We start from the raw sequence: 523,312 nt of genomic DNA, 5'->3' as shown, positions 1-523,312 counted from the left end.
GAGGCAGACAAAGTACAAAGCAGGCAAAATACTCTTCAGACTGTCACCTGTCAGAGAGTACTTCCATGGACTTTAAGTGCAGTTTCTGATATCAGTATATTATAATCTCTGTAGTAAATCTTTAAAATCATTTTGTCATAGTGGATGTGGCCACTCAAGCACAAAAATGCAAAAAAGTTCAACAGTAATGAGGGTTACTGCCCTCGCTGGCATCCTGCCTTAGTAAACAACGTATATTCTGTCTTGCTTCACACAAATCAGTGTAGCCAGAATGGGAATACAAATTTGTGATATGACATGCTTTATTTCACTCTAGAGAGGCAACAACATGAGTTTTAAACAGACCATATACGCAGTCATGCACAAATACACTATCTAGGCATGATAGCCTTATTGTGTGGTCCAGAGAACTTCAGTGCATGGTGCGTATGTTTCTAAATGTCTAATATAATTCCCTGGTAATCCAACCATGTGTGTATGATATGCATATGTAAGTATTTTTATACTTCCTCAGTTTTTGGCCTCGATCTCCAGCTTCCTCTCCTCTATCACACCAACTATCTTGCACGTCCTTCTCCGCTACATCCATGAACCTTCTGTGCTCTTCCTCTTTTCTTTCTGCCTTGCAGCTCCATTTTCAACATCCTTTGTCCCGTATATTCACTATTCTCCTCTGCACACGTCCAAATAATCTCAGCCATGCCTCTCTAACCTTGTGTACAAAAAACCTATTAAAATCAAATGACAACGAAATGAATTAAAATGAAATGAAACTATTTGGCAGTTGTTTTTTCTGAAGCAGAAAAATAAAATCGTGATTATAAAGTAATTATAAGCGGGGGTAGCATTATTTTTGGAAAAAACAAGCAAAAAAAATGTATGGAGAAAGTCAGGCACTTTATTTAGTAGACCTTACTAGTACTACGCTGGACCCCAAACATTCCTCAGAGATTTTGATCCATATTGACATGATAGCATCACACAGTTGCCAGTTTATCGGCTGCACATGTAAATTTCCAATTCTACCAGTTTGCAAAGATGCTCTGTTGGACTGAGATCTGCTAACTGTGGAGGACAGTGAACTCCATCCATCCATTTTTTCTGCTTATCTGAGCAGAAGAAAATTTAAGGTCTCCTTTGCTTATCTAAGCAGGGCGAGAGACAGGATACACCATGGAAAGGTTGCCAGTCTTCAATTGTCCAATTTAGGTGAGCCTGTTCAAATTGTAGCCTCAGTTACTTGTGATAGTTGGTGTAGCCTTCTGCTGCTAGTACAGCCCATCTGCTTCATGGTGTGATGGCCTTCTGCATGCCTTGGTTGTAATGATCCAGTGAACTGCTGCTCACTGGATATCGCCTCCTTTTCAGGTCATTCACATTTGAGCTAAAAATCAACAATTTCTGAAATGATCTTTCTTCCCCATTATGATGTTCAGCTTGAACTTCAGTAGGCTGCCTTGTGATTGGCTAACTAGCATGTGTACCTAATGAAGTGGCCAGTTAGTCTATTTCCTCTCTTAAAGGGCAGCATCCTTTATTGGTTCAGGTTATCTCAGTTAAAGAAGAAATGCTCTAGTTAGATCTGTCAGTAGTGAATCTCAGACCATCCAGCAAAATACATTTAGTTATTATTTTCCTTTATGCTTCAAATCGCATCTCTCTCACGTGAATGTGGATCCGGTCAGTCTTGGAGGTTTTTTATTTTGGTTGAATGTTGGCTGCAAAGTGGCCATGGTCTATTGTTATTTCTTTTTATCACGTCATTGCTGAGGTGGGGCGGGCTCATTTGACTATTGTTGTCTGCGGTGGTAAAGGCCATTTTCTGAATGCATTCATCCTTTCATGTTGAACTTCCTTCCTGCCATTCACTGTTGATGTCACTGGTGCTATTTCAAGAGAACATCACAAGCTCTCATCACTGTTTAACTGACTGCAAGTCTCTAAATAACGTGAGACTGTACTCTCTAAGTGCGAATTTGAAGTGGCAGAGAACAATCAGGAACAAAAATAACACTTTTTTTTATAGCTTATGAAAATGTTTGAACGACTGCAACAGTGAAGTGAAAGGCATCTGAGTCTTCCACTCTTATTCGCGGCTCGATGTTCTGACTAATGGGTAAATGTTGCAGTAAGTAAAATCCAGTGTCATGTTGCAGGAAAGCTGCACACGCTTTTATCCTGCACTTTATTCACCTTCAGAGTCTGTCAACATGCTCTTATCTTAGCACCGTGTTTGCACTAGTAGCTGTCAACAAATCAGAAAAAGACAAGTTCCCAGGTTTCAGGAATTGGTGACTACCATGTTGTTGTTGATCTGCAGTTAAGGTTGAAGGCTGAAGAAATAAAAATGAACGTTTACTATATTTATATTTATTTTATACATTGTATAAATCCCAAATTTGTTTCTAAATTCAAACAGAACAGAATTTAATGTACTTGGCAATAAAAAAATCATAAAAGCATTACCTTGGCCTCCAGCACTACTTTGAGGAATTTTTGAGTCATTTCTAGCCAATACGCGTCCTTCAACACACACATTAAGCAAATATCTATGAATGCTTTCCTTTGTGTGCACAGTCCTGCTAAAGTTAGAAACAAACTGTCTCTGTCTTCATGCATTTGCTGGACTACTGTATTTCATTATTATCAGGCTGTTCTAAAAGCTGCCTGCAAAGCCTCCGCGTGATCTAACACACCAATAATAAAACTAACACCAGCTAGAAAGATCATATATTTTTCCTATATTGGATACTCTTTGCTGGCTCCCTGTTAAATCCAGAATTGAATTTAAATTCTTCTTTTCACATACAAAGTCAGATCAGGCCCCGTCAGATCATAAAAGCCTTGTGGTGTCCTGTTATTTTATTAGAGCACTTCACTCTCAGACTGCAGGCTTACTTGTTTTTCTTAGAGTTTCTAAAAAGCAGAATAAGAGTGGTGCAGAACCTTCAGCTATCTGGCCCCTCTCCTGTGCAACTACCTCTCAGTCTGGAGTGATCACCTCTTATTTATGCTGCTACAGCCTCTTTCCCCCAAACCAGTCTCAGCAGATGGCTCCCCCTCCCTGAGCCTGCCAGTAGGAATATTCTTGTTAAATAGGAGCTCTTTGTTCCCACCATTAGGAGCTACTTGCTCTCTAACATTTTGGGGTCCTTACCTTGCAATGTAAAACACCTTGAGGTAACTGTTGTTGTAAACCGGCAAAATCATCTCCAACTTCTTTCATGACATTAATCTTCCTAAATATATATTTCTCTCACTCAGGCAGGACAAATAACAATGTCAATAAACCTTCTCGCAACTTGTAAAATACAGTATGCAGAAAGCTCGGGAGGTTCAGTGTACTGGGACATATAGTTTATGTGCAGCCTTGACCGTCAAGGAACAGGCAGAATCAAGTAATCCTCTTTGTGATTTATAACCTTCAACATTATGTCATGTGATGGATGATTTCAGAAGGCTGTAATACTAGAGTCTCAATCATAATAAAGTTTTGCCAGTCATTGTAAATCTTAAATGTTTAACCAAAGTAAAATGTTGGACTTTACAGTTTAAATCCTAAGAAATTATTTTATGGAAAAGAATGAAGTAAGAACCTGGAAGAAAATCTCGCCATTATCTTTCTTGGGTTTGTGTATAAATATAACAGTTCAGTGACTGTAATTAACAGTTATGTGCACTGACTTCACCCCGCAAGAGTGTGTGTGAGGCCACGGAAATGAGCAGTACACTTGAAGGAAACTTAGATAAAGAAAACTTTCTTGCACTTGAATAAAAATGTTATGCTTGCATTTAGCAATAAATTCAACAAAAACAGGGCTGTGTTTCCTAGAATGAAGCTCTTTCTGTGAATGGCAAAGAAATGAGGGAAGAAGAAGGTGGGTAATAATATGCACCCGTACGGTAACTGAAGCACCCCGGCCATTAGCAGAGTTGACAGGCTGACCCTTGGAAAGCAGCATGACCTTCTGAGTCTGCCTCTAGCAGAAATAACACGGCCCAGTCTCATGGGGAGTTGTGAAATAGTCACAAAATGTGATTCATTTGTTCGTGTGCATGGAGATGCATTGTCCTTTGTTATTCCTGACAGATAGGACTACTTTAAGGCTCATGTATTTTAACTGGAAGTATGTATCATGCCAGCGCCTTTTGAATTTCCTATGAAGGGATTTCTTCTTACTGTAACCGTTTAGTTTTCGCCACCCTTTAGTTTCAAATCTTGTTTTGAAGCACTTTTTTTTAGCCACAAGTGGATGAGGGCATACAAATACAGAAAACTGCTAATTAGTGCTCAGTAACATCCAAGACGTCCCAGAATTTAACTAAACAAAACTGGAGCATAGACTTCCTGGATAGGCTTCTATTAAAATGAAACACACAAGAACCTTTTATCCATCAGGCAGCGGTCACATTTTGTTTATCCATCCATCTGTCCGAACCTCTTCTATTTTATACATTTCAGGGTCACAGAGGGGCCGTGGAGCCTTGTTTCACCCCGTATTAATAGGGTGAAATGCAGGGTACACCATGGACAGGTCATCAGCCTGTCATAGGGCTAACACAGAGAGACAGACAATTAGTCACGCTCACATTCACACCTATAGCCAATTGGGAACTGCCAATTAACCTAACCCCGGTGAATCTGAGTCCAGTGCACCATCATGCTGCCATAAATACGCATAAAAACATCACATATGGAAGAACACATGCTGCACATCATTTCTATCTATGCATGACATGATGTGCAGATAACGTGACTCACTGCGCACTTGGCATGGCTTCTGCACATGTATGCAGCAGTAACATGATTAAAGGCAGAATATAACACCTGCTTGCACAAAAAGAAAAGGTCAGCAATGAATGTAATTTGTTATCCACGCTGACTTAACAACTGGTAGTCAAACATGATGGATCATGCTATAACAAATCAGGGGAATACTTCTCGTGACTGATAAGACCCAATCAAGGAGCAAAAGAGGGTCTCTGTCATCTTTCCAAAAAGTCTGATTTTATTGCTTTCAAACTGAAAATTGTGGGGCAGCAAACTTTTCAACAGTTACTGGATGCTAAAATGCAGAACTGTGAATTTTACCAAATGAAGTCTTATCAGTGTGGATTTAGTCTGCATGGTTCAAAGAGAGTGTCAGTCCATGCTAAGGATAAACATAATAGCCTGAATTACTGCAGCAGCTCAAGTGTAACTGGATGATATAATGATAGCATGAACAACTGGGACAAGCTTTCAACTATTCAGTTCTTTGTAGATTGAATGAGAATTGTTGTCCTTACATATTGTTCTATTAGCCACAAGGATGGCCATTAGCCTTCATTTTGATCTTTACATTCTCTATTGTAATAAATAATAAATAGAAATCAGTCAACAGCTTGTTTTTTAAGATTTGGCTATGACATCAGCATGTCAACCTGCACATTTCAAAATGTGCTCTCATGACTCACCAACTTGCAAAAAAAAAAAAGAAAAAAATGAATCCCCAATTTCACATGGCCTTGATTACTGAAGCTTGTGTCATTAAGGAGATCCCTCTGGATTATAAACAATGACAGCGAGAACAAAAACAGATATCGTCAGAGCTGTAACACAACTATCAGTAAAAGGTCAAGAACAGACACCTGATTTCTTTCTACACGTCCAACAAGAAATAGTGTTGCTTAAACTGCAGGAACTTTCAGTTTTAAAGTGCAGATGATTCCTCTATTCCTCTGCGTAATTCTGGTAGCATTTGAATTATTTGCACAATGGCTGAAAGATTCGTAATTAACTGATAAGACTCACTGGGAGAGTTATAGCTCATGAGGAACTCATAGACAAAATGATGCTGTATCCTTATTTGCAAACTAAATAAACAAAAGAACGAATGAATGATCTGAGTCAATGTTTGAGTTTTATTATACATCTCTGCCAAGTAGAGGTTTGGTGGGTGGCCAATGATGTACCAAAGCTAACCAATTAAACATGCATGCTGCGTTCCATTTAGCTCAGAAGTGAGATGACAGAGTTGGGAGTGATACCACTCTGGAGTTAAAATAAAACAGACGTTGTTTTGGTTCTTACCAGAACAACATTCATTCATCCATCACTTGCAACACAAAGAAATTCTTGTTCTGATTTTTGTTTTGGGGGGTTTCTTTCCTTAAAAAACAAACAAACAAAAAGCTTATCCTAGCCCTATGGTTTCTAGGATTGGCTCCAGTCCCTCTGTGATCCTGAACTGGATAAGCGTAAGAGAATGGATGGAATGAAAAAAAAACAAAACATGCATGCTCATGGAAATAGCCTGGTCAGTGTTTAGTGCCGGGCTTATTGAGCAGATCATAAATACACAACAGTCACAGCACAGATTACAATGTTTACAGTGGTCCTAATGTTTATGTGCATTGTTGCCATCTTGGATTGCAGTATGTGATGAAGTTGGGCTGGGTCAGACTTCTCCAACTGGAAATCTGGGTGTCCCGGTTGAAAATTCCCACTTCAAATAAAATGTAGTGTTATTCTCTACATGACCTCTGCTCTTTAAGTGAACAGCTCACATGTACGGTGGCCCTGAGAGGCCAAACGGACTGCAACTTAAGAAAACACCAGCAATAAGAAAAATGCTGCAAAAGCACACAAAACACAACGGAAATAGGAAAAACGACAACGGAAATAGGAAAAACGACAACGGAAATAGGAAAAAACAGATTTCCAAATGCACAAGGGAAGTGTGTCTGGGGAGACAATAACCTGACGGACCAGTTGCAGGAACCAAATATGCTAAGAATTGCGCTGGGTGATACTTAAAAGAAGTGGAGGATTTGTGAGGAAAGAAAAGATGAGAGGTAAGTCTGTTAGACTAACCATTAGCCTAAAAATCCGTCATCACTATTATATGAATCATGATAAAACACACCTATCAGGTTTTGGGTTCCTGCAACTGGTCCGTCGGGTTATTGTCTCCCCAGAAACACTTCCCTTGTGCTTTCGGAAATCTGTTTTTTCCTATTTCTGTTTTCTTTTTCCTATTTCTGTACTCGTTTTCCCTATTTCCCTTGTCGTTTTTTCCTATTTCTGTTGTCGTTTTTTCCGATTTCTGTTGTTGTTTTTCCTATTTCCATTCTGTTTTGTGTGCTTTTGCAGCATTTTTCTTATTGCTGGTGTTTTCTTAAGTTGCAGTCCATTTGGCCTCTCAGGGCCACCGCACACACAGTACAATTACAATGCATTCAAACTAAATCCTGAACACTGGTCCTTCAGAGGAGCACTATAGTGTCTGGCCTTTACACTACAGCTGAAAAGGAAATTAGCCTTTGCTGCTCTAGTGATAGATAGATCTGTAAAACTGCCTTCCCTCATTATACAATTATATTCAATTCAGTTTTATTTTTATAGCCCCAATTCACAACAACAGTCACCTCAAGGCAATATACTGTAAACTCCAGTCTGCCTGCCTGGCTGCCATGCAAGTGTTTTTGGGGGAATGCTGGCTGTCACTACGTGAAACTAAGGAGGTATAGCATGCTGCAACAAAAATCTCCTTGCAATTGTTTTTGTTTTCACTAAGCAGCAGTGAAAGTGCGAAAAGTGCTATCTTTTACTTTGTAGGTAAAGGTTCTCCATTTTGTTTTGTTTTTTGATTGTGAAGCATTGTTTCATGTTTAAAGACTGGTTAACCACTTGCTAACCAGCTGGTTTGTTAGCAAGTCTCTGCAAACAAGCTGCAAGCTACATGCAGCTGCAGCGGTCTGCTAGCAAGTAAAGCAATCATGAGGTGGTTTCTGGAGCAGCACCCTTTTTCTCCACTCACTGCAAAGTTTTTAAATGCTAAATATGAAACAACACACTTATAGAGGGCTCTTCGGAGCTGGGGGACTTCAGAGAAAGTTGTGATGTGGGTTTATGCAAAAATTAATTAATTAATTAAATTAATTGACTGCGCCCAATTCAAAAGAGGATCTGGAGGGAAAGAAAGCAGCTTGGTGGTGCTCCTACAACGATCAAAAATAACCACATTTTTAATTTTTTAAAGCATACAAAGTAGAAGCTAAGCAAACAACAGCAAATGGCCTAAATTTCTATACCTCGCTTCTCGCCCTGTGACAGCTGGGATAGGCTCCAGTGCCTCCACAAACCTGATAAGGATAAGTGGAAGAGAATGGCTGGACTGATGGATGAATGTAAATGATGTAAATGAAATATTTGAAAACAAGGGCATGTTTCACAGACAATCATTCAAAGTCAGAGGAGGGAGATGGGAATCATCGCATCTGACTGAAAGGTGTTAACATTGTTTTGTTTTTTTACATACTTCTTAATAGTGCAGATAGTTTGCAAATGTTTGACTGTCACCACTGGCTCCAGTAGTATTGACCTATTTTCAGCCCATAAAATTGCCATTATATCCTTGCAAAACATCAGTAAACACTTCAGACTGAGTGCTGTCAGACCACATGTTTGCAATTTAGAATCATGTGATGAAAACATTTTCCCCTGTTAATCATAACTTCCTTTAATGACCGAGAGCTATGAAATGATATTGTGCATTCTCATCAGGTCAGCTCTTGATCTATTTGTCCAAACTCCTCGCACGTCTGGGAAGTGAAGCTAAAGAGCGTTTATTAGTAAAAACCTGCCAAGCACCCCACATTAGGAGACGTTTGACATTTCATGAGATCATGTTGTTTCCAGCTGCGAGCTCCTGCTGATGCGTTTCCTTGTGATGATTTGATTAAATCTCCTCAAAATGGAAAGACTTTTTTTTAACAGAAGATAACTCATAATACAGTTTGATGTGATGCTGAAACAGGACTTCATATGCTTAATGATTTTTTGACTGTTTCTGACCATGTCGCGTGGAATCTGGATTCAAAACTTCAAATCTTCTCGATAATATAAAATATCAATGAAAACGTGTAATAACATTCTTAGAAATGCTTGTTATTAACATTTTCAAAGTGAGCCTCCAACTAATGAAAAGGCTCAAAGACATAAACAAATGCAGAAATATATTTGGTGATATAAGTGATACGGCAGATATTTGTGTATTGACGTATCACCCACCATTAGGTATTCAGAGCCTTATTTAAAGTAACACTTCAGATTTGCTTTTTAAAAGTGTGCATGTAGGTTTATTGCTGGAAAAGACTGGCATACTATCCTATTAATACAGTATACAGTATGCGTAACAGTAGACCTGTCTCAATTTCTTAGACAAAACTAGAGCACAGGAATAGGAGTAAGGACTGTTGTGGTGACATCCAAGACTTGCTAATCTCCGTCTAATCTATTTTCCATTAGGCATCCCTATTGAGAAGAGGGTCAAGAAGCAAACTATGAAAGCATTCAGGGCAGATCTACATAATTCTGCATATTTTACAATCATATTAAGTTGTAGCATCTTCTTCTATGAGACTCTCCAGGTCCTTTTTTTCCTCTTTTTGTTTTATTTTACCCCCAATTCTTACTCCTCCCTCTTTGACTACTGGTGCATCAACACTTTGTTTTTCCAATCTATTCCTCATCTTTCCTTTAATTTGAGAGAATGGGTATGTTTAGAGAATTAGTCTCAGATTAGCTTTCCTCTTGATGGGCTTTAAAATTAGAACAGGGCTGTGGGAGTCGGCATATTGCAGTTCACGGGGTATTCGGTTCTGCTGCCAGTATTGTGGATCAAGCTGAATTTGAAACAACACCAAATGACTGATGACAAAAACCAAAAGGCAAATGGCAGCTGTAAGCAATGAAACAGAAGGCTGTTATGAAGAAATTCACACTAACCTGTATTGGCATGTATAAGCTCAGACTTACAGTTTATTCTTTTTTTTTTTGGCAAGGGTGTGCAGGTAAAGCTTAGTGAGTTGCTTTTGTCCATACACTTAAATCTTGTCATTGCTAAATGACAAGATTTATACATGTCATGTTTAAAATTTACATGTTAATGTCAACGGAAATTTAAATGGGACAGGAAGGCCGCCTGAGAGGAAGTGGTCATGCACTGACATGTGCAAGAGGTTAGTAAAACTACACTGTGGCTGAAAGTCACAGGCAGTGACTTTAGAAAACATTCGCAGTTACCTCATTTTTTATCTCTCTTTCTCTGTGGTAGATGTGGAGAATAATGTGTGTTCTCTACATTTTATATCAAATTTAATGATGTTATCAAAGCAAATGGAGACATTTGTTTCTGTGTGTCCAACATTCTCCGGAGACTGCAACCCTTCAAAATATTCACCAGAGGAAGAGGATACGTTTGTTAGATCATGGATATAATTCAGTCAGGGAAAGGCTTACGTCACAGTCCGGGTTCAGGACGAGGACATCTACTGCATCACCACATAAGTACATGTCAGTGTTTGAAGAAGTTAAAGCCAGCGTAAACATGAGCTCTGCATATGGTTGCCATTACAGCAGCTGGGTGAGAGGTGACTGTGAGGTTTCTGCTTTCTTAAACGTCGAGGTGTGTTGGAGAAGAAAACAGGAGAACATCAACAAAACTGTGGCTCAGCCAAACGTTTCCCTGCATTATGGATGTGCGTGTGGAACTATGACAGAGTCACTGTTTGTTTTGATGTCAAAGGTTGTTGGCTTTTCCATAGTGGCACATGACAGGTTGAGGCTGGAGAGGAGGGGGTGAGGACGGTGTGAGACCAGCAGAGCAGTCTCCTCTGTATGTGCAGATGTGACAGTCGTTTGAGCTCGCAAATTACAGCTAGCCAGGCATAAAAACTTCTATATAGAGAAGGATCCCTTAGAAAGAAAGTAGAAGCACAACACTCACTTTATTTTTTTCTCTCATACCGTGCACACAATCATCTGGGTGCTGCTGCACTGTGGTGAGCGCAGACAGAGACCTGTGTTTGTGGTGGAAGAGCAACAACAGCAAGTCAGTTAGTCTTGCTAGATTGGCAACACTGCGGTGAGCTAAAGCATGATGATCACCACTGTGACTGAGCGGGATGTGAAGCATAGAAGATAAGATCTTATACATTTCCACAATTTAAAGAAATAAATCCAGATCTCAAAACTGAAAATCTGGTGATGACATCTGTCAAATTTCTGAAAATGAAACTGTACATGAGTCACCCTTTCTAAGAGACGGAAACTGCAATGTGTATAAAAGATGAGAGATGCAAAACTCGAACTTACATTAACCTTTAATTGAAACTTGGCTTCTATTACTTTCAGGATTCTAGATAAAAAACATGGATTCAGTGATTTAGACCTTTTTTTCCCCTTTCAGTATTTTAAAGAAGCTTCCAACAAAAGTTTGCCTTCTTCAAAAAGTCACAAAGTCTGTTTTCTGTTTTGCATATTTTGCACACTTAATAGTTTCAGATGATAAAACTAATTTTAATACTGGACAAAGATAGTGTGAGCAAGCACACAATGCAGTTTTTAAATGATAATGTCCTTTATTACAGGAACAGAAGCTATCCAAACTACCTGGCCCCCTGAAAAAGTAATTTATTACTGTCAGAGCTGTTGAATCAATAAAATCACTGAAAAAGAACCTGTTTGACAAAGTTTAGTAGGTTAAAAGATCTCAAAAATCAACACATCATGTCAGTAATAATTGACAACTATCAGTCTAGAGAGGGTTAAAACAGTTTCTAAGGCCTCAGTGAACCACAGGGAGAGCTATTATCTACAAATGGAGAAAACAGAGAACAGCGGTGAACCTTCCCAGGAGTGGTCTGCCTAACAAAATTAATCCATGCATGCATCATCAACTCACCCAGGAGGTCACAGTAGAATCCAGAACAACATATAAAGAACTGCAGGCCACGCTTGTCTACGTTAAGGTCAGAGTTCATGATTCAACAGTAAGACAGATTGGGGAAAAATGGCATCCATGGGAGAGTTCAAGGAGAAAACCCCTGCTGACCAAAAAGAACGCAAAGGCTCATCTCACATTTACCAAAGAACTGCTTGATGATCCCCAAGATCAGTTCTGTGGACTGACAAGACAAAATCTGAACTTTTTGGAAGGTTTGAGCCCCGTTACATCTGGAGTGACGCTAGAGCAGCATTTCATAAAAGAAAACATCAAACCAACAGTCAAACATGGTGGTGTGGTGTGATGGTCTGGGACAGCTTTGCTGCTTCGGGACCTGGAAGACTTACTGTATTTGATGAAATCATGAATTCTGATCTCTACCAGAAAATCCTGAAACACAATATCCAGCCATCAGTTTGAATGAAGGTTTTGGAGTGACCTATTCAAAGTTTGGACTTAAATCCAATTGAGATGCTTTTCCATGACCTTAAACAGACCGTTCATCTTGGAAAACCCCCAATGTGGTTGAATTAAAACAATTCTGCAAAGAAGAGTCGGCCAAAATTATTCCACAGGGATGTGAAAGACTCTTCAAGGGTGACAGAACTGCTGTCAGGTAGGGTTGGATGGCTATTTTACCAATAATACATAAAATCATTTTAGAAAATGCATTTTAATCAGGTTTTCTTTGTCTAATATTACAAATTTGTTTGATCGCCTGAAACAGAGTGACAAATTTGCAAAAAAAGGAAAAGAAATGGGATCAGAAATGTGGAAATACTTTCACAGCACTGTATATGGACTTTGTTTGTCGGCCTTAGTTTCATATTCAAATTGGAACAATTCTCATATTAAAAACTACCCTTAAAAAAGTTAAAGACTAGAATTTGGTTTGATCGTGCGTTATTTTTTTTTAGGTAAAAATCCACTCTTGATTCATTAAGCTGTTGCAGCAAGATATTCTAACTTTTGCATTTAGTTCTTTATGCTGATTGTGTCTCCTCTTACACAGTGTACGTAAATGTCAGCAGAATCTCAGCCAGGAGACTTCATCCAGGGTGCAAAATGCAGCCTCTGGGCTACATCTTCATCTTGGCCCAGTTCTTTTCTTATTCAGTCAGCACTCCTGGGAAAACACTCATTCTTACAGACATTCTCCTAATGTTTGATTGTAGATCAAACATGGGAAAAAATTTCTTAATTTGCTGTTATCAGGTGTAAGTAGTTGCAAAGATGAGGATATTTTTCATGCAGCACAGCATTTGATGTTTGTTTTGAACATAAAAAAGCACCACAATCTGTTTAGTCTAAACTTTGTAGTCATTTCTGCTTCTAGAAGTCAGGTCGATTTCTTGTTCATTTCCTCCTCATCTCTTCTCATCAATGCAAAATGTATTTTTGTGGTCCACACCAGTTTGTCTCTTGGGACTGTTTGAGTCAGTGTATTGACTGAACAAAGACTGGATCTGGATTGCAACATCTGGACCTCAAGAGTTTTTCAAATTAATACCGCTTTGAAAAATGGCCTCTGTACAAAAGTCAATCTAAAATCCAAAACACATGAAGTCCTGACCTTTTCTATCCATTACAAATTACATCAGTAAGATGGTTTATTTAACTGCGATCATTATGAATGAGCCTCACATTTTACTTTAGTAAAGCAAGTTTAGAAATACCAAATATTGGAGAGCATCTCTTACAAATATTGGGTTCACATATATACAGAAAGTAATGCATAATGAGATTTGTTACTGGTTTAAAGAGAACACCTGATCTGACCCTTGCAAACCCGTGCTTATTAGAGACTTCGATAGTCTGATGCACTGCACAGAGGTCAGAGTTTTCCTTGATTAGCTTTCAAAATGAACCGATTTTACCAACAAACAAAAATGATTGCTTGTCCAAGAATAGCTGTGGCTGTAATCGTTTGGCAGCAAGAGGGGTAATATATCATTTTCAGAACCAGTGGAGGAAAAAAAGTTTTCTGGGAAATGAAAACAGAACTTGAATGCAATATTTAAGGGGACTGAATACATATACACATTCTAGAGATTAAGTTAAAGAACTGAATTGAAGCTGGTCATCACCCAACTTTAGAGCATCACTGCACGCATGGATGCACACAAAGTGCAGAAAAGCAAATATTTGGTGCCTGTGAGGTGTGTTACCACAATGCTTCGGCCTCTCGTTTTTCTTTATTCTCTGCTCAATGTTTTGGTGTCTGCTATTTGTTCTTTCTGGCTAATCCAGTGGACTGATGCAGGCTTGAAACCTGCCACAAAGACACAATGCTCTATCGCCTTGCCAGTTTCCGTTTGGGTGTGTTTCCTCTTGCCTGTACACATTACATCTCCACACTGTCACTGTGAGATCAGGATGAAGCACTTAGTTGTGCTTCTAGACTGAGTGTTAAAGACATATTTCACTGCAAAAACAGATGACAGCACTAAAGCTTTTCACAAAATTAATCAACAGTATTTTAGTAATAGCTTTAGATTCTACTGATAAAGATTCAAATGGGATATTCCATGGTAAATACAAATATGGGTTCACCTCGTGTCTGATTTAAAAAAATCTTTTATGCATGGTGTTCAAATGCCCCGCCCTTCACACAGTGGAGAAGAGAAACATTTGTAAATCCTTAAAGTGTTAAATTTCTTTTCATTCATTTGAATTTTGTAGTATGCTGAGTTCGGGCACCAGAGAGCAGAGTGGGTACAAACTGGATCTCCCCGCAGTTAAACTGTAGAAGAGTCTGTGTGTCTAACAGTGTTGGGTAAGTTACTTTAAATTAGTAACTTAGTTACATTACTAGTTACTTCCATCAAAAGTAACTCAGTTACTTCAAGTTACTCGTTACTTTCAAAGTAACTAGTTACTAGGGAAAGTAACTTTGGTTTTACTCAGACTTCTCTTGTTAATGTGTTGCTAACTGGATACCCAGCAAGAGTGCCAGTCTTCTAGCTTGCTTACTTGCCACAAGTGCACTGTGCCACCTACCAAAGGAAAAAATAATGTGCATATTTCCACGAGAGAAATCCCACGCCTGGACCGCTGTTGACCGCTGCCATGATTCTAGCCTACGTCACAGCGTCATGTGCGCTTTTTACATCCAACACAAAAACTGCAGTCGTGGTGCTTTCGATTGTACTCAGAACTCAGAAATTCTGCCTTCTGAATAGGAAGATGTAGGTAACACCAGGCTGCAGATGAGCTGCATACAGGGCTGGACTGGGACACAAAATCAGCCCGGGCATTTTGACTAGAGACCGGCCCACCATTATAGCAAAAATCATAAAGGCTTTGAATGAAAACAAACACTGTTGTGACAGTGATGTACACTGTCTTGATGGTATATATGTATCAATCTATCAATCGTTTGTTGTAAGACTCAGATAATTATTTATTAAAAGCTAGACATTTGAAATGAGAATAAGAAAGTATTTCTTTGTGCCCCCCTTTCCCTGTTAATGCCCTACCTGGCCCCCTGGCAACACTTTGCTACACAGTTACCAGCGGTCAGCTACATAGAAAAGGATCCTGGTGTTATTTATCTCTCAGAAACAGTTCATAACTTCCCTTCAACTCATTCATGTCACCTAAAAGGTAAACCTGTTTCTCCATCACCTGTTCAGCTCTGATGATTCAGTAAGGACATCTGGTTTCACCTGGTTTCCCACTCACCAGATATACAAAACGATATCATGACCAGCAGGTTTACAGCTGTGGCTCCAGCAAACATCAGCTGATACTAGAAATTAATATTAAATAAATTCTAACAACAGCTGATCAAACGTGCTGCTGTTGTTTAACTCGACATCCGGTGGTTTCCTCTTTCTGGCGCAAAGTGGACGATAAATAAACAAGAGAGAAAAGCTGATCAGCTGATCATTGATCAGTTTCATGATTAAAGTAGCAACAGGAGAGGGAGGGGAGAGAATGAGAGAAGAAGAGGCAGCTGTGCAGCAAAGACAAAGAATAACTCCAGCTTTGTGTCTTTTTCATTGTAGCTGAAGTCCGGGACAAACTGTGTTCCTTTTCACCTCAATACGAAACGCGTAATAATTTCTCTGAATACGAGACGATTCCGTTTTTTAGGGAACGGTTGGCAACTCTAATAATTAACCGTATGAAGAAAATAAAGTTCAACATCAGTAACATAGCTCCCACCCAGCTGTATAGAAACCCCGTCATGCTAGCTAGCACGCAGTACGAAAAAGTCAGCACAACGAAAATAAACTCCAACTAAACTTGGTTTATATCTGACCCAGATAGACTGCAGGTCATAACGTCTTACCTGAAGTTCAGTTCACCTGACACTCGGACGGGCGGCCGCCTCGGGTCTCTCCTCCTCCTGCGTCCCCTTTCTCTCGTCCACCTGCTGGCCTCCACCACTTGCTAATGTTACTGAATCTGTGGAAGCTCTGCGAGTCCACCACACGAAGTAACGAATAACGAGCCTATCTAAATCCCAGTAACGAGTAACGCGTTCCTGATTTTGGCATAATAACTAGTTACCGTGCTCGTTACCACAATAATAACGTAGTTACTGTAACGCGTTACTTAATAACGCGTTAGTCCCAACACTGGTGTCTAATGACGACTGTTCTTTTTTCAGCCTTTCCCACAAGTGAAAATCACAAAAACTGAGCCACCAAGCAAAACTGAAGATGAACAGAAGCCTTAACAGGGTCTCCACCAAAAGTTCACAGATCACTCTTTATTCATTTTACCTCTCTCACACTTTCCGAGTGCAAGGTCACATCTGATAATGGTCGTGCGCGGTACACAGGTCTGCCTCCACCGTGTGTGAAGAGCAAAGTGCAGTTACGGGAGGGTGTGGTTCTTTTCATGAGGCTGATGGAGACGAAGTGTACGGGTTTTTTTGGGTTTTTTTTAATCGTTGTTTACAGGAAGTATTTTCATGGGAGAGTAAATAACAGCACAGATAACCACACATACCTGTTCTCTCGTAAAGGGGGTTGGTCTTAATGGGACCCATCGTGGGGGGCGTTTCCAGCAGCGCGTTGCTCACGGATATTTCTCGCGCTATAGACTGTTGGGTGGAAGCGCCGGTGTCGGGAAAGTGCAGTGTGGATAAGTGAACGGAACTGTCCCTGCGTGTTTTATAGCTAGCTAATCACAACTGAAGGCATTAACTAGCCTCTGTTGTGGGAGCTGGAATGACAGAAACGCTGCGTAATCGGGACCACGCGGTTGTAATGACCGGGGACTCGTGCGCTTTGGCACCGGAGGGAGCACTAAGCTTTAACTGAGGAGTTGAGCACCAACAGACAAAAGCAGCAAGGTGCAAGACGGCTAATCTTTCTGTTAACTAATTTGCAATATGCAAATGTAGAATACAAAGTGGAAAGTGTTCGCGTTGTGCTCATTTTGCTCATCCCGAACCGTGCCAATGCTGGAATGGCTTTTGGCTCTGTGCTTTGTGATCCTGGTGGTCTCAATCTGGCCAGGCTCCAAATATTTTTGTACCGAGAGCCAGCGCGATGCTTTGCTTCAGAGATTTGGAATTTTACAGCAGGTGGCGAAAGGCAAGACGGAGAGGTGCGTCTCGGAGCGAGAGAGGAGCGACGATGCCCTGTCGGCCTGCGTGGGCGCTTTGACAGGTGAGAAGCCACGCACCGTGGCGCTAATATGTAAACCTTCCGCGCTGGCAAACTACCTGCTGAAGCACTGCTGGACTTTCAGTAACTACTCACCGTGTGTCGGCTGGACATGGAGGGCCAGCGCCTTTCTCCAGAGTGTTTACGAGGCGTGCTGGCCGTACGAAAGCCCGGTCCAGTTTGTGCGAGATAACCTGCAGCTAAGTGACGACGGACTGGTGGCCTTGGACTGGGCTGTGCCATCCTACCAGAAACGTCGCAGGACTTCGAGTCACTCCACCAGTCCGGTTCTTCTCATCATTCCAAACTCTTTTGGGAAGATCACTAGAAATGTCCTGAAGGTAACTCGTGCGTTATCGGCATGTCAATAAAAACTTAACTGAGTGTAAAGAAGCATATTGTGGAACAAAGAGGAGGCTAGTAGTTTGTATACAGCGTATTGACAACAGGAAGCCATTTGTATCTGCTTTAGAGACAGAAGCCATACCCTGAAGTCCCCAGCAGATGAATCTCAACTTGTGTCGTGAACTTTTACAGATGCCCTGTTCCTCTTATCAGTGTTACAGCATAAACCAACGTGATGTAAATACAGCAGTCGCTTGGGAGTTCATTCTGTCTTCTTTGGGGGTTTTTGCATCAAAAATACAAGTGTAGCATTTTGAGTATTTCATGAGCTAAATAGCTGGGCAAATGATTAAAAATAAAATAAAACCAGAAACAAATAAGGTAATTTTTAATGCACACCCTTGCACAGTGTCTTTAAACTAATCAAAAGAGAATCGCCTTCTTAATTAAAAAGAGAAGACGCCAAATAGCCATTTGAGCTTAAGCCATGGCAAGCTGAGTTGAAAGGAAAGAGCAGAGCAGTGAAAAGAGCAGATGCAGTGGCTGCGCCAGTCTTTCAACTGCTCTTTCAATACACTGAGGTAATTGAGTGAGGGATTACAAAGCATCGCTTGACTTGTGAAGGCCGGGGAAGTGCGAGTGCTGCTCCACATGAACGCTTGTTGGTTCTTTCACCGTTCTGGCCACCTGGTATCATGCTTCATTTCATACCGTTAGCTTTGTGTGTAAAGCACTCATGGGCTTACTGTCAGCCCTGTGTCAGAAATGACAAGTCTGCAGGAATACTGGAAAATCAAATGTGCCTGACATTAAACTAGGGCAAAAAAAAAGAAAAAGGAAAGGATAGAGAGTGACAATAAGGAAGAAATAAGAAGAAGCAAAGAAAACGGAAAGTGCAGCCTACAGCTTTACCACAAGGAAAAGCCTCTGAATGATGTAGAGATGAAGAGTAAGTGATCGGTGCAGCATGCATTTTTTTTTTTTTTTTTTACTGGCACCCATCATCAGAATACAGTATTTACAATGAACCCGGTCATTTATGCTTGGGAGGGCTGGAATCTGAGGCACCACAAGGGATGTGCACCAATTAAGATTGCTTCTGCTATTGGTGAGACTTACTATGCATAAAGCAGTCACAGTCTCTGTGTGTGGGAGAGAGAGGGGGAGGCAAAGATAAAAAGAGCTCAAACACAACCATGCATCTATATCTGTCACACAAGACTGAAACCAAGGAACATGTAGATTCTTTTATGGGCTTGTGGTTCCTGTCGCCTCCTCTTTAACGCATCCCATTCCAGGGATTTATGAATGAACCACCTCTTCATCAATTATTCATACTTTTACTCACAGTTTGTCTTAGACCCCTTTCGTCTCTCTCATTCTGGTACGGTTCATATGCATTAAACATTGTTTATCATATCTATTACTTTTCACTGCCTTTATATTCAGGTCAGAGTTTTAAATGTACTTACATACCTCATACCCAGCTGCTGGTAGTTGCTGGTGGCTGTTTTGCCTTGGAAACAGTGGAAACAAACTCCCACCAGTCCTCATAAACCTTTCCAGTTAACAAGTTGCAGTTTGCTTGCTTAAACTGTGAGACTAAAATTAAGAAATAGTTTACTGTGGTTTATTTCTTGGCCTGGTGCAGCGACTTCCTGAGCGTTGGCATGACTGTGATGGAGAAATGCACTACATGGGGGTTTAGATAATGTTTTGGTTACATGTAAACTACAATTTAACACTTACATTTTTTTTAACCATTTCTTTATGTTACTGTTAAAAAAGCAGCTTTCAGCTTACGAACATCTTGGATGGAATAGCTGTGTAGCACTTGCTCAGTAAAAGTGGGGAAATTATAATATCAACACTCATGGTTCTGTCAGTGAGGGATGCAATAAAACCTCAACATTCCCGATTCTGGAAAAAGAGTATGTTTATCAAAAAGATAACCAGCAGTATTAAAAAAAAAAAAATGACAAGCTCTGCATAAATGTGCCAAAATCCTGAGCATACTGTTCATCAAATACTTTACTGTGTCTTTTTCACAAGGAAAAAAAAACAGATCATGGATCTGTTTTCCGTCTCCCCCATCAGTTTTTATAATTTATAGTGTCAGAGCAGTGAGAGAGTCCAAACCATCTCAGCCGTGACTCCCAAAGTTTGTCTCCAAACTGCTCAACCTGAGTTGTCCTTGCAAAAATCTGATTTCCATCTTTTAAATGTGTAAGATGTGCATATGTCAAGATATGTATAAAGATGCACACATAACCCCAATGGCTTCTTCAGTAAGTGCGCCTTGGTAATACCAGCTGGTGCCACATCGTTGCACTAGCAGCAGCCTGAACCGCTGATACAAGGGAAGATGAATCCATGCATGTTGTTTTTCTGCTGCCATAGCCCATCTGCTTCAAGTTTCAACAAGTTGTTTGTCCAGAGATGGTCTCCTGCATACCTCGGTTGTAACAAGTGGTATTTTGAGTTATTGTTGCCTTCATATCAGGTTCAAGCAATTTCCCCTGACTTCTGGCATCACTAAGTCATTTTCACCCAGAGAACTGCTGCTCTCTGCATATTTTCTCTTTTTCAGTCCATTCTCTGTAGATCCTAGAGATGGCTGTGTGGGAAAATCCCAGTAGATCAGCAGTTTGTGAACTGCTGATCTACTTTCTCAGATCAGCGCCTCCGGCAGCAACAGCCGTGCCACATTCAAGACACTTAAGCCACCTTTCTTCCCCATTCTGCTGCTCAGTTTCAAGTTCAGCAGGTCGTTTTGATCATGTCTACGTGCTTAAATGCACTGAGCTGGTGCCAGGTGGCTGTAAAGCACTGGTGCCTAATGAAGTAACCAGTGAATGTGTAAGTGAACAATGCAGAATGCTTTATTTTATACTTAAATTTTATATACTGTACAGAACATAACAAATTGGAAAGGGTGGAAATTAAAACTTTCTGAGAAACATTCACAAAGTTCTCGATTTAATGTAACGTTACATCCACAAATCGGTTCCACGCTTTGCTTGTATTGTTTTTTGTAAAGCAACGCAGTTGCATCATAAACTCACCCATTTCTTCCAGCAACACAGGCTTTTGTTTCTCTACTGTTTGTGTGTTTTACTCCAAACAATTAATATGAAACAGCCTTTCCTTTGATTAGAGTTCATTCAAATAGTTTGTCATAAAACTGCCAACCATTTAAATAAACCAGGACACCAGAAATCGGGATTAACACATAACAAGTGCAACAACTTTTTTTTTTTTAATTGTAGATTTCTATTTTTGATTTAAACGTCTAAAACTAATAGCCGAAAATGAATGGCGGTATAAACGGCAACATGGTAATATATTGCAGCAAAAATTTGTGTTGACGTTCTGTACATGTGACTGCTGAATAGTATTTTAGCAAACTGTTAACCAGCGGACACATTGTTGTTGCCTCTGAAGGGCTTTTGATCAAGTAGCATTCCTAATTGAATGTGAGCACCGCTGACCTTTAGAAGCCTTCTGGTATTAATGTCTTTGTCGCTGTGTGAGGACAAGGGGTGTTGCGCAGTGTGTGCAGCCCTGGGTGGAGGAATTTGTCACGGAGCTGACAGTTTATCAGCACCAGCCAAAAAGTGCTGGAGTGGCAGTTGCAGTACAATTAAACTTAAATCTCTAACAAAACCAACTGCATAGTGTTAGTATAATATATCCCCACAAACTAGAACATGTACATTTGATCTGACACGTGCTTTGCAGCGACTTTAAAATCATAGAATCTTTCGTGATCAAGTACCAAATGGTAATGCTGAGGCTAAAAACGTCAAGTCCTATTGAGGTTTAATGATAAAGCTTTTTTTATCGTTACTGTGGGTAAACTGCACCGTCTGATGTTTGTTTACACTGTGCGACTGGAAAAATACCTTAGTAGGCTGGCAGTTCTCCTAATTTAATCACAGCTGGAGCGCTCATTGTTTGTCACAGCTCTAATATGCTGCTGAAACCGTAAGATCGCTCTGTGTTTCTCTGCATCACCGGGAATTTAACTGAACCCAGAAGTGATTTATATTCATATGTGAATAGTCCTTTCTCCTGTGTGCTCCTCTCAAATCCTGATGATTTGAGGAAGAGGCTAATGAATGAGCAAATGAGTGATGTTCTGGTATAAGAACTCAGCGCAGCACTGACCTAGTAATGTGTCTGGCACAGTAAATCCTCTTTTCATATAGACAACGAAGAAGTGGCAAAACTGCTACTGCAGTCTTTCTCAGCTGGTAAATATATAATGCTCTTCTCGCAGCCCGTTGAGATTCCTGCAGATTTAAAGTGAAAGGTCATTTAAAATCCAGCCATTTATTTGCACAAAATGTACAATAATCTCACCGTTGTCCCGAGTCACAAGCCTCTGTGTGTGTGTGCACTCTCCTTCTCTTGTGCTGAGATAAAGGATTAGAAGCACTGCAGATTTAGAGGGAAGACAAATCTTCTCCCTGTGCTTCCAGACAACATAATGGGTCATTTGGTCTAATGGTAATATTTAGAGACTAGACTGCAGCAGTTTCTCATTTTCTGTCCCTCTGCATGGAGAGCTTTTCACAGTAATTTAGAAAATCACTCGTCATTTGTGTTCTGCTCTGAATCAAAACCTTCCCATAGTTAAGTTACAGTCTTTTTTTTTTTTCCAGGGTAATAAATGAAGACGAAGAGGTTCGCTATTTTTTGATGTTGTCTGTTTGTCATGTGAAAAGGAAAGTTAGAGAACTAAGAATAACCCATGATTCAGTAAGTTGTAGACCAACCTGTAGCAGCAATAACTCAAATTATGTTTGTGTAAAAATTGGCGTGTAAAAATATAATCATGAGCAAATAATATTATTGCACAGGGGCAGCTATTTAATGCAGTATGCACAATTAAATTTCTTGCACACAAATTCAACAACCTGCATGTGTAGATCTCAGCAGCCAAAAAAAACTCATCATGCACGTGAGAGTGTCTGTTTGGTGAGCATTGCAGCAGGTTAATGGGGAAATTATGTTTGCATGTCTGCCTGTTTGCAGTCCTTTTGCATGCTCAGACAGTCCATCTACCTGCAAAGAGCGTCTGTTGTCAGATGGGGACAATGTCATAAATATGTCATACAGTCCATCTGTGGGCTCCTGCTGGTGATGTTGTTGGTCTGTCAGCAAGCTGCAGAGAAGAGGGAAGTTCTAACATACAAATAGGGATGGGAACTGATCAAATTTTAGCAATTCTTGTTCCATTTTTAAATCGCGTTTCGATTTGATTCCTTATCAATTCTCATTGGCTCAGCTTTGAGAGTCTATCAAAAACATGACATTTGTCTGAAATAAATTACGTTATGTGGTCAAATCTTAGTGCGCGTTGGAGGTATTTTCCCTCTATATTATATAGATCATATATAGATATATTATAATGTTAATCAAAGAAAATAATGTAATCTTACACAGAACACTTTTCTTTATAGTACAATATGTTTTCTCCGTAAAATGACCTGAAAAACGCTGCCTCATAGTTAACAATACCTGGGTACAACAACCAAACACCAGTTAACAATATCAACCTATAGGGTAAAGTTCCACACACCAATTTCACTCAGCTTTAACATCACTCTGGGTTCTTAGCTAGCTTAGCGTTAGCATGCTGTCTGTGCAGGTGCTTGCAAATGCAGATGTTTGCTCTTTACATCGGCAACATTGTTGCAAAATCTGCAACATTTTTGCAATAAAAATAAAAGTAATGTCCATATTTTCATCCTCCCTTCACAAACTAAAATCAGCTGATTGTTGCACAAGTGCAATTGGAACTGATAAGCGGATCCAACTGCCAAGAAGAGCGGCAATTGAAAGGAAGTGAGCTACTGAGTTTATTGAGTTTATTCCCATCTCTACATTCAAAAAGCTGAAATTAAATGCTGTGTTAAAAACAATTAAGTGTCCACTGCAGCCACTGTCTGTGTTTCTTATGGTGTTTTTCTTTTTTTAAAAGCCTTGATTGGGTTTTCTTCATGCTTCTTCCATTCCTAGTCAACTCCACTGTCACAGCCTTCCCTGTTCATAAAGCTTTTAATGGTGGACAGCATCGCCGTCGTATTGAGCAGAATGCATTTGGGATTTTGGAGGACTGCACAGAGGCACATTTGCTTTGGTTGAAAACCTCTTTGTGGGCCCTAGATGGGCAAATACCTGTGCAAACTGATGCAATCATGGTACCATAAATAAAGAAATAAAGTGTTATTGCTCTCACAAGCAACTGTGCTCTCAAAGCTGAATTCTGCTTGCTCTGATCAGTCTGAATTTTGACAGTTTGGAGGGCAGAGCCCAACGGAAGCATTTCCATCATTACACCGCAAAAAAATAACTATTGGCAGTTAATTCAGCAAAGTTCATTTGTTAAATTGTGAACAGATATGGTATTAAAGAGCACTTATGTTGCTGTCATGGTGTCATTTCATTTGAGGGTATAATCTGAATGTCTCAGTCACAAAGGTTGTGGAATTACTCGTTTGAAATCACTATGAGAAGTCTGATTAGAGCGAGCACTGCCTGCAAGAGCGTGAATCTGCTGTAGCACTTGTCAAGTGGATACTCTTGTAATGGATTCTTTGTGTAGTTGGTTGCTGAGTTCTACCTGTGTAGGTTATTGAATTTACATGTGAGGAATTTAATTCAGAATCAGAGAGACTTTATTAATCCCAGAGGGAAATTGGGTTGTCATAGCAGCAAATGTACAACAAACATCAAGCACTTATATAAAATGAGGGTAGAAACAGAGATAATGATAGATAAATATTAAGAGGAATAGATAAATATAGAGATATAGGTATAAATATAAAAAGACAAGTGCGCGTGCAAATATATCTTGTGGTGTACAAAAGTGACAGGATGCACTGAGGTGTGATTAATTCTGTTCCACACGTGTGGACCTGACCCAAGTCGATGAATTGAAGAGTGTGATAGCAGCAGAAAGGAATGACCTCCTTTAACGTTCTTTCAGATAGTTGAAGGAAGCTGTTGCTGAAACTGTTCTTCAGCTTGTCCCAAGTGTGGGAATCATTGTCCATGATTGCCCGCAGTCTTGTCAGCATTCTGTCACTGATCACCTCCTCCATGGTGGCGAGCTTCATGCCAAGAACAGACTCGGCCGATGAGTTTGTTCACTCTGTTTGCGTCCTTTGCTTCGATGCCTGCACCCTAGCACGCCACAGCAAAGAAGATGGTGCTCGCAACAACAGACTGATAGAACATGTAGAGCAGCCTGCTGCATACATTGAATGATCTGAGCCTTCGTAGAAGTCAGTGTTAGCTGAGCACTCCAGCTCGTGATCCAGTTGAACTCCCAGATCTTTATAGGATTGCATAAGCAGCATTGTGCCTGTGCTTGTGAGGTGAAATACTTTGCTCATAATTATATTTTACCACAAATATAATTCCATGTTTAAGCTCCCGCCACAGCTTCATGACCCAGTTTGGGCCAAGTTTTAGCTGTTACACAGATGTCCTCACGTCTGAATCTAGAATACAACTTCAGATGAGAGGAGTTCATGGTTGACTCTGTGAGTTCAAGGTGCCCAGGTCCTGTGGCTTCAAAACAAGCCCATATCATCACACCTCCACCACTATGCTTGACAGTTGGTATGAGGTGTGTGTGCTGATAGGCTGTGGTTGCTTTTCTCCAAACATGGTGATGTAGTTCTTGTTTTAAAACTGGAGAAGCCTTTTAGATGAGAGGTGAAAACTCTTTAAAATAACATTGGAGAAGTCCAGTTACCTTCTTTTCAAAGTCTTAAGACTACCATGTCCTGGATGACGGAGAACCTACAGATGCATAACCCATTCTTCCGCAGTCTTTTTCTAATTGTACTGTCATTTACTTTATATTTAATATGCTAACTTAAGCCTGTATAGTCTGTAGCTGTTGGTTTTCTTGAGTGTATCTGAGCATTGATGTGTGCTGTTGGGAGCTGATAGTTAAACCTATGCTGTAAGACAGTCGTGTGCACTTTAAGCAAGGTTGGACACTTAATTAATGGACACTTAATAAGCAAAGCTTTCTCAGTTTTACCATGTTCTGATTTCCTACAGTAATAGTTTTTTTTTCCCATACAATAAAAGTAATATTATTCATGTTTGTGTGTTACAGCTGTGAAGATGCTGTGTTCTAAAAAAGTTTTTTATTCGTTTAATTATTAAAACCAAGAGACTAGGAAACACAAATTCAGCTGGTATTTAGGACAACAAAGGACGACTGCACTGTGTGTGTAACTTCCATTGTATTATTAATGATAACCCTAAATGTTTCACCTTTTGAGACACATTCGATGTATATATATATATATCTGCTTTGTTTCTTTCAACAGTTGTGTGAAATGGCACTGTCCCATGGCTACCTTCCAGTGGTATTCAATCGCCGCAACCACAACAGCTGCCCACTTACAACCGTGAAACTGCAGCAGTTTGGTGATCCTGCAGATCTACGAGAGGCTGTGCGCTACATTCGCTACCGGCAGCCTGCGGGTAGACTGTATGCAGTGAGCGAGAGCTCAGGGTCTGGCCTTCTGCTGTCCTACCTGGGGGAGTGTGGATCTTCAAGCTACGTGACGGCGGCTGTCTGCCTGTCTCCTGTGTTCCGCTGCCAGAGCTGGTTTGAGAGTGGGCTGTGCTGGCCCCTGCAGGGGGCGTTGGTGCTGTACCAGAAAATATGTCTCAGCAGGTACGGGGGGGGGGGGGGATAAGAGCCAGTTATCCATAGTTTTTACATGATGTCAAAACTACTGGGACATGCCCACCTCATGGGCAAAAGTAGTCCTTTGCACTCCAGCCATTATTTGAATGTCTTCAAATTGAACTTAGCCGAAATATCAGATAGTTGCTGTGCTATCAGATGCATACATCAACGTTTATTTACAGCTGCCAGAAGGGCCAGCGACACAGGCTGTTAGTGGCAGCTCATGGGAATGTTTCCTACCTGACATTGGAAAATAATCAGTCAGCTTTACTGTCATGACATGACATTAATGTGAAACATTAATACTACCAGAACTTTTCTGGCCCTACACTGTAAATGTTCAAGTTGACAAATTGTAAGATTTACATGTAGCTTTGTTTAAGCTTGCTATGTATCACTTACCTTTGCTTTAATGATGAACAATTTCTTGTTCTTCACCTCCCAGACGGTGACATTATTTACCCATTCAGATCAAAATACATGTACCTGTCTATACTTTATGCCAGGTTGAAAGATGTCATCCTGGCACCGAACTGTAGCTCTAGGAGAGATATTGTCACTTTCAGGGACTTAAATAAAGCTGCCGGGTCAGAATATGGATCACAAGAGATCCAAGTAGTCTTGGCTCAAGACTGGTGAAAAAAGCAACACTGCAGTACTGTCCATTATGAGCCATAAAGATGGAGTAATGTTGTGACCACGAGAGCAGTGAGTCTGTCACATGACTGAAAAAAACTGCGTATTGACAGACTGATAGTAAAACAGTGGCCTTAACTCCACAATATTACCACTTGGGTTTTATTTTTATAGCTTTGGCTACATTTTGTATTGTATGATGATTTATGCATATCCATATCGCAACAGCGAGTCAAAAAAAGGCAGATGATTAAATAAGTAAAATCCTCCATAACATAATGTAAGAAGCTCATCTAATCATTTAACTGCTAATTTGTCTTGTCCATTCTGACTTATTCTTGGGGTTTATTGCTGCATCCCCAGAACAACAGGAGACGAGACAAATTGTGTATTTGTCCAAATAACACGGTAACATTTCAGGAATTCAGTGCTGGAACAGTTTTATTCAGCTTAAATTGTCAAAGTGCAGCCATGTAAGGATAAGGGCAGTGTGTCACAAGGTAATTCATTTGAGCTGCTTGCATGCTGTGGCTGAAATTAACATAGCACGAGCTTGTGCTATGTTTGTGTTTGTGACACAGGATGTACAAATTTGAGCTATACTAATGAGTAAAATATGCATTGTACACTCAAAGTCATGAGGCCATGTGATCATGTGGCATACACAAAGCACATCACCAAAATAAAAAAAATTCTATAAATACAACTGTATGAAAATTTGAGTTTTCCTTTAATGATATTTGGTAGCTTGCAAAGGGAAGAAAAAAAGGAGCTCAATAAGGCTCCCGTTCGAAGTACACCTTAAAATTATGTCCTTTAAGATGGAAAATCGCGATGTTTTTGTGGGCTGAAAGGGAAAAGGGGACTTGTGTGACAAACAGACAAATAAGTACTCACAAACCTTCAATTGGAGAGGCACATACAATTTGGGAAACAGTCATGTCACTGTAGCAACAAATAGCTCGCTCAGTGTTGAGTCATTGATTCTGAGAGACATCGTGACCATGGCAAAGTTTCTCAAATCAAGGCCAATGAGGAGTATGAGACCCATGCAGCTCTTCAGAATTGATTTACTGTCTTTTCATTTGTCTTTGTAACCATCCCTGTGTGTGTGTGTGTGTAGATACAGGACCGTGCTGGCTGAGACCCTGCAGACAGACACTCTGTTCTCCAGCCATTCTTTGCGTGGCCTGGAGGAAGCACTGTTTTGTCAGCCTGGATATCCTGACTCTACACCTGCAGCACCAACAGGAAATGGCTGTAGCAGCAATACATCAATTACCTGGGATGCTTACTGGGAACACAACGAACCCTTAAGAGATGTGGATGAAGTGGCCATTCCTGTTTTGAGCGTGTGTGCTAAGGATGACCCTATCCGTGGAGACGCCCAGTCCACAGTGCCCTTGGAACTTTTTGAAACAAATCCACATTTTTTTCTCCTCCTAACTGACCGTGGAGGTCACTGCGGTTTCTCCACCCAATCTGAAGGGAATGCTGCTGGTGCTGTGGGCTCTGTGGCTGCATCAAACAGAGGGATGGAGAGTCACGGGATCAACTGGAGCCACAGAGCTTCACTGGAATTCTTTAGGGCCACCACGGACTTCTTCAATGCAGAGGAGAGAGCAAAGCAGCTTGCTTCAAGGAGGAGGGGCCTGGGAGGAGCTTCAGGAGGAAGATTTTTTCGCCACCGCAGCGTCAGTACATGTAAAAGAGTGCCAGCTTGTTCTCATAATATCCACGCTATTTACAGCTGGCAGAGATCCTACACACGATGAGGAAGCTTTATGGAGATTAAAGGTACCCTGTGGAGTTTCTGTGTAATCACATTCAGCTATTCCATTTTAGTAAACCAAAAAGGGAGAAAGTTTAACTTTTACATTCAGATACACTTTAGTCCTCAACAGAGCTGACTTTTCTGCTGACTCCTTTGACTCGTCTTGCCTCCCACTGTTCATGCGTTGTTGTATTATACATGATGCTCGATGCGCATGTAGAGTGGAATGGTGTAACGCCATATGTGCGTACATGTGCATTGTTGTGTATGTATGTGAACTCATAGCACTGCTAAAACTAAAAAAAAAAAAAAAAAAAACACCACGGGGCATGAGTGACGTCTGACTTTAATGCGTCTAATGTGTTTTTTCAGATTTGGGATGTGAGGGGCCAAATTGTTCTCTGGATGTGTGGCACTCACTTGAAAGTGTTATGACAACCAAACCTTGAAAAGTGCTGGGATTGTGAAGCACTGTGTGTGTGTGTGTGTGTGTGTGTGTGTGTGTGTGTGTGTGTGTGTGTGTGTGTGTGTGTGTGTGTGTGTGTGTGTGTGTGTGTGTGTGTGTGTTGTTTTCACACTGCTAACTCGGGGCACAAACCATTAGGATAGAAAAATGACAGACCACAAGATTGCTAGCAGTTGTTATGTTCAAAAGTGACACTAAAAAAAAATCGACAAATTATGAGTGTCTCTATATTTTTCTACAGACAGATTTAGGTCCTCTGTACACTCAAAAAAATAATTAATTGGATGAACATAATTTTATCTTGCCACTTATATTCCAGAGTGGCTGGATCCAGGCAACTAACCACTCTTACTAGATTGTATGATGTCATCTCAACAAGAACAAATTAAGTTGCTGAATTTCATGCAGATACTGAATGATTTAATTACGTTCCCCATAGAAACATGGAATTATTTAGTTCAAATTACAAGTCTGGATCTTGTGCATGTAACAACCACCCAATTTCATATTTTTTTGAGTGTAATTGGAGCTGAATGTTAAAGGAGTTTAATTAGTTAATCGACTGTTTTTTCTGTGTTACAGAGAGTTAAGTGAGTATGTTCTCCTCTGTGTCAGAAAATATCCTGTGATGAACAGAATAGGTGAACACCTGTGAGACTTTTAACCAGTCAGCCTTTATAGGTCTGTGTCATGCGAATGGAAGCACTTTGTAAGTTTTCATTTCTTATCCTTTGACTTCCTGCTCCGAGGCTTTTTCCTGAGCTGCTTGGGATCCGCAGGTGGCTGTTGTTTTACTCTGAGTAGGAGAATTTTGGGTTCATACTTAAATAAACAATAAATAAATAAAAGTCAGTATTTCTGTTTCCTATTAATTAAGGAGAAGCCAAGGTGCATTATAACAGTGAGTATAAATCGGGACATTAAGTACCACAGTGCACAAATGATTGTTGTCTTGTGTTTATTGAACAGGCTGTGCCCACGTTTGATGTGTTATATTATGTGACAAGATGAAATTAAAAGTATACTGAGTGAACCAAGACGCGCTGCTGGGTCTGAATTTAATAACCATGCATCCTTCTACTACAGTTAAACGGATTCCTCTTTAATAACGATATGTTGCATGATATTATGTCTTGTTCCATGTTGCAGATCTCATTAAAGCTAACCTGTGGTCTTGTCAACCCTTTTTTTTTTTTCTAATCAGTGCTCACAGACACTATCTATTATGGTAAAATACCCACGGCCTTTCTGTGTGTGCATGTGTGTTACAATCACTGTAGCATTTGTCCTTTCATTGAGCCTTATCCACTCAGACAGCTGGAACCCAGCAGTGTACACACTGAAAGACACAAAATGTGTGCTGGCAGACACATTGTCAACATACAGCCCTGCTGTCAGAAAAGCACACAAATAGAAATAGAAATACAGAGACATAGAGGAAAACAAACAAGCTGTCAGATATATATTGTTCATATCGATGCACATTATCTACAGGAAGATTTTCATACTAATCATCCATCCATTTTCTTCCACATATCTAATTCAGGGTGTATAAAAGGCCCCAAAGTTCATAGAATAGTTTTATTGGTGTTTATAAGTTTATATAAGTTCATTTAAGGACGCAACTGAGCTGTTCAAGTATCAAGTGTTGGTTGATCACCTGCACCTAGAAGAGGCCAGATTAACAGCCGATGCTTACCTCAACTCTACCACACCCTTCACTGATACTATGGAGGCCCTCAATGACAAATTCGACCAGCCACATCAGATAGTGCTGAGGCGTATTGCTGCAATGATGGACTCACCTGACATCAGGCGTGGAGATGTCTCGGCATTTGAGAGATTTGCCCTCCAGATACAGTCACTAGTGGGGATGTTAAGGACACTAGGCCCAGAAGGAGAAGTGGAACTACACTGTGGTTCACATGTTGCTCGTCTGCTTAGTAAACTACCCCCCGAGCAGAGAGCAGAGTTCCGCCGCTGCATGTTCCAACAAGGTGTGAGGATGCATACCTTGGCAGATCTCGCAGGGTGGCTTAAGTATGAGTCCTGGTGCCAAGACTCTGAAGGGCAACTAGCAGTGAAAGGGACAAAGGAGAAACAGTGGCCCAGGCCTGAGATGCGCCAGAGTAAGAGATCCATCACAGTCCTTCATGGTGCAAAGGAGGTAACGACAAAGCCACAGGCTGTGAGGCCAGGTGGTGTGGCCAGTAAGAACAAGCCATACTGTCCATTCTGTAACACGGAAGAGCACTATCTCAGTCAGTGCACAGTGGTATCCAAGTTGACAAAGGACCAGCTAACAGAGTGGATAAAGAGTAACAAGAGATGCTGGCGCTGCGCACGGTCACACGAGGCGGCCCAGTGCAATCTGAGAAAGACGTGCAGCCTCTGCCAAGGGAAGCACCTGCAAGGTACTGCATGATGTCAATGTTAGAACACCTAAAGGGTCACCAACAACAGCGGTGGTGAGCTGTGACTCGAAGGCGGCGACCGACGTCCTGTATCTAGACAGACCCACTGAAGGCTGCAGAGTCCTTCTAAAGATCGTCAAAGCCTGCATTCATTATGGCAAGCGAACAAGCAACACTTACGCCGTACTGGATGACGGGTCAGAGAGGACAATGCTTCTGCCAGAGGCTGCCGAGAAGTTAGGCATGCAAGGGATCGCAGAAGACGTCCAACTGCGCACGATTAGGCAGGACGTGCAGACTCTCAGAGGTGAGTCAGTGTCGTTCTCTGTTTCCTCTCTCTCAAGGCCCAGGACCAGGTTCAAGATTGCTGGGGCCTTCACTGCTGCACGCATCGGACTTGAAGGCCACACTTATCCCATGGAGCAACTCAGAGAAAGGTATAAGCACCTGATTGGCCTTCCGGTCCACACCTTGATAAATGTGAAACCTTTGCTACCCATTGGTAGTGACCATCCCCATCTGGTTACCCCCGTTGAACCAGTCAGGCTGGGACCTCTAGGAGGGCCTGCTGCTATTCGTACCAGGCTAGGTGCTACAAGGGCCAGCATGTATAGTCGGCCAGTTTGCCCAACCGCAGCAATGCTTACTGACAACTGTGGCACCTCAGGTCAGTGAGTTAATGAAACATGTGGAGAAACTATGGCAGGTCGACATCGTTCCATTCCGAAACGAGAAGCTTGTTACTCGTTCAAGGCAAGACCAAGAGGCCATACGCATTCTAGACACCAGAACTGTCCGAATAGAGGTTGAAGGCATACTCCGCTATGCCACCCCACTGCTTCGCTGGAAGGGGATGCCTCTACCGCAGGCTACTAAAGACGGCGTCATGTCAAGTCTACGGGGTGTGGAGAGAAGGCTGGCCAAAGACCCAGAAAGAGCTGAAGCCTACAAGGTGGAGATGGAGAAGTTTATCAAGGCTGGCTCCATCATTAATTGTGGCTCTGGGACACCTGTGACAGAAGGTCAGGAGGCGTGGTACATCCCTCATCACATGGTGAGCCATAATGGCAAGAACCGATTGGTTTTCAACTGCTCATTTCAGTACAGAGGACAGAACTTGAACGACTACCTGCTGCCTGGGCCCACCTTAGGTGTGTCGCTTCTGGGAGTTCTATTACACTTCCGAGAGCATGCAGTTGCAGTGAGTGGGGACATTAAAGGCATGTTCCACCAGGTACGTCTCTTACCAGAAGATCGTGCCCTGCTCAGATTTGTCTGGCGAGACATCGGCGACGAGAGCCCTCCAGCAGCCTACGAGTGGCGGGTGCTCCCATTCGGAACCACGTGTAGCCCCTGCTGTGCCGCATTCGCCCTGCAGCGTCATGTCATGGATAACTGCCAGCCAGATGATGACGTGAGACTCTCAGTCGAAAGGTGTTTTTATGTGGACAACTGCCTTCAGAGTTTCCCCACCGTGGAAGAGGCAAGGAACCTTGTCGACAAGTTACGGGCCATCCTAGCCTCAGCAGGGTTTGACCTACGACAGTGGGCCAGCAATAAACGTGACGTCATCAGTCATTTACCAGAAGAGAGCTGCTCTGCTAGTGTGGAGCTATGGCTGGCCCAGAACAAGGTAGATACCCCAGAATCTACCCTTGAATTGAGCTGGCTATTCCACACAGATGTCCTAGGCTACAAGCATCGTCAAGTTCCATATGCAGTCCCCACGATGCGCAATATCTACAAGGTCCTGGCCAGCCAGTACGACCCCCTAGGGTTCATCTTACCCTACACAACCAGAGTGAAGGTAATCATCCGGTGGTCAGGAACAAATGTAATCGCATGGCAGGATGCTGTAAAAGGACCAAACTTCAGCCAGGAGAACAACTGAGATAATCCATCCACAATATGAGGTTAGTCATTCATATACTGCTGCATGGGCTGGGCTGTAGTTACATCCTAAGGTTTTAAAAACTGAGCTTAAATAAATGATTAGCGGTAATAAAAGCCGAGGGAGGTCAACAGTGATCACTGACTGTTTTAGGAGCTTTTTGAGATGAAATAGAAGAAAATACAAAACATTAAACATGTTAACAACACAAAAGCCATATTAAACTCAGACTACTTTAGGCCCGGAAGTAGGATTCGTCACGTCATCACTTAACGACCGGATAGTGTGAGCAGTTGAAGTGTACTATATTTTTGCTGATCTTTATATTTGATTATGTTAACTATATTGTATTATGTCTGTATTTGAGTGTTTTACTTGTCTATTCTCTTTGTTTATTGTTATTTCCATTGTTTATTTCCTTTGTAGAAAACCACACACACACACACATGTACACCCGCAACTGTGTTTACAGCCCCAGAAATTGAGTGGTGACAATAAAGTGTCTCAAACGGAACCTCAAGCTCCCTTCTTCTTTCATACTCTGGGACAATTTGGCCTTAAGTAGTGTTCTGGCCGACACACCGGGGTGACCGTAGTGCTCAAAGACTGAATCAGTGCCACAGCCGTGCCTATCTTTGATATCTCCACTACAGGGTACACCCTGGACAGGTTGCCAGTCCATTGCAGGGCTAACACATGGAGACAGGCAACCATCCACATCCACCACTTGCATATCTTTGTGGGAAAACTATAGTAACCATGCTGACGGGAAGAACATGCAAACTTCACACAGAAAAGCCTTAGCCTGGCTCCAAAGCCGAGACGTGCTTCCTGTAAGGCTACAGTGCTAAGCACCTCACCACTGTGCCACCCTGTTTCATTTCCCATGAAGTAGCAAATAAAGTTCTATATTTATCAGATACTAAACATCAGTTTACTATATAAACATTCTATAGCAGACAAGAAATAATCACCAATGTTATCAGTAGTGTCAGTAGAAGTCAGTTGACACACAAACATGTCTGCCCATAGGTGACATGAAATGTTTTTTATTTTAGTCTTATCTTCAAGGCAATTTTTATTATTATTACTAAACTGCATTTATACCTCTCCCATTAAACATGCTTTTATTTGGTGTTGAAATGATCAGACTATGAAGCTTGAATTATTCTTGAATTAATTACCCTACCCTACATATGGTGAAAGGTCCTGACAGGAGACGTGCCCACTTAAAAAAAAAAAAAAAGGTCTGTCGCTGTTGCTGATATTAAGTCGGATAATTTATGACCAATCTGTTTCTTCGCAATAAACGCTGACTTTCACTAGCCTCCAAAAAGATTAAGCCATTAAGATTGAATTGCCCTTTCCCGCTTTGCTTATTTAATTCTGACCCAATGGTGTGCTTCAGTGATAAGAGACTGATTTAATTAAAATGACTGATATTCAATTAACAGAACCTGACATATCCATTGCTTTGATTGTACTAAATCATAGGCTCTCTTAAGGGCGGCACACTCAGTTTCTCGGAAGAGTATATGTTTGTATTTTTCCATAGCACACTATTTTTCTGATAAAATCAGTTCAGTAACTTGGCCAAGGATAATTTGACATGCAGACAGGAGCAGAATGACTTGCTGTGCCTATAGCTACAGCCACCTCTGAAGCTTCCTCAGAAATGATCTCAGTTAAAGGTTGGCAGGCAACGGGGAGAAAAGGCTGAGGTATGCTGAATTACAAAACAACTGGACAGAAAATCAGTGTCAATATGTCTGATGGACTCATGAATCCAGATTTGAATCCAGATCTTCATAAGTATATATGGAGGTGGTCAGGAAAGAAGTGCAACAGTGAGCGTCTGCAGCCATCTGTCAAACACAGTGGAGGCTCTATCATAGTTTGGATTCCATCTGACTGAAAGTAAATTCAGCTGTACATAGCTAACACATAGCTAAAGCTTATCAGGCATGGAGCCTGGACATCAACATCACTCAAGTTGTGTAAGATCATCTTGCAGCCAACATACAAAGAAGAGCTTTGAATGCCCTTCAAGAAGTCTGGAGAACTATTCCTGAAGACTACTTAAAGAAATGACAAGAAAGTTTGCCTAAGCAAGTTTAGGCTGTGTTGCAGAATAAAGGTGGTCACAAAAAAATGTACAAACTCTGTCTGCACATTTCAATGCACATAATTCCAGTTTTTCTAGCAAAATGTAAAGAAATGAGGGGTGGCTCAAGACTTTTGCGCAGCATTGTATGTCAGATTGAAAAATGCACATGTGTTTAGTCAGAATAAAACTGAATAAGCTATTTTCTGTGATAGGGTTTTTCAGCAGCTAGGCCGAGTGTTTCAGCTCTGCAGGGTCTGTAGTGTCCTTTAAGCTTTAAACTTTGTTGTGTAAATTATGTATTGGAAATACTGTTAGGCAATGTTAAAGAACAAAAGCTACAGTTTCATTTTTTGTAAGAGACTGATTGTGCAAACAGTGATTCACATATTTGCTAAATTCTAACAGTCATAAAGTGCAGCAGTGTGTGTGGTCAACTGTGTCTTTTTTCAGTTTGCTGTAATTACTGATTCCAGCTCAGTAAGTTTCTGTGCTTAACCCTAAAGCATAAAAAAGCAGCATGGCACACGTGAGTTACAGCACATGCAGTGAATATGCTACAGTAGAACAACCTCTTTTTTAAATTAATATTTGGAACATTAATAAACACTGAGAACTGAAGTATGATATAAACAGAATATAAAAATATGATGGTGGTTTAAAAAACCCTAAAAATCTAACAAAGCAGGGGAGGAACTGTCTACCACAATATCTCTGGTGTTTTATTTAAGTTGTACCCTCATGTAAACATCCACGAGGCAAGAACTCCTCCACTATAAACAAACCCGGTGCGCAGTATAACTCTTTTGATGCTTACAGTGAAACAGAGAAGTGAAGAGACACTGAAGCATTCGTACTTCTCACTTGTTGATTACCAACCGGACCAACTTCGATTAGAGCGTCACTGACCCAAACCTAAACATCTGTTTTGTAATTTTTTTTTGGCCAGCTGGTTGCATTTTTCTCTGTGATCTACATCTACTTATCTCGGCTGTGAAGAGAATCCAATAGCTAAAATATCTCTAAAGTAACTGCATGAAACTTTCAATCAATCAATCAATCAGTCTTTATTTATAAAGCACTTTTCATACAAAAAATGTAGCACAAAGTGCTTTACATAGTTAAAAGCAGCCCACCCCACCCTCCAACTCACTCCCCACACTCTCATTAACATAAATGATGTGAATACACACATACCCCCCCCCCCACACACACACACACACACACACACGCACACTTAAAGAGTAAAAATTGGGCTGGGTTCGCATGAGCCAAGTGAGGAAACACTATAACAGGGAGCCGTCTGCACCGGGAGCCGGTCACAGACCGCAGCCTCCAGGCTGGGCACACAGTAGGAGGGAGGCAAAGAAGCCCCCCAGCCAGGCTGAGAGGACCCCCAGAGACCCAGCAGCCACGGTCAATCACAGCCCCGGTGCAGAGAGCGCCCTCCGAGGAAACACTGGAGATATGACACAATAGGATATATACAGGGTAAAATGATAAAATAAATAAGAACGGGATACAATATAAATATAAATATAAATATAAATAGAGTAAGAAGATTAAAAAATGAATAAGAATAAAATCAATAAATATTAGGTAAAGCCTAAATTAATAATAGAATAACAGGATAGAATAAATAAGCATAAAATAAATAAACGCTAAGTAAAAGCTAAATTAAAAAGGTGGGTCTTGAGCCTGTTCTTAAAAACGTGTACGTTCTCTGCGGCCCTGAGCTCCTCCGGCAGGCTGTTCCACAGACGAGGACCATACCACTGAAAAGCTGCCTCTCCGTGAGTATGTGTCCTGACTTTAGGGACAATCAAAAGGCCAGTACCAGTGGACCTCAGGGTCCGCGAGGGTTCATATGGTAAAAGCAGATCTGAGAGATTAAGAAGGCCCAAGACCATTAAGACATTTAAAAACCAATAAAAGAACTTTAAAATCGATCCTGAAACACACGGGGAGCCAATGCAGCGACTTTAAGCTTTCCTGCAATGTTCTGTAAAATACAAGTAAAAGCTACACCAGCTGAAGGTTTTTTTAATAGTTAATCGAGAGTGAAAGTCTTGGGGAAGGTGGTTCTCAGTGTTTCATCTCTTCTTTCATGCTGATTCAGGGGAGTATAGTTAAAAAATGAAAACCTGCAGTGAGTCACATCTCAGCTGTATAATACAGTTCTATTATCATAATTTCAGAGAACAGAGCCTCCACCCTGTTTCACAGATGCTTATTGTTGGACTTGTCTCCTCACCTCCTCCATGATGAGGCTTCAGGGAACAATAGATGGGTCAACTGAAGGACCAGATGCATCTCTCGGGTCCTGCTTCTGGCCTTGATGCATTTTTTTTGGTTTGTTTTCTTTTTTTGCTCCACTTTTAAAAATTACAGTAACGTCTGGCTGCTTGGAAGCAAAATATAAAGAAATTGGGGGTGATGGCTCAAGACTTTTGCACAGTCATGTGTATAAAACGTTATCAGTCAAGTACGGATTTGTATTTGAAGTGCTGTTATGCCAAAGAACGCCCAGATTGTTACTTTGAACACTGGCTCCACCTTGTGGATATTGACAGCTACAACAGTTCAATTGTTACCGTACTGCACTAATAGTTTTTAATACTCTGCAGCAATCCCTTCCATTTTATATTCATAAGCACTTTATCGATTTAACAAATACTGTATAGTGATTGGAAAATTGTACATGATCAGAAATATCTTATTATTATATTTTATTATATTATATTGTTGAATCCATACATGGGCTCATAGCAAAAGCAGAACTATTCTTTTTTTTTTTTTAAATAAAAGGTAAATAAGTGCTTTATTTACCCAGATATGTGAGGAAAAAGTGGGGAATAGCTTAAATAAAGCTAAAAGAAACAGCAAGAGTCTGGTAGCAATAAGAGGGCACACTGCCCAACCACAGCTGTATTGTGATCAGATCATAAGTGAGTGCAGCTTTACATCCAAAAGCCCATAAATAGGCCTCCTCATTGCTGTTTCCCTGTGACCTGGTTTTCCGAAGATGACTTTAGCGAGATCACTCGACCTACTTGTCCATCCAAATTAACCAATCATCTCATCTGACGTCGCCATGGAGACCTCCTCCTTCTCCTCCTGCTCGGTTGCAGTCAGTGACCAGCAGATGGTAGCATTAACAAGATTTTTGCCTGGAAAGCTCAACACCACCTTCTCCAGGGGTTGACTCCGCTCTGAGAGACACAATGACGCAGCTATCTCTGCTTTTGGCTTGGAAACTGTCTGTATATTTAGCACCTTGTTTAAAATTAGAGCTAAGCACATGGGGAATAAATTTAGCTGGCAGTTTAAATAGATGTCTGCCAAGTCACACAAGTTGGACTCAGCACACATATGTCTGTAACAGGCTTAATAGAGGAGTTCAACTTTCTGAAAACCTGGATATAAAAGCTTTTGATCAAGTTAACGCGTTTTTCCCCCTCGAGGCTCATATATATATATATATATATATATATATATATATATATATGTATGTATTTGTGGTACTTATTTTGAGCCGAGCTGTTCATGGGATAATTATTACATATAAGTACGGCAGTTGATACAAGCCACATTATTAAGGTAACAGTTAATATCCACACCCTCTGTTGAACTGGTTTTCACTCTACAGAGCAAATGTGCCACAGGCTGAAAACAGACAGGACAGCAGCACCTGTGTACACCATAGAAATATAACTCATTTAATGTGTAGCTCTTCAAAGTGAGCACTAAATGACTTTAAGAGCATGTTGCAATGAATGCGGTCTTCGTCATTTATCTTTGATATTGTATTTTGCTTAACTGTCTAAACATTTGTGTTTTGTTCTGTCATTTTCAGGGCTCGAGTACGACGGAGTGATTGCCATAATTTAAGCCATTGTTTGGCTTATGCCAAAGTTTTTTTTGGGTTGTTGTTGGGTTTTTTTCACTGTCTTCTAGCACTGGTTTAACAGTTTAACACAGGGGTGTAAAACTCTAGGCCGGTGTTGTGCAGGTTTTAGATAACACCCTGCGTCAGCACACCTGAATCAAATGATTAGTTCATTACCAGACATGTTGAGGAGGTCATTTAGCCATTTAAATCAGCTGTGTTGGATCAAGGACACATCTAAAACCTGCAGAACACCGGCCCTCGAGGCCTGGAGTTCGACACCTAAAAAGCTCACGTGAACATTTGTGACATGCACCTTGTGGTTTGCTCCTGTGTGAGCGCCCACCTTGGACTGTAGCCCCTCTCCCAGTAGCATAATCAACTTCAGTAAATAGTTTTAAAACATTTTTATTTAACCATTCATTATAAACAAATGATTATTTACAGAGCTGACCGGCAAAAGACAAAGTTTCAAGAGTTATTCATCGCACTAGTCAAGCTCATCTGTGATTATTAAATAAAGCTGATAAAAAAATCATTTGAGTAAAATTACTGTGCGACTACCTTGGCTCTGCAAGTAAAAACAAACCGCAACAGTGCATACAAACGACCCGTTTTTTATTTACTGCATTTACTCATGCATTTACTCATGCCTCTGAAACGACAGTTAAAGATTGAATCTGCACTCAAAGGTTAATTTTTCATTAGAAAACCAATGTGGGGGCAGGTCGATAAGCTTTTTAGCTTTAGTAGGTTTAATGTAAATCTGAGCTCATCAGCTACTTAATTCCATCAGAAAGTAAGAGGAAACCCTTTACCATGAATGCTGGGATAACATAGCGCAAATGTGCCAGTTATTCTGGTAATCTTGCTAAGAAAGACTTGTTCTTCTTTCGGCTGCTCCCTTTAGGGGAGCATCCTACCCCTAGGATACTTTTCTGTCACACCAACCCTCTGCGTGTCCTCCTTCACAACATCTATTAACCTCCTCTGACGTTTTCCTCATTTCCTCCAGCCTTGCAGCTCCATCTTCCATCCGCTATCCCCCCTCTCCTCATGTCCAAACCATCTCAGCCTCACCTCTCTAACTTTTTCTCTGCTCTACCTGAGCTGTCCCTCTGATGTGCTCATTTCCAATCCTGTCTATTCTGCTCACTAACAGTGAAAATCTAGCAATTAATAAAAGGAAAGAGTAAACTTCAAACTCAGTAAAAGTGTTATGTGTCAAAAAATGCATATGTCTGATCCTGGGCCTCAAACCGCAAAACCTGCATTTTCTACTGTCTGATTTCTGCACAGTGGATTTCTACTTTTCTACTCAACATGGATGGCAAAAAGTCAGAGTAAAATATACTATATATAAGATATATTACTTAAAATAAAATAAAATAAAAATGAGATATTTATTTATTTATGTCTTAATTATGAAAACTGTTTTGCTCAGTTGTTTCTTTCCATTCATCCTATGTGCTGTTTGGATAGAGAAGCTACTTGATACCAAGGAAACACAATCATTTAGTCTAAATACAGAAATCAACATCTGTGTTTGAGTTTTACTCTGTTGTTGTACTTCAGTCTTGTACAAACAGGCATTTTAAAAATGCCAAATATTTTTCAAAACACCTGTGAAAGTAAAACGAAGCAAACATGCCGAAAACCGTTTTCAGCAAGCTTCACTCCTGCACTGGAATTTTCTTGTCATTCAAACCACCAGTGACGTAGAAGTACCTCAGACTCAGGCTGCAAGTATTTGTGGCTCGCCTACAGCAAATTCCTCTACTGTCACATAACATGGGTTATAGTGGGTGTGGCCATTCTCTGCTGGCAAGTAGCAGCTGAGCTTAGCATATTTGCCATCTAATTTGTGCTACTTTCAGTCATGCTGGGCTTGAAGGGAAACAAAAAAGGAAAGTAGATCCATAAGAGAAGGAAATTGGGTGAGACAGAGAGGGACTGAAAGGGTCATTTTGCCTCTGTATTGCTCTTTAATTAGGTGCATCTGGATCTGTACATGTAGCATGTGCATGCATGTCCTTTTCTGTGCACGATTAGAGGTTGTTGGTAGGTAACCACCTTTCCTTTAGGCTAAACTCCAACCAGCTAATGCTGGAATATCTAATGCAACATGACAGTTAGCCTGGTCTGCCCAACTGTCTGTGTGCACAGTCTAAATAGCCCTGGCAACTAAAACCAAAGCATCTCCCCACAAGATCACAGGACAGTTTTTACAGTTCAGGAAAATGAAACCAGCCGTTTTTCAGAAGTATATGATCTCTGAAATAACTTTCAGTGGGGTCACCGCTATAGCAGTGACTTCTTTCTGCTTTATACCTTAGTGAATTTGCACTTGAAGCAGCTGAGGTGAGCTGGGGAGTGCAGCGTTACCGTGTAGTTGTGAGCAGAATGACCCAGTTGGAGACCAATAGCGCTCTGAGAAGAGACTTATTTTTAAATGTAAGTCAGTTTTACTGTATAATTAGGAGTATGACTTAGGATAGACCAGAACAGCTCGGTGGAGAGCAAAAAGCAGGATCACAGGAATCACACACACAAATAATAATGATAATAATAATAAAAAGGCATGAGAGAAGAAGTTTTCTAGGAAACAGCAGTTGTGGTTGCAGAGTTGATCAAACCTCCATTTGATTTTCTCTTATTTGCAATCACTCTCACTGCCTATAATGCTATGCTGTTTTCACTCTCTCTCTCTCTCTCTCTCTCTCTCTCTCTCTCTCTCCTGGTGGATCCCATGGAGTGTTGTGCAAGGCGATGAGCTGTATGACAGAACAGCAGTAGACGAGGGCCAGAAACCAGCAGGTGGACTGCCAGGGCACAGCAGGGGTCATCTTTTCCTTCATCTGCAGCACACCGGTCCACCCCGATATCACCCCATAGTACCTTAATCTCCAGTGGACTTGCCCTTTCTTTCTTTGTCTGTCTATTTTTCAGTTTGTGCCTCTCTCCATTTTATCTCCAAAAACATGGACAAACAGAAAAAAACACACGTGCAGCAGTGAGGGCAGGGCCTTTGTCCCAGGCAACCGGTTTGCTCTGTGTTACAGTTAAGACTTACATAAGCAAACATTCCAAGAGCAGCTGCATTCAAAACTGACTTCATGATGCATTTTCTCTTTTACACAGCATGCACAATTTCACATAAATCTTTGCACATAGGTTACTGTAGATATTGCAAATACTGCAAACACACAAAAACAAAAGTTTTTTCTTTAGACATTTGTGCAGTCTCACACTGTCTTATCACTGTGTCTGATAGCAAGGCGTCACCAGAGGATGTTTCCTTGCCCTTGGTGCCTGTCTGGGCGAGACAGCTCTGACAAGGGCCCTGGATGTGAACTGAAGGGGAGGTGGGGAAAGCGACACAGATGGGAAATGAGGATGGATTGAGACAGAAAGGGAGAGAGGGATATCGGAGATGATGAGAAAGAAAGTGGAAGAGCAGGGAGGAAAAAGTAGAGAGGAAGGAATGGGGACGGAGCAAGAAAGAGTAAAGGGAATGTGGAGAGGGGTAGAAAGATAGAAAGATAGTAAGCAGAACCAATCTGGACAAGCTGGTGAAATGCTTGAAAGATGGCACGTGTGCAGACATGCGCACAGCAGGCCTTCTTGGAAAAGCACCAGCCTTCTTTCTCACTTCTTTCACTGATGTGTCTCATCAGAGTCCTGCTTGGCTGTCCTGCTGCATCTGCCCACCCACCCACCACCAGTGCCACCAGTCAAACATGCTGTTGCTGGTGGTGCTTTTCTTAATGTGCACCCAACTTTGCTTGGAATGTGAATAGCACTGTATAGGCACCCACGCATTACACCTACAGGGCCTGCTCGCCCATGGAAACCCATGCCATGATGAAGCTCCCAGTTTTTGTGCTGATGTTAATGTCAGAGGAGGTCTGCAGTTGTTGAGTCAGCAGAATGTTGGCAATTTTTACACACTATGCACCTCAGAGCTTAACGACCCTGCTCTCTAACTTTATGTAGTTATTAAACACTTCTCCTCTCAAATAATACCACTCACGGTTCATTGTGGAATATCTAGGAGGCGAGAAATTTCATGAACTCGCTTTTTGCAATGGTCTTGGATCACACTCAAATTCAGTGAGCTCTTTAGAACGACCCATTCTTTCACAAATGTGTGTAAAGGCTGACTGCATGGCTAGGTGTTCAATTTTATACACCTGTGATAATGGCACTGAAGTTAATGATACAGCTGTGGGGTGGTACTTTTTGTTCGTACATATATATACACTTCTAGAATATTACAAGTGCAGTCTACTCACTGCAGATTTGGTTCTCAAAGTTTGGAGCGGGCCCACCGCTGCGGCACAGAGCCCCTGCAGGAGGGACATGGATAACCAGGGTTAAAATACTGAGTGAAGCTCTGTTAAATGAATGATGTTTGCACGGAAAATAAACAGAGTTTGCTGACGCGTCTGTGTTGACCTTTAGTTCTATCAAATTCAGCTGATAAAAATTTGGGAGTGTGAAGTTGGGAATTCCAGAAAGAAATTTGAGAATCATTGGTTGAGTGAGAGAGAAAACTAACCAGAAACCAACATTTCAGTTTACAGAAAGCATAGAAGAGAGGGCTCTGCAGTCTATTTCGTACCTCGTGTTTAAGCTAGTGAATAACTGGCTATTCATAGAAGCAGGAAACAAACTTTGATGAGTCACTGTTACTTCCTAAAGAACTAAAAGCAGGCCTAGTGCAATTCATGATCTTCTAATTATCCACACATGCACCAGGGCATGAAACCTGAAATGCAAAACAAGGAAAAAAATGCTCAGTTTGTTGAGAATTAGATAACTTTCATTTCTCTGTATTATTACAGAGAGGGTTCTCTATTACAGGGAACATTTCTAGCCATATTTTCTTTCCATCGGGATGAGTCATAATTAGGCAGTGAAAAGCCTCGACTATCTTGTTTAGTTACGCTTTCTGCTCAGAGCCACGTCAGACACCACTTGTCACTCAGCTGCTGGGACTGTCAGAAATATTCACAAGACTCAGATGTGCTTGTCTGGAGGACGTTTCAGTGAAACAAACACGTAAATAGAACACCTGTGGTGCCTTAATCAGCTTACAGTAATACAAAGCCAGACAGGTCAATGTGGCAGGAATCCAGTGTGGGGTTCACCTCATTCAAACTGTAATGCTGCTCACCGTTGAGGAATCATACAAATTTGCACAAGCAGTGCAGTGCGGAACCTACATCACCTGCTATTTGTGAGCTAGTGTGTGTTGTGTGTGTGTGTGTGTGTGTGTGTGTGTGTGTGTGTGTGTGTGTGTGTGTGTGTGTGTGTATTGCCCAAACACGCACATACACTATGATCTCTTTTCTTTCCTGTAGGCACAACAAGATTATGTTGTCTATGGAAACACCATCACTAACACCCTAAACACAGCCTTACAAAACTGCACAACCAGCAGCCAAGAAGAGTGTCACTTTAAATGATGGATTACTGAGATTATTCATGTTTTCACTGCTCATATTAATGACACATTAATGCATTACTAATCTATAATAGACTGCACGCTTTTATGAAATATATCTAAGAGAACAGGGCAAGTTAAACTGTGATTAAAAAAATAGCAGTTGGGGTAGGTGTTCTGGAAAGTATATGAACAGAGTCAGCATTGGGATAACAGGAGGTGTTCCATTTTGTTTTTCTACTCCTTTAACTGACACTGCATGAAAATCCTTCTCACACCTCCCACCACACTGCTAGCTAACCGATATCCACAGCGTGAAACTATTGAGCGGACGAGAAGCAAACTGATATGAGCGCTTCATTAAACCTGTGCTAATGCCGCAAATATGTTTTGGCGTTATGACAATTCTCAAAGCAAAGTTGTTGCATGTGCTACGGCAATCAGTAGTTGTGATGTAACTTTTATTTTTTTTATTTATAATCATTGCTAATGGCTTTGCAGTAAAAACATTACTGCATTTAGAGGGAAATTTTAGCCAAAAGTATGGTTGTGGAATACCATACAGAGTCACAAGGGTACAAGAATGCTCTTGTACCCTTATGTCATGTGTCCAAGTAAAATTACTGCTAAGCCACAAGCTTTTCTCCACATGTGTCTTTCTTCTGTCTAGCTGCATGTCTGGGCACATCACAGAAAGGCCTGACCCACCCAAGTCTGGATCTGACTGCCTACATGACTGCTTTCCTGAAGGGTGTGAAGGGGTAGAGAGGGGTTTGGGCTAATGGAGGGAAGAGGAGATGGAAGGCACAAGGGAGGGAGGGATCTGTGGAGGAAGGGAAAATGTGGGTCAACACAGTCAAAGCCCTTTCACATGTTCCAGTCAGCTGGAATCTCGCCTCCAGTCCAAACCAGAATGTTATGTAAGAGGTTATTGATCTGCGAGAGTGCATGTTGGAAAGCAGAGTGCCAGTCGGGGCTGAGGCAGCTCTTTGGTCTCTCCGCTGCAATGCTATGACATGGTGTCAGAGTATTGCTGGCACAAACTGATCCAGTGAATATCAGATTTGTAGCTAGTATGAAACAAGAGATTTGGCTGATATTTAACCTGCTCATGTGAAAGCGCAGGTCTTGTCACCGTGATACTGAGAAATAAAAAGTGCCTGAGAGCGGTCTGTCAGCTCCAATAGCTACCACTCGTCGCTAACATGTCTTCACTCAAAGTCCCCCTTTCAGAGTGATGTCATCAGTTTCAGCAGCCACGGTTCTGCCAACCTGTCTCCATCTATTAGCTTCAGCAGTTCACATTTGGTCTTCTTTTTCTTTTTTTTAGAAAGCGAGGAGCGCCTTTTACTTACTATCATGGTTATTCATGCCAAGCATCAGATAAATAAGGCCGTTTGGAAAGAACAGAAGTTGGATCAGACTGTCTGAGGATAATGTGTTCCTTTTAAACCAGCAAGGCTAATCATATCAGTAAGTAGGCCTTGGCCCTGGATGTGGCAATCAAGATAAACCTTGTGGAAATGCTGTTCTCCAAGAATTCAGGCACGGCTGCACATTGCCATGGCTTTTTTGTCCTCACATGCAAAAGGATCAGAGTTCCCTGCATGCCGTGGGGAATAGTAGCTAATGAGTAGGAGAGTGACGTAACAAGTGACACATGGACCAACGTAACCTTTTACACTTAAAAAAAAAGTGTTATAATTGCTGCTGAGCGGTTACTGTCAGCTGTTATTGAGCATAAAAAAAATCCTCTGTGTAGTTTCCTGGTTGCAGTTACATGCATGAATGTGGCTGACATCACACCCTCAACCAGCTTATGAAACTGGAGGATGTGGATCACATGAATCAATAAGGAAACAGCTGATTCCTGTTTCTGGCTTGAGCTCCGAATAAAGTAGGTGATTCCGAAAAGGGTTCAGGGTTCAAGTGAGAACATTTCCTGGAACAAACAAGTTTAATGTGGAGAGGTGGAGAGGGCAGTGTTCACAGTACACTGACAGCACAGAGCACAACAACTAAAGATAGGGGTGCTCAAGGAACATGACACTTTGGTCCAATGTCTAATCTACTGGGAGAGGAATCGCTTTATCTACAGTTCTAATGATTTTAATGCAGAGACTGTATGTTCACCTGGTAGGATGAGTAAAAAATAAATATTCTGTGAATATAGGTATTACCCCTTTAGCATTACTTTAGCCTGCCCATTGTAAATGCACTGACCCCACCAACCAACTATTTTGTGAGAAACAAAAAGCTATGACTTGCCTTTAGTAGGAATCACATTGTACTTATAAATATAGGGTGACTGATGTGATTACTTCTTCCAACACACGGTCCTTCACACAGTCACTGAGATAGACATCACTGTTCTGCCTAATCACATTTTATGTATGTGACTAAAGACTGCCCACATACATATTCAAGCGAACCCGTAGGTGTCGTGTGCAATGGAGGCAAATTTTAATTCCTGTCTACAAGATATGACTCAAGAATGAAGTATCATATGTATGAAGAGCAGTCCTCTTCACCAAAGAACCGAAAAGGCATCTGATTAAAACGTCACCCTTTTCCTTCTCATCTCAAGCCTCATCTTCTGAACAGTTCTGTCTCTAATATACGAAAATGTGTATAAACAGGCTGCCAACAGATTAGATATGCGACTCTCTCCTCTCTGGACAGCTCACAGCTCACAATGAGCCAGCTAAACCAGCTAAACAACAGCAGCTAACCTTATGCCAGGTAATATTAACTTTCCCTGATAAACAGTTTGATTACATTCTTACATCGTATGAGAGTTTATTTGCTAAGTGTCGGCATCCTACAGTTCAATTCAATTCAATTTTATTTATAAAACGCCAAATCACAACAACAGTCGCCTCAAGGCACTTTATATTGTAAGGTATACCCTACAATAATACATACAGAGAAAAACCCAAGAATCATATGACCCCCTGTTAGGAAGCACTTTGGTGACAGTGGGAAGGAAAAACTCCCTTTTAACAGGAAGAAACCTCCGGAAGAACCAGGCTCAGGAAGGGGCGGCCATCTGCCACGACCAGGGTGAGAGAAGAAAGACAGGAGAGAAGAGAGGCAGAGATTAATAACAAGTATGATTCAGTGCAGAGAAGTCTATTATCACACTTACAGTGTTAGGAAATTTCATTAGCGCTGGGTAGTAGCAGCTAACAAAGGCTAACAATAGCAAACACAGCAGCTAACAGATGCAGCATAGCTTACTCGCAGAAAGGATATCCTCAATCCGCAACACCTAACCTCAGTACTGAGTTATCAGACAGAAGTGAACTTCACTCACTCATCATCTTGTGCTGGACTAATTTCACAAAAATTTGGATCATACTGAATAAAAACTTTAGTCCGTTTTTAAAATCTTGGTTATACTTTGCTTCTAAACAGAGTATTATCTGGGTAAGAAACAGCACATGATCACACTCCTCAGATAGGCTTTTTTTTGGCAACCAAACCGATGACCATTGAAATGTTCACCTCAAGACTTCAAAATGTTATTTCAGAAACCAATGAGTGATGTCACAGTATGCACCAACTTTTTACTATGAGTCACATCAAAAACAGCCATTCTGTCAGATGCTGCTGGAGCTGTAAGCACCAGTTGTCTTTTGGCAGCCTTTCCATGATGCACCTGCTGCGATGGAAGGGTCGTCTTCTAAAGTTTCATTAGACGGATTTAATGCAAGTGGTGGTGGAGTGACAGCTGATTTAGACCTCTGCAGTGACGTTTTGTAGAGCCCACAGCAAAACCTAACTGGCCAGTGCTATTAACAACATATTTTTCTCTAAAGTGTTTCTACTTCTTTGTACATTCCCTCAAATTACCTACAGGAATTTGCTGATATCTGTGATTCCTTAAATTGAGAATACAATTATTTTTTTCCCACTGTTAAATTAAAAAACTGCAACAGAAAAAGGCCAGAATTGCATAATTGAGAGTACTAAACAGGCCAATCACATTCTGTTACCAAATATAACACATTTCCATGGAGGTGGACGTCAGGTTATGTTAAAAGTTAGCATTTATCCCCAGCTTCATTGTGTTAATGTGTTTATATTATGCTAACCATAGCTCTGTAGCTAGCCACCAAGTAACACTTCGTTACATACCAGCTAACCCAACTTCAGTAACCCTACAAACATCACTGCTGTTTAGTTTTCTGTCTTCATGAAAGTGATACCAGAGCTGTAGAGTTAATTTTTTTTTTAGAAATCTCTCAGTCAGTATATGGTATATCATCTTTAGATGAAAACTAGTGAGCTAACTCCCTGTTAACTTCTAACTCCATTAAACTTCATAAATCCTGTTTCTCATGGATGCCTGGATGTTAATATTCATGGTTTCACCTGGTAGAGCAGCCACATTGATCATTTTATTAAAGATGAAAGAATTTAGACAGTTTTTAACTCTCAGTGATGCTGCATTGTTTGTTTGGACCTGGAAATGGCTTAAAGACTTAAAGACCAGAATAGGTTTCAGAGGGGTTTGCAGTTACAGTCTACAGTATAGATTTAACACAGAAGTATAAATTCCCTGTTAGTCAAAGGTTTGTCACCCTGGAGTATGCCACTTGTGTCCCATTTAAGAGTTTTGTGCTTTGAACTGCAAAAATGCTTTCTGATCTTAATTGTAATCTCTATCAGCAAAGGATCATGTCTCCTATTGTCAGAGTAAAACTATATAACATGAAGTTGTGAACTATGCCTTTAAGAGGCCCATTGTCCTTTTGCAGTTATAGCTAGGATACTGGAAGTGACTGCACTTACTGAATTACTGTTAGAAACTGTTCCACAGTTCACACATACACACACACAAATATATATGAATTTGACCCCGTGTCTTGTCACTGAGGTGTGCCCTGCCACGACAACAAATACAGGCCTGACCAGAACAATACTCAGGAGTATTCTTCTCCTCTGGCCTAATGGAAGTTTCCACTACTGCTCACTGATCTGAATACTGCACAATACTTCTCCCTGTTACAGAGCAGAGAGGAAGAAGGAACAGTGCCTGACTGAATCATAATGTGGGTCATTCAATCTATAACAGAGTTGAAAGAGCCAACTCATTATCAGCTGTGAATCTTTATGCGAGCGTGAGGATGACTTGCCTGGTCATATTTGAGGAAACAGATTATAGGGAAGCAGAGGGTGAATTAGATTCTTACTGCGGGAAATGAAAACCACCTTTAGAGAGTAATACTCCAGAGAGTGACTTAAAATACAAACTAGGTCAAAACTAAATTAACAAATTTCATGACATGTGGTCCATTCGTAGGAATTATTGCTGCAAGTGTATCACACTGAAGTTAGGTGAACAACAAGTTTATGCGCTAAAGTCTACTTCTTTATTCCTGCTTTAAAAGAAATACAACAATATAGATTTTTCTGACAATTTTTCAGACTTTTTACTTTTATAATTGATGACCATGTTACATGCACTGCCTTTTTTTAAAAAAAAAATCAGGGAATATTTGGTAATATATATACAGTAGCCATTTTCCATAATTTAGTTTTATTAGTTGTGGATTCTGGTATTCGGTGCTTTTTCAGAAAGGTGGGTGTACGTCTCCAGTGCAATGTTTTTCTTTACTAACAACCTTGCAGAACAGCACAGGCCACATACTTTCAGGATCTGTACCAGAGGGAGTGAACACTTGGACAGAATTTAAGTGCATTTTTCACCTTCCTTTGGAGGGCCTGAAGTCTGCATGCTGGCCCTTTAAAGCACTGCAAAGTAACATCTCACACGCACCCAACTTTGCTGAGTCATTGGGTTCAGACTGCTTTTGTAACCTCCACCCAGCAGGGCTTCTCATTGGCTTCAGTCACCACACGGCACTCCACGTGGTTGGCTGCCAGCACTACTAATCAGTTTCTTTTCGCCAGAAGCCTTTCTTAAAGCGGCAGAGGTACTCCCCTCGTTCCCCTGTGACTGATGCATAACTGACATCTGTTTGAGAGGAACAGATCCCAGAACTCCACAGTAATTTAGCTTTGGGAAGCTTGGGAAGAGGGAAGCTGTGTGGTAAAGATGAGGCATTAGGTGGTGAAGCACTGGGAGAAAAAAATCAGGGACTGGGGAGGAGTCTGCATCGTGGCATAAAGACAGATTAATACATGACACCTTTGACATTTAACCAACCAACAGTGAGGTCAATGACCACTAAAATAGTTTTATTGAGTCATTATATATAATATAAAACTAAAAAAAGGGATGCAACACTTGTAAAAGTGATACCTGGTGCTCCAGCTCTGCTGACACTTTGATTCAAAGAGTAAACTGTACTGCTGATATGGACGTGGAACAAATTTTTTTATATTTGTAACCAACTGATTTAAAATATGACAGTGTGTCACATTTTCATGACACCTTGCTGGCTCTAAGACAAATGATCTGTCAATGGGACCTTGAAAAGAGAAATGTACAGTAGGCCAGTGTAGTCATTTCTATGGGATTTAATGTGCAGAACGTGCAAACCAACCTTTGAATCTACTGTCTACAACAGTATAACGACATGAGAAAGTATTAAACAAAGCCAAATGTATTAACAGTTAAACAGCATTTGGTTTGTTCACAACAGAACCTTTCACGTCCTAATGTTTGTACCGTATGCATGAAGAAATGCTGCCGTTTGGCAATACTGTAAAGCAGTAACCTCAAACTCAGCATTTAGGGCCCAGCTATACACGCTCCAAGTTTTAAGTGGATCAAATGAATGGCTGACGAGACAGGTGAAGAACACGAAGGTACCATTTACCATTCTAACTCCATGTTCTCCACAGAGCGATACCTACTGATTACAGCAATCTCCTGTATTTTCATCTAGAGTCACTCTAATAGTGGTATTTTTGGTTTGCAGCAGAGATCTGTTAGATCAGTTGCCATTAAATCTGTGGAGGAAATTCATGCTGGCCACATAAATTCTACCATATTTTAGCACCATCATCAAGTCACATATTTATTTGTACAAACCCAAAACCCAGCTAAGGTGATGCCATTTGCATTACATTTAGTTGCATGACTGAATGTTAGCATACTACCATGACTAGCACAGATGGCAAACATGGACAGCACTGTTCCTGCTAAAGGAACCGTCATTGTGACTTTAAAGTCTTCCATTGCAACTGACTTAAAGGATTTTAACATCAATCACACTATTATGTAACAACTGAGCAATAATACAAACATAAATCAGTGAAATAATAACATCATCATGCTATAGTTACCTGGATCACTCTGCTATATAACTGATGCACAGTTTTGTAAACAATAATGCTTTGATTCTGAATGAGAGCGATTGCTTGTTTCCCTGCAGTCTCTCTCTCTTTAAACCCTCTGACTCATGGATTCAGGCTCTCAATTTCATCTGCAAGACAGTCTTGCTCACCCAAAGCAGAAAAGTCCCTCCCCTCCACCTGTTGATGTGAGTGACTATACGCAGTGTTCTGCTTTGAAAAGCAATTACTTGGCTTGAAGAGTCCCCAGATTGCCTCCTTGTCTGGCAGAGGTGCCTATTTCTTCTTAAAATCTGTTTAACACAGGTGTTTATGTACTTCCCTTGCAAGACCACAACTAAAGAAAAGAGGAGGCCGGTCAGAGACAGTAGACAGGAGGACGTAGATTATTCATATGAGAAAGGCGATAGCGTCACAGCAAATCACGGTATTGTTCTCACGTCTGTGCTGTGTGGTTCTGAGAAACAGGAAGTAGCAGCATTATTATTTTTTTCTTTTTTTGCTTAAAGACGTCAGAGGTTAGTCAGATGATGCAGGTCCTTTTTTTCATTGTCATAAACAATGCTGATTCAGTCAGGCTCAAAATTCATAAAGTATCAGAGCATAAGCTAGAGCTTGATAGACAAATAGATTTTGTTTGTCATTGTTTGTCAAAAGTCACCAGAAAGAAATTACCTGGCTCAGAGTAGCGCAACAAAGGTACAGTATGTTGAGGTCATAAGAAATACAGAACACTGAATAAATAAGCAAGAAAATTATATGCAAATGTGTATAATATATAAAAAGTTATAAAGTAGATAGATGACATTTATTTGATTTAGGTTACAAGCAACAAGTTATTAAAGAACGAAGGATGAAGAAAGGATATGACATAAAAATGACATAATGACATAAGTGTTCATATTCTTCTTCTTCTACTAATCACATTAAAGCACTTGCTTTTTTGTGATTAGTATAAAATTCTGCAAATTTAATCGCTATGTGGACCAAGGTATTCCACCGTTTTTTGTACCGTGTAAGAAAAGCATCCTCGGTTATATGCATCACAGAAAACAAAGTGCAATACTCAAGAAAATCAAAGTGTTCAAAGTATCCCATCCAAGTGTTAACAGACTGAGCAAAATATATTTATCCACATAAAACACAATCAGCTCAGTTCAGAAAAACAGTCATGATTGTTACCTGTGGTGTGGCTTTATGTGCAGTTCCGTGTTTACTTACCGGTAACGTTTTCACACCAGTTTTATGGCTTAGCAGCCAAGATGTGTTTGTGTGTCTGAATACAGACTCGAAGGCACAACCTGCCGTGATAGGTTTAAATAAACTGGCAAAATATGAAGAAAAGGCAAAAAGAAAAACTGTCAGTGTTTGCTCCCAGAGGTAAGAGACACTTCACAGTGTGGACTGAGACCATGTGAAAAGACTGAGGGCAGGAAGGATTGGTTTCCTGAGTGATGTGTGGATGTGGAGCATTTCTGTCCAGCTTTGTGAATGCGCCAACATAAATTCAGTCAAGGGATAAAAAGCTGTGTCACTGAAGCAGCACTGTGCTGCTCCACTGTTACAGCAAAAGGGTCGGCAGGTTGTTGCCTTCGATCTGCATAACCCCACTTCTCTGAGCCTCAGCACAAAGAAGATTTCTGACATGACTGTAAACATGAGCATTCCTCTGTTTGTTCAGTGACAGGTAAAACCAGGTAAAGGCTCACTCCTAAAATCCATGATAACATAGAACGGGATGCCAGTGCAGCATGAGCACACAAGCCCCAGTGCATTAAAAAGTCAAGAGCGAATTCACTTAAGATTTGGTTCTTCTCATGCGTGCACTGCAGTGGCTTGAAAGACTTCAGGTATCTTCAATTATGCATGTCCACGGCTTGTTCGTATCAAAGACTCTCTATACCCTCTTTTGTATTTAAGGAACAAATAAGCCTTTCATACTGTACCCGGACAGTAGCTAAGGCTCTCAACAAACTTATGTAAATTACATCATCTGCATTTTAATTTCACCTTCAGCCCTCGAGAGAGAAAGTTGCTTCCACAGCTGCCACACAAATGTTTCTTTTTTTCTTTCTTTTTTTTTTATCCCATTTGAAGGGAAAATGTTGCACATTCCATTCTCTTTTCCAAATGTGGAATTGTGACTTCAACAAGCAAGCCTCCAATTGAGGTTTTTTGTCCACGAGAAGTGCAATCACTTATTTGGCAGTAGAGCCAGATTCCTGCTCAATTCAAAACCACAGGAATGCTGTGTTTGCTTAAAAAAAAGAGAACACTGGACAACATTTTCTTTGGAGGTTTCGTTTGTTTCAATGTCAGTTTTACGTATTTTCTGTACAGAGACTTCCTATAGGACTGCCTGGATATGATACATAAGGAAAGGGGTTGGGCAGTGGGGGCGTGGGGGGAAGGGTGGCGAGTACCATTTCACTGCCTCATTTATTTAAGGGACATTATATCAACACCGCAATAACTGCCAGGAGTTCAAGCCAATAAACTCAAGTGGTAATTCTGGTGTCTTATGGGAACACATAAAATAACACATTGCACAATAAAACCCCAAATCTAAAGGCATTTTAAATGCATATGCAAGTACAACGCTTTCAGTTGCAGAAACCAGCGTTAACTACATTGTGAAATTGTCATTCTCCACTCAAATCAGCTTGTCATGCTATAGTAATAAGTGTCTTCATGCAACAGACCTGATGCATGACCCTATTAACCTTGAATCGGACACGTGACAGCCTGAGAGGTATGCACATGTATACATACGAATAATGCTATATGATGGAAAGATATCTGACTTGTATAAACAACCGTGACTCTGGCACTTGGTGTGACACACATACTGAAAATAACAGTAATTACCACTTGACTTTATGAAGTGCGGATTGGTAACCTGTCATCAGCTACAGTAAGAAGTAAGTGATAACATTTTGTTTCTCCGCTTGTCTATAATTTCAATTTCATCTATGGCTTAGTGGCGTAAAAAAAGTTCCTCGCAGTTCACACATAATACTTACCAACACCTAATAGGTCCGAGGATAAAACGCCTCCCATGGGCGGCTGTAATGTCATTGGCCGCTGTCTCTAGCGCCCGCCTTAGTTCTCACAGAGATTTGTGTTGCTATTGGTCGAAGAGCCTGACCGTCATCGTACGTACACAGTGGTCATCAGAGGTGAGTTTTCCGGTTCTTGTCTGATTGGTCGCTGGCGGGTGTTGACGTCACGGCCCTGCCAGCTGATCGGAGTGAGAAGCCGGTTTGAAGAACGGAGTTGGACCGGAGAGAGAGACCGGGGAGGAACCTCGAGGAGCAGCGAGAAGCATGGGGTGGGACCGGACAACCGGATACACAGATTGGATCGGGTTTTTTGGTGTTTTATTTTTTTGTTACAGGTTTAAACGTTAACACAGGAGTGCAAAAAGCGACCGTTTTATCAGGTTAAAGTTGAGGGCTTTCACGTCACGTCGAAACCTCTGGAAGTGTCACAAAATTGATTGAGAGTTAAGGTGTGGCTGATGGTTTCTGTAAGGCTTCTGCGCTGACAGAAAAGCAGAAAAACCGAGTGATTCCACTCGAGAGTATTCAGTCAGGAGGTGGGGAGGGCTGAGAGTACACATCTACCAGTCATTTTCATTAAGGATTATATTACATAACAAATGTAATGCCATTTGATTTGCGCACCTTTTCGCTTAAATCTCCCACGGTGGCCGCGATTGATTTGCAGACCGTTGCGCAGTTAAGGAGTTTTTTTGGAGGGTTTGGGGATTTTTTTCCGAGCGGGTCGTTCTGGTTTCATAAGTCTGAGAAACGTAACGGACGTGGCAACTTTACAGTAGCCAGCCCCGCTAAATGCCACAGGCTAACTGGGCGTGTGGGGAGGAGGATGAGGTGGAAGGGCGAGGAGGGGGTGAGGGAACAGTCCGAACAGAGTCTAATAATCCTCAAATCTCCCCCAAGCACGGCGCAAATTGCGCATATTTGTCACATTACCGCCACATTGACGCGCACCTCGGCGGAACCAGAGGATTGAGCTGAACTAAAGTAAGTGCGACTGTCAGATACGTTTTTTGCAAACTTTTTTTTTTCAGGCGGAGGTGACATTTAGAAGCTACAACCATTAAAGGCATTTCATCGGGTTTTATTGTCTTGTCAGTAGGAAATGAAGACACGTAACCACGTAATTTCAAGCCACTGAAGGTGGTTTCTCGGTTGGTGACGCCTATATATATATATATATATATATATATATATACTGTAGTTGTTCGTGACACAGCCCAAGGATAGACTGCGATGGAGCGGGTGTGTCTTTGCCAAGCCTGACGTTTGCCCGCTGAATAGACAGATCTACTGCTGGAGAGGAGATGAAATATACGAGTTGCTCTTTATGTTACAGTAGTCTGTTTGACTTGTCAAAGACAACCGAGGAGTGATTCCTCGGTTTTATAATGCGTTTATATCACAATAACGCGATCGTAATTGAGTGCACAGGCAGTCTGACCCCGTGTAGTCTAATTAAGATAAGCTTTAAGTCCAGGGGAAAGAGTGAATTCCTCAAGGCCCCACCCTTTGCAGCTCAACATGGATGTGAAGAGTAACCCCACCACCACCACCTCTCTCTCCCTCCCTCCCTCCCTGAGCGTCATTCATTTCCCCGTTCAAGCTTGTATTATGCTGTTTTTCCCCCCTCTTCAGTATCTCCAGGTGTCCACGGTAGATCTTCTTGTTTTAAATCGACTTTTTGAGCATCGCGGTTGGTTCTTCTTCCAGGATTGTCCAGAGGTTTTAATAAATTGAGGTAAGACTGGACTGTTTGAGAGTCAACCTGTGGAATTCTCGAGTTTGTCATGAAGTCATGCAGCCTATCCATTGTGACATGTCTGGGCATAAGGAGGTTTTTATCTGTCAAGACTTTTTTCTTTCTTTCCTTCTTTCTTGTTGCTCACTTCCCTTTTTTTCCTGGCATCTCTGACTCTCACCCTGTGACCATCAACCTGTTGCAAGTTTAGCCATTCTCTGTACTCTGACCTCCATTTTCAAAGAATTCTAGTGGCAGGGATTATGTAATCTTAAAGGCTGTCTTCACAGTCCTACTTTTGGTTAAGCCAATCTCAAACATTTGAGCATTCAGGATGGCAGCGTGGTTAAAGAGCTGTCCTTTCAAACCTCATATTCTTCAGTGGAAAACTGTGGTGTCTGGTTATAATTTGATAAAGACTGGGTACTGAGCTGTAATCCATGAGCCAGTGGCTTTTTCCACCTGCATCCAATCTGTGCCGGCTACGCGACAGCTCAGACCTCGTCGTCCCTGATCTTTGCGAGGCTTAGAACTCCCGATGCATCACTTGACCTCGTGCAAATCACGGCCACTTCTGATGGCGGATGGCTTGCCTTTTTTTTTTTCGCTGCTTATGCTACAGCAGCCTGCTCCAATGCTGACAACCTCATCTAGTCGAATTACATATTATAAGAATGTTATTCATCCAGTTATATACTGTGTCTTAGAGAAAATGTTTTTATCAGGGTGGAGATGCTCTGGAAATGCTTGTTAGTTGCGTCAGCCTGTCTTTTCCCCAGGAGTAGCCAGTCCTGCTGTAACTATCCTCCCTTTGCCTATGAACAGTGAATTATACATGAAGCTGCAGGCAGGGCCAGAGTCCAGTGCCACTGGACACATCTTGATTTGAGGACGCAACCATTTGAATGCCAAGACTTGGGGCAAAATTTTACTTACTGTAATAGTTCCAGTGCATGTCCCACCCACACTCTGGGAAGGAAGTGCCGTGCTGGAACTAGTTTCACATATAGGAGCGTGATAATGTATTTACAAGGCCTCAATGACCTGAGTTACAATGACTCATTGTGAGTGTTTTTAACATTAGTACCCAAAAAGGATGTGAAAATGTTGTTATTGTTAGAAGAGTCACACTGAAGTCAGGAGACTGCATAAAGTATGGCCCAGACTCGAAGTTCACATGAAGTAGCTTACCTGACAGGCTCTGCAGTCAGTTAATAATCATTTTGGGGAATATTTGTGAAGAATTAAACTGTTGTTTCGATGACAACCTTGTTTTTTCTGCCCTCTTTCTCCCTTTTCTCCCCTTTGCCATCCTGTATGAATGTTTGCTTTGTCTGAGCTCTGATCGTTTAGCTGCTTTGGATTTACCTATGTCTGTGTGCCTTAGTGGTTAGCCAGCACAGTCATTATTTCCTAGATTTGATTAATACAGCCGTCCAGCCATGACGTCTGTTACTCCACTCCTCAGAAACGACACGTAACAGGGAGACAGACAGGATCTGATGTGTGTGCCAGTAATTTTTTTTTTTTGCGATCTTTAATCTAGAGTCAAATGATAGGTCAATGTGAAAGTCAGTATTTTGGGCGCACATGAAATCATTTATCTTTGCATATTTGTCATATTTTATGAAACTGTGTGTATGCTTGTGGTTTGGTAAACTGGGAGGGGTTTGCCTGACAAGCAGGCCTTCACTTTCCAAAATGCCCACAGACAGATCTATAAACGCTTTGCATCACCCGCGTTCTTGACGCGAAAACGAATAATAAAAATGCTATTTGATGAGTCACTCATCCTCTGCTTACTTATGAGTGACCGGCCCGTCAAGTGACTTGTGTAACTGGGCAGGTCTGACTTTTTTTTGTCGCTGAAGGCCGATCAAAGAGGGGAGGATCTGCGGTGGACTTGTGGTAGCTGCAGTAAGGTTGCGCATTTTTATGGCCACGCCCAGACAACCTCAGCGGGCTAACTGTGACTAGCTCAGAGTAATTTATGACAGACCTTATGGTAAATGTCGCATATGCAATTTTAAGAGGGTAACAAGTGTAGAAATTGTAAGTGGGTTGAAAGAGTGAGTGTCTGGGGATATTTAAGAGAACAGGTGTTGCCATGCTGTACGTAGGTGCGGGTATGTATGGTCTGATTGAAGGACAGATGCACTCTCTTTCTCTGATTGCATGTGCACACATGCACTGCACCAGGATGTGTGGGTGTATGCAGCATGCTGAAGTCTGGCATAGAGTAGTTGATGATGCAGCTTTACCAGTATTCCAAACATGTCCCAGAATAATATTTTAACTGCCTCATATGGAGAGATGTCCACTGCTCTTCGGTGTGTGGTTTACCTGATGGGGCCTAGACTTACATGTACGACACATACACAAACACAAGTACATGCTCACTGGATCTCTACAAAATTCCTAAAACAGTAGTTTTGTCTGTGTTCAGAAATATGTGAACTTACTTCAGGTCACCTAGTAAGTTAGAAATACTAAGCTCAATCTTTTTAAGCTTAAGATGGATGCTCATCCATGATGTGTGTGTGTTTCTTCACATAGGGAATTCTTGCATAAATGGTTTCTAGATTCAGTTTGTCACTCTTTTCTGTAGGTGACCTAATTAAAGAATACGACCATTGTGCTATATAGCTTTAGCACACATAGAGGCGGATGTAGTAGCCCGAGGGATTAGATAAACTGCAAAAGAAACTACAGCCGCCTTTGTGCAGAGAGCTAAACGAAACACCAGTGTGCGCTTGGGTTGGCCCATATATATCTCATATTTTGATTGAAGAGGCTTAATAAATTCCACCCTCATGCTAGCATAGGCTAGGCTAACCTAAAGCTGGGTTGAGATTATTTTAGGTTGAAGAAACGCAGTAGCACGCCTGGCTTGGGCCCGTCTATGCAGGGCCAGCAATGAGGAGCAGTGGGCCTCTCAGCAGACCGGCTGGAATGTGAACCATATGTAAGAGGCATCCCAAGAATGTAACTCGGCCTCGCTGAACTGACCAACCTAAAGACGCTGTGGGAGCGCAGCAGGATAAGGAGGTAGAAAATGAGGATGGAGCAAGGAAAGCACGATAGAAATTGAAGCTCAGTAGATAGAAGACGAGAGGCGAAGGATGCATAGAAGAAAAGCTTCAGGAAAAATGTGCTGCATGTTATTTATTAGACAAAAGGTTACTTTAAATCACATTCAATAAAAAAAAATTGGTGTGTATAAGATGGCACCGCATTGCATTTTAAAATGAGTCTACTTGCTGTGGTTGAAAAAAAAAAGAAGAAAACTAACTAGGAACAAACCATTTCTAAAGGTCATTATTTATTTTTTTGCCATTTTAGTTTATTTCTCAAATTTTGCATTTTGGTCAAACAAAACCATCTCAAGTTTTTGGATATGTAAATGGCTCTTTTGGCAATTTTGCTTTGCCTAATAACACAGTTATCGACAGATAATTAATGAATATAGATTTTATTTATGTATAGAGTGTGATTATATTTAGAAATCTAATCACTTCTTTGCGTCTCAGTCACAGCCCATGCGTGCTGTCTTGTTTGTGGGGATTAAAGAAAACACTGTAAGGAACTTGTAACTTGTCAATTTTTGCTCTTTTTCATTTGAAATGTAGACAGGAGGAAGAATTGATAGGACAGTCAGGGAGCTGAAAACGTAACACTGTCTTGCTTATTAAATGCCTCAAAATGCCATGATGCATGTAACTTGGATAAAAAACCAACCAGCCTGAAACTAAATGGTCGTTTTTGAGTAAATGTGTCAGTAATTACAGTCTAGCGAGGCAGCCTACCCCATTAGTAGAGGCCTCATTTAAGACTTGAAGCTGCTGAATACTAATGTCATAATGTCTGTAGTAAACACCTGTACAGAGCAATAGGGGATGGGTGACTCTTGCAAATGAAACATGGATGGGTGTTATCATGCAGGTTCAGAGCTGTGGTTCCTTCTTTCTGTGGTGTCAGAGCACCGTGATCTTCCAGCTCACTAACCCAGGGTGAATGCCGCTTTCTAGTCTCTGTTAGCTTAGCACACTGTGCTCTTAGGCTATTTGGGTACAGCTGGGGCCAGAATGGCAGGAAACACACTCACACACAGATACACACACTTATACAAACATTCTCATTTTTTTGAGTCTGGCACACCCCGGTCATGCCCCCTCTCTCTCTCTCAAACACACACACACACACTGTCACACATATGCACACACACCCTGCTTGATAGAGTGTGATGAGCTAGTAGTTAAATGGCTTTAATCTAATGGTTTTATCTATTTTCATCTAATGAAATATTAAAGTTATGATATCAGGACTTAGAGTTTTCCTTATGACATCTACCTTGTACAACATTAGTACTAAAACCCTTTGTTGCACTAATCTGTAGCTCAAGACAAAAATTAGACCGTTAGTACATTTTCATCTCTGCACAAATGCGAGCTGTAGGGTTAAAGGTCAAGCTATCATCACATGAGTGGCCAATCAAATTGACCCTGTGACTTTTTAAAATGTATAAATGACTGAATAGAGAAGTGTCCACGTGAATGGCTTTTCCTTAATACTCCTTTAATAACCCTCAGTGTTGCACATCAGCACATTAGGAACCATGTGAGCTAACGTAAAAAAAATCACGACATTAACGCCACTCGTTCCTTATGAGAATTAACACATTAACGACAGGCTGTAAGCAATGCAGCTTGTTGGCATGGCTACTGCTAGCGGCGGTTAAGTCAACGCAGCACCCAGCAGTTCTGAATTAAACCACCCGGCCTGTCTTGGGAAATATCTGCAAGTAAATGATAACAAGAAGTCATTGCCAATGAGTAAGACAATGAGCCTCAAAAGTTACTAAAGTGCTGCTGTGTGTGACGGTACACAGCAATTCATTTAGTTTATGAATCTGTGACAATTGGAGGCTGTGATGATGGTAGGAGGATGTTCTCCTGAAAAAGAAAAGCTCCAAGCAGCATTTTTTTAAAAACACATGACAATTAAATGTAACCCAGTTCATTTTTAATTCTGTGAACCGATCTTACAGCTAACTACGGCAAATGTGAACGTGCACAAAACTTGGAAACCTTAGGTGGCAAGTCAGAAGCCCAGAACAGAAAGAATATCAGACTTACACCCAAAAGGTTACCATAAACAGTTCTTCAAATTAAAGCTACTGTCGCTCTGTATTTAAATAATGATTTCCTTTTTCAGGCTACTTCATGTTTCAGAGTATAATCATGTGTAAATACTAATACCAGAGCTTTCTTTCCTTCTTTTCCTTATTTGTGTTCAACCCACCAATCTCCATGTTTGGTGCCTTTTACAACTTCAGCTTTTCATCTTCTTTTATCTTCTTAATAGATTATTTCTGCCTTTATTGTAAAGCTGCTGAAGAAGTGATCTTGAAATATGAAACGTAAAAAAAAAAGGGTCCCTCCTGCTCACAGCATTTTTGCCCATGTAGTTTAAACCCTATCCCCCTGAGCCATCGGGTCACCCCTGCTGTGTAGCTTCCTTATTAACTTGATGCAAGTTATAAATATCTTGTGATGCAAAGTTTTAGCTTGAAGGATGAAGCAATCACCTTGCATAGCAACCTAGTATTATAACACCGGTAAGTCTCGCAGGTTCAAGAGTGCAGGGTCACAGGTCTGACCATTTAACGTGACATTTTTGTAAGCTGCAGAGCGCCGTGTGTCTGCTTGTCAAAGTAAATCTCACAGAATCGTTACCGAGATGTTATATGGCATATTTCAGTCTTCCGAACCCTTTTCTGCTCCTCTTTAGAGAGGATGGTTGGGATGAAGCGATGATACTGAGGAGATTCTCTGGATTCACACCGCGCATGGGCAGCTGCCACTTCTTATTCATTTACCCGACAGGCATTTCCTGTCTTTCAGCACGCTAACTAAACTGCTAGTTAGAGGGGGAGGGTGATAAGGGATATATATGTATATACGGAGAGAGACACAGAGAAGGGGTGAATTCATGGGGACTACAGAGTAAAGGATGGGCACAAACCGAAACATAGGGAGAAACAATGTAGTCTTTGACATACTTCGTCCCAGTTGTAGGAAGCGAGATGACAGCCAGAGGAAGCACACAAATCTTTTCTTTATGTTGGCTGTCTTTGCCCAGTGTTCACACCCCGACTTCCACCCCTCTGTTTCTGTCTCACTGTGTGAGGATCTTTCACTCAACTCTGTGTCTCCCGTTCTATTTCTTTTTTTATTTATTTACTTTTTTTCCCCAAAGGGTGATTCGATTTGACCCTTGGTGTCCTTCACAGGGATCTTGCATCAGATGTGCGCACACAGATTTGAAGTCACGCTGCATCACCGTCTCTCCGCGCACGGTAGAGACGCCATATTCTGTGTATATATTCTGTGACGCATACCTCTGTTCTTGCTCGCAGACTGCCGTGTTCACATGCATTCCTGGCTCCAGATGCTCTCCATTAAATCCTGTAAGACACACAGCGGGACTTCACTGGAAGGGCTGCTTCCTCTTCCTCTTTCCCACCTGCGGACTTCCTGTCAGTTGACATCACCTCTTCCTTAAATAAATACCATACTCCGTTTGGAGGAAGTCAGCGCATTTCCAAGCTGTGCTCACTGGATGAATGAGGGTGGCAAATTTTTACAGCCACGTGGATAATAACTGTGGTATAATTGCTGTCAGGTTGTTGAATCTGTGGGGTCTTTTTGGTCCTTTTAGTGTGTGTGTGTGCGTGCTTGTGCGTGTTACACCTATTGTTTCACGGGACATACTGTTAATGCTATGTAGCTGAACCAGATAGAACCTATGAGGAACATGTTAGCCTTTTATGGGGCTGTTTTCTACCAGCGGAAGGTGTTCCTCCACCCACAGCTGTAACTGGTTTCATTTTGAATCATTGATTCATATTCAGATAAACATCAGCCGTGGGCACAAAGAGTGATTACACAGTATAGATCCACATGCACATGCAATTCACTCTCACACTGCAGTATCTAGTTGCATCTCATAATTTAAAGTCTGTGTGTGTTTCTGCACATAGGGAGAGTACAAGCTGGTTACACTTCCATGGATCCCACCACACCCTCACCCACCTAGCCTCATGCATGTATTTGTTTACTTACTAAAATGCATTATACATATAGGTTATCCTCCTCCTGTACTCATCAAAGAAGATTCCAGTCTTTCGTGGTGATTTTGATAACCCAGGAGCACGAAGGAGAAACCTTTTCCGACAGCGTGCTAGTGTTAGCTTGCATCTCTTCCGGAATTACGCTTCAGTGGGATTTGTGTATGTGCGTGCTTGTTCATGGCTTTTGAAATTCTTTCCCCCTTCACTAATCCAATTCAGAGCTGTAGGAGGAAAGCACTGGCAAATATATTGATCCACTATTCACTTGAAAGCAATTTGTCATGGCCTTCAGAGAAGGATTAAGGGAGGTGGGGGTGCACATATGATCGAGTGCAGACCGGTCCAAACTGTGACAGTGATACAATAGGCCATCGGCGTGTGCATGTATAGGATGTTAGCGTGCACACTGGGGAATGCAAAATATCTTCAAACACCTTTTGTTCCTAATGGGTTGTCCTATTAGCTTAAATGCATATTTTAAACTCTCAGATGACGGTTACAAACATGGACGTGTTTGAATGCCTGGGTGTAGTACGTGTGACTGACTGTATCTTACAAGAATGAGCTCAAGGTGGGCTGATTGAGAAATGCCAGACTGTGCATTACCTCTGCTGTTATTTATATGATAGATTATGAGGAAATTCTTCAACAGATACCAGTAAACACATGTTTCAGATCATTTTTGTGGCCTACGCTGACATTTCCAATGTTTGCTGCAGTAGAAATGGTAACTTCTTCTTTCAAAGCAACCTGCAGAGCATTCCTCTCAAAACTATGGTTAATTGTAAAGGACTGGCTCCCTGTAATACAAAGCACAAGCAGTATTGTGACTTTTTTTTCCCAAGTATTACATTGTTATTTGGAGAGGAAAAAAACTGGACTTGAATGTGTGCAATTGTTATACTGGCAATGAACTAATTGTTCTGGGGTGTGCCGTGAGTTTGCTGTAATAAAACTAGCGTTAGGGTTTCTGCCAGGACTGCGGCTTTCAACAGAAAATATTTTAGATGACTACGATACCAAAAAAGACGAGGGCTTGATCCTGCTTGTAAAATGGATATAGTTGATGCTTTTGGAGGACAGATAAGAGGCTTGCCAGAATCTGTTGCACAGCTGCTCATGTCCTCAGCACAGGAAGCACCTGTATAAGATTCTCTTGCTTCATATAAAGAAAGCCTTCATGATATACTTAGCTGTAGCATTAGGCTTCCAGCTACATTGGACACAAAGTCTGCCTTAAACGCTTGTGTGGTGGTTTTTTGTATCCTCGTTTTAGCTTTTTTCTGTTTCGTCTTGCAGGAGAAACATTTAGCATCAATTCCCACTCGTACCCCTGACAGTAAAACTGTTCAAATACCACAATATGGGCTGGATTCATTCTTTGCAATTCATTTTGGATAAGAAATGGCATTTCTGGAATGATTCATGGGGCTTCCCATTCTTTGGTCTTGGCAGTATCATCATCCCGTATTGCCTTCTGGGATATGTTGTTGTTGGCTTGCTTTCATAGATTGAATCTAGTCTCTTTCCTCTTAGTCATACTTCCGCAATTAGATAGCATTCCAATTTACCAAAAAAACCCATTATAGCCCAAACCATGCCCACAGCCAAATCCAAATAAGTTGGATTGTCCTGGAAACAAACGAGGGTGAGCGCACCCTTTAATATCAGGTCACTTTTGTAAGAGGATGTCTACTTGGCAGTCGGCTGTGAGTTATTTTTAAACGTTTTTACAGTGACTTTGCAATTTAAAGCGCGTTGGTTAATGTGTTACTTTTGTCGTGCCTCTGGACAGCTTCATATTTGCTCTAAGGCAAAGTTAACAATCGTGCCGTCACTACTAAATACCCTTTTTGCCGAGTTTGTGTTCTCCATGGTTTTGTTTGCATTTTTAACCTAACAGGTATTTAGTCTGTCCATCTCTGTGCTGCCTCAGGAATAACCAAAAACACATGGGCTGGTTCGCTGCGCACGTCAACCTCAGAGTAATGTCACGATTTGGGGACAATGGGTCTTGATCTCAGAAGTTTAAGCTATCACTAGCTCACTGCCAACTCACTGCTTCTATCACTCGTGCACACATGCGCTGTGTGCCGCTTGTGTGTATTTGCTTGTTTCTTCCTACACACTCCGAGGAGCCATTTTCACCCTGTTGCTTAGGCTTGCCGTAATTGTCCTGGGAATCGTCAGCTCTGGGCAATAAATCAGTCCTCTGGTACACTGTGTTCTCCACTCTGGTGTACGGGATGGCCTCTGCTTGCACGTGTAGTGCGCATACTTAGCATTTCATGAGTAGAGGGGGAAAAAAAACACAGCCGAGAAATAATGCGGTTTGAAAACTACATGAAGAACAAAGAAACTCCAGCTCTCTGTCACAACAGGCCCAACTTCATTTTTTTATTGCATGCAATTGATAAATAATGAGGATTTTTTTTCTTCTCTTTCTTTTTTTGCACTTATTTTCTTCTTCCAGACTTCTTTCTTTCCTGTATGTTTCACAGGTAGAAATATTAAACAGTGCTCTTCATCTTCCCCACTAAAGTGCTGCATTTAAAGCAAATGCTACAATTCTGGGAAAAAAAAGTATTATTGCCATATATGCTTCTTTTGCACTTAATCCTTTGCACATTATGCTTATATCTGAACTGACAAGCTGCTAAAGCCTAGTATATTGCCAGAGGGAGACTTGTTTCATTCTGTGTCACATCAGGGTTACTGCATGGTCACCAGTCTGATTTCTTGTAGCAGCGATGATCTCTGACCTTGTCGCCATTTGCTGCCATCTTTTCTCCATCCTGTTTTCATTATTTCATCTGTTTACATCTCCGTCCGTCCTTGCGTAAAACTCTAATCTTCTTACCAGTTCAAACACACTCCATAGGACACCAGGAGAAACTAATCTTCTCACTGTTAACAAAGTCCAGTGGTGGCATCAGGTGCCTTTTTGTAAATATGCTCACTGAGTACAAAAGAGGAAGCCTTTGCCCTGGATCTCATCTCCAATATTACGTACTCACAATGGATCCCTCTGGATTTAGTGCAAGTTCAAGGCCCACAGCCCATTCAGAATTCTCTCTCGATCTAGTCTCGGTGGAAGAGGACAATCTGGTCACACAGAGTGAGTGTGTGTGTTTTGTGTGTGAAGTCCAGAGCTTTCCAGTGTTGCTCAGAGCAGCGTGGGGTTCGCTGAGTTTCTAGGGGTTGCTGGGTTCGCAGTGCCGCTGAGGGCTAGTTTGCCCAAAGTCCTGTCCTTGAACTGTGAAAGAATATGCTGCTAGGGAAAGGCTTTTCAGACTGACTGACTGCAATAGTTGAAGTCAGGCCAGCTGAATGGAAGCCAGGCAAGACAAATCCTGGGCTACTCCTAAGTATTACACAGTCGCCGGCTGAATGTGGATGTTTAAAGGGGAACATCCCATAAATGGTTTTCCTGTCACTTTAAATCTCTAACACTCAATAAAGTTTAACTTTAAAAAATTACTTCATAGTAAAAACAAATAAATGGGGGGAAAAAAGCCGGTTCAAATCGGCGCTGTGCAGTTAATTAATTCAATCCTAAACTCACGTTTTTGGATGAAAATTTGTGGGGAGATCTTAAGGTGAAATAACAACATACTTGACATGTTGGTGAAGCAGTCACACACCCAGGGGAGTAGAATTGCCTGAACTGCGAGGAAAAAATTCCTTCGCTCAGCCCTGTATGGCTGCTGTAAACTGAACTGCCCCACAGGACGAGAGCTGTTTTCTATCAGGAGTTCCAGGCTGTAACCAGAGGCCGAGCTATCTAGCTAGCAAAGACTTCTGTACTTAATTATAGCAAAAAGCAGAGAGAAGACTAAAACAGTAGGCTGGTACTCCTGATGCAGGATAGCTTCGGGCACTTACACACACAGCGCTGTCGTTTACGTGCGCATGGACATTTTAACTCACCGCACCGCAATATTCACCAAAAAACGAAGAAAACATGCTTTTTTTTTCTATTTCTCCTTCTTTCTCTCTGGCATCTTTCTCTCTACCTCTTCACCTTTCTCCCACAAGATCCTCTTGAAGCCAGCACAGAAAGAAGCAGTTGTGTGGTAGTGTGCCAAGCAGCAACCACCACAACTGAAAGCTAAAGCCAGCGTGGATGGGCCTTAAGATGGAGTACAAATAGAGGTTACTAGATGCAGGCACCTAAAAAAAAACCTCTAAAAACATACAAAGTCATTATTGCATCTGGTTGACTGAGAGGTATTTCATACTGTTAGCCTTATTTTCTCTAAGTTGGCAGAAGATTGACAATAAGTAAAATTATTTTAGCTATTTTTTTAAAATTTAGGACAATTCAAAGGCTTAAAATGTCTTTCAGAAGGAACTATAGTTGACTTCACTGATGCTCTGCATATATTTCCCTTCAGGTTATGCTGTGTATCCGAATGTTGGATATAAGGTGCTCACTGGCTGACCTACAGCAGTTCTTCACTGGCAAGCTTTATGTCCTCATGTACCAGCTAAAGCTGCCAGCTGAAGAACTGTTGTGGTTGGCTATTCCCTGCACCGAAGACACTTCCACCCCCCTCCTAGGAGTGAAATGAAGATAACGAGACTAAAAATCCAGGCTCTGACCATCATACACATTTAAAAAAAAAACAAAAAAAAACAGGATAGTCACTCAGGGTCTGAAAATCCTGTTACTTATGCAGCACGTTCATGTGACTGGATTCACACCGTGACACCTGCTGTATCATGTAACAATAATATTGCATCATGGAAGTCATCTGTCACTCAGGGTTAGTCTTCGTGATGGCTCTGCAGCTCAGCGTTTGTTTTTAATGACATGTTATTGTAAAGTTGTTGTACAGTATTGGCACAGCTCTAAGTTTCTCCTGGCTTGCATCAGCCCAAAGACACATTTTAGACGAGTCATTTTCTTCCACTTATTTCAGTTTAACTTTGAGTGTTTAAACAAACTCCTGCGTGAAAAGCTCAGCGGCTGATGCTAATAAGACTGAAGACTTGAGTATAATAAGCATTTACACATCCTACTTTATGTCTTTGTATTGATATTGTAGTAAAAAATAATAATTTATTGATTTATTGATTAACATTCAAATATATCAGTGAATACAGAACAAAGATTACGACAAAGAATTAGTTTGTAGTAGGCTAGTGAGAGGAAAACGGAAACTGCCAACACTAAAATGTATTAAAATGTATTAAAAAAGTGTGACAGCTAAAGTTTGCTGCTGTTAAATGTTTCCTCTCTAACAGCCGTAAGTGTCGAGAAAAGAACCCACATTTAAACAGGCAGCCTGTGACCTTCAGCAGCGATAAATCAAACTACAAGAGAAAGGGCAATGCCCAGAGCAGGATGTAAGACCAAATGTGTCCCTTTAAAAGCTGCCAGCCAGAGTCGAACAGAGGAAAGGAATGTTCTGGGGCCTTAGCAGAACCAGATGCCCGAGCTTGCTCTCCCTTGCACACATGCTCAGTGCTGCCTTCTCTCACTCCTCGAGCTCTTAGTTAACACCACAGATGGAACCACGAGCTGGCCAGACTCATTCGTCAGCCTGTCTAAAGTGCATCTTCATCTCTATCAAATACCTTTAGAGTAGTCGAGCTTGTTCTTCCCGGTCTGTGCCCCAATCTCCTTATCTTCTTGTCCTTGTTCTTGGCAGACATTTTCTTCATCCCCACCACCCCCACAATCCTCCTTCACTTAAGTGACAGACACAAACACAGGAAACACTAACACGGGATTATTCCACTCTCCCTTCTGTACATCCTCTTCAGGTAACACTGTCATTATCCTGCGTCATAACTCTGCCTATAAGAGCCACACCTCGACCTTCCGTGCTGTCTAGGTTTCTTTCAGGTCAACGGCCGCGTGAGCCACGCCCGGGAAATTGTCCTTTGAGTGCGTTATCATGTAATGGAGGAACAGCTGCTCTAAGATGAATCCACCTAACCCATACAGGGTGTGACTTTATGCTATCTGGTACGGGTTTGATACTTGTACGTGTGTGAATCCTCCTCCTTCCTCTCTCCTTCTAATTCAGATGAATCTTAGCTGTGTCACAAGACTTGGGTGGCCTGGTACCTGAGCCAGCTGTTTTGCCAGCTGTGCAGGTCGAGAAAGCAGAAAAGCATTGCACAAAGAGATGAACAGACAGCTGCTGCAAACAGAGACATGGAAGAACATCATCCAAAGAGAACTGAATCAGTGCGGACAACATCAATAATAATATTTTATTAGCTCATAGTCATTTACAGCATGTAAGCCATTATGTTCTAAGTGAATTAAGGTTGTATAATTTGTGCACTGCAGGAAACCTGAGTGCAGAATTTGTGTGTCTTGTGTTTATCTGTGTTCAGGTTTAGAAAACCTTATTTATTCCACAGTGGGTAATTCAGTTTGACAGTCCACCATCATTATAAACAAATAAAAATAGAAACTCAAGTAAATAAATACTTTGCAAATCTAACATACCACATTCAGCTCGTCAGTGAGCAGCTCAGCGTTAAGGACCCCAAACGTGGAGTTTAACATAATCAGATGAAGATAGAGCAAACTGCTGCCCCTGACATTTAGCATTTTGCAGTTTGATTAAAGAACGTATGAAGGAATTCTGCTTGTTGTTTGTTTTTCTCAAGGATGCATAGTACAAATCTGAGGGCAATAAAAAAAACAAAGCTCAAGTCGACAAGTAATACCACAAAAAGTAGTAGTTAAAAAAACCATCCACTAACACCCATTATTGACATTAAGCTTCTGGGTCTAACACGTTCCCTGAAAAGTATCTTACAAGCTTCTCACTAAGATTTCTAACATTAAACTTTAATATTGTGTAAGTGCTTTGTTTTTAACTTTATCTCTCACGAAGCCCGGGAGCCAGATTCACATGTTGGGAGCTGAACCACAGGACATTAGTGTTCCCGTCTCCAAGCTTATGGACTTAGCTAGCAGACTTCCTGCTGTAGACATACATTATACTGCCAGAGGGAACATAAACAATAATCTTCTTAAGGTGTGAGCTGCTCCATGAGCAGTAAAAGCAAGCCCTTACTCAAGCAATTTACTGTATCCGAGGACTGACTATCAATATAGCATAGTGTGGTCTCACAGTGGTGAAAAATGCTCAGTCAGCTGGCGCACGAGCTAAAATCAACAATAATTTGGTTTGGATTTCATTCTTTTGTCCACACCTGCACAGATTCCTGCACAGTACTGTCACTTAACTTCAACAGCATAAAGCAAGCTTAGCTTACTTTGACTGATAATATAGAAGAGCAGAAATGAAACATTAACACTGGCTTGACTCATGTCACAGTGAGTTGAGTATCGATGATACCACACAATCTATTCAATCGACACTGAATACAGCTAGAATTAATGTTATTAATTACACCTTTTTACTGGCCTCCAACTGACGGCGTAATCCATCTAAAACTACATTTTCATATGTTTTATCTTACCATGTAATTACATTGTAATTATATTTACCTACAAATACTTAAATACACCAGAATAAAGGGCTAATAATTCAAGTTTTTAAAGGAACGAAGAAACATTTTAAGTAACTTCAGGTATTTTACAGGAAACGAGTCGCAAATTATACTGTTAGTAGTTTTAAATAGTGGGTAATCGCTTGTTATTTTAGCATAAAAACAAACAAAATTACATCTTGGATTGTAAAAACACCCTGTACTTTTAGGAGAACAGGTCATATTATGTAGTGCCTTAACCCTCCGTTTTTACATTTTTATTATGAGTTATGTGGGATGTTCCGCTAATCAGTTGTACTCTTGTTTTATATTATATGTACGGTAATTATGTTTAAACCCAAAATGGAATGCGACAGAATTAATGATAAATGGTTTATTAATACTTTTAATTTCTCTGTTTTGTGATGAATATGAAGATGGAGTTTACGGTTTATTGGCTGTGAGGTTCCACTTGTCTTACCCCTGTGTTACACACTACGTGAGTCTGTTGTGTCATCTGCGTTTATGTCTCCCTCACCCTCTGTTTCATTCTGTTTCCTCAGTCATGTCTGTGTTAGGTCTCCCTCCGCGTCTCATCTCCTTTTAACTGTCCCCACGTTCCTGTTTGTTCCCATTTCTGTTTCTTTCTTCTGGCTCCCGTGTCAAGCCATGTGTCTTAGTCTGCATCTTAGCATGTTTCCTGTTTTATTTTGACAATCTCTCGTCCCGAGTTCAGTGTGTTTGGTTTTGCTTCCCCTGTGTCTTTTTGTCTATTCGCCTCAGATGTGTTTCCATGTGTTTCCTCTCTCCCCAGTCACCCTCGTGTGTTTATATTGTGTGAGGTTTTTTTTTCTTCCCAGGTTTGTGCTCATCTTGTGCTATGGACCAGGTATTTATGTTCAGATTTTTCCTTTTCAAGTATTTCATGTCTGGGTTCTGCGTTTAGTTTTTATTTTCCCAGTTTAATTTATTGTTAGCTCTGTCTTAGTTCCCTTCTGCCCTTTGTTTTGTATGTGTTTATTAGCCTCAAATAAATTACTTGCTTTACGTTAAGTCCTTTCTTGCCTCGAGCGTTTGCTTTTCGGTTCACACCATGCACTAGCCGCTCGGCCATGACAGTTTTGCTGTATAACCAGTGAATTTTGCTCCTTAGGCCTCAGTCATTAAGGCCTAGAAACTGACCGTGTCCTCCTGGCAACCTCCTGGTCTTGAGAACTTAGACTCAGGTGGAGCCTGATTTATCTAGTGAAAGGGGCTACATTGCAAACTCTTCCTCCATGTAAACCTGAAACAGCTCACACAAATACAATGTGTAGAAGATTACAAAACATTATTTACTGTCACATCCCAGCCATCACTGCTTCAGTGAAGATGCTGTTCCTATGCCATGTGCGTAAATCCATGAATCTCTTGGTTTTTTCTGCAGTGTGAAACTAAATTGGAATAATAGACTGGGTCTTTGCCTCACACCCTACAGTTAAAAAAGCCTTGCTGTAAGGCCGTCTCTGAAGAAATGATCCACACACGCTTTGCTGGCTTTGCAGCTGATGGTGCAGCATCTGTGATGGACTGATGGAGAGGAACAGCACCAGCCCTGACTGAAAAACTCAACCAGAACCTGACTGTCATTCATTGCATAACTCACAAAACTTGTCCATGATGCTGTAAAACACGTTACAGAGCCAAATCATTTTCACATATTTTCAACTCTTAGCACTAGAATGCCTCCTTCACTGTACAGATAATCACTATTTTTCATTATTTGATGGAGCAAGGACACGTTTCTTTCCACCAGGCGACCTGTGTAATTGCCTTGTGTGCATGAAAACAGAGGACTTCCTGAAATGTTTTGTTTTTCCTTCAAGCATGAAGGTAGCCCTGCACTTTGAGAGATGTATCCTTTTTGCAGAGCATGTATAGACTTCAGGGCATTGACTTTGACCCCTGGCTGTTTGCAGATTAACGTCAGTTCATCTGCTGCTAACAGAAAAGGTCACAGAAATTTCCGGAAACTGAAGAGTTCTCCGGGGATCAAATCTGATTCTGCGCTCTATCTTTTTGTAGAGATATCGCCTCTCAGGACATCTCTGTAAAATCTGATCTCTGTTCCTTATCACTTCTCATTGTAATGATGCCATGGCTAATGGAATGATGTGTTTTAGCAGACCTATATATAAAGTCTGGGTAAAAAGCATTAACAGAAAAGATTTTTTTTAGATAAGTGAAGATAAGTCACTGAAGTCCACGTGTATAAATTACAAATGAGCCAAGTATTTTTTACACTAAGTACTCTGTTGTAGTGTCTGCTGTGCAGCCTTGGATCACCTCTTAAGTCAAAGCAGGAAGAAGATCCAAGGCCAGGTATGAAGAGGTTTACAAACCTCTCCTAAATTCTTCCCTGTGGGTGAAATCATGTGAAAGCTGCTTAGGCAGATTATCCCTGCCTCGATGGCAGCTGGCAGTGAGATCCTTGGGAGTACACCTGACTCAATACTCGTGGTGACGCAACCACAGCCTGTGGCACAGCGAGTTCCAACAATCCCCCATGACCTTTAGCCCCAAGGGAGAATCGTATCTTGTGGCAGAAAGCAGACTAATGCCATAATCAGCACACAAGTCATCTGATTATACAAAATCTAGCCATATTTAATCTGCCCAAAATAAAGCAGGTCAATAATTTAATTTGATTGTATAGGAATATGCTCTAAGCAACTAGATTGCATGATTAGTAAAAAGAAGAAAAGGGGTTGAAATCTTGTCATCGAGTGGTGCCATGTAAAACATTTAATTTCTATTAACTTAATATAAATGGTCAGGGATAGAATTCAAATTTTCTGGACTTTGAGTGAGCAGTAAAAACAGAAAAGTGCTATAAAAATGTCAGTCCAGTGCACCAGATGTTCTTCCAATCCAATTTTTTATGGAAATGAAGAAAGGCATTCATTTTCTGGCAAAAACCCAGTAACAGTTACAAGTATTCTATAAAGAAATTTTATTTTTTTAGCCGCTCTCATAAATCAGTCATGGTCAATACTCAGCAGGGTTCCCTGCTGATAAATGGCCCATTTGGTGTGTTTGGTGTTTTTGGTGTGGTTAGTTCAGATTGCAGGTGCACATTCACAAAGTCAGCAGTAACTACTGACTACTACATTAAACTTTAATATTACAACAACAAATTTTGTTGTCTTCTTAGTCACATTCAGTTGAGACTATGTAAATATGTATTATTAACAGAATATAATAGTCTTCAGCTCTGACAGTTTCTGTCACTTAATTTTTGATGCTGGCCATTGTTGTACAGCAAGACAGCAATACCCTATATTTAGTCTATAATGTTGGTATACGAAAACTTTTGATTGAGTTGGTATCTGCTTAAAGAGTGAAGCTTGTCTTGTGTGCTTATGTTTTTCAGGTACTGGAAAGTCATTTTTCTAAATTAGGTCTAGGCATTAGTAGAAGAATGGTCTCCCTCCAAGTATATTTTAATGAGGTCCCAGGTGCGCTGTCACCTCCTGCAAACACAATGCTCCAATAAAATCCACATCCTATCACACTCAGCCACCAAGGCAACTTTCGTTAACAGTGAAGGGACTTCAGTTTCTTGAGCTTCACACAGAAGCCTTTGTCTGGTTGAAGCCAACACAATGTCCAGTGGCAGAGCAATGCTAAACTGGAAAACGTATTTTCGCTTTCAGCTGATTCAAAGGTAAACCATGGAGCTTGAAGCTGCTGAAATACTTTTCATTCTTGAAAAAACGACAATTTCAGGGTCGATTACACAACCCACAGCTAAATATACCATCAGGCTGTCTAGACCACAGCTGTAGTTTATGATTTGAAAACAAAAATATAGATTTTCTGCGGGGAATCACATAAAAGCGAAGAAACGGGAAGTCACTGGCTCATTCCTGCCAGATGAGATGATGGACAATAAAAAACATATCGTCATATCGTCTTTCCTTAAGATCACATTTTCAAATTTACAGTTTTAGATGTCAGCTGTACAAGTTCTCTGTATAGCACTGTAAATCATAACAATGCCTCAAGGCACTTTATATTCTAAGGCAATGACCCTACAACAATACAGAGAAATCCACAATATTCAGATAACCCTGTATGTGCTAACACTTGGCGACAGTGGGAAGGAAAAACTCCTATTTAATAGGAAGAAACCTCCAGCAGAACCAAGCTCAGGGTAGCGGCAGCAATCTACCACAAAACAGTTGGGGGTGAGGGAGGAAGACACTCAGTGCTGGGGTCAATTCTCAAGAAACGTATTAGATATCACTCGTTATTTTAAGTAATGAGGTAGGTTATGATATGACCTCATATGACCTCCGGTTCATCCAATAAATCCAGGTCCACATTGTTTTATGTCAACTATTTTTTAGATACCGAGATCCGTATTCTTACATCCAGCTAGCATACCGTACATGTTCATCACACATTTTTCTGATGCTGAGTATTTCAAAATAAAGATCCCATATAAGGTAGTGACATTACAGGTTACTTAATAACTACCCTGAAGAAAGTAATTTGTTGTTGTACTTGCTGAATTACTTTGATAACCTGAAACACCTTGTCATATAATTACCAGTTAACAATATAAACCTTAGGCTATAGTCCCACAAAACAACACAAATCCCTATGCTAATGAGGATGCTCGTACATTTATGATTTTTATTTTATTAGTCCCCCAAAAAAGCAGATGAAAACCAGCCCCAGGAGACTGCCACAGTGATTCTGCTGTAGAAACGTCAACCAGTAGAAACCAAGGCTACAAGCCTGACTGCTCATCTCTGTTTTTCTAACCTGTTGAAGATCAGGCTTTGGCTTCTGGGGTGGGGTCCAAATACAATTAGCTTTAAAATCATTCTGGGTTCTTTACTAGCTTTTCATTAGCATGCTGTCTGTGCAGAGGCTTGCAAAGAGCTGAAGTTGTGTTAGCAGTATATTGCAGTTGTTTCTTTCCTGGATCCAGTTTGCACATTATCATTGTGCTTTTGTCCTTTTGTGCAATAAAAATAAAAGTCATGCCCATATTTCCACTCCTGTATCGCTGCATCGCTGTTTCTTTGATGTTTGTGGAACTGGGTCAGACATTAATAAATTACTCATTATTAACATTAAATTTGAAATATGTGTGAAAGGACCTTGATTTTTTTTGACACAGGTGGATTGCTCCCCATTTTTTGCGTAATTTAATATGTAACATTTGCATGAAGTGATATAACCACAGACTCTAGATCACAGGCTATATACTGCTAATAAAATGATCATTTTTAAAGTGTCAGTTGTCTACTTTAAAGCTATAAATTTATACTACTGCTCATGCTCCAGAAATTACCTAATGTATCTGGGAGAAAATGCAGATATGAAATTACCACACTGTTTAAAAGATTTTCTAAACTGAGTCATGAAATTTTGGGTGAAATTTGTGATGTGTGCATAAACTGTCAGCCAAACACTGAAGAATTATTGTAGAAATGGCAGCAGCTGAAATGTGGCGAGGTCTGGTTTTACTCATGCTGTCTTTCTTCGGGGTCCTCTTCTTTTGAATGCAGGGAATGTGGCGCAATGGCGCTCTGTTTTGTCTCAGACAGCTGTTTTATGGGGGAATACTTATTGAAACAGTCAGTCTTTAGAGCTTTTTTTGTCATCTTTTAGTACCAGTAAAGGAGATGGCCATAAATTACTGAAGCCCCTCAGAACAAGAAGAATACCACTAACGTCAATCTCAGCAAAACAGCTCACCTTTTATATAGACGTAAAAGCAGTTGTTTGATTTTTTTTCTGTGAATGCTGTTAATGTTGAAGCAAACAGGTGTAAATCCAATCAGAGATAATTAAAAATGGAAGGATAGTGTAGAAAAAGTCAGATTTTAATCCTGCATTTGTCAATGATATTATAAGAGTAAATCAATCAAGTGCAGAGTGTATTAAATGTGTTGTAAAAAGGTATAAGGTCAGGCATTCTGAAAGCATTGTGAGATATTAAAAAGTAGCCTCACTCACTCACTCATCACATAGCTCAAACTAGGACTCATCCTGTCTCAACAGGGCCCCTTTGCTTGTGATGTGTTCTACACATTGCAGCAGATACTTGGCTTGCACTGAGCTCTGAAAATAGATGGTAGTTCCAGATAGGTGGGCTGTGAGGGGGGGGAAAGAGAGAGAAAGTGGGAAAGGAAGTGAGACATAGGATATTGTAACAAAAGAAGAAAAGACCAGGATTGTGTGTCTCAAATCTGCTGCCCGCACTACTATTTCACCGTGTGTTAGTGTGTGTGTGTGAGTTTTAGTGTGCAGTGACGTAAGGAACGGTGCTCTTGTCAGTCTGGTGCTCTTCAGCGAAGCACCCATTATGTAATTCTTTGGAAAGTCTGACCAGTAGTGGCTAGACAATCTTATTAAATAGCTGTGATGTGCAGACACACACACACACACACACACACACTGTCACAGCATGAGGCATGTAGATATAGTCCAACATACTTTAAACACACTCGCTAAAACGACCACTATGATGTGTTACGGTCGAATCCACATAATTAGAGCTCAGACGCCCATACATGTCTATGCGCTGAAGTAGGCCGTGGAGAGCGGAGGCTTAACCAGCAGTTATAAATAACTGGACGGCCTGCACCTTAAGACGGTTTTGTCTGGGTGGAGGGCGCTCAGAGTTCAATGTAACCTGACAACTTAATCCCTTGTAAGAGACAGGGAGACAGAGGAAGATTGGTGAACGTGGGGGCCGTCTAGGATTTCCAAGCTACTGTTACTTATTAGCACTCAGACAGGAACAGCAAAGTTTCGTTTTTTGTTTTTTTGGATACAGCTCAGCTTGTGTTACACGAGTGAAAACCACTGACACATTTACTTATGTGCAAGATGAACATAGTTCTGCTATATTTTTCCACTCACATTAATAGTTTTTTTATAGTATAGTTCGACATTTTGAAAAACGTGCTTATTATATTGGGGGTTTTTTGTTAAGTAAATAATATACGAGGTGCTGATGAGTGAATCGAGATGTACTCTTATATCATAAGATAGAGCCAAGCTATATGTGTCAGTGTATTTTCTGTGTTTATGCTAAGCCAGCTGTCTGCCTGTAGCTTCATTTTTTCCTCTCTTACTGTAAGTATTGAATATAAGCCACCTCCTTGCTTCCTCTACTTTTACGCAAGTAAAGTACCAGAACCTCTAGTGTCCTCTGGATGCGTGCACATTACCAGAGGAAGCTTTTAGGTGTTTGAAGTGAGCAAATTCAGCAGCCATGAAGAAGTAAAGCTAGCTAGCTTGCTAGATGCAGCATCCATTTGCAAGCAGGCTGAGCTTTTATTCTAGCCGCATGCAGCATCATCACTGAGATGGAAAACATTGTGCGTGTGTGTCAGGGAGTGCCCCTCTTTGTGTGCATCTCACGCATACTTGAGGAAATTGTCAATAGTTGCTCATAAAGACCAGGACCAGCTGAGAGCACATGGTCCACATTAAAGCCGGTCAGATGCTGCAGACTCCCACAAGGGCGTGCTTGCCATCAGGCTCTCCAGTCCAATGTCTGGCTATTTCAGTGGTCTTCCACGGTCAGGAAATGACTCTGGGTTTGAAACTGAGCTTCTGAGTGGATAATCTCTCCCGGCAGTGCAGACACTTCCAAGTTCACTGGGTTTGTGTTCAGTCATGCAGAGTGTACCAGTGAACTGTGATACTGTAAGGCTGGGATCGATGCATTATTCACATATCTTGGTTTAGCTCCAGAGCTCCAAAAGCAAGGCTCAATCTCCTTTTAAAGATATGTAGTGTGCCTGAAGCTGTTCAAACTAAAAATCAGTAGGAGTCAATCTACAGGTTGCACATTTCAAAACCTAATAGACTAGAGATTTCTCATTTGTAGCATTTGTCTGAATACAACAGGTTAAAGTTGTTGTTTTTTTTTAATAAAGAGGTTTACTTTCACCTGTTATTTGTCCATACAGTAAAATAATATTATACACATTTCAAGACCTTTTAATCAAATTTAGGTGTGTTACAAACACCCACTTATTGCCTGTTTTTTAATTTGTTTGGTTGACTTTTCTATTGGATAGTAAGCCAGACTTTTTGTCGTAAGGACTGGGCCAGGTTAAGTTTGTTGAGATCAGATAGGTTGGCCACCGGACAGCAACCATTTAATCCCTTGACCCGGTCTAACCAACAGATTAGACCAGCTTGTTGAGGGAAAATACTCAGGTCGATCCTGTCGCACTCTGTTGGATTCACTTCAATCGCATTCAATATTCTGCTTTTCTCTCCCATGTTCTCACTGACCCAGAAGGAAAGGTCATGACGGCATAGCTTGATCACAGCACAGAACTCTCAGAACAGGCAGGGCTTGGTAACCGGAGGACTTCATGGCGTTAAGTAATTTAAACCAGAAAAGGGCGGACAATACCTTACACAGACAACACAAAGATATAATAAAACATAAGCCAGAACAAAACAATAATGCTACAGCAAGAGGCTGAATCACAAATATAAGCCATATATTTTTTATTGATTTCAAATTTACTATAGTTTCTATTTGGATAGACTGCAGAAGTAACTGATGTTACAGTCACAAGATTAAAAAAAAAAAAAAAAAAAGCTCTAAAGTTAGCTTTGCCTTTTTTAATATTATAAAGATTGCTAATATTAGCAGTTCCAAAGTTGATGTTATAGCAATTATAACAACTACAGTGCTTTGAAAAAGTATTTATCCCCCTTCTTAATTTTTGCATATTTTTCATGAGCAAATACAATATATAGTTTTTAAATCGTGATTTAATTAACTGAGGGGGAAACGTAATCCAAACCTACCTGGCCCAATGTGAAAAAAGTAATTACCTGCCCCAATTAATTAATTAAGTATTAACCACATTCTTTGGAGTTCTTCGAGCCTGATTACTCCCAGACCTGTCGAAATTACTGAAGTAGAACCTGTCTGACAAAGTGAAGCAGGCTAAAAGATCGCAAAAAGCAACACATGATGCCACAATCTAAAGAAGAAGCTGAAAAACAAAGTCATTGACATTTATTAATCTGGAAAGGGTTACAAAGCCATTTCTGAGGCTCTGGGACTCCAGTGAACCACAGTAAGAGACATTCTCCACAAACGGAAAAAACTTGGAACAGGCGTGAACCTTCCTACCAAAATGGATGACCTTCTGGATAAGCGCATCAATGAGTCATCCTAGAGATCATAAAAGATCGCAGAGCGACATCTAAAGAACTACAGGCCTCACTTGCTTAAGTTAAGGGCAGAGTTCATGATTCAACAGTAAGAGACTGGCATCCAAAAATGGCATCCACGAGAGAGTTCGAAGGACAAAACCACTGCTGACAAAGAAACAACCAAAGGATCATCTCACATTTGCTTTGAGTCTTGTTATATCTGATGTAAAACTGACACAGTATTTCAGAACAGGAGCATCATACCAGCAGTCAAACGTGGTGGTGGTAGTGTGATGGCCTGGGCCTGCTTTGCTGCTTCAGGACCTGGATGACTTGCTGTAATTGGTGGAACCATGAGTTCTGATCTCTACGAGAAAATCCTGAAACACACTCAAACACACAGGTAATGCAACAGGACAATGATCCAAAACACACCAGAAAATCAATCTGTGTGTGTGAAAAGTGTGGCTGAAATAAAACAATTCTGAAGAGTGGGCCAAAAGTCCAAAAACAAAAATTCCTCTCCAGCAACTAAAAGACTCATTTCAGTTATCACAAGCAGCTGATTGCGGTTTTTGCTGCAAAGCTGTCGCAGCCAGTTATATTAGGTTTAGGGGGATATTATTTTTCAGACAGAGCCAAGTAAGTGTTTTTTTTTTCCTTAATAAATTAAATTTATCATTTAAAAACTGGTTGCCCTCGTCTAAGATTAAAATTTTCTTCTATGATCTGAAACATATGCAAAGAAAGAGAGAAAGTATTGTGCATAAGTACCATTGATATAGTTTTCTGTAGAAAACAAATTATCTGTTGTTTTGTATTTGTTTGTAGCCGTTAATAGCATCAAAAATGTTTGTACCATAAATGAAAAAGTAGGAAAGTAACATCATGCATCTAGCATGTGCCTCATTTGGAGAACTCTGTTTATAGCAAAGAATTTTGTTGTTAAATTAAAAAATGTGTTTTATTGCCTTTAATGTTTCTGCCCTTGCGTGCTCTTAAATGAAAAACAGTCAGTGAAATCAGGGTTTGTTGCCATGCTACTGTAGCAACAGGCGAAGCCAGAACTCCGATTTTGCTGACGCACTTCACACACATATGGTGTGGACAAAATTTTTAATGTTCTGACTTGTTTGTTCTTTTGTTCTGTCACAAGAAACATCCTGTAATTACTGTTTTTTTTTCTCTTATATATCTCTGTGTACGGGATTCTTTTTCCATTTTGTATGTCATGCAGGTAGAGAAAGCGATCTGCGTGGCTTATCTTAATAGTCGAATAAGCTGTTGTTGAAAGTAAGCAATAGGATTAGGTCTGTATAGATCTGTCGGGTCAATTAGCTCTATTAGCTCGCAGCATGGCACAAGAGGATTTTCCATGTCTTTGTGTTTGTCTCATCAAAACTGTACTGCCAGTTACCTTTGACAATTTACAATCATGAGTTATTATGAGTTGTTAAAGGTACAGATGTGTGATCTACAAGTTACCCACTTGAATTACAAACTTTCAGTAAAACCATTATAAATAATAATAGATAAATGAGTATTTTAAAGCTCATTTAAGTTTAAAGATGATGCTTAAACTTCATTTTACCAAGCACTAATCTCAAGGATATGTTCATTATAGGATTTCATAATAGGGCTCATTTAATCTGCTTTGTTCTTAAATTAAAACTCCACTGAGTTGAATGTTAAAGTTACTAGTCAGAAAAGAGTAGCCTATTCAGTTGTGTAAGGTCTTTGCTGACTTTGGAGGAGCTTTGTAAAGAAAGGAAGAAATAACCCAGTGGCATAATCTGGGTTTGCACTAAGACACTTTGGTTAATTAATGGAAATCCTATGACTGGAGCTTAAAAATTCCATGTGCTAGTAGAAATAATCAAGTTGTGTCAAAAGAAACTGCAGGGTCCAGTGTTTTTTGAGGACTTTTGAGATAACTAATTAAGATGAAGGGAGATAGGAAATTAGATTAAAAGAGCCTTTGATGCATTAATTTAATTTTTTTGCTATAGTTCTATCTCAATCCCACAATTCTTCCAAATCATTGTCAGTTTTAACATGCTCTGCAGAGAATCACTTAAACCTAAATAATAAGGAAAAGGTAAAATGCATTTACACTTAATTTATATTTCTGCAGTGAATCTATGGAGCAACTATGACGTAGCCTACGTGAAGGGTTTGCTGTTATGACCTACCTGTGGCATAGATTTTGCATAAAAGTATAAATTCTTTGTTTACTGGGAAAAAGGGTCAAACTTTTATATTTAAACATCAAAAACATAACTACATAGATAATTTTCAATATGCCTAGGGGGTTTGTTGTACTGATATTTACCAGATTTAGCATGCTAATCAGCTAGCATAGGTTCACATCATCTGGTAATATCACTTTGTTCCTCAAGGGCAATTCTGAATCACTGTTGTGTCCAATCGTTGTCTCCAACCAGGCCCACAGCAGGGACAGGGGTAAAAGCAAAAGTAGTCCTAGTCTTTTTTTATGGTGTACAATTCTAACACTCTTGTCATCCAGGTTAGAGGATATCCCACAATGCTTACAGTTATAGTGGCTAGACAGAGTTGGGGAGTAACAGAATACATGTACCAGCGTTATGTATTACCACTTAAATGGGTGATAATTAGAATACAATTACTTTGTTGAAATAAATGGATTACGCGGTGGTCTTTTCCTGTTTCATGTTAGTTTTAGTAATTCCACATATTGCTGGAAACCCAAACAAAACAAAACAAAAAAGTGGCTCTAATGTAAGCGTCCTGTTAATGTTGGTGGCGTCAGTTACACAGTGGACTCGAAGCCAGCACAACAGAGCCAGCAGTGCAAGGGCATTTCTTACTTGGAAATTCCAACACTACTTCACATTTAAAGAAGAAAGGGATGGGCGAAATCTGATCTGATCGTCCAACGCAAACTCTGTTTGCCAGCAACCAAGCTGCTCTCAGTGTCAAAAGACTGCAGCATAAAGAAACATCTGTAAGTAACTTCTTTTTAAAAAACTAACATTAGCCTACTGCAGCTACCTTGTTTTAGTGGTAGCTACCTGGGTTATGTGCCACTTCAGTATCTTCAATGTACTATTGCTGTGTTATTTATTACTATTACTGAAGGCTGCATTACAAGCTGCTAGCTACAAATAATCATGTGTAGTTCTGAAAGTAGACATAAAGAAAATATATTACTGATACAGAAATTGTTTTCTATACGAGATCACTGCAACAAAGTGTAGCCTTACCTAATGCCTACCCAACTGTTACTCATTTTTATTAAGATTTTAAAATCTAGCTGGTATTGCTTTCAGAACTGCACATGATTATTTGCAGCTAGCAGATTGTTGATGCTATCCATCAAGTCTAAAAGTCTGCAGTCTATGAACTACCCTCAGCTAACAATGTTAGCTCGGTGGTGAGTAACCTTCAGTAATAGTAATAAATCACACAGCAATAGTACATTGATGCAGTTGTAAAAAGCATGACAATATATCAAGTAATCCAAAGTATTCAGAATACATTACTCAACATTGAGTAACTTCATGGAATAAGTTACAAACTACATTTTGGGCCATGTATTCTGTAATCTGCAGTGAAATACACTTTAAAAGTAATCTTCCCAGCACTGTGGTTAGACTAGCATATGCCACTATGGAAGACTGGAAGCACTGGCGTAAGCTAAAAACAAAATGGCAGCTGTTCCATACTTTCTTCTATATTTAGTTCAGTACCCTTCTAGGCTATGTACACACAAACTGAAAAAGGGAAAAACAGTGTCATGTGCAATCCATAGCATGCCAAAGCAGCAGCTAGTAATACAACTCAAGCCTTAGAAAGGCTGGTCAGTTTGAAGCCTATTAGGGTTGCCAACTGTCCCGTTTTATACGGGACATTACGCTCACCAGATTTATTTATTTGTTTATTTATATATAAGGAACCCCATTAGCTTCCACAATAGTCTTCCTGGGGTCCAAGCCATCAAGTATAATCTAATAACATATTACACAATAAAGTAGATGCAAAAGATGTTAGGAGCAATATGCGAGTCGTAAAAATAAGGTGCTGTTTGGTCTGTGTAGGTTAATAAACTGGGTAATTGAAGCCCATATTTACAGTATTTGCTTATTTTACAAAGGAAATGCCCATGTGATTTCAGTTATCATTTACTGTAGTTTTCTTTCTTTTAGATGAGGTATTGATTAAACTGAATCCCAACACATTGCTGCATTTTTATTATAAGAATATGAACATACAGTGCATATTTACACTATGCCCAGCTGGTTGTACACTGTGCCACTGGCACACCAGAGTGTCCTGTATTTGATAGTTAAAAAGTTGGCAACCCTAAAGCCTATGAACAATAACACAGGACACCTCTGATGTTGCAAGGCAAAATATTTGTTTTCCGTATCCACACGTAAAAGCTTTCTACAAAAGCTCTAGTGCCTTTAGTGGCTTAAAACATATTAAACGTGTGGACAAAATGCCCAAAAAAACAATGAAAAATACAGAAATACCAAATTATTAAGTCTAAGTGTCTGACTAAGGCCCTGGATTGACAGGTAGTGCATGTGGCATTTTGAAAGTGCTTTTCACTTGGGTACTTCTCCGGGTACTCCAGCTTCCTCCCACAGTCCAAAGACATCAATCTTTGGTTTACTAGTGATTATAATTTGGCCGCAGGTATTAATGTGCGCGTGAAAGGTGTCTGTCTGTATGTGTTAGGCCTGTGGTAGATATGTTACCTGCCCAAGGGTGTACCTGGCCTTGTACCCACATGGCAGCTGGGATGGGCACCAGGCCCCCTCCGCCTCATTGGTGAATTAGATCAGCAGACGAGGATGGATAGATAAAGGGATGGAATTAAATTGCATGTATTATTTATTATATATGTGTGTGTTTATTTTTATCACAGATTCTAATCACAGACTCTGATATCCAATATTTCCTGTGCCACATAGTCACCTTTGCATTATAGAAGAAAGCGAGAGCCTGCATGTACTGTAAGAGTGTATTTATGTGTCATGTGCATTTGCCCTTTGTCCTTGCTGCTATGTGTTCTGGTATGTAGCTAAAGGTCGGGGCCAGGCAGCAAGCAGGACAGCAGGGGCCCTCTCAGGGGGAGCTGAGGCTGGGAAGAGCTGCAGGGCTGAAGTCCAGCTGCACTGACGAGAGCAGAGATTAGGATGGAGCCGTGAATATCAGAGCAAAACAATACACATATTTATGTACAAAATATAGCTCGTGTGAGGAAATAATCAGTTAGTGAGCACTGTGTATTTAATTTCCTCCATGTAAACTGAGGTGTCATCAAAGTGCAGGTACTGATGTGTGCACCTCACGAATCTCAGCAAATGTGATATTCTAGAAACTTCTCGCCTCTCGTTACCCGCTGCATGACTTCACAAGACTCCAGTGCAGGCTGTTCCTGAGAAATTTGCAAGTCAGGACAGCTACGGCACAAAATGTACACACATGCAAACACACACACAGCCAGCAACCTAGAAGTCCTCCTGTTGGTCGGAAAAGGTACTGCAGGGCCAAAAGTCCTCTGTCTCAGTGGTTTAGAAAGCAGTCACCTCTGATTTTGTCTTCTCTGCATGACAAGACGTCACAGTCACAAGAATCTTCTGCTCCATGAGTGGATTTAAACAAGAGACAAAAACATATCTCTCACATAATTTCCTTATTCGTTAAATATGGAAAAACAAATATTACTTTTGGCTTTTGTTTTGTTTTTGTTTCCCCTTCTTATTGACTCAAAGCTACATTTTGTAAGGCTAGTTGGAAGTTACACAGTCTTTTTAGATTTGTGACAATCCTTTTAAAAAACTTTGAGTTTAGAAATATGTGGAAAAATATATGGAAGTAAGGACTGGAAGCAATTTATCCACAGCTTTAGTCCTGAACATGATTTCTTGAATTCCACAGTCATCTGTAATCTATGAATGTCATTTTTGTCCACAGCTTTCCTCCATTTGGTAAATATAGTGTACACGCAGTTTTAAAAAAAAAACATTCAATATGAGATCCAAATATGAAATCCCTTGTGGCTGAAGGATTTGACTGGCTTGGTTGAACTGCTGCCATCTTGCTTATCCTTTTGAAATCTTTAGAGGAAATATGAGCGATGCATTGGGAATCTTAACAGTTCTAATCTAACAGGCTAAAAAGGAAATGTGCCATTATTTTTAACAGCAGTTTTGAATTCACACACAAGAAAGCCCGCACGTTTATTCTGCTTAAGTAGCACTTGAGTGATTAGTAACCTTACACAGACTAAAATGTACCATTGTAGATTCACGTGCACCATGTTCTGCTAGCACAAAGCAAAGGCACTAAAAAAGGCTGCAAATGGTAGGAACCTAAAAGGGTATTAAAGCACATAATTGCCCCTATTTTTTTATGCTAACTTTTTGCACCACATATTTGGATGATCTAATGCAACATATGTGCTTTTGACCTAAGGTGTTATTGTGGATTGTGGTGCAAACACTATTATTCCATCAGTTATTCAGACATTTGCCTCTTTACCTGTTCAGGCAACACATTGACTTACACTGTATGGACAGATGTATTCTCCTCTCTCCTCCTCTTAATCATTGTTTTTGCTGGGGTTGGACTAGGTTTCTTGGTTCTAGTGAAGGGACATCTTAATGCTTCAGCTTACCAAGACATTTTATTCTATGCTTCAAACTTTATGGGAAGAGTTTGGGGAAGACCCTTTTCTGTTCCAGCATGACTATGCCTCGGTGCACAAAGCAAGTTCCATAAAGGCATGGTTGGATAAGTTTGGTGTGGAAGAACTTAACAGGACTGCACAAAGCCCTGGCCTGGACCCCATCGAACACCTGTGGGATGAACTAGAACGGAGACTGTGAGTCAGCCCGTCCAACATCAGTGTCTGACCTCTATAGCTTAATTAATGGGCAGAAATCCCCACAAACACACTCCAAAATCTTGAATAAAGCCTTCTGAGAAAAGTGGAAGCCTATATAGCGGCAAAGGGGATTGGTTTAGAATTTGATGACATAAAAGCTCCTGTAGGTGTAATGTGTAATACACTATAATGATACTTTTATCATTATAGTGTATTACAAAAGGTATAAAAATAAAGGATGTTTATTGTTGTAGCCAAGATATGCAGAGGATAACACTGAAACAATGTTGGGTGACTTTAAGAGACATAACAATTTTATAGGAGTTGAAAGTGTTGTGAATTAATAACTAATCAGTCTAGAAAGAGACAATTTGATATTAAAACTGGTATCAGTGGCCTCACGGGGAGAGACTTAGCCAAAGTTCAGACAGATTATGTTCATACTCTAACTGTCACAGAAGCAGAGTATTGGCTCAGTGCAACCTTGACTCCATTCACCCTCCATTTAAGAAGCATCCATCATTCCTTGAACAGATTTAAACTTTATAAGATCTTTACTGCACAAAATCACCTCCTTCAAGATTTACACCAAAATAAAATTGAAAGAGCTCGAATGGAATTCAATCTGTAGAAACAATACTACAAAAGCATTACAGCTGCATTTAATAATACTTTTTTTTTTTTAATTTCAGCTCTGCTTTGTTTAAATAGTACCAAATCACAACAAAATGTTGCTTGGCACCAGCAGGAAGGAAAAACTCCCTTTTAACAGGAAGACAGGACAGAAGACACACTAATCTAGTAGAGAGGGTGTCTGTCTGCCAAATCCAAACTGGGAGCTGGTTCCACAGAAGAGAGGTCTGAGAGCTAAATATATACCAGTACTCTACTACCACTCATCAGTGAACACTTGCTGTATGCGCAATTGATACCACAATCATCCTTTTAAAATAATGATGTCAAAGTGGGGCTAATTTACAGAAACCCACAAACAGTTCAATGCACTGGCCTGAACAAAGTCATTCTTTACATAAGTATTTGGCAGGTCTCAAATTATCATTAATCTAAACAAAAAGGTTGAGGTTCTCTAACCTAGATTCTAAATGTAAGCCATCTCTTATGCAATTAGCTTTCCAAAAGAAAAAATTAAATAATAAAAAAACATTCATCTATTCAACTAAGTAGGAAAAAAGGTAGGTTGAAAGTTTTCCTTTCAAAGTCAAAGCAGATCAAACCTCAAAACACTAGTGTGCATGAGCCTTCGCATTTGTGTATGATCAAGACTTCCAGTTGAGGTTACTGACTCTGGGCTGAACAGGACGCTTGCATGTGCTTTGCAGAGAGGTTTACACTCGATCAGTTTTTCTCTGGCGATTCGAGGAAGCATTTCTGTGGAAGTGACCAGGGAGGCTGTGATTCACCACGTAACCATCGATTCTGTCACTTCTCCTAAACCTGAGAGATGTGCACATGCATAAACACAGAAGCGATAGACGGTCTGTGACGCAGTCCCATGAACCTGCTCTGTATTGTCAGCAGTGGGAGAACTATTTCGATCCTTCACCGAAAAGTACAAGTTTTGCATGCATACAGTGTATGGCTGCTTTTGCTGTATGTTGTTAAATCTTAAAGCATAGCAAAATATTTTTAAATATATTTTTTCAAGAAGTCTCAGATATTTCCTTCAGATAACTCCTTCAGTAATATCTGATGGAGAGCAAAAACAGAATTAAAATAACTGAATACTGAACTGACTCTGAGGTGAAAATACACCTGACTACATAACTTCTAATGCTTCATGTCTGCTGTGTCAAAGGCCAGCAGAGGCCATTCTACCTTCTCCCTGTGCGTTCTCCGGCTGTATTGACCATGGGTGTGAATGTGAGCCTCAGTGGTTGTCTGTGTCTCTGTGTTAGCCCTCCGACAGACTGACAACCTGTCCAGGCTGTGCCTCACCTCTCAACCCATGGCAGCTGGGATAGTCTCCAGCCCCCCCAAGACCACCATCCTGAATTGGGTAAGCAGGAGAAAATGGGAGGATAGGTTTCAGTAAAATGAGACAATCTTTTGGTGGCAAAATCAAACCATTGTTTCAAAAGTGAAAGCACGTATCAGGTAAACGAGGATGTCTGACATTAAAATTACTATTAAATTTGTAAAGTAGGTCAGTTTACTTAAAGATTTATTTTTTATCACGGTCCATCCTTGACCCAGCATGCATATCATTGTTTCATTGTTATGCAGATGACTCACTGATTTACCAGCTACTGAAACGTAAATCCATGACTCCTCCAAGGGCCTCAGTGGACTGTGTAAAGCAGGGGTGTCAAATATACAGCCTGGGGGCCAGAATTGGCCTGGCAAAGACTCCAATCCAGCCCACTGGACACCTTTGGAAAATGTGAACAACTGCATAGATTTTTACCTGCGTTTTCACAGTTTTAAAGCTTTTTCTATTGATAAAGACCAACCCTGCCATTGCCATTCATACTACACCAAAGTAATAGATAAACAATTACATTTTCTGTGAATTAACAAAAACGTTATATTTCATAATTACAGTACGATGTGAGCAATGAACTAAGAGAACGTTTTATGTAATCACATAGTTCGTTCCTGCCCACTTAAGATCAAAGTTGGTTGTTGTGGCCCATGACAAAAAAAAAGACTGATGTTAACACATAATTTTGTTAATCATTGTGACTGGAACTCCTAACCTCCACAATCTCTGCCTTTTGAGGATTTATATTTTTTTAAATAAACACGTAAATAAATACATAAATGCTCTCATTAAAGTTATCTTTTTTCAGCTACCTGCAAAGGTAAAGCCATTTCTGAGCTTCAGAGACTTTCAGATGGTAATCCATTGCTCAGTTTCATCTCAACTTCATTTTTTGTAACAGTTGTCCAGGTGTCATTGCTTACATAGTCAACTTTAACTAGATCCAAAACCCAGAGGCATGGCTGTTAATTGGCACATACAAACAAGACCTCATGTCCCCCATATTTGCTTCCTTACACTTCCTTACACTGGGTGTCATTTGGTTTTATTTTTACTCACTTTGTGTTTTATTTTATTTTTTTAAACCCTTTCTTTTTGTTCTGTGTTTCAGCACTTTGGTGCACTTTCAAAGTGACCATTCTATAAAACATATGTGTATGTGCATGCATGTGTTTGATGTCTCCTGCTCTTGTGTGCTGGCTCCAAACCTCCCCTCAGTGTCTGTTCCTCCTCCTTTTGCATCTGCCTGATGAGCTCTAAGTGTCAATCTCAAAGAGAAAGAAAGGGTAATCGAGCTATCGCTCGCCTGTCTCCTGTTTACTCTTTGTGCTTTGTTCCCAGCAGCAGCAGAAGCACAAATGGTGTACACATCCATAAACATTATTCTATGTGCGTATATAGTGTGCGTCATGGAGGAAGTCCTCCCACGTGTGTTATGTATATGAATGAAAGGCTTTTTACAAAGTGAACAGCTCCACCCCAGGAAATCCATGACTGTGCTTTCCAGAAATAGAGTATTACTTACTTAAGGTGGAACTACTGCATCACCAATTAGTTTCCAGAAGAACCCAAATATGGCAGAGACTGGGTTGTGCTGCCTGTTGGCAGGACTACTTGTAGATGAACCCATTCTCAAAGCTATGCAAGCATGTGGTTCATCAAAGTGGCGCATTCAATTTCCCACGCTACAATGTACATGCAGAAAATTCTGACGTGCTTGCACGCACACACACACACACACACACACAAATGGACCATAGGCAGAGCAATAGAACAAGGTGTAGGCGTTGTGACGCAAGAAATATGAGTCACTCTGACACAAAGCGGATATAACAGAAACTGCTGTGATAGTATTACCTCTCCAGCAGGTCAGATGTTTTTTGTTGTTGTTGTTTTTTGTTTTTTTTTATTTAAGAAATGACCAGAAATGGTGATACACATGACTTTAAATCTGAAACCTCTCTTGGGACGTGCTATCAGGTTTATGAGTAATTATAGGACTCCAGCGATAGATTGTTCCTCTAAACTCAGAGATATGATGATGCAAAAGGCTGTAACTATAGCAACACAAATCTGCCATCCGAGAGAGGCACTCTGCCATGGACCCATGTTGCATTTTCAGCATTTCACTTTCGAAAAGGAGAGAAGACAGGGCAGGGAGAATGTAGAAGAAGGAGAAATTTATTTATTTATTTTTTTGTAACTGACATTTAAATGTGTTTGTGAAGGTTTTAGTTAACATAAGCACCTCTGTGCCACAAGACTGTGTAAATAGTTTGTTTGTAAAGGCCAGCTTTACACGTGATTCCCTCTAAGAGCTTTACTTTCAAATCAGATGCAATACGATCTAGAAGCGGGCAAACTCCTGCTGCACTGCCCAGGTCTTCCACAAGAGGGGGTGAACTCTGCCTTTACCTTGAGCAGCTGCCAAGTACATACCGAACTATTGCCCAATCCTGTTTGTCACATCAGTGGGGGGAAAAAGGCAAACCTGATAGAAGGTTGCAGCATTTTCCAGGGATATAGAGGTCTTATTTGAACAGAGATTAGACAGCTGCCTCGCTTGATAATTCAATGCGAAACACTGACTTTTCCATGTTGTTGCACAGAGGAAACACAAGCCTATAAAGTTACACAATTGTGAGCGTTGCCAAGGTGCAGTTATTGGGTTTTCTATTTGTGCCATTAGTATGGAATAAGACATTAACACTGGGTAATGCTTGGGAATAATTGCCCCCTCAAACTGCTTGCAGACTTTGTTAGCAAACACTACGGGGCACTTGGATAACACACCCGCACACATGCACACAGGCACTGCACAGATGGGAGACAGATGTTTCATAGACAAGGTCAAGGAGTCCATAGAGTAATTGTCTGCTCCACCATTTCTCAGTATTCTCTGCATTGTTTGGATCACCACATCCACATAAATCCTGGAAATTTCCTCTGGAATGGAAACCATTCCAGTTTTGCTCTTGTAGACCTGTACAGCGTTTTCTTTTCATGTTTTATCTCTAGCACAAACACACACACAAACACACAGTTAAACACGCACATTAGGACTTTTCATCCAGGCAAATGTTGACATTAAATCTAAAGAAACTTAAATCCATCCCAATTAAATCTAGTCCTGGATTGTTGTTTCATTTGTTATCGTCCTCTTTCTGGAGGTTTCCTGGGTGTTTAGAGAAAGTGCTGAGGATGAGTGCTACAGAGGGATGATGGGACATAAGGAGAGGAGGAGAAGTTTCTAATCTCATTATCTCTGCCTAAACTAATCCACCACAATCGACACCGCCAAATCATCAACAAGCTTTTACATATATTGTACCCATCACAACACAGACACAAACCTCTGTGTGAGATATATGCTTTGTAATTTAAGGCGAGGTAAAGATGTCGGATATGAAAGACGCACTCCTGCTGGGATCAGAAGGAATTAAGAAAACTATCCTGCATGGAGGGAGTGGAGACATTCCAAAGTTTGTCACAGGAGTGAAGGTACTGTAGGCCGACTTCATTTAAACTTTTGGATTATTCTACCACGGATAGGCATAAAAAAACATTTGACTTCATATTGTCTCCGGAGCCCAAAATTAATCGTATTTGACCATTTTTCATGTGATAGGTTAAATTAAAATTATAACTCACAAAGCGAGAAATATAACTCATACTAAAACTGCAGTTTTAATATGTGCACATAATTATCATAGTGTCATCAGCATCACAAGACCATGCAGAAGAAGGAAGGCAGCGACTCTGTTATAACACTGTTGTCTGTGGCTAATTTTGATTTTAAGCAGAGCAGATGTACCTTTTTTTTAGTTACAAAGGAACAGAATGACTGTCTGCACAATGAGTTCAGGAGCTAACTGTGTGTTGCACTTCCTTGAAGTAGTATTTTAATATACACAAAATTAACAATAAAGGAACACAGTTCAGAAAGTTGAACAACAGAGTACAGAAGTTCATATATTTAGCTTTTTAAATATATGAACCATTTGATGATAATGGTGCTGACGATGATGCCCTTCTTACTTGCAATTTATGGATTTTATCTCCATACTTTGTGCTTATTATTTAATAATTCAAAGCGCCGCAGGAGGGGCAAAGAGGGATGAGCATGCTCAAGTTACTGCAGTTCCCAAGTTATTGCCAGTAGAGGTCGATAGAAGATGTAGCGGTTTATAACATTTTAATGAGATTTTAATTTTATTTTATGACAAAATAAATTATAAGACTGAATTTGAAAAAATGGCTTGGACGTTAAAGACGTATGAAGTTCTCCTTATCTCAGTTACATTATGTGTCACTCCTGATCGAGGCTAACTGACTGTCTCATACCCTGTTCTTGTGTTTTCCTAATAATGTTTACTACTCGTTTCTCATGTGCCACTGAAGCCTTTCACAAGGGTCATGAACTCATTGATGAATTGTACTGGTGCTGCGCATTAAAGAACTGGTTTTTCTTTGTTACTACAGCTTGCACACAGTTCTTTTAAAAGGTTTCCATTCCTTGGATATTACAGAACCAGGCAACCTTGGCATGTGTGACCTTCCTCCTGTCTGTCTCCTTTGTTGAGTAACTGAGCTGTGTGAAGCTCGTGACGTAACATTTTTGTTGAGATGCTCAAATTTCACTGTTATTCAGACCCATATTTCACCATAATATCTTTTCTCATCACTGAGGTTTGAATACTTCTGTAAAGTACTGTGTAAAAATCTTGAGTCAACCTTAATTTCTTTATCTTTTGCTTCCAAGAAGCCAGACTTTTTTGTCATTTTTAAAGTGGTCTTGAGGCTTTCTGAAGCTCTTTTAAAACTGTTCCTTTGGACATTGGCTGCTTTTACATTTTCAGCCCAGTCCTCGTCATATAAAAAGGCACCTAAGTCAAGAGATCAACCAGTGTTGTGGCTACACACAACAGTCAACGTAGCAAAGAGACTATTTTAAATTGTGTCTTTAGGCACTTTTTTACCAGCAGCCGGTTGCAAAAGCAAATCATTTGTTCCAATTTCTTTTGTTGAATCTATGAAAAATGCCAAAGATAACACAGTTTGACAGACATAAAATTTTATTTTTGCACCAACAGGTGATTGCCAAAGAGCTGTTAGCTGAAAACTTGGTATATCTCCTCGTGGTATACAATGTGTCCCTGAAAGACACCGGATAACATAAACAGTATCTGAAATTCATGTCTTTAAGAATAGGAGAAAATCTGAAGCCTCATCTGAAATCAGTGGAAGGGTGGCTGTTAATAAGCTATTCTTATAGAAGGGAAAGAGGAGGGGAAAAGGCTGAGGGGTGCAAAACTGCACAAGAACTGGACTGAAAATCAGGTCCAACAGGTTTGATGGAGTGATGAATTCAAATTTGACATTTTTGGTTCAGCTCAGGAGAACACAGAGGCTCTTTAGTGGTTTAAGGGTGTTGGCGATCTTGTTAAAATTGGTGAAATTATGAATGGAGATGAGTTCAGGCAGATTTTGATCCATCATGCAGCACCATCAGGAAAGCATTTGATTGACAGTGGCTTCATTTTTGTACAAACCTTCTATATTGTGTTTTTCCATTACGTTTGCACGTTTCAATAAAACACTTAACTATTTCCTATTTTCCTAGCAAATATGAAGAAATAACAGGCGACTCTACTGTATGTAGCAGATTCACACGGCATGGGCCTTTTTCTCCTTACTATTTATCCAGGTGACCTTCCACTTCCGCACGCAGCTGTGTGACGACGAGCGCACGGTGATAGATGACAGCAAAGCGGTTGGAACACCCATGGAGATAGTGATTGGCAACATGTTTAAGCTGGACATCTGGGAGACCCTGTTGTCCTCTATGAGGATCGGTGAAGTGGCGGAGTTCTGGTGTGACACCGTTGTAAGTGCTAATAAAAGCTTTGGTTTTGTATTTATTTGATTGCACGCTCCCTAATTTTCTCACTCGTCTAACTCAAAGTGGATTACATCCTGTTGATCCAAACTTAGTCTGAAAAGTGTGTCCGTGCAGACAGAATGACATCATGCTGCAGATGTGTGAGTTATAAACAATGCTTCAAATAACAAGGAAACAAAATAACACAGGATGTGTTCCAGATATAGAGGTTGAAGGTTAAGGTATATATGGGACACACAAGTCTTCATAACTTTTGGGTTAGAAGAAAAACTAAATCATCATTTTGTGGTTTTAAACAAACATTCATGCAGCAATAATAACAAGTCGGGTACCGGCTAAAGTTTTACTTTTAATTCACTGAATATATGATTGTTTTTATGAATAATGTCATCTCATACAGGTAAACAAAGACAGATAAAAACTAACAGATAAACAGATCGATCCCTGCAACAGGCTTTATAATATAGACATGCTACCTCAGAATATGTTGTCACATGTTATGTAATCCATAACTTTTTAACTTTTTATGCTAGCGCATGTATGTGTGTGTGTGTGTGTGTGTGTGTGTGTGTGTGTGTGTGTGTGTGTGTGTGTGCAAGAGACAGATGGATCGAGGCATACTGTCATTAATCCGCAGCAGCCTCACTTTTCCCTAATCGGCTCTGACTCCTGCTGAATCAGCACTACTGACTCCCCTCCACTCTGATTAGATTTGATGGGGCTTAGAGCTTTTATTCACTCCAAACAACACGTCTGCACGACATAGCCTGCTCCACTGGCTGTGTCGTGCGCTGCCACTCTTCACCCAGCAGAGGGCAAACATAACTTGTTAAGAAAACAAGCTCCAGGGAATGCTGAGTAACTCAATGTAAAATGTTTAGTGCAAAGCTTCAAGATTCTTTATTGTAATTATGCAGTCACATAATGAAATTCTTTGTGTTTACGTGTCAGCTTAAAACAGGCGGGATTTAAAACAGAAACACACATTAAATAGGCAAACATCCTGGAGCTCATCCCAGCTACCACAGGGCGAGAGGCGGGGCACACCCTGGACAGATCAATAGGGAAACAATTAAAAGTAATATGTATGGCGTGTTTCAAAGGGCTGTCCTGTTACTTTTCAAGCAATAAAATTATATCTCTGTGCTGGATTATTAGAGCAGAATTAATAGTGTCACAATGAATATGAGTGTGATCACAGTTCAGCTTCTAAGCATCTTTAAACCTGTTCATTTGGTGTAAATTATGTATATAAATGCAATCCATTATTATTATTATTTATTATAATGTATGAGCAATGTTCAGTCAGAACGATAACAGTGTTTTTTTTAGTTGCTGAATGATGCCATATCACCATAAAACATATAAATATTTAACAGACAGCCATTTCAAAGACACCAAATAATGTAAAAAAAACTCATGAGGCACAGACTAAAAGTCATGGACTGTTTCGTGATCCACCTCAGTCACTTTAAGTCTTGTATCACCTTGTGATCCTCCTTTCCAGCACACTGGTGTCTATCCACTGGTGTCCAAAAGCATGCGGCGCATCGCTGAGGGCAAAGACCCAGTCGACTGGCACATCCATACGTGCGGCATGGCCAACATGTTTGCCTACCACAGCCTTGGCTATGAAGACCTGGATGAGCTGATGAAGGAACCAAAGCCGCTCTACTTCGTCCTGGAGCTGCTCAAGGTGAGAAAGAAGAAAGACAACCTGCAAGCTCGCCTACCAAATAAATGCCTTTTAAATTAGGAATATATTTGCATTAAAGGGGTTTAGCATATCTAGACGGGGATGTCAAACTCACTGTACACTTTGATCATAAATGGGCTGTCAGTATAAAGAAGTTTAATTTCACACTTAATCCCTGAGATGTCTGAGTATTAGAAAAAGATTTCAAAGTATATCTCAGTTTTTCTGCATAACAAAGAAACACTGCTGTAGTAAATGAAAGAAATCTGTCAGTATGACTCTTGTGAGTTGTGAGAAATAAATATTTAAAATTAGGGAACAAGTTCTGGTAGCCGGGATTGGAGTCTTTGCCAGGTCTATTTTGGCCCTCAGGCCTTATGTTTGACATCCCGGCTCTGTAGTATAATTGATGGAAAACTGAAGTCCGTGTATGTGCACGTGTGGCTGACAGGTGCAGCAGCCCAGCGAGTACGACAGGGAGACGTGGGCTCTGAGTGATGAGGAGAGGCTGAAGGCCGTTCCCGTGCTGCACGGCCAGGGAAACAAACTCTACAAACAGGGACGTTACCAAGAAGCCACACAGAAATACAAGGAGGCCATCATCTGCATTAAAAATGTTCAGACCAAGGTTAATACTTCAAAAAATGGATCCAAGGCAGAATTTTATTTTCCTCCATAAAGAAATTCCTTTACAAAGCACTGATTTTTCATCATTATAGGCATGACTTTGAACCTCTTCCTCCCTTATCAGGAGAAAGCATGGGATGTCCCATGGATGAAGCTGGAGAAGATGGCCAACACTTTAACACTTAACTACTGCCAATGTTTGCTCCGCATGGAGGAGTACTACGAGGTCATTGAGCACACAACCGACATTATCAATCAGCACCCAGGTTTGTCACTCATCACAAGCTTTTTAACTCGAGCAAGCGAGGGATCTTAAAGCAGGGGGAGAATTCTTTGCCAAGAGTATTATCACACTTTCCAGCCAGTTGTGAAAGACTGTCACATGGTTTACAGTTTATTCAGGCTTTTTTATATGCCAGGCATGTTTTCATACTGTGAGAATGAGCGTGTGAATTTTTTTATGACGCTTGTAATTGCAGGTTGCATAGTCCCGTTAAAGTCTGATCCTGGTGCCTGTGCGTGTTTTTATCATTCATAGACCTAAACGGTTATGTCAGTTATGTCTTCTCTCACTGCAGAGCTGCATATTTCTATCGTATGACTGCCTGCTTGCAAATGCATAAACAAACAAGCTTATATTTGTCCTGCAGGCATAGTTAAGGCCTACTACCTGCGAGGGAAGGCCCACGTGGAGGTGTGGAACGAGGCGGAGGCCCGGCAGGATTTCAGCAGGGTGCTGGACCTGAACCCGGGCATGAAAAAGGCTGTTAAGAAGGAAGTGGCCATACTTAACATGCGTATGGAAGAGAAGAACGAAGAAGACAAGCTCAAATACAAAGGCATGTTTTGACCTGATGAGACTGAGAGCTGATCGACTAAAGAAGAATTCAGCTGTTAAATATCAAACCTCTGCACAGGATACTCACCTGCATGAGAGTATCTGATAAAATGATCCATCTTATAAACTGCAAGGTTGCATCAAACTCCAAATTATATCTGACAACGTGTGTAAAAATGAAACGAAGGACTTTTCACTGTTAAAACCTGACTTATTGTGGTTTATATGTTGTGGATTTGCATTATGATTAAATTGTAATTAATATTTGTTTGTATTTTGACTCCATTGTTAAGCATGGCCAAAATATGCACCCAAATGCTATAAGTCAGATTAAAGAGTAGAATAACTGGCTTTAACGCTTAAACACTTGATGTGATACTCTTACTAAACCTCTTAAACTAAAGCTGAAAGTCTGTACTTTAGTCATATCTTGATTATTTGATTTAAACTCCATTGTGTTGGTGTACAAAATTACAAAACCTTGTGGACCAAACTGTATATCCCTGAAGCCAGAAGCCATTTAGCACAAAGCCTGAGAAGGAAGAGAGATCTTCCAGCAAAACGGAAAACTGTGGTTATAATTTGTGACCTTTGGACTAACCTGGTTGTTTTTTTAACCATTTTGCTGTCATTTATACTCTAACCATTTGATGGTTATAATACAGTTTTTCTCAAATGCTAAAACACAAAAGCCAATCCTGTAACCCAAATGACCAGTAGTCTAAACACATTTACTAAATGTAGCCACCATATTCCAGTACCATAAACACATGTCACATGAAGACACAATTCACAAAACACAACCCTCTGTACTCATAAATCTAAACACATTTTTCCTTGCTAAAACACATGTTGCAAAACAACTCTGCTCATATTCTCAAATGAAAGCCCATGTGATGCAAAATGCTTGCCACAGTCACCAATCTTTGAACACAGGGAACACACCTGGCGTCAGTCACTACACACAACGACTCAAAATTGAAGACACCCGTTGCTAATGATGTGACCCCACCTATAAAAGCATAGTTTGGTGAAGATGCCAAACAATCACAATGGATGAAGGCATTCGAGTGTGCGGAAGGAGAAGAGCTGCAGGCCAAAGAGGAAGAGGGGTTGAGATCAGAGGAGGAAGAGGTGAAGGCCTAAGAAGAAGAGGAGTTCGGAGCAGAGGAGGAAGAGAAGGAGGCCAACAAGAGAGAGGAGAAGGTCCAGGTGGGAGAAGAAGACAACCTCGCACCATCATAACAGATGATATGCGAGCAACAGTAATTGATCATGTCATTGGCCATGGCATGACAATGGCTGAAGCGGGATGAAGAGTACATCCAAACCTGAGTAGGTTCACCGTGGCCACCATTATCAAGGCATTTAGACAACACAACAGGTATAGTACGCTATTGCTTTCTTTGTCACACTACAGTTTTACAGGCCTGTGAAAGTGGTCTGTTACTTTACATGTAGTTTTACATATAAATCAGTCAATTGACAACACATGTTTCTTTCTTTAGAGCTGAAAGGATGCCACATAGAGGTGGGAGGGTTGCCATATTCACAGCGGCACAAGAAACCCTCATTGCAGATATGGTCCGTGAGAACAACTGCATTAGACTCCGAGAGATCAGAGACAAAGTCATTGCACATAATGTAAACTTTGAGAACATTGATGCTGTCAGCGTGTCCACAATAGACAGAGTTCTCCGGCGCCAACAGATGAGGATGAAACAGGTCTACAGGGTTCCCTTTGAGCGCAACTCTGCGCGACACATAGAACAACGTTACGAGTATGTGCAAGTACATATACATCCATGTCCACAGTACAGTTAGTGGACATACTGTGTTGCTTAGTGGCCTACATTACTTCTGGACAATACTGTGCTACCTGATTGACCGTTCTGAACACCTGTACGCTTTTCCATGTTCACAGAGGATAATGCAGTTGGACGCGATGGCCAGACCCCATGAGTACCTCTTCCTGGATGAGGCTGGCTTCAACCTCCAGAAACGAAGGCGAAGAGGCCGTAACATCATTGGCCAAAGAGCCATCACTGAGGTTCCTGGCCAACGGGGGGGTAATATTACTCTTTGTGCAGCTATGGGTACGGAGGGGCTTGTCCACCGGCATGCTGTCCTTGGGTCTTACAACACCCAACGTCTCCTCACCTTTCTAGAGGAGCTAAAAGACATCCTCCTGGACCGTCAACAACACCATCCTAGGCTAGCACATCACATGTATGTGATCATTTGGGACAACATCCGCTTCCACAAAATACACCAAATCAGAGAGTGGTTCACCACCAACAGTGACCACTTTTTAAACGTCTGTCTACCACCCTACTCCCCTTTCCTGAACCCTATAGAGGAGTTCTTCTCATCATGGAGATGGAAGGTGTATGACAGACAGCCATACACAAGAGAGAACCTCGTACGGGCAATGGAGCTGGCCTGTGCTGACATCCCAGTGGAGGCCTTCCAGGGATGGATTCGCCATTCCAGGGCGTTTTTTCCCGCGGTGCCTAGCAAGGGACAATATAGCCTGTGATGTGGATGAGGTGATGTGGCCCAATGCAGCTCGGCGACATGATGCCGCACAGTGACTGTGTGTAATACTGTAAAAAGACCGTGTAGACAATAAAAAAGACTTCACACCCTGATCATGTTTCCGAGAGTACTGTTGTGTGCGATAGATTCTGTTTTTGCATTGAGTTGTGTTACAGTAGTGTACGTACATGCAGGATGTTTTTATAGTCTTCATGTGAAACTCACAAATCTAAATGCCTAATCCTCTGCAGGGTTCTATGACAATCCGTTACTGTACAGTTTATAAAAATATGCATTGGCAGTTATGAACCAAAGAACCTTCTCACAAATTGAGCATTGTGTTTTCAATTGTTTTGCTGTAGTGTGTAATGCTGTGTATAGTGTTTACAGTTTTGACAGCTTCGAGCTGCTCTCTTGGTGTGGGAGTTTGAGTTTTGCAGTGGGAAGGTGTGGTTGTGTTTATGTAGCTTTAGAGAAGGGTGTTGTGTTTGGACATTGGGGGACCTGGTGGTAACGTTTGACATGTGTTTTAGCATTTGAGAAAAACTGTAACTTGGCATTTGCTCTATACTATGGAGACAGGGTTGTGGTTATCTTAGTTTTTAAAGGCCACAAAGAAAGGGAGTACATTTATTTTCCACAAATTAAAATATTTTTTAAAGCTACTGTTCCTGTTTGCAACGTTGTTGACTCATCGAACTCATCGATCATCTGATAATTTTTCCATTAAATGACTCGATTCGGGACCAGATGCTCATTATGAATGTGCCAGTAATTTAACTAAGTGGCAATGACCTGAGTTGTGTGAATATTGTGGAAAATTTTAAATATTATCAAGTCGTCCTGTTAAAAACTGAGAAATTACTTTCTTAGTCTTGCGGAAACGCTGAACGTCCACAAGATGGAGCTCTAACTGTAGCTATACCTCTGCAGCAACCTGATCCCTGATGGGAAAATTACTCTGTCTCAGCAGCATTCACATCTGTCACAGGAGTGTGGCCACTGAAAACTACTCCTTACTCCCTTCATATATTTACAAATGTACTGTAAGCTGAACATAAACTGAACAGGAGACAAACACTCGTGAACGACACAACTGATTTTAAGTAAATGCTTTAAGAAGAAAATACACTGAAAGCAGACGTGCCCCTGCGTGTACACTGAGATAATATACTAGCTCAGTAGCATGACATCATACTGAGAGCTGGGTTTAATTCAGGGAATCCCCGTTTATCAGTGCTTTCCACCCAGCATCCCTATAACAGGTCACAGGTGAATGCTAATGCACCATCAAATGATGATGAAAATCAATAGAAATGTATTAAGAAACACACACACACACACACGACATTCAACACAGGCCATTAACACCCCCTTTATGCATTTGTTATTCGGGAGGTTTGCCTGGTTTAACGCAAGTAAACAAGTAGAATAACATGGTGGTTTAATAGAGAGCCCATTAGAAACCGGATGCTGTCTATCTCAAGAGGATCCTCTTCACACATCTAACAACGTATTTTCCAAATAAATAAATAATATATGTCTCTAAATCTGTTCCCAAACTTTGATTTATAAAGATTTGATTTATGGTGAATTGTGTCACTGAACTGCAGCCCAAACATGCCACAACAGCAAATTCTGCATAGCAGCACAACTCGCCATTGGCTCTCGTCCATAAAGCGCTGGTGCTGATGTTGGGAGCGGGGCAGGGAAGGGAGGAGGAGGAGTGGAAGGAGGAAGAAGGGAGGGGGCTCGACAGCCCTGCTTCGCCCGCTTTCAACAGTGCAATGCGCCAAGTTAGCCACAGAGAGCTAGTTACACGGCGGAAGTACAGCGATCATGTAGGCAAAATAAAACGCTGCGAATGTCACATTATAGGAGAAGTACATGAAAGCATGATTTCTGAGATTTTTTGTCATTTTGTTTCGGATTGGACTCTGTGTTTTAATGTCAACTTTGTATTTATTTTACTTTACTGTGTAGCTAACCTATCCAAAAAAGTTGTTGTCTCTTATTTTTTATACTTATATTGCAGTAACTTGGTAAAGGCACGTGTTCACGGAATTTCATTCACTATAAGCTATTTGGAGTTTGGGGTTGTGCCAAAGGACATTAGTATGGCCCATTATAATTTATCATGAGTTACACGGATCTGTGCAAAAGTCTTTAGCCAGACTTTTTTGAAATGGTCTTGCTTGTTTGTTAAGTCACTTAATGATGAGTCATTCGAACTCAACCGATGAATCAGTGTTGACACTTACCAGACAACTTATCAAAGAATCCATTTTAAATATTATCTTTATATTGTGTTACTAGCAAATGCTCACAAAAACACACAAACTGTTAAGAAGTAGGAAAAAATCCAGCAAACATCCAACACAGGACCTGAGAGATGCATCTGGCCCTTCAGGGCCTCTCTTTAATGAGAGAGGTACAACAGTGAACGTGAACAGCCATTTAAAACACGGTGGAGGCTGTGTGATGGTTTGGGGGCTGGTTTTTGACCAGTGGTGTTGGTGATCTTGTCAGAATTTGTATTCTCAGACTTTTGATTCAACGTGCAATGCTATCTAAGCGTGTGATTGATGACAGCTTTATTTCTCAGCATGGCAGTGATCACAAACACACTACCAATGCATTCAAAGCATACCTGGACCTAATAACACACACACACTATCAATCATGAATTTTTGCCTCCACCTAGAAAAGAACAAAAGCCATCCAGGATTCAAAGGAGAGCTCTGAATGACCTTCGAGAAGCCTGGAGAACTGTTCCTGAAGACTACTTAAAGATATTATAAGAAAGCTTTCCAGAAAGAGTTCAGGCTGTGTTGAAGGATGAAGGTGATCATGCCAAATATTGACTTTCATTCTCATTAGGTTGTGTAAACGATATTTTTTCCTTATCTACTGTTCTTTCATTTATGTTTTCAGGTTTCAGTAAATCGCTGCACCTGTTTTCTATTTTTCCATAGATACGTGGGCTAATGAAAGTCTTAGGGGTGGCTCAAGACTTTTGCACAGTACTGTGTGTGCAAAAAACAAAAGACAAAAAAAAGGGCTTTTTTTGTCTGTTACTGACGTAGTAAAAAAAAAAAAAAAAACCTACATGATGCCAGTATAAGCAGTTAGGATGAACTCGTTTATTTTCCCTTACTGGCTTTTTGTTGAGAACGCTCGAGTTTTATTTTGTGCATCGTCGCCGGAAGTGCCCTGTTTAAATGCGTTAACATGACACTGGTCCCAAGTAGAGCGCAGTGGCTGTGTTCCTGGAGACAGAGGAGGAGAAAGTGTCTGATTTGGGGGGGGTCTGCTTCGAAAATCACGTCTCACTTTGATCTTTCTTTTTTATGAAAGGAGAAGGAAACCCTTGAAGCTACTTCTGCAAGAACAGACAAACACAGGCTCAAGTGGTGGGACTGGATCTAGATCTGCATGGGTGACAGAAGCTCCTCTCACTGATCTGGATGTGTCAAAGAGGAGGGACGGTTTGTGCTGTGAGCTCCTTTTGAAATGACTCAAGTGTCGGGTGTGAACACAAGACAAGTGATCGAAGGAGGAAAATGATGTTTACAGGAGTCAGGCTGCTTTCATCTGATTTTATTCGTTGCTTTTAGGAAGTTTTTCCATCAAATCTCTCCGCCTTTCAGATAATCTAATTTGAAGCCATCCACCGCACCTCGGCGTGTCAGCTTCTTCGTTATCAAAGTTGATCTCAGCTTTAGAGATTTGTTGTAAAAACGAAAATTTGACTAGTCAAAGTGCCGTCATTCACTGTTTTGTAATCAATCTTAAGACATTTTTAACAGATATTTATTTTCAAAAATTTATAAATATATAAATATATCTTTCTAACTGAGAGGTGAACATGGCGATCAACACGGATGCCAACTTCCAGAGATCCAGTTTGGGTGAGGGCGGAGGAGGCGCTCCGCCGCCAGACTTCCAGGAAACTGAGAAACTACTTGCAGTGACCACTGAGCCTGGAGGGAACCAGATGAACATGTCCACCTCCTTCACGGTCAACGTGGGCAGCGACAAGGGTCTGGAAGCCGAGGAGAACGGCCACAGCGTCTCCGTGAGATCGGGCTCCACCGGGCAGCTGGCCGCCTCCGCCCCTCTCTCCCCTTCCAAGGCGAGTCTGAGCCGCTCCTCCACCGGCAATGCAGTCCAGGAGACCCCAAAGCCCCGGGATTACCTCATCCTGGTCATCATCTCCTGCATTTGCCCCGTTTGGCCCATCAGCATCGTGGCACTGGTGTACTCCATCATGGTGAGCATCTTGTTGCCTCATCAAAAGTGTTAAAACCCCTAAATATGTTATTGCTGGTGCACATGATGGGACAGTGCTATTAGGCTAAGTAAATTAAGATCTTGGAACAAAAGAGGACTGGGTTCTTGAGATCCCATCACTGCTTCTTGCAGTTAAGGCTCACTTTATATTTGAGTTGCCCTTTACCTTTACAGCCTTTTGATATATGAAGGAAGCTTTTTTTTTTTTAAGTATGGCTATTATCCCTAACTAAGAACCACATTTGCGTTTGGGTGAATGGTCATCCGAGTATTAATTTTAGACAGAAAGACCATTTAGCAGAGCTTGGATGACAATTTAAAAGAGTTTCTGACACTTTTACACTTAAAGGTTTTAAATTTTTGAATATATATATAAATAACAGAAGTGCAAATGTATGTGAAAAACATATACACACAGAACACTCAGTGCCTCATTATCTTTCACTATTGCTGAGGCTTTAAATGATCTCACGCTGGCTGCTTCCACTCAGCTGCCAGATGGTCTGCTTCAGAGGGGCTGATACTTGATGTATCCCTTCACAGGAAATTTAAGGGTGCAGCTAAGACACTAAAGCTACTTCAGTCAGATATAGATATGGCATTACAGAATTGTAAATAAAATGTTGTGTTTATGCAGATAGACCATGTGGTCTTTGTATGGGCCGCATTCCAAAACGCAGCACATGTAACTGATCTGTGATGCTGAGGATGCACTTTCCTGCTGTCTCCCTCTGCAGTGAGGTCTGGAGCGAAGATGGTGGAGCTGTTGTTTGAGGCTCTGCTTTTTAGTATTGTTTTCTACACAATACTATGCCTATATCTCTCAAAGATACATCAGTACCAGTGTGTGCTCCACATATGAGCTTATAAAAGTGCATAATGCATAATGCAAAGAAAGATGCTCGTGTTTATTTAAAAATGGCATCATTCACATAATTTGTCTGGCAATCAGCAGGAAGTCCACTGTTTACACTGGACTTCCTGCTGGACTGGGGTGGGGGGGTGGGGGATGGGGGGCAAAGTGACCATTTCAAAAAGCTTGGTATCTTTAAATCACGTATGTAAATTTGCCTCCATGTGATATACACACACAACTTTTGAAATAAAGTAATACGTAAACAGAACATAGTGAGAAGGTCAAACATTTTATGTATGTATATATTCTTCTCTACCAATATGTTGAAACTGTATCAAATTCCTGCCTAAATTACAACAGCTATATTTACTATATTTTTCCTCTTTTCCACATTTACAATAAAACATCTAAAATAAAAAAAAGGCTTGTAAACTACAAATCGTATGTATATAGGCTCTTCAAGCTCTGTAACAGCCACAATAGAGCTGAGCAAAGTGTGCTGTTAGCCATAATATCTAATGTGTTCTGCATTGTAAGTGTAGAGAAAGGCAAACTGCTGTTCCTGAGCAGTACAGACACAAACAGCCTATGACGGACCTTTGCAGTAAGTATCTGGAACCATTCTAGCAGAACTCTTTTAGCGCCATCAGTCGTAACTTCCCTGTGTCACGATTTTAACTCCTGGTGGCTGACGGCTCCTTAGTTTCAAGCCATTTGTGTTTTTCAGTGCACTTTACTTCTGACACTGTCCAGTAGCCAATTCTCAGATCTACAGAGAAACAAAGCAGAGGAAATGCAGTAAGCCATTAGTTCTGTAATATCACTCTTGTGGGGACTACACACCAAGGGGAATATCAGACGGTATCCACAAGACAGCCTGTACTTCCCTGAGCCATCATCACGAACCCACTGACATTCACAAGTCGGTTGCTGGCTAATGGCATTGAGAGAGAGAGAGAGAGAGAGAGAGAGAGAGAGAGAGTGTGTGTGTGTGTGTGCGTGTGTGTGTGTGTGTGAGAGAGAGAGAGAGAGAGAGAGAGAGAGAGAGAGAGAGAGAGAGAGAAAGTGTGGCAGAGGGAGGTTTTCACAGAGGGCAGAAGAAAGAAAAGCGAAGGAGGAAGAAACTGGAGCTGGCCACTAACTCAATAGAAGGCGAGAGAAGTCAATTTAGTTTCTCTGCAGAGGGCAGATTGCAGCAGTTAGCCAGCTCAGTAGCAGCGATCAACATCCTCTCTCTTTCCTGGGGGGTAAGGAAAGGGGATATGGGCCTCCCAAAGAAGATCAAAACATCATTCGCTACAAGGGCAGATGGGCATGAGAGAGACAGCAAATAGCCATAAAGTAGTTCCTATCACTTGATTAGAAGAAGCTGAATCAGATAGCACAGTCAGATAAGTGCGAGTGAGTCAGAACAGGAAAAACAGAGGTGTACAACGCTCGCTTGTGAGCAGATGAATCAAAAGTAATGTGGTTGATACCACACGATACAGCTTTGGAGTGCCAGATTAGTGCTAAGTGCCAATATTCGCTACTCATCATCCACTGTGAAATGGATATTGCTGGAAAGTCAGATAAAAAAAAGAGCAGTTTTTAAAATGGTATCAATGGGGAGGTGTCAGAGGAAGCTGAACAGACTTTAGAAATTCATTCACAGAAAGACAGAAAGGTCAAAAAAGACCATCTTAAGGGGAGCCTGATATGAAATGCCACAGTTGGTGGTCAGTTGCATTATTGATGAGCCTTTAGCTTCCAGTGATCTGGATTCAGACTTCATTTCATGCCAAGAGGGTTTGTGCTTAACAGTCGTGCTATTATGTAACATTAACTGTGCTGTGTGCTGTGTATTCAATTAAAACCTGATGTAAACCATATAGCTTTTGTTTTATAAGTATCGTACGCAATCAACATTTGTAGCTAAGCAATGGCTCAAAAATGGCTGTGTAATGTGATCAGAGTGATAAGCAGCAGTATCTGTGGCACTGTCCCGTAGCTCTAAGTGGCATTTAAGCCTGTTTCAGCTCATTGCTTTAGTTCTTCAGAAATACAGCTGTTTTTAGCAGCAGATTCAAGCAACAAAGCTTTGACAAATCCACAGTATTCCAGCCTGTTTGACACAAAACTGAGCTGCAACAGACCCAAATATTTACCCCAGGAATCTTTCAAACCTCAAACAGAGCTGGAAAGAAACGCAAATATAGGAGTGGATACAAATATATCCAGGTGTTATGTTTTTAGATCACACACCTGTCTCCAGCTCCAGCTTTAAATACAATCAAAACTCGTGTAATTGCCTGTGTCTAACTGTAAATGCAGACTTCAGTAGATTCTGCTATTATGCAAAACATAAACTATATCACAGAATTTAAGCAAATACACATTTTTGTGTATGTAGACAGTGCAAACATTAAATAAGATGTATATCCATCTTTTAATCACTTAAACAGGTAAAAGTATCCATCTGTGTTGGTCCCATTTACCCTTGTAAAAGAGTCAGCATCTTTCCACACTGTAGATGGTGCATTGCTAACAGCAGGAACAGTTACATCCATCATCATCTCCCACTACTTTCAGCAGTAGGAACACATAAAAGCCAACTTCCAGCTGGCTGCCGCCAAAGATCTCTGACAGATGCTTGGTGGGAAGGGCTTGCGGCTGGCAAACGCGGAAGATACGCAGTCAATTATGGTTACTGGAGAGGTTGGGGTAATAGGTTTTTACAGTGCGCACTAGCCTATCCCAGTAATGGGAATGCCCAAACTGCAGGAGCATTACTGCATGTGCTGCAGATTTGCCTGTAAAATATGGTCTCACAATGCTGCACTGGCGGGATGGCTTTGTTTGTGTGTGCATGTGTGTGTGTGTGTGTGTAGGTAAATGAGATCTTATTAGTAGTCAAGTGCTGCAGTCACCATCAGAGAGCATTTTACACTGTTCTTACCCAATGTGAGCTCATCAGAGTGTTACAGAGAAAAAAGAAAAGCCGTGTGCTACAAGTCATTTATCATTTTAAATCAATGAATGCTACAATGTGATCATCCAATGAATAATAAAACTGAATGCATAGAAAGTCATGTTTTGAGTACAAGTATAGTACAGAGCACTTACCAGCGTAAGGCCCCTAGCTATATGAGTGGCTTTTTTGATAATATAGGAGCTTTTAAAATCTTCAAATCCCACTACTCGGTGATTTAATATTAAAAATGAATGCATCTTCACTTGTTTTAATTATAATATTGTAACATTTCATTTTATTTACAATATTGTACAGAAGTCTTGAGCCACCCCTCTTTTCTTTCTATTTTGCCTCCAAAGAACAAGACTTTCTCGTATGATAGTTCTCCAGCCTTCCAGAAGGTCCAGAAGTTTCTTTAACTGTTTTTCCATTCATTTTCATTCCAGTGCTTCTACCTCACTATATTCAGAGGAATAATTTTGTTAGGCCACTTAACACTGACCTATGACTCATTCAAACATAAAAAGACATGATAAGTTAGGGGATGAACCAGTGTTGTCTCTACGCAAAGAACTGTATCTTCAGGCACTTTGTTACTAGCAGCCTGCTACAACACACATAAATTGTATTTTGAAGTGGAGGACAAAAGAATAAGAATCTTCAGAAGATAAAAGTTATCTGAATGCCATGTCCTTAATAGGGGAAAAGATCCAGCCTGACAGAACCTGAGAGATGCATCTGGCCCTCCAGTTGATCTGAAGGCCCAGATGTTCACTGAAGACTCACGAGATGGTCTCAGTGGAAGGGACTGTCTTCTTCTGGCAAGAAGGCATTGTTAATGAAGGGATACTGGGATAAAAGGCTGAGGTATGCCAAATTGTACAAAAACTGGACTGAAAAATCAGTGGCAACAGTGGAGTGGAGTGGTGAATCCAAATGTGAAATCAGGATGTGCAGAAGAGGTCAGGAGAGAGATACGACAGTGAGTGTCTACAGCCATCTGTAAAACATGGTGGAGGCTCTGTCATGGTTTGGAGCTGACTATCAGCCAGTGGTGTTGGAAATCTTGACAAAATTGATTACATTTAGTTTTATTTATATAAATGACAACAACTGTTGCCTCGAGGTGCTTAATTGATACAATTGTAAACACAGAGAAGTGCCATCAGATGTTGATACCTAATGCAATACCATCTGCAAATCATCTGATTGGTGATAGCTTCAATTTTCAGCATGACAATGGTCGCAAACACTTCCAGTGCAGTAAAATCATACCTGGATAGAAAAACACACATTGGAACTCTATCAGTCATGGACTGACCTTCCCCTAGAGTCCCAACTGCAACACTACAGGGAGTGCAGAATTATTAGGCAAGTTGTATTTTTGAGGAATAATTTTATTATTGAACAACAACCATGTTCTCAATGAACCCAAAAAACTCATTAATATCAAAGCTGAATGTTTTTGGAAGTAGTTCTTAGTTTGTTTTTAGTTTTAGCTATTTTAGGGGGATATCTGTGTGTGCAGGTGACTATTACTGTGCATAATTATTAGGCAACTTAACAAAAAACAAATATATACCCATTTCAATTATTTATTTTTACCAGTGAAACCAATATAACATCTCCACATTCACAAATATACATTTCTGAAATTCAAAGACAAAACAAAAACAAATCAGCGACCAATATAGCCACCTTTCTTTGCAAGGACACTCAAAAGCCTGCCATCCATGGATTCTGTCAGTGTTTTGATCTGTTCACCATCAACATTGCGTGCAGCAGCAACCACAGCCTCCCAGACACTGTTCAGAGAGGTGTACTGTTTTCCCTCCTTGTAAATCTCACATTTGATGATGGACCACAGGTTCTCAATGGGGTTCAGATCAGGTGAACAAGGTGGCCATGTCATTAGTTTTTCTTCTTTTATACCCTTTCTTGCCAGCCACGCTGTGGAGTACTTGGACGCGTGTGATGGAGCATTGTCCTGCATGAAAATCATGTTTTTCTTGAAGGATGCAGACTTCTTCCTGTACCACTGCTTGAAGAAGGTGTCTTCCAGAAACTGGCAGTAGGACTGGGAGTTGAGCTTGACTCCATCCTCAACCCGAAAAGGCCCCACAAGCTCATCTTTGATGATACCAGCCCAAACCAGTACTCCACCTCCACCTTGCTGGCGTCTGAGTCGGACTGGAGCTCTCTGCCCTTTACCAATCCAGCCACGGGCCCATCCATCTGGCCCATCAAGACTCACTCTCATTTCATCAGTCCATAAAACCTTAGAAAAATCAGTCTTGAGATATTTCTTGGCCCAGTCTTGACGTTTCAGCTTGTGTGTCTTGTTCAGTGGTGGTCGTCTTTCAGCCTTTCTTACCTTGGCCATGTCTCTGAGTATTGCACACCTTGTGCTTTTGGGCACTCCAGTGATGTTGCAGCTCTGAAATATGGCCAAACTGGTGGCAAGTGGCATCTTGGCAGCTGCACGCTTGACTTTTCTCAGTTCATGGGCAGTTATTTGGCGCCTTGGTTTTTCCACACGCTTCTTGCGACCCTGTTGACTATTTTGAATGAAATGCTTGATTGTTCGATGATCACGCTTCAGAAGCTTTGCAATTTTGAGACTGCTGCATCCCTCTGCAAGATATCTCACTATTTTTGACTTTTCTGAGCCTGTCAAGTCCTTCTTTTGACCCATTTTGCCAAAGGAAAGGACGTTGCCTAATAATTATGCACACCTGATGTAGGGTGTTGATGTCATTAGACCACACCCCTTGTCATTACAGAGATGCACATCACCTAATATGCTTAATTGGTAGTAGGCTTTCGAGCCTATACAGCTTGGAGTAAGACAACATGCATGAAGAGGATGATGTGGACAAAATACTCATTTGCCTAATAATTCTGCACTCCCTGTACTGAAGCAGTGTGGGATCATCTCGACAGACAATGGAATAAAAGGCAGCCAACACCCAAATATTTTCAATGGACCTTCATATTGTCCTTATATATCGTATTTGCATGTGAGCTTACAAATGTTTCAGTAAAACATTACACCTATTCCTCATTTTATTAGCAAAATCTGGACAAATGCAACAGAAATCCCTTCAGCACATTAATTTGTGATTAACTACCTGCAAAGAAAAAAGTTATAATAATGGCATTTACACCAGCTTAAGCTGTGCATTCCAATTGCTAAGTAACAGATGCTAAACCTACTTTTCATTGTGTGATTTGCATCACATTAGATAATGACAGCGGTGTAACTAGACAACTCTTTGCTTTAGAAATCTCACCTGTGGTGAAAGCGTTTCTTAGTGTTTGCCCTTTTTTAGTACAAATAGCCCATTTCTGTTTTGTTTTTGTAGTTGTATTGTATATCAATAAACTGTGTTTGGTTTAACAAACAGATTGCTAATAATAGCATACATTATCCCGATGATAGTGCACTGTGCTATGAACTAAACGATGAAACCTGACTCTGAGTTATTTAAATATGCCTGGCAGTGGTTCACTTATAAATGATCTGCCAATGGATAAAGGTTTATACTATGATGGTCTAGTCTTTAAAAGCATTAGCACTCTGTTAGTTTGTTTGAATTCACAAGCAAATATATAAACACAAGTAAAATCGTATGTAACCATCAGCTACAATGCATTTTATAGCTAGAATAGGTATTGTGCCATCATAGCTCTGGAAGGTTTGATCATTTAGTCGCATGGGTGGTTTGAAATTTTAATGGACATTTTCTGTAAAAAGTCTAAAAGCCTTGCTAGCTGCTTCCGAGAGACTGCGATGTTCTTTATCCCTCACCGGACCAATGTGATTTAACTTAACATACCAAAACAAAAAAAACTGCAAAAGCCTCGTACAAATTCATTTAGGGATTAAAAATGTCTGTCACTACTAAATTATAAATGATTGTCATCTTTGAACTTAAAAAAAAGTTAAGTACAGTTTAAAAATAAAAATGTAAGCAATGAAATGAATATAATCTAAAAGTTTTGAAAGATATAATGTATAAACCTGAAAATCGACAGATTTGCTCATAGAAGAAAACATCCTCTCACTGTACACTTCTGCGTTCCACCATGGCTGTTGTTGGTTCTCCATTATTAATGGCAAGTGAGAAAAGAAGCACTTACTGACTTACTACCACCCACACTTGTCTGCTGAACATTTGAACACATTAGAGAGAACGAGTGTGCGTGTGTGTGTACAAAGGTAGCACAATGAACACTACAATTAGGGTAGAATTTCCCATTCTGAAAACAAATATGACCCGTAGTCGTGCTGTGAATCAATACAGGCGTGATTCAGTGAAGCAAAGGGTGCCTCCCTTTCACTACACACAGATATTCACAAACACAAATGAAAACCTCTCGCATGTCTCAAAGGTAACATCCAACAAGACTAGGTCCAAATGAGAGTGCTGACAATGCCTTCCTTTGTTTCTTTTTACTTTCTTATTATCATTATGCAAGTAAAATATCATCTTTTTAAATCACCTCCATTCTCCATTGATGGTTTCTCTCCAAGCTGGCCAAATAGGCTGTGTTTTCTGAAAGGGACTTCCATTGATTTAAGGTGCTGATGCTGCTTTTCTCTATGAGAAAAGATCAATACAAGCTCCAGCGGGACTTTGCACCATAGCTTCACATTGCAGTCCTCAGAGCAAGAAGATGGAGTGTGTCCCTGTGAGTGAGTGAGTGAGTGAGTGAGAGTAAAAAAAAAGTAATGTTTTTGTTTTACTGTCATGAGCCTGGATTGTGGGATGAGACATTACATGTAGTAGATATTTACATTTGATCAAATTTGAATAAATCCTAGAAATAATCGTCCAGTTAAATAGTTTTTGTCATTACGTTTCTTACCATGCAGGATATAGGAGTACATTACATTAGGTGATTGTTTTAAGCCAATTGCATTATATTGAAATATCTTTGTTTTAATTGCGATGCAGCATCTGTCAAAAGTTGAGTTTGAGCCTTTTAGAATTAAAAATTGGGAGGCGTTTGTGAAGCTGCGATAAACTGTGTGAGCAAATCAGTCAGTAATTTAACCCCATAACAACTAGTGTATTATATTTGATACATACAGTTTTTGAGACTTCAACATTTTCAGTGTGATTTTTTTTTTCCTAAAAAATACAAATATATTGGATAATACACTTTTAAGAAGTAATTCTTTGCCAGGTGTAGCTATCATATTTGCTAAACTTTGTTTGTTTGTTTTTGGCAAATTATTGCAAATTTCATCTTTTTATAAATGTCAGGAGGTTCAATAAATTCTCCATTTATTGGCAATTATTTAACGGTTCAAGTTTGAAGGGGTAAGAAGAATATTTGTCAATGTAAAATTCTGACAAATGTACATTTTTCATCACATGGTCCCAAGGTCCTCCTTAAAAGCAGACATGAGCTTTTCTCAGAAAGATCTCAAAAAACTACCATCAGTGCATTTCATCTTTGCATCTACAACTAAGAAAAACATAATTTTCATAATTACCAGAGCTGTTAACTTAGAGCACCTATTTTGTTAAGCACTATGTATTTAATTTATAATCTCCTTTTTTTCCTGCATCTTTAATAATCCAAAACATTCATATTTCACCCATGCCTAGTACCACTTCCTCATCTTCTTAATATTGAGTTCATTATGTACTGGGCAGCTGAAATCCTTTATCATGCAAGAATGTGAAGACATTCTGCTTTGAAAGTATATCATGAGCTCGGTTGTTGTTATTATTTCCCAAACATCAGGCATTATTAAAAGAAGAGATGAATGCCATATTTAAAAGTAGTTTTCCACTCTACCCTAAGGTTGCACTGTCCCAAACCCACGTGCACTAGTGCACAGTAGTATCTTACTACCAGACAGCCTGGAGGCAGAGCATCTCACGGGAGTGAGACGATGGAGTAACAAGTTAGTAATCAGGGGAAATACTCTGTAATTCAATCTGAATTTGAGGCAGTTCCCACCTAACCCCCAACACTCTATTTCTTCAGTATTCAGTGACTGAATGAAGCAAGAAAACACAGACACCATAGCATGATTTCAAACTAAATTGTGAGGGTAATGTAAAATTAAGAATAGTGGATTACTTCCTGAAATTCTCTTATGAAGCATGAAGTTCTCAATCGCTGCTAAACTCAGGTGTAGGCAGGTTTCATTGCTGCAGTCACACATGGACTGAGTCATGATCCTTCTTCTACCTGGAAATCACCTCTTACTTTTAATTCTGATTAAAATGTTTTTAATTTCAGTCAGTGTTAATTATATTTGTTTTATTAATACTTTCATACACACAGTGCCGTTTATATTTAAAGCATTTGAACTTTCATATGTAAAATAGGGAAAAATCTTTTGAGGAATTTAGTGTAGTTAAACTGTCAAACTGATGAATTTCTTTGTTTTGTTTTTGTTTTTTAACTTTTCATATTTTTATATCTGTAACTCCAACCTGTGTAGAGCTTATATGTATTTTAGTCTTCGGACAGTAGGGCAGGACTTTCTTTCTTCTAATACCAGATAAGTTTTGGTGAGAGGTCCAATTTCTGTTTTATCACCTCTGCTTTGAAAAGACTCATCCTGGACACCTGCTGAAGTATTTAAACGCCATCTGCATTCAGGTTGATCAGGTTGATCAGATTGTTTAGTTGCTCTAGTGCTCAAGTGAAACTTGTTAAGTTATAGAGCAAATACTTGGAGTGATATATGTAAACTATAAGCAAAACACACACACGATGAAATTTTGTTTTATGACTAAATAAATGAAAAACAGCAACATAAGATTTTTTATTTGATGTGTGCATGTACATGCTGCAATACTGTGAAGGGCAGTGTTCCTTTGTGTGGACTCCCTTTCACAAAATAAAAACATACACTGTTAAAAAACCCTGCCAATCCAATGAAAAGCCTGAGACATCAGTAACAGGAGATTTGATCTTTGGGGTGACTCACATAAAAGCAATGCAGAAGGCTGAGAATTCCCATCCATCACACCTTTCACACATACGCATGAATCACTCTGTCTCCGTATCTGCAGTGTACAAGCAAAGCAATATACGTTCAGCATTAAAATGATATACAACCCCTTCATACTGCTGCACTCACCGACTCCATCCAATTGGCTCTGCAAGTCACATTCTTCCATCAGTCCCAATCTGCCGGCATGAGATTTGACCGTTTACAGTTGAAATAAATTACTCTGCATTTCACAAGTCAACATTACTGCACTGCATGTTTATCAATTTCTTTTTAAAATAAGTATTGATTAACTATATGATAAATATTTTAAAGTGTAACTCTTGGAGAGCTGCTTCAGTATTTTCCTCCGGCCAGGAACTTCATCATTTGTCCAGTAAAGCCACGATCCCTTCTCTGTCAAAACCATCACAGCTTTGCCTCTAACATTGTTTCCAAAGCACTGTGAGATGTCACTCTGACATAATCATTTCTAACCCTGTCCATCATGGTCTCTTTGTCAGTGCCACCATCTCCAAACCACATGTCACAGCAGGTCTCACTACCATCTTGTAAACTTTCCCTTTGACTTTTGATACTCTTTACATTTTCATCTTTCCACCTGTCACTTTCTCATTCACACACACGTATTCTGTTTGCTACTACTGACTTTCATTCCTTTTCTCTCCTGAGCATACCTCCACCTGTCCAGGCTCCACAGAGTCCACAGAGACCCCTGCCTGCTTTCCTTTGGCTTTGCCACCTCTCTTTTTTATATTATTAGCCTCCAGTACTCTGTGCACTTTATTCATCTTCCTGACTATCCCACTGTTTCTTCACTAACCTTTGAGTGTTTTCTTGCACTTCCTCTTTCCACCACCAAGTCTCTTTGTCCTGTGTCATCTGCCCAGAAGATACCCCAAACACCAGTAACTTTTCCCCACCACCCAGAGCTTGTCTCAACTCACTTCTACTTGTTCTTGGTGTCCAAAGTCATTCTACAGACTACCATCTGATGCTGCCTAACTACATTGTCCCCATGAAAACCTTTGAGGGTTAGACTTTTCAAAGAGCCACAGGTTAGAGTGTGAATAATTATTGGTACACCTCAGCGCTTCAGTGTATATGCCGAAAGAAAAACCAGCTCTGGAGAACATACGGGTGTTTTATGTTTTCAGTGTAAAATATGTACTAATCTGGACATTTTGTAAGTAATTTTTTCAAGAACTTTTCACATTTGTTTCACCCATAAATGGGAAAAGCATTGCACTTTAGTACATAAGCTCAGTGAGCAATGGTGTATATGTATCTTGAATTTCACACCTTACACTCAATGTGTGCGAAGACTTGTGTATGTTCGTGAGTTAGTAAAGGTTTTTTTTAATCATCTATTTCTTTTTTTAAATGTTAAATCACATTACACCAGATCAGCAAAATCCATTGATGAGCCTGACTGATCCAGGATGATTAGTTCAGTAGTTTCAGGGTGTTCAGAATTGATAATAATCAAACAATTTGGAGTTCTTCAGGTGCAGGTGCAATAACTCAGGTTTTGGGGCAGTCACGAAGTCTTCGTGCTGCTTGGTCTTATGGTTTTTCCTACACAAACTGGAAAAATAAAGTAAAAGACGAAGAACTGGACTAATTACAAATAATACTATACAGGGTTCCTGCTACATCACTGTTTGCATCTCTAGCTTTATCCAAGAACTCATAAATATGTAGATGAAAATCTCCACCCTAAGTGTATCCTTGGTTTGGCTGGTTCGACAGATCTTCCTAAAAATGTTCTGTTTGGTCTACTACCTAATATATTAAATTTGTTTAATAGTCTTGCTGCTTTTGTGTGTCCCCAGTCCAGAAACAGTCTCCAGGCGGGGGACATAGACGGGGCCAGGAGGCTGGGTAAACTGGCTCGTCTGCTCAGTATCGTCTCCATTGTCTTGGGCGTGGTCATGATCACAGTCTACGTCTCAGTTTCAGGTACATTCATTGAATCAAGCAGGACAAATTTTTGAGGACAGTGATGTTATCATGATGGTGTCCAGTGTGCTGCACCGAGATTTAGATTGAGGTTTAAAGTGTAGCTGTAGGAGGAACTATCTACTCAGAAGGGCAGTCCAAGAAACATCTGCCAAGGCAGCTCACTCTCTCGGCAGAGTGTTCCTGGTAACTCATTTTGTTTACTTTCTTCTTTTTAAACATACGTTAAGAAGTTTGTAGTGCAGTAAAAATGAGATAAGAGTAGCATGACAGATGTTTACATTGATTACATTATTGTCACTTTGACTTTTATATCAATCTTGAAGGAGAGGTCAGAGGTCAAACGTTAAAACTTTTAAATTCTTATAAGGCTTTTTATCAATTTTCAACCAATAAATCATTAAGTTGACCTTGAAGATAAGGCCCCTCTACACTCAAAGTTTTATCGAAATCAGAATACAAAACTTTTCAAGCGATCTTGTTTACAGACAGAAAGAATGACATGCTTCAGATGTGTTTCCTGTTTTCAACTTTGCCAACATCTGTGTGTGTGTTACATTTACTTTTGCTGGAATCATAAGTGTGTGACATACTTCTTCTCTTTCCCTTTTTTTACAGTTTCCAAATGAACTCGCGAGAGATGATCTTTCAGCAAGTAAACAAATGAAAAACACCATTCAGAGATGCATGTATTAGAATCTGGTTAGCATTTGCTTGACAAAAATAATGAAAATCCTGATGTAAATCTGTCAGGTTAAAACAGAGGAGGAAGAAAATGCAGATTTGTTTGTGGTCAGAAGGAACCCCGTGTGTTTCCCAGTGTGGAACATGGACTTCTCTCAATGAAGACAATAATCTGTGTATGAGGAGAGAGCGACTTTCTCTGTATGAGATGGAGCTTCTTTCGAAAAATGGATTTGGGGTTTGGTCTCCAAACTTTGGACAGCTGCATATAATCCTCATATATTCCTTATCGAATCTTTTGCATTCAAAGCATATACAGTTACAAATATATTTGAAATGTGGATAGAAAAAAATTACATATATACATTGTATATGTACATTTTATATAATGTTTGTATGCCAAGCAGTGCTGGGTTTGCTAAGGCTGTCATAGTGGCTGCTTTGTCAGTACCTGGATGCTCAGTGGAAACTCAAAGGTTTGTGAAAGTGGGCAGGGGACATAATTGTTTTTATTTATTATAATTTTTCATTGAAAAAAAAAAAAAAACAAGACCAAGTGCATGCCTGAATGTAGATCACCGAACCTCTGCCTTCATTTTGACTGTTATTTCCATGTTTCTTACCTTTTCCAGGAGTCTGAGAGACTAGCAGGTTTGCACATGTGAGACTGTTTTGTGTACATCTAATTATTTACCACAAACATGATTTAGTCTCAGCTACACCTTCAGGTGTTGTTTCTCCTCACCATATTCCCTTATAATTAATTTTACGTGTGTGCGTGCACGCGTGCGTGTGCACGTGTGTTTGCTGCCTTTCTACACCATAGCTCCCTATTTGGCATTGTTATACAATGACTGTTAAATGTCACTGATTGTTTCACTGAATGTTTTTTCCAGCTTGTTGTATTGGTATAAAATGTATTTATATAGGAAAATATATATGCAATATGTACGCATGCTATGGGCCAAACAGGCTGACACAAACTTCTTTTTTTTTTTAACAATGAGCGGGTCTATAAGTTTAACTTAGTAACAATGAAAAGCATTTAAACAAAAAACACAAGCATTCTGTAAAGTTCAAGCCTGACAAATTGTCTGTATTCATAATTTTATCGAAGAGATGCAGTTTATTGTTCTGGCTGTGGATACACATAACAAGTATGTTACAGTGACATGTACCAGGCTTGTGAGCAGAGATAAAATTCAGTAACACTATGTTGCATTATTCAGATCATTTGGATAGATTTTGGGGGCAATAATGTTATTTGGATGGCAGGGTTAATTTACATTTTGTATCATTTTCATTTTGATAAGTTACAGTGCTTGTTTTCACTTGCTCATACAGTTCAAACAAGTGAAACCTTATAGCTATATTATGCTGCTAAAGTGATACTACCAAGTCCTCAACATCATCAGTGAAAGGATGTACAACTGCTAACTGTCGAGTTAACAGACTTTCAAGTCCCCGTTCATACTCATGGTTGTACAAAAAGTCACTTTAGCAAAACATCCGAAAGCAGCAAAATCCAAAGATGCCCTACTGTTTACTTAGTGCAGGCGACAGCCCTGCTGTTTTTCTTACATCTACATTTTTCATCTGGAACAATTGGCGAGCAGAAGCCAACTGTCAGTAAAACAGTTCAAACTTTTCCACTTCATTTCCGTGTATTAATGTGTTTCCTTTCCAGTATATTGTATGTGCCAGTTCACCTCTCTGTGGTGTACATTTTGCATGTCAGGAATAAACATTACCATGCATGGTCCAAGTTGTGCCTTCTCATGGTAACTTCCAATTCACAAGGAATTGTGTTGACCACAGCCATGCTAGCAGCTTTCTGAGTCTGTAGTCTATAGATAGCATGTTGTTTCAGATAAATGTAAATATTCCAATAATTATATCAATAAAAACACCAACATGTTGATCGCCATGCCAATCGTGGCTCAAGAGTTGGCAGTTCGTCTTGTAATCGGAAGGTTGCCGGTTCGAGCCCTGGCTCGGACAGTCTCGGTCGTTGTGCCCTTGGGCAAGACACTTCACCCGTTGCCTACTGGTGGTGGTCAGAGGACCCGGTGGCGCCAGTGTCCGTTAGCCTCGCCTCTGTCAGTGCGCCCCAGGGCAGCTGTGGCTACAATGTAGCTTACCATCACCAGTGTGTGAATGACTGAATGTAGTGTAAAGCACTTTGGGGTCCTTAGGGACTAAGTAAAGCGCTATACAAATACAGGCCATTTGTCACTTAGACCTTTATGGGTCGGACCCCAGTTTGCCTACAGTTTACTCTCTGTAATCCGTAGAGACGGTTGTGTGAGTAGATCAGCCCTTTCTGAAATACTCAGTTCTCAAAGTTGCTAAAATCACCTTTTTTCCTTATTCTGATGCTCGAGTAGATCTTCAGCAACTCTTCATGACCACGTCTACATCCCTAAATACCTGAATGCCTTGATTTGCCATGTGAATGGCTAATTAGATATTTGCCTTCTTAACTTTGGTTGCTAAGGCTAAAGTACGAATAGAATATTGTTGGTTGGAAACTGAGGTATTATCATTGAGCAGATTTTTAAATCTGCTCAATGATTGTTTTAGAAGTAAAGGGACACTTTTACTATTGTATTCTGGCAAGAATTTGACGTTTACAGCCAAAACATATTCCACTTTATCTACTAATTATCAACGCATTTTCTTTAAAAGCTTAATTTTAGTGGTGGCACTAGAGGTCAGTCAGTCAACAGCCAAATTCAGGCAGCCTGACTATGAAACAGAATTTTTTTGAATCACCCAACTTTCTTGCATGTCCGTGACCATCTGTGTTTTTCTCATGACTGGCGTCTAAAGGAAGAAGAAAAAAAAGGCTTTTCCCACAGACAAGAAAAAAAATCCACTGTGGTACATTTGTGAATGTAATATTTGTGTATTGTTCAGTTTTCATTGAGACTGACAGAAGAAGATATTGATATTGATTCAACTCTGCACTGGTGCTGTTGTCTGCAGTCCTGTATTGGATTGCACAGCTGTTGTTGCTTTTATTGTATCTAAGCCCTGTACATAGGGCATACACACTTCGACTTCAGGGAACACAAACACCATTTATCATGGTCACCACGGCTACAGACTGTAGAGTAGGAGAGAATTTGTGGGGGGGTAAACATTTTATGGCTCTCTTCAACCACACACACTCACAGATAAAGGCCTGGCTTAGTTTCAAATGCTTAAACTGCTTTTTAAATATTCGCTTTGTTCACAGAAAAAAAGACAAGATTTCTGTCTTTACACCTTAGCTCCTTCTAATAAGGAAATTTGCTAGCCGGAAGTTACTGTAGCAGGACTCTTCTGAGAGAATCTAGCACTTAGTTGAGTGGCTAAAACATTCAGGAGTTGCACCTCTGCAGTCCTCCAACAGCACGTACACACTTCTGAGCTATACTTAGACTTCAGCGCAGGATTTCCCCCTTAAAGGACGTAAGATATTAATGGGCAGGTGGCAATTTATTCTGACTGCTGTAGTATGAAGAAAAGGCTATTCCTGTCATAATGCCCAATCAGGATACAGACCAAATATATATATATCTTTCTTTTAGTTTTCTTTGTGAGGAAGGCATCAAACAGAGGGGATGAGGACAAGAAACCAAAGGCTCTCTCTTCACTCCACTGTTGTGGACATTTTTGTATTGGATTACAGTCAACTGACAGCCTGAAGCAGTGAGAGAAAAGCGCATTGACGTTTCTCACACAGCTGCTTTGCTTTCACATTCCAGCACCGGCACCAACAAACTAAGACTTTAATCGAATGAGTCAAAGCCTGTCTGCAGTCATTCCCTTCTCAGCTGAAGGCTTCAGCTCCTCTAGTGCCTCTTTGAGTTCCAAGTGGATTCAAACCAGACGCAGTCAGGCTCAGGTCTGCCAGGTACACTGTGAAATGTGCAAAATGTTTAACTCCTCCAGAGGCTGGTCATCAAGCCCTGCTTTCATTTTTCTGCTATGGAAACCTTGAAGCAGTGCACTATAAAAAGGTTTGTGACTGAATATATTTCACCAGTTTTGTTCTTCTTAAAAAATACTTTATTTTGCATGGCTTTGAAAACAGCCAATCAGGCAAGCATGTGGATCAACTGTCCCAAAAGAGAAAAGCTGCCATTTATTTAATGCTTTCTTATATTCAACGATTTAGGACTGAACTTAGACGATCAAGCAAGTTACAAAAACTTTAATACAAGTTTAAAAGATTACAGTAAGAAGTAACTGAAATGTATATATTAATGTGGATGTGTGCAAGTAATGATTCTTTTCATTCTATGCCATGACTGCCTTATATTAAAAATGCCTTATTTTAACAAGTAATGGCTCCTGATTAACATGTGAGTTAATTTATTGACAGTGCTGTCCAAAGGTCTTGAGCCACCCCTCATTTCTTTATATTTTGCTTCCACTGAGCCAGACTTTCTTGACTTTTTTAACGCGTTCTTGCGCAATAGTGCTTTCGTCTTCCTGAAGGTCTTTCAAAGGTTTTATTTGGATATTGGCTTCTTCTTCACTAATTTTCTGTCCGTCTACTGTTCACTGAAGTCTCATCAGAAATGGTCTCAGTGGAAGGTAGAGAAACAGGGAGGACAGGCAACATTACACAGGTTTTTATTCAAATCGTCGTGTTTTGGGGCTGTATTTGCAAAAGTATCATCAGACTGATCCACCATGCAGTTCCATCAGCTTTTTTAGCATGACATTGATCCCAAACACTCTGCCAAAAGAACAAAAGGCATCGAATATCCAAAGAAGAGTTTTGAACGTCTATCAAGAAATCTGGAGAACTTTTGCTGAAGACTAAAGAAATTACAAGAAAGCTGGTCCCACGAAATATTGACTTTCAAGCTTATTAGAACTGTACAAACTCCTTTTTTTGCCTTATGAACTGTATGTTAACGCAGGCTTATAAATGTTTCAACAAACTGCTGCACATATTTCCCATTTTCAAACAAAAACGAAGAAATGTGGGGTGGCTTAACACTTTTGCTCAGAACCTCTGAATGTAAAAATGTAAGATACAAACGATGGCTCTGCCTTTGAACCTCAATATCACTTTCTTGAATCTCTCTCCCACCTGTCATTAACTTTATAAATCCACTTTCCACGAGTAAAACACATAAAATGTAACAGATTATTATTAATTATTATTAATTGTTATTATTATTATTATTACTACTACTATTATTATTATTATTATTATTATTATTATTGGAGCCTTGTGGTGGCATTAAATTTATGCAGAAATGTTGATGAAGTTTCAAATAATAGAGTTTCAAAAATGTTCTAAATGAGCATCTTCTAGTGTCACACACTTTGTTGTACATACTGATATGAATAATTTATTAATTCACATTGTACAGCCCACAATTAACTATCCATCCCACTCCACCAATTAAAAACAACCATTCAGCTTAAAATCCTTCACCTGTGAAAAAAATAATAAATCCATCACACAATCTCACAGTCTCTTTACACTTTCAGTGGCACAGAATTGCTCTCAAAGTGATTTATCAATATATATATTTTTATCTAGTCTTATTTGTAGTTTTGGTCTTCGTTCTCTTGTTGGCAGAAAACACCCAACCACCAACCCACCATCTGTCCCCGCTGCTAAATACAGGTTCAGTAGAAAATGTTGGCCAAAATTTGCTCCTGTCCCAAAACTGGACCAACTTAATGTCCTTCTGCTCGGGAACCTCCAGGGTCCTCCAATCACTCAGCTCAGCCCCCAGAGAGTTTCCATGCTACAAAGAGCAGATGAATCCTGCCTCTTTAAAGACTGAGTTTCAGTGGAAGGCATAGAGCAGGAGGAGAATGGTGCAAACGCCAATCACTGCGCCAAGGATCAGAGAGTCCCTTCTCTTTCGCAGGTTGATTCGCTGAATGAGGTTGTTGATAGCTGGGAAACGGTCTAAAAGAGTGTAAAATTAAGGAAAAATACACAAATATGGGATATAGTAACCTCAGTAACACTATTACTGGCTACATTTCTATAAATCCTAATAAGAAAGACCATTTTCTATCAAATATGTGAGCGCTAATTTTTGAATGTCCTATACTGATTTCAGTCTAGAAATCCTTTAAAGATAACTTTAAAGGAGGCCATTTGGTTCCCCGCACACAACACTGCACATGTGCAACATAAAGGATACTGGCCAGAGTATTGACCTTGCTCTGTATGGATTTCAGCATGCCCCTTTGGAAGGTTACGTTCTCCTTGGTCGCCATAGCAATGCTGAAGAAAAAGAAAGATGTAGCAAAACAGATGAGTAGAGAAAAGTGACAATCCTTCATGTCTTTGCTCTTTATTAGTAATGTAAAAGTACCTCTGACTGTAGGCGAGTTAGAAAATGTAATTTTTATCTTTTCTTTTTTACTTTGGTTGTCTCCACCAAACACTGTGGTGCTGTAAAGCCCCTGTGTCATTCAGTACTGTTTCTAAACTTTTTTTTGTAAACCAAAACTACAGAAAAGGATTTAAAGGGTAAAACCTAAAATTGTGATCATTCCTGCTCATTCAAACACTATTCCTCCCTCCTGCATGCAGTATCTCTATGAGATGGTTAGGCACCTATAAGGGCAGTACAGATGTGCTGTGTTTTTGTGCCTCTTGTTCTAAAACTTGGGCCTCAGGAATCTTCAGAGCAGCAAAGTGCAGCTGAGCAGTTGGCAGGAAAGGTTTCAGGCTCTATGTTACACAAAATAATCAATACAAGCTTCAGAGCCCACCTTCAAGCACTTTGTTCAACTTTTAGTTGTAAGAACTAATCCCCAATAATCATTTATTTCTCTTACAGTAACCTCTCCACAGCTGTACCAAAAAAGATCCACAAACAGGTTCTATAAACAATAACTAATGGCTAGATGCCAGCAGCAGTGGCTGTGAGTGGTACTGGTTTGCTCATGCAAGGAGAGAAATTACTTTAAAAAGACATGACAAAGATGATGTGACATCAGCCAATTATAAAAGCTTTTATACTATTTGACTATTTGAACATGTGTCATTATATTATTAGAAAGGAAAAATATTGATTCGAGCAAAAAATGTTCAATTATTCTAAATTTTCACTACATGTAGGATTATGCTAGTATTCAGACTGGTGACAAACAGAACTAGTCATAGGGGACCAATTCCTCCCATCTCAGAGTAAAAGATCCCCAGAGGATGCCGGTGAAAACAAAGTAAATGAAATCACCAGTTGTTTACTCTTTTGGCTGGTAAAGACGACGAGCTGTGTGTGTGTGTGCATGTGTGTTTCGACTGAGCACTGAGAGACTATGACCACTGTGTTCGTCTGAATGTGTTGTGCGTGTGATGTGTGAGCACGGGTGGGTGGGGTCTTAGCATCTCCTGTGGTTTGGAGGTTGCTGAGGGGACAATCTGCAGTCTTGGCCTGGAGCTGTGTTTTGGGGATCATGTTCTCCTCAGTCAGGAAGAATCACTTTGCTGATACCAGCAACCTCGACTAGTCAGTGTTAACCGGCTCATGAGAATCAGAGCTGGAGGACAGAAGTGCACTCTCTGATCAGTCAGTTTTTGTTTTTTGGTGACCTAAACGAGGAATGTTAAACTGTCCAGCAAACTGTTGAATAAAACCCCAGATCACAAATTATGATAGTGCCTCTTAATGCAATATGTGCCGCACACAGTGCCTCTTCTCCTTGGACTGAGGTCATTAAGATTAAACTAACTACATCTACAAAACTTTTTAAAAGGATAACCTGTAAACTACAGTTCATTATATTTAAGAAGATAACGTGTTATCTGTCACTTCTGAGAGAACTGTAATTTTTAAACCCATTTTTTTTTAACTATAGCCAGAAACCAGAACAATACTCATCTTAAGAGACTTTAAATTATACTGAAAAGAGCCAGCCACATTATAAAGGGGAAAATAATGCAAAGCAACAATGCTCTGTGAGCACATACTTAGCAACAACAAACAAGAAGAAATCTTTGTAAGAACCAGACTCAGATGAATAAGGGAAAGAAGGGCTTACCTTATTGTGTCATCCATCAGTCGATCTGAGCTATAGACAGTGAGAAGGAGAGAAAAATGCAGGGGAAGGGCACTGGTTAGATATTGATACAAGCACTGCAGAATAAACAAGGAATCTGCATGCTTGATTTGGCAGAATTTGTATACTTCCTGACACAAATGCTACAGTATGGTTTGGTCTGGTCAAGCTGTTGGAAGACTGATATACTTTTTCACTTAAAAAAAAAAAAAAAGAGCTGTGGTAGATTCTGTTAAATTAAAAAACAGAACAAAACTTGCACAGTTTTGAGTGTCTTTTAAGATCTCCTCCTGTACAATCTGTGAGTCTCTGAGCTTCTGTACTGATTTATCATTAAAATGGGAGCAAAAGCCAGCAAATTGTACACTCGTGTGCCAACTGCAACAGGTCCGTTGATGTTTGCAAGGGCAACAACACCAGTATATTTGGCCCATATAGCAGTGACTGAGATGCACAAAAAAAGGCATTAATCTTTTTTTTTTTCTTTTTTCTTTGTTTTGTTCATTTTCCCCTCATGGATAAATCAACTCAGATGCCCGGAGGTTAACGTTCTGCATCACTGCATAAAAGAGGGGAAAGTGGAAGGCACTGCTACACTCCCAATCCCACACAAACCTCTTATGCTGTAACACTTGTTTTGTGTCTCAGGTTGCTCATAAGCAAAAAAGCTTTCAGCGGTTTATCTTCTAATTGGAATCAATTTGGATAATGTTCCAGAGAACTAAAGTCAACCAAACAAACAAAACTGCAGGGATTGTATTTCATAGTTCAACAGTCATTCATCTTCCATTCAGCAGCTCCACATCCTCCACCTGCTCCACATCCTCCACCTGCATGCTCAATGTGTGGTTTCCGTTAAGCTCTTAACAATGTTGAGATGAAGTAAGAGAAGGCGCTAAAAGATTTATACCTCACTTGCAAGATGCGAGATCTTCCTGATTGCATCACAGTTTTCGTGATTCTCTCATTCTCTCTCTTGATGGGCAAACATGAGAGGAAACCACCAAGAGCTGGAAAATGTGGCAAAAACTGTAGTTCCTCTAGGTTACTAGCAATTAGGGCAACTAAAGACTATTTTGGTAGCTGACTAATCTGCCAATTTTTCTTTGACTAGTGGATAGTCAGTTATCTTATAACTTTTATTTATGCTCCCTGTGGGCAAACCTCCCGTTCTAGGTTCCAGTACCTCACCTGCTCAAGTCTGCCCACCTGCGAATATCACTCTGTTGTCTTGTACCACAGCAAATCAAAATAATGACCTACGAAACATATCGGTTTACTCAGAATAAAAAGGAAAATGCACAGTTTGTGTTTGTGTGTGTGTGCACGCATGCATCTGCATCATAAACTTTTAGAGCGCTTTTATTTGAATAATATTATGGTTTGCTGCGAGGTAAAGTCAGTCTCAGATATCTGTGCTTCAGTTTTGATAAACTATTACTGGGTACCAATTAGCAGTCCATTTCTTCATCTGTGACTTGATAGAACTCTTTTCTGCTCCAGCTGACTTTTATTTTGCTTTGCAGTGAGTGTTTACAGGAAAGGTGGTAAAGAAAGCCAAGCCCAGACATAACACTTTTTTCACTAGAGCTCCCTACAATCTGTGGTATTGAAAGGTAATATGTCTTATTTAACTTTTTGTCTTCTAGACAGCGAGTGGGCAGGACCAATTGGACTATAATGCATATTCACAATGTGGGCTGTGCATCCTTCTGTTCTTGGATCACAGCTGCCACCAACCTGCTTTTTTGGCAGTAGTTTGTAAGATCGTAACTGCATTTGTCTGACTGAATGAAATCAGTTACAGGAGGTGAAATGATAACTGGCATCTAACTTCATTATGAGTTAGATGCCAGTTACCATTTCACTTAATAAATGTATTGTGGGAGCTGGTGGGTGGAGTGAAAAAGACTGCAATTAGGCAATTATGCAGTAGGAATAAGACTTTATAGCATTAGAAAAAGACCAGAAATTATATTCTAGGATCTGAGATTTTAAAACATATAAAAACTTGAAATAAGTATTTGGTTAATAAAATATTAAATTAATTGGTGCGAGCAAACACTGTATGTCTGAAAGAGGCCAAAGAAGAAGAAGAAGAACTTAAGAATGCAATATGGACAGAGACTGCTTAAAAGATGGAAGGAGGTGCGACAAAAAAACGAAGCCTTTAACTGTCCTTCACCTGACAGTGTTCTGCTGATAAATAATGAGCTGAAGAGGAAAAAGAGAAAGCTCGGGATCCGCCTTGATTTATGGAGTTTTTATGTGCAGAGATGAGATGTGGCAAAAGATTTATGCTTTATATCCTCCATAATCATTCTGCAGCTATAGTGGTGAGCTTGATTGTGCCATTTATGTATATTAGAATTTCTGTGGTTTCAGCTTTGAGTGGGGTTCTTTCTGTTTCCCTTGGTCAGTTGTTTTCCTGTAGTCATTAAGTCACTCATTAGCTTCAAGCTAATTGCCCTTTCCATTTTGATGAATCAACCCATACTGTCCACATGATCTGCTGCGATTCACAAACAAATGATCACACAGACACAATGCTTATTGACAATTATGTACACTTTGGTTTCATCTGAACAGTATGTTAAAAAAAAAATACTACATGCATTGCAAAATCATGGCTACAAGGATTAAAACAGTCCTTTAAAGTTGTCTCAAGCCAATAGTCCTTTAGGCTTTCTGAATGTCTTTCATAGTTTCTGTTTGGCTGCTTTTTCACTCATCTTCAGTCAAATCCTTGTGCCTCACCCTTTTCAGAGGAAGGGTTTTTTTTTTTTTGTCTTTTAAGCCACTCAAGTGAAAAAAGCACCTAACTAACCTAATATGAATCAGTATTGTGTATACACATAACAGTCGACTTAGCAAAGCACTTTGTTTCTAGCAGCTTGTTGCAAATACACATCATTTGTTCAGCTCAGTTTATGAAAAATGCCAAAGATAACAAAGTTTGATACACACAACATTGTATTTTGCATCAACACGATGATTCCCAAAGAGCTCTTAGCCAAAAACCTGGCCTATGTCAGCATGGTGTGCCTCCCCAGAACCTGGACCACAACATTACTGATGCAGTGTGGGATCGTCCTGACAGAGAAAAGAAGAAAAGGCAGCCAATATCCAAAGAAGGGCTTTGAATGACCTCCAAAGTTTACATCAAAGTTTAGTTGAAGGGCCAACAGATAACATAAACTGCACGCTCAGTCATCCTGGTAAGGAAATCCCAGAAAGTTCATTCTGTTCATCTGGATGTAGCGTTTCTGGTAGGAGAATCATTTGTCAATGAAGCTATGGTACACGTTTTGCTACTGAGAAGTCCCACTAAAACATTACCAACATTAAGTACTGAGAGGAAAATCAGAACATGCCAGTAAGCAGCTAAACACTTTCAACTCACTGAAATGAGTCTTCTCTCCCAAACCATAAACAATCTTAATGTTTAAATTGCTTTCACAGGGAAATGGATATGAAATAGATCATAATGGACTGTTTTGTGTGAGCTAGTCAGTGAATATGGTTGATATGGATGATAGATTTAAAATAAGCTGTGGTATTATCCTCATATCATTACAAAAGTGTGAAAAAACATAAATTAACTGATCCAAATTGGTCCACAAACACTCTTGTTGGGTAAATCTATAATTAAATCTCTAAACGTCCTGAACTAGTTCTGTGGTAAGTTGTAATGTGATAGAAAGAATACGAGGCAAGCACTTCACCGTGTATCCATGGTGCAAACTTAAAAATCGGCAACAGGCTAGACAGACTAAATGCAGGCATCTTGAAGAGGACAGAGTGACAGAGAGACTTTGAACACCTGTTTAAAATGCTAGGTGGAAAACCTGTAGAGTTCACCATGATCAAGACCTTGCAAAAAAATTATAAAAGAGATATGGGCATGATATACTGGCCACTACAGTTTTAGAAGTACCAGCCCTGGCTATTTGAGTATTTCCATTATTAAAATGGGCAATTAACTGTCCTTGTTAAAAGAAAACAGATTAACTGGACAACTGTGAAGATAACTAACCCACACAGCCTGAGCACTGTAGTTGTAAAATACCTAACTCTCACCAATTTACTATTGTGTACTTTGCTAAATTACCTAAGTAACTTAGCAAAGTACACAATTATTCAGCAACCATGCTGGCCTTAATGATTAGCAAACAGAAACATTCACAAATTGCAGGTTCTTTGCAGCTGTTGGGTGTGGCTCATGGATCGTGCGATTTGATGCCCTTGTTCGTTATGCTACACTAACTTTTTAATTTTTTATTTGTTATAAAAATGCACAATTTGAATATGTCTTGTTTGATATGTAGATGATATTTAGATGCTTTTTCACTTGCAGCAAAGCACCACATGCAATTCGTATGAGCCTGGCAAACAGAGCTTACACATTTGGAAACAGGCAGACTATAGAGCCTAAATGGACACAAAATGATGAGTTGTGACAGTATTTACTGAAATAAAGACTCGGAGCATGTCTTAAAGCTTAATAACTCAACTTTGTGAGTGACAAGAAAAGCATCCAGAGAATCATCATTGGATTTCCTTGTGAGTTTGAACTAGAAGTCCTTATGTGACCACTACCATTAAAGCTGTTGCAGCATGAACTTTTAATGGACTTACCCCTCCCTCCCTCTTGTTTATTTATGAAGACTAACCTCTATGGCAAAGAGAACTGGAAAAACAGATCTACAAGGATGGAGAAAGAACCAATGATGGGGCGAAATAACAGATGAGCAGCATTTATAGTAGCTTTAATTACTAAATGGCATCAAGTTACACTTGCCAAAGACTATTATAAACTAAAGCTAAAGCAATGAGTATCAGTGACAAAACTGAAAACAGCTTTCAGCTCTAATATGTAGAAACATCTGACTGCTGTAGAACCACATACTGAAAACTGATGAAAGCTACCTTAAAGTTACAGTGTATAAAACCTCACCACTAGATGTCAGTAGATTATAGACTGGATTCAACTTCATTCAAGTTTTTTTTCTTACACCTTCCAATTTAAGTACATAATCTTAGCTATAGCTGCCGCTGTAGTCAACCAAGAGAGATCGAAAACATTAAATTTAGACTGTACCCAGTAATAGTTGTGGCCAATCGGTGTGTTTCTACTACTGTTTGTGTGTTTAAAAAAAACAAACAAACAAAAAAATAGTCTTTCACTATTTGGTTTGCTATCCTGTCTTTAAGTCTGACGTCATTAGCCATTTCCGGGTCCAAACTCCGCTTCAGGTCCCACAGTCAAACGGACAATGTGGCATCACTGTGAGTTAAAAATGGTCTAAATTCTCTCATCTTTAATAAAATGATAAGTGTAGCTGCTCTACCAGGTGTAACAATTAAATTTAACATCCAGGCATCCACGAAAACAGAATTTATGAAGTTTAACGGAGTTTGAAGTTAGCAGGGAGTTGGCTCGCTAGCTTCCATCTAAAGATAATATACCATGTTCTGACTGAGGGATTTCAGAAAAAAATAAAACATACAGCTCTGCTATCACTTCTGACATAAACAAAGACAAAAAACTAAACAGCAGTGACGTTTGTAGGGTTACTGAAGTTGGGCAAGCTGGTATATAATGATGTGGTACGTGGTGGCTAGCTACGCAGCTATGGTTAGCATAATATAAACACGGTAAAGCTGGAGGATGAACGCTAACTTTTTTCCACTCGATTCAAGGTAATGTGAGGGTTTCCGATGGTTAGGGGCAAATGCAATTGCATGGCAGGATGCTGTAACCGGACCAAACTTCAGTCAGGAGAACAACTGAGATAATCCATCCACAATACAAGGTTAGTGATTAATATGCTGTTGTATGTGCTGGTCTGTAGTTATACTGTAAGGTTTTAAAAACCAAGCTTTAAAATGTGCTGCCGACAGTGATCACTTAATAAACGCAGAGTAGTTTGGACCTGGAAGCAGGGTTTATACGTCATCACTTAACAACTGGATTTGGTTAAGAAAGTTTAAGCAGTCCACTGTTTATATGCCAGATGACAAGCTTATGTAACCATTTACTCTGGAGGAGGCTGTAAATCTTTGTGAAAAGAATCCAATACAAGTCATGGAGTCAGAGAAGCTCACTTCTTCCTGAGGATAGCAATACTGAGGTGAGATGTTGAGGATACAATGAACTTTTCTGTCGGTTAGCACCGCTGTTATCCACTGTTACCGAGCATTAATGAAACGTTTTTTTTTTTTTTTTAAGTGGAACTAACATTGTTGGACTCAAATTATATTCTCACATGAGAGCAAATACGAGAGTTCATTCGCAGAGTGTCAAACTGTCAGAGAGAAAATGTGATTTTTAAGACACTGAAGCCTAACGTTAGCTGGCAAAATAGCTTACAACCAGCTACTGTTGTTAAAGCCGGCTCATTCGTAGCTGCTGAAAATGAGTAATTGCAACAATATCTAGAACACATAAACATGTTTATACACATTTTCATGTGTTAGAGGCCTGACTTCAGCTCAGGTGATGAATCTTGAGGTGAGGAGGAAGAGGATGATTTTTTTTTTTTTTTTTTTTAGATGCTTGCCACATTGTCTCCTTTCTTTATATTTTCACTCCTATGGTAAAGCGGACCCCTTCTCAGATGATAAAACATAGGTATGAATCTTCATATCTGAAGGTGCAGTCATGAAATAAATAAAAGTTGCTCACTGATATCTGTTTCAGTGGGTTCTCTTAAGAATCAATAGAGATTTGCAAGCATTTCACTCACTGCAGTAGCTTGTAGATTAACTGCAAGAGAGCTGTTTTATAGGCTGCAAATTGATTAGCCTTAGCTGACCAGTTTGGCAGCCTCAAGCCATCATTTGCCAATTTATAAATGGTTCAAACACAGTCATTACACAAGGCCTCCTACTTACATTTTCCACACTAAATTATTGGGGCAGCATGATGAAGCAAAAAAAGTTCAATAAATTAAAACAGATCATGCAGCTTTACATAAAAGAAACCTCATTATTCATGCTACTTTTCCATAAAAGTCACCTTTGACAAGAGATCATCACAGACTGCGCCAGGAATCGGGAAAGTAAGATTTTCACTCAAATCTCTCATATTTATCGGGTATCTGTGGATAACAGTGATACTCACCAACACATTCCATCCCTTTTCTCTCTTTTCCCTTTCCTGTTTTATGGCTTTAATAGGATCAATCAAGTGTAACTCAATCCTCATCTCCAGTATCCACTTTCCCTCCCATCTATGGCAATGGTAAGGGGAAGCCCTATAGATAGTATGGGCTGTGGTTTAATAACATAATTTAATTAACAATATCCTGATCAGATGCAAATGACAAGCAAAACAGCCCGACTGCTGAGAAAGCATCTCAAATGGTAATGTTTAGCTGTGTGTGTGTGTTTTTAAATAATCTTCATTTTAAAATAATTTATATTACATATTCAGTTAAGATGTTTGGAGCCAAAATATTCTTCGACCCACTCAAGCACTTGAAGCATTAACTTGTCTCCCTCATGTGCTAAAATGAGCACACCTAAATATTCACTGATCAGCCACGAAATTGAAGCCATCTCCAGCTATTATGTCACAGGAGTACTGTCTGGTACTGGGATGCTGTTAAAGTATCCATTGTGTTATGTGGTTTGTATGATACATCCACTGAGCAGTTTCTGTGGTGTGGTAAGATACACTGTTCTCTGTGGGACGCCACCCCCATCAGGGGGTTGCTCAGTGTCCAATAACATGGGCAGTAATGTGTTAGAGTAGCATCCATATGAATGCTAGGACCAAATGTTTCCCACCTGAACAATTCATGGTAATGAAATGTCATGTTATACAGTTCAGCAGTCCCTATGTGATTCTTGAAAACCACTGAACTTACACAGGCTGAATTGTACTCCAATTAACCATCAAATATTGAGTGTTTTGTGAACGCTAGAATACCTCTGCTCATTTTTTATTCTGTTTAACTCAGCAATACCTTTGATTATATCCTTGAGCTCTAACAAATGTGTTGAATCCATTTCCTTCCTCTCAATTATTTACATCCATTTCTTTTGGCCTGCAGTCCTCTTCTTCTTCATCTTTATCTGCACATTGCCATATATCTTGACATGTTGCTGCCACCTATAGCTCAGTATAGAAGAGTCACAGCATTTGTAGCACCGCATTCCATTTCCTTCTGGACAACACAAAAGAAATGGGGGAAGACAAAGAGAAAAATAGACACAGCACACCAACCAGTCATGGCAGATGGCCGTCTTCTCTGAGCCTGGTTCTGCTGGAGGTTTCTTCCTGTTAAAAGGGAGTTTGTCCTTCTCACTGTCGCCAAACCGCTTGATCATAGGGGTCATATGATTGTTGGGGTTTTCTTTGCTGTATTATTGTAGGGTATAGCTTACAACATAAAGCGCCTTGAGGTGACTGTTGTTGTAATTTTGCACTGTATTAAATAAAACTGACTACAGACCTACAGAATACAGAGATGAGGGAGCCATGGACACTTTCACTGCAGTATTAAATTTACTGATACTGTTTATCAGTACCATTAAATAGGTGCTATAAAGACATACCGTCAAAAAACAAACAAACAAATAAACAAAAAACACAGAGACATATGGTACACCCTAGGCCACTTCCACTCCCAGCAGAGCTTCGACAACATTCCATTGGTAGACTAGGGACATTGAGTCATTGATGAACCTGCTACACAGAGCTGTGGCCGCAAGGTAGTTTGTGTCTGGCATGGGTGTAACCCCTGAACCAAATGGTCGACACTGAAGGTGAAGAGCGTAATCGAACTAAAGACGGAGTCCTAACCTAGCTTGGTTAGCCTGTGGGACTTTGGAGGCAGCCGATAGTTACCAACAGGCCAAGCAGAACACATCTCGGGCAGTGCCTGAAGCAAAAACTGGGCTGTGGGAGGAGTTTGGAGAGGCCATGGAAAAATACTTTTTGACCGCCTCGAATGGTTTCTGGAAAACAATCAGTCGACTCAGGAGGGGAAAGTGGTGGTCTACCTGCACTGTGTATAGTTCAGGTGGAGCACTGCTGACTTTAACTAAGAATATTGTTGGACGGTAAAAGATCTTTGACAATCCAAAGGTCTGATTGGCAAACTGGGGTGGTTGTTCCCATCTTTAAAAAGGGGGACCAGAGGTTGTGCTCCAACTATAGGGTGATCACACTCCTCAGCCTCCCAAAACCTATGTCAGGGTGCTGAAAAGTAGAGTACAGATGGTTAGTCGAACCTCGGGATACAGGAGGAACAATGTGGTTTTTGTCCCAAATAACTGCCCTGGTCACGGAACACTGGACCAGCTCTTTATACTCTTGAGAATGATTGAGGGTTCATGGGAGGTAGCCCAAGCAATCTACATGTGTTTTGTGGACTTGCAGAAGCCATACCCTCTGAGTATTCTGTGTGAAATGCTTCGGGAGTATGCGTGGTCGGACCCGTTACTAAGACCCATTCGATCCCACAGAAACTGTTGCTTTGTCCACATAGCCAGCAATAAGTCGGACTCATTCACAGTGGGTTTTGGACTTTGCTAGTGCTGCCCTTTGTCACAGATTCTGTTCATTTTTTCTGGAGCAGTTTGCAGCCGAGTATGAAGCGACGGAATGAGAATCAGCACCTCCAAGTTTTACGCCATGGTCGTCAGCTAGAAAAAGATGGAGTGCCCACTCCGGGTCAGGGATGCGTTATTGTCCCACGGAAGAGTTTAAATATTTCAAGGTCTTGTTTAGGAGTGATGGGCAAGGGGAGTGGGAGATTGACTCAAAGCGAAAAAGCAAAGGTCTCGATTTACTGGTCGTCCAACGTCCCTACCCTCAACTATTGTAAAGAGCCTTGGGTAGTGACCAAAAGAATAAGGTTCTGGATGCTAGCGGCGGAAATGAGCTTTCTCATATTCATATCCAGGACACGTTGGACAGATAATATCTCTCGGCTGCCCTGGGAATCTCTTGGTGTTTCCTCAAACAAGCTGGAGGAGGTGGCTAGATTAACATTTAAGATACCTGTTAAATACAATTTAATGTTGTTGAAACAGGAGCGTTACTGACCTTCGTGCTAGTTGCTTCGTGTTAGTTACTAATTTAAATGCAAATTTATATTTAACTGAACATATAGTAAAAGTGTTACTGTTTTATTTCAAAGACATAAAAAAAATCCATAAAATGCTATGCGATTAAAGTTATTTAACTAGACCACACTGTATTTTAAAGGGTCATTACATAAACATCAATTTCAGTATATAAATATTAGCCATGCATTGTGGGAGCAGGTAAAGCCTGTTAGAAAATGAATGGAGAGGTCTTTGAGAGGGAATAATTGCAGCATTATTCCTTTGAGAACTTGATATGGGAAACAAATGCAAATACTAATCAGTCACACTGCTATGTATTGGCCATGTAAATAGCTCTGTGGTAAATTTGTGTTTCGTTTCTTTGTGTGGGTATGTTTGTGTGTGTGTGTGCCCTGCTGCTATCCAATTTTACTTTCCATGCAGTGTGCATCTAACACCTCTGGCACAAACACAGGGAAACGCATAAAAAAAAAAGAACCACATGCTGTTCTGCAGGGGTTGAGAGTCAGCCAAAAGATTGTGGGATACTAAGGTTGCTAGAGATCAGGATTTGATCTTCTATGTCATGCATGCTCATATAAGACCTTAAGTTATGAATTAACAGAAGAACTTCACATCTGCTATGAAGTAAACGCATGAAGAGAACAAATGAATGTGTCAGAAAAAGACATTTTTATTTGTTTTTCCCAAATCGTGGGCCTGCGCCATCAAGGTTATTCCAGCTTGCTTTCCTAAAAAAAATCTGACTATTTCACATTTAGGGTGGCAACCTTATTCTACTTTTAACTGCTATGGTTAAATAATACAAATGCTTTGGGAACTTACTTTCTCAGATGCTCATGCTCCTTTAGGAACAGCTCTGTTCTTCTGTTGTTGACCCCAGAACCGCTCTTGTATGTCCTAAAAAGGCAGGCAGATACACTCGTGAATAATACTTTTTTTTTTTTTTTAAATGAATGGTAATTTTCAACATATAGGCAATTGCAGAATTACTTGTGTGTCAAAATCAAGTTTTCAAAGTGTAGATAAGAAATAAATCTAAAATGACAGCCCAAGTTAACAGGCGACAGCCTTGATCCCAATTCTTGTCTCTGTAACTTTGCATACATCAGAATCAGAAGTCAATCAAAAAGGAGCAATCTGTAAGGCTGCCAATGTAATTTTCACAAGCAGATTGCCACAGGGTACCAAAGGCTGGCTAACTTTCAAAGTGAGGTGACAATCTGCGTTTTATCCTGCAGATCTCACTCTTCTTTGCAAGGACCACTAAAACACACAGCATATACAAGGAATATAAAAATGTAAAGGCCTTGTTCCTTAAACTGCACATTAGCAATGTGATAACATCGTTAAAGGTGTTAATCGCTTTACTGGTATGGTAGCGCTTTACTAATTCACACAAACTGCTAATATTTGTAGCATATATGGCTATTGCATACAGTGATTATGTAATGTTTAATTAATCAGAAAAGCCAGACAGAGAAGGTAAGCATTTTAAACTTTTTTCCTTTTTTTTTACGACTTGATTGTCTTTCATGGCTCTTTTTGTGTTTCCAACCCATTTTTTTTATTTAACACTGCATCAAATAACTAATTTCCTTTTTGTATTTTCACACCAAGGATGCCACCCTTTGCAATAATAATAATTCTTCAGACTAAATATTGCGTTTCCATAAAACTATAAGCCATGATTGGTCAACTGCCCAAGTAGGTCTGAGTCTGAGAAACTGCAGGGACATTTAAAAATAATGATTCCTTAAATGTGTCATTTTTGTCAGATGTTTTGAATTAAAGCTGCTGCAGTGAACAAAGCAAAATTCAAAGAACTGTTTTCCTAGAGAAAAAAAAAGGAGAAAAAGAGATTTTTTTTTTTATGGTTAATGAAGAAACATAAAAAGAACCGTGCTCTCCTCTACTGAGCAGTCAGAAGTGATGGATGGGCGTTGCACCACTCACAAAGTAAACACAGCAAACCCATTCTTTTCTGTTTGATGAATCTCTAGCTATCAGCAGCCCTGAACTGCTGACTCCCATGCCTTCTTCGTTTCTGGTCATTTAACACTGCCCCACCCTCTCGTCAAGCAGGGGAGGAGGAAGGCTATGAGCACATATAGTACACCCCAGAGTGACTGCCTTGAGCCCAATCTGACCACCCTAGCAACTGGGCTGATGCTTCTGTGGGACCAGAATTCTTTGTACTGACAGACCGATTCATCACTCCGGCGAGGCTTTTTAAAAGGGCACCAATGTAAATCATAGAAAACTGTCATTTTTGTTGCTGACATTTAAAAATCAAAGCAGGAGAAGAAGGGTTGTTACATCTCAGCTCAGCTCTGCAGCATGCTATTACTATGAATGTGGTGTGTGTGTGCTTCAGTAGTCTGTAAGCACAATGCAAGTTATTGATATGGTGTTTGATAAATGCCTCACTGTTTCATTTGAGTGCTTGTATCAATTAGATAGTTTGGACTCCTTCTTGTTACCAGTATGGACATGGAAAACATATTCTGAAACGTGTGCTGGTCCATTTACTTCACAGCCAAGAGCTCTACTGCCCTCTACCTGACAAAAGAGAAAATGCTTAGCTGCACCAGATATTCCATCACTGTATTAATGTCATGATATTTTACACATTTCTGTACTGACCCCAAAATTGTATTTTATAAAAGCATCTTGTAACTACGTTAGTGTTCAGATAGGCCAAGGCTTAAACTGTGCTGCCAAGAAGACAATGTAAAAACACAAAGTCCAGAATTCTGTGATCAGGAAATTGTTTTTGCTGTTTTCGACAACAGAATTTTGTCATATATTTTCAAGTCACATCTTATTGCTTTCTGTCTATTATTTGCCAGTATTGATACTTAGGATCATTCAGATAAGGGGTGGTCTCTTTAATTAAAAGTCATTTTCCGGTTGCTAGGCAATAAGTTGCCACATCATGCTAGAAAACTGTATGAAAATGCATCTTTTGCACTTAAAAGATCAGACAAAGGTGCTTTTAAAGTGGTGAAAAAGCAGAACAAACATTAAAGTGAAAAAAAAAAACCCAAATAAAAACAATTGGCCGAAAAAAAAAGCTCCACCGATGTCCTATGTAATGAAGTGGCTCCTAATATAAAGAGATACATTTACGTCCTTAAAAAAATATTACTCTCAGTGATTTCAAATGTAATGAAAATCCTGATTAATACTTTATTAAGTAAAGATTCACACTATATTTGATAACCTCTCCTGTCCTCTGTTAAAACAGAGAGAATAAAATCATGCATTTGACTGCTCCTTTACTGCTGCTGGTGGTTAAGGCATCATTTTCTAGCAGTGTCTGATTCACCAGAATATCTGTCATTCCATCAGTATTTTACCTTCTTCTTGTGCTGGACTCAAGACACACTCGAGGCTCCAATGACTTGATACAACATCTCGTGACACAAATTGGTATTACACAAAAGTCTGCTTAGTATCCTGTACCCGATCCTTAGTTTCATAATTTCGAAACAGTTTAAAAAACTGCACCCAACGCTGTTTAATCTGTTGTTTTTTCACACTCAGGTCATTCTGGAAAAATGTAAACTATTTTAATTTATAGTAAGCTCCTTAAGAACTTTATAAATTACTTAATGAATACTACATTTGTATATTTATATATAGTTAAGTGAGTGTATTCCTATTGAACATGTATGCCTGCCTGCAAGACGCCTCTGCATGAGAACTCTTCTCTTTGTACTCTAGATGGACAGGGAAGGATCAATAAGAATCCTGCAGTGCTCACTGTTTGCCATCATCAGTGCCTTCACAGATCAATAAGCCACTGCAAAAAGAAGACTCATGGTCTAGGGAGACCTTCGTTTCAATAAATTCCCTCAAACTGTGCAAATCTGAAGAGAGGATGCAGTTCCTCAATGCAAGGCCAAAGAGAGCACGAATCTTCTATTTGTTCAAGAACATGCCAAATGGAAGTGAAGTTTAAATTATTCCTCTCAGGAATAAGGTCTACGACATAAGAGCAGTGCTTGACCGTTTTTATTGCTCAGCACCCTTTCAGATCAAAACACAAGAAAGCATGCGTGTGTAAGATCTTATCATTTACTATAATATAATAAACAACAACGACGACGACATTAATAAAAATAATAATTAATTAATTAATTAAAACATTCCCACACTGCTATAAAAGCTAAATGAAATTAGAAGGTGCTGTGGCTGAGTACTCACTCAATGTCTTTCCTGACAGACCCTAGAAGGTCTTCCCTTTCCCGGATGGCCAAAAAGTTGCCTTTGGTTTTGTGGAATTCATGTGTGTAGTCCTTCGAGGAAAATAAAGGTTTTTTTTAAAAAAAAGGAATACAGGAAAGACAGAGAAACAAACAAGTGGTAAACAGGACAAAACTGAACCACTAAGGCTAGGTTCACACTGCAGGTCTTAGTACTCAATTCCAATTTTTTGATCAAATCCGATTTTTTTGTCTACTTGTTCACACTACAAATAAAATGTGACAGCAAACGCGCTTTAGTGTGAACCCTCAAAGCGGCCTGCATGTACAAAAGAAGACCTCACACACAACGCGCTCTGCTTAGACCCAGACCAAACAGTATTGTTTGACTGATGGCCGTTAATATAAAGACTTGTTTCGGACTTTACGTTTCCCAATTTTGCTTTAAGTTATAAAGTTATTTTGTTATTTACATATGGCCTAATAATTATCCTTATTGCTGTTTTAGAGAGGAGCGGTGCTTCAAAGGATAGTTGCAGATTTCTGTCAGAATCTGCAGATTATACAGTACAAATAAAATGTTCACGTTTCTCCAAAGTTGTCTTCCCAACAGTTTCACTAACATCTACACTGGACGGCCAGGAAGCGTTCGCGATGTGTTATCGGGCGCTTCTCCGGCGCTGATAATTGGTGTCTGTCTTGTGTCAGTGATGTAAAAGACGGATTTAATGTGACCTGACCATTCAAGCAGCAGTCCCTTTCTAAAACATCAGATATGTATTGGATTCAGTACCACATACGAAAGTGACCCAGATCGGATTTGAAAATATCAGATTTGTGCTGTTCACACTGTCATACCATGATTGGATATGGGTCGCATAGGGTCAAAAAAGTCAGATTTGATGCGCTTTCGCCTGCAGCGTGAACGTAGCCTAAGACTCAGTATGTGCTTTAGAATATAGTTCTTGGGTTCTTCATTGAGTTCAGTAACTATAACTGAGAAGAAGTCGCTATGAAAGAAAAATGATTTCAATTAAATAAAAATTTAAAAAAAACTATAGAAAACAGATGAGCGACAGGAAAAAAGGAACAAGACAGCAAACCTGTAGGATGTCCCTGTGCCTCTGGAGCGTGTGCATGAGAGCAGCGTTGAGAGCAGCTGCGCCCGGAGAGTTGGTGTACTCCGCCATCTTGTCATTCACTGCAGTCAGCTGAGAGAGAGAAGGAAACAGAGTGGACGGATGGATAGACACGAAGGACGAGGCATATATCCATTTCTGTTCTTATTATATTCTTTTTGCCGTCCTTTTCCACTGACCTGAGACAATTTACTTACTTTGGCTAGCAACTGTTCAATCTCCACTGACATGGTGTCAAACATCCTGTCCTGGGTAGAGTTGTTTAGCAGAGGTGTGGTGTCTGACCTGAAAGGAAAAATAAGATGGAAGAATATTAAGAATTTTTATTTAAAGCAGCTTATTTGTAATTGGTTTTTAACTCACATTAAAAAAATCTTGTACTGTTTTCTTGTGTTTAATGGACAAGAAATGTTCTTTATTTCATAGCAGAAATTACACATTCATCAAATAAAGAATTTAAAGCTGTTAGTAAAAAATAAATAACTGTAATCAAACAGAAGTAAGTAATCAAGGTTTTTTTTTTTCTTGATTGGTAATGTTTCAAAAGCCTACTTGGTCTCAAAATCCTTAAGGTCTGCAATAAAGAAACATGTAGTTTTTGTGTTAGAATATTCCATTCAAGCTACTTTAGGGGTGGCTGTAGATTAGGAGAGCAGGTCATCCACTGATCTGAAGGTTGGTGGTTCAATCCCTGGCTGCTCCAGAATGCATGCAAAATATCCTTGAGCAAGATACTAAACAAAATTTGCTCTCCATTGCATCCATCAGAGTATAGGTGTGTGATTAGTAGACAGAAAGTAATTAGGCATAGAGAAAAGTGCTTGGTGTATGGGTGAATGAGGCATGCTGTATAAAGCGCTTTGAGTGCTTTTGGAGACTTAACCTTTTTTTTTGCTGATTAACAAATATGCATTTTAACGATTACAATTCAGGCTAGATATGAAAACTCTGAATGATGAATATAATTAAAAATAATAACATTTTGACTAGTAACCCATTTTCAACTCCAATAAAATAAAATAAAAAACATTAAGTTTAAGCTTTGGAACCAATCTTTGCTTTCATTATATCTTTATATCTTTTCACTATATCGTTGTTTTTAAGAATAATATTAAATATGTGATTAAATATGACAACAATAAAATACAATAAATATATCTTTACATTTGGTAAAGATTTATTGCTAGATGAATATTAATTGTTTCAGCTTTTTAGTAGTTATTAACTCTGCAGTTGAGTGAGAAGCCTTAATCTTACGTGTCTCCTCGACGTCCATCTCTGGAGCTGCTGTAGCTGGTGCATAATTTACTGAAAGAGACCAACTTCAGGTCAAGTTCGTTCTCCAACTGTCTGGCCTGCTTTCGCAGATCTGTAACAGAAGCACACAACCCAGTAAAATACTTAAAAATAACTAAAACACCATCAATTAAGTATTACCCCAGAGTAGAAAATAGATGGTAGATAGATAGATGGTCCATTCAACTTTCTTGTAATGCTATTTTCTTAATTAGCAACTCAACATGAAGACAACTTGACTCTACTGCTCAGCTGTGATGTCTATTTTGTCTGTTGCTGACTGTGCAGAGAGTGTATAGTAGAGTATGAGAGCTATGTAGAACAAAATTTCACCATGACAAGATTTTCAAAACTGAAAATCTTTTTGTGCATCTTCTATTAAAAATATTTTATATCAGATATCCAAAAAATGTAACACTGAAACCTATACAGAGGAATAATTTATGTTAAACACTAGGGCTGGGCCATATCATACCGTTCACGGTAATACCGGTATAATGTTGGGCAATGATAAGAAAATGAAATGTCGCGATAGAATATGGGTAAAGCGTGCATGCGCAGTGCCTTTGTTTTCATACGCACCTGGCGGAAAAAGCATGGCGGCGACAGAGAATGAGAAGGGCGAAAGCGGATCGTTGAATGAAACGGATGAACCAGAATTGGTTTGTAAAAATGGTTCAGTGGTGTGGAACTGGTTTAGCTTTCGTCCGTCAGATACACACCAAAGCACTATTTTTGGTAGAGCATGCTAGCGGGCCGTCGTTATTACCGTGTTTTTTGGAAAATAAGTCGCTCTTAAAATCAATCCTTTGATTTTCTGAAAAATCGAAGTGCGCTGTATGTATGAATTCTGGTTGTGCTTACTGACCTCGAACCGATTTTATGTGGTACACGGCGCTCAAAAATCTGTCAAAAAATGTTTTAGTACGACTTTGCTAAGCTAAGAACCCGCACCGCTTGATGGATTGTCAGAGCATTACGGCTACCGTAGGCAGGAGTCTCGCCGAGTAATACGTACTGTGCTTCAACATAATATTACCGTATTGTGTGTGTATAACCTCTTTTTAAGTTTTGTGGATATTATACAAGGATATGTCGGCCCATTTCCACTGGAAATGTCTTTTTGGTTAAACTGTCAGCAAGGAATTTGCATTTACACTGTTAAATTTTTATATAGCTTTAATGCACATAAAAAACAGCTGCTTGTTTAAGTGAAAATACATTGATGGGGTTTTTTTTGCATCAATAAAGTTGTGGAGTTTTAAAGTATTTTGTCTCGCGTCAGTTATATCATCAGTTATATCGTTATTGCAAATTTCAAAATATATATCATGATAAATATTTTTGGCCATATTGCCCTGCCCTATTAAACACTTTCTAGCCAATTTGTTTAATACACACATCCAAATACTCATTAAAGCAAATATCATAATAAGAAGAATCAGAATCGTGTTTATTGGCCAAGTATATGTGCAAACACGGTTCCGGTAGATGGTGACACTCTCAGACAATCAATTAGATAAGATAAGATAAGATAAGATAAGATAAGATAAGATAAGATAAGATAAGACAAGACTTTATTGATCCCACAACGGGGAAATTTTTGCCTCAATTCAATGCATTTAGGCATAGTCAAGTCAAGACATAGTCAAGACCTGTTGAAGTTCAAAGTGTCAAGGAAGGTTATTTGTGTGACTTGAATGTGGCATGGTTGTTGATGGCAGATAGGGTGGTCTGAGTATTTCACAAACTCAGACTCAGGATTTTTCCACATGACCATTTCTAGGGGTTACAAAAAATGGTCCAAAAACATAAAATATCAACATAAAATATCAAGTGAGCAACAATTCCCTGGCAGACAATGCCTTGTTGAAGACAGAGGAGAATGGGCAGACTGCTTCAAGTTGACAGGAAGGCAACAAGAACTACTTAAATAGAAAACAAAAACAATTGTAACAACCAAAGTATGGAGAAGAACATCACTGAATGCACTATACATCAAACCTTAAAGCAGATAACCTACCTACAGCACACTGGGTGTCATTTCTGACAGCTAAGGACAAAACAGGGTAGTAAGATTACAGTTCACAGGTTCACCAAAGATGGACAGTAGAGGATTGGAAAAACGTTGCCCAGTACATGTGTCTTAATTTCTGCTGCAACATTAAAATAGCAGGATCCTAAAAAAACAGGAAAACATGGCTCCATTTGGCCTTGAATCAACAGCTCAAGCTGATAGTGGTGTTATAATGGTCTGCTGGCTATTACCAGGTCCCTTATCTCCAAATGAGTATCAGTTAAATGCAGCAGCCTACCAGAGTCTTGTTGCTGACCATATCCATCCCTTTATAACCACAGTTTTGATGGCTGTTTCCAGCAGGATAACACACCATTCCACAAACCTCAAATCACCTTAAACTGGTTTCCTGAACATGATAATGACTTTACTGTGCTCAAATGGCTACCACTGGCTTCAGATCTCAATAGAGCATTTTTGGGATGTAGTGGTACAGGAGATTCATAAATTGGCGCCAACTGTGTGATGTTTTCATGCGAATATAGACCAAAGTCTCTGACCAAAGTCCGCGTTTACCCAACATGGTACTACGAAGATGAAATGTCCCATGAGCAATTTAGTTGTTTTAGTTGTGACTTGTTCAGGGAGTACCCCGCCTCTAATCCAGTGACAACTGATACAGTTGTATCAGTTGTCACCGGATTGGGGGGGGGGCAATTTTAAAAAATATGCCATTTCTTTTTCTGCATTAAACATCAACAAAAAAAACTCCCGTGCTACCCAAAGCTAAAGCAACAAGACCGTTATAGCAACAAAGCTCATTGTTTTAACACTACATTAACCAAGGGGGGAAAAATATGAAAACGCTATCTGCTCACTGCCGACAATTAACGAAGCAGCTGACACACTCGATGTGCCAGGCTGATAAGCTGTTTAGATCAACGACACGGCTTAAACCGCCGAAGGAACAGAGTTAAATTAACTTACACGGCGTCTAGTTCGCTAGCTTGTTGGGAGCTAACTTGTTATTGTAGTGGCATGTATGTTTTTAAACCATGTTTCTTACAGTCAGAGGTGGAGTGACAGGGGCAAATTAATTGCTGATATTATGAAAACGGTAAAAAAGTGCTGTTATAATACTACTTGCTGTAAACAGGCTCGAGTGTTGCCTTACCTTCCCAGTACGTGCTGCTTCCTATTCCTGCCATCTTTGTTGTTCTGCGACGTCACCAAAATCCGGGTACTGTCACGTGTCAGCAGAAAACGTACAGGACGTACCGCACGACCGCGTCAGCCAATCAGCTACAACACAGCGTCACCTAGAGACCAGTAGCAGCCTGGGCAGAGTAAGACCCAACTTTGAACTGCCGCCATCTGCTAGCACAAATGACTGTAGAAAACGTCGGTTATTTCAATAACACGTATTTTTATTTTTAGGGGGAGGTGGGGGTGACAGAGATTGAAACTTTACTGATAAATTCTCCAAGTAAGCCAGTTGGGTTGTCATATGACAGCCGTCACATATATTCAAGTGACGTCCCAGTTGGAATATATGTCACATATATTCTTGACGGTTAGCGCAATGCCAAGATTTACAAGAAAATGATCGGCTGATGTAGCAGCCTGGGAAGAGTAAGACCCAACTTTAAACTGCTGCCGCAATCTTCTAGCACCAATGACTGTAGAAAACGTCGGTTATTGCAATAACACGTATTTTTATAATTTTTATGATATTTAAACTTTACTGATAAATTCTCCAAGTAAAAAAATACCAGGGTCAAACAAAAATGTCACATGACAACCCAATTGTCTTTCGGGATGTGATGTCACATATATTTAGAATCTTACCAAAATTACCTTTGATCATTTGATCCTTGAATCCATAAATAAAAAGCTGCTGTCCCCTCTATCCCTGCATGGTTCTAAGCTATGTTTTCCTCTCTCTCTGTTTGTTTCTCATCTGTTGTTGTGTGTGTTTGTGTGTATTGTTTTGTCTCTTTCAGACAGCTGCTGGTCCTCACCTCTGCAGTGCTGCCGTCTCCTGTATCCCTGCATGGTTCTAAGCTACATTTTCTTTCTTTTTTCTGTTATTCTTGTAGTTTTTGTCCTCAGATGAGGTTTAAGTGTCTGTGTTGTGCAGCTGGTCTGGTCTGTCTCTAGGCAGGCCAGGCTGCACCCACCAGTAAATGGTGGAGGCTCACAAGGACATACTCAACACACAAGTTTCTGGCTTTCTGAACAACTCTGCACGAGGGTTTCTCCGACGAGAGCAGGGCAGTGAGGCACAGCCCCCCGTCCCCCGGTGACCCTGCTATGCCCACCTTCTTAGGGAAACCCTCTGCAGAGGAACCGAGAGAGCCAGGAACTTGTGAGTTGTGTACGTCCACTCAGGCATCATTCATACTTGCTCTGTAGGCAGTTCCTGTCAGAAGGAGGAGGCACAGCAGGAGCGTCGGGGGGCGGAAGACGGTGCCTCAGTGCCTCTCTCCTTCTGACATTGTAAAAACAAAAAAATTTTATAATTATTTATATGTAGGTAATGTCCTGAAGAGCTTGCTAACCACTGTTTCCTCTCTCTCTGTTTGTTTCTCATCTGTTGTTGTGCGTGTTTGTGTGTATTGTTTTGTCTCTTTCAGACAGCTGCTGGTCCTCACCTCTGCAGTGCTGCCGTCTCCTGTATCCCTGCATGGTTCTAAGCTACATTTTCCTTCTTTTTTCTGTTATTCTTGTAGTTTTTGTCCTCAGATGAGGTTTGAGTGTCTGTGTTGTGCAGCTGGTCTGGTCTGTCTCTAGGCAGGCCAGGCTGCACCCACCAGTAATGGTGGAGGCTCACAAGGACATACTCAACACAAAAGTTTCTGGCTTTCTGAACAACTCTGCACGAGGGTTTCTCCGACGAGGGCAGGGCAGTGAGGCACAGCCCCCCGTCCCCCGGTGACCCTGCTATGCCCACCTTCTTAGGGAAACCCTCTGCAGAGGAACCGAGAGAGCCAGGAACTTGTTAGGTTTTGGCCTCAACATCGTATTTATACAAAACTACATTTTCAGTGACCATTTGAACCCCACTCGGTTGCGACAGATGGCCACCCCTTTCTGAGCCTGGTTCTGTCGGAGGTTTCTTCCTGTTAAAAGGGAGTTTTTCCTCCCCACCGTCGCCAAGTGCTTGCTCATAGCGGATTTTGGGGCTTTGTTAAAACAACCGCTGATAAGTTCAGTGGTATCAAATTTAGGACTCAGCAATTATGTAAATGGATGGTTCGTCATCAAGTTAGGAATCATTCATTTAAAACATATTCGCGAGTCATATTTAGTTGTGTATAAATATGAATTCTGGGACACTAAGGCCAAACAAAGAGTAATTTGTACATTTGGGGAAAAAATAAATAAAAAATTGGAAGAAATAGATGTGTCATTGTTTCATGTAGATTTCAAGTAGCACAACATTTGATGTCATCATATTTTTGTTGCATTTGCAGTGCCTGTGTTATATTCTTATGATTTTGTTCATTTGAGGTGTATATCTTTCTGCCTTGCTTCATATATTTACTGTTTCTTGGCTAGCTTTAGTCATGCTAACATCAACACAGGTAGAAACAGATACACATCAGAGAATCAAATGGAAAATTAAAAAAATCAAAATATAATTAAGTTTCACATTACTAAAGCTATCAATGGATCCACCGTCCCCATAGTGAAAACACATTTATATTATGTTCAAGTCAGTTGTTATCCAATTTTAAAACTATAACATTCAATAATGTCTATTTTTAGTTTATTTTGTTAATAATTTTTTTTTAGGATTTTCACTTACTTATTTCACTAAGTAACATTTTATTTGTATAGCACTTTTCAACATAAAAATCACAACGTGCTTTACTGAGAAACTAAAACATAAAAACCACAATTAACCACAAGCAAGTTTTAAAAGATGAGTTTTTAGCTGTTTTTTTTTTAAAGAGATCAGTGAGTCCGTAGATCCCAAGCTCAAAGGGAGAGAGTTCCAGACTCTGGGGGCCACAGTTTCAAAAGCTCTGTCACCTTTTGTTTTCAGCCTCATATAATGGACAACCAGCATGCCCTGATCACATGATCTCAGGGACCTGCTGGCGATGTATGGATATTAAAGATCTCTGATATATGTCGGTGCCTGTTCATCCAGAGCCCTTAATGTTAAAGTCATATTCTTAAAGCGGACTCTGAATTTAATGGGGAGCCAGTGCAGCTGGATCAACGGGTGTGTGACATGAGAGTACTTGGAAGACAAGGTCAGAAGCCTTGCAGCAGCATTCTGAACACCCTGCAGACATTCCAAGGAGGCATTACATAAACAAGTGAACAAAGAATTACAATAGTCCAAACAAGATGAAGGAAATGCGTGTATGACAATTTCGAGTTCTGAGCATGACACAATGGATTCAGCTTTGCAATGTTTCTTAAAATATAATAACAGGAGCAAACCAGAGATTTAACATGAGCGTCCAAAGTCAGAGCTGAGTCAAAGTTTACTCCAAGATCCCTAGTAGAGGATTTGGCAAATGTAGCAAGAGGACCTACATTTTCCATAACCTTGGGCACAAATTTATCGGAAGCACAAAGAAGGACTTTGGTTTTCTCCTCATTAAGTTGAAGAAAGTTATCAGCCATCCAACCTCTAATGGAATCTATGCGCCTATGCAAAATCTGTAGTTTGGAAACATCTTGGGGCTTAAAGGAGATATGCAACTGAATATCATCTGTATAGTAGTGATAAGAAATGTCCTTAAGAGTGCTCAGAAGGTGCTGAAGAGGAAGCAATTACAACAACAACAATAAAGGTCCCAAACAGGACCTTGTGGCACACCTGGCTGTAGCTCAGGCAGGTAGAGCAGGTCATCTACTGATCGGAAGGTTGGTGGTTCGATTCATGGCTTTCCACTAGTCTACATGCCAAATATCCTTGGGCAAGATACTAACCTTTTACATTACATTACATTGGTGCATTTATGAATGCACTAACAGCTTGGGAAAAGTGCTTGTGTGAATGGGTGAGATTGAGTGAATGAATTAGTTGTATAAAGCACTTTGAGTGCTCAGAGAAGAAAAGCATAACGAAGTGAATCATGCACAAAACAGAGATTTGAATGGAAAACTGTTCTTGAAGTACACAGATAGAGATAGGGTTGTGCAGGAAGTGCGATTTTTATTGTGGTGGAAGCAAAACAGCGAAAGTAAGAGGGAATTCGTGATGGTATTTATTAAATGTGAAGTGTAGTTTTGATCTTCTTTTGCTGCTTGTTCAGTCAGTTTTGGTTGAAGAGTGACAAAACCTGCAGCTTCAGAATCTGTGAGATGTTGGCTTTCAGCCACAGCGGCATGTTGGGCGAGAAAGCCGACAACTCACAGATTTTGATGCGTTGGGGCCGCACTTTGTGTTTACATCTTTGTGTGGAATCTGTTTGCCTGCTCTCATTTGCTGTTTTAGCTGTTTGGTGGTTGTTGAAATAGCTTTAACCTGAGATTCTGGCGATTCTTACAAAATACATATTTATTCAAAAATCGATTCAGGATTTAATGAATCAATATCGCATTATTTAAGCTATAATCGATTTGAACTGGAAAATCTTTTTTTTTTTAACCCACTCCTATGAAATATTCACACCAGGCCATCTGACAACAACAGCAATGCCACATTTATTCATCATTCTTCCTCGGTTTGGTTTCAGCAGGCTGTCTTGAGGATGTTTGCATGTCTAAGTGCTTTGAGTTGCTGCAAAAGGATGATTAGATTTGTGGATTACTGCAATGAATAGTGGAACAGATATACCTAATAAAGTGGTTGCTAATTACATGTAGCATGACTTTGCTGGTCTATACATCATGCTTTGTTCTCAGATTGCCTGATTGTATAAAGTTTTCAAAAAAAAATCTACTCTACATTAGGCCTGTGTAACCAAGGTAACATCTGACCCCACTTCCGGAAATCCCTTTATTGTGGCGGGAATGAACTCTGCATAAGTTTCGGGTCAATCCGCTGCATCTCCCCTGCTCTCATCACTGCTGCTGCTTCTGTGGTTGGTGTGCTTGTCAGATATTGGATTTCGTCCAAAACTCAAACGTGGCAATGGCGGAAGAGCACGGCTAAAAACTTTTAAATATTACTCTTTCTGGGTCACAAAATAAACTTTTAAGTTATTTTCAAGCAGAGGCGGAGCCAGACATTTTATACACCCGGGGCTTAGCCCTAAAAGGTAGTATGCATGTGGGATGGGGGGGTGTTAGAAATGACTGAAAGATTTATTTGGCTGTGTTTTGAGTTTTGTTCAAAAAAGAATGACTTCATGTGGGAAAAACAAATCACATATGCAGGACACCTTAAACTAGTTTGTTAATCAAGCAGCAAGGCAGAACAAAATCAAGACACGAGGACTAAACCCCAACTCAACCAGATCCAGAACTGATCGGGAATTAAAACAGGACTACAACAGTTCAAAATCAGGACTACTTTAGGACGTAACCAAAACAGAACCAGAATCAAAACACTGAAAATCATCATAGACCTGCACTACACTTATTTTTTAATTCTACCAAAGAACACTATTTAGATTGAGAAGTTTATATAATTATTTAGCCTTGTTGTGCAAACAAGCCTGCATAACTTAATAAATATAGAATTTGAAAAATAATAAACCTAAAAAGAAACACTAGGTACGAGATACATGAGGACCTATGATACGGTGATACTTTTGGTAAACAACCATGTGACTAACATGTCTCACCTGCTCTTGTTCCATCTCTGTTCTGTCCTCATTCTCTTCCTCTCTGTGCTGACAATCAAGCCAAACACCAACATCATCAAATATACAGTTGAAACCAGATATTTACACACTCTTCAGATAAAAACACAAATACCTTTTTAATTGTAACATCAAATCAGACTAAATGTTTATTTTTTTAGATGGATAAATATAAAAAACATATTTGTTAACTTTAAGAGTAAAGAGAGAAATTGTCTGTATTCCTTAATTGCAAATGGCACCAAATTGTATTCAAAATTGAGCCACACTTATGCAGGTCCACAATTCTTTTCCTGGTGTTTTGGTTGACATCTCTTGATTTTCCCATGTCAAAGAAACAGGCTTTGTGTTTTGCCTTATATGCATCCACAGGTGTGCCACCAATTTACTCACATGGACTCTACTAACCTATCAGAAGCTTCTTCAGCTCAGAATGGAATTGTCTGCAGTTTTCTTATTAATTAACAATAAACTTAGTGTATATGTACTCCTAAATTTGATAAAAGTGATTAAAAAAAATAGCTCTCTCTCTTTATTCTGATATTTAACTAATTCAAAAGATATTTCAATATTTATTTATCTAAAACAAAAACGTTTACTCTAAATTGATGTTTAACAGTAAAAAAAATCTTCTTGTTTTTTCCCTAAAGTATATGTAAATATCTGGTTTCAACTGTGAATATACTGCTGTGTATTGAAATTCCTCTTGTTTTGCATACAGATATACTGAACAACATACAAGCATAATATATAAAATAACAATAGAAATAAGGGGCTTCTTTCAAAAAAAAAAAACTCAGGTAAATGTTAAGTTCATCAGTAAATGGTAAATGGCCTGTATTTGTATAGCGCTTTTACTAGTCCCCCCCTAGGCACCCCAAAGCGCTTTACACACCCAGTCATCCACCCATTCACACACACATTCACACACTGGTGGAGGCAAGCTACAGTTGTAGCCACAGCTGCCCTGGGGCAGACTGACAGTACAGTACATAACTGAAACCAATTTAGAGTGCTTTATTAAGCCGTGGAGGGTAACAACTGAAAATATCAAATAAACACACATGTAAGCTAAGACTTTCTAAAAAAAACCGGCATTTTTGTTCGGCTTTTCACTTCGCAATTTGTTGTTTCATTCGAGGAGCAAGTAACATAATATGGGTCAAGTGATCAGTTTGATATCAATCTTTTGTGATACACCGTCATATTTACATTATTTGTACAGTACGAATGATTTGCTTTAGTAACTGGTAGAGTTGGATGTCTTGAGACCGGTCTTGGTCTCGACGGACTTTGGTCTTGGTCTCGCTGTCTCAGATCGACATAGTGGTTGGGAGATTTGGAGTCAATAGTACACCCTAGACAGGTTGCCAGTCTGGCGAAGAGCTAACACATAGAGACACAGACAACCATTCGCTCTCACATTCACACCTATGGGCAATTTAGATTAATCAATTAACCTATCCCCACTAACTGCATGTCTTTGGACTGTGGGAGGAAGCCAGAGTACCCAGGGAGGACCCACACAAACACAGGGAGAACATGCAAACTCCATACAGAAAGGCCCTGCCTGATGGTGGAATTGAACTCAGGACCTTCTTGCTGTGCAGCAACAGTGCTAACCAATATTGTCTGTAGCTTTTGTTTTATACAGTTGTCAGTCAGGCATCCAACTATGAAACAAATTATACTCCAAAAGGGGTTGTGAAAAAATTACCCAGGCTTAAGCCCAGTAACCCCCCGCCGATGCTTTCCATCGGTACAAGCTACCACCACGTGCAGGTATCTGGGAAATAAATTCCCTCATTCCTTTTTGGCTCAGTTTTCCTCGATAAGGGAATTTGACAAGTGAAAAATCCCCAGTTTCCTACTAATTTAGTGCAAAAAAAAAACAAAAAAAAAAACTGCCTCATGATTAAGTTACTCTCATTTCTCTATCATACAAGTAAACACAAAAGCAACGTGTTGTGAGAAGTTTTATTTGATTGTGTTCTGTGAGTTTTTGTGCACATCACAAAGAGGATTTTAAATGTTTTGTTGCATGTAGTTTCATGGTTAACATGAGATGCTGCCCCTTTTACAATTACCAACATTATTTACAGTTGATTCCAGTTCATATAAAATGTTCACACAAAACTGCCCAACTGTGGCACGCACTTAACTTCAAAGGTGCCACTCTCTCTCTCTCACACACACAGTTTAAGAAAAATAATGTACAAAAGTATCTCCCTACACAGATGTCAAGAAATCTCTTCTCAAACTGAAAATCAGGGCAAACTCTTTAGAGAACACACCTGTATTGCTTCAAACTACTGCCATGTAAAGAAATCACAGCGTGAATTTCCAACCCAGGAGATACTTAACAGATCAAGGATCCAGCGCAGTGATTTGAAATGGTGCTGCTGGGGACTGGAGCCTGTCCCAGCTGTCACTGTTCCTCACACAGTGACAAAAGGGTCTCTGATGGACTACCAACACAAAAAACTTCAACCAAACTCATAATTATCTCAATCACTGCAATTTAAAATAAGTCAGGAAAGATATAAGATTATAAAACCTTTATATGGTGTGGTATGGGTGTTTTAGACAGTCATGAATGGTCAAACCTGGTTTTCATTCTGTGATCAAAATATTTAGTACAAAAAAGGCAAAAAAGTCAAATATATTCACATAAAAACTCAAATCATAGTGAAAGATTATACATCTAGTGATCAAAATGTGATGGACACAAAAGTAGTACGTTTCCATATACAGATAAATTATCTTGCAAACAAACTTATTGTTAAAACAAAAAGGAAATAAAAATACATTCTTTTTATGATTACAGATTTAAAGATTCATTGTTTTTTGTGGCCAAAAATTAAGGGTGATTCTTTCCAATTTGTGCAAGTCCCTCCAACCCACATCACCCCCCACCCTACATATATCAAGTCCACACTCCACTTTCTGGTAAAAATTTCATTCAAGCCTTGTAACATTCTCCCTGATGGTTCCACTCATCTTTGGAAGGGAGGGGGCGGCAGAAGGAGGTAAGAAAAAAAAAAAAAAAGTTTCTCTTTCACTCCACCTGAGTATAAGATGGATCAAATTCCAGTATTATGGTATTATATTTCCAGTATGTAACTTTCAGCCACACATTACAGCCTGACTGAGACTGTAAACTTTATAGAAGCCAAGGCACAGAACTGGATTCAGTCTCCCAAAGGCTTGGACACAGAGAAATAACCTACTTTCTAATTCAAAGCAGTTATAAAAATAAATACATGGTGCTCACAGACATTAGTGAAGAGAAACAAGGAAAATAACGCACTTTTATCTAAAGTTATTTGGACATTTCGGCTTGATGTCTCAGCCGGGCAGGATGTGTGGTCGTCTTAGAGGATTCTTGGATGGCTCGGATAACAACAACAAAAAACACAAAACAAAACATAGCAGCAAGCTGCTATAAGGGCTGGATGATGACAAAGGTGGAGTGAACCTTTCTCCACCCTCCTTTTGTTAATTTCTTCCTCGCTCCATATGTTGAACAAGTTGATCAGAGAAATCTGCAGGGAAAAAGAAAAAAAGCAGCCCCTGCAGTCCAGACACCGACAGGATGGCAGGGAGAGGGTCGTCAGAATATACTGGTGTAACAGAAACAGTCTCCATCACTTTCATACTGGCCATAAAAAGAGATGGAGGTCAAGTTCATGGTTGTCCCCGTGGACCAGGGGTTTGATCTTTGGGAGACAGCGAGGAGGGGGCTGAGCTTCAAATAAAACACCGAGCAAACAAAAACTTTTGCTGTGTTCCTCAGATTTTGTTGGCATACAACGTCTCCTCGTCGCTTTCGCTTTCGTCCTGAAACTCGTGGGCCAGCAGGGACTTTTTGGAGCCCATAGAGGTGAGCCGGACCTCGTCGTCATAATCGTCTCTGTGTTGGCGCAAACGGTGGAAGCCATCTTTTTGGCGATTAGACTTAGCGGCACACACGCACCAGATGATGCACGCTGTCACCACCAGTGCTGTCATGGTGGCGGCTGTGGGGAGGAACAGAATATGCACGCGTGACTTGGCATTATGTACACTTTGTTCTTAATTTAATAAAGTTGCACTCTTGCTCAAAAAAGCTGAGATCTACAGTCACTGCCAGTGGATTTTAGCACCATTAAGACTTAATTTGAAATACATAATCTACTGAAACACTGAAAATCTATCTTGTTCATGAACGAGGAGCATAATTCATGTGACGTCAGCTCTCAGCAGGTGATAAAAAGCTGCATTATAAGACATGCTTACCTGCACTGGCTACAACAAACTCTCTGGGAAGGCCAAAGATGTTGTTGTCCATGTCAAACTCTATGATGATGGAAGTAGCAGCTTCAAAGGAAGATACCACGACCTAAAAGATAGAAGAAATATTTAAAAGTTAGATAGCAGAAAGTTGTCAAACATAAGAATCACTTCTCTCCTGTAGTCATCAGAGGCTTCTTAAAAAAGTCGATGGTCATGTCAATCAAGGCTCTTCAAACAGATTTCCAGGATTTCACAAACAACTCAAAAGATATTTGAAGCATTTGGACCTCAAAGTTTCATTAGGGTTTGTTTTTTTTTTTTGGTCCTTTTATTAAAGGACTTAAAACTTGCAACAAAAAGAAAACATCGAGCTGTTTTGTCAGAGGTAAAGTGTTTTTAAGCACTCTGCTGAAGCTCCTTGAAAGTTGGGCTTGTTAGCTATCTAATCAGCAAGAGCTACTCGCAGCTGCGCCTGCTTTGTATAATCTGGTGCAGGTTGTGTCTGATGTCTGAAAAAGTGCTAAAAATCTCAATTTACTCACCCCAGAGGTAAATTACAAGAATCTCAGGACTTACTTTTTGCAACCTGCTTGATTGTTTTCAGCAGCAAAGAAGCGATTTCACAATCCAGTGTAAAGAAAAATGGGAAAGCTGTACTTATAGTTCAGGAATTAAGGATTAAAACCACATTTTCAGACCTTTTTTTAAGTGATGTTGACTGAAAATACACCAAGGAGTAAGTACCTTAATGGTTTCTTCCCCCCCCCCAGTAACCGTATATTTTTGTTGCAATATATATGATAAACACAAAAGAAACCTGAAGGGGCACAACCAAAACTGACACCACTCTTCTTTCCAGAGGTATGAGATGCGTCCCTATGGTCTAAGGCAGAGTATTCGATGTCCTAAGAAATATGGCGAGACGATTAAGGAGAGAAAATATTTGCTGGCTCCAGCTTACGATTTGCACCTTGTGTGGGAGCAAAAAGAAACGGACCACAAAAAACCCTTGGATGACAGATATATAAGGAATGCCGCCACTCTTCCAGATCTTTTAGACCTGCCACGCAGCAACAGAGTTGTCACTACTGAAGAGGGAAACTCCAGTGACGAGCTCATGATCCACGGTTTCACAGTGCGAGACTACCAGCAGATTTATCACTCGGTGGTGGATCCCTTGCTCTTTAAGCCATGTGGGAAGCTCGCAGCCTACAGTCTGGAGCTTGGACACACCATCAAGGAAAATCTGTTTAGAGAGCTGGCCTACCCCATGCTTCAAATGGCAGAGCATCCAAAAGGAAAGGTGGAGGTGATGGAGAGATTTTGTCTACTACGTCCCACACCTTGCATAGATATAGACCATAAATGAGACCTGTAGTAGTAGAGTTATTCTTATTTATGTGTCTTTATGTTGCTTCATTTTGTCCATCTGCAGTCCTTGCGTGGGATGATTGTAATAATCATATTTCTAATGTTTTTGACTAAAAGCTTCAAATGTTTTAAATGAAGCTCCTCATGATAAACCTCTGAACAACAAATAATTACCGTGTGTGCGTCTGTGTGTACAGCAGTAAACTATTATATTATTCTTCCTGCGAGCGAGTACATTCTGTTGAAGAGAGTACCTTCTGACGCTGGCGTTGGTAGCCTTCAGCAACTGCTTCAATATTGTGAGTGCCAGGAGCTAGCAGGGCATGGAAGTAGCCGCCTTCCACAGTAAACAGTCTCACTCCTCCGTTCAGTATAACGATCGCCCCAACAATTGGTTTTCCACTCTTGTCTCTCACTATGCCTCGCACACCTTTATGGATCTGGAAGGAGCAGAAACAAAGAGAAATGCGTGGCTGTATGACAGTTCATTAAAATACAAACTATGTATTACAGCAGCCATAACTTGTAAAATAAATAAATGTCAATGTCGCTGCAGTTCCCTAATAAAATCATGCATCATACCTCTACCAACATGCTTAGCAGAGACTTCTTGTTCTCAGTCCAGAGTGTGGCCAGCTGCTCAGCGGGAGGAAACAGACAGCAGCCAGTGTACACTGTGATTTCTGGACAATGGCCAAAGTCCATATTGAAGTCCTGGAAAGGAGATGTGGACATAAGCTGATGCATTTCCTATGCTTTACTTCTCATTTTCACTTGATCAATAACTCCAAAAGAACGTCAAGATTCTCAGAATTGTCAAGGAAGTTTTCAAAACAAACACTCTTGACTCCATTTCCAATTAAATATGAAGTAGTGCCTTTTGTTTTTAGATTGTACACAATGACATGATGGATGCTATTACAGAAAATGACAGCACAGACACACACTTACCTTCATGCTTCCCAGATGACTTTGTCTCTCCGCTGCTCTCATAACTCCATCTGGGATGTTGCCTAATGAGTAAAGCAAAAATTAGCCATTAACCACTTATTTGCATGACCGACATGACAAGAATATGTAGCAGTCGTATGACTTACTCTGCCCATTATTTGAACATTCAGTGTTCCCAAGGTGCATTTTGGGGTGATTGCTGGCATAGACAGTTGCCAAATACTTCAAGGTGCCTTCATTGTCAACTGAAAAACAAAATAACTGATTCAATAATTAAACAGTGAAACCAGCGATTTTAAGGAAACTGTTTTCAAATGATTTATTTATCTGCCTGCAATGGGGAAAACATGGTTCTGCCATCAGCTCTACAGACCATCAGTTACATGTTTACTATCACCAGGGGGCAGTGTCACAAACAACTGGTCTGTGGGCTGCTCTCACTTGTGGGCTTGCTGGTCCTGCCAGCGACAGAGAGGAGCAAAGTTATGAGATAACAAAAAGCTGAAGTGAAACCGAGTGATAAAACAATGAAAAGTGTCGACTGCAGCAACAATCTGTGCTTCACCTTCTGTAATTTTTTTTTAACTTTGATATCTTAGTCTCCAAGGTGTCTTGACCGCTTTCATTTTTCCAGCCTAGTTTTCAACCAGTCAGCATTCAACCTATACATAGGCCCACATACACTGACGTGCTTGTTTTTTGTGACTGATACCGAAAGGCACTGACCACCCCCGTGTTTGGAAAACAGTGCATCTTTTGTAAATCACCCATAAAACTAACAACACCTATGAGCACTATTTGGATATTGGGTCACATGCTACTTTTCCCTGTTTAGTCAATCTTGCCCACAGATGAGCTACAGCAAGCATTGTTGGGTTTCTGAAAAGGCCCACAAGGGATGTTTGTCTCCTGCATGAATTCACATGTCACTTTCTCCAAACTCAAACAATTTAATTTTAATGTTTCCTGAATCTCATATGTGTGAAAAAGTGGTGCCCACAGTCACGTTGCACTCATGCAGCATCAGCAAAGAGCTATCCTGGTGTTCTCAGATTTTTATACACAATATACTTTTTGTTTCTTGTCATAGTGGTATTACCAGTCTGGACAGGCTTGTCATAAGGATAAGTGGCAACAAGGGCGCCTCCATCAAGGGCTACAGACAGAGTGAAGCGGTGGCTTTGAATGAAGTTCATCATCGCTCTGGTCTCGGGTTGGGGATCCACCAAACGCTGTGATGCGTTGCCTGTTAAAGAGGACAGACAGACAATCTTTTTTTTTCTTTTGTCTTTTGTAAATGGTACATGTAAACGTCAACCATTTCTTTTTTACATTCAAAAGAACTCTTGACTTGAAGAGCTGATCTTTTAAATCTGTTTTTCATTTCAGCTTCACACATGCAGAAATCAAGACAACTGACCAAAGAAGTCTGTGTCCAGGTCCTTGCCACGAGCGTTGGTCAAGCCCTGGGTAGATTTGCACTGCTTCTCAACAGCCTGTTCTCGTCCGTCAGGGTTTACAGAAGGAACAATGAATATGCGAGTCTCGTTGATCAGCTGGAGAAGGATAAGGAACAATTACAGTCATATATTCACAGGTACTAAATGTTCATTGAGAAATAAATCAAGCTTAAAGTCCCTTAAAGCCAAAAAGAGCAGATAAAAATGCTGTTGTTATAATCATAAAGAGGTCTTAAGGCACACCTTGGTGATGGCTGGGTTTTTGCCATAGTTGATGCACAAGAAGGCAGCAAACTCCAGCAGAAGCTCTGTCCCCACTGGGGCATTACCATGGATCCCTGCTACAAAGCGAATATTTGGCTTGGACGGTTCGGATTCTCCTGGTTTGTTAGAGATTTCCAAAGCCCATATGGTCCTATACTCCACACTCTGGCCCAGGCTGGACATAGAAAAGAAAAAAAAAGAAACAATATAGGTCACTGCAGTAAAATAAAGACTGGTTCAAACTCACAGTTTAGGGGAAAATAAAATCTTCTTACCTGTGTAAATATGTAATGTGGGGAAAGTTAAGCGTGAGGCCTCTCAAGAAAGCAGACATCTCTTTGGAGGGTCGGTAGCGGAAGTTGCTCTCGGTGGCTGTGTTTTTCACCAACTCATCCAAACCCTGGCCTACAGAGAGCTCCTTGATTAAGCTCTGAAACTCCTTCTCAGATGGGTTCTGTGTGGGTCGGGGGCCACTGGAAGAATGACGGTTACCCTCTGAGCGCACAGATGTAAGTCTGAAGTCCACCACCTCCACTCGATCCTTTGAGACTGTGGCGTAGATCGTCACAGGCTTATAACTACACAACATAACAGAATAACAGAAATAAAGGTCGCAATAAGACAAAAACATACTGAAACTAGATTTCATGTGGCTACTGTGTTTTCCTTCTGAATAAAGCTGTTACCCATGAGCAGAGGCAGTGATAGTGTAAGTCCCAGGGACCAGCAATCTCCAGTAATCTCCAGTCTGAGCTGTAGTGATCTTGTGGTTTATCTTCTCGACACTAATGGTGGCATTGGGAATTCTCCTACCATCCCACATATCTGAAACTGTGCCCTTCACCCCAGTGTGAACCTAAAGACGCAAATGCCCACATGAGTGAATGCAAAATTACGCTGAAGGCTCAGGATAATGTTGAGATCTATGTTTACTACCTGGTGTATAAACTGAAGCAATGATCGCCGGTTTTGATCCCAGTATTTTGGGAGGTCCTTGGCCAGAGGATATTTGACACAACTCAGCTCAATTGTCACCTCGAAACAGTTTGTGTTTATGTAGTTCCAGTCTTGCATGCCACCTGGAAAAAACATGCACTCCTTTTTAGAGTCATATCAAGAAACTGTGTGGGTAAATAATCTGACAATTTCATAATAGAACATAAAAAAATAATTTAAAAAAGTTATTGTGAAAAATATAAAAATTAGGGAATTCTTTTCTACATTAAAAATATACAATTTACACATTGATAGAATAAAAATCACATTTTCTTTTATTCCGGTGACGAGTCCAAAACCTACTTTAGAACTACAAGTCACCATAGTGCCTTTAGGCTGCACTGCGTTGTCCCAGGAACACTTTTTTGCCAGAAAACATAGTTTAACTACTACTGATGCAGTGCCAACACTCTCTCATGCAAATAGCTGACCACTCGGTTACTAAAGACATACTGAGGGCAAAGTAGAAAACTATCCCTCAGGTCTTACCAACAAAAAACTGAAATCTTCTCTGTAAAAACTGAAAGCAGAGTACCCCAGGGTAAGAAGGAGAAAGACCACCCAGCTTGGTATCAGCGCACATCTTAAGGGCGGCATACGTGACAGTATAGCAGCAGAAGTGCACATAACATGGGGTATATCTGTGAAGGCATCATTAATGCCTTTCTTGCTTAATCTTTGCCTGGAAGAATTCAAGTAGATCTTAATTAAGGCTAACCTCTTATATAAAAGGGTTTTGTGAATTTTTAAAAACATGGAGTATGCCAAAATTAATGAAAGGTGTAAGCATACCAGGAACACTATACCACTGGGCACCATTGGTTATGCCATCCTTAAAATAGTCATTAGGGTACAGGTCCTCACAAGGGTGTCCTTGGTGCATCAGAGGATTTTCCTGCATACAAGTAAAACCAAACAATGATCACTGTTGTTGTCAAGTTTTCAAACAGTCATTCCACAGATTTCAATGAGCTTCCATTAGTACTAAAAGTTGAAACTATAAGCATCAGGCTCAAACAGCTCCCACAGCAACGGTGTCCAGTTACCTGTGAGTAGGCTCTAGAGACCTGCTGAAAGACCTCGTCATCAGGCGACTTGCTGTAGTAACTATTCCCATCTTTGTCATCATCAAAGGGGTAGTTGACCACCAAGGACCCTGAATTGCACAACAAAAATAATACGGCGTAAAACACACACACACACACACACACACAAATAATAATATCTGAATCTGTGGGTAGGAAAGAAAATGTAGTCTGTGAACATAAAATTATTTTTTGTTACTAAAAACACTAATGATCATAACCGTAAAACATAGAAAATATTTACAAATTTTAACAACACTTAGCAGATCACCACATTCAAAAGCTGGCCGTGACACTGAAACACCACTGTACAGTACGTGCCTCCGTGGAGGTTGGCTGACAGGACGAAAGGGATGCTCTTCAGCCATTTCATCACAGCTTTAGTCTCTGGCTGTCTGGGTTCTGTGATGTTGGCGAACTGATCGGGAAAGTTGCGGTTCAGGTCAAAATTGTTGGTGTTGTTACGCCCTTTGTAGCCATTTGTATCACCTGTCAGGAAACAAACACCGGTGAGCAGCCATCTACATGCATCCGTAACCACAGCATATGCACATCCTCGGCTCCTCCTCCACAACACCTCCTTACATAGGCAAACAACAGTAGCTGTTAGCAAACAGAGGATATGCCCTGTCAAACTTTCCCTTAAGTCAGACACTTATGTATGACTTCATACACTTCCTTTTGTGGACACTTACGTGCTCACAAAGGGAAATGAAAGCTATTTTAACACAGACGACAGAGCATGGAAGGAGATAATATAATTCTGCCGAGAAGAACAGCTACTCCTCATATGTCTCTCTCCAGGGTCAATTGCTTCTTTCTTTGTGACCACTAAAGATATCAAGTATACACCAATGTGGTGTGGTCAGTTTGTAATGCAGTTTCTTTAGCAAAGGCAGTAATTTAATAGTTGCCACAGACTCAAGGAACGCTTAGTCAAATTACTGTTTAAGGCCTGTAAGGTTACACCTTACGTATCCAAAAGCCATAAGTAAAGCCTGTAAAGAACTCTACAGAATATGCACATGACCCTTTTACTTACCTTCCTCAGCTACCTCGTAGCCATCGGGATTCATCGAAGGCATGATGTGAATGCGGGTGTTGTTGACCAACTCGGTGACCTCTGGGTCAGTACCATAGTTACGACACAGGTACTCTATGAGGTTGAGCATTAACTCGCGACCCACCACTTCATTACCGTGCATGTTGGCCACATATTTAAATTCTGGCTCACCTGGGAGAGTGTAACAGACAGAATGATACTCTCTGGTTTGCATTTGATGTTTTTCAAGATTTACTGGTATAAAAAAATAAAACATTAAATCAAATATCATCACATACCATGCTCATGAGTGTCAGGGTTGTCTGAGATGACCATCACATACAGCTCACGCTTTTCTACAGACTGTCCAATAGAGTAAAGATGGGTAATAGAAGGAAACTCGCTGCTGTACTTCCGTAGAAACAGCTCCATGTCTGCATAGTTGTGATGACGGAATTCCTGTGGTTGGTTGGCCAGTTGGTGTGAAGTTGGAGAAACAGAAGTAACCACCGGAGTCTGGGTGGAGCCAGAAGAGCTGGTAGTGGAACTGTCTGGATGGCTGATGGACTGCACTGAGGTTGTAGCCACAGTGGTGCTGCTACCTGCTGCCTCACTGACCACAGGTGTCAAGGTAAAGTTAAGCTCTTTTGCCTTGCCCTCAGAGACCTCGACACTGCTGACTGTCACTGATATGTACCTGTACAGTAAAAGAAGCACATGTTGAAGAGATTTAATCTGTTATACAACACAACTTTCCACTGAGTGTACCATAAGAAAACCATTTCTTTTAACCAAGTTTCGATCCAATTATGTACGTCAGGTATGTGTTTTAGGAGTCATGTAGCTTGCTATGCAGGCAACGTGTGTAAACATAGATTACATTTAGTATTTGTAGTATTTGTTCTTGTATTAAAGATTTTAATCTAATGAGGACAGGATGTAAAAAAGAGAGAGAAAGATCTCTGTGGGTTTGTTTTTTTTGCTGAACAGGTCATGTTCACAGATCATGTGGGCTGAGATCAGCTCAGTTCATGTAAATATTATCAGCTGTAACAGTGTGATTGCTGTTGTTTTTAGTTTATGTGTGTGCATGGTGTTGAGAAAATGTGATCGCTGAGAGGCCGACTGTAACAGGAGCTACCACAAAGCTGGTTTTGAGTATACAACACATGTCACAATCACATGTCCCGAGTTCATGAATGATGAATGATTAAAAAAAAAAAAAAGACAGGGCTGAGAACCGACAAAATTACAGAATAATATGACACCAACTACAGAGTATACCTCAGTGGGAATGTAAACCTGTTGCCATGTGAGCCCATCACAACGAAGTATTAAGCTGTAGTTTTAGTCTCTTAATCAGGAAGTTTGCCAAGTAACTTGTGCAACACATGTTAAACTACTTAACAAACACTAACAAAGAGTCATGTCAGTCACATGGACAAAATTTCATTATTTGATGGCCTTTGAGAGCCAAATTAAAAATTGATCTGGCATAGGTTGTACAAAAAATTATTTTGACCATGGATTATGTAAAACAAACAAACTTCAGCTAAGTTCCAATCAATCCACTGCACAGAGCACTGTAAACTATCTTTAAGGGAAAAGAGAGGAAAAGGGGCAGAGACCGCATTCAGGCACTAAAGTATGTTTGTCTTGGCAAGAAGTATTTGTCTAAAGGATGACAATCACGGGAAAATATTAGAGACAGTAAAATGTTATGTTTAAGACACACACTATCGGGACAAAAGTTCTGGCCCGCCTACATGTTACACCTACAAGGCCTCCTTGGCAATAGAAACACATGCAAGTTCCTGGCACACAGTTTTGTGCTGATGTTAATGACGCAGGAAGTTAACAGAAGGTTGGAGACTTAATTTTACGATTCAGTCACTCAGTGACCCTATTCTGTAACTTTTTATCCCTAAAGTCTTGTAATAATACCACTTCAATTATTCAAGAGGAAATAAATTTCACTAACTGGTTTGTTGCAACAGTTGTATCCAATTATGGCTGGCTTAGAAGCTTTTTTTTAAGAACGTACAACATAACCTGTGTAAGTGACCAAAACCACTACCAGCATTCATACTTTTGCGTGATGTTTTACATGTTAGTTATCCTGTAGTCACGTCTGGGCTTTTATATGCGGTACTAGATTGTTTTTGCCTCATATGAGCCCTTATATTGAGGATATGATTAACTTTCCTTATATTGAAGTGATGTAATTCTCTCAAAAAACTGCAGCAAAATAGCAGCTAGAAATGCATAAGACTATTCAAGAGCACTGAATAAGCCAATCACAATAGCTGTGAGCTTCATCGACAAGAGGTGTAGTTACATTTCCAGGCAGGTACACTAAAGGCGTAGGGTTTCAGTGGGGTTTGCAGTTACCAGCATCATATATACAGGGTGGATTTAAAACAGAAGAACAAATTCTGTCTAGATAGCACACTATCATTCACACACACTCCTTAGACTAACTCGTTAAAAAAAGCTGAATTCAAAAATACTTTTGTCCATATAGGGCAGGGGTAGGCAACTCCAGGCCTCGAGTGCCGGTGTCCTGCAGGTTTTAGATGTGTCCTTGATCAAACACAGCTGATTCAAATGGCTAAATTACCTCCTCAACATGTCTTGAAGTTCTCCAGGGGTCTGGTAATGAACTAATCATTTGATTCAGGTGTGTTGACCCAGGGTGAGATCTAAAACCTGCAGGACACCGGCACTCGAGGCCTGGCGTTGCCTACCCCTGATATAGGGTATGGTCAGTAGATGCCTCTGTTTTAGTGAATAAAAGTTGCCCTGAGGCAACAGAAAAAGACACACGTCACTTACTATACAATACTGGGTGTTAGTTAGCCCGAGATTAAGAAATCGTTTTGTTTTGGGGGGTTTTAACTTCATATTAGTCTAACTTGCATTACTCTTATATATACACCGTATTTTTCGGCCCATCATACGGTGCACTGTTGATAAACGGGTCTGTTTTCATTCATAAGGCACACCAGATTGTAAGGTGCATTAAGCAAAACAAGCAGCAGCATTCGGCCTCCAGCTTCACTGTTTATTTTATGCTAACATAGCTTTGTCGCTAGCGACCACGTAGCACATCATGATATACCAGCTAACCCAACTTCAGTAACCCTACAAATGTCACTGCTGTTTAGTTTTCTGTCTTCATTTATGTTGGAAGTGATAGCAGGGCTGTACGTTTTATTTTTTTTCAGAAATCTTTCAGTCAGAACATGCTATATCATGTGTAGGTGGAAACTAGCGAGCTAACTTGCTGCTAACTTCCAACTCTGTTAAATTTTATAAATTCTGTTTTCATGGATGCCTGGATGTTAAACTTAATTGTTACACCTGGTAAAGCAGCAACACTGATCATTTTATTGCAGATGAAAGAATTTAGACAGTTTTTAACTCTCAGTAATGCCGCAGTGTTCGTTTGACTTTGGAACCTGAAGCGCACGAAGTTTTGGACCCAGATTACTCCGCGAGGCTCCTGACTACGGCAGCCATAATGCTCAGACAATCCATCAAACAGTGCGGCTTCGTAGCTTAACAAAGTCGCAGTAAAACATTTTTTGACAGATTTTTGAGCGCCTTGTAAAATTTAAAATCAGTTCGAGGTCAGTAGGCACAACCAGAATTCATATATAAGGCGCACCGGCTTATAAGGCACACTGTCGATTTTTAAGAAAACTAAAGGATTTTAAGTGCGCCTTATAGTGCGGAAAATACAGTAAGCAAAATCAAGGTTGGTCTAACCCAGACCTTCCCAAAGTGTGGGGGCGCAGAGCCATTGCAGGGGGGGCGCGGTATGAAAAGGGGGAGAAAAAACCCCAAAAAAAACGCTTGGACACCGCTAGCAGGGGGCGCCCACACAAGCGCAAAGCAGGAGATGAAGCATAGCTGAATATGTTTCCAAACCAACTTCATTCTAAGCCAAAGACTAGAAAATATGGTGAAGCATATCTGCCCTTTGGCTTCACCTGCACAAGTGCCAAGGTAGGTCTCCCCTGCAGAATTGGTTTTCCCTGCGTCGGGAGCAGCGCAGGGCTCTTCAAATCACGGACAAACAGTATCCCACATTCTTGATTTTTAGTTCACAAACACTTCTCATAATGATTAACTACTCCTGTCATTTTGGAGATGTTAGCTCTTTATACAGTAAAGTTACAGTGGGATACAAATAACATCAGGCTGTCGCTGATCCTGCCACGATTTATTTCCCCTGTCTAAATCACGGACAAACGGTATCCCACAGTTGTTTATGTTTTTAAACCCATTTTGCACAGAGAGGCATCCATCCATGAGGCATCCATCCATCCATCCATCCATTCGCTTCCGCTTCTCCTTTTCAGGGTCGCGGGGGGCGCTGGAGCCTATCCCAGCTGTCATAGGGCGAGAGGCGGGGTACACCCTGGACAAGTCGCCAGTCTGTCGCAGGGCCAACACACAGGGACAGACAACCATTCACGCTCACATTCACACCTAATGGCAATTTGGATTTTCCAATTAACCTATCCCCACAAGCTGCATGTCTTTGGACGGTGGGAGGAAGCCGGAGTACCCGGAGGGAACCCACACAAACACGCGGAGAACATGCAAACTCCACACAGAAAGACCCTGGCCTGATGTTGGAATTGAACTCAGGACCTTCTTGCTGTGCGGCAACAGTGCTAACCACCGTGCCGCCTACAGAGAGGCATTTTTTGAAAAATGTATTGATAGCAGTGTGGAATATTATTACACATGAAAAAAACAACTACACGTAAAATAATCACACCGTGACACCTCCGCCTTTCTAAATGGAGGGAAAGTAACTGTGTATGTATATTTAAGCGTTTAAAAACTGAAGAAAGTCCGATTAACAGTAACAATATTTTGTCTCTATCTGCCATTCTGCAATTCATCTCATGTAAACAATAACTTGGCACACAGCGTGACGTGGAAAAAGGCACATACCTTTGACGTTGCATGACGAACTCTGTATTCCTCGTCCACACGTAAACGCAAAAAAGGAGTTTTAAAAAAAGTTTTCAGTGATTCGAAACGCCGTTTACGTGTGGACGAAAGGTCCAAACGCATAGAAACAGCTGCGTTTTCAAAAATACCCATGTAGGTGTGGACGTAGCGTAACAGAAAAACCGCAATGGAGCAAAATATGGGTGTGTATGGTTGGAGGATGTGTTTGTGCACGTCCATGCGCGCGCGGGGGGGGGGGGAACGACATTTTTCTTGTAAAACAAAGGGGGGCCTATCAAAAAAAGTTTGGGAACCACTGGTCTAACCCAACAAACGAGCCTAAACGCTATCAAAAAAACCCTTGGTAGCAATCAGCAGGGAGCAATCTGCAACCTCTGGGCCGTCACTGGTCACTGAACTGAAACTAGAGATCTGGCCCAGCATTAAGTGTTTCCACTAATGAATAACCTCTGTTTGTAAAAAACCTGTTATGTGCACTCACCCTGGAGCCACAGCTGTTATGTTGTATGTTCCTGGTAACAGAAGGCGGTAGTAGTCCCCATATTCCCCCGTCGTCAGGTTGTGGCGAACGCCTGCTACCACAATGCTGACATTGCTAGGGGCAGCACCACTAACTGCATCTTTCACATAGCCACGGACACCGATGTGCACCTGGAAGACAGCAGTAATTTGAGTGCAAAGAAACCCTCAGTGGTTATAAAATCACTGGTTTGACTACAGTTGGTATTAATCTATAAAACACTTGTAATAACGTGATTTTTTTAATTCACTGAAAATACCATCTTTGTGGCTTTAGGCTAATTTTTTTCCACATTTTTTTATTGTATGCATTTTCTTAAATGACCATTATGATTTTCAACGAAAGTTAAAGAACCTTACACTTGGCTCAAGTGGAGAAACTGCATGACAGAGATGTTGATTGTGCTATTATTCTTTTATATAAACAAACAAAAGACATCATATCTTATGGACAATTTATTTCTTATGTACCTGTTCTATGTAGGCTAGCAGGGATTCCTTGTTTAGATCCCATTCCCTTTTGAGCTCAGAAGCAAAAGGGTATTTGCAACAGCTCAGCTCCATGGTGATTTCCAGACAGTTTCCATGAATGTAGTTGTAGTCCTGCATCCCTCCTGGATAACAGAAAAAGAACATAAAAAACATGTACATAAAAGCACAAGTTAGAAACAGCTAAATTGATATTAAAGTCACATTTAAAAATATGCATGCAAATGATGCAAAAACTACATATTCTGCATACTATGTGGCCCTGAACGGTAATCCAGCAGTGCCAGAACTGTTTATTATACGAGAGGTTCTGTCTGGAAAAGTTCAAGTCTGTCTTTGTCCCCCTCTGTGCCAAAGTTTACAGAGGGAGTTAGTGTAGCAACAAGCCCCGACATCTGGGGTTTGCAAGGCACCTTGCAGTCCAGTAATGCAAACAGAAACACACACAGAAGGGCAGGCTGTTCATCCCTGTGGAACATGAGCAGGCAGTCAGATGCTTCCTGGCTGGAAGGTTTCCATGACTCCTGGCTTGGTGGCCCCGGGAACCAAATGCAACAGACACTTCTGCCCCCAAACCTGTATGCCAATGATGTGCGGCTGCTTGCCCTACCAAGTGCCCAGAGTTGTTGGTTTGTTGTTACACATTTCATTGTTTCTATATGGGCTTCGTTTCTCTTTTTTCCCCTCTGCCCTCATCCTACACAGTTGAGCCAAAATTTCTATAAACCAGCTTACACCAGCCTCAGTGAGGAAGATGCAAACCACAAGACAACAGAAAATGCTGGCACACAAAATTTGTGATGCACAACAAAGCCACATGCAAGTAAATCTGAGAAGGAAAATGTAAAAAAAAAAAAAAAAAAAAAAGGCGTGTGGAAAGCCCCTACCTTGTCACAATACTCACCACCACTTTAGTCTACACTACTTGCAATCATTTTTTTAAAAATACTAATAGAACTACTATTATTTTTGCAATTTTATGATTGCTTGTAGAACCCACTGAGTATCTTCCAAATAGCCATACTATGTTACAAAAAAACGCAGTAATGAAAATCTCAATGAATCTCTTCCACCCTAAGGACAGATGGTGATATGGTACACTCAACTCAGAGAGCAGCCTCGGAAAAATACAAGTTATTCTGAGTCATCCCTCGTGAAGCGACAGCTGTTTGGCTGCCCGAAACTCAGAGAGTGTCTGCCAGTTCACTCAATGGAAGCTGAAAAGGGACATTACAAGCAAATTGATGAACTCTTCCTATACCAACACAAATGCATTTTTACGGCTCTATAACCTTATGTTCGTACCAACCACTGAAAGATTCCCTTTCTAATACACAGTCATTGCATAAGATGAGGGTCAAAATATAGTCATCATTTGTGTGTCTACATGGTATGAACACCAAAGTTTATTTTGTAAAGGGGGTTCAACAGTCTAAATAAAGAATTCCAAAGACTAAAGCTAGTCTTTAATACAAAGCTTCCTTCTTGCTGCAGCTAAACAAGTAAACTATCTGAAACTGTGACTTTTAAAGCTACCAGCCAGATTTGACTTTTTAATAGGAAGCATGGCCTCTGGGCTTATTTGGAATATGGGTGGTGTATTTAGACGTGTCAGGGTAACACTTTAATCACTGTGTTCACAACAGAGAGAGTAGGGGCATTGTCAACCCAGCAGCACACAGGTCTTAAAATCTCTCACCTGTTAAAGTAGAATAATTGCACTAAGTGGCATTCCCCTGTTTCAACGATGTCTAAATCCAACTGCCTACAACAACATGACAAAAATAAGAAGCTTGTCTTTGGTCATAAGATGTTAGCCAAGTCTCGCTGTCTTTCAGGCAAATCACTTAAAGCAAACATCCTGCATATGCAGGAGTTGGAAAAACACACAAAAAGGCCTTAGAGCAGCCCCAACCTTACATGTCCTGTCTCTACCGGATCCAGTGACACACCCTGAACTCAGAGTGATGATTTAAGAAGCTGAGTCAAACATTTAAGATACCAACCCAGGGCATAGAGTATAAATGTCAGGTGACTGGTTTTTTAAAAGTGTTATCAGAGGCGTGAGTGAACTCAGACACTGGCAGAGCAGTCCGATTATCGTGGCTGTGGAGCGGTATTTTCATGCAGTAAAATTAGATTCAGGACCTTGTTCTCTTGTAAGTGTCTATGCAGCGACGCGTTTCTTTCAGCAAAGACAGCAACTAAATGAGCCAAAAATATTTCAAACAGATAAGACCCTGGAGACAGCAACACACATCATCAATAACACCAGATCTGGTTACATGAACAAAACACAGTTCAAAAGTAAGAGCACGCGAACAATAGACCGTGTCAAAAGATTATAGGTCATGATTACATGTTATGCACAATTATTATTTCAAGCTCTGACTCCCAAACAACAAATCCCTTGTTCCTGATTCCTGGAGCTTTGCCTGGAAGACTAATTACGTCACACAATGGCCTGACCGCTTCCATCATCTGCCATTAGTCCGGTTTTAGTCGTGACATTTCATCCACTGTGGCATGGCAGACAGATGAACCCATTGTCAATTCAAAGGTTGTTCTTGGCACCACCTTCATCAGTGAGATATGAATACTATCGCTGCTAAGAGGTTCAATAAGTGTCTCATACTAACAATGTGAACTTCCACAGAGTAAATAGTGGATGTTTCAGTCAAGGATCCATAATATTTAACCTGAACATTAATTTTTCTTTCACTGTGTTTCTGATAAGTACGAGGATATACTGCCTGCTATTTAAGCTTTTAAGGTAATGATTTAGTGTTTCCTTTTCTCTAAGTGGTAAACAAATATTGTTCCATTTAATGACAAACTGAAACAAGAACAAATACAGGTGCATTCAGTCAGATGACACTTAAGTATTTTTGCTCAAATAGCTGGTTGACAGACACTTTTATAAACATAAAACCTTTATCATACATACTCCTACTCAGAGTTACCTTCATACTATATTCATAAAAAAGCTCAGACTTTGAAAGTATCTGCAGACTTGCACATAGAGAAGAAAGGTCCATTAATAAAACTAGGAGGTTTCATATAAGAAACTTGAAGAACGAGTGCTTATATATATATATATATATATATATATATATATATATATATATATATATATATATATATATATATATATATATATATATATATATATATATATATATATATATATATATATATATATATATATATATATATATATATATATATATATATATATATCTCGCTTCTTTACTTGAATCCTTTATTCAAAAACATCCCTCACCCATTCACACCATTTTACACACCAAAGCTCGTTCTTCACACACATTCATGCTCAACTTTGAGCAAGTTGGGGTTCAGTATCTTGCCCAAGGATACTTAGATATGCAGACTGGGGACTGGAGCAGCCAGGGACTGAACCACCAACCTTCTGATTAGTAGATGACCTGCTCTACCTACAGCCACCCAAGTAAAAAGAGTAAAAGACACGCTAGTTACACAAAGCTTGAGTTTAATCAAAGCAGTTAATCTGGTTGAGGCAAATCCACCGCTAACCTGACATCTACTACAGCGCAATACAGAGGAAGAGCGGTTTGGTAACCCGACGCTCCAGACACATCACCAACTCCCAACCCCTCAGACAAGCCAACAAAACAAAGGTGGAGAGGAGCATGCTGACTGAGTTTCTGGCCCTCAGGTTCAGAGAAGAGCTTGTTTTCAGCCTAAATTACACTGCAGTCAAGGAAACAAAACAAACTGCTTTTAGTTTAGTTCATGTAAGAAACTGATACATGCAGTGTATTGACAACTGAAAAGAGTCAGCCCACAGAGCCATAAGAGGCCTCCAGCTCTAAAATGTTGCATAATTACAGGCTTTGGCAGACACAAACACGATGAGCAGTGCACTTTTGGTTTTGGAGTAGGGTCAAAATCCCAAAGCACTGTAAGCACTTAAGCTCTTTGTGTTTCAAAGCACTAAGCATAAGACCTCTATTCTGTTATATGTACATGTATTAAAGAGGATGTGAACTGGCTATCATGTGTTAAACAAGGCAGCGAAATAAATGAACCCTAGATGAACACTGCGTTATAATGTGTTTTACAAAGACGTCTTGCTACTAGATATCTATCAGGAAACAACTGTGGGAACTTTTGGAAGCAGTTATTGTGAAGTTTTATCTAAATTAATCTTAAACTCAATGATCACTGGGACAAAAAAAAAAAAAAAGCTTACCCCCCACTGAAAATTATTTTTCAACCGCCATCTTTGCATGAATTGTTGCATGGATTTTGGAATGCTATGTCCCGCTATTATAACGGCTCTGTTTTAACCAAGCTTATATTTAATGAAGAAATAAAGAGCCTTAAAGAAGGTTTACTACGTGCCATTTCTGGAATGTGGCATAATGTTTTCTCTGATGCAAATGCAGATATTTTGCATGCAATCTATCATGGAAGAATCTTTAAAAAATCTTTAAACTTCACAACATAAATAGTTTGTTTATCTGTTTTAGGTGATGGTGCTGCCTGGATACTCTATATCTGCACTATCCTTCACATCTCTAGAAGATTGCTTGCCTGCAGTGCATGTGAAAACTGAAATAATCTCTAAGCCAGACCCTTCAAACAGCTTGCAGCCTACATACAATGCAAACAATGCAGCTGTAACAGAAAACATTCAGCTTGCAACTACACTCACCTGCTTGGTAAAGTAGACTTTCCAGAACAATGACTAAATAACCATCTTACACAACAATCAGCTTTCATTCAAAGAAACAACACACCGGTTCCACTGATCTCCATGCCTTCACACACACAAAGTGTCTCAGTCTGTTATTTCCTTGCCCAAAAACAAACAAGGACATCATACGTTTAGTTCTAGCAGAAACAAACATTATACGATTAACGAAGCTCAGTTTATTCAGCTGAATCCAGTGAGATAACCTCATTTACCCTGATAGATTATTGAGGGCGTTCTGCCCCGCACAGATCAATAAGAGCAAAGAAACTTGGCTGTCTTACCTGGCACGTCGTACCACGCCGCTCCATTAGTAATGCCATCTTTAAATGTTTCTTCTGGTGTATCAGGACAGTGAGGCTTACCGGTCTTCATTACAGGGTGGTTCTGGGAATATACCAGAGCCAGGTGGCGAAACAGACCATCGTCCGCCGACGGGCTGTAGTGACCTTCTTGCTCGTGGGAGGCTGAGTCATCAAAAGGGTAACTGGCAACCACAGTGCCACCATGCAGGTTCCCTGACAGCACAAATCTAAGGAGATAAAGACAGATTTATATCACTAGCTTTAAAGCATAAAATTCACAGTGCTCCAAACTCTTTGTTACCATAACATTCATGTCTATACTTGCCATGAAGTAAAGAAAGAATCTAACACTAAAAAGACTGTCAGCCTGAGTTATGAACAATTGACTTGGCCATGTTTGACTGCTGACACATCAAATTATTCTAGGCTGAATATCATGAACAACTATAAAGAATAAGGACTTTAACCAACCCCAGCTTTAATGCTAGAAAGCCTCAACATATGGACATGTACATTAAATTAGGATGAAACTGTGAACCTTTCTGTATAAAAAAGTGATGATGAAAGAGAAATGCCTATAATGTAGGATGACCTGAGGTGCATCCCCCCTTTGCAAAGAGCTGTGAAGCTAGTGTGACAACTTTTACTCTGTGAACCTTGCACTTCCTTGTGAATGATGGAGTTGCTCTTTGATCTCCACAACTAGCTAGAGAATAACTGGAAACAGATTAGCTAAAGTATCAAAGCCACACGAGTCAAAACCTCAAATAGCTGGACAAAAACATCTGGAATCTGCGTGTTTAAAACAAATAACGCCAAAAATACTGACTTTTTCTCCTGGATCCATCTCATCACTGCCATCACCTCGGGGATATTAGCTGGATCCACGGTGGTTTTGTCGAACTGGTCAGGAAAGCTTCTGTTTGGGTCCTTATTTTTGGCGTTATTTCGACCGCCGTGATCACCACTGCAGTCCCCCTCTGTGGACTTCTCAAAGCCGTCGGGATTCATGCTGGGCATGATGTAAATATCCGTGCTGTTCACCAGTTCAGTGATGCGCTTTTCCTCCCCGTATTTGGTTAGCAGGTACTCCACTAGGTAAACCAGCACCTGTCTGGACACGGTTTCGTCGCCGTGCATGTTCCCAACGTATTTAAATTTAGGTTTCCCCAGTGACTTCCTGTCGGGGTCTCTGGTGATCCGCATCACCCACAGCTGCCTGCCCTCCACGGACTGCCCTACAGTCGACAGGTTAGCTATGTGAGGGTATTTCTGGGCTAACGACTGTAAACGTTTTGTTAGTTCATTATAATTGTAGTAAATGTCGTAAGTTTCTACCGCTTCCTCCGTAGAGGCTCGGGCGCTTCGTGTGCCGAGCAGTCTGTCGTCGCCAAGAGAGACGACAAAAAGGAAAAGAAAGGCGAAAAGTGCCACCCGTAGTTTCAGCGTCATCGAGACATGTTCCCAGTTAGCCACCATGTTGACCTGTCTTCTACTTCTACACCATCCGGAACTGGTAACTGAACAACAAACACTACACTCAGGTATTTTGGTATTTGGCTCCGCACGGACGGACGTCTTTCCGCTGCCACAGTTGTTCTGGCCTGCCTGTTTCCATCTACTTCCGTTCACCTCACAGGGTCGGAGCTTCGTGGTGACGTCAGATTTTAAGGTGGGCCGGAGTAGTTCCGCCTTTGACCCTTTAAAGCCCGAAATAATTGCCAGAAAAATCTATTTGTTGAAAACGGTGTTTATTGAACCTGGCCATTAAAAAAAAATGATTGAATAACAATTTATATATATTAGCTTTAATTTGTATCGTACTTGGTACATCCGTCTTTTTTGGTCATTTATTAAAATAAAAATGCTAAAAATGTAGAAGAAAAAATATGTATAAGTCCCAAAAGCACTCAACAACTCATCGAATATACTGCATTTGGCTTTAAAAGGGTTAATTTTACTGGACTGGGGGACTGATATAAAACAGAATACCGTCTATTTTGTACAGTTTTAAAGCATTTTAAATTCATATGGTATTTTGATCTCTTAAGTATATTATTTCATACATTGCATTGTCTTTTTTATTTTTATATTATTACATATGGTTTTTAATTTATTATGTCATGCAACTAAATAAATGTAATGTCGCATGTGCCCTGTGCAGTGACAATAAAGGGTTTTCTGATTCTGATTCTGAAATCTTTTTTTACAATAGTATCTGTATTTGCTGCGGTAACATATAGTTACTCCTTAATGACAACAGGTATTAAACATGCAGACTTCTGCAAGAGTTTCAGCTCCCGGGACAGATTAATATTGATTATTATGGCCATCAATGAAACAAACGGACGTTACAAATGAGTCACCGAATGCAGACTTTAAATAGCTTGTAAAGCTCATTATGGGCCTCGGTTGACTAGAAGGAACTGCCAAAAGAAAGGGAGGTCTGATGTCGATATGAACACTTTATCTGCAATCTCTTCACAAAACCAATGTTTAGAGCATAGAAATCAACGCCTGTAAAAGTCAGAGTCATTTTAGGAACAAGTGTCAACAGATTTAGTGTCTGGAGAACAAAATTATCCCAATTTGTCAGCTGTTAAGCATTGGGGGTAGGAATATCCTCCTGTGGGGTTGTATGACCAGTCCACCACTAATGGGAAAGAATGGATGCTACCAATATTAGCAAATTCTGCAAAATTGCAATCCAAAGCATCTCTCAGAGCCTTCAGATTTCAAAAACACAAACTCTCCTCACATTTTCCAGGCTAGGATGTACATGCAGCCTGGAAATCTTTCAATGCATGTATTTTTCACCTGTCAAAGGTTCTGATGACACTTCAAAATGTTTCCAAAGTGCTTTGTTTTCCCTGAGCTGGTAGCAAGTTGTAGAAGTTTTTGAACCCCTTGAGGTGTTTAACTTCAGACAGCTCTGGCTAAACTATAACTGCAGGGGTTAAAGCTGCAGCGGCAAACTAAACTAGATCTAATAGGTTTAGCATAAGGGATCTAAGAATTTCATTGTGTGGTTTCCTTATCTGTGCTGTTGCTTCCTGCTGTTAGCCATTATAAGGAAGTCCCAATGCCTCCCGATTTTAAAAGCTGAACTTATTTTTCTATGTAATTAGTCTCATTTCCACATTAAAAGATTCAAGAAGATGCTCGTGCTTTCCAGTAATTAACCAGCTTTAGTACTGGCTAATGACACTCCTTAGGCAAAATACTAAACCTTGAGTTGCCCCTGATCTGAGTGTGAGTGCATGTGATTGGTTGACTTGTAGTAGAAAGTACTTGTTATGTAAGTATAAGTCCATTTTGCTTCTATTAAGGCGTAAAACAAGACACGACTACCAATATACCTACCATCCCTTATGTGCTCCCAGCTTCTTTTCACTGCAAATAGTCACAGTTAAACAGAGAAGCCTAAAGCAAAGCTCGCTGTTTTAAAATAAATCACAACTGAGCACACCAGAGGTTAGCAGCAGACTCTTTATTTAAGTTGCCTTCTTCTTTCTTTATTGAACACTGGCAGCACCACAGTTACCCACAAATATGAGGAGCAATGACTCTGAGTGACATCACCACCCTGCTGCTGCCTTGAGGCCTGTTTTTAGCGTCCTCCTTATCTTTCCTCAGCGGGGCATCAGTCAGGAGCTTCTCTACAGTGGCCTGTTTTTAACTTTCTTTTATTCTTCTCATGTTTTCTCTTTATTTTCATTTGGCAACAGACAAGAAAAGTGTCGTAAACATCTCGATGATAAAGCACCAGAAGGTGCTGGAATGATTGGGTTAAGGGTGGAAGAGGAGGAGCAGGAGGGAAGATCTGGAGGAGGTAAAGAGCGAGAGGCTGGGAGAGGAGGCCGCGGGGTCTCATTGCTGGATTCGACGCAGCGACTGCACCTGGAAGGACTGAGCGTGGGAGCCCCACTCTCTGTAATGTTTGTACTCGCCACCGTGATGGTCACACTCCATGATGTACTGGTATCCACGGTAACCTGGAAACTGGTAGCACACCCAGCTGGTGGAGGAGGAGAGGGGGATTTGTGGTTTAGACAGCAAGTGAAATGAAATGCATTTAGAAAAATATACGTGAAGCTACAGGAGGAAAAGACAACAGTTAGATGCCAGTGGATAAGCCTGGAAGCCACTATCAGCTACAGTTTTCTTCACTTCTGCCAATTTTAACATGTGTGAAGCCTGTAAAGAGTAATACGAGTTCCGATGTCGAGACTTACGCGCCGCTCTGAACTTGCATAGATCCGATCTCGTTGTTGCCCCAGCCCATAGCCTGCAGGGAAGGATAGTCATCGTTTATCTCCCACTGGCGCCCCATGAAGTTCTCCTTCTCAAATAGCACCATCTTGGACTCCTTGTGATTCTGTGTGAGCATGAGTCAGCCAGAGAAAACAGACAAAAGAACACATGATGTTGTTGATAGGTGTAGTAATGAGGTAGCAGCCTTCCAGGCATAAAAGAGTTGCATAATAATCATCAAAATTGTGTGAATTGGGTCCAAAATCTAATAATTTACGAGTTGCAAGTGCACTCCATTCTATTTTAGGCTGCACTCAGCGCCTTTATTAGTCACTCTATTGAGCTTTACATGAGACCATTTCATGAGACAAATGCATTTTTTTTTTTACATTTTGTATAGATGGAGAAAAAGCAGAAGCTGCTGATTTAGGACAGAAACTCACAGCAGAGCAGATGGGGCGGAAAGACATCATCCTCTCAATGTGGTAGGCGTTGCTGCCGCTCCATGACTCCCAGTAAGGGTACTCTCCCCTCTCCAAAACAAACTGCTGGCCACAGAAGCTGGAGTGCTCATATCCTGCCCAGCTGCCACGAACAAACAGAGAGACACATGAATGCATCGCTGGATCACAGGAACACAGACCAATTAGAAGACATCAGGCAAATGTTTTGTATATTTAAAAAAATCTTATAGTGAACTTTAAATAGTTATAAGTGAGGTCTATAAGTAATTTCAAATGTTATGTTTTGAGTTTAACTACTAACAGATCTTTCAGTATCTTTCTAATAAATGATAAATGTGTTTTAGGTCACACTCTGGTTTCGAGATTTTCTTTTCTCTGTGGGTGACTTACGCGCCACACTCCACCTTCAAGGATCGAATGTTGTCAACGCCACACTCCATGATGTTCTGGCAGGCTGAGGTAAACTCCAGACGCTTCCCCTGGAAGTTCTCCTGGTCATAAACTGTGATCTGGAGCGGACACAAATGCATACATGTAGCATGCACATGTTGCACGCACACACTGATGTGTGCACAGATGCACACGTCACACATTTATCAGGCCAGGCTTGATATTTAAAAGCATTATCTGCTTTTGTTGTCGATCCATGACAAGGGCGTCAGACTCACCTTCCATGGTCCCAGTGGGTTAGGGTTGTTTAGAGCCATGCTACTTTGTATTTCGGACTTGATATACCTTCAGAGTGAAGAGCAGGGAGTGTTGCATTTATTAAACATACAGCTTATCATTCACACCACTTAAAACAATAACGAGTGTTTCTGCAGTTTTTATGCAAAATATAAGAGGATCTTACAGACTGTCATCATTTTATGTGTCATGTTGGTGTGTCTTTTTTTTCATTTGACCAAATTTTATAACAAAATTTACAAAGTTCATTAATTAGAATGTTTTTGACATATATAACAATACTGCCTTTGTCATACATGTTTGGGTTTAAAACAGCTAACTATGGGAAATTCTCCACACTTGATGAAACCACGTTCAGATGTAGACAGAGTGCATACGTGTCCTCCCTGTGTGTCGTCAGTACACCTTTGCATATGCATGTCTGCTCTCTGTCTTTACATTCATGTGACTCAGCGAAATCCACAAAGAGAAAAAAAATGCAAAAATGTAAGTGACAATAGTCTGCACAAGGTTGTATAGGCTGAATGGACTGAGATAGAGGGCTTACCTGACCGGCCCCAAAGAATAGCTGTTCAGTGCTCACAGGGGGCTCCACAAAAACGATGTCCTGACCTCAGAGTAAACGGACCTATTTATACATGTTGGTGCTGAAAAGCAGCTGGGCCTGTGGGTCGGGGCAGGAGTCAGCACATTGCTGCTCCGCGCATTGTTCGGCGCTGAGCTGCTGGGCTTTAGCTGCAGTAGGACTGGATGGAGGGCACGGTGCCCAGTGCAGATAAGCACAAGTTCCAAATGGTCCATGACCGGTGGGCCGGACCAAGTCCTGGCACGGCCTAGTCTGATAACAGATAACAGATGTTCACAGTCCTGCAGAGACTGCCCTGCAAATAGGAAAAGCACCACAAGTAGAATTAAGTTAGAAAGCAAAAAAATTGAAAAAAGATAGGCAAGCTTAGACTTTTCATCATTAAAGGTTTTTCAAAATCTAGGGGGACATAAAAATTTGTCTAATACAAAAGATAACTTGTCTCTTGTTTACTCACAAGGGCTTTCCAGAATGCGGTGTACTCTGTCTCAGATTTGTACATCATGTCCGCTTCTACTGACCCCACATCTCCGATCCTTTCACCTCTCCCCTCTCAAATCAATGTGCACGCATGCTCAGTCATGCAGGCAGACTGTCATGGACAGAGACAGACATGCAATGGCTTCATTCATGCACTCACACATGCATGCAGAGCTTACAAAGGACACACAGAGAGAAAACCATTTACACGGGAACAACTGACCTTCCAGTGTACACTCATCTTCTCCCTGCATATTGCTATTACTACTGTTAATAATAATAATAATAATAATAATAATAACAACAATAATAATAATAATAATAATAATAATGATGAAAAGGAGCCAAAAACTGCTTTGCACTAAAAAGTCAAAGGCTGTCTGTGAATAGGTGGCATTTCACATGTTATTATTATGCACCCTAATATAATTTTGTTTTTAAGGCAGAAAAAATAAATAATAATTTCTGACTTAATTTCCTGCAAAGATATTCATACAGGCGACATCAATTACACTCTTTTTGTGAAGATTAAAGCTTCACATTCTGCATATTGTGGGTCAGTGAGGAAAAACTAATGCTTTGAAGCAGAAAACCTGTTGGAGTTTTATCTAAGAAACTTTTGGTTTAGCATTTGAATAATTAACCACTTGATTAAACATGGACACTGTGAATTCTTTTTATTTTAAGTGAAGCTGTTGTGCTGATCTAACATTCAAGGCTGAAGAGCTAAACCATTGTGAAATTACTTTCTCAAATGTCAAAAAGATACAAGTACAGTGTTGAAATCAGTGTAACCCAAACTAAATGGAAAGAAATATGTCACCAATATAGAAAAGGCTTGGGATCATTGTCCTGTTGAATGACCAAGCTTCAGGGAAGTTTTATCTGTCTCACATTTGACTCTAGATCACTTTGATATACAGATGAGTTCATGGTTGACTCAGTGACTGCAAGGTGCTCAGGTCGTGTGACGGCAAAACAACCCCAAATCATCGCTCATCCACCACAGTGCTTGACAGTTGGTATGAAGTGTTTGTGCTGATAAGGTGTGGGGGATTGTCTCCAAACATGGTGCTGAGCATTATGGCCAAACTTCTCCATTTTGGTCTCTGTTGAAAGGAAATTGATCCAGAGGTTGTGTGGTTTGTTTTCTCCTGGTAGCCATACTGGTTCAGTCCTTTTCTGATAGTACTGTCATGAACTTTAACATTTAACATGCTAAGTGAGGCCTTTAGTGTCTGAGATATTAACTCGTGGATTTTTCACAGTTACTCTGAGCATTGCACAGTCTAGTGCAAATTTGGCAGGACGTCTATTTCTTGGGAGATTTGCAACAATCTTGAATGTTTTCTTCATTTGAGTCGTTTTTCTTTCATTCTTTTTTTTCCTTACTGCAGAATGACTCATTTCTAATTCTTTGAAAACAGCCTTAATTTCTCATTTATGGGCAGCAACAATTGCTTTAAGATCATTGTTGATGTATTTCCTACTTGGCATTGTGTTAGCACACACCTGAATACTACAGACTAGCAAACTGCTAAAAGTCCCACTTTTATAGAGTTGCTCACACTTGCTGTAGTTGTTCACTACAGCGAAATTGATTTGCAGTATGTCCATACATACAAACAAACAAACAGACAACCAACACATCACATACACACACAAAAATAATATAATATAATATAAGCCTGAGAAAACAACCAGTATCAGGTCTGAGTTTTGTCAGTGTATGTTTCCATGTTCCACTTTGAAGGTTCATGCCTGATGTCAGTGTATTCAGTTTTGCTTCCCCTGTCTCGTCTTGTCAATTACTCCCAGCTGTGTTCTCCACCTGTTTGTAATCTCCCTGTGTTCTTCTGCGTGTATTTAAGTTGTGTCTACTAGTGTACCAGTTGCTGGTCTGTCTGTGTATCCACCGTGTGTTCACCCTGCTGTCCACCTTGATATGCCTCTGCTCACCCTCTGTCATGTTCGTGTTCATGTTTGATACTTTAGTTTCTTACACTTTAGGTTATCTTTAGTTCCGTTCCGCCATTTTTCACCTTGTGTTTTATTTTTACAATAAACCTCCTTCGCACCTCCACAAGTGCCTGTGCTTGGATCCTCCTTTATTTTCTCCACACGGCTCATCCCATTCGCCGTGACACTGCTAAGGACTAGATTATGTTTTCATTGTGTCCAGATACATAAAACCTTAAAATTGAAAGAGAGAGTGTACTTGCTTTTACCATGACTGTAAAAGAAAATGACACCGTGTTTTTATTTTAATATAGCAAACAAAAATACATTTAATGTTTCTGGTCTTTTGGTCATTTCACAAGTCATGTCAAGAAGCTGCCACTCTGCAAGTCTGCTGCTGTGCATGTAGAAAATAATGCGTCTGTATGATACAATCATGGATGCATGTCTATCTGCATGACTATAGCCTGTCGACCACCCAAATGTTCAAAAGAGTGTCCGTTTGCCTGCCTATACAAAAGCTACTGCAGTCAGCATATTAGAGACGTGGGGCTCAAAAGCTTAGACTGCATGCACGAAGCATCAAAAAAAAAGAGAAAAAATGGAAGTGAAAGCCAAAAAATATATATCACAGAGCAAGAAGTGAAAATGAAATGAAAGACAGAAAAGAAAAAACATGAAGAAAAGAAAAAGCTTTTTAAAAGAAAGTCACGAAGAGAAGTGGCAGCTTCACACACACAGGACAAACACCTAAATGTGTGTGTATGTGTGTGTGTGTGTGTGTGTGTGTGTGCAGACTTTCTGCTGATGGCAGTGACTGTCCCTGGTCCCCCACAATGGTCCAGGACAACAAAAGGAGCAGCTGAGTCATCATGACTTGTCCACGGATTAGCAGCGTGCCCTTTGACCCCACATTGTGAGCCAGCTCACAGCCAATGAGAAGTCAGAATCCTGCCTCTGTAGACTTGGTTTGGATGTGAATGTATATATATATCCCCTCTCATAAGGTCGGCGTCCATCACTTTCTCTAAAGGTCGGCCATTCCTTCAATTGTAACTGTAAGTTTTTCCTCTTTCTAACTTTTAAAGAACTGCTAGACTCGTTATTTGGAAATGTTGTGTTTGTTTTCCTGTCTACTGACACCTTGGACTCAAAGAACCAACTAGGGACTGCCTCTTCTCTTAAACCTTAACTCTGGCCTGAACAGGAGGAATATTGACACAGAATGCAGTTTACGTGTTCATTTGTCATCCTGAAGTTAACATGAATGAGAAAGATAAGAGACCAGTGGTTTTGTCCTTAAAAAGCCGCTCAGGCCACTATTGACAGATTTATGGATGATCATTGACTGTTCTTGCAGTCCTGGAATATTTACACAGTAAATACAACTTTAAGGTCAAAATCTGATAAAGTGAGTTATTATAACTAAGTTAAGCATTAAAAACTGATCAGCCTTAGATTTATGTTCACATAATAACGATGTGTCCAAAATGCTTGAATATAAAGACACCCATAGTTTATTTTTTTTATTTTATAATGAGCTCAATCATTTTCAGAACTGATTTTTTTTTTTTTTATCCTTAATGAGCAGCTTGACTCTACTTAAACCCTGTTTTTGTTGAACTGGTGTGGTTGAAGTTCTCACCTTGACCCCAACTGTGATGTCACTGCTGGATGTGCCAGAAGAAAAACTGACTTCAAATTATGTGTTTCAGTTTGCTTTGTGTTGACTCGTTTTATAGACTGCAAAAGTAAAACAAGCTATATCTGAAAACAGCCATTGGATAACTCTGAGAAAAACCTACTTTTAAATGAATAAGCATCAAGAATCTATCCAGCGAATCTTTAGAAAAAGAATAGAATAGTAATCTTTGAGTTTAAATGACCACTATTTTAATTTAATTGCCGTGCTGGAGTATATGCCATGTTCCAGCAGTCGAGTGGAAGTAATTATCCTCTTCAGGATCTCTAAAAACAGCTGACTGACTTCATGCTTCTTCCCTCTAGAGCTGATCATGTCTCACTCAGGTGCTCAAGGCAGCATAGGCAGCCACTCTGCCATTGGGCTGCGCAATCACAAGGTACTACTACAGTTTTCTTTTTAACACGAAGAGCCCTAAAAGAAAACATGAAAACAAGTAATTATGTATCTAAAGTACTGTACTTGAGAAAGTAATGCTTTCAGTGTGTTTTTACTTTTCAGATATACCTCTATGAATACGAGAACTTCCAGGGACGTAGAATGGACCTGTTTGGAGAGTCCCGTAACCTGTGCGAGAAGGGCATGGAGAGAATCGGCTCCATCCGGGTAGAGATCGGACCGTAAGTCACTGACCCCGTGTTAGACACACTGTGAGTGACAGCACACTTTAGGTTGCCCCTTTTCCTTATCTGTTTGTCCGCCTCTCCAGCTGGGTTGGGTATGAGCAGCAGAACATGACCGGTGAGATGTTCATACTGGAGAAAGGAGAGTACCCCCGCTGGGACACCTGGTCCAACAGCTACAGGTGCGACCGCATCATGTCAATCAGACCTCTCCGGATGGTAAGTTGTGGTGGACATTTTTCAGCCTGTCAATTTTTGGTTTAGTTTCTGGTGTCCGCCTCACGTTGCAGCTCGTGTCCATCTATTCTTTCTTTTGTCTTTTGCTGGCTCAAAGGAAAAAATTTTTTTGGTGTGAGGGGAGGGGTTCACAGGTGTAGTTATACGTGTATTTATAGTCTTCTTCCATTTTTGGATGAAAGGATTCATTAGATGTCTTTTTTGCAGCTGTTTCATTTTCAACTATAAAAAACCCCCAAACAACAAAAAGTATTCAGTGTTGTTTTTCAAGGATTTGATTTTATCTTCTAAAACATTTATATTACACAACCATTGTGTATTTATGCATACATCATTTATCCTCAGTAATCATAATAATGCTTTGGTTATTCTTTTTTTTTGTTTGTTTTTGTTTTGTTTTGTTTTGTTTGTTAATCTAGAATAGAAATATGAACATTTACACAATCTGCAACAAACAATGTATTTCTCCAACAGGACCCGCAGGACCACAAGATCTGCCTGTATGAATGTGCAAATTTTGAGGGTCGTAAGATGGAAGTGTGCGACGAGGATATTCCAAGTTTGTGGTCTTACGGCTTCCAGGATCGTGTTGCCAGCATTCAGGTCACCGGTGGAACGTAAGCCATTTCTAGTTATCTTTTTTGGCTAATTCGACTCAGGCTCAGTGGCAAATCCCCACTTGGTTTGAGCTCTCTGTTTAGGGCATGTTTTTTGGGGTGATCGAGGGGTACTGTTCACCCTGACTGGAGGGGGATTGGGCCATAACTGGTAGACTTGATGACCTCACTGAAGGCCAGAATCCAAAATGCCTCTGTCAGATAATATGGATGATTTATAGCTTTAGTGTATTTGGGCTCTTCAGATTCAAAGATTCCAGAATTAGTCAAAAGGCTCCTTTTCATCTGTAGTCTCACAGATCGGACAAAAATAATAACCAAGAAATATAACACACCATCAGACAGTGTACACCTGTATAGCCCATCAAATACTTAAAATTACAACATGGAAATCCACAGTGCAATAAGAAAAGACAGAACAAATAAATATGAAAACAGATGTAAAATACAAAGCACTGGGAGGTGTTGTCTTATACAGAAAATACCTTTGTCATTTGTATAGCAACGTAGCTGAAAACTGAAAGATAAAGCATTGTAGTTAACCTCTGTTTCTGTCTTCTTCACATAGCTGGGTGGGTTACCAGTACCCTGGCTACCGTGGCTACCAATATATGCTTGAAATGGGTCCTTTCAAGCACTGGAATGAGTGGGGAGCCCACCACCCCCAGATCCAGTCCATCCGCCGCGTGAGAGACATGCAGACGCACCGCAGGGGCTGCTTCGAAATGACCGCATAGAGGAGTCCAGTTGACTAAAAAGGAGGGAATAGCAAGGGTGAAGTCATGCTGCTAAAAACATCCCCTGGAGATCCTTCAGCAGCCACATGGCCACACCAGCTAACAGCGTTTTAATATTGTTTCCTGGTAGGATTTGGAAGTATGTGGCGGGGTGAACGATTCTGAATGGGATGAAAATTTCTTATTGTCACAGACTCTCAGAGTAACTGTAACACAGGTTTTAAAAAAAAACAGTAGCAAAGCTCTCTGTCTACAGACCTCATGGAAAGATTATATGATTTATCTGAACGGGGGATTAAAGGGGATTAGTGGATTTAATGGTTTGTGTTTATTAGTTTGTTTCAATGCTATTTTTCCAATCATACCTGCAACTCTTTGATTTTATTTTTATTTACTCGATGATGTATTTCAAGCTGAAATGATGTCACTAAGCCTGTTCATCACGGAGCTCTCCTTCTCCTGGGATCCATAGTCTAGACTAGAATAAAGGTACACATATCATAACTGCTTACAAAGTACTACCATGGACAGCTCTCAACCCAACACATGGCCTGCAGTTATTTCTCCAGGCAGAGGGAGGCACCATATCCTCATCGCAAAGCAACAGCCTCAGAGACTGGACGGCAATGCTGGTTAATCATTAAAATAGACTTAAAAGGAAGAAGAAGAAAAAAGAGCAGTGCAGAGCTGTGGGTTTGCTGATGTGAATATCTTTTGGCTGGCCTGTTTCACCTCACTGATGGGGCTGTCCAGAAGGTTTGCATTTTAAATGTTCTCAGGGATGCTGGCATCTGGAAAGCAACTTTCCAATGGAAAAATAAAAGAACTGTACCTGAAAGCAAGTCTCACTGGGCCTACTTTCTTTTCCCTCTTGTTGTTTTTTTCTTTTCTTCAGATGTTGCTGATGTTCGATGCTGCTCAGACTGGCTATGAAACAGCAGTCTGAAGTGCCTTGCTTTGTCATTCAGCTCGCTCTTTTGATTTTCCAGCCTGGAACTCAAGTTTCTTGTTTCTGGTTCACTCTCAACACATTCACTGGACCCTACCTGCTGGCACACAAGCTTCAGACAGATGTGAACACGTGGATCTTCAAAGCAGACAGTGTCAAAGCACAATCTAGACCACATGGTCTAAATAGTTCTGTGACTATACCGTGACATTATTTGGTTTGCCGGTCGCTCTGCATTTCTATCTTGATGACTCTCTTCAGCTGTGCAGTTCCAAGCTTCAGCACCGATTATATTTCGGAGGCTAAATACCTGCCCTAAAAAACAAAACAAAAACAGACAGCCTTGCGTTGTGTAGCTTGCACATTCGAGCTCCGCCGTGCACTTTAGCACCACTGTCTCTTTCCACTCAGCGGTGCAGTGAACGCACCATCCACAATACGATTTCCAGCGGTTATTCCTGACCCCCACTAACTTCCACGCGGGAGGTGCCAGAGCTCATCTCGGAGGTGCGAAACTGTTATTGAGCAAAAAGCCAACCGCGCACGCACCGGCAGCGCATGACGAGGCGCGCAGACGGACAGCCACGCATCGCCGGTCGCTTTAAAGCCGCAGGATTTGGATTAAATAGCTGCGAGAGAGCCGATGAGGCTTGGAGGAGGAGGGAAGGAGGGAGGGAGCCGAGGGCTGATTTTTATCTTTTACCGGATCGAGAAGGGGAGGAGGCTCGGAGAATGAGTTATTCTTGTAGCAGAGCAGAGCCTATTTGCTGTACGGCGTATTAGCCATCGCGTAACTAAAGGCTTCGACGCAAGTAAATCGGCTCCTGCGGCGACGACGCCGAGAACATCAGAAAGCCTCAGTTCCTGCGAGGTCGAGCTCCGAACAACCCTCTCCTGCCGGACATGAAAGTGCAGCAAGGCTGCAACTCATCAGACATGGGCATCCCGGTTACAACCGAAGAAGAATTGCGCAAACACACCGTAATAACGCCCGAGGATGTGCTCGGGCTACAGAAGATCACCAAGAGTGAGTAACCCGCCGCAACTCGCACGATACGGGGGGATGAGTTCAGCCTTACTGTTAGATGGGATTAGTGCAGACCCATGTGCTCCTTCCTTGTTCGCGGTGTCTTTTTTTGTAAATGTGCTTTCCTTGTTGACAGATACCATGGACAGCGACTCTGACATAACCTCCGAGTGTTATAGCTTAAAAAAAAAGATTAACCACTTGTAATCAGTGTGCGTTTCAGTCAGTGTGCAGTTGTAGATTAGATGTCTCGTCCAATTGCAGTTGTATTTGCCGTGCAAAGTTTGACTGGTACTACTAATGCATCAGTGTGTGTGTGTGTGTGTGTGTGTGTGTGTGTGTGTGTGTGTGTGTGAATGCTTCCAGTTGTTTTGTTTTTTTTGTACCTCTGTGTTTGACTGTGTGGGCACTGAAAGAGACAGCAGGTGAGTGTAGGTGCTTCTAATGTGCGCCTCTCAACTCCCACTGCAGGGGAGGGGGGCCTGAGTAATGCTTACTACTCCCTCACCTCAAGATACCTGTGGCTCTGAGGTAACAGGTGGCCGGAGAGGTGATCCACTGATTATAGCTCCTCTCAGACAGTTGGAACAAAAACAAGACAGTGATACTATTAACTTGTTGTTTGTCATATATAACTGACACTTTCCACATTATGTAATGGAAGCAGGGAGGCCACAGAGGCTCTCCCCAGAACCAGGCCTGCTTTCCCAACACTTTAATAAACTTGTGCTGGAGAAGGGGAACAGTGAAAGCCTCTCTCACGTGTCTTCTTCTCACAAGGATGTTTCACGCAGGTGCTTTTAGTCCATCTATTGCATCTCTGTGGTGATCAAGGATGCACTATTATGAAACTGTACAATTTGTGGAGGTGGCTTGCGTGAAAACTTACAGTATAGTAACACTACTCGAGGCCTGCGACAGTTAGTGTGAGCAAAGAAATGTGATTAGCTGATTTTACTTTAGTTTTTTTGAGCCTCATCTTAACAACTTTAGGAGCAAATGTGACCAAACTGTTACTAATGACTGGAATATCCATATGCAGTATTAAACGATTGTGTGTGATGAAGCACTAAATCACACCCCAACTCAATGAGAAAAAAATATGCTAATCTAAACATTAGAGTTAAGATTTCCCAACTATTATTATGCAACAAGAAGGGATTTCAACAAGTGACTGATCTTTCGACAAAGTGAAAAGGCAAACAAATCCAATTTTTTTGCCTTTATTTTTATTTATTCAGTTCGGTTTAAGTCAAGCTCTCATTCTTTTCTCAAACAGTCACATGGATTTTCATCCAGTAACCCCTCAGAAGAGGAGAGGCAGTGCTCGGCCTGCATCAGCCTGATAATTCCTAAATCACTCGTGATGGTGCGGTAATCTCCGCTCTCCACTGACATGTAATCTGGATTATGTCAGAATGGCTGTAACAGCATTCTGCAGTGGAGCCATACACCTCAGGTAATTAATGACCCTGGAGACTAAGAATAAGCTTACAAATGTGCTTGCCACTCATTCATTTATTGAGCTGCACCCTGTTATAGACACGCGGTGTGGCTGTAATCCTCGATGGTGAAAGATGACTTTTTCAACCTGTCGTCAAGCCCTATTTCACACTGAGGTGTCCAAAAGTGGTTCCAAGTCCTAACCATTTAACAAAAAACACACACATACATATCCCACAGATAAGCACAGTTTCATATAATTTGGGTTATTGTTTTCTGCTGCAAGGGAAAGAAAATCTTTTCTAGAAAAGGCGTCTGCAGAAAATACCGCAGCCTGCTGTGAAAATGACTTCTCCTTTTGTGCTTTTGGGAAGCAAATGCCACCATTTTGGGGCAGCCCAGCTCCAGTCTGTCACGGTGGTTCAGTGCTGATAAGCAAGGCACAGCGCCTCATTGTCACACAGGCAGAACGGAGAAGCAATATAATCCAGGCAGATGAGAAACAGTGCTGTGACATGAAAAATGGCACATAATCAGTTCACTGTTTGCATTACAGATGATTTATGATATGGCTGCAGACGGACATGCTGTAAGCAGACTTACTGCTGACACTAAATTAATGTTGCGCTTGTAATCCTGTAACCTTATATCAAGAATTACTTATGGACAAGAGCGGTGTGAAATATGTTATTCTTGGTTATAATCAAACACAGATTTCTGAAAAAACGGGAGACTTAAATTTAAAATATTTGATCCTGTTACAGACATTTCTGGAAACATTCTATGTTTATTTAATTCTCTATTGTAGCCACTTTCCTGTCATCCACCATGTCTAACTATGTCTCCATGTAAGTGCACTTGAGTGCCGCAGAAAGGCAGTCAGGATTTCAGGCAAATTGTGCCTCTTGCTGAAAATGCATTTAAATTTCCAGCTGACAATTTAAAACATACAGTCCACAGTGAGATTACAGCTACCTGAGAGATCCAGATCCCTGAAATACTGCTGTTAGCAGGTGGAATCAGACAGAAAACGACCCTTTGTTGGAACGCTATGGGAAGGGTTGTGACTGTGGGTGTGTTTGGTTTATGATATCAGTGTGCAGCAGTGGATGCATTCACTGCTGCACACCAAAACCATAAAAATACTGAATCAGTCATTCATTACACTTCAGCTGTTTAAACAAATTATAACTGATTTGAACTGGTCTCTGTCAAAAGTTCTCATCCTCCACACCTGCACTGAATTAACTGTATTTAACGTTTACCTTTCCTTGTATTCTGCTGTTGATACAACCAATATACATAGCCAAACTTTCAAACACTGAGGTCATGATCAAAGATGGACTTACTGGTTTTGTTCTTCAGCCTGTTGTTGCACTGTACCTGATATGGATGAAAGAATGGAGTGCTAATTTATTAGCTAATGCTAGTTAGCGCAGTTAGCTGCAATCATAAACTGACAGCTACAATGCAAAGACACCCATACAGGCTAATTAGTGCTAATTTGAATGAATGAACATAATGATGGATACACTTCATGGATTTGCTTGGATGACAGAGCTACCAAACAACATAAATGCTCCAAAAGACACAAATACAGTAAAGAGGTTCAGTGGTGGTCTGGCGAGGAAGGAGCGGCTAGCAGGTCCAGCGGGCATGTGGTGTGGAGGTTTGCCGGACAACTTGGAGGCCAGTCAGTTAGACAGACTAACAGATCTTTATTTGGCTTTAACAGAACAAGACCAGACAAGCCAGGTCTCCACAGCTCTACCCTATTTGTACCTTAATGAGAATAAATACATATTATTTTCTCTTAGTTTTTAGGTACAACCATAAAGCTGAAAACCAGCCCAAAGAGAATTCAAAGCTATCACCACAGTGATTCTAAATTAGAAACATAAAATGGTAGAAACAAAGGCTTCAAACCTGATTGTCCATCACTGCTTTCATTACCTGTTGAAGATCAGGCTTTGGCTACTGGGCTGGGGTCAGCAAACATTCAGATTTAACATCATCCTGGGTTCTTTACTAGCTTTGCATTAGCATGTTGTCTCTGCAGGTGCTTGTGAAGCAGTATAATGCATTTGTTTCTGTCTTGGATGCAGTTTGCACTTTACCTTCTCTCTCTTGCCCTTCTGGGAACTAAAAATAAAAGTAATGTCCGCTGTAGACTTCACCGCTATTTTCCTCCTGCTACACATGAACTTTAAAAACTTTATCCATGCGGCACGCAGAGAAATGAAGACCTTTTGTAATGACATAATTGTAGCAAATGTAATTACTGAATTTAGTACAGTATTGCATTACATTATTGCATTGCTGTAAGCTTTTAGACTTTGTAACCTGTTGGAGTCAGTCTTGAGCAGCACACAGAGGAAGTGAAGATTTAGCCACTTACACGCTGGCTTTATTTTTCAGAGACCAGAGACGGTCCAGTCAGACGCTTCTAACACAAGCTTTTAGAGTCCGTGTTGTGTTGGCAGGTTAGCTATCAAAGCCATGACTTCGATCACATTTTATGGTGCTTAAGTTTCTGTTTTGTTTTCATAGAGAAATCATAATGTACCAAAATTCTTCTTAACAACCATGACATCCACAAAACAGCTGGAGCAGACAACCAGATAACAGCACAACTTTTAGAACTGTTTCTTAAATATGATCAAACAGCGATCATTTAACACAATTTTTGCTGGGTACTTACATTCATCATGTTACCAGGTAATGTGAAACTGTCCAGACTGCTTATGCAATTCAAAAATGCCTCAGCCCAGATTTGAACCCAAGCCCTTTTTGGCTGTGAGGTAACAGTACTAATCACTATGCTGCTCTTAAAACCACAATGTCCATTATGAATAGAATGACCACTAGATTTTACCACTTTTCAAGGTGACAGCTATCTTTAGTTGAGACAAAAGCACACATGCACACAGTAGAAGTTTAGTTTGTGTTGACTTTTTTTGCTTTCGATGTTGTTTCATTCATGTCCTAATTAGCCTGAAAAAGCAGATTGGTCAGTTTAAATCAGTTTGTCTATGCAGGTTTGAACATGGTAATCGCACTGGGTTGCAGACCAAAACAACCGCACCAAGACCACCTCCTCCAAAGGGTCTCAGTCTCCAGAGCGGTTCGTTTATGGTGTGAACGTGATCCTACCCTGATAATACTACTGTGTACTATAGATGAGCACAGGTCCAGAACACAGAACCTTCTTCCTGTATTTACTTTTGTAGTTCCCACCCCAGACACATCTGGCCAGTGAGCCGACTGAACATTCTCATGTGGTTAGTTTGCTACAAGTTTACAAAGTAGCTTTGGACCAAAGTAAGCAAACTATAGGTTTGAAAACACCCTTAGAGAGCTTTCATCCAGCTGTACCTGTTGTAATGGTCTCGTGAAGGATGGATGTAAAGTTTGGAACCTGACACTTCCCTTAGTTATCTTCAGTGTAAAAAATGTTAACACCTTCATGGGAAGAGAGGAGCATGACCACACTAGATGCTTTCTTAGACTGTGGGTCTTTTTACTCAAAGGATCACTTGTGTGTAATTTTGAATTATCCAGATGATTTACTCAAAGCGATCTTGCTCCTTTTACATTAATGGGCAATCAATTATTTGGCCTTAATAAGTCTGGGACACAGAGCAGCGCTTTATCTACATCGGGCGGGATTTCCACTCTGTGATGTGTGCCAGCACAATGGATACAGTTTTAATTAAAATTGATTGGTGCCGCCGGTTCTTAATCTCCCATGCACAGCTGTCGCAAGGTTATTCTTTCGGAGCGATCTGAAGCGCAGAGAGATGGCTTTTGAATCCACATCAGTCACCGGCACGGTCTCGTGAGGTGTCCCTCACATGAGTTTAGGCCTAATTTTTGCTTAAGCAATTGGATTATGGTAAACGTGCACTTGTATCGGGTCTAACGTGGTTACTGATCAATAACCTATGACTCTGTGCTTACTGGCTGGTGCTGGTATGTGTGTTAAGTCATATAATCAATTCTGATTGCTTGTGGATGACAAACCGTGAGAGCTGAAATAGAAAAATTACCACAGGTCAGGGTTTGGTGCTGAATAATTTCAGTTCAGTTGTGTATGATGCCACCAGAACCCTCACAGTGTAATAAACCTTTAGTTTTACTTGAAGATGAATTTAGACTCCCCAGCATAGCTAAGCTAAATGACAATCATCAGTGGAGCATCTGAATAAGTAATTGGAAAATATTCTGCTTATTCAGTAACATTAATATTCTTTCATGCCCCTTACAAATTGCAATCAGCAGTCTAGAAAAATTACTGTGGCTTCAAGAGACTGTATGAAAATAAATGTACTAAACATATGCTCGTAGCCATTCATGCTGGATCTCTGCTCATTTGCTCCACCTGATAGGAAGAATTTTCTGAAAGAGCCACATCAGATTAAAAATAGGTGATCCTAAACAGGATGTAGTCAACTTTACTCTCTGCTTTTCTGCTGAGCTGGAAGTCCTTTACTTATCGAGCCATTTGCGGAACTTAATCCATGTTTTATACGTGTTATAGAATCGTATTAATATATTGAGCACACAAAGGACTCTTTGTTCTTATGACTGAAGTAATAAAAACTCTAAATAATAACAGAAAAAATACCTTCTTTCATCTGTTCCCTTTAGGGCTCGCCACAGAGGTGCATGTCCTCCTTCATCTTGTCCACAAACTTCTTCTGTGGTCTTCCTTTTTTCCTCCTCCATCTTTAGCATTCGTTGTCCAATACTAGTAAAAAATGGGCGTTTTCTTCTGTTTACACCATCACTAAAATAGGACACTGCACTACTTTCAACACAATCACATTAATATCAACAACAAGAGCTTTTAACTTTTAAACTGACGAAGTTACTGTCCTTTTGATACACTCATTTCTAATTTTATCCATCCTGGTTGATCCCAATGAAAATCTTCACATCTTCAGCTCAGCCTCCTGTCTTGTTGTCAGTGCCTCCATCTCCAAACCATACAACAACACACAGCTGAAACCAGATATTCACATACACTTCAGAAAAAAACACAAAAAAAATTTTTTTCTTTACCATCAACAATCGAATGAGAGTAAACTTTTTTGTTTTAGATCAATAAATATTAACATATTTCCTGTATTTGTGAAACGTCAAAATAAAAAGAGAGAAAATTGTTATGTATTTTTTACTTTCATCAAAGCCAGAAGTATACATACACTAAGTTTATTGTGTCTTTAAAGAAAATGAAAACTCCAGATGATTCCATTCTGAGCTTGAGAAGTTCCTGATAGGTTAATTGAGTCCATTTGAGTTGGTGGCACATCTGTGGATGCATATAAAGGCATACCCCAATCACAGAGCCTTTCTTTGACATCATGGGAAAACAGGTCCACAAGTGTGGCTCATCTTTAGGTGCAATTTCCAGATGCCTGAAGGTCCAACGTTCATCCGTTAAGATATATAAAAAGCATGGGAACGTACAACCAATCATCTGGAAGGAGAGGAATGTTTCTTTGATGCGAAATGTGCGAATCACCCCCAGGACAACAGCAAAAGCCCTTGTGAAGATGCTGGCTGAAACTGATACGTCAGTGTCACTATCCATAACAAAACAAGTCCCGTAATACCAAAAGCTGAACGGTTACTCTGGGAGGATAAAAGCCATTACTTCAAAACCACCATTAAAAAAGCCAGACTACAGTTTGTAACTGCACATGGGGACAAAAATCTTAATTTCTTGAGACATGTCCTCTGGTCTGACGAATCAAAATTGAACTGTTCGGCCGTAATGATGAAAAAGGGGGAAGCTTCGAAGCCTCAAAACACCATCCCAACTGTGAAGTATGGAGGTGGCAGCATCATGTTGTGGGGCTGTTTTGCTGCAGAAGGGACTGGTGCACTTCACACAATAGAGGGCATCATGAGAAAAGAAAATTATGTGGACATATTAAAGCAACATCTGAAGACATCAGCCAGGAATTTAAAGCTTGGGCGCAAATTGGTCTTCCAAATGGACAATGACCCCAAGCACTACCTCCAAATTAGTTACAAAGTGCCTTAAGGACAACAAAGTCAAGGTATTGGAGTGGCCATCATAAAGCTCAATCCCATAGAAAATTTGTGGGTGGCACTGAAAAGGCGAGTGCGAGCAAGAAGGCCTACAAACCTGTACCAGTTACACCAGTTCTGTCAAGAGGAGTGGGACGAGATTCCAGCAAGCTATTGTAGAAAGCTTGTGGAAGGATACCAAAAACGTTTGACCAAGTGAAACAGTTTCAGGGCAAAACAAACACAAAGGAAGTATATGTATACTTCTGACTTTGATGAAAGTAATAAAAAAAATACATAACAATTTTCTCTTTCTTTCTTCAGACATTTCATAAATACAACAAATACGTTAATATTTATTGATCTAAAACAAGATCTGATTTGATCTTTGAGGGTAAAGAAAATGTTTTTATGTTTTTTTAAGTGTATGTAAATATCTGGTTTCATTTGCAGCAGGCCTCACTACCATCTTGTAAATCTTCTTCAACTAAAGGAAAAATAAAAGTATTTACATTAAAGTAGTATTAAATTTACACACTGTGTATATTGGGAGAAACTAGAGCCCCACAGTGCTGACTTATGCAGGCTATTTGTTAGATGTTTGCTGTGCTGAACTTCACTTTTTACCTATTATAACGAAAGAATTTCCCAGCTTTGAGATAAAAAAAAAAACTAAATTTTTTCTAATGTTATCTTAACGGAGGGACACGGCTTGTTACATATAAATTAGCCTACAGTAACATTGCTAACAGGTTTAAATAGTTAAAATCTTTCACCACATGTAATTACTCTGCAGTAGACTAGTTATATAGTGATTATTTGGTACTCTGACGTTGCATTTCTTTTTCAGTGTTACCAAGATTTTGTTGCATTCATGAAATTCGAGACCTAAAATAACTAAAAGCGTTTAGTTTGCTTATGTTTTATTATCAACAAAACAGAACAATTTTAAAGAAAAACAAACCGTATAGACCCACTTTAAAACAGAGTTAAGCCATTATGAGTTCTTCCCATGCTTGTGCTAAGGAATTAAATTAAAAGTAATGATAATAAGTTTGAGAAACAGATAAAAGTATTTGCTGAAATATAGGAAAATAGTAAAAGACATATTTCAAATTAATTCTGACAGAAGTCCAGCCACAGGTAAAGTATACCAGCAGCATCGGAGATGAAAGCAAACAAATCTGACCATCACTGTTAAGTTTCTTATGACACTTTTATTTTCAGTTCATAGCTAAGGACACTAAAACAGGACGTGTATAGATGTGCATCCATGCTAGCCACTGATACGGAGGTCTAGAGAATTTAAGAGGATCATTTTCTTAATCTAGTTTTCTTATCAGAGCCAAACGGGGCCACTGGAGACAGGTGGAAGGGCCACATATGGATCCAAAGCCACAGGTTGGAGGCCCATACTATAAGAGTTCAAATATTCATATCAGTGTGCTGCTGAATCTGCTGCTTTAAGCAGTCTCTATCTATTTGCAAGGTGATGCAGTTTTACAAGTTACAATAAACACATCAGTAGTTTTAAATATGTTTTTATATTTTGAGCTGTTTTGTTCTGCAGTTTAATTTGAGCTATTTTATGCACTTTTTTAAATGGATGATGTTCATGAAGAGAGGTGGAGTGTGTGTGTTTACTACCAGGCAGAGGTTATATCATACTCCATACTGAAGTGGTTCCACCTGAAGAACAGATGACCTACATTCAGTGTACATGTGTGCACTACCCTACAAATCAAACCTGCTGATCTTTGAGGATCTTTGCCTGCTATCAGCTAAAACACTCAGTTTATTTAAATGCAGGTTGAAGACTCACCTATTCTCAGCTGCATTTGAATAAAGCATCAAATCCACACTTTTAAGCTTAAATTTCAAAACTTACATTTTAACTACAGATTTTATCTACTGTTTTCTTTTTTTCAATCAATTTTAAATCATGCTTTTTATTTGTTTTTGTTTTTTAATGTCTCTGTAAAGCACTTTGAATCACCTTGTTGTTGAATTGTGCTATATAAATAAACTTGCCTTGCTAGCAAAAAAGAGAAATTATATGTTTAATTTCAGCATTTGCAGTTTTTGTAGGGATTTTACTTTTTTATTCTCTGAAGGCTAGTTTAGGCATAAAAGCTACTTTCAGCTGTTCTGTTACCACAAGGGGTCACCCCATTGGGTAGCACCGCATGTTTGCTCTGCATTGGCAGAGTTTTATGCCAGATTCCCTTCCTGAGGCAACCCCAGAAGGGATTTGTGCCTCCAGCTGGAACCAAACCAGCATGCTTGCAATTGCCAAGCAAATGTTTTAACCACTGCACCATAGCTAGGCATAAAGGGTGGAAAAGGAAAACAGCTGGCAGAGGTAACAACAATCACTCCTTGTAGTAAGCTAGGTGAATGCTATCATCTGTTTTCACTCCAACATCTTAAAAAGAAAACAAAGGGAAAAAAATTCTCAAATTTTCATTGCTTTGTGTGCTTTTATATGTGTGTGTGTGTGTGTGTGTGTGTGTGTGTGTGTGTGTGTGTGTGTGTGTGTGTGTACATAAAGTGCAATCAACATACATAAAGTGCCATTTTTCAATATGCCAAAAACTGGAATGCTAATATATTTGTGGGGGCAAAATGCCCGTCCTCACGAGTTTAAAGGTATTTTTGAGACTCAAAATGTGGGTTTTGTGTCAGGGTTACAACTAGTTTATGGTTAGGTTAGAGTTAGGCATTCATTTCTGATGGTTAGGGCAAGTGGCTAGGGAAGGCATTATGTCAATTGTTTGTCCTCACTAAGATATGAAAGCAAATGTCCACAAGATTATTTGTTATATCCACCCCTGAGAAGCTACAGACGACTCTGCTATTTTTATCCAAATCCGCCACGTGAACCAAAGTCAAGTGATTGGTGCACAAGCAGAAATTATGCAGGTAATTAAAGAACTTGCGTAACAAAATTGACATAAATATTTGATTAGTAACTGTAATGTGATTACTTAATTTAGGAACCATAGTGCATTGCAGACAAATGTAAAGAATTACCACCAGCACTGATCATAAGATACAGGAAGCCCCGGATCTTTTCCCCCCTCCTTTTTCTGGTTGGAGAAAGATAAGAGGAGAAAAATCTCATCTGCATTCAGCTGCTCAGAATGCAACCTCTCCATGAACCTCACCATTTGTCAGTTTGCCTGCAGGTTCTGTTAACTGAGAGACATGAAACAACCCGCCGCACTCAGGTGCACGATACATCATTACGTGAACTCCAACGTGTAATGCTAATGCCACAAGCAGCCAAAGGCTATGGATTTAAGGTGAAGACATGCAAACATGTTTTGCATTTTCCTTACTTGTGTTCTTAGATTTATTCAAAACAAGGTCTTAAAACTAATCAAAGGCCACGCAGTCAAAGAATGAGCCATGTGGAGTCAATCCCTGTGGCTGAAAGTCTGTAACTCCGGGCTAATCTCAGGGATTAGGGAGCTATAAGTGGCACCCGTCAGACAGGCTCTGGGAGTCTGAATGCAGGAGCACAGCATGACTCTTGACTTGGTGCTAATTTTACTCTCTGTAGAGGTGCTGCTGCCTCTTTTCAGGACTCTGTTGACAACTGAAAATTCATGTATTTAACAAAAGCCTGATGTTAGTCTAATAGCATGAGTCTGATTGTTATCCAAGAAATTAGATGTGTCGAGGTTAGAGTAAGATCCAAAAGGCAAAGGCAGAATTAAAGGCAGCCTTCCTGAGCTGGAAGATAATGACATGTTTCAGCAAAATGACAAGTACAGTAAGGTCTCATGTCACAAGTGGAGTCACTGTTTTCACTGCCACAGGATGTCTAATTTCTCCTGCACTTCAGGCACATCCTGCACAAACCTCTATAGGAGGAGGCCTCAGGCATACCTCCATTGGATCCCAGACGTGGTGCATTTCGTTTGCATACGACTGATGTCAAATCCGAGATGCTTTCCTTTGATTTGCTGCTGCACCTTGTTGTTGTGGAGCAGGCAGGTGGAACAGGAGAAGGAAAAAGACTGGCTAATCGAGCTAGTGCTCTATCACAAGGAGCGTTGCTAGGTGACAGTGTTGAAGGAAGTGAAGTGCAGCACTTTGTGTGTGTGTGTGTGTGTGTGTGTGTGTGTGTGTGTGTGTGTGTGTGTGTGTGTGCAAAAAGGAAAGAAGAGCAAACTGACGAATAGAACCATCATTTTAACCACATTTTTATGGATGTCCTGTCTTTACAATGATGGACGGTTATTTTCTTGTACTTTTTTCCTTGTTAGTGAGATGCTGTGTACAGGTTTCCTTTTTACAGCACCAGTAAAGCTACATGTTCAACAAGTTTTACTCTCTGGACAAAACTTACTGTGTGTAAAGCCTAAAATGTTCTATTTTAAGCTTATTCTTATTCCCCAGGTGTTAAATAATGCTGTTTTCTGAAAGTCACTTAGAGGTACATACAGTGCCCTTTAGCACTGTGTATTTGTGATGCGCTGATTGAAACAATAGTTAGATGACGGTCACTTCCCAATCCTCACATATGGATGCTTGCTCTAGACCTCTGTGTCACATTGACACAGAGCATAATTTTTTAAATGTGCAGGGGTAATCTTCATGGCTGGAATATGTTAAGATGCTGGCTTCAGCAGTAGTATTTTTCTTCCCATTAATCAGCAGTTATGTAACTTACAACAGACTCCTGAAACACCCCTCACAGGACACCTTAAAGAAAGCAGTCCAATGCCTTTAGATTGGTTGGGTAAACTCCCACACACCTTTAAATATCTTCCAAAGATACAACTGGTGGAGTAGCCCCTGACCAGGATGAAAACCATCCAGAGCAGAGTTAACTCCTAACTTAATTGCTTTCACAGACGATATATAAATAATTCCAAATGTGCTATAGTAGGTAGATTTGCCCCAGCTACATGTTTTCAGAAACCAGTCTGAGACCTATTTGTTTATACTGTACTTCTCTGTCTTTTTTTTATTTCATTTTCTTTCTCTTTTTTTGGTGTTCTAAATATGTTTCACAAACTGAAAATGACATTTTTCCTTCAGTTTGTGTGTTTTTCCCCTCACACCAAATTTTGTGTTCTCTAAACACCGAGCATGTGAAAAGGGCATATTTTATGACTACTACAAATCTCTGAAAGGCAGTCACCCATCATCAGTCAAGCTGCTCCATGTGCAGAGGCTGTGAAATCAAAGTGTGTTTTGTAGTGTGTAGTCTGAGCTTCATGCGACCGTAGGAGCACACAGAAGTGTGCGAATTCTTGCACTGCACTGGATGAAAGTGATTTCATTGGCTTTGCTATCAGATGAAACGCTCCATCTGTCTTTTTCATCAGGTTTGGCAAGAAGCCGTCTCTGATTCACAAAGTACATCTATCAGTCATCTGTCCACAAAGACAGCAAGTTTAGTAGCTGTTCAGAAAATACATTTAGAGCACTTGTCAGACAGATTTTGAGAAAAGAAAGGGCTATTTCACCAAAAATGATGAGTTCAGTTTTCCTTGAGGTTGCAGCATAAAAGATTCTTACTGGACAGAGGGAAAGAGCACTGACTTTGAGTTTTCAGTCAGTGTTCGTTCGATCAAAACAGCCAAAGGCGTTCTAGCAATGTTATAATATACTGTGAGTAAACTGTGGGAATAGTTCTGACCTAATCATTGATTTTGTATGCACAGTACTTTACAAACGTTTTGAACCACCCGTCATTTCTTATATATTTTGCTTCCGAGGAGCGAGATATAGTTCTCCAGGTTTTCTGAAGTCCTTTCAGTGTTTCTTTGGACATTGGCTGCTTTTTCACATAACTTCAGTCCAGTCCTTGTACCTGACCATTTTCAGAAGAATGTTTGTCTTATGAAACCTCAGTTGAAAGTTTTGGTTCAAATCAAGGAAGGAGAGAGGCCATCTGTAAAACACGGTAAAGGCTGTTATGGTTTGGAGCTGCATTTCAGCCAGTGGTGTTAGAGATCTTGTAAATATCGATGCGACTATAAAAGCAGAAAAGTATCATCAAATTTTGATCCACGGTCCAGTATCATTTGGAAATCATCTGATGGGCAATAGCTTAATTATTCAGCATCACAAACATCCTAAACACACTGCCAGTGCAGTAAAAGCATACCTGTCAGAATAACACATAGATGAACACTATCAGTCATGGATTGGCCTCCCCAGAGCCCGGACCTGAACATTATTGAAGTATGAGATCATCTTGACAAAGAACAGAACAAAAGGCAGACAACATCCAAAGAAGAGCTTTGAATATCCTTTAGGAAGCCTGGAGAACTATTCCTTAAAGAAATTACAAGACAGTTTAACAGGAGAGTTCAGACTGTGCTAAAGAATAAAGGCAGCCTTACCAAATACTGACATTCAGGCCTATTAGCATGGTAGCTATCTGTGCCTTATATGCTGTATTTCCATATACGTATGCTGATGTTTCAATAAGTCATTGCACCTATTTCCTGTTTTCATAGCAGAATATAAAGAAATCAAAGGTAGCTCAAGACTTCTGAATAGTGCAGTATGCATGTGAGAGTTTCCTTTTTAAGTTGATGGTTTAACCGTGTGAGCAGGGTAACACACTGATGGACTTCAGTGTAACATACCCAATACATCCTTCACTTTGAAAATAATGTCAAAGCTGCAATTACAGTAGCTATTTTAAGCTTTGGATCCTGAGTGTAAACACTTTCCTCTCTGACTCTGCTGCATCCCTGAAACAGTCATTTAGCTCAGGACCCTGACATGCTGTCATATTAAACATGAGCTGTAAATGGTTTGGGGGAGGTGAGAGAGGCTGTAGATACTTATGTTATTAGTGTGAGTAACGCAAACAAGCATCTAATCTCTGCAGCATGAAGAGCGTAGTTTTGCACTGTGTTAGATAACAGTATTTGATTCAGCTTTCAGCCAAGATGACGATTTCAGTTCTTGGGTTTATTTCAAAACGACTCCGCGCTAATCGCATCTAGGCCACATAGCATGCAGGCACTCTTTAAATCCTATGTGAAAGTTGCATTTGCAGCAGTAACATTAGGCTTATAGTAATGTTCCCAGTGTATATAAGCCCCTCACATTAAAAAACCACAGCACTAGAGGGCGCTGCAAATAAACACCCACTATCTATACTCTCACTGTTTCAGAAAGTAACCGAAAAATATTAAAACATAAAGGCAAAAATCTCTTGATCACGCCGTTATTCACTATGAAAATGGAAAGCCACTCCAATTTCAGAAAACACAAGCAATATAAAAATGCGGCAAAAACACACAAAAGAACAACAGAAATAGAAAAAAAAGCAGCAAAACCTCATAGAAAGGGGAAGCATTACCATGACGGACCAGCTGCGGAAGTGACAAGCTAACGGTAACTGTTTTAGTGACTAAACCAGGAGTTTGCGTTCATTCAGCCATTCTGTTCATGGTTTAGTGTCAAAGTATCCACATTAATCTATTAATAGCAAATTCATTTTTTTAAATGATCAAATATCCCAAATTGAATTACACTTAATGTTTAATGTGGTAACTGAATCCCCCTGGACTGTAGCTAACTCCGCATGACATTCCAGAAAGCTTGCACAGATTCCCAACCGAAAAACAAATGATGATTTACAGAATACACAACTGGGTTCCCAGCGTCAAGTTTTTACAGCTGTCTTCTTCTTCTTCTTCTTCTTCTTTTTTTTACAGTGCAGTTCACGTCTGAAGCTGGTCCGTCACATAATATTCTCCCAAAAACACTTCCGTTTTGTTTTGTCTGCTTTTGTGGTGTTTTTCCATTTTTCTTAAGTTGCAGTTTGTTTGACTTCACAGGGCCACCGTAGAAGATGACACGATCTCATTCACTTAAATATGAAAGCTCATAAAGTTTTTAACTCTATGCAAATTGTGAGTTAAAATACATGTCAGATGTTAGCATTGGTTGGAGTTTGAAAGAAACTCTAAAGAAACAAAGAGACTGTCCTTAGAAAAAATAATAAGGTCTGTTAAGTAATGGGTCTCACTTCACCACCTGTGTAAATCTCCATTAAAACCGTGCAAAATAAGGGATTTTCTTTAACTCCGGCATAACAGCATTCAGATTTCTTCTTTTTTAAGATTATTATTACTTTATCAACAAATTGATTGATTGATTATGATTATTATTGGTGTTCAGTAAATTTCACATTAAGTGTTGTGTGTTAACCTTTATGAAGAAGTCTATAAATACCTCAGAGCAGGTGGCTAAAGCCTGTGTGGCCCATCTGCTCCTTAACCCTCAGAAGGAAGGAGTCAAAGATGTAACTGTGCAGGTGTGTGTGTGTGTGTGTGTGTGTGTGTACAAATACATAGATCCATTCAAGTCAGGTGATAACGCAATTAGTGTAACGTATGTTTGTCTTTCTTAATGTATCATATGAAAGGCTCAGAGAGAAAGACCCTTCAACACTTACGCAACGTAAACAGCTAATAATACTTGCCCTTACCATACCCTAATGAGATACAGTGTGTGCGTTTGTGTGTGCGCTTCTCAAACAGTCAGTCCATGTGATGGTAAAACACAATAAGCCTCTTAGGTCTAATCCTGCCCCGTTGGGAAGGCAGTGTCTCACACATGCCATGCACACATAGGTGCACACATAGCGCCAACGTGGCCAAATCTGACAGTTCTTTGGTTTAATGCCATCAAAATCCTGAAAGAGAAAAGTGATAAAAAAAAAAACATTTATTGTTATTGTCGGAAAGCAACCTGTTTGGTCAACAATATTACAGGACAGTAAGAAAGTCATCATCATCATCATCTTTATTCATTAAGCATTCTAAAACAACCACAGGTGATGCAAAGTGCTGAACATTGGAACAAAATAATAAAATTATATAATACATTAATAAAAAACAAATGAAAGCAAAAAGCAAAGTAATTAATTAATTAGTTAGTAGCTAATTTAATTACAAGAAAAGCTAAGTCTCGCTGAGGCCGAAAATCAGAGGATAAAATTGGGGTTAAGACGTGTTTTAAAAGTGGACAGTGTGTGCGATTATCAAAATTCTTTATCGTAATTTAGATTTTCAGCACATGAGAGCAGCAAATGAGAGGTAACAGCATCCAAAATTATATGAGAATGAGAATGTTTGCTATGACCCTTCTGCCATACAATGTTTCTTTAAAAAAAAAAAAACAATAAAATAAAAATCAACAACACACAACAAAAAGGAGAAACTGAAGACATGTTAATGTAATGTGGCATATAAATGCACAGGAAGAGGAAGAGAGGAGAATTGCTTTTTGCACCATGGGAGGTCTCCCACCAGCCTGAATTTACAGCAGGAAAAACCAAGTTGTGGTCTAGAGCCATCCATAAGCTTCAAAAACAGCCCCAACGAGGCAAGATTTACAGTGCTGCTTTGGTGTCCAGTTGTAGATCCTAAGCAGGTATGCAACTGATGCAGTTCTCCAAACAATAACATGTAGCTTTGAGTTGATGATGCCCTGCATAGGTCAAATACAGAATAGTTGAAAAGTGCAGTCCAGAGCAGGAAAGTGGAAGGCAGATGAGTTCCCCATGAAAGAGAAAACCTTTGGTTGGCTCTAAAAGGCCCCTGAAAAGTCTAGAGAGAAACAACTAGAGAGAGAAAGCGAGATCATATTTCTCACATATGCGCTTCTCTTTATTATTTCCCAGTGTAATCCAGAATTGAATCCTTCTCTTCACATACAAAGGCTTGAATGATTAGGCGACATTGTCTGTGCTGCTCATAGGGGACTGTCAGATTGTTTGGGGCTTTTAAGGTATAAAACCTGAAGCAACTGTTATTGTTAGCTGCCAATATGAAAACTAAATACAACTGAAATTAATTAAATTGAACTGAATTGGGTGACTATGGGAAATTATTTTTGTTTGTAACACCGCTCCCAGGTGATTGTAGGATCCGTATCTTACAACACAAAGCACCTTTGCTTCTCTATATAAATGCATGTAGAAGTTGATCTGCAAAGCTGTCTGTAGGCTCTGCATAGAACCAGAGCAAAACTATGTTTAAGCCATTAAACTTTAGTTAATAGTTAAATAAAGAAAAGCTATTTCTAAACAACCCTAACATACAACTCATGCATACAATAATAGGATCACCATATTGTTTTCTGTATTGTTTTGTGAGATTTCTTTATCTGAAGGTAAGTATATGCATACTCAAACCAATCACAAAAACAATTCAATCACTCGCCAGAAATGAGGTTACATAACTGCCGCTGTCAAACCTGACTCTGGGCGTATCTTCCGGTGCACATAAGTACAAACATATGAGAGATTAGTGAGTTGCTTTGAAAGTTAGAAACTTTGAGTAACGTGTTTAGCTTCTGCTTTGTGTGTCTATCCTTTTGAGCGACTCAGACAATTCCCTGAACTCAGCGTGACCTGAACGTCTGTCTTGGCTTTCACTGAAGTAGCTGAAGTAGGGAGTTTTGTATTGTGACTTCTCTCGGCGCAGAGGAAGATAAAAACGTGCAAAAATGGCTTTCCTGGCACCGCTGTGATGTTACACCGGTGACTATTCTTCAGCGCAGAGCTGGCTTTTATGAATGTGAGACTGGTTCGGGCCTGCCTGTAACAACAGATATGACTGTTTCTTGGAGTGTAACAGAAGTCTGTGGTTAACTGACAGTTGGTTTTGTATCATGTACAAAAAAACAGAAGAACCTAAGACACATTTTTTTCTTTTTTTCTGTCTTCAGATTACCTCTGCTCTCCAGAAGAAAATGTCCACATGATCGACTTCACCAGATTTAAGATCCGTGACATGGAAACGGGGACTGTCCTCTTTGAGATCACCAAACCTCCGACACCAGGTGAGCTCCAACGTGCAGAAACTAGATAACACATTATATGGCAGGTCCAAAAACCTTCCAGTATGTCAGATGGTATATTGGTTCATCAGTTTAATAGGAAAAACCTGCACGCATATGTGCATAGCTCAAATAAGCCGAGCAAGGGCTGGAACTCAAAAAGCTGACTGCTTTTTGTTGTTTTTATTCATTTTGTCTTCAGCTGGCGGAAAAAAGCAGTGTGACCCCAATGCCGGCCGTTTTGTCCGATACCAGTTCACCCCGGCTTTCCTACAGCTGCGGCAGGTTGGAGCCACGTAAGTTCCCATGTGGTGTAATATCCGGTCAACCCTGCTGCTCCGACTGAGGGAACGTACCGGAAGTAGGATGTGTGTAGGCTCTGGTGTCAGGCAGCAGGCTGACAGCGATGAGTGTGAACATACAGAGTGGCCCAGCCCATCTGCTGAGTCAGGCACCAAGTAGCCAAAACTGCTCATCATGAGACTGAGTGCAGATTTCAAACCAAGACATCAACTGACTAATCTAAGCTGGGATTAGCCCTAAATTTGTTTCATTATTATTATTATTGGTAGCATCATTATTATTATTATTATTATTTGGATTATGTGTGTGTTAACCTGTAGAGTAAATGGTTTTAGTGCATTTGACAGCTGGATGGATGGACCCAAAATGTAGGCCTAAGAAAATGGAAAGTAAACTCAAAATCAACTTTGATGCTGTGTTTTTACTAAAATACAAAATAATGCAGGTCAAGAACAAACTTCCCAAAACTACAACTCTTCTAAGAAAACACACAAGGAGGAAAGACTGAGACAATAAATATACACCGGAGAGGAAACAGGTGGGAGGACAGCTGAAACCAATCAGAGATGGCGCAACAGGGGAAGTAGAATTAAATGCAAAGCACTAGTGACAGGAGACTATCAAAATAAGACAAGAAATAACTAACACTGAGACCAAGACTCAAATATACAATTATATAGTTAGGGCTGGATCCCTTTGTTAGTGTGCAATATGCTTAGGCTGCTTGGGACTTGGGACCATGATGCACTGGGTTTTTCTTCTTCATTCACCTTTTTTCACTCCGCATTTAATCATTAGTTATTCATCTCTGTGTTTTCCACAATGTGCCTTTTGTCCTGTCTTCTCCCCCTCGTCCTCAATTGGTCGCAGCAGATGGCTTCCCTTCCCTGAGCCTGAAGTTTCTTCCTGTTAAAAGGGAGTTTTTCCTTCCCACTTTCGCCAAGTACTTGCTCATGGAGGTAGTCTTTTTGTAGGTATATATAAAGCACCTTGAGGTGGCTGCTGTTGTAATTGCTGTTCTATATAAATGAAATTGAATTGAAAAGAGGTCAAAACATAAGATGGATGGAGCAGAATTTGGAATACAAAAGGGAATTTAAAAACCTATCGTCAGCTAAAACAAGCAGGGAACTAAAGGCACAGATAAGAAATCATAAACACAAGGAAAGTAAAACTAACAACATAAACAGAGAGCTCCTATCTGAAAACCAAAAGGAAGTCATAAACCCATAAAACACAGACCAAACCTAAAGGTCTTTGCAACAAAGGGTCAGAACTAAAGTCGTGAAAACAACAACCAAGATTGAAAAAAAAGACCCATAAACACTAAGAAATACAGCAAGCTAAATATCAATATGATAGAGTATAGGAACATAAAACAAGATAAGAATACAAAATTAGAGAAAACCCAAAACTCCCCAAAACTCAAAACCCCTGACAATCTTCATTTTTTAATTTTATAACTTCTATTTATCCTTTTTAACATTTCTAATCACATTTAATCCACCAAACTATGTTTTTTAAGCCTCCTTTATGGGTGTGCTCCAGAGCAAGCTAAACAAAACCAGGCCTTCTTTGCATTACCTGGCTTAACAAAATCTGAAACCTCAGTCAGAGATAACAGGTATCACGACCATGATTATCGACTCTCTTATTTAACTCAGACTTTCTGCTTCAGGCTCACATAAAAGGGGGCGTTTGATGTGTTGTTTCACTCTTCTTCCAAGCAAAAAGGGGATCGATGGCACATGGTCTGCTCCAATCAGAGACATTATCAGAGGAACAGGTGATGGAGATGTATGCAGAATGTAAAAATATAACAGTAAAGAATAATTAAGACAAGAGAGCAGTGCAGAGTGTTGTAAGTAAAGTGATTTGCTCATCACAACAGCATAAAAATAATAAAGATATTCATTAAAGTTAATGTGTTTATTTTTTCACTGCTATTTATTTCTAATGTGAAAGCTACTTGTTAGAGCTCTGAAGCAACCAATGCAATTAAACACTAAAGGCTACACAGCGTGTTCAGATCTGACACTCTCCCATAACCTAATAAAGGAGACTTGCATCCTTTCTGCTTCCATAGGAATTAAGAGGCTTTAGTAGCAGCCAGGTGCTGCTTATTGGATGTCTGTGAACTTCAGGCCCTCAGACTGTGCTGCATTAAAAACAGACATGATTCTGTCAGGAATCAGGAACTCTTCCAGAAATCGTTCTCTTTGATCACAGTTTGTTGTGAATTCCACAAATCAGTCTAAAAAGACATATCCATCCATAATGTAGAAACACCACCATATTCTTCTCCTAAAAGTCCAGCAGCTGCTCTCCTCAGTTCCTACATTTTACAAACTGTTATAAGAAGTAGGGCTGCCACAAACGATTATTTTGATAGTCGACTAGTCACCGATTATTTTTGCGATTAGTCGACTAATCAGATCATCATCCATTAGACGTAAAACGTACAGCTTATTGCACCAGCAGCATCTGCTCTTATATAACTATCATTAGCTTACAGCTTTAAGTGTTTAAGGTATGTGCTAACTAAAAATAAAGACAAGATGATAGTTTATTGAATTTTAATGAAATTTGCAGATTGCTTCGGTGAAGTTTAATAAACTCCTTGCTATCTAAAATATAACAGGACACCGGAGTATATTCTCGAGCATCTCACATTTCTGATAATCAGCTGTCTGCTTGACGTTTATTCAGCTGTGTAAAAACTATAACTTTAATCTCAGCCAAACCAATTTACTCAGGAACAAATAAAATACTAAAAAAAGCCAAACAATAACATTTTTAAGTTATCTAAGTGACTTATGTATGTTTAACCTGAGTAGCGAAAGACAGCGTGGGTTTGAAAACGATTTGCTGGGAGTCCGGTGTTCTCACGGGCTCTAGTGAGCCTCGCCCCCGGCTAGCTATCGAGCTAGTGGGTAACAGACGTCTCCGAAAACGTCGGAGCGCTTTTGAAAATATGTGGTGTCTTGATAAACTGAGCAGGTATTTGAGGTTTACACAGTTACATTCTCGCCTGAAAATATGTTAAACGTTTATTTTGTGACCCAGAAAGAATAATAAGAGTAATATTAAAACTAACTAGCTGCCGCCATTGTTGACAACTGCGCTGAGCCGCGCTGTGAATTCTGGGACACAGCTTCTTCTTCTTCGGGGTTTAACGGCAGCTGGCATCCTTGTACATGCAGTGCTGCCATCTTCTGTTTCAGTCCGTTATTACACTCTTAAATCCTACTACTTATTCCTGCGTCTTTCAGGATCTTACAAAGCTTCAAACGATGCGTCGACTATTAAATCAGTCGTCGACGATTTTGATAGTCGACGTAATCGTGACTAGTCGACTAATCGTGGCAGCCCTAATAAGAAGAGGTGATGTTACACGGTGGTGAACACAAACCCTGTCCCAAATTTTTCCAGACGTGCTGCTGCCATCAAATTCAAAACAAGCTTTTTCTTAAGATGTTAAATTTTCTCAGGTTAAGTCCTTGATATGTTTTCTGTGTTCTGTTGTGAGTAAAATATGGAATTTCTGAGATTTGCAAATAATTGCATTCAGTTTTATTCACGTTTTAAGCAGCCACCCTTTTGGAATTGGGTTTGCAGATAATCTAGATTGATTGTTATTAGGCTTTTCCCTTGTTGCGTTCTTACAACTGTTATCATAAGTATCAAAAGCAGCGACAGCAGTTTGTATTTCCATTCCCTTACTCGTTGGTGGGTGTATTTTGTCCCTTTTGTGTCTCTGTAGAGTGGAGTTCACAGTTGGTGACACCCCCATCAACAACTTCCGTATGATTGAGAGACACTACTTCCGCGATCAGCTGCTAAAGAGTTTTGATTTTGAGTTTGGCTTCTGCATGCCCAGCAGCAAGAACACATGCGAGCACATTTATGAGTTCCCCACGCTGTCCGAGGAAATGAGTGAGTGTCACACACTCCGACGCACTCGAGACAAATACCCCACCCCATGTTTAGATGGATTTGATGTTTTAGAACGCTGTGTGCTGTCTCTCTCCCCCTCTCAGTGCGTGAGATGATCCTGCACCCTTACGAGACGCAGTCTGACAGCTTCTACTTTGTGGACAACAAGCTGGTGATGCACAACAAGGCAGATTATTCCTACAGCGGAGGGCCGTAGGAAAGCCTCCATCCTGCAACAACCCTCCACCATTTCTCTCTTTCTCCTTCCCTGTTTTAGACATTTTCGATAATCCAGCTATCACTTCAGGACCAGAAACAGATGAACTGATGGACAAATCACTGGCATTAAATACTCATGTCTCCCTCCCTGTTAAGCTCCATGCATTTCCATTCAGGTACTGAGCTGCCCGGCCAATCAGATTTCTCCCTTTGCCTCTTTTTTTTTTTTTTTTTTTTGCAGAAACACTGAATTCTGCCAGTTTTATCCTCAGTTTGCATCAGCGTGCGTGAGTGAGTGTGTGGGCAGGAAACACATGCAGTGTCTGTACATAGTGTGGATTTCTGTCTGTATATGTGGGTTCCAGTTTCTCATCAGGAAAACTTTTTTTTTATTTTGTGTGTTTTGGAAGAGAAACCGAAGTCAAACAGACGAGGCGGAAACACAGAATGAGACAAAGGAGGAAATGAAATTGCCCTAAAAGCAGTAAGAATAAAAAAATCAGATGTATATTTACAGTATATAGTTTGTATAGGAGTCTCACTGTATTTGTACTGCAGAGGTTCAGAGAAGTCTTTGTAGTGGCACACGCTTCTGAATGATTCGGTCCTCCTCCTGTGATCTGCCATCGTTCAGTTGAATGACGGCACTGTGTACTCTGTCTTTGTGAATGTGTCACTTGTTGTCATGTCATTTTCATGTCTGTAGTACTACTACTACTACTGTAGTGCGTGAGGAGTATTTTTTAAATAAATAGCCATTTTGGAAAAAGTGTCAGAGAGTTACACTAGCCCAAAGTCAGATACCAATTTTGATATCCAGTACGATCTCTGTAGTACTGAGCACTGTGTATACTTTAATTACAATAAATGTTTTAAGCAAAAAAAATAATAAAAGTATGTAAAAAAGTTTTGACAACCAAAATTCCACAACTGCAATAAATGTGGGATTTTTGTGGGACCTTGATATTTGCTGTTTTTTTTTTTTTTTCATTAACAGTGAGGTTCACTCCAAATACACCCACTAAAAAAGAAAAAAGACCTAAAGTTGAGGTACAGACGATACAAATATAAATTCCCTAGACTGCAGACTTTCCATTTAACATCCTCAACACTTTAAGATCCGCAGGTCATTTGTGTGCTTTTATTTGGAATTCTTCTTCCTTTGACTTATTTGATGTAGAAAACAGTCAAATACACACAGAAAGTAAAGCATGTCCAAAGATTATTCCTAACACGCAACAAGCAAAATGTGTTTTTGTCGCCATCTTCTGTAGCAACAGTCTTACTGCACCGTTATTATTGCATCTCCCACTGTATCACTCATCAATCATCAGCATCTTTTCTTTCTTTTTTTCTCTCAGCACATACTGTGCATGGTTCGAGCCAGTGAGTACATGATACACAGACTCTGGTCAATGGTGTGTAAACATGAAACAACAAGGGGTTTTTTGGACACCCAAAGGCAGTGGAAACCTTTCAGAGCAAAATTAGCAACCATGTAAGGTCATATTTTCAACCACCTGGTTTCATCCAAATATCTATCATCGACAGAATATTCTAACAGTTTCCAACTGTTTTCTTCTAATAGCAGGTAAAAGCAGATGTAACTAATCACATTAATGAAGCTTGGTGCTGTTCTGCTTAGAAACTAAGCCTTCATTAATGTGATTAGTAACACCTGCCTTATCTTGCTGACTAGTTCAAGTCAAAAACAGCTGCTGTGAAGAAGGTTTGTTGTGTTTGTTTGCTGCTTGTTGCTGATCCGGGAGTGAGCCGCAGGAAGAAACAATGAACCAAAACAGGAAATCTTTAAGTACGACAGTTCAGCGAAACTCTCTTTATAGACAGGCTTTATAAACCTGAGAGGAGCTGCTTTGCTTTTCTTCAAGTTTTAGTTACAGTTGTTATTGCATAATCATAGCTGGTTGGGAAAAATTCTAATAATAGAAAATGTTATTAACAAGATCGTTTACAGCCATTTTGTTTTATTCATTTTATTAACCACGTAGAAGAGCTCATAAATGTGCACAGATTCACACAGGAGCAGTTGATTTATTCACATTTATTTGTACTGGATTTTCTTTTTTTACAAACAGTAAAAAACTGATAATTCCTTAAACTACCTAAAAATACTGGGATACACAAAAATACCAATGTGACAACACACTCTGGGAGGGGTAAATAAATAGATACATTAAAAAAAAAAATATATATATATATATATATATATAGTTTTGCAAGAGAGCTTTATGTTTATTAAGTACTTTAATTACAGTTTTAATTCAGCCATTTCTCTTTTTAATCCTCTGTGTATCAAACTTTTTTGGCTAATTATGAAGAGATTCAAAAAACTCCAGCAACAACAATATCGCTTGACTGATATATTTCTGTTTTTCACGGGGGTGTTTTTTGTTAACCTCTTTCTTTGCAATGACCTGATTAAGGTGTTACTGGGGTTTTGATCCATCTGAGTTTATCCTCCATGCACTTTGTAAACCTCTAATACTGAATAGTCTAATTCATCAGGAGCTCTAAGAAGAAATTGAGGCGGAAAAATGTTTCAGACGATAACTATACACAAGCTCTTCTGTCCTATCAGCTGAACTGTGACTGCATGCAGTGAAAATCTCAACAACCAATCTCACCAGAGTCTGTTGCAGCGATGGCTTAAACAGTGGCGTGTCTAGAAAATTTTTGTTGGGGGGGCCAGGTAGGGGCACAGATGTAATTGGCAGATAATGTTAAAAAAAAATTCTACCAACCGTTAACCATAATTCAATAACCCTATAAACCTAATAACCGAATGCGCTTTTAACTCTTATTAGAATGAGATTTTAACCACTACGGTGCAAAGTTTTTAGATACTGTGTTGATAAAGTACAAGAGATACAATCAGTGCTTTGTCACTGTTTATTCAGCATTCAAGGACAGCAATATTTGCATAGTATTTTTACTGACATATAGTGCACATATGTTTTGGGCAAAAACATTTTTGAATATTAAAATACGAACATTTTTAACATACAATTGGCAAATTAGCCAATGCCAATGCAAAACTTTATCTGCCTATTAAAAATAGAAGATAATCTTCTTACAAACTGGTGTTTGATTTTGAAACAGGAAAAAAGTGGGGAAACAACTGAAAAGACTAATATTTGAATAAAACCTGAAAGCAAGTAAATAGTTTCTATGCTGCCTTGTGGTAAACTTTGGTAATATTGATGTATAAAGAACAACACTGGCTGATGATGAAATACTTTCAGCTGGCATGGGGACACTGTCAGTATTAACCTGCAGGGCTGGACTGGGACAAAAAATTGGGCATTTTGACTAAAGACCGGCCCACCAGGTATTAAAGCCATTGAGCCTTTGAATGAAAACAAACGCTGTTGTGACAGTGATGTACAGTCTTTTTGGTATATGTATGATTTCTATACATTTTATGTCAGATAAAAACTTTGTTCGCAAGATTCAGATAATTATTTAATAAAAGCGAGATATTTTAAATGAGAATAAGAAAGAAAGATAAGGTATTTCTTTGTGCCCCCCTTTCCCTGTTAATGCCCTACCTGGGCCCCTTGGCAAAACTTTCCTAGACCTGCCCCTGCACAGTTACCAGCTGTCAGCTACACAGAAAAGGATCCTGGTGTTATTTGTCTCTCAGAAACAGTTGATAACTTCCCTTCAACTCATTCATGTCACCTAAAAGGTAAACCTGTTTCTCCATCACCTGTTCAGCTCTGATGATTCAGTAAGGACATCTCCTGGTTTCATCTTCATGTTTCCCTCTCACCACATTTCCAAACCGATATCATGACCAGCAGCTTTTACAGCTGTGGCTCCAGCAAACATCAGCTGATAGTAGAAAGTAATATTAAATAAATTCTAACAACAGCTGATCAAGCTTAAATGTGCTGCTGTTGTTTAGTGCAACATCCGGTGGTTTCCTCTTTCTGGCGCAAAGTGGGTGATAAATAAACGAGAGACAAAAGCCGATCAGCTGATCATTGATCAGTTTCATGATTGAAGTAGGAACAGGAGAGGGAGGGGAGAATGAGAGAAGAAGACGACAGAATAACTCCAGCTTTGTGTCTTTTTTTCATTACAGCTAAAGTACGGGACAAACTGCCTCTCTTCTCAGCTCAATACCAAACGCGTAATATTGTCTCTGAATGAGGGACAATTCCATTTTTAAGAAGCCGTTGGCAACTCTACCAACTAACCTTATGAATAAAATAAAGTTCACTATCGGTAACATCATAGCAACCGAACAGCTGTATAGAAACTCCGTCATGCTAGCTCACGCAGTACGAGTTATTGTAACTGACTGTAAAAAGTCAGCACAACGAAAATAAACTCCACCTAAACTTGGTTTATATCTGACCCAGATAGACTGCAGGTCATAACTTCTTACCTGAAGTTCAGTTCACCTGATACTCGGACCGGCGGCCGCCTCGGGTCTCTCCTCCTCCTGCCTCCCCTTCCCTCATCCACCTGCTGGCCTCTGTGGAAGCTCCGCCATAGCCACCACCAAACAACTGAGTTATTTTTACACATCGGCCAGAATCTGGCCAATCCACCACCTCTCATTGTTCATGCCGTTACAAAAAAAATAAATAAATAAGTCATCAGCCTACTGGGCAAATGCCCGGTATGCCCGATGGCCAGTCCAGCTATATTAACCTGTTAATCTTTTGCTGAAAAATTGTTTTCTGCGGTGCCGTCTTTCGTGCTTGGCTCTCCTACCTTTGCTAACATGATGCTCATAGTGCAGAAGCCGATGCTGCATTCACTTACACTGGCATATCTGAGCTTCACTATGAAAACATAATCATACATTTGATACTTCATTGAATTTTATTGTTTTAGCTTCGGGGTGGCCAGTCTGGTTGGGGGGGTGGCCAGTCTGGCCTGTGCCCCCCCAGGCCACCCCGCCGGACACGCCACTGGGCTTAAATTACCACCAATCATACACTGTAGTGTGAAACTGCTTGAAACTATATTCCTCGTTCAGACTCACATGGTACATCAAATCCATAGAGCGAAGGTTTACATTAAAGAGACGGATGCAGTGCAGGAGGTCAGATACCCAGCCAAGCTTTCCACTCCTGAATATAATATGGGATTTAGTCCGTTAAAACAGCCACGCTGCTCCACATTTCGCCCTTCGTCCCCGTCCTCGTACTCCGCTTCACAATGACCGCTGGCAACCACAGCTGATGTCTGACTGATGGGAGGCACGACGTGCAGGCCGCTGCTCTGGATGTGGTGGTTCTGAGGGACAAAGGTAGCGGACGAGCTTGTGCTAACTTGTGGCTCTGCCACCAGACTGTCGACTCTCAGCTCCTCCCACAGGTTACCTGCAAAAAAGGAACCACAGGTCATATTTTAGAGAGCAACACCAATCATTATTTAGCAGGGATGCTACACTCACACAACAGTTTGCTTTTTTGTTATTTTTACAGTTAAAGCAGCCTGCAGAAATGCAGGCTGATCTAAAGTTGTGTAAAAGATTATGATGGGCTTTGTCTACCAAGCAAGGAAATCAACTCTTCAGTGCTCTCTGGTGGGCAAACTATGCAACTAAGACACAGCTCCTAAATTCCCTTTTTTTTCCTATCAGCTTTTAAACCAGTTTGTCAGTATCAGTAATAAATATCTGCTGAAGCTTGTACAAGCAAATCTTGGTGCACTCATTTTCCCTCCGTATTGTCCCTGTCTTTCATACCTTGCAGCTGAAGGTCAGTCAGACTGGGGTTGAGCATGTCAATGTCATAAGTGGTGTCTCCCTCCAGCAGAAACTCCTGCATGGTGGTCCTGGGCTCAACACTGTAATCACACTGGAGAGCATTGTTATAAACAGGTGGTATCTTCCCAGCTACCGGTGAGTTGAGGCTTCCAGTGGATGATGGGATACCGGCTGCAGGCTGCTGTCCACAGGGTGAGAAGAAGGCGAATGAGTTGCTGGGGTGTGTGACAGCAGGGGGGAGGTAGAAGGGCTGCTGAGGCTGAAGGTGAGCATACTGTGACTGGCAAATGGGCTGGCATGCCGGGCGAAGCTCAGCTGGAGTACAAGTAAAAGCGGAGGGGTTGTAGACGGGGGTCGCTCTGGTTAATGTGCCTGATTTGGGGTTCGGTGGCACAGACCTGAGTCTTTCCGGTCTTTCTCCCAGTAGTCGATCAAGCTCTTCTACAGGAAAAGTAAAACAAGCAAAATAAGTAGTAGAAAAGAATCTTCTGTATACCTTAATTTCTACTCTGCAATTTCTCAGGTTGGATACCTACGGGACTGACCTGGCTTTGCCATGCTCCTGCGAATAGTAACGGGGTCTTTCCGGCGCCACTTGTGCAGCTCCTCCTGCATTTTCTCCACCTTGGCTGGATTGAGCGCCCACAGGCAGCCTTTACGAGACATGCTGCCATTCTTGTTCTCCACCTTCTCAAAGCACTTATTCAGTGACAGATTGTGCCGCACCGAGTTCTTCCATCCATCAGGAGCCGTCTGAACACAGGAAGAAAAAGATAAATGAAGAACATTTATGTTAAAAGAATTGAAGCAGATATTCTTAAGTCAACCACTTGGCTGCTGGGACACCTCAAATGACTTTAAACAAACTGGACAAATTCTCCTGATGGCTCATGAATGTTATTATGATTCATTGTTTTGGGGAACACCCTGTACAGAATTCCAAACAGAACATTTTTCCATAGTTTCCACAGTTTTTTTCCACATCTTGAGTATGACTTTGAAAGAAACTCGACCTCACTTGCCTGATTGTCTTCCGCTGCATGTGTTACATTCTTGTTAAAATATCTTGAGAGCAACTATAAATTAATTGTGAACCATCTAATAAAATCAGGGTACTCAGTCCACCCTGCAGGGAATATTACAACACACAGTATATTAATATTGCCACCATCTGCTCTGCCAGTAAATGGTATCTGCATGCCATAACAAGTGTCCACTGAACTGCACATAAGTGATGTGTTGATTGAAGCATTTAGACGTATCTAGAAACAGCTTTTACAAAGTGAACCCAACTTTTCTTCCAATATCACTTCATCTGTCTCGTGTATATTCGAGCCCTGCGGCATATGTTTAACTTTTTTTTCATTCTTTTTTTTTAGGCAGCTGTTTGGAAAACAGCCATCTGTAAGCCATCTTGAATATGAATGGCAGCAAGTCTTTCAGCTCCCTCCAGAAGTTACTCTGAACCTATTGAACTGATTCATAGATGGCTGGAAAATGTAAAATATTTGTCGTTTGCAGGGTTCAAGCCAAAGTCCAACCCTGCAGCTGCTTCATTTATCAAAATTAATGAACAAAGGCATTCATTTTTAACATGATCACATCTGTCAACTGCTATATAAAAATTAATTATTTATATATCTCTGTTTTTACATCAGCTCTGACACAATGTGGCTTTAACCACTAAAAAAGTATAAAAGTATTTTATCCGTCCATCCATTTTCTTCCGCTTTATCCGGGGCCGGGTCGCAGCAGCCTAAGCAGAGAAGCCCAGACCTCCCTCTCCCCAGCCACTTCCTCCAGCTTATCCGGGGGAACACCAAGGTGTTCCCAGGCCAGCCGAGAGATATAATCTCTCCAGCGTGTCCTGGGTCTGCCCCGGGGCCTCCTCCCGGTGGGACATGCCCGGAACACCTCACCCAGGAGGCGCCCAGGAGGCATCCTTGTCAGATGCCCAAACCACCTCAGCTGGCTCCTTTCGATGTGGAGTATTTTATGAGCGTAACTAATCTAATCTAACTAAATCGAATCTGTTACTTAGAACTCCTCACCAAAAAAAATTGATATGTATACCTCCCTCCAACAAAAAAGTGCATCACTGTTTTATTTGTAAATTAATACCGTGCGTGAGAACTGAGAGCAAATAATGTATAGCAGGGGTGTTAAACATAAGAAATGGCCCAGCAAAGTCCCCAATTCAGCCCACTGAACAGCTTTGGAAAGCAGGCATGGGTTTTCAGAAATGTTCCCAAGCCCATGAAGTGATTTCCATGGTTCCCAGAAAAAAATTGCAATATCAGTAAAACATTTAAAATCGCTTAATAATGAAAAATGCTCCATTTAAATATATGAGCTACTGTCTTACAACTATTTTCTGTTACGTTTGTTAACAATTGTATTTTTCTGTCCTTTACCCTGGAACAGCTGTTACAAAATTGCCCTTAAAAAACGTTTCTGAAGTACTGAAAGGTTTATTTATTTAAACTACTATTCATTAATTAATCACTAAGGAAAATATGTTTGGTATAAACTGCACACATATCAATCAAGTTTTAATGGTAATCTATTGTATTGAATCTTTTACACTTTAAATTTGCAAAAAAAAGAAAAACCAAATCACTTCGTTAATCAGCATTTTGGGCATAAAGATTTTGAGTGTACACTCATGGTTCGACTTCGATTAAACACACAGAATAACATTTAGGAAGCCCATTACAATGAAGTCCCACATGTCAGTTCAGTGTCAAGAGACACTTGTATACTCAAGAACACAACAAAGACCAAGGGAAGACTGGGACAGACACAGGAAGTTGAGACAGCTGTGAACACAGCAGCGACTAATCAGGAGTAAGGACACAGAGGAAGCAAAACTGAATGCAATGCATATAGGAATAAGGGATTATCAAAATAAAACAGGAAGTAACAAACACTGAGACCAAAATCGAGACACATGAATTTGACACAAGGACTGGAAATAAACAAACATGGAAATATGACTGACTGAGGAGACAAACCAGAGAGACTAGACAGACTACAACAGGAGATCTTGATGACAAGACACAGAGACGAGACTAGAAACAGACTGGTCACGAAAGGGAGCTAATGTAACAAAACAAGAATCAGGAACTAGAAATAATAAACTATGATGCACTAGAAAATACAAAACTCGGACTAACTAATACCAAGCTAAAACTTAAATCCAAGAAAGTGGATCAAAAGTCCAAAATAAACTCAAAGCACTGGGTCATAGTGACTATGTCACATGCTTTGTTTCTATATCACGTGTCTGTATGTTTACCCTTAAAACGAAAATGTCTTTAGCACACAAATGTCTCTTGAAAAGAAACCTTGGTCTCAGTGAGTAAAGTATTTAATAATAACGCTGTGGTACCTTGAAATATGGGAAGTGTTCAGTCATGAAGCTGTAGATCTCGCTGACTGGGAGACTTCCTGTTTTGCTGTTCTTCAGAGCCATGAAAATCAAAATGCTGCCACAATAAAGAAAATTTTATTTATAATTATATATTTTAAAAAGCTACCCTACTTGTGATAGCATGCACAGTATTAAATATTAGTAAGTAAAAAAGGTAGACAAAAGATTTAGCTTCAGAGCTACCTGTATGAGTAAATGGGCTTAGGAAAGATGGACTGTGTGGTGTCGTCCTGGTGTGACTGGCTGGAGAGACTATATTTTGAGGTGCTGGACTGGTCCTTGTTAGGATACAGTCTAGAAGAGACCTTTTGAGAACAGAGAAGAAATCATGACCTGACCACTAATAAGATACACCCCATTACATGTGTTATAGTCCAATGTGCACACCATATCATAAATGCAAATATTAGCTATTACTCGTGTCCTAAACGTCATGTCCTCTAAAGCATTTCTGAGTGCCTGAAGGAGGACACTCACCTGTTGTTGAGGACTTGCTGAGCTGTAGGATGGATAGCTCTGAGATAGAAAACAGGGAGGATCCACAGGTATGCCTGGTAGCTCTGGATATGAGTTCTGCAAATATAAGTAAATGAAGGAAAAATGTTTGGAGAAGCTTTCAAGACAGTGAATTTGCTGTGATGGGGTGGATCTTTTTTTTTTTTTTGCCTGTTTATCTTCCTGTGTCAAATCAATCAGGCTGCTTTTGGCTGTACAAAACCTTATTAATATGGAAGGATAAAATGAGGGTATCATAAGGATAGAAACCTGAATGCTGCCATTGTACTGGCCCCAGGATGGTGGCATATCGCTGCTGTGCGAATGACTGCCAGGAATGCACACCTCATGCAGACTGCTAAAGGAAGAAGAGCACTGTTGTAGGCACTCTGTCACTGCTCCGTCACTGAACTGTCGCTGATACGGGTGGAAACGGTCAGCGTCCACGTCCCCTCGCCCTGACCGTGAACTGATCATTCCATCAGCGCTGTGCTTCCTGCTCACTGCTGCAGTTCTCAGGCTCAAGGTGTTGCTCTTTTCCTGGGTGAAGCAGCTGCCTTCTTTGGTCTGTGGTGTGAAAACCATCATCACAGTGATTTGACACAGGCTGGATTTACTTGGAAATACAAATATGCTAACTGCTGCAAAACAGGTGGCACCCATCTCTCCACTTTAATTTTAAACAAAGAATTCAAATAACAGTTTTTCCTGGGAATCCCCTAAGGTAAACAGAGAAGTGTGCCATCTTTATTTATTATTATTCTTATTTATTTTATTGTTATTTAGAGTGTGGCCACAAAATAAAATGTGTCAGAAGTCTTTTTGAAGGATTTAAGACGGGTTTATTTATCCTGACAGCATTAAAGTGGCATAAGTTGTATCTGTCTGCAAGTCGGTAGCTGTACAATCCCCCCTATATGCCCTCATATACTTTGTTCCTGTTATTTTTGAAAAACTCACTCAGTTTAATTCAGAAACACTACACAGAAATGCAGACAGCAGCTAGATGTGACTCAAAGCAGATTCAAAACTGGTTTATTTGCAGTGTTACATTAAAAAAAAGAAGGCCATTTTGGGTTAAAATAGCAATGCCAGAGGCGGCTGCCTCTGTTTCTACCATCTGTTGGTGTGAGGCTCCAAAGGGTTCACAGGTGTGTAGACTCACCTGAGGGGGTGATGTTTGATGATGAGATTTGCTGCTCGGGGAAAATGTCAGTGACTGTGACATCCTGCACCAAAACCTGCTGCTGTGAAGACATTTGTGAAAACAAGCTAAATGAGAAACGTTTGGGTTGTCGTCAGGGGCTTTAGTCAAATTGAACGTTAAAAAAAGCTGTGAAAGTAATTTAGTAAAAACGTAAATGCTGCTTGACCAAAATAAGACAACGAGACTGACTCTGGTGTCATTTTTGTATGCTAAATATAATGATGTTGTATCTGGCAGCTGCTTAGCTTAGCTTAGTTTAAGCTAGCAGTGCACAGCTTAAAGACTGCACTGCTTGCTAGGATGTGACAAAATTGGCAAAAGCTGTGCAGTTAAAGCTCACATTTGTTTATATTTTGCTAGGAAAATAGGAAATTGATGCAGTGATTTACTGAAACATAAAAAAATATACGCAAAAGCATCTTTAACGCAGCCTTAGCCAAGCTTTCTTGTAATTTCTTCAATTAGTCTTTAAGACATTTAAAGCTCTTCTTTGGATCTTGGCTGCATTTTGTCCTGTTCTCTGTCAAGATTAGTCCACACTGTCGATAATGTTGATCTTTGGGGAGGCCAATACAAGGCTCATAGTGTTCCACTGTGTTTTAAAGACGGCTGTAGACCAGGGGTCTCCAACTCCAGTCCTCAAGATACAGGGGGTGTCCAAATTCATAGGCTGCATCCTCCTGAGGCCGCGTTTGTAGGCCGATTACGTCACAGCGACGCGACAAATGCTGTCCAAATTCATGTTTTTGTTTGGCTTTTTTCAGTGTTTTATTAGTTCATGAGTAAATCGGTTTGGCTGAGATTAAAGTTATAGTTTTCACACAGCTGAATAAACGTCAAAAAGAAAACTGATTAAACAGAAGTGTGAGATGATCAAGAATTTATGCCAGTGTCCTGTTATATTTTACATAGCAAGGAGCAGGCGGCTGAACTTATTAAACTCCACCGAGACAGCTGGTGACGCAAAACTGAAGGCTACACCGTCCAATTTCACAGCTGCTCAGTTCCGGTCTATCCGCCCAACATAGACCGCGAAGGCCGGGTCCTCAGGAGGATGCAGCCTATGAATTTGGACACCCCAACTGTCCTGCAGCTTTTAGATGCATCCCTACTCCAACACAGCTGAATTAAATAGCTGAATTACCTCTTCAACTTGCCATCAAGTTTGGCAAAGGATTGGTAACAAGCCATTAATTTGTTTCCGATGTGTGGAACAAGGATGCATCTAAACGCTGCAGGACAGTAGCTCTCAAGGACTGGACTTCTACAGATACTCACCGTGTACCTCTCTTTTGACATTCATAATGGATTTGTGTACATCAATTAATAATATCTGTTGCCACTGATTTTCAGTCCAGGTGTCCAGCTTTTTCCATTCTTCTCCCTGTTTCCCATCTTTTAAGAATTGTTTCTCGACAGCCATCCTTTCACTGAGAACATTTCCAATGACACTTGAGTAAACAGAACTGAAGAGCCAACTACATGTCTGAGGTAGTTGGTAAATTTTCATACATTTAAATGACATGATACTGATACTGTTCATCTGCTATAGAGTTTTCTAGGCCTGTGAATTCTCCTTTTCCCCCCTACCGATCCGGTTTCCTAAGTCTTTTAAAGACACAATGAACACTATACTGAGAAATGCCAAGTTTTCAGCTACTGTAATAACTCTTTTGGATCCACCTTGTTGGTGCTAAAATAACATTTCATGTCTGTCAAACTGTATTATCTTTGACATTTCTCATAGATAAAACTAAAGATTGAAAACGACAACGATCAACTACTTGGAAAAACAGGTTGTAAGTAGGGCTGCCACGATTAGTCGACTAGTCACGATTACGTCGACTATCAAAATCGTCGACGACTAATTTAATAGTCGACATGTCGTTTGAAGCTTTGTGAGATCACAAAAGACGCAGGAATAAGTAGTAGGATTTAAGAGTGTAATAACGGACTGAAACACAAGATGGCAGCACTGCATGTACAAGGATGCCAGCTGCCGTTAAACCTCGAAGAAGAAGAAGAAGAAGCTGTGTCCCAGAATTCATAGCGCAGCCCAGCTCAGTTTCCAACAATGGTGGCAGCTAGTTAGTTTTAATATTACTGTTATTATTCTTTCTGGGTCACAAAATAAACGTTTAACATGTTTTCAGGCGAGAATGTAACTGTGTAAACTTCAAATATCTGCTCAGTTTATCAAGACACCACATATTTTCAAAAGCGCTCCGACGTTTTCGGAGACGTCTGTTACCCACTAGCTCGACAGCTAGCCGGGGGCAAAGCTCACTAGAACCGTGAGAACCCTGGACTCCGGGCAAATCGTTTTCAAACCCACGCTGTCTTTCGCTACTCAGGTTAAACATATATAAGTCACTTAGATAACTTAAAATTTTTATTATTTGGCTTTTTTTAGTATTTTATTTGTTCCTGAGTAAATCGGTTTGGCTGAGATTAAAGTTATAGTTTTTACACAGCTGAATAAACATCAAGCAGACAGCTGATTATCAGAAGTGTGAGATGCTCGAGAATTTACTCCGGTGTCCTGTTATATTTTAGATAGCAAGGAGTTTATTAAACTCAACCGAAACAATCTGCAAATTTCATTAAAATTTAATAAACTATCATCTTGCCTTTATTTTTAGTTAGTACATACCTTAAACACTTAAAGCTGTAAGCTAATGATAGTTATATAAGAGCAGATGCTGCTGGTGCAATAAGCTGTCCGTTTTATGTCCAATGGATGATGATCTGATTAATCGACTAATCGCAAAAATAATCGGTGACTAGTCGACTATCAAAATAATCGTTTGTGGCAGCCCTAGTTGTAAGTAACAAATTGCCTAAACATGCGATTTAAAATCAGTTCTTTGCTAAGTTGTCTGTTATGTTTTGACACAACACTGGTTTATTCCTTGGGGTGGGTGCCCCTTTTGACCTCAAATGATTCACATTGTTAAATGGCTTAACAAACAAACTAAACATTCCTCTGAAAATGACCGGGTACAAGGACAGGGCTAAATTAAGTGAAAAAGCAGCCAATGTCCAAAGATAAAAACAATTGTTCAACTACTACTAAAAAAAATCTGGCTTAAAGAAATGAGAGGGTGGCTCAAGACTTTTGCACAGGACTGTAATTTGAAGTTGTTGTTTTACATTGGGTTTTGTGTTTTACCTGTGTCCAGTATCATGCTAAGCTAAGCGGCTGCTTACTGCACTCACTCAACTCTCTGCTAGAGACCAACACAATTCCCTTCCTTCTGGAGTAAAACATGACAAGAAAACTCAAGTGGACGGTGGTGAAATCAGATTCATATTGCTGTTGCCACATAAGAGGAATCAACTCTGACATGTTTGGGGAAAGCACTTCTGTTCACTGATCCTTTGTGATAATATCGTGTGAGTCATTTCTCTACTGTAAATCTGACAGCACGAATGCAGGCGTGGGAACAGCTGAGTTCATTTTCACCACCAGAGCATTAAAACTCCAAAGTGCTGGTGGACGTATGTGGGTCAGGAGGGTTATCTGAAAGTGTTATGTGATCCCATCAGAGGTGTGAGACACGTGGCCCTGGTTCCAGTAAAGGTAACCTCAGCCTCCACATAAACCAAGCTCATTAAAACTGCCAACAAACCGTGGCGCTGGGTCACGTAAAGTAAAGTAATGCTGAGGCGGACAAAGTGCCTCTCTTAGAAAGTTTGTGTGTGGAAAAGAGAGAAGTAGCAATCGTAGCTCTTTCTGCTCACATCAAAGGAGGCTAAAGTGTCGAGTTGAAAGCTGAGAGATTGACGTTTTCATCACTGTGGCAACAAATCCTCTCATCTGCTTGACAGACACTGTCACCAGCCAGAACGGATGCACTTTTAGTAAGAGAAGAAGGAGCTGTAGCGGTGGCCATAATGTGTGTGTATGTGTGCTTATCTGTGTTTCCATAAATCAATACCTAAAAGTTGTGTAGTTTTTAAAAACTGCATCTATCTTAAAAAGAGAGGTTGTTCCTCTATCTCTTTGCTCATTTTGCACAAAAAAACAAAAAACGTTTCGTAATGTTACAAAGATCAGTGTTCATGATTTCCATTTTATTTAAACATGAAAGTATACATGTATTAGGGCGGTTGAGAGGCTCCTACGCTTTAATGACATGACACTACTAGGACTTTGATGTGAAATTTACCAAAAAAGAAAAAACACATACCTGTTCAGTCTTAAAAATCTTTCTCATATATGAAAAGGATTTTTTATTTTGTCCATGTTTTTTATGGTAGTTTTGGATGACAATTAATGCACAAGAGACAGAAATTTAAGTGACTAATCTTGTGTAAGTATTAAATCTGTAAATAGGTCAGCTGTGAGGATTCATCAGCAAGTCAGGATAAAATTGTGCGCTAGTAGTTTCAAGGAGCTTCATGATTCTCATGTCTGCTATTTTATTCTATTCCTTTCTATTTCTTATGCTTTCTAAAATGTTCCAACTCACATTCCCTTTTAACAATCAGCAATCTAGTGAGTTTTCTATTTTATTTTAGAAAATAATTCTTTAAACTTAACAGAGCATGTGATACTTGTAATACTCTACATGACAAGGAACAAATAATGTATTGCATGTATGCATTTCCATTTTTGATACTTTCCTAGATTTTACACAGTTAGCCTGCACTCTTTTAACTAGCATTTAACTGTAAACCAGGCTTTTAACTACTGAGATAGTTTGTGTCATTTATTGTTAGATTATGACCACTTGGCTTCTTATGTTTAATACATAGAGGCAGAATAGTCCAAATTAAACACAAGATCAGAGTTTTGTGCTAAGAGTGAATGCTACAACCCTTTGATCTTCAGTTCGGGGTTATTTGTTATGTAAATTATTCAAGCTAAATAATCTTGTTTTAAATTATTGGAAATTATTTTTTTTATGGGTGTAGATTTTACCACAAAGTGTCACAATTTCTGTGGTTGCATCTACACATAAGTTTTAATCATGATATAGAAAATATTGCGTAATATACTTTTTGACCTCTGCAAGCAGCAGTAGATGTAGGATGGTGGATGTTATGCATGAAAAAATTCAATTTGTGTACTTTTTAATGTGAATATTAAAATGGGTTTTGTTGTGCTATTATTTTGTTATATTTGATAAATTCAGTCAGGTGGTTCGGTTTGTATGTGCTTCAGTGGAACTGGACAAAGATGATGAAATTTTATGAGCATTTAACATCTATTCTTTATCATTATATGACTCTTGCAATTGCAATTATTTTTAATGTACTGTAAAACAATAAGAATGAAAGTGATCATTTTATTCTATTAATTCTATTTGATACTATCAAAAGTATTGTTTCTCCTCCAACTCAGCATGCTGTGTTACTTTCTGACGAAGATTGTAGCACTTTCCTCAATTACTTTGTAAATAAGGTGATGGACTTGAGATCCAAAATCTCCTCAAGTGCCTCCCCCTATGAAGATGCCCCTTGTTGTCCGGGGTCATTTACTTCTTTTTCTCCAATCACACTCAATGACTTAATTGCAGTAATAGGTAAAATGAAATCCTCATCATGCTCCTTAGATATATTACCTCCCTCTGTCCTGTCTGGGACTCTCACCAGCATTGGTCCCACACTACTATCCATCATCAACAATTCACTGAGGCAAGGCTGTGTTCCGTCCTATTTTAAACATGCTGAGGTAACCCCTCTGTTAAAAAAACCGAATCTAGATCCTACCTCCCCTAGTAGTTACCGTCCTATTTCAAGATTGCCATTTATAAGTAAATTACTAGAAAGAATTGTAGAAAATCAGTTCAGGTCCTTACTATGCCGATTGCAGATTTTTGACCCTTTTCAGTCTGGCTTTCAAAAGCAGCACTCTACGGAGACCGCTCTCTTAAGGGCCTATAATGATCTACTAATGGCATCTGATGCAGGAAATTGTTCCGTGATCATTTTGCTAGATCTTAGCGCAGCCTTCGATACCATCGACCACAAAATCCTACTCAACAGGCTGAAGGTTCTGGCTGGTATATCTGGCACCGCCTTAGACTGGTTTTCTTCCTACTTATCAGACAGGACCTTTTCTGTTAGGACTGATAGGTTCTCCTCTAACACTGCTGCCCTAACCTGTGGGGTTCCACAGGGTTCAGTATTGGGTCCATTATTATTTTCTTTTTATATGCTTCCTTTAGCTGGCATTATTCAGTCTTTTAGTGACCTGTCTTATCATTTCTATGCCGATGACATTCAGCTGTATATGTCCTTTAAGCCTCATCAGCTGGATAGGCTGTCCACCCTAGTCCAGGCTTTAACTCAAATCTCTGATTGGCTTTCTAACAATTACTTTGTTTTAAACATGAACAAGACAGAGGCCATGATCATAGCTCCTCCTGATCTATATTCTAAAATCAGTCAGGTTCTTGCCCCTTTCTGTTCTTCTGCTAAACCAAATATTCGAAATCTTGGAGTAATATTTGACTCTTCTTTGGGCCTTGACTCACACGTAAAATCTCTGTCTCGTTCCTGTTTCTTTCATTTAAGGAATATTTCTAAACTGCGACATATGGTCTCCTCAGCTGAACTGGAAAAAATTGTCCATGCATTTGTGTCATTACGTTTAGATTATTGTAATTCCCTGTTTACCAGCTTGGATAAATCATCTCTTTCTCGCCTCCAAGCTATGCAAAACGCAGCAGCCAGACTACTAACTCGCTCTAGCAAGCGAGCTCACATCACTCCTATTTTATGCTCTTTACATTGGCTCCCAATAGATTTTAGAATTTGTTTTAAAATTATTGTTTTAACGTACAGAGCACTAAATGGCCAAGCCCCAGATTATTTATCCAAGCTTCTCACAAAATACACTACTGCTCGCCGTCTCCGCTCACAGACTCAGAGTTTGTTGGTTGCTCCCAGAACACGTCTGAAGACGAAAGGGGACAGAGCCTTTCAGTCTGTGGCACCAAGGCTGTGGAACAGTCTACCTCTATAACTACGTTTGGTTGACTCTGTGGAATCCTTTAAAAAACAGTTAAAAACTTTACTGTTTAAACAAGCTTTCTGTTGACCAATGCTTTTCATATTTTTATATTTTTTAATTTACATTTAAACTCTATATTGTGTATATTGTGCATTTTGCTATTTATTGTACTGTTTATTTTAATCTCTCTGTGCAGCGCTTTGTGACTACCTGTCTATGAAAAGCGCTTAATAAATAAACTTTACCTTACCTTACCTTTATGCAATGCTAATGAAAACATTTTGACTTAAAGAACCTTCAACAGTCACATGTCAGATTCTGCCCTGCCCCTACAATCTAATGATTGTGTCACAGAAACAACACCGATGGCTGTCAGTGGAATGAACAATAAATAAATCACATGTGAAAGCTGACAAGCTGTGGACAAGACGCTGTAGCTGATTCAAATGTATGAATGTGCCCGCGGCACATTTCCAGCTACAGTGGCTTGCAAAAGTATTCAGCCCCCTTGAACTTACCCACATTTTGTCACATTACAGCCACAAACATGAATCAATTTTATTGGAATTCCATGTGAAAGACCAACACAAAGTGGTGTACACGTGAGAAGTGGAACGAAAATCATACATGATTCCAAACATTTTTTTTATAAATAAATAACTGAAAAGTGGGTTGTGCGTAATTATTCAGCCCCCTTTGGTCTGAGTGCAGTCAGTTGCCCATAGACATTGCCTGATGAGTGCTAATGACTAAATAGAGTGCACCTGTGTGTAATCTAATGTTACTACAAATACAGCTGCTCTGTGATGGCCTCAGAGGTTGTCTAAGAGGATATTGGGAGCAACAACACCATGAAGTCCAAAGAACACACCAGACAGGTCAGGGATAAAGTTATTGAGAAATTTAAAGCAGGCTTAGGCTACAAAAAGATTTCCCAAGCCTTGAGCATCCCACGGAGCACTGTTCAAGCGATCATTCAGAAATGGAAGGAGTATGGCACAACTGTAAACCTACCAAGACAAGGCCGTCCACCTAAACTCACAGGCCGAACAAGGAGAGCGCTGATCAGAAATGCAGCCAAGAGGCCCATGGTGACTCTGGACGAGCTGCAGAGATCTACAGCTCAGGTGGGGGAATCTGTCCATAGGACAACTATTAGTCGTGCAATGCACAAAGTTGGCCTTTATGGAAGAGTGGCAAGAAGGAAGCCATTGTTAACAGAAAACCATAAGAAGTCCCGTTTGCAGTTTGCCACAAGCCATGTGGGGGACACAGCAAACATGCGGAAGAAGGTGCTCTGGTCAGATGAGACCAAAATGGGACTTTTTGGCCAAAATGCAAAACGCTATGTGTGGCGGAAAACTAACACTGCACATCACTCTGAACACACCATCCCCACTGTCAAATATGGTGGTGGCAGCATCATGCTCTGGGGGTGCTTCTCTTCAGCAGGGACAGGGAAGCTGGTCAGAGTTGATGGGAAGATGGATGGAGCCAAATACAGGGCAATCTTGGAAGAAAACCTCTTGGAGTCTGCAAAAGACTTGAGACTGGGGCGGAGGTTCGCCTTCCAGCAGGACAGCGACCCTAAACATAAAGCCATATCCATGTGTTAGAATGGCCCAGTCAAAGTCCAGATCTAAATCCAATCGAGAATCTGTGGCAAGATCTGAAAACTGCTGTTCACAAACGCTGTCCATCTAATCTGACTGAGCTGGAGCTGTTTTGCAAAGAAGAATGGGCAAGAATTTCAGAAGATGATGGACTTATTTTAAATCACTTACACCGGCCAGCTATTGCATTTAAAACATGGGCAGTTGTATTAACAATAAAACCCTATGATGGGAAACCTTAGGTTTTGGGATCCATATGGATGCTTCTTTGACACATAACCAATGATGTAGACAACAAGGACTAGCCATGCAGGTGCCACCCCTCAACCCACAGGATCCAAAGGGTCCGCTGCCAGTTTCACAGGATCATACAGGACACGCCCAGAAATTAATGTGGAAGATGTGGTATGTAGGTCAGTAGTATTTATTTTTATGTGTTAGTAGAAGGAAGATAAATTTTCATTTGTGTTTGAATAATTATTTCCTCTAAACTCAGTCTCAGTGATTCAGCGTTTCAAGAACTCCCACTCTTCACATATTTCTCGGCCCATTATGAAATCCTAATATGCAAATCTCATGATCCGAGGCAGTGCCAGTAACCACAAACAGCTAAATGACAGGTAAGCTGAAGACTAGATACCAATTGTCTGGCTAGCTGAGTTGCTTTTCAGTTATGTCTTCGCAGACTGGATGATTTTAAAGTTTGTGGTCTGGTGAGCAGAAAGTGGGTGGTACGTTTATGGTTGTTGTATTGAATCAGTAGTATCTGGCCTGAATTCATGTGGGATTTGACTGCTGCATAATGTGTCATTTGTATTTGCATTTAATGGGGGTGTGCAAATTAAGGTAATGTTCCAAGACAACCACATCCAGCTGGACTATTTACTGTTTTCATTTTAGTCAACTACTTTAAACCCTTAATTTGAGGATTGGGCATATGATCCCTCATTAGATCACATGTCATTAGTTGTTTTAATGGAAACGAATCTGGTGGCTGTCACTAACTATAAGATATCAAGTAAAATTTGTTAATTTTCTCATGAATGCTTTTCTTGCTGCAGGCTGAAATTCTCTCTGGGTGATGTTGTGAGGATTACATAATGTATAGGGGTTCTTTTTAACTACTTGCTATCATGCAATTCGTGCCTCCTTACGCCAACATTTTCTACAAAACATGAGGAAGCTTGATGCATATGTCAGCAGTCAACTGTCAGAATAAGCAAAGCTAAATTATTGCTGTTTCTCCCCACAAGCTAAGTCTTACGCACACGATTGTGAAGGTGGGTAATTCACCTCGAAGTCTGTTGTTATTGGGGAAAAAAAAGAGCAGGCAGATCTGTTAATGGCCTGGATGATACCGATGACAGTTGTGTTGGCATGAGAACGTTGCCACTCAAAGTTCAGAGGTTAATGAGGATTCCTCTCCTGCACCCATGCCAGCAGCAATACTGCAATGCTGCAACTTTGCCATTAATAGAAGGATAATAAACTAACCCACTCATGGTAAGCATAAAAATAACAATGTCAGAAAATATCAAAGAAAGCTTACAAAAATTTATCACAACTATTCATTTCACTTTTATTTACATAGCGCCAAATCACAAGAACACTCTCCTCAAGGCGCTTTATATTGTAAGGTAAAGATCCTACAATGATACAACAACTAGTAAATAAACTCACCTAGTTTTTGGATTCAGTGGCTGCTCTCTTTCTTGTCTTTCTTGTCCCAGTCAGGTTCCCTCACTCAGCCCTCTAACCTCTGTTGACAGCTTAAGTCTATTTCTCCTGTGGACCTGTGCACCTCCCACTTCCTTATACCTGATAGTGAGGTACTTCGATTAGATTGACTGTTTAAATGTGTATGGAAATGGTTGATGGGTTGGTTTCAGATTTTGGCAGCTCGGAATATCATCCTCATGTTTTGAGTGTGTGTGTGTGTGGCACTCATCCAAGCTAGCCCAGCAATAAGAAAGAAAAACCTGCTGGAACAGGTTTCAAAAGATCTACTTGGTGCAGTCACTGGCAGCTGGCAGCCCTCTCTTCCTCCTTCCATCAGTCTTTTCTCTGAATGTTTGGCTGTCTGTACGGGACATAAAATACAGCACCGCTCACAGCACAGAGCGGGCATCTTGCCCTGCTTTCTGAGCTTGCCCATGGCAAAGGCTGCCTTCACTATGATCTGTTTTCATTTAACTATTGAGTGTTCAAACAAACATGTGCACAGGTGAATGCAGGCAACACCGTTTGTGCATTTGAAGCCTGCAAGAACACAAACGCGCCAGATGCAGCAATCAAAGCAACAATGGCTACCCTAGTGAACAGAAGCAGTCATTCTGGAAATGTTAGTTTCTGATGTAACCAGTAACAGTAAATGTCATACCTCGTGGACATATCCACCAGTTGTTTCTTACGGTCTGCAGAATCTGAAGTCAAACTGATCTTAGGACCACCAGGCAGCTCCCACGTACATTTTAAGATCCCTGATATTTTTAGGAACTAGTGTTTAAAAATCAGCTGTTAAGCTTGAAAAGAAACTGAGGTAGATATTTAACGAAGAATGTGAGAGAGGGAGTAAAGGTATGTCAATACAGGTAGATTCCTATCCTATCCTCCCAATGAACCAGGAACAACAGCAGCCTTAGCTCGTAGCTATACCTTGAACAAACCCTGTCCTCAGTGAGAGGGTGAGGCCGAGTGACAGAGAAAGACTGAGGATTAGTTACAGACTGAATAAACTCTTGTGTTACAATGCAACGCCTCTGCAGAGTGAAGATAGTGCCCAAGGCCTTTTCTGCCAAAGATGAAGCTCTTGAGGAGGGAGTAATGTGGGAACAGATTCCGGGGGGCTCTTCAGTCAAAGTCTCAGTGTCTTCTGGAAAATAATTGCTCCGGTGCTCGAGTGTTCTCAGTTGCAATATCATGTTTTCTAGAGCTGAAGCAACAAAACAATGCCTCTGACAGCAAGTCAGAGCACAGTTTGTACAGTTTTGAACTTGACTTATATCTTTAGAATTACATCACACGTAAGCCAGATCTAAAATCATGACAGGTGAGTGAATGTTGTTTTCTTTGAGGGCTTTTGCATATAATTTACTCGCTGCTATATGCAAATAAAAATCCTGCAGGGGAAAAAAAAAAATGCACACTAACTTGCACATCCAGTTTAGTTGTTTGATCAGCTCAGTGATCGGCCTCTTACCTACATTGTAAGCCATTATGAAAATGAATGGTATAAATAATAAATTAAAAGGATGACCTTTTCATATCAGTTTCTTCTCTGACCGTCCCCTCCATGTCACCACAGACTCGCTAATAGCAGATATGGCAAAATGTACCTTAAATAGATAAATATCTCTACTGACACGCTGTTGACGGGCATGTACTTGTTAAATTGCTTCCTGATCTTTATTTAGCAGCTGTCGGCTGGATTACTCCCTCATAATTTATTTTTTTTTTTTTTTTAACTTTCTTTTTTATCTTTTATCCGCAAAAACTAAAGTCATTCCTGGAAATTAAAAAAAGACCCCAAAATGATCAACATAAAAATGGAAATTTGCTAAACGTGTTAGCATTATTAGCCTGCTAACTTTGCTTTTCAGCTCAAAGCAGAGTTGTGCTGTAATATGTTAGCACACCACTCATATGCAGTACCTGCTTCATGACATACTTTACAATGTGAAACAGACGTCATGTTTGTGATTTGTTGGGTAATATTTGAATTTTGACCTGGTGTTGTTTGCTTGTTCTTTAAAGATATTAGTTTTATGTGTTGTTACCCAATACAACACTAACAAATAGTTTAGGGTCGTCTGGGTGTCTGGAGCCTATCCTAGCGCTCATTGGGCAAAAACTGGCATTCACCCTGGTTAACTAGCAGGTCTCTCATTGTGTTAGTTATTGATTAAAAGTCACGCATGTATATGTCTACCTTTCATTTCAATAAAATTTTAATGGTGTTTAAAGGTGGTTGGAGTAATAAGACTAGGTACCAGCTAACAAATGAAGCAGGTTTTTTTTTGTTTGGTTTTTTTTTTGTTTTTTTTGGGGGGGGGTTGCAATGATTGATCTCATAAACCCTTATTTTACTCATATCAAATGTTTACACTGGGGAAATGTATCATTTTAAGAAAAATGCTCATTTATTTTGAAATTAATGGCAACAACACATCTCAAAAAGTTTGGCCAGTTTAGTATTAAAGGTTTCAAGTTTTCCCAAAATATTTTGCTGCTGTGGTTCAGAGAAGACAGCAGCATTTCTGGATCACGTTTACATATCGACAGTGATTTCTGAACGTGTTCATGTGTCCATCAGGGGATTTCCATGACCGAATCATGTCGGTTTTTAATTCAGTGCGGTCCGAGGAACCTGAAAATTACATAGATGTAATCTTCGTCTTTGTCCCTTGTGCACAGAGATTTCTCCCGATTCCACTGAATCTTTTAATTTTATGATAATATTGGGCACTGTAGATGGTGAGAAGTTTTTCTACAGACTGCTGAATCTCTGCCCATTTTTAATTGGGAGAAACTCTGCCTCTCTAAGATTGTTTTTAATACCAAACCATGTTGCTGACCTGTTGCCAATATAACAAGTAGGTAAAAATGGTTTTTTTGTTCTTTTACAGGATTTTGTTGTCATCTCCCTTCTTTTGTGAGACATGCTGCTGTCATCCAATTTAAAATGAGTTAATGTTTCTTAAAATGATCAATCTTCAACGTGTTTGTTCTATTGTGAATAAAATATGAGCATCTGAGACTTGCCAATCATTGCATTCTGTTTTTATTTACACTTTATGCAGCGTTTGGCGCCCCATCTTTTTTTCCTTCTTTGTATACATATGACAAAATGTAAACCTTTTTAAGAGGGATGGATTTCCTGTGGCCATCAGATCACATAAATTGTCAATCAAATATCACCTGAAGGCAAACATGCTTTTTTTAACCAACTAGTTAAATTAAACATTGATTTGTTTTGTTTTGTTTTGTTTTGTTTTGCATGGCCTCAAACTGACAAATTAGGCATTTGACTCTTTATTCACAAATGATAAAGAGAGATAAGGAATGTTGGGGAAAAGTGGCTGAAACATGAAAACCATAATGTATCTATTTGTGCTGAGAGTAATCCTTAAAGCTACAAGAACAATGTATACAGCTAAATCTAAGCAGAACTTTACCTCTGATAGCAGACCTCCTTTATTACAGTAAGCATGAAATATGTGTGATCATTAACAAATCAGGACTATTATAGGGTGGACCTTTAATGGTGTGGCTGCACGTGCTCTTCCCAAAGTGGACGTTATGACACGAGGCCATCGACTATATTTTCTTCCTCAGATCCACAGCTTAGCCATCCTGGCTAATTTAAGCATTTGAAGCTACACATGTGTCAGTACACAGTACACAGCACTTTATCGCACACAGGGGTGTGTGATAAAGTGAGAATAGAGCTGAAATTCCACATTAGAAATAATGATTTATGAATGGCCTTTAAAAACTCAGGAAAACATTCAGAGTGCCTGAGGCAGCGAGCTTTATCACCAAGTACTTCACATTTATGGCTCAGTGTGCACTTAAATGAATTCAGTAATTACAGTTGGTATCCCAGGGATATTGAATAATAAAATGTGCAGCTGTTTCTCCAAATGACTGTTCTTGGTATCCCATTTGAAAAAATTACCATTTCATGACCAGTTATTAAAAATCAGAGGTGCATTAAAGCAGTAAAGCTTTCCACTTGCATTTCAGATCATTATGCATCATATTGATTCTCTTCTCACTTATTATTACATGATCAGAAGCTTGAGTCTTGGGATAACCCAGCTGTACTGCAGCATTACAGGGCACAAAACACAACACTGGGATGTGAGTGGTGTAATAACCCTTCACATCCTATATAAAGGCATAAATGTTGAGTCTTACCTCTGATAGCTGACATCAGTTGGACCTTCTTGAACCTCCATAACTGTGAGAATCAAATCCCTGAGAGCGAGTGATAGATTTTCCTTTGTGTGATGCTGTCGTCCAGCCTTTACCAGGAGCATGGTCTGTAGATTAAATAAAAATGTTCTGGGCTTCATAACTGCTTACTCCTTTGACCCTTTGAGTTTTCTGCTTCCACCATTTTAAAGTCCTTTTTGCCCCATGCCTTCACATACAGCAGATATACGGCCCCCTGCCAAGAGGTTCAATGAAATGTTTTCAATCAGCGTCATATAATAGATTTTCCTGACCTTCAATCGTTTTGAATTTGTCCCACATGACCCCTTGAAAGGATTTGCCTCCTGTTCCCATGGCTCTCCTTAAATCAGCCGAGGGGTCAGTGGTCATAATCCTATAGATGGCAATGAGATTTGAGCCCATCATTAGATTTAAAAGTAACTACAACTCTTGGATCTGCAGTGTCGCTATTGTAAAGATGTGCTTTCTTTAAGTAAGTTAAATATTCTACCTTTGATCAAATAATCAAAAGTTTGATTATCACATTTCTGTGTACTACCACGTGTACAATCTAACCATACTGACAGAATTGCAGTTTGACATGTATGCTTAATACCAAAAACACAATTTGTACTGAGGTTGAACAGAGGAACAGCAATCCCCATGAAGCCATTTTTATGTAGATATCCTGTCAGTAGACCTAATGTGAACCATTATGTAAGATGTATAAAATGCAAACACAATAAAATATCCATCCATCTATTCATTCTGTTCTGCTCATCCAATTAAGGGTCAATAAAGTATCATTAAATCAAAATAAACTAAAACGATGCTGCTTGGGAATCAAGTGCAAATTCATATCGATGGACATTGAAAGAGCCAATCTAAAATACAGCAAACATAACATTTCAAAAAGAATTTCAATATTGAGTGAATTAAGATATTTTACGGGCCACATTTTGCTCCATGTTCTCTATTTTTCACTGATTTCACCGTGCTTAAATTGGGGCTAACCCTAAAATCATTATCTATATTGCAAAAAAAAGGGGGATTGTTCATAATATGAGTAATAAAGATTATACAAATCCCCTATATCTAAAATCAAAAACATTAAAATCTACTTCATTTTCATATATATATCAACTATATCAAAACCATGTTTACCAGGTTAGGCAAATAACAAACTGAATGCACAGTTTTATACCTGCACAACGGACTTTTCTGAGAGGTCAGAAATTAATAAAGCATAACATTCAACCACTAAAACAATTTTTTCTGCTCAGAAATACAAGTAAAGAACTGTTTTTTATTTACTTTGTAGGTTTGTAACCTGCTTGTTGTAAAACAGAAAATTTGAAAATTGATTGAGTGTCACTCAGTAAGAGGCCTCAGGGGCTATCAGGCCACACGAAGGAGCTTTGATTAGAACTACAAAGACAGCTGCAAGCCTCGTTGTTGCAGTCCTGCAAAAGTAGGAGATGTTTTTCAAATAATTAGTACTGCTAATATTAGCCCAGCTTGGAAATACACTCAGCTGAAACGTGGCCATGTTCCCCGCGTTAGTGGTTATGATGGCTGTTATGACTCCAGCAGGATGATTGCTGCCTTCGCTCGAAGAAAACAAATTATGTCTAGTGCTTGACCCGAGACAATGCAATGTTTTGTTAACACCATCAGCCTTCTAATAAGATCGATGGCAATTTATCAAACCACGGAGGCACGTTCACATTGCATTTGCTGCTTAAGCTTCCTGAGATCAGTTTCCATGGTAATATTCAGGATATTATGGCCATGCAATTAGATAATAAAGATCAGATATATGAGGATTAATATAAGCTGCTTATCAAAAAATTTGATATAATCTTTATCCAAAACCCTGTGTGCATATCAACATGTTCACTTATAGAGCTTTGTATGTAAATCTATACAAACATTAAAATACTATCACAGCCAAATGATGTGCATGGCCAGGCTGTAAAGCTTTTTGTTTTGCAATACATTTTTTTAAGTCACAAATGACCAAAACCAAGATGAACTTATTGAAGTTTTAATAAATTTAAAGGTTAGTAAGATATAAGAGATTTGTATCTCTGCCTCTGAGAGTGACAATCACTATGTTGTGGGCTTGTTTGAAAGGTTTTCATGATATTCTTCTTCTTATTGTTCTTGTTAGTGTCATGTTGTGTCTCACCATGAAGGCCAGTATTAGTACGAAGACCTTGGTGGTAACAACACTGCTGGAACGTTCAGTGAATGTGGCCACCAGCACACACACACAGCAATGTAGAAATGCCAAAGAGATTAATCTCTTTCTTTTTCTTCTTTCTTCAATCCACAGTGGAATTTCAGACTTCTTGATCCCAACATCCGAATATTAATAGACTGCATTATCTTTATAAAAATATGGTCTTGATGAACATCTGGCAAATGCAAATCATCTTCAGCGGAGCATAAAGGATGCTCCGTGGAACCACGACAAGAACAAGGAGACAAAGAAATACAATAACATCAAAAGCACCTCGATAGCTGTTTATTTTCTGTCCAAAAGCCTTCCTCTATATTGTCTCCAGATAATGAATGTATTTCGCAAAGATGAAACACAAGAAAGCTGCCAAATCAGTTGTTAATGTGTAGTTGTAACTTGGTTTGTACTTCAACAGGTTTTTCCACTTTCCCAAAGTGACTAATGGACTATTGGCACCCGAAAGTCTGCATCACACCTTTTAAACCAAGTGTGTGTTAATCATTATGTCACCCTTCTGTGTGCAACACACACTGATGTTTCAGCTTTTTGAGGAGCAACAAGGCCTTGTTGCTCATAAGCAGGAGCAAGACATGCTCAACTTAAGTTACCAAGGAAGAAAAATTAATCTTTGACACTGAAGTAGTTTGTCTGATGAACAGCACAGCAGGAACTGCTGCACAGGCTTGACCTTGAGGCTATCAGGCTACATCTCTGCAAGGAGTTGGTATAAAGTTAATTAGAAAGCACTGAATCAGCGAGATGAGTTGTCACAGGCGGTAAAAGTTACTGACTGTATCTTTGGCTGTTACAGAAAACAGCATAAAATCGTAAAAAAGCTGTGTTTTTATCTTTAAGAGAGAAGTTACAGAGGTTAAACTGTGACGCAACAGTGAAAAGCACACTTTCCTTTGTGCTGCATGTATAATCGCAGTATGAAAAGTCTTCTTACTTTAGCATCCCTCCTCTTATCCTCCTAAAACAAGCTGACTTGTGCTTTTTTTGTTTCTTCATCATGACCGTGTCAGTGTGACTCTGCAAATGAAAGCACAAATGTAACGATGGTTTCATTTCAAGTGAACAGGAAGACTCATATAAAATAGAGCCAATAAACCTTCAGTGTCAGATTTCATACCTTTAAAATCTGATCCTGAAAAAGTGCCAGTCATCTTTTTATCATAAAAGTGTTAATAACTTTATACCTGTTATAAACAACTATACTGATCTCATTAGGTGACCTCTGGACTTCCCACAGCATCAGGGGTAAAGTGGAGAGGGTGCAGAGCAACAATGATGGTCTTATGTCTGTGAAGGTTCTCAGTCATCCAGGTCATCGTAGTCAAAGGAGCTTGCAAAGAAAAGCGTCTGGACTTCTTTAAGTTGCTTGAAGACGTTTCACCTCTCATCCGAGAAGCTTCTTCAGTTCTAAGGTCAAATGGTGGGGAGTCCCAGATTTAAACCTAGTGGGAGTATCCCCCCACAGAGGGACAAAAGGACCCCCTGATGATCCTCTAATCGCCTGAGCCAAGGTGGGAAACTGGGTGTGGGTCCCAATCAGCCAGGGTTTCGGGTGAGCTCGTTGTGAAACCTGTCCTCACCTTATCATGACCTCAGGAATTCGCATGATAAGGTACAAGATGTCACTATTTGGTGATCGGTACACATCCAAAGCTGTGTAATAAGCAACTACTGTGCCAAGAGTTTGTCTTTGTTAAGGAGCACAGTGGTTTCAGCCAAGTATGAACTCAGACAAAACCAAAAATGTGACTATAACAAGCGCACATCCCTCTGCGAAGCTCATGCTCCATGCTTTTATATTCATCTTTGATTGCTCCGTTGATTATTTGGTATGTCTTCTTGCCTTCATAATCCTTTCTATTCTTTCAGAGTTGTAACATTTACAATCCACAGAACCCAAAATAATGAACTGCAGGCAATATGATCCCACATGTCAGTTTGGTCAGAGATTACACGATGCCAAGGGTCAGTGATGTAGGCCTGAACATGTTATAACAAAGAAGACAACATAGAACAATAATATAAATCCAGACAAATGTCTTTTTTGATTACCTCTCAATCTGATATATATTAGGTTTTGCAAAGTTTGGATACAGATGTAGATTTTTCTGATTTTCAGCTATTCCTTGTAGGATATTCATTGAAAAACATAAGAAGAGGCAGAAATGTAATTTAGATCAAAACACAGTCTGTCTCTACACATGTATTATTCCCAGTAAGCTACATGTTACTATGTATTGGGAAAATCCATAGTGACATATAACACTATACACTGTGAGAAGTAAAAGAGGACCGTAAGCTCCTCTTAATAAATGTAGGACCAACCTGCAGAGGTCCTCACCAGGCTGTTCAACCCCTCCCTGACTCATGCCACGTTCCCACCTGTCTGAAGGCCTCCACCATCATTTCCATCCCCAAAAAGACTGGTATAGACAGCCTCAATGACTACAGACCTCCAGAGGCCTACTACAGTTTCTAAGGTAGAAATTAAATTTGTATTTTAAGATGTGGTCATTACAACAGTCACATTGTCTTGCTCATTAGGTCAACTGATTTGGTAGGGGGAAGAACAATGCCCAGTCGGTCGTTATTAAAGTGAGCACAGCACATTGTAAGCAGGTATTCATGTAACAGCATGAATGTTGGACGTCATCCCACCTAACCCAAAAATAGCATAAGAATAAATCCCTGAATGTGGTTGATTGAAAATGTTAAAAGATTGGTTATGTCTCAATGCTGCAGCAGGATCATCTATAAAAACAGGTTTTAGTCTCCGATGGGTGTAACTTACCAAGAAGACCAATGTTATGATTCCAGTGTAAAACCTTTCATGAAATTAAAATGTTGACAATCCAGAACATTCTCCAGTGTGTGTGCGTGTGCGTGTGCGTGTGCGTGTGTGTGTGTGTGTGTGTGTGTGTGTGTGTGTGTGTGTGTGTGTGTGTGTGTGAGTACATAAAGTCAAATCAGTTCTGCAGAAAAGAGCGATCAGTGTTATTGCCTGAGGCAAACATGAGTTGTGTATAAAAAAATAAAAGCCCCTGATATCTGCAAAGATAAAGGTATTTTTCAAAGTAAAAAAAAAAAAGGATATCAGTGAGTAAACTTTTGCTTTAAAGACAATATCTTAGGCTGTGATGACATTTCGGTTTTTGGCATCGTGCTGATGGGTGGTGAGATTCCTATAAGGCCATTGCTCAGGAATAGCCTACAGAGAGTTTGTGCATATGTCAGAAAATCAGAAAACCTGATACAAACACAAACTCAAAAAAAAAAAACTTTAAATTTCAGATTAATGAGAAATATATTTTAGATAAATGATAAAAACACAATTACGTACACTCACTGTCGACTTCAGTGGACACACCTTGCAAGTACTGAGTTGGGCCCCTTTCATAGTCAGAGCTGCTTTAATTCTTTGTGGCATAAATTCAACTAGATGCTGGAAACATTCCTTGGATAGTTGCTGCAGATTTGTCAGCTGCACATCCTTGATGTGAATCTCTTCTACCCGTTCATCCCAAAGGTGTTCTATTGGATTGAGATCTGATGACTGTGGAGGCCATGTGAGTACATAAAACATCCTCCTGGAAGCAGCCATCAGAACATGGTACACTGTGGTCATAAAGGGATGGACATGATACTCAGGTAGGTAGCTCACTGGACATTTTCTCTTTTTCAGACTGTTCTCTGTAAACCTTAAAGAAGGTTGTGTGGCAAAATACCTGAAATACTCAAACCAGCCCATCTGGCACCAACAACCGCGCCACGTTCAAACTCACTTATCTTTTTTCCTCATTCTGATCCTCAGAATCAACTTCGGCAGGTCGTCTTAACCATGTCTACATGCATAAATGCATTGAGTTGCTGCTATATGACTGTCTGGTTAGATATTTGCGTTATCCAGTGGTTGGTAATAAAGTACCTGGTGCGTGTTTCTGTATTGAATACACTATAAATAACAGCTCTTGCTGTCTTTCTTGTAGTGCCATGGCTACAGGCTGCCAACCTTAATAACCACCCACTGAACCTTGTCAGTTTTTTAATTAAACAATTGAATGACAGAGAAAACGACAGCAAGGGCGGCACCTTTTTGTTTTTTCCACACCCAATTGCACCTACACATTAGTGTGTGGGTGAAATGAAAGCCAGCAAACGTTTTACATGTGTTTTTATTGGCATGTGGTCGAAACTTTAAATAACCTACTGTCACTGTATGTAATAACAAAAAGAAATTACATTAAAATTAATCAGAAAGACATGTTGTTCCAGCCCCCAAGCTTTTCTTACTGTGACTTTTAAATTATTGTCAGATAGATGTTGATAGGAACATGAGGGCTAATATAAAAATCCATATTATCGTTTGCATATTATTAAGCGCTATATAAATTTTACCATCAATTAAAACTAACAATGGCAAAAATAATAGTGACAGCAATGTATTTTGGTAGATGTGTAATTATTTTAAGTATCTTAAATGTCCTCTGTGCAGCATAAAGAAACTGAAATTTGCTTGTGAAGAAGAAAGATCTGCATGCTGCTGTTGATCACTACCTGAAGGAGTGGAGCTTAAAAAAGGAAAGCACCCATCTGAATGAAATAAAAGCTGCCTAGAATCACAGAGTACTGATGTGTGCTTTCATTTTCAGCATTGCTCTGTCACCATTTCTGCCAATTGACCTGAACCCACCGCTTGTGATTCAGCAAACAGAAGTGAAATTAGATTTCATTTGGTCTCAAAATAACTCAGAACCATTTTAGCAGCCTAATCGTGCAATTATTTAAAAGAACTTAGATCTTATATTTATTAATGCTGAGTTATTCAGGGGTGAGGAAATGTTTTATTATCAGTGTTCTATTTTATTGCTGCTTGAGGGTAGATTTCTAAGAGAAGTGCCAAACTTTTACAGCCAGTGTCTTTTAATGTTCCCTTCATGTCTGTCCTTGACTCCTCTGTTTTATTCTCTTCTTAGCAGATTATCTCATCAGGCCAGCAAATACAGATGTTCTCTGTGCCTTTTATACTGACTTTGAGCAGAATAAAAAGAAGAAAAAACATGTGTGCCCACATGACTCGAATCATGTTAAAATCAGGAAGGATTTTTCAACTGATGGTGCAGTATTTTTGCAAGGCTGGAAATAATTGCCCTAAAGTTGGCTTCTCGTTTGAGTCTTAATTTTAGATCTCTTTTAAAAACTACAATTACAGAATCAAATTATGCAGAAAGTAGGCAAGTAAGCATCAATACTTTTTCTGAGTCTGAGAAGGTACTTCGTGCAATGATGTTAACAAGCAAGCACACTAAGGTTAACCAACTAGGTGTAACTTATCTATACTGCATGAATCCAGCCACATTTAGTCTGATTTACCAGCCAGATCAGCCCCAGGGGTTTAGATGAATGAATTACTCATAATTATATTAATAACACTTATCAAATTACCAAAATCAGCATGTTCTTACCCTATTATTGTATTCATGCACTGTCTTGCCCTGTCGTTCCCTAAAGATTCCTGATATTTGGATTCTCTGTGTCTGTCCTGCGATTGTTCTGGACTTCTTTATATTACTATGAGCATTAAAGCTTTTTGTGTCTCCCAAGTCCTGCATCCGGGTCCATGGTTTGCCTTCCACACAGTTCATGGAATAAAAATTCTTCCAAAATAGGTCATTTCTTTATTTTATATATAACCCCTTCATAATGCCTGTTTACTGTAGGCTATTTATCAATTCAGGCAAATATACTTACACATAATATAAATATATTTTTTTGCAAAACACAGCTGCTAGCAAGGTGTAAGTATTGAAGTGGCCAGTGAGTGTATGTAAATATCTAGATATATAGTTATACAAACACACAAATAATAATAAGAAAAAGAAATGTTTCGTTACCATTTTCCTTATGTTTCGTTTACTTGTTTGTATCATTTCAACATTTTAATTTTTTAAATAAACTCTTATGTCATCATCATTGTCATGAAAAAAATGAAAGAAAAGCTGTAAGAGTACAATCTAAATATGAGAGCTGTGTTTGTTATGGGGGGGGGGGGGGTAAATTAATTATTTAAAGACATAGTTCGTTAATTCATTTTGGCACTCGTGACCCACCGTAGTTATCATTTCTGAATGTAGTTCACCTCTTCGTCCAGCAGAGGCCGCAAAGCCCGCGCTTTTACGGTTCATGTTATTGTTTCATTGATTTTGGCTGAGCTGGCAGTAAAGTTACCTTCACTCTCATTAGCCTAACCGTTGTTAGCCAGCCGCACACGTTAACGCTCTCGTTTTCACTGTATACTCCGTTAACAGGCAGCTTAAACTAGTCAACACACTTAATGTTTACAGTTGAGTGGATTCAACATGGACGAGCGGGACACTGCGGCGATCCTACACGGAGATGTACTCAGTGACACAGCGGAGGAACCACAGCTCGACGTAAACAAAGAGGAGCCTGGTGTACCGTCCACCGACGTCGTACGAACGCCTGTTACATGCTCGCTGCCGGTGTCCGTGGAGCCGGTGTTGTTCCTGTCCATGTTCTCCCTGACCCTGCAGGCACCTCTGTCGACCCAGTACCTGTGGGACCGCATAAGCGAAGACCTCGGCTACAACGGCTCCAAGAGGTCGGAGTGCGGCAACAGCTCAGCGCCCCCCGACCCGCTTCAGAAGGTAGTCCGGTCACCCTGAAATGTACTGCTGCTGCTGTCCACGTCTTTTCTGCGTGGGAAAAGCAGTAGAATTACCCTTTAATTTAAAAACCATGTATGCTGTTACAAATAAAGGCTTTTCAACGTGAGTTTAATACATTGTGAAGTATTTTTATAACAGGAAAAGCACAAAAACATCCTTCATTAATATTACGTTACATGTTTATAACCTTAAAAATTCAATGTATTTTAACCCTTTTCTTCAGGCTCTATAATGGCTGTGAATTTAAAGGGGTTGTAGACACTATAACACTGTTGATTGATTTTATTAATGAAGCCATGCATAAAACAATATGCCCACCCCCAATAGGTTTAGACTAGTCCCAAGTAGCACCACAGCTTACAAGCACTAAAGAAGTAACCTGACAAAGCCCACCGAGAAATGTGTGATTTAGTCCACAGAAGGACTGTGGTACCCTGTTTACCCTCATCTTTTTGCTACTTGGAATATTTATGCAGGCTTTAAAAAGAAAAAAAACATTTATACTTAATATCTTGTATATAAAAAAGCTGAAAAACTTCTCACTTTATTTATTATATTTATTTAATTTCGCTGCACACCATGGGTCAGGGAAACACGACATTTCAATCCTGTGTATACCCGGGACATATTGCAGAATGGACAATAAATCTGACTTTGACTCTCACATATCTCATATCATGACTCACTAATCCAATAATCTGTTGAAAAGCCAGCAAACCTGCAGCATTATTTATTATTCATCACAAGCGAGACACAAAGTAATGCTAACATGCTAGATTTACAGTTAAACTAACTGGTTCAGTAGGAGAGGCCATCCCATGTTGTTGATTTCTTCGGGTTACATAGTTACCCTTAACAAACAACAAAATGAAAACAGTTATTGAAGAAACTGCATGCAAAGCAATCCTAAAAATAAGCCATTCCTGTATCGTATTTGTTTACCTGTTCTAACAAGTAAAGCACACTTTTATATAGTTATAAGCATCACCAAAAGGCCCAGTTTTTTATCACGCAAGCCCTTTAAAGATATGCAAGACCTCCTGTCAAGTGCTTACAATTTGAAGAAAACAAAAGCAATGCACAAACAAATACACACATAAAGACATGCAGATGTGTTTTAAAGGCTTTTTTTTTTATAAGTAAATTGATCATCAGCACCTGAATGGCTGCATGTGTAGTCATTTAAGGAAAAAAGGAGTTGTAAGCCTTGAACCTAAAAGCAGTTCAACAATGAGGAACAGCAGTCACATGCTGAAAATGGGAAAAAGGAATACAATCTACATGCTCTGCTCAAAAAGGTGAAGCAAAACTAGTGTTTGGGCAGATCCGACACAACTATGTATGGGTCTAACTACGCTGGTGCACAGACAGAGTTACACCTGGGATGCAGCTAAGAAACAAAAAGTAGAAACACAGCATCTATTAAAAAAATCTTCTCCACCTCTTCGCTGATCACTGAGATTGATTGTTGTTAAATGTGTCTTTTTCAGGAGGTGGAAACCTTGACAGCACACTGGAACCTGTACATCAGTCTGGGGGGCTTTTCTGTCGGGCTCTTGGTTGTGCCTCTCCTGGGCTCTTGGAGTGACCTTGCTGGTCGCAGACGAGTCCTCATCCTCCCTAACCTTGGCCTGGCCCTGCAGACGATCGTGTACCTTGTGGTGATGTATCTCAAGCTGCCCGTGGTCTACTTTCTAGTGGGACGGCTGCTTAGCGGCCTGTCGGGTGATTTTAATGCCGTCCTGGCAGGCTGCTTTGCCTATGTGGCAGACATTAGTGACAGGCGCTCTCGCACCTTCAGGGTGGCAATCCTAGAGGCGTGTCTAGGCCTGTCAGGGATGCTAGCCAGCATCATTGGAGGACAGTGGCGGCGGGCTCAAGGGTAAGAAATGTGTGTTAAAAGGTTTGTTCACACTGCTCTAATATATCTAAATCTATCATATAAGCTTTACCTCTCTTTTTCTGTGCTTTGTTTAGTTACATCAACCCGTTCTGGCTCGTGCTGGCCACCAACTTGGTGTCAGCTCTGTATGCCTTCCTCTTTGTCCGTGAGTCTGTGGTGCCAGACCCGAGTGCTAAGCTCCTCACTCCTCGACACCATAAAGCTGTCTGGCACCTCTACTCATCAGGAGGCAGCAGCAGTGAGGCTGGAGGACGATTTCACAGATGCAAGCTGTGGCTTTACACGCTGTGCTTCTTTCTGGTGGTGACTGTTCACTTTGGCTCCAGAGAACTGTACGTGTTGTACGAGCTGAGCTCGCCTCTGTGCTGGGGCCCAGACCTTATTGGCTACGGATCAGCAGCTCACCACCTGGGCTACCTGAGCAGTCTGGCGGGGATAAAGATCATGCAGCGCTGCATGGAGGACTCCTGGGTGGCTCTTGTGGGTCTTGCCTCCAACATTGTTGGTCTGGTGGTCTTTTCTGTGGCTAACAGCACTCAGCTCATGTTTACAGGTGAGAGGTGTCGGAGCACATTCATAACCTCCAGATGGTTTATAAATCGATTGTAAAAAGTTAATCTGAATGTACTATGTGAGGAAAAATGTGAGGTAGGATAAATTAAGTGAAGATGACTTTTACTATTGTAGTACTTTACCATGATTAGGTGTTTTCTCTCTTCTATTATGTGTAATGGAATGCGGCCTCTGCCCAAGAAAAAGTCTTGTCTGTGTTAAGACTTACAATATATATTGGTGTCAATTTAATTTGGAGTTAAATGTCACTGCAGCATGGTGGCACAGTGGTTAGCACTGTTGCTTCACAGCAAGAAGTTCAACTTGGCTACCTGACCGGGAGCTTTCTGTGTGGATTTTGCAGTTGGCATGTTCTCCCCGTGTCTGTATGGGTTCTCTCCGGTGCTCTGGCTTCCTCCCACAGTCCAAAGACATGCAGTTGAGTTAATTGGTGAATCTAAATTGCCCATAGGTGTGAATGGCTGTCTATCTCCCTATCTTAGGCTGGGAATCTGTCCAGGGTGCACCCTGCATGTCGCCCTATGTTAGTTGGGATAGGCTCCAGCCTCCCTTTAGACCTTTTCAAGGATAAGTGAATGGATGAATGTCTGCTTGTTACTTTGATTATCTTCCTGTATTTGTGCTTTTCAAATCCTTTTACCCTATGTTATTGTTATTTTTAAAGCAAATTTTAAACATAATGACATGTCAGTGAACAAAAGGCCACTGATTGTAGCCTTGTACTCAGGGCTGACAACCCCGAGTACAAGGCTACAATAAACTGTCTCTGATTGTAACCTCTGGAAATAATTAACACAGTTTATTCACCCGCTCTGGATTATTTCATGGATATTGAACAATTACACGCGTATAAACGTAAAAATCTGTTTTTGTTTTGTTTTCATTTTGTCCCCAGGTTATGGTCTGTGTTTGCTCTTCATGACATCGACACCTGTGCTGAGGTCCAAGCTGTCCAAGTTGGTGGAGCCGTCAGAGCAGGGTCAGCCCGTGATCGTGTACAAGTGTTACACATTTAAAACCAAAGTTGTGAGGATTGTGTGAGAGAGAGAGAGCTCAGTGTGTCAGCTGTGCAGTGGTGGAATGAGCCAGTGAACTAATTAGATCAGCAGCACAGTTGAAGCACATGTTCCCTTGTCACGCGGGACAGCTTGTGCTCTGCAGGTTGTATGTGTAATTGTGTTACTGGGTGTGTGTGTGCTTTTCTTAGGTGCCCTGTTTGCATCTGTTGCCTGTGTGGAGAGCTTGTGTTATCTGGTGGGCAGCGGCGTTTTCAACTCCCTCTACCCAGCAACCCTGCACTTCATGAAGGGATTCCCTTTCCTCTTTGCTGCCATCATCCTCTTCATCCCAGCTGGAATAATAGGGTGAGTCTGTTCATGCCTGTGTGACTGGCTTTAGTCTTATGGGCTGTAAACAACCAGAAAAATGTCATTACTGACCATCTCCATGTCTGTATTTCTAGGACTCTGCAGTGTTTGGAACAAAGGAGAGACCAGAGAGATGCCACAGTGTCCTGACCTGCAGAGAGGTGGAGGGCAGGATCACAAAAGAGAGTGCAGGTTCATCCTGGTGCTAGTCTGAAAGGTGAGCAGAGGCATCCGTCGTGTCTGCAGTTTTATTCGCTCACCCAGGGATGGGATTTTTCCATCTTGTTACACCAGAAAGAATAAGTAAGCGATGAAGAAACGACATCCTGACTGACAGTTCTGCCAAACCCAAAAATGTGTCTTTATAATTAAAATTTGATGTAATTTTTTAATATCATGAGCTATTTTAGAGCACCGGAGATCATGACACTGCAGTGTCGTCACAGATTCTATGTAACTCGTCAACAAAAACAAAGAAGTTATTTTGTAAATTGCTGCTTTCTGATTTTGTCCAAGTGCTCACTAATACAAATATCTGATCAGCTGATTACATGGCAGCACCTCGTGCATAATAAGTGGAACCTTGAAGCGGATGTGCTACAGCAGCAGAAGACCACACACACCGGGTGCCACTCCTGTTAGTTAAAACCGTGAATGTATGTAATTGTTGTATATCTCCAAGTGTCACTGATTTAAGCCATATGTAGAATCAATCAGGAATGTTTTCCATTGTATGAATGTTAATCATTTTTATCTAAATGACTGCTTCTGCATTACACGCTGATCTGTGAAGTAATGCAGAAGCCGTGCACACGTCGTGTCACGTCCTAGTTGCACAATGAAGGAACAGGAGCTGCCGAATCAGCTTTAAATGTACAAAGGGAAGTTACTTGGCTGAGTGAAGTTTCCACTGACCTACCATTAACTGATTAGCAAGATTCGCGTGATCATGTGACCAAAGCCATCCTTAGAAAACATACAGTGTGCTACAACTGTCTGAGAAACCTGTCTGTTCTTCTATAATTTCCAATATTTAGCAATCTGAATAAATTTTAGAGTACATTTTTTTAAGTGATAAAATAAGTGATGTTTGTTTTAACTTTTAACATTTTATGTTTTTTCTAAAATTACAAAATGCGATTAAATTATGGTTTTGCACTTCCAGTTCTGTCAACAGAGTGATCTGTTATAATATAAAGTGTGATAATTTAATGATTTCAAACCCCAAAAATCTTGTTAATCGAGTTACACAATTTTATTTAATAAACTTGATTAACACATCTGGATGACTGCTTTTGTTGGTTTTTACAGGTGTACATTTATGCTTCATGAATACAGGACAGGTGTGTCAGATTTGCTGTATTTAATTATTTATTTATTTTCTGAACAAGGATACACTTTGGGACAGTACAGTGGTGTGGTGCTTAGCACTGTTGCCTCACAGCAAGATTGTCCTGGGTTTGAATCCACCAGCTGTTTGGGGCCTCTCTGTTCTCCATTGTCTGCGGGGATTCCCTCCGGGTACTACAGCTTCCTCCCACAGTCCAAAGGCACGCATGGGGTTAGGTTAATGGGTCATTCTAAACTGGCTACAGGTGTGAATGGTCATCTGTCTCTGTGTGTCAGACCTGCGATAGCCTGGCCACCTGTCCAGGGTGTACCTCTCACCCTGTGACAGCTGGGTGAAACAGCCCACCCACTCCCAAAACCCTGACTGGATAAGCAGAAGATGGATGGATGATACATTTTCAGTTCAAAAGCAGACATATAACTATTGGACAGACTGTGGTGAAGTAAGTCTTATGTCAGCAGTAATAATGGATTACACAGTGTGGTAATTCACAATTACACCATAAAACAGAACAGATATTGAGGTACTTTTTACCCACTTTTATTACAGAACAGTATGTTTAACGCTACATGGAGTTATTCCCTCTACACATATTTCACTTGTTTATGGTTAAATTTGGGGCTTAGATTAAACTCACAGTAGTCACTCATCCTAAACAAATCAGCAAGTCTGCCGAGGAAGATTTCTTCTATCACAACACAGACATAAAAACGGGAGAAATGTTGGTAAAATCAGAGACCTGCTTTGGTCCATTTGATGTACACAGGTTAAAAAAATGACGACTGCATATAGAGGAGCTTTGATGAACACTGATGTGTTAGCAGTGATAATGTTGCTGGGTGTCCATGTCAGCTGGTCTATCACAGTTATTTTCCTGAGATACAGAAGGCGCTTACTGTACCTGATTACACATATACAGCACTGACTAACATTAAAGGCTTAGAGTTTTTATATACAATCCCCTTATCAGTTCTATTTATTGTTAATAATTAAGTGTGTGCATATCAGGTATTCCGGTCAGCAAGTAATCTAAACATCCGGATTCATTTCACATGCATTAGGTCAGAGCAGGGAAAGCTGCCAGACTATTCACTGTAGGTTATGTGGAATTTTGGCATCATGGATAGTTATTATAGCTGAAATCGGACTGTGTTTATCTCAGTTTATTTCTTCTGCTCTTTGGAGCCGTCTGAGCGGTCGACTTGGTCTTGGGGTCCTTTCAGAAAGCGCAGGATCTTCTCGATCGTAGCCTCCTGATATTCGTGGGACCATCTATGTGAAGAGACGTCAGCAGGCATTAGATGATGTCGATTCAGGGAAAACAGTTCCCTCTAATTGGAATTTTTACACATCTGCACTAAAGTGAATGAAATATTGATGAGAGAAATATGAGTGCTTTTGGGAGATTGTAATAAATGCAGTACAAATGGAACAAACAGCTGTGGTTTAGACCTGGTGGGAAAACAGTTTCCCCGCACATCACAACAGGACTGTGTCCACTGTCCAATCAGAGGACAGTATGCAGGGACTCACTTGATGCCGTTGAAGTTGAGAATGGCTCTCATGTCTTCTGGCAGGGACATGGGGTCAGGCCATGCAAAGTTATCTGTGACAGGAACTATGTTCTTCTTACCAGCCAGGGCCGTGACTATCTCCTGCAAGATGAAACAAATGAATTGGAGATAATCTATCTGAATTTCACTCCCCAATGGCAGCAGCTTCCCTCATAAGGGTAAAACTGCCTACCACAACACAAACACTGCTCAGGAACAGTGTGAGCAACACGGCAAAGAGCCCGACACAAGAATCATGCTTTCTCATAATAACATGCATCCTAACCATGTTATTATGAACCTCTATGTACGCTTGGTTAACCTCTAACCAGGGATAGGATGTCCTAGAGCAAGTCCAACCCCACAAATCACAGGGAGCAGACACCACAGGACCCCTCCAAGGGTCCCATGTCCTGTTGAATCAGAGGTATTTAATGGCATAATATTAGGCAGAGTGTGATTTCCGCTAATTCAGTTTTTAGTCATGATATTTTATTAAAACCAGCCATCATGAATTTAAGTGGGTGTAAATGGAACTATAAACCTATTCATGAGTTTTAAGAGAGTTGTGTTCCACTGAAAATACAAAAACACTCCAAAAATGACTCCACAAAACAAACTTTAAATGCAAGCTCACAAATCTGATCTGATGTAATCCAATTGCCTCATGAACAGAACTACTGTGGAACATCTCGAGAAGAGTTTGAGGTGCAGTGATCTGACATTTTTCAGCAGAAATTAGACATAATTAGCCCTGACATTTCAACCATGGTGTGCAGGAAATGGAAAACTGACCTTATGCACCCAGTCCTTCATGGCTGTGTCTCCCATACACTTGTCGAGTGCACTGGCAGACAGGACCAGGATGAAGTTACGTGCTCTCTGCACACTCTGAATGAGTTTGTCCTCAAATTTACCAGCCTCCAGCTTCTCCACATCTATGAAGACGCTGTATCCTCGAACCTGCAGGTGCACCTTCAATAGGCTGGGAGCAAAACAAGATGAGCAGGATTTAATTTCAACCTTATCTGATCTCACTCTTCATCCTAAATGACCTTCTGCACAAAATCTCCTCCAGTTCTAACCTGGCCAGCTGGGAGCCCGTGGTTCGTCTGTAGCTGATGAAGACGTCAGGTCCTGAAGGCTGTGCATCGGTGTGGCTCAGTTTTAAGGGCCCGCGGCTGGCAGACAGTATCTTTGCTCTGTGGACGCCATTCTCAATGTGGCAGTCGTGCTGGAGCTGCTTATCGGTCAGGCTCTGGATGTTGTGACGGTCCACGCCTGACTGGACTAGGCCATAGGTGTACTGACGAAAACGGGGGTCCACCTCGCTTAACCAGTCGGCCATGTTGTTGGGGTCACATGTGGAGTAATTGGCGTAAGTCTTCAGCACACGCAAGTCTCTCAAAAACCTGGATGATCAGACAAATTAGAGGGGTTTTTTTTTTTCAAGACAAATAAACGCGGGTTCAAATATTATTCACCACTTGCCTCTTGCGAGTAAGGTTGGTAGTCATGCTCAAATCACAGCTCAAATCTTCATCTGTGATGTTCAGAAGGAGGTCTCCATCCACCTGGAGTTCCTACGTAATAACATCACCAAACACATCAGGCCAGTTTAGTCTGATTTTATTTATAAAGCATGTTTACAACAACAAAGTCGGCCAGCACACTGTACATGAAAATGAGGGTTACACAACATAATAAAAGATACACCACACGCACACACCATTGCCCACACACATCAATAAGTATATCTGAAGAATCACAAATATACTAGAGGCAATAAAGTACCTAAATACCTACAATTTTCACTCTAGGATAAAAGCCAAGGAATGAAAATGAGTTTTAAGCCTTACTTTAAAAATGTACAAGGTGGGGGGCAGTCTAATTGGCAGTCCAATGATATTCTTAATGTGCTTTTACGATTTGGGATTCCCAAACCTAAATCTAAATCACCTGAGAATATAAGCTTGTGGAACTCCATGTGGGAGCGGTGCAAAAGGCAAAACTGACCCTAAAATCTTTCTCTCCACTAAACCACTCCTAAGACCCAAACCACATCCATGTCAGTCCAGCTGTTAAACTGAGCTGTGAGATGAACGTGTGGATAGATATTTCATCTTTCTGTAGGAATAATGTGTCGCTCACCTGAAAACGATCACAGCAAGCGCTGAAGCCGATCTGCTGCAGCCACGTCTGCACCTCACAGGTTTTCCAGTTGGGCACGCTTGACAGGATTCGTTTCGGTACTTCCTCTCCCATCATGCTCAGCGCCCGCTTAGCGAGGGCACAGACTGTGGCATTGCTGGAGTACATGACGATTCTTTTGAGGCTCTGCACAGCACCAATCTCTTGAAATATCTGAAAAGGGAGGAGAAATTGGGGATCAGCCACAATATCTTTCAATTTTAAGTGAAATAGCCACCTGCCACAACAACAAGGCTTAAAAGGATCAGTCAACGCTAAAACATACATCTCTTCATAAAATAAAGGCAAATAATTAACGTGAGAATTTTCTTAAATTTTACTTTCCAATTAAGGTGAGGTTGTTTTGAACTGTTATCCAACTTATACCTGTCGAGTCATGCTAAATACAAGGAGTCATGCTAAATAAAGCTCAGTTATTCAGCTTTTCTTAAGTACTGCTAAATGGTGATTTCAATCAGTAATGTTTCTTAACAACATTAAAATTGCATAAGACCCTGAAGCACACTGAATTTGTTTGCATGTTTTGCCTCTGTAGGAGGAAGATGAGGCTACTCTCGTCCAGGCTGAACTGAAGAAGCAGCAGAGCCCTTCTTGTGGAAAAACCTGAACTGCTTTTTCTGCTTTTTCAGGCACACTTCCTGCAGATCTTTGTTCTGTTTTATGAGGTCTGTCTTCTCTCTGAAAAGTTCTTCATGCTGCACTTACACCTTCTTACACCTTCTCTCCAGTTCTTCTAAGGTTTCCTGCTTTTCTTCACGTTTTTCTCGCAGTTCTTTGTTTTCCTCTTCCACGTCCTTTTTTGTTCTTCTTTTTTTAATGGATTGTTTGTAACGCCGCATGTCTCTGCTGTAGTTCTTGAAGTAAAGACTTCATGTCTTTCTGAGATTTGTCCTCCTCAAACATTACACGCAAATCTTCATTGTTTTTCTCCGATACTTGAAGCTTGCACACGATTTGTTGGTATACTGCTTCCTTTTGTTCCTTCTCGTTCAGCAATGGTGTATTTCTTCTCAGTGCTTTGTCTATCTTTCTCTGTGGCTTGGAGCTTGGATTGCATCTCTTCATGTGTTGCTTCCATAAAAGCTCCTTCTGCTCCTTCTCTCTTAAAAGTTGCGTGTTTCTTCTCAGAACTTCGTCGAACATCACTTGCAGGCCTTCATTTTTTCTCCATGTCTTGGAACTTATACTGCATTTTCTCTGCTCTTCATTTTCTTTCAACATTTCTGTAATTTGTTGCATTTTTTGCTCTTCCATTTGTTTAATCCTGATCTTCAGGTCTTCTTTCTCCTTGCATAAATGTTCTAATGCTTTTCTGAGGGCTATAAATACACCCAGGTGAGCAGTGCTGGGATCTTCCCTTTGGCTTGAGTGGTGCTGTGTCTGAGACATTTTGGGACCTCGATACAATAACTCTGTAGAGGATTTCGATGTTAGTAATATTTGTTAAGTAATGTTTTAATGAATATGTTGAATTGTTAATTTATTTTATTAATTTATAATCAGTTTTGATTCAAATATCTATAAAATCCATGCACTTCATTAATCTAAAAAATAAATACTATGTGTCAGCCACTGAAAGTATTATTTATTATTTTATACATCTGATGTCTTTCCAGCTCATTAAATAAGAGAGACAGTTTTACCTTTGTGTTGCGCTGACGGGACTTGATGCTGGCCTCAACACACAGGTAAAAGGCTGCAATGCACTTTCCCTCCACTCTCGTGCCATCCAGTAACGGCAAAAGTTGCTGCAGGTCAGATGCGGTCCTTCCCTGCATGCTGTCTGCACTGTCCAGTAAACTGCGGGCAAAGTCCTCTGGATCCAGAGATGCGATGAACGGCTCCACTAGCTCCAAGGTCCCTGATTTCACCACCTCTTTCTCAATTTCTCTGTTTGCAGCTAACACAGTTACAGCCAAACAGGCATAGAAACGAATGAGTTCATCCTCTTTGGAAAAGGCCAGTGGGAAGAGCCACTCAGCTGCCCGTTTCTCGATCATCCAGCGCTGGCAGCAGTGGCCTCCATACATCGCACAGTTAGCCAGTGCCACGGCACAGTGGCGCAGAACAGTGGGGTCCGTACCTCGGCACCAGAAGAGGAGGGTGTCCAGGGCGCCGTTGGTGATGAGGTGGATAGACGTCTCCTCGGTGTGTTTGAACATGTGCTCGAGGATGCCCGAGACGCTCCGAGCCAGCTGAGCATCTTCCTGCTGACGAGTCAGGTTGAGGATGACCCCCAGACCTATGCGAGCCACGTAATCCCTGTAGACAAATTTGGAAGATGGTAACAAACACTAAATACAGACTTCATACAGTCTGGGAGACTGAGTGACAGCACTTCAGCAGCCAAGAAATTGAAGTTTATACCCACCATCCCACATTCTTTATCACTAATTAACAGAAAAATTGATCAGAGTTTATTTACACAGCTAACACCCATATTTGACAACTGTTAGAATTTATATTATGGCATGAACCAATCGGTTAACTAAAGAGAAACGACAGTCTCTCATTGTTTAAAGAACTGAATGTCAGCCAGTCTGCAAAATTGCTAAAATTCTGAATGTGTCCCAAAGTACAGTCGCAAAAACCATCAAGCACTACAACGAAACTGGCTCACATGAAGGAAAGGAAGAACAAGAGTCACCTCTGCTGCTGAGGATAAATTCATCATCATCGCCAGCCTCAAAAAGTTAACAGCACCTCAGATTCGAGTCCAGATAAATTCCACACAGAGTTCCAGTAGCAGACACATCTCTACATCAACTGTTCCGCCACGAATCAGGCCTTTTCGATCAAATAGCTGCTAAGAAACCACTACTAAGGAAAGCAACAAGCAGAAGAGATTTGTTTGAGGCAAGAAACACAAGGAATGGACAATAGACCAGTGGAAATCTGTGCTTTGATATGATGAGTCCAAATTTTGAGATTTTTGGTTCCACCTGCCATGTCTTTGTGCGGCACAGAAAAGGTGAACAGATGGTTTCTACATGCATGGTTCAAACCATGGAGCAAGGAGGAGGAGGTGTGATGGCGTGGGGGTGCTTTGCTGGTGACACTGTTGGGGATTCGAACCAGCATGGCTTCCACAGCATCCTGTAGTGACATGCCATTCAATCCGGTTTGCATTTAGTTGGACCAATGACCCCAAACACACGTCCAAGCTGTGTAAGGGCTATTTGACCAAGAAGGAGAGTGATGGCCTGGCCTCCACAGTCACCTGACCTAAACCCAATCGAGATGGTTTGGGATGAGATGGACTAGCAAAAGGGATGAGACAGAAGGCAAAAGTGCCAACAAATCCTCCGCATCTCTGGGAACTCCTTCACAACTGTTGGAAAATCATTTCAGGTGACTACCTCATGAAGCTCATCGATAGAGTGCCAAGAGTGTGCAAAGCAGTAATCAAAGCAAAGGGCGGCTAATCTGAAGAATCTAAACTATAAAGCATGCTTTCAGTAATTTTTAGACTTTTTTGTTTACTACATAATTCCATATGTGTTCATTCATTCATTGTTTTGATTCCTTCAGTGAGAATCTACAATGTAAATAGTCATGAAAACAAAGAAAAAACAATAAAATGAGAAGTTGTGTCCAAACTTTTGACTGGTAGTGTACGTCAGTGTAAATTCAGTTTATTATAGCTTTTGACGTCTGGTTAAGTAAAATTTGTTGTTTCAAACTGCAACATTACATGTTATTTCTGTGACAGGTGTACATAAGAAAGGCTGCATGGTTTTAAAAGTATTCAGCAGACAGATCTCAGTACATGCAGGTAGAAGGGAATCACTTACAACTTGGTTAATGCAACTAAAAGTGTGCCCTGGGGTTCAGTTGAAAGAACCCTTTCACTGTAATGATGACAACAAGGTGGATGGACTGCTCTGCACATACTCCGACCCAGCCTCTCCTTCAGCTGCAATCAGCTGCTAGTACATTACAGCACAACATGTTTGAAATCCTGACGACACCGAACTGATGATCTTCTCAAATGCAAACTCAAAACCACTGAACCGTATCACTGCAGTCCTGGGCTGTGAATCAGTATCTCAGTATAAGTGCTTAAGAATTATAATAGATGACTCACTCTCTTTTACACCTCACTTTCAGCAGCTGTCTGTATTTTGAGGCAACAAAGAGACTTGTTGCTCCCCCGTCATATCAGAGTTGTTATATGCATTTGTATAATGCCTGCAAGGAAGTTCCTTCAACTAAAACTTCATACGATTCCAGGTGAATATAACTGATCAGTTACTTCAGGCTGTAGAAACAGAGCAGAGGTGTCTGGCACAGCTTCATCTACTTTCGAACTGCATGGAGACGCTCCAGCAACACTTGTACTATAAAAATGAACTTTATCGCTTGACTGACGCGTTTCGGCTTGTAGTCTTCATCTGGATCTGGAGAGTAATCATCTGGATCGTGGATGCCAAGCAGTAAAGTTGTTCTTTATGCTACAAGTGTTGAGCTTCACCCTCTTCATGCTGCAAATATTTGACCACCCCTGTGTTCTGGCCCCAGACGCTGACGTTTAAATTGATGACTTGGAAATGTACTACACTTATTTTGTGTATTTTTGCTGAGCACTCATTTCTGAAACTGTACTGCTGCCAGTCTTGGCCAGCTTGCTTGTGGAAAGGAGAGTAATAATCTCAAGAGTCACATTAACCCCATTAAATAAAGGTTCAGTAAATAAAGATCACATTTTATAATCATTTACTAAGTGATTACTAGAATACTCAGACAAATATGGAGACACACAAACACAAATACTGCACTACCCGCAGCAGTGTTTAAACTTTATGTCTAAGTACAAAAACAGACTGCAATGTAGCACAGTCTACTGCGGTCCTGCACCGCATCACACCGTTACACGATACCTGTTCTCTGAGATCAGTATCTGCTCCAGCAGTTTTGCAGACTCGTAAGTTATCTCCACAGCAGGCGACTGCTGGAGCTGAAGCAGCAGCTCCAGGCCTCCATGCAGCCGGATCCTGTTGCAGATCTCCTCGGCCACTTGACGACCCACGGTAGGTAAAACCCAGGCCTCCTCCACCAGCTGGAAGATCTCCGCGATAGCCCTGCGGGTCTCATCTGAATTCGATGTCTCCCTGGATGACTTCAGCCTACTGATGGCGGAGCGCAGGGCGGGAAGTGACGTGTCCAAAACCGCCTGGACGTCGGCATTGATCCCCGGAGAGACGGCCCTGGGGTCGCACGCGGAGCCGCTCCTCCCTCTCTGCAGCCGGCTGACGTAATCCGGGACTGTGAGCCGGTCAGAGCTGAACATGATGTAGAAATGTCGGTAGAGCCTCCACAAGAAGAGCGTCAGGGAGAAAAGCATCTACCAGCACAAACAATGTGATCGATCTGGATGCGCACTGCTAGAAGCAGCACTGCTGTGTTCACTTAAGGCCTGTGATCCGTGTTCAGCCTACTGGCCGCCCTGTAAACAAAGCCAACTCCTGCAGAAAAAGCAAGGCCTCGGTTATTAATCAAAAGTGACAGCTTTCACCAAATCGCACATCACCTCTCTCTGGGTGTCATACGCGCCAGTAAGCCATTAAAGACGTCTGAGCAGATCTTGAGCAGGTCAGCGGGTATTTACGCTTCACAGTTGCTGCTTTTTCTCTCTCAGTAGATGTGTTAGTGGGCACAATTTGTAGAAGTGTCCTTAAAGCGCACAAGACCTCGAACCGAAACGCTGGGAAGCACGGCCTGCTCGTTTTGCTAAGAAGAATAACAACAAACTATTGTTGTCTGTATCCTCGCTCGCATTCATTCACTGAGGCTTGGCTAAGAAAGAAGACTTTTAGTTCTCATAGTTTCCCTTCCAACGCATCCAGCGCGCTGCCGCGGATTGTTTTCTCCAAAAATATCAAAAGTAACGCTCGTACCCTGCGGAAGTTCCTCGCCTGACATCCTTTGGTCAGCATCCGCAGGCTGCCTGCATCTTCAAGGCTTCGCACCGCCCACCGGCCCCGGATATGTTATCAGTGATGTACAGTGAAAGAAGCAGCACCGCTCCTCATCATCTCTCAACTCCCTGCATCACAGCCGGTCAGAGCATGCGTATAGTGGCAAGGGCGTTTGTAAACACTGCAGGACCTCTGTAGATATGGAGGGCCAGGAGTGGCGAAATGAATGAATTAAATACGCCATTAAATAATTAATTAAATATGTCGATAATTAATTGAAATTTGAAGTAATTAATTAAAGAAATATTTAAATAATTAATAAAATGCCCATTCATTGTCTCACCAAATGCACTTTTATCACAGCAAAATCTCCAGTGTTAAATTAACACTAGAGAGTGTCTATATGGGTCCACACCTCTGAGTGTTAAATACAACACTGTTGAGTGTTAAATTAACACTTTTGACAGTGTTATATGTTTAAAAGTAACCTAGTCAGTTTTGAAGATTAACAATGGCTAACACTGAGCAGTGCTGATTTTCTAACACTGGAATATTTCTAACATTTTGAGTTATTTTCCAGTGTTAGAAAATCAGCACTGCTCAGTGTTAGCCATTGTTAATCTTCAAAACTGACTAGGTTACTTTTAAACATATAACACTGTCAAAAGTGTTAATTTAACACTCAACAGTGTTGTATTTAACACTCAGAGGTGTGGACCCATATAGACACTCTCTAGTGTTAATTTAACACTGGAGATTTTGCTGTGATTATTTTTTTTTAGCCGAGAATGTAGTGGTTTAATCTTCAGATGTCTGGTCGGTTTGTCAAGATAGAGCCTATTTGCAAAAGTTCTTCGATGATTTCGGAGATGTCTGCCCAGCCCAGACTCACAGCAAAGCATGTGATAGACCTGTTCCCCTCATAAGCGCTTGAGCTGTTATACCACCTACAAAGCTCAGGTCCTGGTACACAACTGTCATAACCCCCGCTGACTGTACACCGACTTCATTTACTGAGGTTATATCTATCGGGTCTTTATTTCCTGATGTGAGTCATGCTTGTTTTAGTTGCCAATTCCGAATTAAAACTAACATTAAAACATGTTTAATGTAGAGAGCGAGCAAATAAGTACGATTGACATCTGAGCTTTGTGTTTTTTGTTCAATAAGCAGTGTGACCGGTGTATACACGCATACTCTTTACTGAAAGAGATAACACTGGTGTTTCCATCATGTAGTAACTGTTAGGTTTAACTGTAATAGGCTTGTTCGACACTGTGAAATACAGACTTCACATGTTCGACACTAATATTTTTATTGTGAATATTAATCATGAGGGTAAACAGGCAGTCCAGCTGCTGCCTCGGAGCCGTGTACACCGAGGTCAGCTGTTAACCCAGAGTTTCCCAGCTCGGTCACATGAAAGTGTTGGCATCAAACTAACCTAACGGTCATCTATGAATCTAATTCACAGGTCATATCAATATTCTTTTACAGAAAATGATCCTCATTACTGTCAACTATTCCAGAGACGCGAAAATCTAAAGCATAAAGAATATAAAAATATACCAGTCTGAGGCAACACTGTTGTAAAAGAGATGAAGGCTTCAATTTGTCGCAGATCAGATTCATGATGTGTGTTCTGTGGTATCTGCATTTCCATCAGCGTAAGACTTGCTAATTAAGACTGCTAATTAGCAGCAGATTAGAATCAAGTATAATAACATTTATAGGCTACATTTAATAAATCACCAAATTAATACCTGCATGTTCCCGTGACAATGCCAGGCACCATGCTCATTTACAACACATCCCTCCATCATTCCCCCGTTTAAAACACTTAAATCATGCTGTAAATAAAAGACTGAGTGAAAACGTGGCGCTTCCAGATGACTTTAAAAAGAAATGATCAATCAGTTTGAGTTTGTATTCTCTTAGCAGCAGACTTGCTGCTGTTTAAAGGTTTGAGAGTAAAGATTAGATATAAAAACAAACGTCAAACATAGACTCAGTCCATTTGATATTAGCAATTACAGTGTCTGTGTCCTGTTTTAAGATCTTATATGTAAAAGTTGTCTGACCTGTGTCGATCCAGCCGCTCAGTCCGTGGTTACCATGGTTACTTGCATAAGCTCCTGTGAATTAAACAGCTGGCACTGCCGTAACTAACCGGTGATATGAGTGTTTATGTCTTTCATTGCAAAAGAACTGTCTGACTTGGTTAACTGATGTGTACTTGGATAAATTATAGTTTAGGAATATCATATAGATTATGGATATAGATAACGCCCACGTGGCCACCTGTGGCCTCGGAAATTTGAATTCGTGTACACCACTATACTGAAATAAACAGCCTATTACTGAAATACACGTGCAATATAATAAACTATGATATAAATGTGGAGGTGCTGTTAACATGTTTAGTTATAAAACACACCTCCTTGCCTTTAGTCTCATTCATGAGCATTATTAATTGTCTTCTAACATCCAGAAGTCTGTGATGTGTTTCATAGTTTCTAACAAGCTTTTGACAGTTAAAGGTAACGTGACGAAACACCAACATAGAAAAAATAAAATAAAAAAATAAATAAAAAGGTGAGCGTGAGGGTCTGTGCATACGTCTGCCAACTATCTGTGACCCTGGATATGAACTGTTTAAAAGATGACTGGTTAAATAAATAAAAGATGTTTACAGAATATTGTTTTGGTTCTGATTGTGTTACAATAAAATATACGCAGCATTTCAATATTTCAATTTAATTGAATTTTATTTATTTAGCACCAAATCTCACCAACAGTATTGTAAGGTAAGGGCTACAATAATGCAGAGAAACCCCGACAATCAGACTACCCCTTATGAACAAGCACTTTGGTGACGGTGAGAAGGAAAAACTCCCTTTAAAGAGGAAGAAACCTCCGGCAGAACCAGGGTCAAGAAGGGGCAAACATCTGCCACGACCAGCTGGGGGTGAGGGGAGGAAGACAAGACAAAAGACACACTGTGGATGAGAGCCAGAGATTAATAATAGCTAATAACCAAATGCAGAGTGGTGTATAAAAGTGTTAAAAGGATATGTGTACAATAGTTGCTTACAGTTAAAATATCTATAATTAATATATTGCTGTTCATAATTTAATGCCAAAAATTCCTATTTAGCAAGAGACCAGATATTATTGATAAATGTTTCATTTTGAAAAAAGGTTAAAAGGAATCACTGAAAGAGGCTTTTCACCATTTTTTCATCAGAAAAGGCCTTTAAAGTTATTATCAGCCAGAGTAGAATATCTGTCTTTAGAATATTTAGAGTCAATGTTGATTTTAATAATTGAAATCTGTAAAAATGACCACAAACTACTTAAAATGTACAAACAGCTTTGGTCAGAGGTCAAACAGTAATCCCCACACCCACCCCATTGATCTTTTCCCCCTCTCAGTCTGTGTTTATTTGTCCGAGTAGACAGAGGTCTGCAAATAAGGTTCAAGTGAAAGAGGAGGTGGGATGACTGGCACATGCTTCCAATGATAGGGAGCACACAGGCCTTCATTATTTCCTCAGTCTGTCCTCGGACACAGAGGAGGCAACATGGACCTGTGGGCCGTGCTGCTGCTCGCTCTGCTCGCCGACACTTTGGCTTCAGACGGTGAGTCTAACAAAATCTACTTTAGACTTCATGAAGACTTTGTTGTGAGAAACATAGAGTAGCTTTGTGCTCTGTTCAGGACCCTGCTTCAGATCTGATTTGGGGCCTATTGCGTACAAATTTGGTTGGTAAAAGTTGAATTATGTTCATTGACTGTTGTTTTAAAATGTCTGATGCATAAACTTTGAGGCACTAGCAAACAATTTGCTTAACAAGTAAACATATTTATTATTGTCAGTACAGCTAATAAAAAACAATTCATTTGATTATTTTCATAATAAATTAATTATTTTGTTTCCAAAATGTTGTTAAATATGTGGAAAAATGAGTAAAGTCTTTAGAGCACTTTGTTAAATCTACAAAACTGTAATCATTTTGAATTATTACAACTGTCTTTTAATACAGCGGTCCCCAACCTTTTTTGCGCCACGGACCGGTTTTCATGGACCGGCCTTTAAGGTGTCGCGGATAAATACAACAAAATAAAACTAGTACCGGTACCGAAAAAAGAAGGTTTATTCATAACACACGTGAAAAGACCCAGGAAAACCGAGTAAACGATAAAAACGATAACAAAATAATGCTGAAAACCTATACAAACCCTGAAAACTATACATTTCACACCTGAGCCTCAACTCTCGCGGACCGGTACCGGTCCGAGGCCCGGGGGTTGGGGACCGCTGTTTTAATATATTGCCTAATTCACTGTAAGATTGAGTTTTCCATATCCCATGAGTCTGTGCCGCTGGCATGCAGTCAAAGCCTCATGGGAGCTGTAATCAAATTTACGTTTATTAACCAAAGGAGGAAATGAATTTTGTTCTGAGGTACAAACAGTGGAGAGAGGGAATGACTGAAGCATGTTGTTTTATCTCCAGAGTCATGTTTGGACCGCTGCGAAAATGGCTTTGACGCCCGGAAGAAGTGCCAGTGTGACTCCATGTGCAAGTACTACAAAAGCTGCTGCTCTGACTTTGAATCCACCTGCAATATGATGGGTAAGAAACCTCTCTGCTCATTGGTTCATTCATTCTGTTAAGAACTCACAGGTCAAAAATGGATGTTGACATTTCTCTCACACCCCCCTCAGCTCGCGGAGACACATTTCAGTTTGCAGAAGATGATTATTATGATGGGCAATCTGAGAGCACGCCTCAGCCCACACGTCGTTCAGCACGCAACCAGCTGAGGCCTACACAACCGCCGGACTTCAATCCCAGAGCGCAAGAACGCCCTGAGACCACGCTGGAAATGACCAGACCGACCAGACTGAGAGTCTCTAACATCCAGCCGACACGTGCGACACACCCAGACACCCACACATTGGAGGACTCCAACACGACCAGCGCAGCAACCGAGGTGACCACAGTTCCTGCCACAACAGCCACCACCGTGGCCCCTGACCCAGATGCTGAGGTCTGCAGTGGCAGACCTTTTGACGCCTTCATGCAGATCAAAAATGGCTCCATCTATGCTTTCAGAGGTCAGTGAGTGAATTCATCTGTTACAAGACAACCTTTCAGGCTCTGTCATGGTCTCGCTTATGTTTGAAAGTAACAAATAAAACAGCATGATCGCTCTGGCTTTGTTTTCCAGGGGAGTACTTCTTTGAACTTGACCAGAAGGCAGTGCTCCCTGGTTATCCAAAGCTCATTAAGGATGTGTGGGGCATCAGCGGGTCCATTGATGCTGCGTTCACCCGCATCAACTGTCAGGGGAAGACCTACATCTTTAAGGTGGAACCAAAACAAATCAAATCCAATTATCTTTATAATTTTGATCACTTTAATTGTTTGCAACTCTCCAAAGAAATCAAATGCTCTAAGAGAACAATAATAATAATTCAACAATAGAAAAAAAAGATAATTCAACACAACAATAAAGTACTGTCGGGCGAGGAACCATATTTGGTGACTTAAGTGGACATGAAAATTGGCTTCCTCGTGACTCACTGGGAGGTTGTAGAAACACATGGATTTCTCCCAGCTAATCAGCAAAGATCAGCTTATGTGACATTATTGCATTTGACCAATCATTAAAGGCCTGGAACATTTTAAACTTCCAATCAAATTCTTCCTGAATTTGGGAAATTGGCTTTTCCCCCGTACCTACTCCCACACTTGTGGTTAAAGCATTAAAACTAACAGGGGTTGGCAGGGCTGCACTCACACTTTTCATAAATATAACACTGTGTGTATATGTGTATATGTATATGATAACTTCAGTGACTTTGCACTATAAAAAAGTAAAAAACTTTGAAAAAAGTTTGCTTTTTTAATGTCCTCCAATAACACTCAAATTTTCCATTTCCATGTATTTCAATGACTGCCTTATGAAGGGCAAAGCCAATATTGGAAACATTATGTCATAGTTTAGGTTTAAAAGTATTTTAAAAAGCTAATCTACTACAAATTTGATGTTTACCCATGTAGGGAAACAAGTACTGGAGGTTTGACAATGGCGTGCTGGATGATGACTATCCCCGATACATAAACGTTGGCTTTGACCGGATTCCCGATCATGTGGACGCAGCGTTTGCCCTTCCTGCCCATAGCCACCACGGAAAAGAGAAGGTCTATTTTTTCAAAGGTACAACCAGACGCTTTGGTTTGCATACATCTCCAGCTGTTCCTGTAGTACTGAACATCAGTGGCTCATCATACCATCCTTTCTGCAGGTGACCAGTATTATGTGTATGAGTTTTTGCACCAGCCGTCTCACGAGGAGTGCATCAAAATGTCTGAGAGCTCTCCGTCCACTCCCTTCAGGCGCTACACTGATGTGTACTACAACAACTATGAGCGTTTCTTCGGCGAGCTCTTCTCTGACCGTGAGTTGTGCAGTTATAGACCTATTTGTGCAAACAGGAGTCACACGTGTGTGTGGTTTAACTTATTTTTAATCTTCTGCAGTGCCTCAGCATCATAGTAAGCACCACTTTATTAACAAGGACTGGAAGGGCCTCAGGTCTCCAGTGGATGCTGCCATGGCGGGCAGAATCTACATCAGTCCTTGGAGGTCGACACGACGCCGCTACAACAGCCAGCAAGGCCAGCAGTGGGACCAGCAGTGGAACCAGCAGTGGGACCAGCAGTGGGGTCGGCGGAGACAAAATCGTTCACCCTCCTGGGGCTCCTTTGCTGAGCAGGGAATGAACATGGGGCAGGAATTTGCTGAAAGAGGGATGGAAATGGGTATGAGACTGGCAGAGAGGAGGATGGAAATGGCAGAGAGGCTGGGACAAGGCTGGGACAGACGGTGGGATCAAGACTGGGACCAGGACAGACGGAGAGATCGTTATGGCCAGAACAACAGAGGCAACTATGACTCCAGAGATGACCGATACGGCTACGACTTCCAAAGGGAGATGCCCATACAGACCGTCTACTTCTTCAAAGAAGGTAACAGATTCAGAATGGGACGCACCGTATCAAACAATGTTTCTGAAAATGTATTCAATCATTCATTTCCACTGTCTTACAACATGTGGTTAATTGGTTATTTTGTAATTCATAGTAATATAAATTAGAAAAGCAGCAAAGCAGCGCATTTAAAAAGAGCAGTTTAACATTTTCTATGTTATATTAAGCAACAGTTTGTAGATTTCAGTCCATGTTGACATGATAGCATCACACAGTTGCTGCAGTTTTATCGGCTGCACATCCACCACATCCCAAAGGTTCTCTCCTGGAGATCTCGTGGCTGTGGTCATTTGAGTGCAGTGAACTCATTGTTATATTTAAGGAACCAGTTTGAAATGATCTGAGCTTTGTGGCATGGTCTGCTATCCTGCTGGAACCAGCAATCAGAAGATGTGTACGCTGTGGCCATAAAGGGATGGACATGGTCAGCATTAATACTCAGGTAGGCAGTGTTTGAGAGGCCCAAAGTAAGCGAAGACACCACCACCACCCTGAACTGCTGGGAAAAGGCAGGATGGATCCATGTTGTTTTTTTACAACAAATTCTGACCCGGCTATCTGAATGTTTCAGACGAGGCAACGTTTACCCAAGCTTCTATTAGCCTCAGTTTCCTGTTTTTAGCTGGCTGAAGTGGCATCCAGTGCGGTCTTCTGCTGCAGCAGTTCATCTGCTTCAAAGGGCTGAGCGTTCAGTGATGCTCTTCTGCATACCTTGGCTGTAAAGAGTGCCTTTTTTGAGTTACTGTTGTCTTCCAATCAGCTCGAAGCACTTTGGCTATTCTCCTCTTTCCGCTGGCATTAACAAAGCATTTCACACAGAAAATGCCATTTCCACACTCCAACACTCCATCTGTTTGTGGCAGCGGGCTGCCCCTCCCTGAGCCTGGTTCTGCCAGAGGTTTCTTCCTGTTAAAATTGAGTTTTTCCTTCCCACTGTTACCAAATGCTTCCTCACAGGGGGCTGTCTAATTTTGGGGGTTTTCTGTGTTTTGCTGTAGGGTCTGTACAATTTAAAGCCCCTTGAGGTGACTAACAACCATGCGACAGTCAAAAACAACCTTTCTTCACCATTCTACCCCTAACTAATGAAGTTATCAGTGAGTGTACATTAATCATTACAAAGTCAGCTAGAGCAGAAGGAAAGAGAAAAGGCATATCCCATGAGTTATTGTCTTTATTTCAAGGTTTCCTGGGAACTGTAATCAAATCAAATCCATTTTAAGGAAGATGAGGACGTTAAAGAAAAAGAATATCTCATGCTCATAATCCCCCACAGCAAAAGCAGGGCCGTTATTAACAGCAATGCTTATGAAGGCTAGTACAATAATGGTTAAATGACTAAATAACAATGATGATTTTATCATTGTTCAAATATTGTGTGTTTGGTCTTCACACTGATGGCACATAAACTAAGAGCTGAGTCACAGCTGTAGACGGCAGACAGCTGGGGGAGGCAACAGGAACTAATGTGCTCTGCTCTCTCTCACCACACACTAGTTTCATTACATTTTAATGCTGTATATAGTTCATACAGCAAAAACAGATGCCTAAAATTGTTTCTGTTTTATACTTTACTCCAAGTGCATTTCTGTTTGTAATCTTTACGTCATATTCAGTGTCATTCTGGTTTATGTTTAACCACTACTCCACACACTATAATAATAGTATAGTATGTGTACAAAGCAGACAATATGAATACTAACTGTGACTGGTAAGCATGTGTTGAGTGAGTTTTTGTGTTTTCTAGATAAATACTACAGAGTGGATATCAGGACTAAGAGAGTTGATCCTGCTGTTCCTCCGTACCCCAGATCCATCGCCAAGTACTGGCTCGGCTGTTCGGACACCCCTGGAGCAGAGAAGAAGTAGTTTCCAGAATTTTAGTTTGTTATTTTGATCAGTGTAACCCAGTTAGCGTATAATAGAGCTGTTGTTTTTACTGCAGTAGGCAGTGGTAGGAGTTGAAAGTGTCGAACATGCGCAGTGTAACACACAGCTAGCTGACTTCAGCAAATATTGGTGTATCGGTGAGAGTCCACATGCAGCTTAGGGCCAAAGTTCAGCTGGCTGACTTTCAGTCAACTTTATTAAACGCAGCTAAAGTGAAAAACAGATTTAACAGAGAGACCCAGAGACAGCAACGTTTATCCGTCTGAAAGCTAAACTCTGTTAATGATAATTAATCTGCAATTATTACTGTATTCATTACTTATCGTGTATTCTGAATAATGTATCTACAAAAGCCAAAGTGTTTATTGTCTTTTTATTAATGACGGTCATGTTTATAAAGTGAAATAACAGTGCTATAAAATATTAACACAGACTTCAGGGGAGGTTTAATTCACCAGTGGTCACAAGCAGGGCAGCAATGTGTTTCTAACCCCACAGCAGTGTTCGTGCGCTGTGGACTCGCAGGAAACTTTAACATCGGGTCACAGAAGTACAAACATTTTTACAATTCCAGTTCTCTGACTGATTTATACGATCGAATAAACAACCCTGCCGGGCTTTCCCCTCACGTGTAAAGCATGTACTGATTCTGAGTGAATCGCGACTACAATCTGTTACAGCCTGTTCTTACCTGAGTTTCATCCAAGACTAATAAAATATCCACAGAGCAGCAGACTCAGATCCTTTCCTCACACTTAACTGAATCAATCAAATCAATCAAAAAGTTCATCACACTCATTTTATTATCTTCTGGGAACCCACCCAGATGTTCATCACTGCTTCTTTTTCCACAAACTTCCACTCTTTACTTCCATTTATCCTTTCTGACTATATAAGCACAACAGGTGCAGATATTACATCTGTCCATCCATCCATCATGGGGATGCTGGAGCCAATCCCATGGGTCGTCACATGTTCACACTTTCAGCCTATTTAGATTCACTAATTAATCTAACATACATGTCTTTGGGCTGCGGGAGGGACTCAGAGTACCCAGAGAGAACAGAAAGGCCCCAAAACAGCCAATGGATTCAAACCCAGGACCCAGCTGATGTTGCTCTTAAAGCTGTTGGCTAATGAAAGTCTAAATGCAGGACTTTCACCCACGAGACTGTAAGTTTGTGCTAATGTAAAAGTAAATATTTAGATTTTTAGGCTTAGATTAAAATAATACTAAAAAGAGTAGTTTCAGTTTTCAGTTGCAGTTGTTTTTAGGTTAATCCAGAAACACTTGGTTACAGGTTTAGGGAAAATATGTTTAGTGAGTATTGAAAAGGCCTGAAGAAAAACTAAGTTGCAAAGATAAAAATTCATAACAGCATGATCGGTCAGTTCAGGGTCATGGTACTGGGGAAACATGGGTTACAGTGTGGGAACAACACCAAGGCAACAACGGACTGTGTAGCGTTCTTGTTAGAAAACACCCTATTTTCTTGTTCCATCTGTTGTTTGAAGTTTCATTAACGGTTGCTATTTTTAAAATCACAATTTCTCTGTCATTTCAGTCATGTGAGCTGCAGCTGCACAAATCTCTCAGAGAAGCTTTCCCCATTGTTCAGTTATAACTGCAGGATAACAAACATGCGGCTGTTTTTCGATCAGTCCTGCTGACACGTTTTCTCAGAGGTCACGAGTTTTTGATCTGGACATTTTCGTACCAGGGTTCATCAGTCACACTGACCGCCGCTCCTTCATTGGTGATGATTTCAATGGGGCTTGCGCCATCTCCCGCAGGTCTCAGAGTCCGGTAGGAGCTCTCAATTTGTTCTTCATGATGCGGGGCAGCGTGCTGCCTTTCGTCTCCTTCGGCCCGCAGATTAGACCCCGAGTCAGCTGACGCCACTTCAGGCACGCTCTTTAAAATGGACGACAGCGGCCGTTTTGGAGTGCCACTCTCTGTTGGCAGTGTGCCATTCGATCCAGCTGCATCAGAGGAGTTGTGGGAGGAGTGCTTCCTCCTGATTGGCTTACAAACTCCAGCCTCCCTTGTAGACGGTCCTCCCTGCTCCCAAACAGCCGCCCGAGCTCCCAGCTTCTTCCTGGGTGGTTTGATGATGCCTTCACTCCCCTTCGGCTTAGGCCTGCCAGACTCCTGCTCTTTTTGCCTCTGGAGGCTGCCCAGTCTTCGCAGCATCGCCTGAACGGGGCCCTCAGAGCTCGGCTCTGTTTTTGTGATGGGCTTACCCGCCTTACCCACCGTCACATACACAGTGGTGACCTTATGAGAACCCCCTTCTTGAGCATCAGAGGCGGACGATGTCCCTTTATGAGCAGCTGTGTTAGACATAGTCCGCCTCCGTCCTGATGCTCCAGGAACCTGCAGGGTGGATCTTGATGGGGTTCTGTCTACTTCCTGGTCAGCCTCCTCACAGTTTAACTCCTGACTGTCGGTCACATCCACTCCATCTTTCTCCTTCTCGCCCTCAAGTCCGTTCCCCTCCCCAGTTCTAGCTGTGCTTCCCTGACTTTGCAGAGCCGATAGCATCAAAACCCCCCAGGATGATTTGGGTTTGCTGCGAGGGAGAGCACAAGGGTCCTGAGCAGAGCCACGCCTCTCTTTGGGGCTGAAGCGGGTGCCTTCTGCAAATGAGACGGATGGCCGCTTGGCCTTGGCAATGCTGGAGGTGCGAGGGATGTTAAAGGGTGAGGAGATGTCCTCGCTGCTGAAGCCCGATGGGTCTAAGAACATGTTACACTTTGAGCTCATCTCCTGGAACTCACCGCCCGCCACAGCCGGGATGTCTAACAGAAACAGAGCAAAACATCAACCAGTGCCAGAAAGAGTTTTTAAAAGTGGCAGTTCTACCTTGCACCAAAAGAGGGCACTACAAACTTTGTTAACTGGTGAACTTTATTTTTGCCCCTACCTTCCATTGGAGGGACGCAGTAAAGAGCCTCTCCCGTCTCCTCATCGCTGTCGAAGGACGATCCCTCCGTCACCCAGCCAGAGGAAGGAGGCTCAATGAAGCTGTGGTTGAAGGTCAGCTCAGGGTCATGGTGTGACACTGTGTGTGTTTACATGAGACATAGAAAGCAGATTAATTTAAAAAGAATAATAATAATAGGACTAAATATCACAGCTTCTGGTCATAATTCATGCACACAGTAGACGTTTTAAAAGAATTCAAATCTTAATGATGATTAAAATAGTCTTTTTTGTACTTTTATGAAGTTTGTATACAATAGTTGCATTACACTGTGAGCACTGTGAGTGGCAAGACTGACCGGTGACACGAGGCAGGCCAGAGGACCAGGCAGAGATACACGGCAGGGCAGCGCCAATGTTTGCCAGGACGCTATAAACGTGATACTTCATCCGAACCAAGAAGCCGCCATCAGCAACAGTTGTACTACGACCAAAAGAAATCATGTAAAGTTATATAGAGTGATAAACGTAGCCTGCTTTCCATGTTTTACCGTCTATGCAAAGTGAAGATAAAATGCCTAAAAGAAAGGTAGCTGCTGACCTGTCTTTGTCTCTGTCACCAGCCGGGCGTCCTCCACAACACAAGCAGCAGCAAACTACAGCAAGAAGCAACAGGAGCAAAGGAACCAGCACACCCGCAAGCACAGCACCTCTGTAACCTGTCATTCAAACACACACACACACACGAACATATAAGGGAAAGTACAAGACACACTAATGTACACATTTATACACAAAACTGACAGATAACTGAGTGGATGGATGGACGTACTGTTAGGACAGGCTCCGGTCACAGAGTCGCAGGCCACCCCTTCACCGCAGTCGCAGACAGAAGAACAGTTGAAGCCAAACCGGAGGGCAGGGCAGCTGTTGTTACAGCTGGAAACATCCATGAGTCACAGTGAGTAAGAAAGTTAAATCAAGATTTTATTTTAGTACTGGGTGAACACATAACGATGACGCACAAGCATCACAGAGAAGAAAGTTAAGGGGGCCACGTTTTCCATGTTTTAACCTACTAACCTCAGATCGTACACTCAGGGCAAGAGAAAGAGTGAAATCAGAAAAAATTTAAATTTGAAGGCTTCTTGAAAAGACTTCAATGTAGCTTTATTAGTTGAAACCTTGACTGCGATTACACCAGTGGGCAATTATGGTTGGATAATGTAAAGGACATCCAAGTCATGAAGGTAGTTAGTTTCATTTTTTTACCATGGTTGGTGTGACTACAAAACTTCTGCAATGCTACCACCTTTTGGAACATCCCACAACTAATTAGGTTAATTGTAAGTTTCTAAATTGCTCGATTGTCACTAAAACACAGTCTTTAACTGATCTGGGAGTGCAGTTTAACTATTTAAAATTTTAACCTTAGATAAAAGCTGCATCTGCAACAGTAAGTTTATCCAACAGTAAGCAATGCTTTAATTTTCTCACCTCTCTCCCTGGAAGCCTGGCGCACAGACACATTTTCCTGTCACATGATGGCAGTTGCCATGAAAACAAGGACTACACGTCAAGAGGCAGGCGTCTCCAAACCTCCCGTTAAGGCAGCGCTCCTGACACCTGGACGAGGACAGAAAAACGAGGACAGAGATTACTAACACACTTACACTGTTGGTGGTACAAACTTTCCATCCTCTATAAGCAGACTGTTTTTGAGCTTAAGTGTCATAAGCAGTGCTCATGTTTTACCACATGGATCATTTTATTAATTTTGCATCTTTAGGCAACTTAATCCATAAGCTTTAACTCTTCCAAGCAACTCTTTGAATCCATCATGTTCAAGAGACTGCAGTACAGTTGTAAGCAGTGAATAACTTGGACTTTTTAGCAGATTCATCTCTTTTTGTTAAACTCAAATCATCTCTTGTCTTCTGGGTCTGACTTTCTGATTATGTCTCTAGTCAGCGAAATGCGCTTTGACAGCCAACTCACGGATGTCAGAGCCTCCCACGAACAGCTGTATGCACAAGTACGGAAGTGTTTTCAGTCCCCAGATCACACCACAGGATGACAATGGAGCTTCTGACAAAAATAACTATAATCTGTGACAGACGGACAATTTACTGATTGATTGATTTTTCAGTTTGAGCTAAAGCATATGAACCACACTGATCACAGGATGCTTCCTAAGACCAGTGAGGTGCAGGCCGCTGATCATTTTTATTCTTTTTTTTTTAAATAACACAGTGATTAAGTAGCCAGTTATTACATTTTAGCATTTCTGTATATTTAGAACCCCAATTCCCAAAAAACTCAGAAGTAAAGATGGACAGAGGTTCAAAAAAAATTGAGCCATTAACTTGTGGAACAACTTCAGCTTTGACTAATTTTTATCTACAATACAGAATCTGGAGAAATCTCTGTGTGTAAGGGACACTACCAAAAATCAAAACCCGTGATCTTCGAGCCTTCAGACAGCACTGCATTAAAAACAGACATGAGGGATGCTACAAAGCGGTAAACATGACCCTTTCGTAACATTTTTGAGATGTGTTGCTACCATCAAATCAAAAATGTGTAAATATTTTTCTTTAAATTGCATTTTCTATGTTCTACTGTGACTAAAATGCGAGTTTATGAGATCTGCAAATCATTTCATCATTTTACACGCGTCCTACTTTTTTGGAAATAAGGTTTTAATTTGAAAGCTACTTCTTTCCTTTTACCTATTAATTGCTTTGATTATGTCAAAGTGTAAAAACGCACCAAAAAAAGGTGAAAAATAATGACTCGTAATGTACTTTGTAAAGCAGTTAGTTGTAAATAGTGTAAATTTTTATGTATTGTTGCTAATGTTTCCCCAAAATATGCGCGCGCACCTGGGTCCAGTCCATCCGGGATCACAGCTCTGACACAACCCAGTTTTTGGGTCACAGGGTTCATTGTTCCTGCATCGTGGACACCCTTCTTTGCAGCCATCACCATGGAAACCAGATGGACATGGGCGGTCGCATCGCGTACCGTTCCAGCCCGGCTCACAGGCTGCACATGTGCCATCGATCAGAGAGCAAAGCTGGTTGTCTTTACAGTGACCACAACTGAAGACAAGGGATAAAGTTCAGCAGTGAGAACACACACATTCACGTGTATCCACCTTTCTTTCCACACACACAGTCGTGTTTTTATATCCTTGTGGGGACATCTAATTGATATAATGCTTTCCCTAGCTACTTACCCTAACCATCAAAAATGAATGCCTACCCCTAACCCTGACACTAAATCCATATTTTGAGTCTCACAAATGCCTTCGAACTCATGGGGACGGGGATTTTGTCCTCATAGGGGTTGTTGGTCCCCACAAGTATAGCAAGCTTTCAATTTTTGGTCCCCACAAAGATATGTAAACATGATATACACACAAACACACAGAGACACAGACACACACACTGAAACCTACCTCCTTTTACAGTCAATGCCATACTTTCCTGCTTCACAGGGCTGGTTGCAGGAGACGCCCTTGTATCCTGGGTGGCACAGACACGTCCCACTCATTACGTCACAGCTGCTGTGTTTGAGGTCACATTTACAACTCTGGTCACAGCTGGTTCCCCACATGCCAGGCTTGCACTCGCACACACCATTGCGCTGATTACACGGGGACTGGTTACAGTCGCACGGGTTTGTACACCTCATCCCCCAGTGCCCCTTGTGGCACTGACACTTGCCTGTCTGCTGGTCACAGCTGGGGCCTACAGACCCACCGATATCACACTGGCACGGTTTGGCACAGGTTGAACCTGAATAGCTGGTGTCGCAGGTGCAGTTTCCGTGGATGGGGTGGCAGCGCCCGTGCCGGGAACACCTGCAGGTTTGCTTGCATAGCGGGCCCCAGCGGAGTGGGTGGCAGGTGCACTCGCCAGTGGCTGGATGACAGCGCCCGTTAGGATAGCACTTACATATCTGACGGCAGTCTGGACCCCAGAACTCAAGAGGACAGTCTAGAAACAACACACCAGTGAGTACATAAAGAGCTATTACTAGACTAAAATATAGTAATTATCATCACTATAATGTTTTTATATTGTTATTTTTCTTCTTTCTTCTACAACGAATGGACGTTTTAACTCACTGGTTTTGCACTCAGCACCATAGTAGCCAGGTGGGCAGCGACATAATCCAGGATATAAACAGATCTCACCCTTCAAACAGGCCTGCTCACCCTCACATGCAGCTGCACACAAACACAAAGAGAAAACAAAGCCAATGTAGAAGTGGTAACAGCATAGGAATAATAATCATTAGAATACTAGAACTTACGTATTGTGCACTCTTCTCCCTCCTGGCGCCATCCAAGGCAACAGAACAGGTTAGAGGGATCCCTAAGAATTACAGACATCATCAAATCAGCTTGATAAATCTGAAACCTTAGTAGATAAAACACTCCAGTGCCTGCATTCAGCCATGTCACCCTAAAGAAGGACGGGCCACACAACCCACAAGCCAACAGTACAATCTCATGGCACTAATATTCATCACAAGAACTCAAAGCCAGACGAAGCCGCCAAAAACGTTAATTCGGTAACCCGCTGTTGCCACTTAAGACTCAAAAGCCAGTATATGCGAGTGAAGGAAAAGCTGGAGTTTACCTTATATTCTGGCAGACGTTCTTCCCAGCAGGATCCAGAGTGTGAGCGCAGGCCAGCGAGAAGCAGAGCAGAGCACTGAGAGCTCTGAGGAGAAGCTTCATCTCCAATCTGAAAGCACAACCAGGGACAAATATATTCCCGTCTTTATTTCTGCTCCCAACTTGTCTTTGTCTCAACTCGAGGGGAGCAAAACGAGGGGCAGTACCTATCTCTCAGCCTACCCTCCACCCTTCCCTCCTTCCCTTCCCTCTCTCGTTCTGTCCGGTGAGTCGTCTTGTGGCTCCAGCGTAGCCAGAGAGGTCGAAGCCCCCGGGTTTCCTCTTCCCATTTCCTGGGGAAGTCAGAGCCACTTCCTTCTATTCAGCCAGACACAAGAGCTTTTTAAAGATGGTCGAACACTAACACACAAAACTCGCCGTACACAACGATGGGGCGCGTACGAACAAACACACACGTACTGATGGTCACCCTTTTCTCAGAATCTATTGCAATAGGTCTTACAGGAGATGATGAAGGAAGCCTTTGTCTTCCTTATAAGTCGTGAAAGTCGGTGAAAAGATGCCCATGTGATCAATTTGAGATCCAGTGAAAGCTTATTCAGCATTCTTTGTTCCTTTACTTATGAGGGTAAAAAATGAACTGAGATTGTTTCACTTTTGTAAATATATTCTCTGTTTAATAGATGTTTTTATTGAAATCTTAATGTCACACATTTTCAGTTGTTTTATAATAAAATTCACTCAGATGGCAAATAACACCTTAAATGTGTTTACATCATAAAAACAAACAAAAAAAAATGCTCCAATACAAAGATGCTTACAAAAATAAATTGCCCACAAAGGATGTCAGGAGAAGGTGGTTTTACTCGATGTTCATTCATTCTCCCTTTACACATGCCACTGGCCTGCCTGAGTAGTTTCTACTACATTTAGAGGGAACAGAGGGGTTCATTGAAAGTGGTGGTGCTGAAAGCACACGTTTAGGGCACCACCATCAAATACCCGAATACTGATACATGATTGATTGATTTTTACACTACGAGCACTAAAATAAGGCTTATGGGGTTAAGATGCACTCTCCTAACCTGCACTGCACTCACTGCAACTTTTCTGTTTCCTTGTGTATAGAAGTGCTTCAGATCATTTAACCTCCTAAGACCTGAACTCTTCCACGGCATGCATTTTTAGTTTCTCTTTGATATTTGGACATATTGGGGCCCAATGAATGTAAAAACAAAGAATTACCAGATTTTTTTTTTCTTTATTTTTGTTTTTAAGAAAAATAAGAGCCACATATGAGGATATTCATTTAAAATTTGAGTGGATATCAGGCCCTTGTAAAGCAAAATTGAGTATTTTGGTCTAAATAACCCAAAATGTGATGTCCACATATGTGGACGCCAGGTCCTAGGAGGTTAAACATAGAGTAACCACATGGCTTTAAAATTCCCTCACTGAGGTATGAGTTAGATTGTAATTGTTTGTGAAAATATTTGTATGAGTTATAAAATGAGCAGAACTTAATTTACTGCTTTATGTACTATTAAAGTAGATAATTATATCTATTTAAAACTCAAACTATGTCTTTGGTTTTTTTTTAAATACATATAAACACTGAATCTGATTTTACTGAATTACCAAAAATACATTTTCTTTCTTAGAATGAAAAAAATCATGATTGTCTTGCTGTACAGAATATCATAGCAGTATTTCTTATATCGTACTGTAGTTACACAATGTTCCTCTTGTTTTCTCCTTCCATGATAAAGGGGAAGGCATCAGACATGAACTAATCATGGTTGAAACTTAATTTCAGGAAATAAGAGGGGATTGTTTAAAAGCGCTTCTTTATCTTCCCGTGATGCTCTGGGTCTGCATTCAAATGTCCTCATAACCTTTGCCGAGCAAAAACCGCAGAGAAGTTGTGAGTGAGGTGAGGAGAAAGTGTTGTCTGAGTGTCAAACTTGGAGAAATCTCTCAGTTCAATCTCTGTGCTCAGTAACGCGTTCAGGAAGACCTCAGCTGCTCCGCCTCCTCATTGGCCTCGGAGTCTCTGATGATCTCCCAGGAGGAGTTGTTCACGTCGGTGGGACCCGGGCCGCTGCTTGACCTCGTCAGGAAGCCAAAGCTGCAGGCGACAGAGCAGAAGGGACAGGCCTGAGATCAGATCTGCAGTCAGGGATTACTGCTAAATATAGACTGGGATTGACAAAATCTGAGGAGGGTGACATTGTTAACAGAGCGAGGGAGATGGAGTGATGTCTGCAGTGTTTCTGCTTTTATTCTTTCTTTCTGAGTGGTTCATTTTCTTAATGCTCTTGCTCTATGTTTATTGACATGAACAGTGCAAAGCGCTGAAGCTGTTGAAAATTAATTTATGGTTCATTTTGCCAGCATTCTGTTTCAGTAAATGTGCAACAGATGTGGAAATGAGATGAATGACAGCTTTAATCAGCACTGTGACCTCATGTAGGAACGAAAAGAGCACTAATATAAGCCGAAACATAAATATAAAACACCACCAGGTTCTGCTGCTTTTTACAAACCAGGACTCTGGCTTCCAGTCTGACCAATGCGGAGTGATTGTCCAACATCGTACTCACAGGTTTCGAATACGTGACTCAGCCGGTTTCACTGTTCCATCCACTTCTGTGCCATCCACTTCTGTTTGGCCAAACAGAGAACTCCTGTCTTCCTCATCACTGCCGAGGAAAAAACAGAGTCACTCAAACCCCTTTCGCTTTCTGAACATTTTTTTAAATCCGCGCATTGTTTCCTATTGTTGTTCTAGACATCATGTCTGTAAGAAATACCTGCTGCTGCATTCGTTGTTAGGAATCCCAAGCATCTTGGCTTTAATGAGCTTTCTTTTTTTCTTGATGGCAGAGCGCACAGCTTCTAAGAGAAAACCTGGACACCTCTCCTCATTCAGTATTTCCCTGCAGACACATACAGTCCTTTCAGCGTGTAGACAACTTCACTGGCACCATGACCATCAACTAAAACAAGAACACATGCACCCAAACAAGAAAACCCACCTCTGATAGTAGCTGAGCTCCTCCTGCACCAGGAAGAGGTTGGTTTTTAGCTCGTTCCTCTCGAAAAGGATGTCGCGCACCTCCTTCTTGGTGAAGCACGGCTGATCGGGATCCTTCTGATCGGATGGCTTTTTCTTTGGCTCCTGTGCTGTTTGACTTGGTCGGGACTGACGGGACAACAAACAGTGATCAACAGGTTCATTCAACCACAAAGCTGATTCAGCAAAAAGCAGCAGTTATTTGATCAACAGTGCAAGCTTAAACTCTCTAAACACTCTAGAGTGACGTTGGAGTCCAAAGTTCACAGATTTCCCTTTTAAGGCCTTAAGTAAATATTAAGGTATCTCTAAGAAGCATCTTATTCATTATGCGGGAAAGTAAAGAAACATATCTGTCGTATCCAGTGTGAAAGGTGTGCATACCGGCGTGTTGCTGTTGGTTCTGTCGAGCTGTGCTTGGAGGTTTTCTATTTCTTTGTTTTTCTCCTTCAGGTCGGCCTCCATGTCGGCCTTCCTCTCCACGGTGCTCTTCAGCTGGGCCTGCAAAACATTCTGCTTGTGTCGCAACTCTGCATTCATTTTCATAAAGCGCTCCAGCTGCTCCTGAAGCTACACACACACACACACACACACACACACACACACACACACACACACACATAAACATACACATATATATATGATTTACAAATTTGCATCATGAGCAGTACTGCAGACAGTTATAAACACAGCTTATGGCTAAATCAATGAACCAAGGCTGACCCACAAAAATGGAAATTGGAAATGTGGTATATAAGATTACTCTGCCTTAATATAAAGGATTAAAAAATAGGCATTATTTAAAATAAAATAAAAAATACTCCTTGGTTAACCAAACCAAATCAAAGCCAACTCTTTTACTTCCCCCAGTTGACCATGAAGTGAGTTTTTCTTTCTGTTTAAAAGTCAGCTGATTGGGTGCAAAACGCCAAGCATTAACAAACACACCCAGTTATGGCCGCTATTTAAATCATGTGGTATACATGCTCTGACACACATACAGCCACGTGCAAACACTCACACAACAGCACACGCCCACACTGTGGCTGTACCAAGATGAAAACAGTGCCCTGACTTGTCTAAAGTGCAGCTTAAATCATCAAGTAGTAACTGCGTGGATAATCCCTGCCCTCTTTTCCTGACAGTTAGCACACTTTCTGCCTTCCAGTGGCTCCGTTAGAGCGTGATGCAAGTTCTCTTGTGTTGCTGTGCGACACATGACTCCACGACTGTGTATGTGAGTATGTACGATATATATAGAAATAACACAATACATAAAACAGGGTTTGAGAATAATGAAAAAAATGCTACTGTTTCCATGAGAAAAGTCAGAAAGTCTGTAAGGAAACACAACTTGCAGCCATAAATTTGATTGAGTGTAACCTTGTGATCCACATGGACAAAGAACACTTTTTATTATTTAAGGGCTGCGCTTCATACATGTTTTCATCTTAATTCTCAAGCGACCGAGCCAATATATTTTAATGTTTGTTTATTTATACTTCTACTATTTCCTTTCCCTTTAAAAGAAATGATAAAATGTTTTGATTAAATTAAAGATGTTTTCAGTCGTTATTCTTCAGTGAAGAGTTAACCCGACCCAGCTCCATCTTTAGATTAGTTTCCATTGTCACCATGGGAATCATCTGCCTCAAGGCCTCTGCAGCAGTCAAACTTGTTACTCTAGGTCACTAAAATATTTGTAAGTGGAACATCACAACAGAAATGTCAAAGCTTATAATGTTATCAAAAATAGATAGACACACTAGCCACTTTATAAGGTATACATTTTAAGCACTGCTTGTTTAAACAAAGATCTAATCAGCTGATCACATGGCAAAAACTGAAGTTCAAACTGAGCGGCAGAATGTGAAATAAAGGTTATTTAAGTGACTTTGAACGGGCATGGTTGTTGGTGCCAGATGGGCTGCTCTGAGTTTCTCGGAAACTGCTGATCCGCTGGGATTTTCCCACACAACCATCTCTATAGAGTTTACACAGGGTGGTCCGAAAACGAGAAAATATCTAAGAAAGTTAATCTATCAGCCTCCTAAAAAGACAGAAAGAAAGAAAAAAGGTTAAGAGTGAATTATATCGTATGTCTCCTTACCGCCTCCACCTCTTTGGTGATGGTAGTTATCTCCTGGCTTTTGGCCCTCAGGTCATCTCTTTGTTTATCCACCACCTCCTTCAGCTTTAGCATCACCTCACGCTCCTGCCGCTGAACACGGTCTAACACACACACACACACACACACACACACAAATTCACAAAGTGTATCAACTTTGTGTAGCTACTTTTTTAACTACTTTTGTCCCTCTTTGTCTTCATAATTTCATAGCTTAGGCTCATTCAAATTGGATTTAACATTTAACCTGTGTTTTATTGTTGCTAATGCTCATAATAGCTTACTCGTGTCATCTAAAATGTAATAAACTCATGAGCCCAAACTCTTTCTAAGAAAATCTGCACTAAATAATATCGAAAGACAAAAGTCAGCATGAGAAGTAATTACCACAAGACCTCAACATTACACGAGCTTAATACCTTAATCCCATTTGTGTCGATGTGCACGAGGACAGCACGCTGCACGTAATCTTGATTCATTCTACAGAGACTTGAGATTTCAGAGCACAGACAGTATCTCTTGCTTGCATCTATTGTTATCTTGCTTTGCAAATAGTTTCGCTTTTACATTAACAGATTCTGAGAAGTGCATCTCTCAAATGATGCCAACAATTCAGCAGATGAGTTTCATGTAGTTCACCCAGCAGTAAAAATGAGCAGATAATAATAACATTTCTTTTTAACCCTTACACTCTGGGACCTTTCATCAAAACTGAAATAACTGAAAGCATATTTGCGGTGAACCTCAGTGGCCAAACAGCCATTTCACTTTTACTACAGGGAGTGCAGAATTATTAGGCAAGTTGTATTTTTGAGGAATAATTTTATTATTGAACAACAACCATGTTCTCAATGAACCCAAAAAACTCATTAATATCAAAACTGAATGTTTTTGGAAGTAGTTTTTAGTTTGTTTTTAGTTTTAGCTATTTTAGGGGGATATCTGTGTGTGCAGGTGACTATTACTGTGCATAATTATTAGGCAACTTAACAAAAAACAAATATATACCCATTTCAATTATTTATTTTTACCAGTGAAACCAATATAACATCTCCACATTCACAAATATACATTTCTGACATTCAAAGACAAAACAAAAACAAATCAGCGACCAATATAGCCACCTTTCTTTGCAAGGACACTCAAAAGCCTGCCATCCATGGATTCTGTCAGTGTTTTGATCTGTTCACCATCAACATTGCGTGCAGCAGCAACCACAGCCTCCCAGACACTGTTCAGAGAGGTGTACTGTTTTCCCTCCTTGTAAATCTCACATTTGATGATGGACCACAGGTTCTCAATGGGGTTCAGATCAGGTGAACAAGGAGGCCATGTCATTAGTTTTTCTTCTTTTAAACCCTTTCTTGCCAGCCACGCTGTGGAGTACTTGGACGCGTGTGATGGAGCATTGTCCTGCATGAAAATCATGTTTTTCTTGAAGGATGCAGACTTCTTCCTGTACCACTGCTTGAAGAAGGTGTCTTCCAGAAACTGGCAGTAGGACTGGGAGTTGAGCTTGACTCCATCCTCAACCCGAAAAGGCCCCACAAGCTCATCTTTGATGATACCAGCCCAAACCAGTACTCCACCTCCACCTTGCTGGCGTCTGAGTCGGACTGGAGCTCTCTGCCCTTTACCAATCCAGCCACGGGCCCATCCATCTGGCCCATCAAGACTCACTCTCATTTCATCAGTCCATAAAACCTTAGAAAAACCAGTCTTGAGATATTTCTTGGCCCAGTCTTGACGTTTCAGCTTGTGTGTCTTGTTCAGTGGTGGTCGTCTTTCAGCCTTTCTTACCTTGGCCATGTCTCTGAGTATTGCACACCTTGTGCTTTTGGGCACTCCAGTGATGTTGCAGCTCTGAAATATGGCCAAACTGGTGACAAGTGGCATGTTGGCAGCTGCACGCTTGACTTTTCTCAGTTCATGGGCAGTTATTTTGCGCCTTGGTTTTTCCACACGCTTCTTGCGACCCTGTTGACTATTTTGAATGAAACGCTTGATTGTTCGATGATCACGCTTCAGAAGCTTTGCAATTTTGAGACTGCTGCATCCCTCTGCAAGATATCTCACTATTTTTGACTTTTCTGAGCCTGTCAAGTCCTTCTTTTGACCCATTTTGCCAAAGGAAAGGAAGTTGCCTAATAATTATGCACACCTGATATAGGGTGTTGATGTCATTAGACCACACCCCTTCTCATTACAGAGATGCACATCACCTAATATGCTTAATTGGTAGTAGGCTTTCGAGCCTATACAGCTTGGAGTAAGACAACATGCATGAAGAGGATGATGTGGACAAAATACTCATTTGCCTAATAATTCTGCACTCCCTGTACATGAAATGAATAGTCACGTTCACCTGCCTCAGGGCGTCCTGTCAAATAAATCACAAAGTTAAGACGGCATGAGTTTATCTGCCAGTACGCAAAAACTGGAGCCTTACTGTATATTATGTTTAAAAGACTATTGATTGTATCTCTCTGCTGTTTAATTTTTATAGTGTACAGAGTAATTGTTCAGGTTGTTATCAGGGTTTAATTTTAATGTTTTCTTTTTCTGAACACTTTCACAACTATGAACTTCAGCCAGCAAAAATAACTGCACTATACACACAGTGATGGCCAGTTGGACTGGTTTCAGCCTCAGAGCGTATGATGGTTAACCCACTGCTTTGAATATTTACTGGAACTGGTTGATGTCACGTTTACAGACTAGAATGAAGTAAAAAAAAACAACATAACCACAAGACCTCGAGGTTGATTTACCTGTTTGAAGAGCACGCACTTACTGCACTTCTATAACATGTTGAATTTTTTTTGTTTTGTTTTTTTAAGGGGGGGGGACTGATTTCTACATAGTTCCGATTTTAAAAGCCTATAATATACCTAACATTACAGTTCACTTCAACAAAAATAATTCCTCATACATACCTTCCTGTGCATGGCTGCCTCTCAGCCTGCTCTCCAGCACCTCCCTGTCTTCCTGGAGCTGCTGTATCTGGACCTGCAGCTCTTCGCACCTCCTCTTCCACTGCTGCTCCTTCTGCTGAAGTTCCTGGATGAGATGACAGGAGTCAGACTGTGAAACTAAAACCTCAAAAGCAGATTCTATTGCATTTTTAGAAGGGGGGAAAAAGATCTGATGTAAGCTGTAGAAAATCTCTAAAGCATTCAGAATCTGGATTCAACTTAACCAGATGTGTCCAAGCAGGTGTGTCAATTTAGTGTTAAGTCATTGCAGATGTTTTTCTTTTCCAACTTTGTTTTATTGATTTCAACCATGACATACATGACATCATGACAACAGCAAAGTCGATCTTGATTTCAGAACAATTGTATGTCCATTACACCCTCCAACCCCCCATCCCGAATTCTCCCCCTTCAAGGTCCACACTAGATAAGACACCGCAGAGATCCAGATCCAGTCTCTAAAAAATATCTCAAGACCCATACACATAACAAGCATAAATTGCAAATGTTTTTCTAATGGCTGTGAGACATCTAAACAGCAAAGTCTGACTTCCCAGGACAGCAGAGCTTTTCCATATAATGGCAGCACAAACACTAAATAAAGAGAGAAATAGTCTGACAAAAGACAGTTCATACAGAATAAATGTTATGTTGTAGCTCTGAGAAATCCCCAGGAGGCTTTTTTGTTTTTGTAGGAGCTGTTTGACAGCCAGGTCTATCTGTGTGAGGCCCACCTCACACAGCAAGCAAAGGTCTCCAGACTTTCTGAAGGTCTTGCAAACATTTTCTTTGCACATTGGCTGCTTTTTTAATCATTTTCAATTCAGTCCATGAAATGTGTTACTAGCAGCCAATTACAAAAATTCCCATTTCTTTTGTTGAATCTATGACAAATACCAATGATAACACACTTTGTCAGGCAAAAATATTACTTTTGTAACATTTGTAACATGAGCTATTAGCTGAAACTCTTTGAGGCAACTGATGCTGTGATTTGGCAATATAAGTAAAATTGACTTGAACTGAAGACTTGGCCTCAGCATGTTGTGCACTGTTTCCTTAAAAGATCTGAGGAAACTGGACAAGTGGAAGACAAAAGAAGAAGTAGTAGGCCTAAAACAGATGAACAGTATCTTAAAGTCATGTCCTTAAGAAACAGGAACAAAATCCAGCAGACATGACACAGGACCTGAGAGATGCATCTAAACCTTTGTTTGATCTACTATCTGCTGCTTCATCAGATATGCTCTCAGTGGAAAGGTGGCTGCCAAGAGGCCATTCTTAAAGAAGGAAAACAGGGAGAAAAGACTGAGAAAGAAGAACTGGGCTGAAAATCAGTGGCAACAGGCCCTATAGAGTGTTGAATCCAAATTTGATCCATCATGCAATACCAGCATAGCTTCACTCTTCAGCATGACAATGATCACAAACACAGGACCTCAACATCCATGAAGCAGTGTGAGATCCAAAGCAGAGCTTTGGGTGTTAGCTAAAGGTGGCCAATCCAAATACTGACTTTGGAGCTCCTTAGAATTTGACATGTTCTGTTTTTTACCGTATAAACTGTATTTCCATGTATGTATGCACATGTTTCAATAAATCGTTGCATTTTCCTAGAAAAATATAAATAAATGAGAGGTGGCACAAAACTAGTGTACAGTACTGCAGAAGCTCCTAAATGATGCTATGACTTCAAGAATGTATTAACATAGTTCTTCAACGTTTATAACTCTATAGCTACAGTTATAATTAATGAAAAGTCCCTTTTAAATTTGGTACTTTACACCAAGTGATTACTGGTAAGATGCTACTTAAGTGGCTGACTGCTAATTAGCTAGCTTCTTTTTCTAGTGTGGGTGGTAACACTCCCAGTGCTAAAGCTAAAATCACTGCTGTGTCTTCATGTGATTTATAAAATACATTTTACAATATATAACAGGGGATATAACAATTAAAGTTAAACTATGCCAATGTTAAATATTCTCACTGAAAACTGTTAAATTACAGAGTCTAAGAATAACTGTCGGTCTACGTGGTTGCCTTGACGATACGGGGCGGCACTTCAGGTATTTATAGGTGGCGGTGGATTGATATCAAACAGGCAGTTATAAGGTTTATATCACGCGAGGTCGTGCAAATATATATGCAAGAGTAATTTTAGTTTCACAGTGACATAGTATCACAGTAAAAAAAAAGAGTTATGGAGCTACGTTTTCACTACATTTGGGAGCAGTAGCATGTAGGTTACCCAAACGGCGCAAAATCACCTCGAAATACATCAGACTCGTTGACAAACAGCTCTATTAACCTGCTGTTATAACACAGAGACGCACACTCGGTGAATCACACGCACAGGCGCCGTTGTATTATTTACAAAATGGTGGTGTGACTGAAAATCCCCCGCGTCTCTCACCCGTATCTCGTTTTTATCGTTGGCATCGTCGTTTTCCTTCCCCCCGCGTTTCTTCTGCTGTTGCAGCTGTATGGTCTCGAAGGTCTTCAGAAGCTCCTCTTCCCTCAGTTTGTGAGCGTGGTTCCTCGACGCGAAGCTCTCCAGCAGCTCCAGCACTTTCACTATCTTCGGCACTAGACCCTCAGCGCTCTCTTTGCCGTAACCGTCGATGAGTTTCTCCACATCGGTGCCGATCACTTTGGCTATCTTGTACACATCATCGACGGTGAGAGCGGAAAACGTCCTGCCGAAGCAGTCCTCCGAGTTTTTGGTCTCCGAGAGCGTCTCCATGTCCGAGCAGCTCGCTTCACATGCTCTTAATTCGGCTATCGAAACCGACAGGAGAGACGTGACGGCAAACCGTCAACCAAATCAGCGTGCAAATTTTAAACCTCACCCTCTGCCGACACGTCTGAACTTGACCTGCTCCGCTCACGACGATGCCACTTCATTTATTTAATGTGTGGTCACATTACATCAGCCTACCCAAAAAAATAGACACCGAGCACAACAGTGGACAGTAGGCTGCTGTGTACTCACTGCTGGGTCCTCCTACTTTTCTGACCAATGTAGTGCGAGTACAGAGAAACATGCACAAGTATGCCTGCTAGGTCGAGCTTACTGATGCATGCAGCAAAGCGTAAACTTAATTTCCTCTGCAGATCTGCAGTCAGAAATGCTGGCCTAGAACTGTCTAGGGAAATAAAATAACGGCAGAACTGCACATAAACCTGGAAATATAGCTTCATTAACCAAGACTAAAACAGAAAGTAAAGTCCTGGCTTATTATGGGGATAACCAATATGCTTAAGCAAGTGAAACCAACATGAGTGGCTCAAGAGAAAGCAATTTGACCTGTCAAAACAGGGGAAGTGAGCCAGAAAGTCCCTGTCCAGCCTTACTTCCCCTCTGGGGGCCAAAAAAACCCAAACCTGACATTACCACCACACTGTTCATAAAAATTGAGATCTTTATTTAAACTCAAGCTATGGTGTGACAGGATGTACAGTACGACATACAACACAGTAATAATGGGGCGTTACTGGCAGGAAAGAACAACTTTCAGTTTCAATTCTCAAAAGAGTGAACAGTAAGCATGTCATTTCCCCTTCCTAAACAGAGGTCTGATCAAATATTATACCAAATTATTGTGTACTGAAAACTACACAAATGCACATGTGAGATGCCACAAAGACTGAAGTAGCCTTACTGTAATAGAGGGGAGGGTAGAGTAATATCAAATATCAAAAAGGATCCTAAAGCCTTTACATTAAAAAACAAAACAAGAATTCCATCATCACAGTTACATCTTTTTCAATAGCAAAATTACAGGTTCTGAAATCTGAGCGCCACATAATTCTGGCAGAGCTTTCAACGAAACAGGCCAAGTGCAGCGCGTCTGCCCTCAGGCGTACATGTCCTCGCGGTCGGCATTGTAGATCTCGCCCTCCTGCAGAGAGGCAAAGTTTAAGAAGTGCGAGGGCCGGTGGACTTCATGGTAGAACTCCTTCGGGTTGGCCAGCTGGAGGTCGTACTTCATGTTTGGATCGTGGCGCACGCCTGTGGTAAAGGGAATTGACAGGTTTATTATTAGCATATATAAATAACTAGAGCAGGGGCAGGGGTGTCATAAGGCGAGCGACCAGAACTAATTTTGTTATTTTACACATTTATCATGTAGAAAAAGAAGGTGTACTGTTGTATATCTTACATTAGAATATGTCAGGGATTAAATGTTTAGCTAAATGTCTTGACATTTTGCCTAAATGTCCGGCCAATTTAAGGTTAAAGTGCAAAATGAGTTTCACATCCCTGAATCTAAATAATTGTGAAGCAAATCTGCACACTAAAATCAATGAAACAGACACTGGGGCAGTGGAAACATCAATGTATCCTACTGATCATTCAAAAAACAAGAAAACAAAATGTTGCACTCAGGGCAGATTTGGCAACAGATATATAGCAAGCAATACTAATAAATACAAGAGCTTTGAATACTGACCCATGAAGTTGTAGTTCCAGGAGCACTGGCCAGGTACCATGAAGAAGCCCAGGAAACGATCAGACAGCAGCATCTGCACTCTTTCATAGTGAGACGGTAGGTAACCTTTGGGGTTGTTGCCCTTGTCCGTGTTCTGGCGACCCCATTCGTACCCGCTGGGTGTCAGCTTGTAGGCTGTGAGCGTGCATGAACCTGGGGTGAAGCTGAAAAGCACAGACAAGACACTCTTAAGTACAAGTCAACTATGTCTGAAAATACAGTTATAACTACAATTTCTTTTAAAGAGTCTGGTGCATTTTTAAAATTTATTTTAGCAATTAAAGAGTTTTTTAATAAAATTATAATATAAATAAATGGATTTCCAATAGAATCACTATACTGCGTATTGAACTTGCAATACTTTAAACTCCATTCAAGTTAGTTTTTTTTTTTTTAAACTGCTACAGATTTTACCTTCCTACACTCTTTTCATAGCAAAGTAATAAAGCCTACCTGCAAGTAATGATGATGGTCTTTTCTCCATCCCATGAAGGGTTATCAGCCATGATCTTGGCGTGGGTAGTGACATCCTGTGGGGACAGCTGCGGCGATTCATTGGGCTGCGTGTGAATCCAGCCAAGGGGTTCCATTTCCTGTTTAGGGAAAATAAAAATAAAGCTTTAAAGCTGGAACAAAGCAGCCAGCAACGCTATCATGTATCAATTGCTAAGAATAAACCGGAACTTACTTTCAGGTATTCATGACCAGGCAGCTGGTTGGGCAGGTGGACAGTCTGGTGAGTCCCCCACTGGGGCACCATGACAATACAACGGATCTCCTTCACCTGGGGGTTGTCAGGTGGGCTGGTGCCATACAGGTAGCCTGCAATCTGGAACAAAATAATATGGTCAGCATATATACCTGAGCATGTTGTTACAATGGGCTCAGTTGATGAAGTGATGTGTAATATGATGAATACATACCTGTGCTCGCAGATCTGAGATGCAGATGAATTTCTTGAGGACATTTTTGGGCAGGATGTAGGTGTAACCCGTCTCCTTGATGTCATCAGATGAGACGTAGATGTGGTTGGTTCGGAGATGGAGGTTCGCAGCAGATATGGCCCTGACATGGGGGAAAAAAACAACAACAAACATGATTTATGTCTTCATATTTTACTCAATCAGGAGTAAACTCTTAAAACAAAGTCTGAACCCCACAGAAGCTGCATTCATACCTGACTCTCCATTCAGTCTTGGATGAGAACGTCTGGGTCTCGTAGTTGGAGGTGGTGGAGGTGATGATCTCGTCTCCATGCTTGTTGACCGTGCGGGTCTGTGTGGCGGTAAGCTGCGACTGTTCTTTGGTCTGTTTCTCGATCTCAGCAATTTGCTGGCGCTGTTGAGACGGAGCTGAGATCTCCATTCCCAGGATGATGTCACGGATCTCAGACTGGGTCAGTGAAGCTACGTTCACACTGAAAGGAGACACAGGAAGTATTGACCACAAAACTGGTTATATTTAGCTCCAAGTTACAGAAAACAAGCAGCTATTTGGGGTACATACAGCAATTAGTTTGTGCAAAACTTGGGAACTCAAACTGAAGACTTACTTGTTCTTTTTGCCATAATCAGCCAAAATTAGATCTTTGAGTTGCACTTCCACCTTGATCCACTCCTCATCAGTGAGCGTGGGCCAAATGTGATGGGGCTCGGTGATAGTCGTTTTGTCAGGTTTAAGGATCACCTTGGCACGGTCATTGTTGACGTGGAGCGCTCTGAGGATCAGGATAAGTCGAGAGAAGGCCTACGGAGCAGACAACCAAACACAAATTACTTACACAGGGAAGGGAGTAAGGGGGCTTTAACAAAAAATTAACAAAAAAACCACCATCATTGTAAAACAATAACAACCCTGGTGTGAAACTCACTGTGTAGGACGAGATGGTCTTCAGCCAGTCATCATAAAGGTTGAACAGCACCATCTGTGGTTCTGTAGCCTTCAGGATCAGGTCTCCAAACTTCTCCACTTTCAGACAGGCCTGGAAGGGCAGCTGCAACTCCGAGCCTTTGATCACAATGTTGGGGAAGTCGAGCAAGTGGACCTGCACAGGGAGAACAATGCATCACAAACTGGAAAAGTGCTGCAGTGTGGTTTCACCTTTGAAATATTACACTGAGCTAATCTTCTAAAGTTTTATTAGCATAAAGAGTCTCACCTCCAGAGGGTCGAGCATGCCCTTCCTGGTCACAATGATCTGTTTTGGCTGCTCCTCCACTGGGAGGGAACGAATCAGAGCAGCCACTTCCTCAGCTGTTTTCCACTTGGCCAGCTACAGAGATAAAAAAAATAAAATAAAATAAAAAAATCAAGTTAAACACCTTTGATAAAAAAAATAAGTAACTTACTAACTAAAGCCTTATATTTCATATCTCTGCCACAAGCTATGCTGTATTTCTGAGAGTAAGGGATGTACCTGTCCCAGACGTTTCTGCCCAGCCCACACAGAGGTGTGAATGATTTTGAGGAAGAGCTGACCGGTCCTCGGGTTGAAGATGAAAATGGCTCCATTGATGGGCTTCGTGGTCAAGTTACCCTCAAAGGTCTGTTGAAATAGGTGGAGAATACATGTGACTACATTTTTTGCATTTTTTTTTAAATATTATTATTATTATTATTATTATTATTATTATTATGCAAAAGCAAAATACACTTTACTTTCTTAGAATTACAAAAACACCCTTTTACCTTGTGGATAGTGACTCTGTAGACATTCGTGTCATCCACAAACCAGATGATCTGGTTGGAGAACAGTTCACCGTAGTTCTGTGAGGACAGGTACGGCTCAGTGGGCTCAGAGGAGTACAGCTGCAGACCTTTGCGGATGCGTTCCCTGAGCACATACAGGGCAGGGTTGGCCTTCATGATCTTAGCCATGGCCTGCTGGATCAAAGGCTTGCCTCCAGGGAACCAGTTACCATACGCACTACAAAACAAGAACACATAAAATGCTGGGTTTAAGTAGATGCTTAAAGACAGGAAACAAGATTCTTATCTTCAAACAAGACAGTGCGCAAAACCTGGCCCTTAGACAATCCTAACCTGTGGAGGTTGTAGGCCAGATCAATAGCAATGAGCACCCCAGTGGGAGAGGGGTAGATACTCATGTTGTCTGTGGTGTAGTCGAGGAACTTGGCCCTGGCATAGCGCTCGATGTCATGGGAGTCATAGTCACCCCATCGGAGCTGAATGTCAATCCAGTACTTCTGTGTGGTGGTGCTGTCCATCACGTCCCTGCAGGAGGAAGTGAACATTTCAATTTAAACAAGATTTTCACTTTTCTGTTTTGGACCTCATTATTCTATTATAAACTAATGTTTCATCCCCTAAAAAACTTAAAATCATGCTAAAAGTCATACTTTGAGTCAGCAAGCAGAGAAGGCCGGGAGACGTTCCACTTGTATGATGCAAAGAGAAGTATGTCAGCACAAGATGAGTTCATCTTGTAGGACTTCCTGGGGTGGATGGTCTCCTTCTGCACAGTCTCAATTTCCAGAGCATCCAACTCCTGGTCAAACACCTGAAAACCAGAATCAGAAAAAACATACAAATTTACGTTCTGACTTGCACAATAATTCCTGTGCTGAGGAAAAAGTTTGGTAAATGAACAGAACCTACCTGACAGAGATCCATGACAATGCTCTCATGGATCTTCTGCCACAAGTGAGCCCTGAAGATCTGAATGAGGGAGATCTTCAGCGTTGGGATCTTGCCGTGCATGAAGATTCCTGTCAGGTCAAGCTGCACTTGGAAACCCACATACACCTAGAAACAAAAACATACAAACTTTAAGCCACTACAGACATTCTTTAGTTTTCCTACACAACAAAGACTCGTATGTTCTGAAAGATGTTTCTTTTCCTCTCTGGTTCCTGGTTGTACTTACGTTGGCTCTGTTGATGGTGGGTGACCACCAAAGAGTGAAACGACGGTTGGGGATTTGGTTGAGACCAGATCTCTGGGCATTAGTCAGCTTCTTCCATTTCATGGACTCCTCAAAGCCACTGGCCTTTTCCCTAAAACGCACAGAGAGAGAGAATCTGTTTTTAAAGGCAATTAATTACATTTATGACAAATTAGTTTCCTGGCAGTTATACACTCCCCAAGTGTATGGAGAAAAGCACACAAAGTGATCCAAGTGTAAAGTCTATTGTGTGATGCTTTCAATATAATTAATTCCTGTAAACATTTAAAGTGCTCTCACCAGAAGAGACCCTCCCAGGTGGGGAAATAAGTGCCTTTGAAGAGTGTGTGCTCCAGAATGCCCTCCACGCCACCGAGCGCCTGGATCATGTCTGTGCGGTAGTTGTTCAGATTCCACAGTTTGCCATCGTGTCTCTGGTGTGTCCACCAGAACGGATTCTGCTTCAGCACCTGCAACCAACCAAGGAAGAAAATACAATTAATAGCTGGAAATAGCTAAATGATAAACATCATGTAATAGCATACAGACACGTGCATTACAAATAAAACTGTAAACAGTCTTGTTGATGTCGGTAAACCATTAAAGTCAACACAACTGCTGCAGAGTGCAACTGAGACCAAGAGTCCCAACTATTTTTAATCTGCTTGAGTTTACTTAGAATGCCTGAATTATTAAAAGGCACTTCATGTTTTTATGTAGAATCTTAACACTTCTGCTCTTTGCACATCGCTGTCTCCGTCATACCTGGTACTGTTTAAAGTCAGTTCTGACTCTCCAGCCTTTGTCATAGGCCAGTGTGTGTCTGTCCTTCTGGAAAAGAGTGTTGATCCTGGGGATTCCTCTGTCCCAGGAGTCCTCCAAATCCTCCAGAGTTAGACGCCTGGAATAGAGATGAAACGCTGGTTATTATGGTGTCTAAACTAGCTGCAGTGAGTTCAAATCAGATAAGAGAGTAATCTGCTCTACCTGTTCTGGGCAATGGCCTCCTGTCTCTTGAGCGCATACTCAGCCCAGACCCTCTGAGAGTCGATAAACTCGCTCTCCCACGGCTGAATGTAACGATACAAGTTAGGGATCAGCTGGTCTTCTTCGTGGCTCATTCCAGACCTGAAGTGGGTGATGCCCACATCTGTCTGCTTGGACCACCTGTTAAAGAGTGAGACAAATGAGTGTGTGATTGGTTAAGACACCACAGCTGAATGAATTTACAGACTAGAAGTTCACACAGCTCTGCAAGGAGACCTACCTCAGGTCTGACTGCGGGATAAGCACGTGGCCCATGGACAACATGCCGAGACCGCCCAACTCTTTGGGAGTGTAGAAGACCACGGGAGGGAAGCGGCTAGGCATTTTGGAGTTGAGACCAATCTTAATACGTGTCTGAATCTTGTTCTCACACTTCACCAGCAGGTCCAGTAGCTCCTGTGTATTTACCACAGCCTCACGGAAGTAGGTCATCAGACCAATCAGAGCTGTGTTCCACTTATTCACAATCTGAAGATTAAAAATAGAGAAAGTAGTAAGTTTTCCTTGATCTAAATGCAGCTATAAAAGGATCAATGAATGTAACAATAATACTCTAGTTTATAAAAAGCAAGATCTCTGTTAACCTTGGTGAATGTGGTGGATCCAGAGGCCATCAGGATCTGACGCACTCTGTTGTGAAAACGCTGCATTGACTCATCATCCACCCGCAGGAAACACTGTGCTGTCCTCTCTTTGGTCACCTGAACAAATAAATACAAATGTGAACTTCAAGCCCATTTAATCAAAAAAGGGAAAGTCTCTTTAGTCTCTTTAATTTGTTTTCCAGACACTATAGCAGCAGGTTTGTTAGCATTATGAATTTCACCTCATTCTGCAGGTTCCAGACACCATCCTTGTGAGTGAACTCCTCATAGCTGGTGCGACACTTGGGAAGGATGCGGCACTCAAACCCACACATGTTGAAGAGCAGGTTGGGGTTGTCTTTGCTGTACACGGACACAAAGCTGTTCTCCCACTGGACTGTGGTCACAGATCTGGGCAGGCGATTCTTGATGTCCCAGAACACTGCGCGTCCACTGGGAAGATTATTTGGCAAGTTCAAGCCATTTTTCATAAAGTCTAATTTTCGTTATGTGCAATATTCAACAAAGATTAGATCTACATAACAATAATCTACAAGCTTAAGAGTGAAAGGTCGAAAGAAAAACTCACAGATTCACATCATGCTTCATCAGCCTCATCCGGGCATCACGAGGCCAGCACTTCTTATTGTTGTAACCCACAATGTTCTCATTGTTTGGGTCCGGGTGCTCTGTCAGATACCTCTGAATCAGGTCCCTGGCCTCATCAGCAGAGAATCTGGAGCCACAAAAACAGTGACATCACTTAAATGTGTAAAAACAAACAAGTGAGAAAATGTCATCTTATCACTTAGTGCAATCCTACCTGAAGAAGATGTGGATGCGGTCGATGTAGCGGCAGTACAGTCGGATTGGGTGAGCGCTCTCCGTGGCAGTGTCTTGAAAACTGAGGAAGTCGTTGGGCATCTGAGGGGGACCAGCCATCTCACTGGCACGGTGCAGGCCGAGAACCAGGAGGTCCATCACCAGACCGTAGTATTGCACAATGAACGAGGCAAACTGGAGACCCCTGATGATGCCGTAAGAGTTGGTGTGGTTCATGTCCTATGTGAGAGGAATAAAGATGAAGAGAAACACTCAAAAATAAATAAATAAATCTAATCAGTTATCTTTAAAACTCCTATATGAAAAGAAATAAGCACCCTTACCTTGTAGTTGATGACCACGTTGTTCTTGGCTGTCATGTAATCAGCAATGTTGTGGTCAACGATAAGACGCAGCAGCCTGTTGAGCAATGTCAGATCAATCTTCTCGTACATCTTCTCATAGCGGGACTCGAGCATCACGTTGCACTCTCCTTCTCCAGTCTCCCACACGTCCTGCAAGTTGTTGATGCCTGAATAGAATAAAGGAGCATTTAAATAAAGCTGAAAATGTCATCACATTTGCCCACAATGTTATTCAAACTGAGATTATATTGTATTCTGGATCCTTTCTGAGATACTACACAACACAATCAGTATTATTCGAGTCCTACCTTGGCACCACTTGTAGACCAGCAGCGGTGGTGGTTCTGTATCAGCAGGTTTGATCCAGGGTGGGAACAGGCGTCTCTTATCTGCTTCATACCACAGGTACTGGTCCAGGTAGGCATCAGTTATCTTCTCCAGGGGCTCCACATCATACACTGGCACCAGGTGGCTGTACAAGTCCATGAACTCGATACCCACCTGCAAAAGAAGTAGTCACTTAGAAACTAACAAACGGATGTGATGAGAAGAAAGACTTTTACAACAGAGAAACTCAAGGCTGTAACAGAAATCAATTCTTCTGGTGGTTTCCCAAAACGACATCCCAGTAACTATGTATCTACACAGAAGCTAGGAAATACTGCCTCACATTTATGTTACTTATGTTTGTAAACTGACCAGTGAAACAAAAAAAAATAAATTAGAGCAATACATTTTCTTCTAGTGTTCTTGTCTACTGTTTAAAGCCAGAAACATCCCTGTTAACTAAATGAAACTCTTAGAAAGTATCCACACATCTTCTCCCTGACCTCTTTGAAGGCTCTCTGTGTTAGCAGGTGACGCTTGATCCTGGAAAGAGCCTCGTGAGGGTTGTCGTAGGCCTGCTCTATGAGCCCGAGCTCCTCCCTCTGACTCTGGTTCAGACGAGACTTCACGCTGGAAGGATTTAGAGTGGACATGGAAACAAATTAATAATAAGCAAAACATACTCTGGCAATTCTGCTGCCTGATGTGAGAAAATATGCATCGCTAAAGTTAAAGGCAATGTTCTCAGCTTGCTTACCTGTATGCTTCTTTGAGCCTCTCCAGCGCCAGGATGAGCAGCTTGGTGTCATGTTTGTAAGACAGTGGGGGGAACGGGATTGGTGAGAAGCGCCGACTCTCCAGCCAGTGCACAGTGGTGGTGTAAATGGCCACGGCCTCTTCTGCAGTGATGTAGGGACCATCCTGTAAACAGAATACACACACTTTCAATTATATGGCAAAAAACTAAAGGATGCAGCCATTTTTACCTTTGATACAGAGATACAATGAGACCTGTTTTCATATATTATAACATCATGTAATAATCAGAAAAGTGTCTGAATAGCAAAGGGTCAGTGGCAAACGCAACCAGCAATCAAAGAACCACTATTCACTTTAATATTCCTCCAGTTCTTACGCACAGGCAGGCAGTCCAATGCAAGTGCGCCTTTGTAGGAGGACAACAATCATCATTTCACCTTAAATGCGTTGACAATGCAGGGACTTTACTAGAGTTCTTTTTTTAAGATTTCTTCTTAGAGTATTACCTTCAGGTAGTTGTGCTGTCTCTCCTGTTCAGCTTTCAGGTACAGACGGGTCAGTCTGCCCAGGTTTTTCTTGCACACCGTCTTATCCACAGTGGCTCCGCGACGGATTCGCTCACGGTTGTAGTGGGCTGTGTTGGTCCACCAGTCAGCTTTGGCCTTCACGTATCGCAGAATCATGTTCTCAATAGGAGTAGGCAATCCAGGTACCTAAAGTGAAAGAAAAAGATAACATTAGATATTTTCTTCTCACTTAAATTCTAATTTTTAACGATGTTTGTAGTATCTTTGTGAAGTTGTTCCAATATCTAATCAGTGCTTTCAATGTGTTTTCCTTTATTGTTCCCTTTATTATCCAATTACCTGATATTTTATTCATGTTACCAAGAATTTCACAAATCCTTATTTTTCAAACCACAGGCCATCCATTCAAACGTAACAAGACACTCAAATGTCAAAAAATTCCTGAGGAGACCTGACCTTCCATGGGATATTTGCTTTCCAGCACCTCCAGGACTCGCTGAGGTGCTGCAGGATGGTTCTGGCCTTGTTCTGTTTGATCCCCTCAGGCATCATGTCCAAGATGTCATGCATCACAGCCGCACGCAACTCCAGGTCAAAGTGAGACTCCACACGCTGTTTGGTCACAGTCTTTGCAACACCCTTCGAGTGACGTCCTGCAGAGGAAATCAAAGCAAAACCGCCGCTGCTGCTGAAACTGCTACAGTTTCCCTCAGAGAATAACTCTGATTGTGTCAGAGAATCACACAAGTAAAATATGTATGTTCAGACCTTCAAACTGTCTGGCCAGCAGATTTCCGAGCCACCGCTCCAACAGGGGGGTGATGCCCCTCATGAAGAACAGCCACACCCTCCAACCAGGGGCCCAGAAGCCACAACCTGGACCCTTGCCCACAGGACCCTGAAAACACAGACAAGATTAAAACTTAAATGTGATTGTGGGAAAATATTTATATAGAAAACAGCTTCACCTTAAGTGTGCAAATTGTTAACATTGGGCAATTACTCACGGTATTGAAACGGTAGTAGATGAGATGCTTCAGGTCTTTGCACATCCGGATTTGTCTCATCAGCTTGTACTTGTACCGGTACATGCCTGTGAGCTGACCCACATGAGCGAAGATGTACTGCAGTCCGTCAGCCAACTGCAACACAGAAACACACCTTTGAGGTTGGTCACGTGTGCAAATCAATACATAAAAATAACTACTGAAAAAAAAAATTCAAATCAAATCATGTTTTAATCTTATGAACATGAAAAAGACTTCCCAAAATCCTTTATCAATACAAAAGATACATCCTTGCATTTTATACTGCTTTTCATTAAAGAGCGCTTTTACCGCTACCCTGTGAAAGCAACGCCTGGCCAATTTCCACTTCACAACTAACCTGGAAGGCATCAACATTTCCCAGTCTGTACTGCACGTGGCTGTCAACCACCAGCTTGCTTAGACGGAGAACCTCTCTGCACAGATGAAAGGCATTGCCGAATCGCGACTTCTTTCTCTCCTGAAGGAGGCAAAAAAAAAAACAAAAAAAACAAACAGTCATAGGTCAGCAATGGTCAAAAGAAGTGCACTTCATACTAGAATACAGTCAGACACTTAACAAAAACAAAATGTGAAGTTAGATCCTGCTCTGCAGATTGTACCTTTGTGGTCAGTGTCTTGACAGGCTTCAGGTTGAAGTTGTAGTCCAGATGCAGGTAGTTGAGGTTCTTACGATGGATGAGCAGATTGAGCATGTTGTAGCCCTGTCTGCAAACCTGCAGGCCAACCTCCACCCAATCCAGCTTTGTGGACTGGAAGAATTTTGTGGCCTTAAAGGAGCGGAATAGGTATCTACAAGACAGAGGGATAACTTTTACAGATGAACTTGGATAATGAGCAAAATAAATAAAGGTTTAATTAAAAATGCATGAAAGCAGGATATCAAAATAAATCCAAGGATGCACACCTCTTCTTCTGGGCCTTGGGTGGTCTGTGTTTGAGAGCATTGAGCACGTAGTACTTCAGCAGTTTCTGGTATGACACACGTACTTTCACTGGCTGTCCAGCAGGGCAATGCTCGCGGTACCTATAAAATATTTTAGCAACATATGTTTAATACTTATCAGACTTCTTTTTTTTTTTTTTTTAATTTTAACCCTAATGCAAAACAAAATCTTCCACACAGCCGACATCTCTTCAAACAGTAAAGTACTTCAGATTTACTCCTGTCCTAACAGCTTCACAGTTTGCTCACCAGTTCTTGATCAGGGGGATATCGATGGCACGTCTTGTTCGGCCAGATCTGAGGTTGAAGGGTCTCGGCGCCCACAGGAGAGCAATGCCATTGGCTGTGTTGTCTGTGTAGAGTGGGGTTTCTTTGAGGAAGGGTTCCACAAACTCAGCAAGCTCAAACTCCTCATCATCATCTGGCAGAGGCTCCTGACTCTGAGAGGTGACGGGAAAAACAATGAATCACTTTTAAGGGCAGAAGGGCTGGAATTCAACAGACTATAAAATAACTAGAAGAGTTATCTGAATGGTGAAAGGTGATCTGCAGCTGCAGCCAATAATAACAAGTCACCATTCATTTTACTATTCCTCCAGTTCTTACGCACGGGCAAGCAGTCCAATGCAAGTGCGCCTTTGTAAGAGGACTTTGATGCGGGGTGTTATTCACCAAAGGGAGACAAGTAGATAATGTGCAACACTTACCTTAACAGAATGTCTGTGTGAAATGGGGTTGATCAGTGGGTCAAAGTAAAATGCAGGAAGATCGGGGTCTTCTGTTTTGATAAAAACCACATTTGGTGTGTGGTACCTAGGAAAAAAAACCAAAACGTCACAAGTGTTGCTTTTATATATCCATTATGAAAAATAAAACAAATCTATGACGTTTATAAGCGATGAATGTCTCTCCTGTCTTGAATGAAAAAGGATTTTTCAGTCAGCCGGTATTTCAAGTAAACAGCAGTTCTCACCAGGTGAGGTGGACGTGGTGGGGCAAATTGTTGTACAGGTAGGGGAAGGCGATTTTGTACTCTGTCCTGATGGGCTGTCGGATGATGATTTTGTTGATGTCGTTGAACTCGTTCCAGTCTTCATCCCTACAGAGGATACAGAGGAACCAGTTAGGACACATAACAGCCAGCTTCTATTTTCACATTGTGTTTGGAATCAAACAGCAATATCAAACAATTACAAGAAACATTTAAATTCTGCACTTTATTAACATTAATAACAATAAGTCTTTAGAATATTCATTTTATAAAAGGGCGAAAGAACATACTGGAGGTTGATGTCTCTGACCAACGGCTCAAACTTTGGTCCTCCGGGGATGGCCATGTTTAAAGCCTTGGACGTGAAGAAAGCCTTCAGGTCAAAGAGGTAAAAGTAGTTTCTATCAACCAGATCTGTCAGAAGCTGATTGGCCAGACGGTACAGTGTGGACATCATGGGCAGTGTGAACTGCCAACGACGATAGGTGGTCCCATTCACAAACCTGAGCAAGACAAAGATAAATCATCAATTAATGTTTTATGTAACATATCAGTTGAATATGTAAACCTCTGTCTGTGAAGAGAGCCATGGCTGCTTACTTGGCTGTGTCCTTGAGGGGCTGATGTTCATAGAACCAGTCCACAACTGAAGCATCTTCCTCTGGATCAAGCTCCATCTGAATGGCCTCCAAGGGTTCCACATCAAGAATATTGTCAGCGTAGTCCAGTGGCGGCTCCTCGTCATCAAAGGGTGGAAAGCGCATTCTTTTGAAGTGCCGACGATCTCTTTTCTCACGACGCATCATGATCCACATGGTGCTGGGATTAAAATCGGGAAAGAGACAAATTTACATTTTATTGAATGGAAATGATCACAGTTGGCTTGAAAGTTTTCAGCAGTAGAAACTCTCCCTTACCCCCACTGTGAAATGTAGACTGGCTCAATGACCCAAGGGATTTCATTGACAAATGAAATGGCTCCAGTGATGTGATAAAGCACGGGCACATCTCGAATCTGTTCCCAAGGCATCGGCATGTTTTCCAACAGCTTCAGCACTGCATGGGGCATGTACTTGAGGGCACTGTTCAACAAACAGACACAGAACGAGCATATGAAGATGTTATCAAGAAGAAAACACACAGACTTTTGTTAAGACTTTTAAAAAGCGATAAAGGAGTCATCTTTACCCAAGGTAGACCCTCTTGTCATGGCGAAACTTTCTATTGGTCATGTCTCCATGGTCCCTGATGATCTTGCGGACATGTTCAGGTGGCATATCTTCCTTCTGAGCATCCACAAAGCCAAACTTTCTCTTTTCTGAGTAGCGCTTTGCCTGTAACTGCTGCCATTTTCTTGCTGTAGAGTTGAAAGACATTTAATAAACGCAAAGTTAATCTTGTCCATTTGTGACAACTTCTTTGCTAAAAGCTCAAAACATGGAAGTCCCGCTTTAGTGGATACAAACAACATACCCTTCTCTTGTAATTTCTCCTCAGACATGTAGTCTGGGACAGGTGCAGGAGGGGGCACACCAGGCGGCACAGCAGTTGGTACTCCTGGTGGCACACCGGGTGGCATCGCTGCAGGGACCCCTCTGTAAGGAAAGGCAGCTGCCATGGTGCCTCACTATCCAAAACAAAGACACAAACCAAGGTATTAAAATAAGTGAGGTTTTTGATTATAACTGTATATAATCAAAACCCTGAGGAGAGAGGCGTTACATGTCAAAAAAGCCAACTGACATTTAATTTAACTGAAACAAAAGACTGATCAGAAACATATTACACTGGCACATGAATTCCTTGTCTGGCTCCTGCAACCCACAGATTAAATAACAGAAGCCACAAAGTGAACGCGTGTGCTTAATGCCTTGCAAAGTCTAGAAAATAGAATAGCCTTGGACATAAACGCCTTTCAAAAATAAAAACTAGCTTCTTAATTCGGTAGAAAATGCATTTATTGCACATTAACTCATCTGTGTAGCTTCAACATCTTCGTGCTCACAGTTGATGAGCTAGCTACGTTAGCCTAACAAGGCCTCCCGGATGGCACAAAACTGCAACAGCAAGGCGAACTTTGCCCGCGTTTAACTGTTGTTAGCTCGTTCAGAAACAGCGTAAACTCGGGATATCATTCATAAATGGCTACATTATGTTACATGTAACACATTGTACTTCACGCCGCAGCACCTGTTAATTATTAGGCCAAGCGTGGAGGAAGCGGCAACTTAGCCAACTGCTAAAGCTAGCACGGTGGCTAACGATTGAGTGAGAGGTAAAACTAAGCAATAACAGAATGCATTCAACAACACGCACCTCGCTTACTTCACTCCCAGTGTTTCTTATCGTTGGATAAAGCCTTAACCCGCACACAGTCAGCTAGCACAACATTTCTTTCTTATTCTCCGTGTTTTCCGCCTCAGTGTTGGGCTGATGTGCGCTAACACAAAACTGCATAAACGCACGACGGCGGACACACGATGAACGAGCTTCAGTAGTATTCACAGATGGCGGTTACGTCCGATATTTCTCTCCCCCGGTAAAGAATTTGCTTTACGTCAGTAAATATGCGTAGAAGTTAAACAAGCGCAATTTTTGCGAATACCCGTATGATCCTGTTTCCGGCGCACTACTGCCCCCTGCAGTGTTGGAGTGCGATCCTGTAAAGTTTGTTGCTTAAACAAAGCATGATTTGCTGATTTGTTGTATTATTTAATCACATTCAAAATATTTCATTACAGTGATTTGCTTCTTGTTTTATTTCTGACCTGAAGTCATTATTTCTTTCGTCATTTCTCTTTCGTCCTTTGTACTCCTCTCTAGGGACTACAAATACAAATGTAAATCTCCAAAAGTTGATTCTGTTCATCTGGACGTAGCGTTTTGTGGGAGAAACGTTTCGTCACTCATCCAAGTGACTTCTTCAGTCTCACCCGAGGACAGTCTGGAGACTGAAGAAGTCACTTGGATGAGTGACGAAACGTTTCTCCCACAAAACGCTACGTCCAGATGAACAGAATCAACTTTTGGAGATTTACTTTCCTGGATGATTGAGAATGCATCAAGACAAATGTAAATTGCTTTGCCGCCACCCCCCGCCAAAAAAAAGCCCGTCACGACAGACAAACAATGATGCCTTTATTGTGAAAAGACCACACCGGAAGAACGGCCAGATGTGACCCCACTGTCGTCTTTCACACCAGTACACTGACTGATTTTTACACCATTTGAACTTAGTTTTTGTAATTTTGACAGCTTCTCGGAAGAAATGGCGACCAGTGAGGACGTGCGGGAAAATGTGAAGGTACTCTAGTCCTGAGTGTCGCCCAGACACTGCTCAGCTTTCTGTTCATTCACAGTTTATGGACATTTTTTTTATTTTGTCCACAGTTATTCGAGCATTGCAGAATAGTTGCTCGGGCGTGATTAATTTATAACCAGCGGAATTTCTTTTGTTTTTAATAAGTTTCTTTGCAGGTTATTTTATGTATTCTGCAAAAGAAAGGTTTGCGGTGTCAACTTTGCAGTATGTTGTCTTAATAAACGTGCATGAGGACAGCTGTTATTGTGGCTGTGCAGAAATACTACGGCAAGCGACTGGAGTCCTCGGGTGATCTGCAGACAGGTGCCGCCTCCTGCGGATCGTCCTGCAGACCAGCGCCCAGAAGTGTTACCGAAGCTCTGAGTGAGGTTCACCCTGAGGTGACTAAAAGGTGAAATCTCGCTTTGGAATCATAAGCAATTAAAGGTGTTTTTATTCTTACCAGATATCAGCAGTGAAAAAAAAATCCCAGCCGACCATATTTGAGTTACCTGAAGAAAGTTCCAGGATGATGATGCACTTTGTAATATTCAGTAGCATCTTCAAGCATTTCTAAGCAGTGTTGTCTGTTTTTCTGTGGAGCAGAAGCCACGTGTCTGCTACTGTGACTTCAAAAAAAAAAACAGATAAGACTCAATGAGACCGTGGATGGTGTCTGTAAACACAAATATGAATTTTTCCAAACTTCATTTTGGAAAAGCAAGGCCAAACACCATCACAATCACAAACTTTGGACATCTTACTACCAGACACCACATCACACACTTTCCATAGATTTTCTTCCACTTATTCTGATCTTTTCACTTTTGCTCAGGCTGGAAGCATTTGGTCAGCTGACCTGGAATAGACCCAGACAATCAGATTTTTGAGATTCCCACTTATGGGATCATTCTGTACTGCCTGATTAGAGACAACAGGTTTTCCTGTAATGACTGGGGTTATTGGCTCTCTTCAGGTTCTTCGGCTGTGGTCTTCCATTTCCAGCAAAGCTCGAGGGCTGCAGAGTCCTGGACCTCGGCAGTGGCTCCGGCAGAGACTGCTATGCTTTTAGTAAACTGGTTGGGCCGAATGGACACGTGACTGGGATCGACATGACACAGGAGCTGGTAATTACAGGTTTCTGCACAGATGGCACTTTGATGTCTGCCCCTTCCTGATGTAGTTAATTCATGTTCTTTTAGATCACAGCAGCTCGTCATTATGTTCAGTATCATCAAGATAAGTTTGGCTATAAGGAGCCCAACGTCACATTTGTCCAGGGCTACATGGAGAACCTCAACGAAGCTGGCATTCAGAGTGACTCCATGGATGTAGTGATGTAGGTTTAAATGATGTAGTTGTGTTGGCTGTCAGGTGAAAAAAAGGAGCTTTAATTTGGTTGTTAAAGTTTTTTCCCCTCTTTGTAATCTCTTCAGATCCAACTGTGTGATCTGTCTATGTGCTGATAAAAGAGCAGTGCTGCAGCAAGCCTACAACGTCTTGAAGGTTACCCTGACGAATCATCATTAACACAAATAAATGTTAACATGCTGTCACACACACACAAAGAAATATAGGAATATAAGGTGCACTCACTTATTTCATACAGGAGGGAGGTGAGCTTTACTTCAGTGATATGTTTGCCAGTAAGATCATCCCTGATCACATGAAGCAAGACGCAGTCCTGTGGGGTAAAACAAACACTACTTCTAAATCTAGTTAATTCAAAGCCAACCATCTCTGCCGTCACCGATAACTCTTCAGTCCCCGTCTCCTCTGACTTAGGTGAGGGGATGGGCGGCTCTCTGTTTTGGCCCGATCTAATCTCATTGGCCCACAGCGTGGGTTTCAGCTCTCCACACCTCATCTCAGCGAGCCACATTGTGGTCTACAACAGTGAGCTCAAAGCAAAAGCAGGTAACAAAGAGGCACATTTTCAGACAGCATTCACTCTGATTTCACAACTGAGCAAGCTCTTCATTTTGTAGGCGACATCAGTTATGCTTCAGGCACTTACAGGCTCTTCAAGCTGCCCAGAAGTCCAGCGATGTCAAACGCTACTGTGACCTATAAAGGGACGCTGGCAGAATTCCCAGATCAGCTGGACTTTGATTCCTCCCACTGCTTCAAGGTATAAAAGGCACCCTTTCTCTTATCAGCATGTACGCAGAGACATTTATTAACCTGCTTTTATTCTAAAAACACAGGTGATAATTAGTCTGGAAGTGTTATAGTTTTTAATTTCAGAAAAAAGACATAGATATCCAATTAAACTCTTTTCCTCTTACACAGAAAGACGTAGCAGTGCAGGTAAACGGAGAGATGGCAGCAATCCTCCAGAGTTCCCGTTTCTCCTCCGACTTTAAAATCCAGATGTTGGATAAACAGGAGTCCAAGTCGGAGACAACGCCAGAGGTATCCAACACCACAAGTTCACTGTGGCTAAAATGCTTTTAAATTTTAACTTTTTACCCCTTGAGAGCGAACTAAGAAAAACTCTTGAAGCTCTTTTCTGAACTGAGCGGTCGTCAAATCACGTTTTTCGTGATATTGACTGAGATGTCAAAACTCAATATTAAAGGTACAGGTCGTTAATTAGTGTTTTGATATGGGAAAGAGTTAACGCTTCAGCGTGCTTAAGTTATGATATTAACATAGTTTTATCTTCTCAGTATTGCCACCTCAACCCATTTCTGCTGGCTGACAAACTGGGATCCTCCGTGAAGCAGTGCTCTAAAACAAGCAAATGAAGAGGCAAGTGACTGATCTGAAGGCTTAACAGAAATGTTATTTTTGAATTTTGGCTTTATAAAGACATAATTTTACTAACTAATGGGGAATCTTGTAGATAATCTCACAGATCGTGGCCAGTGACGTGTCTCCATATTTCATATTTAGACATTAAAATGTATTTTTGTAGAAAACACAAGTATGTTTCTCTGTAACACTATCAACTCAGAGTTTGAGCTTCTTTATGCTGATGTCATAATTACCATGTGAACAACAACATTTACAGAAGTGGAAATAAAAAGGCTTAATGACATAATAACCCGTGTTTAATATTTGACATGGAATTTTACAACAGCATAATAAAACGACTGCATTATAGGGGATTTAAACAGCAACATTCAGGTACTGAAGTGGATGCATGACAAGCAGCTGCCGACAGGCTGACAGTGTTAAATACGAAGTGACGTAAACATTCAGGGGTGTTGAAACAGAAGAGTGTCGCACATGTTTAGCATCTTTACCACCATAAAGGAGTTCTTTATTTTAAGGAACTAAAACATGTTTAAAGATGCCGCACACTTTCTCATATCATAAGGAATACATGAGCTACAACTCTGTTGTATAATGTATTAAGGCACTACAGTACACATAAAAAAAAGGGAAAAAACAAACTTTTTATCTTATTTATCTTTCATGGGCAGTATTTTAAAGTGTTTTGTAAATGTTGTAAATGTATTCTCATGTGAAGTGTTCTGACGTGTGTGTTTAAGAAGTTTTGAGTGTATAGTATGAAATGAAAAAGACATTTAAGTAACTGAGAAAGTTGATAAAGTCTTAACGTTTTCAGCTCATAAAAACATCTAAATGCACTCAGTGGCCACTTTGTTAGGTACACCTGCTCAACTGTACAAATATTGAATCATCCAATCACATCACAGCAGCTGGTTATCTCTTGAAGTTCAAACTGAGTGTCTGAATGTGAAAGAAAGCTGCTTTAAGTGACTTTGAATGTGATGAGATTGTTGGTGCCAAACTGGGTGGTCTGAGTATTTCAGAAGCTGCTGATCTGTTGGGATTTTCCCACATAGAAATCTCGAGGGTTTACAGAGAACGGTCTAAAAAAGAGAACATATCCAGTGAGTACTCAGCGTAAAAATGCCTCGTTCATGTTGGAAGAGAATGACCAGACAGCTTCAATCTGAAGCTGAAGGTAACAGTAACAAATAACCATTGGTTACAATCAAGATATCTAGAAAAGCATCTCTGGGAGCACAGTATCTCAAACCCTGATGCAGATGGGGTACAGCAGCAGAGGACCACACTGGGTGGCACTCCTGTCAGCTGAAAAAAGGAAACTGAAGCTTCACTTTACACGGCTCATTGAAAATGGACAGGAGAATGTAAAATGTTGCCTGGTCTGATGATTTCTGTTGCGAGGTTTAGATGGGTCAGAATTTAGCGTAAACAACATGAAAGCGCAGATCCCTCATGTCTTGTTCGGGCTGCTGGTGGAGTAGATGTGTGGGGGATTCTTCTTGTCACAATTTAATGTTGCATTGCTAACCTTAACTACAGACTGTACCTTCCTAAAACATCACACCTTTAGTAAAGCAACCAGAAAAACATAAAAATAAACTAATTAAAGAGATCAGTGTGCACAAAGAGAGAATTCAATAAAGCTGTGACTGCTACTATAGTAACAGGGCTCTTTAATAAGAGCAGATAAGAGAGGCCGGCTGGTTTCCAGGCAGCCTGAGGCAGAAAGTGGATTAATTTCATTTGATGTCATGTCAGACAGAAGGAGAGAAAACCAAAGCAAGAGATGACATCACTCATCGCTGAGAGGCGTAAATCCTGGTTATATCTGCAGCCAGCTCAGGTCTTCAGCTCTGAACAGAAAAGAGGAGAAAACAAAAATTAAACACTGAGCAGCTTTCACGTTATAAGCTAGTGGCTTGGTTTATTATTTTTTAAAACATGAACTAAGGTTGGTTTTGGTAGCATACAGTAGTGGTTAAAACTGCTATAAATAATAGTTGTCATCAAATTTTACTTTAAGTATTTTTCATGTTTTAGATTGCAGGTTGTTTTAGCATAAACACTCCAATAATACACTTCTCACTTCCTGCATAACACCATGTGGCAGACAGATGCCATAAGCAGCTAACCTATAAATCATAGTGAAGAATTTAGCATCTAAAGGACCAGATGTTCCTCTGAGAATTTAGTGGAAAGCAAACAGAGGCACCAGTGGATTTCAACATGACACATAAATGACAGACAATGTCGTCCCGTATGTCCTGCATAGGGTTTGTCTTTAGTCTGTAAAGAAAAGGATATAAATTCCAAGGCTAAAAAGTGACGCCAATGCAGAAGCTGCAGTTTTTCTAGTGACCAGCAGGGGGCAATGCATATGGATTCTGATCATACAGAAGTCAATGTCACTCCCATCAGTTAGATGGGAGATTAGATGTTCGAACATTTAATTTTAAAGGTAACTGGAAAGCAGCATGGTTCAATTCAATTTTATTTATATGGTGCCAAATCACAGCAAAAATAAATATATATATATATATATATATATATATATATATATATATATCACCTAAAGGTGCTTTTTTTGGTAAGACCCTACAATCATACAGAGAAAACCCCAACAGTCAGACAACTCCCAACAAGCAAGCACTTGGTAACTGTGGGAAGGAAAAACTCCCTTTTAACAGGAAGAAACCAACAACAAATGTAACCAATATTACAGTTGAGGAACTAAACATTTTTGTATATTTTACAGTCTAACTTGTATAAATGCAGGACAGCACTCACTGAGCCTGTGCTTTTGTTAAGATTTGGCCTCTAGCCATCAGCTCTGCGATGCAAGCCACGGCAGGATCGAACATCAGGCTGGCCGCTGCCACCACCACATCATCCCTGTCAAAAAAAAAAAAAAAAGGTAACGTGAGAAACTTTACACACAGAGGACGAGCTTATGGTCAGCTGTTCGGGGCTAACTCTGCACTCACTTTATGTAGAAAGCCAGAAATTTCCTTTCTTCCATTTTGCCTTTGAATATAATTTCTGTGTATCCTTCCCCATAGCCTAGAAAGAGGAAATGAGAGTAGGAACAAAGATTTAACACAGCCTCATCTTAAAAAAAATTACATTTTAAAGGTGACATTTAGAAGTCAACACTCCACCGGCATATCGGATACTCTTCCCAAGCAAAACAGTCCAGAAGAAAGGAACAGACTCGATTTTGGTGGATTTCTTCAGCATGTTCAGAGCCGCTACTCTTCCTGGTACAAAAGACAATGATAAGGTTTAACTCGGCATTAAATCACCCATTATAAGTTTTCAACTGAATGAAAAACACAGTCCTTTAGCCTCTCACCGTGAGCGTGTGACATTTGCCAGTGACCAATGCTGACCCTCTGGTCGCCTCGAATGGTCAGAGGGAAAGAGGTAACATCTCCAGCAGCAAAAATATCTGGTACGTTGGTCCTCATGAACTGTTAGAATAGATGAATAAAGGCTACAGCAAGAACCTCAACATAAGACGTGTAAAATACATACGTGCAGCTATTCCCTCCATTCATCAGGGCACACAGTTAGGGCTATATTTTTTTTTTGTTTTAGCCTCTGTATGTTTTCAGGCAACGTCTAATCTGGCCTTCCATGTCCTTGAGTGAAATCAGTATTTTGCACCTTGATGTAAACTCTCTCCATTTACATTCATGACGCTGTCTCTTGATTGTAGACTTTGAAAATAACACTTTCGCCTCCTCGAGAGTGTTTATGACTCTGTTAGATGCTGTGAAGCTGTTTTATTTATTTATTTATTTTAAACTGTGGAAACATTACTATGATCATGAACTTAGATTCATTCTTTGTAAGAATGAACCAGACTGTTGATTTGACAGGTTTATTTTGGTTAGCGGTCATCAGATGTGCAGATAATGTAAGAAAGAGACCTTTTCGAAGCAAAAATTGTAATATTTTTAACGTAGGAAAAGCAAAAGTGTACTCATATTGACGATGCTGGCTCACCATCAAAGCTTACGGTAACATTTAAAGAAACGTAGACACCTCTGGGTGCCATGCTTTATGCTTTAGTTATATCAGCATGAGTTCGGCTGTGCCCTCTACAGGCTGCGTTACCTTGTCAACAATCACAGCTTTCCTTGAATCCACTTCCACCTCGCTTCCTGCCAATAAGTCTGAATTGGGGATTACACCTGAAAAACATATATTTGACTCTGATATTGGTGGAACTACACAGGAAGTTTCTGTCTGACTTTGTTTAAAACAATCATCACTCATAAAGCAATGTTGGCAAACACCACACATCCAAACGTCTCCACACTCAAACACTCCCAAACTTGATTTGCATTTCAGGCAGACCTTCTGAACACTGAAGTAGAAAAATAACTACCAATGCCAGCAATCACAACATCAGCCTCCAGGACTACACCACTCTTCAACACCACCTGCTTCACCTGAAACCCCCCCCCCAAAAAAAAAAACACACATCAGTTATGGCTCTGTTTAAGCAGAATATATTAGACTTCAGAGATAATGGGTTATTTTACAAGCGATACCATGAGGGTTGATGTTTGATCTTTGTTAATAATGCTGCGGGTGACATGTATTCCTGTTCTACAATCATTAACCAAACCGTCCGTCATGAAAATAATGGCAGGCAGAGATACCTTCCCATTCTCTCCTCTGATCTCGGTGACTCGATCGTTCATGTGGAACTTCACATTTTTTTCTTCCAACATCTGAAAGTGAAAAACTGTGTTTTAATTATGTTAATTAAAAAAAAAATCCAAAAGAGTAGCACTGAAAACTGTTGTCATCATAGTCGCGCACTTGCATACTCAGCTGGCCGATCTCTGATCCCAGAGTGCGCTCAAACGGGTATTGAGTAGTGCCAACCATAGCCACACTGGCAGCTTTGTCTGAAAAGTAGGACGCCACCTCCATACCTAATATGCAAATGAAAAACACATCAGCGACGTGCACATTTGTGTGCCGTAGCTGTCAGATATCTATGAGCAAAGAGCGTCACGTCAACCCCGATGGGCAAAAAGATGAAAGATGTCTCATTCTTTAACATAAAAAAATAAACCTTATTTAATAACCTATGAAAGACGCTCCGGTAACAACTACTTTCTGGCCAAGGCTGGAGCTGTAAATGTCTTTGGCGTCTTCGTAACTCTGCAGTAACTTTACTCCTTCCAGGTCTGAACCAGGACAGGTGAGCGGCCATGCCCTGTGAACAAAAAAAAAAGAAAATTTTACAAAGGGACCACAACTTGTGACATGTTGTGACACATACAATGTACGTTTGCTTTTGCTCATTAAAGACAGTCTCACCTGCAGCCTGTTGCGATGAGGAGCTGGTCGTAATGCTGCAGAGTGCCATCACTCATTTTCACTTCCTTCTTGGCCGGATTTACTGACACCACCTGCAAAGCAACGCACAAACCTTACACATACACAAAAACATACCCCTGTAGTCAAGTCACTTCACTGGCTCCCAGCTCAAAACACAATTACATTTAAAATCCTTCTATTAGTTGATAACACTCTCAGTGATTTGGCCTCCGAGGACCAGGGACGCCTCCAGAATTCTTTCATAGATGTGGCCATACGGGGGTGATAAAAAATATACGGGTGGCACACCAAAACATAATTTCTAGTTTTATTACGCCCTTGTCAAATATAGGTTACCTGATAAATACTTGAAAAAAGGAGAAAGAAAAGTATTATATGTCTAATTAATTTCCTGCTCTTAAAGTTGATGTCACTGTAAACAGGTACATTTGAAAACCAAATAACATTTTGAAATCCATAATAATCTGTTTTAATGGACTGATCGACTGGAAGTCCCAACCATCGCTTTAATGATTCTCAGCGGAGCTGAGCAGAAGATGCTTAGGATTCACTCTGCCTGAATGGAGTTAACTTTAAGAGCAAACTTGTTCAGGAAAAACAAATAAGTATGAGATCATGTAAGCGTGAACTGTTGCCTTTCTCCATGTTGACCCGGAGATGAACCAGTGATCTGCCCAGGGACTGGCATCAGCTTCTCTGCACCCTAATTACATTTTTACCAACATAGGACAGTCTTGCTATCAGGTGAAGATATTTTTATAAAACTGCTGCACCTGTGGCAGTAGCTCAGGAAGTAGAGCAAGTCATCTATTAATTGGAAGTTTTGTGGTTTGCTCCAGTTTGCCTGCCAATATCCTTGAATTATCCTTGAACCCCAAGTTGCTCCTGATGCATTCACCCAGAGTGTGAAAGTCAGATAAAAAGCACTTAGATGTGGGGGAAAAGTGCTCGTATGAATGTGTGTGAATGAGACATGCTCATGCTGTATAAAGAGCTTTGACTGCTCAAGTAGAAAAGTGCTATACAAGAACTTGTCCATTTACCATTTTACCGTCTCCAGAATTAGATCCAAGTGTGCTGAGGGTGCTTTCAGTTACTGACCTGAGGTCAGTTCCAGCTGTGTCTACATTCAGAAACAGACTTAAAAACCTTTCTTCTCTCACAGGCCAAGAAACTGGACTAAGTCTGTGTGGGTGTGCATGTGTATGTTCGCTTGTATTTTAGTTTTATTTTGCTGTTTTCATTGTAAACCTACACAGGCATTTATGTTTTTATCCTCTGTGCTAAGCACGTTGAGTCTGAGCATAATTAAATATACTAAATAAATAAAAGTGCTATTAATACAACACCGATTACCAAACAGCAGACCCTCTTAAGGCCCACAGATCTTATTATTCCCCAAGAGAAGATTGATTTCCAAAACTTGGCGAGAGTGCATCAAAAATACATTCTAACCTCTTTCTTCGTCCACATCTCTATCCCGTATCGTTGATAAAAGTCATCTGGCCGGAGAAGGATGCTGCTGCTCTCCACATTCAGAGCCTGAAAGAAGGAATGCCACTCACTAAAACCACTCAGAGAGAAAAACAGAAATCAAAAGGCAGACATATAAACACATGGAGCATCTACCCCCTTATCCTGGTGCTTACCTTGCTCAGTTTGGGTTTATCAAACGGAGGCACGGAGTCTTTAGTTATGATGATGATGCGACCCTGGTAGCAATTTTGACGAAGCGTCTCAGCGCAGACCAGAGAGGCGGGGCCTGAAATTACAGTTTCTATGTTCAGGACTGTGATTTTTTTTTTTTTTTTTATACCTCCTAGTCTCTGTCTTCACTTTTGCCTGAATACTTTAAATAGTACAAAAAGCTGCCATGCCTTAAACCTGCCTGTTAGTTAAAACGGACTGATGAATATTTCCATCTCATATTCATTACAAAGTTCTCACCTCCTCCTATGAGCAGAATAGTATGTTTGACGTCCGGCACCACACTGCACATCTCTTTCACCCGTTTGGTTACGGTCAGAGACTGAGACAAACACACAGAGCATTGTAACACAACATAAAAGTGCACTTTGGTTCATTTTAATCATCTTATACCTGATCTGCCTTACTTTTTTGTTGATTGAAACGTACACCTTGCCGTCTTCAACTTTGACCTGTTAAATGAAACCACATTTATGATTGTTGGCTGACTGTAGGTGAACAGAATAGTTTCCCTGAAAACATTTTTAATAGGCAGAAAGTTTGCTGAACCATAATGAGATAGGATAACAGAACCAGACGTGTATAGGTTTAGAAAGAAAAGCCCTTTTCATACATTATTTTTGCCTTTTTTTGACCAAACGTTCCCTGTTTGAGAAGCTCAGATGCAAAAAAAAACACAGCCTATCTCCTAAATGTTTTTCATAAGCTCAAATATAAATATAAATATTGTTAAAATGATCTGAGCCCTTAATTAATTTAAACTCCTTTAATATATCTTTATTCTTTATACAATTACATTAAACTGGAACCAGAACTTCAACGGTATATTAGTCAAATCGTCTCATGAGCGACCACAAGACACACGTTACTGCCTGTAAAAGTAACATGTATGACCTTGAACTTGAGCACAATCTAAGTGAAGACGCATTAGGTGATCACAGTGATCCAATTGTTGACCAAAACTGTAGGTGTAGTGATTCTGGTGAAGCGAGATGGGACAGATGAATGAGGGACACCTCACCATGGCATAAGCTGATCGACTCTTTGGGCAGGTGAGCTACAAAATGAATCCATCAATTTGTGAGAAAATGTAATAAACAATGGAGAAAATGACCCAAATGCAGGAAGCCACAGAATCAGAGGTCAAGTCCAAAAATCCAGCTGTTGAATTGAGGTAGGTGTAAACTAAAAGTGAGGGATGAAACAAACAATACCACTCGCAAACTTCTTTAAAGCCTTTGACCAAGAATATCTGACAACATGGCAGTGTTAGGCAGGAGGTGTTTGTATATATACTGCAGAGACGACTTGAATACAGGTGTGGCAGAAAGAGGGCTAAAAAAAAAAAAAAAAAAAAAAAAAAAAGCCAACGGAAAATATAAGTGACTGAGCAGAAAACCAGAATCATGACAAAGAAAATCCTGGATGAACTTGTGATAAGTGCCATTTCACCTTGTAGCAGGGCAGACTGTCCAGACCTGGATAATCCTCAATATCTCCATTCCTGACATTGAAGCACGCACCATGAAAAGGACATCTCACTCTGTCACCAACCAGTGTCCCTGAATTAACACAGAGCATGCAACTTAGAAAGTGAAAGAAAGCGAGAAGGATAAATAGCCGAGACGTAACTTAAGTCCTTACCCTTGATCAGAGGTGCACCGTAATGAGAGCACGTGCCTCCAACAGCGCTGTACTGACCCTCACTGCGGACTAGCAGCACCTTCTGATCCCCCACAGTTACTTCTTTCATTCTGCATGAACACAAAAGGGGCAAAAGAAGAAATCATTATAAAAACCTTTTTTGTTTTTTACCATTTTCCTCTTTTATTTTGATGTTGTTTCTAACGTCCCTGTCTTTGTGCTCTTTCCCAACAGCTTGTAAATATCACATATCGCTAATTAATTTGCCAAGTAGTGGATCACACAATTACTGTGCCACCTGAAGGTCGGTCTGCACATCTTTTAAGATTAGCAGCAAAGGCCTGGCTTCAGGGCTTTCTGCCAAAGAGCTTTCTTATCCTTTAAACTATTTCATTTACTTCGGCCACTTGGTTTGGTTTAGGAAAATATAACATCTTGGGTTCAAATATATCCTTTCAATTACATTCACCATTTCGTTAAGAAACGTTGGAATAAGATACCATGCTTCCCTGGGTGACAGATCAGGTCTTTGCTCCCGGTGTTTGTTTTTCTTAGATTTTTCGCCGTGTTGTATATGACCGTTGCTTCTCTGATCCCTCTCCACTGATTTTGAACTTTTGACCTGGTTTCCTGTTTGCAAAGGTATCACAAGCAGATGTGGTGAATTGCATTGTGACTTACTGTCCATCTTTGAGATCAGCCTCCTGACACACCAGTTCCGTCACCTCCTCCTGGGTCTCCGTTTGACCGGTTTCTTGGTACTGATTCATCCTGCAATACGTTAACCACCCTAAGTAAACATGTTTGCTGTTAGAATGACTGGGTGGGCCCGCAGACTGCCAAGATTTATGATAATGCGTGTCTAGACCAAAGTCAGCTAGAATCCAGCTTAGTAGAAAACAGACAACATGCAGGATATGGCCAGAATAACCACACATGAATGGATTTAGCTGCTGTGAAACATTTTCATTGCAAATACTCCTACATTTCAACTGAAACGCTTCTTGGTAATTAAATATTAATCACAGCTCACCTATGTTTCTAATTAACAGAAGGTAAGAGAGCAAATGCAGAAAAAAAAAATATGTTGGGTACAGAAAACACTTTCTGCCTCGTTCTGCAGAATCGATGAAGATCATATACAGACTTTGAGCTGTACAGCAGCCTATTAGTATAACAAGGGTTAAAATGAAGTAAACAAGCATCATTATTTATATATAAGAAGGCCAAAACTTTAGGCTAACACTAAGACCAATAGGTCAATGATGTCAAACTAATTTTACATCATGGCCCACATCTTAACCTTTTCTTTACATGCTCTCTTTAACCTTATTACCCTTCATGCTACAGACAAAATTCAAACCATTTCAGAAAAAAGACGAGCTTTACAGGGACATTCGGTGTGTCATTGTAACACAAGACAGTCGCAAGGCACTGCTGCCTGATCAGCACATGGTGAAATCAGCGCTGCATAGATTTTACCATGTGCACTTCACATTATAGTAACTCCTCAGTGATTTTTTTTTTTTTAGTTTTACAGCCAAAATGACTGAAGTTGTCTATCAGCCTGTATAAATCAGAATTAAGGGTTTATCGCCCTTTTTTTAAGTTTAACAAAGTTTAACTACGCATTTAATTCCTGAAATTAATTGAGGAAAAGAAGTGCAATTCCAACAGTACATCTCAGGTTTTCTACATGACAATGAAATCCTGCTGTAGAGAGAGAAAAAAACAGGAATTTTGCTTTTATTTAATTGTTTAACTAGCACTTATTAACTTATTATTTGTCATTATAATTATTATTAGCATTATTTTTATTAATGGCGCCATAATGAACAGCCAAGGGGGAAAGGTCTTTATCAGCAGGAAAAGCTGTAAAACTTATACAAAAAAACTTTTGTACATGATTTGTTGATCGTCTGTTAAACATAAATGATGTCAAGACACAATGAGATGGAAAAAAAAATCAGAAGCTGCAATCAGTTGTTGCCTGTTGTGGCTTTTATACATCTTTATTTATCCAGGTAAACAGTCTCAAGAGAGACCTGGACAAGCTGGCAGCAAAACATAAAAGTTCTGTAGAGATATTTTAAGTAATAAAATGGACTGGGCTGATAACAATGTCAAACACGGAGTGGGGACATTAAAGCAGAGTCATAATGATGCTTGCAAAAACTGGCCACCTCTTTATTTCATATATAAACCTTTCATAAATCACAATACCTGTTTAGCTGTATAAACAATATTTTAAAAAAAAAACGAAAAAACAAAACAAATAACAAACATGTAAATAGCAAAAATCACTTTTTGGTATGACATCGGAGTCTTTGCCGTCAGGTTTTGGCCCCCGTGCCCTATGTTTGACACCCCCGCTATAGACTGTGATTTACATCTAGCTTACAGCGATATCAAAATCTCCGCGTGCAGAAACTACGCATTATTTCCACGTGTACAATAAAAATACAGCTAGCTGGTTTAAAGAGAGAAACAGCGAGCCCTTCAAAGAGAGAAACAACAAGCCCCGTGAGGCTGCACTCACTTGTTTCCTTGCACCTGAGCAGCACGGAGGAGAATACCAGACTGTCAGATGAACACCCCCCGCGTGACAGCCAGCCGGTCCCGCGAGCTCCTCCCTCAGCCAACCGTAACCGAGGAGGAACAATACAGGAGTGACAATGGGCTGCACAGCACGTATAGCGTATACAGTCCGTATACGGGAGGAACAGACCGTACAGTTACGCCATGAAAAAAAAGATTAGCGCTGACTAACGAAGAATCAGTACGAACACCCGTGTACCAGAGCAGTGGCGGTCCTAGCCTGTTTGGCGCCCCGGGCGAACACTCCCTCTGGCGCCCCCCCCCACATACACACACACACACACACACACATATGAAGAGAGAGAGAGTATGCATTGTATGCAAACGGCTACCAAACAGCCATCATAATTCGTCATACAATGAGAACAGGACAAATCAACAATTGACAATGACTAATTAATATTAAAATCTGTAACATAATGTATTGTTTGGAGTTTAGTCTGTTACTGTTACTATATTTACCATTTCTTTTTGGAGCAACTGTAACCCACATTACTTCCTAGGGATTAATATTAAAGTATTCTGACTGTGATTGTTTCAGGATGACCTGCTATTATCCAATGACACATCTGCTTACCTGTATCTTTTGCTCGTTTCGCCTCCTCTTCTTTTCTATTTTTTTCTAAACTGAGCACCTGATGGCTTTGAACTTTTCTTGTCCATCTTACATTGGTTTTAATTTTGCACTCCAGTATGAACACAAATCCCCCAACTCAAGGATTGCCACAACATAACCCACTAGACCTACACCTTAGTTCACAGATTCACTTTGTCTAGGGTTTATTTCTGGGATTTCACACAACCCAGGATTCAAATCATGAATACATAATGGGTTTGGATTTACAACATTATGAATGAAATGTGCTCTATTTGGAAGCAGCCGGCCCCTCCCCTTTCGACGGGTTGTGTGTGAGACTTTAAATCATCAAACTGTAAATTATAAATTTTAAATTGTTATTGATCCCTTTACCCCTAGTCCTAAAGTGTATATTTATTTTCTTACTCCTCTTATATTTATTGTTTGTTTACTTGCACTGCTGTAACTGGAGCCTCGTCGTCTCGTCTCTCTATATACTGGACTGTATGTAGCGGAGATGACAATAAAGTTTACTTTGACTTCAGCAGCAAGCAGGCGGACCGAGGGCTCTTGCGCTCACTTTTCGCGAGTACGAGCAATTTTTTATTTTTATTTTTTTTGCCGATGCCCGTGATGCCACCCCCCACCATGATGTCGCCCCGGGCAACCGCCCGTGTCGCCCGTATCAAAAACCGCTACTGTACCAGAGGATAAATACCTGCAGAGGAACCGCTTTTGCAGGTTTTAATCGTCAGGCTAGCAAGGAGCAGGGGCGTTACTGGGCTGTCATCAGTGGGGTGGCACACCAGGGTGGGGGGAGGGAGGGCATTTAATCAGAAATGATCAGCAGCCTGCAGCATGCTGTGCACAGTCAGAACAGATAGATGCTTTTACAACAACTGTGGTTAAGAACACACTTGTTGTGGATACCTTCATAATCAGCTTCGTTTAGAGGTCAAATGATACTTCAGACGTGTCATTATTAACAGAAAACGAGAGAAGAGAGGCAAAGAATTGCTCCCTGAGTCTTGGACCCTTGGTTTTTAGTTTTCTGTTCAATGTTTTCGGGGGTTTTGAGGAATTTATGTTCATGTTCTGTAATATTTTATGATTAGAATAAGAAATGAGAATTTAATGTATCAGAGGAGCAGTTCAGGTGGAGTGAATTTGGAAACAAAGTTAAGAGAGACAAGGCTGGATGGTTTGAATGGATGAAAACAAAGCTCCCAGCACAAGAAAATGATCACAAAGGATGGTGTGGATATGGTGGGATGGAGCCACACAACCCCTAAAGGGAGCTGCCAAAGGAAGAAGAGTTCATTAACAACAATACACAAGGTTATCAGAGCTCAAGACACAATCATTCAAATGTCATTAGCCTTGCTGTGAAAAAATACAGTTAAAACATGAGACTGAAATCTGCTCATGTTCTCTTCTTATCTTTTGCTAGTGTGTCTTATCTTTTTAATTGTCTGTTTGTCAAAATCATTGAATATGTACACTGGACAATCATTCCACTCTAGAAAGAGAACAGTTCAAACATATCATTAAAACCCCCCAAATTACCCCTGAAAACTGTTTCCTGTAACCCATACTCATGGATTTATGTGAATCATTCTTTTATTGGATCATGATGCTGCTTGACATAAGTATGGGTTGTTTCTCACCTCGGTCCAATAGAAAGAATGAATATTCCTGTGCAGACTGTTGAATAAATGCATGAAAACCTTAAAGCTCACCCTCATCTTCTCAGCATAACAGGCAATGCACAATCAGGATCCAAGGCGGTGACGCTTTGCCTCTGGATGCTTTTCTTTAAATCTCTGTTGATTGTGAAATTTATAAAAGAAGCGTGCTTTATGCCTGATGATTCATTTGACTTCTAAACTAAACTAAGCTCGAAACTAACCGCTGTTGTTGTAAAGGCATCTTTCTCTCCTAACTTAGAGTCCTACTCTGTGGGAAATAAAACAACAAAAACTAAATGTTCCTGTGATGTAATCAGAAAAGGGTAGAACAGAGACGACAGCAATGATGATTTAGCAAAAAACGCACTCATTCATTTCCTAGCCCTCTGAAGCTGGACACTCTAATCGTGCCTGTTGTTTGCAAAGACAAAAGCAGCCTATCATATGTGTTCGAGGTGGGGTGACAGGTTTCGAGAAATTCAGTGCTAGTGTCCTCCTCTTCCACTTCCCACACGTCAGTACAACTGTGAGGGATAGTGGTGTGCGGATCGATATTGAAATATCGATTCTTCTGATACCAGTAATGTATGTTCTAGAATCGATTCTCATATTAAAATATCGATATTTTAGTACTTTGGGGTAAATTTGTAGTTTTTCATTAACAGGAACACCGTGGAAAGAAACTATATCATTCGGATCGTCTAAATCGGAAGGAACTACAATTACATAATATGTACATAATACAGCGATCGTGGCTCAAGAGTTGGCAGTTCGTCTTGTAATCGGAAGGTTGCCGGTCAGATCCCCGGCTCGGACAGTCTCGGCCATTGTGGCCTTGGGCAAGACACTTCACCCGTTGCCTATTGGTGGTGGTCAGTGTCCGGCAACCTCGCCTCTGTCAGTGCGCCCCAGGGCAGCTGTGGCTACAATGTAGCTTGCCATCACCTGTGTGTGAATGGGTGGATGACTGAATGTATTGTAAAGCGCTTTGGGGTCCTTAGGGACTAAGTAAAGCGCTATACAAATACAGGCCATTTACCATAATACAATTATATATTGTATTATGAAATACAATGAAACATTAAGTTTTTGTACAGAGTATCGGTATCGGATCAGTATCGTCGATACTACCGTGAATTTTACTTGGTATCGGATCGGAAAGGAAATGAGTGGTATCGCAAATCACTAGTGAGGGGAGCTGCACACACCCACAGAAAACTTATTAAATATAAAACACCTGTAGCAGTTTTTGGACTTTCGTTTTTGAGCTTTCCGTGTTTTTTGCAGTATTAAGATGTGTATTTACACCTCTTGTTCTCAGTAAAAACTATCAGTGAAGTTTGAAAAATGAGTAAGTAGGAGTTGAATAGGTGGAACAGGTCTGGTCCTGGGATTTTAGGTGTGAAGGCTCTTTTTGGAATTAAGAATTACTGTGGGGAGAAGAAATGGTTAAGCGCATTTCTCAGGCCAAATAAAGAGGTGCTAAAAGATAACATTTTGACAATAAATCTGTAAGACAGTTGAAAGCCTTTAATGGTGCACCATTTATTTGTCCTGTTACGTGACTCAGCAAGATTGAGCAGTGACATGTACTTTACTGTGGCAAAACCATCAACTTATATGAAGACATGAAAACCTGCCCTGTCATGATTTGAATCCACTGTTGTGCCAAAAACATTTACTTAGCCAAGATGAGCTCTATAAACTCTCTATAATCTGCTCTTGTTAGCCAATTTACTTTTTTATGTAAGGTTTTTACTTTAGTGTTTATTTATTTATTATCATTAGTAATATTAATAGATGTATAGTGTAGTGTGTATAGTGTACAGCCAGAGCTGAAAGGCGGGGGAAAAAGACACCACCATTCTGTTACTAAATACTGTTGGGATGCATGAATAATGAATAATAATCAAATGAACCTTTTAACATAAATGACATGGAGTACACAGTATTTACATCCAAAATAAAGTATAGTTGCCATGAACCAAAGGTTCGCACAAGGAATGGACCCAAATCCCGACACAACACACCAGGGAACTTTTTACAAGAGTCTTTATTGAACCGTGAAGGCTACAGGGAAGTGAGGATCTGTGTAGGGATGGCAACGGGAACAATCACGATGGGAACTAGAGAGTGGGGCGGGGGAGACTGCAGCGATAAACGAAGGAACGAGAGAGGGGTGCAGGTCAGGCCGGGGGCAGCCAAGCAGGCAAGGAGGATTGACAGATGTTTACAGAACGGAGGAAAGCGAAGTCAACTCCAGGTGAGACCAATCACAGGAAGCGACACCCTCTGTACACAGGGAAGACAACATTACACGAGGAAAACAGGTAAAACAATTTCCAGAAAAGAGCTGCCTAGTTACCACCGAAGAGTGCATAACGAACTGGCGAGGAGTGGCAGGTTGCCCTGTTTTAAGAAACCCTCCTGCTGATTACTTGTAAAGGCCCAGGTGAGATGCAGGAAGCTCCACCCCAAAGGGGTGGACAGGAGACCGGCAGCCACAGGTGGAAAAACCCCAGACACTCCCATGGACCATGACAGTAGTAGAAGTATAAAGTATCATAACACAGAAATACGTTCAGAAGGATTTTGCTTTAGTGACAAAGATGTGGCCCTTATAGTCTATCTTTGGCTGTATGTTTGGATTTTAAACAAAGAGGTCCTTTCCTGTGTTGGGAAACACACACACACTGCTATAACCCCATGAGCCATAACCACAATTCTGAGAAACATCTCCATTATGTCTATAGTTTTAACATAAACATGCTGTAACCTGAATGTGAGGTGCATTTGTCAGCCAGTCTCTTATAATCTCTGACCAAACATACACAAAATCAGTTAAACCAGTCGGTGTTAGTCACCTTACCAATGGTAATATATTATGATCTAAATGGGGGGAAATTATATGCAATGAGATATATTGGCCAAAAATATTCAAGTGTATTTTGTGCATTCAAAGAACTTTTATTTAAATAGTAAGTAAAGTAGATAAGATAAGATAAACCTTTATTAGTCCCACACGTGGGAAATTTTTGGTCACGGCAGAAAGTACAAGAGCAGTAAAAAATTAAGCGAAATAAGAGAAAAGCATAAAAGCAATAGAATAGAATAAGTTAAACAGAATAACATACTATACAAAATAGAAAGAATGCTATATACAATAGAATAAGTACTATACAAATAGAATAAAATACTTTGTTATATCGGGAAATTGCACATCAAGGAGAAAGGGCGAGAGTTACAATAGTGTGTGTGTGTGTGTGTGTGTGTGTGTGTGTGTGTGTGTGTGTGTGTGTGTGTGTGTGTGTGTGTTGTAGAGTCTGACAACAGTGGGGAGGAAAGACCTGCGAAATCTCTCCATTCCACATTGTGGGTGCCGCAGCCTGACACTGAAGGAGCTGTTCAGTGCTGTCAGAGTCTCCTACATGGGGTGGGAGATGTTGTCCAACAGGGATGACAGCGCAGCCACCATTCTCCTTTCACCCACCACCTCCACTGGGACCAGAGGGCATCCTAGAACAGAGCTGGCCCTCCAGCTGGCCCTTAGAATATGGAAGTGGGTATATTAATGCCCTGATCTAGGAATGGTATTTATATAACATTTACACACACACACACACTGTCAACTTGAATTTATGCAATAACTTTGGCTGCTCAAAGACACTTTGACAAGAGGACTGGGGAGACAGAGATTGATTAGTGACATTCTGACATTGGCCGTCCCACTTTTGAGCTACCCCATATGGAGGAGGTGGTAGAGCTCATTCACCTCTTATACAGCTGAGAAGCTTATTAAATCTTACTTTAACCCAAAGTGTATTGTTTTTTAATCTATGCTGCATTAGTCTTTGGTTGTTATACTGGAATAAAACACTCATCCTACAAATCATTTTGCTCTTTGTAGCTCAGTACGCTTTATGGTTGTGTGTGTTTTTTCTTTTAGCCGCGTGATGTCGCTGTGTCATTAAAGATTAAAGATCACAGCAGTCATTGTGTGCATGTTCAGGTCCGGACGTGAATGAAAGCGGCGCTCGTTTGGTCTCTACCACAGGGAAAAAGAAAAAGAACATGAGTGGGAAACAAAACATTAATTTGGCTTCCATGTAAATTCGGAGAAGAGTGGATCATACCACTATTATTTATTTTGCACTCATATATCATAAATATGTCAGAATCAAAGCACCACGCTTTCCCTTACATGATCTGTAGTCACATATACAAATAAACTACTACTCCCATGAATCCGCGGTGGTTTCTGAGCCAATGATTTGCGTTAGAGGCGGTGATGCTTTAAAGGCTGTTTGTAATTTATAACTTTATTTGTGGGAGGTTCGAGTGAATTCTGGAGTTTCTTTTTTGAATAAAGCAACAATAACAAGCTGTTATAAAAACTGCACATGATGGTCCAGTAATTAATATCTGTTTGCACATTCAACTGCTGTCTTTAACAGTTGGTAGAGAAGGTCGGAAGGAGCTTCACTTTGCCTTTGTTGATATGAGAAAGCATGTGACAGGGTGCCAAGGGAGGAGCTGTGGTACTGCATGAGGAGGTTTGGAGCGGCAGAGAAGTATGTGAGGGTGGTGCAGGGCAGTGAGACAGTGGGGAGGTGTGTGGTCGTAGTGACAGATGTGTTAAAAGTGGGGGTGGGATTACATCAGGGATCTGCTTGGAAGAGAGTCTGGAAAGGTGGAGGCATGCTGTGGAGAGGAGCGGAAAGAAAGTCAGTGGAAGGAGGACAGAATACATCCGTGTGATGCGGACAGGTGTAGCAGTGAAGCTGCAGGGAGTACAGGTAGTTTAAATACCTGGAGTCAACCATCCGAAGCAACAGACAGTGCACAAGAGAGGTGAGAAGATAGATCAGACAGGGTGGAGTGGGTGGAGACAAGTGTCATGGGTGATTTGTTACAGAAAGATAACATCAGGAGTGAATGGAAAGGTTTCCAAGACAACAGTGAAGCCTGCTCTGATGCACAGTTTGAAGACAAAGACCAGAGGCCAAGCTGAAGGTGTTAAGATTGAAGAGGATGGACATGATGAGATTACTCCAGAGGGACAGCTGAGGTGGAGCAGTTTGGAGACAAAGGTAAAGACCCAAGACTGAGATGGGTTGGACATGCGCATTGGAGGAATGGTGGACCAAAGGATGTCAAAAATGGACAGGAGCAAGTTCATGGATGTAGTGAAGGACAACGTGCATGATGATAGGGTAGGATGGAGGCAAATGATTGACTGTGGCAACCATCAAAGGAAACAGCCAAATAAAGAAGATATTTCTTTATTTTTTATAAAGTTATAAATTGTAAATGAGAGTATAACCGTGCGTAAAATAGGCAGTGTTGTATTCACTGAAACACTGTCCCGCAGAGACTCTCAGAGCAGCAAAGTCTAAAGTACACATACCTACAATGTTTATAGTCGTTATGAAGCCCGTAAATGTTACGAGAGAAGTTATGAGAGGCTTTTCGGACAGCACGTGAACTCAACACAACACGTGAAAACGCGCTTGGCCGCGCCCCTTCATAGTAGGGCGGGGAGAAGCTGCTGTTTGGTGTGCTGATGTCAAAAAGTTACACAAGCACGGATGAGGTTTTACAACAGGGTGGTTTCACAACTGGAAACAGGGCATCACTCCGATAGCTTCCATTCACACCTACCGGTTCTTCCTGTGATCGCGGACCTGTTCTTTACGGGATTATTATAGGCAGAGGGAGAAAAAAGAAAAAAGAGAGAGAAATCACTCCACGTTCAGTGCATGTCAGCGGGAAATCATTCACCAGACGCGTCCACACCTTCTCTCTGTGGACAATAAGCGCCAAGCCGTGCGTTCACGACCCTAACGGAGCGCCTGGTGACCTGAGCTGATCGGGGGCTCTCCGGTGTGTTAACGTGACTGTCTGGGTCGTCGCAAACAAGTAAGCCCACTGTCGTGTGTTTGTCTGGGCCACGGTCGCCAGCAGCACAGCCACAACCACCACCGTCGCGTCTATATATATCAGTGCTCACTTTGTGGAGACTGAGGGGGGAGGCACTTGTGGCTTTTGAAGTCTTCACCTCGTGGACCAAACCTTTTCGCGATGGAGTTGGGGTCAGTGATTTTGACGATCGGGGGTTCTGTGGGATTTTTCAAGTTCGTGAACAGCGGGGTCGGAAAACTCCCCACACCCGAGTCTGCCTGCAGGAACGTTTGGAAATGGAGAAACATCTCCACGTCGTGTGTGCACAGTATGATCACCGCGACGTGGGCAGTGCTTTGGTAAGAAGTTAAGAAGTTTTTAACTCAGTGTGGATCTGCTTGGAGGAAAGGAAAATGTTGGGATTTGCTTTTGGTTCGGTTGTGCGCACAGATGGATGCGCAGGGATGGGTCCATAATGTGGTTTTAAACACGGCTGTATTTGATTTTATTTTTAATGCTGTTTGACTTTTTTAGTCACTGTTTACATAGCTTATGGTTTATTCTGCTTATCCCTATGACCCCATGTGTTAAAAGAAGCGCACTTACTGACCCAGGCATTTGGAAAAGCTTTATCTGAACCGCTGTCAATCCGTTTTTTCCAGCTTTTTCCTGCACCCGCAGATGGCCGAGGATCTCATAGAGACTCATTCCGTGTTTTCTCATGTCTTGGTGTCTTTCTCAATCGGTGAGTAGTCTCCTACTTAGCGTCACAACTACGAGATAACTATGTGTACGGTTTTACTGAGTGCAACCATCCTGAGGGGAAGTATGAAATCTAATTCCTGGATGGCGCCAAAGTAGCTCCAGACTGTAGGGCTTACGTCGTTTATGTAAAACCTTTTATTTTAACGGGCAAATCCGAGCCAAAGCTTGGCAGTTATCTATATTAGATTAACCAATTGGGCACCTTTTTAATTGAATTTCATCTCAACAAATGAAAAAAAAAAGTGCTTTAACAGAGCTTGGCTTACTGTTCTTTATTTCTTTTAAATAAAACTAATCATGATTCGATATTTTAGTTACATTTTCATTTTTTATTATTTCGATATTTGTTTTCCTGATTTTATCTTTTTAATTCAGTTCTTTTATGTACTTTCTATGCATTTTTTTTTGTTTTTATTTAATTGATCCCTTAGTGCAGCAGATGTGGGTAGGAGTGTCAGAATGTGCATGTTCAACCTCTGGAGACATCAGTTTGAACCACTTGAGTTTTAAAAATTTCCAGTTTGGCCATATCTCCATCTTAGGACACAGCTGTTGTTTTGCTACAGAATTAAACCACTACTGATTTTTTTTTATGCTTGTGGTTATGAGTAAGTCAAACTTCTTCAGAGCTTCAAACAAAATAACTGTAATGCCACACATATGTTACATGTTGCCCCAGAGGTCCAGTAACAGGTGCAGCTGCTGCACGAGCTGTGCAGGTTTACCTTTTTACCCCTTTTTTTTTATAGCACTATCACCCATAGGTTCAGATATGTAACCTTCATCCATGGCTGATTTATTACTTTTACCCTCTGCACACATGTCTCTCGCCGGCACACCCAGTCACCGTTTTTCTTAACAGACTGAGAAGCAGATAACCATTTACCGCCACTCCAGCAGCCACTTCAGAATCACCAGATAACCTGACAAGCAGGTCTTTGGGACAGCTTCAAACCTACACTGACTGATGAGCCACTGTGCGGCCCTGCTGTTTGTTACGCTGGTTAATTCACCTGAGTCATCTAACAGATTTGTTAGATCGTGAGCCACCATTTTATTTTATTTTTTTAAAAAACACGATTTTTGAGGGTCATAGGTGAGAACTGGGTAACCGGTGAGGAGTGTAAAGAGTCCATGCTGGAAATGTGACTGAAACAAATAGTATTGTTTGTATTGCTACAGTTCTGTTAGCAAATGATTAAAAAGGTCTAAAGTCAACTTTTACATGGTGGAACGTGCATGGTTTGACTCAAAGATTGCTCAAAAAAGGCAAGTCCACTTTACTTTATCTGAAAAAAATATATTCGTCAATATATTCAACAGCAATTATTGAGTTTATAAAAAATTTACTTTTTATTTTTATTTTTCTCACTTTTATCCCCCATGTGAGGGATTTCTCTGTAATGTTTGTTTACCTGCTGCACATATATTTTAAACTTTATTTAGGTTAATTTGTAAACTTGAGATATTTCTCAGTTTTTGAGATAAATAAAGTTTATATTATCAGATAATCTGAATCACACCGGACCAAATCAGAATGGTGTGGACATTAAAATGAGCATTTTTACACCCTAGAGCCTTTAAATAGTGAATAAGCTAAACCACAGGTTTAACATGCTCTCTTTTTTACCGTTAAATTAATCAATATCATCATAGCAGCTACCAGGATGTGTTTAAACCTAAAACTGCGTTTGACTGAATCAATTAAGCTCGGCTGAAGTTCACATCCTGTGTATCAAGTAGGCTACATTGAATTTTACCATCAGCTCTCTAAACCAGATTAGAAACTTGCAAAAATTCGATTTTCCCTGATTTCAATAAGATCTTTCAAACCAAGGTGCTCTTGCTACCCCGATTTCTTAAAATAGCAACTTTGCTCTGTTTTTACTTTTTCCTCATCAATGCTTTGAGTATTCTGGAGCAGCCTTTGGCACGTGAGCTCTCTTAACTCTGCACATTTATTGGATCTGTGCCGGGCCAGCGAGGGCTAACAGAGGATTCCCGGGATATTTGACATTCCTTCAGGAAACGCTGCTTTGGAGGGGAGGAAAACGAGGAGCAGTGTTGGGATCTGAAGATCAATGAGGGCCATTATCATCGGTCCCAAGCACTGGGTGTAACCCCTGTTACAGTCATGTGACTTGACCAAGAAGGCAACTGTGCAAAGAAAGTCACTTGATGTGTGCAAGCTGTCCACATCAGATACCACAGAAAGGCAAAAATGTGGAGTGATTCTGGGCCCTCAGCAGGTTTTCAGAGACTTTAGGGCAGCAGATTTGTGCACTGTTCCTCGCTGTGTTACCACGCTGCAGACCTCACAGTAACATGACATCAGTGGTTCCCCACTTTTGTCCAGTACATAAAGCTGTCTCTGAGATAAAAATTTAACACAATATCCTGCTTTCTCACTATACAGTGATGAGCATAATAAGATTCATGCCATATATATTTTATTTTACTTTTTAAGTACTGTTGTGCATCTCCTTCCAACCGCCTGTCAAACTTAGTTTAAATTGGGAGATTTTTTGTGTATACTTTTACTTAAAAAATGCTGTTATTCCCTGTTGTTTGAAAGTTTGTGAGCACATGTGCGTAAGTACAGTATAAAAGATGGCCGTAGCTTCTATGACTTCACCCATTCATGAAGTTCTGTTATGAAACCTCGCTGAGTATTGCCATGTTGGTCTTTTGAAACCACGACTAATAAGGGGCAGGTCTTACTGACTGTAAGTGCTGCATCCTCACTTGCTAACCACTTGCGAGTTATTAGCCAATGAGCCTGGATGATCCTCTGCTCAGACACTTAAAATCAGCACAAGTTATAAAATGGACTTGATGTTTTATTCGGTCTGACCTGAGCCCATAAACTGCTCAGGAAAATGTTTATAGAGGTCAGGATATTGTGGAGTTTTCCCATAAACCTCTGTATGATCCCAAATCTGTATGCAGCCCATGTGCAGCTCTCTCGTTAGGAGTTAAGAGGATGGAGGTTTAAGGCTTCACCCATCTATGAAGGTGTTTTTCTGCCACTGGAAAAAAAAAACATTTTTCCAAAACAGAGCAAAGTTGTAACTTTGAGTTAATAACTCCAAATGTCGGGTTAATTTCTCAGAAGTCAGTAAGTTGGCATTTTGAGAGAATGACCAAAGATTTGAGTTTCAGATGGAGAAATTGTTGCGTCAATCTTTTATACTTGCCGTTCAAGTACTCCAGCTCATTCCCGTGCCTATAACAACTTCAAGTGTTCAGTGTTGGTGGGTTTCCTTACAGGACAGCTCTGGTCCTTCTGCAACATTTGTACTGATTTACAGTGGCTTGCAAAAGTATTCGGCCCCCTTGAACTTTCCCACATTTTGTCACATTACAGCCACAAACATGAATCAATTTTATTGGAATTCCACGTGAAAGACCAACACAAAGTGGTGTACACGTGAGAAGTGGAACGAAAATCATACATGATTCCAAACATTTTTTTTTACAAACAAATAACTGAAAAGTGGGGTGTGCGTAATTATTCAGCCCCCTGAGTCAATACTTTGTAGAACCACCTTTTTCTGCAATTACAGCTGCCAGTCTTTTAGGGTATGTCTCTACCAGCTTTGCCCATTCTTCTTTGCAAAACAGCTCCAGCTCAGTCAGATTAGATGGACAGTGTTTGTGAACAGCAGTTTTCAGATTCGTACTTGTGAAAGTCTTTCAACAAAGTCACCGAAGTCACGTATCGGCCCTAAAATCACACCGTTTGACTGCCCCTGCTTAAGTAAGCAATGCCCCGCTAATGTAAGCATGACAATCAAGCTCATTTGGAAGAATCCAGTAGAAACTGATCTTCTCTGCCTCTCTGAGCTTTGGTGATTGTTCTGTGTCAGCTTTACACTGGAGCTGTGCCCATCATTTAAAAAAAAAAAAAAAACACACACACCCTCCTTTTTGTTTTTGTTCTTTTTTTTTTTTGTCACTCCTCTTTCTCACACCTGTGTGTCAGACAATACTGAATGAATCATTATGAAAACACAGCAAGTCATGTGTTCCAGTTGGCAGGTCACGACTTTGACTGAAAATAACCTCTGAAGCTGAAAAAGCTGGTGTCTAAAAGACTACACTGGTGATCAGATAATAGCAACGCGTAAATTAAAAGTTTGATGTCAGTCCGCATGGATTATTTAATCTGTGGTGGGCGCTAATTTGTTTATGTCGAGTGGAACCCAAGCTTGACAGAAGGGTCCTGGTGTCAAATTTCCAACATAATGGAGTTAAATCCAGCCTCGATGAATGCCCCGCGCACCCTCACACCCCATCCGTCCCCATCCTCAAGCCTTCATTATGTTTTCAGCATTTTAAAAAGCCATCACCATGGATACGGCTAATAGCAGGCAGGGGCGCATAGCAGTGGAGGATATGAATAGGCTCTCTCTAAGAGGCGTCTTGGTTGCCTTCGCTGCCGTCACGGAAGCAGACACGCTCGGATGAGCTCGAGTCCGATGTCGTCAGAGGAATCTGGTGCGTTTGGCTCGATTGATCGAGTGATTAACGAAATGCTCTCTGTGTCCACAGGTTACTTCATCTATGACTTCTTTGACATGTTCAGGAGCCAGAAGCTGAGCCAGTCCTGGGAGCTGCTCTTTCATCACATCGTGGTACGTGTTCAAAAATAAAAATAAAAGACAAATGATGTCATATCTTGGCTAAAGCTGTTTCACGTTATAAGAGAGGCCTCTTCCAGAGTGATCTCAGCTCAGAGTATTGGTGCGCCTGCGAGAAAGACAAAATACCGGTCTTTCTTGTCAAGTAACATAGAGCGAGGACTAAAGGGATGATCATACCAGTGCGACAGCCTTCCTCCTTCACTTCAACCTGCTTTTTTGTGAACTTTGAAGTCCTCCTGACTTCCCCCCTCACACTCACTGTTCAACCACTCATTTGTTTCTATCACATTCCTGTGAAAGCCGGGCATAGTGGCTTAGTGGCATGTTGACCCCCAGCATGCTGGCATATTTTCCTGAGGGGAAGTGGAGGTCAGAGGATCTGACCCAGGGGCGATTCTAGGATCAGAGCTTTGGGGGTGCTGAGCACCCAGAGAGCTGCCCAGCCAGGCAAGATAAACCTGTCTCTGGCTACATCCACACGTACCCGGGTATTTTTGAAAACGCAGATTTTTCTATGCGTTTGCACCTTTCGTCCACACCCAAACGGCGTTTTCGGTCACTGAAAATTGAGATTTTTAAAAACGCCTGCCAGGGTGGATATTTTTGAAAATTCAGTTTTTGCATTTACGTGTGGACGAGAAAAACAGAGAAAATGCAGCGTCAAAGGTGTGCGCATTTTTTGACGTCACACTGTGCGCCACATTATTGTTTCGGTGAAATGAATTTCTACAATACTATTACTGTTAATTGTAGTCTCTGCAGTGTTTAAATGCTTACATATACACACACAGTTACTGTCCCTCCACACATACGACTGGGTTCTGCTTCTATGCCCCAACTTTGTTTACTTTTTCCCACCGAGGCTTCTAGACTTCTGATTGGCCAACATTTCTGCACGGTTAGGAATATATTGCCACCTGTTGCTTGGGCATGTTCCTAGCAGCGGTTTCCTTCATTTCTGCGTTTACGTGTGGACGGGATTATTTTTTTAAACGAAAACGGAAAATCTCTGTTTTCAAAAATACCCGTGTACGTGTGGACGTAGCCTCTGTCAGTCCCTGCATCCTTAAATGTTGTCCCGAGTTCTCTCTGACTGTCACTTTGGTGCATTTAAACCCCTGTTCCTCCCTGTCCTCATCGTCTGTTGTCTTCGTCTCTGTTATCAGTCATCATAATTTTACCATCTCTGTGCAAGTCTGCAAATTTCTTTATTAAATCACAAGATTCTTAAATTCATCAAGTCTCTCTGTGCCTGGGTCCTCGTCACAAAACATGACATCACTGCTTTGTACATTTTAACACAATTTAATCCCCACATTTGTGAAAGAAAAGCAAAACACTTTTTTGAAAAGTCTGTAACAAAACCATCAAATCTGATCAAAGTTATTTAAATGCTGCAAAAGAAGAATGGATTGGAATAGAAAAAAATACATATCCTAACCTTAATTACTGCGGGAGAATAATGAATGATGCTCATAGTGAGTAAAAAGTAAACTGAGTGCATTTTTTGGACAGATTCACTTTTAATGTGTATGTATAATATAATACAGATACATAAAAAAACACTCCCAAAACAGAATAAATTATTACAAATAAATTATTACAAAATATTATTAAAAACTATAAAAATGGAGGCAACTTTGCCTGTGGTAGAATGTATACAATGTATGAAAAAAATCTTTATTGCAGATACTAATTTTAGTAATTTAATAATAATAATTTTGTGTTGTAAGATTTATGACTTTCATGCATTCATAGTGGTACTTAAGAGAGCTTGACATTTTTATCAGGTGGTACACACTGTAAAAAGTTTGAGAAACACTGATAAGTGTATGTGTGCTTTTGGAAAACATTTAAAGCTGCAGTACAGAATCTTTGAAACAAGCTTAAAACATTTTTAGAATATAAACAGAGCACTCTGCTTTTCTTTACAGCTCCTCTCTCCACCAGGGCACGTTTGGCACTTTCTGATAGTGTGCAAATGTGATGTACGTACTGCGGCAGTCATACAGACAACTGGACGGTCCAAAAGTTGGCCTACCTATTACTGGCTGAGACTTTAGTAGAGTTGTGGCTGAACCACATAAAAATATATTATTAATTTTAATCTCCCCGATCAATTATAATGTTATGTTGGAATGTTGTTAAAGAGGGTCAAAAATGTTTCAACCCAGTTTGTTTTGCAGATTCTGTATAGCAGCTTTAATATAGGGAGGACACAACTTCCAGATTGTGTGAGTTTTCTTTCTCTTTGTCAGTTTAACAGTTTCCGTTTTGCCTGTCACTGTTCCCTGTCTGTTTCTTACCTGGTTCTTCCTGACCGTGCCCTTTCTCCTCACGTTCCCTCTTTCCTCTCTCCCTCTTTGGACTGACAATCATACACAAATAGATTCAATTAGATGAAAAATTACATTAATATGAAAAAAATTCTATTAAGATCGCTAACAAAAAATCCTCTCTCAGTCTACTTTCAACCAAAAGGCAAATAACCAAACCACATGAACATCTAATACAAGATATAAATATTGAAACACTGATCCAACATTATTCTTGATTGACGGATCATTTGATTTTACACTTTTACCTGAATGTGGCTCCTTTTTTTTGAAAAAAACTTCCTTATATCCATTATGAACCTGGCTGTCTCTCTGTATACACACACACACACACACACACACACACACACACACACACACACAACAGGAGTTATAAGGTTAATGGGCATTCAGTCAGTTAGCTAGTATCCATTTCAAACAGGACAGTAGTAACCAACAGTAGGCTGCGGACAATTTAAAGTTTTAGATTTTAAATAGGCTGTATACATTTCAATGGGAGCAACAGGATGGTCAAATGTCGCTGAATTTACTGTAGAGTAGCAAACATTGTTGGAAAACACGTTTTCAACACTGCAGGTTACCTGGTGTAATGCTTTTCAGCTAAAAAGAAACATGGTCTGACTCCTACCTAACTATATAAAGAGTAACTGAAGGTTAAATGCAGCTAATATGTCCTGTTTTAAGCCAGGCACTTACACACCCGGTCCGCTGCGTCTCAGCCACCATCGCTCTGGCAGCAAGAGCGCTAGAGCCAGAGCAGGGGAGAGGCGAGCTGGAACGAACCATTTTGGGAGGGGGGGTTATCTATACTTTTGTTGTTAAAATGTTACGTCTCAAACAAGTACAGTACTGTATGCTTTTTATATTTTTAGTAGTGTGTCACACAAACAGCAAATATTGTCAAAAAAAAGTAAGAAATCTTTGGGGGTGCGTTGATTCATTTTGGGGGTGCTGAAGCACCCTAAAAGATGGGCTAAAATCGCCCCTGATCTGACCCTTCCTCCGGCTTTGCTCTAAAGAGGGAAAGGAGCTGAAGTGGCAATATAGGGAGAAAACAAACCCAAAACATCCTCACTGATTATTTTCTCTCCACGCTTCTGACTGCATGACCTACATCCAGGACCATGCAGGTGTTGTGTATTGCTTTCTGTTGCCAAGCTCTTTCTCTTGTTAGTGTAAGTGTATTACTGGCAAGAGCTTTGTTGAAATTTTTATCAGGTGCAGGTTGCTGCCAGGGCTGGAGCAGATTTGTACTGAGCAGCAGTCACAATTTAAGCCTCTGTTTGGGTGTTAATAAACTGTGTGGAAGTATTTTTCTGCAGACTTTAAAAAGCAGGTCACCGGACAATTATCACGCTGATCTTCCAGTTGCATATTTGTAGATGTAAAGTATGCGTTAAAAAAACAACTCTTTGTATTTCGGAAATGCTATAAATAAATGCTACCGCTAGAAATATACAGGAATATTTCATCCGTTATGGTTTTTTTAATGCAAATGATTCCAAGATAGTATATGGAAATTCCTTATACACGTCATTTCTCTGATATCTGACATGTATCATCGATCTGGTATTGTCTCCACTCTTCTGTGAGGATTTGGGTTTTGTTTTGTTTTTTCCTTTAACCAATCGCCAAAGAGCAATGAATCCGCCTGAATCAAGTGTTGTTTTAGGACAACGCCCGACATGCATCCAGGCCAGCATGCTGGTTTTGGTGGGTTTTTGAGAGTGAAGCTGAGCAAAGGAAAAACAGTCTCCGGTGTGAGGTGACACTGAGAGCACATGAAGATAAATATGGTCCCCTTTGTTAGTGCGCTTCCTTTGTTCTGCCACACAGCTTGACAGCCATGTTAAGGCCCCGTTTCAACCAATCCCATCACTTGATACTGTAGCTGAGGGCTGGTCAGTAGTGTTCGCGTTGTTATTGTATTTTCCACCTCACGTTTCAGTCAAACTTTTCTTCTCCATCTTCGGTAGTTAATCCAATCCCTCATTTGAAATTTAAGAAAACTTCTTCAGTTGTGAATTATTAGTTATTTTACATGATGCCACAACAAAAGTCTGCTCAGAGGAGTCGATGGATTCAAAAGTTTTCCCTGAAAAGGCACCAGAATGTCCGATCAATTACAGAAAGTGTGCATAAGCAAATAATACAACAAATATTTGAGATTTTCTTTGTGGGTTGCTGGAAGGACACTGTCATTATCTAAGTGGTCACTGAGCACTTGACCTGGCAGGAGGAATTCTGTTTGTACTCAGTGGCTAGAGTGCAATTTTGTGTGTGTGTGTGTGTGTCCTAAAATTTCAAAAGCTCTAGATTAACATGCAAAAAATAGACTTTATTAATCTCTTTTTCTTCTAACTTGCCAATGTCAAACCATGTGTGTTCTTTGAATTATTAGTAATGATGCAAACACTTGCACTTGGAGAAATACTTGCATCTAGCAAATTTGCAGTTAATTAAACTTTAGAAGGTTTACAAGAAACCACTGGTCAATCTCAGTCTGCACAGCATTAAAAAAGAAAAGTTCCCAGCAACACCATCTTTATGGCTGTGCTCATATCCAATAGTTTTGCTGGACCAGGATTTGGGGCAAAATAATACATTATTTGGTGTTTAGGTATCAGAAACTGTTCACTAAATGTGTTTGTGGACATAGTTTTGAGCGATAACTTCACTGCATCCAACTAAGATAACAAACATTGGAAATATTGGAATGGAGGGCTGCTATTGATTGATTTTTTTTTTTTCTGGGGATTCTCAGTGTGCGTCTTTGTCTGGCTTTATAGGTGCCGGGTAACACTTCAAGTATTATTTTCCAGCATTATTTTGCTAATAAAACTTTGGCAAAATTGGTTTTTAGTTCTTATTCAACTCAGACATCACTGTCCTTACCACCTCAGTTCAAAGCTGTTGTTTCCGAAGGGCAGCCAATCGGAAGAAAGTTGTCATATAGAGAGGGCAGGTGTAAGGTAAAGATGGATTATTATGCAAAGATACTCTTGTGGAGTAAAACAGTGTCAAGATGGGGCTAGAAATGAGCTTTGCTAGAAATTCTCAAATGTTTTGGATTATTTGTGGGAAACAGCTCCAGCATCACTTGTCAGTAGGTGACAAAGGACTAACTGGGAGGAGATATTTGTTTTCCCTTTTTTCTGAAAGTCTCGTCTTTTCCTCTTTCACTTCCTGGAGGTTTAGTGAATGGGTGCTTTGGCCAGGCCAGCTGGCTTCGGATTGTCATTAGAGCGTGGGAGGCCATTCACACAGCTCTCTGTGCTTCTCAGCAAACTAAATCTCTTTACACCCTTCGTTTCCCGATTGTACCATTCATCCTTTTCTGTGATGTCCACCGCTTCATTTCAGCGTTAAGCAATCCTCCCTCAACTCTTTCGCAATATTGACATCATCTTGACTCATTTCTTTTCTACTTTTGTTGCTCTTTTCCTTGTTTCTTTCAAGTGCATATGGTATACAGAAGGTTACTGTGTCAGGTGTTCACATACCAGTCACCTGAAGTCCAAGTCCAAGGAGTTTTCCCAGTGTGCTAAGACCTGAACCCAGTAAGACCAGCTGGCCATGCAGTCCTAGAACAAAAGGCTGCTCTCTAGTTACTCTTCAGCTCATATGGGCAGCCAGCTGATTCATATTCCCCCTGCATTTCATCTCCCCATTGCTGCAGACCCAGACCTAGTGTACAATCTGGCTTTGCCTGAGCAGTGACACATGCAAACTAAAATGTGCATATGCCATGCTGCATGTAGAGCAATTGTGTGACTGGAAGACACACCCTCCCATATTTTCCACAAGTTATTGGAAAATATGGGAGAGTGTGTCTTTAGAGAAAAGTTTTGAACATGTGTTTAAAAAAATGTGTTTATCCTTATAGGTTGACTGCTGATTAATGTAGGCCATAAAATAACATGGGCAAAACAAACCCTCTGACTAAATATTGTTGACTGTACAGGTGGAAACACGTGTAAAAATACATTTTGAATGTCAGTTGTGGTCACACCTGTTGCTAGGTCTTGTAAATGTGAAGTGCACACTAACTTCAGTGCAGTTTTGCTGATCTGTTCTCGCGGTCCAGGAGAAATAATAAGTCAAACTCTCCATGGAAAGTTTTTTCCCCTTCTCCTTATTGACTGCTATGCAGAATACAGCTTCTTATTTCGGTCTCAGAAAAATGTGGGCCCTGCCACACTCACTCGGGCCTGATGAGATCCTGTCTGCCGTAAACTCAAGCTTCCTTTGCAAAACAGGAAGGCCTGATCACTCTGACAGGAGTCGGGTGGCTTCTTCTAAGGGTCAAAGATGTGTACCTACAATGGTATATTTAATGTGTGATAAAAAATATTGTGCAGAGCTTTCTAGAGTAGGGCGTAGTTAAATAATGTCAATTTTTTTCCCTTTGTTTGAGCTAAACTGTACCAAAGTGATCGCTTAGAGAAAACACCCACCCCTACGATGAGTATGTTTCAGCCATATTTACTCATGACTCTCGGAAACTGTGAGCACATAATTAAAAAGCAGAAGGACGCCAGCCAGACGCAGTAGGACAGACTTTTTTTTTTCCATGAAGCCTGAAAGCATGTGAGTAACAGTATCTATTGAATGTTCTCGTTTGAGGTTTTAATGATGATACACAGTAGAAGCACAGATAAACTCACAGCTCCTTCACAGGGGATTTTATGTTTTTGCAGCATGTTTTCTTTCATAAATGTCTGTCATCCCTCTCTCATTAGGCAAAATTTAGTTATCTTCAGTGAGCTGTACCATAGCAGACACTTCTCTGAAGCAGATCAGGGCTTCACAGGTTAACTGACTGCTTCCTGACTGCCGTAGCCCTTTAAAAACCCAAATCTAAGTATAGTATTCATGTATCCTCACATTAGTCCCATGTAATACTTCTAATGCTCAAGTTGGTGTTTTAAACACAAATGCAGAATCATAGGATTGTTAATGAGGAAGCCATTAACTTCTCAGCTGCTCTGTTATTTCCAATATTGCAATAAAAAGCCCAGATCACACATACAGTGAAATATGGAGCTATTAATCATCTGTCACATTACTTCTAAAACAGGTTCACCAATAATTTATTACAACAACTCAGTAATTTGGGGGGAAAAAATTAAATTAAGACATGACTATGTAATAGCTTTTATCATTTAATTAGAAGGTAATACCAAGTAATAACACTGCTGGGTAATGTTAAACTAACTAGGGGTAATAATGTAGATTCTAATGTAACAATACCTATGAGGTAAAACCAGTTGGCAATAGTAGTATTGTAATATAATGACACGCAAACAAAAGAGGTACTTTCTGAGCACTATTTGGAACTAAATATTTTTAGTATAATGATGTAATGATGACGATGTGTAATGCTGAAATTAAGTCAACCTTATATCCTAAAAATTTAACATATTTTATGTTGTTGTCATTAGTACTAGGGCACATGTCTGCCATAGTTTAATACCTGGAAACATTTGTATTAGTTTTTGTGTAATAACCAGAAAATATAATAAAACTGTTAGTTTCTTACATTCAGTTTAATCTGTTATGATAACCCTATACATTACTTGGCTAAAAACATTGTTAATACTAGGCTGTTTCTTACTTTTAGCTTATATGTAAAAGTAAGATATATGTAATTAAATAGTTTTACATGGTTACCTAGTTCTAAATTATTGCTACACTATTATTGTGTTATTATAGTGCTGTAAACAAAGTGCAGTTGGGTTCTTTTGCTTTAAAGCACACCTTTCCAATAGATTTCATGAGTAAAACTGACTCAGTAAACTCCTAAATATAGGTCAGAGAGCTGCATCAGCCTTATCTTTGGTTAAAATGACTAATGCCCTGATTATGTTTAAGTAAATAAACCAAAGAATTGGCCAAAGCTACACCTAGATAGTTGCTCTTGTTCTTCTAGATGTTGACAAATCCTGGATAAAACTTCTGCTGTGTCCATTTCATTTCTATCGGTGTTCCACAAAAATCCTTTTAGCCAGGTTTTCAAATTCAGTCTGGGATAGTCTCAGTCCTTCTTGCTTCATGTTGTGCAAACATCAGATATTAATGGACCTTGTGTCAGTTTACCAGGAATGAAAACAGATATTTGTGGGAGGAGAGCTCAGCTGTCTCAAATACCCAGTGGGGAATGCCACATTTAGAGGCTTGAACATATTTTATTTGGCTGTCACTGGTGTCGGGACGCATTTTACTGGAATGCCTTGCCTGCCGCAGATCCTCTGCATCATTCGACACTGAAACCTGATTAACCTGCACATTTGTAGCTTTATCAGCTACTCCTTCCAGTATTCGTTCTAAGGAACCCTGACTCCACCGCAGAACTTAAATATTTCCTGATTGCACATGCAGAAATTTGTTGAGCCTTTACTTCCTCTGCCACTGGAAGTTTAACATCAGCCGTTTTTTAAGCGCATATGACGCGTTTTTGTTTTTGTCTTTGCTAGTAGTCGTATTTCAGCCTGAGAAATACAAAGACAACACCCTGAGAGTAAAGTAGGCCAATGAGATGGCAGAGAGTGGAATGTGGGCATATATTTATTTTGGCCATGAAATATGGTGTATCCATGTGTATGTTGGTCAATTTTTTTTTCTTTGGTGGGGAACCCCGCAAGTCCCCAGATTGTGTGTATATCCAGACAGGAGGGCAGACATCTGGTCTCCACATGAACCTCAGGCTCCCATGAGCAACATGGAGCAGAAAACCTCTAACTTCCTGAGTGGGCTTCTGCAAATGTGCGCTCGTTCTCCACACATTTCTGTTCTGGAGCCATACATCATATATCACACACTCTGCCTTGTTCTCCACCCCTCCATCCTTGTGTGACTGCCAAACATCTCCCCCATCCCCACTCGTCCACCTACTCTCTGCAGCTTGTACCACCCACTCACATGGCTACATACCAATGAGATTCTCCACACTGGTAGTATAATATCTGGTTTTTGTTGAGGTTTTTTCTTTTTTCTCCACCCTCATGGTATGCCTGAAGAACTTCCTTGTCCGTTGTTTTTGAGACAGGCACAGTTTATACTCATGATGCAACAAATACAAAGTAGGAAAATAAAACAACAATTTCAGTGACCGCAGCTTCTTGTCTTGGATGACAGAGATGCTTTGGACCTTGTACTTGTTTGTTTATACAGAACTTTTTGCCTGCTGTAGAGGCATTTGACTTTGTTTGTTATGCCTGTTGCAGTAGCATCTTATCCCACCGGGTCTCACACGTTTTACCAGTCCAGCACCAGATAGTGCCTAGTTTTTATCTGTTTATCTTTTTTACTGCTCATTTCCTGTTTCATATGTTTTGCTTGGGGCTTACTAGAGTAACTTTGCATAATTCACAGTTCGGGATAAGAATGCCTTCATGCACGCCACATTGGTGATGTTCCCACAGCTTTGCACCATTTATACCAGTGGGAGAGCTGACGAAAACCTCCACATCAGCGCTGGTGTAGGTGGAGAGACATTTTTCTAATGCTTTTTCAAACTGCTGCAACATCCCCTGTGTATAATCTGTGACTCTCTGAGCTCCTGCACTGACATGTCACTAAAATGGAGGTAATGTCCTTGTTCCCCAACATCCGACGGAGACCTTGTTAAGTGACAGAGTGTAAAGGCTGGTACGGCTCCATGCCTCGATCATACCTTACGTGCTTGCAAGTCTGCTGGGGTCCGGGTCACATAGTTTTGTTATTTTGTACACTGTCTTGCAGACAACGTCACAGATTGCTGGAAACACAACGCTTTTCTGTTACAGTGGCTTCCGCCTACAGCAGGAAAGAGCACACATGCCATGCTTCCCAAAGAGGCTGGCTTTGAAAAAGGGAAATGGCGCTTGTTCTTGTTGGCATAACAACCAGGAATGCTGTTTGTAGAGGCATTCATCTATCAGTGGGTTTACAAAGGAAGGAGTAGATGTCGGTAAGCTGCAGGTCACGTCAGAAAAAGCGAGGTGGGGCACATAACAACTGTGTGTTTGTTCTCCACCAGTGCCACACCTCATAGCCTCAAACGAAAGCTTAAAAAATTTATAATAATTAAAAAAAAAAAAAAAGATAGTTACTGTGGGAACACCAGAGGTTCTTGCGTGTGATTGGGTGTGGGTGGGTGTGAAAGCATGTGAGAGCACAGCGGAGGAACAACCTTACATTTAACCTTTGTAGTAAATGCAGTTAACCATTTCATTTCTATGTCGTTAGTCTCACCTGTCCTACTGTAGTCATCGGGATTTTTTTCCTTTAAAAAGCTCACCAGTGCACGCGCTAACTATAGTTCAAACTTGACAAATTGTGGGTTTCTTGAGTGGCAGAAATGTCTTTCCAACCTCAGAGCTAATTTTGGCCTCAACCTCTCATTAAGAAAGGCAACAATCATTTATCATTAAGGTGAACACAGTGATGGTCTGTGTCTGATATTCCAAACTAACATGCTAGTTAAGATTTTAAAGCATTTTACCAACTAAAATCTTATGATCTTACTTTGCAAGCAGTGAACAGGACAAGAACATAAATATAACACAATGCAACACAGTAGTGACGCACATAACAAAGATTGCAGGATGGTGACACACAGCCGAGGTGTGACACATTTGAGCATTTTCACTGTTGTTTTGAAACACAGAGGGACGCTCGTAAGGTAGCACACCCGTCACGATAAACTGAAGGTGCACTGACCCTAAAGCACGCTCCTCTTCATCGTCTTTTTACCCCACAGCCAAGAAAGACAGCTGGAGTATTGCTGTAACCCACCGGATGGCTGTCCAGGTGGGCGGCGTGAACACAAGAACTCAAGAACGAGGCAACTTAAAACTATAGGCGCATCTCCTAAAAATCTTATACAAGTACGAATCCTTTGTGAGTCGTTGTCCCAGCTTTTCCATCATGTGTGTTATTAAGATTACAGCATTACTGGATAAAGGTGTCAGTGGGGGCTGAAATGCTGGTGAAGGAATCCGAGTAATAGCTGGCTGATAGTTGATGTAGGTCAAAGGTCTGATCCCAATGAGTCGCCCCCTGCTGGCCTTTAGTAAAAAATGCAGGTACTTCAAATCTGGAAGCTATGTTTATCTTTGCATCCAAAAAGGTTTATATTCTCTTTATTAACAAAAAGGTCTGTTGAGCCTACGCTGTCTTTAATGGAGGATTATGGATACAGCCGTGTTGTGGTACTTTAAGGATTCTTCTCTGTCTTGTTTTACGGTTAAAGATGACCAAAACATGCACAACTGCAAATCCTATCATCAGTGCTCTTCTCAAATCCTTGGCCACTGCGGACAGAAGTTAGGTCATTGATGAGGCATGCAGTCCACTGGAAATAACCACTACCTGTCTCTGCACAGCCAGTGCCTGAAAACCTCGAGTGACCAAAGCTGTTTTCACACAGGAACGTCAGAGATGTCGGGATAATCCAAACGTTGTCCAAAGATGAGGTCACTCGCTTTAGCCCAGCTGTCGCTCCTGGAAATGTGTGTGTGATTTACTAATTTTTAGGCAATGGTGCCACCTGGGTAATGTGTGCAGGAGTTACCTCTTATTATCTTTGCATACTATCCAAAGAACAGTAGACTTTGTGCTATGAAGCAAAGGGAAAATAAGTAGTAGTTAAAAAGGATGGGACGCCATAGAGCTGCTGTGCACGTGTGAAAATAGCTCAAGCTTCACCAAAACTGACCAATCACTGAGCCCTGCTCCATAGCCTGTATTTGAAATGGCACATGCCCAGCTACAAATGAAAGCCATACACACAATTTAAACTGATCACGGAGATGCACGAACAAATATTTGTGCAGTTACTCACCAGATGTTGTGCTGCTGTCAGCTGAGCAGAGTTAACAGAGGTCTTATGATAGCAGTTATGGGCCCCATGCCTCATTCTTGTACACAGGCCTGCGTGAACCTTCAAACTTTGGATTGTGCACGTGATTGTTAGCATGCTATGGTCCCATCTCCCCATCACTCCACTGCTGTTGTACCTACTAACAACTTTCCAGCATCCTATGCATTGAGCTTCTTTGTAGTTTCCTCTCCATCAGCTAAGCATTTCCTGCCCTCTTCTTTAGACACACTCGGCCTATCCATTAACAGATTTTTTTATGAGCTGTGACTATCTTATGTGCTTATATATTGTATGTGTAGAGCAGTAAATAATCAATAAAAGAACATGCACCTACATCCGTTTATCAGGATTATTATTATATGGCACACTGTGTTGCACAGCTGTACTGTGCTGTACTCAGACGGGTTTGTTTGATTGATGAAGCACCTCCTCAGTCTCCCATGTCTGTGATATCTCCCACACATGCGCACACACGTAAACTGCAAACAGAGCGTTGCACCTCCCTTGTTAATAACCTTCCTGCCTTCTTTAGTTATTATTCAGCGTTCAGTTTGTGCAAACGGCACGTCACCGAAACCTGAAATTCTTCTCCGACTGAGTCACAGTACGAGGTACTGAAAGAACTGGTTTGTCACAGGAATCTTTTCGCTAACTTTCCTCCCATTTTTTTTTTTTTTTTTTTTTTTACAGGTGTTACCTCTCTTTGCAACAATGTTTGATTGAAGATTTCTGAAAAAGGAAGAAATAACTTCCTCTTTCATCAGGTTTATCCACTCTGGTACTTCTAGTCAGTTCAGCCTGCACGGACCGATTTTCAGCACAAATATAAGTCTTTGCACATCTATCACGTGAACTTTGCCCCACTTTTGGGTTGGTCCCTTTCCTTTAAAGCTTGGGAAAACTTGGGATTAGTGACAACCTCTGTCATCTTCACTATCTCAGCGCCCAGTGTTTTCCCCCTGAAATAGGGCAGAGGTGATGGTCCCTCACCGAGGTCTCAAGTATGTCTAATTGAGCCCACAGGGAAAAGAATGCAGCAACAAACACTCGTGCTGCTTTGTTTTCATACAGGTGTGTGTAATATAGGTTCATTACTAACTTATTATAGACATGTTATATGAGACTATTTTTCAATCAAGTTAAAAAACTTCAAGGTTATGTTTGAGCTTGGTGATTTTAGTGAAGTGGCTCCCCACGGTCAATTTAAAGCCTTTTTAGATTTTTTTCTTTTCTTTTATATGTTGCAATCATCTCCTGCAGATGAAGCATTAACATGTTTTTCAAAGAATTAAACTTAAAGTTCATTCTTGACATAAAAAACTCAATCATGCCACAAAATCTTCCTCAGATAAGCTTCCTTTAACTTTTTAACCACTCCCATATATAAAACAAGCTTTTCAACCAGTATATTTTCATGTTAATGTGTTTTTAAAAATAAAAAAAAAATCTTACTCTAACAGCTAAATGTGGTATGATGGGGTTTTGTTTTTTTTAAATTCCATTTTGCTGTGGGTTGTGCAGTTACCTGATGGGGGTCATATGTGGGTGTTCCTGTGCTCCTCTGTGTGAAAGATGTGCTTCAGTGTGGCAAATCCAGTTAATCCTGAATTAATTCCATCACGACAGATGCGGAGACCGGTGGTGTAGGGGGGAGTGGGATTACTGGGAGTCCCTCTATAAGTGCAGAGTGCTGACCACAGAACTGATAATCGGGGTTGGCCACCATTGCTTAGGGATGACAAACAGATGGGAGACACCAGGATCAGCTTTGGCTACTTTCTGGTATCTGGTGGCTGCTCGGCCACAAGGGGAGCTGGAGGAATCCAATCCATAAGAATGATTTTCTTAGAGCTGTTTATTGCAAAACAGCAATGTTAAAACTCCTGAAAGTGGAGCGTTTGCACACCTGCGTCACATGCACTGTGCTCACACTCCATTATATCATTGGAATAAATAAATTCAGATCATTTTTTTTGTGGGACTTTTGTGCACATCCCTTTTTTCTTACATTCTTTTTCTTTTTTCTTTTTTTAACGACCCATTACCCAGCCACTCTCAGCAGCCTTGAAAAGTATTACCGAAGATGTTTTCTGGCCCTGCGTGGCACTCTCCTATCAGTATTCACATAAAGATTAGGTTAACGGCTGAAAGGACATGAACCAACACCAATAAAAGAGCGAACCGCCAAAGTGGACACACGTGATTTTTCTCTTTAAGTAACCATGGAGAGGGGCGGGTGTTGTTGTTGTAGTAAATGTAGTTGTTTTTTTTGTTTTATGACACAATGAACGAAGACTAAATCCATCTGTGTCACCTTATCAACGGATTGTATAAGGACCCGTGTTCTGACGTGGTTTATTCACCCACATCAGATTAGACTTCAGATGAGCCTGGATAAAGACCACTGCTAGATTTTGTAACCGTAGTCTGGCTGCTTATGGGGGGCGTGTGGATATGTGGGTGATTACACAGGTTAAGCAGACTGCTCTTCTTCTTGAGTGCTTGGGAGATGACAGAGAAGGGCACTAAGGGTTATTGATGCGTTTAGCAACAGGGATAGAGCTTGGATGTGTTTTTCAGTCAAAAAAGACCCTCCACTGTGCTGTTCTTACTGTAGTAAATTAACCTGAAGGCAGTGAGTGCCCTCATCAAAGCACCAGAGGAGTTGATTCAGAGCTCTCAGTTTGCTGTGGTAGCTATTCATGGAAACTCCGTGTTTTGTGAAGGAGGCAACAACGGCTTTCACTCACATTCACAGTTGTTTGGAGGCCAAACAGGGTTTTGTAGCAGCCTTTAAAGTCGGGCATGGGGATTGACTTGCTTTTGTAACCAACCTCGTGTGGCCTCCAGAGGAGCTGCAGTTTTTGAGTTGACAATTGTCACTTAGATTTGAATTCACTGTGAGATTGTGGGTTTGCTCACTGGAGCGTGTGTGTGATGATTCGCAGGTGTCCGGTCCTCTGTTGGTACCCGTGAGAGTGTTTTCTGGTGCATGTTGTGTGTTTAAATGATAACAGTCTGGACTTTTCATTCATCCTTTTGGTTTTCAGTGGTGGAAACGGAGCGCACTGTCCTTAAGTGTGACACAGGGTTTTTGTCCTTACTAAGTTACTAATTACTAAGTTGCTTAATCCATTCATATGTTGTTGGCAACCTGTGACAAAATGTCATGACATGACACGTCACCTTGTTATTTTGGGGGGTTTGGAGTCAGCATCTGTGCTGCCACAGAGGAAAGTCAGAGAAGGGTGACCGGGCCACTGCTGGGTGTGTGATCTCACCTGTGTGTGTGAATGTTTGGTGCTGTATGCCTTTCACATTATGAGGCATAGGTTGGTTGGCAAATGCAGTTCCTAGTTATTACTGTCATTATGAGCTAAATGCAGGTAAATGGTGTGATTTGTGCTCTGAGTGTGTGTTTTGTTGTGAGTGAGTGAGGTGGAATCCAAAAATAGTCTTTTACAGTTCAAATGAAATCTAGTGAGGTAACTCCTCTGTGCTGCGGTCACAGTGTGCACTTGCTTTTAGGAGTTTAGGAGAAAATGAAACACATCCAGCAAAGAAGAAGACGTTGAACTTTACCTCTTGGCACTAATGGATCCGCTATATTGTAACATGTGCAACTCTGGGGATGGTGTGACCCTCACACGGCTTGTTGCCTAATCTACAGGAACGCGTCACATGACATTTTGCTACATTACAGTCATCACATGAAACACATAAACACAACATGTTTCTCCAACAGAGCCAGCCCTGTTTGTAAAGGTCATTTTGTCACTTCACACATCACAGCACCCCGTGACCTGTAGCAGCTGTTTTCTGCTTTTCCTTAAGTCCGCCTTTATTTCCAGCTTCCACTCCTAATGCATAAACGAGCCAGTTTAAGCGGTGCGGTGACTGAGTGTGAATGAAGCCTGATGAATGTGCGCGGCTCCTGTGGAGAGTTGGCCGAATGGAGTATAGACGCTCTCCTGTCATCCAGATTTTATACCTGAGACTGCTGGGAAAATGTTGCACAGCAGCTTTTTGTTTTCTTTCTTTCACAACATCCCATAATTTTTGCAGTACGACTCCTCCAGGGTTTGAGTTGTTTGAATGATGATGCTGCCACCTTGTGGCGCGTCCGTGTCAGTTACATCACAGACTTTCATAAGCACTGTGTGGGAGTGGCGGTGCTTCACGTGGTCGTTAAGTAAAATCCTGACATAAGTGGCCGTGCGTTTTCAGGGCAGAAGTTCAGATGTTCACACATCGGCCTCCTCCTGATAGGCTGAGAAGATAAGAGAAAGTGACTGCTTCAAATCTCACTGCCATTTTTTTAGATTAAGTTACAGTGCTATGATTTTTTTTTTCTTTTATCATATCAGTTATCAAACTCCATTAAGCACATAGTGTCTGGTTAAACATTATCTTGTAAACTTATTCAATGATGACGAGCGTAAAAGCTTTTAAGATATGTATATGCTCTCTACACTCACTGGCACTTCCATACATGCAAATAAAAGATTAAAGGAAAGCTAACCTATAAAAATGTGTTTTCAGGAGTCATTTAAAACAAATAACAGAGTCAGATGACCTGATGGACTCAGGAGGGCTGTTCCAAAATAAGGGTGCCACAACCTCAAAAGCACGATGGCCTCTGGTTTTAATATCAGAGTGTGAGTCAGGAGACCCTGGTTAAAGGATCTCCTGCAAAAATGGGTGTGATGTGTGAACACTGGCTAGTTTTTGAAGTGCACCAACAAAAAAATATTCTCCACAGCATTACACCACCAGCAGCATAAAAAGTGTTACTGTTGCCTTCCGATCAGCTCAGAACAGCGTGTCATTCTCCTCTGACCTGTGGGATCAACATCACACACAGAGAACTGCACTGCGTATTTGCTCTTTTTCAGCCCGGGAGATGGTCATGTGGGAAAATCCCAGCAGATCAGCAGTTTCTGAAGCACTCAGACCAGACCGTCTCGCACCAACAACCATGCCACATTCAAACTCACTGAGACCCATTTTCGTGCTCATTCTGAGGCTCGCGTTGAACCTCACTTGATTGTGTCTAAATGCATTAAGTTGCTACCGTGTGATTTGCTGATTAGATATTTGCATTAAAGAGCAGATGAGTATCTAATGAATCTGCTCGTGAGTGCATCACAATGGAAAAAGTGATGCACTCACAGACGAGAAGAGAGTAATATTTATAATCCTAGTGGTAGTTATGGTAGAACTAGTAGTAGTGGATAATACTGTTTTTGTTTTTTCACCTGCTGTAATGTTCCTCTGTGCCGTTTTCTCTCCTTGTCTTCTTCTGTAGGTGATCACCTGTTTCGGCCTCGCTGTGGTGTCGTGCCGCTACGTGGGCTTCGCCGTGGTTGCCTTGCTGGTGGAGATAAACTCAGTGTTCCTCCACATCAGGCAGATCCTGCGCATGGCCAACATGGCCGCGAGCACGCTGTACCGCGTCAACAGCATGATCAACCTGGGCACGTACGTGGTGTTCCGTATCAACACACTGGCCTGGATGACCCGGTGGCTGGTGCTCAACAGGGACAAGGTGCCCCTCCTGGCCTACACGCTGGGCAGCGTGGGCATGGCCATCATGACGGCCATGAACATCGTCCTCTTCTGCCGCTTGCTCAGGAGCGACTTCTTAAAGAGCAGCACCCGGGAGGCCAAGAAAGAAAAGGAGATGTAGAGAGGAGGGGGAGGAAGGTGAAGGATTCAGAGGGGCACACGTTACTGTACATTAACACGCCGTGGCTGAGGTTCTGTACTGTCTGTACTGCAAGCGTTTAAATACTCATAGCTGGGAAGACAGAGAGATCTGCACCTCCCTTACATTACAGGTACAAGCACTCCAAGTGTAATCAAACAGCCTCACCTCAGACCCATCTACCGATCAGCTGCAGTTTTTCTCCCATATTTCAGTGCTTCATATAAACAAATCGAGGCCTTGTGAGACACCAAACGCCTTATTGTCACACGCCGTTTCAGCTCAATCGATCCTAAAATGTAGCTCACGATAAGTGACAATGCACTGAGCCCCTCAAACGTCCATGTATGCGGCCAGCGGAAACAGAAACATAAATATAAAATATCTCTCTTTACTTTGGAACAATAATCTCTTATTCATATATAGACGTATATCTCTGTACATAGGATATATACACGTTATGCTGCTGTGAGTTTTATTTCTTCGGTGGGGGTGACGTCAGAGGTGAATGCCTTTCCTACCAAATCTCCTCAGCTAAAAACCACCTGCTACCTCAGGGCTCGCACCAGTTCTTTGCCTCTTTCCAACACTCGCTATGCTGCCGGTGATTGGCAGCAAAAAAAAGAAACAAAAGTAATGTCTGCCTGTTGAATAAAGAAAATCAGGCAAATGCAAATCTTTGCTTAACGAAAGAATAATGACAACTGGGAGGCAACAACATGTGTCTGTTTTGTCCTTTTACATTTAACCCTGATGCTTAACACAGCTCGTGCCCTTCAGTTCGGCCCACACGGCGGGATCTTCGCGTCGGTAAACCTCAGAGGAAAGAGGCGAAATCTCCACTGATGGCATCACTGTCCATGAGCGGGCAGCTGCGCTTTAAACTTGAACCCTGTGAAGTGAAAGGAAAACCTAAATGATGTAGATTAGTTGAGTAAACTCAATAATTAGAATAGTAATTAATATTTCAACAGTGCACCGTGGCGTGTGCGTCTGCAGTAGGAGCTTTCAGACAGGCAGGAAGTATCAGCACATTCCTACACCTCACCTCAGTGACCTCAGCTCAGCCAAGACCACCAGAGATGCTTTTACTTTGAAGGGCTTTTGTAGATCTTTGCCATCCTGCCTTTAGTTTTAAAGTCGCAGATGAGCGCGACAGAAAGCAGAGAAAACCCCGAGGTGGGCGGGAACAAACTGGTCTGAGAGCTGTGAATACAGCAGACTGTTATACACACAGCCTCACACGGCCTCTCCTTCCAGCTCAGCTCACAGCATTATAGCTCTTCTATGGCATGGAAATATAATTGATGCCATTTCGTTTTTTGCTTTTGATATTTTTGATGTTTTGCCTTTTTGTATAATCAGTGTTTGATTTGTTGTATATCTTTGTAATTTATTTGTGCTATAAAAGACGAGTTTAAGGTGACACAGTGTTCACCGAGTTTTCCTGTCGCTGACATGACTGTGTTAAGACACGTTGTTAGAGGGTGGGAGGGCATTTTTTTAGCAACTTTTTCTTTTTCTCCTTTCTTCACGTGCAGTTTCCTCACAGTGTGCATGCTTGAATATGTTTATGTTCAAGCCGTGAAAAGCAGGCCTTCCAGCCCCAGTAACAATCACAGCGCACAGCAATTAAAAAACACTATTTGGGAGAAGACAAAAAAGTTTGAGTTATTGTTTTTTGTTTTTAATTAATTTTCTTTTGAATGTTAAATTTGCTTTTTTTAGGGCAGCTTTGTTGTTGGTAATTGAAGTTCTTTCTAACAAACAAGCTTTTACTCGTGAACCTGTTATGAATACGGCTGTAATGTTATTGAAATCGTGCTTGTATGATATCATTTGTTCATCATGTTGCTGTGTGCTTTAATGAATTGTGACACGCCTTAGCAGCCAAGTCGTATTAATGACCTGATGATTTTATTTTATTTTTTTAAAGCATTCGTAGTAGCTCTGATCACCTGTATGGCTTTGATTTCCAAATGCGACTGTCCCCAGATCTTATGAGGTCAAAAATATTAAATATTGTGATTCAATATTTGTGACTTGTCGGCATAACGAGAAAATATTTAGGCCAAGAGGCATTCTAAAGTCCACCAACTTTATCAAAACCCACAAATTATAATTACTCCATCAGTGTGCCCTTGTTTATTCATTCATGAAGTTCACTTTTTTTCTTTCTTTCTGAAAGTTTTGAAAGCAAAAATCATCCTCTGTCATCAGACTGTCGCATATAAATATAACGGTGTAAATATAACAGTTTCATTTTTTCAAGTTTTGTCAAAATTGTTTTGTAATTAAAATTGTGATATGTATGTTTACCTAACAACGCTATTTGTTTTAATGTGTTGATTAAAATAAGTGAATAAAATCAAAGGAATGAGCGTTCTGTTTTAGTTTCTCTGCAGATTTTTGGATTAGCATCGGGGTTATAAAAGAAGAAGCCAGTTCGAGGTCCAGATCTGGAGCGTCCGACTCACTATTAGTCATGGGTGACGTGACCCAGTTTGATCTCAGGTGGGCCCAACCAATCAAAGGCATTGTTCGTATTAAAGAAACAAAAGGTCCGCAGAGGTGACACAAATGCTTTTGGGGTCAGGAAGGACGTCCTGTCAAATAAAACATGTGACACTCATCACTGTGGTGACCTCTTAAAACTATCTTCTTTTATTTTGAAAAACCAGAACTATTTTAACAGGGATTTTTTTGTCCAAACTCCATCTTCTGCTATTATAAGTGCATTAAAATGTACAGATCACAGTGAATCTACAAAAAGCACTAAAGGTTAGATATGTTAACAAGTTTTAGAAAGAAATGCAAACAGCGTTTACTTCTTTATAGCCCAAACTAACTTTACACAGACCTACATTCATGTTGTATGTTCTTCACTTAGTCCTACAGGGGACTGGAGACCTGACCCGGTGTGCTGCTGGGATAGGCTCCAGCTGTGCAGCCACTACCCAGAACTCGAGAAGAGTAAAAATGTTGGACGAGTTCGAATTTTAGCGACCTTGTCCTCAAGGTCAAAATCAGAAAAATCAACTTTTCTGATGATCAGCTACGATTTTCAAATTTAGGCTATATGTGCATCTACCAGGAGGCTGAGGGGGAGTGACAGTCGAGTTTTTGTTTTTTATTCTCCCGCCTGAAGGAGGGAGTATGTAATTGGATCTATGTGTTTGTCTGTCTCTTTGTTAGCACTCTGGCATCCACAGTTTTTAAGTTTGTGTTAATTTTTAGTGACGGTAGATACCGGGGCTGATTTAATTTTGGTGAAAATCTGTTCAAGGTCACACCACTTGTGAAAATTTCTAAAAAAAAAATCTATATTACCCACAATTTTTTCTGAATAGTCTTCAAACTTCAGAATATACTAGCGCTTGGGGGACATGAGTAGCTAGGTTGGCTAAGCATTTGACCTTGGCCTTCACTGTGAGAGCCCAAGGTCAAAGTTCATATTGGAAAAAAAAAGTTAAGAAGCCATATTGAGTAATAAGTCAAGTTTTTCCCAGCTTATAGAAATCTAATCGTTTATTTGTGCCACTCTGCCTAGACCTCTTCCCCCTCCTTTGCCCCCCATGTAAAATTTTCTAGATCTGCCGCTGGTTAAAGGTTAGGTCCTCTCCAAAACTTTAGAGCAATACAATAATCACTGGGGGGCATAAGCACTTTCTTTGTTTGAAAGTAAAATTTAAAGTTTACTTTTTCAATACAAAATTATATGACTTCATAATGACACAAAAGATTTATATACTACACTAGATTTCCATATTAACAATGCTGGCATGAGCATAAAAGATCAAAGTTAGCATAGCCCTTATTCTCAGGTGCTCCTGTTATCATTATTACTATTAACCTTGCATTCCTTGTCCTGTAAACCAGCGGTCCCCAACCCCCGGGCCTCGGACCGGTACCGGTCCGTGAGTCGTTTGGTACCGGGCCGCGAGAGTTGAGGCTCAGGTGTGAAATGTATAGTTTTCAGGGTTTTTATCGGTTTTCAGCGCTATTTTGTTATCGTTTTTATCGTTAACTCGGTTTTCCTGGGTCTTTTCACGTGTGTTATGAATAAATCTTCTTTTTTTCGGTACTGGTACTAGTTTTATTTTGTTGTATTTATCCGCGACACCTTAAAGGCCGGTCCGTGAAAATATTGTCGGGCATAAACCGGTGCAAAAAAGGTTTGAGACCACTGCTGTAAATGACTCCCAAAAGGTCCAAATGAGGTCCCCGGCCCTCATGTTGAGAACCACTGCAGCAGCCCTCTTGTCTCGCTGTCCACGGTGCTGGAATCACGCGCATCCTTTCATTAAAGTACACAAAGCAAACACGCTTCGTGCACGCGAGGCTTTAAAGTTTCGCGTCTTCACACGCACGAGCTGCGCCTTGATCCTCCACAGAGTCGATTCGGAGCGGTGATGTGCCGCTCAGCCAATCAGCTGGCGGACTGACCCCGTCGTACGATGTTCTCGCGTGTTCTGGTCACGATGGCTTGTTTTCATCACCGTCTTCAACTCGCTGCTCATCCAGCAGCTCGATGACGCCTCAGTTGGTGGGAGCGGAGGAAAGGTGCGCACGTTAAGAAAAAAAATGGACTGCGCACTTTGCTCGTCGGTTTTCAAAGCAGCTTCATGTTCCTGCTGCTGATGATCGACCCTGCAGATGTTGCAGCAGGGATTGTTTTTGGTGTCGGCGGATCGCGGTGCCATGCGTCGTTTTGCATTTTTACGCACCCATCCAGCCTCCTCCTCCAGCTCTTCCTCTGATCAAACAGCGTCACATGCTGCTGAAAAGCACTTAAACGCTCCAGATAAAATGTCTGGGTGAATGCGGCAGCCCGCAGGATTTGGACCGACGCCGGAGGCCAGCATGCCCGGACCGGAGGACGTATTTATAACGCTAGCAAATCACATTTCTTCACATTTTGGTACTTAACGTCAATTTAAAGGTAAGCAGGGACACTTATATTATCTAATGAAATATAAGTCGAGGTTATCGGTCAGGCTTGATTTTTTTTTTTTTTTTTTTTTTTGGTTATCAATGCCTTATTTATAGCTCCAGCATGACCTCAATTCCGAGCGTGCACTTCCCACTGAAGACAAAGTTACGTGGAGCCGCTGGAGCTCCTAGGCTGTAATCTGAATTTCTAAGTTAGTGTCTGGCAGGAGTAAACGCAGATTCTCTCCCCTTCTCTCGTCTCTTTAGACTCAGCCATGGGCGATGAGAGGAGTTTGTCTCAGCAGATAGAGAGTGTGGAGAGGAGCATGGTGTTCCTCAGGAAGGAGCACCTCTCCATGCTCCATGGTCTTCACCTGGAGATCCTTTCCCTGCAGAAACGATGCACAGGTGAGGGGTTCTCAGCTGCTGTTGCTGTTGCTGCTGTTTTTGAAAGTAAAGCCCTAAAAAACTCTACCTGACCCCTACTTCTACTGACGCTAAAAATATATTTAACCACATGGCCTTTAGAGAATCAGCAGGAGTACTTCCTGGCTTCTTTAACCTCCTAAGACCCGAACTCTTTCGTGGCATGCATTTTTAAATTCTCTTTGCTATTTGGACTGATTGGGACCTGATGAATGCAAAAACAAAGAATTACCAGATTTTTTTATTATTATTATTATTTTTAATATGATTTTTGCTTCTGAGAAAAATGAGATCCACATATCAGGACATTTGTTTTAAATTTCGATAGAACAGTGGCAGTATAATGTCCTCGTAAGTGGATATCAGGCCCTTGTAGAGCAAGATTTAGTATTTTGGTCTAGACAACCCAAAATGTGATGACCACATATGTGGAAGCCAGGTCCTAGGAGGTTAAATCAGTTTTCCTCTTGGGTTTCTGCTATATGTTTATTTTAAATGACTTCTGTTACTTTATAGAATATAAGATGTGAGGATACACAATGTCTGAGTGTCCAAGATGTGTTTAAAAAAAGAAAAAAAATTAAAAACCCTCCCAAAAAAAGTACCGAGTGGACACTGGAAGGTACATTTGTAATGTACATTTTAATTGAAAATCGTTTGCGGTCTTATGAGTTCATATTTAATTGAAGAATCCTTTTGGCTAATCCTCTTTGGGCATTGCTGGTGTTCTGCAGCTCTTTATTAATCAGCTAAGACCAATCTAATTGACCTTTTACCCTCAGAGAAAGGATTTACTGAGATTTTGGAAAACAGCCTTCTTTGAATGGGGTTTTAACCTCACAATAAACCATCAGACACTCTGATATTTTGATCCTGTCATTTCCCTGATTTCACTGAATTATAACATTTAATTTTTTTAAGGAGACACATCCACTGAGCTAAAGCCTGTGTGTGTGTGTGTGTGTGTGTGTGTGTGTGTGTGTGTGTGTGTGTGTGTGTGTGTGTGTGTGTATGTGTGTTTGTGTGTGTGTGTGTCCTCATTGTTCTTCTAATGTGTGTCTGCAGCACCACTCAGTGCCAGACAATGCTTACATGATGATGTCATGCTACAATTCCTGTAGATTGCATCATTTCCTGTTTGGTGCCTAATGGATGGTGCCTTCTTCCATTTAATCAAGCATCCAGATGCACATGAAAACACACACACACACAGTCTGGTATTAGCCTTGTGGAGATATTTTTGTTTATTTCTGGCTAACCATCACCCCTGTTATAATAATTCTAGCTTAAAAGCCTAAAATAGATCATCATTGGTTGGGACGTGAATCCTGTTATGTGAACAGTTTTTTGTCCCCAGTGCACAACCAGCAGCACACACATTAGTTAATTGACAGACACAGAAATACACGTGCTTTGTAATGAATCCATGGGTCCTATAGCTTTAGTAATCCATATGAAGAGGATTGCAGGGGGTGGAGGAGGATGGGGGAAGGGCTGGGTCCATTATTTTGTGTTTCTCCCGCACACATGTCACATCTGCTCAGTGCAGCTGCGTGTGGCAATGACACCACCAACAGAGAGAGAGCTGGCCTGCTCTTTGCCATCTCCTCCTCCTCCTTTCCTTTTGTTTCTGTGGGCTCTCCCACTGTAATGTGGGGCTCTTACAGATTGTTTATAGCAGTGGGGGATTTTTTTGGTCCACATGGAGCTTCAGTCATATTTCTGTCAGCTGCAAGGAAACGAGGCCAAACCTGCGTAAAGACAGTACAGTGCATTTCTGCCCCCAGAAGTACGTGTACACAAATAAATCATCTTTCCTCAGCAGTTGGTGGCATCGGCCTGCTCTCCTCACTCCAGTTTGGTGTTGCCTTTAATTTCCACATTCCTCAGAGGTTTCTGTGGGATTGCACTCACTAAAAACAATACTCAGCAGCTCCTGTTGCTGCTGAACATCTAAAGCTTCTCACGATGCCGTCGGGCCAGAGTGGAAAATCTGTTAAAAGGTTTTCCATGCAAATGTCTTTTTAAGGCAAAGATCAAACAGTCGTATGTATCTGAAAAAGCGAGGAAAAGGAAAGAAGGAGAGATGTCGCTTTTTTTGTCCGTGGTCTTTGAATATTTGCTTGTCACGGATTAGTTAGTTTTCTTTGCTGAACGTTTTTATTTGTAACTTGAGGCAGTGAAGAACAGATAGGCTAATGCAGTTTGCAGGACTCAGAGGTGTACCCTGCCAGCTCACTAATAAAGCGTGGAAGGTTACTGCAAGGTTGGGCTGACAGTGTTGTTGTGCACGTTAGTTCTGCCTTTTTTCTTTTTTTTCACTGTTCTCAACTCCAAGAGTTTCCTAATCAGCACATAAAGGCGCTTCTCTCTTCATGAGCTACAAGCTGCATCACTGTTTGTAAATGAGGTCTTCCTGTCTGGTCTAATGCGTTTTTTGTGCATCCCGGAAACGAGTTGCATTTGTCCTTCCAGATATCTTTTCAAAGTTCAAGGTTGAATCGACTAAACAAAAGCCTTGAACGCTCAGTCAGGCTGCAGGAGATAAGACTGACCTACAAAGTTTTGCACACGCTGGATATTGCAATGTGCTGAGTGACTGATTTTCATTGTGTCAGGAATAATTCTTAGAATTACACTTATTCTGTGCTCCCCCGCTGCTAAATGAATTTCACGGAGTTTCAAGGCTCAAGGAAGCTGTGAATGAGGGTGATAACTAGAAAATAAGATGCTTTCGAAGTCACTCACATTTGGGTGCAATCACTGAGTGTGCCTTTCTGGAGCTCCCCTTTTCTTTTTCACGCCTACCTTCCTTCCTTCCTTAACTCCCCCCAACCCTCCACCCTCACACCCCCCATCTGTCTTTCTCTCTTCATGCCAGCTGCATGGGTGGGTGTGTTACAGTATGCTGACTGCAGAGGGAAGGAGAGAGGGTGTGACAGAGAGAGCAAGAGGAGAAGAAAGGCTAGGGATAACCAAGCCACATGCACATGATGGTACAGCCTGTTCTGTATACACTGCAAATTCTTCCATCAAAAAAAAGCCTGAAGTTCACTGCTCATAATTTCTGACTTAAATAAACTCGAATATCTCAAGAGAATAAGAGTTTTTCTGGTCACGGGGGAATTAAACGAAGCACCGCTCTCTGTGTTGTGGTGTGTACAGAAAAAGGCTGAATGTGGAGATTTTCCTGCTGCAGTCAGGCTGCTGTGGATGACCGTCGAGATGACTGACAGGACAGACACAACCAGCAGTCTGCCCCTCTGCACTCACTTATATGCAGAAATATAGTCCAAAAATCACTGAACAACTGAATACTTCAGTCTGACACATTATCTTAACATATCAGAAATGCTTTATTTTATCCATCTAAAAATATGCTTCATATCACACTGAGCATCTTTTAACATCACTGCCACTATTCGAGACTGTTGCTCCTGCCTGATATACCCCCAAAAAAGGCATTAATGGCTTGATCGTTTGATCAGATGTGTTTTATTGTCCAGAAAAGCTGCTGAGTTTCTAGTGCCTCTAATCTGCTTGCTTTGCTTTTATGGCTCAAGTGAAATGGATTCAAAGGCGAGCGCCTAATGTGAGACATAAAAGTCAGACGAAGCATACAGCAGACACAGATACAACAGAGCGATGCACATCTTCACTCGAGTGCTATACAAGGGGGGAAAAAAGAACTATTAAAATAATGTAAAGGTACTTTTAATGATATGATTTTAAGCTGTGGCTTTAAGTTGAAATGATTCTCTCGTACAAAGCACGACAGGATGTTTAGCTTCATCGGATGTTTTATTAAATGCGGCACAGCTCACGGGGATTGCATTTTTATTTCAATATATTCTGATTACACCGAGAGTGGCTCCACAGTGTAGTGGTTTACACGTTTGTTTAAGAAGCAAAAGATTTCACTCCTATATCCCAAAAATAAGGATAATAAAGTAAAATGCTAATATGACAAATGTGTCCTTACAGATCCAGACTGTGGCAGTCTCTAGCACTCAGTCTTTGATGTAAAGTTTCAGATTTTGTTTCATAAATTATGCATGAGCTCGCCGAGGATGTACTGCATCGAGCATCTGTTATGTTAACCACGAGCAGCAGCAGCAGCAAACACAAACTGTCAGCATACAGCTTTAATAAGACTCTGATCGCCTGCGTTTAATCTCTGATTATTTGATTTCTCTCTCTTCCCGCTGTCTTTGTGTGTCTCTTGCATTTTTCAGAGTTGACGAGCGAGTTGAAGATGAAGCCTCCGGGCAGGAGTCAAATAGGTATGTTTGAGTTCACATACGCTCCCTTCACAGGCTCTTCCTAGTTCTCCTCTCTCTGCCGCGCCTGACTGTGTTCGTGCCTCTTGGATTTTTGTCATCTTTTTTTGGCTTTGAGGACACAAAGACAGCCACATGTTTACATCTCCCCGAGCTAGTTTTCACTCACCCTCCCCATACTCAGCTTTAACCCCCAGATGACCCCTGTCTCTCTCCATGCTTCCACCCCTGCATCCTCCAGGGGACAGATCTTTGTCGGCCACCGCTGCCTCTCTCTCCAGGAGGGAGGAGTCTCTGGTAAAGCCACGTGTGTAAAAAGATGCTACAGCTTCACACGTAAGATGAAGAAACTGTCTCAGCGGCTAAAGCATACCTCGTGAAGGTGGCTCAGTGCAGAAAGAGGCACCATTTTGTCACAGCGAATTGGAGACAGACTCCAGAAAGAGCAGTCAAAAGGCTGTATAAATGTGCGTGTGCTTGTAAAGAGTGCGGGAGGCAGGGGGGAGGAGTTGTGCCTGGCTGCATTACTCAGCCATTAGATCCCATCTACTTTATCCAGGGCAGGTTATCCCCCCACTCACGATACATCATGCAGCACAGCCCTGTGTTTTCCTCCTCACCCCAGCAAATTGATCCATCCTCTTTTTTCGTTCTGCTCTCCTTTTTTCCTCGAGGTCCCGGTGGGGGTGTCCACTTACAGATTTTGCTGAGAGCGAGAGAGAAGGAGATGTAGGAAACAAGAGAGGAAAAGAAAGGAGAGAAGTAACAAGGGGGAGAGAGGAGGGCAATTAAGGCAAAAGGAAAGGCGGCAGAGTGCAGTCAGCTGCAGACATGGAGGCGTATGGAAGGACGTAAAGTTCACATTAGGTAGTTCTATAGCAGGCGTATGAGTTTAGGTGGGGTGTGGTGATGGGCAAAAGAGAACCCGATCGGCCTTCAGAGGATCGATCCTGTAAGAAATATGGAGAAAATAAAGAAATAAATGAATAACGGAGATGAAACCCAATAAAAGGCCTGTCATAGACAGAGAAATTACATGAATGGGATACCATAAGCTGCAAGATGTTACAGTTTGGACCCCCAAATTCAAAGCTTTTGTCAGTATATGAAGCAGCTTATTAGGAATTTTCAGGTCGGTTTCCCTCTGGGCAGAAGGGTCAATGCCGGCCTCTGTGGTTATAATCCCCTGCTCCTCCTGCTCCTCCAGCAGCTTCTCCTGCTCAGTAAGCCCTGAGGTAACCGCACTGACTCAGGGCTTTTCATCCATACCTGCCTCTCATCCCTGTGGGGAATTTTACTGGAATAAAAGAGACGAAAGCTCGTCTACAGAGGCAAAAAGGAGAAAAAGCAATGAGCAGTGTGCTGTGTTAAACACGACCTTGGCAGAGAAGGCGTTTAGTAGTAGCCTGAATGAAAGTCTGTGTCTGTGCAGTCTGTTTAAATGTGGGACTGTGTTGTGAGGACAAGCTTTGCATACTGTACAGAATATAAATGCTTATGGAGCAGCATTAGCTCTGCTTTGGTGATAAGAAGTAAAACACATGAATCAAGCTGTAGCTTCTGTTTTTCTCTGATCCACAAATTCGGCATGTGAGCATCAGTCGGCCTGCTGTGAGCAGGACATATTAAAGATATCAAATATCACAGTAACACACAGATTTTCCCATTATATGGACCGAACGGCCTCACAAAAAACGACCGTTCATTATCAAACATCAGAATGGAAACGAGGACAATATTAGTTTGGTCCACTGACAAAAAAAAAGTGATTGATCGAGAATTTTGATTATTTATCAGTCAGAAAATATTTCTCCTTTTATTTTTTAGGTCAGGAGAAAAAATCATTCTGATTATTTTATCACATAAAGAAAAATGGTGGGATGCCCACCCCAGGATGGAAATGAGAGCAGGAGATTGACAGATGGATCGGTGCAGCGTCTGCAGTAATGTGGATGCTGTACCGGTCTCAGCTCAGCTCTGTCTTCATGGTGAAGACGCAGCTGAGCTTCACAGCAAATCTGACGATTTACTGGTTGATCTGCGCTATTATGGCCATCAGCTGTGGGTAGTGACCAAAATAATTAGATTGCTGATGCAAGCAGCAGAAAATGAGATTCCCCTGAAGGGTGTCTGGGCTCCTTAGAGATTGACTGAGGAGCTCGGTCACTTAGGAGTGGCTCAGAGTTAATGCTGCTCCTCCAAATTTAAAGGAGCTGTTTTGGCGCTTCCTAAATGAATTATTTTGGGCATGGTAAACTGGGAGGAGGCCCTGTGGTAGGAAAAAATGGATAATTATGTTATGAGGGAGCACCTCAACAGTTGAGATGGGTGGGACATGGGAGGTCTGGGTGTCTCTACAACAGAAGATGAATTGATGGATGGTAAAACAGGAGAGTATGTTGCATACCAGACAGGTTTCCATAAATGTGAAACAAACTTTATTCTAAAACTCTACATGTTCATAATTTGCATTTCTGGTCTGCATCAGAATTGCAGGAGGAAGAGGAGCTCTTGGAAGCTCGCAGTCTGGAGGTTGAAAACCGCCTGGCAGAAAAGGAGTGCGCTTTGGGAGAGCTTAGGAAGGAGCTCACTCAGAAAGGGGCTTTGGTGGGAGTTCTCAGAGCCAATCTCAAGCAAAAAGAGCGCCATTTTCTGGAGGAGCTGAAAAGCCGCAGCCACTGTTCGACCGTCCTTAACACGGAGCTGCAGAAACAAACCGAGGCTGCGGCATACCTCTCCTTCCAGCTGCACGCTGCGAGGCAGAAACTGCACCAGCAGCGGATGCAGCAGAGGCAGGGACTGCTTTCCAGGGCCAACAACCAGGGGCTCCAGTACGGTGCTGAGCATAACTCCACAGTTTCTCCACAGATGCTTTCAGGAGCTTCCCCTTCTTCTCCTGTGGTTAAACCAAAACGTAAGAGCGCTAGGGCTTCCTCGAGAGTTGAGCGTTCCCGAGAGTGTGTGCCGACAGAGAAAGTGATGGGCCCTGCAGAGCCCACAGCCATGCCGGACCCTGCTCTCTTCCTCCACCCTCGAAGGCACAGGGCCCGCTCCAGGCACAGTGTGGCACAAAGACAGCCTCCACTGGGCATGGAGAAGGAAGAAGAGGAGGACGATGAAGGGGCAGGGGGTGGGGAAGGGCCAGTGGAGCCCCAAGATGAAGCTGCTAGACTGGTGTCTTCAGCAGCAGCAGCAGCGCCTCCCGCTGCGGAGACGCAAGCAGATTAGTAACTACTGTGACATGTGCATTTCAACCACTGTATCATCTGTCAGACTGTTAATGGTGATAACTGTTGTTCTGCACCTTGACTGAATCCATACTGAGACTGGTTTTAGCCATTTTATTATATCACACTCACTATACGCTCTTTTTTAAATATGAACTTTGAAGTAACCTTAAATAACTCGCAAAAGTCAGTAAGTGTCACTTTAGGTCAGTCTTTTAAACTAGAAGGAATTGTTTACACTGCTGTCAGATACTCTCTGCATACTGTGGGGCCTTATTTTATGGTAGCCCCCCCCTTCTTGGTTTGAGTTTGACCGTGGTAGCAGTCATTTAGAGTGGACTAGAAGCTGCTGTGGTAGTTGTGTTACCCAGGCAGCTGTGACCTTTAAAGGCCCTTCATAAATCACCCTAGGTGGCTGAGTGTTTGCGTGCGGCACAGCTGAATATATCTGAGGTGGTAGGGACATGAAAAAATGATTGATCCCCAGGAAATTCCTCACTTTGAATAGAAACATACATAGTTTGTTGTTGTTGTTGTTGGGTTTTTTGGTTTGTTTGTTTTTTTACTTCTTTTTGAAAAAATCCATAGCCATGCATCAAAGTCTGGTTTCCAGCTGATTTAGTCTTAATCTCCCCGGTGTAATCTGAAAAACAGAAGTAATCAGTCCAGGCAACGATTTTTAAGGAAACAGGCTTTAAATAACTGTACGGTACAAATCACATTTTCACAGCAGACTTTAGATATCTCTGTCAGTTTTACCTGGCATCAAGGCCATGTCTAAAATGAATATCATGCTCACTCAACAGGCACTAACTGCCAGAGTTACTAAAATGTTGCCCGGCACAGTAAAAAGTACTATCAGTATCCAGAAATAGATCAGTGACAAGATTGCCTGTGATATGTTAATATTAAATATGTAATTTTGGGAGTTCCCTTCTCAATGTGCAAAATATAAGAAGGAGTATGTTTAAATCAAGCACGCACACTAATTTAATAATGCAATTTACGTTTAATTGTGCCGATATTTAACACAGAATAAAAGCAGGTCTTATTTTTTTTTAACTTGATGCTGAAATTGACCGTTCAAAAAGCAGCGCAACTTTTGTAAAGCACGCTATTTTGCCCTTTTTAATAAATCTGGCCGTAAACTCTTCTCTGTAACCAGCAGAATGCCTCTTTGAGAAACACTCCCTAACAGCAGCCTGGTTACGTTTGGGCAACAAAGCTACAAGGCTGGTTTGAGTCAGAGTACACCTGTTTAACAATGTCACCCACATCACAGAAAGCCTGAAGGCAAACTGTTGCCATGTGCAAAGCAGCCAATCAGTGATTCAACTAACAACAAAGCCTTTTCCCACAGCCCGCCTTCACTGTTCTGGTTAGTGACCAGATCGTGATACACTTTAGAGCAGCGATCCCCAACCCCCGGGCCACAGACCAGTACAGGTCCATGAGTCGTTTGGTACCGGGTCGCGAGAGTCGAGGCTAACCCTAACCCGGTTTTCAGGGTTGTTATCGGTTTTTAGCGTTATTTTTTATCGTTAACTCGGTTTCCCTGTGTCTTTTCCCGTGTGTTATGAATAAATCTTCTTTTTTTTGTACAGGTTTTATTTTGTTGTATTTATCCGCAACACCTTAAAGGCCGGTCTGTGAAAATATTGTCGGACATAAACCGGACACAAATCCGTGGTGCAAAAAAGGTTGGGGACCGCTGTTTTAGAGTGGACCTATTATGCTTTTTGAATTATTTTTGTTGTAAATACAGTTCTAAACAAATTTATTAGATCACCAAAAATTCTGTTCAGGAATGCAAGTAAATTAATATAATTTGGCATCTCAACCAAAAAAATATAATGTGCTTTAATATTGTTTTTATACTTTTTTTTTCTACAGCAGCTGCTGATTTGAAAGTAATAATTGACAACAATAATTATATTTTAGCATTAAAAATGTGCATACAGAGGATTAACCATTACAGAAACATTAAAAAAAATAGTTACAGATACTGTTCGCTTAGGGCAGCTGAGGCATAAACCTTACACTGGGCGGTGGTCTAATACATTTCTTAAGTACTGCATGTAAGGCAAAAGCTCAGTCTACTGCCTCTGCATGATGAAGGGAGGAGATATCCTTATGTGGTCCTCTCAGGCTCCACCCACCTATAGTCCAAACCTTCTGCTTATGAGAGGCAACCAATCAGAAGAAGGCTGGCTTAAAGGGTAAGGAGCTACAACAGCTTGTTTCAGTCAGTGGACGAGGGCAAGTATAAGATGAAGAAGAATTATTTTGAACTGTGAATCATGCAAATCTAAAGTCCTGAAAGGTACTAAAGGTCATTAGACTTGGTTTGTCTACATCAACCTCAGCCAACAGGTTAAAAAAACATTAGAAGAAGACAAAATATTATCACTTACATCACAACTTGTCATTCATTTTTAAATAGCGGTAGCGATACAATGTGAAAATAACTAACTTAATTCCTTTAAGGTACACAGTATATTTTATCAGTGCCTGTCTCTAAAGGAGGAGAGGTCAGCCACATGAAACTTCAGTCTGTATGTTTTAAGAAGTGATGGATTGGAGTGGTGTGCTGCCTTTCCTTTGCAGGGCCTGCTTTGCGTGTAAACAGGCCACATGCTGGTGATAATCAGTTCTGACTCACTGGACTGTGCACTTTACTCAGGTGTGGGTTGTGTACAGAAAACACGTACGACGCCTTCTTCGGCATATTTGTGTTTGAGGGTCTTGTGTTGTTTTGTTTCACTTTTTTTTTTTTTTTTTACCTCAGGAAAAAAAATTAGATTTCTTGATGTGTCTGATGATGTGTCTTACACTGAAGAGCCGGATGATTGTTTTGATGGAATTTCCTTTCACATTTTTTTTAAAAACACATTTAACAAATTCCCAAACTAGCCTTGTGAGTGCACACGGATGCAGTGGCTGTTACCCTCTGTTATCAAAACACATGCATATGGTGGCCCCTAGTGAAACAATGAGCAAACAGCATGAAGCAAGCAGGTGAAATCAACCTTTTATGCTATGGCTTGCATTAACAACGCCCGTTTATGACTTTACCATCATATACGCTGCAACTACTGCCTTATAATATATAAGAGGAGTCGTGATGTAATAAACGTGCACACGGACTCAAAGGAAACTACAAGTCTTTACTTAACGGATGGTTTCCTTTTATACAACTCTGGTTGGGGTTTGCATATAAGTCAGATCACAGTTTTTCTTCAATGCTTTCCTTGAGCCATAACCTAACTGAGTAACCGCAGCTTGATGCGAGTCTTCCTGTAAGACTGAATTTGATTGTAAGGATTTCTTTCACTCCTAAGCCACCGGTTAGCGGCTTAGCATCATGTTTGTAGGACTATTATTAATAAAGCAATATATATTGTATATTTATATATTATGAGTAGGTGAGGTCAGCTGGTGTAAGGACACTTGAGGCGTGAAAATAGTTTCTATCTTTGTAATTTTTCAGCTCACAGTGTTTTCGCTTTATTTTTTTCTGAACTGTCTGATGGATTGTTCCATTTTAAAGTTTTGTCACTGACTCTTTATGAGATGAGTTGCTACGCTAAATGTTAAGGGATTTAATGATATGTTGCACGTGACGCAGCGGTGAGTAAATCGGCATATTCTTATGCCACCTGAAAAGGTCTGGATGCAACCTGAGTGAAGTACACTTTTTCTTTCTTTTGTTTTCTTTTGTTTTGTTTTTTAGCAAAGAAATGCAAACATGACAAGGGTTTCCATTCACCTCTTAGCTGGGAAGCCATTAGCATGACCGTGTGCACTATTCTTCCTCAAGTTTTATGAGATAGTCGGTGATATAAGTGCAAAGCTGTCTTGTCCAAAACAGTTTCTCTGACGGGGAAAACTGAGCTTTAGACTGTTAGACTCCACGAGTTAATCACTGCACCTCCTATCCAGGTAGATTCAACTCTCCATCCACCTGTAATTATCAGTTTAATAGATTTCACAGCAGATGATCCATGCTTTTTATGTAACATCAAAATACTGGCTGCTGTACGCATCTTTGCTACAGTTTTTACAACTCAGAGACTGACGACTTGTTTGTCTGCCTTGAGGGAAAACGCTAATGAGCCAAAGAGGCCCACCACTGAAATTAGCACAAAGACAAACGGTGCGACGCCTAACGAAGATGTCTTTCTTTCAACGAAATCTTCACTGCCTCAGAGCATAGCATACTATATCTCACATCATGCAAACAAACGGTAATGATCTGCACACATCCGCAGAGAACGTCTTCCATCTTTCAAAACACTCATGTGACTCTAATCCTCATATCGGTCACATGACAGCAGCAGCAGCATCTCTGTCAGTTTTACTCTTCCAGGTCTTTGTGGTGACTCCTGGTTGATTTTCCGTCTTACAGAAGCATTTTCAGGGCACCGTGAAGCATCTCGTTTGATGTGTTATGTGGTTTCTAGCAATAATACCCAACATGCAAAACAGAGAGATGTTGCTCTGGGTTGTTATTTGCTAATGACTGATTACCGCATATACTGTGTTTGCTTCCTACAGTGATTTACTGTACCCATAACCCAAATAAACTGGAAGGTTGTCGAGTCTGCTTCTTGCTTTGTCAATAAAGTGATTAAATTATTTTGTATTTATGTATTATTATCGTTTCCTTTGATGTGGCTCATCTGGAATGAGCATCAATGGGTCTGTTACACGGTAAAATATTACTATTAAAATATGTGATTAGTTTCTGTCTCAAAACAATGTGGTAAAACCATCAACCCTTCTCTGCTGCTTATCCTTTTCAGAATTGAATTCAGGTTGATTTCACTGAATGCTCAGAAAGCATGCAGGCTAGCCCAACTTTGCATGTGTCAGGTTATGTGTAACATATTGTCTGTGTCTGCATGGATGAGCAGGCAGTCTTCCTAGCAGAAAGCAGATACTTTGTGCACTTTATGTATGAACAGACAGTGGCTGTGGCTCAGGAGGAAGAGTGGCTTGTCTACTAACACGAAGGCCGATCCCTTAGCTCCCATAGTTCACATGTCAAAGTATCCTTGGACTTATACTGAACCCCGAGTTGACCCTGACACATCATTGGACCGTGACTGTGTGAGATTGTTAGGTTAAAAGTGTGTAACAATAAAAAAAGATTTGCTTACATGAATGTGTGTGTGAACGCAGAATGAGATTTTCAGTAAGAAACAGCTCTGAGGGCTCAAACTGACTGGAAAAACATTTACTAATGCCAGTCCATTTACCTCCTAGGCGAGGTGTTTGGGGGATGTCCTACTGGGAGGTTGTCTCAGGGCAGACCAAGAACTCGCTGGAGCGATTATATCTCTTGACTGGGTTGGGAACAACTCAATGTCACTCAATGGATGAGCTGGAAAAGGTGGCTGGGGTGAGAAGGTTCTCTGCTTAGACTGTTGTCTTTGCGACTCAAACCTGGAAAAGTAATAGAGCATGGATGGATAGATAGATAGATAGATAGATAGATAGACAGATAGATAGATAGATAGACGGATAGATGAATCTCAGTGAGCTGCTGGAAGTGAGGAGCTAGTGTGAGTGACACAATTTCATGTGTCTGTGTCAAACTGTTAAAGTTCAGCGAAATCAACCTGAATTCACTTCTGTTTTATTGGTGAAGCACCAACAACAGGTGCCTCAGGGCATCTTACTTTCATCAGCATTGACCTTTCAGCAGAAGAGATAAAATCCAATGAGTCCCTTTAATCCAGCACCTGAGGACAGATGGGAGATAAAAAACCTTTCTTTTAACGGAAACAAACCTGGTGGAGAGTGGCTATGTGCCTCGACCAGTTGAGTAAAGGTAAAGTGAAAAGAAGGGGATGTAAACAAAAGAAGTATAACATTAAACACTGCGCAGGTTGGAGGGCTTAGAAACGTGTGGTAGGGGAGGCAGATTTACCTTCAGAGAGGTACCTGTCTGGAGAGATTAGAGGAGATGAGAAAGGTGCTCACTCCATCATTGGAGGTCCTCCAGTAGCATGGGGCTATGGTTATCTAATCCAGTTCAAACTACAGGAGTAATTAAAAGGTTTTGAAGTCTAATTTAAAAAGCAGAGAAACGCCCGTCTATTAAAACCAAACTGAGCTTGTAACTGCGGTTTAATAACTGACAATTCTTTGCAGAATTGTTTTAATTCAGCCACATTGGAGAGTTTTCTAGCTTGAAAAACCTCCAATGCCTGTTTAAAGTTATGGCAAAGCATCTCAAACAGATCTAGCTCCAAACTTAGAGTAGGCCACTCCAAAACCTTCATCATTTTGTTTTAAGCTATTCAGACGTGTACTGGCTGGTGTGTTTCAGATCATTTTCCTGCTAGATAACCCAAGTGTGCTTCAGCTTCAGGGCACAAACTGATAGATGGACATTCTCCTTCAGGATTTAAGAGCAGAATTCATGGTTCTATTAATTATGGCAAGTCAATCAGGTCCTGAAGGAGCAAAGCTGACCTAGACCGTCAGACTACTACCACCATGTTTTACTGTTGGTATGGTGCTCTTTTTATGAAATGCTGTGTTAGTTTTACATCAGATTTAATGGACTCAAAGCTTCCAGAAAGTTCTGCTTTTGTCTCATCAGTCCACAGAGTATTTTCCCAAAAGTCTTGGTGATCATCAAGATGTTTTTTGGCAAATGCGAGATTAGCCTTTTTGTTCTTTTTGATCAGCAGTGGTTTTCTCCTTCGAACTCTCCCATGGATGCCATTTTTGCCTCTTTCATATTGTTGAATCATGATCTTGGCCCTTAACTGAGGTCTGCAGTTTTTAGATGTTTTTCTGGGTTCTTCTATTACCTCCTGAATGAGTTGTTGGAGCGCTGTTGTGGTAACTTTGGTAGGTTGTCCACTCCTGGGAAGGTACACCATTGTTCCGCGTTTATCCATTTGTGGATGATGGCTCTCATCATCAAGTTTGCTGGAATCCCAAAGCCTTAGAAAAGGCTTTGTAATGCCTTTCCAGATTGATTGATGTCAATGACTTTGGTTCTCAGCTGTTGTTTATTTAGATCATGGGATAATATGTTTTGACACTATTTCGAGTCTTGATTCAACAGTTCTGACAATAATGAGTACAATGACTGGCTACCGACATTGAACTTATTTTTCCACAAAACTTAATCACAGCTAATTTATGATTTGTACTTTTTTGCATCAGGGCAGGTAGGTTTGTACAGCTTTTTAATTTTAACCCTTAAAAATTTAATCTTCATTTGAAAACTGCATGTTATATTTACTTAAGTTACCTTTCTCTAATATTGAAGATTGTTTGATGAAACATTTAAGTATGAAAAATACGCAAAAATAATGTAATCCACCAGTTTTACCCTCAGCATTCTAGTAGATGCGCCTACGGTATCAATTTGAAAATCTTAGATTACATCCTTCTTGAGTCGCAAGATTTTCATAAAAGTTGACGTCTGACCTTGAGGTTTACAGCAGAGAGGTAAAACAAAAATTAGGAGAGGGTGAAATATTCGTTTTACAGCACCTAATCCGAACTATTAAAATTGTTATTTCAGCTATTGTTCTATTTTCTAACCATTTTTAGGGGATTTTGTGTGAAGGCTTTGCAAAGTACAGCCAATAAAAAATGTGGAAGAATGCTTCAAGATATAAAATGCTATGCACTTCCACACAAGAAGAAACACCGGGTCATTAATGTGATTAGAGTTTTAAATCACTCGTGTTTTCCTCTCTCCATCCATGTGTCCATGTTTTCTTTTAGTGCAAGAGAAATGAAAAACTGGTGAGTGCGCAAGAATTGTCGCGTGTGGCTTTCCGTAGCGCCACGCGGAGCAGGTGGGGAGGTGCAACGCAAAGGCAAAGAGGTCAAGAGGAGGGGAGGAGAAAACCACGTGTGATCGGCACTATGTACAGCACTGTCCTTCCTCTGTAGACTTGTTTTTGTAAGCTTGTACCCCTCGTATGTAGCCAGCTAGCTCGTGACAGCCAGAGAAGAAGCTGTAGTTTGTCTTTATTTGCGTTTCATTTACAGAGACACACAAATATTCGAGCAAAGCTGCTGGGGGATTTCTGTCACAGAGACACACTGACTGCCGACCATGGTGAGCAAGACCGATGACATCCCGGCGTCAGTGCCTAACTGCAATCCGGCAGATCCCGCGGATGAAGCCCGGGATGGTAAAGGAGCAGGAAAGGCACCTCTAAAAGAGTCCTGTGGTTGTGGTAAGTCCGCTGCAGACACCACTGCTCTCATCGTGCATGCAGAATCAACATACATACAGCATGACTGAATGTCTGCTTTACTGAAGCTGTGGAGCATGCACCAAATGTGGTGACTTTCACCTCCATGCTGCGCTGTGTGACTTAAAGGTCCTCAGACCGAGCGTAGTGCTGCTGCTATACCCCTCCATCTCTGGAAGTTTGAAGGTTCCACCTTGCACCCACCTGCTAACCAACTGTCCGGTATTAATGCTTTTTTCACTCGACTGGGACCGCTGCTATATTCACAGCTGGCTCGGACTTCTACCTGACACTGCAAGCTGCTCAGGCTAACCTAAACACATTGGCCGGTAATGCTAGCATTCTCTTTAGCGTGTCCCATTCAGCGTGAAGGTAGTTAGCGCCCCGGTTAGCTAGCTAGCTAACTAGCACACAGGCGCTCCTGTCGCTGTCAAAGCTGTCTCGTGCCTTAAAACCAAACGTGATCACGGGGAGCTATGGTTTTTCGGGTAAAGCACGGGGCGCCTGTGTAGCGTCTGTTTGTTCAGAGCACATAAAGCAGCAGTAGCTGCCGTAGCACAAACTCGCGCTGACGCACATGTTCGGTAACTGAAGGTCACCTTCAGTGGCGCTTCACACTGCTTACATGAACACGGGGGGGTCGCGCACATGCCTTCATTTTTACTGGGGGTGGTATGTGTATCACACGGCTTGTGTGGCAGACATGTTCGTCGTTACCGAGCTATAAAAAATACGCGTGAGGTGGCTGAATCGCGAGGTGGTCGGTGTTAGTCCTCTAACCGGCCCCATCTTCACCCCCCCAGTCCTGATTAGATCGAGCGTTCCTCCTCGACCGGGAAGCGGAAGCTGGTTATAGCCGATAAGTCATGATGGTGGTGTGCGCACGGTGAGGGGGAAGGTTACTCTAATAATACGCGAGCTGGTGAGTAAAAGCTGTCAGGTGAAGGTTGTTTGGGAGCAGCGGCGGAGTGCTGTGGGTGCAGGCGGGGTTAGACTTAATACAAGGGCTGTCACCTGGTGAAGTTTGACTCCCACAGCTCTGAAGTTCATTGCAGCCTGCCCGGACCTTGAAATGTCTCATTGCACAGTATCTGATTCCTCCAGCTGTCCAGAGTGAACCTTTGTCGGTTTGATGATGAAGAGCTGTGGTTTTGTGTGTGTGTGTCACTCATTATAAAATCCCACATGGAACTGCATTTCAGACGTAAACAGTGTATTAAACCATAGTTTTGAGTCATTGGGAGGGATGGGATTAGAAATGAGTTGTGGTTTTTCAGCTTGAAGTTAGAGAGGCAAGAAGCTGAGATGATTTTGACATGTGCGGAGGAAGAGGAGTGGATGTTAAAGATTGAGCTGCCAGGCATCCTCTCGTGTAATTAAAGCTTTCCTATTTCCAGTCGTTTAGTGTTTGTTGGAGTCTGGGTGTCACATGGGCTTCATGAACATAGCAGTACAGCTCCAAGCTTTCTCCCTTCTTGGGGAAGTTGTGTCAGCACATATCTGTACTGTTGGCAGCACGTGTTGCAGAGTAGCATCACAGCTGATGGCACATGGACTTTTAGTCGAGCTGTATTTTAAGCTTGTGATTTTCTTCTTTCCAGTATAACTGTAGCAGGTTCATATGTTTGTAGATGTCCTTGGAAAGCTATATCTGCTTCAGCCCCAGAAATCCAGCATTAACCAAGCAGTGTGACTTCACATGTCAGCACTTGAAGCATTTTTAATTTAAAATTACATTTTACATCCCAAACCACTCATGGACTAATCAAGAATCATTAACAAATGTAATCACTGGGCAATGGTGATGAGGTTGATGCGTCTCAGTGAGTAGTTGTAACTAGACATACTAACAGCACGTGGCTGAGCAGACAGGTCGAGGTGAGGGTCACTCTGTGGTTTTAAGGAGCTTAATGCTCCTGTGGGTGGAAGAGTGCCCTTGTTAATCCCAGCAATCACTGACACCCTGCCTCGATTGCTCATCTCTCTTGGCATCTTCCACACCTCTGCTGTTTGTCTCGTTGTCTTTGTAGTTTGTGGCTCAGAGTTGAATGGATTTATTTTTTTAGGTCTCTAGGGATATGTATATGTATAATTTCATTAAAAAAAACCACACATTTATTGGAGATATGGCAGAAATATGTCATTGTCTGCCGGAAGGATTTTGATTTCAGTGATCGTGTTATGGTTTGGACTCATTATGGATCCTGTTTGTGACTCAAGCTGCCCCCTCTCAAGCCTGCACCACAAAAAAAAGTCTCTAGCATCATTCAATGCTCGGGGAACAAATTACAACAACGGAGAATCTGCTGGCAGACTTTTAGATTTCAGTCTTTGTGTGGCCGTCCACCAGAAGGATGCCACCTTGTGGTCCAGCAAACTCGATTACAGAGGGGCCTTGTGTGCTAGGTGGTGTTTTCGGTGTTGACTGGCTGGTTAATGTTGCCATGGTGATTGTGTCAAGGGCTGCGGAGTGGCTAGATGGCCGCTTGGCTGGCTTTATTGTTTATCAGGAGAAGTAGGCTAATTGAGTAAACAAGAGAGTGCAGTTCAGCACTGAGCTTTAAGTTTGAATCATTTTCAGTTTGATCTTCAGTTGTTTGTTAGTATTTGAATGTATCTAATAATTTTTTTTCTTTAAAAAAAAATCTAATTCCTTGATCTTCATTCCTTACCGTGACCTTGTGGAGGACTTGGGCATTGTACCAGTCTGCGCATTTGCTGCAGTGCTTAATGGCCGCTCCTATACATGGTTTTTAATCACTGCTTTTAATTATTTGACTCTGATTAGAGCGGTTTGATTGTTCCACTGAAACGTGCCTTTCAATTACTGGTCAAGTTAGCACTGTCTAATTAGATGGGATGATACTTAATGCCAAAAGAGAAATCAAAGCAGTTATTTTAGGTAAACAGATATGTTTAGAGGTTTATTATAAAGTAACACATCATTACACTGTAAAACTCATATTTTGTCATATATTTCTCCATAAATAGAGCACGAATTTACAGTTTAGCTGATGAAGTAATACTAAAAGAATTAGAAGTGTCTGATTTCAGCCAGTGAATGAGACATTTTATCATACTTGTATTAAATTAAGTAGTCATTCTCAAGGATTTCTGGCAGACTTTCTGATGCACACCCTGAGTGGAAAATTGACCCACTTCATTAGGTCCTTCTCCTGCATTTGGGAATCTATACACTTATAACCAGGTAGTGCATCTCTATTTCTACACTAAAGTAAAGCAGCATGCAACATTTCCTCTTCACTGTTTTAACGTTGCTTCTCCCGCCTCCTTTTGCCTCATTACCTACTTTCTGATGAACTTTAATCCCTCTATTGTAGAGAATAGGTCTGTTTTGCAATGCTTAGTCCACTGGAAAACCTCATCATTAGTCTTATCACTTATAGTGCTTTGTACTGTTGGGTTTCTGCGATGATGAATCTGATATCTACAGACTTAATCTAGCCAATTGCACACCAACTCCCCTCTTTGTTTCTTATGAATGAATCAAAACGAAATGATCAGAGACAGCCGTTAATGTCTGTAGATCTTTTGGTTAATGAAACATTAGAAAATCTGTAAAGTGCCTCTTATCAGTCTCTCAGCTTCAGGATCCAGAGATACCCTCTTCAAGTGACTTGTTTTGTATCACTAACCATTCATTACCTGAAGATATTTAATTTAAAATGAGGCCGCAAATCAAATTTTAAGAAGCTGGACTTAAGAAGTGCAGTATTGGCCTAATACTACCCTGTTAACGCTGCACTAACTGATTGGATCATATGCGTGTTATTTCCTTCTTGTCTGGTCTGTAATATGTCAGAAGTTAGTCATCATCATGTCACTTGTGTGACAATAGAGCTCGACTCGGAGATGAAATGTTTCTGCACAGATCCCTCATTCTTTCCGACATTGTTGGCCCGCATGCTCACACGCCCTGAAGCAGTTATGTTTGTTATTCAGAGCGTGGCCTGTCGTTCCTCTCCCATGCGCTTCTTCCCCCTCTCCTCCACCGTCTCACTGCATTCATTCCCCACCCGGGGTCGCGGTCCAGGTCCAGCCCCAGCCCCTCCCCTCCCTCTGGCCCCTTCTCTCTGAGTAACCCTGACACCGCGTTACCCTTGACAGGCAGCAAGGACGCGCTGGCTGGCAGCAGTTGTAGGACAGTGAGAGAAAACATTTGCCTGATGTCCTTGCAGTGGGCCCCTGTTCCTTTGAATTAATTTAGCTCATTTTTATTCATGTCATTTTCCTCTCACCTTAACTGTTACTCAAGAAAATAATATCCATCCGTCGTCTGTGTAATGAGAGGAGCTGTCAGACTTTTCTCAGCTGGCCTATTTTACAGAGAATTTACAGAGAATAATTTTGGTGGCTCTGATTTCTATAAAAAGGTAAAGCAACTGCTGGATTATTTGTCACAGTGCTGGTTTAAGCAGATATCGATGTAAGTGACCCATAATTCCCTCTCGTGAATGGTGAAATCCTCCCTCAAGGCCTCCTGGCTGAGTTCCCTGCAGTGTTGCAACAGTGTAGGTTTCAGCAGGTCACTGCTGGAAATCAAGCGTTTTCTTTTCTAGACGAAGCTGGTTACTTATTGTCGAATTTCAGATAAATCATTAGTGACTCAAGTCACTTATGATTGTCAGCATGCTCTTTTCAGTACTGTTGATGTTTGATTAAAAAGAGAGATCTGTGTGTTGAGAAGATCCCTCACGCTAATCCTCTAGTCTTTGTCGACTTCAGGGAAGCAAAACCACAGCATTGTCATGGTATAGCTGAGCTTTGTTGGCTCTGCTCAACCATAAATAAATATTTTATAAGGATATCGGTAAGATCATCTGGGCCTGGAGGATTGCCTTCCTTATTTGTGACCTGGCTGCTTATGTGGAAGAAAAGTGAGTTGGTGTTGACATGATGGCTGAGTCACTGATGGCAGCCAAAGAGGTGCATTGTCTAAATTATCCTGTAAACAAATAAATTATAGCATAAACACAGTGTTACCCAGCAAATGGCCTTGAGGCTTTGACAGGAACGCTCCTGCATGTGGTGCAGTTGACACAATAACTACATAGTGTGGTGGTTAACGCATTCACTTGACAAGTGAAGGGCCACAGTGTTGAACCCTTGTGACAAGGTAGGACCCAGAAGTAGCTTTATTATTATTATTATTATTATTATTATTATTATTATCATCATCATTATTGATGTGGAAGAAGGGGCAAATACACGTCTTTGTTTCATTTGAATATACTTATCCAGTTTACACAGTTTAACATCACCAGACAGCTGTAGTACCATAGTTCTGTAACTACATATAAATTCCTGTGTCATGCTGTTTGGAAAGGTGAGCTCACTTGGAGATTGCATAACAATTGTCCCTTTGTCCTTTCAGTGTTAGCAGAATTAGCCTGTAGTGTAGTCTGTGGTGGCATTTTAGCATGTTAGCTTTGCTGGACAAAGTGCATGATTGAGATTGTCACTGGAACAAAACATTGAATGGCAGAATCGAGAGTTTGAATTTTGAATTAATAACCGAAAATGCTATATTCTGTTTTAGTGATATATTTTTTTTTTTTTTCTTTTCAGAAGTTTGAGTTATTAAGTCAAACTTCTTCACTTGAAATGTTGACTTATGATGGAAAATATTTTTCCCCCTTTCATTAGTGGAAACAAGACTAACAGTTCTGAAACCGAGACAGTGCTTCTGTCCAGCCTCCTCATGACTATTGAAAAGATTGGAACTGGTCTTTATAAGTTGCCAAACAGGAAAAACACAGTTTTCAATTACTCATAAGAAATTCAAAGGAAGAATGTGCTAATACTCGGTGTGCTTACGGCTGCATTTTGTCACCAGTACGCCAAATGTCACTTTTTGGGTTACAACATTTATATTACAATATTTTCTAATTAAGATCACACTTGTATTAAAGTGGAAAATTCAGAAAGCGATGATCAACTTTTTTTTGTTCTTTTTTTTTTTTTTTTTTTTGTAAATGCTTTATCAAACTAACAATTGAGTTCAATTCAATATTTTTTTCTATAACAACAGCAGTTGCTTTGAGGATATTTATATTTTAAGGGGCATAATAGACACAACCCCAACAATCAGGCAAAGCCCTGTGAGCAAGCACTTGGTGACAGTGGGAAAGAAAAACTCCATTTGAACAGGAAGAAACCTCCAGCAGAATCAGCCTCAGGGAGGGGCAGACGCAGGTTGAGGGTGAGAGGAGGACAAGTAGTTAATAAATTGTCGTTTCTGGCAAAGGGAGTTGGTTGTGTTATTTTAAATAAAGTGTTATTTTAAATGTGTTATTTTAAATAAAGCCTAAAGTAGTTGAGTATTTTATTAGTAGATATGTCTTGTGACTTGACATAAAGCTTGATCTTGATCTTAAAGGGCACAGTGCAGATACAGCCATGGTAAATGGTGACAGGGCTCATGAGCATACGGAGGAGACGGACTCAAAGCAGGATGGGAATGGCGAGGCAGACGGAGGGGAGGAGTCTAACGAACAGGAAGTGATAGTGATCCAGGACACAGGCTTCACTGTAAAGATCCAGGCTCCGGGGACAGAGCCATTTGACCTGCAGGTGAGGATAAGCTGCAGTTCTTTAAGAAAACTGCAGGACTTTTAAATGACATGGCTCATTAATCAAGTCACGTCTGTGATGATGTAGTTTGTAACGTGAACTAAATGTTGCTGCTCCTCCTCATTTCTGTGTCACTTCATTTCTTTAATTTCTTCCCCAACATCAGGTCTCCCCCCAGGAAATGGTGCAGGAAATCCACCAGGTTTTGATGGACCGTGAGGACACCTGCCACCGCACCTGCTTCTCTCTGCAGCTGGATGGAAATGTGCTGGACAACTTTGCCGAGCTCAAGTCTATCGAGGGTCTGCAGGAGGGATCGGTGCTCAAAGTGGTGGAAGGTAAGATTCTGAAGCAGCAGGGCTTGTTGTGCAAAGTTTGGACGGACTTCCTGAGAGCTGTTCTGCATTTACTTTGCCATGAATGTAGTGCCCTTCTATCTGTTTAAGAGAGAATCAGTCATTGTTCTCTCTTTTAACTTGAGTAGTGTTCAAAAAGCGAAGAGCCCAGAACTAAGGTTTTTATACACTGCCAAACAGGAAAAACAGAACATTAAGTTACTCATAAGCAGATGCCAGTGATAAGAAGAACGGCAAAGGCTGTATGCTAAAACTAATTTGGTCACCAATAAGCCAAAGGCCAGTTTTGGACTACAATATTTTTGCAAGGGAGTTGCCTCGAGGTGCTTTATATTCTAAGGTAAAGACCCCACAATAATACAGAGATGGCCCCAACAATCAATTGACCCCCTGTGACCAAGCACTTTGGTGACGGTGGGAAGGAAAAACTAACAGGAAGAAACCTCCAGGAGAACCAGGTGGAACTCAGACAGTATTGGCAGGTGCAGCCTGATCCTGATAAACCGTTCTTATATACAAATATGTTGGTTGTCATGTTGCGGCATTATACACATGGGTCTGCTAAGGGTTCGACTTATGTAATGGAAAAGGTGTTTCTAAAATCGGTAATCGCATTCAATTCTAATCATCACATCCATCCATCCATCCATACATATTGTCACACTTGTCAGGGGTCCGGCTAAATACAAGACGTTAACATAAAGCTAGCGTTAAATGACCCAGAGTGACGCTCAGGCCAATGTTTGAGTTTTGCAGTTAACAAAAGTAGAGACGAACATGCTCCTATTAGTGTTTAAACTCAGCCTCAAAAGCCAAACTGAAGTATTCCCCGTCAGTGACGCTGTATCTGAATCTGAGGAATATGTTTCAGAGTGTGTCTGTTACCTATGCTGAAGCAGCGCAAAAATAGTCGACTTGATGATAATGTACAGAACTGGCTGGCAGGAGGCTACTTGTGTGATCTTTGCAGAGAGTGAACAATGTTTCACAAGTGAAATTCTTCTGTGGGGTGTTTTTTGGGCTGGTGTTCCTTAAGTTATCGGAAAAGACACTTGTGCTGATATGAGCGAAAATGCTCTTGTGTTAACCACTTAATTTGGGGGACAAATTGATTTGTTGCTTAAAAACCAAAAAGTTGTGAGTAATGCAAATTTTTGAGTAGCCTCCAGCACTCATAATAGTTCAGTATACATGTTGCTTAGTTGGGTTTTAAACCACACACTGTTTGTTTTGTTTCCCTCAGAGCCCTACACGGTGCGTGAAGCTCGAATCCATGTGCGTCACATCAGAGACCTGCTGAAGAGTCTGGACCCTTCTGATGCTTACAACGGAGTAGACTGCAACTCTCTCTCTTTCCTGAACATCTTCACTGATGGAGATCTTGGAGGTATGACACTAAGGATCAACAGTTTCTTTAAAGAGTGTGATTCCTGCTTACACAGCTGGACCTTGTGTAGTTTAGTTGGACTTTAGTTTAGAGCACATTTGAGACAAACTCTGTTAAATCATTGATAAACCTTGTATTACACTGTTTTGAAGTGTGTGAGCGTAACAAAGAGCACGCGAGCTGAAATGCCTGTTTCTGAGATGGAACAAGAGCAGGGGAATAAAATATGGAGACAAAATGAAGTTGAGGGCAGACCAGCAAGTTGGTGCACGGGTTAAAATCACACAAGGCAAACACGTTTACCATTAATATGACCTAAAACTCTTTTCAATCCTATCACCTTGCTGGTTTTCTGTCATTCAGGCAAGTTGGGTTTATTTTTCTGGGAGGCTTAACGAAAGAGACACTCGCTTACGAAGTATTTGCACTGAGAGACAGACACGCGGTTTTCTTCTCTCAGTGATGGATTTTAAAACCTACTTTGCAGTCGGGAGATAAATGAATGACTGTTGTTGGCATTAGGATGAGGTTTCCCCCCTGCTTCTCAGTGAAATCGCCTTTTTAAACTGCTTGTATATCATTCATACGTAATAGCTGAGGATTAAATTGTTTCAGGGGATTTTTAAGAAGGGAGAAAAATGTTTCCCAGCTCTGGAATTTTCACCATGCACTGCTGCAGCCTTTGCAGTAATCGAACAGCATGCAGCTTAGAAATGAAAAGCAGAAAAATCTAAGACTCCCTTCTCAGTGAATGTGTTTGTTCAGACATGTCAAACTCGATCTTAAGTGGGTTGGACGAGTGAAAGTTCCCTTTCTCTCAGTCTAAAGAAGTTTGACTACACATTTAATCTCAAAGATATCTTAATGTGAGGAAAAGGTTAGGGTTTTCTGCATAATGAAGAAATGCTGCTGCAGTAAATGAAAGAAACCTGTCAGCGTAACAGAAAAAGTTCCGGCAGCCGTCCATTGGGATTGAGTCTTTGCCGAGCCGATTCTGAACCCCGAGCCTTATGTTTTACACCCTTGTGTTAAGCGATCAACAGATGGTTTTAAGAGTGACTGAATAAGGTTTATGTGTTCACATTAGTCCAGTGTGTGTGCATGCATGCTGTTTTATTCAATAGAAATCCACCAATTTTCCTTTCTTGCTTCCTCCTTTGCTTATAGAGACTGGAAAGCGGAAGAAAAAGGGCAGCGAGATGGAGCAGATAGACTGCACCCCTCCAGAGCACATCCTGCCCGGCAGTAAAGAGCGCCCCCTTGTGCCCCTCCAGCCACAGAATAAGGACTGGAAGGTGAGGAAGGCATTTAGGGACTTAAACGGGGGAAGTAAGTTTGGCTTTTAAACTTGAGATTCATCTTCTTATTTTACGTGCTCCACAGCCCATGCAGTGCCTGAAGGTCTTGACCATGAGCGGGTGGAACCCTCCACCTGGAAACAGGAAGATGCACGGCGACCTCATGTACCTGTACATTGTGACTGTGGAGGAGCGCCATGTCAGCGTCACTGCCTCAACACGCGGCTTCTACCTCAACCAGTCAGTTGATGTTTGGGCCTCGTGTCTCCTTACAAGCTCTGTGTTCTTACTGCAGCTGACTCTCTGCCGTTAAAGTGCAGTTTAAGCATTTGGCAGCACCGTTTCTGCAGCGTGTATTCATAATTCAGGATGCCATTAGGTGAAGACATTTGGCAGCAGTTAGTCTGCAATTAGGTGATGTAAGAAGCGATGCTGTGAGTCAGCTCATTATAGTTGGCACAATTTCTCCTGTAGTGTTTTTCCTTAAAATAGAACAGGAAATGTTGATGCAGTTTGTTTAGGTGGACAGCTGGGAAACATGTTGCATTGTTAGGATGAAGATTATTTTGTTTTCTTTTTTTATGTTTTCTTTTTTTTTCCCTTCCAGCTGTTTGCTCAGTCATAAGCTTGCTTTCATGTATTAGTGCTTTGTAGTGTGGCGGGGATATTTAACAGCAAGTTTGTTGTTTCTTTTTCGTATTTTTATATAGATGCTTCTTCTCCATTTAGCAGGCTACAGATGATGAACTCCTCAGTCAGCTATATTAGTGTGAACCATGATGATAATGTGCTTGTGTGCTTTTCAGGTCTACTACCTACACCTTCAACCCCAAACCAGCTAATCCCAGCTTCTTGAGCCACTCTCTAGTTGAGCTGCTGAGCCAGATCAGCCCTGCCTTCAAGAAGAACTTCACCGCCCTGCAAAAGAAAAGGTGAAAACATTTCATTGCTTTTACTTACCGTATTTCCCGGACTACAAAGCGCACCCGGACATTAGCCGCACAAGCTAAGATCAGGGGAAAATCCTGTTTTGTACATACATTAGCCGCACCTGACTAAAAGCCGCAGGTGTTTCAATGTTGACTTATCATATGTAAGAGAATATGCACAAAGGGAATTGTCAGGAAAGAGATGGCTGTTTGGAGACACACCCCTTTTATTAATATTTTGAAAAACAAGTTATGGGTACATATTTGCATAACTTTTTAGGTATATGTACAAGTAGCGGTAATTACAAGTACGAAACATGTACTGTGCTTCATAAATGAGTAACAAATGTAGTACATAACAATAACCTACAGCACACCAGAAAAATAGATTCGGCCTACCTTTTAGGCTCAGGTGCAGCGACACGGCTTTAACAAGAAGAAAAGTCAGTCATTCACCACCATCTTTCTCTTCTTCCTGCGCACTAAAACCACCAAAGTCCTCTTCTCCAGTGTCGGAAACGAACAGGCTCAGGATGGCTTCGTCATCCACTCTCCGCTTCTTTCCTTCGTTGTCACTTTCAAAACCAAAGAAATCCTCGTTGTCAGTGTCAGAGTCGAACACCCTCAGAAGGGCCGTGGCGGTGTCCTCCTCTCCATCATGCAGCAGTCCAGCCCTTCGAAATCCGTTGGTGATCATGGATGTTTTCACACTTTTCCACGCTGTCAGAATCCACTGGTGGAGTTGGGCATAACATTGTACGGCACTACGTTGCCTGGCGGACGGACATGTGACCAACATACCACTCTTGAACCCCGATACTGTGTGTCTGATCACATGCCCTTCCGCCAGGCAACGCAGTTCCGTACAACAGCGGAACAAATAAAACAAATCCTCTTACGATATCACAAAAATCATGGACAATCCATAGAAAAGCCGCACCTGACTAAAAGTCGCAGGGTTCAAAGCTTGTGCAAAAAGTAGCGGCTTATAGCCCGACAATTACGGTAATTTGTTGTTCTCACTTGCCTTGATGCTGATTGTGAGCTGTTTTCTTTTTTTTTGTTTGTCCCCTCCAAAGGAACAAAAGTCATTTTTTTGACCTCTACTTACTTTGCACTTTTGTTCTTTCACATTCGGGGACAGCAGTTGAATATCTTATAACAAATGAGTCTTTGCAAATAAAAGTTGTATATCAAGACTGTGATTTTCATCAGTTATTAGTTTTAGGACCCTCTCACAGCAAGCGAAAAATGATATTTGTAGCTAAATTATGAACCATGGAAATTATGGTTTCTCTTTTACTGCTGCAGAGTCCAGAGACACCCGTTTGAGAGGATAGCCACGCCTTTCCAAGTATACAGCTGGACCGCTCCGCAAGTAGACCATGCAATGGACTGTGTTCGAGCTGAGGACGCATACACCTCCCGTCTGGGTTATGAGGAGCACATCCCTGGACAGGTCAAGGCGCTGAATCCAGCAGCAGATCATCAAGAGGAATGATTTCAAGTTTTTTCCAATATTAATTTTCTTGTTGTGCATCTAGACCAGAGATTGGAACGAAGAGCTGCAGACTACCAGAGAGCTGCCCCGGAAGAACCTGCCTGAGCGGCTGCTAAGGGAGAGGGCTATATTCAAGGTTTTAAGTCTTACTTTCTGCAGCTCTTTAATTAGCCACCTTGTTGCTTATGCTGATGCTAATTTAACGTGAAACATTTTCCTTTCTGCAGGTCCACAGTGACTTTGCGGCAGCTGCCACTCGAGGTGCCATGGCTGTAATTGATGGCAACGTAATGGCCATCAACCCTGGTGAAGAAACTCGGATGCAGATGTTCATCTGGAACAACATCTTTTTCAGTCTGGGCTTCGATGTGCGGGACCACTATCGTGAGCTGGGGGGCGATGCGGCCGCCCACGCTGCACCCACCAATGACTTGAACGGAGTACGAGCTTACAGCGGGGTGGATGTGGAAGGTCTTTACACTCTGGGAACTGTAGTGGTGGACTACAGAGGCTACCGTGTCACCGCCCAGTCCATCATCCCAGGTATCCTGGAGCGTGAGCAGGAGCAGAGCGTCATCTACGGCTCCATTGACTTTGGGAAGACTGTTGTGTCTCACTGCAAATACCTGGAACTGCTGGAAAAGACCAGTAGGCCACTAAAGGTAAGAAGCGTGACTGTGACAATAATAATAAAGCTGATTTGTGTCTACATACAGATACTGTGTATGTTTTGTACGTTAAATTTTAGATCCAGCGGCACAGCGTGCTGAATGAGAAGAATGACACGGTGGAGCTGTGCTCCTCTGTCGAATGCAAAGGTATCATCGGGAATGACGGCAGACACTATATTCTCGACCTGCTTCGCACCTTCCCCCCTGACCTCAACTTCCTGCCTGTGGATGGAGTGGAGCTGTCTCCAGAGTGCCAGCGTCTAGGCTTCCCCCGCCAGCACCGCCATCGCCTGGCCTGTCTACGCCAAGAGCTCATCGAAGCCTTTGTTGAGCACAGGTTTGTGTTGTTGTTGTTGTGCAGCAATAATGAGCTGTTTTCTAGAAACCTGTGCTGATTATATAGAAGTGACTTTGCTACTTTTTCTTGTCTTCCTCTTCAGATATCTCCTGTTCATGAAGATGGCAGCGTTACAGCTGATGCAGCATAAAGCCAACAGGGACTCTATCAAGACTGACACACCCGCCATCACAGAAATCTCAGAGACACTCACAGAGAGCAAAGCCGACACGACCCAGACAGACACAGATTCCTCTAAAGCAACAGACATCTCCACAGATGGCACTAGCCAGACAGACAATGCTTCCACTGCTGCCTCACAAACAGGAACTGACAGCGAAGAGAACTCCTCGAAGCCCACAACAAACGGGCCTGTAGACCCCACAGCCACCCAGAACGGCGAATGCAAGGGCCCATTGGAGGGTAAGGAGCTTGAGGAAAGTATTCCAGGATTAGCTCAGGCCAAAGAGCTGGCGGAGACCTTAGTTGCCGAAGATGGATCTAGTATTGGTACGTTTAGAAACACCGCCGCACCCACCCCCCAAAAAATTGGGGCCAGGACAATACAGAGAGAGCTACTCTGGTGGATAACAGCATAGAAAAAAGAAATGGATCAATAGAACTCTAAAATTACTGGATCATAGTGTTTTCTTTCCACCTGAGTAGCTGTCCCCGTTCAGTCCTCAGCCTGCAGCAGGGAATAGTGCCCCCCCCCCCCCCCCTCGAAACAACCTATTCCCAGCCTGTGATCCCTTTGCAGCAGGATTTGACCCAATAATTCCATAATCGGGTGCTGTGTTGATTAATCCAAAGGTGTTTGAAATGCAGAAATAACCTTGTGGTGGGTGATTTGTGTAATCTGTGTGAGCCAATCATAGAGCGAGGGTTTGTGGTCCTGATCGAATGGTGGTGGGTGCTCTGCTGAGACCAGGGTGAAATAAACTGGACTGCTGTTGTTGTGTATTGATGTGTGAACAGATAGTTTGAGGTGAAAGAACAGTTCAGATCAGAACTGATCTTTACACATTTTGACATGACCTGTCTGACGTAATCACCTTTAACATTTCTGTATTTATTTATTTATTTTTTTTTTTTTTGTCTGTCTTTGGTCCCAAACACAAACAGACCCCAAAAGCCGTGAAGTGGTCCTGAATGCCTGTAAGGCAGTGGGCTCCATCAGCGACACAGCTTTCGATATCCGCTTCAACCCTGATATCTTCTCCCCAGGTAACATGATGATTCCTATTATATGGGTTATTAGAAACAAATAGCTGGGAAGTCAGAAATGATCTGTTCCATGAACATTGTGTGAAGCTTTTAAGTTTTGGAAGAGGAAAACCAGAGTTGTGGAGACACTACCACATTTGATTCCCGATTACTTCAAAAGTGAATACAACAAAAAGCAATGATTGTGTTTGTGGTGTTGAACCAGGAGTACGGTTCCCTGAAGAGAGCGCAGACGACATCCAGAAGCAGAAGCAGCTACTCAAAGACGCAGCTGCCTTCCTGGTTTCCTGTCAGGTCCCAACACTGGTCAGTGACGCTTCTGCTCCCAAACATCCAGCTGAGTTGTCTTGGTGTGTGAAGAGTGTGGATTCAAATAGTTTTTGCCTTTTATTATAAGGACATCACAATCATGTTAAACTCCCCGATGAAGGCTTGTGTGTGGCTAAGGAAATGAAGGCCCAGGTGGTGTCTAACATGAAATGATTAAAGCATAATTGTGTTCTGCTTAACCTATTCACCAACTCTGTTTTTGCTTTTCTGGTGTATAAAAACTTTGCAGCTGGGAGACTCTTATAGAGAGGGTCAAATTAAGTTTTAATTGTAAACTACTTAGGGAAAAAAATTAAATTTCACGACTGCAGGGATCAGATTAGTGGGACCTCCTATATTTAGCTGCCATAGAAGATGTCACCACCTCGCACTACCCCAAAAGACTGCAAAACATCATCAGGACTGCTGTCAGTCCTGGTCATTGTATGAACTGTTACCCTTTGTCTGATGATAATTCAGAGCATGCGTTCAGATATGCTACTTCTGTTTTTGTGGAAATTTAAAGCATATTTATGGTATTTTATTAGTAGTTTTCTGCACTTAACTGTTTTTATATTGGAGTTGTGCGCCTAATTTCATTGTTACAATGATAAGAAGTCTGTTCGGTAAATGCTTGCACATCAAATTATCACGTAGGGTTGTCTGTGTCTGAGTTTAAAGCCATGTTTGTGTGTTTTCATAACCAGGTGAAGGACTGTTTGGACCACAGCGCTCTGCCCATGGATGGAGCCTCACTAACGGAGGCTTTGCACCAGAGAGGCATCAATGTTCGCTATTTGGGCACAGTCCTGGAGTTTATGGAGAAGACTCCTGCCAAAGCCCAGCTGGAGCACATCTATGTGAGTCTGATTCCTCAAATCTGACCAATAGCATCAGCACACACTGTTTAAATTAAAAAAAAATAAAATAAAATTCTTCTTGTTTTTTTTTTTTTTTTTTTGTTTTTTTTTTTTTAGAGAATAGGAATAACTGAGCTGATCACCAGATGTGCAAAACATATATTCAAGACGTACCTCCAGGTTAGTTAAATTTAATGGTGCAACATTTTCTGCTCTCTTTTAAAGACATTAACGAACTGTTGTTTATTTTCATCTGTGCTTTTTCCTGCAGGGTGTAGAGCTGTCTGCCCTCTCTGCTGCTGTGAGCCATTTCCTAAACTGCTTCCTGAGCTCCTTCCCAGACGCCGTTGCCCACCTGCCTCCCGATGAACTGGTGTCACGCCGCAAAAACCGCAAACGTCGCAACAGGGTCCCCGGCGGTGGCGACAACACGGCGTGGGCCAGCCTGACACCGAGTGAACTGTGGAAGAACATTGCCTCTGAGGCCCAGAGCTATTATCACTTTACCCTACAGTGGTAAGGACCCCACCTGTTAAACTCAAGCAAATGTAGAGACTTTGTATGTATTTCTAAATAAAACCTATTTATTCATTGCACAGTGAAAGTGTCGACCAAGTTGTGGAGAAATTCGGCCTCCAGAAAATCACTCTGCTCAGAGAAATTTCAGTCAAAACTGGCATACAGGTAACTCATTTACGTGACTGCACCCTCACTTTACCGAATGGTCATCACATCCTTTCTTAGACTTGTGTTTTATTTGACTTTTAGATCCTGATAAAGGAGTATAACTTCGACAGCCGCCATAAGCCTGCCTTCACAGAAGAGGACATCCTGAACATTTTCCCTGTGGTGAAACATGTAAACCCCAAAGCCACAGATGCCTTCCACTTCTTCCAGAGTGGGCAGGCCAAAGTGCAGCAAGGTGACGTTTGCATGCTGTAAAAAAAAGTTTTTTCAGAGCATTAACCCTTCTTCTTTTTGTACTAATATATCTAAAATAATCATTATACCGCCCTCAGGTTTCTTGAAGGAAGGATGTGAGCTGATCAATGAGGCTCTTAATCTCTTCAACAACGTGTACGGAGCCATGCACGTAGAGATCTGCTCCTGCCTGCGCCTGCTGGCGCGCCTTAATTACATCCTGGGAGATCACCCTGAGGTAGGTACAGATGTGCAACGCTTCCTTTTTTATAAGCTCCATGCTGATTTTTTTGTGGTGCTGAATGGCTCTTTTGTTTTTGTTTTTTTTAATATTTATTCACCTGCAGGCTCTCAGCAATCAGCAAAAGGCTGTTCTGATGAGTGAAAGAGTCCTTGGCATCGAGCATCCCAACACAATTCAAGAATATGTAAGCTACCAGATGGAGGAGGAACTCATTTTTGTCATGTTGACCATGTTTAATATCCTTCTAAACTTGTTTGTTCCTTTCATTTGTCAGATGCACTTGGCCTTGTACTGCTTTGCCAACAACCAGCTTTCGACTGCTCTGAAGCTTCTGTACCGCGCTCGTTACCTCATGCTGTTGATTTGTGGGGAGGACCACCCTGAGATGGCTCTGCTGGACGTGAGTGCAGACTTCGCCTGCTGGCTTTAACGTTATTTCTCAGAAGGTGGGGAAAAAGCAAAATTATTGAACTTTGTTCCTGACTTCCTCAGAGTAACATCGGGCTGGTGCTGCATGGAGTCATGGAGTACGATTTATCTCTGAGATTCCTGGAGAACGCTTTGACCATCAACACAAAGTACCATGGACCTCGGTCCCTCAAAGTAGCCCTCAGGTGGGTAGATTGATTTATTCATTCATATGCATTAGAATAAAAGTAGTAATGGCATGATGGTTTGTATTATAACTGCCTTATTGTTTTTCCAGTCATCATTTGGTTGCAAGAGTTTATGAGAGCAAGGCTGAGTTCCGCTCTGCACTACAGCACGAGAAGGAGGGTTACACCATTTATAAGAACCAGGTATGCTCCACAGCAGTTCATACACTTTAACTTTACCAGTTGCGATGAAGCAGTTTTTTTTTTTTCTAACGTTTTTTTCCTCCTGTCAGATGGGCGAGGCCCATGAGAAGACCAAGGAGAGTTCTGAGTATCTGAAGTATCTCACGCAGCAGGCTGTAGCTCTGCAGAGAACCATGAATGAGATCTACAAAAATGGCTCTAACGCCAGCATTATGCCCCTTAAGGTAAATGTTCAAAGTTATTTTGTTTTTTTGTGCTTCCAGCTGATTATGTCCAAATGTTCAGTGCTGATGGCTTTTTTTCGTTCCCCCCTTTCCCCCCACTCTGATTTTCTAGTTCACTGCACCCAGCATGGCCACCATCCTGGACCAGCTCAACATCATCAATGGCATCATCTTTATACCTCTCAGGTAGACACATAAAGGAGCATTACTGCTCTTTGTTTCTTGTATATGGGTTGGTAATCTCACAACATGCAAGAAGTCAGTGGCTTCCTCAGACATTAAACTGTGGAACTGAATAAATGGGGAAATTATTTGGTTATTAGCGTAACCCTGGTTCTCTGAGAGTGTTAAGATTGGAAATGCAATCTTTGCTTTAGTTAAGATTTTATAGAAATTTCACTCTTTTGGGTCACTATACTCACTTCCTATATTTGAATTAATCCTTCCCAGAAAATGGCCATTAGAGTACTGTGCAAAAGTCTTGAGCTACCCCTGATTTCTTTGTATTTTGCTTCCAGGGTGTCACACTTTCTAGTATTATTTTTAAAGTAGTCTTGAGCAATAGTTCTCCAATTTTTCCACAAATGCTTTGACTTAGGATAAGAAAGTGTTAAACTACACAGGCTGTGTGGATGTATGTGTGCCTATACAACCATAAATCCTGCAGACAGAAATCTGTGTGCCTGTTCTGATATTGGACCACATCCTTTCTAGTAAATAATGACTTATAATTTAATTTCGTTCCACCTCATGTAAACATGTGATGCAAATGACAATAAAGCTCCTTGAATCCTGGAGATGAAGGTGTGGTTAGTGTGTAGCTGAAGCACTGAAAGATGGAAAAGCACTATTGTTCTCTGGGAGCATGTCTGTGACATGAATGGGGATAATTATAGGCTCAGGATTTCTTCTATCTTAGGGAGTTGTGTGTTGATTTTTCTTCTTTTTTTTTTCTTTTCAGCCCAAAGGATCTGGAGAACCTGAAGGCAGAGGTGCAGAGGCGGCAGCAGCTGCAGGAGCTGGGAAAGAGCGAGGAGCCTGCTGAGGACCGCTCACTGGAATTGGAAGACAAAATTCCCATCGATTAATATTGAGTAGTGGCCAACACAGCTATTTTCTGCTATGGGAGAGAAAGACGGGCTGTGATGGATGAGTCACAAAGCCTGTGGACCCGAAAGCCGAGCAGTCTAAATCAACATAAATAAATGAAAAAAATATAAATAAATAAAAAAGAGGGAGGGGTCAGGGTAGTCCAGACACAGACTGATGAACTGTAGGAGAAAGGAATACTGAGCAGGAATTTCCTACAAAGTAGGGATAGAGGGGAGGAGAAAGTACAAACAATGTAAAACCACTGTACCGTGCAATCTGAAAATCCCGAGAACCTGGTGATGAAGCCCTAGAGCGTGTTAGCTGTGTTAGAATTACGATGAATATGAAACGAGGGTTTCAGCCGGGGGCGGGAGACCAAGAATGACCATGACATTTTATACCAGAGCCTTATCCACTCTACCATAATCCCCCCCACACACACAAGCCATTCTTCTTCTCAGCTTAAACTTTCCACAGCACTGTTGGCCCAGGACCATATTCTGCCCCCGTCATTGCCTAAAGAGCCTCGAAGATCCTCGGGCAAGTAGCCACCCACTCGTGGTGGATCCTACCCTGTCCTTGAACTCAGGGGTACTTTCTACTGTGCACTAAGACCAGAAAAGACCAGTTACTAAATTTGCCATTTTTCAAGTGGGGCTTCTGAATGTAAACTTCCCTTGTTAGTGGCTCATTGAGCCGCCTCGCAGCGAGCACCCATCATTCACACGTGTCCTCAATAATGAACTAATTTGATCTTTCTGTCATTTGTACTTGAGACATCCCAGGAGGGTGCATGCTGTATCCTCTGGTTCCCGTTTCTCCAGCGCAGTCACAGATTAGCGAGCTCACAACTAATCATTTAGGTTGATTTGATTATTATTATTATTTTTTTTTTTATTTCTTTTTATGGATTATTTTTGTAAAAGTGCACAGGGGGGAGTAAGAAGGAATTTTATTGCCTGTTCATCATCAGTTAATTTAAAGCCATGTCTGTTTTATAGAAAATGTATAGAAATGGAAAAACGATGTATAAATCTCTATTAGACAAGTACTTGATTGATGTGTATGGGAAACACAGATTTGAACAAAAAGAAAACGTCCACCTTAAGCAGTGTGTGTGTGTGTGTGTGTGTATGTATATATATACATATACATATATATACATATATACATAGTTAGCTGTGTTCAAATATCTATTTTTGCACAGTGAAAGAATATGTGCATGTGTGTTTGTGTGTTTGACAGTGTGTGTCTTTGTGTAGTCTGACATCAAATCTGTTGGCCGGGGCTTTCCTCGCATAGTTTGAATAGAGGCTGAGAAAACATTGGCTTTCCAAATCTTTAATAATTCTGCACACGGAAAACTGGGTTCTTTTCTGGGCCCCAAAAGTCCGCTGATATACTGAAATTGGTACTGAAATTAACCGCATCGCTTCTCGACATCGGCAGTGATGACAGACTTATCATTGCTGGTTGTTTATTTTTATTTTTTTCTCGTTATGTGATTTGTTATTTTCTTCATGTGTAACGGAGCCGAATCCCAGACAGGAGCGAGCAGTAAGCAGTTTTAGTTAACTTTCTTGTGCTGTGTGTCGACAGGTACACGGCGTCACCAAAATTAGGAGAGAGGGGGGCGTGGGGGGGGGGGGAGGAAGGGCTGCCTCAGTGATGTACCAAAAAAGACTGATAAAGGCTTGTTTTTGCTGTAAACTTAATGTTTTCCCTCTCATGGAAAGATGTGAGTGATTAAAGCAATAGAGCGATGATGCATTTTTTAAAAACATTTTTTACTTGTTGGAAGTCTGCCTTCTTACTGTACTGGAAGAATGATGTATACAAAACGATGAAAGATGAGTTCTTCACACCAGGAGATGAGGTCACTACAGTGATTTCCAGATTGCTCCTGAACCAACAACAGCTGAGCATGTGCCTGTTCTCTATCCTGAATGGAAACCAGCAGGATGATGGCTTTAAAAAAACAAAACAACAAAAAGCTGACATAAGCCTTGTGATTATGTCTTCTGGTTTTCTTGTATTATTATTTTCTTCCCCACCTACTCTCCAAGTGGCATTCAGCAGTAATACAGACAGTGTCCATAAGGTGGCACTCTAACATTCTTCTGTATGTGAAGGACAAACGTTTGACCTACATGACAGGAAATGTCACGGTGCAAGTTCAGATATACACATGCTGTATTTGATTTAGAAAAGTATGCTCATGGACTTTAGAAACATACGTCTCTTCTAGCATAGCCAGATGTAATGGAAATGCATTAAATTGCATTACTGTAAACAGTACATGAGATTCTGATTAATTTTAAAATACCAATAAGTTTTTACATTTAGCAAAGATGTGACAACTTTAATTTTTAGCACATTTGTAGTTCTACCTGCTGTTAAACGTGTTCTAAAATGTTTGCAGCAGAACATTTAATGATCTGACGCTACGATAGTTTATGAAACTCCCTGAGAGACAAGAAACTGTCTACAGAGATGCTCTGCTGCCCTTTCAACACTTAGCTTTTCGCTTTAGTTGGAGACATCAGTCTGACTCTGCTGTAGGTTCTTTCCTGAATATTTGAGCTGTAGATGTTTATTTGAGGTTATCTCCAGAAGGGGGGGGGGGGCAAAGTGTAATAATATAAAACTATGAAGTGTATTCATTCACACATATTTTGCAGAACTTTGCAATTTGAATGTAAAACAAAAAAATGCAAAGCAGGTCATGGAGAATGAATGTTTACTTAAAGGACAAATACTCAAAGATTAAACACTGAACTTGCTCATATGGGCTCTGTGCAAAGTAGCTTTTTAAAGTTAAAAAGAGCTCATACTATCTTATAAAAAAAAAAAATAAGAGTGCTGTGAAAAGAAGAAAAAGGCAAATATCTATCCTAAAATATGCATTTCACCACTGCTCCTGGTCATACTGCAATACTGTCTTTGTGTGATGGTGAAAACACTGGCTGTTTGAGGGTTTTGTGTTCTCTCGCTGATGAAATCTCTTCTCCACAAAGACTTAAGCCTAGTGTTTGAGTCCGCTTCCCCTGATGGTGTGTGGTATTTGTGTGTGTTGCTCTTTACAAAATAATCTAATTATTTTTTGGTCTGAGTATGCTTTTATATTAAAAATGGATTAAAATAAAACTAGTGAAAGATCTGTTCGGATTTTTTTATCAACTTTTTTATGTTTTTAATTTGTTTTATAACAAGTAGCCAGTGCAGATGTGAAAAAGTTTTCAAGGACTCGACGCAGTCCCATGGAAACACTAAGTACACCTAATGTATACATAGCTCTTTAGTGGGCTCACCCCAGTATTTCAATTAGGTTGAGGTCTGGACTTTGACTAGATCATTGCAACACCTTGATTCTTTTCTCCTGTTGCATGACACCAAGTGAAGCTTCAGCTGTCATACAGATGGCCTCACATTTGACTCTACAGACTACTTAGGTATTCAGAGAACTTCACGGCCAATTCAGTGACTGCAAGGTGCCCAGGTCCTGTAGCTCTGAAAAAAGCCCAAGTCATCAAACCACCACCGGCATGCTTGTTGAACTCATATGAGATGTTTGTGCTAAGTTGTGCTTGTCTTGTCTGCCCAAAGGACGTTCCCAAAGTCTTGTGGGTGTTCAGATGCAACTTTGCAAAACTAAGGCATGTTGCCATCGTCTTTTTAGAAAGAAGTCTCTTTCTTCTGGCAGCACAACACACACTTGTTCAGTCGTTTCTTAATTATGCACGAACTGCATTAACTTTCACATTTAACTTGCGAACCGTAGAATTGAGGCCCATAGAGTCTGAGCTGTAGCTCTTGGGTTCTTGATTTTTCTTTGAAGGCTCTAAGGTCTAACCTTGGAGTGAGTTTGCTGGGACCTCCACTACTGAGAAGATTTTGGCATTGTGTTAAAACACTACCAATACTTATGCCTTTATAGAGATGCTCAGTTAATCAAGTGCATTTGATTAGCAGCATCTGGCAGTGGCTACTACTTACTCCCGTTCATATGAAAGGAATACTCAATACTTAGCTTTGACAGAACTGCATGTATGGTCCTGTGGGGAAAACCCCTTTCTTGACTGTGTATCTGAGGAACATCAGTGTCAGCTCTTGATCGGTATCAGTCTATTTGTAAATAACTGACAGACATGTGTCTCAGCTGGTACAAAAGAGGAACTAGTAACAACACCAAAAAGAAAAAAAAAAAAATCTAATTTCAGCAGCTGCTGTCAGTCAAAGTAAAGGTTTTAAACATGGTACATATTTTCATACTCAGCAAGTTTTATAAGTAAAAAGATTATTTATAAAGCTTACTAAGATGGGGGGGGGCGGGGGGTAATAAAAAAGGAATTTACCTGAGAAATGTCCCAGAATTGGCGTGTAAAGTACAAAAAATAATTAAAGCACTAAATAAAAAAGTGCCCTTCTGTGAGTTTAGTAAGTCTCTAAATCACTCATGACATTTAGGACAATTTCCTCTATTTAAAACATACTAATGAGAAGCCGCAATCTAAGAGTTAACAGGCAAATAAAATAACGACCAAGGGCGCGCGCGCTCCTGTGATGGCGTGAACGCGAATTCCGCGCGCGTACCCGGCCGAAGTCGAATGCGGTAGTGTACGAAAAAAAAAAAAACAAGCGAGCAGAGCCGACAGGAGACAAGACGGCCACAGTTTACCTCCACATCATAAGACCAGGTTTTGGGAGCGGAAATTTCACGCCCTGCCGGGTCGTGTTGCCGTCGGAGACGTCTGAGGATACTCACGGCCAGTAACAATAGGGTAAGTCCGAGCAGTTTTCATTTATGAAGCCGGCGACGGTCGAAGGAATCCGTCGTTAGGTGGGGAAAATGACGATGTGGCTGCAGTCCGTGCACCTCCTTTCTGTGCCTCAAAATGGCGGATAGGCCGCTCTGGACTGGAGCAGCAGGTACCCTGTCAGTGGGAGTTTGTCCTTGTGTGCCGACAAACAGCACTTGAACACTGGCTGTCATTTAAGCCGTTATTATTTGCGGTTTTGGTTAAATGTAGATACTTGAGCTGGAATACAAAGTGCGGTTTTGATTGAAGTTAAATGAGCGAGCTAACTTTCTGGAGCTAACTTGGCTAACATTAACTTTAGCTGAAGATAACCTGGAATAAGATAACGATAACGACTGACGTTGTGGTCAGGTAAGCCGAAGTAGAGTAAGTTTGGAGAAGGTTTCAGTGATAAGGTATATCAGTGCCAATTGTGCTGCTTATGGCGTCCACCTTAAGTTAGTAATAAGTAATTAGCGTAGTTAGAAGTGCAGTAACTGTGCCTGTCAACCTAGTCTCTTAACCTCTGCAGCATGCTTGAATGCATTTCCAAGTAGAGGGTTATCCTTGGAAATGTTAGGCCTGTGTCTCGTTTAAACACCTGACCGCCCGCACCGTGTGGTTCTGTTGTCGTTAACCGGCGGTGCAGCCCCGGCGTTAGCATTTGGAAGCGGTTGTGAGTGACGTTCAGGCGTCGTGTGGTTTATTGTGCAGATATTATTGTGTTTCGACATCAGTCAGCCCAGTTGCTCCCGTGACCTGTCACCGGGTGTGTTTCTCCCCTCTCTGGTCGCTGTCACACTGCTTGATGGATGCTCGGCTGAGGCAGCTCCCATCATTGCTGTCACACTCGTGGGCTGCTTCACGCCGTGTGTTGTTGGCACGGTGTTTGAAAATCTGGGTGGAGCACGCAGGAGGAGGCGACGTGTTTGCATGTGTGCCTCGCTGCCGTGTTTTCTGTGTCTCGTTGTATGAATTCAGAGTCTAGTGAAAACGGGGATGAATGCTAGTCTTTGCTCTGGCAGTCTCATGGGGGAGAGTACGTTGTCGCTACTTTGCGTGAACCTTGTTTTCAGATCGGATAAACCATTAATTTGAGCTAGGATCAGCCACGCCTGGTAAGTGTCCTGTCCTGATCCTGTGGGATGTTGCTATTTATTTTAGAAAACGGCATTCAACACGTCTTACACTCCATGCAGGTGTTTGCGATTGTGTTGTAGGTTGTGACAGACTTAAAAGGACTCTCAATTGCAGCCATTTTGAGGAGCAATGCAGTTTTTGACAGTAGCGGTTGTTGGGACCTGTCACTTGTAATACTATTGTGATATGCACACACTTATCTCTTAAACACTGATGCCAAATGCTGCAAATTGCTTTGGTCTTGTTGTGGGTGAAAGTTGGCCTGCTATTTGCTTGATCTGTTTCTAAATCTGCACAGTCCACACGAAGTTTAGTAATAATTTATGCAGTTTTCTTTCAATGTCAGAAAATGTAGCTATACAGATTGTCCATGATGTCAAAATAGTTCAAAGTTCAACTTTTAGTTTAAGAACAGCATCTTTGTATTTGTATAAAATATACAGTGTACTGAGCTGATTTTTACTTGACAGCGCTTTTTTTTTCCTCGTCTGTGCTGAGTTTTTATCAGCAGTTGATTTGAATAAGTACGTCTCTGTAGCCAGGCCCCATTCAGTACTGTCAGCACTGGAAACACAGCAGCACCAATTGTGTTTCACTGCAATGGGAAGCTTTAGAAATTGCTTTTAGTCCATCAGCAAAACTGCAAAGAGTCACTGATGTTATGGGGTTGTCATCTAATAGTTGTGTAAAATGTGAAGATTTTTGCGAGAAAGGAGCAAAATGTCCCCCCCCCCCCCCCCTTTTTTTTTTTTCTGTCAGCAGAGAGTATTGAGGGAGGGAGAGACAGAGAGAGAGGCTGTTTGCCTTTGCTATAGTGGATGGCTTACAATAGCACAGAGGTTCACCTTCCAGACAGCTTGCCCACTGCTAAGCTGACTGGTTATTAACCAATCTGCCAACAACAACTGCCAGTCATCCTACAAATGACTGTTTTCACACGTTGCCAGATATTCTGCTATACTTTACAGAAAGTATTTATGTTGTAGTGAGACTGTAAATAAGTTGTAGAGGCTGATGCTTTGATAGCAATCCACCATTTGTGTGATAGCCACCATAGTTGCTTGCAGAATTAACCTCTGCTCTATATTTATAGTCTTAATAATTTCAGCCAGTAGCTTGTTGGTGTGAGGTGAATGGCCTGGAGGGATTCATACATGGTTTATAACAAACCTCTTTGCTGTTGTATAAATGTAGCAGGCTAACCTGCCTCAATGGTGTTGCTCTCGCCTGCGTGTCAAGCGTCTTATTGGCGTAACATTGATCTGTTGTCCTTTACAGCTTCCTCTCTGTTCAGTGTCTATCCCATTCTGTGGGTGTGGATGTTGGGGTGTGTGTGTGCTCTTCCAGAAGATAAAACAGCTGTTTGAGAGCAAGGAGTAGGTTTTTTTCTGTCTTGTGCACTACTTAAATATTTTTGTAGTCATGCATTTGAAGCCATCTGTAGAGATCATGCTTCTCCTAATGAAATCTCCTCTATTAATCTCAGGAGAACTATGCTATCTTACTACCCATGTAATTTAATAGGTTTAAGTGACTGCTACCAACCCAGTTAACTAAGACAAGCACCTCTTGGGTTGTAGCGGCTGCACGTTGGGAGCCGAGCCAGATGTTCCCCCAGTTGCAATATCAGTTAGTGGTAAAGGTCTTTAGATGGTCTCTGCCTGAGTGATTTATCAAGAACAGCCATTCACAGAAACTTAGCATTTGAGTGTTATTAGAGTGGAGAGGATATTTCCATTGTGTGTCATCAAGCTTGAGATTTCTTTAGTTATCTGATTTTGAAAAACCTCTATTTAGTCTTGTCAGGAAGCAGTCATCTCCACAGCGTATTTCCTAATTTTATCACTTTGTATGTTAAATTAGCCAGAGTGTGTCGACATCTAAATGACTGCCTGTGTGATAAGCCTCTAATATGTGCACATTAGCTGTTAAATATATTATGTTTATTGCTCTGTTGAAACCCAAGTCTTGAAAACATCATATTATATCTGCTTCAGTAGCTAAATGTGTCAGCATGTAAGTGTTCAGGTCATATGACAGCGTCGTTTTTGATTCTGTTTGCATGGTTATGAGATCTAAAATCACAGACCTGTTCAAAAGACTCTTATGCATAGGTGTACCTCCTCTTCGGTAAAGTAGTTTAGCCTGGTAGCCATTCCCCTTCTGTAATTCAGTGACTTTTGTCCCCCAGGTTTGGTCTGTGCTCTTGTATGATCAAGCTTTGCCAGCCTTCTCCAGCCAAACTTGACTGTTTCTGCTGTATTTTAACACTTCATTATTTCACATGATTGATAATAGTTCTTTTTGTTGTTATGTAAAAAATGCAGTCTGTGATGTTGTTCCCAGGGCATGTGACGTGGAGTCTGTAAGAGTGAATGAAGGTGCTCCACATTCCAGCTGTTTGAGATGTTTGCCTTAAAAAAAAAAAAAAAAAAAAAAAAAAAAAGCTGTGGTATTTTTGTTTGTCCTCTTTTGTTTCTCTCTCTTTTTTTTAAAGAATACATTTAAGGGGGGGGGGGGATGATGATGACGACATAACGTCACAACCTCACAACCAGAGAGCTGTGAATCCAATGTAGCAGTGGGTTTGCGACCGTCAGCTTTGTCAGCATTGCTGCAATATTTTGTGACAAGTTACTAGAACACTATTTCACATGTGACTTTAGACTGTGGTATTTTTGTTTCTCTTCTCTGCACGCCATAGCAGCTTATTCCTTTGTTCAGACACCATGGGATGGGTAGTCAAAAATTTTGTGCATACCTCGTCTGTAATATTTGGCTGGCGGCATAAGGTTAAGTCATAGTGTTATGGTGACGTGTCAGGACTAGATATCTAATTAGTTTGGGGATTTGTCGTCATCTACGTTGCTTTCTTTGAGTCTTTTTCTTTTCTTTTTTTTGTTGACATTTTTCCTCAGGTATTTTTAAACAATTGTTGCACATTTTAATTGTTTGGATTCAAATTATCAGTCAGGTGGGCCACTTTTTTTTTTTTTTTTTTTTTTAAGTGTGTAGAGACCAGCCTTGGGTTAACTGCTTAAATGCAGCTTGTGCGCAAATGTTTGTCTGAGATAGACTTGTAGTCAAGACCGCCTAAACCAAGACCAAGACAATACCAAGACCAGAGGGTATCGGGACCAAGACAGACCGAGTCAAGACAAAATCGAGACGAGACCAAGACCGAGACAAAAAAGTATTTAAACTGCAGCCAGATGCTGCTTCGTTTACGGGTGTCAGGCATATTTATGTGTTTTTGCGATGCACTCGCACAGCCCTCCTCACCGCTGTCTACTGTCACTCAATAACTGAGAGGACAGACGCGCGCTCCACTTGACTGTCGCGTCTCTCACCCTCTCTGTTTTTCACATAATGATATTATCCTATATCCTCGCATGTGATTGGTCGCAATATGGAGGGATTGGAGCATAGCTGAGCCACTGTGTGAGAGCTGAGCAGCGAAAGGAAATTAAGTGAGGAGCTGGCTCTCGCTCAATGGGAGTTGACTCTTCTGATTCACTACAAATCACTCTCTAAGCACGGCTCTTAGAGCTGATGCTTTTGCGCATGACACATTATCGAACGTTACGTTGTATGTCATGGATACTGTTGACTCCAAATCTCCCGACCACTATGTCGATCTGAGACAGCAAGACCGAGACACCAAGACAAGACTGAGGGATCCGAGACCAAGACCAAAGTCTTTCGAGACCAAGACAAGACCAAGACCACGTAAAAGTCTCTAGACATCCAACTCTAGTCTGAGAGGTCTCAGAGGTAACAGCCAAGAGGCAAACTCTGGAGCTAAAAAATGAAGCAGAAGCAAAAGTGCAATAAACTGCAGTGCTTCTAATGGCCACTTGAAGCTGCCTCCAGAAGAGAGTTAAGCACCCATACACTCACATGTTAAAACACCCAACTTAACAGCTTTTAAAAGCATTTTTGCAGCCTGGTTCAAAAATGAGTTTGTCCTCTGTTGACAGTTTACCCTTGATAACTCTGAGTGGGGTCATTTTTACTGTAACTCATCTACCAAGGTAGTTATTTAGGAGACTTTTGGAACATTTTAATGGATTATCTGAGTAATTTTATGGTCTGAGGTGTGATGCAGACTGTTCTGGAAGTGCATTTTACTTATGGTGAGTGAATTTTAGTATTTTGTTTTAATCCATTATTTTAGTGCCAATTTGTGTGTCTGAGCTAATGAATGTAGCTGGCTAGAATAACTGGAGGGCCCCCAATATTTTATTTATTTATTTTTATTAATGAGTAAAAACCCTGATTGGGAAGGATTCATTACATTTGACTGCTGTTGTTGCATTCTTAACCACAAAAGATGCAGAGTATGTACAGTACACAGTGTTCATTTAGTATGTATGAATTGGTCTCCTAACATCAGATAATCTGTTGGGACTCGTAAGCAAATTGAACACATCTCCCAGTCAGCATCATTAATGTAAAGGGCTCTGTCGTTGTACAGTTCCTGGTCCTGCACAAAGACAAGACAATCACTGGGAGGAAGACGCATTACCATTATTGACTGCCTTTGAGCAGATTTATAGATGCATCCCTGGCTGCGGCTCATACCCCTCCCTTTCCATCGAGGCACAACATTTTGTGCTGAGCCAATTAGCCTGATTGTGCTATTGTGCAAACATTTTTGCTCGATGCTGAAGCCGCAAATGAGTTTTTCAGAGAAGGGAGTCCTACACGTTAATGGATACACACAGCGATGAGACCTGCCAGCAATGCAGAGAGACGTATCAATATGTGGCAGATGACCTGATTTTCACACACAATAGCAGTTGTGAAGGTTGATGCATTTGGTGCCTTTTTTGTGTGGTAGTTTGTTTGTTTGTTTTTTTTTATATGGAGGGAGTGAGGGAGACATTTTTAGCTTCAGTGCCTGCTCGTTAGAATATTTTTGCTGCGCTCTGATAGTGTTTTTGGGCAGCAGCCAGCACGCCGTAAGGCACACACAGTCAGGGGTAAGTAGACATTTGGACTGCTGTCAGGTGGTGACATCAAGGTCCAGAGGTTAGCTGCTGATCACGTTAGGCTGTGTACTGTTAATCAGTTTCTCTACAACATATGAATATGAATAAATGAATAAGCAAGCAATACAAAGTAGTACTTTAACAGGTTGGTCAGTCCTACATCTGACCAACCAGAATTATTTAGCTTTTCTCCTTTTTTCTGCAAACAGAAACACAGTGCATAGGAGGACTCTTTTCCTTGTGGTAATGGAACTCCTGCATCTAAAATCAGCAATGTGATTTTTTTCTTCATTGTAGCTTCCTGGGGTGTTTCTATTCCTCATCTCTTCTGTAGCCAAATAACAGTTTCTTTTACTGCCTGTTTCCCAGGCAGCAAATCTCATGTCTACTTTACATTGTTTCCTCTGTCTGGAAGTCTGCCTTGCTGTAATTTTGTCAGCTTTTTGCAGGTGTTGAAGTAATTTGGCTTAGTTTGTACCTTTTGTTTAGTGCTCTGGCAGAGATTTACTGAGGCTAGTCCCAGTAGATTAAGAGGCTTACTCTGCTGGGTACCTGGTTTGTTAAAGTGCTTTTTCAAGACAATGATGCAGTATAGAAATAGTCTTCATCGTGACATTCTTAACATTTCATTGACATTTATTATTCCTCAAATAAATACTTTAACCCTGACAATAAATTTATTTTCCCACTACCACTGATGGATGTTTTTTTTAAAGCATGCCATCAGCCAAGTCAGCTCCTGAGGTGATATCATAACGAGATGATGGGGACAGGGGAGTTTGAGCACAGCCATTACTCATACTCGCTCTGCCATGTCCTGTTTTTCTTTTCTGTTGGCAACCTGGGAGGAGAATGTGGGTCAGCTCTTGTATGTGAATGGAGAGGCATTTGCTTCAAGAGCAGACACGAGTTGTGTCATGACAGATTGTGCAGACAGATAACAGAAGTGGATGAAAATATTTAAAAGTAAACAAATAAAAAAAATCGAATGAATGAGCAGTTTATGGAATGATTTTTTGCTTTATTGTTCAGTTTTTTCCATCATCGCTGACAGTGTCTTTGCTAAACTGGTGCAGCACACTCTACATGTTATCTGTCATGCATACCTAATGCTGACTTTCTCTTTTTCTCTCCCCTGCAGATGCAGCATACACTCAGCTGGTGACTGGTCTGCAGGCTCTCCATTTCTTCTCCCCGGAGTCAGCCAGCTTTCGGGGGGCAGATTCCTGCGACCCTCTTCTCTTAATCTGAGTCTTAGTCTGGGCAAAACTAACCTGTCATTGGAGTACACCACCTGACCTAATCTGTGTTGCTTGGATCAGCACAGCTCATCTCCTGACCGAGGAGAGCGCAGCGGCTGCACAGGAATCACCTTCTTTTTTTTCTTTCTTTTTTTTTTAAAAAAATAAATAAAATCCGGCTCCGCCCACACTGCCCCGTCACGATGGTGCTGTCACAACGTCAGAGAGATGAACTGTAAGTTTCCAGAACAGCTTTCAGATTTGAAACTTACGGATTTCCGCGCTGTGGTTTGTTTGTTGCCATCATGTGATCAGAGGCGTTTCATACTCATGTGGCTCTTACTACAGAGCAGGATGTGGTGCTTAGGATTTTCAGGGCAGGTTACCATTTCCATTGGTAACTTGCGCTGCAGACCTAACAAGCTCATGCAGAAGCCAGATAAGAAAAAGATATCCCGGGTATGCTGAAATTGCTTTGTAGTCTGCGCTCTTGGACAGCTGCCCAGTACGACCACAACCTGCTCATATTTCTGTGCAGTGAATGCATTTAGCTACATTTGAGCTTCATTCGTTCACCTGTCCCAAAGCAAAAGACACTGATATTTTTAAAATGGTTAAAAAACAAAAAAGCCTGAGACAAATGTCCTTTGTTGTGGTTGTAGACTGTTTACTTCCAGGGAAGGATGTGTATTGACTACAGGATTCAGTTTAAATGGTTAAATTTAGTAAATGTTTCTCCCCTCGGTAACCTGTCAAGATTAATCAATAAATGGTTAAAGGTTTCTAAGCTCCCCTGAGGCCTGAAGCACAAATTTATTGATCGACCACCTCTGCTGCCTACCCCTGCCCGATGTGACCTTAGAAAAGCTTAGACTGCCACCTTTGGCCCACAGTACATACACGGAGATCCAAAGAGTTTGTATATTTGCGTTCTGCTCGCTGTGAGTAGTGATTCCACAGAGAAATCATGCACCCAACATAGCATCATTGGCAGCGATGTGGCACACAGACAAAGACATGTCTGCTCATGTGCTGAGTAGAATATAGGGAGATGGGAAGAGTGAGAGGAGCTGCAGTCTGGGCTTGGTAATTAGCACCTCAGGCAGGGATAAAATGTTAAGGCATCTCAGTGTGAGATAGAAGGTCATGAGCAGGCGTTGAGATCATCTTCCTGAGCTTTAGTTGTGGAAAAAATATCCATATCTGTGCAAGTTAGGAGTGTCTAACTTGCTTTATTGCGCCAGGTGATAAAACCCATTGTAAAATAATATATGATAGAATAGGGCTGTGCGACATGACCAAAATCTCATATCCCGATATAAGACATCTATTGTCCCGATAACGATATAAATCACAAAAATGTAACATTTTCTGTAAATTCTGTGAATCTCGGGCAGCTCGACTTGCGTGAAGTGTTTCCAGCTGGGCGTCGTGTACCTGGAGTCGAGTGTTTTAACAGATGCATGAAACTATACATTTTTAGACATAAGTTGTAACGGCCGCCATTTTCTTTGTGAGTATTTATTACACAGCATGCTGCGGGGAAAAGCCTGTTCTAACGTTTGAGTCTAAGGTTTATTTTTTAGCACCTGACGGCTCTTTTTTGCTTCTCATCCGTAAATACTCTGCATACTCTTTCAGGTGATTCAGTTTATTTTGAAAAGTCTCAACAGGATCTTGAGCTTTATTGTGAAAGGTTTATGTGGAAAATAAACAAGCGGACACGCGATGGTTTTACCGTGGCTGTTGCTAACGACAACGCATAAAAACGGGCACTTGCCCGTCCGTAGTGTGGTTATATTAAATATAAGAGAAAGAGAGAACTTTAAGAAATTAATATAGCCACCACAGTGACCATCAAAGCGATGAAAAAATATTGCCGTAAACAGTTTATTTTGCGACACCACGAAACAAACGATAGCGTAAAATGAAACGATAGACGTTTATATATCGTCATCTGATATATATCGTTATATCGAACAGCCCTATGATAGAACACCATCCACTCAATATTTTTCTCTTAAAGAGTAAATGGGCACATTCTGAAAATTTCCCCTCAGCCATAACCAAGATTTTATCAAATTCATAAATTGTAGGGCCTACCAGAAACACTATGCCAAACTGGACCCTTTGGCAGGCTAGTTCTAGCTTCCAAGTTACATCTTTGGTGATGGAATTACTATGTTAGAGCCACATGATAGATTTTCTTTTGTCTTTCAATGAGGTGAAGACCTTGTTGATGGCCTGATTTGTTTTGGGTGTTTGTTTTGTTTATGGGTTTTTTCTTTTTCTTTTTTTTTTTTTCTAATCGCCATCTTGCACTGTCATTGAAAAATGCATCACTGCATGTGACAAGGCTCTCAGCATTCCTCAGTCTTTCTCTGTGATTAGTGCTGTGGGAGGGGTCTGTTGGTATGGAGAGCTCCATTGGAATGCTAATCTTTCGTGCTATTTGCTATTCAAATTAAGCTGGCAGGACCCCCCCCCCCCCCCCAAAACAAAACAAAAATCCCTCTTTCTTTTTTTTCCCTTTCTCTCTGTTGCACAAGTTTCTACCCCCAGTGGTATACAGGAAACTGTTGAGGGACCCCCTGAGTCGCATTCAAGCATCAACGAATCACATTTGTTAGTGATGTTGCTTGGCTCAGATAGTGCTCTCATGCAGTGCCCTTAAGATGTCATTTCCCAGCTGACTTTCTCATTTTGCGAAGCCTGCTTGGAAACCAAATGGCCCGTTTTGAATCCAAACAAGGCGGTAATGGGAACAGTGACCGGCTGATTGTCTGCTCTTCACACTAATTTTTCATTGGGCCCCATCCTTTCTTTGCCACAGCCCTGTTTAGCATTAGGCACCAACCCAATAAATTTAGTTCCCATAGCATTCAAGCATCTTCTTCCCTCTTTTTCACGGTTGAAGTGTTAAAAGTAACCAATCAACTGGGGGGCAGTAAAAGCGCAGCTTTACAGTCTGTTTTTGGAAGAAATATTTTTGCACATTATTCCTCTTTTTTTAAGAGGAATAATCTTTGTCAGCACCATAGTCAGATGCCATGATTGCGCAGCATCTTCACAACAACTTATTTTCTTTGTCTTTTCTTCTTTTTTTTTTTCCTTTTTTTTTTTTTGCTGCCACTGAAAAGCCCGTTTGTGTTCCTTTCCAGGGTCAGGAGACTTATCCCCAGCAGCGTGTAGCAAAAATAGATACAGAACACAAACTATCTGCTCCCCTGAAAGACCTCGGAGGCACTTACGTGCAAATGGGCCTTTGCTTTTGAACTCTTTTCTTTATTAAAAAAAAAATAACCAACTCCATGTCTTGGGCAACAAGATGGTGCATGTGATTTTATTTTTTGTTCTTTTTCCACCATGCCCTTGTCTATAAATGTGGTGACATAACAGATGAAATTCAAAGATATGGAGATAACTGCCACAGGCAGTCAGAACTGTGGTATAAAGAGTTCACCGTGGCTCAGTTTGATCATTAACAGGACTTGGATCATGTTTACCTGCCAAGATACTAGTCCTCTAAGTCCCAGTGTTCACACTCATTCAAATAAACTCAGTTATCCAATGACTCCTGCTTGTGTTTTGGCTTCACTTTGAAAAGCTGAACCACGGACGAAAAAAATATATAGTAGTTTGGATATAATGTAAATGTTCAAATGTTTTTCTGTAACAAAGACAAGGAATTATGAAAGCACATTGCTTTGTTAGATTATGGAAAGCTTTTAAAATGATCCGCTGTTGTAGTGATTTTTAAAAATGGCTCATTTGAGAGTAAAACTTTTTGATAAAACATGCTCTTTATTTTGTAGACTGTGGTAAATGGACTGGTTCTTATACAGCGATTTTCCATTCTACTTGTGCATAGCCAAAAATATTTATCACAATATATGTTTTAAAATTTCCGATAACTATAATACATGTTGATTTAATTGACACAAGACAAAATACTTTACAACTCCACAACTTTATTAGTGCAAAAGAACCCTATCAGTGTATTTTTAACTTAAACAAGCAGCTGTTTTTTATGTGGATTAAAGCTATATAAAATTTTAACAGTGGAAATGCAAATTCCTTGCTGACAGTTTAACCAAAAGGTATTTCCAGTGGAAATTGGCCGACATATCCTGAGCATAACCATGTATAATATCCACAAAATTTAAAAAGTGGTTATACACACACAATACGGTAATATTATGTTGAAGCACTGTACGTATCACTCCGCGAGGCTCCTGACTACAGTAGCTGTAATGCTCCGACAATCCATCAAGCGGTGCGGGTTCGTAGCTTAGTCGTACTAAAACATTTTTTGACAGATTTTTGATTTTTTTCCGCCATGTGTGTGTGAAAACAAAGGCACTGCGCATGCACGCTTTACCCATATTCTATCGCGATATTCCCTTTTCTTATCATTGCCTAACGTTATACCGGTTTTACCGTGAATGGTATGATAGGGCCCAGCCCTACTTGTGCACTCAATTTTTTTTTTTCATATAACATGTTTCATTCACCCGTCATTCAAGCACTTTTTTTTTCTACATGTAAGCACTTTCTAACATTCACACACCACGAATGACCACACGGTAATTAACACATAATGCACCAACACAATCAATGACATCAGCCAGTTATGTAGGTGATGTCATAGGCCTTTCAAAGATTCCCCGCTGAAGTCTAAATCAGGCCTAAATCATTGCAGGGTTAGAGATGTGCGTAACTAGTCCAGTTGATATTGCTGCCCTTGCTAGTTGTCACCAATGTTTCAGTGTGTTGTCACTTTTTGATTAGTCAGTCTGATCTGTATCCTGTTGTTTAATTGTTGAGTAATTTAGTTTCCAGAAACATTCCGCTTGGCAACTAATTTACTAGGCAGGTAGGGTGATAGGGTTCACGGCAGGTTACCTTTTTACCTTCTGATATCCACCACTGTGCTTGTCATGTCTGGTTTGGTGACAGTCAAAATGCATAGTATGCGTTTCAGATGGAGCCTCGCAAACCAATGGGCAACGTCACATGACTACGAATAATTTAGAGGGTGCATATTTAAACATAGCTGTGCAAGCTAAACGAGAGGTTCAGATTGATTGCGTGTCGCTTAAATCAGTTAGCCTTTGCACTTTTTGTCAGTTTTAAGTGTTACTGTACAGATTTGTGGCTTATAAGTCAAAGGTCCTTCCTTTTTCATTAATTGAACTTATTGCATTTGTTCTCCCCAAGTTGGGTCCAGAGAAGTTGTATTTTGCTAGTAGATAAGTGTTGAGCGTGACAGATTTTTTATTTTTTTTTTTTCCTCTCCCCTCCATGGTGGTGGTAGTAGTGAGCAGGAGGTTCTCCAGCCTCTCTTTTGGTTCTCAGGGAGCTGAACACAGCTTGGTGCACGGGTGTGTCAATCAGATTTTTGCGCTGGCATGACAGCACTCCCTGTTTTGTGGACCATCATCTCTTATCAATTAAGCTAGTTAAGACAGTTTCAGTTGGTTGAAACCTCAATCGGTTGATCATTGGAGTTTCCAGTGGTTTAGTTTACCTAGACTTTTACTGTCAAGAGTCAGCATTAATTTTCTTTATAGTCCCTCCCTGGTTTCCTCATTACTTGTATTTCATTTCAGCCGGACCTTTCTCAGTGCGTTTTCATAATGCATCATATTTATTAGTAGTATAATAATTATTCAAATCCGAGGTACATTCCTAAGTAAGACAGATTTGTGGCTCAAGACCTCTACCACCAGAATTCTCCCATAGATTTAAATGGAGGGCTCTCTAAGTGCCATGTGTGTCTCTGTCGCCTATGTCGTGTCTGGCTTTATTCTGTGTTTATCCAAGGATGAATTATGCACAGCCTCACTGGATTAAAGAAAGTTTGACTTTGGCTTCAGCTCAGTCAACAAAACTCCATCATCGCTGTTTGACAGAAAATGTGTATATGCCACACCCATTATAGAAAAAAAAAACCCTGCTTTTGTTTTCTTATTTTAACATAGACACCTGGTTTCCACACCCATGCTGCTTTTGATCTTAAAAGCCATCTGCTTCTACACACCCACAGAAACGCACAAAGGAAAGTCAATGTCTAAAGTCGACATTTACTTAAAATAAATAGATAAATATAGAATGATGTTAGAACCTTCTTCTTTTCTGAATTCCAGTATAGTGGGGTTTTTCTCCTTGGATTTTTCTCATGGCTTAAATGATAATCCCCACAAAAAAAACCATTCCCCTACCTGTTTCACACTCACGCTGACTGCATTGTGATCATCATCCTTCTCAGAAGCTTTGTGATGACAAAGATGGAAATCTATCAAGGGGTATTTCTGCCTTTGGGGGCTTTTCTCTGGGGTTTCCCTGACTTTCAGAGGCCTTACCATTTTAGGTTTGGGGAGGATGGATTATTATTTTAAAGAAATTGTAAGTACTAGTAGTAGTAGTAGTAGTTGTTGTTGTTGTTGTGTTAAATCATATTTTTTCAGCTACTGTCTTCATCGTAGTTGTGAAACAAAGCTCCAAGCCCTTATTGGCTTTTTTGGGTTTTTTCACGTTTGATCCCTTGACGTATATACGTTGTGCTGTTGCCCCACAGTCACACCCAGCAGAGCAGTGTTCCCAACACTGGTCCTTTCTTTAAAATGGTTACCCCTGTCTGTGTGTTGAAGGAAAAAGTAGACCTTTACAGAACAGAATGAGGTATAGCCAAACAGTCTTTAATATAGTGTTCAAGTTAGTGTGAATCGAATATAAATATTAAAGGCAACATGGAAAGTGATAAACTAAATCACTATTGGGAACACATTTCATGCATGTACATACATCTTCATGTGCAAATGTTTATCTTTGCATCTGCATGTCGGTGTTACTGGTATTTGCTCACTGCAGACTTGGAGAGGGGGGAGTTTACCCAATTGGAGTGTTTTCTCTTCTTTGTTTGACCTTTTTATCCTCTTTAAAGTTGAAGCCATTAATATGTTGTATATAGGCTCTATATTTATATATGTGCTTGTTGTTTTTATGTTGATAGATAAATGTCTTGTTGTGTTTACTTGGTTTAAAACAAAAACCCTTAGGTGGTCTGAAAAGCTTTCTATGACAGACAAAGCCCTGCTTCTGAAAAACAAGGGTGGTGATTGCCTGAAGGTGCCAACCAAAGTCCAGAGCTGCTCTTTATCAGTCAAGTAAGAGGAATAGAGCGGTTTTCATAGAGCTAGATTTAGCTGGGAAGTTATGCAATCTTGTTATTTATTTATTTATTTGGTTAGTTAAAGTTCTCACTGAGAAGTTATCACCTCATTTAATATTAAAGGCAAATTTAGCCCACTGCTGCAGTTCTGCTTCATGTTGCTAATTGCCCGCAGCCTTATTGTTTAATATAAACACTAATCATAAAAAACAGGGCAGTGCTGTGTGGTGATGCAACCAATGTCTTTGCTGTTTGCAAAGTGATCATCATCATACAAACCAACCACTGACACAGCCTCTTTCACCTTTAGTAGCAGTCAGAATACCAGAAAAATCTCTAGTCCAGCTGAGATGCAGCGTTAGTTGAGATGCACATAGCAAAGAGCTGTGCTGTCTTTTGAAGAATATAACATTGTAATATGAAATCCAGGGGAAAGGGAATTTTGAATATGCTAAGATATTTTTCAGAGTGTAGACCTGAGCTGTGGTCTGTTAAATATTTATCAGGAGTCTTGAAATGCAAACGGGCCCGTAGACCGAAATGGAAATATTCCTTTGTGAGGGTTTTTTGTGGTTATACAGCAGGGGGGCAACATCCTGTTCAACCAGCTGTAGCTAATGGAGCTGCTGTGTAGTGTGGTGCATTGTAGGTTAAATGTATTCTAATCTGTGCCTTAACAAGAGGGTGTTTGTTGGCTGATTAATTTCTATGCTCTGCTGTAATCACTGGGCATGTCAGTAAATTAAATGATAGGCACACATTTATGTATGACGTGCTTTATGGAGTGTTGCGTTCAGTTTTTCATACTAAACTAGTTAATAATCTAAAGAACATTAGTCTGATTTGAAAAATCAGGAACCAGAATTAACAACAGAACTTTGTCTGTAAATGGTGACATAAGAGTAGAAAAAAAAGCAAAAGAGTTTGTGATTGGGCTACTCTCCTCTCTCTGGTGTGTATCTGTGTCCCAGATGTCACACAGGCACTTTTATTAACATACAGCATAGATGTACATGAAAAAAACTACTCAAAAATAAATTATGAGCATTTATTAAATAATAATGCTCCATAAATAAAAGAAAACTGTTGTTTTTGTCCATAACAAAAAGCTCACAATTGTGCAGTCAAAATGTAAACTAACAGACGCTGAGCATAATAACAAAGATTTCACAGCTGCTCTGTTCCCAACTTCTACTGCGTGACTGACAGCCTGGAGTTTGAAATCTGCTTCAGGTGCCATTTATGGTCCTTATACACACACGATACGGTAATATTACGTTGAAGCACAGTGCGTATCACTCCGCGAGGCTCCTCGGTAGCCGTAAGGCTCCGACAATCCATCAAGCGGTGCAGCTCCGTAGCTTATCAAAGTTGTACTAAAACATTTTTTGACAGATTGCTGAGCGCTGTGTTCCACATAAAATCGGTTCGCGGTCATCAAGCACAACCAGAATTCATACATAAGGCGCGCTGTCAACTTTTGAGAAAATGAAAGGATTTTAGGCTGTGCAGCCCCTGTGGGCTGCATGGCGTTAGCGTGGTTAGCTCGTTAGCACGTTGACGCCGTCCAGCCCCACGCACGGAGCGATGCGCAGTAACTCGTTAACGGAGATTTGCCGTGTTCATCTTGTCGCTGCCTGCAGGTGAAGCTATGGGGGAGGAGGGGGAGTTGTGTTCAGTGAAGGAGAGGCGAGGCGGAGTAACGTTGCGTAGAGACAAAAGTGGACGAAAGAGAGGCAAACTTATGGCTCCACAACTATAATTATAACGTATATATCGATATAAAGGATATTGTCACATCTTATATCTCGTATAAAAATATATCGATATTTTTGAAAAACTCGATATATCGCCCAGCCCTAGTCTCAAGTGAAGCTAAACAAGTGAGGAGACTTTAGTCATGTTGTGTAATTTGACTACTGTTTGCAGTCAAGTGAAAAGCTAGCAAACAAAGAAAAGTTGTTTGTCTAGAGGAGCTGGGAAATACCCCCAAACTGCTCTTTTTTCCCTGTTTGTTTGTTATTGTTTTGGCTGTCCTGCTAACGTCCAGCGTACTGCATGGTGAAGTTAATGTTGGGCTCATAGACCAACATTTTTCATTTAAAACCTGAGCAACAATCTTTCTGTGCAGTATTATTTAGTTAGTATGCTGACAGCGGTGTTATAAATCTTTAATAAAAATATTAAATGAGAGCAATAAATATTGGGTAATTGAATACTCTGCTTTATTTGTTTGATTTAGTTTAGCTTCAGGGGAGGCTGTGTTCGTGCTTCTCATTTCTAAAAGGAAGCAAAAGTGGAGTGGGAACTGCGAGGAAGTGATGTCACTGGCAGACGAGCTGGATGCCTGACTCCCTCTCTTCTCAGAAGGATGAGGTCATGCATCTCTTCCTCCTCTCATCCCTGTTTTTCTCTCTGCATCACAGGCTTTTCTTCTGGGACCATCAAGCGTTTGTAGTGCATAAGAAAACGTAGATGTCTGATGAAGCATGCCAGTATTATAACCCACGTGAGGCTTGCGTAGGCTTTTGCTTAATGACACTAGATTGCTAACACTTGTAAGCAGATGCTGGTATGAGAGTTTCTGAATAGTTTGAGTGATTAATCTCGTATTTCATCCCCTGATGTCATCACGGAGATCTCACTGAAGCAGGGACTTCCAATGCAGGCTTTCAGGCCATCTATTGTTCTTGTTCCTCACTTCTCTCTGGCCTCGCTGTCCACGTTACTTGCCCTGCCCTCGTTCTCACTGTCTCTTTATCGCGTCATCTAGCTGTGGGCTGCTTGTAACCATGGAAACTCTGTTCTCCTTCTGTTGATATTTGTACACCTCCCCATTTTTTCCTCTCTCCCCCATTCTCTTTTCATCACAGTCATGAGGATTATAGATGGTTAAAGACTCTTTTTGTTTTGTTTCTTTTTTTTTTTTTTTTAAAAATAAAAAAAATAAATTTGCACATCCAGTGTGAAGTGGCGGTCGTCAGCGCTGCATCCCCTATGTCGATGACTGATTTGAGCAGTGTGGCTCTCTGTTGACCACTTCTGATCGTGTGTGTGTGTGTATGTGTGTCATCCCTCCCTTTGTTCATTCGTCTGGCTGTGTAGCTGTTTGTTCTTAGTTATTTGTCATTCTTTTCTTTTTTTTTTTTTTTTTTTTCGAGATATCCTGCTCTAATATTGATCATGATCATTTAATACAATAAATTAATATTTTAAATATTGTGTGTTTGTAAAACTTTAAAGAATAATCTGAAACTGAAGTGTTTGTTAACAGCTGAATTGATTTCACTAGTCTTGCTGACGAAAGTCTGCATTTCCATTATTTTGGTCTTAAGATCAACTAATGTAGCTGCACCCTTTTGGAAAGTGTGATGCTTTGTTATAAATCCAGGAGACCTAATTCCTTTAGAGCCACTCACTCCACTCTACAAAGGTCTGAATGAGAGCACCATTGCTAAGGACACAATGGTTATTTAATTTTTATAATCTTTTCATAATTGCCAGAGATTTGTGTGGAACGTCAAATGCACAGTCCTGCTCCACCATATGGTTTATATGTTTTTATATATATATATATATATATATATATATATATATATATATATATATATATATATATATATATATATATATATATATATATATATATATATAAGTGACCTTCTGCACCTTCTTGTGGTGCGATAGAGATCATGGATACATCAATCACCATATCAAAGGCATCCTCTGTGCCTCAGCTCCTTCTCCTCCTCACCTGCTTATACACTCAAGACTTTGTGCTTCCCCCCTCCCTTTGGTTGTCTTCTAGGCTTTGAACAGGCTGTCAGAGGAGTAGATAACCTCCTGCTAACCTTGAGCCTTAATAAGGTCTGGGCCTGTTGTCACAAGGATTCTGGTGGGCAGAGAGAAGCGGGTTTCTGTGCTCAACCCTGACCGAGAGGGTGCAGGGGGCACAGGCTGGGCTGACAGATTGTACCCCCCACACCCCCGTCACATTGGCACCTCAAAGCAGTGCCTGCCTGACAGCTTGTCTGGCATCTCCTGGCATAAATGGTGTGCAAAAGAGCAGGAGGACCCAGAAAATATTGTATATCAGTTTAAAGAAATTTGCATTTCTTTTTAAGGCGGTTCAGTTTTATATCAGTTTTTGTTTGGTTTGGTAGGCAGGTGATTGTGATGGCTGCATGCAACCAAACAATTGAGATACTTGGGTAATATTAATTTGGTCTTTTGTCTTATGTTTACGTTGTGCTCTAAAGCTTCTGTGATCATAAGTTAACTAATTTGATATTTTGAGTTTACCTGTAATGCATGACAGCACTAAGCTATAGCCCAAATGGTGGCATAGACTTTGCTTTACATTGTTTGTTATTTTATATAGGTATATGTTATATTGTTTATATTTCTGCTCTTTCTGAGTTACCTGACCTCCGCTCCAGTCCTTCCTGGTTTGGCTGAAAGAGGAGGCTGAGGGTGGAGCTGGTTTAAATGCAGAAGCCAATAAAGTGGACTGGACCATGTATTGTGATCATGCAGGGGGAATGGGGTTCTTCTTGAATGATGGTTAGCTGTTATCGCTTTAGTTTTCACCTTTGGTGTATATAATGGTTTATTCATTTGCTATATAACTGGAGCTGTTTCTCATTTGGGCAGGTCAGTTTGTTGAGTTATGTTTTTGTTAAGTGACTTTTGAGTAGCGTTCTGTTAAGTTAACCTCTTTTATGGGCCCACTTGGTTCTTAAAAAGTTTATTTTTGTTATTTTGAATTTTTGTAATCATCTTGTCCTTTTTGGGGTATAATAAAACCCATTTTTGAAGATTACATTTGTGCCTGTGTGTTCCTGGCTGCTTGGATCATGACAGTGATATAAGACTGAAGGTGGAGCTGGAAAAGGTTTAAGAAAACACAAATCCAAATTGACCCTGAAGAAAAGTCCCCCCCCTCCCCCCTGATCTTAGAAAGCACATTTAGTAATTTCAGTGTTTGAAAGGTGCTAAATAAATAAACTTGCCTTGCCACTTGCCTGATCATGAGCTTTGCGCTTTTTATGTTGCTCATTGAGTTTAGGTGGGCAATTCACAGTTAATATAAATATAACATATGCTATTAATGAAAAAATACTTGAAAGAATTGTAGCAACAGAAGCTGATCAGTTCTTCTAATTTATGGACCTTTTGATTCAAATTCACCTGGGGGCCCTTTGTACAGATTTGATGGCCTTCACCTTTGCAGCACCTCTGATGCCAAAAAGGTCTAGGTCTTACAAAGGGAGCAGGAAGCTAAACATCAGCATCCCACTTCTCACAGTACATTCTCCAGCTGCTCCTCCGGCACTGATTTGTCAGTTCTCAGTACTTCAGCCATATGCATTCGTTTGCTTTTTCTATGCAATACTCTTGGGAAACTGTGAGGTTAAATAGAAGGACCTGCTTGGAAGAAACTTGTGTGTGTAAAACACCTGGCCTCAAGAAGGTTGGTGTCACATGGTCTGGGAACTTCAGCTGCTTGCTGAAAAATGTCCGCAGTTCCCAGTCTAATGCTGAAGAGAGCAGGCTTGCTGATGGTTTAGAGTTTGGCTGAGGCTTCTTCACCTCCACCAGGTGAAGTACATTCATGTAGTCATGCACTCATCAACCAAGTACAAGTGCACACACAAACCAAACATGAGTATGTGGGAAACTTCGGTGAATGGGTCAGACAAGCAGTGACTCTATTTCTTCAGTAGTGAATCAAATGTCTGTACAGCACCTCAATAGTAAAACACAATGAAACACCTGCATGGCAGTGTCCACATTGTAAGTGGAGCTGTACTGGATAATAAATGAAGGTCTGATTAAAACATTATCAAATTGCTTTGTCGCAGTTAAACTGGTAGTTGCCACAAGAACATTAAATTATGCTCAGGCTCAAATTATAATTGAAATTGCAAAATCACCAAGTGGAAGAATTTAAATATATAATCCACTTTTGTTGTGCACCCTCCTAGTCTAATTAGGTGGAAAATATAAAGCCCGAACTGTTTGATACTGACTTGAACCTCATTAATAACTGTTGGTAAATTGAACTGCTGCTGAGGCTGCAGTCATGAACCAGACGTGCGTGTGTGTGTGTGCATGTATACGTTTGCCGTGTGCCTCACAGGGGTCTTTGGGTTTCCCTAGAAGACAAAAACAGGAAGAATGAAGGTAGCTTCCTCTGTCCCTGCTCTGCCTCACTACTCTATTGTCTTTCCTATCTAGCCATCTCTCTTCACATATTTGAAATACTGTTGTGCACTGCTGTCACCATCCTCACACCACCTTTTGTGCCGTCTTGCTCAAAAGATCTGGTGTCTTTGAACACCTGCAGATTTGGTTCTTAAACTCAGGAGATGACTGTTTTTAAAATAACAACAGCCAGAAGCTCGTAGAGGTCACAGGGGTTATTCCCTCCCACCTCCATGATTTCTCTCTGTTTTCCTTCTCTGTGCAAGTAGGTGATGGTGGGATGTACACTGGCTTTCATTTTCCCTATATGTACACCACGGGGGAGTCGTCCATTTCCATTATTTGCCCACAGCAACAAGAGCTCATTATAGAAGCCAGATAGATACGTTCTCAATTTTTGTCAGATGGGTGGAGAGGGGTGGGTGTGAGTGTAAGAGCGAGTGAGGAGAGTGTGTATTTTTCTATTGGTAGTGTTAAGTAAGCATTTTTATTATTATATAGTATGATAACAGTCTGGGAGTGTGAAAAGCATATAAAGTGTCTTTGTCTGGCACGTTTCCTGAACCTGATGATTTTTCTGTCTTTGTTTCACCCTGTTGAATGCAGCTTCATTACTTGCGTCGTCATTTCTGGTGGCAGCTTAACTACTATCTTGTCTGCTAATCAGGAACGACTAATTATGGTTCCTCTTTCTCTGTTTTCCAGAAATCGAGCCATAGCCGATTATCTACGTTCCAATGGATATGAAGAAGCATACTCCACCTTCAAGAAGGAGGCGGAATTGGATAATGTGAGTAGATTAAGGACGGACAGATACATCCACACAGCCAATCAGACCAATTTAAACAAACAGTAGGTGTTGATTTCCACTTTATTTCCCATCATGAACATTTTTTTTTTTATTTTGTCTGTATGTTCAGGAGTGTGACCTGGTGCACCTGCTCCTGGTCAGGATGCTCTGTCTGATTGGTGTGGCTTGTGCTGCAAGCCTTTTTTAATTAAATTAATATATACTTTAAAAAAAACATTAATACCTCTCCTTTCTGATGAAATATGAATGTATTAATTCCTTCTGTCACCATTTTATTAGGCACACCTATCACAAATGTTGGGCCCTGAAGTCTTATTTTTATGCTGCTTATATTGAGTGTTTTGGACACTCTCATGGAATGTGGAGAGTTAGTGGTGCCGCACTTACACTTACATTTTTTTCTTTTGTGTCAGCCCCTAAAAACAACATCTGGGTCATGTTCTTTTCCTCGATGTACCTTTCCTCTTCTTGCTTAGTGTGAATTTTCTGGTGTAGCTATAGCATTAGGAGCAATGCATAAAACAAACCAGACATAAAGTTCAGTTTATGTTGACATTGTTTTAGACAGGTGTGAATTGTAATGTTGTTTTATTTATTTATAATGTATGCATTGGAACAAAAATACCAAACATCTAATGTAATTAAGAAATGTGAATCCAGCACTCAATTCCAGCACTTACAGTGGGAGAGGTGGGACTTCACTGCTTGGCTGGATTTAGGGGTACGTGTTGAAAAGGTCAAGCATCTTCAGTCTGGGGTGTTTATTAACTTAAAATTACCAACATGAACCACAAGAAAAGTATGACTTTGTGAGTAAATGTCATTTTATTGTAGGTTAAGTCAATAAACACCAGTCAGTCACCTGTGTTAGTTGTCACTTAAAACTCATTCATTGCATTTTTTTCCACATAATATGGAGTGTAGTAAGGAGCCTAAAATAAAATATGTGCCCTTTAGAGCTTATTGTGTAGTGTTTGTCATGTTATTGCTTATTTGTTTAAAGCTCTCTTCACCTGAGAGCGTTTATCATCTCACTCTTGCTCTTCTCCCTTGTGGCACCTTTTCTTTTCCATTGCCTTCACATGACACCACACTGCCCTCTCTTCTGTGTCTTCATCCGTTATTCTCCCACTTGATCTCCACGTGACAGGCCTTTGGAAGCAGGGTGAATAATGGATGAATGGCACAGAGGGATTGGTGCAGCCTTTTGGGTATCGGCCACACGCACCTTGACGGGACTCTGCTAAACAGATGAAGCATTTTTTTAAAAAAAAACAAAAAAAAAACCCATTTTATTGTTATTTTTAGGACTGTTAAGTATGTTACCTTTTTTTCTTTTAATGCCTTTTAAGTGTGGTCGGGTTTTGTTCTTACTGGTGAATTAAGTGTTCCTCGGTGTGGCTCTTTGTGGATGTTTGAGAAGCAGTTTAAAGTTAATGTCATGACAGACTGAGTGCACTGGTAGGAATAATTAATGTAGGTCATGCTTCAGTATTTTCTTGCCTTTTTTGAAGGAAAGTATACATACCTGCATGCACAGATAAACATGCGCACGCCTTTTTATTAGCCACTGCCAATTGGCTGGTAGGCAGAAGTGAAGTCTGGCACTCACTTTTGTGTGTGTGTGTGTGTGTGTGTGTGGGTGTGTGTTGTCCAGGCAGATGGCAGATTAGATGATTGCAGACTTGTCCAAACTGGGTTCCCCCACTCAGTCCATCTGAGATAGATCTGCTCGATTTCTTCACAGGGCTCCGTACATGTCTTTGTCTCTCTTTCTTGTTAACACCTCCTGTAGCCCTGAGGAATCACCTCTTGCCACTGAAACGTGTTAAATATAGGCTTCGACATCACCTGCAGCTCTCCACACCAGGGTGTCTGGAAACAGACACGGCTGAGTAGGGGGCTGTGAAATTGGAGCGCACTGCTAATTTTCTCCCTCACTGACACCCGTGGCTGTCTGTCAGTGTGGGTTTTTGATGCTTTGGTACTTGCCCCCTAAAGGCATGGATGTGCATAGAGTCCTCCAAAACTGTTGCATTGTTTATAGAGCGAGGCAACACAAAGCAACACTTCAGATTTACTTTAGTATATACTTAAATACACTTTAAATAATATTTCAGAAAAAAAGATAAAATGCTCTGCTTGGTTATTATTATGGTTATGCATTTTGATTAGTTTTTTCCCCCTTTAGTTTCTAGAGTAAGTTTGCCTGTTTCAGTTTAGTTTTGTGTGTTTTTTGATAGTTTGGGTTTTTTCTTATTTTTAGAATGCGGGTGGTGTTTTGTTTTGTTTGGGGTTTTTTTCTCCACGGATATGATACTTGTTTCTAACTTCTTACATTAATAATACAAACACAACACTTCATGTCTCACAGACATCCCAGTCTCTCTAAACATGCACTAAAGCATGCTGTTTGCTCGTTGGCTTGACTAAACTGACAAAGACTAAACCTCAGGACCTTTCCTGTTTGTTTTTGTTTCACTGTTATTTTCATTCATTTTAAGAGTTACATTTTTAGTTGTATTGCAGTAACTTGAAGCTTTGTCCACACTTATTTTTAGTTCTAAGTTAATCCTTAGTTTATGTCAAATATTACTCGATCTGAGTTTTTATCGCAAAGATTTGTTGATGTTCTTTGACTAGTGTAACTGAAGGTCATGAGAGTGAGTGATTTATTTATTTTTTATTGTTATTATTTTTTTAAAGGCATTTAATGACACTATGCATCGTTACTTTGATAAACAGTATGTATTTACACAGAGCTAACTTTGACACTATGTGTATAAGAGAATACCCTCAAAGGGGTGTGTCGTGTTTTATTGTTTGATGTTTTCAAACAAAATTATTGCAGAAAATAGTATTTTTAACATTTACTTGATGTAATTTGCAGAAATGTAAAACCTAATTCATAAGGCTATTAGGTAAGCTGTGATAAGTTTGTTTATTGCTGTATGTAATCTTATAAAATGGTAAGGCTTGCGGGTTAATTGGTAGCAGTCTATAAAACGCTGGTAATTAGCATCAAAGAGTGCTGCTGGAACCACGTGCCACCACTGGGCCAACATTTATTTTGTTGTGTGTGGTGAATAAATCCCTGGTTGGTCTGCACCTCATCTCTGCCGCAAGCCTCCTATTTCAGTCATACCACTGCTGGCCTTTCTAATAAAGATTTTTAAAGACATGCTCTGTGAGACGGTCAATCTCTACATATATGGTATTTAACTTTTGGTACATATGTAGCAACACAGAAAGCACAACACTGCAGTGTTTTGTTTCCTCCGTTGCCTGTTTGTGCCATGAAGCCAGTTACGTAAAAGGTAGAGTCCAACTCGTGGAATAAGCCTGCAGGTGGAATCAGGCTTCAGTCTGCCACAAGTTAACTTCTACCACTGCTTCCAGGACTGGGTGTGTGGCTGTGAGGCTGTAAGCCTTTCTTGTCTGCAGGAGATTAGCTTGTGTGAGGAGGATTAGGACTTGGGGGTGTGTGTGTGCGTGTGTGTTTGTCATACAGTAGGTTGGCAGTGTCCTGCAGTTGGTGTTGGCCTGTGAAGGGTGTGTAAATAATCCCCCCCCCCCACACACACACACCTTTTTGGGTTGTTTGTTGTTGTTGTTGTTGTTGTTGTTTTTCTAACTATAGCCAGATCTCACTATGCCCCTACCCAGCCTTGACACGCACACACACAACATGCTCCTCACCGATTATGCTAAGCCCACGACTTTGACTTTCTTTGCCAGTTATTCTGATACCCAACCTCACACTTTTCTCCCCAGAATGAAGAACTGGATAAGAAGTACGCCGGCCTTTTGGAAAAAAAATGGACCTCAGTCATCAGATTACAAAAGAAGGTTTGTGAGCTTTTTTTTTTTCCCCTCCTCAAAGAAAGCTTGTGGGGATTGTAGTCTTGTGAAATGTTCGTGATATTGGTGGTGAAGCAGTTGTTAACACTGAAATGAAGTCTGTCAAAGAAAGCAATGACACCACTGTTGATGTAAAATACTAACTTAAACACAAACAATAGTCTCGTGAATCCATGTTCCTTCTACTGTATCTCCTAAATGTACATTTCAATATGCTTCACCAGCTTTTGTCCCTGTGCTCTCTGGCTAGGTGATGGAGCTTGAATCCAAACTAAACGAAGCTAAAGATGAGCTCACTCTGGGTGGGCCCGTTACTCAGAAGCGTGACCCCAAAGAGTGGATCCCACGCCCACCAGAAAAGTATGCGCTGAGTGGCCACCGCAGTCCGGTCACCCGTGTAATTTTCCACCCTGTCTTCAGCGTCATGGTGTCAGCCTCTGAGGACGCAACAATAAAGGTCAGTCCTGCTGGTTTCAAGTCGAAGAGCCAAGAGTTTCCAGATAAAATCTGCAGTAGGTGATTTCACTGACAAATTTGTCTCGGGGCTCAGGTTGCACATAACAGTCCAAATAACTTTTGAAGTTTTTAATGGAGCCCTGCAGGACTGTGCTCTCCCTTTGCACATGATCCGATAACCCTGATCTACTGATGATTGTTGTTCTGCTCAGCATAGCTGCTGATGGTGGCCCCAGTGAGTCTTATGATGAGTTCAGAACATTTCAGCTTTCCAGGGATAAAAACACTGACAGTTTTGTCTTCAGTATACTTGTCTCTAAATTCAAGCATCATACTAATCAAAGTTTAAGAAATGGTCTCAAACTGTGTTAGTGGAGCTGGATTTTTAAGCTCGGTTAATTATTTAGTTTAAAAGGAGAGTAATAAAGACAGTTGTGTTAAGTAGACTGGTATGGGTATCCCAGCAGTGGATGTGCACTTTGTTGAGAAAATGTGCATTTTGTTTAGAGTCACATCTTTTAGAAGAATTTCTACAAATCCAGTTATTCAGTGTTTGATGCCTTCTATTCCCAGCATGCACAGATGGCACAGCTGTCGCTCTGCATGGGTAATATTTGAGTATGCTAATGTTTTAATTCATGATGTTTGGACTAAAACAGGCATTTACGCTTGTGAGAAATGTTCAAATGCAATATTGCATGTATATCATGGCTTCAAAGACCCAAAAAAAGACTCCATGAGTGGTTTGTGTGTCTGATTTGGGAGCTTCCTCATATCAGAGATAAAGATGTATGCAGCATAAATCAGTGTTTAAAAATTGCTTTATAACCTTGTTTTATCGGTCCAGTTTTGCGCTTTCACTTTGTGCTTAATGTAAGCTGTCTTTAAAGAGTAGAGGATGGGTTCAATTCTTTCATTTCAACGGTTTTGGTGTCCAAAAACAAATTATTTTTTTAAACATGGCATTTTCCTTTTACAAAATATGTTTGCATTGTAGGCAGTGAAAAGAGGCATTCGTATATTGAGTGGCCTTTTTTAAATTTTTGATATTTTGAATATTCTGTCATAGTCAAAACATTAAAAAAAAATCTTTTATGGAGACCGAAGAAGTAATTTGGCCCAGTGATCAAAATACATGCACATGAACAGAATCTGCATTCTTGGACTTGGTGGTATAATCTACCCTGACTTTAGAGTATTACTGCAGTAATCTCCTCCTGATTAGAGATTTAAAAATTATCTTTTTTTTTTTGTCTTTTAATTTAAAGCCCGCTTGGTGGCATTTTTAACTCAAACACCTTTTGTTCTCTTCTTTGGATGATGCTTCCCTTAGCTTTCCCTTTACTGCTCTGACTCTCCTTGCTAGATATACTCTGGATTATACGAGTATCTGTCTCTGTGTCTTGTATTTATTCGTGGATTCCTTTATATAAACTCTGTGTTCTGTCTCTGGGCTTTTTTTGCAGCTGCGTTTCTGCACTGCTTCACTGAACAATGCCAATACTCCGCTGAGCTGTTTGTTATCTGTATATTTTATTCATGAGACAATAACAGACATTTGTACATCTCCTCCTTGGCTACACCCACGCAGCAGGGAATTCTCTCTCACTCCGTTTTGGCATCTTCTTCCTTTGCCAGCCCTGCCCTCCAACTCGCTCCCCCCACTGCACCCCCTCCTCTCAGCATCCTGGCGCATTCATCTTCCACTTAAACCATTAGCTGCCCCACCATGACTCCATGCCATCAGCTGTCCCTCCCTCAGGAGCAGGGAGGCCCCAGGCCCAAATCTTAAAACTGAGCCCTGATTTCAGGCAAATCTTTTCCCTGTCACCTCCACTCTCTGCACCCTGCTTTGAATCCCCCATTTGTCCTACTTTTCATCTCCTAAACCCGTTGTGTTTAATTTTTTTTTTAACAAGGAACGGACCCCTTTACTCAGAAAAGGTCAGACTGAGAATCTTGTCAGCTGCCTGACCTCATAATCAGGCTGCCTGTTAACATGTGGGAGGCAGTAGATGTTAGCTTGGTTTCGCATGAGGATCCGGGGTGAGGTGGGGTAGCGCTCTCTCCAGAGATTAATCTGCCTCACAGCACCTCAAAAGCTCACTAATTAACACCTTGTCTTATTTGTTTAATCTCCACAAAGAAAGCAGTAAACCTTTTTGTGGTCATTAACTGTAGTCACATTTCTGTTTGCTGCTACTCGAAGAAGTTAACTTCCTCTATAGCAACTGATTCAGAAACCTTTTCATTTATAGAGGAAACCAGCTTCATCAGAATTTTACTCTTGATGTACTAACCATCATTTTGATAAAAACAAGCATTCCTAACCTCGTAGTATTTTAACATGCAGCCTTGATTTGAAATGCATATGTTACCTTGTGGTTTGTGATCTTCATGCACCAGCAAATACCTCTCCAGCTCTGTACTGTACTATAACAGCTCAATGGGCAAACAGAGCTGGTACTGACTGATGTTTAAAATGCTGACTGGCCTGCTCATCGTTGGAGTAAGCAGCTTCATTTTCATTTGTGCTGACTGCTCAATATCTTTCTGCTTTTGTAGTTTATTTTTTTTAAATGATATTTTAGTTTATTAATCCCCAAAGCAGCACTGAACACTCAGTAAAATAAAATGGATGATGACAAAATGTATAGTAGGTAAAAATTTATTCAAAGCTTGAATAAATGCAATTAAGTAAATCAGTGTTTCTTAATGAGACTGTTTTCAAAATGTTTTCTAATGCCATTTATTGAAGTTATTAACAGTAACTTTGCTTGATGTTACTGGCAAGTTGAAACTTTGTACCATAAACTACCAAGCTAATGGTACAATAACAAAAGCTGGCTATAGGCCAGTAAATGGTGGGAGGGCTTTTGGAGGTCAGACTGCACACACACATTAAGCCCTTTAGAGCTGTGTTTCCTTACCTCTCACGTCTTTTGTGTTTTATGCTTGATTAAATTTAATTCCATTATACCGGAGGGGAATAGAGGGGGAAAAAAAGGTTAAATAATTCCATCACATGTTTGGTGAAAGGCAAAAACTTCTTTGGTGGGCCTCAAAATGTTTTATATGCAGGGAAGTTCTGACCGGAGGTAACTTTTCACTGTGTAGGTACTTTTATAATCCAATATCTGCAGCCGTTGTGACAGATCATAAGACCACCTCAGGAAATGTTATTGGTAGGCTCTAACCAGCCAGGAATCAGAGTTTTGACTTGGGTTGTACATTGTTAGAAACCCCCTGTACTTGTATCTTTTCATGGGATGTAAGCTGTTTTGGGTTTTTTTCTGTTTCAAATCCTGTTTGCCCTTTATTTTAAGTAACATCTCTGCATGGCAAAAAATTAAAAAAATTAAATTAAAAAAACCAAAGAAACCAAACCCATAACATGAAAATATTATGGGTTTGGGAAAAAAATACATGAAAATAGGAGTTAACTGAGGGCTGTAAAACGACTAAATCTACTCAAAATTTTAAAAAGGGTTTTTACACCTGAATATGATCACGGTGGTTTAAAAAAAAAACAAAAAAAAAACAAAAAAAACCAAACAAACAAAAAACAGCACTCTGAGGAACGTCTCAGAACTTTCTCTGACACCTTTTCTGCTGTGCTCGTAAGAAATCTCTCTTAATTTGCAACTATAACACCCTTTCATGTGTGTACAGCGTGCAAATCATGCTTCTGTGTGTGCTCAGGTACGCCACCAGGAGGTCAGGGTAATTTAAACAACTGAAGTGTGAGCTTTCTCATTGCTTTCCTCACAAATAGCACATGGACAGAGTCTTCACATTATTAGCGACCTTTGATATTTAAAAAAAATCTACGATATTTTCACTGAAAGAATGGAGGCTATTAATCAGTGCCAGTCTGAATCATCGGTCTTTCAGTGTAGAGTTACAGGTTAATGGATAGCTGTGCTTTAGCCTCTGCTCCTGAGTACTGTTATATGTGTGAGTGTGAAATGTGTACATCCAACAAAAGAGGAAGAGAGAACCACTGAATTCATCCAGGACAACCTCCCCCAGCCATCTGTAGCTTCCTCATGGGAAGAGGGCAAAGGAAACTACGAGGATGGGGGAGGTGATGGTAGGGGTCTCCCATCACCGTCTGCCCCAAAATTCCCCCACCCCAGGAGAGGAACCAAGAAGGGTTTATCCCTCCGTGACAAACCGTCTGTCTGCTTTAAAGCTAGAGACGCAGCAGCTTTCAGGCTAGAAAAGTAGACTTTTCTATACTGTGCTCCGTCTGCAACACTCAGACTCGGCACAGTAACGTGTTAGCTTTTTTCTGGCCAAACTGTGACCCTGATGAGCAGCTCTAAGGTGCCACAAGCTCTAAAATGCATTCAGTATGTGCTTCCTTTGACTTCTGCCATCAGTGCGTCTTATTGTTGTAACTGTAATTTCAACAACACAGAGCTACAGATGATGCAACGTTTGGGTGTGTGATGAAATGAAGTGTATCAGCGGTATACAAACTTAATGTTGACAAAGGGATTTGCTTTGTCCATCAGGTGTGGGACTATGAAACAGGAGACTTTGAACGCACGCTGAAGGGCCACACAGATTCAGTGCAGGACATCTCCTTTGACCACACAGGCAAACTGCTCGCGTCCTGCTCCGCAGACATGACCATCAAGCTGTGGGACTTCCAAGGCTTTGAGTGCATCAGGACCATGCATGGTAAGAAGATGAAGCTGTCGGTTTCTTTTCTCTAGTGGACCTTAATCACAGCTGCTGCCGTTTTATATCCCCTTTGTTATGGTTTCCGCACCGTGTGGTTCCAGTGCTCAGGTGCTACACATGCTGCTTGTTATCACATTTGATGTGCATCAACTGGCACCAACCCAAGCCGGGAGTACAGTTAGCTCTGGATTCAGCTCTTCTTAACCTAAAAAATAATTTTAAATGTGTCCTCTGGCCCTGCTCGTTAATGGACCACCTTACCAATGCTTTTCATCTTCAAACCTTGAATCTGAAGTGGCCACTGATGGCTGTCTGTGAAGTAGACATAAAAGAATATTTATTTTTGATGGGGGTGTAAGCCCTTCCTGGTGAGCAGACTAAACCCACTCAAGCATTCTTAAATTTATGCTGGAGTTGCAAATCCTGCGTTTTTGTGCAAGTGAGCAACAGATTTCACCGGTTGCCGGTCTTCTTTTTGGTGTAAATGAGAGTGAGCTGCTAGCATGCATCTATAAACAGACGAGCTGGGTTCGCTGCACAGAACTCACCAACGGAAATGGCTTTATTAATCTGAGCCTGCTGTTTACTTTTGTTAGCCACCATTTCCCCCCCTCCTTCTTTTTTACTACCATCTCTGTCCTCTTTTAATTCACTCAACCTTTCCTCCTTTTTTATCCACTCCTATTTTAAATTTTAAATATCTTGGTGGAAACACACACACACGCACACAAAGAGAGGGGGAGAGAGAGGCCAACTGGTGAAGTAGATTAGTGCCGATTTGGACAGCAGCTTAATTACCCTCTTCAGTGCTAGATAGCACTTTTCTGTGTAGCTGCCACCCATTATTGTAGCCTGGTGGCATGTGCAAGTACACACACACACACACACACACACACACACACACACACACACACACACACACACACACACACACACACAGGCCTTTTAGAGTAAGCTTACTGTTGTCTTCATCTATTTAGCAGCTTAAATATGGCCCAGCCTTTAGGTAATTACGCGTCTCTTATTCTCTGTCTAACAAAAACGAGTGCCAAAGCTCCAGCATGTTGGCTTTCTTGCTTGTTAGCTTTTTTTGGTGAATTATAACAGTGTTTGGGCTTTGTTTGGTGCTAAGCATGTGTTTTTAAATAAATAAATACATTTATGTTTCTAAATTTTCATTCTGGTGGTCAGATTGCAAGCAGAAAGACTAAAAGGATCATGTGTTGCAGTCTGAAATCATTAAATTACATTTCACAGCAGACTTAGATGTTATGTGGGCCAGTGCTGTTGGGTCTGTTTTCAGAGGTTCTGGGTCTCGCTGAATCTTTGTTTTTGTGTTTGTTTTTCTGTGTTCCAGGACACGACCACAATGTTTCGTCTGTAGCCATCATGCCCAACGGAGATCACATTATTTCTGCCTCCAGGGATAAAACCATAAAAATGTGGGAGGTGGCAACTGGGTATGCAATAGACACCTTTAAGCTGTTCTTTAAACCATTGTGTGTTATTTATTTTTACTTAAGCTTGATGTTGGGTTTTAACTATTTTCAGCCACGCTGATAGCTTTCTAACTGCTCTCATGTTTTTTTGTCCATTAGCTACTGCGTGAAGACCTTCACAGGCCACAGGGAGTGGGTCCGTATGGTACGACCCAACCAGGACGGCACGCTGATCGCCAGCTGCTCCAACGACCAGACAGTCCGCGTGTGGGTGGTGGCCTCCAAAGAATGCAAGGCTGAGCTGCGGGAGCACGAACATGTGGTGGAGTGCATCTCCTGGGCACCGGAGAGTGCCTACTCCACCATCCTCGACGCCACAGGCTCGGAGGTAAAAGATCTGCTCGGATACGTCTCATTTCTCCCAAACTCCTCGAGGTCCACACAGGTTTTGGTGTATGTGTTGGTTTGTTCTCATCAAATGTGCAGTTTCGCCTTGTATGAGTACAGTCACTGTTTGAGAACCCAGAAATCTTTCCTTCTAGCAGCCAGTGAGAGAAGTAAACATTTGTGGGAGGTGGCTGGAATCAAGACACAGTGATATCTCATCATTGATTGCGTTCCTTTATTTATTTTTTTGTTCATCCTATCTTTACATAAAATGGAAGTTGACTCTAACACCTGTACCACAAAAAGCAGCCGTAAGCTTTTCCTCCATTTCTGATCGTTGGTCGTACCAGCAGAGTCGACAGTCGTAGTCGAGAGTCTGAAGCCCAGTGTGAATTTTGTCCTGAATTTTAAGTATTTTTAACTCTCACTAATGCAAATTTGCCTCAGTTCACCTCTTTGCATAGATACTGTGAGACAATATCACTTCTTGTTTGGTGTGAACACACCGTAGGGTTTATATTACCTGAATTTGCAGTTCAATATGTTTTTCCCTCTTTTCCTGATTTTTAAACTTGAGGTCAGATCGTATTATATTTGGAGGCATTAGTTTGGTACAACTGTATTTTTTTTTAAAAAAAAAGGAAAAACTCAGTACTGCCTTACTGTTTCCATTAGAATTAAGAGGGTAAACAGCCAGGTGCTGAACTGTCAGCGCTTGATTTACTGATTATCTACACCTTATCAATGAAACACAGCATATCAGAACAAATACCCGACACCAACTGTGAAGCACGGTGGTGGAGGGGTGATGATTTGAGGTTGTTTTGCAGCTACTTGTTATACAGACGACCTCTGTATACCAAAGTATTCCAGAGTCAGATGTGAAGCAATCTGAATGACAGATAAAGGCGTGGCTAAAACCAGGTCATGCAACAGGACAAAGGGCCCAAGGTTGGATGGTTGCAAAAGAAAATAATCAAGGCGTTGCAATGATTAAAGTCCAGACCGGATTGAAGTGCTGTGCATAAACCGATGAGCAAACCTCAATGAACTGAAGCAACATTGTAAAGAAGAGCAGACCAGAATTCCTCCATGGCAATTTGTGAGACTAATAAAGTCAAACAGAAAACGATTACTTCAAGTTATTTCTGCTCCGGGTGCATCTAAAAGCTGTTGAATCATAACGTGAACAGGATTGTATACAAACTGTGAGATCAGTTTGTGTGATAAGTAACCATCACTAGTGAAACATATTTGTAGCTTCAAACATATCAAAACCAAATAAGACTTTGACTGATGATGGCGAGGAGATTGAGCCACGAGGCAGCCATCGCTATACAGCCATGTGCTGCCAGTCACACACACAGAATCAGCCCGTCCTCCTGCCTCATGATCTTCAGTGTGTCTGATTGTACCCTCGCAAATCTAAACACACATGCTCCCTCGCAGCAGTTGTCCCAATCTAACCTGTGTTCACAAAAGCTGACTTTTAGTACTCTTTAAATAGTTGTTTGTTTGTTTGTTTTTTTTTTTTAAACAAGCCAACGTAGTTCTTGGAATTGGGTGAGTCTGCGGGCTGAGAGACAGCTGTTGTTATACAGATGTTTGCACATGTGCTCTCAGACTAGTCGCCAGCAACGTATAACACAAACGCTCAGAGGTGTTTAATTTAGGCTGCTCTCTGTGTTCTGGTACAGTATGGTACTCCGCATAAAGTACAAATAATGAATTATACACACAGCTAATATTTCAATCCCCTCCCCTTCTGCCCGACCAGTCCAAGAAGAGTGGGAAGCCCGGCCCCTTCCTGCTCTCCGGCTCCAGAGACAAAACCATCAAGATGTGGGATGTCAGCACTGGCATGTGCCTTATGACGCTGGTGAGGAGCATTTTTGAAGTTTTTGTGTGTGCCACGTCCATATTTTTGGGGGGGAAATGCTTTAAGTGAAGATATATTTCTTCAGGAATCAGATGAGATGTGTGTTGCTGTATCTCATGCAGGTTGGCCATGACAACTGGGTGCGTGGGATCCTCTTCCACCCCGGAGGCAAGTTCATTGTCACCTGTGCAGATGACAAGACCTTAAGGATCTGGGACTACAAGAACAAGCGATGCATGAAAACCCTGAGTGCCCACGAACACTTTGTTACCTCTCTGGGTAAGCCCCCCCCCCCCCCCCCCCCCAAAAAAAAAAAAAAAAAAAGGCTTGTGCCTTGGTATTGTTTGTTGACGTTGTCTCCCGAAGTTCTCCCTCACGGGGTGTGAATACATGCTCCAGGGTATTTGCTTTACAGTTGCGGTGAAGAAGCCGAGTTTCTTTACCAGGCTCGCTCGCAGCTGGGGTTTAAAACGTAGACAATCGCTGCAGGATTTTTTATTTATTTATTTTTTTATTCCCCCCTCTCCTCCCGCTCCCCAGTATCTGCAGCTTTTCAGCAGATCAAGGCTTGGTTAACTCTCCTGAGGAGCTCTTGAGCCAACTTTTCCTTGGCAAGCCGTTTGAAACCCAGTCCTCTTAAATCCTGCTTCAACCGGAGAGGATCGTTGTGAGCTATTGATGTGATGAGTTCTGGTGCAGTCTGAAAAAAGCAACAGAAGCACCTTTTGTTTGAAATCGGCAGAGAAAAAGAAGCTTCATTTTCCCCCCTTTTTCTCTAGAGGTCTGTCATACAACACCACGAGCTCTTCCCCAAATATTTCTTATTTTAAAACCTGATATTAACTCTGCAGTCTTTTTCACTGTGTTCATGTTCCCAGATGTCTGAGGGTTGGTTTTATTTTCAGTGATGACTCACTTTCTATTCAGTGACGGGAACATTAATAAATGTTCCCACAACAAATGAGATTTTGCGGGCAGCTAACCAGCCACGCCCCTGAAATGTCGTCAGATTCATGTCAGGTCTACGTCATTTAAAAGAGAAAAAAAAAAAAAGCCAAAACCAACAATAAGTGAAATGCCCCAAAGCTTTGCTTGTTCCTCAGAGCCTTACAGCTCCATTCTTGTCCACAAACATTGAAAACACATGCTTGATCCGAGCCAAAGGACGTGAAATAAACACATAACAGGTGTTGGATATATACTGGCCTGTTGGCCCACAGGGGCAAAAATGTTGTCAGTGTCACTGTAGTCAATTTGATGGTAACTCTGTTTTGTGTTTTTTCTCTTGTGCTCCACAGATTTCCACAAGGCCGCTCCTTATGTGGTCACCGGGAGCGTAGATCAAACGGTAAAAGTTTGGGAGTGTCGCTGATTTGGACCTTGAGAGGATTGGACCACAACCCGACCACCCAGGCGCTCCTCCTGCCATCCCACTTACCCTTTCACCTCCCTCCCTCACCTTAAACCCGAACCATCTCCTCCCTCCTTCCCCTCCACCCCCGCATATCTCGGTCCCCTTCTGTCGCACTCACCGCCATGGTTATTTACCCATCGCGCTCTCTCTGGTCCAGTAATTTTTTTTTTTTTTTTTTTTTGTCCTTCTGTGTAAATTATTCCTGGATGTAGATCAAGCTATTAAATGTTACACAAAAGTATTCTTGCATGGTAATCCAAAATTGTATACTGTAAATTTACATGACGTTGTCTAGAAGTACCATAGGTTTAACAACGGGGCTCGCGGAGCCTCCACCGACCAACCGAAGGCGGATGTTTTTGACTGGGTGTGAAACGTAGGGCACTAAAAACCGATAATTTAAGAAATGACAGTGTCTTTATGTGTAAGATTTATTTTTGTCTATTTTTTTATTTAGGATTTTTCTTTTTTCCCCCTCTCTCTCTCTCTCTGTTATTTCTCTCCTTCACTGTCGTAGTCTGTCGGTGCCTAGCTCGGTGAAACGTTTAAGAGACGAGGCAGGAGAAACGTATATGTGGGGCTTTGTTATTGAAATAATCTGTAGCTTTATAACATCACTTCTCAAGTGTGCATACCATTTCTCTTCATGTGGATCTAGGTAATATTTTAATGGCTGTATATACGAATGTTTCAAACTGTGTCCTTGGACCTCGGGGGCTTGAAAACGGCTTTGTACTCATTGTCACGGCGGCACATGAATTGCTGCTGGGCTTTAGATAAATTATCCCATTTTTAAAATGCGTGGCTTTGCGAGTAGCTACACTAAGCTTGTTTTTTCTTCTTTTGTTTTTTGTTTTTTTAAAACAAGAAGCCTGATGTAGCGAGTGAGTTTCGCCGTCAGTGAGCACCCTGGTCGCTGAGCAGACTTTGGGGATTGCACCCGTTTAATCTGAGTAAAGATCTCGGGCGTGCCGCCCTTTTTAGGAGACGTTTTCCCTTCACCTCCTCAGTCAGACCCGGCCGGATCTCGTAGCCACGTCTCTCGCCTCCTGACCTGGTTGGCTGTGGCGCGGGGGTTTGGAGCACCAAAGGAAAGTCTGAAGATGCTCAGTTATCCCGCTTCGCCCTCTGAAGGCTTAAAAAAAATAACACAGTGAACTGGCTAATACACGACAAGGAGTCAAATTGAGCGCCCCCCGGGTTCCATATCTGGCATGTGCAAGGATCTGTAATTTTTGAGTTATACCTTTTGCATAAAGAAATCAGTTTTGAGTACTGAAATAATACAAAGAAGCCAGTTTTCTGTGAAAATAAATGTAAATTTAGCTTGTTATCAATTAAGAAGCCTGGCAATTTTTTTTACTGTCGCCGTAAACTGATAACCCTAGCCGGGAATGAGGATTAGTGAGGAAATGCCGGATAACTGCGGAGGTCGTCTCGTCTGGATGGTTTATACTTTAACTCTTTACCCTTTGAAAGCTTTCTGGGAGTAACCCTGGAAACGCTTTCCTGAACTGAGCAGTTTGTCATATTTCAGACTTGCTTTACAACAAAATGACTGGGTTTGTATCTGCAGCTATCCTTAGAAAAACCCTGAAACTATTCTGATTGTCAAACCACGTCTTTATTGATATATGCAGAGGTGTCAAAACTCATCTTAAAGGGTACAGAGAAAGACAACACTAACACCCGAGGGTCTCCACAGACAAATCTCTCCTGAGTGGGTTTCCTCAAAAGTTCTGATTTTGGATTAAATGCTGAAGAGACAACCATTCCACTTCCCTCATAGGACACAAACATAATGAAAAATAAATGAAACATCTTGCGTCTAGCTGTAGCTGCCAAGGTGATTCGTTAATCTTGCACATCCCTGTTTTTTTGTTTTGTTTTGTTTTTTTTCACTGAAGCTTTGTTCATTCACTGGTGATCAAAGACAACAATGATGTTGATGAAGCGTTTAAATTAAATTTAAAAAAAAAAAAAAAAAAAAACCACTTATAATTTCCGATTAGCCGTGTCATTCCGGTGCATCTCTTGGCTAATAAAGAATTCCACTGCTTTAACCGATCTTCTTATCTTAGCTTCTTTGCCAAGTTTTTCCTCTCTTCCTGTGTGTAACTGGATGTGGTGATCTGCTGCTCAAGCTCTTGCTAGTGGCCACTGTGAGCCTAAATGTGACCTGGTGATGTAGCACCGCTGCATGTAAGCCTGCGCCCAGAGGCGGAGCTGTCGGAACGTGACGTTTTAAATGATTTGGCGAATGAGTGCTTATTTGCCTTCTTCCTCTTCAGCGTTAATGATAATGGTGCCACGCTGTTGGCATCACGGAGAAATCGAGTAATTGTTCTTTCCCCAAACTGATCCCGGGTTCGGACAGCTCTGATCTCTGGTTGTAGGACAGCTGGTTTTGTTGTGTGTGATGCTATTCGAGGGAGGTTTGACAGCCTCCTCCTTCTGTACATGCAATGGGATTGTGGCAGACTAGGATGTCCCAAAGGAGAAACCCTCTCTTTCAGGAAATATTACTGATGTCTCCCTTTTGGTGCAGTGCCCCTCTGCCCCCTTTTTTTTTTTTTTTTCCCTCCCTATAAGCTGTTTTTTCTCTGTACAGAACATCTCGTCAGAGGCTTTGGATGAAGAGAGTAAATTTTTGTAGTACAGTTTGGCTAACAGAGATGCCAATGTGTTAAATGTTCTAGCTGAAGCCAAAAATGGAGACATTTGTCCGTACAATCGGGTTTGTCTTGAGAAAGCAGCCTCCTTGGTGGTCCAGATGCTGCAACCAGCCTTTTTGAAAAGTCTCCTCAGGATCACGCTATGACATGCCAGACCACAAAATGTAAAGAAAAAAAACGTATGCCCCTCCTTGATTTTACTTCAAGGAGGAAGGTGATGATCAGAGGTCAGGACGATGTGCGTTCTGTTTATTTTGTAATAATCGGTTGGGGGAGGGGGAAAAAAAGGAAGGAAAAAGACTAAAAGCAAACCTACAACATGGCTGACAATGTATGCAAGTGTTGGGAAAATCCCCTTTTGACATTCGCAGGTCCAAAGCAATCCCTGTGCTGCTCTGGTCTGGTGTGTGAAGGGACCGACGGACAGCTTTTTACTGTCTGTGGGTCGTTTCCCTCGGCCCTCTGTAACCTGCCTGTGAACCACACACGAGGACTTCAGACTTCACAACAAGCTCCTGCAGGAGAGCTCATGATGTTATCGCCACTATGGTCTCACTCTTCACACAGCAAACTGTTAACAATATACCTGGATGTCATTATTGTTTGCGATATAATAAAAGAAGAAAATCTACGTCTGTGTCACCTGATTATTTCTTTAGAGAAGATAGCAAGGGGCTCTGGAAAAGTAGAGATGGGTATTGTTGTGGGGAGGGGGGGGGGGTAATCAACCTTTTATTTTATTTTATTTTTTTAAACAATTTGCATGCAGCATGGTTGTTGGTGCTATACAGGCTGGCCTGAGTATTTCAGAACCTGCTGATCTGCTGGGATTTGCACACAGACACCTTTAGAGTTTACAGATGATGGTCTGAACAAGAGAAAGTATCCAGATGTGGCAGTATGTCAAAAGAGACATAGGAAGGCAACAATAACTCAACCATCCTTTACAACCAAGGCAAGCAAAAGACCATCTGTGCTGTAGCAGAAGACCACACCAGGTGCCACTTTTGTCAGCTAAAAACAGGAAATTGAGGTTACAATTTGCACAGTCTTACCAAAATTGGACAACAGAAGACTGGAAAACATTGTCTGGTCTGAAGGTGGGTTCAGACGGGAACAGGTCTGATCCTCCATGGATTCAAATAGAGCAATCCTGCTTTGTAGTTCAGGTTGGTAGTGGTGTAACGGCGTGAGGGATGTTTTCTTGGTACACGTTGGACCTCTTACTACCAGGTGAGCATTGTTTAAACACGGCAGCCTGTGTGAGTATCGTTGCTGACCATGTGTACCCACAGTGTGTGCTATGTTACAAAGTTCAAATCATCCGCGACTCGTTCTCTACACTCAGAAGGCATCTGCATGCCAATCCAACAGAGCACCTTTGGGACTTGCAACCAAGAAATCTGCAGCAAGTGTGTGATGCTGTCATATCAATATGAACCAAAGTCCAATTACAAATACGTAATAAAATGACAGGTGATTGTATGTGCACGACGGTAAGGAGCAACCGGGGAAAACGGTACACGGGAAACGTAAAACAGACCAGGGCTCAGGACTGAACATAATGAAAACGCTAAACAGGATTATTTTAATTATTTTTTTATATTTGTTTTTAATCAAATTTAAATGTATCGATACAAAACTTAAGTGATTTTATAAAACTGACATGAAAAATTATTCCTTAAAAAAAAAAAACCCACAAACAGACAAAAAAACTTTTACCGGTAGAGGCTCGAAGCTAAACACCGTTTCGGTGACGTCAACGCGCAGCGACGTGGATATGTGACGTGGAGGCGTACAGGAAGTGAGCTGCAGAAAGTGGGAAAACGTTTGTGCAACGTGATCTGTGTAGTGTTTTTCTCCGCTTTAAAAAGTAAGCGAAGGTCAGGAAATATTAGCAGCTACAGGCTGAGCTCTGTGACGGTAAGCAGGAGCAGCTCCGCTAACCCCGTCTGTTTGTGCTCCTTTAAAAATGTCAGACATTTGTTTTTCTGTCTAACATCAACTTTTACTGCTGTGAGTCCGTGTGTGTGTGTGTGCAGCCTTAGTGTTGCTGTTTACACTGCCGGTGTCAGTGATCCAAAAGTGAAAGTTCAGCACTGTTGATGTCACCTCATGTCCACCATCAGGGCTCAATAATGGCTCTGAATAAGTCCATGCATCCTCGGAACCGTTACAAGGACAAACCACCTGACTTCGCTTATCTGGCATCCAAATATCCAGACTTCCAGCAGCACGTGCACACAAGCCTCACGGGAAAACCTATGTAAGTACCTGAGACTGTCCTCCGCTCTGTGTGTGTGTGTGTGTGTGTGTGTGTGTGTGTGTGTGTGTGTGTGTGTGTGTGTGTGTGTGTGTGAGAGAGATCCGTGGCACTAATAATCTCCACTCTAGTTTCTTTCATAATTACACACATTTACATGCAGTACTTCCAGATTGTGCACCTCACTGGAAAATGAAAACAAACAGTGTGATGCATCTTTGCATCTTGAGGCTGATCTCTGAAGAGTGAGTTGTCTCCTTGCTGCCTTCCTTTCTCCTTTTCTTTCTCCTTTCCTCCCCTCCCAGCGTACCCAGACATCCTCTGGGTCTGTGGCCCGAGATTTCTCCTCTCCTTGCATTTTTCCTCCTTATTTCAGAGATTTCCTGATTTAAAACAAGCCAACTGGTCCCAGAGCAGTTAACACCTTACAAAACAAGATTGTTGGCTGCTTTGTTAACAACAACAAAAAAAAGATTTAATGTTGAGTAAATTAAACCCCACATAGGGCTATAAATATTTCTGGTCCTGGTGATTTTCGCTTAAGCTGGCACCGAAGATTTTTATATGGGCTGGTACTCATATACTGCCAAGTGTCATTCACCCAGTCTCACACACACATTCATGCACCAGTTTTATCTGTGCTCAGGTGCTTTATCTAATATTCACTCTGATGGATGCATCTTGCTGAACCAGAGGAGCTGGGAATCGATCCCTCTGACAGACAAACCGCTGCTGCTGTACCCGTATGCAGGAAAACCCCCAGTTTTATAACAGTGACTTCTGTATTCTACCAAATATATTATTTTATAAGAATTTAATAAAAAAAAAACTGGGAACGTCTCTTGGAGGCATTTCTAAACAACTGCGACATCATCAGTTCGAACAGGAACAACCCAGGAACCATTAAGGCTCAAACTGCAATAAACTGGAAAATGCAGGAACACCAGCATCGCTGTCCACAGTCAGAGGGTGCTGACCAAGAAAGAAGTCTCTGCTCGAAATTGACATCTTCAAGCTTGAATGAAATTTACAGCCTTGCACACGGACAAGCCAAATGTTTTATGGTCTTTAAACGAGACAAAGATTGAGCTGTTTGCAACATGTTTGCTGTTTGTCTTTCCCCTCTCTGTTTCCTGTCCCTCTTCACTGCTCCACTAGCCAATTAAAAAAGGAAAAAATGTGAATAAATAAACAAAAAAAGAAGTAAATCAGAGAACCCTGTACACACTGTGAAGCACGGTGATGGCAGCATCATGCTCCCGGGCTGATTTGCTGGCGGTGGTGCTGATATAGTAAACAAAGTGGAATAATGAAGGAGGAGGAAAACCTCAAGTCTCCTTAACTTGGACACAGCTCAGTGATCCAAAAGGACAATGATCCCAAACTGATTTTGGGATGGATAAAGCAGGCTAACATTAAGCTTCTTTAATGGCCGTCCCAAAGTCCCGACATCAACCCTTTTGAAAATTTGTGGATTACTCTTAAAAATCGGGAAACCAGCATATTTTAAATGAACTTCTTTTACCAAGAAGCGTGGTCAAATATCCAGCCAGGATTAACAGCTTGTTGATGGCTACCAAAAGGGTCTGGCTAAGGTGCAACTTGGTCAGGGACATTAAACTAAATATTAACAGGAATGTATGAATATATTTGAGCCTGTATGAATCCTTTCAACCCTGCATGGATTAGACAAAATCAATTAAACCCAAACTTTTACACCAAATTCTTGTTTTGTAAAATCTTTAAAGACACATGCTTCAATTCAAAGAAATCATTGAAACCCCCAAGTTACCACGACATTCAAGCTGATGAGTGAATGTGAACCTCTGACCACAGCTGTACGGTACCTACCTAGTTCGCACTAATTGAAGCCCTGAGGAACACATTCAGCTCCTCTCATGACCCAGCTGACTCGCTCTGCTGGTTAACGCTCATTCAGCTTCTGGCAGCAGCAGGAGGAAACCTGGACGAACGATTAATGGGCCCAACGTCAAAAATTTTCTTCCTCTTCACTCTGTCCTCTGTGCATGTACGAGTGGTTTCAACCAGACCCACAATTTAACTCGAAATAGGTTAGTGTGCCAATCAAAGAAGGCCGGCAAGCTTCCTGTGTTTTCCTCCAACTGGGCACAGATTTTGTGTGTGTGTGTGTGTGTCTGTGTGTTGCTCAGTGAGATCGAGCTGCTGAGAAATGTAGAAAAAGTCCAGGCTGGAGAACAAAGGAAGGGTACGTCTGGTGGGATTGGTGGTGTTGACGTCAAACAGTATGAGCTCATGATTGCAGCTCTCCATCTCTGATTTTCCTGTCTCGTTTCTTCTGTGTGCGCGCTTCGTTCTGTGGTTTCCATCCAGCGTTTGCCCTTCAGTGCTCGCTGTGATGCACTCAATTCCAGCGAATTGCTACCTTTGATATTTAATAACTATGAATGCAAAACAGATCAAGGTAAATGTCTGGGCTTCTGCTTTTATTTTTAGTTATGAGAGCACGTGTGGAGTGAAAATGTAGACTTGTGGGAAATGTTATTAGATTTTTGGGTTGATAAGTTGGAGGTGATTTTATTTGTGTGCCACCGTTTTAACACCAACTGTCACATTGTTTCACTACAACGAGCACGGCTGTTAACTAAAACCGATAACTCTTGCACATTATCAATCTTCTGAATACAGCGATATAGGATTTTCACATTGAAACCATAGGTGTGTCTGCTTGACAGGATTTTTAGCCTTGCGGCCTGTTTCTCCACTAATTGGAAGAATTTCATTTTGAGAAGAGTGAATTTACTCCCCCTTTTAAGAGGCTGATTACTAAACTTTAGAGCAGATAAATATGTTACCATAGGTTTTGTTTTTTTAGTTGAGATATCAAATAAAACACGACTAACGTTTGAATGACGGCCAGTGTAAGAGCTGCCAGTCATTGTTGGACTTCTCCTTTGTTTACATTAAACAGGTAGCACAGATGAATGCGGACGCAGTGTCACTGCAGTGAGTCCGAACATCTGTCTGTGGCTGCGAACATGTTGGCGTGGGCCGTCTGTAGCGGACCGAGTGTGCGTGGGCACACTGTAAAACCCGACTTGATGTCCGCGTGTGACAGGTGTTAATTATCAGTCTGCGGTTCCCTGACAGACGGACAGATGACAAACAATGAGGCAGCGGTGTTCGAGCTTGACGCTCGGCATGAAAATCCTATCTGGACAATCAGGGGATGCGACAGCTTCTCCTGCTTACGTGTGAGATTTTTGTGACAAGACCCGATGTGAGCGGACACACACACGAAGAACTGGTCGCTTGAATTTAAAAAACAGACGGCCCTCCGCTCGCCTTTGAAAAAGAGGGCTCATCTCAAGTACCACCATCCTGAGATAATATGAGGAGAGAAAACTTGCATTAAATCGTCTCAACTGACACTAAACACACTTGGCTTGATAAAATAAGATGCCACCTAATCAACGCAAACTAGTGGGTTAATCATACAAGTTGGTCTATAAAAAAAATCAGTGGCTACTTGGTGATTGTGTTTAGTGTTGTAATGTTCTTGAATCAACGGATCCTACCTCAGTTTTCTTCTCCAGTCAACATCAATATGCTTGGATACGTCACTCAGTGAACAGCCAGCCTTCTCAGTGATGACCTGCTGTGGTTCAACCTTCTCGTGGAGGGTGTCGATAATCGTCAAGTCAGCAGTCTTACTCGTGATTGCAGTTGTGCGCACAGAGCTAGAAGAAGATCTGTTTAAACTGTGTTATATAATAATTTTTTTTATCAAAGTCTAAATTAATGATCTAATTGTTTGCAGTGCTGGATTTCTGATTTTTATGAGCTGTAAGCAGTAACCATCTTGATGAAAACAAGGAAAGGCTTGATGTTTTTCACTTCAGGTGTCATGAATATCAGATATTAATATAGAATATGTGAAAGTCACACTGTTTAACTGATTAAGAACAGTTGCCTCAAGGTGCTTTGTGTTATAGGGTAAAGATTAGCACGAAAACCCTCCAATAGTTCATGAACGGACGAGTAAGCTGTTGGTGACAGTGGCACAGAAAAAACTCCTTTTTAACAGGAAGAAACCTCCAACAGAACCTTAATCAGGGATGGGCTGGAAGGAGAGAGAGCCAGCTAATTATTCATAATTAGATACAGTAGTTGGGTATAAACACAAGCAGACTGAAAGGAAGGTCTAAATTTGACGAGATGTGCTATTAAACAGCGAATGGAGTGTGTCGAAATGATGTGTCGTGTGGACACGCATCATTAGATTAGCATGTTGCTGTGCGCCATTGGTTAATTTGGACTGAAGAGAGTATTTGGTCATGAAACTGACGAGCTGCAATGAGGGGGCGTCTGTGGCACACTGATGTTCATGAGGCATTGCAGTTAATGGGATATAAGCAGAAGAATTATGGAGTTATAACTAGGCCTGCAGGATTATGGCTAAAATAATATTTTCCACAAGTTTCATACAGAAGTAAATGTTTAACCTCAGGGGCGTTTGCACTGCTGGCTGGACAGAGCCTGTTGGAGTTGAACCGAGCCTTTGGTTAAAGCCGAGCAGATGCGTGAGACCTTGGTGGTTTCACGTGCCCCACTGTCGGGTGAGTCCTTGCAGTGGATGGGAGATGGCTGAAGATGGGGTTTCTTTGTAAACAGATGCACATGAACAGTGTCTTAGTCATTTAGGCTTACCTTTATTTATTTATTTATTTATTTTTTAATGAAATAAAAATCAGATATTTTGTTTCTTTTCTGCCCGACACCTAAAATTTCTGTAGGAGTCACTGACAAGTTTTTAAGGCAGCTTGAAACATGTGACGACAGGAGAGATTCTGGATTTCTGGTTAGCCGTCTGCAGGAATTTGGCTCTTCCTCCCCGTCAGCCTGTCGCTCCATCAGCGGAGGGATTAGTGCGGTTTTGTACTTTTCAATGAATTCATCTTCTGGGTTTTTAAGTATTTAAGCACCGAGTTGGGGGATGAGGGTAATCTTGGGGAGACACTCACTCAATCCTCCGGGGAGATATGCCTCCCCTCATTAAGGGATCGTCAGTGGAGCGGACTGATAGCAGCGGGCAGAGAGGAGAGCTCAGACCAGAGGCACGAATTTGGTGGAATTGACTGGAAGTGAAGCGAGGAGAAGATAAACCCCAAAATATTTTAAATGTTTTGGGCCTTTTTCCAGATTTTGATAGGAGAAGGGGGGCTCTGATCAGGCAGATAGAAGGGTAGGATTAGGAGGCATGAATGGTTATTAAAAATTCAGCAGCTCGGGTGAGATTTAATTTAAAAAATGTTCAATTTTCACACCAGTTTTGTTCAAAGATGTATTATTTAACAGATTCCTGAAATGGGGGTTGGAAATGAACGAATAATTAACAGCTCTGATCATTGCAAATTGATAAATGTAACCTTACATGGATCTTGCAGCAGAGCGGCTCCTGTGCCGCTCATTTTAGTGTCTGATCAGGGAAACTAACCACTTTTCGGTAAGAAATGATCGATTTATTAGGGAGCACATCAACATTTCATCCTCAAAGAGGATGTTAGAAGTAGGAAAAATGGACAAGTGTAAAGATTTGAGCATGTTTGACAAGAGCCAAATTGTGGCTTGGGGATATGTCAGAGCCCAAGCTGCAGCTGTTGTCGAGTATTCCCGGTCTGCAGTATCTATAAAAAGTGGCTCAAGGAAGGAACAATGGTGAACCAGTGATAGTGCCATGAGTGGCCAAGGCTCAGCGATGCAAATGGGGAGCAAAGTCCGATCCAACAGACGAGCTGCTGTAGCTCAAATTGCCAAAAAAGTTGATGCTTGTCCTGATAGAAAGGTGTCAGAACACAGAGACCTCACAGTTCGTTGCATATGGGGCTGCATGGCTGCAGACCAGTCAGCATCAGAGCATCAGAACTGGACCGCAGAGCAATGGAAGAAGGTGGCCTGATCTCATGACTCGTGTTTTCTTTTACATCATGGCCGCGCATGTGTGCATCACTTACTTGGAGAACACCTAGTATCAGGATGCACTATGGAAAGAAGGCGAGCCGGCAGAGGCAGGGTGATCATTTGGGCAATGTTCTGCTGGGAAACATTTGGTCCTGCCATCCATGTGGATGTTATGTTGACATGCACCACCTATCTAAGCATTGTTGCAGACCATGTACACCTTTTCATGGAAACGGTACTCTCTGATAGCTGTGGCCTCTTTCAAAAGGCTAATGCATTCTGCCACTAAAACAAAAATGAGGGGAGGTGTTGACTTGGCCTCCAAATTCCGAGATCTCAGTCCAGTTAAGCATCTGTGGGATGCGCTGGACCAGCAAATATGATTCATGGAAGCCCCACCGTGGAACTCAGAGAACTTAAAGGATCTGTTGCTGACATCTTGGTGCTGGATACCACAGCACATCTTCAGGGGTCTAGTGGAGTAAATACCTCGATGGGTCAGGGCCTTTTTCACAGCAAAATGGGGAACTACCACAGGTAGTCAGAATGTTATTCCTGATTAGTGTATGCTTGCTGTACGGCACTTTTGGAGAAGCAAAAAAACGCCATGTTACAGAAATCGAGAGGTTATAACGACACCAAAGCACAGTACGGCGTCTTTTTTTTTTTGTGCTGAACTTGAGTCCTCAAACCAGTGGTTGGGGGCTTATGGAGTACATCCATCTTTCATATACAGTCTCTACAGAACTGTATGTAACTCTAACGACGGTGTGTTAGGCTTGTCTGATATATTGAGTTGCTTTAATTTTTTTCCATTTTTGATCTTGAGAGACAAAGGCACTTCAACTCCTTCCTTCCCTCCTTCCTTCCGCTCACCTTTCTCTAGATGTTCTCTGCTAAACATAAGTGTTACATGCATTGTTTCATATCAGACTATCTGCAGAATTGCAAAATGAAACAAAACGCGCTCAGAGAAATTCATAAGCAGGTTATCTTTAAATTCACGGTGAGCTTCTTGTGACGCTCTTATTGCTGCTCTTGTGAGGACTCGAGAAAAAACCCTAAAACTCATGACGTGAGAGAAGTTGCTGCTATTCAGCACAAAATATGTCCCAGTGCACTCAGATTGAAGCACCGTGAAGGTCGTGTGTGTGTGTGTGTGTGCTTTATTGCTGATCATGGAGCTTGCTGTCTGTCTCAGCACTAAACGCCTTCTCACCTCCACATTTTGACCTGAGCCAAGAACTTTACTGCCCTTCAGCACTTAAATTGTCTTTCTTTCTCCACCTCCTCTTCGCCTCGGTTAAGTCAAATGTAACCAAAAACACGACTACACTCCTCATCGGTCCTCCCGGTGCTGTTTTTATATGTCGTCTACTCTTCTCGTCACAACTTCTACGCTCAGATTTGTCCCACGTCGCATCCCGTCGACCACGTTAACGGCGTAGGCACGCAACGGTGAACCTGTAAATCGCGGGCACGCTCACGCTGCTTCTGGCATCAGCCATTGCTCCAGCGTGGCCGGATTTGCGTGCTCTCCTCATCTGTTCAGTAGGTGGGGTTGCCATGGAGATGTGGCATTTGCAGTGCTGCTGATGGGAGTGATCGGTCTGCATTGCACACACACATATAAAGAGCTAAAAATAGAGGGCTGGCTCCCTCTCTGAATATTGATCCTTATCTAATGATGCCTCAGAGGAGAAATGAAAAGGGGGCAGAATCTCTGTGCGCTGGACAGGCGAGAGAAGCCGGCTTTCATTTTGGGAACGTGTGAGCGTTATGCTGATTTATCACTTCACCCTCATTAGCCGGGGCTGTTTTTAAAGTGCAGATTTCTTCACTGGTTGGTCATCTGCAGTTGTGTTGCAGCTCAGAAGAAGCAGGTGTTGGCTTTCTGTGAGAGGTCAACAGCTGTTCACAACTGGACCATTAACCTTGTGTGTTCATTAGGTGTAGAGACACTGACTAAGATTGATGTGGGGCTGTGTGGGTGCATTGCGCCTCATCGGGGGTCTTTTGTCTTTGCTGCCACCTGAATGAAGATGCAGAGTTCTGTGAGAAGTGAAATAAGATGCATTTAGAAATATTTTAGTGGCATTTTCTGTTTTTATTAGACCCCTGACAGCAAAGAAACGACAGGAAATGAGGAGGAAAAGAAGCACCTAAAGGAAGCTGATTTTAGTAGAGCAGTGTGATGTTCATAGTTCAGCTGTGGGTTAACAAGTTGTTAGTGAAAATTAAAAACCATGAAATAATAAATGCATCTTCACCTCTTTGATAGTTTTGTGTGTTCTCTGCTAATGGAGCTAATAAAGGATGAACTGAAGGACTTTTCCTTAGTGTTTAGTCCCTGTGAAGAGCTTTTTATTAAGGCTCTTAGTTCGGTGACTTCCCTCAGTTAGGAGCCTTCCTGAGTAAAATTAACCTATTTGACCGCACTCCTGGAGAACTGCACATCGAATAAAGGCCTGTCCGAGGTTCGCTCTTTTTTTGACTTGTCACGTTCCTATTTTGCCACCTTTGATGGTGTCGAGTCAAAGGTTCTATGATGACCACAGTTGACCAAAGTGCTGTACAAGTTATACAATAATATACACTGTATATAACAGTCACTAAACCAGCAGAAAATATACGATAAAGTTCAAAAGTTGGGACTCTTGCCTCATTGGCTCTTGCTCTCCTGTTGCTTCTTTTCCACTGGTACCCACTAGGGCTGCCACAAACGATTATTTTGATAGTCGACTAGTCACCGATTATTTTTGCGATTAGTCGACTAATCAGATCATGCATCCATTTAACGTAAAACATACAGCTTATTGCACCAGCATGCATCTTCTCTTATATAACTATCATTAGCTTACAGCTTTAAGTGTTTAAAGTATGTGCTAACTAAAAATAAAGACATGATAGTTTATTAAATTTTAATGAAGTTTGCAGATTGTTTCGGTGGAGTTTAATAAACTCAGCCGTCTGCTCCTTGCTATCTAAAATATAACAGGACACCGGAGTATATTCTCGAGCATTTCACACTTCTGATAATCAGTTGTCTGCTTAATGTTTATTCAGCTGTGTAAAAACTATAACTTTAATCTCAGCCGAAACCGATTTACTCAGGAACAAATAAAATACTGAAAAATGCCAAACAATAACATTTTTAAGTTATCTAAGTGACTTATATATCATGTTTAACCTGAGTAGCGAAAGACGGCGGTGGGTTTGAAAACGCTCTAGTGAGCCTTGCCCCCGGCTAGCTAACGAGCTAGTGGGTAACAGACGTCTCTGAAAACGTCGGAGTGCTTTTGAAAATATGTGGTGTCTTGATAAACTGAGCAGATATTTGAGGTTTACACAGTTACATTCTCGTCTGAAAATATGTTAAACGTTTATTTTGTGGCCCAGAAAGAATAATAAGAGTTAACATTAAAACTAACTAGCTGCCGCCATTGTTGGAAACTGAGCAGGGCCGCGCTATGAATTCTGGGACACAGTTTCTTCTTCTTCGGCGTTTAACGGCAGCTGGCATCCTTATACATGCAGTGCTGCCATCTTCTGTTTCAGTCCGTTATTACACTCTTAAATCCTACTAATTCCTGCGTCTTTTGGGATCTTACAAAGCTTCAAACGACGTGTCGACTATTAAATCAGTCGTCGACGATTTTGATAGTCGACGTAATCGTGACTAGTCGACTAATCATGGCAGCCCTAGTACCCACACCACTCAGCTTGACTCGGTCTTTGAAGTTGAGCCGAGATGGTAGTAGTGGAAAAGAGGCATAAGTCCAGTTAATACTACCTACTGGAAAACAGAACTCTTCTCCACTTCCTGTCATTTTCAAAGGAGATTATGTAGCCAGTGACAGAAATGTGAAGTGAAATGAAGGTTCAAAGGTTCACAGTGAACATAGATGGTGTTATTATTTTGTCATCCACACACAGTGGAGTCAAAAAGACTTCCATGCTGCCACATTATGTTGCTCCCATCTCTTTTGGTCAGTTCAGTTAGTTGGAATAAAAGAGTTGCACACAGCCAGAGCATGTAGTTTTGTCGTGGTGCACTTCAGTGTTGGAGCTACTGGACCTCCCACACTTGGTCCAAGTCAGAGTCACAGAACCTATTTTTATGCATACATCCCGACTTGGTCCAGGTCTGCTGTGTACCTCTTTCTGAAGATGATGGTTTGTCAAATCTGTCATACTCCTGGTATTTTAAGTCTAAAATGAATCCTTTCGTGATGACTAAACGGTGCACATTCAGAGAACTCACAGGACCTTGCAGGATTTTCACCCACACTTAAACGCGGAGGTTTTCTGGTCATCCCCTGTGAAAAGCCCAGGCTGGGATGGACTCTTTATTTAATGTCAGGACGTGAAAACTGAAATGCAAAACATTTCAGCCGTTTATGTGTAATTGAATCCTGAAAACGACGACAATGAAAACACAATCAGCGGCTGCCTGCTTTTCAAGCCGCAGAGCCGTTTCCACCATCACTCGATGCTTTTCTTCTGCTGGAATATGCTCACACCGACACTGCGAGGTGCCAGACGCTCGCATCGCGAGGATGCGTCTAATTGCATCTGCCGAGGTGCGAAAGAACTCTGCAAAGCTTTAATTACACCTATCTCGCCCACTCGTTTTGTCTGCCTGCCTGTGTGACAGCTGAAATCATTAAACACGCCGAGAAGGAGAAGACGGGCGAGCCGAACGACTGGGACCGAGAACTGGGAATAAAAAGTGGGAGGTCTGAGTTGTGTTGAAAATGTGAAACTCATTGTCATCAGCAGGGGATTGTGAGTTGATGGGCTGCTTATCTGCCTTTTGTTTCTCGTGCGCGAGCGTGTGTATAACGTGAAGTAATGCGGTGCAGTGCAGGGAGCTGCAGGAGGCCGGAGCAGCTGAAGGTTAATGAAGTGCTGTATTAAGAGCAGTTTGGTAAATTGCTGTCAGATGGGCCACGTGGTGAAATGAGAGGATCAGCAAGAAGCTAAATTGATCCTTAAAGGAAAATTGTAGTTTCTTTCAAGCTTGGCTTTATTTTCAGTCACCATTCCCACTGGTACTCACTGGAAGTGCTGTACTCACCAAATGCTGAGGAGAGGGCGGTGAGGAGCAGTTAACCACTTTTATTCAGGATTAAATGAAGGTGAAGAGCAGAAAGGTGGACCTGTTGAGCTAATTTCCACTAGCCATGCGTGATTCACAGTTTAGAATAATCTTTCATCTGATACGGAGCATCAGTACGGCTCTTCTCATCCCCTCTCTGATTGAAACAAGTCGTTTTGGCTTTTTTCTAGTTGGGTACTTCTAGCAAACAGAAGGTCTGAACGGTGAATAGAAACAGCTTTTGTAGACGGGATGTAACGCTAGGACGAAAACCATTCATCAAATAACTCAACTATAAAAGGAAAAAAATCCTCAATGCAAATGTTTTACTTTGATGTTTTCTTTAATCCACGACTCTGTAAACCGTGAGCTCAGGTGGAGAGAAAGAAGAGTTTTTTCAGCGCCTGCTACTGTAGAAAGAAGCATTTAAACCTTACTACGATAAATCACTCAGACCTAGTTGGAACTTTTTAAAATTTTCGTTGAAATAAGGAGTTTTCTGATGAACTGCACACCCGCGTTCAAAGCCACACTTCCACGCATCAGACTTCACCCTCGCTGTTCAGCTGTGATCAGCAGGACTCGCAGTTATTCACACTCATGACTTAACTGGTGTCTAAAACATCTGTCTCTTGCTCGTTTTGTGTGTTCTCGATGTAGACGGATGCAGATTTCACCACCTAGCAACAGATGACGTACGTCAGATAAAGTCCGATTTTGAAACGTTTTACTCATTTAGTCGCATTTCTGATTTTCTTCAGAGTGAATTTCAAAGAGCCGGAGGCGGTGCGAGCGCTGACCTGCACCCTGTTAAAGGAGGACTTTGGTTTGGCCATCGAGATCCCTCTGGAGCGACTCATACCCACCGTCCCCCTGCGCCTCAACTACATCCACTGGGTGGAGGACCTCATTGACGGCCAGAAGCAGCCGCGCAGGGGCATCGACATCGGTACGGCCACCAGTTTCAGTCACCTTCAGCGCACGTGTGATGTGATAGTCTAGTTAAACTGCTTTGATTGGTTTATAAGACGAGAAATCAGGCTTACTTAGTCACTTACTTAACTTAGTTCAAACATGGTCATTTGCACTTCCATCACTCACTGTCAGACTCAAAATATAAGGTCATCTGCACTGACCCAGTGTGTCAGACTTCACTCTAATGCATATGTGTTTCAGTTCTCACCAGTACCTGTACATCTGTGTAAAATGAACGTGCTTTTCCTTTAAATGCTGCAGCAAACCCCAGCAGCACATCTTTAAACATTAATAACCACAGACGGGGGGGATTTAAATGTTCATGCCGCTGCTCTGGTTTTTTCTTGATGTGGCTCGCCGCTCGGCACAGCACCTGAAATGTCAGTTGGCACTTCCAGCAAATGAGCCCAGTCATTCCCAGTTTTCCCAGCACTCGCCAGCCTGATCCCCAGTCACACGTCACTACTTGTTTTTCATTCTGTCGCTCAGAGAAAACAAGGTCTGACTTTAAATGTGTTTTCCTGCAGGTGTGCTTCTCCTCTGTAGTTCCTCAGGTCACTGATTGGTGACCCCGAACCTTTATGTGCGCCCACTGAAGCTGTCTGCTGCTGATGGATCACCACTGGGTGTTTCCTTTTCTAACCGAGGCCATCTCAACTGAATTATGTGGCTTTGGTCCTTGTTAGATGGGAATAATTTAATAATAGCTGCTGGATTTGACATTTATTGACCATTATGTCCACCAAGTCTAAGAGAATTCTTTAGAAACGCATCATGTCACACTTTGGGACCTCCTTCCTTCAAGACAACAAAAACACTGCGGCACATTTTCATATTGTTCAGTGACAGCTATGATCAGTCATCATTGTGAACACATACATCACTGTCAGGCTGCCAGTAACGTGTGTGTTTGTGTGTGTGTGTGTGTGTGTGTGTTTCATCAGGCACTGGGGCGTCCTGTATCTACCCCTTACTGGGAGCCACAATGAACGGCTGGTACTTCCTCGCCACAGAGGTGGACGACATCTGCTTTGACTATGCTACCAAAAACGTGGAGCAGAACAACCTGTCCGACCTGGTCAAAGGTGCGTTTGATCTACTCAATGTGAAGGTGACTTCATCTTCAGATATTAGACTACTACGCTGGAACTCTCATACACTGTCACAGAGATGATGTTTTACGTGTGAGCTGCAGCACTGAGGATGAATTTCAGGATACTGTGATTACTAAGAAGTAGATTAATATGACAGCAGGAAGAAGTCAGGTACCATTAGCCACCACAAGCTACTGGTCACGTCAGGTCAGCGTGACATTGGAAATAAAAACAAAAAACAAAACCATTTTGCACAAATGTTCAGTTGGATGAAGGTTGATCCCACTTTTCTGGTCATAATTCATGTGATAATGATGAAAAGGTTTAAACATCAGATATCATCATTGAATGATGTGTAATTCGGAACATCTTGGATTTCACCTTCTATCTGTGGGTCTGATACAGCCTGGAGACAGATTGGTTTGTTAGATGATGAGGTTTGCAGGGCCAGTGGGTAGTTTTTCGGGGGCTTCTGCTGAAGCCGGTGAATATCGACGCAGAGACTTCCTGTGCGTCCACTGGTCATTGTTTATGATTGTAGATGATGCTGCTATAGCGGCTCTGACCAGCCAAAAATTAAGAAGCTTATGTAGGTTGCATGGTGCAGGCTTGTTCTGGCAGATCCCACAGATGTTCCACCAGGTCCTCTGGAGTTTGGAGAGCAGGTTTGTTGTATTGCTTGTGCTGTTCCTGAGCAATTTTTGCAGTGTGCTGATGTCCTGATCGGAGACGCCACTGCCATGAAAGGTATACGTCATTTGCAGCAATGCTTAGGTTGCAGACCGTGCACACCCAGAGTGTTCCAGCAGGAAACAGATATTTTCACCAGTCCTATTTTTAATGCTGTGGCTGCTTTGCGTAACTTGATCACTGATTGTTGGTGTAAATATTTCAGCAAGTCCCGCCAAAATCTCAATATCCTGCCTCGAAAATGCTTTGTTTCCTGTTGTAGTAAATAGGACATCTTTTTGTGACACTTAGCCGGACAAAACAGGGACGTCTCGCTGGAAGAGTGTCGTATTTAGGATGAGCTGAGACTAAACTTGTCTCTGCTCAGCAAATCTGTGAACTGGCTGACAGGAGTGCAGCACACAGTGACTCGGGAGTCCCATTTTGTATTGACAGTCATACATTTTATTCAGCTTTTACACACTTGTCTCACATTAGTGTTTATTTATTTATTTTACCTTCCTCAGTCGTCAAAGTTCCTCAGAAGACTTTACTGATGGATGCCTTGAAAGAAGAGACAGAAATGGTGTACGACTTCTGCATGTGCAACCCTCCCTTTTTCGCCAACCAGCTGGAAGCAAAGGTAAAAGTTCACGTTTAAAAGTAGTTTAAATTCTGGAGCGTTGTCTGCTTTGAACTTGAAGTTTCTGACTTATTGACAGTAAATGCACTCGTATACTGACCGGAGAGGCTCCAGCACCAAACACAGTGTCTTTACGTTTTAGTAACAGGGCTCTAATAGGATTTTATTGTAATCTCTGTCTGTCTTGCTGCCCTCTCCAGGGGGTAAACTCCAGAAACTCACGCCGACCTCCTCCCAGTTCAGTGAACACGGGCGGGGTGACGGAGATCATGGCAGAGGGCGGAGAACTGGAGTTTGTCAAGAGGATCATTCATGACAGCCTGCAGCTCAAGAAGCGCCTTAGGTGAGGAAAGAGGACTGTTTTCTTCTTTTCTTTTTTTTTTAAAGGTTGCACACGTATTTGTGTGTGTAAAAACACAAACGTCATTACAACACAGCCACATATTTAAATTGGCGGGTGGATGTAGATGAGTGCTGCACTTGTAGTTGCTTTGGAGAGGCTTGGAGAGCTTTAAATGGCTGCAGTGAAGGGGCGACTCGGAGAGGTGAAATGGGCAGATGGGCTGCTGCACATTGATGGAGCTGTCACCCACAGTTGCTTTAATGATTTTGGCACACGCTGACTCTGTGCTGTATCCGGGAGCCCACAGGGAACAGCTGTGTTTGGGAGGGTGAGGGTGGAGGGGTCGGATAGATGGGTGGGGGTGTCTCAGGCGGCCCTCGCTTTACCCTCCCTCGTTACGGGGCTGTCACCGAGGCAGCCGAGCGAGACCCGGGCAAAGGGAGCTGCAGAGTGGTGCTATTAAAACTGATTAGACGTGTCACACCTGCTACACGGAGCACTGTGTGTGTGTGTGTGTGTGTGTTTGCAGAGTGGAAAGATGAGCACTCTGAGTGGGACTGAAGTTAACACCTAGTTGCTCTTGTGTGGCAGTGTTACACTAAAAGTCAGAGCGAGCCGGGTTTCATTTCGCAGGTTTGAGGCTCCGGCCAAACCAACCGGAGCCGACTGTCACTCCCAAAACCACGCTGGGACACGAGAGCCTCCAGGTGTCCATGGAAACACTGCCAGCCTTTTCCGATTGGTCCTTCGAGACGCCCCCATTGCCCCGCTCCGCTCCTCTTTCCTTTCTTTTCACCAGAGGGTAATTACTGTCAGATAAGGCGAGTTTAACTTTCAGCCAAATATCCAAAAGTGCGGTTAGATTTGAGGTAATGCTCCTAATTCATCACGCCATTGATATGAAAATTACCGTCTCTGGTAATAAGACTGTAATCACGTGCCAGTGCTTCAGAAGAGAAAAGACTGAAAGTGGAGGCTGATGCAGCTGCGCTCTTCTCAAAGAAGCTGCTGGTGGTGCATTCGGGGATCTCTCCTGGGCGTTGCTCCCCACTGTGCTCAAAATTGGCGAACATCTGTGAATATTAGAGCTGTTAAATATTTCATCGTGTCACCTGAGGCTGACGGGCTGCTCCTCAATACCCCTTCAGCCCTGGCTGTCCTCATGCCTCTTTAACATGATTACATGTCAGTGTCCTTACTGATTGTCAGTCACAAGTTAAATAATGTGTCAGATTTTATTTTATTTGGGTGTTACAGAAGCTTTTTAGCCAACTGCAGTCAGGAGGTAGGTTTGACACAGTTGAAGTCAGAGCTTTAGGAAACGATGTTAAACTGCATCTATGTACATGTCTATTAAAAGCTTTCTGTATTATAATGAAATAATAATAATTATTATAATAATAAGGAAAGTAAGACTAAAAGATGTTGAGATGGTTGAATGGTTCACAAATTGCTAGTATCTCACTATAATGATCATAGAGTATTTATGTATGTCTGTATGAACTCCTCCTTAATGGGTGAGCCAGTCACAAAACCTACGTACGCAACTTAACGGTGTCCAGAATTTGTATTTTTTTGTGTGTGACTACCACATTACGCTATTCCAAGTAAATGTCAAACCCAAGGTTCGCAGTTTTAGGTTTTGCTTTCAAATTGAACAGGTTTCTCAAATAAGATGAATACATGTAATAAATACAGGAGGGAAACAAAATAGCACCACAGGCATGGCAAAAAACGCTTGTAGGGAGGGTTTGTCCTAGTGTTTGTAATGTAGATAGGAGCCATGTAAGGCTGTAAAAGTCATTAATAAAACTTTCAAATGAATTGAATGTTACATCTGACAGGTAGCCAGTGTAGTGGTCTTTTTATCCAAATCCTGGGACTTTTTTTTAATGAGCTGGCAATAGGAGATGGACTTTTGGCTGGGACCCAAGCAGTGAACATTACAGCAGTCCATGAAGGAGTGGGTGAATTTTTCGAGCTCTGTTACAGATAGAAAATGATTGACTTCTCCAACATTTCTTATGTCTGATTTATACAAATCTGTAGAGCCCACGATTTAGCCTACGTAACTGGGTGACAGCATTGCCAGTAATAAAACCTGTATGGGTTGCGTCGATAACTACGTCAAGTTGAATTAGTGAGGTGTGCATCAGGTTGAAATGTAGGAAGTTTTTACAGTCCTGTGAATAACTTGGCACCTCCTTACTGCTTCCATAGGAATTAAGAGGTTAAGTAGCAGCCAGGTACAGATTATCAACTGCAGTTGGTAAAGTAATCATCCACAAATCTGAGCGCCTCTATAAAAGCTGAAGTTTTGGCAGTTTGCTGGTTTGGAACAATAGTCTGCTCCGGTTTTTAAGAGCTGAGGCGATAAAATGAAACCCTGATGATGACCCTAACCCTAATAAAAACATCACACACACGTTTTGACTACCTCTGTCAAATTGACCAGCCGTCCTTCCAGGCTGACTCCCCGATGTGTTTCTTTCCTCCGCCTGCCCCAGCTGGATGTTGCTGCTCATTGATCAAGTCCAACCTCACGTCTTTATCACACAGCAGTGATTATTGATCAGGCGTCCACCACGGGATGACTTCAAAGCAGTTTTTCCTCTGCTGCAGGATGTTTTTCTGCCTCTCGTATTTTACTTTGTGTCGCTCCCCTGAGCACTCCCCCTCTCCTCATTTGATCTGTGCTCGAGGGTTCACGCCCGGCCGTTGGCCACTAACACCTCCAACAGACACAGTTTGGTTAATATGGATTCTCCTTTCTGCAGGTGGTACAGCTGCATGTTGGGAAAGAAGTGCAGCCTGGCACCTTTGAAAGAGGAGCTGAGGAAGCAAGGGGTGAGTAGCCAGCGAGACCCAGAACAAAGAGAAATTTACGAATACATGCGCAAACACGGTAATCAGTGAGAGTTACAAAGCAGGCACAGCTTTGATCTCGGTTTGTTCATGCAGAGACACGATGCTTCTTGCAGGGCTTGTTAAAACAATCTTTGCCACACCCCCGTCGCCCAAGCTACCTTTCTCCTATGTATTGATGTTTAAAGGAGGCAATCACCAGCACCAGCTGAGCACGCTCACAAACGAGCCATGAATGAGCTGATTTCTGTTTGCTGTGCATGACTGAATCACACGCCTCTCAGTAGCTAACATGCATTAGCGTCATTAGCCTGACTAATAGCCCAGCACATGACTCCTGACTGCTGCGGGCCTGCGGTACCGCGCCAATCTCACAGACCGCCCGGCCCCCGCCCCGCACCTGCCACCCCTCAACCCTCCTCCGGGGTGTCGCTGCTCATCAGAGTGAGTGCAGCGTTGGCTAACATCCAGGAAGAAGGCTTCATTCTGAAGCGTGTGTAAAAAGAAACCTGCGCTTGTTAATATGCTAATGCTTTCATCACCAATTACTTGATTCATTCTCCAGCGTGTCCTCAGTTTTCTTTGTGTTTTTAATTTAGCAAATGTGACTCTGTTACACATAAAAACTCATCTCACCCTCAGAGCTGTCTGACCTCTGACATATAAGATAAGTGACTTCCTCTTATTTTCTGAGAAAACCCCGACAGCAACACAGTGGATTCCCACATCCTCCTTATGTTCTCACATCCTGTCAGAGACGTGAAGCCAAAGGTCACACTGGCAAAACATCACACTGTCAGATTCAGTCACTGCTTTCTAGAAAGACTAAATTCCTAAATTGTTAGTTTTGATCGCAGATACTGCACACACCAATCAGTCACAGCTGCCAATCAGCACTGAAACTCCAAATGTTTTTATAATGATGGGTTTTGTTTTAAAAAAATATTGAATCGGTGCTATGGGAAGGATTTTATTTGGATAAAATAACTGAATACTGATAGTGAGACTAGGGCTGCCACAAACGATTATTTTGATAGTCGACTAGTCACCGATTATTTTTGCGATTAGTCGACTAATCAGATCATGCATCCATTAGACGTAAAACGTACAGCTTATTGCACCAGCAGCATCTGCTCTTATATAACTATCATTAGCTTACAGCTTTAAGTGTTTAAGGTATGTGCTAACTAAAAATAAAGACAAGATGATAGTTTATTGAATTTTAATGAAATTTGCAGATTGCTTCGGTGAAGTTTAATAAACTCCTTGCTATCTAAAATATAACAGGACACCGGAGTATATTCTCGAGCATCTCACATTTCTGATAATCAGCTGTCTGCTTGACGTTTATTCAGCTGTGTAAAAACTATAACTTTAATCTCAGCCAAATCGATTTACTCAGGAACAAATAAAATACTAAAAAAAGCCAAACAATAACATTTTTAAGTTATCTAAGTGACTTATGTATGTTTAACCTGAGTAGCGAAAGACGGCGGTGGGTTTGAAAACGATTTGCTGGGAGTCCGGTGTTCTCACGGGCTCTAGTGAGCCTTGCCCCGGCTCGCTATCGAGCTAGTGGGTAACAGACGTCTCCGAAAACGTCGGAGCGCTTTTGAAAATATGTGGTGTCTTGATAAACTGAGCAGATATTTGAGGTTTACACAGCTACATTCTCGCCTGAAAATATGTTAAACGTTTATTTTGTGACCCAGAAAGAATAATAAGAGTAATATTAAAACTAACTAGCTGCCGCCATTGTTGACAACTGCGCTGAGCCGCGCTGTGAATTCTGGGACAGCTTCTTCTTCTTCGGGGTTTAACGGCAGCTGGCATCCTTGTACATGCAGTGCTGCCATCTTCTGTTTCAGTCCGTTATTACACTCTTAAATCCTACTACTTATTCCTGCGTCTTTCAGGATCTTACAAAGCTTCAAACGATGCGTCGACTATTAAATCAGTCGTCGACGATTTTGATAGTCGACGTAATCGTGACTAGTCGACTAATCGTGGCAGCCCTAAGTGAGACGGATACGTGTAGATATAAAATGACAAGCCTCGGTTGCAGGAAAATATTTGAAGTTTGGATTTTTCTGTATTTAGCCATAAATGATCATCAGATTTTCACCTAAGAGTGTTTTCACACCTGCACTCTTTATTCCATTTAAAATCATTTTACTCCTCCCTGCGATTCAGTGTAATTCAGCGATGGTACACAAACATTTTTATTTTAAAATGTTTCTTTTTTCACATATAGTTTCAATTTTTAGTTTAAATTAACTATCATAAATTTTGTTTGTAGAGATGTATTTTGCGTGACTTGGACTTTTTCTCTTTCCAACAAATATTTTACATGTGATCAGTTTCTGTGGTGTATGTTCTTTATGAATTTATTGTTTTGATGATCTCAGACACGGCCTGGTCGCCAGAGTACTGCAGTGTTTTCATGCTGTGCACTTGTTAACTCCAGACTCCTCTCTGTTTTTGCTCAGGTGCCTAAAGTGACCCACACTGAGTTTTGCCAGGGGCGGACCATGCGGTGGGCACTGGCTTGGAGTTTCTATGACGACGTGGTTGTTCCGGTGAGTTTGTACAGATTTTTTGTTGTTGTTAAATGTCAGTAACCTGCTCAGCTCTGAGGAGCACATTTTGCTCTGCTGCTGGATGTTTCCAAACCCTCTCCTCAATAATGCACCACCTCTGTCCCTCTCCAGACTGGATCCTCTTTCCCTGCAGCCTCGTTCCATTATGTGCACTTACTCCGTCCTCTGGGGAGATGTTTATGTGATTTCTAACATGCTGTAGCCAGGCAACAGTCGCCAGGGCAGGATTGTGCGCGCACACTGTACCGCAGGCGTGTCTGGATTAGAGGGTGAGAGTTGGAGTTAAACAGACATGAAAGCATTGCAGAGAGATCTGGAAATGATGCTGCAGTGCTGATGAAGTCAATCAAACACATAAATGCAGGTGAAGCAGAGGGCTGTTTGGTGGACTGTTTCTGTTTTTCAGCAAAAAAGCAGTTGAGCAGAATGATTGGCCTAATTTTTCTCCAGCTACCATCCTGCACGTTCACACTGCTCCAAATCATCAACAGGCAGAGCCCCTCGAGCACATGTGGGGTTACGTAGCAGAAGTTCACGGTCAAACGCCCAATTCTGCCTGCATGAACCTTTCTATGGTCATCTGGTTTATGTATATAAGCATGGGAGAGCGCATTAATGTTAAATGTAGACTAAAACATATGTGACATGTATGATCTGTGACCTACTTAACCTCATTATTACCAGTGGTGACTTAATTTATGTCTGGTGTAACCAGAAATGTTTGCAGTACAGTTATTGAAGTAGTGGAAACCTCAGGATTCCTAAGGATTCTAATCCAGGAAGAAATAGATTTTTGGACAATTTTATTTATTTATTGTTTTTGCATGTCATTTTCATTTGGTTCCCTCATTTGGAAATAGCTTCAGTCTAGAAAAAAAAGATAGGAGACGTGTTTATGTTTTTTAAACACTTGGATCTGTATGATGTCAGTGAGAGCTTCTTCCTCTTCTGCACTGTGATCATCTTCCATCTCACCCTCTGTCTAACATCCTCCTGTCACACCAACCCTGTGCATGTCCTTAATCCCGACATCCATGAATCTTCTCTGAGGTCTTCGTCTTTACCTGCTCCATTTTCATCATCCTTTGTCCAGTATGTCCACTATTCCTCCTCTGCACATCTCCGAACCCTCTCAACCATGCTTGTCTAACTTTGTCTCCACACTGCTCCACCTAAGCTGTCCCTCTGATGTATTCATTACTATTCCTGTCCATTCTGGTCAGTCTTCAGCTCAGCCTCCTGTCTTTTTGTGCATACATCTCAGCAGGTCTCACTGCCATCCTGTAACCCTTCCCTTTTACTCTTGTCACAAATTACCTCCGACACTTGTCTCCACCCTCCCCACTCTTCTTCACCTCTGTTGCTCTGAATAGTTGATCCCAGGTATTCAAACTCATCTACTTTTACTATCTCTACTCCTTGCAGCTTCATGGCTACACCCGTCTCCCCCACCATCAGTGACACTCGTGTATTCAGTGTTGTTTCTACTGACTTTCATTTCTCCTCTCTCCTGAAGATGCCCCCACCTCTCCACACTTCTACTGGATTTCTACTCTCTCTGTGTGATGCCACTGACTGCAGATATCATTAATATGGTCAACTCAGAAACATAGCACTGACTTTTTAGCAAAGCAGCCCCACTTCCTTTTTCAGACCTACTATTTGTGAGGTTCAGCCAGTCAGGAGAAAGCTAGAAACAGACCAAGGATGGAACTGAAAGGCTGAACCGAGGCTCAGTATAAAGGATTATTTTCATCTGTGAATAATGCAAAGCTACTCTACTAGATTAGAGTACTATGGAGTTGGAATCAAGTGTAATGAGTCCCCTTTAAACAGTTTAGTTATTTTCTAATTTATCCTTTTGACTCTGGAAACTAGCCATGGCTGTTTGATTAGAGCGTCAGCTTGATCCCAGTCTTTTTAGCTTTTCATTGAGTTTTGTCTTCCTCCTGTAGTCCGATACAACCAAAGACCGCATAGACAACCCTTCCCTCATTTGTTTTTTCCAACCAGTACACACAAATCCACACCGTTTTCAACATATGAAATAATACGAGCTGTTGTTATTTTTAGATTCAATCTTATTACAGAGAGAGGAAAAAATGCAGGGGTTGTAGTGAATTGAAAGGAAACTAGATTAGATAGAAAGACCTTTCGAATGCAGACAAAAGAGGAGGAAGCACTTCCAGCACAGGCCGACAGAATAAAAGGACCTGTAGACAGAGAAGACTGCCAGGCTTTATCTAAGCCCTGAGGCCCACTGTTGCTCATACAAGCCTGTAGCAGCAGGAGGAGGAGGAGGAGGGATCAGGAAAGTCCAGAATCCAAGCTGGGGTTTGGGGACCTGACGGAAATCGGGGGGTTGGGAGGAGGGGGGGGGGTGATCAGAGTATGATTTACAGTTTGCCTGCAGGTGAGACTGGCAGCAGTTTGTTTCTCTATGATGTGCGTGTGCGTGTGTGTGTGTGTTCATGGACTCAGGAGGTGAAAATTAATGATTGAACATCATTATATGTGGAGAGAACAGCTCTTGTTGGACTCTTGTTGGTTTTAAACATCTCTAATTTTAAAAATCGGGCAGGTCTGTGTGTGTGTGTGTGTGTGTGTGTGTGTGAGAGAGAGAGAGAGGGCATGCAGTGAGGTTGTAGTGGGTAAGTGGGATTAATAATGGAGTGAAAGAGCAGCGGAGTCAGAGGAGGATGGGATTCAGTTGAGAGGTGTGTATGTAAACTCTAAATGTGGGTTTTGTGTTCTTTCATTTGTAAGTCTGTTTGTGTGTGCGCGTGTGTGTGCGAGATTCTGTGTCAAGGATGCTCGGTTATGAACAGACAGGTTTGGCTTGATGGATTTTATTGATTTCCTTGCACAATGAGCTGCAGAGCGTGCAGAAAAGAGGGAGAGACGTCTGAGGCAAACAATAAGAAATAAAAGCAGCAGCCAGACAAGGCAGCGCTCATTGTCAACCCATTAATTACACGTGTCCATCTCCTCTAAATATGCATCTAAAAGCACCGTTATTTTAACTAAAAATCAATAGATGATTGAGACAGGGAGTGAGCACCAACTCTGCTCTTCTTCTTGAATGTGCAGCAAATTCGGCGATTATCTCTGTGGAACTGTAAATGATGAAACATCACTCACAGGCAACAATAAAAATCTTCAGTGACTGTGAGAGTAACTGAAACTTGACAGCAGGCGAGTGCAGCAGAGTGAAGGTCACCCTCTGCTCCTTCCCTCAGCTGTTTGTAGGTCAGTCGGCCATGCTGTCTGCTGCCTCACTACTGCCGCAGACCCCCGCTGTCTCCCCGCTTTAAGCCAGCCTGCAGTGAGTGTAGCGATCACAGGTCGGCTGCAGTATGACTGCTGCAGAGCCTCAGTACTCCGACACAGTTGGGTGATGATCTACATCGCCATTACAGCATGACATTAAAGGGAATTAAAAATTTACGTTTGATTTATTGCAGGCTCAGGTGCAGCTTGCATGATTTGAGCGCCCTCTTGTGACACTCTGCATTTATTTGTTTCCTCTTTAGATTTTTTTTTGATGCACAGATATAACTGCATCATTTTACTCATGCCACTCATTTTATGTAGTATTTTTAATGGGCTCTCACTCATGGGCGACTGCTGGGGAATGCTCCAACCCTCTCCGTGAGATCGTTTTAGGCTTAAAATGAGCAAAAAATGTATCTGAGAGGTTAAAGAGTAAGGAAGGGAGAGTACAAAATGTGAGGAAGTGTTCAGCAGATTTTAGTGTTGGTAGCAGGACAGTGCAGCTACTCTGAAGGCCAAAGGAAAAAGACTCAATCCAGTAAAATGTCAGTTTTCCTCCTCCTCCTTCCTCCTCAAAGGTCAACTGTCTGAATGCAGCACAGATGTTGATCATTTTAAAATTTAATGCTGACTACAAGTCGCACTGTGATACGGAGCTACTTAACTTTGACATCCAGTTTGGTCTACAATATGCAGACCAGGAGTCTCCAGACCTCAAGGGCCGGTGTCCTGCAGGTTTCAGATATCACCCTGAGTCAACACCCTGAATCAAATGTTTAGTTCATTACCAGGCCTCTGGAGAACTTCAAGACATGTTGAGGAGGTCATTTAGCCATTTAAATCAATTGTGTTGGATAAAGGACACATCTAAAACCTAGAGGACACTGGCCCTTGAGGCCTGGAGTTCCCCCACACCGGATGTAGACTGTATTGTACTCAACTGTAGTCTGCAATGCGTCCGTTCATTTCCTCTGATATTTCCTTGCATGTCCCCCTCAGTGCTGTTATAACACAGTTATTGTCTGCATATTGACCTCCAATGATATTGGAGGTGACTGAGCGCTATTCATGAAATGACATTTTCCTGTAGTTGCAGAAAGAAGTGCGTTGCTATTAGTGCATTCTTGATTGAAGACTTTACAGATGTCTGAGTTTGCCAAAAGGATTTGAAACAGCTCACACTGTGTAAACACTGCCCCCTGCTGGCAGCTGTGCTCTGAACTCAAACAGTTCATTGTCTCTTATTACTAGGGATGGGTATCGTTTAGGTTTTATCCGATACCGGTGCCAAACCGGTACTTTTGAAGCGGTGCCGGTGCTTAAAGAATGGAGAACACAAACTTTGTCCAAAAACCTCTTACGTTTTTATTTTTAGCAGTCTTTTTTTTTTTTATGGTGACTCCACCGTTGAAAATGGATGGAGATCTTTGACTATAAATTTTGTCACTGCCCTATGAATTTTGTCCACTTTTTCTTTGGTCATTTTAGCCTTTTTGGCCAGGGTGAAGGGAGTATCTGCCATCAAACAAGAAGACAGCATGTACTACGACGGTGTTTGCTAGTTCACCTTACGTGCATTAATTTAATAACGTGGTTAGCCTACTCAACGTAAATTACACACGAACAATATTAAGCTACTCACGCAGAGAAGAACGGCTGCTGCTGCCATCATCATCCGTCATCATTTCTGCTACACTGGCAGGGCTAGGGGCCAGGACTCTCCTCTTCGGGTTCTTGGGGGATGTTGCTAACTCCGGGTCCGATAACAGGCACCACACCCGCAGTAGATGTGCTCAGTGTGAGGTCTTGCAGCAAGCCATCAAATACGGTGCATTTCTCAGCTTTTAAAAAAACACTATGTGTCGTCAGGTGTTTCATCAGATTCGAGGTGTTACCTCCTTTGCACAGTATCAGCTTAAAGCACTTGTTGCAGGCTGCTGAGTTTGCATTTGCTGTGAAGTACAGCCAGACTTTTGACCACTTCGCCTTGGGCATTTTTAATCTGTAGCTCTGCTCTAAAAGAACGTACGTACCTGGGCCTGCCTACTGTCCTTGGAAAGGTAAAATGATTGGCTAGAATCTAAAGTGTATCACATCTCAGGAAAAAAAAAAAGCACCGAAATAAAGCACCGAAATGTGCGCTGCTTTTTGGTCTGGTTACTACCGTTTATGTCAGAACCGCCATCATTGCACCGGATATTGGTACCCATCCCTACTTATTACTGTGTGGATTTGAGTATCCTCAAATCTGGTTCCCCCGTCCTCAGTAATATCCAGTACAGCTTGCTGTCTAACGGTGTCTGACTGGCTCTGTATGATCTCAGTCCCCTCCCAGTAAGAAGTGTAAACTGGAGAAGGCCCGGAAGCCCCTGTCGTTCACGATGCCAGAGGCGGGACTGAAGGAGCTCCAAGCCAAGGCCTCAGCTTTAGGCTGCACGTGCCGCAGCCCTGTGGACAGCCTCACCGTTCTGGTCGAGAAGACGCTCAGTGAGCTGCGGGTGAGCTTCATTACTGAACATTGTTTTATGTATAATAGATTTCACTGAAGTTTTGACTGCACTGGCCTAACTGTCTCACGTGTGCGGCTCTGCAGGTGCTGCACAAACGTGTGCCTTGCAAAAAGGAGGAGCAGAGCCTCTTTCTGACAGCTGTGGAGAACACCTGGATCCACGGGCGTCAGAAGAGACGTGAACAGACACGTCAGCTGCGAGAGCTCCCCAGGGCGCCACACTGTGCCGGAACCACTTCACAAACCACCGTGACCGCAGGTGCTCCAGAAACATGCCCGACCTCCCAAAACCAACTGACCACCGCAGAAAACAGCAGCAGCCAGAACGAGAACGCTGAGAGCAAAAGCACGCCTGCAGACAAGCCGGGTAAAGAAGTCACAGAGAGCATGACTGGGGAACAAAAAGAGGCCCCAGAAAAAGTAACAGGCGAGGATGTGGACATGGAGTCCTCTACCTGCACAGGAACGGGGCAGGAAGCAGACCTGAAGGAAACACCTGCTGCAGCGAGCGAGCCGCCCTCGAAACGACCCGTGAGCCCCAGCACTGTCAAACACTTCTTGTTTAAGTGTCTGCTGAACGTGATCCAGGAGCAGAGTGATGTAGTGATCGAGATGCACTGGGTGGAGGGTCTGAACAGAGACCTGATGAACCAGCTGTGCACTTACCTGAAGAACACACTTTTAAAGACTGTCGCAAAGTCCTGATCAGCAAGTCGAGATCTTTTCTTCTCAAAAATTAAAAGCTTTATTTTTTAGACATGATTAATGTTAGGCTGTGTGTTGGGAAGTTTATTTTGTATAGCTTCTGAAAGGCAATTCTGTATTGGCTGTTTCTTTTAATTCACTTTTAAGATTTTGTATTCTAGGGGCAAAAGTCTCCTTTCCCCCCGCTGAAAAAACACAAGCTTGTTGTAAAAAAAAAAAAAAAAAAAAAATCCAAATCACCTGTTTTAATTAAAATACTTATTAATATACTATACTTCATGTCAACCGTACAACAAACAAACCATCATACATAACAAGAATCTCTATCGCAACAAAAGTAAGGAGACACCACCTTGTAGCGCTAGTCACCAATTGAGCTTTACAAGTTAATTTTATTGAGCTGGAATCTTCAGGGAAATTACTCCGAACAGTCCAACCAATGATTCATTTGGCCTTGCTAATAGCTGATATACTCATGGAATCACCCAACACTGCATATTGTATGTCATAAATTGCAAAAATATTTGGAATAAATTTACATTTTTATACAGATTTTTTTCCCTTTCTCATATTGCATTTTACTGAATTGTCTTTAGTTATGTAGTACCTGTAAATATCCACAAGAGGGCAGCGTCAGCTTGTCCTGTGTGTTATGATCCGTTGTACTCGTTGATCTTTAATTGTTCCTTTGTTAGAGATTGTATTTTAGACTCACTGTCGCTCCAGTCTGGCACAACTGTTTTAAATAGACCCACAGACCGTGTAATTCAGGAAGTTCCTGGAGCCCCTCGGTCTTTCCTGGAGAGCCTTTGGTATTATTACTCTGCTGTACCCGGCTGACTTCCTCAACAGCATCGAATGAATAACAGGAAAACATTCCCAAAATATGCAGGGCCACGTGTACGTATGTGCACATTTTCTGTTGTCATAAGCAGAAACGCGGATCCTGCTCGTACGACGTGTCCTGCGGTCACGGCCGGACTTTGACCCCGCCGATGCATGAGTCATGTGATATCTGCTGAATAAAGGGCAACAACATTAGAAGCTGGCATTTTTGTTCTTTTGTTTTTGGTCCGCTGATACAACATCTTTAAAGATTTTTAATATGCTTAAAAAACTTCCAGTAACTCTCTCACTGTTATTTATGTTGCTGTCATAAAGATGACGTTTCCTTTTTCTGCAAACCTTGAAGGCTTAGAAATCAGTCTGGATATTGGTGGTGTGACTGGAGTTATTACCCTAATAAATCAAAAAGACCTGAAGTGACTAGCTAATCATTTCGAACACTAGTTATTTATAAGTCCAGCATTTAATTTGCTGCCTCCAGCCACTAAAATAGTTTAATTTATTGCTTTTTCTTTCCCTCTTTACTATAAAAAAAAGCACATTTGGGTGGACAAAATCACCATAGAGTTAGAGGGAAGTGTATTGTCATTAATCCTTATTCTGACATAATAGCAGTCAATGATGAAACTGAGCTGTGGCCTTACATTAAGCCAAAATGTGCTACTTTGCTGTGGTTTTATTGTTTAACAACTACAGATATGGCTTCAGTAATAACACTGATTAGTGCAGGGATGACAAGCTCTTTTTATAGCCATATCTTTAGTGGGACGGACCAGTGAAACTGCCCTTCAGTGTCAACTACTTTAATCCTTGAGATATCCTAATTTAAAAAACCAAGTGAAGTTTCAACAGTATTTCTCAGTTTTTCCCGCATGATAAAGAAACCTTGCAACAAGACTCTTTGGGCTTAAATTTTATGTGTAAACAAATGTGTAAAATTCTGGTAACGTCACAAAAATGTCCAGTGAACCCACTACAAAAAACAACAAAACAACGTATATTTCTATAGTGAAAAAAGCGGGAGGTTTTCTGCCACTTGATTATTTATCTACTACCTAATTACTTTAGTGTAGTATGAATCACCATGGGGAAGCTGTGAAACATGTAAATGCAGTAAAAAGTCCAAAATGTATGCCCTCCTTCATGACCAGTGGGCCAAACTTGAGTTGTTGGCAGTCTGATTGTGACCCCTGAGCCTTATGTTTGACAGGGGTTAAAGAGTGGAAGTAATCTTCAGATGTAGGAACCAATCATAGTATAGAAACACACATGAACAGAAATGTAAAAGTAAAATAAGACATTATACAGACAGACAGGATTATATTATTTATGTGCACAGAGGTGTTATGATGCAACTGTCGGAACTAGCACTTGCAGTTATTAGATGCAGGGCTCAGTCTACCCCGTGACTGCTTGGTTTTTTGCTTGGTTTTTACTTTTAAAGTGCGCCCGTACGCCTGATGCACGCTCGTAAACTCCCAGCATGTGACCCTGACGTGCCAAACAAAGCTCGCTGACTGTTCTCCGCGCTGATTGGCTGGTGGACACAGCGCCAATAAGATGTAAATTTACCGCAGTCAAGCAAACTGTCGGCCTTTCGTTTACACAGAACAACTACGTGGTGACAACTTGTAGTCATCGATTAGTCAAACATCAAGCCGCGAGAGGGCGGCACGTGAGACACTTTTAACAGAACAAGCCGCCGTTCTAAGCGGCAACATTTTTGATACATTTTCTGCGTGTGGCGGACGTGACTCGTGAAGAGAGCTCCACGAGACCGAAATCACCCGAACCCCGCTCCGTGTTTTCCCGTCGCTTCCCTCGTATGCACGCGGTGAGGGAGGGCGTTTGTCTGTGGGCGGTTACAAACGCTGCGTGATTCACAAACCTTATTTGTTCGTACTACTTTGAGCGCCATCTTGTTTGTAACTCTTCTACGTAAGTGGTAGAGTTTCTACTGAGGGGGGTATCGGATTACCCTCTTTTTTTTCTCCTTCCTCCCCCCCTACCCCACCCTCAGCTTCAGACCGGGAACCTCTCCCTGTGGCAGGCTGTACGCACAGGCGCGTCTGCTTTACAGCCTTTTCTCCGAAAAAAAGTATTTTCAAGCGGACAGAAATGAGCATCGAAACGCTTCTGGAAGCGGCCAAGTTTTTGGAATTTCAAGCCCAGCAACAACAGAAAGCACGTGGTAAGTTTGTCTTTTATTGGGGAAAAAAGATAAAATAAATAAAAGCTCGCTCGTTTTTCACACTCTGACAGTCAGGAGTGGGAACCAGTCCACCCATTCAGTGAAAGGTTTAGTCTCCGAGTTAAGAGGAAACCCTGCCCGTGGCTCATTTAGCAGCACGGTGTCTGAACTGATTCCCGTTTGTCACGTATGCATTTAAAGACCGTTTCAGTCTTCCTAGTTTTACTTTCATTCCGGTTTTAGAGTGGCTGCTGTGGATCTGGAGGCTTCGCTTCATGTCAAGATTGAGGTCAGGTCTCAGACAGACAGAGACGGGCTTCTGCTGCAGTGTCAGGGGTTACTGCATCGAAACCTGCTGCATAGACACTTAACGTGCTGCTCGGCCGCGTCACCGCGCGCCTTCCTGTATTTCTGAGTATCTGCACGCGCTGCTGCGGAACATTAAAAATAAAAACAAAACACGGTCCGATGAAGGGCGGTGGCGCGCGGAATGCCAGGCTCGTTTTACATAATGACCTGACATCGTCCGCTGGGGATCAAGTGACTCTGGCATTCAGGTTCCCCCTCCTCCTCCTCCCTCCCACCCCAGCAGTCTGCGCCCCCTCAGTCCCTCCGCGCGCCTTCCGGATATCAGGTGTTGTAGTGACTCTGCGTACCTGTGTGTTTCGGTGTGACTGTCGATTCTTAATACATAAAAAATCACAAACTCCCCTGGCGCTCCAGACTCTCGTGGAGGGCTTTGAGTGTCAGTCGATGACGTGAAACAACAAACCACGCCCCTGTAGTTTAAAAAGCATAGATGGTTACGCCCCTTCCACCACGTGCGTGCCGGGCAACCCCTCCCAAAGATCGTTTATAAAGCAGATGGCTCACTCCGGTATTCCATCCGTGTAAACTACATCCGGAGAGAATTAACAAGCGTTACGTTTTTATATTTACAACTTCATTCAGCTCTGGAGTCAACAAACTCTTCATGTGAGATTACTATTCAAGTTTCTTGTGATGTCATGCTGCACATCGCTTAATGACTGAATTATGCGTCAGTGAGAAATCTACTGCATAACTTACTACGTAACCAGAAACTCCTCTAAACCCTACGCCGTAACCTGACGTGCACTTCCTGAGAAATGTGACGACATATAGGGTCAACGCAGCCTGCAACAACTCGAGTGGCGTGGAAGGTTGGGATGTAGGGTCGAACAGTGTTACGTTGTTACGACGTAAATTTCCTGCAGTAGTCTAAATCACGTGTAACTGTCCATCGTATTGGATGTGCTATAACCACTGGTTGCTGAGGCAAGCCATATATTCCCTGACAGGTTGGCAGTGGCTAAAGGAGGCTCAGTTCCAAAGGTGGTGAAAACCTAGTAGAAATTGCTTCAGGTGCAGGAAATCACTTGGAATCACTGACCAGTTCATGACCCTTTGTGACTGGGGCTCTTTTAAAAAATAATTTTCCTCTGGACCAGTGGTTGACAGATGGTCACACTGGTCTCTAGCCTTATGTGTCTGTGGCCTTATTTACTTGACTGTCACCATGATTGTCACACATCCAAATGGCAGACGAGTTAATGTCACATGTCTGCAACTCTTTGTTATATACATGCAGTTACACTCCAATAAATCAATGTATCTTGCATGGATCGCTATAGCTGTCAACATATTGTGTTTGCACTGCATATTAAAAGGAAACAAACCTATCAGAGTTGTTTACGTTTGCATAGCTGTGAGGTGTAGTTACATTTTGGGGAAGGTGCAGGTTGAGCTACCTCAGACAGCCCTAACGCTAACATCAGACCTGCTGAAAAAGTGCATTACACTTCCTGCGCCGTTCAAGCTTGGCTGCCAACAGATCAGCCCTTTAGTTGAACGCTGATTTTTACATATTCTGTAGCTCTTTACATATTCGTGAATGAAAAGTAGCCTTTTGGCTAATTCTGGCATATTTACATTGATATGTTCATGAATAGTTAAATTCATCATTACGGAGAGAGTCCACGCAGGCTCAGAGTGAGAGATCCTGTTTTTTTCCTGTCTCAGCTGCTCCTGCCTGGTGCATTCTAAACAGGCGCCTTCTCCTCCTCCTCCCTCTCTGCTACTGTAGAGCAGGTCACTGTGTGCAGGAAACTAGGCCAGTGTTCCTCTATGTACTGCTGCAGTTATATAATGCATATAGAAAACCTGCTTGTTTTTTGTAAGTGTTTCATGGGTTTTCTTTCAGAAAAGACCCCTCTATGTGTTTATGTCAACAAAACAACATTAAATTGTCAGAACTCATAACTGTGCATGCAACAGCTTATGAAAGCTGTCCACTGCAACTGGAACATCTTGTTCTTTCGTATGTTTTTACCGCTGAAGAAAAGACTTTTCAGTGAAACAGGACATGTTCATACACTGGAAAAAAATACACTGAAATGCTTAAAGTAACACTGTTAAAATTTCTCTAGAGCTTTTTAGAGCTGGATAGAATATCTCCTTCCTCCATCACATTATTTTTTTTTACAGTCATTGATAAAGTGACATTAGTGTTTTAAAATGTAAAATCATAACACTATGTGCTGCTTTTTCGTAGATCTAAATAGACTACCAGATCTGTGAAAGATCTGTTTTAAAGCAGGGCTATAATGTTCTGAACTTTGAACCCTCAAAATGTGAGCATGTATATTTTAAACTGATTATACATGGATAACAAGTAGTATCTGTCACATTATTATTATTATTATTTATTTATTTTATTTTAAACAAAAGTTGAAGTTAATTTAAAGACTGACCGATAAAAGGTTGTGATTTTGAGAAATATTAGAGAAACCTGCTCTTAATCCTAACTGATTAAACAAGCTGACCTCATACGTCATGCTCTGGTGCCAGTCGGTTAGATCCATTAATTCCTGCTTTTATCAATGTTGGTGTTTTAGAGATGTGTTCATTCAGCTTCAAATAGTCTTTGATGTTAACAGGTGAGAATATTCCTATTATTTTGTACACCCTATTTGAAGGCGAGCTTACATTATGATGCAACAAACTACATTATCTAAACCCGGATTATTTTTTTTGTCGCTTCATACAATCTTATTGTACGTAGCTATGTAGAATTTTACATACAATGTAGCTATTGTATGTAAATGTATAATAAAAACAGACTGTAAACTTGTAAATCATTGAAACCCTCCTTTTGTGTATTTAAAAAGGTACAAAGACAACATTTCACATTTTGAAACTTAAAAAATGTTACTGGGGTTTTGGGGTTTTTTTTGTCTTTAGTGGGAAGGTTTCAGTGACTTTTTTGGATGTTGTGTATCTAATAAACATTTGTTATTTTATTTTTTAGAGTGACTTAGCACCTAATTTCTTGGAGACAGCTGTGTTGTTGTCGCTCACTGTCGTCATCATTTATGTGAACTTGTTTTCAGTGGTTTGGGGTGAAGTCTGTGGTGCAGCTGTAGCTTCAGCTCTGCAGTGAACGGATGAGTGTGTACTGCTGCAGCGTCCTGATCGCATTTATAACGATGTTGATGACAGCTACTTGTATCTGACATTTTCTAACTGTGAACATGAGCTGCCATAGCAACTAGAGTCCCTTTCCACAGCATCTATACAGTGTGGAGGGGGTGTGCTTTAGATGACTGGACAGCCCCGTAAGACGTATTTAGACTGACTCATGTTTTACAAAAATACTGAAGCTGATCACTTTTCAGTTAGATTTATCTGTACGAATCTTTCACATGGCTGTAATCACAGTTTATTTAATAGTAATCAAAACGTGCAATCATTTTAAAGCTGGCTCAATTGCAATGAGATCTGCAGTGTATTAACTGTTATAAACATGCCTTTACAGATAAACCTAACCTGGACATGCGTCTTGGTAGTAAAGAGACCCTCGGGCTTTGTTAGTAGAGATCTAGAGTCGACTTGCACTCACTTCCCCAGCACAACTCAGCCAGTGGACTGTGACCAGGATTACATTACAGCGAGATGTACCTCCATTAAAGCAACAAGCTTCTTTTGTGAAGACATGCTCAAAGCTAGGCAACATTTTTGTGGATGTGAAAATGCATGTACAGATAAAACACAAAGTAGGAACAGCAAGAGAGAAGAGCCTGAAACCTGAAAGCTCAGACTTTCATTTCTGCTTGTTGTAATTACATAACAACAAACATTCTCCTGTAGAGCCACTTTGACTTACAACTGGATGTTTCAATAATATTAACAATAATACTTCATCACTTTACGTGTAACAGGAGTCACAGTTATGGAATATGTTTGTGCTCTTTCGGGATTCATCTGTTGTGGCACAGATGAAATGAAACCTGCTACTGTCATGGTTTTACACAAGTTTTAGGTTTAGTTAAAAAAACATCTGTTGGTGTCATGTGCAAATATACCTGCAGCTTTGAGTGTCAAACACTGCTTGTTTCGCTGATTTACTATAATGAGCAGGACTAATGTCACCGAGCTGGTAATAATAATAATAATAATAATGGATTGCATTTATATAGCGCTTTTCGGGGCCCTCAAAGCGCTTTACAATTCCACTATTCATTCACTCTCACGTTCATACACTGGTACAGCATAACATGCATAACATGCCAAACAAGGCCTTCTACCAGACCTTTCTAGAAATGACCCTGGCTTATTTCCTTTCACATACTCCCAAAATCTATCAGTACTGTTAGTGCTAACAGATTTAGAAAGCTCAAAGGGTTGTTGCTGCATTTTTGTGTATGTGTGTACAGATGGGATTGGTTGTATTAACGGTTGTGTTTTTCCCACAGAGGATGAAAAGGAGAAGCTGCGTCTGCAGCACCTGAAAGAGCAGAGCCACCCTAATGTGAACTCCACAATCCACATCAACAATGTTTCTAAAGCAGAGGAGCTCCACATGGAGTCCCGTCCCCCACGCATACCATCAGCTCTGTCACCTCCCTCTGTCCCCATTACAGTCATCCCGATACCTGTGGTCACCCCCAACCTTACAGGCTCACCTACTCTACCTGTTACCACGCTCTCCCCTCCTGCTGCTCCTCCACTGGCCTCCCCAAAGACAGACTCTCATCCCCCTCTGGAGCAAAGTGCAGCAGCTCTACTCTGGTCTCCACAGCCCAAACCTGACACCCAAACCATGGTGACTGCCAACCACAAGCAGCCGATACAAAACCACCACCTTCAGCCGCAGCTCGTCACCCAAACCAACAACACTAAACTACACCAGCAGCTGGTTCAGCGCTATCCGGGTACCATCGTCTCGCCCATACAGCAGCAAGCCTTACTGCCCCATTCAGGCCCCGTGCTTCAGCAGGCCCCCCTGCACAATGGCCCCGTCAGCCGGGGAAGTCCTCCTGATGACAGTCGCCACCTAGACAGCAAGAAGAGGCCTGGAGGGTAAGTCTGACCTTTTAACTCAGTATTGTTTTACTGAGGATCAATTTAAATCAGTCCTTAAAATGCAGAAAAAATAATAACTAGGAGTCCAGATTACAGACGTACTGAAACGGTGTCATCAGTAATCTTCTGTGGTCCACTCAGATAATTATAAATTAGATTTGCACGGTTGCTATTACGATAATTTGGATGAGATGATAAATTCACTCACTTACTGTCATTGATCTGTCTGCTCCCAAAACTAAGAAACAGGTTCTTTGATTCATTTTTTGGGGGGGTTAATTTTTTTATTATTTCAATTTTGTTGCCCTTTTAAACATCACCATTTTACTGTGCTCTTGCAGGGCTGGTACAAGAGAGGTGCATAACAAACTTGAGAAAAACAGGTAGGGTCACCCCTTTCCCCAAAAGCATTTGCCAATAGATTCTTTTTTTTTCCTGAAAACCTTACTTATTGGTAGCGCTTCAATTTTGAAATGTGCTTCATATTTTAATCAGAGGACTCCCAAATAGAGATGTTGTTATATTAAAGTGCGCTTTACCATTAGCGCTGTCTAAAGTACCTTCTATTTGTCTTGGGTCTGTCAGACGAGCACACCTGAAGGAGTGCTTCGAGACGCTGAAAAAGAACATCCCGAACATTGATGAGAAGAAAACCTCCAACCTGAGTGTCTTAAGAAGTGCACTGAGATACATTCAGGTGAGCTTGTGATGTCAAAGTTTTATTACCTTCAAATTCCACGTTGGCGTATCTGGTATTGGTAATCATTAGTATCCGACTGGTGTTGGTAGATTTTAAAATCTTCTTGAATTTCATTAGTTAGATTTTCATTGGCTGTTTTGTTACTCAATGTTAATATTTATTTTACCCTTTTGTGTACAGTGTGTTGTGACCACTTGTCTGTGAAAAGCACTTATTAAATAAACTCACTTATTATATTGTTTTAACAGCTAGATAAATACAACCACAAACCAAAAAAATTAAATCACAATCACAGAAATTACAGATTTAAAAACCAACAATCGAAGCGCCACCAGTAACAAGTGGCCTGAACCTCCTATCACCTGTTTTTGTTTAGCAATGTTTCACTGGAATGCACAAAACATCCACAAAGGCGATGCCTTGTACTTTATTCCCCATGAATGCAACTCGTATAGGGAGGCTGTAACACGTCACTGATGATTGCTCGCTCTTTCCTCACTGCTAACAAAGCCGTCACACTGTGGTGTTATTGACCCCCAGTCTTACTGGATACATTTACAATCTTACTGCGTTTAAGATCCTTAGTTGCAGAGAAAAACATCAGACAGCAGCAAGTTTAAACACAGTGATGTATTTAGATCCTTCCTGAGTCTCTAAGACTTCCTCATTTATACCTTTTTCTTAAGTGTGCGAGTGTTTCAACGAGTGACTCGCCATTTCTATGAGTCAAGCTCTCCCCATTAGAGTATGCTGGTTGTAAACAGCTGGCGCAAAGGTCTGCCACTGGTCTAGTGTAACTTTCAGACTGACTGTGCTGCTGAGTGTGTCCGTTTTTATTGTAGGTCATTTTTCCAATACACTAATCCGGGAGGCGATAAAACAATATCTCTGTTTACGTTTTAAAATCCAACAATGCTTTTATAGATTTGCGTTTTATAATTACAGTTGCATGATCTGTGTGTTTGAGTTGGTCCAAATGTGGTTAGCGCTTTGCTGTTTAATTTGCATAATAATAAAACACTTACACGGTTTTAGACATTTGGTTGTCATGCGTTGTTGTTTATGAGCCTGCAGTTGTTCATTAACCGACCGTGGTGCAGGTTTACTGATGTGTACACCGAGGAGGACTGCATGCTGCTGCTTGACTGTGAGATGCAGCAGGCTGGTTATTCCTCTGTGCGCGTGGATGCTGAGGGAAACTAGGACAGCGTGGGTGCACAGCTCGTCACCCAGTCTCCCTCCCTGTGCCCCTCTCTGTGATTAAGCAACATGCTGTGCGTGTTGTGTTCGACAGGCTTGTGGTCTTTTCCTCCAATCATCAGCTGAGCTGGACATGCTTGAAACAAACGGAGCAAGGGAAACTTACATAATTGATGATGCTTATATGTGGAAGTGAAGAGTATAATAAAGAGTAGAGATGGACCGATCCGATATTACGTATCGGTATCGGTCCGATACTGACGTAAATTACTGGATCAGATATCGGAGAAAAATAAAAAAAATGTAATCCGATCCATTAAATATCAAAAAAGCACCTCACAAAACTTGCGACACGGCGTAACTCGGCTCATAACCGTAGCACATCGCAGGAGTACGGGTCACGTGATAGAGCAGCTGTGTGTATTTGTAGCCTCGCTAGTAATCCGGCATTTCATCTCCGAGGAAGTTATCCCAGAGAGAAGTAAAGCAAGTGTGTAAGTTCATCTCTGAATGTTTGTAAAGCATTCCCGCGTTAAGCTTAACAACCGATATATGGAGTGACCGCCTCTCTCTCTCTCTCTCCTGCTGCTACTTCAATGTGAAACTGATCAATGATCAGCTGATCGGCTTTTCTGTCGCGAGTCCGTCTCTCTTGTTTGTTTATCGCCCACTTCGTGCCAGAAAGAGGAAACCAGCGGCTGAATAACAGCAGCACGTTTAAGCTTGATAAGCTGTTGTTAGAATTTATTTAATATTACTTTCTACACCAGGATCTTTTTCTACGCAGCTGACGGCTGGTAACTGTGCAGGGGCGGATCTAGCAAAGTTTAGCCAGGGTGGCCGATAGGGCATTAACAGGGAAAAGGGGGCACAAAGACATACTTTTCTTTCTTATTCTCAATTAAAATGTTGAGCTTTTCATAAATAATTATCTGAATCTTACACCCAAAGTTTTAATCTGATGTAAAATGTATAGAAGTCCATTACTGTATATAGTAACTATTAAGTCTAATATACCCTAGTAAGCTATAGTACTTTTTCCTTTGGGAAGGTACCATCTGTGCAGTCTGCAATTCTGTTGAAGAAAGATGTTGAATCTATTTAATTATTCTTGAAAAATAACTGATTTCTGTGTATTTTTTTTCACACTGCATCAAATTATAGTTGATTACGTGGATTAAGCATCATGAGGTGGAGGGTGGTTCCCTATTTTTATTTATTTATTTATTTTTTTGCTGGGAGTTTTAGAACCCTATTAGTTAGGTTGCTTAATATTTCTGCTAAGTACTCTTTAAAATAGCAGAATAGGGAGGATGGAGTAGGTTTAAGTTTATTAGATTGATCAGTTTTGCTGAACTATGAAATATTTTGGGTGTATTTTTTGCATACAGGTATAACAGAATAGCTTTAGTGTTTGTTTTTTTTTAAACTTGAGTATGAACTTATACAAAAAGCAGCAAGATATTAAAAAAACAGTTTTATTGATTAAAAAACACACTATATCGGATTCATATCGGTATCAGCAGATATCCAAATTTATGATATCGGTATCGGTATCGGACATAAAAAAGTGGTATCGTGCCATCTCTAATAAAGAGTAGTATGAAGCAGTTAACCCAGTACTGTAATAGTGTTACAGGCCACAACAGTGTGTTGTGCCTCTTTGTCACGAGGGTCTTTTTCATTGGCCAGGCTGGTGGTGTTTTGTTTTGGAGGGGTGGAGTAAAAGATGTGAGTGCTGGGTGATAGGATGCCTAAAAAAAACAAAAAAAAAAGGCAGAACACGTGCGAGCACTGGCATCTTGACATGGGAGGTACAGACGCGTGTCCTGCCTGCATGCACCTCATTCCCGAAACTCTGCACACTCCTCCCTCCCCGTCCCTGTCCTCCTCTGGGCTGGCAGCAATGAAGCAGCCTGCACACAAAAACACTGAGCTTAGAGGTCTGAATAAGAGGCTTTCAGCTCAGCACTCCGCCGCTTTTATTTTTACATCTTATTGTAAGTGTTCATTTGTAAATGAGCAAAGTTTCTATGAAAATAAGTGGTAACTGGAACAGTTTTAGTGGTTTTCCAGTGAAAGGCGCAAACTTGGCTAACAGCTACATAGGTCAACTTCCACTTTCTTTATACATTTCAAATGAAGATGACTCAACATCTGTGACCAGAAAATCTTACATGTGAACCAATTGTTTTCCTTTTTAATTATAGCAGTCGCACTAATAGAGCTGTAAGAGGGTTTTTGTTTTACTTTAGAGACAACATGTAGCAGGCTTTCCTCTGAGCCCGTAGTGGTGTCGCGAAAGCCGAGGCTGTAAAATAAGCCCTGATGCATTAGCGCTCCTCCTCTCCACTCCCCCTCCTTCCCTCCATCCTGCCTCTCTGAGCTTTTAAGGCCACATGAGCAGCAAGCACATGGCTAGCCTGAGCCGCGTGACGTCACCCCCCCTGTGCTGGGCCCCCACCCAGCACTGCAACATGCAGAACTTGCTGTACCACCAGGCTTAGCCGTCCGCAGCAGGGAGGGAGCATGGAGCAGTAAACATAAGGCTCAGCTTACTCCACACGCGCTTCACTTCCTCATGAAAGCTAACTGAACTTGTTCCTCCACTGCTTGTCCGCAAATGCCAGCATGAAAAGTGCTGTACTCTCTGCTAGATGAAGATAAGCTAAAAATGTATTTATCTTTTTAGCATAGTCACTGTGGACTTCATGGCATATTTCCTTTGAAAGGTTGCCTGACAAGATAACTGTACTAGTTCTTTTGACATTTTCATTTTTGTTCATCCTTAACATTAAAAAAAGCTGGCCTCCTTCAGCTTTCTGACGACTCGGCTCTTAACCGCAATGACGTAAATAGGCCAGCTATGACCAACACAAGCTTACACACAAAGGATTGGTGTGCAAAAGTAGGCATTTTATTTCCACAGACAGACTTTATATTGTTAAAGTCGGGCACCACGTGAAACCCTCTGCTCCAGCTTGAAGGCAGACTAAGACAAGGGTTTATGGTTACCACAGTGTCATAAGACCTGTGTGCAAGAACCCGATCAGTGGAGCAGCATGTCTGCAACGTGGCCTCCTGTGCTCCTGGCCCTTTAAGACAACCCAGCCTTGTGCTGTCTGTTCACGGCTGCTGCAAAAGTGAGTCAGTGAGTACAGCTTGTATTGCTCTCTTTCAATCCCCTGTTATCTGTGGCCCTCCCTCTCCCTTTTTCTGCGGGGCCATGTGCTCGGCCCTCGCATTGCTTGTGACAATAATGCTTCAGCAGTGTTTACCTCCCATGCGCACGCACACACATGCACGCACACACAGTTCTGTGGTAAGAACTCTTCCCTGGAAAAAAGGAGGTCTGAATGCAGTCATGTGCAAAGAATCCAAGCGTACCTGGCACATTGTGTCCTACCAATCTGGTGACATGTTTAACATGGTGATGAAGTCACGTGGGACCCATCTGCTGCAGGCTTGTTTATCAGGTGTATGCGGTTAATCTCAGGCTAGCTGTTTCTAAAAAGGCGAATGTGGCGTTGGCTCTCAGCAGTTCAGTGGGTCTCTGTGTCTGTGGAGCATTTCTCCACTCTCTCATTCTCTCTTTATGAGTCATCACTTAAAGCTGTAAGCTTGTAGCGCTACTCACGTAAGGCTGCCAGCTACATGAGGGTAAAAAAGAAGGCGGCCAGACCTTTTTGGACATCACGTTAAATTTTCCTCACCAGAGTAGGTTTTGACAGAAATGTTTACACACTAAGAGGCTGTTAGAAACCTAAATCACACCTCTCGCACATGAAGGTGTATCCCATCTTTTAGGATTTCAGAGAAAACGTTGACATGTTTTCAGGAGTTTCCCTGACAACCAGAGATGGGGGGCATTTTAGCACATCTTGTGTAGAGACGAAGGATGTTTCTAATCCGTACAGAGAGGCGGTGCTCCTTATGGCTGGTTACAAGTTGCACATCTGTGTCCAGATGTTTAACAGTGCATGCTAAGGAGCACCTTACTCAGTGAACAGTAGTGTACATGTCTGTCCTGCTATTTAAAATCTGCATGTCCAAACTATATCTCCATTAATCAATAATATTAAAATACAAAGTTGGGATCCCTGTCTTTGTGAATGAGATGGTGCAATACCTGAATTCTTGGAGTTTTCATTAAAATAAGAGGTGTAGTTGTGATTCACATTAAGAGTTGTTCCATGTAACAATTATTTTAAAACAGAACTAGGCTACTAACCCTGATCGTAGATAACTTTAGGTCTATTTGGGAGCAAGGACACAGATTTTCCAACTGTAATAAAACCTGCTCTGGTCACAATAAAAGCAGTTTAACTTAAAGATAAGAAACAGCTTGTTTATGTGGATTTGAGCTAAACTGAAATATGAACGGGACTCTTTTGAGCTTCTATTTGTGTTTAAGTTACTGAGAAGCAGCCAAAGCACAGACCACTTGGCCCATGCATGTCTAATCCTGGATCAGGATTTGAGACAGGTGTTGAATCACACAAGGCCCGCCTTTTGTCCCCTTTTGCTATTTATGTACATGTGCATTGTGCTGTAGGCGCACACGCTCATAATGCACATGCAGGAATGCACTTAAACCGAAGTAGGCCAGAAGCCACATACACACGACTTAAATCGTACACACGATGACTTGCACATTTACTGTATCGTCACACTGTACACGGTAGGATGAACACTAACAGGAAGTCCACCCTTTATGATCCCAAGTCATCAGGTTGCTGGTAAAGGGTTTCAGACTGTGTCATTTCCCTGAGCCTCTCCCACAGAGAGCGTGCTGAATACTTTGACCAGGCTGCATGTGACATGCAATAAATTATATATAATTAAAGACTTCTGAAGTACTTTAAAACGGGAATACTTAAAAACACAAGTCTGCTGATCATGTACCAGTTGCCATAATTTCACTTTTCCTCCTGATGTTACATGCTAAACATAAAAAACATAAAACCAGTCACTGTCAATAGTAAAATTCATGTATTCACATTTTATAAATGTGTATTTATAAACGCAGACACAAATGCTAAATACCAAAAGTATAAGAACATAATGCAGGACGGCCCGTTTCTGAGTAATATGCTTCATTGCTAAATGGAACCTTTGATGAATTGCTTTAAACTATGTTTTAAATGTTGTTGCTGGAAAATGTGCCTTTCATTGTAACAAATTTATATTTATCAGTTATAATGTATAACAGTTTTCTTTCATTATTCTCTTATTATTATTATTATTTTGAATTTGGAAAATTGGCTATTAAATAAACCATTTCTCCACTTTATTAAAGAAGTACGAGTTCAAATAGACCCAGTAGAGTCAAAGTTCATTCCACTGGTGCACTTTGACGTTTTCCTCAAATAAGTAGTCCTGCAGATTTTCTGTCCTCCACCCTCTGTGCACACGAGTAATATCTAATTTCATATCAACATCTTTGACAAAATCAGAAACAGGTCATTTTAACTCCTCGCTAATTTTAGAGGTTGAAGTGGTGAAATCTGTTAAATACTATTAAGACTAGTATAAAATCAATGTGAATCTTTACAGTATTGCTTCAAGCATGACCTTGGACTTGAGTAAAAACCTCTCTGACAGCTTCACAAAGAAAATTACTGTGGTTCTCTTCTATTGGATTAATTTATTACATAGTAAATATGGCCTTAACGTTTACCCTGTGGACTTTTTCCTGTGTAATTCATAAACCAGTTCTGAGTTCTACCATTGTAATGTCCGCTTTAATGTCCTCCTTGCAGACATTAAAGCGCAAAGAGAAGGAGTATGAGCACGACATGGAGCGTCTGGCCAGAGAAAAGATCGCTACCCAACAGCGACTAGCAGAGCTGAAGAATGATCTTAGCCAGTGGATGGATGTGATCGAGATCGACCGCATCCTCCGACAGACAGTGCAGCCGGAGGAGGACCAAGCTTCAACCTCCACAGCCTCGGGTAGGCAGACGGGAGGGATTGGTGGGGATTTATGTTCACTCTCAACTGCATGTCTGTAAATCTCCCTAATACGCAACCAAACACTGTTTCAGATTAAGTCATGTAATTATATATGTAATTAATGAATTCCATAATTTGTTGGTGTTGCAGAAGGTGAAGACATCATGGATGACGATCTGGACGAAGAGCCTGCACCAAGAGCACCCACTGCCTTACCCACCGTGCCTCAAATCATGAAACCTGAGCTGCGCACAACTGCGATGCCCACCACCACTACCTCCTTCACCACCCCGCACAACCAGCGTAAAGCCCCTCAGCACCAGCCTCAGTCGCTACCAGTGACTCCCCCACAGCCACTGTCTAAACCTGCAGCTCCACCAACGCTCACTGCCACTACATCCAGCACACCTTGTCAGCTGTCAAATCCCACCCAGACGCAGATGGTGACCACACCCAGTCTGCACCCCACAGTTATTGCTCATGCACCAGTGTCCCACCCTTCGGTCATCCAAGTGATCCCAAGTCAGAGCTCCAAAAACATCGCCCAGCTGGGTCCCTCCACCACCACCAGCTCTGTGCAGTTAGCCCCCGGCCACCAGCCCATCAGCCACATAACCGTGCACCCAGTGGCTCACCTGAGCCAGCATTTACCCACTCTCTACTCTCAGCCGGTGGCTGTCACACAGCCGGCCGTGGTCGGTCACATCACTCAAACAATAAACCATGCTCATGTGAACGGCAGTGCGCCTGCACAGCCAGCTGCCACCATTGTTGGTAAGCAGACAGCAGTGAGCACCCAAATGATGGCTCACCACCCGCAGCTAGTGGGTCAGACGGTGCTCAACCCTGTGACCATGGTAACCATGCCCTCCTTTCCCATCAGCACTCTGAAGCTGGCCTGAACACTGCCAACAGGACCACTGAGCTCCAGACTGTGATCCCCATGACAGGGGTAAAGTGATGGAGGGATGTTATTCCCCCATGTTAACAAAGTGACCAAAAACAAGTCCCTGTTCTTAACCTTCCACCTTCTTGTGTGTTGGTTAGTGTTGTGGGAGCACTCAATGGGCCACCTCCCTGCTGTGAACCACGGGCTTCATACCAGGCCATTGACAAGCCAACCGTGTGTGCAGGAGAGCTGCTGGAGACCCTTCTGCTCTGTTTAATTCTCACTTAAAAGCATTAAAGTGGACACAAAGCTGGGAACAATCCTAAAACTCCTTCTAGACCAGACTACCACATCTTCTAAGATATAACAGGCTGCATGTGACTGACGGTCATAATGTCGTGTTTGTGTTGTACACAGTGGGCTGATGTGCAGTTTTTGACCTTCACCTGCCATCCTTCGTTGCTTTAAAGTGAGGCAGTGCGTATTTTCACAGAAGCTAGAAAGAAACGGCCTCACATGGGAAAATGTCGATCTGCTATTATAGAGTCCAGACAGTGTAGGAGCAGAGTGCTGGCCCGCCAAACCCAGTGCACGGAGAATGTGGTTCAGAGGAGCCCCTCCTCTTCAGCAGCAGCACATGCTGTAAGGTTGGAGCCAAATCATGGACTGCACTTAGCCGCCTGAGCAGGAGCTGCAGTCCTCGGTGATGGTGCACACAGCAACAGCTCCCCCTGGTGGCTGTTTGTGTTCATAGTCAAACTACCACCTCTGCAACAATGACACAATTCTTCCAGTGAAGTAAAATGATGATATCACATCAGAGTGGCTGAAAAAAAAAAAAATACAGCTTTGTCAGTTCTAGGCCTAGCCAGGGTGCAGGGTGTCTCAGGAGCTTGTCTCTGCCTTTAGCGAGTAATGTTCTGTTGACAGATTGCAGCCAAGATGACAATCAGCACCTCAAATTTTAAGGCTCAAGTGCTCAATCAGAAAAGGGTGGATTTCTCATTTCTGCCTCAAGTGAATGAGTTTAAGTATCTCAGGGTCTTGTTCACAAGTGACAGACTGACTGGTCCAGGCACCGCACCAATCAGTGGTCTGCTGTGGCAAAGAGACAGCTGAGCGCTATGGCAAAGCTATTCATTTACTGGTTGATCCACTGTTCTACCCACAAACTGTGGTTAGCAACTGAAAGAAATATGAGATCACTGATACAGGTGGCGTAAATGGGCTTCTTTCTAGGCTGTCTTGCTTAGCCTAGACAAGATGAGGAACTCATCATTCAAGAGGAGCTGAGTCAGATGAGGTGGTTTGGGCATCTGAGTAGGATGCCTCTAAGGTGAACGGTTTCAGGCATGCACAACCAAGAAGACACCCGATGGCAAATCCAGGACATGATATCTCTCAGCTTGCTTGGGAAAGCCTTGGTGTCTCCCACACTAGAGGAGTGAGGTCTGGATAGCTCTGTTTAAACTGCTACCTGTGTCCAGATAAGCAGAAGATTGGGTGGATGGCTGGATTTAGTTTTTAGTGTTTAAAGGACAATCAAATTGTTACTTATTTCTAGTATCTGTCCTTCAAACATACTGGTGATTGTACACTGAGCACAAATACAAGTTAGTGTTTTAGGATAAAACAGTTTGTGTCACAGCTGCTAATGTATTTTAAATATTTTTCATTTTGCAGAGTAGGATTTGTATCTACATCTATATGACCCCCAACCCCAGCAGAGGCGAGTTTATATGTGCTGTGAGACTTAAATACCACGAGGTAAAGGATGTGAATCTGAATACAGAAAGGTCCATAAAATATAGTGAAGTGTGTCTATGCTGTCTTGTAGTGCATATGGTAGTAGGGTGTGTGTTTGCATGCCATTAATGCATGCCATGACTGTACTAATGTAGTGATCACTATGAAAGCAAGGACCTATAGCAGTGCTCTCCGATGAGCTTATGAACTTCATTACGTTACTATAGGCGTGTGAAGGATTTCTGACACATTTAAGATTCTGTCATCCATAAAACTGGGGACAAGTATCTGTACAAAGCGACAACAACAGATGACTTTAATGTGTTTATTCGAGGCACCCTCTTTCCAAAGCTGGCACTGTGAACATTTAAAAAGTAGTCTCAATGAACAGCCAACCTGCAGTTTAACGCACTGTGCTCTCCGAATTTAATCTGAATGTACTGATCTGTGAAAACATTTGGAGTGTCGAAACAGGAGTCGAGCCCTTTTTAGAAATGCAGTTACTTTATTAAAGTGTATGTAAAGTGTAACATTACAAACCTGATTTTGTATTTTAAGATTTACTGTCGCTTGTGTCATCACCCCTCGTTTGTTAATTTTATCAAATAGCTTATTTTCTGGGACCATGTACAGTGCTGTATGTGAAGGGGCGATCACTACATTCAATCACATTTGGCCACTTGTTTAAATTATTCACCTGTTCCATGTTTTTGTATTTTGCTCTGATGCAATACGTTGTTTCCTTGCCATCTCTTAGATTTCACACAAACATCTGGGATAAATGGCATTTTGAAATCGTTTTGCAGAAAAACAAAATGCATAAACGTTACCAGATACAGATGCTTGAAGAAGCAAAAATATACCTGTGTTTTCCCTATGGAGAAAGTTTACATTGTATATAGCCTGTAAATGTTGGGCTTCATTTAGATCTATCTGTATTAAGGTAAAAGCTTGGGAAAATATGTAAAAGTTAAAATTTATAAAAAAGATACTTAATAAATTGTATTATGTTTACAAAGGTCTGAAGTGGCTTCTTTAAACAAAGTGTAGAGAAACACAAAGATGGTTTTATATTCAGAGCGCAGTCAAACATTAAACACTGCCTTATCCAGCACTAATTCTCAGTGATGGATACACTGAGGTCATCAGGACTTGTTGACATGTCAGACTGGATGAGCTAAGAAGCCGACTTTCCAGTTGAAGCGACTTTGCCTGCTGAGCCACATTGACTCAGAGAAATAAAGTGGAAAAGTTATACTGATATTTGAACGCAGAAATTTTTTCTAATTATTATTAGTTATTTAGCATTAACACTTCTTTAAGTGTTGTTTTGTTCATGCAGTGGTTTGAAACACCAAAGACGATCAGATTAGAGAAATTGCTCTGGTACTTTTACTCCAGAAATATCAGGTTAGGCTAATACTGAAAACAGTAGTAGATAAACTGCAGATATAACGTGGACAAAGAGATCAAGTTACCTCTGTGTAATGTGATGCCACTTAGTAGCACACGCTAGCTACATTTTTAACACCTTTTCAAAACCTCTAAAATAAAAGCTGAACATAAGCATTCAAGAGGAGCGGAGTCAGATGAGGTGGTTTGGGCATCTGAGTAGTCCTTTTATACAAGCCTCCTGTAGTAGTTTCATCATTCCAGGGTAACTAGATAACAAAGGCTAGTCTAGTCAGGATGTTATGTCACAATTCCCGCAAAAGCCAGGTTGGTTGTAATTAAAAACCTGTTTAATATTTAGTCATCATAGCAACTAGACATACAAGTTATACCTATGATTAAAGTTATCTGTATATCTGTTTAGTCCACTTAAAAGTAAAATAATTTTAATGTTTCAAAACTATTTTCAAATTAACGTTTCTACAAGTGGAGGTTGACACAAAAACCTTAACAATGAAAGAGCTTGCCAAAGACAGACAATGCAACTACTAAAAATTACACTTGCTTGACACTTCACACAGTTGTTGGTGCCAGACAGGCTGCTCTGAGTATTTCAGAAAAAGCTGATGTACTGGGATCTTCCCCACACACCCATGTCTACAGTTTACAGAAAGAAAATATCCAGTGAATTTTCTGTGTGTGTTGTTAATGCTAGAGGTTAGAAAAGAAAGGCCACACTGCAACAGTAACTGCATACCTTGGTTGTAACAACTAGGGTATGCAGAAGAGCAACTCCAAATACCCAACACGCTGACCATGGAAGCAGATGGCTTACAACAGCAGAAGGCCACTCTTGCCAGCCATATAATAATTTGCACACTCGCCAAAATTAGATAAAAGATGGGAAAAATGTCACCTGACCCGAGTCTTGATCTCCACTGCAACAGCCAGACGGAAGTGTCATAAACGGCATGAAATCTTCCTGCCTTGTATTGGTGCCTTATGCTGGTGTAATGGTCAGAGTAATTTTCTTGGTCCACTCTGGGCCCCACAGTACCAACTGAGCATCGTTTAAAGCATACCTGAATATTGTTGCTGGCTATGTCGATCCTTGTATGACCACAGTAGAACAATCTTCTAATGGCTGCTTCCAGAAGGATAACACACCACGTCAAAGTTAAAATAATCTCAAAACATGAACATGACACCAAGTTCACGGTTCTCAGACGACCTCCACAGTTACCAGATCTCAATCCAGTAGAGTGCCTTTTTTGATTTGTCAGCTTCACAATTTAAGTAAGATTTTAAGATAGGAAGTCGAAATTTCGAGTTAAGTATCACGAAATTTCGGATTTAGTCATAAGTAATACATATTTTTGAAACTATAAGTTGAACATTTAAAGTTATGCATCTCAGAATTTGTGCACACATCTAGAAATTTTCCATTACTTCTGATTAAAAAAAAAAAATGTATTGAAGAGGATTAGGGCCACTGGGCTCACGTCTTTTTTATTTATTTTCCAGAATTTGGAGAAAAGTCTCAGAATTTTGGAAAAGAAACCCCCCTCCCTCCCCTAGTGGCTCTAATCCTCTTCCGTAAAAATGAGAGAAGTAACTCAAAAGTTTTAATTTTTTTTTAAATGTAAAGCTAATAACCCCAAATTTTTATGGAATGTAAAATTTGGAGTTACATCTCAACATTTCTTTCAAGTTATTAATTAAAATTTTTAGGATAACCTGAAATTTTGCTTTAGCTCTTCCTGACTATTTGTTATTAATTTCCCCCCCAGTGGTGAAAACAAGCTTCCTCTGATTTATTATAACACTGTAATAATATATAATGATAATAATAATCCATCTATCTATCTATCTATCTATCTATCTATCTATCTATCTATATATATATATATATATATATATATATATATATATATATATATATATATATATATATATATATATATATATATATATATATATATATATATATACACACACACACTTCCTAAACTTATATCAGAAAATCACTATCCACCCATCTTAGATGACACACAAAACCATTTAATCCCACTTCCATTTGCAGCCATAAAAAAACCATTGTCTTATTCAACTTGAAATTATAGTCATATTTTATTACAATATTAGAATTTGTACACATTGCCCTCTCCATCATCTTTCATTTATAAATTTATTACATAAATATAATCAAAAAATGCAAAATAACGAAGGCAAATTTAACATGAATTCAAAAACAAAAAGTGTCACCTGACTCTGCGATAGAAACTCGAGGAATGTATTTTTCATATATATATATATATTTTTTAAACAAAGGTCAAACAAGTCAGAGTAGAGTCATCTAATCAAATTTTTTTTTTTTTAAAAAGAAGCTCTGCAACATTAAAAAAAATGTCAAGAGACTCATGTTCACTCATTGTTTTTGATCATTACTCATGGGCTGTAATGGTGTTGCTAAGTTATTGCAAAAATAAAAAAAAATTCTCACTTTTGAAGACCAATCCAAAGAAAAAATACTGGGATTATTAAATTTATCATTGGCTGTAAGATAAATGTAAAGATTAGTACTCATCCAACATAGGAGCTCCCTTTAAGTGAGAAGATAATTATAACAAACCTATAAAAAAAAGCTTCTATTATCACCCCCAACAGCTGGTCAGTTTATGATCATCAAACAGATCTGCAATCTGAGTAATCTTCACAAAACTCATGCAAAAATAAAAATCACTGCATGACCTTTAATGCAACCCTGCCCTTTGACGCTCATCTCATGCAAATCTAGGGTCTTGTATTTTTCAACAACCTTTTGGGACTTTGCTACTTTTGGGAATTCTCCACGCGGTTTTTAAAGACTTCTCTACCAGATTTAAAGATACATCGCATCTCGAATGTTGACAATGACAATCAGTGATTTTGCTTGTGAGCTAACACTGGTCAACCCTGTGACGTCAGGCATCAGATGTGACAACTATAATTGTGAACATGCAGACACTGAACAAACCAAATGAACAAAAATCTAAAAAACCCTTAAACCAAATTAACCAACAGGAACCTCCATCATCCACATAGTCGAGCAGTGTAACATTAAATACAGCATGTAAAAAACAAAAACTGTAGGAAAAAAAGGTGTATTATAGAAAATTATATTATTACAGTATGTATGTATATATATATATATATATATATATATATATATATTGACCTGTAAAGATTTTTAAAAAATAAACCAGAAAAACACCCAGAAAAGTGTAAGCTTTGATGTAAACTTGTAAAAACAACCCTGTGATCATGTGGCTAAAGAAAAAGCTGATATGTGAATTAACCCCCAACCTTTCATTCATTCAAGCGAACATCACGAGAGCCGTTTTAAACAGCAGACAGGGAGAGTTGGGTGTTTCTCAGCGGTGCTGCCGTAAATGTCAGAGATTCTGGAGAGGATAAAGGGAGTCGCTAAGCTGCAAACGTCTTACCACCTCCTCGCCGGGTCCTTGATCCACGTATAACATGCTGCTGATGAGGCTGAGAGGTGGCTTGGGATGTCAATATCCAAGAGTGGAAAAAAAGGTTTGTTTGGGGTGGAGTGGGGAGTTTTTCTTTTTTTTTTTTAATTAAATCCCAGTGAGAGCAACACATGTACACAGTGTGACTGGGTTCTTGTTTCTCAATAGCCGTCCTTCTGAGTGATCATATGATCCTGGATCCTCTGCAGCATCTCCTGCATCCGCCGCAGCTGGGAGAAGAGAGCAGAGAGAGGAGACGGGTGTTAGTGTGATACGTTTGAATGCGACGCATCCACTTTCATAGCGGTGTGAAGTCTGAGGGGGATTTCGTCGAAGCTATTCATTTACGCACGGCTGCACAGGCAACAAATCAATAAACGCCCGGGAGATGGGCCTGTTCTCCCCAAACCACGTGACGTGTGCTGAATGGCAGCAGGGAAACAAGGCTCCCTCCATCTGCTGCTTCACTCTGGACTACAGAGTATCTGTTATCACAGAAGCAGCACTTTAGGATATTAAAATCACTAGTATCAGTCAGCTACTCAATCACCTAATCATGTTGAGTGAGTTCCCCCCCCTATCAGATTTGTTGGAAATAAGCAGGTAACACAGGTGTTATACAGCTCCTGTTCACCTGGAGATGTTTGTCCAGCTGCTGCTGTGTGTGGGTTGGCTATAACACCCGTGGGCAAAGATGTATATTGAGCTAATTTGGTGTTACTGCATTGCTTCATGTTGATCAGACAGAAAATGTAAAATAAACAAATGAGGGAAAAAATAAGACTCTTTATTTAATGAAATAAATAGATTTTGCACGGTCTGGTGTTGCAGAGGGAAGGGGGCTGGTATTGACATAGCTTATTTAACTCATTATGATTGCAGGACAACATTAAAACCATATATAGCCGTCTATTCCTGAGACTCAAAACAGTCATTAACAGGGCAACAGTCTAGCATCTACAAACCCAAAATAAAAAGGAATCTATAAGGAAGGTTTCTTTTCACAACAGTAATATTTATAACTAAACTTTGCAAAAAAAAAAGTAAAGAAATTTGGGTTTGGTTGATTATTTCTGTGTTGCAACGATGCTGCTTGGTAATAAATCTTACACTGAGGGAATGCCTGTTTATTTCCTGTTAAATGGTGCCACATTTATAATGAAAATACATCTGTGGGTTGAGCAGCAGATTTAAGCATGTGGGTTATGTGCATTAAAAACATTCTCTACCACAGAGATGATTAATTCTGCTATTGACTCTTGTTTTGAGCTTCTGACACCATGACTGCCCTTCACCATCAGGCCCCTTTGCACCAGTGTCTGCAACATGTGCGGTGGGACCTAAACATGTGGAGGACCGTTATGTCCAGATTGTTGCTCTGAGAGGGTAACGGCATTTGCTGTTGGCATCTCCCTCACAGGAAAAACAAGGCTTGTCATCACTGCAGGCAAGGTCGATGCAGAGAGATTTCGAGATGAGATTTTGCAGCCAATGGCCATCTCTCTACAGTCCGGGACTGAACTCTATTCTCTAAGATAACAATCCCCCCACCCCCACAGAGAAGGGTTTATCAGAGACTACCTCCAGATTTTGGGAGTGGAGAGGATGAAATGGCCCACCTGACCTTACCCCCGATCCCAAAAACCTGTAAGTGGCATGTTTGCGGGATCAGCTTGGGCCATAATGAAACAACATAACATTGGCTGATTTGGGACAAATGCTGATTGAAGAACAGGATGCCATCCCAAAGTAGTGTGTGACCAAACTGGAGACTAGCATGAGGAGGAGGGTGCCAGGTCATTGGGGTTGTATTAAACAATTAAAGTATGTTTTGTTTCTTCAGACTTAAATAATCTAATCCATTAAATTACACCAAACAAGAGTCAATATCATAGCTGTTTGGCATTGGCAGGGAAGATTCGTCAAGTTTTTTCATGGGCTCAACTCTGCTGCTCGACTGACAAATGCATAAGATATAAGAATACAAGGTTTATTGCCTGGAAGCATTGTTACAACAAAGAAGCAATCAACCAAACACAAATTTCCCTACTTTTTTTTGCTACTTTACTTCCACTAAGCATCACAGTATTGCACAGTATGTAGCCCTTTAAATACCCACTAACACCAGGTTTTTTCTGTCAGTCTTAACACTTTCCCATCATTATCCTTCCCACCTTCTCTGGCCTGCCATGCACAGATGTTATGAACTCAGGTGCAGGAACACATGTTACATTCAGCTTTTCTTTCTTTAATCCTGAGAAGGTTCATCCTGAAACTCTGGATGATGGCGTGGTTATAAACATCCTGGTGCTTCCAGAGAGTAAGTGGCAATCTCTTTTCCTAGTCACAGTTTAAAGCTCCAAAAGGCTACAGGTTTACTCTATAATTAAACCAGTTCCTGTTTATGACACTGTTTTCTTGTGAGTTTCACAAAACGTGATCTGACTGCACTTAAAAAAAAAGTTTTTGGGTAAACACATCATCTGTGAGCTAAAGATACTCAGAGAGCTTCATCGCCTTTGTGATCTGAGTGCCTCTCTGGGCTGGGCTGACGGTCTGAGTGCTCGTGGTGATCAAAATTGTGGGCAGAGTCATGCTCGTGGTCGTGATGCGACTCCAGTTCGTGGTCGGCGTGCCGTACCTCCTCATCTTTCTCTCTGATGAGCTTTTCCGTCTCGGTCTCGGCCACTCCGGGCACCACTGGGATGGGGAAGTCTGTGCCACTCTCCCGGGTTAGCTTACTGCAGAGAGACACACGTTTTGGAAAAACGCTTCAGTGAGCAAGTTCAGAGTTTACTACAAAGTGAGAACACAGACCAATGTAAATAAACCTGTGATGTCTAATCAGCTGCCGACAAACATTGTTAAGACACTACACCAGACACGTCAGCGCAAACCCACCAAATACCTCAAGAATATATGAAGGTCACACGTTTTTTTAATCACAATCTCCTTCTCAAAACAACAATATTCTAACATTGTTATAATTCATATCTTCATCTTGATTTTTCTTGCGCCATATTTCTTTCATCTCACTAAAACTTATTTCTCCCGTCCTTCAGCGTGAGCATACTTGCGGTTGCGCTCCTTGACGACCATGCGGGTCATGCTCTGGATGCACTGAGCTCTGTAGTTCTCGTAGTGAGTCTCTCGGGTCACGTCCTTGAGATCTTGCATGTGCGTGCGAACGAGCATGTTCCTCAGCTTCACGAAATCGCAGTGTGCTGGGTTTTCCACTGCAGACCACAGAGTGAGGATCAACTACACACTCAATACTTATACACGTTCACTGTTGACTTTTGCAATGGTACATCTATACAGAAAGCATTTTAGTATGTATGATTTTGAGGTCTTTGTTTGGGGGAACATGTGAGGTCAAGGTTACCTTCTACAATACCCCAGGGGTACAGACGGCCTCGCACCCTCTTCCCTTTGGCCTCCACCACGGTGTTGCTGCCTATTACTGCAAAGGGGATGCTTTCCTAAAGGGGTCAAGATAAAGATCATAATATTAAAAGCATGTTATGGTCATAAAGATCACATCTGGCTGGGCAGGGTGTGAACACATCTGTATCAAAAAAAACAAAACAACAACAGACCAGTTATATCCCTTCCTCTTAAATGTCTTCGTCCTTTCTTGTGTAAGACCTTTTTTCCCCCTTTTTAAACCTGATCTTTACCTAATCCAACAGGAGGTAGAATTCCTCATTTTAAACCCCAAAGTTATTGATTTGATTGTAATCATACTGACATGACCGTAGCATATGTAGTCGACTGGACCATGAACTTAAGATAAAGCTTTGCATTAACTTTGCCTAGAGCACTGTGAGTGTATAGGGCAGCATAGGGCATAGATAAATATGATATCAATAAATATATTATATGTTTTTAAGATTTTCCTCATGTCACATACTTACATTGTTCAAAATGTGACATCTAACAAATTTGTTACATTATTGCAATTATTGCTGTTCCAGTAAATAAACCAGTATTTAGATCTTTATCATAGTGTTAGAATGAAACGCTGTGTTGATATGATAAATTAAATTACACGTAGTAATAAAATTATTAAAGACGTGTCACATGGTCAAACAAGCGCTGCAGGCCTGGCAAAACCAGCCTGTATGACACAGAAAATATATCCTATACTTACTAAAATTAAAATATATGAAATGCATCATAATTAAGAAGTAATTCTGATTTTCTTGATAGTTATTGTTTATTGACCAAACTAAAGATCTGTGTGTTGAGCAGGGGTTTTGCTAGTAGTGATAACTTTTGCTTTTATTTCCACCGACTGTGTGCTTAGTACCACCTTACAATACGGGAAGTGTAGAGGAGGCTGATTCATCAACACTTAAATCCACCAGGTCTGACTATATAGTCTGTTCACTCATTTTAATGTCAATTCTTATTAATATTAAATTTGTTTGCAGCACAATTTGTTTTGAATGACAATGATTTGTCTTGACTCTCAGCATTCTGCTTTCAGCTGAGTTTAGTGTACTAAACACAAATACTTGGATGAAGAAAAGAAAGAAAGGAGATCACTGATCACCTTCAGCTCATGGTCTTGTTGCTTGAAATCTTCATCTTCATCAGAGTCGCAGTCGGGGAACTGGTATATCTTTATACCGTACTGCTCAATCTCCTCTCTGATCTGCAAAGAAAAACAGTGGAAAAACATGTCTGATGTCAAAGTGTGAATAACGTCCTCTGTGAGGATACAAGTAAAACACTCTGCGGCGTATTCACGGATTGATTCGTGGGATGAAACATGCAGTCGCCTTGCCTTAATTTTCTTTTTCTTCACTTCACCAGGGGTGAGTGTGTCTGCTTTGGCCAAGACTGGGACAATGTTGACCTTCTCATGGAGAGCCTTCATAAATTCCACATCCAGAGGTCGGAGGCTGGAAGAGATGAGGCAAAACATACCAAGAAAGGATAATGAGACACTTATTATTTATTAGGATAGTGTAGAGTAGACAAGAGAGTGGGCATTTTCGAAAAAGGTGAGTCACCTGAAAGCAGGCCACTGCAATAAGGACTACAGCTTTCAGCACATGAGGAACGCAAACTTTATTTTAGGGGTTCTCTGAGTTTTTATGGCCGGGTCGGTGTTTGTAGAGTGTAGAGTTTCTTCAGAGAATGATGGTTTGCGCACGTTTATCACTAACCATTAGTGAGGTTGGAGTTACATTCCAAGGCAAAAAGTTATCAATCAGTGTCAGGAAGGTTTAGTTTGCTAATGATGACTAATTGAAGGAAAATACTTCCCGAGTCACATTTGGGCTGCCCTATCATGGTTTAACATAAACTGTGGCTGAATGAAATATACAAGCCATGCGCTTTTTCCACGTTGCCTTCACAGGCCACAGAAAACTTCAAAAAGGGCCACCACTGATGATTTACTGTTAGACAAGTTTAAACTGGGGTTGATAATCATTAACTGTTAGATAATTTTGTGCCAATAAACTCCATTTAGATTTGAAAGCGTTTCATAAATGCTCATGAATTGCTGGCCATCAGGATCAGGCAACAACAGATTTACCTGCCGATCCACATCTAGATTTCTCCACTCTAAGCTTTCCTGCATCAAGTCTTATCTGTAGTTCAAAATTAAAGGAAGTAGGGGTGCTAGTTTATCTCAGAGATTTAGCATGTGACCACATGCCATACAGCTGAAATGCATCAGTCTGGGTTGGAGTCCTTCCCCTCCTCTCTCTCCTTTTCCCCCCCATCTAATGCTGCACTATCAAATGACGGCAAAAATGTACAACCCCCCTCCCCCCCAAAAAACTTGAAGCATAAGATGATGTCTCTGGCTGCATGGCACACTGGCCGACCAATCAGTGGCAGCAGACATTTGCTCGCCAACAGAGGGAGCCGTTTCTCCATGGCTGTCACGCTGAAAATGCTCTGCAGCATTACTTGAATTTTATGGTATTCTGGCTCCTTGATGAACACAGATCTGGATGCGCACAAATGTGCTGAGAGGTACCACAACAGCACACAGCACAAACAATTGATTAGTGTGAAATCACTGCATCAGATGTAAAGTTATCCAAGGGCAGTTGAGAGTTGCTTTATCTCTGGGAAAGATGCTGGGCATCAACAATTTAAGAGGCTGAACACACTGTGAGTAAACACCGATCCACTAGATACGTGTGGAAGATATCACGTGTGCGCTCAGGTCGATGGCTGCGATAAACACGTGATCAGAGATCACGAGGAAAAGTGTAGTTAATGGTCCCATTATCATTTCTGAACATTGCACGTGATAATGTGCTGCAGCAGAAACAACTTAATCTTCCATATTTTTAGAAGTAATAATAAAGAGAGGACGAGTAGGCTGAGTTAGCTGTAGCTTTGTCATACCCGTGACCGAAGGGTGAGATGAAATAGAGGCAGCAGTGTACGCGGTTGTCCTGGATGTTCTTGCGATTGAGGCCACTCTCATCCCTGAAGTACTGCTCGAACTGCTGGTCAATGTAGTCAGCCACTGACTTCCAGCTAAAGCAGAAACACACAGGGGCGTTCAGTCTCTGAGGCAAAGTGTAACAGCTGACCGTGTAACTCAGATTCACTCGGGGTTATCTGATGCGTTAAACATGTCTGTACCATTCAGTGTTGTTCACAGCGTCCCCAAACCCAGGGGTATCCACAATGGTGAGTTTCAATTTGACACCTTTCTCCTCTATATCCACCGTGTGTTTGGTGATTTCTACCGTTTGTGTGATTCTCTCTAGGATAGAAAAAAAAAGTAAAAAGCCCTCAGCCATTACATAATATAGTACAGCAAATTTTAAAACAAATAATCACACGCACCTTCTGCATTGAGCAGCTTCCTATCTTTGTACAGATCTGTGAGAAACAGACTGTTGACCAGGGTGGACTTTCCCAGGCCAGATTCACCTTCAAACAAAGCACAACAAAGAAGAAAAGACCGTCTTTTTAAAACAAGCACGGTCTTAAGATCAAATAGCAGCTAATGCTAAAACGAGGATTTACCTGCTACCATGAGCGTGAAATCAAATCCTTTCTTGACAGACTTGCGGTGCACCTGGTTTGGCAGCGTTGCGAAACCCACGTACTCCTTGTCCTGGTCCTACAAATGCACAAAAAGATAAAAATGGAATAAGGAAACAGAGGCTGTGTACACCATGGTTTCTTTTTTCAAACCTGATATCGGCTTTTTGAAATATTTTGGCATTGTTGTCCCATTTGCAGTATTTTGACGGCAATAACGGCAACAGCACAAAACCAAACAAAAAACAAAAAACAAAACAAACAAAACAACGACAACAAAAGGAACCCCCCCCACCAAAAAAAGCAATATGCCCAAATAAAAAGGCAGATTTGCAACCATGGAAAATGTATTAATTTTAGACTGTAAAACATGGTATGAAGTGTATCAGCATGTTACAGCACACGGGCTTCCTGACCATGACGCCTTGTATTACCTCACTACTGTCGTATGGGTCAAATCGAACCCAGGGGCTCTTTGGCCTGGAGGGACTGACGGGGGACGGCAAGTCAAACTCCACGCTTCGGCTTTGTGGCAAACCGGAGTCTGAACCCGAATCTGACTGGGCCCTGCCGGCCACGGGGGGCCGCAAATATGACGGGGTGTGGGGGCGGTCATTGCCCACGGCCTGCCTGTCCGCATCATGAGCCTCGGGGTCATGATGGTGGTGATGCTTGTGATGGTGGAGACCGTGCCCACCATGATGCTGAGGGTCCTGCATAATGTTTTCCACTTCTGAGTCATCTGAATGGCTTGAGGGCTGGAGAGAAGCGAAGGTCGTGGGGGGGGGGCGGAAGGGATGACGAGGCAAACAGGAAAAAAAGAAATACGGTGGAGGGAAAAGAGGAACGGTAGAGCACCAATGTAGAGGGGGAGGTATGGAGATCCAGAGGGTAGAAAGTTTTAGAAAATCAACTTAAAATTTTATGGTGAGGAATTTAAGACAGCAACAAAGAGATCTTTCATATCTGACAACTCAAAACTGTTAGTATACCCAGCTGAAGGCCAGTGGGTAACACATGACATTTCTACATTAATGTGGATGAGCCTTTAACTATTCATTGGAAACAGGATACATGTTAGGGACTTTACAGCTGGTGGATCACCTTCTATTATAAATGAAGTCATGTTAGAGCTGAACACTGCAGCCAAGTTGTTTTATGAAACTAACAATGAATGAACTCCAATACTGTGTTTATATTTACTCTCCTTTAAGAGTGATCGGTAATATTAAAGACAAGGACTGTTTTAGACATCAGGTATTTTACTCTTCATTAAAAATGCAAACTTTAAAAGTGTAAATTTTCTGTAAGAGGACACGCAGCTATGGACTCTAGTTACAGTTACTAAAGTCTCCCTGATAGATAAATAATGGAGTGGAATTCGGCAAGCAACACGGCCACTCAAATTCAGCTGTGAGCACACACTGTGACACAGTTTTAAATTTAAATTTAGACCCTAAAGAGATCAATTCATGTCTAATCCTTTGCTTAAGCACATAAAAACTACAGACTTTGACGGCAGAAATCAGCTGAAGATGGGCAGTAACAGAAAAAAATATATATATTTGGGGGGGGCATCACCGATACCTGTTCATGGTGATCATGATCATGGTGTCTGCTCTGATTAGGGGAAGCTGGACAGGAGTCTTGTTCATCTGATGAAGAGGAATGCTCGTGGTCACTGTCCTCCATTGCAACTGGGGCTAAAGCGCACTCTGTGATCTTGAATCCAAAGGGCGCATGCGTGTGGTGAGGTTTATCGGGGAAAAGAACAACAGGGAGGTTGAAGAAGAGGATGGAGAAGGGCCAACAAAGAGCCTCGCAGATCCACGCATGAACCACAAGGAGGACATGAGGAGTACAGGTAAGATGGATAAAGACGAGGAAGAAGACGACAAAAAAATTAAAAAAGCTAATGAATAAAAGAACATACCATTTACAGCAGAAATGGTACGATGTATGTTATAATATAACAAGGGACTGAATATTAGATATATGCTATAAATTAATATGCGTCTGTATACATTTGATTGCAAAATCAAAACATATATAGGATGAGCTAAACAGGGGCAGGAATTAATAAGCATTTGCTTCCTCATTATTATTTTTTTTCCAAACAGGAATTGCTCAATATTTTCAAGATGATATCTTTCTTTGATGTCATGTTCATTCATTTTTTTTTATATGTATTAACTCTCGTTATGCGTTTCAAAATAAAGATTTGATACAGATTCAGGCCATGTTCACTCCTCTTGTTCTGGTGCCATTTTCCTATTCATGCTCCCAGCTACAGTTACTATTGCAAAAGCTAACTACAAGTTTGACAGCAAGTAACTTCTGTGCCAATTTCTTTCCAGTTTAATTATGATAAAAAAAGCTTAGCATGTAATCTTTTTGGTGTTTCCACATGGTTAGGTGCTCCACCTGTGACCTACAGCTCTAATATGATTGGGATTTAGAGCTTAAGGGCAGAGGAAACAGTGATAGTTTCACCGATTGAAATCGGGAAATCTGTGACCTGCTTTCCTGATGCACAACCAAAGCCCTAAGATCAATGTCCAGCATGGTGGGTTCTGTGTCCTACATAAAATAAACTGTCAATCACCAACATTTTGCTTTGGATTACAAATCCACAGAAGTGCATCAAACAGACTCCCACTACTTTTTTTTTTTGCTTAAATATGAAAAAAGCTTCAAAGCGACTTTTAGATGTATCATCTGGAATATCACACTAAAACAACTCAAGTGACTACAGGAATAAAAATCAAAGAACAAACTAATTATCAAACATATTCTCAGTAAAGTGGATAAAAGCACGTTCACCTGTTCTCACCTCCTTTCTTTCGATGCCTCACCTGTGTCTAAAACTCTCTTCCTTTTACTTCTTAAAAACTGCTCCTCGTACAAAGTCCAGCAGGAATCAGAAAGCAAAGAGCAGCGGCTCCAGCATTTATACAACTCCACACTAGAGGACACAGCGCCCTTCAGCTCCATTGAGCTGGTCGGCACCCCGGGGAGCTGATCAGTGGCATTGATGAGGTGCACGTCAGCGCTCACAGGCAACACCAACCCAGACATAGACTACATCCATCAAATCTACTTAACTTTGGGGCTGCACAGCTCCATGTCGTGCACAATTATACACAAACTGTGAGTTTGACATCTTCTGCTGTTTCACCGTTTTGTCTGACAATTCACATTGACACCAGCAAACAGCCTAATCTGATGAGTTGAACCTGATAACAAAGCAAAAAGATAAGGAAACACTGATAGCAGCATTAGAGCAGAAAACATGATGCTACTTTGTCACTGTGTTGTACGGTGTGTGGACTGATGTTATAACATGAAGACAAATACTGTGCATATTTTGCAGGGCCCATTCTTAACCTTTGCCACTCACAGCTAATGTCTGTACTCCATAAGCCTACAATGACAGTTCCTGTGACAATAAAATATGTCAAGAGCAGAAGTATCCTCACAAAAGACTTACAGAAACTGCTCAGGGTTTGCAGTGTGACATCAAATTCAATTCTAATAATGATCGGTTCAGCCAGAGAGGATCTGAGGCAGAATTTCCTCTCATTCTGTTTGGGAGCTCGAGTACTAAAGGAGGTGACTAAAGTCAGATATTTAGGTTACATCATCAGGAACAATCACTGTGATGATAATTAGAGCCTGACAGCTATTGATACCAAAACCAATCTCCACATTTGGTGATTTAAAAACAGGATAAACTCATATACTGATGTGCAATGCTGATATACTACCCCAAATGTGTATATTGTACAGCTGGTCTTAAAATCGGTCCTAGTGGTGTATTTAGACTAAAACTAAAACGAAAAAGAATAATGACTTTAACTAAAAGCCCTACAAGTCTCTGCAGAGGACCATCACCACCTGACTGTCAGCCTGGCTATCGCTGACCATGTGAGTTGTCTACTTAGAGGTAGGACTGTAGAACTATACAACATCCACAGACACACATATACTCTGCACATATTCAAAAGAGACATCAGGGCCTCAAATGCTCTTCTTTCTCTCCCTTAAAAATTTCAGAATGCAGAAAATGACTGACCTAAAGAACAGCTTGGAATAAAGAGTATCACAAAGGTAACCACCAAATGTTTCCACCAGATCACACGAGGTGAAGCCGAGCTGCTTACTGCCTCATTATAAACATAACTGCCGGCAATGCTGATGAATTCACTAATTAAGCTAACAAATGAATTACTTATAAACTATTTATCTGCCAAGGCACTTGTCTTCACGTACCACATTAAGCATTTAGGAGAACTCCTCATTTATAAGCAAATTTATTCAGCAACTTGCTCCCAGTTTCAAACTCTGCAGTTTGCATTGTCTTTACAGGAGACATCATCGTGTCTGGGAATCACACAGTTACTGTACACATTTCCTATTCCTTTTCTGTTGTATGCACATATTTCAGAAACTTACATGTTACCTTTTTGTGTAGTGTGTCTGTGTCTTCATTCCTTTCTACTTTTGTAGCATTCCTGAAGTTGACCCCAACTTCAGAGCTTGGTTACAGATTTCTTCTCTAAGCCAAACATACTCTCAGTTTACTCCATCTTTAAAAGCAGCCGAGATAGCAGGCATTACTGAATGCAGGTAGGGGATTTGTCTTCCTCTAAGCACTAAAGCAGCTTTGTACAGCAAACTGATGAGGTTCAAACAGGTTCAAATTCTTCCTCTCACACCAAAGCAGTCATCAGGCCATTGCTCCGCTGTGTTCTCGGCCCTGATATTTAAGAATTTAGAGCCGAAAAGGTCTTAAGAAAGGAATGCCACAGGAAATTGTGTTTGGTTTTTTTTTTTTTTTTTAAATATACCTAAGGAAACATTAATTTTCTCTTTTATTCAGCTGGAAGAAAAAACAGCAGATTAACACAGCTCAGACTATAAGTCAAGCACAATTACAACTATTCTGTGTTCCTAGTATGCATAAAGTAGGAAAAGGGATATTGGGGAATTATTAAGGTAGAGTTCAACATAGGCGAGACATTTAGGCTGATTTTACTGGAGTTCCATTTTCCACATGCAAACATTTCCACTAACTTTAAAACACCATTCAAGTATCTCCTGACACATTAATCTTGGGCTTAAATGCATTCCCACTAAAATGCACTTCAGCGCAACTTGCTCAGCGCCATCTTTCCAATTCAGTCTGGGTGGAAAGGAAAGCCCGTAAACCTGCACTTTAATGGTTCATGTGAACAGGCTGAACAATTCAAATATGAGCAAATGTTCTGAGATCAGCAAAAGCTCCTTTTAACAAGACTTACCATCATATATTTCTTAAAGTTGGCTTCTCCAAGCCAAAAGAAAGGCAATTTCCAGTCCCGAGCCAATAAAAAATGAAAGTCAGGCTATTGTGTGTCATGCAGATAAATCAATATGCTAATGAAACACATGATTGACTAGGGATAGAAAGATTAGTGCTGCTCTCATGAGCAATACAAACACAGAAAAGCCATACAACTTACATAGCTCTAGATTTAAAGTTTAGAAAGAGACCCCAACAAAAGTTTAAAAAAGAAAAAGAAAAATAAAGCCCCCAATCTTGTGTAAGATTTACAGAAGTGTCCCCCTAATCCCGATTTCTCCAATATTAACTGATGACGTGAAAACAATCTTCTTTAACTAGAATGAAACCTGATGGGCTTTGACATCTATGTCACATTTTTCCATTTTGGTCCCACACAGTCTCCCACTGGAATGAGTCTCCACTGAGACCTGAACCAATTATAATTTCCATAACTGGCTCAGGGTGAGTTCATCGAGAAAATAAGCAACTGTTCGCTAGAGAATCCACGCAGAGTTTGACGAGAGATAAAACAGAACAGATAAACTGCCAACTGGGTGAAACCATGGTGTAGCTGGTTCTGATCCAAAGTGGTACTGTGAGGATCGGAAGCACAAAGCCCCAGCTGGAAATCAGGAACACCAATGCCCAAGAAGTAGTGCCAAACAGGCCTTCATAACACAACAGTCCATATGGCTTTTGAGACTTCCTCACATTATTCAAAAATGCTTTAAAGACTTCCTCACATTACTCAAAAAAATTAATCTACATTTTCTACATAGCAAAACAAAGGAGGGAGGGAAAAGTAATCACTGGTATGTGGACACAAACGTTTTGCCTCTGGAACGGACATATTTTACTTTGTCAACAGCTGCGTCTGTCATTTCCTGCAACACTGATAAAAATGCACTTATGATGTTCGCCTGAAACGTCCTGTTTGCCGTGTGAAATTAGTAAGAAGTGGGGTTAAAGTAACAATTTTAGCTCTTTGTTGCATATACAGTCCACAAAGATGGATTCAATAATCTTAATGATATTTAATAAGCAGTCTAAGAGGCAAGTGGTAGGTTTCTGCACAGCTACTGAGATGAATAATACTAGCCTTTGAAGTTCTTTCCAGTCCTTTAACAAGAAGACCACTGTTGGAAAAAACAACCTCTCAAGTATGTGTGGCATTTATTACGATGGGAGTAAAATCTTTATGCTAAGCGGTGCAGTCCCTGAGAAACAATTGGAGGACATGAAACCTAGCCAAACACAAACAAGTTGTGCGGCTGACTGTGCTGCTTTGTTACTTTTGGATCAAGATGGTGGGTTTGGCTGGCACAGCGCTGATGGACGGTGATATGTTGCATTAAATGCTGCTCTCAGGGGAAAAGCCCTCTTCAAATGTACGACATGGGAAATGCAATCAGAAGCTGCCAAAAGTCATAAAGAAGCCGGGCAGCGTGTTGTTATTCACCGTCCGTGATGAAAGCACATTTCAGCTCGGTAGGAAATGCAGTTGACAGAGTCGTATATAATCCAGCTACAATAATTACTGCACTATTATTCACTTCATGCTAAATCATTTTTGCTTGACATGAGGTGCCATGGTTGGCACGAATTCTCTCTCTACTGTATGCTGGTAGACGGAGCATGATTATTATCATTTCATACACACTGTGTTGATATTATGCTCCTCCTAGATTTTAGTGTTTCCACAATTCAATACAAGACACTATTTATATAGCACCAACTCACAACAAAAGTCACCTCAAGGTGCTTTACGCTGTCAGATGAGAGAAAAAACCCAACAATAAGACAATCCACTTTGAGCAACCACTTGACAACAGTGGGGAGGAAGAACTCCCTCTTATCAGGAAAAAAAAACCTCTGAGAGAACCAGATTCTGTGAGGGGTAGCCATCTATTCTGATGAGTTGGGGTGGAGAAAAAGAGTAGACAGAAAAGGAAAGCATAGAGAGCTATTACAGACAAACAGAAACTATGTGAGAGAGTAGAAAAAATTAATGACAAACAGCAGTAAAACAAGAGAGTGGAGTGGGTCTCCTACCAATCGGAATCAGTGGATTGCCTCCCCAGCTACTCTCCCATGTGAGAGTATCCTTGAGTAGTGCGAGTTCGAATGTTAGATACAGCACATGCATGAATGCTTGTTTGATTCGGCAAATGAGGCTTATAGTCAGGGGTGCACATAAGTGGTCCACGGGTGCGCATTTGCTGTCAAAAATAAAAGACGCGCACCAGATAAGAAGTTGCAACGCGTGTTTGCGTACATATAAAAGGCACTGTATTTGTCAGCTAGAGTGGGATTTTCACGGCATATACTGCACCACATCTCTGTGCTTTCATCATTTGTTTGAAGCCAGCTCACATCCTGCAACCACTTTTCCGAGAATACGCGCTTCTTTTTTGCGGTTCGGACAACTTCTGACATTTCTTTGGAGGTGGAGGAGCTTGCTTCTTTGACATCTTTAAGAGTTCTAAACAAATGTCTGTCCTCCTCCAGAAAATCTTATGTACGCAAACGCGCGTTGCAACTTCTTATCTGGTGCGCATCTTTTATTTTGACAGCGAATGCGCACCTGCGGACCACTTATGTGCACCCCTGACTATAGTAAAGAGTTCTTGGAGTTCAGCTGCAGCAGAAAAGTTGAACATAAGTACCACAACATTTCACATGTTAGAGTGGAGAAGAAGTGCTCACTGCCATCATGGGAAGTTCCATCCACTGCCTAGGCCTTAATAGTTGTTATCACAAGAAGTGATCCACTAGTCGCACATTGCTTTGTCACCGACACCTCAGTTACCTAGGTATCAAAAAGGAAAATTTAAAGTCTAACATTAAAAATAGAGAGAGTGTCTGTCTCCAAAAGCCAAACTGGGAGAGAGACAGTTGAAGGCTGTGTCTCCCAGTCTACTTTTAGAAACTCTAGGAACAACAAATAAGTCTGCAGTGTGAGAGTGAAGTGCTCTACTGGGACAATATGATAGTTTGTGATACCCGAAAGATCTCACAGAGCCTGATCATTCAGGACCATCCCTGTGAGATGAAGGATTTATATTCAGTGAAAAGCAGCCAGTACGAGAAAACTATTACTTCTATTTTGGATGAGCTGAAGGCTTTTCAGGGAGCTTTTAGCTGTTCATTAGGTAATAATGAATTAAAATACTACCACCTAGAAGTAACAAACTTGTGGACTAGCTTTTCAGCATCACTCAGGAGACAGGATGTTTATAGTTTTAGCAGTATTGTGCAGATAAAAGGAGGCAGTCATAGACATTTGTTTAAGGTGCCGGTTGAAGGAGATATCCTCGTCAAAGAACGACTCCAAGAAAAATTAGATGTCATGAATATAAAAGCTGCATTTATACTAATAAAGCATGATTACAAATGCTTTCACAGCATTAACAACACTGTGTGTATTCCTCTTTACAATCTTAATGTTGTAGAATAGAGAGGCTGAATCCCAGTAAGGTTTCCCCTTGTGATGAGGCCAGTAGCAGGTGGTGAAGGGAGCCATGTGTGTGTCGTGTGAATGCTGTGGTTGTTTGGATAGTTATAGCGGCGCTCTGTGTGAAGCTGGCTCAGTTCAGAGAGAGAGAGAGAGAGAGAGAGAGAGAGAGAGAGAGAGAGAGAGAGAGAGAGAGAGAGAGAGAGAGAGAGAGAGAGAGAGAGAGAGAGAGAGAGAGAGAGAGAGAGAAATAGTCCAACTCACCACACTCTCCCACAGCTATAGAGCCCATACAAATATTCACATGACCACAAATATTCACTGCTACACACAAAAAATTATGTTTTTATCATTTCCTACTCCAAGTCAAAAGAATACAAAAAGATAGCAGCACCCTAATCAGGTGTTTCCTCTTCCTCAAATGTATTTCTGTCACAGTAAAGCACCAGGAAACGACGTCTTCCTCCATCTGAGACTCGCTTACAAACGCGCTCAGTGCATTAAGCCATCACATCTGATCAATCAGGGCTAGCGTTTTAACTTCTTAGAGATGTGCACAAAGGAAAAGCAAAAACCAGATAGATACTCCCAGCAGCTTAGCATAAAACCACCATTAGCTGAGAAAAAGAACAAGCCTGGTCACATGCATTCATGTGAACGGTCCAGCTCCCACAAGATTTCATGAGGATAATCTGAATGTGGCCAAATTCAAACACATGTACAGGGAGAACCTGCAACCACATGTAGGAAACTCAAAAGAAAAAACAAAACACCAAGAGTGAGTCACAAGCAGCCGCTAAATGCAGGGTCAGCAAGAAGAAAAGCAGCAAACACATACCTCTCCATCACTGTTTGCTTCTGAATTTGCTGCCATATTATATCTTCAGTACCAGTGGTATTCCTTAAGTTAAAGCAGCTTAAATTGCACAGAAACCAGTGAAGAGACGTCACTTAGCTTCTGGGCCCCCACTCACGTTACATAAGTGCATCAACTTTCCCTGCAATCAGGTGGCATACAAAGTTCCTCCTGCACATGTCCAACATCTTTATCAAACAGGTAAACCTTCAATCTATGCCTTCTCTGCATCTGGAGCTTTTTCCAGAGCTCCACCCAGCTCTCCCCTTTCTGACCAATCTGCAGCTGTTATGCAGATGAGCAGCAGCAATGGAGCCTGTGTGTGCGCGCACCTCTGTCCTGCCTTGAGAAGAAACACTTGGTCTGCAGGGAGACCAAAGACACTGGCTCTGCAAGCCTTGCAACAAGCAACTCATGCCCTCATTCCTAAAGTCACAACACGCATGAGGTTAACACATAACACAAACACACACACAAACATGAAATATCTGTCGCCAACTGAAAACACATGTGAGAAATAATTCTGTGAATAATTCAAACTATCACTGGGAGAATCTGGTTTTGCAAGAACCTGGGATGAAGCATCAGAAGATAACAGCACTGTGCAGTTAAACTCTTACAATGGCCTTTACATCCAGTCCAGACCTCCCAGCTGGCAGTACCAGGACCAGAGCGGCACGAGGAGAAAGAGAGAGTAAGTGTGTCCATGAGGGGGAGGAGAGGTAGTGTGTGGCCTACATGCTACAAATAATCTTTTTTTATCTAATACACACTTCGTCTCCCCCACACACACACACACACACACTCTTACTTAAGTGGACCACAGCTCAAAGCTTTTCCATTAATCTCAGAGATTCCCTGTGTTTTGCACAGTCTTACAATACTCACTCATTCTTAAAGGATTTTGTGATTACCATGTTGGGTTCTGAACAAGGGAATGAACCCATAAGTGTTCTGTGTTTTTTTTTTTTGTTTTTTTAATTGAAATCATAAAGCTAAAAACCAGTTGGGAAAAAAAAACCCCAACACAATATGATGGTGATTCTGTGATCTACCAGCATGTGACAGTAACGAAACATAACCGGAAACAAAAAAAAAGAAAAATATAAAAGCTCAGCTTGCGTCTGGGCTGAGATCTAATCTTCAGCTTTTTAGGGGAGAACAAAAACAGGAGCAGAATTCAGCTGAGAGTTCATTTTCTGCCTATGGGAGGAAGAGCTAAATGTAACACGATCCCAATCTTAATAGCTTTTGATGCTAGTGTGCCAACTTATACAGCCGTAATAACTACCATAAGCAGAAGCAACGCAAATAGAATCAGGTCAACAGACGTGCCAGTCTAAGAAACCACACAGTAGGCAAATCTCACTTAAACATCTATTAAATGTGACACATGCTCAGGACTGGCCTGGATGAGAAACACAGACTTATAGACAGGAGATATTACTTCCTGTAAGGAAAGATAGTGTCTAGGGAGACGACTGCTGCCTTGCTTTAATCCTCTCTGACTGCATCACATCATGAGGGTGATTATCGTGGACTGTCTGAAAGGGCTGACTGTGCCCAAGGGACCGACAGCTTTAGATATAGTGCAAACACATGCACGTACCTGTATGATGGACTACACACACACACATACTCGAGTCAAACAGTAGAGTCTACAGTGCTGTGAGGATCACACTGCCCCTCATAATTAAAATGTCTCCCCGTACATGTTTACACTGCAGGGTCGTTGGCTTGGGGCCGGAATGAGTTTCTTGATAAAAACTCTATTTGGTCCAGTAAGCTACACCATATTTTATTATCTCAAAATGTCAAAGACAGAGCCAATGCATCAGTCTGCTCAACAAATTATCATCTCTATGACTTTGTGTTGCATGTATGTGCTGAATTTCTCTCACACAGAGGACGCACTGTGGGACGGTGGAGGGAGGGCAGTGCCACCTGCTGCTCATGACTGGAAATGGCTTGATAGGAGTTCATGGGTGTCACGGATGGTACTGTAAGTGTAGTATGTGCATGGGTCATGGGGCTTTTCCACAGCAGAAATTGTGACTTTCAAAAGCAGGGAAGGCACAGAGGTTAAAAAGGTCTATTCAAAGTACCAGAGGCATTTAAATAAAGTAGATTAACCAAATAAAGCCAGCTGTGAGGCATGGAAAGAGTTTTTTTTGGTTTTAATAGAAAATATAATGGAATTAAAAACAAAAAACTTAAAAACAGGCACGTAATATCAAAATGAGCAGTCTTTCAGCAGGTCATCTCATGGCCAAACGTCAGAAAGTCCCGAAAAAGCAATCTGCATGCTCGTGCTCATGAACGCAGACTGTTGTTTGTTAGCGGGGACCTAGCTGTCATACACTCCCTGGACAGGTTGCAATCTGTTGCAGGACTAACACACACAGAGACAGACAACCATTCACGCTCATGATAATTCATGGCATATTTTAAAATAGCGCAATACAAATGAGAGAAATAATCCAGGTATGACCAACTGTGGCCTTTTTCATAAGTGGCGACATGATTCATGACACCACTGACCTGCAAACGTTTTGTCTATTAAAACAAGAAAATATATACATTTCATCACCATGGACACAAATCAGTGCACACTTGAGTGGACAGATGAAAATGATGAGAATAATGAAATACTGTTGCCAAGAAACACAAATCAGTGGATTAAAAGACTGTGTAGCAGCTTCATTTAATGGCATTTGGGCAAGACTTTGTATACATATACTGCACAAACGAGCCCCGAACTTGAGACAAACTGTCCTGCCTTTGGCTGTAGCAGAGTACTTCGTGCATGCAAAGCAAGGAAAGAATGGAAACCTGTGTTTTTAGACGCAGACAGGAAACATGCAGCACAAAACTTGGAACTTGATATAGAAGTTCGCCTGAGCTTCCCTAAAAGAAACTGGATAAAAAGCCCTAGAAGGTAGCACAGTAACACGAAATACACTCTGACACCCTTTGAAGCAGATATCCAGCATCTATGCAGGAACATAAATATTGTTCCACAACAGGCATCAACAAGGAAACGCTAGATTTGCTGAACTTAGACTTCCTACACTTCCTCCTCCATTCAGTTAAGGATCTTTATCTGACACAGAGACATTCCTGTTGGAAAAGAGCTAAAGCATTTTTCTCACTTTGTTTTTTTCACCCCCCTTAAAAGAGGCAAGGTGCAACAAAGGCTCATGAAAGGGGGAGGGAGGTGGAAATTTCTCTTGGGTGACATTACAGGAATTCCATTGTTACATTCAATCTAAATCGCAGCATTCATCTGAAGGGTTACACCACTTCGGGATGGACTCAGCCGGCATCTCTGCTCGCTCACAGCAGCTCGGCCTGCAGAGAGTGCGATTTCCAGCTGGTGCAAAATCTGTCTCAGGATCAAGATGTCTCAATATCTCAGTTTTATTCTTTTCCCCCATTTCGCTTATTTCCCGGGAGAGAGCTACAAAACAACTGCACAAAGAACCAGAGGGAAGAAAACAGCATTAAATAAGAGCAATTACAGTCATATAAAATGTAGTCTCAATTGCAGGGTATTTGACCAGGTCTGTTTGTAATCTTTTCTAACAGCTTGAAGAGACTGAACTGCATCATTACCATCAGTGTAGATGCTACAGTATAATGTAATCTGGTTAAACGGAGAAAGAATCGGTACAAATATCAAGCAGATTTACAGCTCATCAAAATTAGCTACATACAAAAAGGCTAAAGCTACACTTCACTTCAAAGAACAACAAAAGGGTCTGCTTTCCCCTCAACTGAGTAATTATACTTTTTTTTTTTTTTAACTACCTTTGGCAGAAAACTGTACATTTTAATGAGCTGCACTGTTTATTCTTAGTATTATTTCAAATGAGGGCATGGAAAGGAGAAGTCGCAATGCAAACTGCATGACTTGAGTCCAGCGTGTTGTTTATTTTAACTGGTGTGGAGAAAAACACCTGTGAAATAAAAGGCGGCCATAAACAAAAACAAACAAAAAAAGGGCCAACATCTGCCGGGTGGTGAACTCTGTGTGCCCTGGAGAAAGGAAGCTGGTGGGTTTGTTGTGCGGCCTCGCTTGTGCTGCACTGAATTCCAGCCCGTCTAGCTCCCACATTACACGAACACAAAAACCACCTTGTGTGATTTTTGGCTCCTGCTGGGTCTTATCACAACGCTACCGGAGTCTGGAGTCGGAGCCACAGATCTGCTGAAACACTGTTGGCATTGTGTCTAGGACAGATTCAATAAGAGAAATTGCATCAGTGTCTGGACTGGGTTCCCAGCCTTCCCAAAGGTGGAAATCAAATGGAAACACCAAGTAGCTTAACTATTCCCAGATTCATTACTATTTTAGTAAAAACCCTGGAGCAGGCAGCGCTGGAGGTTGACTATTCATTACATCATGTGCAGTATGAATAAAACAGTTAAGAGACTGAAGTGTAACTGCGCACTACAGGCAAAATGCTTTCCCAGGAAATAATCTGTGGTTCACTTTAACAGCTTGCTCTTTTACTGCTAAGTTAAATTATGCTTACAGTTTGTAGAATTTGAGCTTGTTTTCCCAAAGTTTTGTTGAAAGTCAAAACGTATAACTCAAACCAGCAGCCACTGGTGGATAGTAAACACCGAGGTAGGGGCAAATTTTATTTTCGAGTCCCAAGAAAGTAAAGTGCAATTGATTTGAAACGATCATTTGCTGTAACTGACCTTTATGAAGATACATTACTGTGGAAAAGTCTCAGGCCACAGGTCAAATGGTCTTGAGCAATAGTTCTGCAGACTTTCTGAAATTCTTAACATTTTACTTTGAACGCTGACTGCGCTTTCACTAGTTTTCAGTCCGGTCCTTGTACCTGACCCTTTTCAGAGGATCAAAGGAAATGCTGTTGTTCCCACATGCAAAGATCCAATTTGAAATTTGTAACTTTAGACACTTTGTTACTAGCAGCCTGTCAAACAATCGCATATGAAATAAATGGGAACACGTTATCAAAATCTCGAACGATAGCACAGTTTGCCTGGCATAAAATAGTATTTTTGCACCAACAAGGTGATTCCCAAAGAGCTATTAGCCAAAACCTTAGCATGTCTCAGCAGATGTGCAATGTTAAAAAAAAGAGAGAGAGAAAAAAAAAAGAGGAAACTAGACAGCTGTCTGGAACAGATGAACAGAAAAATGATCCATCAGCTGTTCAGCAAGGCCTCATCAGAAATGAACTTGGTGGAAATATGGCTATCAAGAACTCATTCATAAGGAATTGAAACAGACAGAAAAAGCGAAGGTTTGCCAAATTCCAGAAGAAGAGGGCCTTAAAAATCAGTGACAACAAGTCTGATGGAGTCACGAGTCCAAATGTTTTTGTTCAAATTGTTTTCTGGTATGGTTTCGAGCTGCATTTTAGTCACTGGTGTTGGGAATCTTGTCATTGATGAAATTGATGAAATTATGAATGCTGAAACATGCATGCATACATACATACATGTATACATGCAGTTATATACTATGGTCTAAGGTCTGCCATTGGGGAATTTATGGTGAGCTGATGAGTAAAAGTTTGTTGGTCAGCAAATAACGATATTGCAAAAAACTTTCAAACTACAGTGCCAATGTCACAAATTCAGCTTTGCAGTAGTACAGTACTCATACATTCATTACACATTTATTCACACCAACACTATACAGAACCACAGTGCTTTGTTGAAGTGAGAAAACTTTTAAAAGTGTTATCAAGCAGACGCAATCTGGGTATGTGAGAGAATCAAAGAAAGCACTACTTTAGAAACCCTATCCTGGAAATATCCTTTGGTTTGTAGAGCTTTTTGGACTTACTCAGGAGATAAATATACTATAACTTAATTGTTTTTATCTCAAAATAGAGCAGCTCAAATAGGCGCCCAATAGTGCAAAGTTACCTTGATTTTCTTCCCAGATGTTCTGAGCTTCCTGAGGTCTTCTCCCTGCTGACTGAGCTGTTTATCTTATACAGCAAAGATCGTTATGCTCCTATAACAGGACTGATTGACAAGCTGAACCTGTGATTGATACTCCAGACACTCCACATGAGGCATGATAGGATTAAGAAGCTGCCAGCATATAAAGTAGCTCATCTCTGTCTTCTGATTGATCTTTAAGTTTTAAGATAAAAATGCCCTCCTCATTCAAGCTAAAAGCTGTTATAAAACTGCAGAGTCATGCTGGAAATCACAGTGGTTACGTCTGAGCTTCGCCTTTAAAACAGCCAATCAGATGGAACTGATTTCTAATCATCTAAGGAGTCTAATAAGCAGTGTATCTGTAAAAACAGATTTATGTTTAGACAAGGTCAGAATAACAGTAAGATAAGATGATTTCTGCTAATTTGCACTATGAACTCACATGTGTGTCAATCCACAACTTGTACCCTCACCAGATGGCATCGGTGGCTCAGGTGGTGCCTGACTTGCCTGGGCTCCAACATGAACTACACATAATTGTTCCCTTCCTCCTTCTCTTTCCATCTGCTCTCATTCTAACGGATGTAATCCGCTTCTCTAATCTTGATGCCCAAACACAAAAGAACCACAAAAAACACGCAAAACTTAACACAAACGGGTCAACTTGCCAACAGACTCATCTGTGACGCCAGAGATGGAGCTCAAACATACGTTGTGCTGACTAACGAGCATTCAAATCTTCACAGGAAACTCACACTCCACTGGCACGTACTTTTTTAACCTCGTCTACAGATGTCGGTCTTGCCAGCAGCACGGCTGGCAGCCAGGAGCACACAGATGAAAAGAGCCACTACTGTATGTCCATGTGACCTCAGTATCAACACTACAGTGAACACATCAATCTGAAGACATGCACATTATTAAAAGCACAGTTCTCACAGTAAAAGCTCCTGACTGGGTTCAGAGGACACTGTCAATGTCAACAACAGATTACCAGGAGCTCTGAGACAGAGGGGATGTGCTGTCTAACGGAGCTTATTTCACTTCTCATCACAATGCAGATGACGGATGACACGCTACACTTACCATTCTGCAGATGGCCAAGTCGTGCGCGCGCACACATAAAACGGACCCAGCAGAGAACAGCGATCGGCCACGAGTGGCTCCAGAACCTGCACGTACAAACCTTTTTTGCCTCCAGTTTCTGCAGAGCTACACAGTCTTAGAGCCAGACATTATTAACGTGAGGGTGCACACAGACGCATGCCGTACCACGGGCTTGGCTGTCGGTGACAATGCAAAACGAGCAGCAGCAGTGGGACAGAGCTGCTGTGAGTGTGAGTGTCCGGCAGAAAGAAGACACAGTGGGAGCTGGGTTAAAAAACACCAGTCTGCAAAGCATTAAACATTAAGAGCTTTTGATGTAAGTGTGTTGGACATTCATTTAACCCACATGTTCCATTTCAGGTGCAGGATGGAGAGGTTGCATGTGGCATGCAGACCTAACCAACTAGATTTTAACATGTTTCAGTAGCCTGCAGTGTCTGCTTTTCTTTTTGTGACCAAGATGTAAAATATGATTACATATACAGGATGTTCTTACTGTGTTAGGTGATCATTATTAAATAACTAATACAATTATTAATAATAAACACAACAAATAACAAACCACTTATCATATTTCTCCTGTCTAATATTTGATCCCCATATTAAACATGGCTAAAGTTAAAAAAACAACAACAACATCAGTGTACATTCAAATAATCCCTGCAAGTCAAGGTTGAGGCTTCAGATTGCTTCAAACACCAGGTTTCAAACAGATTTTTTTATTCTCTTGGCTCTGAATGATGTCATAAAGAGGGGATTTTGCTAATATGGCACTTCTGTTAATATTCAGTCCTTCTGTTTGTGGAGGGCAGCCAATGAGAAGAAAGTTAGCTTAACAGAGGAGGAACTAAATGACTTGTTTCAGACAAATGATGAACTGATGGGCTGCACCAAGGCCCAGTATAACAAAGAAGAATTATTTTGAACTGTGGATCATGCAAAGCTACTTTAGCAGACTCAAACAAAGTAAATATGGAGTTGGAGATTAGCATAACAGGTCCACTTTATGTACTGAGGTGCAGAGGATTCAGAGCTTTTGCCTCTAATTTGTTTATTATTGCCACCTGATGCTCAGGGCAGTGTGTTTGGGCCCATTCAAAATGGCATGATGAGACTTATTTAGGGTGTAGCCTGCTCCTTCACTTACACAAAATCATGGCTTGGCCCATAATCTGGTTTTTCTTTAGCGGGGGAAAAAAAAAAAAAAAAGGATTACTATACATTTTACTTGTTCCTGAATGAGCTAACGATTTAATGGTTGAACAACAATACCATATTGTGGGCACTTGTGTGTTGTGATTTTTGTCTTGGTTTCAGAATTGTTACAGTTCTAATGAGCACAGTAGTTCATTAGGGCTCATAGGATGAGTTAAACAGACTGATGTTGCTGTGTCAATGTTACCCTTCTGTCTTGGCCATATTTTCATTTCTACAAACTCAGCATTGCTTAAATATTCAATGAATATTTCCCAGAGCTTTACTGTTCAATTATCTATGAAGCACTAAAACAGCACACCAACTGCAGAGGAGCACTGCTTAGGCTTTCTGGAGAGTGCTGCACCACTCTTGCACACTGAAGGTTGTGTGGCACATGGTGTATGTCACAAGTGCTCACACCTAAAACAAATGAGGTGTCAAAAGGAAATGGCACAAACTAAGCAACACCCTGCCAGGTATCAGTGTGAAGTTTAACGAAGAACCTGCGTCCAACATATTTAAATGAATAATATCATTGTGATAATGATATGTTGGTGTGTCGACTTTTGAATTAAACTGCAGCATTTAAAAACTAAAGGGCACATCCACTCTCTGAAACAAGCTGAACAAAGATTTTAACACCAGGTGAGTCTGCTGTGGTCACAGCTGGAGCTGTGCGTTTCAGATGTCCACATTAGAGTTATGGTCACTGATAAACTGACTGGTTCTTACATAGCATATTTCTGCTAGTTAAGCACCTAAAGAGCTTTCTTACTACAAGTATCATTCCGCCAGTCATGCACACACTCAGAGCTTTTATCTATACCTAAGTGCTTTGAAACATTCACAAACTCACACTCTGATTAATGCATCAGTACGGTGTTTCTCCAACAACAAACCTTGGATTACCCCAGAAATTAAAGCTGTCCTCAAGCAGAAGAGGAGGGCCTTCAAATCCAAAGACAAAGAGGAGTTGAAAAGGGTGCAGAGAGAGTTGAGGGGACTGATAAGGAATGGGAAGGACAGCTACAGGCAAAAGATGGAGAACCAGCTTCAGCAAAACAACGTTGGTGAAGTCTGGAGAGGCCTCAGAACCATCTCAGGCCAAAAACATCAGAACTCTCTGCCTGGGAGGGATGTGAGGTGGGCAAATGAACTGAATAATTTCTTCAACAGATTTGATTCAGCCATGAGGCAGTCTCCAACATCAGCTGCAGACTCACCCACCCCCATGCTGCTGTTCCACCTCTGACACTTCACACCTCCTCTATTCACCCTGCTCACTCCTCCCCACCCCCAACAACAGCATCCAATACACACTCAACACAAGGCTCCAGCCTGTCTCTCTCAACCACCCAGGTTAGGAGGGAACTGAGGAGGATTAATGGCAAGAAGGCAGCGGGCCCAGATGGCATCAGCTCGAGGGTCGTCAGGTCCTGCGCGGACCAACTGTGTGGGGTGATGGAGCACCTCTTCAACCTGAGCCTGAGGCTGGGAAGAGCCCCACAGCTCTGGAAAACCTCCTGTGTTGTACCAGTGCCAAAGACTTCACGCCCCAAGGACCTCAACAGCTACAGGCCGGTGGCTCTGACATCCCACCTGATGAAGACCCTGGAGCGGTTGGTCCTGGCTCAGCTTCGGCGCCTGGTGAGCTCATCACTGGACCCACTTCAGTTTGCCTACCAGCCTGGCATTGGAGCGGACGATGCCGTCATTCACCTCCTACATCGTTCCCTCGCTCACCTGGAGACCGCTGGAAGCACTGTGAGAATCATGTTCTTTGATTTCTCCAGTGCCTTCAACACTATTCTTCCCTCGGTTCTGAAGGACAAAGCTGGAGAACTCTGGAGTGGACCATCACCTCACTACCTGGATTTTGGACTACTTCACCGACCGACCACAGTATGTGAGGACTCAGGGCCGTGTGTCGGACAGGGTCGTCTGCAGTACGGGGGCCCCACAGGGAACGGTTCTGGCTCCGTTCCTCTTCACCATCTATACTGCAGACTTCTCCCACAATTCCACCCAGTGCTTCCTGCAGAAGTTCTCTGATGACTCTGCAATAGTCGGCCTCATCACTGATGGGGACGACAAGGAGTACAGAGGACTGACTCAAGACTTTGTGGACTGGTGCCAGCTGAACTACCTCCAGATCAACGCCAGTAAAACCAAGGAGCTGGTGGTAGACTTCCGCAGGCACAAGCATTCTCCACTGCAACCACTGAACATCCAAGGTATGGACATTGAGGCTGTGGACAGCTACAGGTACCTTGGTGTTCATCTGAACAACAGACTGGACTGGACTCATAACTCAGACGCCCTCTACAGGAAAGGGCAGAGCAGGCTGTACCTGCTGCGGAGACTCAGGTCGTTTGGAGTGGAGGGCCCACTCCTGAAGACCTTCTATGACTCTGTGGTGGCTTCTGCTATCTTTTATGGTGTGGTCTGCTGGGGCGGCAGCATCTCTGCCGGGGACAGGAAGAGACTGAACAGGCTGATCCGAAGGGCCAGCTCTGTTCTAGGATGCCCTCTGGACCCAGTGGAGGTGGTGAGTGACAGGAGAATGGCGGCTAAGCTGTCATCACTGTTGGACAACATCTCCCACCCCATGCAGCAGACTGTGACAGCACTGAGCAGCTCCTTCAGTGGGAGACTGCGGCACCCACGGTGTGGGACGGAGAGATTTCGCAGGTCTTTCCTTCCCACTGCTGTCAGACTCCACAATAAAGACTTTAACTGATCAAACACACACATCCACACATGTGCAATAACACTAAGTACAATAATCTTTTCTGGCATCGTTGTATTTTTTACTCAGTTGTATATAACATTTGTATTCTATTTTTATCTTATTGTATATTTTATTCTACTGTATATAGTATTTTATTTTATTCTATTGTGTACAGTTGTGTACTGTATTTATTCTTATTGTATTCTAATGTTTGCTTCATAACTTTTGCACTGTCCACTTCCTGCTGTGACAAAACAAATTTCCCACGTGTGGGACTAATAAAGGTTATCTTATCTTATCTTATCAGTACCTCGCCCAAGGATACTTGGGATTACTGGAGGAGTCAGGGATCAATTATCAGGGACTGTCTAACACAAAGTGTTTAGAGCAGTCTGGAGCCTGAACTTTAGGTTAACAGGGATTGCTTATACATAGGATAACCTCGGTATTTGAAACCTTTGGCATGAACACTTTGATTTGAACAGATGTGGTAAGACAAGAGTTTTATATTAGGATTGCTGCAGATGTGAAAACACTTGAGCCATAAACGTCAAACAGGAGTTTGACATATATTACGAGCTTCTTGCCTGCCAATCATAACTCAGTAACTGTCACAGCCATGTTTCTGTGGAAAAACAGTAAAAAGCAGAAAATAATTTTCTAAGGCCTCCTTATGTTTATGTTTTTATGATTTTCACACCATCAGAAAGTTCCTTTGTACAGTTGAGCAAAGCCAGAATCGAGTGTACTAAAAGAAAGAAAACATGTGAGTGCACATAGTGAGAGTGGCACTAACACAGCTGTGGGAAAAAAAAAATCTGGTCCCTTTTCAAACACATGTATTTAGGATTTCATCAATAAGAATAAGAAGAATGGGGAAGAAGAAAAATGAGGTAGAAGGAGAAGAAGAAGGAGGTAGAAGAAGAATGAGGAAGAAAAAGAAGCACTATAAAAATTTTTCATTTACATCTGATTAATTTAGTTGGGGAAGGAAAAATTTCCTTTTAATCACCAAATGCTTTTATTTATAGCAGTCAAAACTAAATACACGAGCCTGGCACGGCAGCGGCAAAGTTTTGAGATAAAGTGAATTCTGACCTGGATGAATAATTTCTCAACTGGCACAGGCACAATGCTAAATACTAGTACAGAGCTGATTTTCCCCACTTACCCTGACTCATCTGTGGCTGTGAGAATGCATTCTGGGAGCTGCAGTCTGAAACGCTCACTGACTGCCTAACAGCCCTGGGTCTTAATGGATGATGACTGGCTCAATGGTGACTGAGCAACTGTGGGACGACATCACAGTGATGTGGAGCGAAGGATGTGGGTGAAGGGCAAGTTAGAAGAAATTAATAACAGTAACATGAAGATGGGAAGAGAGGAGGGGGAGAAAAAAAGCTTTGAGTAATGCAGAGGTCCATAATGAAAAAAAAAAAAAAATCTCAAAATTGTCCACAGGGGTTGTTGTTATTTTATTCCCCCTTTGGCTCTGTTCACTCCATCGTTCACAGGCATGACCCCAAAAGGACAAAAATGATCAGCTTGCATAAGAAATACAGTCATTCACATTCCTGCAGTTCATTCAACTCAGTCAGGAAAAGTTTAATATGTCCATAATGAAGAAAAGAAAATGCAGGCACACTCACTATAGTCATCTAAAAAAATACTCATAAACCAAAAAGATTTCTGTTATTCAAAAAAGCTGCCAAATCAAAGATAGTTAATAATGATCATACTGATTTCGGGTCAATTGTAATGTGTACATCACTGGGTGTTAGTGTGTCAGTGTGGGCATTAATCTGGTAGGGGCATAATGGTTAGATACAGCCATATGTGGGGGAGGAATAAGTGGTCCTCTGTTTATATTTGTTTAAGGGACAGTGGCTCTGAGTTAAGCTGGAAGCTCCAGATGTGTGTGACTGTGTGCTCGTGTTAGCAGAGCCTTGTGTGTCTGTTTATCCGTCTGTACGAGCGTACAGATTGCTGACAAAGCTGCCATAGTCTAGTCAGCAGCTGTGCTCTAGTAATAGCAATAATCCAGTCAACCACATCTGTAAAATGGAGCAAACTGAGTATTTAGACAAGAAACAAATGAAACGCAGTGCCACAGTTCGGGTAACTATGATTGCCTGTTTTTATATAAATTGTTAAAGGAAATGTAAATAGTAAAAAATCAACAACAACAACAACAAAACTCCAACTTACTCTTATTATTTTATTTATTTAATGATAATGAAAATGTACTAAAAAACAAAAGCACAGTTCCATCGCATTTAATGAAAATCGTTAGCTTACCTATAAACATGTAATGAGACATCACAGCTTTTCATTGAATTGTATGCAAGTGTTTCCACAACTACAAACACTGAAGACAGTCTCAAACACATCTGACCAGACTCATGGCCGCTACTGAGCATCCTTATACAGACTATATTGGGGGTAGACGTACTTAACACAAAGTCCTAAAAATGTATGATATACTGATGAAGTCTTCAGCTCTGTCCTCAATTTATCCCACGTTGAAACGACTGCAAAGCATAAGAACTTTAGGCACCCGTGAGTCATATTTGTGCATATAATGTAAGTGCAGGCTAATGACTCTGACAAGGCTAACGCTCATGGAAACATGCTGGAAGATATCAGCAAAGTTGTAAAGGGAGTGATCCAGCCTGAGGTTTCCTCCCTAAAGACAGAAATACAGCAGGCCATCGCACCAGTAAAGGCTGAAATAGACGCATGTAAGGCACAACTGGCTGACCACAAAGAGGATTTAAATACACTGGTGGCATGAACTGATTCATTGGAAGCCAGTTTGTGATAATGCCAGGCTAATGATAATGCAACGCTACTAGTGCAGACTGTATATTTAAAAACAAACAACAACAACAACAAAACAAAATAAACTCATGAATGTAGCAATGGTGATATTATTTGAATTGAATTAGTGAAATCTGTAGCCTATCCAGGATCACACTGGCAGAGAGATTGCCAACACTCTGGCCTTAACATACATGTTACTTGACTGTGGCGTACCTAAAGGGAACCCAAGGAGGGGAGAGCATGCGCAGAAAGGTACAAGCTGACCTCTTGTCCCTTCTAATAACTAGTGTAAATTCATCATAGTCTCACAGTATCGGCCCAGTCGATCATTTGAACTTTACACTATACAGGTGGTGGACTGTGCGTAGCTATGGGATTTGTGAACATTATGGCCGCCACCCCCACAACACCAGCATCCAAGTGGATACTTATAAGACTGCCTTTGGTCAATCTCAAGTTGCCACTTCAAGAACTGCAGTTTCTTTTTTTAAACTTCTGTGTTGGCTTTATTTTTTCCAAGAGGTTGCTGCTTGGTCTTCACTCCTGAATGCTTAGCTGATGGTCAAACACCCTATGTGGTGTCTGTGCCTCACTCTGGTCGCTTTCCAAACAATTATTAAAGTTGGTCTGATTTAAAACTGATCTGCAGTGCACTGACAAAAGTAGCATCATGAATTACAAAGACAGAAAAGAAGCTGAGATTTTCAGGTTGCATCCTGCAGCACGTTCCACTCTGAATCACTTGAAAAGCTTAAAGCACTCAGCAAATCGAGACAGCAGGACAACAGTTGGCACTTTGGGCGGGGAAATCTGCAGAAGTGTGGCTTCCCTCTACCCCACAGTGAGGCCATCCTGTATGAGTGGAAGTGAAAAATGAATAATTTCAAGGAGGGACTTTTCCCTCTTGTTCCCTTGGATTAGTTGGGAGCAGGAATCTGTTGCTGACCTTAGACTGAATTCTCAGGCTAGCTCTATTAATAGCCCAGACACCAGCAAGCGCAAGACTCCTAAGTCAGCAGCCTGAGCTTGCTCGATAGGCCCTCCTTTAGTCTGGCTCTAGATGGACCAGGCAGTTGATTAGAAAGGAAAACAGGCCTCTCGCCCCACATTCTCCACTCATTCAAGTGAGTCAATCTTAAACAAAGTACAATACAGCACAGGATCTTAAACTTCAGCATATCCTGCACATTTATGAGAAAACAACATCTGTGACTACCATGAATGTCTTTCTAAACAGGGTAGTCACGTCACTGCACAAAGCTTCAACATTAGCGTCAGATGATAACACTGCAGAGAAGGGGGCACCCCCTTTGGCACGACTCCCAGTCAATCTGGGCAGTGATGCAAAAGAGAAAGAGAGAGACACTGCTATGCCATAACCAAAGAGCTCATTTAGGGCGAGGAAACTGGGCTTCAGTCTCCACAGAGTCTGAAAAACAGAACGTTATTCAGAGATCATTGGTGTGCTGCAGCTCGAGAGCCAACAGGAGCAAGCTGGTAAATCACTCAAATAAAAAAAAACAAAAAAAAACTTGCTTAAATTCCACAAATGATTCACAGCCTTTGACAGGTCTTAGAGACATGCTTTTAGACAAGCCAAACTTCCATCATGCTATGAACTGTGGTTTATGATGACAGAAATTTACTGTTTAAACTTCTTTTGTGTCACCAAGGAATTCCTGAGTTCAGTTTGGGGTTTTTTTGCTTTTCTTTTAAAAGCACAAGGGATTGGTCCACATAGCCTTGGGATGTTACGAAATCCCGAGACATCTTTATTTTTCCCTGGACAACTTGTGCTGTAGTCTTCCCAGTAAAAACAATGTCATAACCAAAGTGGCTGAGAGGGAAAGGCCACAACTGTCATTTTACATAAACATGGACTCAGAATTACATCTTACTGTCCGCCTCCAAAGTTCTTCCTTATTGTTTTAGAAACCAACAGAGAAGAAAATCACACTACTTAAGAGGGATGTATGCTCTGTCATAATGGCATGTTGCAACCCAAGGAAATATCCAGCAGGGGTTTGTGGGAGGGAGAGAGTGAGGGGTGTGGGGCTGGGGGGGGCTCTGCAACTGACAATCAGACTTTCACACCTACTTTACGCCATGACTCGTTTTTTCCGCTCGCTACACATCTGCACTTTAAATGTGGTCCAGTGCAACCCTATGAACACCTCCCTGGAGAGATTTGCAACACTCGACTTCCAACGTGGTCAGACAGTAAGGGCTCTGAGACACCGCAAACCAACTCTTGCAGTGCTACTTAATGTTGACAATGCCTGAAATACACACTCGTGGTGCATTCATTACCCAGAAACATATAATAACTTTGACTTAAAAGAACAACAGTAAGATTGTAAAGTGAAAAATGCATCAAAGACTGAAACAACTGCATTATACTGCTAACACAGCACTGGCTCTTTGCAAGCACCTGTGTGCACAGCTAACAAAGAACCCATAAGTGTTTTGCACTTTGTGACAGCAGCTGACTCACAGTCATATTAACAATAAAGACTCAATACATAAATGCATTAAACCCTCATCAGGCAGGTTCGGCTGATGCTACATTTAACAGTTAGTAGCCCTGTCCAAAGTGTACCCTGCCTTTCACCCTATTACAGCAGGTGACCCTGAACTAGATAGGAGGTTAATGTGGATACATGGATAGACTAAATACTAAAAATAAAGCCACTTCCTGTATATTTTTGTTATATATGAGTAAAGAATCTCGTGTCAGTTCTCATTCGGTCTGAATTTTTATTTCAGCTAACGGGCCCTGGTTCTGCCTGAGGTTTCTTCCTGTTAAAAAGGGAGTTTTTCCTTCCCACTGTTGCCAAAGTACTTGCTTATAGGTAGGGATGGGTACCGGTATCCAGTGCCATGATGGCACCGGTTCTGACGTAAACGGTAGTAACCAGACCGAAAAGCAGCGCACATTTCGGTGCTTTATTTCGGTGCTTTTTTTTCCTGAGATGTCATACACTTTGAATTCTAGCCAATCATTTTACGTTTCCGAGGATAGTAGGCGGGTCCAGGTACGTACGTTCTTTTAGAACAGAGCTACAGATTAAAAATGCCCAAGGCGAAGCGGTCAAAGTCTGGCTGTACTTCACAGCAAAAGATGCACACTCAGCAGCCTGCAACAAGTGCTTGAAGGTGATACTGTGATACTGTGCAAAGGAGGTCACACCTCAAATCCGATGAAACACCTGGCGACGCATAGCGTTTTTTTTAAAAGCCGGGAAATGCGCCGTATTTGATAGCTTGCTGTGAGACCTCACACCGTGCACATCTACTGCGGGTGTGGTGCCTGTTATCAGACCCGGAGTTAGCAACATCCCCCAAGAACCCGAAGAGGAGAGTCCTGGCCCCTAGCCCTGCCAGTGTAGCAGAAATGATGATGGATGATGATGGCAGCAGCAGCCGTTCTTCTCTGCGTGAGTAGCTTAATGTTGTTCGTGTGTAATTTACGTTGAGTAGGCTAACCACGTTATTACATTAATGCATGTAAGGTGAACTAGCAAACACTGTCGTAGTTACACGGGACTGTCTTCTTGTTTGATGGCAGGTACTCCCTTCACCCTGGCCAAAAAGGCTAAAATGACCAAAGAAAAAGTGGAAAACAGTTAAACATGAGAGGTTTTTGGACAAAGTTTGTGTTTTTTCCATTGTTTAAGCACTGCTTCCAGCCAAGAGTGATACCATATATGCCCCATAGCTGCAGAAAAGGCTAATATTGTTATCTTTTTACAAAAAAAACAGCTGAACATGAGAGGTTTTTGGACAAAGTTTGTTTTCTCCATTCTTTAAGCACCGGTTCGAGCAACGTTTAAGCACCGGCACCGTTTCAAAAGTACCGGTTTGGCACCGGTATCGGATAAAACCTAAACGATACCCATCCCTACTTATAGGTGGTCGTCTGATTGTTGGGGCTGCACCTTGAGGTGACTGTTGTGGTGATTTAGCGCTATAGAAATAAAACTGAATTGAACGAACTGAAACATTTTTAGCACACAATTTTAGTCAACTGTAAAAACCTTGCTCAACTGTGACTCATTTTAAATGCTTGCTTTCTGCCCCCTCTGCGGTTTAAAAGGTCATAGTTTTCAGTGTGTTTTGTAATTCGATCTCACACACATTCACAAGTTAAACACAGAGTGCTACTGAAATACGCAGCACTTCTCACAGACGTAAATATCACAAACAGCGTCAAAAAGGGGGAGGCTCGTTAACAGGTGGACTGGAAGTGCAAGGACACTGAGGGCATCTATTTACTGCCCTGTGAGATGGCTAAATACAGGAGAACGAATGTCTCATGCTGTAAAAAAGACAAAAAATAAATAAATAAAATAAAAACTAAAATAAAATAACAGGAAAGTGATCACAGATAGTTATAAGCTTCTGTGTTATATCCCATTTTCCTCCAGCCTCACTGCCAGTAACAGGCCTGTCTGGTTTCTGTCATTTCCTCTGGTACCTCCGGATCAAATTATTTTCTGGTCTTCTTAAAAAGTGTGTACACTGAGATCTGCTATAATGATATCATCATGCCTGACTGACACACAGGAGGGCACTGCTAACACACAGCGCTATTACTCAAAAGCAGCTCAACAAAATGACAGAGGTTTTCCACTGAAGGATGGTAGGACCATTTTTAATTTTCATGTGAAAATTATCTCCCTTCCTAGAACTCAGTCTGTGGTCCTTTATTGACCACAGACTGAGTTCTAGGAAGGGAGATAATTCACTTAAATAAATGAATAGGATTGTGAATTGTGGATCGAGTACTTTCTAACAGCACTGACAATTACACGTTGTATATTAAAACCCACTTTAGGTTTGTATTTCAAAGTTCTCAGTTTGGCCACAAAGAGAAATATAAGCTGGAGATTACAGCCATGATAGAGCAGCTTCTTTGTTTTCCTCTGCTGAGCTCATTTTAACTCACTGACTGAAATGAATAAAAACTGGGCAAAGCTTGTAAGAGGAAACTGATTGTATTAATTTAGCTGTAAAAGGGACAGAGATATATAACAGTTATTCAGAGATTTCTAAAAAAGCCTTTTGGTTATCCAGCCTTTACTCTCCCTCCAGTTTGACTATTAGTGATATTTAAAAAGTATCCATACACTGAGCATGATCCTCATTTTCATACAGGCATATTAACAAACAAACTTGTGGTCTTTACTGCTGTAAAGTGTACGTCTACAGTGTATTTGTCAAAATGTTTCATAAAAAAAACAATGAAATAAGTGCTACAGTTACTGAAAAAAGGACCTGAATAAACTTGTACTACACCCTGTTACAAGCTGCCTTGGGCAACCTGTTAATCTGTCTAAAGCACCGGATGTTTTTCTTTTTCATTTTCAGTTACCAGGAGCCTAAAAAAGGAGACTGAAAGAGGGTTTTTTAACAGTGAAAATAAGGAAGTCATTAGCTGCTCATAGGGTTTAAATACTAAGGGCCGCTCCATAAAGCAATCCATAATGGATGTCCTGAGGGTGCTGTTAACTTTTGAAGATCATAGAGGCGCACGCAGACACACACACAAAATAAGATAGACACTTGTAATTAAAACTACCTCACAGAGAGGATTAGTAAATTGGTGTCTGGTTTCCTGCTGGGCCACACTGCCTTTCAGAGGGTTTTTTTAAACACCGTATTTTATTCGTTACAGTTAAAACTCAGGCAGCGTCTGTAAATCAATGTGAGGCCTCTTGAATTAAAATATAACTTTTATTACACATGCTTTTGTTAAAGTATAGTTAGACCCTACTACGACTATATAAACCTGAATGATAATTTAGTGTCAGAACTACAGTCATCATGACTGATGACCAAAAGGTGCTCATTTCTAAAATCCCAGGTTCAGAAACCTTCTTGGCCCCGATGGTGGAGACACATGGAGAGAGATCCTGGTGTGGTTGGAGTTCTTGAATAGCAGGGAGGTCAACATGCCGCAGTTATGCGAGTATGTTTATGTAAAGGTTAAATAGAGAAAGTCTAAAGCCCAAGGGAGTGAGTCCTTTAAGTGAGAGGGGCTATTTTGGATGCTGGAGATCCTTCTTTCACCAGAAGATAGAGAGCAGAAACTCTGAAATGAAGGGAGGATATAAAAGGGGTAAAATGG

At 41.1% G+C, this 523,312-nt stretch overlaps 25 protein-coding genes across 44 annotated transcripts; 15 read left to right on the top strand and 10 right to left on the bottom strand.

The window, feature by feature from the left end:
* The first annotated feature begins 16,685 nt into the window (after positions 1-16,685).
* Positions 16,686-30,381, top strand: abhd15a (abhydrolase domain containing 15a). The gene is made up of 3 exons (XM_084951346.1): positions 16,686-17,736; positions 26,101-26,453; positions 28,228-30,381. The coding sequence occupies exons 1-3, from the start codon at positions 17,188-17,190 to the stop codon at positions 28,877-28,879; spliced, it is 1,554 nt and encodes a 517-aa protein (XP_084807472.1). The 5' UTR covers positions 16,686-17,187; the 3' UTR covers positions 28,880-30,381.
* Positions 30,382-55,612: 25,231 nt separating this feature from the next.
* aipl1 (aryl hydrocarbon receptor interacting protein-like 1) lies at positions 55,613-101,134 on the top strand. 5 transcript variants are annotated; one of them, XR_014802183.1, is made up of 8 exons: positions 55,613-56,406; positions 57,058-57,160; positions 95,541-95,720; positions 97,243-97,431; positions 97,883-98,059; positions 98,183-98,324; positions 98,709-100,687; positions 100,821-101,134. XR_014802183.1 is itself a non-coding variant. In XM_084950409.1 (6 exons), the coding sequence occupies exons 1-6, from the start codon at positions 93,230-93,232 to the stop codon at positions 98,906-98,908; spliced, it is 993 nt and encodes a 330-aa protein (XP_084806535.1). In that variant the 5' UTR covers positions 93,122-93,229; the 3' UTR covers positions 98,909-100,746. The 5 variants fall into 5 exon arrangements, 1 of the variants encoding a protein (XP_084806535.1); XR_014802184.1 differs by lacking the exon at positions 57,058-57,160; XR_014802182.1 differs by having other exon boundaries at positions 55,613-57,160.
* Positions 101,135-104,654: 3,520 nt separating this feature from the next.
* trarg1a (trafficking regulator of GLUT4 (SLC2A4) 1a) lies at positions 104,655-120,932 on the top strand. Its single transcript, XM_084950191.1, has 3 exons — positions 104,655-105,707; positions 118,357-118,483; positions 119,102-120,932. The coding sequence occupies exons 1-3, from the start codon at positions 105,303-105,305 to the stop codon at positions 119,110-119,112; spliced, it is 543 nt and encodes a 180-aa protein (XP_084806317.1). The 5' UTR covers positions 104,655-105,302; the 3' UTR covers positions 119,113-120,932.
* A 3,565-nt stretch (positions 120,933-124,497) lies between these two features.
* gosr1 (golgi SNAP receptor complex member 1) lies at positions 124,498-147,203 on the bottom strand. Its single transcript, XM_084950190.1, has 9 exons — positions 147,125-147,203; positions 143,895-144,006; positions 142,835-142,922; positions 142,602-142,709; positions 141,500-141,591; positions 138,113-138,187; positions 127,187-127,216; positions 125,338-125,420; positions 124,498-125,096 (listed from the first exon to the last, which is right to left on the bottom strand). Exons 1-9 carry the CDS (start codon positions 147,156-147,158, stop codon positions 124,972-124,974), a joined length of 747 nt encoding a protein of 248 aa, XP_084806316.1. The 5' UTR covers positions 147,159-147,203; the 3' UTR covers positions 124,498-124,971.
* A 7,483-nt stretch (positions 147,204-154,686) lies between these two features.
* cpda (carboxypeptidase D, a) lies at positions 154,687-176,821 on the bottom strand. Its single transcript, XM_084951443.1, has 21 exons — positions 176,040-176,821; positions 175,190-175,437; positions 170,150-170,292; positions 169,641-169,810; positions 164,467-164,864; positions 164,168-164,359; positions 163,447-163,614; positions 163,087-163,196; positions 162,833-162,935; positions 161,981-162,123; positions 161,731-161,900; positions 161,320-161,622; positions 161,024-161,219; positions 160,741-160,876; positions 160,420-160,566; positions 159,467-159,565; positions 159,321-159,382; positions 158,952-159,083; positions 158,624-158,809; positions 157,002-157,104; positions 154,687-156,742 (listed from the first exon to the last, which is right to left on the bottom strand). Exons 1-21 carry the CDS (start codon positions 176,687-176,689, stop codon positions 156,516-156,518), a joined length of 4,086 nt encoding a protein of 1,361 aa, XP_084807569.1. The 5' UTR covers positions 176,690-176,821; the 3' UTR covers positions 154,687-156,515.
* LOC146373850 (uncharacterized protein C22orf31-like) lies at positions 157,499-158,376 on the top strand. The gene is given in 2 exon segments (XM_084951448.1): positions 157,499-157,734; positions 157,858-158,376. A coding segment is annotated over 1 exon segment (510 nt). The 5' UTR covers positions 157,499-157,734; positions 157,858-157,866.
* A 2,259-nt stretch (positions 176,822-179,080) lies between the features above and the next one.
* Positions 179,081-181,968, bottom strand: cryba1a (crystallin, beta A1a). The gene is made up of 7 exons (XM_084951446.1): positions 181,659-181,968; positions 181,163-181,496; positions 180,597-180,663; positions 180,319-180,437; positions 179,908-180,049; positions 179,446-179,588; positions 179,081-179,228 (listed from the first exon to the last, which is right to left on the bottom strand). Exons 3-7 carry the CDS (start codon positions 180,633-180,635, stop codon positions 179,081-179,083), a joined length of 591 nt encoding a protein of 196 aa, XP_084807572.1. The 5' UTR covers positions 180,636-180,663; positions 181,163-181,496; positions 181,659-181,968.
* On the top strand, positions 180,035-188,971 carry crybb1l3 (crystallin, beta B1, like 3). Its single transcript, XM_084951444.1, has 8 exons — positions 180,035-180,124; positions 180,273-180,387; positions 184,437-184,698; positions 185,648-185,721; positions 185,844-185,962; positions 186,052-186,184; positions 186,677-186,819; positions 187,388-188,971. Exons 4-8 carry the CDS (start codon positions 185,656-185,658, stop codon positions 187,554-187,556), a joined length of 630 nt encoding a protein of 209 aa, XP_084807570.1. The 5' UTR covers positions 180,035-180,124; positions 180,273-180,387; positions 184,437-184,698; positions 185,648-185,655; the 3' UTR covers positions 187,557-188,971.
* Positions 188,972-189,161: 190 nt separating this feature from the next.
* On the top strand, positions 189,162-213,266 carry unc119a1 (unc-119 lipid binding chaperone a1). The gene is made up of 5 exons (XM_084951445.1): positions 189,162-189,532; positions 207,734-207,847; positions 208,047-208,140; positions 211,911-212,083; positions 212,188-213,266. Exons 1-5 carry the CDS (start codon positions 189,409-189,411, stop codon positions 212,298-212,300), a joined length of 618 nt encoding a protein of 205 aa, XP_084807571.1. The 5' UTR covers positions 189,162-189,408; the 3' UTR covers positions 212,301-213,266.
* A 1,115-nt stretch (positions 213,267-214,381) lies between these two features.
* foxn1 (forkhead box N1) lies at positions 214,382-224,038 on the bottom strand. Of its 2 annotated transcripts, XM_084951450.1 has the most exons (8): positions 223,145-224,038; positions 222,250-222,546; positions 221,962-222,057; positions 221,668-221,789; positions 221,443-221,539; positions 218,597-218,804; positions 218,031-218,492; positions 214,382-217,662 (listed from the first exon to the last, which is right to left on the bottom strand). In XM_084951450.1, the coding sequence occupies exons 1-8, from the start codon at positions 223,205-223,207 to the stop codon at positions 217,352-217,354; spliced, it is 1,656 nt and encodes a 551-aa protein (XP_084807576.1). In that variant the 5' UTR covers positions 223,208-224,038; the 3' UTR covers positions 214,382-217,351. The 2 variants fall into 2 exon arrangements, with proteins under 2 accessions (XP_084807576.1, XP_084807575.1); XM_084951449.1 differs by having other exon boundaries at positions 221,962-222,546; positions 223,085-224,038.
* A 22,064-nt stretch (positions 224,039-246,102) lies between these two features.
* slc46a1 (solute carrier family 46 member 1) lies at positions 246,103-251,778 on the top strand. Its single transcript, XM_084950756.1, has 6 exons — positions 246,103-246,625; positions 248,137-248,528; positions 248,624-249,102; positions 250,018-250,101; positions 250,330-250,486; positions 250,585-251,778. Exons 1-6 carry the CDS (start codon positions 246,317-246,319, stop codon positions 250,637-250,639), a joined length of 1,476 nt encoding a protein of 491 aa, XP_084806882.1. The 5' UTR covers positions 246,103-246,316; the 3' UTR covers positions 250,640-251,778.
* Positions 251,779-252,364: 586 nt separating this feature from the next.
* Positions 252,365-261,680, bottom strand: sarm1 (sterile alpha and TIR motif containing 1). The gene is made up of 8 exons (XM_084950755.1): positions 260,485-261,680; positions 257,248-257,866; positions 255,545-255,757; positions 254,885-254,976; positions 254,479-254,805; positions 254,189-254,378; positions 253,374-253,495; positions 252,365-253,112 (listed from the first exon to the last, which is right to left on the bottom strand). The coding sequence occupies exons 1-8, from the start codon at positions 260,946-260,948 to the stop codon at positions 253,004-253,006; spliced, it is 2,136 nt and encodes a 711-aa protein (XP_084806881.1). The 5' UTR covers positions 260,949-261,680; the 3' UTR covers positions 252,365-253,003.
* Positions 261,681-264,751: 3,071 nt separating this feature from the next.
* On the top strand, positions 264,752-271,618 carry vtna (vitronectin a). The gene is made up of 8 exons (XM_084949958.1): positions 264,752-265,164; positions 266,043-266,162; positions 266,255-266,647; positions 266,761-266,900; positions 267,597-267,753; positions 267,842-267,994; positions 268,077-268,565; positions 270,334-271,618. The coding sequence occupies exons 1-8, from the start codon at positions 265,107-265,109 to the stop codon at positions 270,453-270,455; spliced, it is 1,632 nt and encodes a 543-aa protein (XP_084806084.1). The 5' UTR covers positions 264,752-265,106; the 3' UTR covers positions 270,456-271,618.
* On the bottom strand, positions 270,900-278,600 carry scarf1 (scavenger receptor class F, member 1). Of its 2 annotated transcripts, XM_084949957.1 has the most exons (12): positions 278,260-278,600; positions 278,055-278,162; positions 277,726-277,787; positions 277,538-277,639; positions 276,866-277,406; positions 276,288-276,506; positions 274,900-275,028; positions 274,235-274,341; positions 274,004-274,121; positions 273,762-273,886; positions 273,404-273,541; positions 270,900-273,278 (listed from the first exon to the last, which is right to left on the bottom strand). In XM_084949957.1, exons 2-12 carry the CDS (start codon positions 278,153-278,155, stop codon positions 272,164-272,166), a joined length of 2,757 nt encoding a protein of 918 aa, XP_084806083.1. In that variant the 5' UTR covers positions 278,156-278,162; positions 278,260-278,600; the 3' UTR covers positions 270,900-272,163. The 2 variants fall into 2 exon arrangements, with proteins under 2 accessions (XP_084806083.1, XP_084806082.1); XM_084949956.1 differs by lacking the exon at positions 278,260-278,600 and having other exon boundaries at positions 278,055-278,235.
* Positions 278,601-278,751: 151 nt separating this feature from the next.
* Positions 278,752-289,256, bottom strand: rilp (Rab interacting lysosomal protein). Its single transcript, XM_084949960.1, has 8 exons — positions 288,646-289,256; positions 286,194-286,317; positions 283,240-283,361; positions 281,514-281,699; positions 281,092-281,258; positions 280,867-280,992; positions 280,657-280,755; positions 278,752-280,181 (listed from the first exon to the last, which is right to left on the bottom strand). Exons 1-8 carry the CDS (start codon positions 288,973-288,975, stop codon positions 280,061-280,063), a joined length of 1,275 nt encoding a protein of 424 aa, XP_084806086.1. The 5' UTR covers positions 288,976-289,256; the 3' UTR covers positions 278,752-280,060.
* Positions 289,257-289,636: 380 nt separating this feature from the next.
* prpf8 (pre-mRNA processing factor 8) lies at positions 289,637-304,539 on the bottom strand. Its single transcript, XM_084949955.1, has 43 exons — positions 304,360-304,539; positions 303,517-303,670; positions 303,232-303,400; positions 302,961-303,125; positions 302,644-302,862; positions 302,334-302,546; positions 302,026-302,151; positions 301,760-301,865; positions 301,302-301,492; positions 301,014-301,133; positions 300,709-300,898; positions 300,447-300,566; positions 300,068-300,202; positions 299,829-299,958; positions 299,517-299,713; positions 299,040-299,246; positions 298,532-298,695; positions 298,278-298,404; positions 297,756-297,948; positions 297,427-297,614; positions 297,084-297,322; positions 296,850-296,996; positions 296,503-296,713; positions 296,261-296,377; positions 295,897-296,144; positions 295,617-295,796; positions 295,395-295,530; positions 294,930-295,099; positions 294,612-294,741; positions 294,344-294,490; positions 294,085-294,245; positions 293,768-293,959; positions 293,414-293,651; positions 293,142-293,270; positions 292,884-292,997; positions 292,596-292,769; positions 292,278-292,471; positions 291,903-292,142; positions 291,649-291,790; positions 291,414-291,554; positions 291,179-291,318; positions 290,687-290,889; positions 289,637-290,244 (listed from the first exon to the last, which is right to left on the bottom strand). The coding sequence occupies exons 2-43, from the start codon at positions 303,659-303,661 to the stop codon at positions 290,090-290,092; spliced, it is 7,053 nt and encodes a 2,350-aa protein (XP_084806081.1). The 5' UTR covers positions 303,662-303,670; positions 304,360-304,539; the 3' UTR covers positions 289,637-290,089.
* Positions 304,540-305,190: 651 nt separating this feature from the next.
* On the top strand, positions 305,191-308,386 carry LOC146373838 (arsenite methyltransferase). Its single transcript, XM_084951124.1, has 10 exons — positions 305,191-305,347; positions 305,623-305,756; positions 306,321-306,471; positions 306,547-306,683; positions 306,781-306,850; positions 306,954-307,035; positions 307,130-307,261; positions 307,333-307,475; positions 307,637-307,759; positions 308,017-308,386. Exons 1-10 carry the CDS (start codon positions 305,312-305,314, stop codon positions 308,092-308,094), a joined length of 1,086 nt encoding a protein of 361 aa, XP_084807250.1. The 5' UTR covers positions 305,191-305,311; the 3' UTR covers positions 308,095-308,386.
* On the bottom strand, positions 308,383-319,669 carry aifm4 (apoptosis inducing factor mitochondria associated 4). Of its 3 annotated transcripts, none has more exons than XM_084951122.1 (19): positions 319,362-319,669; positions 317,504-317,593; positions 316,823-316,932; positions 316,631-316,740; positions 315,586-315,630; positions 315,419-315,500; positions 315,121-315,233; positions 314,927-315,013; positions 313,451-313,542; positions 313,216-313,346; positions 312,944-313,059; positions 312,781-312,852; positions 312,504-312,567; positions 312,230-312,306; positions 311,463-311,580; positions 311,269-311,367; positions 311,095-311,170; positions 310,898-311,002; positions 308,383-309,963 (listed from the first exon to the last, which is right to left on the bottom strand). In XM_084951122.1, exons 2-19 carry the CDS (start codon positions 317,590-317,592, stop codon positions 309,933-309,935), a joined length of 1,617 nt encoding a protein of 538 aa, XP_084807248.1. In that variant the 5' UTR covers position 317,593; positions 319,362-319,669; the 3' UTR covers positions 308,383-309,932. The 3 variants fall into 3 exon arrangements, with proteins under 3 accessions (XP_084807248.1, XP_084807249.1, XP_084807246.1); XM_084951123.1 differs by lacking the exon at positions 317,504-317,593 and adding an exon at positions 317,323-317,452; XM_084951120.1 differs by having other exon boundaries at positions 317,504-317,612; positions 319,362-319,668.
* Positions 319,670-327,246: 7,577 nt separating this feature from the next.
* On the top strand, positions 327,247-353,287 carry tlcd2 (TLC domain containing 2). Its single transcript, XM_084951917.1, has 4 exons — positions 327,247-327,945; positions 328,249-328,331; positions 332,906-332,988; positions 350,507-353,287. Exons 1-4 carry the CDS (start codon positions 327,767-327,769, stop codon positions 350,885-350,887), a joined length of 726 nt encoding a protein of 241 aa, XP_084808043.1. The 5' UTR covers positions 327,247-327,766; the 3' UTR covers positions 350,888-353,287.
* Positions 353,288-355,189: 1,902 nt separating this feature from the next.
* ccdc92ba (coiled-coil domain containing 92Ba) lies at positions 355,190-368,408 on the top strand. The gene is made up of 4 exons (XM_084951916.1): positions 355,190-355,847; positions 356,105-356,245; positions 360,499-360,546; positions 363,032-368,408. The coding sequence occupies exons 2-4, from the start codon at positions 356,113-356,115 to the stop codon at positions 363,769-363,771; spliced, it is 921 nt and encodes a 306-aa protein (XP_084808042.1). The 5' UTR covers positions 355,190-355,847; positions 356,105-356,112; the 3' UTR covers positions 363,772-368,408.
* Positions 368,409-371,630: 3,222 nt separating this feature from the next.
* On the top strand, positions 371,631-393,917 carry cluha (CLUH binding protein of NUMT mRNA a). Of its 4 annotated transcripts, none has more exons than XM_084951913.1 (27): positions 371,631-371,989; positions 378,408-378,601; positions 378,768-378,939; positions 380,201-380,344; positions 381,512-381,639; positions 381,728-381,882; positions 382,449-382,574; positions 383,883-384,030; positions 384,116-384,208; positions 384,300-384,734; positions 384,821-385,080; positions 385,184-385,503; positions 386,206-386,307; positions 386,513-386,613; positions 387,324-387,476; positions 387,594-387,656; positions 387,748-387,992; positions 388,076-388,160; positions 388,245-388,398; positions 388,496-388,635; positions 388,745-388,825; positions 388,916-389,041; positions 389,134-389,255; positions 389,348-389,441; positions 389,531-389,665; positions 389,778-389,851; positions 390,627-393,917. In XM_084951913.1, the coding sequence occupies exons 1-27, from the start codon at positions 371,866-371,868 to the stop codon at positions 390,751-390,753; spliced, it is 4,101 nt and encodes a 1,366-aa protein (XP_084808039.1). In that variant the 5' UTR covers positions 371,631-371,865; the 3' UTR covers positions 390,754-393,917. The 4 variants fall into 4 exon arrangements, with proteins under 4 accessions (XP_084808039.1, XP_084808037.1, XP_084808041.1 ...); XM_084951911.1 differs by having other exon boundaries at positions 385,184-385,590; XM_084951915.1 differs by lacking the exon at positions 371,631-371,989 and adding an exon at positions 372,041-372,336 and having other exon boundaries at positions 385,184-385,590.
* Positions 393,918-395,348: 1,431 nt separating this feature from the next.
* LOC146373833 (lissencephaly-1 homolog) lies at positions 395,349-434,557 on the top strand. 3 transcript variants are annotated; one of them, XM_084951983.1, is made up of 11 exons: positions 395,349-395,538; positions 402,832-403,166; positions 417,018-417,102; positions 420,898-420,972; positions 421,235-421,441; positions 425,961-426,129; positions 427,490-427,592; positions 427,731-427,959; positions 429,736-429,837; positions 429,960-430,116; positions 431,136-434,557. In XM_084951983.1, exons 2-11 carry the CDS (start codon positions 403,135-403,137, stop codon positions 431,207-431,209), a joined length of 1,233 nt encoding a protein of 410 aa, XP_084808109.1. In that variant the 5' UTR covers positions 395,349-395,538; positions 402,832-403,134; the 3' UTR covers positions 431,210-434,557. The 3 variants fall into 3 exon arrangements, with proteins under 3 accessions (XP_084808109.1, XP_084808111.1, XP_084808110.1); XM_084951985.1 differs by lacking the exon at positions 395,349-395,538 and adding an exon at positions 395,669-395,928; XM_084951984.1 differs by lacking the exon at positions 395,349-395,538 and adding an exon at positions 396,340-396,674.
* Positions 434,558-435,703: 1,146 nt separating this feature from the next.
* mettl16 (methyltransferase 16, N6-methyladenosine) lies at positions 435,704-463,950 on the top strand. 3 transcript variants are annotated; one of them, XM_084951981.1, is made up of 10 exons: positions 435,704-435,849; positions 436,056-436,192; positions 447,992-448,179; positions 449,150-449,290; positions 450,496-450,611; positions 450,812-450,954; positions 453,732-453,801; positions 456,309-456,398; positions 462,017-462,190; positions 462,286-463,950. In XM_084951981.1, the coding sequence occupies exons 2-10, from the start codon at positions 436,065-436,067 to the stop codon at positions 462,904-462,906; spliced, it is 1,671 nt and encodes a 556-aa protein (XP_084808107.1). In that variant the 5' UTR covers positions 435,704-435,849; positions 436,056-436,064; the 3' UTR covers positions 462,907-463,950. The 3 variants fall into 3 exon arrangements, with proteins under 3 accessions (XP_084808107.1, XP_084808106.1, XP_084808108.1); XM_084951980.1 differs by lacking the exon at positions 435,704-435,849 and having other exon boundaries at positions 435,856-436,192; XM_084951982.1 differs by lacking the exons at positions 435,704-435,849; positions 436,056-436,192 and adding an exon at positions 438,486-438,632.
* A 1,413-nt stretch (positions 463,951-465,363) lies between these two features.
* mnta (MAX network transcriptional repressor a) lies at positions 465,364-482,833 on the top strand. Of its 2 annotated transcripts, XM_084951794.1 has the most exons (6): positions 465,368-465,943; positions 470,716-471,322; positions 471,667-471,708; positions 471,911-472,022; positions 478,988-479,180; positions 479,331-482,833. In XM_084951794.1, exons 1-6 carry the CDS (start codon positions 465,871-465,873, stop codon positions 480,080-480,082), a joined length of 1,779 nt encoding a protein of 592 aa, XP_084807920.1. In that variant the 5' UTR covers positions 465,368-465,870; the 3' UTR covers positions 480,083-482,833. The 2 variants fall into 2 exon arrangements, with proteins under 2 accessions (XP_084807921.1, XP_084807920.1); XM_084951795.1 differs by lacking the exon at positions 471,667-471,708 and having other exon boundaries at positions 465,364-465,943.
* A 2,485-nt stretch (positions 482,834-485,318) lies between these two features.
* Positions 485,319-510,712, bottom strand: septin4b (septin 4b). 4 transcript variants are annotated; one of them, XM_084951796.1, is made up of 12 exons: positions 495,339-495,518; positions 494,186-494,509; positions 493,734-493,830; positions 493,551-493,637; positions 493,344-493,467; positions 493,101-493,235; positions 491,515-491,632; positions 491,281-491,382; positions 490,108-490,204; positions 489,796-489,958; positions 489,364-489,463; positions 485,319-486,952 (listed from the first exon to the last, which is right to left on the bottom strand). In XM_084951796.1, exons 1-12 carry the CDS (start codon positions 495,441-495,443, stop codon positions 486,884-486,886), a joined length of 1,521 nt encoding a protein of 506 aa, XP_084807922.1. In that variant the 5' UTR covers positions 495,444-495,518; the 3' UTR covers positions 485,319-486,883. The 4 variants fall into 4 exon arrangements, with proteins under 4 accessions (XP_084807922.1, XP_084807926.1, XP_084807925.1 ...); XM_084951800.1 differs by lacking the exons at positions 494,186-494,509; positions 495,339-495,518 and adding an exon at positions 510,411-510,712; XM_084951799.1 differs by lacking the exons at positions 494,186-494,509; positions 495,339-495,518 and adding an exon at positions 503,370-503,725.
* Positions 510,713-523,312: the final 12,600 nt, after the last annotated feature.

The sequence above is a fragment of the Perissodus microlepis genome, chromosome 14, assembly GCF_051167445.1.
Source record: "Perissodus microlepis isolate ML-2025 ecotype Zambia chromosome 14, ASM5116744v1, whole genome shotgun sequence".
Lineage (NCBI taxonomy): Eukaryota > Metazoa > Chordata > Actinopteri > Cichliformes > Cichlidae > Perissodus > Perissodus microlepis.
The sequence above is the reverse complement of the archived record's forward strand: the minus strand, read 5'-3'. Positions and strand labels throughout refer to the sequence as shown.

Excerpts from the sequence above, each read along its gene's own strand:
- unc119a1 (XM_084951445.1), top strand. The coding sequence starts at position 189,409 with ATGAAAGTGCAGCAAGGCTGCAACTCATCAGACATGGGCATCCCGGTT. Across the intron at positions 189,533-207,733 it reads GCTACAGAAGATCACCAAGA|ATTACCTCTGCTCTCCAGAA; the intron begins GTGAGTAACCCG and ends TTCTGTCTTCAG. Across the intron at positions 208,141-211,910 it reads CTGCGGCAGGTTGGAGCCAC|AGTGGAGTTCACAGTTGGTG; the intron begins GTAAGTTCCCAT and ends GTGTCTCTGTAG.
- sarm1 (XM_084950755.1), bottom strand. The coding sequence starts at position 260,948 with ATGCTTTTCTCCCTGACGCTCTTCTTGTGGAGGCTCTACCGACATTTC. Across the intron at positions 254,977-255,544 it reads CTTGCTGTGATCGTTTTCAG|GAACTCCAGGTGGATGGAGA; the intron begins GTGAGCGACACA and ends GTTATTACGTAG. Across the intron at positions 253,496-254,188 it reads TGAAGGACTGGGTGCATAAG|GAGATAGTCACGGCCCTGGC; the intron begins GTCAGTTTTCCA and ends TTCATCTTGCAG.
- scarf1 (XM_084949957.1), bottom strand. The coding sequence starts at position 278,155 with ATGAAGCTTCTCCTCAGAGCTCTCAGTGCTCTGCTCTGCTTCTCGCTG. Across the intron at positions 276,507-276,865 it reads GGCATTGACTGTAAAAGGAG|TTGTGGTCACTGTAAAGACA; the intron begins GTAGGTTTCAGT and ends CCTTGTCTTCAG. Across the intron at positions 273,887-274,003 it reads GGTGACAGAGACAAAGACAG|TACAACTGTTGCTGATGGCG; the intron begins GTCAGCAGCTAC and ends TTTTGGTCGTAG.
- LOC146373833 (XM_084951983.1), top strand. The coding sequence starts at position 403,135 with ATGGTGCTGTCACAACGTCAGAGAGATGAACT. Across the intron at positions 403,167-417,017 it reads CAACGTCAGAGAGATGAACT|AAATCGAGCCATAGCCGATT; the intron begins GTAAGTTTCCAG and ends TCTGTTTTCCAG. Across the intron at positions 430,117-431,135 it reads ACACTTTGTTACCTCTCTGG|ATTTCCACAAGGCCGCTCCT; the intron begins GTAAGCCCCCCC and ends TGTGCTCCACAG.
- tlcd2 (XM_084951917.1), top strand. The coding sequence starts at position 327,767 with ATGGAGTTGGGGTCAGTGATTTTGACGATCGGGGGTTCTGTGGGATTT. Across the intron at positions 328,332-332,905 it reads CTTGGTGTCTTTCTCAATCG|GTTACTTCATCTATGACTTC; the intron begins GTGAGTAGTCTC and ends CTGTGTCCACAG. Across the intron at positions 332,989-350,506 it reads TGCTCTTTCATCACATCGTG|GTGATCACCTGTTTCGGCCT; the intron begins GTACGTGTTCAA and ends CTTCTTCTGTAG.
- mettl16 (XM_084951980.1), top strand. The coding sequence starts at position 436,032 with ATGTCACCTCATGTCCACCATCAGGGCTCAATAATGGCTCTGAATAAG. Across the intron at positions 450,955-453,731 it reads CAGCTCAAGAAGCGCCTTAG|GTGGTACAGCTGCATGTTGG; the intron begins GTGAGGAAAGAG and ends TCCTTTCTGCAG. Across the intron at positions 453,802-456,308 it reads AGGAGCTGAGGAAGCAAGGG|GTGCCTAAAGTGACCCACAC; the intron begins GTGAGTAGCCAG and ends GTTTTTGCTCAG.
- ccdc92ba (XM_084951916.1), top strand. The coding sequence starts at position 356,113 with ATGGGCGATGAGAGGAGTTTGTCTCAGCAGATAGAGAGTGTGGAGAGG. Across the intron at positions 356,246-360,498 it reads CCTGCAGAAACGATGCACAG|AGTTGACGAGCGAGTTGAAG; the intron begins GTGAGGGGTTCT and ends TGCATTTTTCAG. Across the intron at positions 360,547-363,031 it reads TCCGGGCAGGAGTCAAATAG|AATTGCAGGAGGAAGAGGAG; the intron begins GTATGTTTGAGT and ends GGTCTGCATCAG.
- vtna (XM_084949958.1), top strand. The coding sequence starts at position 265,107 with ATGGACCTGTGGGCCGTGCTGCTGCTCGCTCTGCTCGCCGACACTTTG. Across the intron at positions 266,163-266,254 it reads ATCCACCTGCAATATGATGG|CTCGCGGAGACACATTTCAG; the intron begins GTAAGAAACCTC and ends CACCCCCCTCAG. Across the intron at positions 266,648-266,760 it reads CTCCATCTATGCTTTCAGAG|GGGAGTACTTCTTTGAACTT; the intron begins GTCAGTGAGTGA and ends TTTGTTTTCCAG.
- trarg1a (XM_084950191.1), top strand. The coding sequence starts at position 105,303 with ATGGCGATCAACACGGATGCCAACTTCCAGAGATCCAGTTTGGGTGAG. Across the intron at positions 105,708-118,356 it reads CACTGGTGTACTCCATCATG|TCCAGAAACAGTCTCCAGGC; the intron begins GTGAGCATCTTG and ends GTGTGTCCCCAG.
- septin4b (XM_084951797.1), bottom strand. The coding sequence starts at position 495,443 with ATGGAGGACAGTGACCACGAGCATTCCTCTTCATCAGATGAACAAGAC. Across the intron at positions 494,510-495,338 it reads ATCATGATCACCATGAACAG|CCCTCAAGCCATTCAGATGA; the intron begins GTATCGGTGATG and ends GCTTCTCTCCAG. Across the intron at positions 493,831-494,185 it reads ACCCATACGACAGTAGTGAG|GACCAGGACAAGGAGTACGT; the intron begins GTAATACAAGGC and ends GTGCATTTGTAG.
- rilp (XM_084949960.1), bottom strand. The coding sequence starts at position 288,975 with ATGGAGACGCTCTCGGAGACCAAAAACTCGGAGGACTGCTTCGGCAGG. Across the intron at positions 281,700-283,239 it reads TCACCAAAGAGGTGGAGGCG|CTTCAGGAGCAGCTGGAGCG; the intron begins GTAAGGAGACAT and ends GTGTGTGTGTAG. Across the intron at positions 281,259-281,513 it reads GAACCAACAGCAACACGCCG|TCCCGACCAAGTCAAACAGC; the intron begins GTATGCACACCT and ends TTGTCCCGTCAG.
- cpda (XM_084951443.1), bottom strand. The coding sequence starts at position 176,689 with ATGGTGGCTAACTGGGAACATGTCTCGATGACGCTGAAACTACGGGTG. Across the intron at positions 163,615-164,167 it reads CTACGAGGTAGCTGAGGAAG|GTGATACAAATGGCTACAAA; the intron begins GTAAGTAAAAGG and ends GTTTCCTGACAG. Across the intron at positions 159,383-159,466 it reads ATGTTCAAATAATGGGCAGA|GCAACATCCCAGATGGAGTT; the intron begins GTAAGTCATACG and ends TTTACTCATTAG.
- gosr1 (XM_084950190.1), bottom strand. The coding sequence starts at position 147,158 with ATGGCAGGAATAGGAAGCAGCACGTACTGGGAAG. Across the intron at positions 144,007-147,124 it reads AAGCAGCACGTACTGGGAAG|ATCTGCGAAAGCAGGCCAGA; the intron begins GTAAGGCAACAC and ends CTTCTGTTACAG. Across the intron at positions 138,188-141,499 it reads TCTGTCAGGAAAGACATTGA|GACATACAAGAGCGGTTCTG; the intron begins GTGAGTACTCAG and ends CTGCCTTTTTAG.
- slc46a1 (XM_084950756.1), top strand. The coding sequence starts at position 246,317 with ATGGACGAGCGGGACACTGCGGCGATCCTACACGGAGATGTACTCAGT. Across the intron at positions 249,103-250,017 it reads CACTCAGCTCATGTTTACAG|GTTATGGTCTGTGTTTGCTC; the intron begins GTGAGAGGTGTC and ends TTTTGTCCCCAG. Across the intron at positions 250,102-250,329 it reads GGTGGAGCCGTCAGAGCAGG|GTGCCCTGTTTGCATCTGTT; the intron begins GTCAGCCCGTGA and ends TGCTTTTCTTAG.
- cryba1a (XM_084951446.1), bottom strand. The coding sequence starts at position 180,635 with ATGGCTCTAAACAACCCTAACCCACTGGGACCATGGAAG. Across the intron at positions 180,438-180,596 it reads ACCCACTGGGACCATGGAAG|ATCACAGTTTATGACCAGGA; the intron begins GTGAGTCTGACG and ends TGTCCGCTCCAG. Across the intron at positions 179,229-179,445 it reads ATGCAAGTTCAGAGCGGCGC|CTGGGTGTGCTACCAGTTTC; the intron begins GTAAGTCTCGAC and ends CTCCTCCACCAG.
- crybb1l3 (XM_084951444.1), top strand. The coding sequence starts at position 185,656 with ATGTCTCACTCAGGTGCTCAAGGCAGCATAGGCAGCCACTCTGCCATT. Across the intron at positions 185,722-185,843 it reads TTGGGCTGCGCAATCACAAG|ATATACCTCTATGAATACGA; the intron begins GTACTACTACAG and ends TTTACTTTTCAG. Across the intron at positions 185,963-186,051 it reads ATCCGGGTAGAGATCGGACC|CTGGGTTGGGTATGAGCAGC; the intron begins GTAAGTCACTGA and ends CCGCCTCTCCAG.
- aipl1 (XM_084950409.1), top strand. The coding sequence starts at position 93,230 with ATGTCGGATATGAAAGACGCACTCCTGCTGGGATCAGAAGGAATTAAG. Across the intron at positions 98,060-98,182 it reads TTAAAAATGTTCAGACCAAG|GAGAAAGCATGGGATGTCCC; the intron begins GTTAATACTTCA and ends CTCCCTTATCAG. Across the intron at positions 98,325-98,708 it reads CATTATCAATCAGCACCCAG|GCATAGTTAAGGCCTACTAC; the intron begins GTTTGTCACTCA and ends TTTGTCCTGCAG.
- prpf8 (XM_084949955.1), bottom strand. The coding sequence starts at position 303,661 with ATGGCAGCTGCCTTTCCTTACAGAGGGGTCCCTGCAGCGATGCCACCC. Across the intron at positions 295,531-295,616 it reads GAGGCCATTGCCCAGAACAG|GCGTCTAACTCTGGAGGATT; the intron begins GTAGAGCAGATT and ends TCTCTATTCCAG. Across the intron at positions 294,742-294,929 it reads ACCTGGGAGGGTCTCTTCTG|GGAAAAGGCCAGTGGCTTTG; the intron begins GTGAGAGCACTT and ends TGTGCGTTTTAG.
- abhd15a (XM_084951346.1), top strand. The coding sequence starts at position 17,188 with ATGCTGGAATGGCTTTTGGCTCTGTGCTTTGTGATCCTGGTGGTCTCA. Across the intron at positions 17,737-26,100 it reads TCACTAGAAATGTCCTGAAG|TTGTGTGAAATGGCACTGTC; the intron begins GTAACTCGTGCG and ends TTCTTTCAACAG. Across the intron at positions 26,454-28,227 it reads CAGAAAATATGTCTCAGCAG|ATACAGGACCGTGCTGGCTG; the intron begins GTACGGGGGGGG and ends GTGTGTGTGTAG.
- cluha (XM_084951911.1), top strand. The coding sequence starts at position 371,866 with ATGGTGAGCAAGACCGATGACATCCCGGCGTCAGTGCCTAACTGCAAT. Across the intron at positions 381,883-382,448 it reads CGCGGCTTCTACCTCAACCA|GTCTACTACCTACACCTTCA; the intron begins GTCAGTTGATGT and ends TGTGCTTTTCAG. Across the intron at positions 384,209-384,299 it reads GGGAGAGGGCTATATTCAAG|GTCCACAGTGACTTTGCGGC; the intron begins GTTTTAAGTCTT and ends TCCTTTCTGCAG.
- mnta (XM_084951794.1), top strand. The coding sequence starts at position 465,871 with ATGAGCATCGAAACGCTTCTGGAAGCGGCCAAGTTTTTGGAATTTCAA. Across the intron at positions 465,944-470,715 it reads GCAACAACAGAAAGCACGTG|AGGATGAAAAGGAGAAGCTG; the intron begins GTAAGTTTGTCT and ends TTTTTCCCACAG. Across the intron at positions 471,709-471,910 it reads AACAAACTTGAGAAAAACAG|ACGAGCACACCTGAAGGAGT; the intron begins GTAGGGTCACCC and ends TGGGTCTGTCAG.
- foxn1 (XM_084951449.1), bottom strand. The coding sequence starts at position 223,207 with ATGTCACAGTCACTGACATTTTCCCCGAGCAGCAAATCTCATCATCAA. Across the intron at positions 222,547-223,084 it reads AACAGATGGTAGAAACAGAG|ACCAAAGAAGGCAGCTGCTT; the intron begins GCAGCCGCCTCT and ends TTCACACCACAG. Across the intron at positions 218,493-218,596 it reads CAGGAGCATGGCAAAGCCAG|AAGAGCTTGATCGACTACTG; the intron begins GTCAGTCCCGTA and ends CTTTTCCTGTAG.
- LOC146373838 (XM_084951124.1), top strand. The coding sequence starts at position 305,312 with ATGGCGACCAGTGAGGACGTGCGGGAAAATGTGAAG. Across the intron at positions 307,262-307,332 it reads TGAGCTCAAAGCAAAAGCAG|GCGACATCAGTTATGCTTCA; the intron begins GTAACAAAGAGG and ends TTCATTTTGTAG. Across the intron at positions 307,760-308,016 it reads AGTCGGAGACAACGCCAGAG|TATTGCCACCTCAACCCATT; the intron begins GTATCCAACACC and ends TTATCTTCTCAG.
- aifm4 (XM_084951122.1), bottom strand. The coding sequence starts at position 317,592 with ATGAATCAGTACCAAGAAACCGGTCAAACGGAGACCCAGGAGGAGGTG. Across the intron at positions 312,853-312,943 it reads TCGGCCAGCTGAGTATGCAA|ATGTTGGAAGAAAAAAATGT; the intron begins GTGCGCGACTAT and ends TTTCACTTTCAG. Across the intron at positions 312,307-312,503 it reads TGTTGTGATTGCTGGCATTG|GTGTAATCCCCAATTCAGAC; the intron begins GTAGTTATTTTT and ends TATGTTTTTCAG.